We start from the raw sequence: 465,723 nt of genomic DNA on the forward strand, positions 1-465,723 counted from the left end.
TGCATGGAAGCACGCTAGATAAAGGCCATGAGGACTTAGAGGAGACATCCTCATGCCTACGGCCACACTGCCCTGAATATGCCCGATCTCGTCTGATCTCGGAAGCCAACCAGGGTTGGGCCTGGTTAGTACTTGGATGGGTGACCACCTGGGAATACCAGGTGCCGTAGGCATTTTTTTTTTCCCTCCCTCAAGTCGACCTTCTACCTTTTCTTCTCCTTTCTTCTCCTGACTGCACCGCAACTATGCTTACGCTTATTGTCCTAACTTTCTTCACCGCCCGCAAGGGGTGCATGCATGGAAGCACGCTAGATAAAGGCCATGAGGACTTAGAGGAGACATTCTCATGCCTACGGCCACACTGCCCTGAATATGCCCGATCTCGTCAGATCTCGGAAGCCAACCAGGGTTGGGCCTGGTTAGTACTTGGATGGGTGACCACCTGGGAATACCAGGTGCCGTAGGCATTTTTTTTTTCCCTCCCTCAAGTCGACCTTCTACCTTTTCTTCTCCTTTCTTCTCCTGACTGCACCGCAACTATGCTTACGCTTATTGTCCTAACTTTCTTCACCGCCCGCAAGGGGTGCATGCATGGAAGCACGCTAGATAAAGGCCATGAGGACTTAGAGGAGACATTCTCATGCCTACGGCCACACTGCCCTGAATATGCCCGATCTCGTCTGATCTCGGAAGCCAACCAGGGTTGGGCCTGGTTAGTACTTGGATGGGTGACCACCTGGGAATACCAGGTGCCGTAGGCATTTTTTTTTCCCTCCCTCAAGTCGACCTTCTACCTTTTCTTCTCCTTTCTTCTCCTGACTGCACCGCAACTATGCTTACTCTTATTGTCCTAACTTTCTTCACCGCCCGCAAGGGGTGCATGCATGGAAGCACGCTAGATAAAGGCCATGAGGACTTAGAGGAGACATCCTCATGCCTACGGCCACACTGCCCTGAATATGCCCGATCTCGTCTGATCTCGGAAGCCAACCAGGGTTGGGCCTGGTTAGTACTTGGATGGGTGACCACCTGGGAATACCAGGTGCCGTAGGCATTTTTTTTTTCCCTCCCTCAAGTCGACCTTCTACCTTTTCTTCTCCTTTCTTCTCCTGACTGCACCGCAACTATGCTTACTCTTATTGTCCTAACTTTCTTCACCGCCCGCAAGGGGTGCATGCATGGAAGCACGCTAGATAAAGGCCATGAGGACTTAGAGGAGACATTCTCATGCCTACGGCCACACTGCCCTGAATATGCCCGATCTCGTCTGATCTCGGAAGCCAACCAGGGTTGGGCCTGGTTAGTACTTGGATGGGTGACCACCTGGGAATACCAGGTGCCGTAGGCATTTTTTTTTTCCCTCCCTCAAGTCGACCTTCTACCTTTTCTTCTCCTTTCTTCTCCTGACTGCACCGCAACTATGCTTACTCTTATTGTCCTAACTTTCTTCACCGCCCGCAAGGGGTGCATGCATGGAAGCACGCTAGATAAAGGCCATGAGGACTTAGAGGAGACATCCTCATGCCTACGGCCACACTGCCCTGAATATGCCCGATCTCGTCTGATCTCGGAAGCCAACCAGGGTTGGGCCTGGTTAGTACTTGGATGGGTGACCACCTGGGAATACCAGGTGCCGTAGGCATTTTTTTTTTCCCTCCCTCAAGTCGACCTTCTACCTTTTCTTCTCCTTTCTTCTCCTGACTGCACCGCAACTATGCTTACGCTTATTGTCCTAACTTTCTTCACCGCCCGCAAGGGGTGCATGCATGGAAGCACGCTAGATAAAGGCCATGAGGACTTAGAGGAGACATCCTCATGCCTACGGCCACACTGCCCTGAATATGCCCGATCTCGTCTGATCTCGGAAGCCAACCAGGGTTGGGCCCTGGTTAGTACTTGGATGGGTGACCACCTGGGAATACCAGGTGCCGTAGGCATTTTTTTTTTCCCTCCCTCAAGTCGACCTTCTACCTTTTCTTCTCCTTTCTTCTCCTGACTGCACCGCAACTATGCTTACTCTTATTGTCCTAACTTTCTTCACCGCCCGCAAGGGGTGCATGCATGGAAGCACGCTAGATAAAGGCCATGAGGACTTAGAGGAGACATCCTCATGCCTACGGCCACACTGCCCTGAATATGCCCGATCTCGTCTGATCTCGGAAGCCAACCAGGGTTGGGCCTGGTTAGTACTTGGATGGGTGACCACCTGGGAATACCAGGTGCCGTAGGCATTTTTTTTTTCCCTCCCTCAAGTCGACCTTCTACCTTTTCTTCTCCCTTTCTTCTCCTGACTGCACCGCAACTATGCTTACGCTTATTGTCCTAACTTTCTTCACCGCCCGCAAGGGGTGCATGCATGGAAGCACGCTAGATAAAGGCCATGAGGACTTAGAGGAGACATTCTCATGCCTACGGCCACACTGCCCTGAATATGCCCGATCTCGTCTGATCTCGGAAGCCAACCAGGGTTGGGCCTGGTTAGTACTTGGATGGGTGACCACCTGGGAATACCAGGTGCCGTAGGCATTTTTTTTTTCCCTCCCTCAAGTCGACCTTCTACCTTTTCTTCTCCTTTCTTCTCCTGACTGCACCGCAACTATGCTTACTCTTATTGTCCTAACTTTCTTCACCGCCCGCAAGGGGTGCATGCATGGAAGCACGCTAGATAAAGGCCATGAGGACTTAGAGGAGACATCCTCATGCCTACGGCCACACTGCCCTGAATATGCCCGATCTCGTCTGATCTCGGAAGCCAACCAGGGTTGGGCCTGGTTAGTACTTGGATGGGTGACCACCTGGGAATACCAGGTGCCGTAGGCATTTTTTTTTCCCTCCCTCAAGTCGACCTTCTACCTTTTCTTCTCCTTTCTTCTCCTGACTGCACCGCAACTATGCTTACGCTTATTGTCCTAACTTTCTTCACCGCCCGCAAGGGGTGCATGCATGGAAGCACGCTAGATAAAGGCCATGAGGACTTAGAGGAGACATTCTCATGCCTACGGCCACACTGCCCTGAATATGCCCGATCTCGTCTCATCTCGGAAGCCAACCAGGGTTGGGCCTGGTTAGTACTTGGATGGGTGACCACCTGGAATACCAGGTGCCGTAGGCATTTTTTTTTCCCTCCCTCAAGTCGACCTTCTACCTTTTCTTCTCCTTTCTTCTCCTGACTGCACCGCAACTATGCTTACGCTTATTGTCCTAACTTTCTTCACCGCCCGCAAGGGGTGCATGCATGGAAGCACGCTAGATAAAGGCCATGAGGACTTAGAGGAGACATTCTCATGCCTACGGCCACACTGCCCTGAATATGCCCGATCTCGTCAGATCTCGGAAACCAACCAGGGTTGGGCCTGGTTAGTACTTGGATGGGTGACCACCTGGGAATACCAGGTGCCGTAGGCATTTTTTTTTCCCTCCCTCAAGTCGACCTTCTACCTTTTCTTCTCCTTTCTTCTCCTGACTGCACCGCAACTATGCTTACGCTTATTGTCCTAACTTTCTTCACCGCCCGCAAGGGATGCATGCATGGAAGCACGCTAGATAAAGGCCATGAGGACTTAGAGGAGACATCATCATGCCTACGGCCACACTGCCCTGAATATGCCCGATCTCGTCTGATCTCGGAAGCCAACCAGGGTTGGGCCTGGTTAGTACTTGGATGGGTGACCACCTGGGAATACCATGTGCCGTAGGCATTTTTTTTTTCCCTCCCTCAAGTCGACCTTCTACCTTTTCTTCTCCTTTCTTCTCCTGACTGCACCGCAACTATGCTTACTCTTATTGTCCTAACTTTCTTCACCGCCCGCAAGGGGTGCATGCATGGAAGCACGCTAGATAAAGGCCATGAGGACTTAGAGGAGACATCCTCATGCCTACGGCCACACTGTCCTGAATATGCCCGATCTCGTCTGATCTCGGAAGCCAACCAGGGTTGGGCCTGGTTAGTACTTGGATGGGTGACCACCTGGGAATACCAGGTGCCGTAGGCATTTTTTTTTTTCCCTCCCTCAAGTCGACCTTCTACCTTTTCTTCTCCTTTCTTCTCCTGACTGCACCGCAACTATGCTTACTCTTATTGTCCTAACTTTCTTCACCGCCCGCAAGGGGTGCATGCATGGAAGCACGCTAGATAAAGGCCATGAGGACTTAGAGGAGACATCCTCATGCCTACGGCCACACTGCCCTGAATATGCCCGATTTCATCTGATCTCGGAAGCCAACCAGGGTTGGGCCTGGTTAGTACTTGGATGGGTGACCACCTGGGAATACCAGGTGCCGTAGGCATTTTTTTTTTCCCTCCCTCAAGTCGACCTTCTACCTTTTCTTCTCCTTTCTTCTCCTGACTGCACCGCAACTATGCTTACTCTTATTGTCCTAACTTTCTTCACCGCCCGCAAGGGGTGCATGCATGGAAGCACGCTAGATAAAGGCCATGAGGACTTAGAGGACTTAGCAAATATCCTTAAGAAGATAAAACCGTCCTCTCACCCCTTAGACCATATACCATCAAACCTGCTGAGTTCAATCCAGGACACCATTGCCAAGCCAGTGGCTGATATCATTAACTGCTCCCTCGCCCAAGGCCAAGTTCCTAAACAACTCAAGTTAGCGCTTCTCAAACCTCTACTCAAAAAACCCAACCTTCCCACTACAGATCTGGCTAACTACAGACCTATAGCGAACCTCCCTATGCTAGCTAAAATTATGGAGAAAATCGTCAACAGACAACTTTCTGAATTCCTTGAAGACAACAACATCCTCACTAACAACCAATATGGATTCCGAAAGAAAAAGAGCACCGAATCCTTATTAGCCACACTAACAGACAACATTATCTTCAATCTCGAAAAAGGCCAACCTTGTCTTCTCGTGCTTCTGGATCTTTCCTCAGCTTTCGACACCGTGAACCACCCTAGCCTACTACAACAACTATCAGTCATCGGCATCACTGGAACAGCTCTCAACTGGTTTAAGTCCTTCCTAGAGAACAGAACATACAAAGTGAAGATAAACAACAAGGAATCTCACCCCATCCAAGTCAAGATGGGGGTACCACAAGATCATCACTCTCACCCACCCTTTTCAACATTTACCTGCTCCCTCTCTGTCATCTACTTACTAACCTCAAGCTCACCCATTTCTTATACGCAGATGACATTCAAATTCTCATCCCTATCACGGAGACCATACACAAAACCATATCCTATTGGAAAAAATGCCTCTCATCCATCAACGATCTACTAACCAGCCTCAACCTGGTGCTAAACACCAAAAAAACGGAAATTCTCATTATAGCACCAGATCAATCTACCCCGCCAACATCCATCAACTCTCCAGACACCTCAGGATATTCCACCGCACCTCAAGTCAGAGATCTGGGTGTACTACTTGACGACAAACTCAGCCTCAATAAATTCATAAATAACACCACAAAAGAATGCTTCTTTAAACTACAAGTGCTAAAGAAACTAAAGCCCCTTTTACTCTATAGGGATTTCCGCACAGTACTCCAAGCCATCATTCTAACTAAATTAGACTACTGTAATTCACTCCTGCAGGGCCTTCCAGCATACACTACCAAGCCACTCCAGATGGTTCTGAATGCCACTGCAAGGATCCTTACCAATGCCAAAAAAAGGGACCATATCACCCCAATCCTACAGCACCTCCACTGGCTCCCCATCAAATATAGGATCCAGTTCAAGACCTGCATGATGGTTCACAAGGCACTACATAACATCTCCCCCCTCAACCTAACTTTCCAGCTTCAACTACACTCTTCTAACAAACCAACCAGAAGGGCATACCAGAACAGAATGATCACCCAACCTGCAAAATCTACCCTGAGGAAACGCGCTCTATCCACAGCGGGCCCGTCACTCTGGAACTCACTACCACCGGACCTACGCCTAGAACCGTGCCATACAACGTTCAAGGTGAAACTCAAGACTTGGCTCTTCCTTCAAGCTTTCCCAGAGAGCTAAAGCAGGAAGAACAAACATCCAGCCTTGTCTTACCACAATAATGTAACGCTCACATTGAGTCAGTTTTTTGTTCCAAGTTGTTACCTAAGTTGATCTTAGTTGTTTCTTAATATAATATATTACACTGTATTATAGTTCTTCTGTTCTTTATATTATATTTGATATGTTCCATGTAAACCGCCTACCCGGCGATAGCTATATCTGTTAAATGTGAACCGGAGTGATATGTATTGTATACAGGAACTTCCGGTATATAAAAACCAATAAATAAATAAATAAATCCTCATGCCTACGGCCACACTGCCCTGAATATGCCCGATCTCGTCTGATCTTGGAAGCCAACCAGGGTTGGGCCTGGTTAGTACTTGGATGGGTGACCACCTGGGAATACCAGGTGCCGTAGGCATTTTTTTTTTCCCTCCCTCAAGTCGACCTTCTACCTTTTCTTCTCCTTTCTTCTCCTGACTGCACCGCAACTATGCTTACTCTTATTGTCCTAACTTTCTTCACCGCCCGCAAGGGGTGCATGCATGGAAGCACGCTAGATAAAGGCCATGAGGACTTAGAGGAGACATCCTCATGCCTACGGCCACACTGCCCTGAATATGCCCGATCTCGTCTGATCTCGGAAGCCAACCAGGGTTGGGCCTGGTTAGTACTTGGATGGGTGACCACCTGGGAATACCAGGTGCCGTAGGCATTTTTTTTTTCCCTCCCTCAAGTCGACCTTCTACCTTTTCTTCTCCTTTCTTCTCCTGACTGCACCGCAACTATGCTTACTCTTATTGTCCTAACTTTCTTCACCGCCCGCAAGGGGTGCATGCATGGAAGCACGCTAGATAAAGGCCATGAGGACTTAGAGGAGACATCCTCATGCCTACGGCCACACTGCCCTGAATATGCCCGATCTCGTCTGATCTCAGAAGCCAACCAAGGTTGGGCCTGGTTAGTACTTGGATGGGTGACCACCTGGGAATACCAGGTGCCATAGGCATTTTTTTTTTCCCTCCCTCAAGTCGACCTTCTACCTTTTCTTCTCCTTTCTTCTCCTGACTGCACCGCAACTATGCTTACGCTTATTGTCCTAACTTTCTTCACCGCCCGCAAGGGGTGCATGCATGGAAGCACGCTAGATAAAGGCCATGAGGACTTAGAGGAGACATCCTCATGCCTACGGCCACACTGCCCTGAATATGCCCGATCTCGTCTGATCTCGGAAGCCAACCAGGGTTGGGCCTGGTTAGTACTTGGATGGGTGACCACCTGGGAATACCAGGTGCCGTAGGCATTTTTTTTTTCCCTCCCTCAAGTCGACCTTCTACCTTTTCTTCTCCTTTCTTCTCCTGACTGCACCGCAACTATGCTTACTCTTATTGTCCTAACTTTCTTCACCGCCCGCAAGGGGTGCATGCATGGAAGCACGCTAGATAAAGGCCATGAGGAGAGAGGATGTGACGTCATCCCAGCAGATGGCGGACTAAATCTGAGTCTCTCCCTCGACATCAGCCAAAGCCACTGACATCGGGCGTTCTGACCGGCGATTTATTGCCCAACCACTCCTAATAACATCGGGCTTGCCGGCAGATGTCTCACCGGCGAAAAACGGTGGATTTAAAAAAATACTCGTACAGCAAATTGCCGCAAGAAGGTGAGGCCCCAGGCGAAATCATGGCGGGGGCGGGGAATGAGGCGGCGGATATCGGAGCGATGGCCACGGGCGACCCTAACGACGAAAACGTGATCCCCACGAAATCGGAGATGAAGGGTTGGGTCGAAGAAATAAAATCTGAAATCGCGGCGAAAACCGCGGCCATCATGTCCTCCATAGAGGAGCTCAAGGAGGATATTGCTGAAAATGGCCGCCGGATATTTGAGGTTGAAACCAGAGCAGAAGCAAATAGTGCGGACCTCAAGGAGCAGCAAGATAAAATTCATAATATACAGGACGAAATGGAACGCCTGCAAGACAAGATGGAAGACTTAGAAAATAGGTCCAGGCGGCAGAATCTCCGCTTCAGAGGCGTCCCGGAGGGCCCGGAATATGCAGACTGCATAACCACAGTGGCACAGATCAGCGCCATGCTTTTGGCCTCAGGCGCGGGAACCACTTCTTCAGAGCCAGAGGAGGTAAAAATAGCAAGAGCCCACAGGGTTTTTGGCCCCCGGGTTAATAATTTGCCTAAAGACATTATAGCGTGCTACCATGAATATGCTGTCAAGGACAGAATTGCTAACATAGCGCGGCAGCAAACCAGCTGGAAGTGGCAGGGACATGAGGTCATGATATTTATGGACCTCTCACCCATAACAATAAAAAAACGGAGGGATTTTAAACCGGTCACTGACCTCCTCAGAAAAGAAAATATTCGATACCGATGGCTATTTCCATTTGGGCTTAATTTTACCTTGAAGGGCGTAGCACATCGGGCGAAAACGCCGGCAGAGGCCTCCACCTTTCTGCGGGATGCAGGTTACCCAGAGATTTCGGGTTTACCTGTCCCCCCAAAACCACCAGTTCGGCAGGAGGGGCCACCGAGATGGCAACGGGTGACCAGAGGCGATAGAAGGCTGCGGCGCCACCCTGATTCGATTACACAGCGCTGAGCTTCGGATTGATGAGCGAGATGGAGTCACTACGGGGGATTCTTGCCATCTCAGGACTCACATGCGTTGAAATGTCCAGGCTGGGTCATCGCTCGTGGGTCTGAGGCCTGGGATCCTGTTTGTGAGGCTTATCTCACAGATATCTATTAAGCTTGTTTAACTACGGTTTAATTAGGGTTTCTGCTTGTTCTAAAGTTGTGGCACAAGGGTTTGTGATAGACAGCTAATATGTTAGAGATGTCCTGTTGTCAAATATTGTTCTCTTAAGCATATCTGATGGTATTGAGGGAGGACTACTGCTGGGATGATCGACTCCTCCCTTAACCAGACAGCGTGGCCCTGGGACAGGGAACAAGCTGTGGGGGAGGTGGGAGAGCGGGGGGGGGGGGGGAGGAAGCTAGAGGATGGCAGCTATTACCGAGTTTATCATATAATGGACTCATGGAACACAGGGGAGCGCAGACAAGCCAGATTAATACAGTGGCTGGGACCGCGGGGGCGGCCCATTGGGAAATTAGCTTTTTATGAATCATTCACATGACAACTTTTAACATTATGTCCCTCAATGTAAAGGGACTGAATTCACCCTTAAAGCGGCAATCCCTCTTTGATGACTTGAACTTCCATCATACCATGATAGCCTTCGTGCAAGAAACTCACTTAAAGAGAAGATACGAGTACTTACTTAAACACCCAAGCTTCCCTAGACAATATTGGGCTGCAAGGCCGTTGGCTCATAAATATCTAGGAGTGGGAATACTTATGCACAAGGATCTGATATATGAAGAATTGTTATGCCGGTCAGACCCGGAGGGCAGGTACTTATTACTGGTTATCACTGTGGGAGGGGAGAAGTTCACCCTGATTAGTTCATATGCACCCAATGCGGGGCAGAGCGCCTATATGGATGGTCTGTCTCAGATTATAGATCTGTGGGGCGAAGGTCATATAATCCTAGGAGGGGATTTTAATCTGACGATGGACCCTCGCTTAGATAATTCCCACACTACCTTTTCCACTAGAAGAACGGACCGACAGGCATTTCGGCGATTTTTACGACACCACGGTCTCGTGGATGTCTGGCGGGTTTGGCACCCCAAATCCAGGAATTATACCTTTTTTTCTAGGGTGCATAAATCCTACTCTCGTATTGACTACTTACTGGTAGATAAGGGCTGCTGTAATCAGGTTCTAGCTCCGTCCCTGGGCCCCATCACGTGGTCTGATCATGGACCCGTGTTTGTGGATTTCCACTTCTCTGGGTATGATAAGGGACGCAAATTTTGGAGACTCAATGATAGTCTACTTGAAGATGAGGAATTTTGTACTCGGTTGTACGGGGACATTCAGGAGTATTTACAGTTAAATGACATCCCGGATACGTCTCCCACTACCCTGTGGGATTGTCTGAAGGCGGTGGTGAGAGGGAAACTTATTGCCAGGGGCGCCTATGTAAAGAGATGCAAACAGCAAGATAAGCTTGATACTTTAATGCGATTGCAGCAGCTGGGGCAGGTGCACTCCGCTACAGGAGAGGCCGATATATTAATACAAATAGACACGTTACGCAAGCATTTGGCGGATCTGGAAGCGGCCCAAATCGCACACAAGTTAATTTATAGTCAGCAGCAATATTATGAAGGAGGCAACAAGGCGGGCAGACAGTTGGCCCGAAAATTAAAGATCCGTCAGGCCCAGAATAACATTGTTAAATTAAAGGCCGACAGTGGAATGATATTAACCTCCAATACTGATATTCGGCAGCGCTTTCTCCGTTATTATACGGAACTCTATGCTCCCCAGACCAGCATAAACCAAGCTGAGCTGGAAGCCTACTTTCAAAATTCTACTTTACAGCAGGTCACCCCTGAGGCTCAAATATTTCTAACTAGGGATATCACTGCTGCAGAAGTGACTTGGGCCATTAACTCCATGAAAATAGGCAAATCCCCAGGGCTCGATGGATATACCGCCTCTTTTTATAAGAAATTTATGGGGTTACTGGTGCCTCCGCTGGTTTCATTATATAATTCTCTGCAGGGGACGGCTTCGATCTCCCCGGACGATAATATGGCAGGGGTGACACTGCTGGCGAAACCTGGCAGGGATCCTACGGTATGTGGCTCTTATCGCCCCATATCTTTAATTAACTTAGACATGAAAATTCTAGCCAAAATTTTAGCCCACAGGCTTAATGTTTCCTTGCCCGGATTGATTCACCCCGATCAATCAGGCTTTATCCCGGGCCGCATGGCGTCGGATAACGTCCGCAAAACAGTTGATATCATGGGATGGGCCCGCTCGCAACACATTCCACTGCTTTTGTTAGCCATAGATGCCGAAAAGGCTTTCGACTATGTGCATTGGCCCTTTTTGTTCCATACCTTGCGCTTATTTAATCTGGGAGACAAGTTTCTTACATGGATTCAAAAATTATATGAAGCACCCTCCGCTTGTCTAAAAATTAATGGGGGGTATTCCTCTTCGTTTGCAGTTGGGAGGGGTACCAGGCAGGGGTGTCCATTATCCCCACTGCTGTTTGCACTCTTCCTGGAACCCTTCACTCATCGCATTCGGAACAATCCCTTGATTTCTGGAGTGAGCGTTGGAGATTTTTCCTCTAAAATGTCTCTTTTCGCAGATGACATTCTGTTTACTATTACTGACCCCCTTACATCATTGCGGGCACTTTCTGGAGAATTAGCAACCTTTAGTAGTGTATCGGGGTTTTCGATCAACTGGGAAAAGTCGGAATTGTTAAATGTCAATGTCTCCCCAGATTTGCTTGGCCAAATTGCAAGGGAGTTTCCCTTCAAGTGGGCTAATCGCAAGTTAAAATACTTGGGGGTCTATCTGGGCACAGAGAATGATCTCTTTCAATTAAATTATACACCGCTTATGGGGAAAATATATAAAGACCTAGAAGAGTGGGATAGATATCACATTTCCTGGCTGGGGAGATTAGCAGTACTAAAGATGAACATCATGCCCCGGATTCTGTATTTACTGCAGACATTACCCATTGTTATCCCTGTAAAGTTATTGGATAAATGGCAAAAGAGACTAAACAAATATTTATGGACAGGGAAAAGACCCAGGATTGCTCTGAAGACGTTGTTCTTGCCTGGATATAGAGGAGGGGTGGGGGTGCCCAGTCTGGCCCGTTACCATGGGGCGGCCCATTTGAAAGCGGCCATAGAGTGGCATGACATCAAACAGAGCAAACCCTGGGTGCGCATGGAGCAGGCCATGATGGGTACTTTTCCTATCACAGCATTGTTATGGCAGACCAAGGTTTCCAGGTGCCTTAGATCGCCCCTACCCGAGACTGTACAAACTACCCTAACAGTATGGGACCGGTGGAAGAAAACCCTAGTGGGCTCCCAAAGTTTCTTCCACAGCACACACTTATTTTATCACAGGGAGTTTCGACCTGCTGGCAATCCGACAGCGTTCAAGCCCTGGCTCGATAAGGGTATTTCACAATGGTCCCATATTTGGTCCCCTGGGGGTCTGCTAACATTCCATACCCTTTGCCGCCAATTCCAGTTGGGGCCTGCAGATCTCTTTCGCTATCTCCAAGTTAGACACTTTTTCCTTAGAAAGCGGATTGAAGCTGACCTTGTAAAGGGTATTTCATCTTTTGAGAGTATGTGTCGACATGCACATAGGGTTAACAAACATATTTCTAATATATATGGCTTATTAAGCGATGACTTTGATATGTCTGCGTCACATATACAAGCGTGGCAATCAGATTTACAATGTGATTGGATGAAGGAGGACTGGTTGCGGATTTTTCAACGATTAAGGAAGGGACTTATATCCACCCAGGACATTGAAAATGGGTACAAATTATACTACAGATGGTATATCACACCAAGTCTTATTCAACATTATGCGCCAAACACACAGGGGCTATGCTGGAAACTTTGCCAGGACAGAGGTACTTTTTTCCATCTTTGGTGGCAATGCCCCAAATTACAACAGCTTTGGAAATTGATATCGGCGTGGATATCTACGATTTTGAAGGGCAGCATACAACTTACACCAGCACAAGCGCTACTGAATGATGAACTCCAAGACAGATCAAAATTTCATAACTATTTTATTAAATATGTGGTCACCGCGACCAGATGTGCTATAGCGCGGTGTTGGAAGGATTCCAGCGTGCCCACGTTAACTACGGTTCAAGCATTGGTCCTTCACACGCACACTCTGGGGAAGGTTACAGCATTTCGCAATAAATCGACTCAGAACTTTCATAAGATCTGGGGCCGATATGAACACTGGCTCCGAATGTCTACTGCTCAGTAGTGAACTATAATGGACGTTTACAAGACCGGTGCGGCCTAGTGATTCTGTTACCGCCCCGGGAGGGCGGAATCCAATGGGACTTCCTATCACTGCAGGGCTATTGTTCTGCCACAGAGTTTTTCATTTATCAAGCTTATGTGTTCTTTGATGTCTGATAGCAGGTGTATTGCTTACCATATATTCATGTGGTCTATGCTAGCTAACTCTAGGGGTGGGGGGATATCAAGGGGATGGGTTCGCGTAAAATGGCTCTCAGCTATACAGCACAATAGCATTGACTGTTCAATTCTGGTTGTATTGCATTTAGTATATGGTGCACAGTTGTTTTATTTCATGCCAATAAAAGCTATAAATCAAAAAAAAAAGATAAAGGCCATGAGGACTTAGAGGAGACATCCTCATGCCTACGGCCACACTGCCTTGAATATGCCCGATCTCGTCTGATCTCGGAAGCCAACCAGGGTTGGGCCTGTTTAGTACTTGGATGGGTGACCACCTGGGAATACCAGGTGCCGTAGGCATTTTTTTTTTCCCTCCCTCAAGTCGACCTTCTACCTTTTCTTCTCCTTTCTTCTCCTGACTGCACCGCAACTATGCTTACTCTTATTGTCCTAACTTTCTTCACCAGCCGCAAGGGGTGCATGCATGGAAGCACGCTAGATAAAGGCCATGAGGACTTAGAGGAGACATCCTCATGCCTACGGCCACACTGCCCTGAATATGCCTGATCTCGTCTGATCTCGGAAGCCAACCAGGGTTGGGCCTGGTTAGTACTTGGATGGGTGACCACCTGGGAATACCAGGTGCCGTAGGCATTTTTTTTTTCCCTCCCTCAAGTCGACCTTCTACCTTTTCTTCTCCTTTCTTCTCCTGACTGCACCGCAACTATGCTTACTCTTATTGTCCTAACTTTCTTCACCGCCCGCAAGTGGTGCATGCATGGAAGCACGCTAGATAAAGGCCATGAGGACTTAGAGGAGACATCCTCATGCCTACGGCCACACTGCCCTGAATATGCCCGATCTCGTCTGATCTCGGAAGCCAACCAGGGTTGGGCCTGGTTAGTACTTGGATGGGTGACCACCTGGGAATACCAGGTGCCGTAGGCATTTTTTTTTTCCCTCCCTCAAGTCGACCTTCTACCTTTTCTTCTCCTTTCTTCTCCTGACTGCACCGCAACTATGCTTACTCTTATTGTCCTAACTTTCTTCACCGCCCGCAAGGGGTGCATGCATGGAAGCACGCTAGATAAAGGCCATGAGGACTTAGAGGAGACATCCTCACTGCCTACGGCCACACTGCCCTGAATATGCCCGATCTCGTCTGATCTCGGAAGCCAACCAGGGTTGGACCTGGTTAGTACTTGGATGGGTGACCACCTGGGAATACCAGGTGCCGTAGGCATTTTTTTTTTCCCTCCCTCAAGTCGACCTTCTACCTTTTCTTCTCCTTTCTTCTCCTGACTGCACCGCAACTATGCTTACTCTTATTGTCCTAACTTTCTTCACCGCCCGCAAGGGGTGCATGCATGGAAGCACGCTAGATAAAGGCCATGAGGACTTAGAGGAGACATCCTCATGCCTACGGCCACACTGCCCTGAATATGCCCGATCTCGTCTGATCTCGGAAGCCAACCAGGGTTGGGCCTGGTTAGTACTTGGATGGGTGACCACCTGGGAATACCAGATGCCGTAGGCATTTTTTTTTTCCCTCCCTCAAGTCGACCTTCTACCTTTTCTTCTCCTTTCTTCTCCTGACTGCACCGCAACTATGCTTACTCTTATTGTCCTAACTTTCTTCACCGCCCGCAAGGGGTGCATGCATGGAAGCACGCTAGATAAAGGCCATGAGGACTTAGAGGAGACATCCTCATGCCTACGGCCACACTGCCCTGCATATGCCTGATCTCGTCTGATCTCGGAAGCCAACCAGGGTTGGGCCTGGTTAGTACTTGGATGGGTGACCACCTGGGAATACCAGGTGCCGTAGGCATTTTTTTTTTCCCTCCCTCAAGTCGACCTTCTACCTTTTCTTCTCCTTTCTTCTCCTGACTGCACCGCAACTATGCTTACTCTTATTGTCCTAACTTTCTTCACCAGCCCGCAAGGGGTGCATGCATGGAAGCACGCTAGATAAAGGCCATGAGGACTTAGAGGAGACATCCTCACGCCTATGGCCACACTGCCCTGAATATGCCCAATCTCGTCTGATCTCGGAAGCCAACCAGGGTTGGGCCTGGTTAGTACTTGGATGGGTGACCTCCTGGGAATACCATGTGCTGTAGGCATTTTTTTTTTCGCTCCCTCAAGTCGACCTTCTAGTTTTTCTTCTCCTGACTGCACCGCAACTATGCTTACTCTTATTGTCCTAAGTTTCTTCGCCGCCCGCAAGGGGTGCCTACATGGAAGCACGCTAGATAAAGGCCATGAGGACGTAGAGGAGACATCTTCATGCCTACGGCCACACTGCCCTGAATATGCCCGATCTCGGAAGCCAACCAGGGTTGGGCCTGGTTAGTACTTGGATGGGTGACCTCCTGGGAATACCATGTGCTGTAGGCATTTTTTTTTTCGCTCCCTCAAGTCGACCTTCTACTTTTTCTTCTCCTGACTCCACCGCGGCTATGCTTACTCTTATTCTCCTAACTTTCTTCACCGCCTTCAAGGGGTGCCTGCATGGAAGCACGCTAGATAAAGGCCATGAGGACTAGCAGGAGAGACCCTCTTTCCTATGGCTACACTGCCCTGATTCTGCTCTGAGGACAGCTGTGTGGTGAGGTGTGTCTCTAGGCGGCAGATTGGAGAGATTTTTTACAGGAGACGCTGTCTGTGTGTCTCTGTGCTTATTTTTCTCTTATTTACTATCGAAGGAGAAAAAAACTTTTAAGGATTTTTTATTCCTCATTCACTTCTGGCTTCTGGTGCATTGTGACTGAGCAGAAATCCAAGGAGTTACTGTGGAGTCCAAAAGGAGAAACCCTGCTGTTTCATTGAAAATACAAGATAAACCTCACTTACAGGTCAATCCAGTAACGAGCGGTAGGAAGAGCTGCGTTAGTGCCTGGCGCACCCGCAGTTGCCACACGCACAGTGCAGCTCACCTACCGCTCGATCCTGTATGTGAATAGCTTGCAAATGCAAGCTGCGTCTAAGAAGCATCCGTGAAGCGTTAGGCCGCGCAACCCATTTTACTGTATAGAGCGCCTATACAGTAACCTGGGTGCGCGGGTCTAACGCTTCCCGGCCATATTGGTACCTGTCATTTCAAATGTCATTTGAAATGACAGGTACCAGGAAGTGGCCAGTTCTCCGACGCTCAGGATTGTCAGCCCTCTCTCCTCTCCTCCCGAAGCAGGGCACGAAAAGCAGCCTTGCTCCGGGAGGAGGGGAGGGGGGACTGGCAGTGTAAAGCGACTAAGAGACTTACTTTTTGCAGCCCCCCTCCGGACATCGGCGAGGACGACCGCGGCTCCCCTCTCCTGCCTCCAGCTGCTCGCGATGATGGACGCCTGCACGGGCGAAAGTGGCCCCTGTTCGTGCAATTGGGCCGCTCAAGGCGTGACGTCATGACGTTTGGCATCACGGCATGTGACGTCACGCCTTGAGCGGCCCAATTGCACGAACAGGGGCCGCTTTCGCCCGTGCAGGCGTCCATCATCGCAAGCAGCTGGAGGCAGGAGAAGGGAGCCGCGGTCGTCCTCGCCGATGTCCGGAGGGGGGCTGCAAAAAGTAAGTCGCTTCGTCGCTTTACACTGCCAGTCCCCCCTCCCCTCCTCCCGGAGCAAGGCTGCTTTTCGCGCCCTGCTTCGGGAGGAGGGGAGGGGGGACTGGCAATGCTGAGCGTAGGATTTCCCGTCCTCTCTCCCCTCTCTCTCTTGCAACTTTTTTTTTCGCTATTTTTTTTTGCTTCGGGAGGAGAGGAGAGGACTGGGGCTGCCCCGGAGACCAGCATCCATGGACGCGGCCAGGGCAGGTGAGCAGGGGCTGGGGGAAAGCTTGCCACCTACCCTTACCCCTGCCTCTAACGCAGGGGTAAGGGTAGGCGGTAAGTTAGCAGGTTAAACGCGCGGCAAAACAGCAGGGAAAGATAGCGATAGTCGGGGCGCGGGTTACTGGATGCTAGGGAATAGCTAATTCAATCATTTGCATGCAATATACATGCCGCGGGCGGAAGGGGTTGCCCGGGGATTTTAGGACGCGGTAGGAGTAGGTTAAAGGCGATAACGTATCGCGGGTTGGACTAACACGGCCGAAAAGTGAGTAGAAAGCGGGTTAGGAGCAGGGTAACCGCGGCCGCACTTTACTGTATTGAGCTGTTAGCAGGGTCTGAGCACTTGTCTCAGGTTCCTCATGGAGAAACCCTTCCCTGTATTCAGCAGGGGAAGGCGGCAGCTATGAGAGCGGATAACCCTGAAGTTGAGACAACCGGCATTAGTCACCTTGGCAGTACTCTGGAGCAGCCAACTGTGATGGGGCAGGATAATTGCAATGAGGAAAGCAAAACTGAGACAGAGAAGCCCAAAGCTGCTGCCGTAAATGAACAAACATCTGGAAAAAGATCTTCCAGGCAGCTTGAATAGTGAAAGTTAAAACGGGTTCAATCAGGGTCTGCAACTCGGCAGTGGAAAGGGGTGGAAAATCAGCCGCCTGCACGGAAGACATTCAGGAAGGACCGCACTGTGGTCACTGATCTTGGTGGCAAGAATAAAGTGACAGCAAGGGAAATCATCGATGCAGTGGCTGCTGAGATAGGAGAAGGGAAGCTTCTGGCTTGTGTGCCCAGAGAAAATAAGTTTGAATTGACTCTGGTGGACAGGGAGGCCGCAGAAGGGCTGATGATCGGCATTGACATACAGGGAACAGCTTTATGACGTTGACGTCTTGTACTCCCCTAGGACTGTGGGGTCTTTTATGCACCTCCCAGCGTATCTGCCAGATGAGGTCCTGGAGGAGAAGCTGTGCAAATGGGGAGTTACACAGATGTCTGACATTCGGCGAAGGGTTTACCCTGGCACAAACATCGCCGATGGCACCCGCTGTGTCCCTATAGTTTTTCCACCTGGGATCCCCTCCTTACCTTATTCTGTAAAGTTACCTACGGTGGAAGGGGAGAAATACTTTCGGATCATACACACCAACCAGTCCAAAGTTTGTCAAAAGTGCTTATCAGAGGAGCACCTCTTCAAAGACTGCCCCAGGATAAAGTGTTTCCGCTGTGGCGCTGTCGGACATAACAGGAGGGCTTGTGCCTTCAGAGAAAGCAGGGAATAACTACCTTCCAGGAGCCCTGCAGGAACTCTGCCCCCGCAGGGTGGGGATGACAGAGCCCGGCCGAATTCCCCGCAGCTGTAGAAGGACATGGAGGACATGGAAGAGGAGGTACAGGAGGAGGAGAGGTCCCTACCACAAGAGGCATGTTAACAGAATCATAGAAATGACGGCAGAAGAAGGCCAAACGGCCCCGCCAGTCTGCCCAGCAAGCTTTCACACTTATTTTTTCATACTTACATATCTGTTACTCTTGTCCCTTTTAAGTAACTTTTTGGTTCTATTTCCCTTCCACCTCCACCATCATAAATAGCAGTGCTGGAGCTGCATCTAAGTGAAGTATCTAGCTAGTTGGTTTGGGGTTGTAACTGCTGCAATACGCAAGCTATTCCCACGCTTGTTTACCCTGCCTGTGCAATTCAATCCTTGTTGGTTGTTTGAATATAAATCCTCTTTTCTTCGTTCCCCCCTGCCGTTGAAGCAGTGGGCTGTGCTGGATATGTATTCTAAGTGAAGTATCAGGCTTGATTGGGGGTAGTAACTGCCGTAACAAGTAAGCTACACCCATGATTTTTTGTTTTACCCAGTCTATGTAATTCAGTCCTTGTTGGTAGTTGTCTGAAGATAAATCATCTTTTCTTCATTCCACCTGCCGTTGAAGCAGAGAGCTATGCTGGATATGCATTGAAAGTGAAGTATCAGGCTTGTTTTGTTTGGGTAATAACCACCATAACAAGCAAGCTGCTCCCCTGGCTCCCCTGCTTTTTTGTGGATGCAAACCTGTAAACCACTCCAGTATAAATGGATGCCCTATCATCTTTTTTTTAGGTCGGCCCATATTGCTTCTTCTTTGTCCCATCTTCCTTGCAGCTCAGATGCTTGGATATTGTTTCTGCCATAAAGAGCCACTCCTCCCCCTTTCCTGTCCTCTCTGTCCTTCCTTAACAAGTTCTAGCCTGGTATTGCCATATCCCAGTCATGAGATTCCCTGAACCAGGTCTCCGTAACAGCAACAACATCCGAGTCCGCCTCCACCATTAGGGCTTGTAGGTTTGGGATTTATTGCCCAAACAACGAGCATTTGTGCTCATAGCTTTCCAACGTTTCTCGTTCAGGTTACTGCTGTTCCTGGACTCCTTTTGTGACTTATTTAGTTGAGTTTTGTTATCCACTTCACCCATTCCCTTTGCATTTGTGCAAAGGAAAAGATTAACGCCTCTGATGACAGAGTCATCCAGCACAATGAGCTTTTTCCTTTGGTTACTGATCTGGAATTTCTGTATGCATTGGGTTTCTTCTATCTTTTCAGATATCACTTCAATCTTTTTCTCAAGAGCTTCTTCAGTATTTAATACAGAGAAGGCATTTTGTACTTGTGTCACTTGATACAGTGTGTGTCTCTGCATCACAGGTCTAATTCTACCAGAGCCCACTGTAATCCTGTTCTTTTTTGGGTTCTTTAATGCCTTGTGTGAGTGTGTGGGGGGGGGGGGGGGTAGACTTGTGAGCTGCACAGCTGTCAAGAACGGGTGCCTATGGGTCACGGGTCTTATCCTACCTGAGCTCACTGTAAATCTCTTTATCCTTGACTTTTGGTTTTTCTGTGGTAATGGGGAATTAATTCCTGAATAATGTAAAGTAGGTGAGCCTTTCTTCATTGAAGCTAATTCAGCTTTAACTTCATCCAGCTCCTTTTTCAAGGAAGAGAGATCTGAACAAATGGGGCAATATGACCATGAGTATACTGTAGTGTTCATCATCACCCACTCAGGATGCGCACAAAAGGTACACCTGCTAATGTTTGTCAGAAGAGACCTTGCCAGTCTTTCAGTTCCCCTTTCTTCCTTTTTTTTTCTCCTTTTAGGTTTTTTAATTTCAGTAAAAGGAGTTCTTTATTTTGGGCATAAGTTCCATTTTGATCCCACCATTCACCATAAAAAGAATGATCACAAAATATAGCATTAGTGACATTCTGAGCCCAGACAGGAATTTGAAATTCTCCTGATCTATAGATACTATTTTGATTTAAGAAATTAGGAGAACCATATCTATAGTCCTGACTAGGAAGCCATTGGTAGCATAATGAATTATTTTCTCCTAAATAAGGAAATGAAATAGGACAATAATCTGTTGTTATTGAGCCATCTGGCCATTTTCAGGCTTGTTCAAATGCCATAACGTAACAACATGCAAACTCTTCATAACATGCCAATTCACAATTTGTCTCTTGATTATAAAAAGAGTCTAAGGGTATATCAAATTATACGGATTGCTGTAAATCCCTTAACTCTTCATTCACAACTTTCTGGAGTTTAAAACCACTTCAGGTCCGCATCAGTAAAGTGTGGCTTCAGCATCTACTAGGATTATTTTTTAAATTGCCAGAACACTTTCTTTAACCACTACAAAGTATGGATAAGGTTGAAAGATCAGACCTTATGATATAAGTGAGATCTTAATATTTACAGGGACCTGTTTCATATGTAATTCCCTCTTTTTTGTCTATGTGTAGGTGTTAATATTTTGAACTGTTTATATGGCCAATCAATTAACTGTCCCGGTTGTTAAATCACAGCTCTCCACTGTATATTGGTGCATGGTGTCCCCGAGGACATGGCAATAGCTGTTGTTGAGAAGGCTCTAGATGAACTCCAGGTGTTGGGGTAAGTAATGGTTAGGGCAGTGATGGCTAACCTGTGACACGCTGAGACATTTTTGCTGACACGCGCAGCGTTTGTGGACTATCGGGAAATTATTATTTATTTATTTTTATCAGTTGTGCCGAACCTTTTTTTTTTTTTTTTTTTAATTGGCTGCGCTGACCCTTTAAAATTAGTTTTTTAGTATTCCCCCACCCTCCGGACTCCTCCACCCCCCCCCCCCCAATGCCCCCGGGCGCAGGGAGGCTCATGCGGCGCTGCGACAGGCAGATAGGCAGGGCCGTGGTGAGGCTCACGTCACCACGGCCTGAAGAAAAAGATCACATTTAAACACGCTGATGCGCCTCCTCCTTCCTGCCTGTGCGGCCCTGGAAGTAAATGTTGCCGGAGCCGCCTGGGCAAGAAGGAGGAGAAGCATCAGTGCATGCAGAAGAGAAGCAGAGCTTGCGCTTACAGGCCGCCGCAAATCCCAAGTTGCAGCGGCCCAAGAAGAGGAAGAGGCCCTGTAGCAGGGCCGCCGTGGCCCGAGAAGATTAGGGCCGCTGCAGAGCCCATCCTACGGCGACCCGTGAAAAGGAGGCCCAGAGGTGAGAGAGAGGTTGAGGGTCTGTAGAGGGTGTGTGTGTGGTGTATGAGATGAGTTGAGAGATTGTGTGTGAGAGTGAGGACCTGAATGTTTGCAGAGACAGCATGTGCTTGAGCAAGACAGCATGTGGGAGTGAGAGAGAGCCTGTGTGTGTGTGAGAGTCAGATAGCATATGCCAGTGAGAGACTGTGTGTATGAATGGTTGTATGAGAGAGCACATGTGACGGTGAGAGCCTGTGTGTGTGAGAGAGAGAAATGCATGTGAGAATGAGAACCTGTGTGTTTGAGGGAAGAAGACGGAGAGAAAAGAAACAGAAAAAAAGACAAAATAAAAGGAATTGGCAAAAAAAATAAGAAAGGGAAAGTGGAAAAAAAAAAAGCCTGTGACCAATCAATTAGAAAACTAAGATCAGACAGCAAAGGTAAAAAAAATAAATAAATTTCTTTTTAGTGATTGGCACATGTAATCTTTGGGAATGTGCAAGAATAGCAATTTCTCTATGCGTATCTCGCAATGTATGAGATCAGCACGGAGAAAGTGGAAGCCCATGGGGCCTGCACAGAGGAGGCAGCAGAATGGGCTTCAGTGTCAGTAGCAGCAATCGGCACCTCCTCAATAGCCATGTGGCAGCAGTGACATGAGAGAGGTTCCGAGGTTGTTGAGAGGGGGGTCTGCCTTTAGTGTGTGCATGCATGGGACTCTGCCTGGGGGTGTGTGTGTGTGAATGCATGGGACTCTGCCTGGGGGGGTGTGTATGTGAATGCATGGGAGCCTGCCTGGGGGGGTGTGTGTGTGAATGCATGGGAGCCTGCCTGGGGGGGTGTGTGAATGCATGGGCGCCTGCCTGAGTGTGTGAGTGTGAATGAGAGAGAGAGAGACTGGGAGCCTGTCTGGGTGTGTGTGTTTGTGTGTATGTGAGGGAGCCAGTGAGTGTGAGAGCATGAGTGTGAATGAGAAAATCCAGGAAAGTAAGAGTTTGTGTGTGTGTAGGGGGGGGAGGGGGAGAGAGTGTTTTAATTGAAGATTTAGCCAATGAAATTCAGCAACAAAAAAGTCACTAAGCAGGTAAGGTAAAGAATTATTGGTTTTTGCTTTATTAATAAATACAGTACATATATTAAAATTATAACTTATTAATTAGAGCTACAAATATCACAAAATTATGGATTTTTCTAGAAGTGACACACCACCAGAGTTATGCTCGATTTTTTGGGGGTTTTTTTTAAATGAATTTTGACACACTGAGCTCAAAAGGAGGGCCATCACTGGGTTAGGAGGAGCTTTTATGATAATGCAGAGGGAAATGTGAAAGTTTTCTGTACTTGCTGTAGGGATTTAGATCCTAACAAAGTACCCCTTACAGTTTTTCTGGGAGAAGAGCTGTCTGCCCCTTAGTCATTATAGGAGTAAGTTGTTTGCTCCCCTTAACCCCAGAACCCTATGTCATATAAGTGTAACACATCATTGTTCTTAAGAGATAATATATTAGTGAGAGCAATAATTATTTATAAAGATAGAACAACTCAGTAATCAAAGAGAATATTCAGTTATGAATATGCTTATTTATTATATATGAGTAAATATTCATATATTCTTATGAGTTAAATTGACCAAGTCTAATATAAGAAGGACACAGAAGAAAAATATGGTTATTTTACTCATAGGTTAAATGCTGTGGCCCCAGACTACCATCTGCTGATGCAGGCTAGATGAGCAGTGCCAACCTGACAATTGACAATCTTTTTATTTACAACTGATATACCTTTTTTTTTTTTTTTTTTTTTACAAATAAGTAATTATAAAACAAATTCAGGTATTTTTAAAACAGTAGCACATAATGTTTAAGAAAAAAAACAGATACACAGATAAAGAGCACATAATGTCTACCTCTGAGGAACTTACAAACAAAGCAGAGATAAGGACACAAAGTCTACCTGTTATAAATCATTAAACAAAAATAAATAACATCTGTCTACCTGCTTAGCTATATTGCCATTAAATGAGCTATATTTATTTCACCTAGCACTAAGGATTGGCCTTCAGTCTATTGCAGAAGAAACTATTGTTTATATTTAAAAAAAACAAAAGGAGATGATAATTCCCTTGTACAGGTCCTTAGTAAGGCCTCACCTTGAGTACTGTGTTCATTTCTGGAGCCCTTATCTCAAAAAAGATAAAGAAGGATGGAGGCAGTCCAGAGAAAGGCCACCAAAATGGTGAGGTTAAAAGATCTGAATATGTATACCCTGGAAGAGAGGAGATTTGATACAGACTTTCAGATAAATGAAAGGTTTTAATGATGCACAAATGTCAGACCTTTTCCATTGTAAAGAAATCAGTAGAACTAGGGGGGCACAAATTGAAACTAAAGGGAGGACAACTCAGAACCAATGTCAGGAAATATTTCTTCACAGAGAGGGTGGTAGATACCTGGAATACCCCTTCCAGAGGAGATGGTGAAGACAAAAACAGTGAAAGAATTCAAAGGGGCATGGGATAAACACTGAGAGGCAGATTTTATAAATCTGCGCACACGCGTACTTTTGTTCTCGCACCAGGCGCGAACAAGAGTACGCGGGATTTCAATAGATACGCGCATAGCTGCGCGTATCCATTAAAATCCGGGGTCGGCGCGCGCAAGGCTGCCCAAAATCGGCAGCCTGCGCACGCTGAGCCGCGCAGCCTGCCTCCGTTTACTCCGAGGCTGCTCGAAATTGGAGCGGCCTTGGAGGGAACTTTCCTTCCACCCCCCTGCACTTTCCCTTCCCTTACCTAACCCACCTCCCAGGCCCTATCTAAACCCCCCCTACCTTTGTCGGCAAAGTTACGCCTGCTGGAAGCAGGCGTAACTTTGCACGTGCCGGGCCGGCTGCCGCGCTGCATGTTCCGGTCTGGGGGCTGGTCCGGAGGCCACAGCCATGCCCCCGGAATGCCCCCGGGCCGAAAGCACGCCCGCGGCACCGCCCCCGAAATGCTGCGTCACTCACGACACGCCCCCGACACGCCCCTCCATGCAAGCCCCGAGACTTATGCGCGCCGCCGAGCCTATGCAAAATAGGCTCGGCGCACGCAGGGCGGGGTTGGGGTAGGTTTTCGGGGGGTACACGCGTACCCCTTTGAAAATCTACCCCTGAATGTGCAGTAAATGTTTAAATAATTGTATTTGTATTGGTGTAAAGCAAGTTTTAACATTTACACATTTTATGTGAAGGATGACTGAAGAATGAGTGTGATATTTGCATGGTATGAGTGGAATTATTCAGGGGTAAAGCATGATTGGGTGATTTTAGCAATTGGATATAATGAATATAGGAAATCTAGGGTAGGGTCCCTGTATGCAGTAAAATATTTGTAAAAAATTAGAGGCAACACACTTTTGAAAATAAAAGATAATGTGGCATGGATAATTGCCTAAGAACCTCTGATTTTAGGTATAGTGTTCACTGAGCTTTCAGAGGGCATGCGGTTGTATGTTTACCATATAAGGGTCCCACATTTCTGCAGCATTTGCCCCCTGGAGAAGTGGAAAATGGGTGAATAGTGTGTGTGTGTGGGGGGGGGGCGGTCGGTGTATGGCACACACTTTCCAGGTGGATGCAAGGATATCAGGCGCACTAGGCAAACTTTACACACTAACCCTCACTACACACACAATTAAAAACTGCATTTACAACAACAGATTATATGTGAAAAAAGATATGCATAGTCTTGCAAGGTAAAAATATCACAGCAGGGGAGTGCAGCTGAGAGAAAGCCTCGCCTGTGAGGAACTCAGCCAGAGGGACTGCTGGAGCTTTGCAACATCTCGTCCAAGGAGCATCAGACACCCCCTCCTGTGAGGTCATCTAGCTGGGACGTCCTCCCAGCATAAAACCAGGGGCTTGTGGTGAAAAGTCCGGGAGTGCAGCTGAGAGAACGCCTCGCCTGTGAGGAACTCGGACCAGAGGGACTGCTGGAGCTTTGCAACATCTGCCCACAACTGGTTCAAGTCCTTCCTCAGCAATAGGACTTTCAAAGTCAAAATCAACAATAAAGAGTCACCCATAACTAAATCAACTCTTGGCGTACCTCAGGGTTCCTCCCTATCTCCTACCCTCTTTAATATTTACCTCCTCCCCCTCTGCCAACTGTTAACAGACCTCAACCTAATTCATTATCTGTACGCAGACGACGTACAGATTCTAATCCCAATAACAGAATCAATCTCAAAAGCGCTCACCCATTGGAACAACTGCCTTCTATCCATCACTAACCTTATAACCTTATGGATTATAATCCATGTTTCTGTATTATTAATTTATTGTTTTATGTTCATTTATAGTTTGTAATTTTGTTAACTTATTGTTCAATTACTTAATTCTGTCCTATCTTCCGACATCCATGTTTTTACTCTCCCTGTTTTAATGTAACTTCTCTTTTCCACTTTACGTTAATTGGTTTTCCCCTTGTTCTAATGTAAACCGGTACGATAAGACCTGGTCTTGAGTGTCGGTATAGTAAAAGAAGTTAAATAAATAAATAAATAAATAACCTACTTAACAGCTTAAACCTGGTTCTCAACGCCTCTAAGACAGAGCTGCTCCACATCTCCTCAAACGAAATCAATATCTCCCCACCATCACCACACAGCCCTCACATTACCTGCAAGCAGGTTAGAGACCTTGGGGTAATACTAGACAATCGACTAAACCTTAAGAAAATGGTCAACACAACATCCAAAGACTGTTTCTTCAGATTACAGATTCTGAAATGTCTTAAACCACTCTTATTCTTCCACGACTTCAGGACAGTCCTCCAAGCGCTACTGTTCGCCAAAATAGACTACTGCAGTGCCCTTTTCCTAGGCCTCCCCAAATCCACTACCAAACCACTGCAGATCTTACAAAATGCGGCTGCGAGATTGCTGACCAGTACCAGCCGCAGCGAACACATCTCTCCCATCCTCAGGAACCTACACTGGTTACCAGTTAATTTCAGAATTCTATACAAATCAATCACAGTAATTCATAAAGCTATCCATCATCATCTCCAACTCGACCTGGAAATTCCATTCAAACTCTACTCCTCTAACAGACCAACCAGAGATACTCTCAAAGGCACTCTGAAATTCCCTCCTACTAAAGCCTCACGCCTCTCGATGACGAAGGACAGATCTTTTTCAATAGCTGGCCCATCTATTTGGAATAGCATCCCATCAAGCCTCAGAGTAGAGCCTTGCCTGTTAACTTTTAGAAAACGACTTAAAACCTGGCTCTTTCACCAAGCCTTCGCCGACCCACCAGACAATCACTAGTTGTCCTTCACACTTACCCGTCACGGTGTTTATTCTCACGAATGGACTCTGACTCTTCCAGATTAAAGCACCATTAAGCTTTAACCCGTACGCACTATGGTATCACTTTGTATTTATTTATTTCCTGCCTCATCTTCCTTCCAGCTTCTTGCAAGCTTCCAAGTTCTCTTACCCTGTTGATTGTAACTTTGACTCATTCCTACCTATTGTTTACCTTTCGTTTACTTGAATTGCTACCCCAGTTATATTCTTGTTTATTGTAAACCGATCCGATATGGTTATTTACTATGAAGGTCGGTATATAAAACTGTTAAATAAATAAATAAAATCTTGTCCAAGGAGCATCAGACACGCCCCCATGAGGTCATCTAGCTGGGACATCCTCCCAGCATAAAACCAGAGGCTTGTGGTGCGCAGCCGCCGGCGTGCTGCCAAAGGAGTGCACCCCTTGTCGAGTCCTGCACTCTTTTGCCAAGAAATCTACATTGTCAATATACATGAGAAGGAAAATAAAAAAGATATTTCCATCAGTGCCATCTACTCCAACAGTAAGGGGTCCTATGGACATTCATATTACTCATACAGTAAATGTTGATTCTTTAAACCCCAATTCCTTCTCATCTGGTCAGCATTCATCACCACAGAACTTAGAACTTGGGACAAATGTTGAAATAGAGAATCCAAATGTATCGTCGGTTATAGAAACTCCTACAGATAGATTTGTTGATTTAGAAGGTGTAGCTGTACGTGGAAGGGTGGAAAACCTGACACAAACAACTACTGAAGAGATAGTAATAGTATGGAAATACCTGATTTGAGAAATTTAACTTTAACTGATGTATGGAGATCTGTAACAAATATGGAGAAACTTTTGGCCCAGGCAATGGCTCAATTTACCTCATCTAATATTGAGATAAAGAAAAATTTGTATTGTTTCATGCCTGGACTGCTGGGCACAATTTATTTAAAAACTTTTCTATACCGTCGCCAAGTTACATACCATCGCAACGGTTTACAAATAGGCACCATAGACTAAGGTAAGTAAATGTAGGATATCGTACATTCTAACAGGTGCCAATAAGGTTCGGTTACAATTTCATAAATAAAATCATTATTTGAGTAATGTTGGTCAAGTCCAGGTATATTATTGAGTTACTATCTCTTTGAGATATTACTTCTTAAATGTAGGATTGAGTAAATTCATTCTCATCTGCATTACCCTGTATTTTCTTTCTCTACCCTCCAGATTCTTTAGTGAAGGCTTTTTTACAGAGCCATGTTTTTAAATTTTTCTTAAAAGTTTTGAGATTACTCTGTAATGTGAGTTCAGGGGGCATCGTGTTCCATAGTATGGGCCCAGCCAATGATAAAGCCCTTTCTCTCACTTGGGTTAGTTTTGCTGACTTTACTGAAGGGATTGTTAGTAGTGCTTTGTTTGCTGAGCGGAGGTTTCTTTGTGGAACGTGTACTCGTAAGGCTGTGTTTAGCCAGTCTGCTTCTTTATCATATATTAGTTTGTGTATGATGCATAAGGCCTTGTATTTTATCCTGTATTCGATGGGTAACCAATGTAAGTCTGCTAGAGTTTCGGTTATATGGTCCCTCATCTTTTTTCCCGTCAGTATTCTGGCTGCAGTATTTTGAAGTATCTGGAGTGGTCTTATCGATGTGCTTGGGAGTCCTAGTAAGAGTGCATTGCAGTAGTCAGTGCTGGAACTGGAGGCGAACCGGGCTAGTCCCGGGGGCGCCGAAGATAACGCGGGGTCGAGCAGGAGGAAAGGCGGCAGAAGGGAGGAGGGAAAGGGGGAGGGGGCAGGAGGTAGAGCGGACCAATGGCAGCGCAGCCATTCGAATTGCTGCGCTGCTATTGGTCAATGGGGAAAGAAGAGAGTAGGGCTAGCAGGGATCGGGCAGTTGGGAATCCAGCGGCGAAGCGAGCGGCTGAGTTTTGCTTGCTGGCTGGCGGCCGAATCCCCAACTGCAGACTTTCGCTTTTCGGAGGCAGTAGGCACGGACTAGAGTCGGAAGATGCGGCGCCTCAAGGCTAAGGCAGAGGGCAGGTCCTCGGCGGGGGCCCAGACGCGTCCTCTTGCGCGGTCTCGGGTGGGCAGAGCTTCGACTGTGAGAGGGGAAGCGGGCGTTATGGCCGTAAGTACTCGGGAGCGAGGGCTGCGGCCTACCCCCACCCCGGTCCCGACCCCCCCCCCCCCCCCCCATTGCCTCCCTGCTTCCTTACTTCTCGGACTCCGGGGAGAGTGGGCCCGAGGCGGACATGGAGCCTCCTGCGGCTCCTCCCCCCCCGGTGCTTTCGCCTGTGCGCATTACCCCTTCCCCTTCCAGAGGCGGGTCAGTTGCTACCTTCACCTTTATAGGCCGGCCGTTGCGGGAGGACCCCGAGCCATCGGCGTTGTCACGCGGATCTGCGGCTCCGGAGGCCTTTCGGCCCGCACAGGCCTCGGTGACTGCCCCCCCACACACACACACACACACACACACAAGCTTTCCTCAGCTCCAGCGAGCTCCTATGGTTGAAGGCAGGGGTGTTCGCCGCCCTGGTGCCCCCCATGCGGGTCGGGGCAGGCGACGCGTTTCCAGCCCCTCCGTCCCCCCGCCGAGGCGCTGAGCGGCTGGCCCCCTGGCCTGCAGTGCAGGGCGCAAGGGCAGGACCACGGCCTCTGTTCCTGTTAGGGGAGCACGGCTGCGCGGCGATCCACAGCGGACCCCGATCGATGGCAGAGATGTGCGTAGGCCTCGGTCACCCCCCCCCCCCCCCCTCCACTGGATCGCCACCAGCGGCAGCTCTCGTGTCTGATCTGCTGGGGCAAATGGCCTGCGCTGGGTATGGGTTCTTCCGGTGGGTACGGAAGGCCAGGGCTTGGATGCCCAGGGCTTCGGGGGATGGCAGGCCAGCAGGGGCCCCCCCCCCCCCAGGTGGCCAATATTTTCCGCAGGGCACAGCTGCATACAGGGATATGGAGCCCGGCTGGCGGCAGAGTGGGGGCATGGCTGGCGTCGCCGCACGTGGGAGGGTGGCAGCTAGGCAGGGCATACATCAGCGGGCGGAGGCAGCTGGGGTGGGTAGTTCTCTCCCAGCGCCAGCGGAGGAGGATCTCCCAGGCCCGTCCCACAGGGAGGCGTGGAGGGCCCATGCGACGGGCGGATGCGGAGCGTCGGAAGCGAGTGGCTGGCAGGAGAGCGGAAGCGGCCCAGCAGCGGATGCGAGCCTGGCGGCTTCAGGAATGCAAGCAGGGCTGTTCGTCGGGGACGAGCCTGTGGCAGGTAAGACATTTCTCTTTAACATGGGTTCTACGGGAAAGGTTCGGGGTAAGAGGACTCGGTCGGAATCCAGTTCGGTTTCTTCGTCCTTGTCCCATAGCTCCAGCGAGGGCGCGGTGCGTACTAGGGTGGCGTTAGCCGAGGGCCCGAAATATGATGTGGGACAGCCAGCGTTGGCATCCCTGACCGAATTGTGGGAAGAAGTGCCCCGGCGCCTAGTTAAACGAATTAGGAAACGAAAATTTGTGGATATATTTAAATTATTAGAGGGCAGGAGGGGCGGGAAGAGGTCGTCTAAGAAAGCTAAGAAGTGTAGCAAGCAGCGCGGTTCAGGGCCTCAGATAGCTAAGAACATTGTGAACTGGGTACGGGGGTTTTTAAGGTTGGCCAGCGTGGTTAGCCATTTCGACCATTCTCAGTATGGAGCCTTACTATCCTATGCGGACAGCATACTGGGTGCTTTTCGGGACTACGAAGGTTGGGCATGGCTCAACCACGATGAGAAGTTCCGAGACAAGATGGCGGGAAATAAGTTCATGTCGTGGGGGTCACAGGACATTCACCTGTGGCTCACGCAGATGACTAATAAGGGCGCGGCGGCGAACAAAGTGGGAGCGCGGGGAACCGGAGCCGGGGTTCCAGCAGCGACTGAGTCCACGCGGGGTGTCGCGGGTCATTCCTTTCGGGTTGGAGGGGGGCGTCAAGGCGAGTCGGGTAGTAAAAGTGCGGGGGTTGGAAGGGACATTTGCTGGCGGTTCAACAAGCTTACCTGCTTTTTCCCCAAATGCAAATTCAAGCATGCTTGCGCCACCTGCGGGGGGTCCCATTCAGCCCTTAGATGCCCACAGGGACAGAGTGCTGGGACCGGCGCGGGAGCCAAATGATCGGTCCGTCCGTTGTAAAGCCGCCTCTCCCATCGTGCTTGGTGCGTTAGCGGAAAGCTTACGGCATTATCCGGACCGGCACACGGCTCGTCTGTTATACACTGGGTTTCGTTACGGGTTTCGCATTCCTTACGAGGGCCCGGGGTTGGGGGGGGAGGGCTAGGAATTCTAGGTCGGCATCTAGGTTAGCGCCCGTGGCCAGAGCCAAGCTGGCTGAGGAGCTCGACTTAGGGAGGATTGCTGGCCCCTTTCCGCAGCCGCCATTCGAGGCGATGCATTTGTCCCCGCTGGCGGTGATACCCAAGAAAGTCCCAGGTAAATTCAGACTGATTCTTAATCTGTCCTATCCGGAAGGTACGTCCGTGAATGATTTCATCCCCAAGGACGCATGCGTCGTTAAGTATGCATCCTTCGATGATGCGGTCGCTCTGGTACGTGCGGCGGGTCCCGGGGCCTTGATGGCCAAAGCGGACATCGAATCCGCGTTTCGCCTATTACCAATTCACCCAAGCAGTTTCCCGCTTTTGGGCTTTTATTTTGAAGGTAGCTATTTCTTTGATCGATGTCTGCCCATTGGTTGTGCGGTTTCGTGCGCTTTTTTCGAGGCATTTAGCACCTTTGTGCATTGGGCTGCGAAGGTTCATACTGGCTGCGAAAATTCCGTACATTATTTAGATGATTTTTTGTTTGTGGGGCCTAAGGATGATGACACCTGTCAAAGTCAGCTAGACGGTTTCCTTCGGACGAGCGAGCGTTTGGGTGTTCCCATTGCCCACGACATGACGGAAGGTCCCTCGACTACATTGACCTTCCTCGGCATCGAGTTGGACTCTGTGGCTATGGCTTGTAGGTTACCCGAGGGGAAGTTGGCGCAGCTGCGGGATTTAATTGCTGTCGTTAAAGGATCGGTTAAGGTCACCTTGCGGCAGCTCCAAGCGTTAATCGGGTCCCTTACGTTCGCGTGCAGGGTAATACTGATGGGCAGGGCTTTTATCCGGCGTTTGTCCTCAAGGACGGCAGGGGTCCGGGCGGGGCATCACTTTATTCGGATTACGAAAGCGGTGCGGGAGGAATTAGCGATCTGGGATGAGTTTTTGGAATCGTTCAACGGTGTTTGCATTATCCACGCTGCCGAAGTGTCTAACCTGGACCTGGAATTGTATTCGGATGCGGCGGGGGCATCGGGACTAGGGCTTTATTTTCGGGGCAAGTGGTGTGCCGAGCGTTGGCCGGCGCGCTGGGTGGAGTACGGGATAGTCCGCAATATTACCTTTTTAGAGCTCTTTCCCATCATTGTAGTGTTGACCCTGTGGGGTGAGGAGTTGGCGAATCAGCGCGTCGTGTGGTAGTGCGATAACTTGGGAGTCGTACAGGTGGTCAATAGACAGGCTGCCAAATGCTTGCAAGTGTCGAGGTTATTGCGAGAAATGGTGCTGCTGTGCCTCAAATGGAATGTTTCGCTTCGGGCAAGACACGTGCCGGGGACGTTGAACGTCATTGCTGACGCCCTTTCTCGTTTTAAGTGGGACGTCTTCCGTACGGAGGCTCCGCAAGCGAAGCGGCATGAAGAGCGGGTGCCAGTCTGCCTGTGGAACCTGGGCGCGATGAAGAGTGGGAGCTGATCCGGCGGTCCTTGGCTCCGGCTACCTGGAAAGCTTATCTCTCCGGCAGAGGATACGTGGATCGTTTTCTGGTTTCCTTGGGTTGGCATGGAGGGGAAGTTAGCGAGCGGACAGTCGTTCGGTTCGTTTTGTGGGCTCGACGGGCTGGTTACTCCTTGGCTTCGGTCAGGCGTCAGTTGGCCGGCTTCGCTTTCTTTCAGAAGCTAGAGGGTTATAGTAACCCGGCGGGTAGTTTTTTGGTGCGGAAGCTTTTGGAGGGTTGGGGCCGGGGGGAGGGCAAGCGACAAGATACGCGGTGGCCTGTCCGTTTTGTGGAGTTGATCCGTCTCGCTGAACGGTTAGCGGGGACGTGTAGTTCCGCTTTCGAGTTAGCGTTGTTTCGGGTGGCCTTCGCATGGGCGTTTTTTGGGGCGTTTCGCATAGGCGAACTAGTGGCCAGGTCAACGGCGGACGAGGGTAGGGAGGGGCTGCTGGTGGGGGACGTATGTGTCTACGAACATCGCGTGACGCTTCGGATTAAAAAATCCAAAACGGACCAACGGGGTAAAGGGGAGTGGATTTCGTTATGCAGAGCGTCTGTCGACATTGCATGTCCGGTGCGGACGACGTTACATTATGTGGCCCTGCGGCCCCACGCCGGCCAGCATTTCTTAGTGCATGAGGACAGGAATCCTTTAACGAGGTTTCAATTTGCAGCGGTCCTGCGGCGGGTGGTGGCTTCGTTGGGGTGGGACGTCGGGCGTTATACTCCGCATTCGTTCCGGATCGGCGCCACAACCACGGCAGCTGACCTGGGGTGGCCGGCTGATCGAATTAGAGCGTTGGGTAGGTGGAAATCGGAGGTTTTTCGGGGATATGTGAGGAAGTAGCGGCTGGGGGCGTCAGTGGATGGGGGTCACCCTACCAACAAAAAAAAAACAAAAAAACCACTTCATTAACAGCAACGGTAGGGACCCTTTGGTATGCCAGGAGTGGAGGGTAACTGTTGTTTTTGTCTTGCAGATTTGGTCGGGGTGATGTCACGAAGAAACTGTGCTTGGATTGTGGGCCACTCTTTCGTTCATCGGGCTCAACGCCGGGCCAGGAAGCGACCATATGGGGAAAATCTGAACATGGATCCCACGGAGGGCATTGTGCGCTGGCTGGGCAAGGGGGGAATGCGCTGGGGTGATTTACGTAACTTCTTACAAGGCAAGGTCGGGGAATTCGGTCCTCCAAAATTGCTGGTCATTCACCTGGGAGGTAACGACATCGGTAAGCTCTCGTGTCGGGAGCTGATTACAATCATACGTAAGGATTTGGCTTTCCTGATGAATTGCTTGCCAGACACAAAATTGGGGTGGTCAGATATTATAATTCGGCTAAGGCACCAGCAGGAGCCCATGTGGCGTCACGGGGTTAAAAAACTCAACCGCCAAATTGGTAAATGGGTAGTGCGGGAAGGCGGTTTCTGGATACGACATCAATGGTCGTGGGAAGTATTGGGGGGCTACTTCTTAGGTGACGGGGTGCACCTGTCCGAGATAGGCATGGACTTGTTCAACAATGCCTTGGAAGAAGGTATTACGCAGCAGTTCTAGGTTGGCCGCAGTGGGGGAACAAGGGCATTTAATTTGCCTTGTTTGGTGGCGGAAACCCGAGCCATATTTGGTTTGTATTATTTGGAATTGTGAAGGACACGATGGGGGGAGGGGGGTAATGCTCGTGTAGTTTGGGGCTGCTGCACGAGAAGGCCTAAAGAGCAAGGGGGGGGCCAATGCTCAGGCCGCAAGCTTACCCTCGCTGCCGACGTGGCGGGGTAGGTGAGGGGGGGGGGAGCTCCAAGCTGCTTACCATTGGGCCGCAGTGGTAAGTGAAGAATGGCGTGCGGCGGAGGAGGTGGAGGTGGGGGAGTTGTTTTGGAATTATGTTAACTTAAGGCTCGGGTTAGCTTCAATAAACTGCGGCCTTATTTGTTATCCCATACTGTTGTATTGTGTATTTTGTATAAAGGGGGGGGAGTGAAGTTCGAGTGCTTGCCTGGACGACTGGTCTCGAGTACCTGTGTTAAAGATAAGTGTTTGTAATGCTGTTCTGAAGTGGGCAGGTGTGAGTAATGGTTTCAATCTTCTGAGGACCATAAGTTTTGCGTAGCCTTCCCTTACTTTTATAGATATGTGTTGCTTCAGGTTGATTTCTGGGTCCATTATTACTCCCAGATTCCTTACTTTTTCGGCTAGCTCAATTTTTTGGTTATTTCTTAGGGTTATCCGTGTTTGAATGATTTCAGTATGTTTTCTCTCAAGGTGAAGGAATTCAGTTTTGTCAGTGTTGATAACCAGTTCCATTTGGTTTAGTAGCTGTTTAATTATGTCTAGGTACATGTTAGCTAGACTTAATGTTTTCTCAATTGTGTCGTCTATTGGTAGAATTAATTGAATGTCGTCTGCGTAAATGTAATGTGCCCGGGACACTGTGCACCATTATTGTGACTTGGCTGCAGGCTTCTTTTTGTTGTTTCTTTGCTTCAGAGCTGAGCTGAGGCTGGACTGCTGTGCTGGACATTACAGAAGAGCTGGACTTGATGTGTGGACATACCCAGAGGCCACTCCAGAACCAAGAACCTCATCGTGGTGCAGGGAATCCTGCAGTGTGGAACTATCCAGGGAAGCTCAACCTGCAAACAGAGGGAACTGGGGATCCTCTCCGGCCAGCACCTCGGGACAATACTCTGTTAAGGGGTGGGGTGGGGGGGGGGGGCGGGTAAGAGGTTTGGATCCTGAATAATCAGATTCTGGAGAAAGTCACATATTGTGAGGGCATTGAAAATGCCAAAAGGTGTCCTTTGTATGATACAGAAACGGATATATGGAGGGACAATCTTAAATATACCGTCAAATGCTTTAGTATCTACTCTTTGGAAAGGAGGTCTTAAAGTAAGTTTCAGCATGAACAGCAAGTTAGGAGTGAGTTGCACCTATTATTTCCACAGGCTGCAATGTCTCGGGAAGCAAACTTAAATGAAATCTTCCAGCTTAAGGAGCAACTAGAGAAGATGGATAAGAAGAAGGCAGCATAAACAAAGTTAAGAGACAAAGCAAGGACACTGCAGTAGGAGGGGGGCAACTTTAAGGCTCTGGAGAGCTATAGACAAATTGCCAAACAGATAAAATGATTTTCCGACCAGATAAGACATGTACAAGCAATGAAGTGGAAATTCAATCTATCATTACGGAGTACTACAAAAATGATTTCATCACGAGCAAGTCAAAAGTAGTGCGATGCGAGGCATCATGACAACAACGATACCGAATAAAACTGACTAAACACAAAAAACATGGTCTCCATAAAAGAAATCAAGAATGCAATCTGCAAGCTGAGAGTTGGGAAAAGCCTTGGTTCAGATGGTATTACGGCAAAATTTTAACAGCGATTCCGGGATCAGCTGGCACCTATTTTCTTCAAAGTATTTAGTTACACCTACAACAATGCAAGTCTGACACCCTCAAGGAAACGTGGCATTATCTCCCTCAGCTACATGAAAAGTTGGAATAAAACAGAAATAAGTAATTGGAGACCTATTACCCTTTTAAATGTAGACTACAATATGTTGGCAAAGCTACTGGCAAATTGACTCAGTTTCAACCACTCAGTTTTATGCCAAACCAAGGCACAATATAGCCAATTGTGGTCTGGCCATACTCAGCACTATAGACTACATAAAGAAAGATATGTTCTAAAGGTCGATCAGAAAAAAGCTTTCGACCAGGTATTACATCAATACATATTTGAAACTTTAAAGAAGTTTAATTTTGGTGCAACATTCTTGAAATGGATTAAAAAATATATATGTACAGACCATTGGGCTCTTAGACCCACCCACCCCCCAACAGATGCTATCATTTTGAATAACGTTAGAAGAAAACTAACTCAGCCAATGATTAATTGTGGAAATCCACTTGGGGCGAATACTTCAAAAAGGTTGCATTAGCCAAAAAGAATTTCTATTCGAAAATCATTATTGAAGCTTACCATGATCCCAAAATTATTTTTAAATTAGTTAACTCACTGTTAGGAGATGACAAACTTCAGAAGCTGATTTACGATGACTTACCTAACTCTAATTCTTTTCTTACTTTCTATGAAGAAAAGATCTCCAATTTAAGGAACTCTTTTACACAATCTTACATATGTTAAAAAGAACTGTGCGGCTAGACTTTTGACAGAAACTAGAAGATCTGAGCATATCCCCCAATATTGAAGGAACTTCACTGGTTGACGATTAAATACAGAGCTCAGCATAAAATCCTGTCCCTTATTCATAAAACGCTCTACAATGAAAAAATTGAATTGTTAACTTCATCACTTCATTTCCCATATCCCTACAAGAATTACTAGATCAACCGGAACAGGGATGTTGCCAATTCCTTCCCCTAAAATTGCACATCTAAATAATGTAAGAGAAAGAACTCTCTCTATTGCTGGACCCCAACGATGGAACTCTATACCATAAGAATTATGATTGGAAGCAGACATTAAAATATTTAAAAAGGGCATTAAAATGTGGCTATTCAAACAAGCCTTCCAAGAGCTGTTAACATAATGATTTCAAACTACTGATTTTATACCAAGGTAATGTATATTATTTTTTATTTTATTATCTCTAATTGTTTAAATTTTATGATTATTTAGCTTACTATTTTAAGTTTACTATTTTAGTTATTTACATTATGAAACTATGTATCTACTTCCTTTCTTCTTTTGGAAATGCAAATATTATTAAATGAATATTTAGCTACTGTAAACAGATTTGATATGCTCACATGAAAAATCGGTATATAAAAATTATTAAATAAATAAATAAAATATAGGGAAAAATAACCCTTGCTGTAGTAACACGATGTTAGGTTCCATATTAGGAGCTACCACCCAAGAAAGATCTAGGCGTCATAGTGGATAATACTTTGAAATAGTCTGTTCAGTGTGCTGCGGCAGTCAAAAAAGCAAACAGAATGTTGGGAATTATTAGAAAGGGAATGGTGAATAAAACAGAAAATGTCATAATGCCTCTATATCGCTCCATGGTGAGACCGCACCTTGAATACTGTGTACAGTTCTGGTCGCCGCATCTCAAAAAAGATATAATTGCGATGGAGAAGGTACAGAGAAGGGCAACCAAAATGATAAAGGGAATGGAACAGCTCCCCTATGAGGAAAGGCAGAAGAGGTTAGGACTGTTCAGCTTGGAGAAGAGACAGCTGAGGGGGATATGATAGAGGTGTTTAAAATCATGAGAGGTCTAGAATGGGTAGATATGAATTGGTTATTTACTCTTTCGGATAATAGAAGGACTAGGGGGCACTCCATGAAGTTAGCATGTGGCACATTTAAAACTAATCGGAGAAAGTTCTTTTTCACTTAATGCACAATAAAGCTCTGGAATTTGTTGCCAGAGGATGTGATTAGTGCAGTTAGTGTAGCTGTGTTTAAAAAAGGATTGGATAAGTTCTTGAAGGAGAAGTCCATTACCTGCTATTAATTAAGTTGACTTAGAAAACAGCCACTGCTATTACTAGCAACAGTAGCGTGGAATAGACTTAGTTTTTGGGTACTTGCCAGGTTCTTATGGCCTGGATTGGCCACTGTTGGAAACAGAATGCTGGGCTTGATGGACCCTTGGTCTGACCCAGAATGGCATGTTCTTATATAGAGATGATGTGGCTCAGAACTGCAGTTTTCGTAAATATGACGCATCACGCAAAGTGCTGCTGGACTTGATGTGGAAGCAGTTTACATGATATATGGTGAGAACAAAATCCAGGTCAGTTAACTTATTCCAGGAAGCAAATCATCCAGGCCAATTTAAAGCAGACAAGGATTGATTATTGTCTTGTGAGCTGGAACTTGAAGTCAGCTATCTGCCAGCCACATTATAGAGACTGCAGCTTCACCAACCATTGTATTTTTCGTATGACTTACACCAATTATACTCCGGTAAGGGGTACAGAGTGTTGGATTCTGAATAATCAGATTCTGGAGGATGCTGCGCATTGTGAGGGCATTGAAAATGTGGTTGAAAATGCCCAAAGTGCTCTTTTTATGATACTGAACCAGATATATGGTGAGACAATCTTAAATATGCCAAGCTCTTTAATATCTACTATTTGAAGAGGAAAGCTTGGAATAAAATTCGGCATGAAGAGCAAGTTATAAGATATTTCCACCTATTGAATACACAGGCTATGTTGTCTAGGGAAGTAAGGTTCAGCTCAAGGATCAGCTAGAGAAGCTGGAGAATAAGAAGAGGCAGCTGGAGCAATGTTAAGAGCAAAAGCAAGGCCCACTGCAGTCAGAGAGGGAGACTTTAAGCACGTAAAGGCTCTGGAGATTTATAGAAAAGTGCCAAAGAGATAAAAATGATTCGTGGACGCGATAAGACATGTAGAAGCAATGAGGTGGAAATGAAATCTATCATTAGAGTTCTACAAAAAAAGATTTGAAAATGACTAAGTCAAAAGTACTGCGCTGCATGGCATCTTGAGAATAAAACTGGTGAAACACAAAAGTGTGATATGACACCAAAATCTCCTTAAAGGAAATCAAGAAAACAGTCTACAATCTGAACGTTGGAAAAAGTTCTGCTTTAGATGGATTCCAGGATTAGCTGGCACCTATTTTGTTCTAAGTATTTAGTTACACCTACAATAATGCAAGTCTGACGCTTTCAAGGAAACATGGAAATTATCTCCATCAGCTACAAGAAAAGTGGGGATAAAACTGACATAGGTAATTGGAGACCTATTACCCTTTTAAATGTGGACTATAAAGTATTAGCAATCGTCTTAAAGGATTAGCCAATCGTCTTAAAGGAGTAATCTCAGAGATTGTTACGTCCACTCAGTTTTATGTCATCCCTGGGCGAGATATAGCAGACTGTGTGCTGTCCGTTCTTCATACTATAGACTATATGAGGAATACGTTCTAAAAATTGATAAGAACATAAGAACATAAGAAAATGCCATACTGGGTCAGGCCAAGGGTCCATCAAGCCCAGCATCCTGTTTCCAACAGTGGCCAATCCAGGCCATAAGAACCTGGCAAGTACCCAAAAACTAAGTCTATTCCATGTAACCATTGCTAATGGCAGTGGCTATTCTCTAAGTGAACTTAATAGCAGGTAATGGACTTCTCCTCCAAGAACTTATCCAATCCTTTTTTAAACACAGCTATACTAACTGCACGAACCACATTCTCTGGCAACAAATTCCAGAGTTTAATTGTGCGTTGAGTAAAAAAGAACTTTCTCCGATTAGTTTTAAATGTGCCCCATGCTAACTTCATGGAGTGTCCCCTAGTCTTTCTACTATCCGAAAGAGTAAATAACCGATTCACATCTACCCGTTCTAGACCTCTCATGATTTTAAACACCTCTATCATATCCCCCCTCAGTCGTCTCTTCTCCAAGCTGAAAAGTCCTAACCTCTTTAGTCTTTCCTCATAGGGGAGTTGTTCCATTCCCCTTATCATTTTGGTAGCCCTTCTCTGTACCTTCTCCATCGCAATTATATCTTTTTTGAGATGCGGCGACCAGAATTGTACACAGTATTCAAGGTGCGGTCTCACCATGGAGCGATACGGAGGCATTATGACATTTTCCGTTTTATTCATCATTCCTTTTCTTATAATTCCCAACATTGTTTGCTTTTTTGACTGCCGCAGCACACTGAACCGACGATTTCAATGTGTTATCCACTATGACACCTAGATCTCTTTCTTGGGTTGTAGCACCTAATATGGAACCCAACATCGTGTAATTATAGCATGGGTGATCAAGAAAAAGCTTTCGATCGGGTTCCGCACCAGTACATAATTTAAATTCTGAAAAAGTTTAATTTTGGCACAACATTGTTAAAGTGGATTCAAATCATATATAAAGCCATCTGTGGCACACTGAAGATTAATGGCCAGTTAGCTCAGTAAGACAAGGATGCCCTCTTTCTACCATGATCTACGCATTAATACTAAAACGCCTGGCTATTTTGATAAGTTCCTTGACAAATGTGAGATGGGTGCCTATTCCCAATGAAGATTGAGAAAGCACTATATACTAGAATGCTGAAGATACATTACTGCTTAAAGACGCACCATCAGTATTCAATGCATTGAAGATATTCCACCAATATTGTGAGGCAGAGACCAAGAATATTATTGCAAAATCAGAATTGATGCTCATTAATGTTATCACTGCAAATCGGGCTTACCCTGCAAAACACCGGAGCAGCATGAAGCAGCAGCGACGTCACGGTCGCTTGACACTGGCTGACCCGCGCGGCACCTTGGTTCTGCCCCCCTCAGCATGTCGGCACGCCTCCCGACAGTCCCCGTGCTAGCGCGGGAAACGGGCTATTTAAACCCAGCCTCCAGACACAAACTTTGCCTCGGCTACAGGCTCGCTTGTCCTGGTGCTCTCTGCTGGATTTGCCTTTGCCTACGACCCAGATTGCATTGGATTCTTCTTGCTTGCTGCTTGCCTTTGAACTGCACTGGACTTTGGACTTCTCTTGCTTGCTGCCTATGACCCGGATTGCCTTGGACTCCTCTTGCCTGCTGCCTAACTTTGACCCGGACTGGACTTTGGATTTACATTGCTTGTTGCCTACCTGTGACTTGGGCTGGATTGGCATCCTTACCCTCCTCGCCGGCATCCGAACTTGGCTTGGGCTTATCAGATAAGGCTGTCTTTCTATCATTGGGTTCACATAAACATAACAGATAGCCGATGCCTTGGTCCCAGTAGATTTGATAGCCTTGCAGGCCATTCCAGGACTAACTTCATGGGTTCAACAGCAACAGTGAGTGCTGAATTAAGTAACTGGAGTCTTAGAAAGGTTAGCTGCTTGGATGGATGCATTGGTGATAGCTGCCTCTCCGGAACCACCCACTCCCGCACCACCTAGTTCTGTGCTGCGGTTTCCTCCTCCTCCCCACTTCAATGGAGATCCAAAGCTCTGCCGTGGGTTCATAAATCAATGCAAAATGCACTTCTCATTACAAGCCCCTCTATTTCCCTCTGATAAAACCAAAGTTACCTTCATCCTCTCTCTCTTAGAAGGGCCAGCATTGGAATAGGCTTCCTCGATATGGTAGCGAGATGACTCACTACTGAATAATTTGGACCACTTCCTCAAGGATTTTCGTTTGGTGTTCGATGAACCAGGATGGTTGGCCCCTGCGGCCTCTGACTTGCTCCAAATCCGCCAGGGACCCCACTCCATAGGCGAATATGCGGTTCAGTTCCGCACCCTGGCTGCTGAACTACGTTGGGCAGAGGAGAGCCTTATTGCCATTTTTCATCAAGGACTTTCAGACCCCATAAAGGATTAATTGGCTACTAGAGATCCACCGGACTCCTTTGAGGATCTTATCCACCTAGCCATTCTCCTAGAACTTCAATTTCAGGAATATTCATGAGAAAGGATAGCTGCTAACCATCCGTTCCGATTGGCAACATCATTTCAGTGTCCCTTCATTCCTTCCAGAACACAAGAAGTATCTACCTCCGTAGAAGAACCCATGCAGATCAACCAATTCAGGATCTCTCCAGAGGAACGAAAAAGACGACGACAGCACAAATTTATGCCTCTACTGGGCAGGCACCAGTCATTATGTTAAGTACTGTCCTCAAAAGCCAGGAAGCTCTCGGACCTAGGATTGGTGGGAGAGGCCTCCCTAGGTCACGCGATTTCCTCTCCGCAGATACTGGTTCCCATGACTGTCTCCACCTGCAAAGGCCCCATTCACCTGCAGGCCTTTTTGGATACTGGGGCAACCGGGAATTTCATCGAGGAACGATTAATCCATTACTACCAGTGTTACGCCTGTCGATCGCAGACAGCTGCGACCATTAATGCTCACCTCTTTCTTTGCTGCATTATCATCCTTTGGACAATTGGCGACCTCCGCCAACCAGCCTGGCATTCCCGGGATGGCGTGGGCACTGCCGACTGCTATCTTGCTCCAGGAATCACTTAGGCATGCGCACATGGGCCACTCTTGTACACATCATGGCGGGAACCTCGGGGGCGTCTCCTCTGGATGACATCACCCACCTCCGGTACTTAAACTAGCTGACCCTACACTTCTACGAGTTAGCAAGGAGTTCCCTCCTGCTGAATTCTACTCCTTGGACTTCCGGTTCCAGTTTCTATGCTGGCGTGAGACACTCTGGGTACCCGCTCCTCGGGGGCTCTATCTTGTCTCTGGTTATCCGCTCCTTGGAGGACCTTCTGCCTTGGACTGCTATCAATCCCACTCCCCGGGACTTCTCCTGGAACTACCTCCTAGGAGTACCTAATTCTACGGACTTCTACTGTCTAGCCTCATTGTGGGATTCTCTGCGGCATACCCCATGCCTCGGGCCACTACCACTTCTTCCCTGAAGGAACCACTCCGGTATACCCTGCCTACAAGAACCTCGTCAGGGTTCCTGCACCTCGGACAGCCTTCTCATCTCCGGCATACCCCACTCCATGGGCCACTACCGGATCGTCACATCTAAATAAGTAAATAAATCTAGATAAATAAGTTATCTGTATAACCTGCCATAACTGTTGTAATTAAGCTTCCATATTTATCCTCTATATAATCTATATATCCTCATTAACTACTGTAATTAATCGACTATGTTTAACCCCGTTAATCTACCTCATGTAAACTCTGCTACGTTCCTCTACCTTCTCAGCTGCTGGCTTTCCTCCTTTCACCTCCTCCATCTCCATCCCCCACTCCCTGTTTTTTGTAATTTCCTCCTTTCTCAAGTTTATTGTGAACCGGCGTGATGTGCTTGCACGAACACCGGTATATTAAAAGCTGTTAAATAAATAAATAAATAAATCTAAGGCATCATCTTTGGGGTATATCCCTCTGCTCTGAACTTTACTTTCTGCACCTCCCGCTCCATGGGTTATGCCTTTCTCTGCTATCAATAAAGACTCTATTCTACAGCTGTGTCTGATATTGCTGAGACTGCGCCTACCAGTGGTGAGGCTCACAGGACTCCTCCATGTGGGCAGAGACACCTCTCACCTCGGCCCAGGGGTTCACACTAGTACCAAATGTAACAACAAGATTCCTGCGGAGCCACTCAAAACGTCCCTTACCATTTCCTCAGTCTCCGGGCAACTTCTACTGGACAGAATCTCGCATATAACTGGACCGGTCACCATGACCACGGGAATCCTGCATCAAGATGCTATCTGCTTTTTTTTTTTTTTTTAATGTAAATTTTTTTATTGACCACACACTCAAAACGTAACAGTACTATTTAGGCCAATACAGTTATCACATAAGAAGCCCCTGTAATCGGCAGACACTGAGGACCTGGGGAACCTGAGAAAAGGAGAGAAGGGCACCCAGAGAACCCAAATCACCTGGTAGGACTGTTTTCATCTCTATACCACCTCTTTGAAAGCAGATGAAAGCCCCGCGTGAGGGGCGGGACCTGGGTGACGTCATCGGCGAGCGCCTGCCGCATAAAATCGAGGGGCAAGCAGCACATTGCCGCCACCAGCACGTGCCTAAGCCGCGCGTCCGAAGGGCGTGCGTCTTTGTCTGGCTTAGTCCGGAGAAGACCAGAGGACCGGTGGAAAGTTGATCTGGGAATTGGATAGTTGGTGAACTTTTTCTTTTTTTTTAATCTTCCCCAAGTTCATGGGGAGAAAGAGAAAGATTAAAAGGATCCGTGTTGGGACCGGTCCTGTTCAATATCTTTGTGAGCGATATTATGGACGGGATAGAAGGTAAGGTTTGTCTTTTTGCGGATGACACTAAGATCTGCAACAGAGTGGACACCCCGGAAGGAGTGGAGAGAATGAGACGGGATTTAAGGAAACTGGAAGAGTGGTCGAAGATATGGCAGCTGAGATTCAATGCCAAGAAGTGCAGAGTCATGCATATGGGGAGTGGAAATCCGAATGAACTGTATTCGATGGGGGTGAAGTGCTGATGTGCACGAAGCAGGAGAAAGACCTAGGGGTGATAGTGTCTAATTTATTTATTTATTTATTTAACAGCTTTTAATATACCGGTGTTCGTGGGGTACATCACGCCGGTTCACAATAAACTTGCGAAAGGAGGAAATTACAAAAAACAGGGAGCGGGGGAGGGAGCAGGCAAGAGAGGGAGCGGGGGGATAGTGGGATAGACAGAGAGAAGAAGAGGAGAGAGCAGCAAAGAAGGTAGAAAGGAGAAACCATAACTGATTAGAAGAACTTCTTTACAGCAGATTATTGGATACAACAACATTCTTTTTGATAGCATGCTAACATAAAATTACATCCAGGGGAGAGTTCAGATTATTTCAGGGGAGGAGGAGACGCTGGGGGGGGCAGGTGTCTAAGGGGGATTGGTCTCAGGGTAGGCCTGCCTGAATAGCCAGGTCTTGATGCCTTTTTTGAAGGCGGGCAGGGAGGGTTCGAGACGGAGGTGTGTGGGAAGGGAGTTCCAGAGGGCAGGGCCTGCTATGGTGAATGCTCTTTCTCTGGTGGAGGAGAGGTGCGCGATTTTTAGAGGGAGGGTGTGTAGTGTGCCTGCAAGGGTGGATCTTGCGGGGCGGTAGGAAGAGTGGAAGTGAGGCATTTCCTTGAGCCAGGTGGAGTTGATTTTGTAGAGAATGTTGTGAAGTATGGTCAGGGTTTTATATTGAATGCGGAAAGGGATGGGCAGCCAATGTAGATCGATAAGAATGGGTGTGATATGTTCTCTCTTATGGGTGTTAGTTAGGATTCTCACCATGGCGTTTTGTAGTGTTTGCAAGGGTTTGATGGTAGAGTATGGGAGGCCTAACAGGAGGGCGTTGCAGTAGTCTAATTTGGAGAAAATGGTTGCCTGCAAGACTAAACGGAAATCCTGTGTGTGGAGTAGTGGCTTGAGGTTTTTAAGGATCTGGAGCTTGTAAAAGCCCGCCTTCAGCAACGACTTAATGTGAGGTTTGAAGTTGAGGTGTTGGTCTAGCGTGACTCCCAGGTCTCTTACGGATCAGGGTAGGGGGTGGGTGAGGGTGGAGAGGGGGGAGGTGGAGGGTGATGTGTGTTCATGTTTAGATATGATGAGTATTTCGGTTTTGGCTGCATTTAGTGCAAGGTGGATGTTGGATAAAAGAGAGTTGATGGCGACTAGGCAGGATTCCCAGAAAAGAAGGGATTCATTGAGCGTTTTTTGGATGGGGATGAGAATTTGCACATCGTCTGCATATATGAAGAAGTTCAGGCCTAGGTCTGAGAGTAGGTGGCAGGAGGTAGATGTTAAAGAGGGTGGAGGAAAGGGAAGAGCCTTGGGGGACACCTTGCATGAGGGGGTACGGGAGCAGATTCAAAGTTGTCGATTTTTATTATGCATTCTGTATTTGTGAGGTAGGAGGCGAACCAGGCTAGCGCAGTGTCGGCAATACCTATCTCTGCCAGGCATGAGAGAAGGATTTGATCACGGAAAGGGTGGTGGATGCCTGGAATGCCCTTCCGGAGGAAGTGGTGAAGTCTAAAACTGTGAAGGACTTCAAAGGGGCGTGGGATAAACACTGTGGATCCATCAAGTCTAGTGGGCATAAATAGAGAGGAGGCAGCAAACACTGCACGGAGCGGCAGTAGCCACTGAGGCATTCACGGAGCGGGATGCCAGTGGCCAGTGATTGGTGTTCCACCTTCACGGAGCGGAAGGATGGAGGGCTGCCATCTAAAAAAAACAAAAAAAACCCAAACAAGCAAACAAAACAGGGGTGGGTAAGGGGCAGGGGTGTGGCCTGCTGGTTGCGGCGGTAGCTACCCCTGATTGAGCTGGATGTTCACTAGGACGGCGCTGCTCTCTGCATTGGTGGAGGGGTGGAAGGGAATTGGGGCCGGAGGGTGCTGGAAGCCAATAGAGACCGGTGGGGGGGGGGGGGGGGGGGGGGAAAGGGGGAGAAAAAAAATGGATAAACTGCATAGCTTGCTGGGCAGACTGGATGGGCCGTTGATCTTCTTCTGCCGTCACTTCTATGTTTCTATGTTGATTGACAGTGTCAAAGGCCGCCGAGATATCCAGGATGGCAAGCAGGAACGATTTTCCTTGGTCCATGCCAATGAGTATGGTGTCTGTGATCGCTAACAGGAGGTTCTCGGTGTTTCAATCTTTGCGGAATCCAAATTGTGAAGGGTGCAGGATGTTGTGGTCCTCGAGGAAGTCAGTGAGCTGCGTATTAACTACTTTCTCAAGGGTTTTTGAAAGGAAAGGAAGGTTGGAGATGGGCCGGTAGTTTGCTGGGTCAGATGGGTTAAGGGTGGGTTTTTTGAGGAGGGGCTTCACAACGGCAAGCTTGAGGGGATCAGGGACTTTACCAAAAGTGAGAGAGCAATTAATTATATCAGCTAAGGGTTTAGCGATGGTAGTGGGAATGGAGAGGAGGTTTTGGAGGGGATTGCATCTGCAAAATGGGTGGCCGGTTCCATCTTTTTTAAGATGGTTTCTATCACACGGGAGGATGTGAGGTCAAGGGATCTAAGGCTAGTGCTATTATGGTTTGGGAGGGGGGGACGTGGTGGTGGGGTTGGTGGGGAAGCGCAAAACAATGTGACAAGGCGATAGCTAAAGCCAGAAGAATGTTAGTGCAGGAACTACAGCTCCCAACAGCTTTGGGTCCACTGAGGATAGAACGCGCCCATCATCTGGGTCCCCGGCGGGAAGACAACAGTAGGCCACATGTGGTCATCGCAAAGATTCTGAATTTCTCCCATAAAAGTGAGATACTGCGTGTTCTACGTTCAGGCAAGTCTCTCTCACATGATAATAACAAAATGTTGGTATTTCAAGACTTCTCTTCTGATCTCTCAGCAAAACGTAAGACTTTTGCTCCCATATGTTCTAAATTATACTCCCTGGGCCTAAAACCCGCATTGTTGTACCCTGCCTGTTTGCAGGTAACTACCGATCGGGGCACACAGTGGCTGGACATGGTGGAAGCTGCACAACAATTTTTGAAGCAGCAGGAAGCTCAGCGTTTAAGCAAACCATAGTGGTAATGCTGTTCCATGCCACACCAACCAGAGACAGTGACTTGACATCAGTCAATTTCATCGGTAGTCCATAGGTAACTACTCAGCTAGGACTAAAAGGGGTGGTTCCCTATTCCCTATACCCTGGCTCTCTAGGGAATTCGCCCCCATCTTGCACTTCGGATGTTTTCCATGGTGGACTTTTTTTGTACTATTTTGCTTATGGGGAATACTGGGACTTATTCCTCAAACCTATCACTTTCCACACATGGTCCTGCAACGACTATATATAATGGATTCCTGTGCGGGAGATGATTTCACACCATGTGTTGCTAATGAATATTGTGGCACTTCTCTGACTGATCATAGTTGCTGGTGGTTGCTCATTGACCATGCCCATGATCCCATTGTTGGGAGTGGAGGTACAGTTTACATCCTTGATCGGTGCGAGACCCTTGAACTGAGGAAACCTTTTTTTTATTGGATACATGCCACATATATGGACCTGTAGAACTGTAACCCTGACGAGGGGACTTTGGTTGGTGTGCTAAGAGGCAACCTACTCTACATGACTCCTGGTTTAGTATCTTGGTTGATTTACGAAGCACACCCCAGTTGTCACTATTTACAGTGACCACAATTGTTTGGAGAGGAAGATGGAGGGAGAGGGGTGGGGGAGGAGGAACGGTTGGCATACGTGTTCTCCATTATTGTTATTGTTGAGTTTTTTTGAGGTGGAGGGAGTGGGAGGGAGGGAGGGGTGGGTAATGTTCTCTGAGATGTATTCCAAAATCCACATGTTATCTTGGAATGTTTGAATTTGCTGTTTTGCTCATATCTCCTATTCTTCCGAGAGGGTGGACACTTTTGGCAGTTGGGTGCCCTAGCTGGGGGGGGGGGCTCTCATCAGGGATACGAGGGGAAATCTTTTCATTTTCTTTCTACATAGATCAGTAATCGAGTAAATGACTAATGTTGGGATGAAACTATATTATTCCTGGAACGTGTGTGGTATAAATTCCCCCATCAAACGATCTAAAATATTGTCTACATTGCAGAGGACATCTGTGCATGTTGCATTTCTACAGGAAATACATTTAACTGATAGTGAGCACGCAAAATTATGTACAAGTTGGGTGGGAGAGGTTCATTGTGCCTCTGCAACCACTAAATCTGCGGGAGTGGCCATACTTATTGGAAAGCATGCACCTATCACGGTTAAGCAAACAATTAGGGATCCAGAGGGGAGATACCTCATTCTCTTCACAGATATTTATCAACAGCCATACATCCTTTGCAATATACATGCCCCCAATAACCCTGGATTGAAATTCTTTCGTGGAGTATACCGCCTACTAGCCTCTTATACAGATCAGGTCATCATTATCGGTGATGACTTTAATACGATCCGCGATACCCATCTAGATAGAAACCAACCCCTGGGGGGCAGCAACCGTCCAACAATGGAATTTTGTTCTTGGAGCGATCGCTACAAATAGTGGATGCGTGGGGAACTCTCCATCCTATGGAAAGAGAATATACTCATATCTCACAGGCCCACGAGACTCAGACGCGGTTAGATTATTTCTTAGTTAGTAGTCATCATTTCTCAGCCATACGAGACGCACACATAGCTGACCGTATTATTTCAGATCATGTTGCGATCCCTCCTGTAGCTGCGCCACAGGAGGCATCTTGCCTTCTCCTCCGGAGGCCGCTCCGAAGCCAGGGCCTCGCCTGCGTACTATCCAGGATTTGCTCCAGGGCCTGGGAGGCCTAGCTGTTCTTGAGGCCTGCCTGTGGCTTGCTTGTATTTGCTTGGACTTCCTGGTTCCGGCCGCGCCCTTCTCCCTAGGGGCCGGCCCGCAGCACTCCACCTCGGTTATAGGGCCAGCGAGGGGTGGTCCAGGTGAACTCCTCCCAGGGAGTCGCCTGCATGCAGCAGTATAAAAGGACTTTCACTTCAGTTCCTGTTTGCCTTTGGATTGGGTTCCACAGTTGCCTGTGTCTTCAGACCAATCCAGGTCCTCCGTGGTTTCGCTTGTCTTAACTGCTCCCTGTCCTGTCTCTGCCTGTTGCCTTGATGTTTGTTCCGGATGTTCCTGATCCAGTTCCTGATCCAGTTCCTGCTTTAGACTGCCAGGAGTGCAGCAACCTGTCTTAGGCTGCCAGGAGTGCAGTAACCCACCGCTTCCTCTTCCCTGTGCTCGTCCCACTCCTGCGACTCTAGGACAGGGTGGTCCGTGACCAGTCCAGCCGTGCTGGCTGTGTAGGGCGCCCTGAGGGACAGTGCCAATGTCTTCCTTCCTAGCCCTCGACTATGATGTCTCTGCACCAGCCCTCGTCTTTGATGTCTTCTGTGTACTAAGGACTCTGTCTGCCCTCGTCCTCTGTCCGGCCTGCTGCCCAATGCCGTTACCCAGTGGCAGATCCGAAAGGGCTTGGAACAGTCGGAGGACCGTTCATCAATCAACATTGCGTTGTTGGTTGCCATGGGCGTGCAGGTCCGGCTGAGGGTCAGACTCTGTTCCTTATTCCTGCTTCAGTACCTGCCTGGCTCTCCATGCTTGTATTGGCTCACCTCCCACGGTGTGGCTTGGGGCTCCTCCCTGAGTCTTGCCATGGCCCAAGGGCTCACTCTACCTGCTCTAGAGGCGACCGCGCTCCTTGCGCTCGTAACAGATCATGTGCCTGTGGGGATCACTTTATCAGGCATTCATACCCGCACCAGTGGGGTTACTTGGCGGTTCCCGCATTATATGTCCAAAGATAGTCAGTTCACAGATTATCTGCGAGATCGTTGGGCGGACTTTGCTAGCTTTAACAAAGAACATGTAGAAGATCCAGAATTGTTCTGGTACACAGCCAAGGCAGTACTCAGGGGGGATGTTATTTCTTACATGGCCAGACGGCGAAAAATGAGACACAAACAAATTTTAACATTGAGTTCTCAGCTTCGACAGGCGAGAGCTACATTGTCGAGTAGTAATTCCAAAGTTAACAGGGATAATTTTCGGTGCTCTTAATACTCTGCTCCATCAGTGGGCTGCCATTAGCAATGGTTACATGGAATAGACTTAGTTTTTGGGTACTTGCCAGGTTCTTATGGCCTGGATTGGCCACTGTTGGAAACAGGATGCTGGGCTTGATGGACCCTTGGTCTGACCCAGTATGGCATTTTCTTATGTTCTTAAGTTCTTATTATCAATACAAGTTGTTCCAATACGGCAATAAGCCTGGTAAACTTATGGCTAATCTAATTAAGTCTCATCGAGGCTCAAAGTTCATTCCGGCCGTGAGGAGACGAATGGGCCAAGTCATCTCGGACACAGCTGACATTTTGAAAACTTTTCAAAGTTTTTATACTGACCTCTACACGGCCGGGCAATGGAATTTGGAATATTGTACAAAATTCCTATCTAACCTTAATTTGCCCCGGTTGCAAGGGACCAGGTCTTGGGGCTCAACAGGCCCATTACCGAAGATGAGATGCAGCACACCATATGACTGGCCAAATCTTATAAAGACCCAGGCCCAGACAGGTACCTGGCCAAATTTTACCAAGCCCTTCTGGACTATGTTACCCCCTCACTGACTAAGACCTTTAACACTCTTGTTCTGAAAGGCTCTTACCCACCACATACCAACCTAGCGCACATTACTCTTATCCCTAAACCACAGAAAGATCCTCTGGAGGCCTCGTCCTACAGACCTATCTCTCTTCTAAATCAGGACCAAAAGATATTAGCTAAAATACTGGCAGATCATCTGGCCCCCCTACTTCCCACTTTGATACAACCCGGACAGGTGGGATTCGTCCGCTGCAGATATGCTCTCACTAGCATCCGGAAAATATTGGTGGCGATGACTCTGTGTCAACAGATGGATACGCCCTATCTGGCCATCAGCTTTGATGCAGAAAAAGCATTTGATAGGGTGGCTTGGGCGTATCTGTCTAGTATACTTGACTATATGGGATTTGAGGGTTATTTTCATGATGCCATTAAATTATTTTACACATATCCCGTAGCTAAGATAGTGGCCAATGGGATGACTTCGGAAGAATTTAAGGTGGGGAGAGGAACTAGACAGGGCTGTCTCCTTTCCCCTTTATTGTTTCTGTTACAATTGGAAAGACTAGGGGGCACTCCATGAAGTTAGCATGGGGCACATTTAAAACTAATCAGAGAAAGTTCTTTTTTACTCAACGCACAATTAAGCTCTGGAATTTGTTGCCAGAGGATGTGGTTAGTGCAGTTAGTATAGCTGTGTTTAAAAAAGGATTGGATAAGTTCTTGGAGGAGAAGTCCATTACCTGCTATTAAGTTCACTTAGAGAATAGCCACTGCCATTAGCAATGGTAACATGGAATAGACTTAGTTTTTGGGTACTTGCCAGGTTCTTATGGCCTGGATTGGCCACTGTTGGAAACAGGATGCTGGGCTTGATGGACCCTTGGTCTGACCCAGTATGGCATTTTCTTATGTTCTTATGTTCTTCTGCGAGCCATTCAAAGTCACCGGGCTGTGAAGGGAGTGAGGTTTTAAACCAAAACTTTCGAATATGCCGCATTCGCGGATAACATTTTGGTATTCCTCACAGACCCTGTCGCATCTCTACCCCTGCTCCTTAAGCTTTTTGAGGATTTTGGCATCTTTTCAGGGCTTAGGTCAGAAGCTTTGGCATTCCCTACCACGCTTCGGGAGAAATGGGGAGGACCATTCCCTCTCCTATGGGCTGTTGATAGTATCAAATATTTGGGTGTCATTCTCCCGGCTCATATTTCCCAGTTATATCAATTAATGTTCAAGGTCTTCTCTCACATACGCAAGAAAAATTGAAGCTCTGGATGCCATTGCCCTTTTCACTGAGTGGGAGGATTAATTTGTTTAAAATGACTATTCTACCAAAGTGGCTTTATCTTTTCCAAAACATACCCATCGTTCTGAAGCGTAAAGATCTTTCTCTCTTGGGAAGATCCATGAGACTGTTCTTGTGGAGAGGGAAAAGGGCATGCATTCCACTTCATTATCTCAAATCTGCCTGGGGAAAGGGGGGCTTGGTGGTTCCTGATCTTGGGGTATATAACGTGGCCAGTAATCTCCGCATAGTGCGCGACTGGGTTCTAGGGAGCTCTTCCTGGGTAAATTTGGAGGCGGAGCAGACTCTTGTAGCCCCGTTTGACCTACATTTCATATTGCAGGAAGTCCTCGGAGGCTACCGATATCTGAGGTCATTGGTGGCTCCCATAAGACAAGCCTGGCTATTCTTTACTCGATATCTAGATATTCCATGGCATTGTGCATACTTGCTCCCCATCAAGGGGAATCTGGAGTTCTCACCTGGCTCCAGTCGATAGGGTTTAAACAATGGGCTTCGAAGGGGGGTGACACAATCGGGTCATGTATTGGACACCCAGGGCAATTTACTACCTTGGCCGGAACTGCAAGATATTTACGGTTTATCCCCAGGTCAAATATTCTCCTATTTACAACTGCAACATTATGTTAACTCCTTGCCGGCTGAGAGTGCAGGCTGCGATTTTTCATAAGTTGGAAAAGTTCTTGTCTTTGGGTCAAAATCAACTCCCCTCTCTCTCTCCAGTCACTATAAACACCTGAGTGTGAATAGTGGACAAGATTTGTGGATGTTATTACAAGATCGCTGGGAGAAAGATCGCCCCTTCCAATTGACTGGTAGTATAATTAAAGCAGGATTTCACTCCATCACGGCTGTGACTTCCAATCAATATTACCGAGAAATGCAATTTAAATTCCTATGGAGAGCTTATGTCTCCACCCTGACAGCCTGCCGCTCTCAGCTAACACTTTTGTAACTATGTGGGAAGTGTAATCTTCAAGTGGGATCGTTGATACACTTGTTTTGGGACTGTAAATGCATTAGGAAATTTTGGATACAGGTGTTACAGTATTTAAATGGTTTGTTGGATATCTCTGTTCCACTCTCCCCACGTGCTCTGTTATTTGATTATCTCCCTTTAACGACAATACGGACTGTTTCCACACGCCTACTTTTTCAAAAGGCGCGCTATGTGGGAAAGAAACAGATCTTACTGCAATGGAAAGAGTCGACTCCTCCATCCTTCTGGCAATGGTGAAACCAGTTTCATCATTTGATGCACATGGAATCTCTCTCTTTATGATTCTCCCCAACAAACAAGTGGAAATTTCTAAAGATTTGGGAGCCTTATTTGCAATCCCTGCCACACATAGCCCGCAGTTTAGTTCTCAACAATGTTTGACCTAGTCCACAATCTTCATGTCCGGTTAGATGAGCTAACTGCCCTGCAGATTTCGGATCCTTGAACTTTGTTTTTGTAATACTTGTAGTCTCGGAAGAGTTACCCCGGGGGGAGGGAGTGGATAAGAGGGAATAACATTAGATTATACTCTGTTAGTTTTCTTGGTGAGGATTGCAGAGTCCCCTTCCTCACTATGGAGGTTGTATTTGTTTATTTGAAACCAATAAAATGATTTTACACAAAAAGCCCAAATGGGACTTAATCAAATATTGAGAATTCAGGATAAGGGAGTTCTAGTCTCTGATAATGATACAATTAGGGATCGATTCACCCAGTTTTATTGACGGACGGATAGCACTTATCAGAGGTTAGAGAAAGGGCTATCTCCTTTGCAGGCCCAAACTATGGAACTTAGATTACAAAAGGACTTGAAACTCTTTAAAAAAAAAAAAAAGCTGAAAACTTTATTTATTTATTTATTATTTTAAAATGCCTAGGAATTAGTTGCAGAGTAATAATCAATACGTTTGTGCGATCCTTCACTAGCTATTTCTTGGCTTTACCTGATTTTGTTTTTTTACTTTACTTTGTTTTATTTTATTTATTTTTAATAGCAATGTTGTTTTAAGCTTTGTACTTTATTTATTTTATTATGTTGCAAATAACCCATTTTATTATTTTATATAATTTACTGTTTATATTTTGATTAATTTCAATTTTGTTTTAAAATGTATTGTTATGTATTTTTCTTCTATATGAATAAGTGTACACCATCTAGATTGTCCACAGATTGACGGTATATAAAACAAAAATAAATATCACTGCTGATAATATTGAAGAGTATCTGACAGAGGTTAAGCTCTCGCGGCTAAAGGCTCAGCAGCAGGATTTTATTAACCGGAAAATCTCTGAATTGGAGGTATCCTGAGCTATCTAGGGTATGAAATTGGGCAAATCCCCAGGGGTAGATGGGTTCTCCACCGGGTTCTACAAATTAAACTCTGATTACTCGGCCTCTTACAGCGGCCTTTAATAACCTCTTGGGGGAGGTGCGGATTGCTGATGATGCCAACAAAGCAGGCATCACGATCTTAGCAAAGTCGGGTAGGGATCATACATTATGTGGGTCTTACCGGCCCATATCCCTCATAAATTTAGACCTGAAAATTTTAGCTAAGGTCCTGGCTAATAGACTGAGTGGAGTAGCTACACATTTGATTCACCCTGACCAGACTGGTTTTGCACCTGGTAGGCTTGCTGCTGACAACGTGAGGCGAGTGGTAGACCTGATCTGGTGGGGGCGGGAAACCCTCATTCCTTTGGTACTTCTTACTGTCAATGCTGAATAGGCCTTCAACATGGTCCACTGGCACTTTTTACTAACAGTGCTAAATAAGATGGGATCGGGTGGTAATTTCTCCACATGGATTAAACAGCTATATCGTAACCCAAATGCATGCATCAAAGTAAATGGGGGATATTCTAAAACGTTTCAGCTAGAACGTGGTACCAGGCAGGGATGCCCTTTGTCTCCACTTCTTTTTGCCATTTATCTGGAACCATTGGCGATATCTATCCAGGAATCTCAGTCCATTAAGGGGGTAAGTGTGGGCGACCAGGATTACAAGCTTTCAATGTTCGCAGATGACATCCTGTTTACTATAACACATCCTGACACTTCTCTCTCACCGCTGGTTGCAGAGCTGGCTAAATTCAGTGAGGTCTCTGGGTGTCAATTAAATGCAGATAAGTCGGAGATTGTAAATATTACAGTCCCTAAAAATCAATTCAGAACATTGAAGGAGAAATTTCCCTTCAAAGTGGTTCAGAAACATCTGAAATATTTAGGGGTAAAAATAGGTCCCAGTTTAGATAATCTATTCCAGCTAAGTTATGAGGGAGTGGGGGTGAATATTTTGAAAGACTTACAGGTAGAACAGAAGGGACTGTCATGGCTGGGTAGAATCTCTACTGTCAAGATGAACATTCTATCTAGAATTAACTATTTCAAACTTTACCGATAGATACCCTCTGATTACTTCACACAATGGCAGAGGAAGCTGTTTCGCTTTATACTGTGAACCGAGGTGATGTTTTTCGCTTTATATTATGAACCGAGGTGATGTTTTTCAAACGTGCCTCGGTATATAAGAAACCTTAAATAAATAAATAAATAAAATCTGGAGGCATAGACCGCCTAGAGTCGGCGACAGAGTGCTTTATCTTCCTAAGATAAGAGGTGGTCTTGGAGTCCCATGCCTCTTGTGGTACTATGTGGCAGCCCAGCTGCAAGCAGTTGTGTCCTTTTTATATGTTTTTATTTGTTTGAAATAGCCCCTGAAGCAGCTTGTATAGCGAAACTCGGCCAGAGTCGGGCAAGAGATAATAAAGTCCATTTACCGATTCCACCCTCTTGTATGTTTGCTGTCAGCCATCTTGGATCGGTTACCGGTTTGTTTTCTTGGACCATCCCTTTTACCGGAAATGTCCTTCTCGCCCTGGAAGGACATACTTAGCTACGATGACGGTACTCTTAATGAGATGCTTCCTCCCGAACCCTACTTCAAAGACAATGAGGTTTTTGATGATTTCCTACAAAGGTGGGAGGAGGCTATCAACCTCAATAAAGGTGTGGTAAGGAGTGGATTACATGCCTCCACCTTGCTGGATTATTGTAGATACAAGAAGATTCCTAGAGGCTTAAGAATCAACAAGCCTCCGAGCATGTATCAGGAGGATTCCATCTTTATGAATAGCTGGGAGGCTATTTTAAACAAGTGCTCCCTTGATCTTATGATCCTCATCATTAAAACAGCCAAGAAGAGAGAGGACAAGCTTCAAGCTGAATTGGACAAACAACTTCAATATCTTAAAGAAAAGGACTTGTGCTTTGACGTAATTTATCAAGATTATAAAACAAATTTAGAGAAATTAATTAAAGAATGATAAATATGAAAAATTTAAGAGGGATGAGTATGATTATAGGAATAACAGTGTCTACTCTTGGCAAAGACAACACAAAAATTACAAATATAATTACAGATCTAAAAATGATGTCCCATTGCAAGATTACAATAAGAATAGAGATAGACAACAAGAAGCTGATGTACCGATCTGTGTGAGCCCCAATGTAGACAGGGGATCCAAACGTATATGTAGTGACAATGGAGAATATGTGGATCCATCAGCATCACTTTTTAGTACAGCACAAGATCCAGTACCACCAAAACCAGTCTACCAGGTTTTTCAGCTTGGAAAATTCTGGAAAAAAGACATAACCAAAACCAATTTACCAGACAAGAAATGGGAGACACCACCAGAAAGAGGGAGGGGCAGGGGCAGAATGTTTTACAATCAGAACCAAAAATCTCAATATTAAAAGGAAATAACTCTGTAATCAATATCTCCAAAAGAACACTCAATTCAGAAGAAATTGCAGTTTTGAACAAAGGTTTGTCCTTCGTCCCTACGGGGTATTATAATGCTTTCAGAACTAGAATTGTCCTGTTTAAATTCACAAGGAAATTAAAAATTATAGAGATGTTTTCTACAAAACCAACTATGTCCGATAACTCCATAGTGAGACCCAATAGCAAATGGATGCCTAGCGGACCTGTTAATCCAATTATACACACATTTGAAACTTTGGTTTCTTAAAGAGATTTCAGAAAAAGAAAAGAATTTTAGGTACAAACACAACATTACTGAGAGTGAGAGGCAGGCTTTAGCATCTCTAGGCCAAGACACTACTATTGTTATCAAGCCCGCCGACAAAGGCGGAGCTGTGTTGTCATGGACAGGGAGAAATATGTATCTGAAATAGATAAACAACTTTCTGATACAAACTTTTATAAAAGACTGTCCGCTGATCCTACAAGCACTATTAAAAAAGATTTAGAAAATATTCTATCTATAGCTGAAAAGTCCAATTATCTAACAAAAAAAGAAGTTTCTTTTCTTAGAGTCACACACCCAATTACACCGGTCATATATACCCTACCAAAGATTCACAAATCTATTTCAGACCCACCTGGCAGACCGATTATCTCCGCTAATGGCTCACTATTGGAACCCATTTCAATTTTTGTAGACAAATTTTTGCGCCCAAATATACCAAAAATACAGTCATACGTGAGGGACTCTACCCACATGATTAATGTTCTTATGGACTTATCTGTAGATTGTACAAATATCATTATGGCAACATTAGATGTAGATTCACTCTACACAAATATACCTCAAGACAGGGCCATAGACATAATTGAAGAGACTGTCTTTGGTAGAGAGACATACACTAGGATACCAACTCAATTGATACTTGAATTGGCTACTATGGCTCTGACAAAAAATTACTTCACATTTGACCAACAATTCTACGTACAAATCAAGGGAGTCCATTATTTTTTCCAAAGTAGACTACTGTAATGCCCTCCTTCTTGGCCTCCCTGCTACCCATTCCAAACCTTTACAACTCCTGCAGAATGCTGCAGCACGCATCCTTACAAACTCCAAAACAAGAGACCACATTACCCCAATGCTCATGGAGCTACATTGGCTACCGATACAATCGCGAATCCTATACAAAACCCTATCCCTCATTCATAAAAGCATCATTAATGATTCCTCACACTGGATCAGCCCTCCACTCCTTCTGCGCACCTCCACCAGACCAACTCGCTCCGCCCTTCAAGGAACACTCTGTACTCCCTCAATCAAATCCACCAAACTTATCTCCACAATGAACCCAGCTTTCTCCTTGGCTGGCCCTTCCCTTTGGAACTCCATGCCCCCAGACTTAAGCACTGAAACATCTACTCATACATTCAAATAAAAATTGAAAACCTGGCTCTTCCTAAAAGCCTATCCTTCAGACTCTAATCCACTTCCTCGTGACTAATCTCATAGAATTGTGTAATATTATCTCTGAATAACTAAACAATATTTTGTTGTTCCCTTACACTGTTTTATTCCCCCTACTTTGTGGATAACTTTGAAAAACATACAGAAACCTCTCTCAATTGACATGAAACTGTTTAATCTTTATATTTCTCCATGCCTCCTACTTCGTCTGTAAATATCTCCCCTATTGCTTAGTATTTAATCAGTGTGTTAACCTATATGCTTTAAACTTATATGTAATTTCCTCCTGTATTATTCAACATCAGCACCTCCCTCAATCTTTTATATTCCAATGCCCCTTCCTCTTCCCTCCTTATCCTCCCTTCTCTCCTTCCCCTAAACTCTAACAATTTAAACCTTTGTACTGTTCATACATTGTTAAAACCTTGTACCTAGTTAATCTGTACATATTTTACCTAATTCATATAGTTTCCTTTCCTATTTATCATAAAGTTTTTTTGTTCTATGTAAAGGCTCACACCTAAATAGTTTCAAGTTATTTGTAAACCGATACAATGTGGAAACAGCTGTCGGTATATAAAAAAAAAATTCTAAATAAATAAATAAATAAATAAAGTTGTGATGGAGAAGGTACAGAGAAGGGCGACCAAAAAGATAAAGGGGATAGAACAGCTCCCCTATGAGGAAAGGCTAAAGAGGTTAGGGTTGTTCAGCTTGGAGAAAAGACGGCTGAGGAGGGATATGATGGAGGTCTACAAAATCATGAAAGGACTAGAATGGGTAAATGTGAATCAGTTGTTTACTCTTTCAGATAGTAGGACTAGGGGGAATTCCATGAAATTAACAAGTAGCACATTTAAAACAAATTAAGATAATTCATTTTCACTCAATGCATAATTAGGCTGAGGAATTCATTGCCAGAGGATGTGGTAAAAGCAGTTAATGTAGTTGGGTTTAAAAAAGGTTTGTACAAGTTCTTGGAGAAGTCCATAAACCTCTATTAGTCAAGACTTAGGGAATAGCCATTGCTTATCACCAGCATTAGTAGCATGGAATCTGCTTAATGTTTGGGGATTTGCCAGGTACTTGTATCCTGGATTAGCCACTGTTGGAAACAGGATGCTGAGATTGATGGACCCTTGGTCTGCCCCAGTCTTGCAACTTCTTATCGGGCCGATGCAGTAAAGTATGCTCAGGCTGAGCGCACTGGTAGCCCACATTTGGCTGTACGTTTTCGACACGCTATTTTTACTCCTTATACAGTAAGGTGTAATAGAATGTGGAAAACGCGCGGCCAACCCCCCCCCCCTCCCGAAACTAATAGAACCCGCAACATGCAAATGCATGTTGATGGCTCTATTAGTCATTCCCGTGCGATACAGAAATAAAATGTGCAGTGAAGCTGCACATTTTACTTTCAGAAATTAACGTCTGCCAAAGGCAGGCATTAATTTCAGCCAGCACCAGGAAAGTGTACAGAAAAGCAGAAAAAAACCCTGCTTTTCTGTGCACCCTCCGACTTAATATCATAGCAATATTAAGTCGGAGGCCCAAAAAAAAAAATAAATAAAAATCTGCCCGCGGGTTGGAAGATGGACGCTCAATTTTGCCAGCGTCAGTTTTCCGAACCCGTGGCTGTCAGCAGGTTTGAGAGCAGACGCCGGTAAAATTGAGCGTCTGCTGACAGCCACTTCTGTCAAAAAGGAGGTGCTAGGGACGCGCTCGTGTCCCTAGCACCTCCTTTTACCACGGGCCCTAATTTGCATACGGGCCGATACTGAATCACGTGCCCAGGACGCTGGCCTGTGCGCGCGTCGGGAGAGCAGGTGCTTGCTGGCTCTCCCGCGACTTTTACGGTATCGGCCCGATAGAAAACAAATTGAAAAAGAGAAAAAAATAAATACTCTCTCAGAGTAAGGGATAAAGACCCTCAATCTTTATCACACAGAGCAGGTAGTTTGATTCTAAACGATTTGCCCAGTACATGATCATAAGTATAGATGCGCTTTATTACTAGGCGAGGTCTGCCGTTCTGCTGTTTAACGGGTATCTTATGGTGGTTGTTTGAATTTAGTAAGTGCAAACAAAAATGTACTTTCTCCTGCTTGCTTGGAGCTAGTGGTGGACAGGAGCCATCCGCCATCAAGATATATGTGTAATTTTACCTTTAATAAAAAGATTTTAAACATAATGAACTTTACTGCCTCCCTGTTGCTCTCCAAGAACAGAGGGAAAATGTGCTGTCAGTATCTCCTGCTTCGGGAACCACTAAGGACCACCCAGTGCTTGACCTATCAATGCGGGAAGTCAGACCCCCAACCGAAAGGGAAATTCGGTCCCACCAGGCCTAACACCCAGCCTATGCTGCAGTGGGAACCTGGGCCTAAAGCCTTCCCTACCAGGAGCGACAGCACCAGTCCACATGTCTGCACCATCTGCTGAACGCAGCACCACACCCCTATAGGGGGAGTGAAGTCAGATTTCAGCTTTTTTTAACTCTGTCTCCTCCTGCTGGGCAGGGGGACATAACCCACCTGTCTGGCATGGTCGATAAGGAGGTGACTTTGTGAAATGCTTGTATTCAGAGAAAGCAAGGCGGTCAATGAAAGGAGGAAGCCCAGAGTTGGACATGTAGGAATGCCAAGGTGGCAGGACTCGCGTGTAGCACTGCCAGCAACTCTACAGTAAAAGCAGAGAGCATGCAGGTCTGTGACAGCAGGCTGAAAAAGCATCGTAGAATCGGTGGCATTTCTTTTATTTTTGCGTGCAGCAAATATTTTTTTAACCAGATGAACATAGCTAAAACTATTGCTGTTCTTTAAATAGAATAAATAGGTCTCATGTGAACAAGTTCTGATGCTGTTTAATTTCCTCTGCCCAAACTGAACATGCGTATGGCGGTTGAGATTATTTTTGGAAATCTGGGTAGTTTTAGCACGTGTGCTGGTGTTCCTGTGACCCTGACGCTGCGCCACTCGGGTGGCAGGGGTAGGAAGGGTTAGAGGTGATGGGCCGGTGGAGACAGGTGCTGGTACTGCTGCAGCTCGTGGTGATGAAGTTCATGGAGGGCTCTCCTGTCCACACTTGTGGCTGGATCAGTTGTAGCCGAGATCTTGCGACTTCTGGTGTCCCTGTGCAGTAGGCAAGGTTAGCAGGCTGGTGCTGGTTCTCCGGCATCCCAGAATGCTCCGGTCTGGCGGGTGGAGGGATTAAGTTGGCTGATGGCAGCTTGCTTTCTGGTGGTGCTGCTGCTGCTGCAGCCCGAGTCCAAATGAGAGCGCTAGCAGCAGTGTTCCTCTGTGAGGGTGGCTAGTGGGCCGGTGCTGATGCTGGTCCAGGTAGGAGAGGGATTGGCAAAGGTGGTCTTGTCTAAAGGTGGATGGCAGCAGATTTGTGTTAGGTACCAGCTGGCAAATTGTTCAGGGCAGTGGCAATCAAGCAGCCCCTATCTGTATAATATGTAAATTCCTAATTATACTAACCTGCTACCATTATCCTGATGTGCACTCGCATGTAAATGTGGGCAAGAGACCGTTGGAACGCAAACAGGTATTGCTATGGTTTAAGTAGGGTTTCTCCTAACAGACTATGAAGCCACCAAAACACTAAACCAGCTCCGAAAAATGTGTTTATGGCAGCAAATATTCTCCGACTTTTCTGCATAGTTTTAGAGGGATATCAGCGCCCCCCTCTTCTCGCAAACCATCTCAGGCAGTGTCGAAGAAAGCCATCAGCGAATTCTGGTCATAACTGTCCAAAATCTCCAGCAGGATGGGAACCCGGGTTTTCACATTGGTGCCTTTGAACTTAAATTTGTCTATGAAAAGATCTGTAATCATCCCTGAAAAAAAGAAAAAAAAAAAAAAAGAGAACAAGGAAATTAAATGACGTTTTGATCATAAGATTTTTTTTTTTTTGAAATTTAAGGTTTATTAGAGAAAGATAATACCGACAATACAAAACCATACAGCATCTGTGAAGCATGTACAATAACAAAATTGACAGTAGAATAGATGCAATAAAGACTTACAACAGATTCTCTGCTTTTCTCAGTTATTGTGTAAACATATCCCCCCCCTTCTGTTCCCCTCACCCCCCACCCTTCTCCCCTACCATCCCTGGGAGCTCCTGCAAAGGTAGTATGAACAAATAGCATAAGAGAAAATCAGACATAAAAGGAAATCATATCTTCTTCTGTTGTTGTTGCCATGTTAGGTATAAAGACCAGGTACGCTGAAAGGCCCCTATTTGTTTCCGACGGTGCGCCGTAATCTTACTAAGGGTACAAACCTTTGCCACCCGTGACTGAACCTGCAATAATGTAGGTACACCCTGAGACTTCCAGTGTAAAGCTATCTCACATCGAGCAGAGGTGACCACCAATCTAACAAAACGCTGTAAGGCCGTGTCGAGCTGTGGATAGTCTGAGTTAAGCAGGGCAACTATGGGGGTTAGAGTAATAGAAACATGCAATATGTCTGAAAGCCACACAGCCAGTCCCTGCCAAAACTGGGAAACAGCAGCACACTCCCACCACATATGATAAAAGGAACCTCGCTCCCCACAACCCCTCCAGCACCGATCCGAGGCCGTGGAATAAATTTTATGGAGTTTAGCGGGGGTATAATGCCACCGATAAAGGAGTTTGAAACTATTTTCCAAGTAGGAGGCTGAGATAAGACCCTTACACCCCACTGTAAAGATAGTGTCCCAAAAGTCGTCACCCTGCGGGGACCCCAGATCAGCCTCCCAGGCGGACAGGTATGTTGGGCGCGTTCCCATACCCTGAAGGAGCAGCTTATAAATTTTGGACATTAAGTGCTGTACTTTGTCAGCCGCTCGGCAGAAATTCTCAAAGAGACCAATTGGCTGGAGTAAATCCCGGGAAATATGGGTCGCTCTTGCGTAACTCATTAGTTGGAGGTAGCGATAGAAATCCCCCTGAGGTAAGTCATGCCGGGCCTGGAGAGTGGAGAACGTCACCCACGAGGAGTGCTCCCAGAAGTGACTATAATTATAAAGACCCTTAGCCAACCAATCTGCAAAGACCTGCGGAGCTGAACCCCCCAAGAATGACCCAGAGTGAAAGGGGGAAAAAAGGACCGACCCCACCTTGGACCCCACCACCTGAGGCTTCCATTTATACCAAAGGTGTAAGGTACACTGAATCGTGTCCGGTAGGCCTTCCAATTTGGGCCCAGAGCTAGGAGGTTGCCAGAGGATATTAGTCAGCAGGTGTGGCCCGATAAGTTCCTGCTCCAGAATCGCCCAAGGTTTGCGGGCGGTGGTTCTGTGCCAATCAACAACAGCTCGTAATTGAGCCGCAACATAATACCGTAATAAGTTAGGCACTGCAAGGCCCCCCCGCACCCGAGGTTGAAACAATACTTTCTGGGCCACCCTGGGGTGCTTCCCCTGCCACAGGAATTTCATAATCCTGCGTTGCCACTTGAGAAGCAGTGCAGTTGGTATGACGCAAGGAATGGTCTGGAAAAGGTATCCAATCCGGGGCAGGATGTTCATTTTAAAAGTAGCAATTCGTCCCAGCCACGAAATGTGGTATCGATTCCACTCCTCCATTTCCCTGTACAATTTAGCGAGAAGAGGTGGATAGTTAAGCCTAAAAACATCAGAATGAGCCCCTATAAATATACCTAGGTATTTAATTTTCTCCTTTGCCCATTTAAAAGCAAAACGGGCTTTCAGATCCCGTGCCTGGTCCTCCGGTAACGTAATATTAAGGATTTCAGTTTTGTCCCAATTAATGGAGTAGCCAGACACTTGACTGAAGGTTTTAATAATCTCTACCACGGCTGGCAACGATTGCTGAGGGTCCGCAAGGGTCAGAATGACATCATCAGCAAACATCGCCAACTTGGAGGAATATGACCCCACACTAATGCCCATCACATCCCTCGACAACCGGATCCGTTGGGCCAAAGGTTCTATAAATAGGGCAAATAGTAATGGAGAGAGCGGGCAACCTTGGCGGGTGCCCCGCTCAACAATAAAGAACGGGGAATAGCCCCCATTTACCTTAATGCAGGCCCTCGGTTTATCATATAATTTCTGAATCCAGGTAATGAAAAAAGGCCCAAAACCCATGGTATGCAAGACTTGAAATAAAAAAGGCCAGTGAACCAAATCAAAGGCCTTTTCCGCATCCATAGCCATAAAAAGAAAGGGGATATGATGGCGCTTAACCCACCAGAGGGAATCCAACAACTTCCGCACATTATCGGACGCCATGCGACCAGGGATAAAACCGGCCTGATCCGGGTGAATGAGTTGTGCTACATAACCGTTAAGCCTGTTAGCCAGAATTTTAGCCAGAAGCTTGAGGTCTATGTTCAGCAATGAGATGGGCCTATAAGAGCCACACTTGGTAGGGTCCCGTCCCGGCTTTGCAATGATCGTTATACCCGCCACATTAGAATTAGGATTCAAAACCCCCTCGTGTCGCAAGGCATTAAACATGGCCGTAAGTGGGTTAAGTAAATCACCGGCAAAGCATTGATAAAACCGGGCAGTAAACCCATCCAGCCCCGGGGACTTGCCAGCCTTAAGTTGCTTAATGGCAAATAACACCTCAGATTCTGAGATATCCTTGTCTAGCGTATCCCTGGCGGACTCTGATAACTGGGATAAGGGAGTGTCCTGTAAAAAGGATTGTATGTCCCTGAACTCTATAGAGTGGTTATGGGAATACAGTGCAGAATAAAATTGTAAAAAGCAGTCACGGATCGCATCATTGGAGGTAAGTGGTGCACCATGAGCACCTACAATTTTAGTAATAGTGTTTTGTAAGCGTTTGGCTCTCAACTTATGCGCAAGCAACTTTCCCGCTTTATTGCCCCCTTCAAAGTATACTTGTTCCGTTTGCTCCAGCTCATGCGCAATTTTGGCCGCATCTAGCGCCCCAAGTTGCGATCGGTAGTCAGCTAAGGCCAAACGGAGCACTTCAGTGGGGGTTTGCTTGTGGTGCTGTTCTAAGTCCAATAATTTGGCAGTCAGGAGCGAACGTTCCCGCTGGGTCTCCTTTTTAACCCAAGAGGCCCGAGCTATAAAAGTCCCCCTAAGCACTGCCTTTAAACAGTCCCAGTAAGTGATGGGCGAGATGTCAGGGTGAAGGTTATGAGAACTGTAATCTGTAAGTACCCGCCGACATTGATCCACAAAGGAGTCACTGTCAAGTAAGCTATCGTTTAGGCGCCAAAAGCGTTGGCCTTTGTCATAATTAGGGAAAGTCAGCTCAGCCCACACCGGAGCATGATCGGACCACGTGATCGACTCTATAACCCCTTTGCGCACATTTTGGATCACTCCCCTATCCACAAAAACATAGTCTATCCTAGTGTATAGGTTATGGGGGTTCGAGAAAAAAGTATAATCCCTCTGGGTGGAATGCAAAAAGCGCCACACATCTACCAGCTGAAAGTGGTCCAAAAAAGCAAGGAGGCTATTGCGGTCTCTTTTCAAAGTAGAACATCGCCCCCCCGAGGAATCAAGACCAGGGTCTAAGGGCAGATTGCAATCTCCCATCACCATCAAGTGACCCACTTTTTTCAAGAGGACCAGCTTCACCAGCGCATCATAAAATTTGGCTTGGTGAACATTGGGGGCATATACGTTAAGCAATGTATACGAGACCCCAGCAATATTAAGGACCAGCAATAAATATCTACCCAAAGGGTCAGCAACACTGTCAAGCAATTCAAAAGCAAAGTCCTTGTGAAATAGAATCCCCACACCTGCATATTTAGCAGCTTTAGAGCTAGCCGCCCAATACTGATGCGGGTAAAGGGCAGAGCTCATTAAATGCTCATAGCGCCGCTTTAAATGTGTCTCCTGGAGACAAGCAATCGCAATATCAGCACGCTGCAGATCTTTATATAGTAATTTACGCTTACGGTGCGTATTCAGTCCCTTAACATTAAAGGACTGTACCTTAAAGGTAGCCATCCGGACAAGTGATGGTGCATTTCAAGTGCCCCAGCGTATATAGAGCAGACAGAGATAAGAGCAGGAGAGGTCCCCCCATGAAACAAGAGACAACTAAACATAGTACCAAGCAGCACGCAGCCCTCAGTGAGCCGGGCAGTAAACAACAAGGCAATGCACTCCCAGAGAGGAGATCCCCACTATTCCCCATTCCCCCCCCTCCCCCCCTCCCAAAGGAACCACAATCATCTCTTGGGTCCCCCATCATCTAGGGGTGAGTGAAGACAGCGTCCCAGGTGCCGTCCCACCCGGCAGCATCAGCATATTATCAAACATATAACCAGTAACCAAACCCTCCACGTCCGGTGCGGCTTAACAAGAAACAGTGTCAAAGCCTTCAGAGCCAAAGCAGCCAGATCATGTAGGGGCTCTGTTCGCGATATCTGGATCCGGGGTGCGTCGCAGTCTCTTTCCCCCCTTTCCCATCCGCTGCCAGCGAGGTTCCTCCCTGCGGTCGGCACGTGGCGAGGAAGATGGCGGCAAATCCGTCACAGTATAGCCAAGGTCCTTCAAGATGCCCGCCGCTTCATGCACGGATTGTGCCTTGTGCGTTGTACCTTGCACAGTAAAGCTGAGGCCAAAGGGGAAGAGCCAGCGGTACCGGATGTTTTCTTTAATCAAAACAGCAGTAATAGGTTTCATAGCCTGGCGTTTCTTCATAGTAGTCGGGGAAACATCAGCATAGACTTGCACATCATGTCCCTGCAGCTGCACCTTCCCCCTCTGGCGCGCCAGGGCCAGGATCTTCTCTTTCACAGGGAAATCATGGAAGCAAGCGATCACATCCTTGGGTTGATTAGGAGCTCTCTGACCCTGGACCCTGTGAGCCCGTTCCAGCTTGACCACTAGAGACCCTCCAGAGCCTGCAGCATTTTGGTTTGCATCTTGCTGTAATAAATCAGTGCAAAGCTCTGTAATAACTTGCACACAGTTAGCAAAGTCAGAGGTCTCAGGAATGCCCCGAAAGCGCAGATTAGCCCTCCTATTCCTGTTTTCTAAATCTTCCAGTTTGGAGGAGAGTTGCTGAATTTCACTAGCCATTTCCTTATGGCTATTCTGCAGCGAGCTCATTTTATCTGCCTGAGATTCAGTGAGGGTTTCATACTCAAAAAGCCTCCTCCCCATTTCACACAGTTCCTCCTTCATTTCACCCACCGTTTCACGGATCTCAGATTTAAAAGAATTGAGATCGTGGCTGAGCTCCCCAAACCAAGCCTTAAACTCACCCCGAGTAGGGATTTCCGAATCGGGGAGTGCCGGTGCTGCAGCTGAGGCCTCAGAGATCGCTTCTCCCGTCACGGCGGCCATTTTGTTTTTTTCAGGAGAATTTTCCCGGGCCGATTTCTGGTAGGAAAACTTGCAAAAGTCGGGTTTGGGGGCCCGATTCGCCATCAGCAGCCTTCGGGGGTGAGCTTGGTGTTGGAGCCGCGTCAAAAGGTGGAGGGATGGCTACGATATTATCTGGATGCTATCCGGCATAGCCAGGAGCTCCAGGCTAGGCTGCCACTCGAGCCGCTGACGTCATCAGCCCCCCTTGATCATAAGATTTTATGCTTTCTTGTCCCCTGGTGCTCAGTTAAAGCGACTCACAAATATAAATGCTGACTGCTTCAGGTGTCTGCTATTAAATATAGCAAACATACGTTAGGGGTACGTTCTGACTCTATGGGTAGGTAAGCAGTGGAATGCATTGCCTAAGCTGGAGGTGGGATCTTCATCACTGGAGATTTGTACAAGGTGGCTAGGCAAACATCCTCCCATCACTGTAACCTAGCAAACGATAGCAGAACTAAGAACATAAGAAATTGCCATGCGGGTCAGACCAAGGGTCCATCAAGCCCAGCATCCTGTTTCCAACAGTGGCCAATCCAGGCCATAAGAACCTGGCAAGTACCCAAAAACTAAGAAGATCCCATGCTACTGATGCAATTAATAGCAGTGGCTATTCTCTAAGTAAAATTGATTAATAGCCGTTAATGGACTTCTCCTCCAAGAACTTATCCAAACCTTTTTTAAACACAGCTACACCAACTGCCTTAACCACATCCCCCGGCAATGAATTCCAGAGCTTCATTGTGCATTGAGTGAAAAAGAATACCAACTGACCAATCAAGGCTTCCTAAGTTATTGCTGTAAAGAGGGAACAAGACAGTATGGTGGGGTGTGACTGGGAGAGCATGCAGGTCTGGTAGAAGCACAAGGAGGACTAGGCAGCTGCTTAGGGGGGGGTCACAGTTTTGTGGATGCGGCTTAGCAGTGCAGGACTGTGAGGATTGCTCCTCCTCGTTTTTCCTGCTTGCATGGACCCAGAAGAGGGTCCATGCAAGCAGGATCCTGGGCCTGCGTGGATCAAAAGGCAGCAGTAGAATTGCTGCAGCTAGAAGCAGCAGGAGCAGTAGTGTCGGCGCTGCAGGAGAGAGGAGATGTTCCATCAGCCGTGGAGGCAGCTGCCCCTTGTGCATTCCAGGGGAGAAGAAGAGCAAGTGCACGAGCGTATATCCCGGGGCATACGTCCGAGTGCGTGCGTGTCTGAACGAATAAGTACGAGTGAGAGCGTGTGTGTGAGAGAGAGAGAGAGAACATAGGAGTGTTTGGAGAGCGTGACAGTGTTTGCACAAGAGGAGGAGGAGAAAGTTTGTGTAGCTACCCCTGCCTGCAATAATCCATGACAATCTCAGGGTGACTGGAAATGAAAACTTCCCAGCTATGGAGTGGGAAATTTTTTTTTTATTCTTCTTAGCTCTAATTATTGGGTGTTATTTGATGTGTGCTGTTTTGAAATTTATTTTGGTTTTTGGGAAATTTTTTAAGGTTTTTATATGAGTTTAATTATAAGATGCTATTCTATTTATCAGCTGCTTCTGAAATATTACTTTTATTAGTATGGTTTGCTATTATAATTGATATTCTATATTTCTATTTATATACCGACATTCATCTCAAGTGAAATAGATTTGCATACAACTGAGGCAGTATGTATGCAGGTCTCTCTCATGCATATTCATTAAGGATATCCTGAAAACCCGACTGGTTTGCAGCCCTCGAGGACCGGAATTGCCCACCCCTGCTCTAGATGCTGTTTCAAATGAGTCATAAGCAGCTCTGACTTCGTGCTTGCCTGCTTCTAGTCCTTTCTGTAGGATGGAAGTTAGGGACTCTTGTTGTTGCTGTGGTAAAATTTTGGCAATTTCTTGCACCTTTTTCCACAGATTTCGGTTGTATTGGGTCATATACAGTTGATATGCCGCTATTCGTGCTCTCAACATTGACCCCTGAAAGACTCTATTTGTGCTCTCAACATTGACCCCTGAAAGACTCTGCGTCCCAATGCATCCAATGCTTTCTGGTCCTTACCAGGGGGAGCAAAGGAATGTGGACGCAACAGTTTAGCTTTTTTCTGGGCCGACTCTACCACTACAGAGTGGTGGGGCAGTTGACTTTTCTGAAAGCCTGGGGCTTGTTGCACCAGGTACGTCGCATCAGTCTTCCTGTTGACTGGTGGTATAGTACCTGGGTAGTCCCAAAGTCGGTGCAGAAGATCAAGAAGTACTTCATGTACTGGTATCGCCATTATTTCCTTTGGAGGATCCACAAATTGCAGAACCTCTAACACTTGGGGGCGAGCGTCTGCTTCCGTAACTAATGGAAAAGAAATAGTTTCAGACATCTCCTTGACAAAACTGGAAAAAGAGGTCTTCTGGAGGAGAACGTTGCCTCTCTTCCGGGGGTGAGGGCTCTGAAAGCAATTCCTCTGAAGTATGTGAAGAGTCATCGGAGAATTCATCTTCCCAAGGATTATAGGGGGTTTCTCCCTCTCCTTGTGGACCTCCTGAGAGAGGAAGCACGTCAAAATCAAGAGGTCGGGAAGGCCTTGATGGATGGCGGAATGGCTTAGATGGAAGCTGTACCGGCATAGATGGAATCAGTGATGGCATCAATGGTGCCTCACTGGAACCATCAGGGATATCGAGGCCTTAAGTGTACCTCATTCGAAGCGAATGAGGTACACTTAAGGCCTCGATATCCCTGATGGTTCCAGTGTAGGTTCCAGCATTGGTGGCTCCCATGGAGGGATCTGGACGGGAACCGCCTTATCTTTCTCCGAGGTACCAGGTATGGGGATTGGGACCTGTGGAGGCCTCGATGCCGGCATGTCAGTTGGCATAGGATGAGTCATCGAGGGAGCTAATTCAGGTGTCGGTATGGGGCCAGCACCGGTGGCGAATGGATGCCCCGAATGGCTTTTAGCACTGCCTCTTGGACTATTACGTCCAATTCCCCCTTAGAGACTGGCATAGGTGGCACTGTGCCTGGGGTAGGAGGAAGGCTAGGTGTTACTGACTCCTCCACAGGGATTTGTGGAGGGTCAGTACCCTGCACAGATATCAGTGGGGAAAGCCTCAGGGACCCGGGTCCAGAGGAGGATGGGGCTCCTCTCCTCAGGTCTTCTTCGCAGGTGGCTTGATAGCTGATGCCGCTGTGGGGTCAGTGCTGGCACTGGATGGAAACTCATGTTGGTGCCAGTGTTTCCCTCTATGCTCGGCCCGGTCTTTTCCTGGTGCCGATGATGGCGCCGATGTCCTTGAGGGGGATCTGTGATGGACGGTCACCTGCTCCGCGATACTGCTAGCTAGGCGACCCCGAGGTCTATGGACCCTTTTTGGTCTGCAGCACCCAAGTTGGAGACCATGGAGCAGTGCGCTTTGAACCAAAGAGCTGCTCCATTTTCTCCAATCGAGCATGACGTCCCTTAGGGGTCATCTGCGCGCAACTCAGGCACCGATGAATGTCGTGCGAGGGTCCTAAACACGAAATGCTAATTTTGTGCGGGTCCGTTATGGACATGATCCTTGGACATTCGGGGCATTTTCTAAATCCAGTCGCCATTACAAAAATTGGCGAGCGTGCGATTGATGACCATTGGGCACCGAAAGAATGCCACTGGGAATCGACCGCAAAACACGGGGAATACACTTATCGAGTGCCGGAGGGAACGGATGTTGATGGGGGGACCCCGGTGAGGATAATTTTATGAAGATATACTTCGAAAGTTCCGTGAGGAAAAGCTGTGAGAGTTTCTCACAGAGCTCCTAACTGCAAGGCAACTTGCTGCACGGAAAACAAGAGACTGAAGGAGTACCCCTGGTGGCTATAGTGTTAGTGCCATGCTGGGCATGCTCAGTGTGCCAGTCAAAGTTCTAGAAACTTTGACAAAAGTGTCCCGTGACAGGGCTCCATCTGCTGATGTCACCCATCTGTGAGGACTACCAACCTGCTTGTCCTGGGAGAATAAATCTACTCAGCCAGGATTTTGAAGTTTGGAATTTTGTTTATTGAGCGTTTAAGGATTGAACAGACTCCACCTTAATTCCCACATTCCTATTTACATTTCTCTGTTTTGTGTGTGAAGCCTTTACTCCACCAATGCATATAATGTACATGTTGATGTGATTTTTTTATAATCTCATAAGATTGTACATTGAATATCCTTTTTCAAGTAAAATCTCCCTTTTTCAGGCTGGGGACGTGGTTAATAAGAAATTAAAAAATAAATACCTGATTTTAATTGTGTGTGGGGAGGGCTGGCACAAGGCTGTAACGTTTGCCTAGGGCGGCTAGTACCCGTGCTCTGGCCCTGCCACACCCAGGCTCCCACCAATCACCATTTTCCACATCCCCAGGGGGCAGATGCTGGGCAAGCATGGGAGACTGCCAGCTCCCTAGAAATATTCTCTCCATCTACCATCCTCTGGGATCCCTGACCTCGGCATCCCTACCGAAAGGGCCAGACCACTCCTCTGGACCCCTCAGTGACTTGTCCTTTGCCGTGCCTCTGAAGGGGCACTACCTCAGCCCTCGCCTTAGGTGGCAGCCACCCCGTACCCGCCTTTCTGAATACGGGATTTACTCAAAGTGGGCTACGACTCGGCCAGCCAGGTGGCACTGCCAGGAGGAGGGGCCTGGATTCGATCCCTGGCTCAGACTTTCCTTTCCATGGGTCTGGGGATGCTGCAGGAAGGGATTTCAGTCACCGTGGTGTATTTGCTAATTTTGATAGTGACCCACCTGGGGCTTCCTGTTTGTAGGAACAGAATATCAAGAAGAAATAAATAATGCGATGGCAAGACCTTGCAGCTGGATTTAGAGCCACGATTCCAGAAGAAGCCCCCAGGAAAGGAGAGTCGCGGTACTGACTGACGTAAGAACGTTGAAGAGAATATAAAACAGGAGGGGAAGTTGCCAGCGAGGGCTCACCCTGCCAGATCCCAGCCTTGGTTCAGATTCAGATGGAAACACAAAGCAGCAGGACAGAACTGTGGGGTCAAACCCCGCCCCCACCACGTTTCGAACATGTGACACCGCGGGAGGCTGTACGTGAACCTGAGAACTAGATGCTGAGCAGAAAGCAAACCCAGACTCAGCAATGCGGAAGGCACTAAAGCAATGTTTGTGTGGAGCATGAGAAAAGGGCGAGTGATTTGCCCTCACTCCAAATAGCACCAAACCATGTAACCTCCTTGCAGATTTCTTTTCAGAAGTCAAAAGGAGCCAGGACGTCCTCGGACAATCCAGGCTCACATTTAACACCCATCTTTAAAACCAAACAAATAGCAGCTCAGATTACTCTAGTGAGAATGCTTGCAAAAGGAAGAAGTGCGTCAATAGTGTTACATTAGTGATAAACTACAAGATGCTGTCACATATAGGGAAAAATAACCCTTGCTGTAGTTACACGATGTTAGGATCCATATTAGGAGCTACCACCCAGGAAAGAGATCTAGGCATCATAGTGGATAACACATTGAAATCGTCGGCTCAGTGTGCTGCAGCAGTCAAAAAAGCAAACAGAATGTTAGGAATTATTAGAAAGGGAATGGTGAATAAAACGGAAAATGTCATAATGCCTCTGTATCGCTCCATGGTGAGACCGCACCTTGAATACTGTGTACAATTCTGGTCGCCGCATCTCAAAAAAGAGATAATTGCGATGGAGAAGGTACAGAGAAGGGCTACCAAAATGATAAGGGGAATGGAACAGCTCCCCTATGAGGAAAGACTAAAGAGGTTAGGGCTGTTCAAGCTTGGAGAAGAGATGGCTGAGGGGGGATATGATAGAGGTCTTTAAGATCATGAGAGGTCTTGAACGAGTAGATGTGAATCGGTTATTTACACTTTCGAATAATAGAAGGACTAGGGGGCATTCCATGAAGTTAGCAAGTAGCACATTTAAGACTAAACGGAGAAAATTCTTTTTCACTCAACGCACAATAAAGCTCTGGAATTTGTTATCAGAGGATGTGGTTAGTGCAGTTAGTGTAGCAAGTTCTTGAAGGAGAAGTCCATTAATGGCTATTAATCAAGTTTACTTAGGGAATAGCCACTGCTATTAATTGCATCAGTGGCATGGGATCTTCTTAGTGTTTGGGTACTTGCCAGGTTCTTGTGGCCTGGTTTGGCCTCTGTTGGAAACAAGAAGCTGGGCATGATGGACCCTTGGTCTGACCCAGCATGGCAAGTTCTTATGCTTTATATTATAGTGCTGACAATCTCTTCTTGATAGTCCTGCTCCAACTTATAAGACCAACACACCACTGCTGACACACTTCTTCACACTACAGTTGCCTGGGCTGCTATTTCTTTTGGTTTTATAGATGGATGAAAACAAAATGATTATGCAGTGAGCTCACCAGGCACCTTATCCTCCACTACTGTAGGATTTCTATAGTACAGATGGTTTGCAGTCTGCCAGCTATTCCTAGCACAAAGGACAACAATAAAGCAACAGTATACACAAGTATGAAAAGTTCAGAAGAGGCCTGACCGTAAAGTCTCTCCAGGTGCGCTGGTTGCTTCTTGTACTCTTCCAGTAGCTGGTCAGCCTCTTCTAATATAGAGCGATATTCTGGGATCAAGAAGTCCATATTCCCTTCATGGACCTGGAGCTCCTTGCAAGGGATAAAGCAATATCAGGCATAACCTGCTAATCCCAGGGTCAAACAGGATTATTATGAAATGCCATGATCCCTCCCCAAAGCTTTATTTATAATGAGAAACCCATAGCAGATATATCATCGGTAGCCAATCTGTGTAGGATGCAGACAGCCAGCCACAACTTTCCTGAGCTGCCGAAGTCATATTACAGAAACAAAATAACTAAAAAAAAAAAAAAAAGACTCCAGGATAAACTCTTATCTCAGTCTGCACTCCTGGGGACCAACCATTAGAAGTTCAGGATGAATCTGACAATTCTTAATGGCATTTACCACAATTTACCTTGTACCTAAAAAATGTGGCAGAAGAATAGATATAACCTGCATGAACCCTTTTCAGAATGGACAAACTGACGTCCCTCGTTGATGGAGAGTAAGCCCTTCACTCTGCATGGTGTCAGAAGACCCCCTCAATGCCTTTACCAGCCTCACAATGTCTATTTGGCTGTGCTTATCACCATCTGGACTTCCTGTACTCAAACTGTTCTTAAGAACAATCCATAGAGAGAGTTCAGACGCAGTAATTTTGGTTAGATTTAGTGCCTGATTCACTAAGGATTTTCTTCCATTCTGTCTCTATGGGGAAAAAAACACTAATGACTCAGGTTCTTAAGGTAATAAAACTAAATGATTTAGAATGGCATTTACAAGCTCTCCCTTCAGAACCATGCTCAGGATGGTGAACGTTTGGTTCCAGACGGCAGAGGAGAGCAGCACAATTTCTTGTGGAAAGCGCTATTTATCTGGGGACAGGGGCTTTTGCAAAACTGCCTGCCCTTTATGCACTTTAGGCCACATTGAGTAGAGATGGAATTAGGGTGGGGAATGCAACTACATGCCAAGTTTTGCATTTTCAAAAGCATGCATTTCGTTTCTTGGGGAAAAAGTATAGGAAAATCAGTTCTTACCTGCTAATTTTCATTCCTGTAGTACCAGGGATCAGTCCAGACTCCTAGATTTTACATCCCTGCCAGCAGATGGAGACAGAGAAATTTTACTGGCACTGCTACCTAATCACTTGTGCCACCTGCAGTTCCTCAGTATTGATCTGTACCCAAGCACAAAAACCATTAAAAAAAACCCACCATCAAATTCAACAAATGTACAAAAATTTTCAACAGGTCTGTATTCCATACCATGAACCTCTGTATACCCCAACAATAAATCTCAGCTTAGCGGATGACTCTCCACCTCCACAGATCAGGCGGGTTCTGGACTGATCCGTGGTAGTACAGGAATGAAAATTAGCAGGTAAGAACCAATTTTCCTTTCCTTGTACATACCCAGATCACTCCAGACTCCTAGGATGTACCAAAGCTCCCTAATTAGGGTGGGTCCTGGAGAGTCCCGCTCACAGAACACTTTTACCAAAAGATGGGGAACCTGTACCTCCGACATCCGGACGATAGTGTCTTGCAAAAGTACGCAGCGATTTCCAAGTCGCTGCTCTGCAAATTTCCTGAGGTGAAACCAACTGAGTTTCTGCCCACGAGGCCGCCTGAGATGACGTAGAATGAGCTCTCAAACCCTCAGGAACTGGACGTTCCTTCGTTATGTATGTGGATCCAATGGCCTCCTTGAGCCACTGCGCAATAGTAGCCTTGGAAGTCTAAAAACCTTTCTTGGAACCTCTCCACAAAACAAGGAGATGATCCGACCTCCTGAATTCATTCTTATCTTGAGTTACCTCAGAGTTCTGCGTATGTCCAACAGCTTAAGCTCCCTCACATGAGGAGCGGAAGAGTCCATCTCCGGAAAAGCTGGAAGTTCCACCAACTGAAACACAGAGATGCCACCTTTGGTAAAAAAGAGGGCACTGTCCACAAGGACATCCATGTCTGAAATATGCAGAAATGGATCACATCAAGACAAAGCCTACAACTCAGATTCTCCTAGGTGGCCACCAGAAAAATGACCTTAAGAGTCAAATCTTTAAATGTCACTCTCCAAAGAGGTTCAGAAGGTGCCTCACACAAACCTTTGAGAATGAGATTAAGATTCCAAGATGGACAAACTCTCCAAACCAGCGGGTGCAAATTCTTAGCCCCCCACAAAGAAACCAAACATCAGGATGAGAGGACAGACAGCAACCGTATACTTTACCTCTTAGGCAAGCTAGAACAGCTACCTGGACCCTAAGAGAGTTGAAGCTAAACCCTTAACCAAACCCTCCTGAAGAAAAGTCAAGATCTGAGAAACTGAAGATCATAATGCTCGCATGCCACTCGTGATGCACCAGGATTCAAAAACCTTCCAGACCCTTAAAGAGGATAGAGAAGTAGACATCCATCTGGCCTGAAGGAGCACAGCAATAACCACTTCTGGGTACCCCTTGTGCCTCAATAGCTGCCTCTCAAAAGTCAAAGTTGCTAGACAAAATTGAGCAGCCTGGTCTGAAAATATTGGCCCCTGCCGAAGAAGACCCAGCAGATGGGTGAGGCGTAACGAACTGTCCACAGCTATGTTGATCAGATCCGCAAACCACAGATGACATGGTCACTCTGGAGCTACCAACACCACGTCACCTGGATGTCTCTCTATCCAACGCAACACCTTGCCCACTAGAGGTCAACATGTAAAGCAGAACTTCCCAAGGCCAAAGGCAGCATCAGAGCGTAGACTCTCTCGGCCCTGTGATCTCTTCTCGACTGAAAAAAACGAGTTGCCTTTGCATTGAGACAAGTCGCCAGCAGATCCACATGGGAGCAGCTCCACCTTTCATGGATGAGCTGTATCGCTGTCTCTGAGAGTTCCCACTCTCCCAGATCTAATAACCTAAGACTTATAAAATCCGCTTGGACATTTTCTTGTGACACGCCACTATCCGTTCTAGATGACACTCTGCCCAGAGAATCAATTCTTGAGCCTCCTGAGCCACTGCCTGACTCTTGGTTCCTCCTGCCGATTGATGTAGGATACCATCATCACATTGTCCGATAGAACCCTCACCGACCAACCTTTGATTAATGGCAGAATGGACAGTAACACTAAATGCACCTCCCTGGTCTCTAACTGATTGATAGACCAGGAAGCCTTCAGTGGACTGTTGCTGACATACTGCACCCCATCCAGACATACCAGCATCAGTAGTTTATGGTTTATTTGTTTTTCTATACTGTCGTATCAGTGGGAACCTTCACAATATTTTACAATCATTTAACAAGGAAAGTACAGTAATGAAATAGTAAAAGGATATCATCAGTTATCATATATAGCGAAGAAAGACAATAGTAATGGCAGTTAGAGTATTCTAATGTTAAAGACTAGAATATAAATATCACAGGACGATTAACAAATCTTGGGAGCGCAGCTAAATAGCATAATAAAGTAAGAATCACCTAATCCGGTACCTCCATCTCCACACCCCAAGTGAGATCAGAACTCAGAAGCCACCACGACAGACTGTCCTTGCCAACACCCTCAAGAGGCAAACGAAAGTGAAACTCCTCAGAAAGCAGGTTCCAATGAGACAAAAGAGCTCTCTGCAAAGGCCTCATATGAGCGAATGCCCATGGCATCAATTCCAGGGTCGAAGCCATTGAACCCAGAACCTGCAAATAATCCCAGACTTTGGGCATAGACAACCCCAGCAACCGACGAACTTGGCCATACAGCTTCAGAACCTGCTCCTCCATGAGAAACACCTTGTCCCTGAGAGTGTCGAACCGGGCTCCCAGATACCCCAGGCGTGCGAGGGAACCAAGTGACTCTTTGCCAAGTTTACTACCCAGCTGAGCAACTCAAGAGTGTGGATCACTTTCTGAACTGACATTAAAGGTCCTCCGACTTTGCCCTGATAAGCCAGTAGTCTACATAGGGGTGCACCAGAACCAGTTCCCGGTGCAATGCCGCTGCTACCATCACCATCACCTTGGTGAAAGTGCATGGTGCTGTGGCTAACCCAAAGAGAAGAGCCTGAAACTGAAAATGCTGTCCCAGAAACACGAATTGCAGAAACCTCTGATGATCTGGGCGAATGGATATGTGAAGATATGCCTCCATCAAATGCAAAGAAGCCAGGAAATCGCCCTTGCTGACTGCTGCTATCACCAACCTCAGGGTTTCCATCTGGAAATGCGGCACCTTGAGTGCCGCATTTACCCTTTTTAAATCTAGGATTGGACAAAAAGCCCCCTTCCTTCTTTGGAATGACAAAGTAAATGGAATACCTTCCTAAGCCTTGTTCTTCCTGCGGAATCAAAATTACTGCTCCTAGCTTCTCCTGAACCACCAGTTGCTTGTCTATGGGACTGCAAGGGGAAACCAGAAACAAATCCTGGACAGGCCGAGCAAATTCCAATCTCTTACTACACTGAGGACCCACTGATCCTTGGTAATTTTGGTCTACTTCCCGTAAAATCACACCAAGTGACCTCTATGACGATGGAGTGGACCAGCCTCGCCTCACTACGAAGACTTAGTCCTGGATGCACTACCACTTGCGGTGTCCCGGAAGGGTCTCTGGCCTCCCTGAAAGGACTGACCCCAAGACTGGCCACGGAATGAAAATTGCCTCTGCGGACCTGTCACTCCTTTTGCCGGGCGAGACCTAGTATCCTGAAAACGGGAACAAGTCTGAAAAATCACTTGCCCTTAGGTTTATCCTCAGGCAACTTGTGAACCTTATTTTCGCTCAAATTCTAAATCAATTCCTCCAGGTCCTCTCCAAACAAGTGTTGATCTCTGAAAAGCAGAGACCCCAGCTAAGACTTAGATGACATAGCTGCTTATCAACCACAATAACCTCCTGGTCGACAAAGCTGACACCATAACCCTAGAGAGGAGGTCCTCACCAGGTCATACAGAACAGCCACATAAGCCACAGCCACCTCTAAATTCTCAGTCGTAAATGCTTCCTCTCCAGGCTTTGCCTTCGCATCCTCAAGATGCTGCACCCAATGCAGACATGCTCTCTGCATAAAACTGGAACAAATGGCCGCACGTAAACTCAAAGCCGACATCTCAAAACTTCTCTTGAGCTGCACCTCCAGCTTCCGGTCCTGAACATCCTTCAATGCTGCGAACCCTGCAACTGGAATGATTGTTTTCTTGGTAACGGCCGAAACCGCCACATCAACCTTAGGGAGGAAAAGCAGGTCCAATTCTGCTCTGGCAAAGGGTAAAGCGTCACCATAGCCCTCCGTACCCATAAACCGGCTTCAGGAGACTTCCACTCCCAATCCACCAACTTCTTCACAGATCTATGTTAAGGAAAGGTCTTCGCCGGGCCCCGCAGCCCATGCAGAACTGGATCAACTCCTTCCAGATCAGAGTCTTCCTGCAGGACCTTGACCTCGAACTCCTCTAAAACTTGAACCAACGGCCCAAGCTCCTTCTTACAAAACAGCCAAACCATCCTCCTCCAGACCGTCCCTCGGATCTGCACCAACCGCATCCAGATCCATTGACAGGTCGTGCATTAGGGGCACCTCCGGAGTGTCCTCGGAGTCATCCGAACTATCAGCCGGGACCCTCTGAGACAGAAACGGACCCAACAAGCGCTGGAACACTGCAGGTTGCTTCCTTTGGGACAGCCCAAGTTTGGGACCCAAATCCTTGGAAGGCCAGGTCCGGGTCCCAGACTGGAAGCCGCCACCTTCTGCTGAGCCAAATAGACTTCATGCAGAAGCAACACAAAATCCGAAAAAAAAAAAGGTCTTGAGGTGCCAGCCATGGGCCGAGAAGGACCAGGAACAGAAAAGAGGATTACTATCTTCCTCTGCCCATTCCTGCTCCTTCCTGGAACCAAAACAATCCAGGAAAAGCCTTGGAGGGAAATCCCCTTCCCCCTCTGATGGCACGGCCCAAGCCACATGAGCCCTTAAAATGGTCACCATTCCCACGCCGAGGGGAAACAGGTCCTCCAGCCGGTGCAAAGTCTTCTGCACTGGAGGACCAGAAACGGGCGACAGCCTCCTTCTTTTTGTGGCACCTGGAGAATCCAACGGCGGAACAAGCAGTGGACAACCCAATGCAGTTAAGTCTCGATCGTGCCGAGCTGCACGTGTGGCAAACTGAGCCCTGCACCGTCTCTGACCGATGGCGGGAAGCTTACCTCAGCCCCGAAGAAGTTCGGGATGCTGAGAACCACAGCCGCCCAAAGCAGAGGCAGAAAGTTGGCAGAAGACCAGAGTGCAGGCTCCTACCTGTCTCTAATTCTTTTTTAAACTTTTATTCACTGGACGGAACACAGAACTGTCAAAACCCCCCCAAAAAACAGCCCAAAAACCAAACCAGCTATGCTGATCCTGCAGCCGCCTCATGAAGGGGAGGGATCTGGACCACCAGATTTACACCCCATGGAAGCAAGGATCACAGACCCCCAGCTCGTCCACCTCAACCAACAGGGATGGTTCCTCCAGGACCCACCACCCTTTGGGAGTAAGGCTCGTAATCGTTAAACAAAAAAGTTCAGTCTCCTGACTGCAGAACTGCAGGTTTTGCACCATCTACCATCTGCTGGAGACAGAGAGATACTGAGGGACTGCAGGTGGCACACGTGATTATGCAGCAGTGCCAGTAAAACTTTCTCTGTCTCCATCTGCTGCCAGCGAGGCAAACCCCAGGAGTCTGGACTGATCTGGGTATGTAAAGGGAACCCCGGACTTTGCAGCTGCCCGATATTTAGTGTGGCTGCACTAATGAATATACCTCCAAAGTTAGCCAGGTAAGTTTATACTTCTAACTTTGCTATCCAGACAGTGACGGAATATGGACCTCTATAGGTAGACAGGTCATACTTAACTATAGGCATTTAAAGAAATGTTTATTCTGGCACACACTAGGCAGAGCAATGCCTTGCCCAATAGCAGAGCACTTAACTCTGGTGGAATTTCTCCAGTGCCGACATCTTCCTCATTAAATGTTTATAAAATAAGTTGACATTTGCATGCAGTGTTTTTTTCACCTGATTTTGTTTTAGGCCACATTTTGGGGAAATGAAGAGGCATTAACGATATGCTCGACATATGATTAGGGACTTTCAGAAGGAAGATTACAGCATTTCCAAAAGAAAGTGTCCTCACCTTTAAAGCATCAATCAGCTGAACCTTCTTAGCCAACAGCAGCTGGTGCTCCAGTTTGGGGTGGATCATCTTTAATGTGTGGTTGACAGAGTGTTCATTTATATCTAGGGAGCAAAGCCAAATGAGCAAGAGACACATTTAGAAGGGCAGGAAAAAGGCCCAGAGCACACGTCTAAAGATATACACGCGGCTCTTACCATATGAGATGTTGAGGTTAATCTTCTTTTTCGTGGCTTCTTTAGAGAGTACATCTTTCAGAATGGATATGGTGGAAATGTTGTCAGATTTGAAAACTCCTTCACCCTTTCTAAAATGTTTACAGAAAAAAAAAAAGGAAGAAATATAAACAGACCCAAATTAGAACAAAAAAAAATAATTTCTAGCTATATTCAATTCCCATATATTTCTTGGAATGAGAGGGGAAGCAGACCTGTAAACTCTGCTCTGATCTAGCAATCCATCCTCAGAGAGAGCTCACTTTCTGGCACATTGAAAGGATGGCTTTCACTACTATGTCCTTTAGGAGGTTCTCGTTAACTAAGCCAAGTCAGAGAAAAGGCTCAGGATGCCTCAATTCTGCACATTATCGATCATGATCAATCTAAGCATGGGGCCTTCCGAAAAAAAACAGGCTACAGCCCCACTGCCGGTACAATGAGAGCGTTCTTTTATCACCCATAAAACTGACTCATGGTTAAAGCCATGAACACTCTTCTCGGGGAATAGAATGGAAAAGGTCTTGTGCTTGAACAGACTTTTGTTAGATGTACTGGTTGGGAGTTTTACCCGGAAAAGCTGGGATGAATCTGAACCTTTGCATACGAAGTCCAAAACCTGTAAATATCTGAGTGATAGAACATTACATTCATGCCTTGCAGAAAGCAAAGAAACAGCCAGCCAGAAGTATCTACACATCTGTCTGTGAAAGAGGTCCTGCTTTCAAGCTACCCAAATATTCTTCCTTGCTGTGTCCTCGGTCTCTGAAACAGCCCACGACACATGCAGCGAGCATTTAATGGTGTGATAACGCCAGAAGGTAGGCTGACATTTTCAAAGGATTTGCTGAAAATATTTACTGAGTACACCTGACATTTTAAAACATTTGGCTAAAAGGCATGCCACCACTCGTGATTCTAGGAAAATTGCTTCCAGATCAGTCCAGACGCCTGGGGTTATGCCTCCCTTCCAGCAGAAGGAGACAGAGAAAGTTTCACTGGCCCTGGCATATAACCCAGAGTGCCACCTGCAGTCGCTCAGTATTTCTCTGTCTCCAGCAGATGGTAGAGGTGCAATCCCTGCAGTCTAGAAAAAAAAAAGGAGGGAGGAAGAGAGAATGAGGATATTTGTTGGTGTCCCTACGGGGAGGTTGTTCGGCCCTGGTGGGGCTATACTTCCTGGTGTTGATTGCAACAAGCCGGGGGGGGGGGGGGGGGGGGGTCGGGGGACCCTTGTCTGTCTTGGCTTTTCGCCACCCGGAGGGGGGGGGGGGAATAGCTGGGGGGGCCACTTCCCCAGCCCAGGAGAACAGGTGGAATCCGGCAGCTCTTCGGTTAGGGAAGTACCCTTTGCTTTCCTTCTTCTTTTCTCTGCTTCATTAAAGTTTTAAAAAAAGAAGCTTAATTGAAATGAGGGGAAGAGGTTTCAGAGTGGCAAGGGTGCTAGCAGCTGGGAAGGCTGCGTTTGGGCTTGTATGGCTGCTAGGTGAGTTCTCGGGCGGCGGACGGTGCTGCAGTTCACCGTGTGGCCCGGCAGGACTGCTTCTGTCATGCGCCCAGGCCTGGTGGCAGGTGGCGCGGCGTTCCTTTCTGTGATGGCATGCGGCGATGCTCGCACATGGTTGTCCTGCACCAAACTATGTTCCCGCTGCCTCTCTGGCGCAGGAAAGGCAGTCATGATGTTGGGTGCTGATGGCTTGCCTGGGCTATTTCGGGAGGTGGGGGGTGACTACCTTCCCCCTCCATTGTCTCTGTGGAGCAGGACTCTCTTCCCCGGAGAGAAGCCAATTCTGACAGCGAGAGGGGCTTTTTCGGTCAGGGATTGGAGGCTCCTGCTCCATTTTCATCAGACTTCATTCTGCTTATGCACGAGGCATATTTGGCACGCCAGGCGGCTGGCAGGTTCTTGGAGAAGCCTGGTGGCCCGCGACCAGCAAAAGAGCTGGGGAGTCCATTGGTCCAGTGCTGCGAAAGGTGCCCAGGGTCCTCGGGATGAGGATACCTCCAGGCGATCCAGATGCTGACTCTGACAATTCACAACTCCGCAGGGGCCTGCTTTTCCAGACCCAGCTGTGCCTGACAAGGATCCGGCGGTACCTGATAACAGTCCGGATGGTCAGGATCCTGATGGAAGTTTGGACCAGGTGCCATGGCAGAAGGGGCAACCCAAAGGTGGTGTGTCTTTTCTGGAAGGAAGAGTTGTGGCCATTGATCCCTCATGTTCTTGAGGAACTGGGGGATTAAGGTTCCTCAGGAGGAGTCTGATCAAGAGGGAGTGGATCCAGTCCTGGATGGCCTGAAGGCCTTCTTTTTTCACAAGTCTGTTAAAAAGCTCGTGATCAGAGAGTGGGACACTCCGGAGATGGGCCTAAAAGGTAGGCCAGGCAATGACTAAGTTGTATCCATTGCCTGAGGACACACTTCAGTTGTTGGCACTTCCTAAGGTGGACACATCGATGTCTGCGGCCACTAAGATGACCACCATTCCGATGGCCAGTTCAGAGGTGCTGAAAGATATGCAGGACAGGAAGTTGGAGATTCATCTCAAGAAGATATTTGAGTTGTCTGCCCTTGGCATTCGTGCTGCGGGGTGCAGTACTTTCATTCAGCGGGTCAGTTTACATTGGGTGTAGCAGTTACAGGCTACTAGGACGCTCTCTCTGTCCGAGGTAAAGCAGGCGAACTGCCTGGAGGTAGCAGCGGCCTGTGTTGTGGACCCCTTATATGACCTTATCAGAACTACTTCCAGGATTATGATGTCTGCAGAGTTGGCCAGAAGGCTCCTCTTGTTGAGGAACTGGTCGGCGGATGTTTGGTCTAAGTCTCGGTTGGGAGCTTTTCCGTTCAAGGGAAAGTTTCTGTTTTGAGAAAATTTAGAAGAGCTTGTGAAGCAGCTTGGAAAGTCCAAGGGGCATAGGCTGCCAGAAGTCATAAGGGAATAGGGGTTCCATCCTGCTTGTCCTGGGAGAAAATCCACTTGTACATTGTCCAGTCCTGCAATATGAGATGCCGCAATCCCACGTGGGTACTGCTCCACCCAGACAAATAATTCCAGGGCCACTCCTCGACTCTTCATCCCGCCCTGTCAATTGAAATACGCCACCATTGTCGCATTTTCTGAAAAACATTTTCATCATTCAATCCTCAACCTGTGGAAGAAAGATCTTCAGCGCCTCGTGAACTGCTTTTGTTTCCAGACGGTTGATAGACCAGGACATCTCTACTGGCGACTACCACCCATGGGCCATCCGACCTTGAGAGACCACCCACCCCCCTCCCCCCCCAAATCTCTGAGGCTGGCATCCATGGACACCACTAGCCAGTCCGTGACCTCCAGATCCACTCCTTTCTCTAAACTGAGTTGCGACAGCCACCACAAGAGACTAGATCTGGAGACCCCTTGTAGCGGCAAGGGCTGATGAAATGCATCGACTCTCCCAACTGCTTCATTAATTGCTCCAGATCGTCTCCAAGTATGTTTCCCTTTAAAGGGGAGATTACAGAGCTGCAACTTAGACCACATATCTGCTGACCAATTGCATAACCACAAAAGGCGATGAGCAGACACTGCAAATACCATGCTCCCGGCCGAGGTCCGTATCAAATCATATAAAGCATCGGCCACATTCACAATCCCAGCTTCTAAATGGGCTGCCCTCCGAGTATCGTCATCAGAGTTCCCCGTCTTCTCCTGCGTTTTCTGAACCCATCACAAATAAGCCCTTTGCATCAGGCTACCACAGATGACTGCTCGAAGGCTTAAGGCTAAGATCCCAAACATCCTTTTCAACTGGATTTCCTGTTTCCAATCCCAAACATCCTTACGCGCAGTCAATCCCGTAACCAGGATGGCGGTCTTCTTGGTGACTACTGACACCGAAGCATCAACCTTGTGCAACATCAAGAGTTGCAAAATATCCTCAATTAAAGGACTGTGTCGTGTTCAGAGTTCATAGAAAAACATATATACTGCAAAGGGTTAAATTGTTTGACACAGGAAGCTCCAGGATAAGTATACAAAATTGGCAAAACATGAGGGATCTTCGAACCCATGCACACAACAAGGATATAACTTTGCCACTGCCCTTGCCATCTATAGCCCAGCTTTTGGAGCATTCCATTCCCAGGCCACTCGTTTCTTAAACTTCTTAGGTAACGGGCCTACCTTAGTGGGACCCCAAAGATCGTCCAGCAAGGGATCTACTCCTTCATTATCCGACTCCTCCTGCAGTACCTTCACCACCAGCTCCTTCAGTCATGGGGAATAATCAGCTTCAACTCCTCCCTGCGAAACAGATGGACCACTCGAGGGTCGTCCCCCTCCGCAACAGGGATCTCCTCGGGCTCTGAAAAATCTCCAGCTTCGTCTCAGTTCTTCCTCGGCCCATGGCTGGCTGGAATCATCCCCCTGATTGGTAACAGGATCCATGTCTGCCAGATCCTCATCTGAATCATCCAGCCGGTCCACAAAATCATTGGATTCCAGATCCCCGTCAGGATGATTAAGACTGAACCGGCGGAGAAGGTCCCCCGAACCCCTGGCTGGGGACCTTTTTGCTTTCTTTGGATTCGGCTGCACTTTTTGACTCAGGGACCTCTCCTTGCTAAATAAACTTTGTGCATGAGTAAAATAAATTATGTGGAGAACACTTCTCTTGCCCTTCCCAACATCAGGAATTTGCAGACTTTCCTCCCTCTGATCTTCGGCCTCAGCCTGCATCGCTGGAAACAAAAGAGGGAGGGGAATCTCGAGGCTTGTTTTCTGCCCTGTGCAGCCCCCTCCTGATTTTCACAGCAAAATCTCTCCTGGCGACCTCCCTGACAGGGCCCTAGGATTGGGTAGCCCTCCTGTTGGCATCAGCCCCGATGGGAGTCCCTCCCCCTCCCCACCGCGGCACAATCAGCACTACACGTGGCCGAATAAAGCTGCGAAGGGGTGCCGCCTCAGGCCCTGCACGTTTTTGCACGCTCCAAAGTCAGTGCCATTCTGGGGGGGGACACGTGGCACAGTTTGCCCTCCTGCCATGCCAAAGCTCCAAATGGCTGCAGCGCGAATTTCCTCAAACTCCCGAAAATAGTCAGTCCCGCACACAATTTCTTCTTTTCCCAGAACAGCGGCCTGCGACTCTAACGACTGGCTGCAAGCTCTGTTAAAGACCCCCCTTTTTTTTTTTTTTAATTAAAGACACAGTCCGCCCAGCAACCAAAGAAAGGAAAATGAAATACTTCCCTGCTACAGGCTGCTGACTGAATCCTCGGGGAAGAAGAGCTCAGAGAAAGGAGGAAACCAGAACCCCTGGCTTTCCTAACCCTGGATGTTGCAGACCAAAGCAGAACAAGGATTACCAACCCTCGCTTGCCCGGCTCGACGGCCCATGAAGGAAACTAGCACCTCAGGGAGCTCTTCTATTCTTCTTTACTGAAGATAACGCTATTCTTCCTTTTTTTTAAACTAGACTTGCAGGGTTGAACCTCTACCATCTGCTGGAGACAGAGAAATACTGAGGGACTGCAGCTGGCGCTCTCGGTTATCTGGCAGCGCCTCAAAGCTTTCAGTTCTCTGCCTCCATCCGCTGGTAGGGATGCAAAACCCACTCGTCTGGACTGATCTGGGGTACAAACAGGAAATGCTAGTATCGTTCAATGCTCTCTCTTCAGTGCGTAACTAGGACTCAGCTTCACACTGTGACCCTCGGTATTACCTGTATGTGCATTCCAGCTGCGTGTCCAGGAAGGTGTTCTGAAAGTAGAAGGTGACGCTCTCCCCCACCGGAGTCTTCTCTGGAACTTCAGGCATGCAGAAGACAACCCAGGAGTGAACTTCACCAAAGCTGAACTGTCCTGTGAGAGTCAGTGTGTTCATCGGCCTAACAAAGAAGCAGAAGATCTGTCAGATAATCTGTATAAGGTGGTCGATGAAAAATATTAGTACGTCATGTTAATTTATGACACCACTGAACTGCAAGCAATAATGTGAAGAAGATGGAAGTCCGATACAGATTTTAGATTGCATAGATGAATTTTATCTGCTCATATTGTGACGGTGGTCTCGCCAAGGACTGAAATGTTGACCACTAATAAAATTCAGCTGTACATAAAGCCTTACCACAGTTACTGGCTAAGCTTCACATATTTGCAGCAGGAGGTACAAAAGGTACAAAAAGGTAAATATATGTATTTTTAGTGGTAGCAGCTGATTGGGGATGAAAGGAGGAGTTTGGATTGGGGGCAGAGCCCACACCGAAACAGTTAACAGGGAGAGGGCACCCTGGCAGAGAACAGCTCCTTGGTGGGAGAGAAGGAGATGCCAGCAGAGGTGGAGAAATGTAGTCTTACTTGTTAATTTCCTTTCCTTGAATCCTGCAAGACCAGTCCAGACATGTGGATTTATGCTATCCTAAACAAATGGAGACCGAGAACTACAACTCTTATGTGATATCATCATTGGTGCAGACAAGGCACTTGCCGATATCCTTATATCAAAACAGAATAGAGCAAAACAACCCTTACGAAAACGAACTGAACTCAAACATCTCAACAGGCTAGAACCCCCTCAGCCTCATTCTCCTGCTCAAAACTCCATCTTGAACGAGAAGGGAAGAAACAGAGAAAGTACCCACAACAGGTGGTTCCCTCCACAGAGGGTGAAATCTCAGAGACTCCCATCTAAGACAGACAAAAAGCAGCTGCTGACTTCCAGGGAAAGTCCTGAACTGATCTAGCAAGAGTCAAGGAAGGAAATTAACAGGTATGACTACATTTCTCCTTCCTTATCATCCTGTTAGATCAGTCCAAATGCATGGGACATACTCAAGCCCATGCTGCATGAGTGGGAAGAAGACAGGGCTACCCTAAGAACACCTGCCCCAATAGCTGCACATCCAAACTGTAATATTAAATAAATGGCTATCTAGAGCAAATGCAGAAAGTACACCAAAACAAGCCAGGGCCCTCAAAGAACGAACTCAAGAGGCTCCAAAACCTTCAGGCCTTCCAGAGAACTGGCCAATTAGATTGCCTCTTCAATCCAACTGGCCAAAGATGAATTTGAAGCCATCTCTCCCTGCGAGGTCCGCTGATCAAATCAAAACAACCTATCTACCTTCCAGACAAGCTTAATTATCTTTAGATATCTAAGGAGGATACGACGAACAAAGAGAAGAGCGAGTCCTACCTCTTCCGTGATATTCCACGTTAGGGAATGCCTGTAACCCTGAAATACTTCTGTAAAGGAAATGAGCTGCATCTGTGTGGGGAACCACGCCCTGAATCTGACCCTTGTAACAGGAAAAAGCCGCCACCCAGACGCTTGAGGAATAAGGGGCTAATCTGTCTTGATAATTCTGCAGGAAAGCGAGAACAGTCAGACTACCCACTTGTGAGGGTGAAACTGAGATTTTTGCAACAATCCTCAGAAAGACACCAGACCCAAACATAAGCCAACAAATGAGAAATTACTACTTACCTGGTAATTTCCTTTTCCTTAGACCAGAGAGATGAATTCAGGACCAGTGGGTTATGCACCTCTAACAGCAGATGGAGACGGAGCAAAGCTGACATCACAGTATATATATACCCCCTGCAGTGACATCCGCCTGCCAGTATTCTCTGCAAAAGCCAACCGTGGACAGACGGTAGCAAAAACGTGATTAATAACAGATAACCATTACAGTACTCAGCCAACAGGAAACACTCTAGGGACTGAACTAACCCTTACCAGTAACCCCCGAAACACGTAGCCATGCAGGAGGACCATAGCCCAATCATTCAGCCTGGAAGGGTGGGAAGCTGGATTCATCTGTCTTGTCTAAAGAAAAGGAAATTATCAGCTAAGAGGTAATTTCTCATTTCCTAGCGCTCAGACAGATGAATTCAGAACCAGTGAGATGTACCAAGCTCCCCTACACTGCACGGGAACCCGAAAGACCCACTCTCAGAACACTCACCAAAGCTCGCTTCCTCCGGCGCTCGCACATCTTCCCGAATAGGGTGGGAAGCTGCCCGTGATCCTTTCAAAACCGCACGTGTAAAGGCTGCGTCCTCCCTGGCCTGCATGTACAGACGATAATACCTGGAAAAGTTGTGTAAGGAGGACCACCTCGCAGTTCAGCAAACGTCAACGGGAGATAGCAATCTAACTTCCACCCAGGACACTGCCTGAGCCCTGATGGAATGAGCCCTAAACTGACTAGGTAATGACTTTTCAGTATCCACACATGCGGCCATGTCTACCTCCTTAATCCAGTGAGCTATTGTAGCCAGAGAAGCCAACTTGCCCTGTTTACCTCTACCTCTAGTGATCCATCTTCCAGAAAGATTTAGCAACCTCCAGATTCCTCACAATATGTCTCTTGACATCCAAGGCTTGCAACAAGTGATATTCCTATGCATCTCTTTCCCTATTCAGAGATGGCATGGAAATGGACTGATTCAAGTGAAAATCTGGGCCCACTTTTGGCAAAAAGGAAGGAACAGTACGCAGCTGTATTGCCCCAGGAGTCACTCAAAGGAATGGCTCCCGGCAAGAAGGCCTGCAGCTTGGATATTTGACATGCAGAACAAATTTCCACAAGAAACACCAATTTCAAGTCAATAACCGCAAGAAAAGGCTACATAATCGGTCGAAACTTAAGGCCCACCAAGAAATCCAAATCCAGATTAAGACTCCACAAGGATACCGGTCACTGCAAGGGAGGATGAAGATGTTTCACTCCTTTCAAGAAATGGGCCACAGCTGGATGAGCCAATAAGGATTCACCATTCAACTGACCCCTGAAGCAGGCAAGAGCCGTTACTTGTACCTTTAAGGAATTAAGGGCCAACCCTTTATTCAATCCATCCTGCAAAAATTCCAAAATAAGCAGGATCTTAACCGAACGGAGAACACCTTGATCTTCACACCATTTGCTGTGAAAGGAATGTGCCCAAGTCTGGGACCTCGACGACTGACGAGGAGGAAAGGAATGGGCATCCAAACTTCATCGTCTAAGTTTGGATGCCCCATAGAGCAGGTCTAAACTTAGCCGGGTAGACTTATTCAGCTAAGTGCACACATATAGATGTCTATTCAGTGGCCTCACCGTGCTGCTGAATAATACATCAGAACTTAGCCGGATTAGTCATATCCAACAAACAGGCCGATACAGTAAGGAGCGGTAGGAAGAGGTGCGATACCGCCGGGCGCACCCGCGTTTGCTGCACGCACAGTTCGGATCACTTACCGCTTGATACTGTATTTAAATAGCTTGCAAATGCAAGCTGCGTCCAAGAAGGATACTGTATAGAGCGCTATACAGCGCCTATACAGTATCCTGGGTGCGTTGGTACCTGTCATTTCAAATGACGTTTGAAATGACAGGTACCAGGGGGGATTGAGAGTCCTCTCCCCCCCCCCGAAGCAAGGCAGCGCGAAAATTAAAACAAAAGTGAATAAAGTGTAATAAGAGTAATAAAAGTAAACTTACTGCATGTGAATTTTCTTTGAACAGTCCTCTCTCTCTCTCCTCCTCCCGGGCGGGCGAAAGCGTATGAATGCACGCCCGTACGCGGCGGGAGCCGGCGGGCGTGCATTCATTCACTCACCTTCGCTGGCGGGCATGCATTCATCCAGCGGAGGGAGCCGGCGGCGAAAGCGGCTTCCAGCAGCCCCCACCGGCGGTGAATGAATGCGCGCCTGTGCGTGCAATTTGGGAGCTCAAGGCGTGACGTCTCGACGTTTGACGTCACGGCATGTGATGTCGGCGTTCACTAATGCACTGCCTTGAGCGCCCAAATTGCACACACAGGCGTGCATTCATTCACCCTCGCCGGCAAGGGAGCCAAAGCGGCTTCCAGCAGCCCCCGCCGGCGAAGGTGAATGAAAGCAATTTGGGCGCTCAAGGCAGTGCATTAGCGAATGCAGACGTCACGCCTTCAGCGACCAAATTGCACGCACAGGCGCGCATTCATTCACCTTCGCCGGCGGGGGCTGCTGGAAGCCGCTTTTGCCGCCGGCTCCCTCCGCTGGATGGATGCATGCACGCCGGCGAAGGTGACTGAATGAATGCACTCCCGCCGCATACGGGCGTGCATTCATTCACTTTCGCCCGTACGCCTGCACGCTTTCGCCCACCACTTTCGCCCGCCGGCTGCCCCCGGGAGGCAGGGGAGCTGCAGTACGCGCCTCGGGAGGAGGAGGAGAGAGAGAGAGAGAGGACTGTTCAAAGAAAATTCACATGCAGTAATGTAGAGATTACTTACCTGATAATCTCGTTTTCCTTAGTGTATGCAGATGGACTCATAACAAGTGGGTATAGTGTGCTCGTGCTAGCAGTTGGAGACGGATCTGACGTCAGCACGGGTACATATACCCCTGCAGGAAGTGCAGGCGCTCAGTAATCTTCCTTGCAAAAGCTGTTATGGATATATGTGTGACTGACCGATCGATTAAATGAACAGGATTACCCTGACCAATTGATGGTAGCTGGAGACCGCCAGTGTTCTCAACCGGAAGGCGTCAACACCCGGCAGGGTGGATGCCCTATGTAAGGAAACATGGCTTACCTCGAAACGGTGAATCCCCATATATATCGGCAGCCGGGCGGGATGCTGAGTCCATCTGCATACACTAAGGAAAACGAGATTATCAGGTAAGTAATCTCTCCATTTCCCAGCGTGTAGCAGATGGACTCATAACAAATGGGATGTACAAAAGCTACTCCCGGACTGGGCGGGAGGCTGCCTGAGGACCATGTAGGACCGCCCTTGCAAATGCTGTGTCCTCCCTGGCCTGGACGTCCAGACGGTAGAATCTGGAGAAGGTATGGATGGAGGACCACGTCGCCGCTTTACATATCTCTGCAGGCGACAGCATCCTAAGTTTCTGCCCAGGCCGCTTGTGCTCTGGTAGAGTGAGCCTTGACCTGTAGAGGTGGTGGTTTTCCCGCTTCTACGTAGGCCGCCTTGATAACTTCTTTGATCCAGCAAGCAATAGTCACCCGTGAGGCCACTTCTCCTTGCCTCTTCCCACTATGAAGGACGAACAGGTGGTCCGTCTTTCATACTGTTTCCGACATTTCCAGGTATCTGGACAGCAGCCTGCCGATGTCGAGATGACGCAATATTCAATCTGCTTCCGATTTCTTCAACCCTTCCATGGTTGGCAAGGATATGGTTTGGTTGAGGTGGAAGTGTGAGACAGGTAAGAAGGAAGGAACCGTGCGAAGATGGATAGCCCCTGGGGTGATCCTGAGAAACGGATTGCGGAAGGACAGCGCTTGTAGCTCTGAGATGCAGCGTGCTGAGCATACAGCCAGGAAGAACACCATCTTCAAGGTTAATAAACGGAGGGACAGGCCTCAGAGGGGTCTGAAGGTGGGTCCCGCTAGGAAGTCCAAAACTAGGTTGAGGTTCCACAGGGGCACTGGCCATTTCAGTGGCGGGCGAATGTGTTTGACTCCTTTCAGGAAACGTGAAACGTCTGGGTGTGTGGCAATGCTGTTACCGTCATACCTGGGGCCGTAGCAGGATAGCGCTGCCACCTGAACCTTGATTGAATTGAGGGACAGACCCTTCTGAAGCCCATCTTGCAGGAAATCCAAAATGATGGGGATTTTAGCGGCATGTGGATTGGTGCTGCGAGTTTCGCACCAGGCTTCAAATACTCTCCAGATCCTTATATAAAAGTTAGTGATGTGGAGAACTTGCGTGCTCGGAGGAGTGTATCTATTACCGCCCCCGAGTATCCCCTTTTCCTCAGTCGAGCCCTCTCAATGGCCAGACCGTAAGAGAGAATTGAGCTGGATCCTCATGGAGGATGGGACCTTGCCGCAGCAGGTCCCTGTGTGGAGGCAGGGGTAGAGGATCCCCTGCCAGTAGTCTTCTCATGTCTGCGAACCAGGATCTTCTTGGCCAGTCCGGGGCCACCAGAAGAACTAGGCCTCTGTGCCGCTGAATCTTGTGTATAATGGCACCCAGCAGGGGCCATGGGGGAAAGGCATATAGCAGGATCCCCTGAGGCCATGGCTGCACCAGGGCGTCGATCCCGTGGGATAGAGGATCTCGCCTGCGACTGAAGTATCTGGGTACTTGAGCGTTGGACCTGTCCGCTAGTAGGTCCATGCCCGGAGTCCCCCACTGATCCACAATCATCTGGAAGGCCGTGGATGACAGCTGCCATTTCCCCGGGTTTAGGCTTTCTCTGCTAAGGAAGTCTGCCGTGGTGTTGTCCTTCCCAGCGATGTGGACGGCGGAGATGTCCTGGAGATTTGCTTCCTCCCAAGCCATCAGGGGGGCTATTTCTAAGGATACCTGTAGGCTTCTGGTTCCGCCCTGTCGGTTGATGTATGCCACCGTGGTGGCATTGTCCGACATCACTCTGACTGCTCTGTTTCGAAGTCTGTGAGCCAATCGCAGGCAGGCTAACCTGACTGCCCGTGCCTCTAGTTGGTTGATGTTCCACCCCGACTCTTCTCTGTTCCACCTCCCTTGGGCGGTGAGTTCTTCGCAGTGCGCTCCCCAGCCGCTCAGGCTGGCATCTGTAGTGAGTAGGGTCCAGGTTGGGGAGGACATTCTTGACCCCCGGCTCACGTGGCCGGGCTGCAACCACCACCGTAGCTGATTCCGCACTCTGGCTGGTAGAGGTAGATGTACGGTGTAGTTCTGTGATCGTGGGCTCCACCGAGATAGGAGGGCGCGTTGTAATGGTCTCATATGAGCCCGTGCCCATGGAACCACTTCCAGAATGGAGGCCATTAGGCCGAGGACCTGTAGGTAATCCCAAGCTGTGGGCCGGGTGGTGCTAAGCAGATTCTGCAAACGATTCCGGAGTTTTGATTTCCTCTTGGAGGTCAGGCTGACTTTGTCCTCCCGGGTGTCGAATCGGACTCCTATGTATTCCAGCGACTGCGAAGGCTGTAGGGAACTCTTGTTTGTGTTGACTACCCATCCTAGGCTTTCCAGAAGAGCTATAACTCTGTTGGTTGCCCGGTGGCTCTCCTCTGGTGACTTTGCCCAGATCAGCCAATCATCTAGGTAGGGATGGAAGAGAATTCCTTCCTTCCTGAGTGACGCCGCCACCACTACTATTACCTTTGTAAAGGTCCGCAGTGCGGTGGCTAACCCGAAGGGTAAAGCCCGGAACTGAAAGTGCTGTTTCAGGACTTTGAAGCGTAAGCAGTGCTGGTGATCCCGATGGATTGGGATATGCAAGTAAGCCTCTGACAGATCCAGGGATGTGAGATACTCCCCTGGCTGTATTGCACTTTGGACTGACCGCAGAGTTTCCATGCGAAATCCTGGGACCCTTAAGTGCCGGTTGACTGACTTGAGGTCCAGGATGAAATAAATGGAGTAATGCCCAGAATTTATCTCCCATGTAGGCACTGGGATTATGGCTTTTAGGGACAGGAGCCTCCACAAGGTAGCTTCCAGTGCCGCCCTCTTGAGGGGTGGACAAGGAGATTCCACAAACTTGTCTGGAGGGAGACGAAGAAAGTCCAGGTAATACCCTTCTCGGATGATGGCGAGGACCCACTGGTCCGAAGTAATCTCGACCCATCTGCGGTAGAAAAGGGTTAGCCTGCTCCCTATGGCTTCTTCCCCCAGATGGGTCGGCTGATACTCATTGTGGGGTGCGGCCGGGACCCGAACCCGAGCTGGTTCCCCTCTTGTTGTGCCTGGTCCGAAAGGATTGGTTCCTGGTCTGAGAACGAGGTGCTTGGTAGCTAGTCCTGTAAGGGTTGAAGCATTGAGAGCTTCTACCTCTGGATGGCCTAGGAAAAGGGCGCTGGCTCCTCCTTGACTTGTCTTCCAGTAGACGGGGTAATGGAGAGGCGCCCCATTTGTTGGCCAGTTTCTCGAGATCGCTGCCGAACAGGAGGGATCCCTTAAAGGGCATTCTTGTAAGGCGCGTCTTGGAGGAGGAGTCGGCCGACCAATTTCGTAGCCAGAGCTGTCTCCTGGCTGCCACTGAGGATAACAGTCCCTTGGCTGCCGTACGGACTAGGTCGGAGGCAGCGTCAGTGAGGAACGAGAGAGCTGATTCCATTTCTTCTCCCGGGGTGTTGTTCCTGGCTTGTGATAAACAGGAACGCGTCACCATGGTGCAGCAGGTCGCGATTCGTAGGGACATGGCTGCCACCTCAAAGGCTTGTTTCAGAATGGCGTCCAGGCGCCGGTCATGTGCATCCTTGAGGGCCGCTCCCCCCCTCCACCGGAATGGTGGTGCGCTTCACAATTGCGCAGACTATGGCGTCTAGCTTGGGGCACGCCAGCAGCTCCTTGGTTGCCGGGTCCAGGGGGTACATGCTAGACAAGGCCCGACCCCCTTTGAATGAGGCCTCCGGCGCATTCCACTCCAGCTCGATTAGCTGCTGTGCTGCTTGTAGGAGGGGAAAATGGTGAGCCGTTTGACGAAGGCCCTCTAGCAGGGGGTTCATTCCAGGTTCCCCTGGGGTGCCTTGGCCCGGGATAGCCAGCTCAGACAGGCATTGAGAAACCAGGTCTGGGAGATCATCCTGAAGAAAGAAGCGTCTCATAGTTCGATACGGCTCTATCCCCGAGGGATGTTCTCCCTCCTCGGGGAGCTCACCTTCTTCCTCAGAGCAATCTGAATCCCCATAAGTGGGGCTTCCGGGTGGCGGGTGGCCGTGCCTAGGTCTTGAGGGTCCAGGGGCAGGGCCATCCGGTACATATGGGTCCGTTCGGGGATCAGACTGCATCTTGACAAAGGCGTGAATCCCCTTGAATAATTCCACCCAGGAGAGCGAAGCAGGTTCTAGCCTTAAGGGCATCAGAAGGTGAGCTCCCCGAGGAGGGAGAACCAATGTCTATTAAGGAATATCGTATTCATATAAAATTTCAATTAATATGTTAAATAAGGTTCTACGTTTAGAATGTTAAATAAGGCTCTAAGTTAACTGTATGTATTATGTTGTTATCATGTAAACCGGAGTGAAGGCAGAATGCTATACTTCGGTATATAAAAAAATCCATATAAATAAAATAAATAAAAATAAATGTCAGGAAGTATTTCTTCACAGAGAGGGTGGTGGATGCCTGGAACGCCCTTCTGGAGGAAATGGTGAAGACCAGAATTGTGAAGGACTTCAAAGGGGCGTGGGATAAACACTGTGGATCCATAAAGGCTAGAGGATGGGAATGAAGAGAAGAGGCTCGTGGGTGGCTTGCGGGAATGACGGCTACTACCTGGAGATTAATATCCTTATTCAATAAACATACTCACTGTTAATGCGACTCCAACATTGCTCTATGCTTCAATGGCAAGAGGAAATGTGGAAAAAAGGATTTGCATCCTCAAAAAAGCAGGGGAGTAGCTTGCTTGTTATGGTGGTTACTACCCCAAACCAAATAAGCCTGATACTTCACTTTCAATGAATATCCAGCACAGCTCTCTGCTTCAACGGCAGGGAGAATGGAGAATGAAGAAAAGACAATTTATATTCACACAACAAACATGGAATGAATTACATAGTCTGGGTAAACAAATAAGCATGGGTGAAGCTTGCTTATTACAGCAGTTACTACCCTGAATCAGTTAAGCCTGATACTTCACTTGGAATACATATCCAGTGCAGCTCACTGCTTCAATGGCAGGGGGAATGAAGAAAAGTGGATTTATATTCAAACAACCAACAAGGACTGAATTGCACAGGTAGGGTAAACAAGCGTGGGAGTAGCATGCTTATTACGGCGGTTACTACCCCAAACCAATTAGCTAGATACTTCACTTAGATGCAGCTCCAGCACTGCTGTCTGCATCGATGGTGGGGGTGGAAGGGAATTGGAACCAAAAAGTTACCAATAAGGGCCCTGACTTCAGCAGTCAGAGTAACAGATAAGTATGAAAACAAATAGGTGTGAAAGCTTGCTGGGCAGACTGGATGGGCCGTTTGGTCTTCTTCTGCCGTCACTTCTATGTTTCTATGGTGTCAATTATGAGTTCTCCGCATGGGGCTTGCATGCTCACAGGTCATTGTCCCCGCAGGCCTGCAAGCACAATCTCAAAGTGAAAACTCCCACTGGGTTTCCCTTTAAAAATATAGGAACTGTTTGCGCCGCAGGTGTATTAGTGCCCATGGCCTACGCTTCTGCTTTGCAGCAGGGACAAAATTCGGCAGCTTAAAGTACAGGTGAGGATTTCAAAATGAAATCCCTGTACATTGTTGGCTGGCTCTGCCCTCCCCCTTCCCCCCCGTTCTGTTATGCTTCTTGTTCCCTCTATTAATTTTTTAATGTTTGTTTTGTGTTTTATTTTTAATTGCTATCATGTGGGTTATTTGTGATTCACCCCTGTGAGTATATGCGGTATATAAGAATCTTTTAAATAAATAAATAAGCCCACAGAGTGGAAGAGGGAAATGTTCATACACACACACACACACACACACCCATTTTACCTGGCTAACTGTTTAGTTCCTCAGGTAAAATCATTTGAAAGTGCTCCTGCCTGTTACTGTGTATTTGACAGAGTTAATTACTGGGAGCTAAATGCTCCATTTCCTCCTCAGACCCACCTGCCATGATCAATAGCGTGCGTCCTTTGATGAAGCGACAGTGGCTTAATCTGATACTGCCGAACCTGACAGGTTTTGGGTTGAATCCTTGGAGTGATGTAAGCCTGGAGGGTCCCATACTGGCCTTCAATTGATCGAATCTACATCAGAGAGGAAGAGACAGGAGCCCAGAATGGAGCAATTAAAGAGCCCTCTGCTGTAAAACCAGGACTGCCTGTGTAATCTCCCTACAGCACCCTGAGCCCCTGGGGGGCTGGGTCCCAGCTTTTATTTCATCACTCTTCCCCCTCTGTGGCGCCAACATTCGTGGACCCTTAGGCTGAGGAGGGATTGGCACAGCCTATGGGGAGGAGCCCTGCAGGTTCCCACAGTCAGCAGGCGGCCCCGGACACGGCAGAGACCCAGTGGGAACTTCGCCTATACCAGCCCTCTTTCCTTTTGGGTGCCGGGGTCGGCAGATCTTAGGTGTGGTCTCTGCAATCAGCAGGAAAGGAGGTCTTTGGATAGGAGGGTCTCAGGTGGGTGGTGATCAGGCGTGTCGAGAGGCAGGCAGAGGTCAATCCATGTATCCATGCGAAGGGATATGTAGGAAGATCAGGCGAGGAGAAGCACAGAACGCAAGGAACACTGTGGACAATGAGGGGCTGGAGGAGCTGAGGCATGTCGCAGCTGGGAAGCTGCCTTTCTATAGGGCAGCGCTTATGATGTCATCTCCTGGGGCCGCAGGGGATCTCCTGCCGTGGTACCTTTAAATGTCTCAGTGCGATGCGCGTGTAAACCTTAGAAGAGGCACGGCACGCTGAAGCCAGCGGCATGGCACACTGGAGGACAGCAGAGCTGGCCCAGGCCTGAAGGTGAGGGTGGAGGCTAGTGGGAGTAGCCCGCAGACCGCCAAACGTAACACTCTCTCTCTTCCTTGCTATCTTTTGAATGCCTTCATTCAGATCTCGGTCCAGTTCTTCTGCCTGATTTGGAGGCCTGAAGATCACATCAGTGAAATGGAAGTGCCATCATCTTTTTTTTTTTAAGACTGCCCACAGTGCTTCTTCCTCTCCCCGCAAGGGGTCTTCAAGGACTGATTAGAAGAGGTTTTCCCAGTACAAAAAGTAGCAATAACTCACAGGCTCCAAAGTAACACATCCTGAAGCCATTAGAGAGGAGAAACTGCACCCAGGAGGCTGTTACGCGCGCCGGCTGCGGCAGACCCGCGACTCGGCCCCTTCACCTCTTTCAAAGTGATCCAGCACCTGGTCCCTCGTCTCTGGCGGCTGTGGGCCACCGACTCCGTCCTCGGGTCGCCCCTGCTGCAGTTCCTGTTCCGCGGAGAGACGCCGTCCCGACCCGCTGATCCTTTCATAGGGCCCGCGGCGGGAACCTGGCCGCAGCCCCGGATGATGACGTCGGCAGAGCTCCGGTATATAAGCCCGGGCTCCGCTCTCTCAAATCGCCTTTGCAACAGATCCCCTCGCTAGTCGAGTGCTCGTTGCTTCTACTCTTCCTGGTTCCTGATCGCCTTCTTTCCTGTTTCCTTGTTCCTGAGTTCCTGCTCCTTCGTCTCTCCTTCGGATTGCTAACCTGGTTTGACCTCTGCATCGCCTGATTACTCCGTTGCCTCTCTCCAGCCCTGGACTTCTGCTTCGTCTGACCATCCTTTGACTCTCTCCTCGTCCAGACCTCAGCCTTGCTTGCCACTGCTTCCAGCCTGCCGCCAGTCCTGATCCCAGCTTGCTTAAAGATGCCTCTTCAGTCTTTGTCCTGGACGTGGTTCATTCAGGCTTCGGCCTGCTCTTGCTCAGGCGCTCTCTGTCAGACTGTGTTCCTATTAGCACCCGGATCTCCGCCTCGTCCAGTACAGACTGTTACCTATGCTAGTTGCTGCCTCTGGGCTGACCTCTATCCACCCATCGACGATCACTGACTGAGACCACCTAAGTCCAGCCGGCCCCGGCACCCAAAGGCTCAACCCGTGGGGAACGAGGGCCGATATTGTTGAAGCGCCAGCTGGGCTCCGTCCGTCAGCCCTCTCTGCCTGCTGACAGTGGGGACCCGTAGGATCCCTCCCTATGGGTAGTGTCAACCCCACCTCGGCCCAAGGGTCCATCTCAGGCACAACAGAGGCCAAGGAACCACCAAAAAAGAGATGATCCAACCACTTGCAGTCTAGTGGAAACAGAATAAGCTCAGAGCTCAGACCCGCAAAGAAGCAGTGAATTTGCCTCAGCAGCAAACAGCTGAAGACTGGAAACGAATGATGACCCATTCTCTTGATTCCCCGTGCCAGCCCTGCTCTCCCCAGTACCCAGGTCACGGGCGCTCCCTACCTTCAGCTCCAGTCTGGTAGTATTTGCCTGACAGCGATAAGTGGCCAGGAGGAAGTTGCCATTCGGCTGTGAAGAAATAAAAAAACATCAAAACAACATTAAGCTTTGAAGGAAAAAGTGGACATCAAAATTATACAAAGGGCTTTCAAATCATTTATTTAAAAGATTTTGCATTCTGCTTATGTTAGTGATCCCATTCTAAGCAGATAAATCAAACATGGGCTGAAAACGCTGACAGAGACCAGACCTGCTAATAGATGGGGCAGGGATACTGTCGACTAGTCACTGTCAGCCCTCAGGGATCGGCTTTGACGTTCCTTAACCTTTCTTTTCTCTCTCCTTCCCGCAGCCCATGCACCTGTTATAAAACTTCCCACTCAATATGTGGGTAATCGTCATCGATCTACGAACGTCTGAGCGGTGGAGGTTCCTGGGGGCGGAGTTTAATCATTTGTAGAATGATTACAAAAAATGCTGAGTAGTAAGGTAAAATAAAAAATGGAGAAAGAGGTAAATGGTAAATTTATAGAGCAACGGTAACCTGAAAGGTGCCACAGTGGGTCAGACCAATGGACCATCAAGCCCAGCATCTTGTCTCTTAACAGTGGCCCGTATTAGGGAGATCCATGCCCTAGTAAACCCCAGTTCTACCTGGCATGTAACTGGTACTGGTCCTGTTTTTCTGGTACTTGTCTAGCAGAGTAAAGCTATTCCACACTGCTACACATCATCATTGCCACCGATATCCCTCAGCTCACCTCAGTGTCACAGCTGCTGAAGCTCACAACTGCTGAATTTTTATCCACATCCAGAAGGTCAACGGGAACGTCACTCTGTCAGGAAGACAAGAATGTAAACCAATCCATTGCTCGATCCTGCTGAGATGTATTCCAGCACTCCTCTTTCTGAAACATTCACCCAAACACAGCAAAGACCAGGGTGCATCAACCTTTCCAGCAGGTGGCGACTGAACACATTCCAGTGCCAGCTCAAAGATCCCAAGCTGATTTCCACTACTTCTGGAGAGGACTGCCCTTTGAGGCGTTTGTGACTCCCATTTGGGGTCCCGAGCCACAGTTTGGGAAGCTCTGGTTTAGAGGAAGATATCTTCACAAGATACTAGTAATATAAGTAAGTTAGAATGTCCCAATAGAGAAATGGTTGTAAAAGCTGAGATCATCCAGATGTATTTAAATACAGAGTATGCAGATAAGAATATGATCACTTTGGTTGGGAGAAAGGCTATCACCTGAGCCACCAAGATCTCAGGACCTCCCTTATCCCCAATCTTTCCTCTTCTCCACTCATCACCAATCTGCCCTCATTCTCCTGTGTTCCTTTCCAGAGTTCTCCCTCTCTTTCCTCCTCATTCCCAATATACCCTTTCTTCCCGCCTCACTATCCCCAATCCTCACTCCTCTTCTCCATTCCCGATCCTTCTTCCTCCCCTCATCCTCCCTGAATACTCCATCTTCTCCTTAATGCCTAATCCCACCACCCCTACTGCCTGAGATCATTTCTTCATTTCCCTCCTCTGACATCTCTTCTCCCTGTGTAGTGCACAGAGCTCATACAGAAACAGATATAGTGCCTAAAGGGTTAAATTGCTTGACACAGGGAAGGGGCTGTGTTTAAAAAATGAATGATCACAAACAGAGGAACAAAAGGATTAATGCAAAGGCTGGAAAAAGTGCAAGATCTTCCTGCTTGTTTCTTTCTTGCTCTGAGAGGCTCTGTGACCACATGGCTATGTAAACAAATACCAGTGCTGCCTTTAAAATGCTGCGAACTTTTCTTGGTTTACAGTAATTAGAACTGATTTCCGGCTGCTTAGCTCTCTATTCTATTCTGCTATTTCCATTTGTATTTTATATTATGTTCTACTGTAATCTATTTTATTATTGCTAGAAGAAATATATTATCTTATTAAAGCTAAGAGATAATATAACCATTTTTTTTTTACCTATAATTACCCTCTCCGAGTATTATTGCTATTTATATAGGAACATAACAGACAGGAAACGGGGGGAGGGTAGATGAATGCCTGATCATTTCTTATAAAAGTTGCTCATTATGGGTTGCAAGGGCATACACAGGAACCCACAGCATAGGTACACAGGACTGGGAAAAACCTGAGGGATTTTCAAACCCATGTACAACACACTCCCCCATTCCCAAATCCTCCTCCTTCCCCAGCCCAATAACCAAGATCTCTTTCACGCCAATAAAGAAGCAAATAAATGAACTGAATACAGAAATGTCAGAAAAGGACCATTTTTATAACGAAAAACATTACATTTTTAATATTCAAATATATGTAACATTATGCAAATTTGCCATATAACTGCACAGAATCTTGAAAAATCTGCCACAGAATTTGATAACTTTCTGCATAATCTTGAAAAGTCTGTTCCGGAAACGGAGTTCTGGTCACACTAACATAATCCATATATAGGCAGTTACAGAACCATGTAACTGCCTATATAAAGGAAAATTATGTTCTTACCTGATAATTTTCGTTCCTGTAGTACCAAGGATCAGTCCAGACTGCTGGGTTATGCCTCCCGTCCAGCAGATGGAGTCAGAGAGAAACTGAAAAGGCACCACTCATATACCCTGGTGCGCCCCCTGCGATCCTTCAGTATAATCCATAACAAAGCAGTATGAATTTAGGAACAATGGCAAACTCTGTGACTAGATCAAGATAAATATGAACCTGTGGAAAACGAGGAAACCAGGCAAAAGCCATGAAACATAACCATATGAAAAATAGAACAAGTGCTCGGAAAAAACAATGGAATCTGAAAACGAAACACGACAGATGCGGGACTCTGCACTGACATGGGCGGGCGTCTGGACTGATCCTTGGTACTACAGGAACGAAAATTATCAGGTAAGAACATAATTTTCCTTTCCCTGTACGTACCAGGATCAGTCCAGACTGCTGGGAAGTACCCAAGCTGCCCTAAACGGGGTGGGATCCTGACAGTCCCGCACGAAGCACACCACTGCCAAACGAGTCTACCGGCGGAGCGCGGACGTCCAATCGGTAATGTCTAGCAAAAGTGTGCAACGACTTCCAAGTAGCCGCCCGGCAAATTTCCTGAGAGGAAATAAAACCACTCTCAGCCCAAGACGCCGCTTGGGAACGCAGAGAATGAGCCTTAAGACCGTCCGGAACGGCGCGACCTTGAGAAATGTAAGTAGAAACAATCGCCTCCTTCAACCAGCGGGCTATAGTAGCCTTGGAAGCTTTATTGCCTTTCTTTGGACCATTCCACAAGACAAAAAGATGATCAGACAACCGAAAAGGGTTGGTAATGTCCAGGTACCGTAAGAGTGTCCTCCGAACATCCAACCTGCGAAGCTCCGGGTGCCGAGACATCTCAGCACCGTCCACCGCAAAGGCCGGTAGGTCCACAGTCTGGTTGACGTGAAAGGCGGAAACTACCTTAGGCAAAAAGGAAGGAACGGTACGCAGAGAAACCCCCGAATCAGAAATACGGAGAAAAGGTTCTCTACAGGATAACGCCTGAAGTTCAGAGATTCTGCGAGCAGAACAAATAGCGACGAGAAAAACTGTTTTGAGAGTGAGATCTTTGAGAGTAGCCCTTCGTAGCGGTTCAAACGGAGAAGTACATAGACCCCGGAGAACCAAATTTAAACTCCAAGAAGGACAGATAGGGCGTACCGGAGGTCGCAAATGTTTAACTCCTTTTAAAAATCGTGCAACGTCCGGGTGCATGGCAATGGAAAGTCCGTCAAGTTTACCGCGGTAACAGCCTAAGGCTGCCACCTGCACACGAAGAGAATTATAGGACAAACCTTTCTTTAGACCTTCTTGCAAAAAAGCCAGAATATGAGAGACCGTAGCCTGCCGCAACGACACTTTCAAACCCTGGCACCAAGAGTCAAAAACTTTCCATACCCTGACATAAGCAACCGAGGTAGAGGGCTTCCGAGCCTGTAGAAGAGTAGTAATGACCGACTCAGAATATCCCCTCTTTCTCAATTGCCGCCTCTCATAAGCCAAGCCGCTAGACAAAAGCGATCGGCCTGGTCGAAAAATACTGGACCCTGCCGTAGGAGACGAGGCAGATGACCGAGACGCAAGGGGCCGTCCACCGCTAGGTTGATGAGGTCGGCGAACCATGGCCTCCTTGGCCACTCCGGAGCTACCAGAACGACGGGTCCTGCGTGGGATTCGATCCGACGCAATATTTTTCCCACCAATGGCCACGGTGGAAACACGTACAGAAGAACTTGCGCGGGCCAGGGAAGAACTAGCGCGTCCACGCCTTCCGACCCGTGTTCCCTTCTGCGACTGAAGAAGCGAGCTGCCTTGGCATTCGAACGAGTTGCCATGAGGTCCAACCGGGGGGTCCCCCACCGGTGACAGATGAGTCTGAGTGCCTCGGGAGATAGTTCCCACTCTCCCGGATCTAATCGCTGCCGGCTGAGATAGTCTGCTTGAATGTTGTCGACTCCGGCGATGTGTGACGCAGCAATCCGAGACAGGTGCTCCTCTGCCCAATCCATCAGTTGGCTGGCTTCGGTTGCTACCGGAAGACTCCTTGTACCGCCTTGCCGATTTATATACACCACCGTGGTTGCATTGTCGGACAAAACCCGAACCGCTCTGTTCCGAATCAAAGGCAGGAAGTGCTGTAACGCTAGGCGAACCGCCCTGGTTTCCAAACGATTGATAGACCACTTGGCCTGAGAAAGCGTCCAACGTCCCTGAGCGGACTGAGACTGACAGACTGCTCCCCACCCCGTCAGACTGGCATCGGTCGTGACAATGATCCATTGGGGTGGTTCCAAATCGATGCCTTGGAGCAAGTGGACCGGATCCAACCACCATTGCAGACTGGTCCTTGCTGGGTGTAGGAGTGGCAAAGGTATCTGAAACTCCTCTGATTTGGGATCCCAACGCGACAGAAGCACCCTCTGTAGCGGCCGCATATGCGCAAAAGACCACGGAACCAAATCCAGGGTGGACGCCATATAACCAAGAACCTGTAAATAATCCCATACCACTGGCAAGGGAAGGGCTAGGAGACGACGAACGTGCGCCATCAGACGCTTCATCCTTGCCTGCGGCAGGAAAACTTTTCCCACTCTTGTATCGAACGAGGCGCCCAGAAATTCCAAATTCTGGGAGGGAATCAGTTGGCTCTTGGGATAATTGACTACCCAACCCAAGGAGTGTAGTCAGTGGAGTACTGTCTGAATTGCGGCCTCGCAGAGACAACGCGATTTTGCCCGAATGAGCCAATCGTCCAAATACGGGTGGGACCAATACTCCGTCCCTCCGGAGGCTCGCTGCCACCACCACCATTACCTTGGTGAATACTCTCGGAGCGGTCGCCAGCCCGAACGGAAGGGCACAGAACTGGAAATGAGATCCCAGGACCATAAAGCGGAGAAATCGTTGATGGAACTCTTGTATTCCTATGTGCAAGTAAGCCTCTGTGAGATCTAAGGAAGCCAAATACTCTCCTTTGTGGACCGCAGCGATGACTGAACGCAGGGTTCCCATCCGAAACCGCGGAATGCGCAATGCCTTGTTGACCCGCTTGAGATCCAGAATAGGGCGGAATGTGCCTTCCTTTTTTGGAACGATGAAATAGATGGAATAATGGCCTGTGCGTTGTTCGGCGGGCGGTACTGGCACTATGGCTCCCAGCGCCTGCAACCGCTGCAGGGTTTGAGCAATCCGCTGTTGTTTTACTAGAGAACCGCTGGGAGAGATAAGGAACAAATCGCGCAGGGGCCGTGCAAAATCTAAGGCGTATCCGTGAGTTATAATGTCGAGGACCCATTGGTCGGTGGTAATTGCGGCCCATTCCTCCCGAAAGTAAGAGAGTCGTCCTCCGACCTCCGGGACGGAGGAATGGACCTGCGTCCCTTCATTGAGCCGCCTTAGAGGTGGCGAAGGAATGAGACGCCCCTGCGCGGGCTGGCCTTCTACCACGAAAGGAAGGAGTCCATGCTTGGGAACGCGTAGACGGCTGTCTTGAAGCGTAAGAGGAACCCCTCCCCGATCGAAAACGGCGCTGCCCGCGAAATCGCCCGCGAAAGGTACCCGAAGTACGAAAAAATCTCGGCTTGTCCTCTGGCAACTTGAACACCTTATTCTCCCCCAAAGATCGAATAAGGTCTTCTAACTCTGTGCCAAATAAAAGTTTGCCCCGAAAAGGAAAGGAACCGAGTTGGGCCTTGGAGGAAGAGTCTGCTGCCCAGTGACGCAGCCAGAGTAACCGCCGTGCCGACACTGCTGAAGACATAGACCGTGCCGAAGTGCGGAGGAGATCATAGAAGGCATCTGCGGTGTAGGCCACCGCGGATTCTATGCGGTTTGCTTGCTCAGCTTCCCCCGGAGGCAGATCCTGAGATGTCAACATCTGTTGTACCCAGCGAAGGGTAGCCCTTTGTACCATACAACTGCAAACGGCCGCCCGTACTCCCAATGCTGAAACCTCAAAGATTCGCTTAAGCAACATCTCCAACTTCCGATCTTGAAGATCCTTAAGGGCCGTACCCCCAGTTACGGGGATGGTGGTATGTTTTGCCATGGCAGTGACCGCCGAATCCACCTTTGGCACCCTAAGGAGCTCCAAAGAATCAGCAGGGAGTGGGTAAAGCTTATCCATAGCGCGGCTGACTCTCAGAGTAGCCTCCGGATTATCCCATTCCTTGGATACAAGCTGAAACAGTTTATTGTGAAAAGGAAAAGCATGTGAGGGTGTGCGAAGCCCGTCTAACTCAAAATCCCCTGTCTGGGAATTCGTTTCAACCTGGGGTACCGGAATTCTTAGTTCTTGAAGAACATGAATGATCAAGGGATCTAATTCTTCTTTATGAAATAACCGAAGAATGAGAGGATCGTCCCCTTCAACTGGGTCCGCTGGGTCTGTACCCCCCACCTCCGTACCAGAATCCGGAACGGGTGGGTCCGGTGAAATAGGGTCCGGAGCTATATGCCGTAAAGGTTTAGGAGGAGGAGGAGGGTCTGGATTTGGATCCCCTCCCAAGTTAGTAGAAATTTTGCCACGTTTATCTGGGGCAGGAGCACCCTGCTCCCATTCAGCTTCGGCCTCCATATAGGCCTTATGGAGCAAAAGAACAAATTGTGAGGTAAATGGATGAGGTCTTTTTAAAGAACCTCCCTTGGCTCCCATAGGTGGCAAATCCAGAAGCCCCGATAAACCGCGGGGTCTGTGGGGGCTAAGGTCCGGTGGGGACAGCGGTGGGAGGTCCTCTCCCTCCTCAGACGAAACGGCATCGCAATCAGGCCCTTCTAAAATGGCCGCCGCCCCTGGTACCGGCAGCGAGGACTGCCGCGTTTTGCCCGACGCTGCCCGAGCCCCAAGACGCGGTGAGGGAGAGCTCCCGGCCACGGCTGGCCCCCGCGAGGAGCCCTCACCCCCGGGAAGGCACCGGGAGCAAAGGCCCTCGCGGGAGAGCCGGCGGCCCGGCTCCCCACATGCAGCACAAACTGACCCTCTGGGCATTTTTTTTTTTTTTTTAAGAAGAAAAAACGGCGCGAAAACGGCGTGAAAAGGGGCCGGGTGACAAGCCACCCCTTCCAGAGACCACAGTGAGTAAGGCAGGCAGAGTAAAAATAAATTAAAAAATTACCTCGGTTTTTTTTTGTTTTTTTTTTAACGTGTATAGCGCTGCTACCGGCAGCTATGAAAAAACCTCACAATTCAATTATACAATGGAGCCTGCAGAGGGTGTAGCATACCCATCTGACTAACTTCTCAGAGGAATTAAACTTCTCAGGAGGCGGAGAGGGAGAGTGACCGGCCCACCGATTAATTCTCCCCTCCTCTCACTGGGCAGGGCAGAGAGAAACTCCGGGAAAAGGCTGTAGGGCAGTGCCCTGCCTTGCCTGCTACTGCTCCTATTAACAGTGTTAAACTAGGTCTGTAATTAAATTGATCCAGTCACAGGATTCCTCAGAAAATCTTAAGTCAAACCTGATAGGGAAAACCCCCTCCCAATTTACAGGAGATCAGGACCGCAGGTTATGCTCTCTCATCTGCTGGAGTCAGAGATATACTGAAGGATCGCAGGGGGCGCACCAGGGTATATGAGTGGTGCCTTTTCAGTTTCTCTCTGACTCCATCTGCTGGACGGGAGGCATAACCCAGCAGTCTGGACTGATCCTGGTACGTACAGGGAAAGGGAAATTGGTTCCTACCTGTTAACTTTTGTCCTGAGAGATGGCCCCCCGAAGGATCCTAAAACCTCAGGGAGCACCAGTCTTCACTAACTGCTCACTCTTAAAATCCTTTTTCTTTCAATAATCTCCAGACTACAGGTTTGCACCTCTGCCATCTGCTGGAGACAGAGAAATACTGAGGGACTGCAGGTGGCGCTCTCCAATATGTAGCAGTGCCTCAAAGTTTTTGTTCTCTGCCTCCATCTGCTGGTAGGGATGCATAAACCCACTTGTCTGGACTGATCTAGAGTATGAACAAGAAGGAGAAATGTAGTCTTCCCTGATAATTTCCCTTCCTTGAATCCTGTGTTTTCGCCCCTACTAGCAGATGGAGACAGAGGAAACATCTTTATCTGTGACATCATCACTGGTAATTACCACAGTGCATCTCCATCTTATGTTGAAGCAATGAAAAAAAAAACTAACAACTGATTCAAACTCTTAAATGACACGCACATAATTTGAAACACAAAGGATCCTCCAAAGAAATGATCCTTTTAAACCTTTCTTGAATTAATGAAGAGGAAGAAAAAGGAAATGAGGAAGTGAAGAGTAAGCCTACAGTTACTTTTTAAACTCTAAAGTGAGAGACACTGATTCAAAGACTGAACAGGCCCAACTTCCTGGGAGGGTTCTGAACTGATATAGCAGGATTCAAGGAAAGGAAGTTATCAGGGAAGACTAAATTTCTCCTTCCTTATCATTCTGCTACGCCAGTCCAAACTTGTGGGACATACCCAAGCTCAATTAATCTGGGAAGGAGGAAGTTAGGGCTGCCCTGAGAACACCAGCTTCAAAGGCTGGATCTTCTTTTGCATGAACATCCAGACAACGTTTTAGTGAAAAAATGTAAGGAAGACCAAGTGAACGCTTTACAAATATACTTCCAGGGCAAGAGCAGAAGATCCACCCAAGAAGAAATATGAGTTTTCACTGAATGTGTCCGAAGAACCTTCAGAGGCTGCTGACCTATCAATAAATAAACTGAATCAATTGCTTTTTCTTTAAACCATCTAGCCAAAGAGGCTTTAGAAGCTGTATTGCCCTTATGAAGCCCTACAAATTAGAGACTGCTAAATACCTAAGAAGAATCCAATGATCATCCAATAATCAGCATGAACTCTCGTGAAAACCAGTAGAGGTACTGTCTGATTTAAGTGGAACCCATAAATCAGTTTAGGAAAAAAAGGACTGGTCTATGAGAAACTGAAACGATGAGAAGATCAAAAATGGATTTTTGCAAGACAAGGCTTGTAATTAAAAAATACCTCTAGCTAAATAAATGGCCACCAGAAAAATCATCTTTAGTGATAAATCCTACAGAGAAACAATGTAAAGAGGCTCATACAGTGAGCCCATTAAAGCTCTGTGAACAAAATTATGGTCCCACTGAGTAACCAAGGACATAAAAAGAAGTTGAAGACGTGACACACCTCAGAGAAAAATGAGAAAAATCTGGGTGAAAAATGAAGAAGCACCCTGAACTGTAGCTGTATAAGAGAAAATAGCAGTCACTTGAAACGTCAGCGAAATTTGGGATCAAATCTGAATGTCCTTTCTGAAAAAAAAAAACCCCTAAAATTTTGGAAATATTTGATCACCACAGCGATACCCACCCTGGATAAGATGCAGAATGGATAAGAAGCTAGACTCAAACATAAGCAAGAAAAATGGCATTCTTAAGGGCCTTCAACAGTGTAAATGTTACCAAAAGGAAATATTCCCTACTATGCAACCGTGATCTTTGAAGAACCACACTGTAAGATAAATGGAGATGGACCCTCCATGAGAATCGAACCTTGATTTAGGAAATCTTGTTCCATTAGGAATTGTTTCAGAGAATGAACCTGTAATCTCACAAGATCTGCATGTCAAGGATCATTTGGCCAATCTGGAGCCACTGGAATGACCTGCAAAAATTATTTTACTATCTTTCTTAAAGTCCTCCCCTTCTCAGAATCCAGGGATGAAACACACAACAGTTCTCCCTCTGACCACAGCTGGACTAGAATATCTATCCCTTTGGAGCCATATTTCCAGTGACAACTGAAGAACCAGAGGTCCCTGGCATTTTTATGAATTGATGTTAGGACCATGTGTGGAGGTTTCCATCCGTCCAGTATCTTCTAAAAGGTCTCCCAGCTAAGCTTCCACTCTCTGGGAACCAAAATATCTCTGAAAAGACAGCAGGTGTTTCCCTATCCCACTATATGAATTGTGGAAGTTGCAGAAGATTCTGCTCTGCTCATTGAAAAATAGAGGGCTCATTTCCTTGGAGACCCCTCAACTTCAGGTACCTCCTTGTCCTCATAAGCCATTGCTGTGGTATTGTCAGCAAGAACCAGGATTGTCATTTTTTTCACCAAGGGCAAGAGATGCAGAGGAGGAAGTGCAGCAAAACGAGTCTGAAGGCCCCAGCTTCTAGCTTGTTGATGGACCATGAGCCCTCCGAGCAACCTGGTCCTGGTAGTGGGCTCCTCACTAAAACTATCTTGCCTCTGTTTTGAGAAGCACCCACTGAGGAGGTTCTAGACTCATTCTCCTCAGAAAGTTTAGTGGTGTCAACCCTTAAGAGAGGATTGGCCTTCCCAACCCTGGAAGACAAAGGCAAACTGTATAGTTCTGAGATTGAAGGGACCAGCAAGACAGATGGAAAAACTGCAGAAAGCCCATATGGACCCCTTGACCACTGAATCAAAACTAAGGAGGCTGCCATGAAGCTCAGGAGCTGTAGATAATCCTAAAATCTGGGAGCCTTAAGAGCAAGAACGTTTTCTACCTGACTCAACTGTGACCATCCTTTCCTGAATCAGATAGTTTTGGCATTAAAGAGACTGAGAAGAAACAGCTTGGCAAAGTTGATTATCCAGCACAGGTTCTCTAAACTTTAGATTAGGCTCTTACTGCCACCTCACATGCAGCGACTGAAATGACCCTGGCAGAGCCACCCATGACAGCTAAAGAGCCTCCCTCTTCACCAGACCTCTGTAAACTGCTTGTGAAGTTGGGGCTACTCTTGCAGGATGAGACCTCCTGACATCTCAAAAACGTGACCGCCTGCCCTTCGGCTTGTCCTCTGGCAACTTATGCACCTTATTCTCTCCCAGATCTTTCATCAATTGCTCCAGGTCCTCGCCAAAAAAAAAGACATTCCTTAAAGGGCAGAGAACCCAACTGGCACTTAGACGACACATCCGCTGCCATAACAAGCACCTGGCTGACACCACAGACCCCATAATGCGAGACGAAGTCCTCACCAAGTCAAACTAGGTATCCACAATGTAGGCCACTGTTGTTTCTAAGCGGTCAGCTTTATCTGCCTTGACCCCCGACTTCGCCCGCCCATCCTGCAGTTGCGGCACAGCACCCAGTGCAGACAACTGTGGCACAGCACCCAGTGCATGAAACTGTAGCAGATGGCCACCCATAAGCTCAAGGCCGACACTTCAAAAATCCTCTTGAGATGAACCTCCAACTTCCAATACTGCATATCCTTCAAAGCCACGGAACCCATGATGCGGATGTTGTCTTTTTTTGTGACCACAGACACAGCAGTATCCACATTTGGAAAGAAAAACAGCTCCAATGTCTGCTCAGGCAAAGGACAAAGCTTCGCCATTGCCCTCCCCACTCTTAAGCCGGCATTGGGAGCTGCCCATTCCCGATCCACCAGTTTCTTCACTGACTTATGATAGGGGAAGGCTCTAGTGGGACCCCCAAGCCCATCCAGGACCAGGCTCACCCCTTCCATGTCCAAGTCCTGCTGGGGAACCTTTGGCCCGAGCTCCTCTAGGACCTGTGGAATCAAAGGTCCTAATTCCTCCCTATGGAACAATCGGACCACCTTGGGGTCATCCCCCTCAGAACTTCCACCAGATTGTCCCCGGAGCCATGCCGGCCGTGTCCAGATCCCTTTGGTCCTGCAACATTCAAAGCATCCGGATCTCCGGCAGCTCCACCCACTGGGACACCCGGAGCAGGACCCAGGAACCGCTGAACCATGAAAGGCTTCTGTGACCAGGCCTACCCTGGTCTAGAATCCAAGTCCAGACTCACAGGAGGAAAAGGCTGAGCCCCCAGCCTTGCCTGCTGAGTTAAATACGCTTCATGAAGGAGCAAAATAAAATCAGCTGGAAAAGCTCTGGGAGCAGCAGGAACCTGATGGGAATCAGCTATAGAGGGTCCAGACATCGGTAGCACGGAGGCAAAATCCTCAACTACTCTTCCCTGGAGTTTGCACAGACAGAAGAAAGCCTTGCGGGAAAATCCACCCTCCTCCGTCGGCATGGTCAGCACCACACGGGAATCCAAAATGGCCATCGTTCTTGCGCCGCTGGAGAAGGCGGCCCCTGACTCACTCCCAACCCCAGCACACAGGAAGAGCCGCTATGGGAGAGCCAATATGCCACCAATGTTTAGCCTCACCCAGTCCCTCCGACGGCCCTTCTCCCCCAGAAACACATGCGGCACAGAGTCCCAAGCAGCTGAGGCGTGCCGGTGCCATGCTGTGCACCATAACACCATGGCGGGAAAACTCCCCACGCAGACTCTGTAAATAAAACTTGGAACAGGAAAAATAAATCCTTCTTTCTTTTTCCACCGCCTCCACAGAGAAAAAAGCCGTCCCTTACCTTCATTCCTCTGGTTCCTGTTTTTTTTTATTTAACTTTAATAAAACTTAACAAAATTCCCTTATCATGGAAGAGAGAGCTGTCCAGCACTACAGGAGGGTCAGCCTGAATGAAAAAGAAGAGGTACGCTGATAAAACCCAGCTGCCCTGAGCGTAGAGCCACCTGAGCAGACTCATGAAGGGGAGGGATCTAGACCACCAGATTTACACCCCACGGATCAACGGAGCGAGCGTACATAAGTCACCAACACCCAGCTCGCCCTCCTCAACCAGACAGGGAAGGACCCACCAGGACCCAAAAACCCCCAGGAGTAAGACTCACAAAACTAAAATATTCTCCAGATTGTGGAACCGCAGGTTTTGCACCATCCACCATCTGCTGGAGGCAGAGAAATACTGAGGAACTGCAGGTGGCACCAGGGATTATGAAGCAGTGTCAGTAAAACTCTGTCTCCATCTGCTGGCCAGGATGACGTACTGATCCAGGTACGTACAGGGAAAAAAGCTTCATTATTTTTCTATTTCAGGTTCCCAAGTAAAGTCCTTGCCTGCTGCCAGAGTCACCCAAGGTGATGTACAATAAAATGAATCAAAAATAAAATGCAATTTAAAAAAAAAAAAAAAAGCACCACAGATAAAACAGACACTAACAAAATTAGCAGCAGAAAATGACGGTAACGGCACCTGAAAATAAACAAGTTTTACCCACTGTCAAAATGAGAAAGAATTCATTTCTGATTTAATATCCAGAGGGAATGTGTTCCAAAGTGAAGAACAGCCACCAAAATCATTCCTGCTTGAAAGTTTGATTTTTTTGGCCCACAAAACCTACGGGTGGGAACAAAGCTGCAGACAGGAGTACATGAGAATGCAACCCACGCTTACTAGCTGACCTCTTGCAGAATTTGCAATATTTGGTGCTCCTTTAACTGAGCATGCTCCAGGGTTAGCTGAACCACTCCTCGGCGAGCACAGCCACAAACAACATCTCCAGCAGGCAGCCCTAGAGGAGCCAGATCCCTGTCGAGCCCTTGTAAACTGCAGGGAGGAAATGCCACCGTTTCACTGGGATGAGGCAAACATCCTGACGTGAGCACCAGGACGTTACGCCAGCTCCACTAACAGCAAAGCCTCGGAGGGATGAGGAGCATTGCCTGATGCTGGATTATTAAACTGCAGCAGACAGTCCTAACATCTACTGCTGTGCTGGAACTCTGCCGATTGCAGTATACCACCGCGTACCTGGAACCTGTGCTTTCCCGTGGTTTTATTTACCACCGCGTACCTGGAACCTGTGCTTTCCCGTGGTTTTATTTACCACCGCGTACCTGGAGCCTGTGCTTTCCCGTGGTTTTATTTACCACCGCGTACCTGGAGCCTGTGCTTTCCCGTGGTTTTATTTACCACCGCGTACCTGGAGCCTGTGCTTTCCCGTGGTTTTATTTACCACCGCGTACCTGGAGCCTGTGCTTTCCCGTGGTTTTATTTACCACCGCCTACCTGGAACCTGTGCTTTCCCGTGGTTTTATTTACCACGGCGTACCTGGAACCTGTGCTTTCCCGTGGTTTTATTTACCACCGCCTACCTGGAACCTGTGCTTTCCCGTGGTTTTATTTACCACCGCCTACCTGGAACCTCTGCTTTCCCGTGGTTTTATTTACCACCGCCTACCTGGAACCTGTGCTTTCCCGTGGTTTTATTTACCACGGCGTACCTGGAACCTGTGCTTTCCCGTGGTTTTATTTACCACGGCGTACCTGGAACCTGTGCTTTCCCGTGGTTTTATTTACCACGGCGTACCTGGAGCCTGTGCTTTCCCGTGGTTTTATTTACCACGGCGTACCTGGAGCCTGTGCTTTCCCGTGGTTTTATTTACCACCGCGTACCTGGAGCCTGTGCTTTCCCGTGGTTTTATTTACCACCGCGTACCTGGAGCCTGTGCTTTCCCGTGGTTTTATTTACCACCGCGTACCTGGAGCCTGTGCTTTCCCGTGGTTTTATTTACCACCGCGTACCTGGAGCCTGTGCTTTCCCGTGGTTTTATTTACCACCGCGTACCTGGAGCCTGTGCTTTCCCGTGGTTTTATTTACCACCGCCTACCTGGAACCTGTGCTTTCCCGTGGTTTTATTTACCACCGCCTACCTGGAACCTGTGCTTTCCCGTGGTTTTATTTACCACCGCCTACCTGGAACCTGTGCTTTCCCGTGGTTTTATTTACCACGGCGTACCTGGAGCCTGTGCTTTCCCGTGGTTTTATTTACCACGGCGTACCTGGAGCCTGTGCTTTCCCGTGGTTTTATTTACCACGGCGTACCTGGAGCCTGTGCTTTCCCGTGGTTTTATTTACCACCGCGTACCTGGAGCCTGTGCTTTCCCGTGGTTTAATTTACCACGGCGTACCTGGAACCTGTGCTTTCCCGTGGTTTTATTTACCACGGCGTACCTGGAACCTGTGCTTTCCCGTGGTTTTATTTACCACGGCGTACCTGGAACCTGTGCTTTCCCGTGGTTTTATTTACCACGGCGTACCTGGAACCTGTGCTTTCCCGTGGTTTTATTTACCACGGCGTACCTGGAACCTGTGCTTTCCCGTGGTTTTATTTACCACGGCGTACCTGGAACCTGTGCTTTCCCGTGGTTTTATTTACCACCGCCTACCTGGAACCTGTGCTTTCCCGTGGTTTTATTTACCACGGCGTACCTGGAACCTGTGCTTTCCCTTTGTTTTATTTACCACGGCGTACCTGGAACCTGTGCTTTCCCGTGGTTTTATTTACCACCGCGTACCTGGAACCTGTGCTTTCCCGTGGTTTTATTTACCACCGCGTACCTGGAACCTGTGCTTTCCCGTGGTTTTATTTACCACGGCGTACCTGGAACCTGTGCTTTCCCGTGGTTTTATTTACCACGGCGTACCTGGAACCTGTGCTTTCCCTTTGTTTTATTTACCACGGCGTACCTGGAACCTGTGCTTTCCCGTGGTTTTATTTACCACCGCGTACCTGGAACCTGTGCTTTCCCGTGGTTTTATTTACCACGGCGTACCTGGAACCTGTGCTTTCCCGTGGTTTTATTTACCACCGCGTACCTGGAGCCTGTGCTTTCCCGTGGTTTTATTTACCACCGCGTACCTGGAACCTGTGCTTTCCCTTGGTTTGATTTGGAGTCACATGGGAGCAGGGAGGGACCTGGAAGGAACGTCCACCTAAAGCCTACCCCCCCCCCCCCTTGGAGAAATCCTGCTGGTTACAAGAAGGGGTGCACCACTGCAGTTTCTCTTTCAAACACTGGGGCCAAGGTCAGAGCATTAAACTGAGCTGTCTGCTTGAGCAGAGCCTCCTGCATTTCCAATAACCTGCAAGCTACACGTTTCTAAGGCTGCCAGGCATGTGCTGCTGTACCGAAACACAGGCTGGAGTCAGAAATGGAGCCTGTGACACGCACCTGAACCAGGACGTTATCTATGGCCGTCTGCACCTCCAGGGTAAGGCTGTAGCTGGCATCATCTCGATTCAGGGTAAACTTGTCATTCACGCTGAAGACAGGAACTGCTGAGATAGCGGTGCTGGACTGAGCAGACTGCTGGTACTTCTCCCGCTCCTGAAGCACCTTAAACTGCAGCTGTTCCAGTTCGCCCCTGCGGAAAGAAGCAAGCCTTTAATCCGGCTCCTAGGACTAGGGCTGAGCCTCCGAAACAGAATGCAGCACAGGCTTTTAAAACCACAATTTATCACATTTTCTGTTTAACAAAAATGACAGGAGGCGTTGCGTGCCACCTTCCAGACTATCCAATTTGTTAAAGCAGGAGCTTTCGAGGACAGCGTGCACTCCATCATCTGACAAAGTGGACCCTGACGTCAAAAGCTCAGGCTTCAATAAATTGGTTAATCTTTAAGGTGCCGCCTGACTCCTGTCACTTTTGCCACAGCAGACTCACACGGCTGTCCCTTTCTTTAACAAGGCCTCCTTTCTGCTGCTCTAATTTCCAGGTATTTACTGAGTGGAGGTTGTGAGTGTTTACCACATAACAAAAATCTCTCTTCTCAACTATAATGTTGACCAGGCAAGCAAAACTGGTGAAAGCCCCTGAGGACGTGTGCACAGGTCATGCACTTTTGGTGACCGCCCTGGCGGGAACAACAGGCAGGCCAGAGCCCACAGAAGAGGCTGAACGCGCCCGCTCCCTCGCTGAAAAGAAACGACTCAGGGCCCCTTGCAGTTCCCCAGGTATTTAGCAGGCCCTCAGACGCAGATTAAGTACCTGAGAGGAGTAACCCAGTACACCCGCCAGGCGCAGGGCACATGGACACTTTCAATGCTCGCACGCTGCACTTCCTACTTTTCATAAAGCAGCAACACAGCTAGTTTCTCTTTGAAACTTTTCCTGACGTACATGCGTTGAAAGCATCTGTGCAGTTTGCAGCAACGCAGGGCATAACCCAAGTCATGATTTGCGAGGTGGGCAAGTGGTGTGGGTCTACCTGGCTTCTCTAATGCTACAACTGCGGCCTCAGAAAAGCTACCCACAGCTCTACTCTGGGAAATAAAAAGTTGTTACTGAAGCCTATGCATTAAGGTTTAGTGGGCACAAAAGCTAAGAGGCTTTGCAGAAAGGCCCCAGCGTGCATGTTAAATGGGTCCCATGGGAAATTAGCAGGCAGGCAAGACAAAGCCAAATGTGCAGAATTCCTGGGGGATGCTCTCTTCTGGCCAGGTCTCTGTAATTAAAGGCCTCCATCTTCAGCCGCTGTGCGCCCCTGAATGTACCCGACTAACTTTAGGGCAGCCCCACGGCCCGACCAGTTAGGTTAGTTGGCTAACTCGGCTCCTCCTCAGAACACACGCTGGAGAAGGGCTAAATGTAGCTGAATAAGCCATTTCCACGGATAACTATTATGTTATCCATCTAAATGGCTTCTGAATATGGACCTCAGAGTCCAATTTACTTTTTCCTCCAGATTTAACTAAGACCAAATAAATGTTTTAAGAATTGTATTAATATCCTTGATATTACATATGGTTTCTGATCATACTTCATAAGAACATGCCAAAGTAAGGGTCCATCAAGCCCAGCATCCTGTTTCCAACAGAGGCCAAACCAGGCCACAAGAACACGGCCGGGTCCTCAACCAGGAGGAGATGGTCCCCTCAGGACCTTCCCAACCCCCCTGGGAGGCTCCACCGACGGGAGACTTCCTTTTCTTTTACTTTTTTTTTTTTTAAATAGAAAGATTAAAGCTTAACCTCTAATTGGTTATTAAATTTTTTTTTTTTTTTTTTTAACTATCCCTGACTAACTACCAAAAAACCCCAGGGATCCCAGAGACTGTGGGTGGACCTGCCCCATCTGCTGGAGACAGAGAAAGACTGAGGGGCTGTGGGTGGCACCTTACTATATGTAGGGAGCCCGTCGAGTTTTGCTCTGTCTCCATCTGCTGGTGCGGAGTCACAACCCAGGTGTCTGGACTGATCCGGGTACGTACAGGGAATAGTGGTTGAAACCTGAGATGAATCATCTAAGTGATGCACATGGGGCAAAATCATCCCAGCCACAGGTATACGATGATGGATTCACCACCCAGGGAAAGGATCTTGAAGGCCTTGTGGAAAATATATTGAAATCCTGTGCTCAGTGTGCAGTGACAGTCAGAAAAGGAAACAGAATACTAGGAATGATGCGAAAAGGAACGGAGAACAAAATGGAAACTAATCACAGTGCCACCGCATCTGGAGAACTCTGTGCAGCTCTCGTCCACATCTCAAGAGAGAGAGAGAGTGGAACTAGAAAAGGTGCAGAGGAGGGCAACAACAATGATGAAGGGAGTGGAACATCTCTCCTGTGATGAGAGGCTTCGCAGACCAGGGCTCGTTTATAAAATCATGACAAATCAAGGACAATATAATACTAAAACAAGGGTCAGTGCATGAAACTCACAACCAGCAGATTTAAAGCCATCGGAGAAAGTACTTTTTCCCCTCAGCGCACCGTCAAGCTGTGGGATGTGTTGCCAGAGGACGTGATCCAGGCGACGAGCACAGCTTGGTTTACAAGAGGCCTGGACAAGTTCCTCCGGAACACATTATTAGCTCCGGCTATCCCTAGGAGTCAGTACTAGGAATTAGATCTTCTGTTTGCCAAGAATTTGTGACCTGGCCTGAGCAGTGTTGGAGACATGATGCTGGGCTCAATGGACCTTGGCCTGACCTGGCTTGGCATTTTTTATGTTCTAAATGAGAAATATTTCACAATTGCCTTGTTAGCCTGGAAGGCAGTTTTCAAAGGCGTTTCCGTGCTTTACTCAGGGACGCAGGCTCTTTGAGACTTGTTCACTATCTGTGGGCAGTGCTGGTACGCGCTTTCAGTGCAGAGGAGGCTGAGCGAGGTTAGCACCTGTGTGCCCGCGTGAATGCTTTTCTAATTTTGCTGGAAGAAGGTCCTGAACAAATAGCAGGTGCAGGTCCACGCGTGTACTTCTTACAAGTCCATGGGTAAAAAGTAGCCACCGACTTTACAGGTCAGCACACAGTTTGAAAGCTATCCCCGCCCCCCCCAATCTATCAAACCTGAGCCCTCCAGAAAGCGCCAATGAAACCAGGAAGACGTCAAGCCTCCCACGATCAGATCTTGTAATTCTTGAAATGCAGTTTGGCCATCAGAAAGCGTCTCTTCTGGTGTATGTGGGATGAGAAAAGAGGAAAAGTGCATCATCTTTACCTGTACGAGCTAAGATTCTCCTCCCCCTCTCCCTCCTCAGTGCTTTAATCACTGGATAATTAGGGGCTGGACCCACAAAGGGTAGTGCACTACCCCCTTTTCTCCAGAACCAACGCAGCTACAAACAAACTGGAAATGGAAGTGAAGAAAAAAGAATCAGTAATTCAGATGCAGGGCAGAGGTGGGAAAACAAATCCCAGATCACTCTGAAAACATTCCCATTTCTAAAGGAGTTTCCTTCAAAACCCAGAAGGATCCATCTGAAGAACATAGGAAAAAGCAGAAGCATTGTCAAGCTAAGTGTAAAACAGTGATAAGGCAGGCGAAGAGAGGATTTGAAATGAAGTTGGCTGTAGAGGCAAAAACTCATAATATAAAAAATATATCCGAAGCAAGAAACCTGTGAGGGAGTCTGGGGGACCATTGGATGACAGAGGGGTTAAAGGGGCTCTTAGGGAAGATAAGGCCATTGCAGAAAGATATGAGGCCCAATTTATAAGACCTGGCATGCATGAAAACTGGGAGATATGCGGGTGGCCAGGCCCCGCGCGCGCCGCAGGGATTTTCGAACGCTCACAGCCACACGTGTATCTCCTGGTATGCGCCGAAGAACAGCGTAAGGAGAAAGGGGAGGAGCGGGGAAGGGTCTGGGCGGGCCAGGACACTGTCATTGGGCACCGTCTCGCTGAAGCGCGCGCTGGCATCGGAACAGCCCGCACAACCTGCTGCTGCACGGGAGCGCGGGCAAGTTAGGAAACAAAAAAAATAGTGTAGTCAGCGGGGTATTCGAGTTTGAGGCAGATAGGGGAAAAGGGAGGCAGGTTAGCTAGGGGGTTTAGGATGTACGAAGCGGACTGGGAGGGACCTGGGGAAAAGATCTAGTCTGTCACCATGTACGTGATGTAAAATTGCCCCCTCCTTTACGCCTGCGAGTCAGCACGCACACGCACATGCCTGCGCCGATTTAAAATTGAGCGCACATGTACCAGCAGGTAGCGGATTTTATAACATGCACACGTCAGCGCATGCATGTTATAAAATCTGCGCATCCGTGAGCGCGTGCCTGGAACCATGCAACATGGACGCCCACACAAATGTTTTAAAATTTCCCTTTAAATGAATTCTTTGCTTCCGTGTTTGCTAATGAGGATGTTGGGGAGATACCAGTTCCGGAGACGGTCTTCAGGGTGAGAAGTCAGATGAACTGAACCAAATCACTATGAACCTAGAAGATGTAGTAGGCCAGATTGACAAACTAAAGAGTAGCAAATCACCTGGACCGGATGGTATGCATCCTAGGGTTCTGAAGGAACTCAAAAATGAAATTTCAGACCTATTAGTTAAAATTTGTAACCTATCATTAAAATCATCCATTGTACCTGAAGACTGGAGGGTGGCCAATGTAACCCCAATATTTAAAAAAGGCTCCAGGGGCGATCCAGGTAACTATAGACCAGTGAGCCTGACTTCAGTGCTGGGAAAAATAGTGGAAATTATTCTCAAGATCAAAATCGTAGAGCATATAGAAAGACATGATTTAATGGGACACAGTCAACATGGATTTACCCAAGGGAAGTCTTGCCTAACAAACCTGCTTCATTTTTTGAAGGGGTTAATAAACATGTGGATAAAGGTGAACCGGTAGATGTAGTGTATTTGGATTTTCAGAAGGCATTTGACAAAGTCCCTCATGAGTCTAAAAAATCTAAAAAGTCATGGAATAGGAGGTGATGTCCTTTCGTAGATTTCAAACTGGTTAAAAGACAGGAAGCAGAGAGTAGGATTAAATGGTCAATTTTCTCAGTGGAAAGGGTAAACAGTGCAGTGCCTCAGTACTTGGACCGGTGCTTTTCAATATATATATAAATGATCTGGAAAGGAATACGATGAGTGAGGTTATCAAATTTGCAGATGATACAAAATTGTTCAGAGTAGTTAAATCACAAGCAGACTGATTCATTACAGGAGGACCTTGCAAGACTGGAAGATTGGGCATCCAAATGGCAGATGAAATTTAATATGGACAAGTGCAAGGTGTTGCATATAGGGAAAAATAACTCTTGCTGTAGTTACACGATGTTAGGTTCCATATTAGGTGCTACAACCCAAGAAAAAGATCTAGGTGTCATAGTGGATAACACATTGAAATAGTCAGCTCAGTGTGCTGCGGCAGTCAAAAAAGCAAACAGAATGTTAGGAATTATTAGGAAGGGAATGGTGAATAAAACGGAAAATGTCATAATGCCTCTGTATCGCTCCATGGTGAGACCGCACCTTGAATACTGTGTACAATTCTGGTCGCCACATCTCAAAAAAGATATAGTTGTGATGGAGAAGGTGCAGAGAAGGGCAACCAAAATGATAAAGGGGATGGAACAGCTCCCCTATGAGGAAAGACTAAAGAGGTTAGGGCTGTTCAGCTTGGAGAAGAGACGGCTGATAGAGGTGTTTAAAATCATGAGAGATCTAGAACGGGTAGATGTGAATCAGTTATTTACACTTTTGGATAATAGAACAACTAGGAGGCACGCCATGCTGCTAGTAAGTAGTATATTTAAAAGAAAAAAAAGAAAATTAAGCTCTGGAATTCATTGCCGAAGGATGTGGTTAGGGCGGAGGGTTTAGAAAAGGTTTGGATAAGCTTCTGGAAGAGAAGCTCATAAACTACTATTAATCAAGTTGACTTAGCAAATAACCATTGCTGTTACCAGCATTAGTAGCATGGGATCTATTTAATGTTTGGTAATTGCCAGGTTCTTGTGGCCTGGATTGGCCTCTGTTGGAAACAGGATGCTGGGCTTGATGGACCCTTGGTCTGACCCAGTATGGAAAAAGAAAATTATTACTTACCTGCTAATTTTCGTTCCTGTAGTACCATGGATCAGTCCAGACAGTGGGTTATGTCCCCAATCCAGCAGATGGAGTCAGTCAAGGCTTCGAGGGGGCGTCACCATGAGTACTACTACCCCCTCTGCAGGAGTTCAGTATCGAGTATATCAAAGCCCGAGTAAACAAAGAACCCCCAATTTGGATCAAGTTTAAAGTAACGGCAACAAAGCCGCAGAACATAAACAACAAAACCTGTGCCCGTCCCACCAACGGGTGGGAGGTCGGGAGGTCAGCGTGCCAACCCCAAACGTAACGGTGACAAACAGGGAAAACTGAGGAATCGCGAGAGACAGAAAGCACCATCGTCCCATAGAGGAAAACAGTCGAGCAGGAATTAGAACCCAAATGCGGTGGGCGTCTGGACTGATCCATGGTACTACAGGAACGAAAATTAGCAGGTAAGTAATAATTTTCTTTTCCCTGTACGTACCTGGATCAGTCCAGACAGTGGGATGTACCCAAGCTTCCCTAAACCGGGTGGGGTCCTGCGAGACCCGCTCGTAGCACCTGCTCCCCAAAGTGTCCGAAGACCGAAGAAGCGAGGTGTAGACGATAGTGTCTCGAGAACGTGTGTAACGATTTCCAGGTGGCCGCTCTACAAATTTCTTGAGAGGAGACCGAGCGAGTCTCCGCCCAAGAGGCCGCCTGAGCTCGTGTAGAATGCGCCACAATACCGGGTGGGGGAGTCCGCCCCACCCCAATGTAGGAAGCGGCAATGCCAGCCTTCAACCATCTGGCAATGGTCATCTTGGAGGCCTGAGATCCCTTCCGAGGACCGGACCAGAGGACGAAGAGATGGTCAGAAGTCCGGAAATCATTCGTAGCCTCCAGATAGAGGCGCAGGGTGCGCTTGACGTCCAGTAGTCGGAGAGACCTCGGCTCCGAAGGGGAGAAGGAAGGAAGTTCCACCGTCTGATTCACATGGAACGCGGACACCACCTTCGGAAGAAAGGAGGGAACAGTGCGAATCGAAACCCCGGAGTCTGAGAAACGGAGATACGGCTCTCTGCACGACAGGGCCTGCAGCTCCGAGATGCGCCGAGCAGAGCAGATAGCCACCAGAAACACCGTCTTAAGCGTGAGATCCTTAAGCGTCGCATTCCGCAGTGGTTCAAACGGAGGTCCCGACATGGCCCGTAGCACAAGGTTGAGACTCCAGGAGGGACAAGGATTTCGCAACGGCGGTCGCAAGTGCTTGACACCCTTGAGAAAACGAAGAATGTCCGGGTGTTGCATCAGAGAACCCCCGTCCCGCAGGAGCGAACCAAGGGTGGCCACCTGGACCCGGAGTGAGTTGTAGGCAAGCCCTTTGTCCACCCCCACTTGCAGAAACTGAAGAATCTGGGGAACCGAAGCCTCCGTGGGACACGTGTTCAATCCGGCACACCACAGCTCGAACACCTTCCAGACTCGCACGTAGGCCACCGACGTCGAAGCCTTTCGAGAACGCAGCAGCGTTGACACTACCGCCTCCTGGTAGCCCCGACGCCGAAGGCGGTGCCTCTCAAAAGCCAGGCCGCAAGACAGAAGAGTTCTGCCTGGTCGAAAAATACCGGGCCTTGGTGAAGGAGGCGGGGGAGATGTCCCAGACGGATGGGTCCGTCGATCACCAGTTGGAGCAGGTCTGCAAACCAAGGTCGTCTTGGCCACTCCGGAGCGACGAAGATCACAGGTCCCTGGTGGGCCTCCACGCGGCGGAGTAGTCTTCCGACCAGTGGCCACGGCGGGAACGCGTATAGCAGCAGGTTGGTCGGCCACGGGAGCACGAGAGCGTCTACGCCCTCCGCCCCTCGCTCTCTCCGGCGGCTGAAGAACCGGGGCGCCTTGGTGTTCCGTGCGGACGCCATGAGATCCAGGTGGGGGGATCCCCACCGCCGGACGAGCAGCTGCATTGCCTCGTCGGAGAGGGACCATTCCCCGGGATCCAGAAGTTGACGGCTGAGGAAATCCGCCTGTACGTTGTCCACTCCCGCGATGTGCGAGGCCGCCAGGCGGTCCAGATGCTGCTCCGCCCACTGCATCAGCATCTCTGCCTCGAGCGCGACCTGCGGACTGCGGGTGCCGCCCTGTCGGTTGATATAGGCCACCGTCGTCGCGTTGTCCGATAAGATCCTGACCTCCCGGTTCCGAAGGAGCGGCAGGAAGTGCTGGAGCGCTAGTCTGACCGCTCTGGTCTCCAGGCGATTGATGGACCACTTTGATTCCTCCGCGGACCACGTCCCCTGCGTGGCGCTGTGGTCGCAGACCGCTCCCCAGCCTACTAGACTGGCGTCGGTGGTTACCACGACCCAATTTGGCAGATCGAGAGACATGCCGCGGGCCAAGTTCTCCGGAACCATCCACCAGGTTAGACTGTTCCTGGCAAACTGCGGCAGGGGGAGGAGCACCTGATAGTCCTGCGAAAGCGGTTTCCACCGGGATAGAAGCGATCTCTGTAGAGGCCTGAGGTGCGCAAATGCCCAAGGGACCATGTCGATAGTGGAACCCATCACCCCCAGGAGCTGCAGATAGTCCCAGGAGGTAGGGACCGATAACGCAGAGAACCGTTGTATGTGTTCCCGCAGGGCCTGCGCCTTGTCCTGACGCAGGAAAACCGCGCCGAGACGGGTGTCGAAGGTCGCCCCCAGGAAATCCAAGCGCTGTGAGGGTACCAGGGAGCTCTTGGAGAAGTTCACCACCCATCCCAGGGACTGCAGAAACTCTATGACCCTGGCCACAGCCTCCTGTCCATGGCGAAAAGACTTCGCTCGGATGAGCCAATCGTCCAGATAAGGATGAACTAGTATCCCCTCCTTCCGCAAGGCAGCCGCTACCACCACCATGATTTTGGTGAAAGTGCGCGGCGCCGTCGCCAGCCCGAACGGGAGAGCCACAAACTGAAAATGTTGATCCAGGATCTTGAACCGTAGAAGACAATGATGCTCCCGGCGAATGGGGATGTGAAGGTAGGCCTCCGTCAGGTCCAAGGAGGCCAAGAATTCCCCCCGATGCACCGCCGCGATCACTGACCGCAGCGTTTCCATGCGGAACTGAACTACCCTGAGTGATTTGTTGACTTCCTTCAAGTCCAGGATGGGGCGGTAGGAGCCGTCCTTCTTTGGCACCACGAAGTAGATGGAATAATGGCCCGAGCCCACCTCTCCGCAGGGCACGGGCGCAATGGCGCCTATCTCCCAAAGCCTGTCCAGGGTCAACTGCACCGCCCTTCGCTTGTCGTCCGAGCCGCAAGGGGAGAATACGAACCGTCCCTTTGGAGCACGGACAAACTCCAACGCGTAACCTTGTCCGATGGTATCCAAGACCCACTGGTCTGAGGTGATCCGCGCCCACTCCTGGTAGAAGAACGCCAGCCGCCCCCCGATCCTGGGAACGGCGGAGTGGGCGAGCCGAACATCATTGCGAGGACTTGGGAGAGGGCTGTCCACCTGAGGTGGCGGGACACGCGGGGCGGCGCCCGCGAAAGGAGCGAGACCAGGGTTGAGACCTGGGGGCCGAGGACCTGGCCGCCGCCGGTCTGTAGTTCCGGTAGCGCCGTTGCGCCCTGGCTCTGGTCCGAGAGGACGAAAACGCCCTGGTGGAGCGATATCTGTCTTCCGGCAGGCGATGAACCGCGTTTTCCCCCAGCGACTTGATGATTTGATCCAGATCCTCCCCGAACAGAAACTTGCCCCTGAAAGGCAGGGAGCCCAGACTCGACTTGGAGGACGTGTCCGCCGCCCAGTTGCGGAGCCATAGGAGACGGCGTGCCGCTACCACGGAGGCCATGGTGCGGGCGAGGATCCGAAACAGGTCATAGGAAGCGTCGGCTCCATACGCCACCGCAGCTTCCAGCCTATCCGCCTGGTCGGCCTCCCCGGCCGGTAGGACCTGGGAGGTGAGCAGCTGTTGCACCCAGAGGAGGCTGGTCCGCTGTGCCAGCGAACTACACATCACCGCCCGCAACCCTACCGCGGAGACCTCGAAGACCCGCTTGAGGAAGACTTCCAACTTGCGATCTTGGGTGTCCCTTAAGGCCGCTCCCCCCGTCACAGGGATGGTCGTCCTCTTCGTGACCGCTGTCACCGCGGAGTCCACTTTAGGTACCTTGATGAGATCTAGAAAATCTTCCGGCAGCGGATACAGTTTCTCCATGGCCCGGCTGCCCTTAAGAGCAGCTTCCGGGGCATCCCATTCCCTGGTGAGGAGCTGAATAAAAGACTCATGAATGGGAAAAGCCCGAGCTCTCGGCCTCAGGGCTGCCAGGACCGGATCCCCCTTCTTTGAGGAAGTGACCACAGCGGGCGCTACGGGAGCGGGCGGCTCCGGCGGTGGATCGAGGTCCAACTCCTTGATAATTTGTGGGAGCAGGTCATCCAGCTCTTCCCGCTGGAACAGACGCAGCGTGCGCGGATCATCCCCCTCGGAAGTGGAGTCCCCTTGACCCGGGTCCGCCGGGTCCGATCCAGGGGAAGCTGGCCCTGTGCCCGCTGTCCCCGAGCCCACCGGGAGCCGGGCGCGGGCGGGGGGTCCCCACACCCGCCGGAGCAGGGGGGGCCGGGGGAGGTAGCGAGGGCCGCGGTATCTTGCTTGGAGGAGGTCCCGTGGGAGCATCAAGTCCCTGCAGATATGCAGTGTGCATCAAAAGGATGAATTCCGGGGAAAACCCCGGTCTACCCGACGGGGTCTCCGAGGGGGGGGCCCCCGGGGACCCCTGCCCCTGCGGGCCTGTCTCCGAGTCCGATTCAGCAAGCAAGAGTGGAGGAGGGTCCTCAGCATCCCCGGCCCCCAGCGCTGCCTGCTCCCCTTCAGCACGCATAGTATGTAAAATGGCCGCCGTTCCCGCCAGGAATGGGGGAGGGGCCGGCCCACGCCGCCCGGGCAAGCCTGCCAGCCGAGGGAAATCAGTAAGAGGCCACGAGGTGCCTTCCCCCCCGGGGAGGCACCTCGCACAGATGCCCTCCCTCGAAATCCGTGAGCCGGGCTCGCCGCAGGCCGAGCAGCGCGCTGGCCGCGGCATCGGAGCCGTCTGGAAGAAGAGAGCCGGCAGGCAAACAGAAAACCACCGGGCACAGCCTCGGGGGGGGGGCCGCGGGAGGGCCCGGACGGCCTGCACAACCCGCCAAAACCAAAGCGGCACCGCGGGGGGGCCTTCCTGGCTGCGCGACCCGCCGGCGACGATCTCCCTGCCTGCCTCCGCAGCCCACGAGGAGCCGCGAAAATGGCCGCGGGCGAGGGAGGGAGCGCGGAGAGGCCGGTCCTGCTGGCCTCCGCGAGCCCAGACGAAGAAAAGCTGCAAGGAAAAAGCACAAAACCAAAAACGCTGCACTTACCCTGCTCGCAAGGAGAGAAGATGGAGAGAGCAAACAAACACAGAGGGAAGCCACGCCTCCCAATTAGAACCCTCTACCTTTTTTTTTTTTTTTTTTTTAAACAAACTTGATCCAAAAAGCAGTCAGAGAGAAAAAAAGATTCAGATAAGCCATACAAAAGAATACAAGAAGCACAAGAAATGCCTAAGGTAATCGGGAGCAACCCGGAGTTACTACTCGCATCTGCTGGAGTCAGAAGATACTGGACTCCTGCAGAGGGGGTAGTAGTACTCATGGTGACGCCCCCTCGAAGCCTTGACTGACTCCATCTGCTGGATTGGGGACATAACCCACTGTCTGGACTGATCCAGGTACGTACAGGGAATTTATGTTCTTATGATAGACACATGCGTGCTTTACCAAACAAATGGAAGAGAGTTTAGAAAGCAGTTCATCAATTACTGCATCATTGTGCCCGTCAGATACAATCACTGAGACGTCACCTTAAAGATGTGATCTTATTCTGCATCTCTTGGCTGATCTTGAGCTCCTCACCAGGCCCAGCTTCCTTGTGAGTGGGCTCTGTGCTCAGCCCCGTCACCCAACCTGAAAGATAAGGTATATATTTATCACTAAAATCCCTCTCTCCAATGCAGCATTCATTTACAAAGTAGCCAACACCTGCTTGCCCGTCTGTCTGTCTGTCTGTGACCTTGTTTTAGCAGACCAGAGCCATCCTTGGGGTTAGGGGGGATGATGGAGGGAACAAGAATGACTGCCCACTGCCATGATAACCCCATCCCCAGCTGCGGCTGATTTGTCCTGGGCTCCACGCCCTCCAGAGGTCAGCGAAGGGACTGAGGTGACCCTCCAGACTGAACACCGGGGGAGTCGGTACAATCAAATCTCATCATGTCAAACTTTGGGGGGAGTGGAAGTGTCCTTTGCTTGCCTTGGCTTCCATTTCTGACATTCTGGTCAACATTTGCGCGCGCGCTACCTCTCTCCACTATGCATTCAAGAGGTTTTATTCACACTGAACTGTGTGGGAAATTGAAATAAATGCCACCCCCCACAAAGGCGTAGATGTAGTGAAGTCTTCACTTGTTTGTCAAGAGTGATTGGGGAGAAACTCAAGTTTTCATTCAGTAATTTAATCCAGGGGCTCCCCCTTCAGCACATCACACGGAATCTCTCATACATTGCACGGATCCGACCCTCGGAACAACTCTCTCCCAGTTTGTGACAAGGGCCAAATGGCTTTTAAAACAAGCCCCTCTGTTATATAGCTCGAGAGAGAGGAGGAGTGGAAAGTGCAGTAACACTTGAGGTATCCAAGATCTAAGCCCCAGCTCTCCCATAACGTCCATGGCTGGCTCCCAATCACTTCCATAGAGGGCACTGGCCAGTCTCAGCTGACTGAGCAGAGATCGCCCCACCAGAAGTCTGATCAGGGCAAAAACCAACATCTGGCCACCCCCATCTCTCTGAAGAAACCAAGGTCCAGAGTCATCGAGGGAGTGGCAGCGGATCTTTAGGATTCATTCCCATCTCTCTGCAAGGTGGACTACAGACTGACACGGGCTGATAACGCAGGTTGCTGGCCAGCAAGGTCTCTTAATCACAGACCGAAAAGATGCAGTCCTAGCACCAAACCCTGGGTTACCCCACTGTCACTCTACCTTCACCCAAGTGCAGTCCCATCGGCCATCACGTGATATTCTCCCTCCACCAGTTCACAACTTTCCATCCCACTTCCACATCATCCAGCTTGCTTGCCAGCCTCATGTGCAACGGTGTCAAAGCCTCACTGAAATCCAGATAAGCAACTTCCTCAGCCCCCTGCAATCCACTACTTTGTCACCTTATTAAAGGCCTCTCCAAGAAGATCCTCCCTTCATGACGACAGGCTGCCTGGTGCCCGGCACGTGTTTCAAGGAGCTGCACTCGCTATCTTTAGTACTCCTTCCACAGTTTTGTCCACTGCTGAAGTTAAACTAATGGGTCTGGAGTTGCCAGGCTCCTCCTCGTTCACACGTTTGTACTGTGGAACTACATCTGCTCTCAAACACGGTTATCGTTACTAATTCAGTGGTGCAGGCTGAGATCCGGGAACAAGGTCATAGAGAGGGCAATTTTACAAAGCCATTCACGGGAAGAAATGGCTCTTGACCCAGGTAAAGGGCTACCCCGCACGTGGGTAGAAGTACCCTGTAGTGCCACATTGCGCATACTTTTACCTGTAAGATAGTGGAGGTGTTACCAGGACAGAGTTAGGTTGGGGAGAAAATGCACAGGATTTTATTTGGAAACTAAATCCACAGAAAAAAAAAAAAGCAGCTGCAGACTTTTTTGTTGGGCAATTTTCAAAGGAAAATAGGAAAATTGGTTTTTACCTGCTAATTTTCATTCCTGTAATACTACAGATCAGTCCAGATCAGTGGGTTTATGCATCCCTACCAGGAGGTGGAGTCAGAGGACAAAACTTTGAGGCGCTGCTGCATAACCGAGAGTGCACTCTGCAGTCCCCTCAGTATTGACCTGTCCCCAAGCCAAGATGTCTACCTTAAACCCCAATAAACCTTGCACCCCTGGAACTAGGCCCCTCTAACTTAACACAAAGCTCATACCAAGCTATGTGCACTTCTCATTAATCTGAATATATCACATATCAGCTCAGCAACATCCAGAAGCCAGGAAGTCTTTCAAGAGATGAGGATGGGTCTCTGGACTGATCCGTGGTACTTCAGGAACCAAACTTAGCAGGTAAGAACCAATTTTCCTTTCCTGTTCGTACCCCAGATCAGTCCAGACAAGTGGGATGGACCCAAGCCCCTCTATTCTGGGTGGGAACTCGAAAGACCTGCGCACCATACATGTTCCCCAAATGTTTGGTAAAAGTGTGAAGAAAAGATCACTTCACCGCTGACAAATATCCTGTGGAGAAAGCAATTGACACACTGCCCATGAGGTTGCCTGCGCCCTAGTGGAATGCGCTCTCAAGCCCTCTTGCACTGACCGGCCCTTACAGATGTAAGTCGAAGCTATCGTCTCCTTCGACCATCGAGCAATAGTGCCTCTGGAAGCCTTATTTTCATGATTTGCTCCTCTGAACAGGACAAACAGATGATCCAATTTCCGAAAGACATTTGTCACCTTAAGATATCGAAAAAGAATTTGTCGCACATCCAAAAAGTGAAGCTCCCTTGCCATCGGAGCATCAACTGCCAAATTCGGAAAGGCAGGTAACTCGACAACCTGGTTAAGGTGAAAAGAGGACACCGCCTTTGGCAAAAAGGAAGAACAGAACCATACGCAAAGAAACCCCATCCTCTGAAAGACACAGGAAAGGTCCCTACAGGACAACGCTTGCAGCTCAGATATTTGTCTAGCCGAACAAATAGCCACCAGGAAAACCGCTTTAAGGGTCAAATCTTTTAACAAAGCCCTCCTCATTGGTTCAAAGGGAGGACCACATAGCACCCGAAGAACCAAATTCAGATTCCATGCTGGACAGATCTTCCGAACCGGAGGCCGCAAATGTTTTGCCTCCTTTAGGAACCGAACCACATCCAGATGAGACGCCAGTGGTCTTCCCTGAACCCAAGGCTGCTACCTGAAGCCCTGGAAGGGAATTATAGGCCAAATCCTTAGCCAAACCACTCTGCAAAAAGGCCGGGATCTGCGGAACATCCACCTGCAAAGGTTGCACCCTGTTCTGAAAACACCAAGATTCGAACACCCTCCATACTCAGATATAGGCCATTGATGTGGAAGGTCTCCTTGCCTAAAGCAAAGTCGCAATCACAGGCTCCGAATAACCCTTCAGATGGAGTCATCGCCTCTCAAAACCCAAGCTGCTAGACAGAAGCATAAGAACATAGGAAATTGCCATGCTGGGTCAGACCAAGGGTCCATCAAGCCCAGCATCCTGTTTCCAACAGTGGCCAAACCAGGCCACAAGAACCTGGCAATTACCCAAACACTAAGAAGATCCCATGCTACTGATGCAATTAATAGCAGTGGCTATTCCCTAAGTAAACTTGATTAATAGCAGTTTTATTTATTTATTTTATTTAAATACTTTTAATATACCGACGTTCAGGACAAAAGTCTTATCACGCCAGTTTACATTAAACTTAACCTAGGAAAGTTACAATTAACAAGACAAGTAATCAAGAGCATCAATATAAGTTACAAATAACTGGAGGAATAATCAAAAATAACTTCAGTAATCTAGAATGAAGGTAATTAGAACTTGGCTCTGAACTTAGCTTAGTTTTTTCAGGAAGGACCAGGGCTGTCAGGATAGGAGCTATGAGTGGAAGGGGGGGGGGGGGGAATGCCTGGGGGGTAGTGGAGGTGCTTGTAGTCTGATTACAGCAAAGATTAATGGACTTAATGGACGCAGTTAATGGACTTCTCCTCCATGAACTTATCCAATCCTTTTTTAAACACAGCTTTACTAACTGCACTAACCACATCCTCTGGCAACAAATTCCAGAGTTTAATTGTGCGTTGAGTAAAAAAGAACTTTCTCCGATTAGTTTTAAATGTGCCCCATGCTAACTTCATGGAGTGCCCCCTAGTCTTTCTACTATCCGAAAGAGTAAATAACCGATTCACATCTACCCGTTCTAGACCTCTCATGATTTTAAACATCTCTATCATATCCCCCCTCAGCCGTCTCTTCTCCAAGCTGAAAAGTCCTAACCTCTTTAGTCTTTCCTCATAGGGGAGCTGTTCCATCCCCTTTATCATTTTGGTAGCCCTTCTCTGTACCTTCTCCATTGCAATTATATCTTTTTTGAGATGCGGCGACCAGAATTGTACACAGTATTCAAGGTGTGGTCTCACCATGGAGTGATACAGAGGCATTATGACATTTTCCGTTTTATTAACCATTCCCTTCCTAATAATTCCTAACATTCTGTTTGCTTTTTTGACTGCTGCAGCACACTGAGCTGACGATTTTAAAGTATTATCCACTGTAATGCCTAGATCTTTTTCCTGGGTGGTAGCTCCTAATATGGAACCTAACATCGTGTAACTACAGCATGAGTTATTTTTCCCTATATGCAACACCTTGCACTTGTCCACATTAAATTTCATCTTCCATTTGGATGCCCAATCTTCCAGTCTTGCAAGGTCTTCCGGTACTGATCACAATCCCTTTGTGATTTAACTACTCTGAATAATTTGTATCATCCGCAAATTTGATAACCTCACTCATTGTATTCCTTTCCAGATCATTTATATATATATTGAAAAGCACAGATCCCTGAGGCACTCCACTGTTTGCCCTTTTCCACTGAGAAAATTGACCATGTAATCCTACTCTCTGTTTCCTGTCTTTTAACCAGTTTGTAATCCACGAAAGGACATCACCTCCTATCCCATGACTTTTTAGTTTTCGTAGAAGCCTCTCATGAGGGACTTTGTCAAACACCGAAAATCCATATACAGTACATCTACCGGTTCCCCTTTATCCACATGCTTATTAACCCCTTCAAAAAAATGAAGCAGATTGGTTAGGCAAGACTTCCCTTGGGTAAATCCATGTTGACTGTGTTCCATTAAACCATGTCTTTCTATATGCTTTACAATTTTGTTCTTGAGAATAGTTTCCACTATTTTTCCCAGCACTGAAGTCAGGCTCACTGGTCTCTAATTTCCCAAATCACCCCTGGATCCTTTTTTAAATATTGGGTTTACAGTGGCCATTCTCCCGGTCTGAAAATATGGGCCCCTGTCACAGCAACCCCGATAGATGGGTCAAGCAAATGGGACCATCCACCACCAGACGCAGAAGGTCCGCAAACCGCGGCCATTCGGGGCTACCAGAATCACCCTGCCTGAATGAAGCTTGATGCGCCACAGCACTCGACCTAAGAGAGACCATGGTGGAAACAGATACAGCAACCGATGTGTTGGCCATGGCTGAACTAGAGTGTAGATGCCCTCCGATCCGATCTTTCTTCTGTGATTAAAAAATGGATCCGTTTTTTTCAATTTCCTGGAGTCACCATGAGGTCCATCGCTGGTCTGTCTCACCTTGCTTGCAGCAAAATGAAGGCCTCCACCAACAACTCCCACTCTCTCGGACCCAGATGCTATCTGCTGAGGAAGTCCACCTGCACGCTGTCCACTCCGGCCACATGGGAAGCAGCTATTCTTACCAGATGTTTCTCTGCCCAAACAAACAGATCTTGCACCTCCAGCACTACTAGACAACTTTTCATTCCACCCTGATGACTTGAGGTATGCCACTGTCGTCACATTGTCTGAGAACACTCGTACTGACTCGACTTGAATGAGCGGGAGAAACGTCAATAATGGTTCGTGCATTGCCCTGGTTTCCAGCCAATTGATGGACCAGATTGCCTCCTCTGATGACCACTGACCCTGGGCCAATTTCCCTTGACAGGCTGGCATCTGTGATTACCAGCACCCAGTCAGGCACTTCCAAATCCATCCCTTTCTCCAGATTGTGCTGAGACAGCCACCACAGGAGACTGGACCTGGTCTCCTCCGGCAACTTCAAAGGAAGCTGAAATTCCTCTGAAAGCAGATCCCAATGGGATAATAGAGCCCTCTGCAGAGGACACATGTGAGCAAAAGCCCATGGAACCAATTTCAGCGTTGAAGCCACAGAACCTAGGACCTGCAAATAATCCCAGTACCTGGGAACTGACAGATGCAGCAGCCAAAGGACCTGACTCTGCAACTTGACTACTCTCTCCATCGTCAGAAACACCTTCCCTATCCGGGTACCGAAGCGTACCCCCAGATATTCTGACTCAGCCAATTTCAAAGGACTCTTTGCCAGATTCATCACCCAGCCCAATGAGTCCAGAAGGTGCAGGACCTGCTGAATTGAGCAACAATGCTCCACTTCCAACTTCGCCCGTACTAGCCAATTGTCCAGGTTCGGGTGCACCAGGATACCTTCTTTCCTGACTGCCGCCGCCACTATCACCATCACCTTTGAGAACGTGCGTGGTGCTATCGCCAACCAAAAGGGAAGGGCCGAAATTAGAAATGCTCCTCCAGGACCATGAACCTCAGGAAGGGAACTCCCCTTTACACACTGTCGCTATCACAGTGCTTAAGGTCTTCACCCAGAGGGTAGCACTGACCTTCTGCAGATTGAGAATGGGCCGAAAGGTCCCCTCCTTTTTGGGCACCACAAAGTACACAAGAGTACTCACCTTGCCCCCTCTCCTGAGAGGGCACTGGAACAATGGCGTGCAGGAGCTGCAGCCATTGCAAAGTATCCCACACCGCCTCTTGTTTGTATCAGGAGATGTAGCGGGATATTACAAAGGCAACCCTGAGCTGACGAGAACATTCTAAGGCATAGACACCACTTCCAGGATCCACTCATCTGAGGTGATCCTGGTCCACTCCTCGTAAAAGAGGGACAGCCTCCCTTCGATAGCCGTCAGAGAGGAGCGGACCAACCCACCTTCATCTTACTTCTGCTTCCCTCCAGAGGGCCACCATCCTTCAGAGTTCTGCGCTGGGCTCGAAGGGACTGCTGTCTGCCCAAATTATATTTTTGTGCCACCAGCCCAGGGCTCCTGCCAGCGCGAAATCTCCTCTCCTCTCGAAATCAAGCTCGTGGAGGGAAAGGCTTCTTGGGGGTTTTCTTGTCCGCCGGCAACTTATTACCCTTCAATTCCCTCAACTGCTTCATGAGCTGCTCCAGATCCTCCCCAGAGAGCAGCTTGCACTGGAAGGGGCAGTTAGACAGCTGGGCTTTAGACCACACATCCGCCGAACAATTTCGCAGCCATAGGAGTCTCTGCGCTGGAACCGCAGAGACCATACTCCTAGCAGAAGTCCGGATCATGTCATAAAGGGCATCCGCCACATAGGCCACTCCCACTACCAAGCGGGCAGCCTGAGCCACCTCAGCAGTCGTTCCCGAACGCTTATCGTGCGCCTTCTGCACCCAGCACAAGCAGGCTCTCTCCATCAAGCTTCTGCACATTGCCACACGAAGACTCAAAGCTGACATCTCAAACAGCCTCTTGAGTAGAATTTCCAGTTTTCAATCCTGGATATCCTTCAGAGTGGCCAAACCTACCATCAGGATTGTCGTCTTCTTGGTAACTGTGGAAACTGCCACATCCACCTTGGGAATCTTCCATGACTGCAAGGTCTGTTCCGGCAAGGGATAAAACTTAGCCATAGCCCTGGCTACCATCAAGCCCACGTCAGGAGATTCCCACTCCCGATTCACCAACTCCTTCACCATCTTAGGTAATAGAAAGGCCTTAGGGGGCCCTCGTAATCCCTCCAGGACCGGGTTTACCCCCCTCATTATCCAAATCTTCCTGAGAGACCTTAATCCCTAGCTCCTTAAGCACCTGGAGAATAAGCGGGCCCAGCTCATCCCTACGGAACAGGCGGACTACCCAAGGATCGTTACCTTCCGCGATCGGAACCTTGTCTGGATCCCCCAACGCAACAGAATCCTGGTCTGGATCCTGCATCGGATCCACCAAAATGTCAGCAGGGTTCTTGTCCGGATCCACTGAATCTCCCTGCATCTGATCCGGATCATCTGTCTCCGCTGACTGTCTTCTTCCACCGTGGACTGCTTGAGACCCAAGGCCCAAAGGATCCCTCCGGACTCTGCATGGCTCCAATCCCGGGACTTCCTGGGTAAAGGCCTCGTGGTCCAAACAGGTCTTATGGAGCAGAAGGACAAAATCAGTTGGAAAAGCTTCTGGATCTGCGTCCCCCAGCACCTTTTCTCTTCCCTTGCCACCAGCAGGTCTTGCTCTGTAGTAAACAGCGTGGGAGTGGAGTGCCAAAGCTCTGAAACAGCAGCCTGACTCCAAGCATATGTAGACAAAATGGCTGCCGGCTCCTCTCTCACCATCCTCCCCCAGGGCTTCCAGAACCAGCCCAGCCGACCTCATGCTCCTCAGTCCCCCCCCCCCCCCCCCGCCCCCCCGGGGATCCTGTGGAGGTCCCAGCCCCTTCAGAGATGCAAAACCCATTTATCTGGACTTATCTGGGGTACGAACAGGAACTCTGCGCATACTTTCTCTTTAAAACCATCCATGAACTTTTCACCTGTCCACATAGTTTTGAAAGTTTGCCCCACAGTAAATAAGTGGCAGGGTCATCCCAAGTGTTCCCCTGATTAGTGCAATAAGCACTAAACTACACCTGCTCCCTGAGCAGTATGGAATGTAGAGCACCTGCCGTGCGATCCGAGTCCCTATGAGGTGACGCAGCGCTGAGGCACGCAGGGGGGCGGACGTCGCTCCTATCTCAGGACAGTGAGCCGAGGACGAGCTTCACTATCCCGGAGTCTGCCGTGCGATCCGAGTCCCTATGAGGTGATGCAGCGCTGAGGCACGCAGGGGGGCGGACTTCGCTCCTATCTCAGGACAGTGAGCAGAGGACGAGCTTCACTATCCCGGAGTGCCAGGGAGGACTATGACAAAGGGCAGCACTGAATTTATGGATTGCAGAGGCAGTGAAAGCTGAAACATTATTCTACAGATTTGGAACTTTACACACTATTGATAAGTGTCATTTAATGTAAACATCAAATAAAGAAATCTTTCTGAAATTTAATACGAACTTGCATAACAATTGTGTAAATGGCATTGGAATCAGGGTGTGAATGATATTCCTTGAAAAAGCAGCTGGAATAGAACAGCACAATCAGATTCCTACTTCAATTACTTTCTTTTCCTGTTGCTCCTTACCTGAGTATGTGGCTGTCAGAAGTTCATCAAAGCCATCCTTTCCAACACAGCCGCCTTGGATAGACATGATGCTCTCCGACAAGGCCTACGAACAACAGAGACCCAGTAATAGAGTAGATGATGGCAGATAAGTGGCCGAAACAACCACAATAACAGAGGAACTAATGTTTCAAAAAACACCCTCTTAATAACTTTGGGAAACTGTATCAGAACAAATAATGTGCTCTTACAGTCGTCTGGCTCTTGCCCACACAGGGCTGCAACCAGTTTCGTGCATGTAGCACACACAGTCACCTCATTTACTCTTTCCCATCAATTGCAACTTTTCATTTTTGTAAAACCCCACTCACGTGACCCATATTCTAAAACCAATTTTAAAGTACTTATCTAGAATATGGGTCACGTGAGTGGGGTTTTACAAAAATGAAAAGTTTCAATTGATGGGAAAGAGTAAATGAGGTGACTGTGTGTGCCAGAGCACCACAGCAACTCTCCCTTCTCACGGGCTCGGATTTAGGCCGGCGAGTCACCTCCGCTGCCAAGCGTTCGTCCAGGTCTGCTGCAGTGGTGCTGCTCCTCCTCTTCCCCAGCGGCGCAGACTCCAGGAAGCAGCAGCAACGTCTCCAAACAGAAAAGTTAAGTGTGGGAGCCATCTGCAGCACGGGCATCCTGTTGCGATGCACAGTGGGGCCTGTCTGTGTGCAAGGATTGCAGGAAGCCCTGTGCTGAATTTTTTTTCATCTGCAGCTGCTGCTTGGAGCCCGTGACTTGAAGATGAGAGAATAGGAGAAGGGGGAACACCCTGGGACAGGTGGATCTGGGCAGAGACCACAGGAGGAAATCACTGCACACCCCTGCAATCCAGCCCTGCCTTCCACAAAGAGCTTACCTGCTGAAATCGAAGAACAGGATCGTTGGCACTGTCAAAGCTGTAGATCTCCACCATGCCATCATCTCGACCCACGAGGAGCTCTTTCACACCATCGCCCAAGATATCAAAGCTCTCAACACATAAAATGCCTGCAAGCAAAGACACCAAACATTCAGCCAGCAGACAGCAAGGCTCGCAACGGCAGTAAAAGGTACGGCAAAAGTGCAATACTAAGAGAGGTCTCTGCATGGCTCCTCCTCTTTAACATATTATTACCTGAAATTACTTTTCCAATTTCCAACACGGCATGATAATTCTTTCAGTTCCAATCAAAACGATGTCCATAAATCTCCCTCCATACATAACCTGAACCATCCATAGCATCATCTCACGTTATACCCTACTCTTGGATACATTTAACACAGAAGCATAGAGTATTATAATATCTAAGGCCCATCCAGTCAGTCCAATTTCATTCCTGATGCCAAAAACAGCACTCCCACAGCTAAGGATCCTCTGTGCTTATCCCAGGCTTTACCTCTCACTCCCTCCCACAGCTAAGGATCCTCTGTGCTTATCCCAGGCTTTACCCCTCACTCCCCCACAGCTAAGGATCCTCTGTGCTTATCCCAGGCTTTACCCCTCACTCCCCCACAGCTAAGGATCCTCTGTGCTTATCCCAGGCTTTACCCCTCACAGCTAAGGATCCTCTGTGCTTATCCCAGGCTTTACCCCTCACTCCCTCACAGCTAAGGATCCTCTGTGCTTATCCCAGGCTTTACCCCTCACTCCCTCACAGCTAAGGATCCTCTGTGCTTATCCCAGGCTTTACCTCTCACTCCCCCACAGCTAAGGATCCTCTGTGCTTATCCCAGGCTTTACCTCTCACTCCCTCACAGCTAAGGATCCTCTGTGCTTATCCCAGGCTTTACCTCTCACTCCCTCACAGCTAAGGATCCTCTGTGCTTATCCCAGGCTTTACCCCTCACTCCCTCACAGCTAAGGATCCTCTGTGCTTATCCCAGGCTTTACCTCTCACTCCCCCACAGCTAAGGATCCTCTGTGCTTATCCCAGGCTTTACCTCTCACTCCCTCACAGCTAAGGATCCTCTGTGCTTATCCCAGGCTTTACCTCTCACTCCCTCACAGCTAAGGATCCTCTGTGCTTATCCCAGGCTTTACCCCTCACTCCCCCACAGCTAAGGATCCTCTGTGCTTATCCCAGGCTTTACCCCTCACTCCCCCCACAGCTAAGGATCCTCTGTGCTTATCCCAGGCTTTACCTCTCACTCCCTCACAGCTAAGGATCCTCTGTGCTTATCCCAGGCTTTACCCCTCACTCCCCCACAGCTAAGGATCCTCTGTGCTTATCCCAGGCTTTACCTCTCACTCCCCCACAGCTAAGGATCCTCTGTGCTTATCCCAGGCTTTACCTCTCACTCCCCCACAGCTAAGGATCCTCTGTGCTTATCCCAGGCTTTACCCCTCACTCCCCCCACAGCTAAGGATCCTCTGTGCTTATCCCAGGCTTTACCTCTCACTCTCCCACAGGTAAGGATCCTCTGTGCTTATCCCAGGCTTTACCCCCCACTCCCCCCACAGCTAAGGATCCTCTGTGCTTATCCCAGGCTTTACCCCTCACTCCCTCACAGCTAAGGATCCTCTGTGCTTATCCCAGGCTTTACTCCTCACTCCCCCCACAGCTAAGGATCCTCTGTGCTTATCCCAGGCTTTACCCCTCACTCCCCCCACAGCTAAGGATCCTCTGTGCTTATCCCAGGCTTTACCCCTCACAGCTAAGGATCCTCTGTGCTTATCCCAGGCTTTACCTCTCACTCCCCCACAGCTAAGGATCCTCTGTGCTTATCCCAGGCTTTACCCCTCACTCCCCCACAGCTAAGGATCCTCTGTGCTTATCCCAGGCTTTACCTCTCACTCCCCCACAGCTAAGGATCCTCTGTGCTTATCCCAGGCTTTACCCCTCACTCCCCCCACAGCTAAGGATCCTCTGTGCTTATCCCAGGCTTTACCCCTCACTCCCCCACAGCTAAGGATCCTCTGTGCTTATCCCAAGCTTTACCCCTCACTCCCTCACAGCTAAGGATCCTCTGTGCTTATCCCAGGCTTTACCCCCCACTCCCCCACAGCTAAGGATCCTCTGTGCTTATCCCAGGCTTTACCCCTCACTCCCTCACAGCTAAGGATCCTCTGTGCTTATCCCAGGCTTTACCCCTCACTCCCTCACAGCTAAGGATCCTCTGTGCTTATCCCAGGCTTTACCCCTCACTCCCCCACAGCTAAGGATCCTCTGTGCTTATCCCAGGCTTTACCCCTCACTCCCCCACAGTTATGGATCCTCTGTGCTTATCCCAGGCTTTACCCCTCACAGCTAAGGATCCTCTGTGCTTATCCCAGGCTTTACCCCTCACTCCCCCACAGCTAAGGATCCTCTGTGCTTATCCCAGGCTTTACCCCTCACTCCCCCACAGTTATGGATCCTCTGTGCTTATCCCAGGCTTTACCCCTCACTCCCCCACAGCTAAGGATCCTCTGTGCTTATCCCAGGCTTTACCCCTCACTCCCCCACAGCTAAGGATCCTCTGTGCTTATCCCAGGCTTTACCCCTCACTCCCTCACAGCTAAGGATCCTCTGTGCTTATCCCAGGCTTTACCCCTCACTCCCTCACAGCTAAGGATCCTCTGTGCTTATCCCAGGCTTTACCCCTCACTCCCCCACAGCTAAGGATCCTCTGTGCTTATCCCAGGCTTTACCCCTCACAGCTAAGGATCATCTGTGCTTATCCCAGGCTTTACCTCTCACAGCTAAGGATCCTCTGTGCTTATCCCAGGCTTTACCCCTCACTACCTCACAGCTAAGGATCCTCTGTGCTTATCCCAGGCTTTACCCCTCACTCCCCCACAGTTATGGATCCTCTGTGCTTATCCCAGGCTTTACCCCTCACTCCCCCACAGCTAAGGATGCTCTGTGCTTATCCCAGGCTTTAACTCTCACTCCCCCACAGCTAAGGATCCTCTGTGCTTATCCCAGGCTTTACCTCTCACTCCCCCACAGTTATGGATCCTCTGTGCTTATCCCAGGCTTTACCTCTCACTCCCTCACAGCTAAGGATCCTCTGTGCTTATCCCAGGCTTTACCTCTCACTCCCCCACAGCTAAGGATCCTCTGTGCTTATCCCAGGCTTTACCCCTCACAGCTAAGGATCCTCTGTGCTTATCCCAGGCTTTACCTCTCACTCCCCCACAGCTAAGGATCCTCTGTGCTTATCCCAGGCTTTACCTCTCACTCCCCCACAGTTAAGGATCCTCTGTGCTTATCCCAGGCTTTACCCCTCACTCCCCCACAGCTAAGGATCCTCTGTGCTTATCCCAGGCTTTACCCCTCACAGCTAAGGATCCTCTGTGCTTATCCCAGGCTTTACCCCTCACTCCCCCACAGCTAAGGATCCTCTGTGCTTATCCCAGGCTTTACCCCTCACTCCCCTCACAGCTAAGGATCCTCTGTGCTTATCCCAGGCTTTATCCCTCACTCCCTCACAGCTAAGGATCCTCTGTGCTTATCCCAGGCTTTACCCCTCACTCCCCCACAGCTAAGGATCCTCTGTGCTTATCCCAGGCTTTACCTCTCACTCCCCCACAGCTAAGGATCCTCTGTGCTTATCCCAGGCTTTACCCCTCACTCCCCCACAGCTAAGGATCCTCTGTGCTTATCCTAGGCTTTACCCCTCACTCCCCCACAGTTAAGGATCCTCTGTGCTTATCCCAGGCTTTACCTCTCACTCCCTCACAGCTAAGGATCCTCTGTGCTTATCCCAGGCTTTACCCCTCACTCCCTCACAGCTAAGGATCCTCTGTGCTTATCCCAGGCTTTACCCCTCACTCCCCCACAGCTAAGGATCCTCTGTGCTTATCCCAGGCTTTACCCCTCACTCCCTCACAGCTAAGGATCCTCTGTGCTTATCCCAGGCTTTACCCCTCACTCCCCCACAGCTAAGGATCCTCTGTGCTTATCCCAGGCTTTACCCCTCACAGCTAAGGATCATCTGTGCTTATCCCAGGCTTTACCTCTCACTCCCTCACAGCTAAGGATCCTCTGTGCTTATCCCAGGCTTTACCCCTCACTACCTCACAGCTAAGGATCCTCTGTGCTTATCCCAGGCTTTACCCCTCACTCCCCCACAGTTATGGATCCTCTGTGCTTATCCCAGGCTTTACCCCTCACTCCCCCACAGCTAAGGATCCTCTGTGCTTATCCCAGGCTTTACCTCTCACTCCCCCACAGCTAAGGATCCTCTGTGCTTATCCCAGGCTTTACCCCTCACTCCCTCACAGCTAAGGATCCTCTGTGCTTATCCCAGGCTTTACCTCTCACTCCCCCACAGCTAAGGATCCTCTGTGCTTATCCCAGGCTTTACCCCTCACTCCCCCACAGCTAAGGATCCTCTGTGCTTATCCCAGGCTTTACCCCTCACAGCTAAGGATCCTTTGTGCTTATCCCAGGCTTTACCCCTCACTCCCCCACAGCTAAGGATCCTCTGTGCTTATCCCAGGCTTTACCCCTCACTCCCCTCACAGCTAAGGATCCTCTGTGCTTATCCCAGGCTTTATCCCTCACTCCCTCACAGCTAAGGATCCTCTGTGCTTATCCCAGGCTTTACCCCTCACTCCCTCACAGCTAAGGATCCTCTGTGCTTATCCCAGGCTTTACCTCTCACTCCCCCACAGCTAAGGATCCTCTGTGCTTATCCCAGGCTTTACCCCTCACTCCCCCACAGCTAAGGATCCTCTGTGCTTATCCCAGGCTTTACCCCTCACTCCCCCACAGCTAAGGATCCTCTGTGCTTATCCCAGGCTTTACCTCTCACTCCCTCACAGCTAAGGATCCTCTGTGCTTATCCCAGGCTTTACCCCTCACTCCCCCACAGCTAAGGATCCTCTGTGCTTATCCCAGGCTTTACCTCTCACTCCCTCACAGCTAAGGATCCTCTGTGCTTATCCCAGGCTTTACCCCTCACTACCTCACAGCTAAGGATCCTCTGTGCTTATCCCAGGCTTTACCCCTCACTACCCCACAGCTAAGGATCCTCTGTGCTTATCCCAGGCTTTATCCCTCACAGCTAAGGATCCTCTGTGCTTATCCCAGGCTTTACCCCTCACTCCCCCACAGCTAAGGATCCTCTGTGCTTATCCCAGGCTTTACCCCTCACTACCTCACAGCTAAGGATCCTCTGTGCTTATCCCAGGCTTTACCCCTCACTACCCCACAGCTAAGGATCCTCTGTGCTTATCCCAGGCTTTATCCCTCACTCCCTCACAGCTAAGGATCCTCTGTGCTTATCTCAGGCTTTACCTCTCACTCTCCTCTGTGCTCCTAACTTTCTTCTCCTGCCTGTGACAAACTCCCCTTTTTAATCTGGGTCACTCAGCTGTACCTGACAGCCCCCCCTCTTCCCTCTAGATAGTGCTGGTCTGGTTTCTGAATCTCACTCTTGCTCTTTGTCGTGGTTTTGTAAACAGAAATGAGGAAGTGCTGAGAGTAATAATGCCGAGATGCGCACCTCCTCTTTTCTTCTCATTTGAGATTTCCCACTTCTGCACTGGGCACTCGGACGTGATCTGAATCAGGCCAAGCTTGCCGTCCGACGTTCCATACAGAAGGTCTTCTCCAGAGTCACCTGAGCACAAACATTCGTATCAGGGCTAGAAGACAGTATTCTATGTAACAAGCTAAGATAAACATTTTTACTACACTAAACGTTCCCTTATCCACCAAGCACAACCAGTGGGGCTTCCACGGGAACAGAAAACAAACAAGAAACGGAATGGACACGAACTTTATCAAGGAATACAGGTTATTACCTTAACAAAACGCGCGTCCAACCCCCCCGAACCTAAAAGAGCCCGCAACATGCAAATGCATGTTTATGGCCCTATTAGGTATTCCCAAGCGATTCAGAAAGGAAAATGTGCAGCCAAGCCACACATTTTGCTTTCAGAAATTAGCGCCTACCCAAAGGTAGGCGCTAATTCTCCGGACACCGGGAAAATGCACAGAAAAGGTCCCGAAAGTTTAAAAAAGTAAAAAATTAAAAAAAAAAAAAATGTTAAATGGGCCCGCGGCTGTCAGGTTGAAAACCGGACGCTCAATTTCCATCATGAGAGGTCTAGAACGGGTAGATGTGAATCGGTTATTTACTCTTTCGGATAGTAGAAAGACTAGGGGGCACTCCATGAAGTTAGCATGGGGCACATTTAAAACTAATCGGAGAAAGTTCTTTTTTACTCAACGCACAATTAAACTCTGGAATTTGTTGCCAGAGGATGTGGTTAGTGCAGTTAGTATAGCTGTGTTTAAAAAAGGATTGGATAAGTTCTTGGAGGAGAAGTCCATTACCTGCTATTAAGTTCACTTAGAGAATAGCCACTGCCATTAGCAATGGTTACATGGAATAGACTTAGTTTTTGGGTACTTGCCAGGTTCTTGTGACCTGGATTGGCCACTGTTGGAAACAGGATGCTGGGCTTGATGGACCCTTGGTCTGACCCAGTATGGCATGTTCTTATGTTCTTAACTAAAAGGCGTGCCTTTCAGATCACACTGGTTTCCCTCCCTACTTGGCTTCTTCCACATTCCAAGTGCTGTGAGCCACTGTACAGTAAGCGCCCCAAACAGAAGATTCAAGATTCACTCCTACTGTCAGTTTCTTATGTACTAGCTACCACAGCAAAACTCTCTCTGGCTTACATCAGAGGAAATCTCATAAAATAAACCTGAGATTGAGGATAGCATTTTGAAAGAAAGTCTCTCTGCAAGCGTTTCATGTGTTTCCTTGACCAAGACAGTACTCCAAGACAGCTGACATGGAACCCTATACCTAAAAATAAATCCACACCGTGGAGCTGTGAATCCTCAATAAACCATGCACTTAGTTCTGCAACTTCCAGATCTTCATGTCTGTCAACCAGACCTGGCTTTCCCTGTGTTGAACCAACTCCCAGATACTCCAGGGATCAAGATGCTCTTGTCAAAATTGGAAACCCAGCTCAGATACTGCAATAATTGCAACACTCTGCTGCTGATTCACTTTTGTAGGCCAGCTTCGGTCAGAACCACCAATCATCCAGACACAGATGCACCAAAATACCGCCACCACAACCATCACCTTCAAAAAAGATCTTGGAGCTATGGCCAACCCAAAAGGGAGAGGCTGACACTGTTGATGCCCCTTGCCCCACCACAAGACAAAGATATTTCTGATGTTCTTATTTTATTGGGATATTCAGATCCAACGAAATTAAGAATTCTCCTTGTCGCACTGCTACTGTAACCAACTTCAGAGTCTCCATCTTGAAGTGGAGCACCTTCAGAGCCTGGTTGAGCTGCTTCAGATCCAGAATAGAGCAAAATATACTCCTCTTCTTTGGTACTACAAAGTAAATTGAGTAGTGACCTTGCTTCTATTGAGATTACAGGACTGAAATCACCATCACAAAAACCAGCAGCCACAAAATATTGTCCATATGGTTTCCCCTTATGAATAGATCAACAAGAGGAAAACATCAGAAAAAAAAAGGGATGGGAAAACTTTAGCTCTGACTATTCCTAAGACCCAATGGTCCAAAATAATGTGGACCCACTTCCAGGAAAAGGTTGTCAACAACCCGCCTAGCCTTTATACCGGAGAATGGCCACCCACACCTGCATTTGAGGTCCAAAACCTTCCAGACTGCCCTGAGACTCCATCCTTACCTTCCTTATGGAACCGGAATCTACTAAAAAGGGTCTAGACCACTCGCCACTTGCTGACCTTCCCAATTTCGCACGGTTGGAATCCCTAAAGCAACTTCAAGCCAGAGCTACTCACAACATCCCCTTAGGCTTGTCTTCAGGCTACCTGGGGACTTGTACTTCTCCCATGCTTTCACCATTTTTTCTAGATCTTCTCTAAAAATATTTCTCTGGAAGAAACCTTGCCTTGGAAATTGAAACTGCTGACCAGTTATGTAGCCACAGCAAACAGGCAGTTACAATGGAAGCCAAACTGCTAGCCGAAGCCCAGGCCAATTCATATGAGGCGTCCGTCAAAAAGGTGGTCCCTGGTGCCATCTGAGCTGCTTTAGAACATTCTTATGTGCGATGAGACAAACACAATCCTGCCCTAGCAACAATACCATCGAATACCATCAGGTTATTGCGGCGGTTACTACCCCTAATTAAGCTGGATATTCACTTGGATGCAGTTCCAGCAGTGCTCTCTGCATTGGTGGTGGGGTGGAGGGGAAATGGAACTAAAGGGTACTAAAAGCCAAAAGTAACAAGTATGTGAAAAAAAAAAAAAGTACATAACTTGCTGGGCAGACTGAATGGGCCGTTTGGTCTTCTTCTGCCGTCATTTCTATGTTTCTATGAATACAGCAGCCTACAGCACCAACCCAAGAGTCTCAAAAACCAGCTGAAGTACAGCCTGTATCTTCCTAACCTGAGCAACTCTGCAGGCAGAGCCCCCTTCCACAGGCATGGTGGTCCCTCCTAGTGACAGCACAAATCAATGCATCTACTTGAGGAAATCTCAGCTTTTCCCTTTCCAGAGCGGGAGGAGATTCAGCCTCGCCATAGTCTTATCCCCTTCACACAGAGATCAAATCCTTATCTATGCCATGGAAATGCTTTGAACAGTTTTCTTGAACTTCACATCATAGGGTCGTTTTCCGAGTTAATAGACTCCTATCCTCTTTTTTTTTCTCTATGTCCTAACTTTCTTAGAGACAATGAAACTATGGGAAAAAGTTCAAACCATAGCTGAATTATCCTCTTTCCCCAAGGGAGCATTTCTCCTCCTCAGACATCCCTCAGTGCTCCTTCCCCTTAAAATCTCAAGGTCCACAAGGAACGGATCTGAAAGTGCAGGATTTTCTTCCCTCCCATTCCTCTTCACATTTTTCTTGCTCTGGATCCCACAGGAGAGAAACCCAGATCTGCTCTCTGGACTGATGCAAACACTTCCCAAGCTGCATGGAAAGAGAAAGGAATGAGAGAGATGGGAGGCGCTCCTCTTGGAATGCTGGGGACCAGGAAGCTGCAGCTCCTCCTCTGAGCTATCGCTCCTGGCCAATGGCAGCAGGCCCACCGGTGGGATCCGCCTCTCTGTCCTACAATCCAGGACCAGGAAGTTGCAGCTCCTCCTCTGAGCTATCAATCCTGGCCAATGGCAGCAGGCCCACCGGCGGGATCTGCCTCTCTGTCCCACAATCCAGGACCAGGAAGCTGCAGCTCCTCCTCTGAGCTATCGCTCCTGGCCAATGGCAGCAGGCCCACCGGCGGGATCCGCCTCTCTGTCCCACAATCCAGGACCAGGAAGCTGCAGCTCCTCCTCTGAGCTATCGCTCTTGGCCAATGGCAGCAGGCCCACCGGCAGGATCTGCCTCTCTGTCCCACAATCCAGGACCAGGAAGCTGCAGCTCCTCCTCTGAGCTATCGATCCTGGCCAATGGAGGCAGGCCCACTGGTGGGATCCGCCTCTCTGTCCCACAATCCACAGGCACCACTTCCCAGGCTCTCTCGCTCACCTCTGCTGCTTCAGCCTGCCGTGCCCTCAGGTGGCCATTGTTCTCCTGACTTCCTTTTAATTTATTGTTTACAGCCTTAGCAAGCAGAAACCATAAGAACATGCCATACTGGGTCAGACCAAGGGTCCATCAAGCCCAGCATCCTGTTTCCAACAGTGGCCAATCCAGGCAACAAGAACCTGGCAAGTACCCAAACACTAAGAAGATCCCATGCTACTGATGCAATTAATAGCAGTGGCTATTCCCTAAGTAAACTTGATTAATAGCCGTTAATGGACTTCTCCTCCAAGAACTTATCCAAACCTTTTTTGAACCCAGCTACACTAACCGCACTAACCACATCCTCTGGCAATGAATTCCAGAGTTTAAATGTGCGTTGAGTGGAAAAGTAGGGTCTTTGCTTCCACCATCATCTCACCTAAGAAGCTCTTCCACATATCCACCATCCTCTCTCTCTCTGAAGAAATGCTTCCTTACATTATTCTCAAAGCTACCCTCCTCCATCTTCCCTCCATGACCCCTTGTTCTGTGGACCACTTCTCTACCAAAGCAACACAGAACCAGCATAACCTTTCCCCACAGTTCAGCACAGTTCACTAGTCTTCTGATGGTTCAAATGGTTTCACATTTCATGTTCACTTACCGCCATCTCCGTTGTGTAACGCTAAGACAGTGGGAGGACCAGGGACTTCCACTGCATACATCAAATCAGATCCCTGTATGGAGAATGAAAAAGGAAAAAAATAATGCACTGGTAATACAGGCTAAGTGAGTATAGTCTTGCCTCTGTACTTCTGTGTGCAGAGTCCTTTTTGCATATTACCCCCAAGTACTAAAGGAGAAGTTACTACTTACCTGATAATTTCCTTTCCTCTAAGGCAGGGGTGGGCAATTCCAGTCCTCGAGGGCCACAAACCTGTCGAGGTTTTAGGATATCCTAATGAATATGCATGACAGATTTGCATACAACTGAGGCAGAGTGCATGCAAATCTTTCTCATGCATATTCATTAGGGATATCCTGAAAACCAGACTGGTTTGTGGCCCTCGAGGACTGGAACTGCCCACCCCTGCTCTAAGGAATGCAGGCCAATCCACACATGTGGGTTATGCACTCCTACCAGCAGATGGAGACAGAGTAAAGCTGAGTCATCAGTCATCCAGTATTCTCTAGAAAAGCCAAAACTGTGTACAAAGTGATTATATTTGGACATGGCTATTATCAGTCAACCACTCATGCTTCCAACCCATTGGGAATACTGAGCTCATCCAAAAGAATGCAATAATCCCAGGAGCTGATTATGTTACAAGTTCTTCAATGAATGAACAGAAATAACACTCTTGTCCGCATATAAGAGACAAAGTTCCTCATGAGAGGCTTCTAGGAAAAGTAAAAAGTCATGGGATAGGTGGCGATGTCCTTTCGTGGATTGCAAACTGGCTAAAAGACAGGAAAGAGTAGGATTAAATGGACAATTTTCTCAGTGGAAGGGAGTGGGCAGTGGAGTGCCTCAGGGATCTGTATTGGGACCCTTACTTTTCAATATATTTATAAATGATCTGGAAAGAAATACGACGAGTGAGATAATCAAATTTGCAGATGACACAAACGTGTTCAGAGTAGTTAAATCACAAGCAGATTGTGATAAATTGCAGGAAGACCTTGTGAGACTGGAAAATTGGGCATCCAAATGGCAGATGAAATTTAATGTGGATAAGTGCAAGGTGATGCATATAGGGAAAAATAACCCATGCTATAAATACACAATGTTGGGTTCCATATTAGGTGCTACAACCTAAGAAAGGGATCTAGGTGTCATAGTGGATAACACATTGAAATCGTCGGTTCAGTGTGCTGCGGCAGTCAAAAAATGGTGAATAAAACGGAAAATGTCATAATGCCTCTGTATCGCTCCATGGCGAGACCGCACCTTGAATACTGTGTACAATTCTGGTCGCTGCATCTCAAAAAAGATATAATTGCGATGGAGAAGGTACAGAGAAGGGCGACCAAAATGATGAGGGGAATGGAACAGCTCCCCTATGAGGAAAGACTAAAGAGGTTAGGACTTTTCAGCTTGGAGAAGAGACGACTGAGGGGGGATATGATAGAGGTATTTAAAATCATGAGAGGTCTAGAACGGGTAGATGTGAATCGGTTATTTACTCTTTCGGATAGTAGAAAGACTAGGGGGCAATCCATGAAGTTAGCATGGGGCACATTTAAAACTAATCGGAGAAAGTTCTTTTTTATTCAACGCACAATTAAACTCTGGAATTTGTTGCCAGAGGATGTGGCTAGTGCAGTTAGTATAGCTGGGTTTAACAAAGGATTGGATAAGTTCTTGGAGGAGAAGTCCATTACCTGCTATTAATTAAGTTGACTTAGAGAATAGCCACTGCCATTAGCAGTGGTTACATGAAATAGACTTAGTGTTTGGGTAATTGCCAGGTTCTTATGGCCTGGATTGGCCACTGTTGGAAACAGGATGCTGGGCTTGATGGACCCTTGGTCTGACCCAGTATGGCATTTTCTTATGTTCTTATGCTGAACCTGGGAAAATGATGTGTCAAAAGTCTAGGCACTGAACTTTTAAAATGGAGGTGCCTAGGTATGTGGAAAATGGGGAGCTTGGTAAACTGGGCCCTAAATATACTGAACACTGATGTAGGGGGTCATTTCCAAACTGTGCAGATTGCTACAAAGCCCAGGGTGCTTTTCCCCAGCAACTCTGCACCACGGAGAGGGTGGTGGAGGCTGGAAAGCCCTTCTGGAGGGAGGTGGTGAGGATAAAACCAGACACAGAATTCAAACACCGCAGATCCCTACAGGCCACAGAATGGAAGTGAAGGAAAGCGTGCATGGGGGTAACTTCCGGGAGTGGCAGTTACTGCCCTTAACCAACATGTCTTTTAGTTTGGATGCAACTCCACCATTACTCCCTGCTTCAACGGCAAGATACCTCTTACTCAGACAGCAACCAAAGGCCCTGACATTTACTGTCTGTGAAACTGATAAGTAAGGGGGAGACCTGTACGGCGCGGCAGATACTGCCATAAGCTTGCTGGGCAGACTGGATGGACCGTTTCTATGTTTCTGTATTACCGTATTTTTTGCTCCATAAGACGCACTTTTTTCCCCCCAAAAGTGGGGGGAAAATGTATGTGCGTCTTATGGAGCGAATATAAAAAAAAAATTAAAAATCTAACAAACCCCCCCCACCCTCCTGACTCCCCCCCCAAGACCTGCCAAACGTCCCTGGTGGTCCAGCGGTGGTCTAGGAGCGGTCCGGGAGCGATCTCCTGGGCTTGGGCCGTCGGCTGACTGTAATCAAAATGGCACCGACGGTCCTTTGCCCTCACTATGTCACTGGGACCGACCAATGGCAACGGTAGTCCCTGTGACATAGTAAGGGCAAAGGGCCGTCGGCTGCCAGTAATCAAAATGGCGCCGACGGCCCTTTGCCCTCACTATGTCACTGGGACCGACCGCTGCTATTGGTCGGTCTCAGTGACATGGGGAGGGCAAAGGGCCGTCGGCGCCATTTTGTTTACTGGCAGCCGACGGCCGAAGCCCAGGAGATCGTTCCCGGACCTCCGCTGGACCTCCGCTGGACCACCAGGGACGTTTGGCAGGTCTTGGGGGGGGTCAGGAGGGTGGGGGTTGTTAATTTAAAGGGTTGGGATGGGGTTTTTTTTTGGGGGGGGAGGGGTTCCCAGAGAAAGAAAAGTTTTCTGATCTGGGGAGTGGACCGAAATGGCCCTCCCCAGACCCGAAAACAAAATGGGGAGAAAAAAAAAAAAAAAGCTATGCACTCCCCTAATTTGCTCCATAAGACGCCCAGACGCAGAGCCGGTTTAGCACAAATTTTTTTTTTTTTTAATTTTCCCCCTCTGAATCCTTGGTGCGTCTTATGGAGCAAAAAATACGGTAAGTCCCTGAAAGAAAGGTTTGTGCGTATTTTCCCTTAGAAAATTTAGTAGGGAGAAAGTCCCTGCAGAGATTTGCACCTGGTATTGTTTCCCTGAAACACAATGCGTATGGTTGTGAGATGACAAAACTTCATGCGCTGTTGCCTGATCTTGCCTGCCTTTCCCAGGGGTTGCTTCCTCTGCATACAGGGTCTCTTTACCCAGGGTAAATGGCTTTTCCTGTTCGAGCCCCAGATCAGTCCAGACCCGTGGGTTTTGCATCTCTACCAGCAGAGGGAGACAGAGAACTGAAAGCTTTTGAGTCGCTGCCAGATAACAGAGAGCGCCCCCTGCAGTCCCCTCCACAGTTCTCTGTCTCCAGCGATGGTAGAGATTCAGACCTGCAGAGGAAGAGAAGTTAGAAGACGCTCCCTGAGCTGTTAGGGTCCTTCGTGGGCCATCCCTCAGGCTGAGCCGGGCGAGCGGGGGGTTGTAATCCCAGATCAGTTTTAGCCCGCAGCAGATCCAGGGGTCTGGTACCCTCTTATCCCCTGAAGGCTCCTTCCCAGACGTGTTGCCAACAGCAGGGAAGTATTCCTTTTTTTTTTTGGCTTGAATTTCTGCCGTTGCTGTGGCTGCTGTTTCTTTAAAAAAAAAAAAAAGTGTAACATTTTTCTTTTAGCAGCAACCGCTCCTGCTGTTTCTGGTTTGATCGTCGGGGAAGGCCCGGGCTGGGGGAAGAGAGCAGTGTAGCTCCTCTGTTTGTGGCTGTGGGCTGCTCAGGGAGCGGGAGACTGCGTTGGGCCGCGTTCCCCTCTTCTCCTGCACATGGAGACAAGATGGCGCTGACAGCGGTTTCCCTTGTCAGGCCGGCAGCCTGACTCGGGGACAGATAAATGCAGCGGCGCTATGCCGCGATTCGTTTCTGGAGGGGAGGAACGAGGCTGGTAGGAGAGCCGCAGGGTTCCCAAGGTCCTGTCAAGATCAATACTGGGAGCCTAAACAGCCTGTCACTCAGGAGAAGGGCTAAAGCTCGGAAGGCTAGAAGACAGCATGTGATGGTGAATGGAAATTACTCTGAAGAGAGAGTGGTAAGTGGAGTGCCACAGGGATGAGTGTTGGGACCGGTCCTGTTTTATTCACCATTCCCTTCCTAATAATTCCTAACATTGTTTGCTTTTTTGACTGCCGCAGCACTCTGAGCCGACGATTTCAATGTGTTATCCACTATGACACCTAGATCTCTTTCTTGGGTTGTAGCACCTAATATGGAACCCAACATTGTGTAATTATAGCATGGGTTATTTTTCCCTATATGCATCACCTTGCACTTGTCCACATTAAATTTCATCTGCCATTTGGATGCCCAATTTTCCAGTCTCACAAGGTCTTCCTGCAATTTATCACAATCTGCTTGTGATTTAACTACTCTGAACAATTTTGTGTCATCTGCACTTAAACCACAAGAGGCCTAGATGTAGGAGCAGGGCCAGCTCGGGAGAACAAGCTTAGGGTCTCAGCATTCATTCCAGGGCTGAGTACTTAAAGTTTACGTTAGGAACCCACATTCAAAAAATGTTTTGCTGGCCCATATTTACCGAGGATAAACACCAAACTTATGCACCTAAATGTGAGCACTCTGTGCTCTTTGATTATTGGGGGGGGGGGCTAACTTTTTGTTACCCATAGACACGACGTGGGAGAAAAGCTTGGTAACCTTCCTGTTTTAGATGCCCCTTGTGGCGTGGGTTGGGGGGAGGGGCAGAGGGCAGGATTACGCTGGACGGACAGTATTAAGATGTCTTTCTCCCAGGAGTAAAAAGCAAAGGAAAAGGTGTGTTGTGGAGATTAAAGGGTCTGCAGATATAAAGTAGGAGGAAAAAAAAATGCAGAAATCCAGATGGACCTTGGCGGGAACAGTATATCGTCATTAAAAGAGCGCGGGGTCGGTGCCCGAAGGCGCCTCCGGTACAAGGACCTGCTGGTGCTGCTTTAAGAAATTCATCCAAGATTCCCCTCTCCACCTTCACTGGCGCTTCCACCACAAGCTCTCTGTTAAACTGGACCTTCGTTGCCATCACGCTCCTCTTCCTCCTGAACTAGACGTGCTTTTGACTATCCGCCCTGGCTCTTGTGCAGATAGCTCCCTTTTTTCCTCCCGAGGCAGCGATTGTGTCGGAGAGGAGGAGCAGAGCTGTACTTTAACTTTCGGTAGTGTTACGCTTTCGCTTTACCTGGATGTCTGCAGTTTTTCCTTCAATAAAAATGTGGACACTTCCTATTTTATATCGTCTGCAGAGCCTTTAAGCTCCGCGGCACACCTTTTCCTTCCGTTCTGACCGAGTTGTGTGTTTTGCGCTTCGTTCCACGTATTTCTGTGGTGTTTCTCCCAGGAGTTTCACAGCGCTACAGGGCAGACTGTCTCCTTGCACGGACAAGATAAATCAAACTGGATGTAAGGGACACAGCCGAGATCTAAAAAAAATGTAAACCAGATCATCTCACTTGTAAGCCCTTCCTAGGGGTGCCTCCCAGCCACAAGCAAAGTCAATAAATGCAGAGGCATGGATATTTGTCTACAAATGAAGGCATGCAAAGGGCGAACCTGCAAGACTCTCAGCACTCTGTCCTGGCAGCCCAGCACCGGGGTGGCACGGGAGAGTCTCTCCACGGGAAGGCAGACGACGTCATTGATTCGGTCCCCAGAGAGATAGTAGTGCTGGTCTCTGCAGTCACAGTAATGGTTGTAGATGTAACTGGCACACAGGAAGAGATCCGCACCCGACACGTGCCTGCGGGGAAAAAGGAAAAGCACAACCGCTCATCGAGGTTCCTACTCCGCACGTCAAGTTTTCAGTGGCAGCCACCGAGTTATTCTCCAACACAGACGTTTCCCCCCCCTGCCACCAAAGCAACTTGTGTTGGTAACTAGTACAACATAACTAGTCTGCGCTTGCAATCTTCTCTCTGGCCAGCAGTACTTGGCCGTCAGCCCAGCCTCCAGGGCCAGAGATCCTCAAACTCCTGTCTCTTGTGCCACACTGCAGTGCATACTCCATTCAATCCTGACCTGCGTTCCAGAGCATCGGCGCTTGAAAGCTACTCAAGAAATGCTCAATAAAACAGAATCACCCTATATAAATATATGTGTGCTTTGTTTTTATTTGCTAACCTCTCTTTCTGAGAATTCTAACGGGGTAATACTCAGCCACTGGCTGGCTTGCAAAGTTTGCCAAATACATTTATCCAGCGGTATAGCCTCACCACTGAATACACCTATCTTAAAAGGAGCTGGATAGATTTATCCGGCTAACTTTACGGCATGACCAAAGTTAGCTGGATAACTTCACTCTGGAAAACATCACCAGCTAAATTATGCCTGGGGATTGAGTTAGCCTGCTAAACTTTAGCCAGGTAAGTGACAGAAATATTCAAAAGTCAGCATTTAATGGTTATCTGGCTAAATGCCACCAAACATGGGGAGTCCAAGGTGGGGGATATGGTAGAAAGGTGAAATTTAAACTTGCTTGGTAATCTCCTCCAATCCAGACAAGTGGATTATGTCCTCCCTGCCAGCAGATGGAGACAGAATAAAAGCTCAAAGCTGACTTCACTCACTTACAGGGGTCAAGTGCTGCCTTCAGCTCTTTAGTACCCTATATCACAGCAAAGACAACCGAAGGGAATTGTTTTAGTTTACTAATCACCATCACCACCAAAACCTGATTCAACCAAGAAACTTCACTCAATGGTCATTAACCCAGGAATTAGCAATCCTTACCCTATGGTCATGATGAGGCCAACTACCTTCAGAGTGGACAACATAGTCATTGCTAGTTTTATGACAATGTCATAAGAACATAAGAAAATGCCATACTGGGTCAGACCAAGGGTCCATCAAGCCCAGCATCCTGTTTCCAACTGTGGCCAGTCCAGGCCATAAGAACCTGGCAGGTACCCAAAAACTAAGTCTATTCCATGTAACCATTGCTAATGGCAGTGGCTATTCTCTAAGTGAACTTAATAGCAGGTAATGGACTTCTCCTCCAAGAACTTATCCAATCCTTTTTTAAACACAGCTATACTAACTGCACTAACCACATCCTCTGGCAACAAATTCCAGAGTTTAATTGTGCGTTGAGTAAAAAAGAACTTTCTCCGATTAGTTTTAAATGTGCTACTTGTTAACTTCATGGAGTGCCCCCTAGTCCTTCTATTATCCGAAAGAGTAAATAACTGATTCACACCTACCCATTCTTGACAAATAAGTTTGCTTACCGTAAACGTTGTTTCCGTAGATAGCAGGATGAATTAGCCATGCTGTCCTGGGATCTGTCAATCAGGTCCGGGAGGCGGAGCTCGATAAGCAGAGGTTAGTTTTTTGTTCCCTCTGCGGCTGCGCGTGTGTTCCCGTGCAGGAAGTAACAGATTCTCCTCAGTCTGTGATTAAGCAGTAGATGGTAGGAGTGTAAGATTGTGATTGCCAGGGAGGAGGGTGGGTCAGCATGGCTAATTCATCCTGCTATCTACGGAAACAATGTTTACGGTAAGCAAACTTGTTTTTTCCCGTCAATAGCAGGGCCGAATTAGCTATGCTGTCCTGGGAGTCGCAAGCTCCCGATCACGTTTGGATCTATTCTGTTAATGAACGTGATATAAAGGATTGTGGCAATCACTTGGAATGAGATGGTACAGATTGTAGGATTGCTTGTCCTATCTTTGTATCCGTAGTTGCTTGCTGGTGAAGGCAGTAATGTGACGTGAAGGTATGGAGAGATGTCCATGTAGCTGCCTTACAGATGTCTATTGGTTGTATATTCCAAAGGTGTGCCCACGAAGTCGTTAGGGCATGAACCTGATGGGCTTTGGGTTTTTGCGAAAGTAGTAAGTTTTGTTTCTCGTAGCAGAATTGGATGCATTGGACTATCCAGCTCGATATGGTATGTTTCGTTACCGGTAGACCCGGTGCCTTAGGGTCAAATGAAACAAATAGTTGAGACGGACGTGATGGAGAGTTCATTCTATTTCTGTAGTATGCTAACGCCCTTTTACAGTCGAGGGTGTGAAGTAGTCTTTCACGCTCATTGCCATGTGGTTTTGGAAAAAAATATCGGTAATTCAATATTTTGGTTAAGATGGAAGTGAGAGATTACCTTTGGTAAGAAAGATGGATGCATCCTAAGCACTACCTTTTGATGAAAAAACTGTAAGTATGGTTCATAGTGTACCAGTGCTTGTAACTCACTGACTCGTCTTGCCGAGGTGACTGCTACTAGAAATACCACTTTCCATGTCAGATATTTTATGTGTGCTGACTCCATTGGTTCAAAGGGGGGAAGCATCAGTTGTTCCAAGACTGAGTTGATATTCCAAGGAACTGCCCGTTTTGTGACGGGAGGTCTAAGGTGCAACAGTCCTTTGATGAAACGAGAGAGGATTGGATGAGCAGATATTGCAACATCATTGTACAGTCTATGGTAGGCTGCAATGGCACTGAGGTGAACACGAATGGAAGACGTGGCTAATCCCTGTTCATATAGTGTATGTAAATAATCTATTAATTGTTCATGTGGACAATCCAGTGGTGATATGTGATTGAATGTGCACCAAGTAGAATAACATTGCCACTTGTAACTGTAATTCTTCCTAGTGGAGGGTTTCCTAGACTCCAATAGTATGAGTTGTGCGTGCTGAGATATGTTTTGTTCCGTTAATAACAGCCGGTCAACCTCCATGCTGTCAAGTGGAGGGATGAGTGCAACGGGTGTAGAAAAGTTCCGTGGTCCTGTAGTAGAAGATCTGGTCGATTCGGAAGACGGATTGGTGTGTCGCTGGATAAGTGAAGAAGGTAACTGTACCATGGTTGACGAGGCCAGGCCGGGGCGATAAGAATCATTTGAGCTCTGTCCGTTATGCACTTCTGAATTGTCCTGGTGATCAAGGGTATGGGAGGAAAGGCATATAGAAGACCTGTCGACCACGGAATTAGGAACGCGTCCTGTGCCAGTCGGATCTTGCTGGGTCTTATGGAACAGGAACTTGGAACTTGTTTGTTGAGTTCCGTTGCAAATAGATCGATTGATGGCGTCCCCCATCTGTTGAAGACACTGAGTGCTACTTGTGGATTGAGGGACCATTCGTGGGGATGGAAGATGCGACTTATCTTGTCCGCTCTTGTATTTGCGATGCCCGGTAGGTAAGTGGCTTGTAGGTGTATGCAATGCTAGTGTGCATGTTGGAAGATGATTAACGTTTCCTTGCAAAGGGGCCAAGAACCCGATCCCCCTTGTTTGTTGTTGTAGAACATCGCTACTTGATTGTCTGTGTATACCATGACTCTGCGGCCCTGCAGAAACTTCTGAAAGGCCTGTAGCGCGTTGCGAATTGCTTGGAGTTCTAGCAAGTTGATTTGTAGATTCTGTTCCTCCAAGGTCCAGAGACCTTATGTCTCGTAAACCTCTAGATGTGCTCCCCAACCCTTCCGTGATGCTTCGGTAGTTAGGACTGAATTGTGGATGGGCGGACGGAACAATGCTCCTTTTGTTAGTGTGGACTGATGGAGCCACCAAGAGATGTCCTTTTTCATTTCTGTTGTAAGAACGATTGGTTGTGTGAGTGGTTGTATGTGCTGCTTCCACTGTCGCTTCAGTACCCACTGCAGGCGTCTCATGTGTAACTTGGTATTTGGGACCAGGAAATTGGCCGCTGCCATATGACCCAAAATTACTAGCAATTGTCGTGCGGAGGTTGTCTGTTTTGCCTGCAAGCTCTGTAGGAGTTGTTTCAATTGTATCTGTCTGTCCACTGGGAGATAGGCGCCTATGAATTGTAGTTGTTGCGTTGGTTGTAGGTGAGATTTTTGGAAATTGACTACTAACCCCAACTGCTGTAGACATTGAAGGATCTGGTGGAGCCGATGCAGTAGTAGCTCCCGAGTCGGGGCTACTATTAGCCAATCGTCTAGATAAGGAAAGATTGTCATCCCCTGTTGTCTGAGATGAGGCACCACCACTACCATGCACTTAGTGAATACTCTGGGTGCAGCTGATAATCCAAAGGAGAGTACCCTGTATTGGTAATGTTGGTGCTTGTAGTGAAAGCATAGGTACCGCCAAGAGGAGGGGTGGATTGGAATGTGAGTATACGCATCCTTCAGGTCGATTGAACACATCCAGTCGTTGGGTTGCAGTAATGGCAGAATCGATTTCAAGGATACCATCTTGAATATTTCCTTGATCAGGCATTTGTTGAGTTCCCGAAGATCTAGAATGGGTCGTAGGCCCCCCGACTTTTTGGGAATCAGGAAATAAGGGGAGTAAAAACCCTTGTTTCGACGATTCTGGGATAGGAGCGCGATGGCCTTCTCCTTGCATAAGTTAGAGATCTCGTGTTCGAGTTGTGGTTGATTCCTCGCACATCGTGTGGTGGGCAAATGGGGTAATTTTGGTTTTGTCCGAAATTGAAGACGGTACCCTTGACTCACAATATCCAATACCCACTGGTCGGATGTTATTTGTTCCCAAACCTGAAGGCACGATTGAATTCTCCCCGGCGGCGGTAAGGGGTGTGATGGTGGCTTTAATTTCAAAAAGACTGTTTCGCCTTAGGCGCAGAAGTTTGCTGTTGACCTTGCTGACCAGTGTACGCGGTTTCCCTCTACGAGGTACATGTGATTGTTGTTGGTGAGTTTGTGGTCTCTGATATATAGGATATGATTGAGGGCCGTACCCTTGATACGACCTATAAGGTCTGCGTCCATACGATGATTTACGAGTATGTGGGTAGAATCGCTTGGAGGACTGATAAGTCGGTTGTGACTGCAAGGACTGCACAGCTATCGTCTCATCCTTTAGTTTACCCACAGTTTCCTGTAGCTGTGTGCCAAAAAGGTTTTCCCCCGTGCATGGAAGATTGGCCAGTTTGTCGTGGACGTCTTCCCTTATGGAACTAGAGCGGAGCCACGCTGTCCTACGTGCCGCTATGGCTGTTGCCGATGCCCTGGAAGAGGTCTCCATGCCCTCATATACAGATCGGAGGAGATGTCTGGTGCATTTCTCCATGTCATGTAGGGTTTGAGGTGGTTGATCTCCTGTTGTTGAGAGCAATCCTTTTGTTGCCTGGATGCACTCGTACATGTATTGCATGTACAGTAGTACACACCTGAAACTATAATCTCATAATTTCCTGGGGTACGCAGATGAATATACAGAGGCTGATTTTCAAAGGGGTTAGGCTCTGAACTTGGCCCTTTTTGAAATGTATTGGGGTGAGTATGTCAAGCAGACTCCTAGTTTTGATAGCAGATGGAGACAGAGAAACTTTTACTGACACTGCTGCATAATCACGTGTGCCACCTGCAGTCCCTCAGTATTGACCTGTACCCCAAGCTTAAAAACAGTAAAAACCTTTTTTTTTTTTTTTCAAACAAATTTGTATTCCATACCAAGAAAATAGAATGAGCGGACGACTCTCCACCTCCACAGATCGGATGGGTTGTGGACTGATCTGTGGTACTACAGGAACAAAAATTAGCAGGTAAGAACCAATTTTCCTTTCCCTCTACGTACCCAGATCAGTCCAGACTCCTAGGATGTACCAAAGCTCCCTAATCAGGGTGGGACCTGGAAGAGTCCTGCTCGTAAAACACTCTCGCCAAAAGATAGGGACTCTGGATCCCCCACATCCAGGCGACAGTGCCTTAAGAAAGTATGCAACTTCCAAGTCACCACCCTGCAAATTTCCTGTGGTGAAACCAGCTGAGCCTCAGCCCACAAGGCATTTGCGCAGAATTCCCCCCTGAGGAAACCCCGGCATGCTGCGGGATGCTCTCTGTTCGCGGCAAAGATGAAGACCTGGCGTGCCGTTCGCAGTGAAAAGGTAAGGCCCCCGTGTGCCGTGAACGGACTGTGCTCTGCTCAAGGCAAAAATGGAAAGCCCCTATGTGCTCGAACGGCGCACCGGGCCTTCATCTTCACTGCGAACAGAGAGCATCCCGCGGCATGCCGGTGAGAGAGAATGTGTGTTAGAGAGGGGAAGGTGAGAGAGAGAGAGCATGGGGGGCAGGGGGAATGCCAGTGAGCGAGAATGCGTGTGTGAGAGAGGGGAGGGTGACAGAGAGCATGGGGAGGTAAGGGAGGGATGCTTGAGTGTGGGTTTCAGAGAGAGGGAACTTATATGAGGAGAATGTGAAGGAGTGTGTATGTGTGTGAGAGATTGGGAGCTCGTGTGTAGGAAAAAGGGATCGTGTGTATGTGAGGGTGCTAGCCTGTGTGAAGGGATTGTGGATGTGTGAGAGAGAGCCTGTGTGAAGGGCTGCGTGAGAGAGAGACATAGGTAGCCTGTGTGAGGATGTATGTGTGAGAGAAAGGGATCTTGTGTGGTTGTGTATGCAAGAGAGAGGGCCCTGTATGAGGTGATGTGTGTGAGAGAGAGAGTGAGGGAGCCTGTAAGAGGGTGTGTGTATGTGGAAGGAACACTCTGCAACTTTAAGTAATAACTTTTTTTCTGTAATAATTTAAAATGTAATTAAAGACTGTCATGTAAATTGTGTTATTTTGACCAATATAAAGTTTGCAGAATTTTCAGGAGTACTCTTTTCGAACCGCTCCACAAAACAAAGAGGTGATCCAACCTCCTAAAGTCATTCGTTACCTTGAGATATCTCAACAACGCTCTCCACACATCCAAAAGCTTAAGCTCCCTCGCATGAGGTGCGGAGGAGTCCATCACAGGAAAAACTGGAAGCTCCACAGTCTGATTCACATGAAACGCTGATACCACTTTAGGTAAAAAAGAAAGTACCGTCCATAATGACACCCCTGAGTCCGAAATCTGAAGGAATGGATCAAGGCAAGACAAAGCCTGCAACTCAGAAATTCTCCTAGCTGAACATATGGCCACCAAGACAATGACTTTAAGGGTCAAATCCTTAGGAGTTGCTCTCCTGAGTTATTCAAAAGGAGCCTCACACAAACCCCTGAGGATGAGATTAAGATTCTAGAATGGACAAACTTTCCTTACCGGCGAATGCAAATTCTTTGCCCCCTGGAGAAACCGAACCACATCCAGATAAGAAGACAGAGAGGAACGATTCACACACCTTTTTCGTTACGCGATGTTTTGTATATTTCAATTGATTTTAATCGTTTGATTACCATTTCTTTTGGATTACTGTTTTATTATGATTTTTTATAATTTAAAGTCATTGTGATGTATTTCACATTTACATGCTTTTATATGTTGTAAATATGATTTACTGTTTTAGTAGCCCCTCAGGCAGCTCTATGTACAAAGCGAAACTCAGCCGGAGTCGGGCCTGTGTACTGAGATAAATAAAGAATCTCTTTCACTCTTTGCCTTGGAGACAAGCAAGAGCAGCTACCTGGACCCTAAGAGAGTTCAAAACCAAACTCTTGCCTAAACCCTCTTGAAGAAGAGACAAGATATGAAACACCACAGATTTTAGAGATTGCACTCCGTTGGCGATATACTAGGATGCAAACATTTTCCAGACACTCACATATGAAAGAGAAGTAGACTTTCCCCTAGCCTGTAAGAGAGTAGCAATAACCGCTTTGGGGTACCCCTAAGTCTCAATTGTTGCCTCTCAAAAACCATGCCGCTAGACAAACGTGAGATACCAAACAACGATGCACTGTCTATACTCTATAGAGGGATATAAATACTTAATCTCAATAAGATATCACCTCCTATATTGATTTTCAAATCTTAATTTAACGATCTAGATCAACTTGTACACATATATCAAATCCTTAATTTGTCTATATTTGTACAGATTAAAATGAAAAACGCCGAACCTTTCTCCAAAAATGCCGACAATATCTTCAGATATCAACCAAAGACTGGTAACACTAAACCAACTCCCGAACTTATCTTATTATATGTCCCAACAAGGCCTTGTTTTGGATCCAAGGATCCTTCATCAGGGGTAATCCAATGTTTCCAGGTCGTCAAAGTTATCCAGCGTTTCAAAGTTTCAATGCCATCTTAATGGTCGCCATTTTACCTCAATTGCCCTGGTTGCTGACTGCTTATGTCTATTCGCTCTTCCTCAAATTGTAACCAATCCCAATATACATCAGTATGACGTCATCACATCCAAGCTGTCAAATTACTTAATTGAATAAACTGAGAACAGCGGGAATCACTCATTCCTTCAAAGTACAGTATTCCGTTCAAGCTCCGCATTTAGTCCCTGTGGTGATTGTGTGTGTAATGTAAAAATCCAATAGGCTTCCCTCAAATTCAGCAAATGTGTGTGATTACCACCGCGTGCTGATGCTCTCACATGATCAATGATCGTCCATTTTATCTGAGAAAATGAATGTTGATATTGCACAGTGTGTGACTATGGGTGCTGTCAGTGTATGCAGACGAGATTTATGTTAATTTAATCTCATCCTCATATTCCGGTAGTCCTCCCAATATAAACCTTGGGTCAATCACAAATTAAGGCGTATAAAACATGATCTGAATTACACGTGGTGCATGATTTACGTATCACCTTACATTTGGATGCCGGATCTGTCAAAGGTACTGAAAGGGTATAAAATGCTCTTCCTGCTGGGTTTTTTTTTTTTAAAACAGCTTAAAGGGGCAGAGGAATGTACATCTCTGAACCCAGGAGACCCAAGGGGGGAGGGACTGGACCACTAGTATCACCCCAGCCAGGCAAGCGGTCACCGGGAAAATGGGTCCTAGGCTGAATCAATCAACCAATCCAGAGCTAGAAGCAGAACAAACTGCTTCAGAATGTGTCTTTCCCTTTTTTTTTTTTTTTTTTTTTAAATATTGAGAATTAAACTAGTACTTGCTTGATCCTAAAGCAGAGAAGGGAGAAAGAAAAAGAAAAACTTCCACAAACCAAAACTGCTACAAGAGAGGGAACCACAGGTTCTGCTATCTGCATCTGCTGGAGACAGAGAAAATACTGAAGGGACACAGGGGGAGCACTGTCCTGATATAGGATACCCTTTGAGTTTTTCTCTGTCTCCATCTGCTGATCAGGAGGCTCAACCCACTGTCTGGACTGATCCACGTACGTACAGGTAAACAACTGATTAACGTTACTTGTTCCACTCCACTTGTTATTTTATAGACTTCTATCATATCTCCCCTCAGCCGTCTCTTCTCCATGCTGAAGAGTCCTAACCTCTTTAGCCTTTCCTCATAGGAGAATCGTTCCATCCCCTTTATCATCTTGATCGCCTTTTCTAATTCTGCTCTATCTTTCTTGAGATGTGGTGACCAGAACTGCACACAGTACTCAAAATGAGGTCACACCATGGAGCGATACAGAGGCATTATGATATTCTCTGTTTTATGCCTGCGATCCTAACAACTTCCGCCCTATTTTCAACCTCCCATTTATAGCTAAAGTTATGGAAAGATTGGTGAACACACAACTATCCAACTACTTGGAGGACCACAGTATTCTGTCTCCAAACCAATATGGTTTTCACAAAGCCGCAAGCACAGAAACGCTACTCCTCTCACTCACGGACTTCCTCCTCTCTGGAATCGATAAAGGCCAAGCATTTTTATTAATCCTCCTCGGCGGCCTTTGATACAGTCAACCACTACCTCCTTCTAAAACAGCTGGCAAACATACGAGTGACAGGTGCTACACTAACTTGGTTTAAAACCTTCCTGGAGAACAGAGGATATAGGGTCAAAATTCATAATACAGAATCCCAATATCACCCTTCCACCCAAGGGGTACCGCAAGGTTCATCACTTTCACCCACGCTTTTTAATGTCTACCTGCTCCCACTCTGTCAACTGCTCACAAAACTAAGCCTGAAACACTTCCTCTTCGCAGACGACGTTCAGATTGTGATCCCTATAAAAGAATCCATCACGAAAACTATGGAATATTGGGATAGTTGCCTATTAGAAATCAAACACCTCCTTACCAGCCTAAACCTTGTCCTCAATGCTTCGAAAACGGAATACCTGCTTATATCACCAGAAAACAACAACACACACTCAAAGCCACCAGCCCTCCTTCAAACCACTCACCGTCTAAACCTCAAACCATTCATTAACCAAACCACCAAAGATTGCTTCCACAAATTACATATTCTGAAAAGAATAAAGCCGCTTTTCCACACTCAGGACTTTAGAACAATCTTGCAAGCAATAATCTTCTCCAAACTAGATTATTGCAACTCACTACTACTAGGCCTCCCAGCTTCATATACCAAGCCCCTACAAATGGTGCAGAACACAGCAGCCAGAATCCTTACAAACTCCAGGAAAATCGACATATCTCCCCAATCCTCAAAGACCTTCATTGGTTACCGATTCACTACAGAATCATGTATAAATCCATCACTACCATCTACAAGGCCATCCACCAACACACTCAGCTCGACCTACAAATCCCCCTTTAAAAAACACACATCCACCAGACCCATCAGGGAATCCTACAAAGAATCACTTCAGGTACCACATGCCAAAATTTACCAACATAAATCTCTCAGTCTCAGAGCTTTCTCCTCAGCAGGTCCACCTCTATGGAACTCTATCCCACCTGAATTGAGACAAGAACCATGCACTCTAACATTTAGGAAAAGACTGAAAACTTGGCTTTTTAAAAAAGCATTCCCAGGCCTTGATTAAAACCTCCACCCAACAGCACAAACTCTTATTCAAAAATTGGATTGAAATAAGAAACCACCAACTTCCCACTCATACCCAGCACCACATTATCATGCCACACAACTGTATCACATAGATTCATTTTTGCTATACAGCTATATTATTTGATGCAATTGGCTGCACTGTAAAGATTCTACTGTTCAGTTATCTCCCCCTTTCCAGATCCAAGTTAATTCTCCTTGTTTTATTGTAACTCTCACATCCATACTATTGTTTACTGTGTTTGAATTTTGAATATTGTTTACTGTGTTACTCTCTGCCTTATTCACATTGTTAATTGTAAACCGGGTTGATCTGATTCTAGTCATGAAAGTCGGTATAACAAAATAATTAATAAATAAAATAAATAAAATTCTCCATTTCTTTCCTAATAATCCCTAGCATTTGATTTGCTTTCTTCGTTGCTGCTGCACACTGAGCAGAAGATTTCAATGTATTAACGATGACTCCTAGATCCTTTTCCTGAGTGGTGACTCCTAATGTGGATCCTTGCATTGTGCAGCTATAATTTGGGTTCCTCTTTCCGAATTGCATCACTTTGCACTTGTCCACATTAAATTTCTTTTGCCATTTGCATGCCCAGTCCTCCAGTTTTGCAAGGTCCTCTTACGATGAGCCAGACATGGCTCTGGTTGTGGAGGTTAGGAATTTAGGTGTCAATTTTCAAAAGGGTTTAAGTGCTAAACTTTGGGAGTTGGGCTCCTAAATTGCCCTTTTGAAAATATACAAGGACTGAGGTCATAAACTTAGGGCTATACCTTCACTAGGGCTCTTAAAATTAGGATCCTCAAAAGTGGGCATCAATGGGACAGTGTTAGGGCAGGCAAACAAAGGCAGGTGAATAAACTGGGAGCCTAAATTTAGATGGATTTTCAAGCCAAAACTTAGGCTCTCAAGTTCAGCTGAAAATGTGTCTAAATGTAGTTTAGGAGTCTAAGAGAAGTGCCGAGACCCCTCTACGCTTTGCCTGTTGTGTGGTCTTAGGAAGCAGACAAATCTTTACCTCCGGTGTGCCCTGAGCAAGGCAGAGCATTTCAACCTTCAAATCATAGCATCTCAAAGTATTTTCACGGAGATAAGCGACCACCACAAAAGGCAACTTTTACAGACACGAATTTAAAGACACTTGAAACCCAAAGTGCTGCGTACATGGCCTTGATGCTTTCGGTGAGGTTCGTCTCGAAGGAGAGGAACTGCTTCCCTCGTTTTGTGAAACCTCGAACCTCGGAGCCCGTGGCCACAAAGATTTTCTCCTGCGGCGTGTGAAGAGCTCCCCCAAGGTCCAGCCTCGAGATCTTCTGCCCTGGCAGCGTTTTAAAGACCGACTGCAAAAACAGAGAGGCAAGGGTTCAGTAAGTGCAAAAGCCAGGAAGGTAACATTCTGATTTTAACCAATTTATCTTCCAGCGATCTGAAAAGCTCCCCTTTATAACAGCAGTCAGAGAAGCTCCCTGCACGCCTTCTTGGGAAAGCTTTTCTCGTGTGCCACCGAGCTCTGTTCATGGCCAACTCAATGGCACTGCCATTACAGCAAGCACAAGATTCCCAACGTTTGTACTGCTGGCGCTTACTCACATCCTCGGAGAAGGAGGAGAAAGGTTCTTCATTGGGCAATTTCATTTCTCATACTCCCACGGCCCGGACCATGGAGACAGAGGAGCCACCCTCTGGGTCATTGCAATCAGTTACTTTTTCTCACGACAGAAATAACCCAAATACTGTACAGCAAGCAAGACCTTATAAATGGTAACACCAGACCGGGGCGCTCGGACATTAATATAAATACTGTCACTGCTTCCGGGGGTTCTCTGCTCCAATAATCTGGAATCCCCTACACCTCGAGCCATGTCAGCTCACTTCGGTCACACCTTCCCTTCGATTCCAGGCAATCTTTCTGCTGCAACCATCAGTAAGGACTATAAATTATACACCCCCAGGCTCTCGCTGCTATCCACTGGAAAGCTGGGTCATGACCTCTGACCAATGCACTGTAACTGAGTTAAAACTTGTTTTGTAATCCGCTTTCGGGCCACTCATAGAATATCAACTAGCTATACAAAAAATAAATAAATCAGAGACCTGCAGCCTCTGCACCCGAGTTTAGAATGGTGCTTGCTGTGTTAATCCACTTGGAAATGTGGAATTAAGGGTCAGCAAACAAGTTGTAGGTGGTCTAAACAAGATTCTGCCCAAATTCTAAAGCATGTTGGAGCCCTCAGGTGGTCAGGCTTTCAGGATGCGCACAGAGTAGAGGTAGTGTATGCACATAACATTGGGAATATCCTGAAAATTGGACTGGCTGGGAGTGTCCCGGGAGCTGGGTGGAGAGAGTCGCTGTTCCAGCTGTCTACATTCGGGCTTCTTTTAGGCCAGATAAACCTGGAACTGCCTGCTCTATTGAATATTGCCCCTATTATATTATGCCTTTAATATATTCTAGAATCCATTCTACACAACAAAGAATAAATACACAGGAAAATTGGTTCTTACCTGCTAATTTTTGTTCCTGAAGTACCATGGATCAGTCCAGACGAGTGGGTTTATGCATTCCTACCAGCAGATGGAGGCAGAGAACAAAACGTTCAGGCACTGCTACATAACTGAAAATACCACCTGCAGTCCCTCAGTCTTGACCTGTGCCCAAGCCAAGATGTCTATGTGAACAAACCCCAACTAAAGGATAGGGCAAACAGAGAATCAAAGTTGTACCCCTGGAACTAGGCCCCCTTGACTTAATACAAAACACATACCAAGCTATGTACACTTCTCATTAATCTGAGTACATCACATACCAGAAGCCAGGAAGTCTTTCGAGAGATGAGGATGGGTCTCTGGACTGATCCGTGGTACTTCAGGAACCAAAATTAGCAGGTAAGAACCAATTTTCCTTTCCTGTTCGTACCCCAGATCAGTCCAGACAAGTGGAATGGACCCAAGCCCCTCTATTCTGGGTGGAAACTCGAAAGAGCTGCGCACCATACACTTTCCACAAAAGTCGCCTCTTCGGTGCCCGCACATCCAAGCGGTAATGTCTGGTAAAAGTGTGAAAAGAAGACCACGTTGCCGCTCAACAAATCTGTGGAGAAAACAGCTGACAATCCACCCAAGAGGTTGTCTGCGCTCTCAAGCCCTCTTGCACTGACCGGCCCTTACAGATGTAAGTCGAAGCTATCGTCTCCTTCGACCATCGAGCAATAGTGCCTCTGGAAGCCTTATTTCCCTGCTTCGCTCCTCTGAACAAATAGATGATTCAATTTCTGAAAGGCATTTGTCACCTTAAGATATCGAAAAAGAATTTGTCGCACATCCAATAAGTGAAGCTCCCTTGTCATCGGAGCATCAACTGCCAAATTCGGAAAGGCAGGTAACTCGACAACCTGGTTAAGGTGAAAAGGGGACACCACCTTCGGCAAAAAGGAAGGAACCATACGCAAAGAAACCCCATCCTCCGAAAGACTCAGGAAAGGTCCCTACAGGACAACGCTTGCAGCTCAGATATTTGTCTAGCCGAACAAATAGCCACCAGGAAAACAGCCTTTAGGGTTAAATATTTTAACAATGCCCTCCACATTGGTTCAAAGGGAGGACCACATAGCCCCCGAAGAACCAAATTCAGATTCCATGCTGGACAGATCTTCAGAACCGGAGGCCGCATATGTTTTGCCTCCTTTAGGAAATGAACCACATCTGGATGAGATGCCACTGGTGTTCCCTGAATCCTACCTTGAAGGGAACCCAAGGCTGCTACGTGAACCCCTGGAAGGGAATTATAGGCCAAATCCTTAGCCAAACCACTCTGCAAAAAAGGCCAGGATCTGCGGAACGTCCACCTTCAAAGGTTGCACCCTGTTTTGAAAACACCATGATTCGAACACCCTCCACACTCAGACATAGGCCATTGATGTGGAAGGTCTCCTTGCCTAAAGCAAAATCGCAATCACAGGCTCTGAATAACCCTTCAGACGGAGTCATTGCCTCTCAAAAGCCAAGTCACTAGACAGAAGCGATCCTCCCGGTCTGAATATATGGGCCCCTGCCACAGCAATCCTGAGAGATGGGCCAACCGAATGTGATTGGACACTGCTGGTCGCAGAAGGTACTCCAAACCGGTGCAGCCACTCAGGTGCCACCAGAATCACCCTTCCCGGATAAAGTTCAATGTGCTGCAGCACTCGATCTACGAGAGGCCACGGTGGGAACACGTGTCAGCCACGGTTGAACTAGAGCATCGATGCCAGACCTCTCTTCCACGACTGAAAAACCAATCCATTTTTTAATTTGCCGGATTCACCATGAGGTCCACTGCTGGTCTGCCCCACCTTGCCTGCAGCAAGGCGAAGGTTTCGCCAACAACTCCCACGCCCCCGGGTCCAGAAGCTGTCTACTGAGGAAGTTCGCTTACACATAGTCCACCCTGGCGACATGAGAAGCAGCTATTATCAGATGTTTCTCTGCCTACACGAACAGGTTTTGTACCTCCAGAGCCACTAGACTTCGTACAGTCCTGGCGATTGATGTACGCCACTGTCATCACATTGGGGCCGATGCAATATTATTCGCGGAAAGCAGGTGCTGACTTTTCAGCACCTGCTTTCTTAACGCACGCATGGCGCCTACAAGGGCGATGCCATGCAATATGCAAATTAGGGGGGGTCACACTAGCAAGGAGGCGCTAGGGTCGCTATCGCGACCTTAGCACCTCCTTCTCTTCTCCAAGCTGCCGGCAGAGATTTTTTTCTTTTTTTTTACCTTTTTAAAAAGTACAGAAAAGCAGTTTCTCTTTAGTTCTTTTCAGTGCACTCAGCTATTAACGCCTGACACACATTTATTTTTTTGCATTGGAGTGAATGAGTAATAGCTTCGCTCAGATGCATTTGCTTGTGATGAGCGCTAACTCATTCACTCCGCGGACGCGCGTTAAATAGGCGCTAATCCCCCTATTGCATTAGGGGGTGGATTAGCGCCTATTTAACCCGCGTCAGACAGCTCGGCTGAGCACCCTGTATTGCATCGGTCCCATTGTCCAAGAACACTCGCACCGACTTGTCCCGAGGAGCAGAAGAAATGCCAGTAAGGCTTTGCGCACTGCCCTGGTTTCCAGCCGATTGATAGACCAGGTCGCCTCCTACATCGACCATGGATCCTGGGCTGATTTCCCTTGCCAAATCGCCCCCCAGCCAGAGAGGCTGGCATCTGAGGTCACCAGCACCCAGTCGAGCACTTCCAGATCCAGCTCTTTCTCCAGATTTTGCCAAGACAGCCAGCACAAGAGACTGGAACCTGCATCCTCTGGCAACGTAAAGGAAGCTGAAATTCTTCCAACAGTGGATTCTAATGGAATAACAGAGCCCCCTGCAGAGGACGCATGTGAGCAAAGTTCATGGAACTAAATCCAGCATAGACGCCATGGAACCCAGAATCTGCAACTAATCCCAGACTCTGGGCAACGACTCTGACCCTGACTCTCTCCAAAGTCAGCAACACCTTCCCTAACCGGGTATCGAAGCGAGGCCCCAGATACTCCAATGACTGGGCCGGCTTCAAATCACTCTCTGCTCGGTTCATCACCCAGCCCAGCAACTCCAGAACCCACTGGACTGAGTGATGACACTCCACCTCCGACTTAGCCTGTAATCAACCAATCGTCCAGGTATGAGTGCACCAGGATACCTTCCTTCCTAAGTGCTGCCGCCACTACCATAATCACCTTTGTGAATGTGCGTGGCCTATCGCCAACCCAAAGGGTATAGCTCAAAATTGGAAATGTTCTCCCAGAACCATGAACCTTCAGTGTTCGGCCAGAATGGGCAATGAAGATAGGCTTCCATCAAGTCCAACGATGCTAGAAGGGGGTTTGCACACCATCGCTATCACCATGTGCAACGTCTCCATCCAAAACCATGGCACCTGCATTGATCTTCTGCAGATTGAGAATGGTCGAAAAGGTCCCATCCTTTTTGGGCACCACGAAGTATGCAGAACCCTCTTGAGAGGGCACCAGTACAATGTCATACAAGAGATATAACGATGTAGTGTATCCCGCACCACCTTTCGCTTGCCCTGGGAGATGCAGCAGGAGACCACAAAGGGCTGCTGTCTGCCAGAACTCTGCTTCTGCGATCAACTGATATCTAAAGTCCAGGATTTGCTATTAAGTTTCCAATTTGTTCCTTCCTGGTACTCTAATTCTTCTGATCTTGCTACAGAATTATGGTCTGAATTCGATCCCACTACAGCTTTTGAGGTTGCTCAGATGATCTCTAAGTTAAACCCTTCCTTCTGTCCTTTAAATACGTGCAGCGTGCCTACCTTGAAGATCGCTAGAGATCTTATTGCCCCTGCACTCTGTACACTTACTAATCTTTCCTTATCAGAGGCATTATTCCAGCTAGGCTAAAGCAATAGGTTATTAGGCCATTGTTATAGAAATCAGGAGTGATTGGACTCTTTTGATTTTGTCTTTCATGTCTAAATTGTTAGTAGTTCTAGTATTCAGGCAACTATCTAAATTTGTTGAAGAACATCAGATTCTCGCTCCCTTTCAGTTTGGCTTTAGAAAGTCACTTAATACAGAGATATTTCTTGTTTCTTTGCTTGATAGCATCAGATGGGGTCTCAACAGCGGTCATAATTATGTTTTGGTTATGCTGGATATTTCATCTGCTTCTGACACTCTTGACCATGATATTTTGTTATATCATTTGAAAGAATGTGGGATTTCTGGACAGATTTTGCTCTGGTTTACATCATACCTTTCTGATCGGCGATCTCAGGTCATAATGGAGGGGTCCAGGTTCTCCTTGGTTTATAAATACTCCACTTTTCAACATTTACTTAGCTCCAATCTGTAAGATTCTAATGACTTTTTGTGATGGCTATTGAATACATGCTGATGATATCCGGTTTTCCATCAAAACTTGCTCTACATGGGCTGAAACCGTGAGTAGTATAGGAATTTGTCTGATAACCATAAAACAGTGGCTCCAACATAGCAAACTGTCTCTAAATGTTGTAAAAACAGAATTTTTGGTTGTTCAGCGCTCTGGTTGCCTTGATGTCCCTATCAATAGAGCCTTGAACAACACTGATTTCAACTTATGTAAGAAGTCTGGGTGTATTGATTGACTCTAAACTATCTTTTCATCACCATATTAAGGGTGTAATTTGAAATGGCTTTTTCAGACTTAGAGTCCTACATGGCCTCGAGACTCTGCTTGAACCGTACAACTTTAAATTGGTTGTTCAAGTCTCTGTGCTGCCTACTATGAATTATTGCAACGCTATATACCTTAGGCTTCCAGATGTAGTGAGACACTCAGACCATATTTCTCCTATGCTACATCATCTTCAATGGTTGCCTATTCGATCTAGGATTCAAGCTTAAGATTCTGTTCTTGACGCACAAACATCTTAGCACTTCTTCCTTTACGTGGATTAATTTTCTTCTTCGTATTTACCAACCAACTAGGAATCTCAGATCAGAGGAGAGGGGACTCCTTGAGATGCCAACTGTGAGGACAGCGAGATTGTCAACTACAAGAGAATGTGCCTTTTCTGTAGCAGCACCTGTAATGTGGAATTCTGTTCCTGCACCTTTGAGACTTATGGGGTGCAAAAGAAAATTAGGTCTTACCTCTTAATTTTCGTTCCTGTAGTACCAAGGATCAGTCCAGACTCCTGGGTTATGCCCTGGTATATATAGTGGAGCCTGACAAGTTTTGCTCTGTTTCCACCTGCTGGTGTGGGGGCATAACCCAGGAGTCTGGACTGATCCGGTACGTACAGGGAAAACAACTTTTAAAGCTGCACCAAAAACTTTTCTGGTTAAGCTAGCTTTTGCACAAAAGCGATTAAGAAATTTTAATAAATTAAACTAACTAAACTAAAGGCATCCTTGAGCAAGAGAGAAAATTCTAAGGTGTAGCCATTTCTGATCACCTCCAGGACCCACCAGTCTGACATGATTCTGGGTCCACTCCTCGAAAAAAAAGGGACAGCCTCCCTCCGATAGCCTCCAGAAAGGAGTGGACAACACGCCTTCATTGCTCAGTCTTGTTTTCACCGCCCCCTTGAGATCCAAGGTCCCTCGGGGATCTGCGGCGACTCCGAAAGGGCTGCTGTCTGCCAGAACTCTGCTTCTGCGATGCCAGACCAGGGCTCCTGCCCGCACGAAACCTCCAAAAACGAGCTTGTGGAAGAAAGGGCTTCTTAGGGGCCTTTCTATCCGCAAGTAACTTATTACCCTTTGACTCTTCCAACTGCTGCATGAGCTGCTCCAGGTCCTCCACAAAGAGCAGCTTCCCCTTGCAGGGGAGATTCGACAGCTGGGCTTTAGACCACATGTCCATTGACCAATTTTGCAGCCGAAGGAGCCTCCACACCACCACTGCAGACAGCACACTCTTGGCAGAAATCCGGACCAAGTCATACAGAGCATCGGCCACATAGGCCACGCCCACTTCCAAGTGGGCCGCGTGTGCTGACTCAGCCGCCATCCCTGACCGCTTGTCATGTGCCTGCTGCACCCAGCACAAAGAGGCTCTCTGCATCAAACTTCCGCACACTGCCGCATGAAGACTCAAAGCTGAAACCTCAAACAGCCTCCTTCAGCAGAATCTCCAGCTTCCAATCCTGGATATTGTTTAGAGCCAGAATCCCCGTTACCGGGATGGTCATCTTTTTAGTAACAGCTGACCCGGCTGCATCCACCTTGGGAATTCTCCACGACTCCAAGGTCTGCTCCGACAAGGGATATAACTTCACCATAGTCCTTGCTACCTTCAGGCCTGCCTCTGACCCCCCTGGGATTTCCAGAGTCAGCCCAGTTGCCATCGTGCTTTTGGGGCCCCTCCCAGGCGTATTCTCGGCAAAACAAGGCCAAATTGCGTCGAGCCTGCTTTAAACCACAGCCCTGCCGACACAAGCTCTCCCTGACGCTGTCCGGTGCTGAACTATCAAACTCCCGGCCCCAACCAACAGCAGCTCCCTGCCTGCCGTCCGACAGGAAAACAGAGACTCACCCGCTGCCTCAGCCGCTACTGCTGTGCTTCTTTTTTTTTTTACCCAGCCAGAAAGGAATAGAAATACTTCCCTGCTTCTGCAGGCCGAGCACCGAGGGTGCCAGGGACCCAGAGGGAGTGAGGGAACCAGGACCCCTGGCTATCAAATCCCCTTGATGAGAAAGGCTGAGTCAGGACAGGGGTCATCAACCCCCCGCTCGCCCTGCTCCACCCGAGGGATGGCCCAAGGAAGCTAACACCTCGGGGAGCTGAATCTCCTTACTCTTCTTGTTTTTGTCTTAACTCCTCTACCAGAAGGTGGCGCTCTCGGTTATGTAGCAGTGCTTCAAGGCTTTGTTCTCCGCCTCCATCTGCTGGTAGGGATGCACTTGTCCGGACTGATCCGGGGTATGAACAGGAAATTAACAAGTAACACAAAATCATTTTCCAGCCTAGGTTTTCCAAGGGAATGTCATCCTTTCCTTGTGAAAAATCGTAAATTTTAAAATATGAGTGGAAAATAAGCCCAATTATGATGCCATGCTTCCCTAAATATATATTCCTTTCTCAGTCCTCATACGGCCATAAACTAATGTCGTGTGCTGCAAATTATTAGGTTCTGAGAGACAAACGGCACATGTTCACAAGGAGGAGTGTGAATAAGTCGGTTCCCTGCTCTCATAATGTGCAATATATCAAGGAGAAGGAAGTGGAGGCAGACACGGACACATTCACATTTCTGCACCACCTAATCTCTATGACAGAGGCAGCTCTCTTTCCTCATACGGCCAAGAAAGAGAATTAGGAGTCACACTCCAAGTGCTGATTATCTACGGACTGGTAGAAAAGCCCATCAAAAATGATAAAAACTGCAGCTCCCTTGAACCCCCGTGTCCACGCCGTACATGCACTAATTCCATTGTCAATTATTAGCATGGGCTGTTTGAAATCAGCGCGCAGGCAGAACAGATGCCAGGACATCTGGGATTACCACAGCAAAGGACATGAGTGGGCAATATCTAACACTTAACACTTCCACTGGGGGTGGAAACACAACTGAGCTCCGCGTGATTTTCCTGGTAATGTCTGACGGCTAATTGCTTGTAAAGGAAAATTAGTTTCTTACCTGATAATTTTCGTTCCTGTAGTACCAAGGATCAGTCCAGGACACCTGGGTTGTGACTCCGCACCAGTAGATGGAGACAGACTAAAACTTGTGGGCGGAGCATATATGCCCCTGTGCCAGTCACAGCCCCTCAGTCATACGTAATGTCAAAGTAGACAAAAGCCAAAAAGCAACCATCGCTAACCATACAACTTGGTAGGGAAAAGAAAACCAACACCCCTACAGGAACCAGACTCCCCAACCGGGAGAGCGAATGGATCAGCGTACTGAAAAACACAATAATGAGCGGACTCTCCGTTACTATAACGCAACACTGCGGGCGGGATCCTGGACTGATCCTTGGTACTACAGGAACGAAAATTATCAGGTAAGAAACTAATTTTCCTTTCCCTGTACGTACCAGGATCAGTCCAGGACACCTGGGATGTACCAGAGCTAACTTACCGAGGGTGGGAAGCAGAGAGTCCCGCTCGGAGTACCCTCTCTCCAAAACCCCCAGCTTCAGTAGCCTGAACATCCAACCGGCAATGTTTAATGAAGGTATGCAACGACTTCCAGGTATCCGCCCTGCAAAGCGTGTCGAATGAGCCCGAAGACCCACCGGCGGCGATTTTCCGCGCAGAATGTACGCAGAACCAATGGCTTCCTTGAGCCAATGGGCAATTGTCGTGCGGGACGCCGCAGCACCTTTCTTTGGACCCGAAGTTAACACAAACAGATGATCCGTCACCCGAAACGGATTAGTAACCTCCAGATAGCGAAGCCGGGACCTCCGCACCTCTAGTTTTCTCAAGTCTTTTGTTTTCGGGTCCGAAGACTCCGCAACCGAGAAAGCGGGAAGTTCAATTGACTGATTCAAATCGAACGACGACACGACCTTAGGAAGGAAGGAGGTAACCGTCCGCAAGGAGACCACCGAATCGGAGATGCGCAAGAAGGTCTCCCTACAGGACAACGCCTGTAATTCTGAAAACACGATGGGCCGATGCAATCGCCACTAGGAATACGGTCTTCAAGGTGAAATCCTTGAGCGTAGAACGTTTCAGGGGCTCAAAACGGCACTGAGCATAAGGCTGAGAGTACCCAGTTGAGGTTCCAAGACGGGCAAGGGGGCCGCAACGGAGGACGGAGGTGCTTAGCCCCCCTAAGAAAACGGGAGATATCCGGGTGGAGAGCCAGAGAGATCCCCCGGCCCTTACCACGCAAACAGCCAAGCGCCGCCACTTGAACCCGAAGGGAATTACACGCTAAACCTTCGGCGAGCCCCGCCTGGAAAAAAAGCCAGAATATCGGGAATAGAAGCGGAAGTGGGGTCTAGGCCCCACTCCATGCACCATTCCTCAAAAACTACCCAGACCCGAACATAAGCTAGGGACGTAGACTGTTTTCTGGATCTCAGCAACGTAGCAACGACCGCATCCGAATAGCCTTTTCTCTTCAACCGATACCTCTCAAAAACCATGCTGCGAGACAAAAGTGAGCCACATCCTCCAAACAGACGGGGCCCTGACGAAGGAACCCCGGGAATCCCTGTAGACGAAGGGGTGCGGCCACTGACAGCTGGACCAGGTCCGCAAACCACGGACGGCGTGGCCACTCCGGCGCCACCATGATCACATTGGATGGATGCAATTCTATGCGCCGTAGGATCTTTCCGATCATGGGCCACGGTGGGAACACATAGAGAAGCACATCCACCGGCCAGGGAAGCACCAACGCGTCGACTCCTTCTGCTCCCCTTTCGCGACGTCGACTGTAAAATCGCGGAGCCTTCGCGTCGTGCCAGGTGGCCATCAGATCCATGTGGGGCATTCCCCAAGTCCGGCGAATGAAGAGAAACGCCTCGTCCGCCAACTCCCACTCTCCGGGATCCAAGCGGTGACGACTGAGAAAATCCGCCTGGACGTTGTCGATTCCCACTATGTGAGAAGCCACGAGATGGCTGAGATGCCGTTCTGCCCAGAGCATCAAGAGCCGCGCCTCCTCCGCCACTAGAGGACTTCTTGTCCCTCCCTGGCGATTGATGTAAGCCACGGTGGTAGCGTTGTCCGACCATACCCGGACCGCCTGTCCGCGCACGAGGGGTAGAAAAGCTTGCAGCGCCAGACGGACCGCTCTGGTCTCCAGCCGGTTGATAGACCACCGGGTCTGCGACTCTGACCACAGACCCTGAACCGACTTCCAGCTCAGGCTGGATCACGCCTGCCCCTCGAGAGGTAGAGGTAGATAGAAATCCTCGGAAACCGGTTTCCAGCGGGAAAGCAATGAGGACTGCAGCGGCCATAGATGAGCGAATGCCCAAGGGACCAACGCCAGCTTGGATGCCATAGACCCCAGAACCGTCAGGTAATCGCAGACTCGTGGCCGGTGTAGCGACAAAAAACGTAGCACCTGAGACTGCAGTTTGCATATCCGGTCCTGCGAGAGAATCACACTGCCTCGCTACGTGTCGAACAGGGCTCCAAGATATTCCAAGGACTGAGAGGGTTCGAGATAACTCTTGTTGAAGTTGACCACCCAGCCCAGGGACTGCAAGAGCTGTAACACCCTGGCCACCGCCTGCCGACACAGACTCTGAGACTTCGCCCGGCTCAGCCAATCGTCGAGGTAAGGGTGAACCAGCAGGCCTTCCCGCCGCAACTGCGCCGCCACGACCACCATCACTTTCGTGAATGTCCGAGGCGCTGTCGCCAGGCCGAACGGAAGCGCCCGGAACTGGAAGTGCCTGCCCAGAATGCCAAACTTCAGAAACCGCTGAAACGCTGGTTGAATTTCCACATGAAGGTATGCTTCTGTGAGATCTAGGGACGCCAGGAATTCGCCGGGACGCACTGACGCGATCACTGACCGAATGGTCTCCATTTTGAAGTGAGGGACTCGAAGGCATCTGTTGACTCCTTTCAGATCCAGAATTGGGCGGAAAGTGCCGTCTCTCTTGGGGACTAAGAAGTAAATGGAGTACCGGCCCTTGCCGTACTGAGCGGCTGGAACCGGCGAGATGGCTCCCAGTCTTTCTAGTCTTTGGATGGTATCTAGCACCGCCGCCTTCTTCTTGGGATCCTTGCAGGGTGAGACCAGGAATTTGTCCGTTGGGATGCGAGCCAAATCTAACTCGTAGCCATGTTTTATCACGTCGAGGACCCATTGATCCGATGTCACGCTGGCCCATTCCTCGAGGAATAAGGATAGACGCGTCCCCACGTTTGGAACAGCGTGCCGAGGACGCGACGAGGGATGGGCCGGCCGAACTTCATTGCGAAGGCTTGGACCCCGCACCCGACGGGGCCCCTCCTTGCCGGCCAAAACGTTTGCCCCGAAAGGACTGCTGCCACTGGGTGTACCGAGAGGAAGACGGCCTAGGGTCCAGAGGATCTTTGTGGCCTAGACTTCCTGGGCCCCCTGAACCGGGCTCTGCCTGAAAAGGAAAATCTCGACCGGGTCCTATCCTCCAGCAGCTTAAACGCTCGGTTCTCCCCCAGGTAAACCATCAAATCGTCCAACTCCTTGCCGAACAGCAATGTCCCCTTAAAAGGCAAAGCCCCGAGGTGAGCCTTGGAAGAGCCATCCGCTGCCCAATTGCGCAGCCAAAGGAGACGACGTGCCGACACCGCTGCCACCATGGACCTAGCTGAGGTGCGCAAAAGATCATGGAATGCATCCGCGCCATAGGCAATGGCCGCCTCCAATCTGTCAGCTTGGGAAGCCTCCTCTGAAGAGAGACCCGCATTCGCCTGCAGGACTTGAGTCCAGCGCAGACTAGCACGCATAGCAAAATTTGTGCAACTGGCGGCACGCACCCCTAGGGCAGAAACCTCAAAAATATTTTGAGTTGAACCTCCAACGTACGGTCTTGAATATCCCGGAGGGCTGTCGCTCCCGTGACCGGGATGGTAGACCTCTTCGTGACAGCTGACACTGCCGAATCCACCTTTGGGAGTCGGAGGAGCTCTAGCGCGTCCTCCGGCAAAGGGTAAAGTTTGTCCATGGCCTTGCTGACCTTCAGACCTAACTCCGGAGTATCCCATTCCTGGAAGAGGATATCCGTGGACGAAAAAATGAAAAACGACCGCCGGCCCTGTGAACCCAATCAGAACAGGATCCATATTTGCCTCCTGGCGGACCACCACCGGAGGAGCCTCAATCCCCAGCTCCTGGAGGATGGCCGGAATGAGTGGCGACAGTTCCTCTCTGCGGAACAGACGCACCACCTTGGGGTCATCCCCGTCGACGGCCTGCGCTCCTTTACCTGTACTGGGCTGCGCCGAGCCATCTGCTGCTGCCGTCCCGGCCCCAGGCAGGGGCTCCTCGGAGGCCTCTGTGTCCGCCCCGGAGGTATCTTCGGAATCAGAGTTCTGCGGCACCCCTCGGGGAAGCCGTTTGCCCCAGGCCGCTCTCTGGGTGGTCTTCGCCACCCTCCTTGCCATCTTCTTCTGCGGCGGGGACCGGTGGACCCTTGAACGCGAGGCGTCCCCCCGTCTGCGCTTGCTGCGCTTATAACGGCGCAGCAAAGGCGCCAAATCTTCAGAAAACTTGCCCGAATCCGTTGCGTCGCTTTCCGAATGCCCCCGGGACTGGGGCCCCTCTGAAGGGACCTCCACCGCTGCACCCCGCTGCGGGGAAAGCGTAGGAGGTAAAACCGAGGCCCCCACCGTTTCCCGCGAAGCTACCCGGCCGGTAGACAAAATGGCCGCCATTCCCGCGCTGACCAGGAACGGGTCAGGAGGCCTATCAGGGGAACCCCCCCCTTGCGACGGCGATCGCGCGACCCGGGAACGGGCCCCCCGAGGAGCCGCCGACGATCCCTCGTCTCCCGGGACGCAGGCCGAGCAAAGCCCGTCCCGGGAGAGACGCGCGCGCGCCGAGTCGCAGGCCCTGCACTGCGAGCCGCGCGGCCCTGCAAAAAACCGCGGGAAACCAAAGACGCGCCGAAAAGCACTGAGGGACGCCGAATAAACACAAAAATTCAACGAGGCGAAAATCGGCGACCTCCCCCCTGCCGAAGACGCCCCCCCTCGAGCGGAACGGAGCGCAACGCCAGGGAACGGAGAGCCGACTGAAAACAAAAGTAAAACACTTTTTTTTTTTTTTTTTTTAAATAAGAAAAAAAAAACGCTGTCCCAGGTGCTGAAAAGCCCTATGTCCTGCAGGGGTGAGTGAACCGGGCTCCCCGGTGTCACCCCTGACGCTGCTACTAGTCCAGCCGGGTCCTCAACCCTAGCAGCGGCCTCAACCTGGGGAGGGTAATCCCCTCAGGACCTCTCAACTCCCCAGGGAGGCAGGGCAACTGGGACTAGAATTAAACAAGATTAAATAAAACCCAATTTGAAGAAAAAAACCAAGTTAGGCCTAATAAAATCAACCACAAAAGCGAACCTGACTAACCACACAGAATCAGGCCCGACAGGGCTGTGACCAGACCTGCACCACCTACTGGAGACAGAGTAAGACTGAGGGGCTGTGACTGGCACAGGGTCATATATGCTCCGCCCACAAGTTTTAGTCTGTCTCCATCTACTGGTGCGGAGTCACAACCCAGGTGTCCTGGACTGATCCTGGTACGTACAGGGAACTGTGGCTTTGTGAAGGACTTTGTGGACAACAGGCCCAGGCTCTGGATTTACAGCCTCAGTATGGAGCACAGACAACCGACTGTCCCTGGAAATTTACAGCTAAACGTTGAGGGCCTCGCTCCAGTAAAGAGGAACGTACTTCTGTACATTGTCAAGGCCGGCAACGCAGGAGTGAAGCAGCAGCCTAGTGAGAATCAGGGAAGCCAGGGTTCAAATCCCACCGCAGCTATTTGCAACCTCAGCCATGTCATTTCCCTCTCCACTGCCTACGCTACAAACTTAGGGTCTCATTTACTAAGGCTTTTCTCCCTTTCTGAGTCTATGGGAAAAATGTTTAGGAAATCAGGGCCTTAGATTGAAAGCCCTCTGGGGACAAGGAAATACCCACCATACCTTAAATGTAACTCATCTTGAGCTACCAATGAAAAGGCGCGAGTGAAATAAAAAAAAATAAAATATACTCATCTTCTTGTTGCAGAAGAGAGTAAAGCCGGCAACCCAGGCTTTACACTTCCTGCCTTTACAGGAAGTCTCCAGCATGGTATTGCCACCTGACTTACAGGGATCTGCACGCTGGTAATGTGCTCACATCTTCATCCGTACATCGGCAGCCCAGAGACCTTCCTCCAGTGCTGCTCCCCCATGGTCTACACGAGAGATACAATGACCGGGACTACAACCAGGCTACACGATCCGCCGGTGGGGGGGCCTCAGGATTAGATCCGATCCTTCTGCATGACGACAGCCAGCCGTCCACTTTTCACTCAAACAGCCGGAGCCGACAATGCAAGAAGAAACGCTCCGGTGTCCGCTCTGCAAGCGAGAAAGCTCAGAGTTCCCAGCTGAGGTTCCCTCTGTGCCCTGCAGAATCTGATTCTGAGGGAAAGATGAGAAAGCCACTGTCCAGGGCTGCTGCTTCCATTATACAAATGAGTGCCAAGATTTGGGGGGCTGGCAGAATCCTGCCAGCGTGAGGTACAGAGGGGCGAGTCCCAGACACAATACCAGCAAAGAAGGACGCTCTGTGCTGGAGCCACTGCCGCCAGTAGTTAAGGGGAAGCAGGGTAAATGCCTGAAGGTTTGCTAGGGCACCAAATATGCTTGCACCTGCCCTGCCAGCATCTCCAGTCACCTGTGCCTCCATTTTATTCCACACAGAGTAAAACAGACATGAAAACAGTAAACTTACCACAGCTTCTCCTTTCTTGATGCCAAAGCAGGTAACAACACCATCATGATCTCCGATAACCACCTTAAACAGATTTATTATTTTCAAAAGTTAATGCATGAAATGAAACTGCTTCCAAATACTTTTTTTTACCAGCAAGTGCTCTAAATGTTGTGGATCAGGGCCTTGCAGTCAGTGCTAGATTTCAGTTTTTTCCTCCTGTTGGTGACCTGCCACCCCCAGACCTCCAATCCCTTTCCTCTCCCGTCCCTCAATGTATTGCCAGTCCAATCACCCCAGTTCCGATCTCTGAAGGAGGAGTGGCCCAGAGAACCAGGTACAAATCTCGCCTCCCCCAGTGACAATCCTTGTGACTTTGGGCAAGTCACTTTATTGCCTCGGGTACCCAATTACAGGCCGATGCAATAAAATGCACCCAGCTCAAGGTGAAGGTTTACTCGCAGTTGGATGCACGTTTTGGAAGTGTTAGACTAGCTCCAATGCAATAAGGGGATTAGTGCATCCATAACACGAGTACCAAATAGCGCCTACCGCATTTAAACTCCACGTAGTTGAGGCTATTAGCTATTACCGCCCAATGCAGGGAAGCACGCCAATGCACACTTTTTACACTGGGAATTAACTCCAGCCCTGGAGGCGGAGTAAAGTTAACTCGCAGTTAAGGGCTCACGAGAAACATTTACAAACATGGTCCTCTGTGTTGCAATAAGTGTCCTCCTTACTATTGTTCTGGCTCTTGAATTTACTGCTTGCGGTGGAGAAAAATAAATGTATATTGACTTGATCCACATTCAGATGCTCATATAATACACCAGCAACCTCAGCAAAATAAATAAAAAAGAAGCTGGATCAAAACGTATGCTCGTACTGAGCGTCCGATGCAAGTCTGGGTGGGCACCCAATGCAATAAACTACTTTTGAGCGCTACAGACGCACAATTCTCCCTTAGCACTGTAGGGAGATATCCCATGTTTTACCACTGAAAGCACCAGATATGATTCATAATAGCTAAGAAGTATGAGAACTGTAAACCAGCACTGAAGGATACTTATCAAGATCTGCCTGCCTGTAAGCTCCTGTGTAAATAAAACCAAGGCAGAGGGACAATGCAGCAACTTAAGCTCATAACCTAGAAGTCATGGAGCAGCCAAGGAAGTCCAGAGGTCCGAAGGACCCCCACCCTTGGAAGAAAGGGGGGGGGCAGTCTGAGATGGAGAAAACACACACTCTGGCATACATGGCAGGACCCCCCCTGAAGAAAAGGTGAGGGGGAAAGACCTGCAATGTGGCAAAGACCCTCCACCCACCACGTGATTATGCATGAGCTTATGCAAATTTATCAGCTGGCATGTATAAGATGGGGGATAAATAAAGAGAAAGGGGTGAACCGAAAAAGCGGACCCGAAGCAGCCCAGCAGCCCCTGCTATTGAAGAGGAAAACTAAGTATGGCCAGGAGATGCCCTGGAGTCAGGCGGACGCACAGTCTAAGGGGGTGAGGAGCGGAGAGCAGCCCGGTAACTCTGCCAGTACTGGACCTGGAAGCCAGCCTTCTCCCCTGCCCACATTCTCCAGACCCCCAGCCAGCGGCTGCTTCAGAGGTGAACAGAGGGAGATCACCTGAAGTTGGGACCAGGGGGTAAGTACGTTAGCCATAGGTATTAATATATTAAGCAGGCTAAGGTTTATGGCATGTTTATTACCATCCATGGTATAGAACTTTCTTTTGAGAAAACTGGTGCTTATTGGCCAGGATGTTAGAGACAGGAAGTGTTATCTTCCAAATGCTAAATCCTGCCATATCTGATAAATAAAAAAGTCTATTTCTGAGGAGAACATGTCTTTTTCCTGAACTTAGGATCATGAAGTGGGAGGGGAACTGGAAGTGTCCTGTAGCGTGGCCCCACTTTCATATGGGATACTCCCCCCTCCCAGGGGCATCCAGACTTACAAGCGACACCCTTAGCACGTGGAGCCTGGAAAAGTAACTTTTCCCAAGGCTTGGGGGTCCCTGCCCCAAAGACTACAAATACGTTCATGGCCCTGCCCGTGCAGGACAGGCAGACCTGCATGGGGTGGGGTTACATTCACTGCCTTCTGCTGAGATCCGGGGGTGGGGGCAGCCAGGAACCTTGTCACCCTAGTGGCAGGCCTAGTTGGCCTGAGCTTAAATCCACAGCAGCCTACAAGTGGGTCCCAGAAGCTCTGCGGGCAATGAGAGAAGCAGTTACCCAAGTTAAACTGCTCACATAGCAAACACTGGGCAATACGGGTCCAACGTGCCCTAACATTTTCTCGAATTTCATCTATAGCAATCCTGCGTCAGCATTTAGAGCAATCTTAGGGTCTGGCTCACTCTGTGTAGCATTTCACATTTCCTAAAGGTTACTGAGCTGGTTCAAACATATAAAAACCACAAAGAAGGTGTGTAACTGGTCTTCTGATTCTTTGCAGAACTCAAACCTTGATTTCTACACTCTCTGCATGGGAGAGACTTTTCCTCACGTTCTCTCTGGTGACGGGCTACGGGAAGCTGTACCTTCTGTGTGGCTCTCCGCCCCGACGTGGGGAGCAGTCTCATGGTCTTCTGAGAGGTCACGCCCACCTGAAAAAGGAAAGAAGGCCGTCATCCAGACCCCACTATGCGCCACAGCAGCATCACTTGCAAACTCTTCTTACATAATTAATTCACTTTTTCCAATCTGAAATTTCTGGCGCTCCCGAGATGGAAAGTTTCTCCCCTGCATTGTCTTGCCTGCTTTTCGGTAATTTTCACAGTACTCGCATGAGACGGTGCCCAAACGGCAGGCGGGCATCTGAGCTCACAGACCAGACCCTAGTGCAAGCCCCGTTCCAGCATCCACTCACCTGGTCTGAGCTGGAACTCGACCCGTGTGAAACAGAAAATAAAGGACATCAGACCTGCTTTCATCTCCTGCTTCACCCTCACTCCCCACCACTAAGCCCCCTCTGTGCTTGTCCCAGGCGTTTTGTCTGCACCACACTGGGAGACTTTCACACATCTACCCACGTTATGCTGAATCTACTTTACGAGTCTCGTATTATGATCTTCCTCTTATTTCACTACCCCTCTGGAAGTTTCTTTCATGCATACTTAGGCCCTTCAGTCGCCAGTCACAAGGCTTAGGGTGCACAGTCAGCAGATCTCCTCCGGCTCTTCTCTGCTGTCGCCCAGAACTGGACCCGATACTTCAGATCTTGCCAATAGTATGTAGAAAGGCTGATCTCTGGCATTTCACTGGCTCACCCTTCAGCAGACAGGATCACCCATAGATCCCCCTTGTAACTCGGCTCTTTTACCCATAGAGATTCTGTGGCTCAAATACACGACTGCACTTTTCTGCCTAACATCTGGAAGCACTAGTGACTTCACAGGGTGTCAGCGGAGCTTCCTGACCTCACCGCCTTCTCCATTCACACGCTCCCTTCCAGTTATTTGCAGTGCCTCACCATCCTTGTCTTCTGAGAGTACTGCACAATCACTGCCCCCTCTCCTCCCTATATGGCGCTCTTTCCCAAATATCTTCTTGCTACCTTCTGGATAGGAGGAGGGAAGGTTTGGAAAAGTCCCACGAGTTTATTTAGATGGATCTGCTAAGTGAACGTGCATGCGTCAGATGATACCAATGATCATCTAATTGCTAGTCAGTATTAGACCAATGCAGCGAAGCTACAGGAAATGGGCGGAGCTAATCTGCTAGCTTGTTATCATGCATGAAAAATTAGAATAATAAGATAAAATGTATATAATATGGCATGCAAAGGAAAACTGGTTCTTACTTGTTAATTTTCATTCCTGACGTACCACGGATCAGTCCAGATCAGTGGGTTTTGCCTCCCTGCCAGCAGATGGAGACAGAGAACAAAACTTTGAGGCACTGCTACATAACCGAGAGCGCCACCTGCAGTCCTTCAGTACTGGCCTGTAACCAAGCCAGATATTATTCCCTCAAAACCTTTTCCAGGGGCGAACAGGCAACCTGAACTGGAGCCCCCTATACTTCCAGAAATTCAAAACAGTCTGATAACCGCTGAACTGAACCTATGTACAATCTATAAAGGTCTCTTTGAAAAACGGGTCCCTCAAATAATAGGAAATTTAGTCTTTCGGGAGCAAAAGGGTGGACTTCTGGACTGATCTGTGCTATTACAGGAACAAAAATTAGCAGGAAAGAACCAATTTTCCTTTCCTTTCCTGTTCATACCCAGATCAGTCCAGACAAGTGGGATGTACCCAAGCTCCCCTAAACTGGACAGGAACTCGAAAGACCCGCACGAAGAACGCTCTCACCAAAGGACGAATCCTCCTGCACGCTCATGTCCAAACGTTAGTGCCTGGTGAAAGTATGAAGAGAGGAGCACACCACAGCCCTGCAAATCTCCTGGGGAGATAGCAACTGACCCTCTGCACTCCTGTAGGATGCACTTTCAGCCCCACTGCAACCTTGCGACCTTTACAGATATAAGCCGAGGAGATGGCTTCCTTCAGCCAAGGAGAAATCGAGGCCTTATCTTCGCGCAACTAAACAGCACAAAAGATGATCTGAGCGCCGAAAACTATTGGTGACTTCCAGATACCATAACAAAGTCTGTTGCACATCTAAAAGGTGCAGCTCCCTATCCTGAGGGGAATCCCTCCACCACTCTGGGAAGGCCAGGAGATCCACCATTTTCTTTCTAATTTCTGTGGAAATGCTTCACAAAAGAAAAGGAAGGGTAAGGGTGTTCCCATCTGAACCCACCCTGCCTACGGACCAAAGATTGATTTGGGAATATGCAATTTCTATAGTTGAACTGAGGGCGTTACCTCCCGTTGGCGGAGCAGATACAGGAGTTCTACTTTCGCCGGGAGAAATATCTTTAAGCCTTCCAAACCCGCGGCAACTGTTACCAACTTCCCCCTCAGGAGACACAGAGGCTACTGGAAGATCCGGAGGTAATCCTACCAGTGTACTCCAGTCGGATGGAGCTGGAGGAGCCATTCCTGAGCTTGTGAGGACATCGACCCTGAATCGGCTGCGTGAAGTCTCTGGAGGGAGTGTGGAGGAAGGCGGAGACGCTCTGCTGGAGGCGGCAGAGGGGACCGATTCCACAGCTGGAGCTAGCGGGGTCAGTCAAGCCACCTTTGGGATTAAAAAACCTCCAGTTGTTACGCTAGATTCCCTATGGGTTCTTATGGCAGGACTGGCTATCAATCTTCAGGAGCAATCACAAAAATTGCATGGGGTTTCCTCTAAGCCCATGACCACCAACAAATATTACAAGATCAAGGGACGGTTCTCCAAAGATTAGAAGAGGAGGTTAAGAGTTTAAAATTTATTTCTGCAGTATTCTCTTGAGAAAGGCTGGCAACAGTGAGGAAGATGGAGCTTCTGGAAAACTCGATCAGACATTTAAATCTCCGAATTTTAAATTTCCCCAAAATAAAAGATGAGCCGAGCCTGGTAACTCTTAAAAAACTTTGAAAATCTCCCATGAAAAGATTCCTGTGATAAAGAAGATAATATATCTCTCTCAAAGGCAAAACCCATCTTGATTCAATTTAATGGAGAATGTTGCAAATTTGACTCGATACCTGGAGGAATCTGGAATGGAGGTCAGAAGCAGAGAGGCACTACTCGTGACTCTCTATTCAGAGGAAGATGTGAATATAATTATGCATTCCTACTATAAGAATTTAACACCACCGTTTATTGGTGAACTGGTAAGAATATATCCTGACCTTGCCAAGTCCACCCAACGTCGACGGAAGCCCAATGTAATCTCTTTGGGAGCAAGTTTCCTTGTTAAATACCCCTGTAAATGAATGGTGGGATTACATGGGAATACTTATATTTTCTTCGATATACCGCAATTGAGGGATTTCCCGAATGCTATACGGCCAACTCCGGTCATTAATTTAAGCGGTAGTGGGTTAAGTTAAAATATGAATGTAGTAACCTTCGGTTAGTCATTTATTCTGTTATGTAATTACTATATAGATTTGCTCCTCAATATTTCTGTTTGCCCCCCCAGCAATTTTCCTCTATGATGCTGAGAAGTGCTAAATAATTTAGTTTTATTTCATTTCCTGATGAAGCATATTCAATATGATTAATGTTGATTAAATTCTTTATATAATGTTGGGATTACTACCTGATAATCCCCTTTTCCTTAGTGTAGACAGATGGACTCAGTACAAATGGGATAGTATCCGCGTGCTAGCAGTTGGAGACGGATCTGACGTCAGCACGGGGGCATATATATCCCCACAGGAAGCGTAGCTATTCAGTAATCTTCCTTGCAAAAGCTGTTATAGTGTACTGACGCACAGTTAAAAAGTGAAACAGGATTCCCCTGACCGATTGATAGTAGCTGGAGACCGCCAGCATTCCCAACCGAAAGGCGTGGACACCTGGTAGAGTGTACGCTCTCATGGAAACAGATGACATGGCTTACCTGGAATCGGTGATACCCATGTACGCAGGCAGCTGGGTGGGATGCTGAGTCCATCTGTCTACACTAAGGAAAAGGGGATTATCAGGTAGTAATCCCAACATTTCCTGGCGTGTAGCCAGATGGACTCAGTACAAATGGGATGTACCAAAGCTTTACTCCCCACCTGGGTGGGAGGCTGCCTGAGGCCCATGTAACACCGCCCTGGCAAATGCTGAGTCCTCCCTGGCCTGGACATCCAGGCGGTAGAATCTGGAGAAGGTATGGAGGGAGGACCATGTCGCCGCTTTACAGATTTCCTCAGGCGATAGCATCCTGGATTCCGCCCAGGATGCCGCTTGAGCTCGGGTAGAATGAGCCTTGACATGTAGAGGCGGGGTTTTTCCAGCCTCTACGTAAGCTGCCCGGATAACTTCCTTGATCCAGCGGGCGATGGTGGGCCGAGAGGCCGCTTCACCATGTTTCTTCCCGCTGTGCAGGACGAACAGATGGTCCGTCTTTCGTAGGTCTTGTGTAAGTTCCAAATATCTGGGCAGCAGTCTGCCAATGTCGAGATGGCGCAATAAACGCCCTTCTTCAGATTTCCTCAGCCCCGCCGTGGTAGGCAAGGTTATGGTCTGATTAAGAGGAAACCGTGAAACCACCTTAGGTAGAAAGGAGGGAACCGTACGAAGATGGATAGCCTCTGGAGTGATCCTGAGAAATGGATCCCGGCAGGACAATGCTTGTAGCTCTGAGATGCGGCGGGCTGAACATACAGCCAGCAAGAATACCATCTTCAAAGTGAGGGAACGAAGAGACAGGCCCCGAAGGGGTCGAAAGGTGGATCCCGCAAGGAAATCCAAAACAAGGTTGAGGTTCCACAAAGGCACAGGCCACTTCAGTGGCGGACGAATATGCTTGACCCCCTGCAGGAAGCGAGAAACATCCTGGTGCTTAGCGATGGTCTTGCCAGCCCTCCTGGGACCATAACAAGACAGCGCAGCCACCTGACCTTTGATGGAGCTGAGGGAGAGACCCTTCTGAAGGCCATCCTGCAGGAAATCCAACACAATAGAGATCGTGGTTGCATGTGGATTGGTGCCATGCGAGTCGCACCAGGCTTCAAATACTCTCCAGATCCTGATGTATGTGAGGGATGTGGAAAACTTGCGAGCACGGAGGAGGGTATCAATCACGGGCTCCGAGTAACCCCTCTTCTTCAATCTAGCCCTCTCAAGGGCCATACCGTAAGAGAGAATTGAGCCGGATCCTCGTGAAGAATGGGACCTTGATGTAGAAGGTCCCGAAGAGGAGGCAGGGGAAGAGGCTCCCCTGCCAGTAGTCTTCTCATGTCTGCATACCAGGGTCGTCTTGGCCAGTCTGGCGCCACTAGAAGGACTAGGCCCTGGTGCCTCCGAATCTTGCGGATGACAGCGCCTATCAGAGGCCACGGAGGAAAGGCGTACAGTAGAGTCCCTGGAGGCCACGGCTGAACCAGGGCATCGATTCCGTTTGAGCACGGGTCGCGCTTGCGGCTGAAGAATCTGGGTACTTGAGCATTGGACCCGTCTGCCAGGAGATCCATGGCCGGAAACCCCCAATGATCCACAATCATCTGGAAGGCCGTGGGTGAGAGCTGCCACTCTCCCGGGTGTAGGCGTTCCCTGCTGAGGAAGTCTGCTGTGGTATTGTCCTTCCCGGCGATGTGGACGGCGGAGATGTCCTGAAGATTCACCTCCGCCCAAGTCATCAGAGGGGCGATCTCCAGAGACACCTGTCGGCTTCTGGTTCCGCCCTGACGATTGAGGTATGCCACCGTGGTGGCGTTGTCGGACATCACTCTGACCGCCCTGTTCCGCAGTCTGTGGGCAAATTGAAGGCAGGCCAATCGGACAGCCCGGGCCTCTAGACGGTGGATGTTCCATGCCGCCTCTTCCCTGTTCCACCACCCTTGTGCGGTGAGTTCTTTGCAGTGTGCGCCCCAGCCGCTTAGGCTGGCATCCGTGGTGAGCACAATCCACGTGGGTGAGGACATCTTCGATCCCCTGCTCATGTGGTTGGACTGCTTCGGCAGGACCGAGGACTTTCCCACCGGGGGAGCACGTTAATCACCCCGGGAGCTCGCTGGGGGAGGAACCCGTGGGTATCTACCGCAGGAGCGCGGGGCTCTAAGTCGAAGAGACAGGAAAAACGAATCTAGAATGAGAAAAAAAGAGAAAAATTAAAGTAGTCTTGGAAAGCACGCTCAACTAGCGTGCAGGCACTCCAAACTGCTTTGGAGACGGAAATTACTGAATAGCTACGCTTCCTGTGGGGATATATACGCCCCCGTGCTGACGTCAGATCCGTCTCCAACTGCTAGCACGCGGATACTATCCCATTTGTACTGAGTCCATCTGGCTACACGCCAGGAAAACACATATTTCCTATAACAAAGTGGAAAGATTTTGTTGTAAATGTTAAAATGAAATGAAGAGAAAATTAAAAAAAAAATAAAAACTATGGGACCCTGTCGAAGCAACTCTGGAAGGTGGGCTAACCTGAGGGGTCCTTTTACCGTAAGATGAACTAGATCCACGAACCACGGACACCAAGGCCACTCCAGCGCAATAAGCACCACCGACCCAGGATACGCCTCTATGCATCGCAGAACTCGACCTATGAGTGGCCAAGGAGGGAACGCATAAAACAGGATCTCCATCGGCCAAGGACACACCAGAGCATCCAGCCCCACTGCGCAGACTTCTCTCCTGCGACTGAAAAACCTTGTCGTTTGAGTTGACCCACGTTGCCATGAGATCCAATTAGGGAACTCCCCATCTGGCACAGATGCGATCCCAGGCCTCCAGGGACAACTCTCATTCCCCCGGATTCAGCATGCTGAGGAAATCTTCTTGCACGTTGTCTACTCTGGCGACGTGAGAAGTCGCTATTCCCTTAATGTGGAGTTCCGCCCAAGCAAACAATTGATGAGCTTCCAGAGCCATTGCGTGACTCTTCGTCCCTCCTTGACGATTGATGTATGTCACAGTCATCACATTGTCTGAGAACTCATGAACCATCCAGCCTTTGACCAGGGCAAGAAGGCTTCCAGAGCTCGACAAACCACTCTTGTCTCCAGCCGATTGATAGACCAAGACTTCTCTACTGCTGACCAAAGACCTTGGGCTGATCATCCTTAGCACACCGCCCCTCCAACCCTTGAGACTGGCATCCATGGTCACCACCACCCAGTCTGGGGCCTCCAGATCCATTCCCTTTTCCAGGTTGTGACGTGACAGCCACCACGAAAGACTGGATCTGGATTCTTCTGGAAGAGGCAAAGGCAGATGATACTCCTCCAACACCGGATTCTACCTGGACAAAAATGCCCTCTGTAACGGTCACATGTGAGCAAAGGCCCACAGAACTAAATCCAAAGTGGAGGCACAGATCCTAGGACCTGCAAATAATCCCAGATGTTGGCACTGCCAGACGTATCAGGCGCGACTACGCCTACAACTTTGACAACCTGTCTGAGGCCAGAAACTCCAAGGACTGAGTCAAAACCAGGTGACTTCGCCACACTGATGACCCAACCCAGCAACCTCAAAGTGTCTATCACTTTGCGGAAGGGACAGAACGCACTCCGCCTTTGTCTTCGCCCGAATAAGCCAATCATCCAGATCGGATAAACCAAAATTCCTTCTCGCTGTAAAGCTGCCGCCACCATTAGCATCACCTTCGTGAAGGTGCTTACTGCCACTATCACACTGCGCAACGTTTCCTTCTGAAAGTGCAGCACCCATAAGGCCCTGTTCATCATTTGCAAGTCTAGAATGGCCAAAACGTACTCTCCTTTTTGGGAACCACAAAGTAAATGGAGTACCTTCCTTGCCCCTGCTCTTCCAGTGGGACTGGAATTATCGCGTTTAGATCTAGCAACCTCTGAAGAGTTCCCCTCACTTGGTTGGGGACATAATGCGGGACTCTAAAAAGGCCTCTCTTACAGGACGCAAAAATTCTAAAGCGTAGCCGACTCTCACGACTTTTAAGACCCAATGGAACGAGGTAATCCTGACCAATCCTCGTAAAAGCTGGACAATCTGCCCCCTACCGCTTCTATGGAGGAACGGGTGACACTGGCTTCATTGCACTGACTTTCTACCGCCGGCTCCCTGACCAGGGAACCACAAAAGGACTGCTGTCTGCCCAAAGACTGCTTTGTCCCCAGCACAGAGGAAACCTTGCCTGAACAAAACCTCTGCGAGTTCCGAAAATGAGACCGGAGAGGAAAAATCTTCTTATTGCTCTTCTTATCCTAGGCAACCTATTTCCTTTGGAGTCGGCCAAAGACTTCATGAACTGATCCAAATTATCCCCAAACAGAAGCTTCCCTTTAAAGGGAAAATTACATAGCTGAAACTTGGACCACGTGTCCACCAACCAAATTGCTCAACCACAAAAGTCTGTGCATTACCATCGTCAAGACCATGCTTCTAGTGGACGTACACACCAAATCATACAGCACATCTGCTACATAAGCCACACCGGCCTCCAACTGCGCCAACTGCGACTGAGCACTCCAGTGGCAGCCTACTTTTATGCCTTCCGAACCCAGCACAAGCAGGCACACTGCATCATTCTGCCGCACGCCGCGGCCCAAAGGCTCAGGGCTGACACCTCAAACATGCGCTTTAAATGAATCTGCAACTTTCAGCCCTGCACATCCAAAAGAGCAGCTGAACCCGCAACTGGAATTGTGGTTTTCTTGGTCACTGTGGACACAGCTGCATCCACCTTAGGCTCTCCCAAACACTTCAGGGTCTCCTCCATCAAAGGATAAAGCTTTGCCATTGCCCTCCTGACTTTCAAACCCGCACCTGGAAAGTCCCACTCCCAGCTAACGAGCTTCTGAATCTTCTTAGGCAACGGGAAGGCACTAGGAGGACCTCGCAGCCCATCCAGGACTGGATTCACCCCTTCATTATCCGAGTCCTCCTGAGTCATCTTTACTCCTAGCTCCTCTAACACCTGAGGAATATGAAGCCAACTCCTTTTTAAACAGGCGTACAACCTGAGGATCATCCCCCTCTGCCCCTGGAACCTCATCCAAACCAGGGTCATTCTGCCTTGGATCAGGATGGGAGACGCAGGATCCTCCTGCACATCATCCAAAACCTCCAAATCCCTGGGGTCGCCCTCAGCTCTCACGCGAGACAACCCCACGTGTCTCAGAAGATCCCCAGAACCTCCCGACAAAACCTTTCTAGGTCTCTTGAGGGGGGACACTGGACTCTCTCACTCTGGGTCTTTCCCCCCCCCCCCCCTCCTCCCTTCCTTGCCAGGAAGGCTCTGTGCAAAAGGAGAACAAATTCCAGGGGAAACCCCTCTGGATCCTCAGCCCCCTGAGGGAGAAATTCTTCATCAGAGTCCCCTCTCCCATCCTGGTCCTCCTCAGCACCCTGCCCCGCAGCTGCAGCCTCCAAAGACACGGAGACCCTCTTACCCAACGCTGCTCCCGCGGAGGTCCCCTCATCCCCTGATGCGCAGCCGGCACAGAGGGAACGAGAATTCAGCCCGCAGGCCCTGCACGCCGCCCTGCGCATTTTTAGGCTCCAACCCTGACGCAGCAGCAAAAAACGCAGGCCGAGCGTGCCCAAAACAGCAACAGGCTGCACACATGGCAGAGACCCTAAGCTGCGCGGTCGCGTCACCCGAGCAGCGCACTGTAGGGTCTGCCACACAAAGGAAGTTTCCCCGACAGGGAAAAAAAAAAAAAAAAAAAAAATCAGCGAGCTCCTCCCCTTCTACCTCCTGCTGCCAAAACACCCCGGTCGCTGAGCTGCCGAAGAAACCGAATCTCACAGTCTACTTCTAACTTGTTTTTAAAAAAAAAAAAAAAAAAAAAAGGATTACTTCCTTGATCAGCAGCCGCTGAAGGCAGCGAGGGAGCCAGTCCCCTGGCTATCAGAGCCTCCGGAAGCAGTGGGTAATCACAGTCAGAGGTTTCCAACCCCCGGACGCCCGGCCCAACCCGAGGGATGCTCCACAAAGGTTACCCAGCATCTCGGGGAGCCCAATCTCAACTTCTCTAAATCTCCTTTAAACGTTTGTTTTTTTTTTGTCAGCCTGCAGGTTTGCACCTCTACCATCTGCTGGAGACAGAGAAATACTGAGGGACTGCAGGTGACGCTCTCCGATATGTAGCAGTGCCTCAAAGTTTTTGTTCTCTGCCTCCATCTGCTGGTGGGGATGCATAAACCCACTGGTCTGTGGGATGAACAGGAAGGGGCAGTTTTTGCCTGCTTTTCTCTCTGCTTTTTGCTATCTTGCCTTTCCTTCAGTAAATGTGCAAGCGTGACACTATTATACCAAAATCATAATAAAAAACCAAATTATACCAAAATCATAATAAAAAGCAAGAATGCCCAATACATTTTAAGGGTTACATAAACGGCATTACTGGGGTTCAAGCAGCACGATCTGAATAGCTTCTACAACAGAGAGAAATGAAGAGCGCTTTGCACGTTTTTTGATCAAGGTACAAACTAAGTTCTGCCAGATCCCTCTTACAACATTCGCTCAGCAGCACGCCTCTCCTTAGTACTCCCAGACCCACGGAAACAAAGGCTCCTGGACTGTGTAACTCACCTGTACATAATCCACACGGTTCAAGTTCACTTCCATAGCTGCGGGCGGGTGGGAGGCAGGAAGAGAGCAGGGAGAATCAGCCTGGAGTTGAGATTCAGATGGCGATGCAGCGCCGTCTACGGTCTGCCCGACTCAGTGATGCACCGAGCGATTCACAGGCCCAGAGGAAATCCCATCACCAGGTCCACCTGCTGAGAAACCTGCAGAGAGAAGAAGGGAGTCACTGGCTACAACTCAGCCCCAGCCCCACTGCACGAGCGGCCCCAGTGAGGCCGTCGTCAGGATCCCCGATCCCAAACCAGAGAGACAGGGCCCTCACGGCCCACAGAAGACACCAGCTTTCACCCCCAACCTGTGACAGGCATAACAGCAACCCCTATTGCTTCCCACCAAAGAGCACACAAAGGATAATCTCAACAACTCTGCTCCGCAACCTGCACAAAGGGTAAGGGCCCCAGCCTCCCTGTGCCACAGGCTAATCTCAGTAACCCTGGCCCCATGCAGGAGTTAATGGCAACGCTCCACCAGCATCGGGTACACAAGGCCCTCGCACCCCTCAGGAGAGATCAGCAGCACGGCCTCCAGTCTGTACAGAGGATAATAAAACTTCCTGCCCTGTGACAGGGGCAGAACTACCTCCCCCCAGCCTCCACAAGGGATAAAGAGCCTCAGCCTTCCTGTGCAACTCTCCACAAGGCCCTCGCACCCCTCAGGAGAGGTCAGCACGGCCTGCAGTCTGTACACAGGATAATAAAACTTCCTGCCCTGTGACAGGGGCAGAACTACCTCCCCCCAGCCTCCACAAGGGATAAAGAGCCTCAGCCTTCCTGTGCATCGCTCCACAAGGCCCTCGCACCCCTCAGGAGAGGTCAGCACGGCCTGCAGTCTGTACACAGGATAATAAAACTTCCCGCCCCCGTAACAAGGGCAGAACTACCTCCCCCCAGCCTCCACAAGGGATAACGGCCTCAGCCTTCCTGTGCATCGCTCCACAAGGCCCTCACACCCCTCAGGAGAGGTCAGCACGGCCTGCAGTCTGTACACAGGATAATAAAACTTCCTGCCCTGTGACAGGGGCAGAACTACCTCCCCCCAGCCTCCACAAGGGATAACGGCCTCAGCCTTCCTGTGCATCGCTCCACAAGGCCCTCGCACCCCTCAGGAGAGGTCAGCACGGCCTCCAGTCTGTACACAGGATAATAAAACTTCCTGCCCTGTGACAGGGGCAGAACTACCTCCCCCCAGCCTCCACAAGGGATAACGGCCTCAGCCTTCCTGTGCATCGCTCCACAAGGCCCTCACACCCCTCAGGAGAGGTCAGCACGGCCTCCAGTCTGTACACAGGATAATAAAACTTCCTGCCCTGTGACAGGGGCAGAACTACCTCCCCCCAGCCTCCACAAGGGATAAAGAGCCTCAGCACAGGGGAGGACAGCTGAAGTCTCCCTCTATCAAGGCCTACGCCAAGGATTCTCTCTCCAAACCTAATCCCAAATCCCCCAAGGATAAGCTCTCCAGTGCCAGTCCTGCAGTATCACAGTGCACACCAAGAACCACCCGCGTAATCCAGTCCCGAAACCCCACAGAATTCAACAGCCCCAGGGCCCTCCTCCCACCAAGGACTCTCTCATGCAGCCCTCTCCCCACCCTCCAGTCTCCCCAACATCACTGCTTACACAAGGATCTGCCCTGAAACCCCAAAGGGGATAACAGCCCCAGTGCCCTCCTCCCACCAAGGACTCTCATGCAGCCCTCTCCCCATCCTCCAGTCTCCCCACCATCACTGCTTACACAAGGATCTGCCCTGAAAGCCCAAAGGGGATAACAGTCCCAGTGCCCTCCTCCCACCAAGGACTCTCTCATGCAGCCCTCTCCCCACCCTCCAGTCTCCCCACCATCACTGCTTACACAAGGACCTGCCCTGAAACCCCACAGAATTCAACAGCCCCAGTGCCCTCCTCCCACCAAGGACTCTCTCATGCAGCCCTCTCCCCACCCTCCAGTCTCCCCAACATCACTGCTTACACAAGGATCTGCCCTGAAACCCCAGAGCGGACAACAGCCCCAGTGCCCTCCTCCCACCAAGGACTCTCTCATGCAGCCCTCTCCCCACCCTCCAGTCTCCCCAACATCACTGCTTACACAAGGATCTGCCCTGAAAGCCCAAAGGGGACAACAGCTCCAGTGCCCTCCTCCCACCAAGGACTCTCTCATGCAGCCCTCTCCCCACCCTCCAGTCTCCCCACCATCACTGCTTACACAAGGATCTGCCCTGAAAGCCCAAAGGGGATAACAGTCCCAGTGCCCTCCTCCCACCAAGGACTCTCTCATGCAGCCCTCTCCCCACCCTCCTGTCTCCCCACCATCACTGCTTACACAAGGATCTGCCCTGAAACCCCAGAGCGGACAACAGCCCCAGTGCCCTCCTCCCACCAAGGACTCTCTCATGCGGCCCTCTCCCCACCCTCCAGTCTCCCCACCATCACTGCTTACACAAGGATCTGCCCTGAAAGCCCAAAGGGGATAACAGCCCCAGTGCCCTCCTCCCACCAAGGACTCTCTCATGCAGTCCTCTCCCCACCCTCCAGTCTCCCCAACATCACTGCTTACACAAGGATCTGCCCTGAAACCCCAGAGCTGACAACAGCCCCAGTGCCCTCCTCCCACCAAGGACTCTCTCATGCGGCCCTCTCCCCACCCTCCAGTCTCCCCACCATCACTGCTTACACAAGGATCTGCCCTGAAAGCCCAAAGGGGATAACAGCCCCAGTGCCCTCCTCCCACCAAGGACTCTCTCATGCGGCCCTCTCCCCACCCTCCAGTCTCCCCACCATCACTGCTTACACAAGGATCTGCCCTGAAAGCCCAAAGGGGATAACAGCCCCAGTGCCCTCCTCCCACCAAGGACTCTCTCATGCAGTCCTCTCCCCACCCTCCAGTCTCCCCAACATCACTGCTTACACAAGGATCTGCCCTGAAACCCCAGAGCTGACAACAGCCCCAGTGCCCTCCTCCCACCAAGGACTCTCTCATGCGGCCCTCTCCCCACCCTCCAGTCTCCCACCATCACTGCTTACACAAGGATCTGCCCTGAAAGCCCAAAGGGGATAACAGCCCCAGTGCCCTCCTCCCACCAAGGACTCTCTCATGCGGCCCTCTCCCCACCCTCCAGTCTCCCCACCATCACTGCTTACACAAGGATCTGCCCTGAAAGCCCAAAGGGGATAACAGCCCCAGTGCCCTCCTCCCACCAAGGACTCTCTCATGCAGCCCTCTCCCCTCCCCCCCACAGAGAATAACCGTTGCCATGGAGAAGCCGGGTCACAGCAGCCACCAATAAGAGGCTCAGGGATTGTAGGAGGCCCCGCTGAGCCTCCTATTCATGCAGCGCTGTGATTGGAGCAGGCTGGAGCTGTCAGCAGGGGGCGCTGCTAGATATATATATAATATAGTATATAATTACCATATTTACACAGTAATCAGAGTCCTCATATGTTGTACGATTAACAAACCCACTGCGTACAACCCAGTCAGCCTAGCAGCCCTGGTACCGCGGCACAGCAGCGAGGCCGTGCTCTTCCCCCACCTGTCCCCTCTGAGGCCTGGCCTCCCCTCCCCCCTCTCCATGCACACTTCAGAGGGAGGGAGAGGTGCCAGAGGCAGAAAGAGTGGGGAGAGGACAGAGAGAGGCCCTGGGAGGCAGGAACATGTTTCTCGCTGGGGGGAAGAGGGGAGTGGGAACTCTGGAAATGCTGGGTGAGGGAAGAGAGTGGGGATTCAGGAAAGCAGGGACTCGGGGCCTGGGTGGGAGCTCTGGGATTGGGAGGACAGCAGGGATTCAGACACTGAGCGGAGATTTGGGGAGGCAGCAGGGACTCTGTGGTTGGGTGGATTTACTCTTATTCAGGAGACACCACATTTTTGAAGATTTCTTTAGAGCAGTGGTTCTCAACCTTTTTTTGGCCGGGACAGATCTGACAGATGGTTCTCACATGCGTGACGCGCTGAACATGTGACCGTCAGGGGGCTAAAGGTAAACATGCACTCTGCATCCACAGGAACCCCCTCGACCCCCAGCAATGAGTGCAGAGCAGATCTAGGGCATTACCCTGTACAACTCGCCATACAAAAAGGATATTCTGGTTCTGATGATATCTCAGTAACAGCAAAACAAACTCCCTTTACTCCTTATGAAAAGACAGTAATTTACCACTAATGCAATATCCTATTGAGAAAACACAACAAATAAGATTGATACAAATGCCTACATGCTAGTAAAATACCTCACCTCGGTCACACACCCAGAACTGACCTTCACCAAGTACAGAAAAAAACACAAATTATAAATATGGAGACAGAAACTGGAATGGAAACCCAAAAAAAGCCGCTCTGCATGCAGAGCAAACCTGGAGAAATGGAAAGAGAAATATAGCACCTAACACAGTCCCAGGATTTGCAATAATGCACAGAAACTATCCTGCACACAGTTACACCTGTATTATGGCACACACTCAACAGTAACAACCCTGTCTAGCAGGCCGATACAGTAAAGCGCGGCCGCGGTTACCCTGCTTCTAACCTGCTTTGGACGCACAATTTGCATGCGTAAGGCGAACCCGCGATTCAGTATCTGGTTTTACGCGTCCTTACCGCTTGCCGAAATGGACGCGTATCCGTCTCCGCCCGCGGCATGTATATGACATGTTAATAATCAATTTAGCTATTCCCTCCCATACAGTAACCTGCGCCCAGATTATCGCCTTTTTAACCAGCTTATTTACCGCCTACCCTGACCCTGACGTTAAGTGTGGTAATTGCTGTTTATGTTCCCCATTCGGCAGCAGAGGCCGCCGGGCCATGCTCCATTTTTGTTGTTATTTAGGGCTTCAGATCCTGGACTGCTCGGCGGGGAGGGGGTAACAGGCAAGGAGCGAGGGACGGATCGCATTCCCTCCCCCAGTCGGAACCGGACTTCAGGAACCTGGAACTGCCAGCGCGCCGCCTGCAGCAGCTGCTTGGCTCGATCCACCGCCAGCACGAACCGGCTGATCATGACTTGGGTGCCGCGGCGCCTCCATATTCACCGACGTGGCGAAGGAAAAGCGGAGGAGGGGGGCGGGAAGAACAGAGCAGGAAGGCAGCAAACGATAAACGAGCAGAGGCCAACGGCGGCCGCCAGCACCGGAGACAGAGAGGGAGAAGGGAAGAGGGGGTGCGGGGGGGTTGAGCACCCGGCTGGATGTCCAATCCGTGACCTCGGACGTCCGAGGTCGTGGCGTCTGTTCATGGACCTTCCCGCCGCTGTGAGCGCCCGGCTGGACATCCAAAGCTGCAACTTCGGATATCTGGCTTGGACGTCCAGCGGGGTCTGTGGGAAAGAAGCATCCACTTACCTGGTGGAATGACAGGTACCAGCGCACCCTGGATACTGTACAGGCGCCGTATACCGCTCTATACAGTAAGACGGATTGCGCACGCCTACCGCTTCATTGACGCGCTTTGGACGCCACTTGGATTTGTGTCTAATTTGAATACTGAATCGAGCGGCATGTGAACCAAAATATGCGCGCGGCAAACGAGGGTGCGCCCGGCACTGCCGCACTCTTTCTTACGCGTCCTTACTGTATCGGCCCGTTAGAAATACAACTATGAAACCAGGCCCTAAACACTAATACATTTCCTATTGGGAAAACAGAATAAGCCAAGCTGCTATAGAGCCCCACACAGAAATAAATGTTACAAAACAGAATATCCAACAATTAAAAACTCATAAAAAGTATTAAAACATGTCCAAATATCAATAAATATTTCAAAACAGCAGACAACACATAATACCCAATAACAAATCAATCAAGAAAAATAAACTTAAATAGCCACTTTTATTTACCCTCTCCAGCAACTCTCCTACTCCTTTCTCTTCCAGGCCAATAGCACTCACCAGAAGCAGCAAGGGCTGCTGAAGCTCTGTCCTCACAGTCCTCTTCCTTAGCACCCACAACCAGTCACAACCAGTCTCTGTCTCACACAGACCAGTAATCTCCCTAACCACTCTCTTCCTCACACACACACCAGTCACCTCCCTGACCAGTCTCTCTCTCAGTCACACTCATAGTCTCTTATATATAAACTCTCAATCACAGACAAATGCTCTTGCACCTATTCTACCACACACACACACACACACACAAAGCTGCCACTCACGCACCCATTCTACCACAATCTACAAAGCTGCTACTCACGCACCCAGGCATCCATTCTACCACACACACACACAAAGCTGCCACTCACTCTCCCAGGCATCCATTCTACCACACACACACACACACACACTCACACACCCATTCTACCACACACACACACAAAGCTGCCACTCACTCTCCCAGGCATCCATTCTACCACACACACACACAAAGCTGCCACTCACTCTCCCAGGCATCCATTCTACCACACACACACACAAAGCTGCCACTCACTCTCCCAGGCATCCATTCTACCACACACACACCCATTCTACCACATACACACACAAAGCTGCCACTCACGCACCCAGGCACCCATTCTACCACACACACACACACACTCACACACCCATTCTACCACATACACACACAAAGCTGCCACTCACGCACCCAGGCACCCATTCTAACACACACACACACACACACAAAGCTGCCAGTCCTACACACACAAGCTCACATGGAGCCTCTTCTCGTTTGGCCCGATAAGCCTGGCCTCTGGCGGCGCGCAGGGTTTCACCACTCTTCTGCCCCGCCCCTGGGGAGAAGGGAAGCACAAGTGGGGCAGTGGGACACCGGTTGAGAACCGCTGCTTTAGACCGTGCGCTGTAAGGGGAAACTGCCTAGGTCTGCTCCACCCCATGGCTGGGGAGATCTCCGTGGATGCAGAGGTTGAGGGGAAGGGCTCAGTCTTACTCTCCCTGCACCTCAGACATCAATCCTTCCAGGAAAACTGGTTGAATGCTGCGCTGGAATAAGTTTCATAGCAGATTTCCTGGCCAAGGGCTTCTTTATTGCACAGCAGACCCGTGGGACTTTTTTTTTTTTTATAGGTAATTTACAGCTGCCAAACGCACTTACTGTCAAGCCAAGGTATGCACGGAGGAATATTATTCTTCTTGGTTATTTAGGCACAATCTGAATCTGTACTGAAGATTTGGGGGCTTTTCCAGCTCACTCGTAGGGCCCACGTTTTGCAGCAGACCTTCTGGGGTGATTAGGGAATAAAATGATGATCACCTGCACAGAAGGGGCATTTGATCTCCCAGCATCGTTTCCGTACTAGAGCTGAAGATGTGTCTCATAGTATGGGGCGATCACCAAGGCAGATGTTAAAGAGGGAAGGACTGCAGCCTCAGGCTGCACCTTACCGTTTACAAGGGATTATCAAACTGACAGCTTGTCTTCTCTTCCAAAATGCACAAGTATGGCAGAGAAAGCTGCACGGAGGGAGGGCGCGGGTGGGAAGCGTGGCAATGTTGCTTTGGCTTGCCACCTGTTCCTATGCCCTCCCAGAAGACAGGAACCGAAAACCGCATGCCCTTGCTGGGCAGACTTTTCATCCCCATGCACTCCCGGCACCTAAAGATAATCTGGTGAAAGGTTTACAGTGGCATCTCCTACTTTACAGAGGGGGGATTCTGTCCCTGCAAGGAGTAAGAGGCACCCATGGCATCCCTGCCAGGACGGCGATAACTGAGTGCTTTTACCCTCACAGTCTGCGCTGGATGGCTCCCTGATGAACATTATAACATCATGATCTCCAATTATGGGTTTTGAAAGGATCGTGATTAATTATCTAAATTTCAGGGAGAATCCCTGATCTTCCAAGTATCTTAGCAAAGCCTCTGTGCATAGTTTAATCTGTGCTAAGCTATCTGTAACCATTTGCCTTTGCAATCATAAACAAGTCCTCACAATAATTATTTCATAAACCTACACCAAATGCAAACTCACCCGCACTCCACATGGCAGGGCTGCATCCTCTGTACCCAGAGCTCTCAACACAACAGGGGCAAGCAGCAAAATCCACATGCAGGCGGCTCAGGCCGCTCCTGCCCCGCTCCGCATCCTCTTGCAACAGGCACCGATGCACCTTTCCCCCATCACCAGACAACACAGCCCCTCCCAGCAACAACAGCAGCGCTCCTCCCCCTCCCCAGCTGCCGGCCGACCTTCATCGCTGGCAGGGAAGAGAGACCCACCGGGCTCTCCCCGCCCCGCCAGCTCCCCCAGTTTAACAGAGAAAGCGTAATTGTCAGTGGCAGAACTTGGGATTCGTGCATTTGCACGCTTGAAAAGTCCCCTAGATTTAAGCCTGCGGTTCTTTTTCTCACATTCAGAAGCCCGAGATAACCGCAGGGCTCGCTCAGAAAGGTTTCTATGAGGACAGGATCCCAAGGGGGCAAGCAAACACCTTTCCCTCCAAGCAAAGCGGTCCCTCCGCTCCTTGCAGTATTAGAAGCCCTCACCCTGCGGGGGCTTTGAGCACCACTCACGTCTGCAAGCTCCACTCATTCTCTTCCCCTCCCCCCAATGTTTATAATCCTAGGAAGGAGCGAGTTTGGCCCCTCTCCCTCACCCTGCGGGGGGGATTTTTTGAGTGCCACTCACGTGGGGTCTGGCCCCACCTCCCCCAGGACTCCGCCCCCTCACCCTGCTGGGGCTTTGAGTTCCACTCCTCTGCAAGCTCCCTGCCCCTCTCCCCTCCCTTCCTGTTTACACTCCTAGGAAGGGGCGGGTCTGGCCCCCCCCCCCCCCCCAGGACTCCGCCCCCTCACCCTGCTGGGGCTTTGAGTTCCACTCCTCTGCAAGCTCCCTGCCCCTCTCCCCTCCCTTCCTGTTTACACTCCTAGGAAGGGGCGGGTCTGGCCCCCACCCTCCCCCCAGGACTCCGCCCCCTCACCCTGCTGGGGCTTTGAGTTCCACTCCTCTGCAAGCTCCCTGCCCCTCTCCCCTCCCTTCCTGTTTACACTCCTAGGAAGGGGCGGGTCTGGCCCCACCCTCCCCCCAGGACTCCGCCCCTCCCCCTGCTGGGGCTATGGCTCCATTCATAGCTGCAAGCTCCCTCCCAGAGGTTTACAGTCCTAGGAAGGGGCGGGTCTGGCCCCCACCCTCCCACGTTCTGGCACGCGGGAGCGAGTTCCTCCTCCCTTACCGCAGATTGAAGAGCAGCTGCTTCCTCCCCCAGGACCCTGCCGGGAAGAGGCGGCGCCTGCATGCGCTGCGGGCCAACCTTCGCCTGCCGCAGGGAAAGCCAGCTTAGCTGTGCTGCAAAGGCATGAAAAAGCCCTCCCCGTGCTACACATTACACCCAGCTCTCTGCCTTTGAAGTGGTAATAACCGCCGCCCAGCCTTCATACCTTCTCCTTGACCTCCCTTTTACCATCCCAGTACCCCCCCCTGCTCCCTCCCCCACACCTTTCCCCTGCGCCCCGCAGCCTCCCTTCCACCCCGCCCTTCACCCCTTAGCAAACTTTCCTTGAAAGTACCTTGCCATAATGTTTCCTTGTTCCCTCCACCCCCTCCTCCTTTCCCCTCCCTCTTCCCCCTGCATATAATTGTATATAAGTGCACATGCCTCCTTTATACTGTAAATAAGTTCATATACTAAGTTTATAAGTGCACACACACGCCTCCCTAACATTGCTTATGCATACTTAATCTTAACATGGATAAGCAAATTCCATGTAGTTCAACAAAGTTGTATCCCTGCTCCTTGACTTTCTATCCTGTACTTTCATATGTTATCCAGCTTCGTATATTATCCAACTATTTCCCAGTTAGCCCTCCATCCTCGTTCATTGTAATTTCCTTTCTCAGTTACTTGTGAACCGACATGATGTGTCCTACAAATGCCGGTATATAAAAAGTGTTAAATAAAATAAATAAAAAGACACTACAAGCAAAAGTCCTAAAGGTCTTCTGTGTAATAAATAAAGCACCAGCCAGTTTCATCCACTACTCCTACTTATTTCTATAGCACCTCAGGACATAGGCAGTGCTGTACAGACACACACGAGACAGTCCCTGCTCGATAGAGCTTAAAATCTAATAAGATTGAGGTGCTTCGTAAAGCAGGCCAATGGTAGACAAGAAAAGAAAGTGGTTAACAAGACTAAAAGCAGACAATCAGGCCTAAGATTTAAAAGCAGCTTGATAGGAATGACTTGTCTGATGAGCAGAGTGCAGGAGGAGGGGGTGTAGAGAGTTGGGGGTGTAGAGAGTTAAGAGAGGAGAGATAGTGAGGAGCTGCAGAGTGAAGGCACTCATAGGTGAGCAAGAGGAACTTGGAACTGAAGGAGGGAACAGATAGGGAGCCAATGCAGTGACTTCAGAAGAGGGGCTATGTGAGTGTAGTGACTTTGGTGAAAGATAAGTCGTGCAGCTGAATTTAGGACAGATTGCAGGGAGAGAGATGGATCACTGGGAGACCTGTGAGGAGCAGGGTGTAATAGTGTAAGAGGAGGAGATGAGAGAGAGGAAAGGGTTCTGGTATGGGTGTAGTGACTTTGGTGAAAGATAAGTCATGCAGCTGAATTTAGGACAGATTGCAGGAGAGAGATGGATCACTGGGAGACCTGTGAGGAGCAGGATGTAATAGTGTAAGAGGGAGGAGATGAGAGAGAGGAAAGGGTTCTGGTATGGGTGCAGTGACTTTGGTGAGAGAGATGGATCACTGGGAGACCTGTGAGGAGCAGGATGTAATAGTGTAAGAGGAGGAGATGAGAGAGTGGAAAGGGTTCTGGTATGGGTGTAGTGACTTTGGTGAGAGAGATGGATCACTGGGAGACCTGTGAGGAGCAGGATATAATAGTGTAAGAGGAGGAGATGAGAGAGTGGAAAGGGTTCTGGTATGGGTGCAGTGACTTTGGTGAAAGATAAGTCATGCAGCTGAATTTAGGACAGATTGCAGGGAGAGAGATGGATCACTGGGAGACCTGTGAGGAGCAGGATGTAATAGTGTAAGCAGGAGGAGACGAGAGAGAGGAAAGGGTTCTGGTATGGGTGTAGTGACTTTGGTGAGAGAGATGGATCACTGGGAGACCTGTGAGGAGCAGGATGTAATAGTGTAAGAGGAGGAGATGAGAGAGTGGAAAGGGTTCTGGTATGGGTGCAGTGACTTTGGTGAAAGATAAGTCGTGCAACTGAATTTAGGACAGATTGCAGGGAGAGAGATGGATCACTGGGAGACCTGTGAGGAGCAGGATGTAATAGTGTAAGCAGGAGGAGATGAGAGAGAGGAAAGGGTTCTGGTATGGGTGCAGTGACTTTGGTGAAAGATAAGTCATGCAGCTGAATTTAGGACAGATTGCAGGGAGAGAGATGGATCACTGGGAGACCTGGGAGGAGCAGGATGTAATACTGTAAGCAGGGGGAGATGAGAGAGAGGAAAGGGTTCTGGTATGGGTGTAGTGACTTTGGTGATAGATAAGTCGTGCAGCTGAATTTAGGACAGATTGCAGGGAGAGAGATGGATCACTGGGAGAACTGTGAGGAGCAGAATGTAATAGTGTAAGAGGAGATGAGAGAGAGGAAAGGGTTCTGGTATGGGTGCAGTGACTTTGGTGAAAGATAAGTCGTGCAACTGAATTTAGGACAGATTGCAGGGAGAGAGATGGATCACTGGGAGACCTGTGAGGAGCAGGATGTAATAGTGTAAGCAGGAGGAGATGAGAGAGAGGAAAGGGTTCTGGTATGGGTGCAGTGACTTTGGTGAAAGATAAGTCATGCAGCTGAATTTAGGACAGATTGCAGGGAGAGAGATGGATCACTGGGAGACCTGTGAGGAGCAGGATGTAATAGTGTAAGCAGGAGGAGATGAGAGAGAGGAAAGGGTTCTGGTATGGGTGTAGTGACTTTGGTGAAAGATAAGTCGTGCAGCTGAATTTAGGACAGATTGTAGGGAGAGAGATGGATCACTGGGAGACCTGTGAGGAGCAGGGTGTAATAGTGTAAGAGGAGGAGATGAGAGTGGAAAGGGTTCTGGTATGGGTGCAGTGACTTTGGTGAAAGATAAGTCGTGCAGCTGAATTTAGGACAGATTGCAGGGAGAGAGATGGATCACTGGGAGACCTGTGAGGAGCAGGATGTAATAGTGTACGAGGAGGAGATGAGAGAGTGGAAAAGGTTCTGGTATGGGTGCAGTGACTTTGGTGAAAGATAAGTCGTGCAGCTGAATTTAGGACAGATTGCAGGGAGAGAGATGGATCACTGGGAGACCTGTGAGGAGCAGGATGTAATAGTGTAAGAGGAGGAGATGAGAGAGAGGAAAGGGTTCTGGTATGGGTGCAGTGACTTTGGTGAAAGATAAGTCGTGCAGCTGAATTTAGGACAGATTGCAGGGAGAGAGATGGATCACTGGGAGACCTGTGAGGAGCAGGATGTAATAGTGTAAGCAGGAGGAGATGAGAGAGAGGAAAGGGTTCTGGTATGGGTGCAGTGACTTTGGTGAAAGATAAGTCGTGCAGCTGAATTTAGGACAGATTGCAGGGAGAGAGATGGATCACTGGGAGACCTGTGAGGAGCAGGATGTAATAGTGTAAGAGGAGGAGATGAGAGAGAGGAAAGGGTTCTGGTATGGGTGTAGTGACTTTGGTGAAAGATAAGTCATGCAGCTGAATTTAGGACAGATTGCAGGGAGAGAGATGGATCACTGGGAGACCTGTGAGGAGCAGGATGTAATAGTGTAAGCAGGAGGAGATGAGAGAGAGGAAAGGGTTCTGGTATGGGTGCAGTGACTTTGGTGAAAGATAAGTCATGCAGCTGAATTTAGGACAGATTGCAGGGAGAGAGATGGATCACTGGGAGACCTGTGAGGAGCAGGGTGTAATAGTGTAAGCAGGAGGAGATGAGAGAGAGGAAAGGGTTCTGGTATGGGTGCAGTGACTTTGGTGAAAGATAAGCCATGCAGCTGAATTTAGGACAGATTGCAGGGAGAGAGATGGATCACTGGGAGACCTGTGAGGAGCAGGATGTAATAGTGTAAGCAGGAGGAGATGAGAGAGAGGAAAGGGTTCTGGTATGGGTGCAGTGACTTTGGTGAAAGATAAGTCGTGCAGCTGAATTTAGGACAGATTGTAGGGAGAGAGATGGATCACTGGGAGACCTGTGAGGAGCAGGGTGTAATAGTGTAAGAGGAGGAGATGAGAGAGAGGAAAGGGTTCTGGTATGGGTGCAGTGACTTTGGTGAAAGATAAGTCGTGCAGCTGAATTTAGGACAGATTGCAGGGAGAGAGATGGATCACTGGGAGACCTGTGAGGAGCAGAATGTAATAGTGTAAGAGGGAGGAGATGAGAGAGTGGAAAGGGTCCTGGTATGGGTGTAGTGACTTTGGTGAAAGATAAGTCGTGCAGCTGAATTTAGGACAGATTGCAGGGAGAGAGATGGATCACTGGGAGACCTGTGAGGATCAGGATGTAATAGTGTAAGAGGAGGAGATGAGAGAGTGGAAAGGGTTCTGGTATGGGTGCAGTGACTTTGGTGAAAGATAAGTCGTGCAACTGAATTTAGGACAGATTGCAGGGAGAGAGATGGATCACTGGGAGACCTGTGAGGAGCAGGATGTAATAGTGTAAGAGGAGGAGATGAGAGAGTGGAAAGGGTTCTGGTATGGGGTGCAGTGACTTTGGTGAAAGATAAGTCGTGCAGCTGAATTTAGGACAGATTGTAGGGAGAGAGATGGATCACTGGGAGACCTGTGAGGAGCAGGGTGTAATAGTGTAAGCAGGAGGAGATGAGAGAGTGGAAAGGGTTCTGGTATGGGTGCAGTGACTTTGGTGAAAGATAAGTCGTGCAGCTGAATTTAGGACAGATTGCAGGGAGAGAGATGGATCACTGGGAGACCTGTGAGGAGCAGGATGTAATAGTGTAAGAGGAGGAGATGAGAGAGAGGAAAGGGTTCTGGTATGGGTGCAGTGACTTTGGTGAAAGATAAGTCATGCAGCTGAATTTAGGACAGATTGCAGGGAGAGAGATGGATCACTGGGAGACCTGTGAGGAGCAGGGTGTAATAGTGTAAGAGGAGGAGATGAGAGAGAGGAAAGGGTTCTGGTATGGGTGTAGTGACTTTGGTGAAAGATAAGTCGTGCAGCTGAATTTAGGACAGATTGCAGGGAGAGAGATGGATCACTGGGAGACCTGTGAGGAGCAGGATGTAATAGTGTAAGCAGGAGGAGATGAGAGAGAGGAAAGGGTTCTGGTATGGGTGTAGTGACTTTGGTGAAAGATAAGTCGTGCAGCTGAATTTAGGACAGATTGTAGGGAGAGAGATGGATCACTGGGAGACCTGTGAGGAGCAGGGTGTAATAGTGTAAGCAGGAGGAGATGAGAGAGAGGAAAGGGTTCTGGTGTGGGTGCAGTGACTTTGGTGAAAGATAAGTCATGCAGCTGAATTTAGGACAGATTGCAGGGAGAGAGATGGATCACTGGGAGACCTGTGAGGAGCAGGATGTAATAGTGTAAGCAGGAGGAGATGAGAGAGAGGAAAGGGTTCTGGTATGGGTGTAGTGACTTTGGTGATAGATAAGTCGTGCAGCTGAATTTAGGACAGATTGCAGGGAGAGAGATGGATCACTGGGAGACCTGTGAGGAGCAGGATGTAATAGTGTAAGCAGGAGGAGATGAGAGAGTGGAAAGGGTTCTGGTATAGGTGTAGTGACTTTGGTGAAAGATAAGTCATGTAGCTGAATTTAGGACAGATTGCAGGGAGAGAGATGGATCACTGGGAGACCTGTGAGGATCAGGGTGTAATAGTGTAAGAGGGAGGAGATGAGAGAGTGGAAAGGGTCCTGGTATGGGTGCAATGACTTTGGTGAAAGATAAGTCGTGCAGCTGAATTTAGGACAGATTGCAGGGAGAGAGATTGATCACTGGGAGAGATGAGGGGAGCAGGATGTAAGAGGGAGGAGAAGAGTGGTGTTGCGACCGTCGCTGCTCAACATCCTCACTCCGCCCTCTTTACCTCTGTGGCGACTCCCTCTGGGTCTGATGGACGACTGGCTGCCGCGGCGTCCCCAGACCGGCTCGACGTTGCAGATCCGCATGTTGCCTGAAGACCTAGGGCACGCGCGCGCTCTGATTGAAGTACCAGCAAGAGCGCAAACCTCAGAGGCTTTGATAGTGGTACAAGAGTCATTGAAAGTATCCAGGTTCCGAATAAAATATTATTGAAATTATGCCTCACACTAAGAGAAAGGAAAAATTGAAGCCTATCCCTAATATTGCTAACGTGGACCCTGGACAGCGATCTGTCTCAGATTGGTTGGAATCCCCTTTAATAGCCCCCAAAGTACAGACCACTGTGGAGGAGGATTTAGAGCACAATCCCCTACACTTGGTCACTGAAATATCTTTAAGTCCATGGACACCGGATACACCATCTCCACCTGGCGATAAAGGGATTGTCCCTTCAGGAGAGCCAGGATTAACCCAAGAGGTTGTTGAAGGACAAGGAAGAAAGCAGGAAGAAGAATTGAAGGGGACAATGCAAATAGAGGTAGATCCTCAAGTATCTACAGAATTTGAATCTAGTACGGAAGGAAGATTCCAAATTGATTCCAGAGAAACAAGCACACCCAGTTAGAATTGTTGCTCTTAAACCTGGATATATAACTCTGGAAACAATATGGAACTATATGGTAAAGCTAGATGCCTTAATTGTAAATCTAACTGATGAAGTAAGGCAAATAAATACTTCTTTAAAGGAGAATGTGGGTAAGATTGAAGACCAGCAGAAAAAGATTAGCAACATAAATGATCGAGTTAAGGGTATAGAAAAAATTCAAGAACATCAGATAAAAAAATGAAACGATACTTCAAAGAAAGGTAGAAAGTTTGGAGAATACAGTTAGAGAATTAAACTTAAGGATAACTAACTTTCCTATATCTAGTTATATGGGTCCAAATGAATTATTTAAATCCTATGTCACAAAAATTCATAATATACCTGAACAAGGATATCCAGTGATTGTTAGAGCCTTTTATCTTGGATTAAAGAAAAAAGGATAGAAGAAGTAATACCCTTAGATAGAGAAAAGGTAGGGTCTGAGAAGGAACAATCTGTAGAAACCTCAATTAATATATCAGATTTCTTACAGAAATCTCAAGAAGAAATGGAGATCAAAAATAGAGGTACTCTTCTAATTCAATTGGCTTTCATAATTGATAAAGATAACATCATGAAATAGAACTGAAACATTTTATGGACAGAAAGTCTGGATCTTCCCCGATCTAGAAAAAAATACTCAGATAAGTAGAAAAAGATTCCTAGCCTTAAAAAAGGAAGTAACAGATAAGGGGGCTTTTTTCCTTTTAAAGTACCCCTGTAGATGTGTAATCAAATATGGGGGAAAAGATTACTCCTTTTTGGATCCAGAACAGTTGAAAAATCTTCTTGGGAATTTAGATCTGGTTAAATAGTATAGTTGGGGATTTCTTTGTAGTTAATTACTTATTAGATAGTTTGCTCATATTTCAGCTAGGAAAAGATTCTCTTAAATTTTCCTGTTGTTAGTAGAACATTTGTATAAATGTAATTTTCCTCTTATTTTTTATAAATTTAAATATATGTTACATATGTTCTTTAATTTCAACAAGAGATTCTTGTATTGTATTGTGAAAATTCATAAATAAAAAAATAGTAAAAAAAACCCAAAAAACTTTCAGGTATCTGAAGGTCTGTATCATATCACCCCTGCTCCTCCTCTCCTCCAGGGTATTCATATTCAGGTTCTTCAATCTCTCCTCATAAGTCATTCGATGGAGTCCACCCACCATTTTGGTCGCCCTTCTCTGGACCTCCTCCATCCTGTCTCTGTCTTCTTTGACAGTACTCCAGGTGAGGCCTTACCAAGGCCCTGTACAAAGGCATCACCACCTCCTTTTTCTCACTGGTTATTCCTCTCTCTATGCAGCCCAGCATTCTTCTGGCTTTAGCTATTGCCTTGTCACATTGCTTCACCACCTTCAGATTGGCAGACCTAATATCACCCCAAGGTCCCTCTCTTGCTCCGTGCACAACAGCCCTTCACCCCCCCATCACATTCAGCTCTTTAGAATTACCACATCCCAGATGAATGACTCTGCACTTCTTGGCATTGAATCCCAGCTGCCATATCCTTGACCATCGTTCAAGCTTCCTTTAATCACGTCTCATTCTCTCTACTCCTTCCGGCGTGTCCACTCTGTTGGTGATCTTAGTATCATCTGCAAATAGACAAATTTTACTTTCTATCCCTTCTGCAATGTCGCTCACAAAGATATTGAACAGAACCAGCCCCAACACCAATCCTTGTGGCTCTCTACTTAACACCATTCTCTCTTCAGAGTAGGTTCCATTTATCATCACACGTTGCAATCCACTGCAACACCTTGGCGCTCACTCCCAAGCTTCTCATTTTATTCAAAAGCCTCTTGTGTGGGACCGTATCAAAAGCTTTGGACTTAAGACTTAAGAACATGCCATACTGGGTCAGACCAAGGGTTCATCAAGCCCAGCATCCTGTTTCCAACAGTGGCCAATCCAGGCCATAAGAACCTGGCAAGTACCCAAAAACTAAGTCTATTCCATGTTACCTTGTTACTCTGCTGAAATCCAAGATCACATTGAGCACTCCTCCTTGATCCAATTGTTTAGTCACCCAATCAAAAAAAAAAATCAATCAGATTTATCTGACAGGACCTTCCTCTAGTGAATCCATGCTACCTCAGGTTGAGCAACCCATTGGATTGTAGATAATTCACTATCCTTTCCTTCAGCAGAGTCTCCATTACTTTTCCCACCACCGAGGTGAGGCTAACCGGCTTGTAGTTTCCAGCCTCCTCTCTGCTCCCGCTCTTGTGAGGCAGGACCACCACCGCTCTTCTCCAGTCACTCGGCACCACTCCCGTTTCTAGGGATCTATTGAACAGGTCACACAGTGGACCCGCCAGCACATCTCTGAGCTCCCTCAGTATCCTGGGATGAACCTCATCAGGCCCCATGGCTTTGTCCACTTTCAGGTTCCCCAGCTCTTCCCATACATTCTCTTCTGTAAATGGAGTTTTGTCTATTCCTCCCCAAACCAGTCTTGTCAACAAGCAACGATCCTTCTCCAGGGTTCTTTTTAGTGAACACCAAACTGAAGTATTTGTTTAATATTTCCGCCATTTCTTCGTCTCCCTCCACCCACTGATCCTTGTCCCCTTTCAGTCTCACTATACCACTTCAGACCTTTCTCCTTTCTCTGATGTATCTGAAAAATGTTTTGTCACCTCACTTTACCTCTTTGGCAATCCTTTCTTTTGCCAACCTTTTCCTTTCTTGATTTCTTTCTTCCTCTCCCTCAGTTTCACCAGATATTCTTCCCCGTGTTCCTCTTTTTGGGATTCTTTGTTTTTTGAACGCTGTTCTTTTTGCTTTAATTTTTTCAGCCACCTCCTTTAAGAACCAGATCAGTTTTTTATTTCTCTTATTTTTGTTTACTTTTCTCACATATAGATTTGTTGCCTTTCTAATTTCTTCTTTTAGTTTGGCCCACTGTTGTTCCATTTCTCCCATTTTCTCCCAGTCTTCTGGTTCTTCCTCCAGAAACATCCCTATTTCGACAAAGTCCGTATTTTTTAAATTCAAAACTCAGGTCTTCGTGTGACTTCTCTGTATCCTATTTGTAATGTCAAACCTTACCGTTTGATGATCACTGGTGCTGAGGTGGGCACCCACCCGCACATTAGAGACATTGTCCCCGATAGTGAGCAGTAGGTCGAGTATAGCTCCCTCCCTCGTGGGTTCCGATACCATTTGTTTGAACAGAGCCCCTTGCAGGGCATCCACTATCTCTCTACTTCTGGTAAATTCTGCAGAAGGGATTCTCCAGTCTACATCTGGCAGGTTAAAATATCCAACAAACAATACTTCTCCCTTCTTTCCCACTTTTTGGATGTCTTCGACCAGATCCCTGTCTAGTTCTTCTGTTTGAGAAGGAAGCCCGTAAACCACGCCAGTAAAAATGGATGCACCATCCTCTATTTTTAGTACGACCCATAATGCTTCTTTTTACCCCACCTTCGTTACAGATCAGCTGCTTGGATATTGTTTTTGATATAAAGAGCTACTCCTCCCCCTGTTGTGTCCTCTCTGTTCTTCCTTAAGTTATAGCCGGGGATGGTCGCATCCCAATCGTGAGACTCTGTGAACCAGGCCTCTCTAACAGCAACAATATCCAAGTCTGCCTCCATCATTAGGGCCTGCAGGTCTGGGATATTAATGACCAAACTATGGGCATTTGCAGTCACAGCTTTCCACTTACTTCCCCTTGATTTGTTTTGCTTCTTCGACACTGGCTCTGCTTTGAGCTGATTTTGTTCTTTTCTCCTCCCTCATCTTTTATAGCTTTTGAGTGTCCTTAGCCCCCTGTATTTCTGACAAACGTCTCCCTCCCCTCCCCCATGGCAGCTTTAGCCCCACATGATCTCCAGCACCCTCCCTCACAATCTCTGATGCTCAGAATGTGTGGTCCCATTACCCCAGCTTTACCCCCTCATCTTTTACGCTCCCGCCCGGACTCCAGCTTTACGCCCTCAGTATAAGCAACCCGTGCCCCAGTACATGTGACCCCCCCGTCCAGTCTTAGCTCTTCAGTCTGACCCCCCCCCTTTAGCTCCCCGTATCTGTTACCCTCACCCATGCTCCCCCTTTAGCTCCCCGTATATGTTACCCTCACCCCTGCTCCCCCCTTTAGCTCCCCGTATCTGTTACCCTCACCCATGCTCCCCCTTTACCTCCCCGTATCTGTTACCCTAACCCCCGCTCTCCCTTTAGCTCCCCGTATCTGTTACCCTCACCCCTACTCCCCCTTTAGCTCCCCGTATCTGTTACCCTCACCCCCGCTCCCCCTTTAGCCCCCAGTTAATGTTCCCCTCACCCCTGCTCCCCCTTTAGCCCCCGGTATCTGTTCCCCTCACCCCCGCTCCCCCTTTACCTCCCCGTATCTGTTACCCTCACCCCCGCTCTCCCTTTAGCTCCCCGTATCTGTTACCCTCACCCCCGCTCCCCCTTTACCTCCCCGTATCTGTTACCCTCACCCATGCTCCCCCTTTAGCTCCCCGTATCTGTTACCCTCACCCCTGCTCCCCCTTTAGCTCCCCGTATCTGTTACCCTCACCCCCGCTCTCCCTTTAGCTCCCCGTATCTGTTACCCTCACCCATGCTCCCCCTTTAGCTCCCCGTATCTGTTACCCTCACCCATGCTCCCCCTTTAGCTCCCCGTATCTGTTACCCTCACCCCCGCTCCCCCTTTAGCCCCCAGTTAATGTTCCCCTCACCCCTGCTCCCCCTTTAGCCCCCGGTATCTGTTCCCCTCACCCCCGCTCCCCTTTACCTCCCCGTATCTGTTACCCTCACCCATGCTCCCCCTTTAGCTCCCCGTATCTGTTACCCTCACCCCCGCTCCCCCTTTAGCTCCCCGTATCTGTTACCCTCACCCCCGCTCCCCCTTTAGCCCCCAGTTAATGTTCCCCTCACCCCTGCTCCCCCTTTAGCCCCCGGTATCTGTTCCCCTCACCCCCGCTCCCCTTTACCTCCCCGTATCTGTTACCCTCACCCCCGCTCTCCCTTTAGCTCCCCGTATCTGTTACCCTCACCCATGCTCCCCCTTTAGCTCCCCGTATCTGTTACCCTCACCCCTACTCCCCCTTTAGCCCCCAGTAGCTGTTACCCTCACCCCCGCTCCCCCTTTAGCCCCCAGTTAATGTTCCCCTCACCCCTGCTCCCCCTTTAGCCCCCGGTATCTGTTCCCCTCACCCCCGCTCCCCCCTTTAGCCCCCGGTATCTGTTACCCTCACCCCCGCTCCCCCTTTAGCCCCCAGTTAATGTTCCCTCACCCCTGCTCCCCCTTTAGCCCCCGGTATCTGTTCCCCTCACCCCCGCTCCCCCTTTAGCCCCCAGTATCTGTTACCCTCACCCCCGCTCCCCCCTTTAGCCCCCAGTTAATGTTCCCCTCACCCCCGCTCCCCCTTTAGCCCCCGGTATCTGTACTTTCCCAGCTTTGGCCACCCCCGCCCCCACATCTGCGGCCCACGGCGCGCGTCCGCGACCGCCTCCTGCCTGAGACCCCGCCTCTAGCTCAGACGCGGACGCATCGAGTGACGTCACGCCTCGCCCGCCGCCGCCGCCACTTGTCCTCTGCGGGCCGCCGTAGGAGCGCGTGACGCTGGCGGCCGCCGCGCCCTGATTGGTGCATTTCAATAGTCGCGGGCTACTTGAATTGAGAAGCGAGCGCTGCGCAAGGAGCGGGAGAGGAAGAAGCGGAGCCCAGGGGACGGGCGATTCCCGGCAGCGCGCGCTCTCTCCATCGCCGTGCGTGCGGGCCCAGGCTCCGCTTGCCCTCCGACTGCAACCGCTCCGGGACGCGCTCTCTCCCCCCTCCCGCCGCCGCTGTTCGGGGAGCATCGTCCCCAGCCACCATCTGCGCCCTCCGAGGATGTTCCAGGCGCAGCCCTTGGAGGAGCTACTGGTAGCGGCCGCAGCCTGCGTGGAGGACCAGGAGAACGTGCCCCCGGGGAAGCCGCAGCCCGGGAGCCGCCTCCCCGTCGGCAGGACCGCGCTCGGCCTCATCCAGGGCAACCAGAGGGGCCGCGTCCAGCCGCAGAGGAGCTCCCGTTCGCAGGTGAGGCCGCACCCCCTCCTTTCCTGCCTTCTGGCTGTTCCCCCCCCCCCCCCCCCCCCCCTCCTCTCCTCTCCCTTCGGGAGCTATGGGTTTCTTCCCCGCCCGTTTGCTATCTCTTCGAGGCCTTCTCTAGGTCTTTGTCCACGTGAAGTCGACCCTAGCCTCTCTTCGCACGAAACGATAAGTGCTTTGGGTCAGACCAATGGCCTAGCAAGCCTAATGTCCTCTCTCAGAAACTGCCCAGTCCTGGTCACTTGGAAGTACCCAGCGGTTCCAGTGTGAGGGCTCTTGCATTACGCTTTCATCAAGAACTGTCTCCTTGTTCCCCTTATCTAAAGCTTTGAATCTATTCTCTAGAAATTAGAATCTATCTCCCTTTTTGTCGGTTATGCATTTATCATTGCCTGAAGACTAGAGGGTGGCCAGTATACCAGTTTCTGGAAGGCTCTGGGGTGGTCTGGGAAACCATTAAGATTCTAGTGAGCTGGGCAAAATATTAGAAGTTATCTTTCAAAGCACAATCACTAGTTGCATAGATAATAGCTTAAGTGAGTCAACTTGGGTTTTGCAAAGGAAAGTCTCTTGCCTTGCTAACGTTTTAGACTGTGCTTTAAGGTGTAAACATGTAGATAAAGGTGAGCCAGTTCATATGGTGTATCTGGATTTTTAGAAGGCAATTAAAGTTCCATGTGATTGCTTAGGAAACTGGGAGGTCGTGGGATCTGCTTGATAACTAGATAAGGCAAATTCAATAAGTGTGGTAGAATGGGTGCTCTGTATTAACCACCTGCTCTCCTAACACAAGCCCAGCCACCTCTCCTGAGTGTGTGATCCTGTATTTAAATGAGGGGTTGTGCTAAAAAGGAGGTGCAAGGGATGATGGTGCATCCTTAGCACTGCCTTAATAGTGTCAACCCAGGAGAGGTGGCTATCAGCAGGTTCAGGAAATGGATGCTCAGTTTTGAACATTAGTTTATTTTATTTAAAAACTTTTCTATACTGTTTAGTGGTATACCATCACAATGGTTTACAGATAGGCACATAAGTCTGGTTAGGATTATAAATTAGCTAGTAAGTGCCAATAAACTTTCGGTTACATGATTCAAATAATATATGCTATCTGGATCGTGGATTGGAAATTCCATTTATGACTAATAGAATATCCATATATGAGAGAGACTGTACTCATATTAATCTTTAGGTATGAGAAAAAATAAACCGGATAGCCATGGGTTAGGAAAAACAGTTGGTGGTAAAATTGAGCATCTTCTAACCTGTCTGACCAGTACCTTTTTTACATTTTCGGTTCCTCCTTGGGCAGGTGTTAGTGTAAAACGTTCAGATTGGCTGCACATTTTACTTTCAGTATCCCGGGTGAATAATAACCTTATCAACATGCATTTGCTTATGATGACTGCTGTTAGTTTCTGTGGGGAGTTGGCCATGTGTTTTTCAGGCTCTAAACTCTTTATAGTATAAGGGGTAGTGGACACGCGTCCAAATGTTAAACAATGCTCTTAGCCAAGCACACCTTACAGTATCGACCTGATAAGAAGGTAAGACTAAATGGTTTGTCTTCCAAATAGAGGGGTCATTAATGGGAGTATACTGAAGAGCTTTACTGAGACCTGTACGCGTGATCATGTTCATAAATGATCTGGGAAAGGAGTGAGTGACCAAATTTGCAGATAACATCTCAAAACAGATTTTGTGTTAAAACAGCAGTGGAGGATCTGCAGAAAAACCTTGTGAGACTAGAAGGCTAAGCATCTAAATGGCAGATGCAATTTAATGTGGTAAAGTGTAGAGCAATGCACACAAGGGAAAAGAATCCCAACTGCAGGTACACCTGCTGGGGTCCATGATGGAGTCCCCACCCAGGAAAAGTACCCTCTGTCTATTGCACCTGGAGTAATGAGCAGTTCCGGTCGTCCCATCTCAAAGAATAGAAAAGGCACAGGGTGACAAAAATGAGGATGGAGAAACCAAGCAGATTAGGGCTCTTTACAATGGAGCAGATGCCTGAGATTTCTAAAATCCTGCGTGAGATGGAACAGGTAAATAGAGGGTGGTTATTCACCCTTTCAAGCACTAGGATATTCATGACAACTAGCAACTACCAGATTTTCCCCAAATCATAGAACTGATCTTCTACGTGCCATGCACAATCAAGCTATGGAATCTGTTGCCAGAGGTCACGGTCAAGGCATCTAAAATAGTGAGGTTGGACAAGTTCCTGAAGGAAAAGCCCAGTTACTAGCCAGGGGGTCTGTATTCAAAGCCCAGGTGGTTAGCTATGTTAGCCAGACAAATTTATCCAGCTAAGTTAAGTCAGTTGTGAACATTTGTGAACATTTTGTACTGTGCACTAATCTGTATATAGTTATTGTTATAGTTCAATCCCATAGCATCTAATCATTGATGTGTGTTTTATGTAAGGGCTCCTCCCAAAAATTATTTATATGTTGCCTAGTTCACTATGTTATCTGTTATATGTAAGGGCTCTGCCCAATGGTTTTTTGTTCACTGTAAACCGATGCGATGTGCGAACGGTCATCGGTATAAAAGAAACGTTAAATAAATTTTGGTTAATGCATCATGTATTGTCCTTAAAATTTGAGGAAAACAGAAGTTATGGACTACAGAGGGCAAACAAGCTGATGTACCTGCGTCCTTTGCATTAGAGGCTATAGAGATCCCTGTTGCAGCACATGCAAAGGTTAAGAGCATGCTAGATAAGAATTTGTAGATAACTGACCAAATCAAGGCCATGGTGAAGTCAGGTTACTATAAGTTACAATTGTTGAGGCATTTAGACGTTGCTTAATAACTATAACTCTAGCTCTGTGGTGCAAGCACTTTGCCTACTCTAGGTTACTGTAATTCCCTTTATTGGGTTGCCAAAGTTTTTTTTTTTGTGTGCTTTTTAAGTTCTGCAGAACTCAGCCAATCCACTGATACAGGGGCTGAATAAAAGCCCAAGCTGCCCTTCTGATAAAGGAATTACGTTAGTAACTTGTTGAAGCAAGAACTCAGTTCAAGATTGCTTTACTTATTCATAATGCTAAATGTGAATTCCTTGCCCTGGATGAACTCCATGCATATTTATAATGCATTAAAATCATTGTATGAGGATACTTGGAAACTCCTCAGTTGGCATGGGCTATCGGGCAGGCTCATGAGAGTAAGTGGTCCTGCTTTATGCAACTCCTTACTGGAGGCCTTGCATCTTACAAAAACCTTTAGTGTTTAATTGAGCTTATACAGCTGAAATATTTTCAAATGGAAGAGTAATTTGCTATGTTTGGTTTTTGATTCATTTTCTTTGTTTTTTGTCTTAGTTCATGAGTGTTAATTTTATAAGTTGCCTAGAGTTGTTCAGGCAGTCTATAATTCCTGGAAATGTTAGCTGGATAAGTAGGTCCTGCTAACCACTCACATGGATAAATACTTAGCCAGTAAGTAGCAACCGAATATTTAACTGCTGCCACTTCACTGGCTAAGTGACACTGAATATTAGCCCTCAGACTTGGGGGAAAGCCATCACTTATCCCTGGGAGTGAAATAGATTTGGGATCATGGATTACAAACTGGTTAAAAGACAGGAAATGGAGAGTAGGATTAAATGGTCAATTTTTTTCAGTGGAAAACCAGGGCCTGCCGACCTCCTAGAAGGCATCGCAAACTCTTCATTTTAATTTAGTTATTTTTAAGCTAAGTCCAGACTGCAGGTTTACACATCTATCTGCTAGAGACAGAGAAATACTGAGGGACTGCAGGTGGCACGCTCGGTTACATGCCAGTGTCAGTAAAACTGTCTTCATTTGGTGGAAGGGAGGCAAAACACAGGCATTTGGGACTAATCTGGGAACAGCCTTATGGTTTAAGTCTTTCTGACTTTTTTTAATGTAAGCATTTCCATTGAAGTTAAACTGTGCAGTAACATAGAAATGATGGCAGAAGTTGACCAAACGGCCCATCCAGTCTGCCCAGCAAGCTTTCACACTTATTTTTTTCTCATACTTATCTGTTACTCTTGGCCCTTAGTAACCTTTTGGTACTATTTACCTTCCACCCCTGCCATTGATGTAGAGAGCAGTGCTGGAGCTGCATCTAAGTCAAGTATCTAGCTTAATTAGTTAGGGGTAGTAACAGCCGTAACAAGCAAGCTACACCCATGCTTATGTTTACTCAGCCTGTGCAATTCAGTCCTTTTTGGTGGTTGTCTGAATAACAGTAATAGTTCTTTTGACCTATTCTGGTCTGAATATACAAACATATTTTGTTTTGAAAGGTTGGTTCCTTGAAGAATGAACTTAGCTTCTAAGAGTCTGCCCCTAAAAGCGTTTGTTACTCTGAAATGTAGAAACTGTAGTCTAGCCTAATCTAATCAATCTGCCTTCACCCTCTTTCATATTACCAAGTGTTATCTGCTTGTCCCATGTCTTCTTGGTTTTTGTCTCACCCTCTTACCCCATAAATCAGTTGAGAGGCAGCTCCAGGGTCCTTTCTGGAACAGAGAACTGAAGTTGGAGGAGGGAGTTTTTGGGATCTATGCTCCCTTCATTGGAGCTGTGCAGAGGGATTAAACTCAAAGCTACAGAATCTCTTCTAATGGGAGAAGAAACCGGTGTTCCCTTTCTCTTCCCTAATTCCACTGCCTTGTGTGTTTGGGTGATTTAGTAGTTGCCATTTACTTGTCCTCATCTGATTACTAGCACAGTGGTGTGGCCTGGAAAAATGCACAACTTTCTCATTCCTTTCAGGTTCTTCCTGTGCAAGGGCCCTTGAGTAACAATGATGAGAATTATGGAAAGATCCCAGCTGGGAAAGCAGCCAGCAAACAGCCTGCCTTCTCCATCCATGTGGACGAGCCTGATGGGGCAAGTCGCAAGAGGCCGGCAGCCCCCCCAAAAATGGTCTCCAATGAGAACTTCCTGGACTTAAATGCAGCGGTGACCTCACTGGGAGGCAGGAAGCCCTTGGCACCTCTTGAGTGTACAATGGATCTTAGCTTCGGTATGTCATCTTCAGGGGTGAACGATCGCGCTCTGAGGCTTAGGGGATACTGGGGAAAAGTGACAGCCCTAAACTTGTTAAACCTGGTATCTTTAAGTCAAACAAAATGGTTAATGCATTACAGTTAACTTGTGTATTTCTATAGCCATGGGAGGACCAGGGCTGGCTGGAGACAGCATGTATAGGGGGGTCCGAGTCTTGGGGGCTGGCTGGAGCCGGCATGTATAGGGGGATCCGTGTCATGGGGGCTGGCTGGAGCCAAGGAATCTGAATGTCTAATCTAGTGACTTAAGGATAACATTTGATGCTGTGACAGCTAGGTTTCGGCAGAGCTCATTGGTATTGCTGTCTTATAGGGAGGGGGCACTCACTACCTGAACGATGCTCTGTGGCACGTTGACCTTGCTTTTTATCAACTTGGCTGTAAGCAGGTCCTGGTTGGGGCTCCAAGTTGCAGAGCCTGTTTTGGGGGGAAGTGGGAAATTGAAGCTTTCTTGACTATTGAATCTTCTTACCGAGTCTTGATTCTCAGCTGTGATAAATCTCCTTATGTTTTTAGGCTCCCCCATGGTTTTGGATACTTCAATAGCTACGGACGTGAGGGAGAAAGCAGTTAGTGCTAATGAGGTGCCAGATTATGCAGAGGACATTCATACGTATCTCAGGGAAATGGAGGTAAGATTCTTTCCGTTCTAGCTGAATATAGAAGCCATGTCCTGGGGCTTTGACACCAGGAACGTTTTCGTTTAACTGCGATGGCTTTCTAACATCTGTCTAGCCATTGTTTGACCAGAAGGCTACAGATCAGGCCTGGCTTATAAACACGACTGGTACTTGCCCCTCAAAGCAAGAAGTGGGAGTAGGGATTTAGTCTCCATGTGGTATTCATTGAGAACTTATAATTGTGGTTACTCACGCCCAGAAACAAAATATATATTTCACAGGACACCATAGGGCTCCCCTCCTGAAGATGCAAGCTTTCGGACACCTATGACGATGCTTAGAGCCAGTTTCTTGCCAGGGGGCTCTGGCCCCAAATATTTTTACTTCCCGCTCCTGCGTGCACACCAGTGACATTGGAGGAAGCTGAAGGATGTCAAAACCAACGGGCAGACTCACTTTCTAACAATCTGTACAGGGGCTGAGCAACCCTAATTCTTGCCCCGTCACAGCATCTGCTGCTGAGGTTATGTCCTGTGGGAGTGTGAGCCAAGCCAGCTCTGTCCAGGCTTTGGGGGGACAAACTTCTCAACCCAAGTTCATCTCTTCCCCCCCCCCCCCCCCCCCTTTCTCTTCAACATTGGCTGCATCTCCTCAACCCATGCCAGAGCCCAGACCTGGCTGCAGGTACCAGTGGTAGGTGATGGTGGAGGGGGCAGTTTCCTGCAGTGCCCCCCCTCTGAGGATGTCTGTGGTTCAGCCCAGACCTGGCTGCAGGTACCAGTGGTAGGTGATGGTGGAAGGGGCAGTTTCCTGCAGTGCCCCCCCTCTGAGGATGTCTGTGGTTCAGCCCAGACCTGGCTGCAGGTACCAGTGGTAGGTGATGGTGGAGGGGGCAGTTTCCTGCAGCAGCCCCCCCTCTGAGGATGTCTGTGGTTCAGCCCAGACCTGGCTGCAGGTACCAGTGGTAGGTGATGGTGGAGGGGGCAGTTTCCTGCAGCAGCCCCCCCTCTGAGGATGTCTGTGGTTCAGCCCAGACCTGGCTGCAGGTACCAGTGGTAGGTGATGGTGGAAGGGGCAGTTTCCGGCAGCAGAGCCCCCCTCTGAGGATGTCTGTGATGGTTCAGCCCAGACCTGGCTGCAGGTACCAGTGGTAGGTGATGGTGGAGGGGGCAGTTTCCTGCAGCAGCCCCCCCTCTGAGGATGTCTGTGGTTCAGCCCAGACCTGGCTGCAGGTACCAGTGGTAGGTGATGGTGGAAGGGGCAGTTTCCGGCAGCAGCGCCCCCCCTCTGAGGATGTCTGTGGTTCAGCCCAGACCTGGCTGCAGGTACCAGTGGTAGGTGATGGTGGAAGGGGCAGTTTCCGGCAGCAGTGCCCCCCCTCTGAGGATGTCTGTGATGGTTCAGCCCAGACCTGGCTGCAGGTACCAGTGGTAGGTGATGGTGGAAGGGGCAGTTTCCGGCAGCAGAGCCCCCCTCTGAGGATGTCTGTGATGGTTCAGCCCAGACCTGGCTGCAGGTACCAGTGGTAGGTGATGGTGGAAGGGGCAGTTTCCGGCAGCAGAGCCCCCCTCTGAGGATGTCTGTGATGGTTCAGCCCAGACCTGGCTGCAGGTACCAGTGGTAGGTGATGGTGGAAGGGGCAGTTTCCTGCAGCAGCGCCCCCCCTCTGAGGATGTCTGTGATGGTTCAGCCCAGACCTGGCTGCAGGTACCAGTGGTAGGTGATGGTGGAGGGGGCAGTTTCCTGCAGCAGAGCCCCCCTCTGAGGATGTCTGTGATGGTTCAGCCCAGACCTGGCTGCAGGTACCAGTGGTAGGTGATGGTGGAAGGGGCAGTTTCCGGCAGCAGTGCCCCCCCTCTGAGGATGTCTGTGATGGTTCAGCCCAGACCTGGCTGCAGGTACCAGTGGTAGGTGATGGTGGAAGGGGCAGTTTCCTGCAGCAGAGCCCCCCTCTGAGGATGTCTGTGGTTCAGCCCAGACCTGGCTGCAGGTACCAGTGGTAGGTGATGGTGGAGGGAGCAGTTTCCGGCAGCAGAGCCCCCCCTCTGAGGATGTCTGTGGTTCAGCCCAGACCTGGCTGCAGGTACCAGTGGTAGGTGATGGTGGAGGGGGCAGTTTCCTGCAGCGCCCCCCCTCTGAGGATGTCTGTGATGGTTCAGCCCAGACCTGGCTGCAGGTACCAGTGGTAGGTGATGGTGGAAGGGGCAGTTTCCGGCAGCAGAGCCCCCCCTCTGAGGATGTCTGTGATGGTTCAGCCCAGACCTGGCTGCAGGTACCAGTGGTAGGTGATGGTGGAAGGGGCAGTTTCCGGCAGCAGAGCCCCCCCTCTGAGGATGTCTGTGATGGTTCAGCCCAGACCTGGCTGCAGGTACCAGTGGTAGGTGATGGTGGAAGGGGCAGTTTCCGGCAGCAGCGCCCCCCCTCTGAGGATGTCTGTGATGGTTCAGCCCAGACCTGGCTGCAGGTACCAGTGGTAGGTGATGGTGGAGGGGGCAGTTTCCGGCAGCAGAGCCCCCCCTCTGAGGATGTCTGTGGTTCAGCCCAGACCTGGCTGCAGGTACCAGTGGTAGGTGATGGTGGAGGGGGCAGTTTCCTGCAGCGCCCCCCCTCTGAGGATGTCTGTGGTTCAGCCCAGACCTGGCTGCAGGTACCAGTGGTAGGTGATGGTGGAAGGGGCAGTTTCCGGCAGCAGCGCCCCCCCTCTGAGGATGTCTGTGATGGTTCAGCCCAGACCTGGCTGCAGGTACCAGTGGTAGGTGATGGTGGAGGGAGCAGTTTCCTGCAGTGCCCCCCCTCTGAGGATGTCTGTGGTTCAGCCCAGACCTGGCTGCAGGTACCAGTGGTAGGTGATGGTGGAGGGAGCAGTTTCCTGCAGTGCCCCCCCTCTGAGGATGTCTGTGATGGTTCAGCCCAGACCTGGCTGCAGGTACCAGTGGTAGGTGATGGTGGAAGGGGCAGTTTCCGGCAGCAGTGCCCCCCCTCTGAGGATGTCTGTGATGGTTCAGCCCAGACCTGGCTGCAGGTACCAGTGGTAGGTGATGGTGGAAGGGGCAGTTTCCGGCAGCAGCGCCCCCCCCTCTGAGGATGTTTGTGATGGTTCAGCCCAGACCTGGCTGCAGGTACCAGTGGTAGGTGATGGTGGAAGGGGCAGTTTCCGGCAGCAGAGCCCCCCTCTGAGGATGTCTGTGGTTCAGCCCAGACCTGGCTGCAGGTACCAGTGGTAGGTGATGGTGGAGGGAGCAGTTTCCGGCAGCAGAGCCCCCCCTCTGAGGATGTCTGTGGTTCAGCCCAGACCTGGCTGCAGGTACCAGTGGTAGGTGATGGTGGAAGGGGCAGTTTCCGGCAGCAGAGCCCCCCCTCTGAGGATGTCTGTGATGGTTCAGCCCAGACCTGGCTGCAGGTACCAGTGGTAGGTGATGGTGGAAGGGGCAGTTTCCGGCAGCAGTGCCCCCCCTCTGAGGATGTCTGTGATGGTTCAGCCCAGACCTGGCTGCAGGTACCAGTGGTAGGTGATGGTGGAGGGAGCAGTTTCCGGCAGCAGAGCCCCCCCTCTGAGGATGTCTGTGGTTCAGCCCAGACCTGGCTGCAGGTACCAGTGGTAGGTGATGGTGGAGGGGGCAGTTTCCTGCAGTGCCCCCCCTCTGAGGATGTCTGTGGTTCAGCCCAGACCTGGCTGCAGGTACCAGTGGTAGGTGATGGTGGAAGGGGCAGTTTCCGGCAGCAGCGCCCCCCCTCTGAGGATGTCTGTGATGGTTCAGCCCAGACCTGGCTGCAGGTACCAGTGGTAGGTGATGGTGGAGGGGGCAGTTTCCTGCAGCAGCCCCCCCTCTGAGGATGTCTGTGGTTCAGCCCAGACCTGGCTGCAGGTACCAGTGGTAGGTGATGGTGGAAGGGGCAGTTTCCGGCAGCAGAGCCCCCCCTCTGAGGATGTCTGTGGTTCAGCCCAGACCTGGCTGCAGGTACCAGTGGTAGGTGATGGTGGAAGGGGCAGTTTCCGGCAGCAGAGCCCCCCCTCTGAGGATGTCTGTGGTTCAGCCCAGACCTGGCTGCAGGTACCAGTGGTAGGTGATGGTGGAAGGGGCAGTTTCCTGCAGTGCCCCCCCTCTGAGGATGTCTGTGGTTCAGCCCAGACCTGGCTGCAGGTACCAGTGGTAGGTGATGGTGGAAGGGGCAGTTTCCTGCAGTGCCCCCCCTCTGAGGATGTCTGTGGTTCAGCCCAGACCTGGCTGCAGGTACCAGTGGTAGGTGATGGTGGAGGGAGCAGTTTCCTGCAGTGCCCCCCCTCTGAGGATGTCTGTGATGGTTCAGCCCAGACCTGGCTGCAGGTACCAGTGGTAGGTGATGGTGGAGGGGGCAGTTTCCTGCAGTGCCCCCCCTCTGAGGATGTCTGTGATGGTTCAGCCCAGACCTGGCTGCAGGTACCAGTGGTAGGTGATGGTGGAAGGGGCAGTTTCCGGCAGCAGAGCCCCCCTCTGAGGATGTCTGTGGTTCAGCCCAGACCTGGCTGCAGGTACCAGTGGTAGGTGATGGTGGAGGGAGCAGTTTCCTGCAGCAGCGCCCCCCCTCTGAGGATGTCTGTGGTTCAGCCCAGACCTGGCTGCAGGTACCAGTGGTAGGTGATGGTGGAAGGGGCAGTTTCCTGCAGTGCCCCCCCTCTGAGGATGTCTGTGGTTCAGCCCAGACCTGGCTGCAGGTACCAGTGGTAGGTGATGGTGGAAGGGGCAGTTTCCGGCAGCAGAGCCCCCCTCTGAGGATGTCTGTGATGGTTCAGCCCAGACCTGGCTGCAGGTACCAGTGGTAGGTGATGGTGGAAGGGGCAGTTTCCGGCAGCAGCGCCCCCCCTCTGAGGATGTCTGTGATGGTTCAGCCCAGACCTGGCTGCAGGTACCAGTGGTAGGTGATGGTGGAGGGGGCAGTTTCCTGCAGTGCCCCCCCTCTGAGGATGTCTGTGGTTCAGCCCAGACCTGGCTGCAGGTACCAGTGGTAGGTGATGGTGGAGGGAGCAGTTTCCGGCAGCAGAGCCCCCCTCTGAGGATGTCTGTGATGGTTCAGCCCAGACCTGGCTGCAGGTACCAGTGGTAGGTGATGGTGGAGGGGGCAGTTTCCTGCAGTGCCCCCCCTCTGAGGATGTCTGTGGTTCAGCCCAGACCTGGCTGCAGGTACCAGTGGTAGGTGATGGTGGAGGGGGCAGTTTCCTGCAGCAGCCCCCCCTCTGAGGATGTCTGTGGTTCAGCCCAGACCTGGCTGCAGGTACCAGTGGTAGGTGATGGTGGAAGGGGCAGTTTCCGGCAGCAGAGCCCCCCCTCTGAGGATGTCTGTGATGGTTCAGCCCAGACCTGGCTGCAGGTACCAGTGGTAGGTGATGGTGGAAGGGGCAGTTTCCGGCAGCAGAGCCCCCCCTCTGAGGATGTCTGTGATGGTTCAGCCCAGACCTGGCTGCAGGTACCAGTGGTAGGTGATGGTGGAAGGGGCAGTTTCCGGCAGCAGAGCCCCCCCTCTGAGGATGTCTGTGATGGTTCAGCCCAGACCTGGCTGCAGGTACCAGTGGTAGGTGATGGTGGAAGGGGCAGTTTCCGGCAGCAGCGCCCCCCCTCTGAGGATGTCTGTGATGGTTCAGCCCAGACCTGGCTGCAGGTACCAGTGGTAGGTGATGGTGGAAGGGGCAGTTTCCTGCAGCAGAGCCCCCCCTCTGAGGATGTCTGTGATGGTTCAGCCCAGACCTGGCTGCAGGTACCAGTGGTAGGTGATGGTGGAAGGGGCAGTTTCCGGCAGCAGTGCCCCCCCTCTGAGGATGTCTGTGGTTCAGCCCAGACCTGGCTGCAGGTACCAGTGGTAGGTGATGGTGGAGGGAGCAGTTTCCGGCAGCAGAGCCCCCCCTCTGAGGATGTCTGTGATGGTTCAGCCCAGACCTGGCTGCAGGTACCAGTGGTAGGTGATGGTGGAGGGGGCAGTTTCCTGCAGTGCCCCCCCTCTGAGGATGTCTGTGGTTCAGCCCAGACCTGGCTGCAGGTACCAGTGGTAGGTGATGGTGGAGGGAGCAGTTTCCTGCAGCAGAGCCCCCCCTCTGAGGATGTCTGTGGTTCAGCCCAGACCTGGCTGCAGGTACCAGTGGTAGGTGATGGTGGAGGGAGCAGTTTCCGGCAGCAGAGCCCCCCCTCTGAGGATGTCTGTGATGGTTCAGCCCAGACCTGGCTGCAGGTACCAGTGGTAGGTGATGGTGGAAGGGGCAGTTTCCGGCAGCAGAGCCCCCCCTCTGAGGATGTCTGTGATGGTTCAGCCCAGACCTGGCTGCAGGTACCAGTGGTAGGTGATGGTGGAAGGGGCAGTTTCCGGCAGCAGCGCCCCCCCTCTGAGGATGTCTGTGATGGTTCAGCCCAGACCTGGCTGCAGGTACCAGTGGTAGGTGATGGTGGAAGGGGCAGTTTCCGGCAGCAGAGCCCCCCCTCTGAGGATGTCTGTGATGGTTCAGCCCAGACCTGGCTGCAGGTACCAGTGGTAGGTGATGGTGGAAGGGGCAGTTTCCGGCAGCAGAGCCCCCCCTCTGAGGATGTCTGTGATGGTTCAGCCCAGACCTGGCTGCAGGTACCAGTGGTAGGTGATGGTGGAGGGGGCAGTTTCCGGCAGCAGAGCCCCCCCTCTGAGGATGTCTGTGGTTCAGCCCAGACCTGGCTGCAGGTACCAGTGGTAGGTGATGGTGGAAGGGGCAGTTTCCTGCAGCAGCCCCCCCTCTGAGGATGTCTGTGGTTCAGCCCAGACCTGGCTGCAGGTACCAGTGGTAGGTGATGGTGGAAGGGGCAGTTTCCTGCAGCAGTGCCCCCCCTCTGAGGATGTCTGTGGTTCAGCCCAGACCTGGCTGCAGGTACCAGTGGTAGGTGATGGTGGAGGGGGCAGTTTCCTGCAGCAGCCCCCCCTCTGAGGATGTCTGTGACCCTCCAAAAGAGGGGGTTTTGTTGCGAGGAGCTGTTTGCCCAGTTCCAGGGCGCCTCTTGCCTGGTAGGGGCTTGCTCTTCCCGAGAGTAAAAAGGACTCTAACAACTTTCCCAAATTTGGTTGTGGCCAAGTGAAATCCTGTGCCTGCTGGTGAGGCAACCCCATAAGGGCTGTCTTCCTGAACATACCCAGAGCAGGCCTGACTTCTGCTCCCCCAGGTGCCAGGTTCCTGTGCAGGGCCAGCCCTCTGAGGTTGGATACCCCTGCCAGGCTTTAGCCCAAGACCCTGGCACCACTGACCGCCAGGGGACTGGTTCCCTCGGTGGGGCCTGAAGCCGCCGCCTCCACCTGCCGGTTGGGATTCAGGGAAGTATCCTTGCTGTGACTGAGCTGCCTGTCAGGCGGCCTGCTCACAGGGATCGTTGAGGGCTGTGCTGGGAGGGGAGAAGGGAGCCCCTGGCCGGGGGAAGTGCATCCTCGTTTTGTGTGCCGGGGCGGTTGCGCATGCGTCTGTCCTGCGGGGGCAGCACTTTTGCGCCAGCGGGATTTTTCCATGGCAGTGCACCCTCTTGCTTCTGAGTTGGTTGCGGCCGTGTAGTGCACCCCCCTGTGATTTTTGGCCGGCCTTCCTGTCTCCTTAGGCCCAATGACGGACAGGCTGCCTCCCTTAATTCCCTTTTCCTCTGCATGGTTTGTGCAGCTGGGGGGGGGGGGGAGCTTCTTCCAAGCTCTGTAAATCTGAGAGCCTCGTGGTCCACAGCAGCATCGGGGGGGGGGGGGGCGGCTGCCGCAGGGTCGTGGTTCTTCCCCCCCCCCCCCCCATGGAAGGGGATCTAGATAAAGGGGCTCTTCCTCAGGTGGAGGGCCCAGCAGGTTTGGACCCCAGCAAGTCCGGGAGGGCTTTCGCCGAAGTTTGCCCTCTTGCTTCACGAGGCCTTCTTAGCTCAGGAGGCAGGAAAGCGGCGCTTTAAGGATAGCAGACACCACTAAGAGGGCAAGGGGGCTCTCGGGGCCAGTCTCGGGGGACCCTTCTGGTATGACTGGACTCGGAGGATTCGGGTGACCCTCAGGGTGAAGGGGTTTATCTCCAGCGGGAGATCTCGATGCGCCCCCGGAGGAACCTAAGGAAGATCAGGGATGGCGATGACCTGTGGGTGATCCACCTGTTCAAGAGGGAGGAGCTGCACCCACTTATCCCCCAGGTGTTGGAAGAATTGGGGGTTAAGCTCTCCCTGGAGGATTCAGATAATGAAGGGGTTAATCTGGTGTTGAATGGACTACGGAGACCCCCCTGCCGCTTTCCCCATTCCTAAGAAGATCCAGAAGCTGATCAGCCATGAGTTGGGAGTTCTCAGACTCTGGCTTGAAAATGGGAAGAGCGATTGAGGCTTTATCCCTTGTTGCATGAACATTTGGATTCCCTCAAGGTCCCGAAGGATGCCATAGTGTCGGCGATCACCAAGGAGACCACAATTCCGGTTGCTAGTGCCGCTGCTCTGAAGGGCATTCAGGATCAGAAATTGGAGGTGCAGCTCAAGCGGGCCTTTCAGGAGTCTGCCCTGGGGCTTCGCGTGGCAGTCTGTGCCAGCCTAATGCAGTGAGCCTGTATGTGCTTGTTCCTGTGGCCTCTGGATCCATCTGCCGCCGGGACTCTGTGCCAGCCTAATGCAGTGAGCCTGTATGTGCTTGTTCCTGTGGCCTCTGGATCCATCTGCCGCCGGGACTCTGTGCCAGCCTAATGCAGTGAGCCTGTATGTGCTTGTTCCTGTGGCCTCTGGATCCATCTGCCGCCGGGACTCTGTGCCAGCCTAATGCAGTGAGCCTGTCTGTGTTTGTTCCTGCGGCCTCTGGATCCATCTGCCACCGGGACTGTGCCAGCCTAATGCAGTGAACCTGTATGTGTTTGTTCCTGCGGCCTCTGGATCCATCTGCCACCGGGACTGTGCCAGCCTAATGCAGTGAACCTGTATGTGTTTGTTCCTGCGGCCTCTGGATCCATCTGCCACCGGGACTGTGCCAGCCTAATGCAGTGAGCCTGTATGTGCTTGTTCCTGTGGCCTCTGGATCCATCTGCCGCCGGGACTCTGTGCCAGCCTAATGCAGTGAGCCTGTCTGTGTTTGTTCCTGCGGCCTCTGGATCCATCTGCCACCGGGACTGTGCCAGCCTAATGCAGTGAGCCTGTCTGTGTTTGTTCCTGCGGCCTCTGGATCCATCTGCCACCGGGACTGTGCCAGCCTAATGCAGTGAGCCTGTATGTCTGCCCCCAGGACACTGTCCCCAGTCCAGGCAGCCTGTCTTGAAGCAGGGTTCGCTTATGTGACCAATGCCACAAGCTGCCTCAAGCTTCCGTGAGCTTGTGGCAGCGAGACTGCTGTTGTGGCTGTGCAACTGGTCAGTGGACCTTTCCTCTAAGTCGCAGTTGTGTAACTTTTCCCTTTAAGGTTAAACTGTTCAGTGAGGACCTCAACCAGCTCATGAAATCCTTTGTGAAAGGCAACAGGCTGCCGGAGGATAGGAAGTAGACACCAGTCTTTCTCCTCTCGACCCTGTCTCTGTGAGTTGTGGCGATTCCTTCCTGGCAGATCGGCTGGATCTTCAGCAACGAGGCGGTCATCGAGTAGACTACAATCCTTTCAGGGCTCCAGAAGATCTGTGAGGGACAAGCCCAGTCAGGGAACGGGCAGAGTTAAATCCTCCCAATGGAGTCAGGCAGGTCCACTCCTTATTGCTGGCAATCGGGGGCAGGCTGACCCGTTTTTGAGTGGACCAAGATAATCTTAGCCCAGTTGCAAGTCGTTAGGGAAGGTTATACCTTTAGTTTTCTCTTCCTCTCCGGTCAGTTTTTCTGGAGTCTTTCCCAAAGCAGGCGGCATTACAGAGACCCTTCAAAGGTTAAGCCTAGAGGCAGTAGTGCCGGTTTCCATAGCTGTTCAAGTCCTGCTACGAGAAGTTCCTTTTTCTGCCTAAAAGCTATTATAACTAAAATATCCCAAAAAAGTGTTTTCAAATATTATCGGAGGGGGAAACAATAACATCTGTGAATTAGTCTCAACTATGCTAGTAACTGTAAAAATTGCACAATCTTTGGGCTTCCACATAAAGCCTGCCATTTTTGAGGTTCCCCTCTCCATTTAATATAGACTACACGGTTGTAGCTATCTGTAGATTTGTAAATATGATGTAATTTTGAGTATCTGTTTCCGAACGGGGCAAGGAAGGTACTCCATTTATTTCATGGTCCCCAAGAAAGAGGGCACCTCTTGTCCCATCTTGGATCTCCAAAAAGTCAACCGGAGTTTGAAAGTACCACGATTCCGGATGGAGATGCTACTTACTGTGATTGTGGTGGTCAGAAAAGGAACATTTTTGGCATCCCTGGATCTCACGAGGCCTATCTGCACATCCCCATTCGACAGGACCAACCAGTTTCTAAGGTTTGAAGTGCTGGACCAGCATTTTCAGTTTTGGGCCCTTCCTTTCAGCCTTGCCACGGCTCCTTGGATCTTCAGAGGTGGTGGTGGTGGCAGCCCTGAGACAGGGGTGCACCAAGACCCCTTCCTATATGGACGACTGGCTGATCAGAGCAAAGTCACAGGAGTGTGCGTGGTCATACTCCAGGTGAGATCTCTCCTGGAATCATTGGGCTGGATCATCAATCTACCAGAGTCCCCTTGTGCCTTCCCAGTCCCTGGAATACTAGGGTGCCCGATTCGACACGCAGCAGGGCAGAGTGTTTCTCACTTCAGACAGGGTAGTCAAGATTCAAGCTCAGTTCGCTTGCTTTGACTGCTGGTCCCCAAAGTCTGGGACTATTTACAGGTCCTGGGATCGATGGTGTCAACTTTAGAGCTGGTACCTTGGGCATTTGCTCATGCATCCCCTACAGAGAGCATTGTTGTCCTGCTGGAGCCCCCAATCAGAGCAGTATTTTCTAACTCTGCCCCTCCCTTCCAGTGGAGGCCAGATCCAATCTGGCCTGGTGGATAACAAGTAGCAATCTGGAGAAGGGTATACCCCTCAAAGTCCCGGATTGGGTGGAGATCCCAGTCTTTGGGGCTGGGATACAGTGTGCCTGGGCAAGTCAGCACAGGGTCTCTGGTCTGTGTCGAACAGTCGTGGTCCATCAATCAGTTGGAGACCAGGGCAGTATGCATGGCCCTTCCGGTGTTTCTCCCCTTAGTCCACAACTACATAGTGCGAGTGTTCTCAGACAACGGTGGCCTACATCAACCACCAGGGAGGAACAGTCCAGCCATGGCTCGGGAGGCTCAGATATTGTTTGTGTGGGCAGAGCTCCATCTCCAGGGGATCACTGCTTCATGTTGCAGGAGTAGACAACATCCAAGTGGACTATCTCAGCTGTCAGCAGTTGGATCCAGGGGAATGGGAATGGTCCATGGAAGCATGGGCTCTCCTCTGTGCCCATTGGGGGACTCCTCAGCTGGACCTCATGGCGACAAGTCTCAACACAAAGATGGAGAGGTTCTTCAGCCGCTGGAGGGAGTCGGGGGGGGGGGGGGGGGGGGGGTCCTCGATGTGCTCGTGTGGCCGTCCGGAACCCTTCTGTAGGTCTTCCCTTCATGGCCCCTCATACCACAGGGACTCAGGAGAATAGAGGCTCCTCCGGTTTCTGTAGTGCTAATTGTGCTGGAGTGGCAAGATGCCTATGGTTCGCAGATCTGGTTCATCTGGCAGTGGATGGGCCCCTACGTCTAACCCGCTTGCAGGGACTGCTACGTCGAGGTCCCATATCTTCAGATCAGGTGGCTCGCTTCTATCTCTCGGCCTGGCTTTTGAGAGGTGGCGATTGCGTTTTTGAAGGGGTATTCAGAACAGTGATTGCTACCCTTCAGGCTAGGCATCCGGCTACCTCCCTGGCCTATTCCAGAGTATGGAAAGTTTTTTTTTTTTTTTTTTTGTTTTTTTTTTTTTTTTTTTTTTTTTTTTTTGAGACCTGGTGTGGACAACAGGGGTTGGATCCTCTGGTTTTTGTGCCACACATTTTTGTCCTTTTTGCAGCAGGGCTTGTCTAAAGGATTGGCTCATAGTTCGCTTAGTGTCCAGGTTTCGGCCTTAGGTTGTCTCGGGCAGAAGGTACAGGGCAAGGCTTTGGCTTCTCATTTGGATGTGGTGCATTTTCTGAGGGGAGTTAAGCATCTCCGTCCACCTCTTTGCAACGTGTCTGGAATGGAGTCTCAATTTGGTGTTGCAGGTCCTCTGCAAGGATCCTTTTGAACTGCTGGGTCAAGCATCTTTAAAAGTAATTACCCTGAAGACTGTCTCTTTGGTAGCCCTTTGTTCAGCTTTTCTTGCCACGATCCATTCCTCCAGATCTCACCAGACTGGGTTTGGGATCCTTCTCTGGGCAGGGATCTCCATCTTTGGGATGTGTTTTGTGTTTGAAAGTCACCAGCTCCTTCCGTCGCTCTGATCATTTATTCGTGCTCTTCGGGGGGGGGGGGGGGGGGGGGACGGGAGAGAAGGTGTTTCAGGCCTCCTTCTCTTACTGGTTGAAAGACTATTTCCACTGCTTATGTTTCCAAGAGCCTTGTTGTCACGTTCTACTCGTGCTCAGGCGGCATCGTTGGCAGTGTCTCCTCAGGAGATACGTAGGGCCGCGGTTTGGTCATTACTTCACACTTTCACTAAGCAGCATCATTTGGATGTGCGTGCCCCAGAGGCCACTCCTTTTGAGTTTTCTGAGCGGGTTTTTTGGGTTCCTGCCCAGTATGGGGGGGGGGGGGGGGGCTCTGGTACATCCCACTTGTCTGGCCTGATCTGGGTATGTTCAGGAAAGGAAAATGGATGCCTATTAGGGGTGATGTCAACAAACTTGATTTGTCTGTATTTGCTGTTCAGTGAGCATAGTGCCCTTGTCTGGACTGGACTCAAAGGAAATTAAAGAGAGAACAAACTTCTCCTGGCCTGAGCCCTTAAAGCTGCTATGACCAGGGTTGCTCACTGCCTACACAGAGGCTGGAGGGGAGAGACCAAGTTTTTATAAAACCTAACAATATGGACAAAAGCGGAAAAGATTACGAGAAACTCTACCGAATTCCTGGGCTCAGTTAATATTAGCACTTACCACTAGTTTGGATGTAAGACAGGTTTAAATTGAGCCTCTTCTCAGAACTGTTAGAATCCTACAGGATTCTTGAATAAAGCAATGTAGCTTCTGTGTTCTTGGATACATAGAACAAAAGCCAACAAATAAGATTATAGGTGAGGCTTGACCTATGTTTTCATGTCTGGGCCTCTTGGGAATAATGTCCTAGTAAAAAAGCAAGCTTGTTTTTATAAAACTAAGTTTCTCAACCAGTGTCTTTGTACCAGGTTTCCTGCAAGCCCAAAATGGGCTACATGAAGAAGCAACCCGATATAACCAACAGCATGAGGGCCATCCTTGTTGACTGGCTGGTGGAGGTTGCCGAGGAATATCAGCTGCAGAGCGAGACGCTGTACCTGGCCGTGAACTACATCGACCGCTTTCTCTCTTCTATGTCCGTGCTGAGGGGGAAGCTTCAGCTCGTGGGCACGGCTGCCATGCTGCTAGCCTCGTAAGTAGACGCGTCTGGGGATGAGTACATGAAGTGCTCTTGTCTTGTCGCTTCTGACTGTGATTGCTACAATTTTGCTATAGGATTTCAACTAGCAGAGGAGCACTCTCTTCCTCCCTCTGAAGCATCTTGCTTTTTTTTTTCTTTAGGAAGTTTGAGGAAATCTATCCTCCTGAAGTTGCAGAGTTTGTGTATATCACAGACGACACGTACACAAAGAAGCAGGTGCTGAAGATGGAGCATCTAATCCTGAAGGTCTTGTCCTTTGACTTGGCTGCTCCCACAGTCCAGCAGTTCCTCACCCAGTACTTCCTGCGGCAACCACTCAGCCCCAAAATCCAGAGTTTGTGCATGGTAAGCAGCAGCATCTTAACTGTGTTTCTCTCTAGCAGGGGTGTGCTGGCATAGTAACAATGGCAGAAGAAGACCAAATGGCCCAGCGAGTCTCTTATGGTAGTAACTGCCACCCCAAGCCTTTTATGTTTTAAGGGTAGCAATAGTTACAATCCAAACAGTAAATGTCAAACCCATGACAATGCAACATTTTTACAGGGTGAGCAGCCTTCATGATTCAGACAGTGCTGCTTGAGCATGCTTTGCTTTTGGACTCTGCTATAGAAGCAGTCATGTGCTCTGTCCCTGAGGTCTGTATATCAGGGCCCAGCATTGGCTATCATCTCAATCAAATTCCCCCCCCCCCCCCCCCCCCCCCAAGTCATCAAAGCAGACAGCGATGTTGCAGTTGAGTCAAAAGCCCACACCCTAACTGGTTAAGGGTAGTGGGTGCCACGCTGTGCGGACTACTCCCATGCACCCTATTCATCTCGCCCTCTAACCTTTAGGGATCCAATGCCCTTTTGAATTGGTTTTTTGTTTTCGTCCTTGCTGTCTCTTTTTGAAGAGCATTCAGGCATCCACCACTCTCTGAAACTTATTTCCTGATGCTGGTTCTGAGTCATCCCCCCATAGTTTTATTTCATGACCCCTAGTTCTACAGTTTCCTTTCCAACAGAAAAGGTTTAAGGAACATGCCTCACTAAAACTCTTCAGGTTTCCTGTTCCTACCAAGACTAGGCCAGACTTCTGGGTTTTGCCTCCCTGCCAGTAGATGGAGACAGTTTCACTGACAGTGTGCTGCCTGCAATCTCTAATTCCCTGTACGTACCAGGATCAGTCCAGACGGTGGGTTATGTCCCCCTTCCAGCACATGGAGTCGGACAAGAACTTCGAGGGAGGTGCCACATAAGCCTGCATCCCCGCTATCCCTCTTCAGTATCTTTCTGACTCCAGCAGATAGGAGCAGGGAAACATCAGTTCCCCAGTACATTGGCTTAGTGTATTAATTTTTTCTCAGTTTTGCCTTTGTTCACTTCAGTTTGTGAGGGATCAAGTTTCTCACAGCTGTGGATGACCCTTTATTGGCAGCCCAGATGGAACCCATTTTCCAAACGGACAAACTGGAAGACCTGATCCATCATATCCTGCAGGAGCTGGACATTGATGCCCCACCAGGGCCAGAACCCACAGCGAAGAAGGGGGATCCCTGTGCTGGCGGGGCCGTCTGCCCGCAAGGGCATTTCCTACCCATCCTACATTCCTTCAGTTGGTTTCTAGGGAAGAGGACTTGCCGAAAGCTACCCTCAAGGTTAGTAGGGCCATGGAGAAGTTATATCCTCTCCCTGAGGATTTTCTTGATCTGCTCAAGGTCCCGACAGTCAATTCTGCAGTTTTGGCAGTCACTAAACGCACCACCATCCCAGTCACAGCGCTGAGGGACCTCCAGGATAGGAAGCTAGAGGTGTGTACCTCAAGAGTGTTTAAAGTGTTGGCGCTGGGAGTGCAGGCGGCCATCTGCAGCTCGCTGGCACAAAGAGCAGGTCTTCGCTGGGTGCAACAACTTCTCACTTCTCAGGAACTGCCTACAGAGGAGACATGCCAGGCAGACAGGTTGGAGGCCATGATTGCCTACGGGGCAGACACCTTGTATGATCTTCTCTGGGTCCTCACCAGGTTGATGGTGGCAGCGGTCTCAGCTCAACACCTACTTTGGCTCGAACTGGTCAGCAGATTCCTCCTCAGACTTGTCTGGGATCGCTTCCTTTTAAGGGCAAGTTCCTTTTCGGAGAAGATCTGGATCAGATCATAAAGTCCCTTGGAGAAAATGTGGTGCACAGACTTCTGGAAGATCGGCCACGAGATCTTTCAGTTTCTCCAGAAATCGTTTCCGCACTTCAACGCAGTTTTCGTACCACGAGACAAGACTCCCCAGACTTCCTCCTCCCCGCTCGCATTCTTGGAACGTCCCTTTCAAGGGTGCAAACCCGGCAAGGAAGGACTGTCCCATGACACATATCCTCCAAGCCCCCTCAATGATGCCAGGCTGACCCACGCAGCGATCCCCAGGATAGGGGGCCGGATTTCTCTTCTATGAGGAGTGGGTCCGGATCACGTCAGATCAGTGGGTCCTAGATATTCTAAAGCATGGCTACACATTGGATTTTGTACAGCCCCCAAGAGACAGGTTTCTCTCCTGCTTTTGAAGTGACCTGCAGGGAGAGATCATAGTTCGGCAGACATTGGACCGGCTCCTAGTGCTGGGGGGCAATCGTCTCAGTGCCTCCCCCAGAAGTGGGCCGGGGCCACTATTCCATCTACTTCGTGGTGCCCAACAAGGAGGGCACTTTCCACCCAATACTGGATCTCAAGTTGGTAAACAAATCCCTCAAGGTACCGCATTTCAGGATGGAGACCCTACGCTCGGTAATAGCGGCAGTGCACCATGGGGAGTTTCTGGCCTACCTGGACCTCCGGAGGCATACCTCCATATTCCAATCCTCAAGATGCATAAACGACTTCTCCTGTTAAAGATATTAGGACAGCATTTTCAATTCCAGGCTCTCCTTTTTGGTCTGGCGACAGCCCCACAAATTTTTACCAAAGTCATGGTGGTGGTAGCAGCTGCCCTATATCAGGAGGGTATCTTAGTTCACCCCTACCTGGACGACTGGCTCATCCAAGTGAAATCCTTGAGCCAGGGTTATCGGGCGGTCAACAGTGGTGCAACTCCTGCAATCGCTCGGCTGGATCATCAACTTCGCCAAGAGCAGTCTCACCCCATCTCAGTCGTTGGGCTTTCCTGGGCATGAGGCTCGACACAGCGGAGGGCAAGGTTTTCCTAAGGCTGGTACGGGCCCAGGCGTTGCAGGATCAAATACAGCGTTTCTCTGGTCTCTCTTGGCCCACAGCTTGGGATTATCTACAGGTCCTGGCATCCATGGCATCCACTATCTATCTGGTACCCTGGGCCTTTGTGCATCTGCTACAGAGGGCCTTGCTTTACCGCTGGAAGCCGGTGTCACGAGATTTTCAGGCAATCCTCCCAATCCCGCAGACAGCCGGGGACAGCTTCCTCTGGTGCCTGGACCCCCTCCATTTGGCTCAGGGGGTATCCTTGGAGACTCCAGACTGGATAGTAATCACTACAGACACCAGTCTTTCAGGTTGGGGAGCAGTCTGTCTCTGCAGGGACAGTGGACGAAAGCCCAAGCATGGTGGCCAATCAACTGCTTGGAAACCAGAGCAGTCCATTTAGCGCTGAAGGAGTTCCTTCCCCTTGTTTGCCATCGGGTGGTCAGGATACTCTAGGACAACGCGACCACGGTGGTGGTGTACATAAATCGTCGGAGGCACAAGAAGCCGTCGCGTCTCGCAGGAAATGGACAAGCTCATGACATGGGCAGAACTGCATCTGGCCCAATTGGCGGCCTCGCACATTGCAGGGGTGGACAACATCCAGGTGGATTTCCTAAGCCAACATCTCTATCCTGGAGAGTGGGAGCTCTCGTCGGAGGCAATGCACCTGATTGTCCATCGTTGGGGGATTCTTCACATGGACCTCATGGTGACAGCCCGCATCGCGAAGGCTCCTTGCTTCTTCAGCCGCAGAAGAGAATGTGGCGCAGAGGGTGTCGATGCACTGATGCTGCTATGGCCCAGTCATCTCCTGTGTGTCCCCGTCCGTCCCCCCCTGGCCTCTAGTGGGCAAGATACTACACAGGATCGAGGACCACAAAGGCACTAATTCTGGTGGCTCTGGAGTGGCCTTGCTGGCCATGGTTCACAAATCTACTCAACCTGGTGGAGGACAGGCCCTTATGTCTCTGTCATCTTCCACACCTCCAAGGTCCAGTATTTTTCGACAAGGCAGCTTGCTTCTGTCTTGCGGCTTGGCTTTTGAGAGGTGCAAACTGAGACTACGTGGTTATCCAGAAGCTGTGATCTTGACCCTCATTTGAGCATGAAAGAAGTCCACCTCCTTCACCTATGTCTGGGTGTGGAAGGTCTTCAAATCATGGTGCACAGCCCACACTACACAACCGAGGCACACTTCCGTGACCCGGATTCTCTCGTTCCTACAGGCAGGCTTGGAAAAGGGTCTAGTTCACAACTCGGAGTCCAGGTTGCTGCTTTGGGAGCCTTGCTTCGCCGAGGGGCGGAAATTCCGCTCTCTTCTCATGCAGATGTCGTCATCCTATTCCTTAAGGGAGTAAAGCATCTGAAGCCACCACTCCAAGCTACCTGCCTTTCTTGGAGCCTCAACCTGGTACTACGGATCCTCAGTGGAGCTCTTTTCGAGCCTCTACAGGCCACTACTCTCAAGGACCTCACACTCAAGACTGTCTTCTGGTAGTCATTTGTACAGCCCGCCAGGTCTCCGAACTACAGGCGTTATCCTGCAGAGAACCGTATCTATGATTCACAGACTCGGGGGTTACTTTGCACACGGTACCTCGTTCCTACCCAAGGTGCTTTCTACCTTCCACCTTAATCAGATGGTGGAGCTGCCTTCCTTCTCATCGGTTGACTCTCGAGACCTCCGCAAGCTTGATAAGTGCTGCCTAAGTTACCTGGAGGTCACCAATGAGTTCAGTCTTTTGGATCACCTGGTCATCCTTTGGTCAGGACCTAAGAAGGAGCATCTGGCCTCTAAAACTAAGATCGCTCACTGGCTGAAGGAGGCTATTGCGGCAGCGTATATTGGCACGGGAAAGAAACCACCAGCAGGGGTCAGGGTTCACTCTCTTCGCTCCCAAGCGGCACCCTGGGCGGAGAGTCATTTGGTCTCGTCACAGGAGATCTGCAGAGTGGCCACCTGGAAGTTGCTGCACACTTTTGCTCGACACTATCGTCTGGATGTCCAGTCATCTACCTTTGGTTCTTTTGGCGACAGGGTCATTCGAGCAGGGCTATCTAGGGCCCACCCTCAGTAGGGAAGCTTTGGTACATCCCACTGTCTGGACTGATCCTGGTACGAACAGGGAAAAGAATTATTCCTTACCTGCTAATTTTCATTCCTGTAGTACCATGGATCAGTCCAGACACCCTCCCTCAGATTGGGCTTTATCAGGGGATCTACTGCTAGACTTCCTTATGTCTTGACGTTCTAGGGCTCTTCTGTTTCTCTGTGGAGCTGTTTCTCACAGTTCTGTTTGCAAGTTTGCCGTTCAGTTTTACAGTTTAGTGTTTAGCGTTAAGATGGTTTACTTGATCCCTCAGTCTCTCTTTCTATGGCTTTGATAGCCTTACTTACTGAAGAGGGATAGCAGGGATGCGGGCTTATGTGGCATCTCCCTCAGAAGTTCTTGTCTGAGTCCCATCTGCTGGACGGGGGACATAACCCACCGTCTGGACTGATCCATGGTACTACAGGAACAAAACTTAGCAGGTAAGGAATAATTTTCTTTTTTCTGTCTCCAGCAGATGGTAGATGTAACTCCTGTAATATATAAATAACAGAGGAAAATAGTCTTCAGGGAGTGGTGGGGGCCATCCTGCCTGGTTGGGATTGGTGACTTTTTTTTTCGTTGGCTCACTCTGCACTTTTGTGGGGCTGATAAATGGACCACTGACTTCCTCTTCTCTCCCCTAGGAGGACCTACTGAGAGAAGCACTTGCATTTTCTCTTCTCTGCTTGTGGCCATTAAAGTTTTAAAAGGGGAAGAAAAAAAACCCAGTACCATCAATTCCTGAGCAGGAAGCCGGGTCTCCTGTGTGGGCAGTCTTTGGTGCTGATCTGGTCTCCCGGCTAACATGTGGCAAGTGCACTGCACAGCTAGCTTCTGTATGCAGGTCTTGGCCTGTCAGGCCTAGGTATGCCTCCTGACTTGAGGGGTCAAGTGCTGCAAATGTGGAGAGTCACATCCGCATGTCTCCGGAGCTGGTTTCTGTTCGTGATGCATCTCTGGAGGGGAGGGTGGTTCAGGGCTTAGGCACTGTGGTGGCTGCATACAAGAGAGCTCCAAGGGCATTGGGGCCTGCATTGGATGCTTTTCCTATTCATGTGGAACAGTGGCATTTTGGGGAAGTAGAGAAGCAGGACCTCCCTACCTCCTTTATCACCAGCTGTGCTGGTCTCTGGGGAGAGGCAGGGAGTCTCTGAGGATTCTGATGATTACTCTACCTTTTTTTTCTTCAGATTTCATCTTGCATTTGGCCAGGAAAGCAGGTGATAAGGTCTTGTTCTCAACATTGCTCTAAGGATAATTCTCATCTGATTAAAAAGACCTAAAGTCCCTGGAAAGAGAAGGTTGGCTAGTGTCTAGAGGATTCTAGGAATATCAACGTGCCAAATTCCAGGGAGGATTCTGGCTCAAGTTTCAGAGGCTTCACCAGATGATGCTGCTAGGGCAGAGTCTGCTCTGGATTTGTCCGGCCAGATGCTGGTCCACAGGAGGTGCCAGTGGCCCAAGGGGATGACCTGAAGGTCCTTCTCTCCTGTAAGGAAGAACTGTGGCCTTTGCTTCTTAAGAACATGCAGAATCAGAGTGTCAAGATTCCACAGGAAGAGTCTCTAACCAGGAAGGAGTGGACCTCATTTTGGCCAATTTTGAGGCTTTTCCTTTCACAAGTCTGAGGAAATTGGGATACTGCTGAGACCAGTCTGAAGGTTGGTAGAGCTATCGCTAAACTTTCTGTGTCCTGAAGAGAACATTCAAGCTTTTGACACTTCCAAAGGTGGATGCTTCAGTGTCATCAGTGACCAAGAAGACCACCATTCCAGTAGCTGGCTCAGCCACACTGAAAGATGTCGGGACCAGAAACTGGAAGTTCATCTCAAAAGAATCTTTGAGGATTTTGGCTTTAGGCATTCGTGCTGCGGTTTGCAGTAGCCTTGTCCAGAGAACTTATTTATGTTGGGTCCAACACTTGCAGGCCAAGGAGCCTACTACCACTGCTTCTGCAAAGAAGCAGGCAGAGCGATTTGGAGGCAGCAGATGGCTTGTATGACTCAGTCAGAGCGTCTTCAGCATTGACGGCAGTGTCGGCCAGGCAACTGGTTAGCTGATGTATGGTCCAAGTTGCAGTTGGGGGCTCTCCTGTTAAAGGGCAAATTCCAAGTCCTTTCCAAACAGGAGCAATTGCTAAAAGCATCTCTGGAGTCCAAAGGGCATAAGCTGTCGCCAAAATAAGGCCCCTCGGGGTCCTCAAAAGAGGGGATTCGGGCAGAATGCAGTCTTGGGGGACAGGACAACCTTGGTCAGGGAACTAAAGAAGCCAAGCCACTCCACTTTTCCATTCCAGTTGTCAGTCATTTTTTGTAAGGAGTGGACCAAAATTACAATGGAGCATTGGGTCCTAAGTGTGATAAGAGACTACATCATGTTAGAACTTGCTGGACTGCTTGGAGAAACCTTATATTGAAGGAAAGGTGCAGGGGTAGATTTGTCTGCACATCCAGATGTCACGTGTTCTTCAGGGGGCTAAATTTGGCAAAGCTTCTGCACCAGAGGCTGCAATCTTAGTCTGAATTTGATCCTTAAGGGTTTGTGAGGCCCCATTTGAACCTCTTAAGGAGGGCAACATTCAAGGATTTGTTGGTTAAAGTGGCTTTTCTGGTGGTTATTTGTTCAGCCAGGAGAATCCCAAGAGCTTCAGGCCACCTCATGTTGAGATTCCTTTTCTACAGATTTCAGATTCGGGGATTTGTTTTACCAAAGGTGGAGCTTTCAGCTTTTCCAGGTTAAATCTCTCACCTCATGCAAGAGCTTAAGCGATTTGGATGTAAGGTGAGCTGCTTTGCAGTATCTAAAGGTTACTGACTTCTGTAGATCGGATCACCTTTTTGTATTAATTTATTAATCGCTTAACACAATAGGCCTAAGTGATTACAGTAAAACTAGCATAAAACTAAAATTAACAAAACATAAACAAAAAACAAAGGATTAACCATAGGCCTGGAACATAGGTTCTTCAAATGGAGTCTGTATATCTCTTTAGCATTGTCATGAAGACAGAAATCACCTGATCAGACCACTGTCAGCACAGACTGGCCATTGGCTTGCTGCACCAGGAAGTTCCAGTGGAGTCTGGATTTTTTTTACATTGTCTTGAAGACTCGGATCATATGGCAATGAGTTCCATAAAATAGGGGCTGCTACCGGAAAATGAGGTTTCTCTGGTTGTAGTCAGAACCCTCACAGGTCAGGCTAGGCTGGCAAAAGTACAGGAGTTACAGCAGTTTATTCATTGGGAGAATGTCCGTTCCCACAGGGGAGGGAAGGTAAGGCTTTGGAGTGGTTCCTATTTCTAACTTGAAGCTTATTACTTTACTGTTCTGATCAGTTGCTTAACTTTGATAAAGGTAAGTTGACGAGGCTGCTGCTGAACAAGCTCGTGTACAGAGTAATGTGGAAAATGTGTAGCTCTGTCTCCACTTGCTGGCAGGGAGGCATAAGTCACGTGTCTGGACTGGTGTGTTGGGATTGGATAAAACATATATAATTTTGATAAGTTCATGCCATGAGTCTTGTGCCACCTTGAAGCTAGGGAGGAGGGTGAGGCAAGAGGTGGGAATGCAGCTGGGTATCAGTTTGTACATTCAGGTAGACAGGGAGGTGACAGACAAAGCAGCATCTCAGAAGAGGTAGCAGTTAGTACGGAGGACAGAATGGGTTGTCTGTAATCTCCCTTCTACAGCTGGCAGCATGGTGAAGGGCAATGGACGTGACCAGGGCCAGGAGCAAGAGCCTGGGCGCCCAAGTGGTTAATGGTACCCATGATCATAGTTCCCTCTAAGCTGAGTGCATACATCTTGGAGTGCTCACTGGCTTTACATGTTACATACAGAAATGCAATGCTAATACTGCTGCACACTTCCGGGTCCCTCTTTGGAGAGAGCATTGCCCATAATGGACCCTGCGTTAGATGGAGGTCTTGTGCGACAGGTCCAAACGTTTATACTGTAAACTTACCGCACTTCGATGACGTTCTTGAGTGTTGAAGAAATACGTTAACTTGTGCCAAACCTGTAAAATGTCTCTTCTTTCACAGTACCTGGGAGAGCTGAGTCTGATTGACGCTGACCCTTTCCTGAAATACTTGCCATCCATCATTGCTGCCGCTGCGTTTGTTGTGGCCAACTACACAGTCGCTGGCTCGTCCTGGGTAGGTATTAGCTGGGGCCGGGGGAAGGAAATTTAGGGCAGTGTTCAACAAGGTGTTAGGTACTAACGTTGCTACAAATTAAGATGCACCTCTCAATGTGCAGGTTAGAAGCAATTATGCATGGAAAGTGCCCAGGCGGGGATTACGTTTCATTTGCTGCTTCTGTGTAAACTTAGCCTTTTTTTTTTTTGCTTGTCGGTGGGGATGGTGTGATGGTCACCCTCAACAGAAGAGATGCTATGTTGGGTCAGGCTAAGGGGCCATCAAGCCCAGCTTCCTTTCCAGTGGAAAAGGTTTGGGGTTTTTGTGCCTAAATGTCTTTCCTCCAGGGTAGACATATTTGGATGTCTTCTGGTGCAGACCCACACCATTTTGGTTGCCTTTTTCTGAGCACTTCCATCCTGGCGCTATCCTTTGAGATGCATCTCTAGAACGGCACACAGGATGCCAGGTGAGGCTTCCCCTGTGACCTGTCCCTTTTCCCTGCTGGTTAGGCAGCTCAGCATCCCTCCAACCTTAGCTGCCACCTTCAGATTCACTATCACTCTAGGGTGTCTCTCTGTCCATGCTTGTCAGTTTCTTGCCCCATCACATATGCTCCTCTGGATTTCTGCACCTGAGATGCATGCCTCTACACTTGACATTTAATCCCAGCTTAAGAATGTAAAAACATGCCATACTGGGTCAGACCCAAGGGTCCATCAAGCCCATCATCCTGTTTCCAACAGTGGCCAATCCAGGCCATAAGAACCTGGCAAGTACCCAAAAACTAAGCCTATTCCATGCTACTGTTGCCAGCAATAGCAGCAGCCACTCTCCAATTCAACTTAACCAACAGCGGGCAATGGACCTCTCCTCCCAGAAACCCAGGCACGCCAACCATGCCCCTGGCAACAAATTCTTGGAGCTCGTCAACCTCCAACCACTTAAGCTTTTGCATCTTTTTCTACTCTTTCAAGCTTGTCCACATCTTAGCGTCATCTACAGAGACACTTTTCACCTTCTAAACCCTCAGCAATATCACGCGCAAAGATAGTGACCAGCACCAATCCTCAAAACTTCACTCTCTCCTCCTCCTTCAGAGTAAGTGACATGCCAGCAAGCAGCTTTAATGGAAGACAGCCAGTTTGTAATCCATTCCCTGTATGTACCCAGACGAGTCTGGACTCCTGGGTTTTGCCTCCCTTCCAGTAGATGGAGACAGTTTTACCAGCACCGCCTCTTAACCCGGTGCCACCTGCAGCTCCTCAGTATGTCTCCGGCAGATGGAGGAGCAAAACCTGCAGTTCTGTACCTAAGGGGGAAAAAAAATTAGAGGATTAGATGGAATTCCCTCCCGGGAGGTTGGCAAGTCCCAGTAGGACCATCCTTCCTGGTTTTAGAGGACGGGCAGGGGTTGGGGACCCTTGAGTACTTGATTTGTGCTAATCCATGCCAGGGGTGAAAGCTGGTGGTCCAGTTCCCCTACCCTCAGTCTTGGAAGAAGCCTCTCCAGCCCTTCAGATAAGCTATTTGTTTCACAAAATATAGGGGGGGGGGGGAAGGCTGGGAGAGCTTTTCTTTTTGTGTTCCCTATTGGTGGCAGGACGACTCCAGTCGAGCAGCCATCACTCATTGCAGCTCCCGGCGTGTGCTTCTCCTAACTCTCATGCATGTTCACTGTGTGGGTATCCTGAAAACCCGACAGGCTGGGGGGGGCCACAGGACAGGGTTGGGAACCACTGATGTAGCCACACAGCTTTGTCCACTTTCTGTTTTTCCTTCTGTAAACCGGAACGTATCTACCCCCCTCCTCCTCTACTCTTGCCAGTCAGCAATGGTTTTCCTCCAAGGTCGTCTTTAGTGAATACTTTGCTCCTTTGTATGCTTTCAGCCTTACAATGCTCATCTCTGATCTTCCTCCTCTTTTCTGATTATATCTGAGACCTGCTTAGTCACCCAGCTGTACCTGTGTCAATCCTTTCTTCTACTTGAGCTTTTGCTATTCTGACTCTTCCTTGTGTTCAGCTTCACCAGGTATTCTTCCTTTGTACTCTAGTACTGATCTGGCTGCCACTTCCTAGAGAACCATATTAGTTTGCTTTTTTTTTTTTATATAAAGGCTTGCCTTTGGCCCTCTGTTCCACTTCACCCCTCACCTCCCTGCCTGCCACTCTTCCTTGAGGTAAAGCTGCAGTCCTACCTCTGATGCCCATGCACTGCCTGCACCCACACACGCTTTTACCCTGCCATCTGGGCAAGCTTAGCCCCTGGTGGTTTCTAGAAACACGGGTCACACCTTTTCTGGAAATATACCCACAGTCCAAGACAGGCACAGCTAACAAACTAATACGTTTATTAAGAAAGCTAGAGCAGTGAGTGGATGCGATTTAAATTGCACAGGTAACACAAGGCTTAAACCATCGTGAAAAATGTTGAGCCGGTTTCTATCTTACTAGAGCCTGGGGAGCTCAGGAAAAGGCTGTGCACGGGGTCTCAGGGCAGAGATCTCCTCCCTCTGCACTCCCAGGGGGGAGACTGGAGAGCTGGGTTGCCAGGTCTTCATGAAAGATCAAGCTCTATTTTCCAAAAAAACCAGCCCAAAACGCATGAGATTAAAACTACTTTCATTAGAAGGTATTTATACCCAGAAAACACTTAAAATACTTCTGTGAGTGTAATGGAGGAAATACAGTGGCTTGCAATGGTATTTAACCCCCTGAAACGTCCATCAGATTGTGTGGAGTACACGACATTAGTGTGCGCTAAAAGTGAATTTTCAGACTCACAATTCATTCTTCAGCAATGGCTTCTATCCAGTTGTAGGGCTGACGGGCGCCCACTGCTCCAGTCTCGGCCACTGAACGCTGCAGCTCCTTCAAAGGGAAAAATAAAGAGAAGGACCCCAAGCACATGTCTGTCCCCCCAATTACACACATTCTCCCCCTCCAGGTACCTCCTCTTTTTGATTGTTGCCAGTTAAGTGCTTCATTCCCCTCATTCAAGCCTGCTGTGCTGCATAAAATCTTCCTCTGTCACCAGACGTCAGTGCCCATCTGTGGGTGGGGCAGTGCCAGTGATATTTACAGATAGGTGATCACCTAACAACATTTTACTGAAAATGGGTTCAAATAGCCCTGGACTGCAGCTCCTCCAAGTCATGAGAGAGTCTGTCCTATCTCAGATGCCTTTCTATGGCCTCCCCTACACCACAAAAGAAGGTGGCGCTGCATTTAACAGACTTTCTGTCTGCACATAGAAGCAGCGAGGTCAGGGAAGGTCTTTGCTTTATTTTAGAAGGGGATGGCCAAGCTTTGGCAGAGACAGAAGCTGAGATTCCCTGGTTTGTGGAGCTGCTATTCCGATGGAGGCAGGTTTGGCTGAGGATGGGAAGATGGGAGGTGCTTAAGGAGACCGTTGCTGCTTCTAGTATGGCTGCTCGGGTGGCAGCCTGTCATTTGTATTGTGGCAAGAGCAGGGTTGTGTTCAGTGCTTTGGAAGGCAGTAATTCCTTGCTCGACAAGGCAGGTGGATATTAAAAAAAAAAAGGCCATTTTCTTGGGGTGTTTAGAGATGGATGTTCTTGTGAGTTTTCCTAGCCTATTTTATACACTTAGCGGTAGATTTTCAAAACAGCACGAGCGTGTCCACGTGCACAGTACCTGGGGCACACATGGACACGCAATTTTATAACATGCGCACGCAAGGGGGGTGCACAATTATGCAGCATGGTAATCACATCCTCCAGATAAGCCCTTATTTCTTAATTGCTGCTAGACAAAAGCGATCTGCCTGGTCGAAAAATATAGGGTCTTGTCTAAGTAGACTGGGAAGATGGTCCAACCATAGGGGGCCATCCACCACAAGATTCACGAGGTCCATGAACCAGGGCTACCAGGATGAACTTCTATTCTGAAGAGAATCTTTCCTATCAGAGGCCACGGAGGGAATGCATAAAGGAGCACATCAGTCTGCCAGTTCATCAATCCCTTCCTCTCCGTAATCACTTCTGCAACTGAAGCGTGGCGCCTTGGCATTCTCAGGAGTCTCCAAGTCCAGATGGGGGAGAACCCCCCACCTGCAAGAGACCATGGTCATCTCTTCGTCTGAGCTCCCACTCTCCGGTGTCCAGACATTGGCATCTCGGGAAATTCGCTTGCATGTTGTCCTTTCCTGCAATGTGCGATGCTGCTCCGCTTCTGCTGCTACCGAATGACTCTTGATACCCCCATGACGGTTGATGTAAGCTACTGTTGTCTGACAAGACTCACTGCTCTGTTGCGTAGTATGGGCAGGAAGTTCTGCAGCGCTAGACGGGACTGCCCTTGTTTTCAGGCGATTGATGGACCAAGTTGCCGCCTCTGGCCCTGAATTGCTTGAGACTGACACACTGCTCCCCATCCAGAGAGGCTGGCGTCTGTGGTCACAACTATCCATTGCAGCACCTCCTAGGTCATTCCATAATTCAGGTGATCCGGGATAAGCCACCACCCAAGACTGGACCTGGCGGACCCTGTGGGTGGTAAGGGAATCTGAAATTTTTCCCACATCAGACCCCAGCAGGAAAGTAACGCTCTCTGCAATGACATCTATATGAGCAAAGGCCCATGGGATGAACTCCAGGATGGATGCCATGAGTCAGAGGACCTACAAGTAGTCCCAGACCTTTGGGAGAGGAGTCAATAGGTGACACTTGATGCATTAACTTGCTCCTCTGTTCCCCCTGAAGGAACACTTTGCCCACTCGTGTCGAACCTGGCCCCCTAAAGTCCAGATCTTGAGATGGCAGAAGGTGACTTTTAGCCCGATTGACAACCCGATGGATTCCATAAGGTGCACGACCCTGGCAATTGAGGCTTCGCAGAGGACTCTTGACTCCACCTGGATGAACCAGTCGTCCAGATATGGATGGCACCTCCCTTCTAAGAGCTACCACCATTTCCTTGGTGAATGTGCGAGGGGCTGTGGTGAGACCAAACCGGAGGGCACAGAACTGGAAGTGAGCCCTGAGGATCATGAAGTGCAGAAAACGCTGATGCTCCTTGCGGATAGGGATATGGAGGTATGCTTCCATGAGATCCAGGGAAGCTAAGATCTCCCTACTGCGTCCTGCTGCGATGACCGAGCGTAGAGTCTCTCATCTGGAAATGTGGCACTTTGAAGACCTTGTTCACCTTTTTCAAGTCCAAGATCGGCCAATAGGAGCCTTCCTCCTTTGGGACCACATGTCTTTCTATATGCTCTACAATTTTTGATCTTGAGAATAGTTTCCACTATTTTTCCCAAAACTGAAGTCAGGCTCACTGGTCTATAGTTACCCGGATCACCCCTGGAGCCCTTTTTAAATATTGGGGTTACATTGGCCACCCTCCAGTCTTCAGGTCTGAGTACTTGGGTAAATATATTTGTTTTAAATTTGCACAAATTTCTACAAACCTGATTTTGCTTTGTCATTAATGGGGTATTGTGTGTAGATTAAGGAGGGGAAAAATACATATTCATTTAAGAATAAGGCAGTAACAATGTGGGAAAAGTGAAGGTCTGAATACTTCAGGATGCTGTATAGATGCTCTGGTTTGGGACTGACTGATTCAGGGGCTTGTGTGTTTTCTTCTTCCCCTGTGCTGTTTGGGTCGAGTGTTGCAGAGCATAGCCAGGCATCAGGAGCTGGTGATCTGATAGCTCCTGACTGGCCAACGTGGCCTTGGGACACAGAGCTGAGACTTCTGAATAGGGTTCAGGGTCCAGTAACTGGCAAGAACCTGTCTCTTTTGTCTTAAGACATGACTCTTGAGAGGGCTTGTTTGACTAAGAAGGGGCTAGTCCAAAAAAGGTCTTGGCATCTCTGGTGTAGGAGTCTAAAGGATTTTTGAGGCATGGTGTGATGTCAAAGTTCAATTGTGGCCTCTTAAAATTCAGGGAAGGGCTTTGCCCTGAATTTCCTGAAGGTGCTGGTAATGGCTATCACCTGCTTATAGGGTCCACTTCATGGATAGGCTGTTGGTGACCCCAATTTTTGAAGGGAATTGAGCGTACTCAGCTGCTCAGTGGGGGAGGTGGTTCCTTGGTTTTAAGATCCCTGGATGGTGCTGCACTGAACAGCTTAAGCTTACATCCCTGCACTGTGCTCCCGCTCGCACATTCAGGCTCTAGACCTCAGCCTGCTTCCGGGGCTCGGCACATGGAAGAGGGAGCAGTTGAGTGCTACTCTGGAAGTCCTTGATCTTTAGTTTACTACCTAGCAGCCTAAACTTAGCTTCTAGCATCTTCCTAGCTCAGTGGTACTCACATGGACCAGCTCTCTAAAATCCTGTCTAGGTAGTGCTTGAGGTCTACCTTTGCACCAGGCAAGCAAGTCACCAAGCAATCCTCATGGCCACCAGCCCCCCCAGCTGTTTAAAAATAAAACAGGAGAGTGCAGCAGGAAAGTGGACCTTCAGGTTTTAGCAGTAGCATTGGCTGGATTCAGACCCCATCCATTTCCCTGTTGATCTTTAGATGTTTAATTCTGATATAAATTCTTTTGGCATTCAGGCAGATCTGGGAATAAACAGTCTATTGCTGTAATGTAAAAGTAATCTGCCTGGACTCCAGTTCATGCCATAATGGATGCATCTTGTTCGTGCTGACATTCAAACAGTAAAATGATCAGAGATACAGAGCAAGGGAGGCACTTTCAAGCTAAAAATGTTCTACTTCTTGTTAAACCTCTATCTTTCCTCTTATTCTACTCCCAGTTAGATTCATCCCTGTTTATTGTAACTTATTTTTCTATGCACTTGTGTTAAATTGTAAAGTATACTCTCTTGTTATAGTTATGTACGTTATAATGTATTGCTCACCCCTTGTTTTATGTAAACCGGCATGATACGAACTTCCGTGAATGCCGGTATAGAAAAACACAAATAAAATGCTTTCCTTAGGAATAAAACAACCCAGAAAGCAGAGGGGGTCTTTCAGCTTGAAAGCTTGTGACCCTTAGTCCATACGGCACTGCTGAGTGAATTTTGTGTCTCTAGCTCCTTTCCAGTTCTGCCTAGGAATGTTTAAGTTATTTTCTTTCCCCCTTAGCCGGAGTCCCTGGTCCAGATGACAGGATATACCCATCAAAACCTCAAGCCTTGTGTCTTAGACCTGCATCAGACCTACCTCTCTGCGGCATCCCACACACAACAGGCTGTCCGGGAAAAGTACAAAACCACGAAGTAAGCAGGTCTCTGCTGCTGTGCTTTGCTGGCTGCCGTTGATCTGGTCCATGTGGCATGCAGGGCAGCACTAAAGCCTTTTTTTTTTTTTTGGTGGGACTTAAGACCATTCAGGGAGTTAAAGGGGAAAGTAGTGCTTAGAACAAGTCAGGATGGAGGTGGCAATAGGCCAAGAGATCATGATCAGCTTGAATTGCTCCAGGGTAGCTCTTTCTTGCAGAGACTAATTCATTGTCTTGTGTTTTTTGTTTTTTTTTCTTAGGTACCATGGCGTATCCCTCATTGATCCTCCACAGATACTAAACTTATTCTAACCATTGGAGAATGGGACTTTTAAGATGTATATTCCATTGCAAGCACACGTTGTACAGAATTTTTATTTTTTTAATTTTGAGTTTTTCATTGGTTTTCTACTGCAATCAGGCCTGATGAGACTGCCAGCCTTACTGTGGATAGACCAATTATGAGCAGTTATATTTACCTTTTCATGTATTTTTTAAGGAGTTTTTTGTACATGCAATCTTGTTCTAGATATTTAGCCCAGCTAAGCTCTTTTTATACAGCTTTGTTGCCATGCAAAATTAAGTCCAGTTATCAAATTGTTCATCCGACACTATCCATCAAGGTTTAATATTTTCAAAATAAATGTTGACTACAGGAACACTGCATTTAATTCTTCTGATATTTCTCAACTGGCCTGAGGACTTTTTTTAAATCCATACAAGCATTCTTATTAAATGTGTTGCTGTTTTTGAGAGAATGGAACACCTACATCATGAAGACAAAACCTTTTTGACAGACTTCCAGAGAGCGAGGGATGGTACCTCTGGTTGTTATAACCATTCCTACCCATTCACTAAAGTGGTTACTTCCAGTTTCTGTCCTGATATACCCCTGTGTAGTACAAAAGCAAAAACTACTCTACAAGGAATCCAGAAACTGGTATGAAGGCTATGGTGGGCTTGCTAATTCATCTGGGTAGTGTTTATGCTGGTCCCTGGTGGAGATGCCCCTGGGGTTGTGGTGTAGTTGGTGTCCACCTGCCATCCATGCCAGTCACCATAGTTTGATATTGCACATACCTATTCTTGCCATCATAGCTGCCTCTAGGTTTAAGGAATGTCCTCTGTGCCAAAGGCCCATGTCCATCATGGACATGGTTCCTCTGCCTGGGAGCATCACATGCTGTCCACGGTTGCCAGAAATGTGCCCAGATGACCCTGAAAGGATGTAGTCAGACTCAATAAGATGGAGCACTTCAAGACTGACCAAGCCATCAGCATTGATGGATGATGGAGCTGCACTGATGGACACCAAGCTGTGGACATTGGCAGGACCATCAGTTCTGTCTGTCTCATTGGCTGCTAGGGGTGACAGAAGACCATCCTCCAGCTCTTCTAAGCTGAGGATGTCAGGCTAGCCATCTGCCTAGGCCTCAGCACTGGGGAAGGACTGAGTCTAGCATTGAGAAGCCAAAGAAGCATCAGCATCTGTCCCCATCAATGCACAAGGCCAGGCATGGGGATGTACCAGCTCATGCTGTAATGCTCCTGAAAATGACCACATGGTGAGGAGAGCCAGTCCTCATTTGGTGCATGACTGTCTTCCCCAGTCCTGATGCCAGCCACCCACCCATCCTCTTCTCTGCTCTGAAAAGGATCTGGTTATGCTTCCTCCCTCCCATCTGTTTTGGCATGGGTAGTGTTTGAGGAGGAGCTTAAGAGGCACATGCAGCTGGCTGAGCAGATGTGGCAACATCTGCCTTGGAGATGCTGCTGCAATCTGCACCTGTTTATCAGCTTGTTACTGACCCAGCTGGCATTTGTTGGTGTCTGTGCCCACTGGGGTACAGCATACCCCCCCCCCCCCCCTGCTGCTCATCTGGTGATCGTGGGAAGTTCCCCCCTGCAGGTTGGCTAAGGCTTGCAGCCCCCTATCAAGTACTGTCAGTGCCAACACCACTGGGCCAAGGCAGAGCACACAGGACCCCATCCCCCAGTCAATGACAGTGGGGATAAGGAGGCATTTTGTCTGTTTGGCTGAAGCCATCCCTTTTCAGTTACTGAGGAGATACAGGCACAAAATGCTTGAGATTATTCAGTTCCTGGAGTCTCCTAAGAAAGTCATAGCAGTCCTGGTGCATGCTATCCTTCAGGAGGTGCTGTTGAGGATCTGGGAACACCCCCTTAGTGCCTCTCATAAAGGCAGACACTATATCTTGTCCAGAAGGCTCCTGGATTTAAGATTTGATAAGCACCAGCTGCTCTCGAGAGCCAAGCATCCCCGATCCATTCCTCAGTGCCCTCAGGGAAGGATTACAGAGTGGTGGATGCTTTTGGAAGGATGATTTTTCAAGAGCTATGCTAATTATCTACACAGCTTCTTAGGTGCTCTACATGAGCCACTACTTTGTGGGACACTTGGAAGCAGGTGCAGGAGGTGGCTGAGCAGTTGCCTCAGCAGCAGGAGGCCACTCATGTTGCTGGTGCAAAAGGGTTTGGAGTATGGAAAAGTCCTTGTGACCTGATGTGTTTGAAAACAGCATTGAGGGTCTATGCAGTGCGAATCTGTACCTGCTGCATGCAATAGCTGTAGGCTTTGGATTTCAGACCATAGGTGCAGGAAAGACTTGCTGATGGGCTGAAGAGAATCTCTTTGGAGATAAGGTGAAGGATGCCATGGCCCAGCTTCTGAACCATCATATGAGACCCTTCAAATCTCCAGCAGCACTCCAGACCCATCCTCATTAAGGAGGTCTTTTGCCAGAGGCAGTATTATCCTCCACCTCTTGTGGCTGTCCCAGGCAGCAGAAAGCTCCTAAGGCCCAGCCAGTGCCTCAGTCACATCCAGGGATTGGGTCAAGGAGAGCACAGCCCAGCCCACCCATACCTGGGACAATGGATTTACCAGTCAGTGGAAGGTTTGGTTCTTCATGAAACCAGTAGCCTAGTGTAATTTCAGGTCAGTGCGTTCTTTCAATCATTGGTCAAGAGTACCAATTAGATCTTTTGGAGGCCTTGCCAAATTACCCCCACCCCTGAGTCAGTTTTGGGGACTGGCAGCACATCAGGAGGTACTGGTCAGAGCTGCTCTCTTTTGATGGCCAGTACAGTCAAGCCTGTTCCACCAGGGCACAGAAGGCAGGGATTTTACTCCAGATATTCCTGATTTTCAAGCCCAGGAAGACTCTGTCCCATCCTAGACCTAAGGCCCTTGAATAGATTTCTCAAAGGAAATGTTCAAGATGGTTCCCTTGGGCACCTTGATCCCTTTCTGCAAAAAGGGGTCTGGTGGTGCTCAGTTAATCTGAAGGATGTGAACACCCACATCAATCTTCCCAAGTCACCAGAAGTATCTCAGATTTGTGGTGGGTGAAAACAGCACTTCCAGTATCACATTTTGTCATTCAGGCTTGTATGTCAGCCCCATGTGCCTTTACAAAATGCCTGGCCATGGTGGTGGTGCACTTCTATAGGATGGAAGTACATGTCTTCCCTTATGTAGACAATTGGCTGGTCAAGAGCACTTCTCATGGGGCAGCAGTTAAGTCCATGCGCTCAACTATCTGGCTGTTGGAGTCACTAGGTTCATCAACGACCAAGTCCCAGTCAACCTTTCACCTCATGTGAACTTCATACAAGCCCTGCTGGACACAGCTCAGGCCAAGGCCTTTGTGCCTCAACAAAAGGCCATCACACCCAAGATTCAACTGCCAGTAGCTATCAGCTTGGCACATGTGGGAATGGTGGGCGACATGGCTGTGACAATTCACATCACTTCCTTGGCATGTTCATTCATGTGGAAGGCCCATGGATCTTCAGCTCATAGTGGTGTTGGCCCATCTGGATCATCTCACCCCTCCAGGATTCCTTGAACTGCAGATGGGTACTTTCAAATCTGGAATGGGGTAGCTCTCTATGCAAGGTCCTCATCCCCAAACTGTCCTAACCAGAGTTGCATCTACTGTGGCCTGTGGAGCTCATGTAAATGGGCTTAGCACTCTGGGCTGCCCAGGAATGTTGTTACTAAATTTCCTGGAACTCCATGTACTTTGGTATGTGCTATGGCCTTTCAGAGATTGGCTGTACTTTATTTATTTAGCATTTTTATATACTGATATTCATGTAAGAGATTACATATCACTTTGGTTTACATTAATGTGAACAGGCATGTAAGAATGCATTACATCACAACAAGGGGTACATTAACTGGGATAAACCAGGTGACTAAATAATGGGCTCTTCCCGAGAGCCGGAGGAGAAAGAGATGAACAACTTGTCTTGAACCTAGGGTACCTAAACTTTAGTGTTGTCCTGATTCAGACAATGCAGTAGTGATGTGCTTTTAAGTACGGGTGTATAGTTTCCTATTCCAGGGATGGGGGGTTTGCACCTACTATTGTACCTCACCAGCATAGAGAATGCTAGTAGACAGTCATGCCTTCAAAACATCACAAATGTCTGGACAAAAGGGGTCATGGATTGGATCATCTGCCTCTGGGGAAGCCCAGATGTGGATCTCTTTTTCTGTTCCCTGTACAGGCCAGGTGCCAACCCAATCTCTGATGCCCTTGCCTGACACTGGGGCAAGGGTCTTCTGTACATGTAGCCTGACTCTGCTGCTGGTGTGAAGATTCTTGAAGCTCTGTGAAAACAAAGGGACTATAATTCTCCATAGCACCTTTTTTGGCTAACCCAGGTCTGGTTTTCTGAGGGTATTAACCAATCAGTGTGGGGCCTTCCCTAGATCCCATCACTCCAATCTCTAAGTTGAGACATCCCAACATCCAGGCCCTTTGCTCACAGTATGGATGTTAAGAGGTTGAAGATCCTATAACCACTTGGTCTTTCAGAGGATGTCTCTTAGTTCCTAGTGGCTTCTAGAAAGTCCTAAGGCCTGAAGTGGACAAAGCTTTCTGTCTGGTTTGAGCAAAAGGCCCTAGTTCTTTTCTCCTGCTTGATTAACTTCTATACCTATTGGAAGCTGACTTAGCCAACAAAACCCATATTCTTCTCATTGGTAGCTGTTTTGGGGTATAGAGAAATTAGTATCCTTAGCTGATAATTTTTGTTCCTGTAGTACCATGGATCAGTCCAGACTCCTGGGTTTGGGCCCCCCCCTAGCAGATAGAGACAGAAGTTTAACAACAAACTCCACCCTATCTGGGCTGGTGCCACCTACAGTCTGGCAGTATTACTTAATGTCAAAGCAGAATGGATTATAAACAACCCCCAAACTTAACTTTCCCATTAACCGAACTGGAAAAAATTGGCTCACGGAACCACCAGATGGGGTCAGCACCCATGGGCTGCAGAGTAATGCAATCTGTCTGCAAAAAACTAGATGGGAAAACAACATGGACTCTCCAATCTGATAAGACCCTAAATAGGGCGGGACTCTGGCCTGATTCGTAGTACTACAGGAAAGAAAACTATGAGGTAAGGATACTAACTTTCCTTTCCCTGTACGTACTCGGATCAGTCCAGACTCCTGGGATGTACCACTGCTTCACCTACTTGGGTTGGGATCCGGAGAGGCCCGCACGCAGTACCCCTGCTGTGAAGGACCCTGTCCCTAACGCCTGGACATCCAAATGGTAATGTCTAGCAAAGGTGTGGAGCACTTCTACGTAGCCGCTCTACATATTTCCTCAGGTGAGACCTGATGACTTTCCACCCAGGAGGCAGCTTGCGATCGAGTAGAGTGAGCCCGAAGGCCCACTGGCAAAGGCTGCCCACCTAACAAATAAGCAGAATTTATGGACTCTTTTAACCAACAAGCTATCGTGGTCTTAGAAGCCGTATTACCCCGACCGTTAGATGATCAAGGAGCTAAAGGGGCACTTAGAGAAGAAAAGGCCATCGCAGAAAGATTAAATGATTTCTTTGCTTCGGTGTTTACTGAAGAGGATTTTGGGGAGGTACCTGTACTGGAGAAGGTTTCCATGGGTAATGATTCAGATGGCCTGAACCAAATCACAGGGAGCCTAGAAGATGTGGTAGAGCTGATTGACAAACTGAAGAGTAGTAAATCACCTGGACCGGATGGTATACACCCCAGAGCTCTGAAGGAACTAAAAAATGAAATTTCAGACCTATTAGTAAAAATTTGTAACCTATCATTTAAAATCATCCATTGTACCTGAAGACTGGAGGATAGCAAATATAACCCCAATATTTAAAAAGGGCTCCAGGGGCGATCCGGGAAACTACAGACCGGTTAGCCTGACTTCAGTGCCAGGAAAAATAGTGGAAAGTGTTCTAAACATCAAAATCACAGAACATATAGAAAGACATGGTTAATGGAACAAAGTCAGCATGGCTTTACCCAGGGCAAGTCTTGCCTCACAGATCTGCTTCACTTTTTTGAAGAAGTTAATAAACATGAGGATAAAGGTGAACCGGTAGATGTAGTGTACTGGGATTTTCAGAAGGCGTTTGACAAAGTTCCTCATGAGAGGCTTCTAGGAAAAGTAAAAAGTCATGGGATAAGTGTGATGTCCTTTCTTGGATTGCAAACTGGCTAAAAGACAGGAAACAGTAGGATTGAATGGACAATTTTCTCAGTGGAAGGGAGTGGACAGTGGAGTGCCTCAGGGATCTGTATTGTGACCCTTACTTTAATATATTTATAAATGATCTGGAAAGAAATATGTCATCCCTACTTCAGCCAGTGTGCAGCAAAGAAATTGCAGAAGGAATCATCCTTGCCCTATGCACCTTTACCACTGAGCCCTCCAGGGAGCTCCCAGCTGATCTTTATACCAAAGCAACCACAACTCACCCAAAGGCCATCCTGTAAGGGGAAGGGACTCTTTATACAGCGGTAAGTTTATTTAGGGCATGTTTCTGGTACTAAAGTAGACTGGACAAGCTTTTAGAAGAAACCTTTAATGGGCACACAGATGTTACTCGCTCTGTCAGGCACTGCTCCCAGTAACACAGATGTTACTCGCTCTGTCAGGCACTGCTCCCAGTAACACAGATGTTACTCGCTCTGTCAGGCACTGCTCCCACTTTGCTTATTTTTTTGGTGAGGTGGGGGAAGACGTGCATCAGGAAGGAATTCTTTCACTCGTGCAGCATTAGCTCCATCTCCTTCTCCCACAAGAGAATTATTAGACACTGAAATGATTTTTAATTGGATTTAATATGCTGCTGCCTGTGGCTGGCTCATCACTTCAAGATGGATCATATTTCTAGATGGTCAGGTTGCTCGCTGTGCACATCTGGTTTTCTTTCAACCCAGTGATGTAAAGAGCAGATGCAGACAAACTACGCATGTCTATCTTATTTATTAGAGTGCTTTTGTTATTTTAAAAAAACTTCTTGACATGGCAAATGTAGAAAAACAACATGTCAAATATACTTTTAGCACATAATACCGAAGGAACCTTTGCCAGCTTGGTTACGTACAAGCAGCTGGTCTCTTTAAACAGAGACCACTGTGTGACCACACAGAGAGACAGAAGTGTTTTCTGTACAGCAGAACCTGAAACCTTTACCATTATGCAGAGCGCAAAGCCATGGAAATGCACCCATCCGCTACTTTCCACTGCAATAATAAATAAATTACTCAATTCCACCAGGATATGCACGTCAGCGTGAGGGCAGTTTGAAAGAAGGAACAGAAACCCAGGCTTTGGAGAGGAGGAGGCACGAGTCTCGCTTACACAGGGTGCTGCGTCTGCTCCAGGCGTGGGCACGAGGTGGCTTTAATACGCAGATTTCTTCTTCTTCTTCTTCGCAGCTGATGCCTTTTTAGCGGAAGAGGCTGGAGGAGGTTTGGACTGGGGCTGCTTCCTATAAATAAGTACAATTTAAAAGCAGGTTTCGTGAGCTGTGATGCGGCCTGGTACCAGTGAGGATGTGCAATGAGCCCGCCCGTGGTGCTTTAACTGCAACCCATTCACCTTTTCCTCATCATGTCTGATGTACCAATGAGGTTTTTTTCATTTTGCACTGACAGGACAAAAATATTTTGTATATGGATTGCATTGTGAGGGATTCCCTTCCCCAGCTATCATTCTCTGCCCCGTGGACCCCCTCTCAAAGATCAGCAAGGTAGAGAAGTCTGTGAAGTGGTACTGAGGGTTAAAGAGCGGCCGCTGAGGAGTAAACACTACTGGAAAGTGTGAAAGCGGGGTTTAGTTATCTGTGCAGGAGAAAGGATGAGCTAATCCTGTTCTTGCAATGCCTGGAGGGAGCGGGGCCTGGAGGGAGCGGGGCCTGTGCACCACATAAATGGGAAAACCCATTGGTATGTATAGCGCACATGTCAGAAAGTGGAGGGGAAAACACAATAGGTCATATCAAATGACTGTGAGAAGACCTGGATATAAAACAATAAGGATACAATCCCATCTCCCAGCCCTCTCCCTGCTCCCCCCCCCCCCTTCCTTCCTTCTCCAGGCCACAGCCCCCCTTATCCCCACTCTCTTTTCCTGCTCTGGGCCACGGCCTTCCCTCTATACAATGCCAGGCCGCAGAGCCCCCCCCCCCCCCCCCCCCCACACACACACACACAGACCCCATTATACTACCGCTTGTCCATATTCTAAGCTGTACACCCTGGCTCATTGCCCCCACCCCCTGTTATAAGCCTAGCATGTAGCCAGATGGACTCAGGACCAGTGGGTTATGTGCTCCTCTGCTAACAGATGGGAGAAGGAGTCAGGTTTCAAAGCTGACATCACCCTAGATACACCCCTGCAGTGACCTCATCTCTTCAGTATCTCTCAGTCTCCTAGCAGATGCGGACACTATCCCACACACTAGAATAGTGTTAAGAATTACAGCAAAGAAGAAAGAAAAATTTTACCTTAAGATCGGGCCCCACTCTCCTGCGGTGAAACCTAAGGGTCCCTCCCCCAGTTGAGAATTCCTGAGGTGATTTCCGATATCCCTCAGAGGTGAGCCTTGGTCCCGGCGTGGACTTAGCCCCCAGAGTGGTTGAAAGGCAGTGGGTGCACAACCGAGCACGGCGGTGAAGATAAATCCCTCTCCCCCCTGCAGCTATTTATTTATTTAAAAGTATTTATATACCGCGCCAAGGGGTAGTGGTCTATCCGTCTAGGCCGTGCACATAATAAAACAATCACAGGAAAGAAGAAAACTTTAAATTCAGGTCTCCAGTCTCCGAGGCTCGGATTGCCATACCAATTCTATTTGTTCTTCCGGTGAGGTAAAAAGGGAGCACCGATTGGGTTGAGCAGCCTTGGTTGGGCTGGGCCCCGATCCGGTACAGGGGTCCACGTGGAGAGCCTCGGGGTGCCATCTTCCCTTCTCGACTGGTGGCACGTGCGGGGCAGGCCGGACGGCCGATGCGCCCAACTCGTGCGCGCGCAACCGAGCGCACAACTACACACGCACATTGAAGCATATTATCTGTGCGCCTACACAGAGAGGCAATGGCACCGGCATCCAAGAAGCCCAGAAGGCACTCTCTTTCCACAGCCTGAACTGGAGTCCTGCCTGTGTCAGCATTGCGAAGAAGCCCAGGGGGGACCAAAGCCTGGTCCCTCACTGTCAGAGGATTGGTCCGGAGCTACTACATACGCTAGCACCCCAGACCTATGCAACTCCGAAATGGCCTCTCCACAAGAGGGCACCTCAGGGGCCCCTACTCAGACTCCCCCTGGGATTAACACGGACCCAGGGACCTTCTCCTGGTTAGAATTTTTCCAAGGGCTGCAAGCCTTTGTTCAGGCGCAATCAGCCCCGGCGGCGTCCCGGGCTCAACCCCTGCCAGAAGCACAAGATCCTCCCGGCCCTACTCAGATGCCTTGAGACCTGCCTTGCCTAACCAAGAATTTCCCTGACAGGGACGCGGACACCTCAGATGATGATGGCAGCTCCCTGGAAGAAGGAGAAATCCCTCCAGGCCTGGAACCATACCGAACCATGCTTCGCTTCTTCCACAGGGATGAATTACCAGCCCTTGTGTCCCAGACTCTGAAGACTTAGGGTATTCCAGGCACAGACCCTATGGTGGAACCAAAGAAGAACCCCATCAAGTAATGTCGAACAACACTACAACAGTTGCCTACATCAACCGCCAGGGAGGAACCAGGAGCCAGCAGGTGGCTCTGGAGATAGACCCTCTCATGGCATGGGCAGAGATAAACCTACAAAGGATCTCGGCCTCTCACATCGCAGGAAAAAACAACGTCTCAGCAGACTTTCTCAGCAGAGAGAGCCTGGATCCGGGGGAATGGAAGCTGTTGACCACAGCCTTCCAACTGATAGTAAATCTTTGGGGCCTCCCAGCCATGGATCTACTGGCCACCTCCCTCAGTGCTCAAGTCCCCAGGTTCTTCAGCCGTAGACGAGATCCAAACTCCCAAGGGATCAACACTCTTGTCCAGACCTGGCCAGAGGAGGACTTACTGTACGCCTTCCCCCCATGGCCACTACTGGGCAAGGTCATCCACAAGATAGAACACCACAGGGGACTAGTTCTTCTAGTGGCCCCGGATTGGCCAAGACTCCCATGGTACACAGACATGCAAAGACTCGTTGCGGGGAGCCCTCTGTGCCTACCTCCACACAGGGACCTTCTCCATCAGGAACTGATTCTTCACGAAGGTCCATTTTGATTCTCTCTTACGGTCTGGCCCTTGAGAGGACTCGTTTGAAGAAGCGTGTTACTCAAAGGCTGTGATTGATACCCTGCTCCGAGCGCACAAGTTCTCAACATCTCTGGCTTACATACGGATCTGGAGAATATTCGAAGCCTGGTGCAAGGACCACGGGTTACTCTCGCGGAAGGCCAAGATCCCCCATGATTCTGGAGTTCCTACAGGACGGTATGAAGAAGGAGTTGTCACTCAACTCCCTCAAGGTCCAAGTAGCAGATCTCCTGCTTCAGAGCCGAAGTGAATGGAATCAGTCTATCAGCTCGTCTGAATTTGTCCTGTTTCCTAAAAGGGGTGAAGCAACTTCGGCCACCCCTAAAGTGGCCAGGGCCCCTATGAAACCTCAATCTAGTATTAAGACTTCCTAGCGAGGACTTCCTTCAGACCAACATGCGGTCTGTCACTACGCCTCTTAACAGTGGAGATGGTATTCTTGATGGCAATATGTTCAGCTTGTCGCATCTCCGAACTACAGGCACTATCCTATCAGGAAACATTCCTTAGGTTCACTCCTGGATCCATACAACTGCGCACAGTCCCCTCTTTCCTACCAAAAGTGGTTTCCGAGTTTCATTTGAACTAAGCCATCTCCCTACCATCTCTGGATGAACATAAGGACTCGGAAGACTCATGCCTTTCTTCGCCATTTAAATATCAGCAGACTACTGGTGCAATACCTGGAAAGATCAGAACCGGTGCGCAAAACGGATCACTTGTTCGTTCTCCACAGCGGGAAGAATCAAGGAGAAGTGGGCGACCATATCTCACTGCATCAAGGAAGTAATCAAGGCAGCCTACATAGAGGCAGGAAAGCCCTTACCACTGCAGGTTAAGGCTCATTCTACTAGGGCCCAGGCAGTATCTTGGGCAGAAACCAAGCTGCTGTCGCCCGCCGAGATCTGTCGAGCGGCGACTTGGTCCTTCTTACACACTTTCTCCAGGTTCTACTGCTTGGATGTGCAGGCCCAAGAAGATGCAGCCTTCACAAGGGCAGTACTAAGTAAACCACGGGCAGCCTCCTACCCTGTCCGCGAGTAGCTTTTGTACATCCCACTGGTCCTGAGTCCATCTGGCTACACGCTAGGAAATGGAGAAATTACTTACCTGATAATTTCATTTTCCTTAGTGTAGACAGATGGACTCAGCATCCCGCTCACGGCTGCCTCAGAGAAGGAGGTCCTCGGAAAGCGAACCTCGAGACTAAGCAAATATGGGTAAGCCGTTGCCTACGCCTACTTCAAGACACCCACAGTTTGTCCGGTGTCGGCATTAACTGGTTGAGTGCACTGGCGGTCTCCAGTTTTTTAAATCAGTTGAATCAGTTCAATCAAGTTTAATCAGTTTTAATCACGTCATTTAAGCAAATGTATATCCACAATGGCTTTTCGAATAGAAGACTGAAGAGCTGAGCTCACCGCAGGGGTATATCTAGGGTGACGACAGCTTTGAAATCTGACTCTGTCTCCCATCTGCTAGCAGAGGAGCACATAACCCACTGGTCCTGAGTCCATCAGTCTACACCAAGGAAAACGAAATTATCAGGCAAGTAATTTCTCCATTGCTTTTGATAAACAGCACCCTTCTCAGGCTGCAAAGGAAAAAGTACTCTGCTATCTCTGAAGGAGCAGTGAGAAGGCAGCAAGGTGAAAGCAGAGTTGCTTACCTGTGACAGGTATTCTCACAGGGCAGCAGGATGTTAGTCCTCACATGTGGGTGACATCATCTGATGGAGCCAATCACGGAATACTTTTATCAAAGTTTCTAGAACTTTGACTGGCACCTACTGGGCATGCCCAGCATGGCACTAATCCTGCATCCAGCAGGGGTCTCCCTTCAGTCTTGTGTATAGCAAAAAAGAGCGTGCGAAAAATAACATAATAAATCGCAAGCGTACCCAACTCCGCAGGATGTGATGGAGAAGTGGCATAGGTGGCTGCCCACAGGTAGATTGGGTAACGGAGGATGGTCTTCGCTCTGAAGTCAAAATCCCGCTGTAGGAGCAGGTTGGGAAGGAGCGTGAGCTTTCTGAGCTCGAGGCTGGTGTGGTGTAGACTTCTGGAAGGGCCGGGACGGGCGAACCCGAGACGCAGGTGGATAATATTTACGGGTCCTGTAAGCCGTTCGTTTAGTGTCACGTCGGAATTGGCGTTTAGATGGAGTGGAAAGATCCGCCTGGGCCGCCGAAAGTTGCCAAAGCGTTTCACTATGGTCCTTCAGCTGGGTCACCATCTCTTGGATTTTCAGCTGGGTCACCATCTCTTGCATTTTCATAACTCATTTATCCTCTCATAGATCACCATGGAAGAATTCCTCCCCTTGACACTTTCACAACTTCCTTTCAACACTAATCTCCCATGCGCACTTTCTTCTCCGAACGAATGCCATGACAGTGGCTCTAGGTCTCTCCAAGACAGCTCCAGTGACTTCACATTCTGTTCCACTAAGCTATTTGTATATAAATTGTATTCTCCCTGTTCATTGCAAGTTATTATCCAAGTTTCACTCTCCCTGTTCTATGTAAGATATTATAAATTATTCTTTATATTGTCATTGTAATTGTTGAAATGTGAACCGAAGTGATTAGTAACATTGTTACCTGAACTGCGGTATATAAAACAGTTAAATAACTAAATAACTAACTAACTAACTATCTATCTATCTCCAAACAGGTTATCCTCTGTGCATGGGAGGTCAGCCAAACGGTCCTGCACTTCAGGATGGAAATCAGAGGACTTCAGCCAAGCCCAACAGCGGGCGCTGATGTCAGCCGCAGATAAACAGGATGCTGTGTCAAAGACATCGTATGCTGAGCGGACCTCATGTTTTCCTGTGTCGAATCCCTTCTTTAGTATGGAATTCAGCTGGTCTTGAAGCTGTTCTGGAAGGGACTGCCCAAAATCCTGTAGCTGTTTAAACAGGTTACGGTTGTACTGTGTCATATATATAATTGATATGACGCAATAAGCGAGGTAAGCATGGCCCCATGAAAAATCATGCGGCCTAAAGCGTCGAGGAATTTCTGCTCCTTCCCAGGTGGCACTGAGGAATGGGGTTTTGGACGCATGGCCTTCTTTTGGGCGGACTCCACCACCACCGACTAATGAGCTAACTGCGTCTTCTGAAACCCCCGGGGAAGGCTGGACCAGGTAAATAGCGTCCATCTTACGGTTCACTGGAGGAACTGACCCAGGATGCTCCCAGTTGCGTTGCATCAAATTCTGCAGTACCTCATGAACCTGGTCGGACATGATTCCCTTTGGGGGATACAGGAATTGCAGGACATCTAGCATTTTATGCCTGGAATCCTCTTCCGTCTGTAGTTGGAAAGGGATAGTCTCCGCCATCTCCTTTATAAAACTAATAAAGGAGAGATCTTACGGCGGAGACTTGCGCCTTTCGTCTGGAGGAGACAGTTCTGACGGAACTTCTGTTGAATCCTGGGAATCTGTCTAATCATCCGTCCAGGGATCATAGGATTGATCTCCTGCATCCCTCGGCGGTCCAAGTGGATGTTCTTCTGCCCGAGGGTGAGGTCTGAGTGAAATCGGTGCTGGCATCGATGGACCTGGTCTCAGCATCGAAAAATCGAGATCTGGAACTGGATGCACGGGCACCGATGGCATCGGGGACTTAACCGGCGGCCTCGATGGTGGAAGACTCGATGGTCCCGGAACAGGCTCCATCATCGACATGTCGTCTTCTCCCGATGAAAGCGGGATGGGTGTCGATAGAATCATCGGTAACGGTGATTTTCTTGGTGCCCTGATGAGCAGATCCAGTTTGTCCAGGAGAGGCAGCAGCACCGGAGGCATCAATGTTGGTTCAAGCGCTGGCATCGGTGGTCGCGGGAGGCCTTGGATTGCCTGGACCACAACCTCTTGCACCATCCGGTGCAATTCCTCTCGGAGCGCTGGGGTGGTGAGCCCCAGGTCCGGAGTGAGAGGCATCACGGGCAGTACCGGAGGGTCCACCGGTCCCGGTGGAGTCTTGGTAGCCCCTTCTACCGAAGGCATGGAACGCCTCGGTGCATCTGGCTTCGAGGGCACAGGACGCTCCTCAGCCCAGGTCTTCTTCATCGGTGGTTCAGACGATGGCTCCACCGACGTAGTGGAAGCGGAAGGCACCAGTCTTCGATGTTTGTGTCTGTGCTTCTCTCTCCTGACTCCGGCATCTGATGTAGACACCGAGGACTGGGACAGCGATCAGGAGTCTTCGGCCTTGGATCGAAGTCTATGCCTTTGGAGACGGTCAATGGGATAATAATGCCATCTTTTCTAACCGTGCCTTACGGCCCTTCGGGGTCATTTGGGCACAATCGGTACAAAACTCCACATCGTGCGACAGTCCGAGACATAAAACACAGTCCAGATGAGGGTCCGTGATTGACATAGTTCTCGGACAGTCAGGGCATCGACGAAAACCCGCCGCCATCGTGGCAGTCGAAAAATTTTAGGCCGGTCGTGGTCAGCGCCGACAAGGCTTATAGAGGTCCCCGCCGGGAACTGACCAAAAAACGATGGTAAACTTACCGGACGACTCGGTATTCAACGGTGAAGAAGGGAGACCCCTAGGGGGTATAAACCTTTGCAAGTTTTGAAAATAGTTTCCTGAGGAAAAATTTCCAGTCAGGAATTGTGAAGAGCTCCAAAAATCCGCGTGGCTATAGCTGCGCAGAAAAAAGGAGACTGAAGGGAGACCCCTGCTGTATGCAGGGTTAATGCCATGCTGGGCATGCCCAGTAGGTGCCAGTCAAAGTTCTAGAAACTTTGATAAAAGTGTTCCGTGATTGGCTCCATCACATGATGTCACCCACATGTGAGAACTACCATCCTGCTTGTCCTATGAGAATGTAAATATGCTGATCCTGAGTCTTGAAAAGCACATCTGAAAAAGCTGCCTGCTAGGAAAAGATCCTGCCATCTGCAAGTTCTACTAAGATAAGGAACACTGCATGTGAAATCTGCAGACAGTGCTTCCCTTTCAAAGAATATTTTAAATCACAGAAATGTTTTGAAAATTTACATGCCCATCTAAATTTTGGGAGCTAAGGAAAAATAAATTGTCACTTTTTTTTTTCTTTTCCTATCCATTTTTTAGGTATTCTTGTTTGCTTTGACTGTTGTTGCTCTTCTCTGCCCCGCTCACGTTTCTTCCTACTTCTGTTTCTCCTGTCTCTCTTCTAATGTCATCCCATAGCACAGCTCCTGCCACAGCAGCACCTCTGGCTCAGAGGGCCAAATTTTGGTGCTTGGAATTTTTCCAGTCCTGGTTCACTTTCTCATTACCTGATTTCCTCAGTTTCTAAAATGATGACCTCTTCCTCTTCACTCTCAGACAGGATGACTACATCATCTACATGAGACACCAAAAGCAGAGCAGAGCACTCATTATAAATCTTCTGGGAGAGGGATCCTCTCTGCATCCAGCTTTCCAATATCAACAACAAATTGAAATCATAAGACAAATCCCAAACTCAACGAGCAAGCTGCTGTCTACCATGGCTGTGTCACACTTCATGGGCCATGTATCATTCATGTTCACACCAAACGCCAGTGCACAGGTGATAGAGTAGGGGCAAGAAGAAATGATGTCCCATAATGGAACAGGTGTGGGCATGTGAAGGACAGCTGTGCTGAGCTGTCCCATGACGGAGCAGAGGTGGGCGTGGGAGGGACAGCGGTGCCAGGCTGATCCATGATGGAACAGAGGTGGGCGTGGGAGGGACAGAGGTGCTGGGCTGTCCCACGACGGAGCAGAGGTGGGCGTGGGAGGGACAGCGATGTTGCATTGTCCCAGGATGAATAAGACAATGCTTCTTTGGTAGCAGAAGTATAAGAACGATACAGACTGATACTTGCCAGAGTTTCTGCCTCCATTCCCCGGTACATCTTCCATCTCTATATTCTGGCTCACTGCAAGGGCAGCAACATCAATGCCACCTTCCTCATCTTCCTCTTCCTCCTCCTCTTCCTCCTCCATGTCTCTCCAGGAGCTTTCCAGTCCCTCCCCAATTTGTGCAGTCCCTGGAGCCCACAAGACTGGTTTAGAAACCCTGGTCTGGTTAAGAAAAATCCAAGGTGGGCACACACTGCTGTATGTAAATAGCTATAGTTTTCCTTTACACGTGTCCATCATTTCCACTTCCCTTCTGGAAGCTTTCCTGACATGGAGTCCAAGAGGACCACGGAAGCGGTCAGGAGAGAAGGACCTCTTAGCCCACACAGTCTGCCCACTTGCCTCGCCTGCGTTATCTCAGTCCTTACATCTCCAGTCATCTCCCTCCCTCACCCTTTCCACCCTCCTCTCTAGCAGTGCTTTCCAACCTTTCCATGTCACCCCACACCCAGCACCCCACCACCTTCCCTCTCCCCCATCTCCACTAACCTTTTTTTTTTTTTGTTAATTTATATTCTGCTTTTCAGCACTTCAAAGGGGATTACATTCAAGTACTGTAGGTACCTTCCCTTCCCTCTCTCTTCTCCACTCCCTGGCATATTCAATTTCCCTTCCGTTCCACCTCCTGGCATCACCACCTCGAGATCACCTCCTGCTGGTCAAGAGGAATCGGGAAAGCAGTGCGTCTTACCCTCTGAAGTCAGGTTTGTTTCATGAGACAGTTCCAGTTTGAGGTACCATGTGCTGCTCACTGACTCCTCCTGCTAATGGGAAGGTAAAGCACAGGGACGGAAGAAAGAGAGAGATTCAGGCTGCTGCCGCCACTGATGGGAGCAGTCTCAAGCTCAACTGGTTGATGGACAGACGACAGTGACTAGTGGTAACAGAATCTACTCTGAAGGGAGAGCAATATCTTTGTGCAAAGAAAAGGTGCAGACACCTGAAGGAGAAGAGAGAATGAGAAGAGATCTAAGAAAGCTTGAGGAGAGGTTGAAGGTTTGGCAGCTTGGGATTCATCACACAGAACAGGATAAAAATTCAACATTTTATAGCGCTTAATGCTTTGAGGATAAACACATTTGACTTAGACTTGAAAGCACAAATGGAGGAGTTTTCTAATGAACTACATATGTTTAAACATTACAAATTTGTTAAGAGATGGAAATCATCATAAACGGGGTAACATATCAAATGCTGGGTGCACAGGGTTCACGGATGTGACAGAAAAGGGTGACTTTTCAGGGTTCCTCGGAGACGAGAGACAAATGTCTTCAAATAGATGGAGCACAATCTTTTTTTTTTTTTTATAGGTACCAATGTCACGGCCACAACGGTGAGACAGGATACCACAGGGCAATCCGGGAGGTACCCGCGAATCACAGAGATTGCGCCGGGAATTTTCAGGAAAGTTACAGACCGAGGACCAAGGCTTAATTCACAGGTATCCAGCAGTTATACATTTATCATCTAAATGCTTAACCCTTGACCAGTTATCTGTACATAACCAGATCAGTCCAGGCTCCTGGGGTTTTGCCTCCCTGCCAGCAGATGGAGACAGAGAGTCTCACTGACACTGTAAATAGCCGAGAGTGCCACATGCAATCCCTTAGTATTGACCTGTATTTCTCTGTGTTCAGCAGATAGTAGATGGTGCAGCTCTGCAGTCAGGAGACTGTTCTGAATTTATGAGCCTTCCTCCCAGGGGGTTTTGGGTCCTAGTGGGTCCTTCCCTGTCTGGTTGAGGTGGACGAGCTGGGGATTCGTGACCCTTTTGTACGCTCGCTTCCTTTCTTCCGTGGGGTGTAAATCTGGAGGTCCAGATCATCCCCTTCACGAGGCCCCTGAGGCAGCTACAGGCTCAGGGCGGCTGTTTTTCTTTTAGTCTGTCCCTTTTTTAAATTTGGCTGATTTCCTTTTTTTCTGCTGGCAGCTCTGTGTTCCATTCTAGGGAGTAGGTATTGTAAGTTTGATAAAGTTTTGAAGAAAAAAAGGTCTGGCTTTTTTTCTGATCAGCAATGCAGCGGGCACTCCTGGAACCTGATCCTCTGCACCAAAGAAAAATATTGGTTTCTATGTATCTTTATTTGTTAGCAAGACAGTAAAAAAAAAGAAAAAAAAAAGAGAACAAGATAGAGGAATTTGTGAGCTACCTCAGCAGCTTGGCGATGGGGTTTTTCAGCAGTTTCTCGGCCTGCAGAGGAGACCGGGTGTTGGCTCTGTGGCGATGAGAGACTATTCCCCTGCTTGCCACTGAGATGCTGGTAGTGCCGCAGGTGCGGGGAGGAACAGCGTATCCATGGCGGCACCGGTAGAACAAGCCTCACGGATAACGGCATCTAGCACTGAGGCTTTCCCCCATCAGCGCGGAAACGGCGGCCATTTTCAATTCCCTAGCAACTTCGGGGGGAGAGGCAGGGGAATCCCCTCCTCAGCTATCACCGGCAGTTCCCTGTCCCGCAGAGTTGCAGAGAGGCACTTGGACTGAGGAGTAGAGGTCTTCTGTCGGTTTCAATTTGCTTATGCTCAAAGCATATTTAGTGAGATGCTGGCTCTTGGCCCCAGTTTCCATGGATTCTCGGTCAGTCAAGAGGCTTGAGCTGTTGAGAAGCTCTTCAGGCGGTGTCGGATGTTGAGAAGCTCTTCAGGCGGTGTCGGATGTTAAACAGATCCAGGCCTAAACACGCTGAAGGTGCAGGCTGGCTTTATTTGTCCATGGGGTAGGCCACTGCAGCGGTTCTTTTCTCACGTGCATAGCCATGTGCACGCATTCTCACCATATGGCAGTTGCATGTGCTGGGACCTGTGCGTGTAAGGCCACGGCCTAGACTTGAGTGCATAGTTGTGCAGGTACTTGTGTGCCTAGTCTGGAGCGTGTATTTGCGCAGTTACTTGTGCGCATACTACCATGGCCTATATGAGCATGTATTTGCACATATACTTGTGCGCATATTTGCATGCGTCCTGGAGGGGCGTGCATGTACGCCCAGGTGGCATTGGTGTGCGCACAGGAGGCCGCTTAGATCTGAAGTTCAGGAGAGCTAGGTGCCAGGGACGAAACAGGTCCAAGCACCTTGCTATCTGTGAGGCTTGCGGTCTGATACCAATTCAGTCCTCAGTCTCTCTCCGTCTGTGTCAGCGCTGTATAGATGCTCAAAGCGATTTGACTACTACAGCTTTTGCCCATGTCGGGACATTCCCTCGGCCTATGGTGTCTCTGGAGGGGGAGTGGAGTGATTGGAGAGGTAATGGTCAGTTCTCTCTTGTTCCCGAGGGCAGAAGCCTCCCCAAGAGAAGTTGGAGAGAGCAAATTTGGGCCTATGGACTCTGGTATAGATCCATCCTTCTCCTCTTGGATGAAATGTTTCCAGGACCTGCAAACCTTCCTGCAGGGGTGCCCAACGAAGGCAAAGCAACCTACTATGTGGGGATCACATGCTGAAGCCTCCCATTTGTCAGTCACAGCGGGCAAATGCCACAGGGAGGCTGTCCCTGGTAATGTTCAAGGGGGTGTGGATCACGAGACATCAGAGGATTCTGATGGGGAATTGGATTTCTCACTTCTAGAAGAGGGAGAAATTGCACATGATTGAGCCACTTTGGACTCTGCTCAGATTTGTTGTTTTTTTTTCACAGAGCTAATCTTGCTGAGTTTGTTGGCTCAGACCCTGAACACGCTAAGTGTGGCCAGAGGTCAATTTTAAGTTAAGCATCCTGTTTCTTTTCCCCCCTACATCCAATTTAAGAGATGCTGGATTTAAAGAACGTAAATACAGCTCTCAAGGTTCCCCGTTTCACATGGAAACTCTGAGGTCCAACTCTGAGATCCGTCATAGCGGCAGTACATAAGGGAGAGTTCTTGGCATCTCGTGCCTTGATAGAGGCCTATCTGCACATAGCCATCAGGCCGGAGCACAAGAGATTCCTGAGGTTCATGATCCTAAGGGAAAATGTTCGGTTCAAACCCTTCCCTTTGGCTGGCGACAGCTCCACCTACCTTCATTAAGGTGGTGCTGGTGGGGACAGCCACACTGCAAAAGGAGGGTGAGTTGGTGAATCTGTATCTGGATGACTGGCTTATTCATGTGAAATCAAATGACCTCTGACAATCAGTACAAAAGGTACCAATGTACTTGAAGTTTCAAGCCATTTAGTCCTCTTACAAACTCTGGAGTATCTGGGAGCTCAGTTCAACACACTAGCGGAGGGAGTATTTCTCACGGAGAGAGACTGCAGAGTCAGATTAGGCTTCTGCTAGTCTAGGACTACTTATAGGTCTGGGTTCTATGGCATCAACATTGCAATTAATGCATTGGGCATTCGCACAAATGTGGCCTCTGCAGGGCACTCCTCTCCCACTGGAATCCGTTATTGGAAGAGTTTCATCTTCCTCGTTCATTAGAGGGGGAAGCCAGGATGCTTACTCGCACCAATCTCGAGTGTGGTGTGGAATTGGAGATTCTGAATTGGATAATAATCACCACCGATGCAAGCCTCTCTGGATGGAGGATGGTGTGGCAAGATCAGTCGGTGCAGGGCCAGTGGTCGAAACAGGAGGCCTCTTAGCCTATCGATTGGTTAGAGATGAGAGCAGTGCATTTTGTGTTGCTTGTCTGTACCAAGCCTACTCATCCTTCCAGTATGGATCCTATCAGACAATGCGACAACGGTGGACTACATCAATCATCAACGTGGAACCAAGGATCAGGCAGCAGCTTGATAGGCCCGGGAGTTGATTCTCTGGGCAGAACAGCACTTGGAGCGGCTGGCAGTGTCTCACATCACCGGAGTAAACTATGTTAGGATGAATTTTATCAGTTGGAGGAAGTTAGACCTCAGGGAATGGGTCCTGTCAGAGGCAGTGATGTGTCTCATTTACAGAAGATGGGGATATTCCGACCAAAGAGACCACCAAGGCATCGAGATTTTACAGCCACTGAACAGAACAAGGTACAAAGGAATCGGAGCTCTGGTGCTGCCGTGGACTCAAGAGATTCTTCTTTGTCCTCCCTCCTGTGGCCTCTGGTGGACAAGGGACAAGGGATTATGGTGGATAGAGAAGCATCTAGGCAACATGATCTTGATAGCTCCAAAGTAGCCACTTTGACCATGCTTCCCATATTTGATCAACATGGCCATAGATGGGCCCCTGAGGTTCGGTCATCTGTCGACTATTATATCTCCTCTCAGCCATCTCTTCTCCAAGCTGAAGAACCCTAACCTCTTTAGCCTTTCCTCATAGGGAAATTGATCCACCCTTTTTATCATTTTCATCGCCCTTCTCTGTACCTTCTCCAGTGCAACTATATCTTTTTTGAGATGCGGTGACCATAATACTCAAAGTGTAGTCTCACCACGGAGTGACACAGAGGCATTATGACACTGTTTTATTCTCCATTCCTTTCCTTATGATTTCTAACTTTTTATTTGCTTTCTTGGCTGCCACCACACACTAAGCAGAGGATTTCAACATATTTTCCGAGGTCAAGGAATATGGTAATCCTCACACATGGGTGACATCATCAGATCGAGCCCTGATGCAGAAAACTTATGTCAAAGTTTCTAGAATTTTGACTAGGCACTCTGAGCATGCCCTACACCACACATCCATGCAGGATCCCTCTCCAGTCTCTTTTTTAGTGGAGCTGTAAGCATCACGGTGCAAATGATCTCACCTTGGCTGTTTTTGGCCTTGTGGAAAACTTCGTTTTTTGGGAGGTTTTTCTCGTCCCAATGATGAGTCCCTCTCAGTGCCCTTCCCATAGTGTCTCCTAGTCAGGGTTTTCGGCAATTTGGGTAAGTTTCCTTTCACGGTCAATTCCCCGCCTTGCCAGCGGTGCATCAGTGCCCACTGGCCATCAACACCTCACAGCAGTCCGTCTTGGCCACATCCGGTTTTCAGTGATGTCACCAGTGCCCCAAGACCATGTTCTTTAGAAATCTGCATGAGACGGGCATCGTATGACATCTGGATTTGCCGTTTATGAGCACAGATGACTCAGAAGGGACTTCAACTTGACAAGATGGAACCACTCTTTGGGTCGAAGAAGTCCAAGGCATCGACATCGGCATCAGAGAACCAGGGAGCTGCATCAGTGGACACCGAGCCATCAAAATGGCTCGGTGGCGGGACTGTCGGTTCCATCGATGTCGCCGGCAGACAGGGGCACCAGAGACCAACCATTGTCGATCTCCTCCAGGCTTAGGATATTGGGTTCCTCATCACTGACCTCAGCACCGGGGAAGGACTGGGCCGAGCATCAAGGGAAGGCGAAGAACCACCGGCATCCGATCCCCGTCTATGCACGATGCCAGGCATGGGGACGCACCGGTTTTGCCATGATGCAACCCTGCAGCGAGGAGTGGCAAGCCAGGTTCCAAATGAAATGTTTCCTGCAAAAACTATGTAACCACCATCCAGCGCACTCTCCTGATTATGCTGTAACATAAGCAGGCCTAGCCATCACAGTGCTACAAGCTGTCACATACTAGACACCTTAAAGGCTTCCTTCAACACTGATTCAATCTTTTTGTCTTGCATATCCATAACTGCCACACTCCCTTCCATGGGAATCATAGTGCACTACGTAACAAACCAAATTAACACATCCACCTTAGGAAAATGAAGTCTCTCTTCCTCAGAAGCCAGCAAAGGGTACAATTTCTCCAAGGAACTTCCCCCTTTAAAATTAGCCTTTGAAGAAACCCATTCTAGATTAATTAGTTCCTGAACTGCCCTATGAAGCAGAAAGGATTTGATCGTTGTGAGGGAGTCTACAGGAAACTCTCTCAGACCACTTTAAGGACCGGCCTCAAGTCTGGCTATCTGGTCCAGTTCTCAAGTCCCAACCCAGTAAGGGATTCTGGGCCCAGGGAGGATTCCTTCAGCTTAGCATAAAAAGGCAGGGCTCAGAAGGGGTACAGGTGCCCCGAGGAGCAGGCAAGAAGCCACTGTATGAGAAAACCACTATGTCTGAGGATTGTGTGTTATCTGAGGTTAAGGTAAGCTGCTTCATTTGTTTGGTTTGCTTTGCATGTCATTTTTCACTGTATATAACCTGCACAAAAGGGAAACAGCCAGAGTCTGCCTCCAAGCTTCTACTGCCTAATTACCACAATGATTTCTAGAAAGAAAAAAAAAAAAGACTAGGAAAGGAAGAAAAAAAAAAAACTAGGAAAGGAAGAAAAAAAAAAGACTAGGAAAGGAAGAAAGAAAAAAAAAAAAGACTAGGAAAGGAAGACTAGGAAAGATATACGTACCGCGGTATATAAGAATCTATAAATAAATAAATAACTAAATAAATAAAATCATTTCTATTAGTTTGTGTGTGTGCCTGAGATTAACGAAAAGGATAGGAAAGGCAGGTAATTTCTTTTAATGTCTCTCTCTTAGTGTCACCCATCCACCCACCCCTAAGATCAGTCTTTGATTTATTAACTCTTATCCCATATAAGAGGACAAGAGACATTTTCACATCAAAATTCAATCAGGAATTTATCTAAAACAAGGGAGTGACCTAGCCCTTATCAATTAGATTATCTCTTTGCAGGTGATTGCCAAATTAACATTAAATATATCACATATATTTAAAGGACTCAGAGTTGCTCCCATAGCAACCTAAATTAACTAGGAAATCAACAACATTAAGATGCAGACAGCAGTCCAGCAGCGAGATGGAGGCCTTTTGCTCCCAGGGCCGAGCTGGTTGAGAAGTTGTAAGTATGCGCCCAGTGTAAAAGAACTCCTGATTCTCAGAGAACGAGTCCGATCTCTGGAGGCTAGAGTGGCAGACCTGGAGGAGCTGAGGCAGACAGAGAGGTATATAGATGAGACCTTCAGGGACATAATAGCCAGGTCCCAACTCCAGTCTGGCAGCCCCTATGATACTTTGGAGGATCAAGATCACTGGTCAGGGAGCATCACCCTAGTGTAGCAGGAAGAAATCATGTAGCAAGATGATGCATTCTCTCTCCTACCAAGGATGAGTCTCCAAGGGCTACTGCCCAGGTGGGAAGGGTTATATTGGCCATCATAGTTGGTGATTCGATTATTAGGAATGTAGATAATGGAATGGCTGGTAGATATGAGGATCACTTGTTAACTTGCCTGCCTGGTTTGAAGGTGGCAGCCCTCCCTTTACACCTAAATAGGATTTTAGACAGTGCTGGGGAGGAGCCGGCTGTCTTAGTACATGTGGGCACCAACAACCTAGGAAGGTTTAGAAGGGAGGTTCTAGAAGTCAAATTTACGTAAAAAGTTGAAATCCAGAAACTCCAGGGGTAGCATTCTGTGAAATGCTCCCTGTTCCACGCGTAGGATCCCAGAGATAGACAGAGCTCCGGAGTCTCAATGCATGGATGAGATGATGGTGCACAGAAGAGGGATTTAGTTCTGTTAGGAAGTGGGCAGCATTTTGGGGAAGGGGGAACCTATTTCAAAACGATGGGCTCCACCTAAACCAGGATGGAACTAGACTGCTGTCACTAATCTTTAAAAGGAAGACAGAGCACTTTTTAAACTAGAACAAAGGGGAAAGCTGACAGCCGCTGAGCAGTGCATGGTTCAAAGAAGGTATCTTCAAAGAATATTAAAATAACCGAGAAGTTAGAGCATCCCAATAGAGAGATTCCAATAAAAGCAAAGGAAGCCCATGTGACTATAAGTAAAGAACCACCTACCGTATTTTTCGCTCCATAAGACGCACTTTTTTTCCCCAAAAGTGGGGGGAAAATGTCTGCGTCTTATGGAGCGAATATTAAAAAAAACAAAAAAACCTAACTACAACCAATGTTTTTTTTGTCCCCATTCCCCATCCCAACCCTTTAAATTTAATTAACTACATCCCCCACCCTCCTGACCTCCCCAAGACTTGCCAAAAGTCCCTGGTGGTCCAGCGGGGGTCTGGAGCGATCTCCTGCACTCGGGCCGTCGGCTGCCAGTATTCAAAATGGCACCGATAGCCTTTGCCCTTACTACGCTTATGGTATCACTGGTTTATCTCCGGCCTTACCTTCCTTCCAGCTTGCTTGCAAGCTTCCAAGTTCTCTCTCCCTGTTGATTGTAACTTTGACTTATTCCTACCTATTGTTTATCTTTCGCTCATTTGAATTTGTTACTCCTTTTATACCCTTGTTAAATGTAAACCGATCCGATATGGTTATTCACTATGAAGGTCGGTATATAAAAACTGTTAAATAAATAAATAAATAAATACTATGTCACAGGGGCTACTGGTGCCATTGGTCAGCCCCTGTCACATGGTAGGAGCAATGGACGGCCAGCGCCATCTTGTACTCCTACCATGTGACAGCTACAAAGGTTAAGAGTTTACAACAGGTGTGGTCATTGTTTAAAAATACTATCTTGGAAGCCCAGCCCAGGTGGAAAAAAGGCCAAACTGTCAGCATGGTTAAAAAGTGAGGGGAAAGAGGCTATATTAGCTAAAAGGAGAAGTGAATAAACTGTTATTAACCAAGTAGACTTGAGGAATAGTCACTATTTATCAATGCATGATAGCAGCATGCAATCTAGTTGCCAGGTAATTGTGATCTGGATTGGCCACTTTTGGAAACAGGATACTGGGCTTGATGGACACTTAGTCCGACCCAGTATGGCAATTCTTATATTCTCATAATATGAAGTTGGAAGGCAGGAGGTTCACAGTAAATGTGCCAAAATACTTCTTTCCTGAAAGTATGGATATCTGGAACAACCCACAGGCAGAAGTGCAAGCAATCAGAATAGTGCAAGAATCTAGTGCATGCTTGGGAGCCGATATAGAGAGCAGTGGTAAAGGAGAGGGAGGGAGCAAGGTCTGCAGAAGTGGCAGCAGAACCGAACAGGGCAAGAGCAGGCGCGGGCAACAATCCGCTCAGGTTTTCAAGATCTCCAATGAATATGCAGGAGACATATTTGCAAGCACAATTCTTCAATTGTATACAAATCTAAATCACACATAGTCAGAGATCCTGGAAACTTGAGCTGACTGAGGCCCGTGAGGACTGGAGCTTGCCTACCTCTGGCCGAGCTCCTTAATTGCTGATAACTACTATGCTTATTTATTTCAAACATTTACATCTCACCAGTCCAAAAGGCCTGCTCCTGGTGGGTTCCAATAACATTAATTAAAATAACATCAGTATCACTATAAATAAATATTGTGTTCTGCTGTGAAAAAGCAGAGTTTTCACATTCTGATGTGTATATAGTGTACTAACAGCCCAGTAAAGGTTTCATATTGCCCTTAAATTAGGGAGGGAAATGGAGATCTGAGGAGAAGGTAGAGGCTGCCTTTTAACACTCTAATAAAGGATTTTTGAAGGCTGTGATACCCCTAAGGAATAGACTTACAGGATCATGTAAGCTCTTGTACATCATAAGAACATAAGAAATTGCCATGCTGGGTCAGACCAAGGGTCCATCAAGCCCAGCATCCTGTTTCCAACACAGGCCAAAACCAGGCCACAAGAACCTAGCAAGTACCCAAAAACTAAGTCTATTTCATGTTACCGTTGCTAGTAATAGCAGTGGCTATTTTCTAAGTCAATTTGATTAATAGCAGGTAATGGACTTCTCCTCCAAGAACTTATCCAATCCTTTTTTAAACACAGCTATACTAACTGCACTAACCACATCCTCTGGCAACAAATTCCAGAGCTTTATTGTGCTACTTGCTAACTTCATGGAGTGCCCCCTAGTCCTTCTATTATTCGAAAGGGTAAATAACCGATTCACATCTACCCATTCTAGACCTCTCATGATTTTAAACACCTCTGTCATATCCCCCCTCAGTCGTCTCTTCTCCAAGCTGAACAGCCCTAACCTCTTCAGCCTTTCCTCATAGGGAAGCTGTTCCATCCCCTTTATCATTTTGGTTGCCCTTCTCTGTACCTTCTCCATCGCAACTATATCTTTTTTGAGATGCAGCGACCAGAATTGTACACAGTGGTCTCACCATGGAGCGATACATAATAATTCCCAACATTCTGTTTGCTTTTTTGACTGCTGCAGCACACTGAGCCGACGATTTCAATGTGTTATCCACTATGATGCCTAGATCTTTTTCCTGGGTGGTAGCTCCTAATATGGAACCCAACATCATGTAACTACAGCAAGGGTTATTTTTCCCTATATGCATCACCTTGCACGTGTCCATCTGCCATTTGGATGCCCAATCTTCCAGTCTTGCAAGGTCCTCCTGTAATGTATCACAGTCCGCTTGTGATTTAAGTACTCTGAATAATTTTGTATCATCTGCAAATTTGATTACCTCACTCGTCGTATTCCTTTCCAGATCATTTATATATATATTGAAAAGCACTGGTCCAAGTACAGATCCCTGAGGAACTCCACTGTTTACCCTTTTCCACTGAGAAAATTAACCATTTAATCCTACTCTCTGTTTCCTGTCTTTTAACCAGCTTGTAATCCACGAAAAGACATCGCCTCCTATCCCATGACTTTTTAGTTCCCTGTACGTACCTGGATCAGTCCAGACAGTGGGTTATGTCCCCAATCCAGCAGATGGAGTCAGCACAAGCTTTGAGGGGGCGTATCCATATATACTACTACCCCCTCTGCAGGAGTTCAGTATCTTCTGACTCCAGCAGATGCGAGTAGGGGAATCAGGCTTCCCCTCCTTTTCCTTTTTCTTCACTTTCTAGCTTGATTATGGCTTGTTGTTGTCTTTTTCTGTGGATCAAGTTTGTATCAAGTTTGTATTAAGTTTAAAAAAAAAAAAAAAAAAAAAGGCAGAGTTCTTTCAACTTCTGGGGAGTGGCTTATCTTCCTTGTCTCTTCTCTGCGGCCTTGCTGTTTATTTCTCGTTGCAGCCAGGGGTAAGTTTGTTTTTTTTCCTTTGTAGTTTTTTTCCTTCACAGCTCAGCCCCCGGTGCCCGCGAAAGCCGGTGGAGCCGGCCTCTTCGCTCTTTACTCCCTCACCCGCGGCCATTTTACAGCTCCTCATGGGCTGCTGAGCCATTTAGGGAAAGATGTCTGGGGCGGGTCGTGTGGCCGGGAAGGCCCCCCCGCGGCACCCTCCTCTATTTTCGGACAGCGGGCAGTGCGGGCCGACCAGGCCCCCCCGCAGCGGCGCTTTTGTGCGCGTGGCCCCCCCCGTGGCTTTTTCTTTTCTCCTACAGCGATCCCGATGCCGCGGCCGTCCCGCTGTGCGGCCTGCGGAGACCCGGGGTCCCGGATTTCCCGGGAGGGCATCTGTGCACGATGCCTCCCCGGGGGGGAAGGTACCTCACAGTCCCTGACTGATTTCTCTTTTTTGCCCGGGCGGCGCGGGCCGGCCACTCCGCCATTTTTGGCGGGAACGGCGGCCATTTTACATTCTGAGCGCCCTGAGGCGCAGGCCACGAGGGGGAACGGATCCCTGGAGGCCACGAGGGAGAACGGATCCCTGGAGGACTCTACCAGCGGGGGTGTTCCCCCGATTTTGGTGCAGGAACCAAGCACCCAGAGCCAGGGAGCAGGAACCACGCCGCCCCCGAAGCGCACCCGAGCAGGCCGGGGTTCTCTCCGGAGTTTATCCTGCTCATGCATACCGCTTATCTGCAGGGGCTGGAAGCACCTGTGGGACCCCTCCCTCCTAAGATCCCTCGGATGTCGCCCTCGACGCCGGCCCCCCCCGACCCTCCGGGAGTGGGGGCCTCCCGCCTTCCTACCCGGGTCCGATCCACGCCCGCGGCAGTGGGGGCGGTGCCAGACCCAGCGGGACATGGACTTGACCTCTCGGACGGGGGACAAGGGGACGGCACGCAGGAGGGGGATGATCCGCGTACCCTACGCCTCTTCCAGAGGGAAGAGCTGGACGACCTCATCCCGCAGATCATCCAAGAATTAGATTTGGACCCGCCACCAGACCCGCCTGCCCCAGTAGCTCCCGCTGTCGTCACTTCTTCAAGGAAGGGAGATCCTGTCCTGGCGGCACTCCGGCCTAGGGCTCGGGCTTTTCCCATTCATGACTCGTTTTTACAACTTCTCACCAGGGAATGGGACACCCCGGAGGCCTCCCTGAAGAACAGCCGGGCTATGGAAAAGCCGTACCCGCTCCCCGAAGATTTTCTGGACCTCATCAAGGTCCCAAAGGTGGACTCCGCAGTGTCGGCGGTCACGAAGAGGACGACTATCCCAGTGACGGGAGGTGCGGCGTTGCGGACACACAGGATCGTAAGTTGGAAGTTTTCCTTAAGCGGGTTTTTCGAGGTCTCCGCTCTGGGTATGCGGGCGGTGATGTGCAGTTCGCTTGCCCAGCGGGCTAGTCTCCTTTGGGTGCAACAACTCCTCACGTCTCAGAACCTGCCGTCCGATGAGGCTGCCCAGGCAGATCGGCTAGAAGCCGCAGTGACGTATGGGGCGGACGCCTCGTACGACCTTTTTCGGGTCCTCGCAAGATCCATGGTTTCGGTAGTGGCAGCACGACGACTACTGTGGCTACGCAATTCGGCGGCTGATACGTCCTCTAAGTCGAGTCTGGGCTCTCTTCCCTTCAGGGGCAAGTTCCTCTTCGGGGAGGATTTGGACCAGATCATCAAGTCCCTGGGGGAGAACGCTGTTCATCGGCTGCCGGAGGATAGGTTTCGACCATCCAGAGCATTTTCTTCTTCTCAGACCAGAGCCAGAGCGCAACGGCGCTACAGGGGATACAGACAGGCGGGCTCCCGGTCATCCGCCCCCAGGTCTCAGCCCTGGTCGCGCTCCTTTCGCGGGCGTCTGCCCGCACGCACTACTCCCGGAACCGGGAACCCCTATACCAAGTCTTCACAATGATGCCAGTCTCGCCCACTCCCCTGTCCCCAAGATTGGGGACCGACTAACGTATTTCTACGCGGAGTGGGCACGGATCACCTCGGACCAGTGGGTCCTGGATACCATAAAACACGGCTACGCATTGGAATTTGTCCGCCCCCCGCAGGGAAGGTTCATCTTTTCCCCCTGTGGCTTGGACCTCAAGAGAGGAGCAGTGCAGCTGACTCTGGACAGACTCCGGGAGATAGGCGCTATTGCGCTCGTGCCCTTCGGAGAGGTGGGCTCGGGCCACTATTCCATCTATTTCGTCGTACCAAAGAAGGACGGTTCCTTCCGGCCTATCCTAGACCTCAAGGAAGTCAACAAATCCCTTCGAGTCGTTCGGTTCCGCATGGAAACGCTCCGGTCAGTGATTGCGGTGGTGCATCGGGGGGAGTTCCTCGCCTCCCTGGACTTAACAGAGGCCTACCTGCACATTCCCATCCGCCCGGACCACCACCGTTTCCTTCGTTTCAAAATTCTGGACCAGCATTTTCAGTTCACGGCTCTCCCGTTCGGATTGGTGACGGCGCCGCGCACCTTCACCAAGATCATGGTAGTCGTGGCGGCAGCTCTCCGGAAGGAGGGCATCCTGGTTCATCCTTATCTGGACGATTGGCTCCTCCGGGCGAAGTCATTCGATCATGGACGCTCAGCGGTGACTCGAGTAGTACGGTTTCTACATTCCTTGGGATGGGTAGTGAACTTCTCCAAGAGCTCCCTCATGCCCTCGCAACGCTTGGGTTTTTTTGGGGGGCGACCTTCGACACCCTACTGGGCAAAGTTTTTCTGCGCCAGAACAAAGCTCAATCCTTGCGGGATCACACACGACGGTTCTCTGCGTTACCAGAGCCCACCTCCTGGGACTACCTGCAACTCCTGGGAGTGATGGGGTCCACCATCGACCTTGTACCTTGGGCTTTCGCGCACCTCAGGACCTTACAGTGGGCGCTCCTCTCCCGTTGGAAACCAGTATCGCAGGACTACCAGATGATTCTCCCACTCCCGCAGAATGCCAGGGACAGTTTGGGCTGGTGGTTGGATCCGCCGAACCTGGCCCATGGCGTGTCCCTCGATCTGCCAAATTGGGTGGTGGTGACCACCGATGCCAGTCTAGCAGGCTGGGGTGCAGTCTGCGATCGAAGCGCCACGCAGGGGACGTGGTCCACGGTGGAGGCGAAGTGGTCAATCAACCGTCTGGAAACCAGAGCGGTCCGGCTAGCTCTGCGACATTTCCTCCCGCTTCTTCGGAACCGGGAAGTCAGAATCCTATCGGACAACGCTACCACCGTGGCCTACATCAACAGACAAGGAGGCACGCGCAGCCCGCGCTCGAGGCGGCGCTGCTGATGCAATGGGCGGAGCGTCATCTCGTCTGGCTAGCGGCCTCGCACATCGCCGGTGTGGACAACGTCCAGGCGGACTTCCTCAGTTGTCAACTGCTGGACCCCGGAGAGTGGTCTCTCTCCGACAAAGCGATGCAACTTCTCGTCCATCGGTGGGGGGCCCCCCACTTGGATCTGATGGCGTCCGCTCTCAACGCCAAGGCTCCACGCTTCTTCAGTCGCCGGAGAGAGCGCAGCGCGGAGGGAGTGGATGCCCTGGTCCTCCCGTGACCGCCACATCTTCTGCTCTACGCTTTTCCACCATGGCCCCTGGTGGGCAGGATGCTCTGCAGAATAGAAAGCCATCAGGGGACCGTGGTTTTCATCGCCCCAGAATGGCCCAGGCGACCCAGGTTTGCGGACCTGCTACAGCTGGTGATCGACGGGCCAATCAAGCTGGGGCACCTCCCCCAGCTCCTACATCAGGGCCCGGTATTTTTCGAGCAGGCAGAACTCTTCTGTCTTGCGGCCTGGCTTTTGAGAGGCGCCGCCTCCGGCGTCAGGGCTACCCGGAGGCAGTAGTATCCACGCTATTGCGGGCACGAAAGACATCGACATCGGCGGCCTATGTTCGAGTCTGGAAGGTGTTCGAGCTGTGGTGTACCAGCCAGGCCACGAGACCCGCTAAGGCTTCTGTACCTCAGATCCTTCAGTTTCTACAGGCGGGGGTGGAAAAAGGGCTCGCCTATACTTCACTATGGGTTCAGGTGGCCGCCCTTGGCTCGCTGTTGAGCGATGGGGGCTCTCTTCTACAGTATCCTGACATTGCTCGTTTTCTCAAGGGTGGCAAGCATATGCGTCCTCCGTTACGGAACCCTTGTCCCTCCTGGAGTCTTAACCTTGTGCTTCGCTCCCTGTCGGGACCACCGTTTGAGCCGCTGCGCAGCGCAACGATAAAGGATCTCACTCTCAAGACTGTATTTCTTGTGGCCATCTGTTCCGCTCGACGCATCTCGGAGCTGCAGGCTCTGTCGTATAGAGAGCCCTATCTCCGTTTCTCCGACTCTGGAGTTTCGCTTCGCACCGTTCCCTCCTTCCTTCCGAAGGTGGTTTCTGCATTCCATGTGAACCAGACGGTGGAGTTGCTGTCCTTCTCTTCCTCAGAGCCGAAGTCTCTCCGTCTCTTGAATGTCAAGCGCACTCTGCGCCTCTATCTGGAGGCTACAAATGAGTTCCGGACCTCTGACCATCTCTTCGTACTCTGGGCCGGTCCTAAGAAGGGGTCTCAGGCCTCGAAGACTACCATTGCCAGATGGCTGAAGGCTGGCATTGCTGCTTCCTACATTGGGGCGGGTCGGACTCCCCCACCCGGAATCGTAGCGCTTTCTACACGTTCTCAGGCGGCACCTCGCCTCTTCAGTCTCTGGACACTTTGGCGAGCAGGTTCTCCGAGCAGGCCTCGCAGGACCCCACCCGATTTAGGGAAGCTTGGGTACATCCCACTGTCTGGACTGATCCAGGTACGTACAGGGAAAAGAAAATTATTACTTACCTGCTAATTTTCGTTCCTGTAGTACCATGGATCAGTCCAGACGCCCACCGCGTTTGGGTTCTTGATCCTGCTCAGCTCTGCGCTACTTCTTGCTTGCAGTGTTCTGTGTCTTCACAGTCGTTTCTTTTCGCTGTTTTTTTTTCCAGCTCCCTACAAGTTGGTAGGATGTTTGCAGTTACTTGTTGCGGTTACAATTGTTTTCATTATCTGTTTCCACAAACTTGATCCTTCGGGGGTTTCTACTCTGGCTTTGATATACTCTATACTGAACTCCTGCAGAGGGGGTAGTAGTATATATGGATACGCCCCCTCAAAGCTTGTGCTGACTCCATCTGCTGGATTGGGGACATAACCCACTGTCTGGACTGATCCATGGTACTACAGGAACGAAAATTAGCAGGTAAGTAATAATTTTCTTTTTTCTTAGAAGCCTCTCATGAGAGACTTTGTCAAACACCTTCTGAAAATCCAAATACACTACATCTACCGGTTCACCTTTATCCACATGTTTATTAACCCCTTCAAAAAAATGAAGCAGATTTGTTAGGCAAAACTTCCCTTGGGTAAATCCATGTTGACTGTGTCCCATTAGATTTTTAGAATAGTTTCCACTATTTTTCCTGGCACTGAAGTCAGGCTCACTAGTCTATAGTTTTCTGGATTGCCCCTGGAGCCCTTTTTAAATATTGGGGTTACATTAGCAACTCTCCAGTCTTCAGGTACAATGGATGATTTTAATGATAGGTTATAAACTTTAACTAATAGATCAGAAATTTCATTTTTTAGTTCCTTCAGTACCCTAGGATGCATACCATCCGGTCCAGGTGATTTGCTACTCTTTAGTTTGTCAATCTGGCCTACTACATCTTCCCGGTTCACAGTGATTTCGTTCAGTTCGTCTGACTCATCACCCCTGAAAACCATCTCTGGAACTGCTATCTCCCCAACATCCTCATTAGTAAACATGGAAGCAAAGAATTCATTTAGTCTTTCTGCAATGGCCTTATCTTCCCTAAGAGCCCCTTTAACCCCTTGGTCATCTAATGGTCCAACCGACTCCCTCACAGCTTTCTTACTTCGTATATATTTTAAAAAGTTTTTATTATGAGTTTTTGCCTCTATGGCCAACTTCAATTCAAATTCTCTCTTCGCCTGTCTTATCAATGTTTTACACTTAACTTGACAATGCTTATGTTTTATCCTATTTTCTTCAGATGGAGCCTTCTTCCAATTTTTGAAGGATGTTTTTTTGGCTAAAATAGCCTCTTTCACCTCACCTTTTAATCATGACGGTAATCATTTTGCCTTCTTTCCACCTTTCTTAATGTGTGGAATACATATGGACTGCGCCTCTAGGATTGTATTTTTAAACAATGTCCAAGCCTGTTGAACACTTTTAACCTCTGCAGCTGCACCTTTCAGTTTTTTTCTATTTTCCTCATTTCTAATTTAAGTCTAATAAAAGATACTGGGGTCTGATTATAATCCTCTTTTCTCCAGAACTGATCTGGCTACTGGAAACCTGCACCTGAATGAAAGACACCCCTAGATGTTAATGCCTGCAGCAGAAAGCTTAAAGGATACACTTCTGGAGGTGCTTCAGCCTCGTAGAGGACTTCTTCAGCTTTCTCCTCCACATCGGACATGTCCACTGGAGCCTTCTCCATCTTGAAAGCTGTGATCCACTGCTTGGGCATGGATTCCACAAAGCCAAACTTCCCGCCTTCTTTCCTGTTGGCAGCAAGAGTTATTCCTCTCCCTGTGCACCCCACCATCACCCCCAGGTCTCCTCCCTGTGCAGTGCACATCACTATCTCACCTCCCCCCTGTTAGGGATGACAGTACATGTATATATAGGTGGGAGGGATTTTGAGCCAAATGTTCTTTCTCAGGGTTTTCCCTCTGTCCCTCCACGGTCCTCTGAGAGGCACAGAACTGCCTGCAGACTGTGGTACACGTACATCCTCGATATGGCCTAGAGGCAGAGCCATCCTTGGATGGTGGGGAAGCAACTGGCCTCAGACCCCCATACTCTGTCGGGCTCCATGCGGCCACAAGAGCTCCACCCATTATATTACTTCATCTTCTGGAGCACCGGCGGCCTCAGAGGCACTGGCAGGGACCTGGGGAAACCCCTCCCCTCCTCCAAATATTCTATCTTGGGTGGGGTCCTGCTCCAGCAGATTCATCCTGGGCCCCACACTCCCCCTAGGGTCAGCCTGCCTTTGGGTGTTACTTTTCAGCAACAGCTGGACTTCCATCTCATGGGCTGTAAATGCTACATCCTGTGCATCTCTAGTTCCTGCTGGCCTACAGATGAGAAGCCAGGTCTGGGAACTGAACTCGGGTCTTGTGCATGGCAGGGCTATGGATGGGGCTGCCAACTGGCTCCAGATTTTCATGACAGGTTGATCCGGTCCTGGTTTTACTCCCCTGCCTGCAGGTACTTATTAGTCTTGCTTTTCTCAGGGAATGCGACAGGGAAATCAGAATAAATCCCAGCTTGCAAAACCAGAACTGGATCAATCTGTCCTGAAAATCAGGAGCCAGTTGGCAACCCTAGCTATGGAGCCATCAGAACGGCCCCCAGTCATTTTCAACAAGAGCTGACCTGACTTTCTTGTCATTCTCCAGGGCCTTCTGGATGAGCTCTGTGATTTCGGTCACTTTCACGCCAGCTATCTTGCTGCACCGCAGGACCTGGGTGTAAAGCGATAAAGATCCCCGCTCAGCACAGAAACTCACTGTGCTATGTCTGGATCCAAACAAAGATCACCAATGTCCCCCAGACATTCCAAGAATTTCACAGTTCGGATGCCTTGAAAAATGTCCAGGTATTAAACTCATGCAAATTATTACAACATGAGAACAGACGGATTTGTTGTCAAATCTGTTTGGAGCTGGATTGTACTGCAGTTTTGGTTTTTTTGGGGGTTTTTTACATTGTTTGGCAGTGCCATGAGCCTTCATTCACAGCTAACTGGGGATGTTTTGGCTCCTGTTTTATTTCCCCCCCAGCTCGCTCAGTCCAGCCATTGCAGTTAGCGGGGGTGGGCCTTCGGGAGTCCTGGCCATTAGGTGAGCGACAGCCAAGATTCTCTGCCCCCCAGGGGCTTTGAACGCTGTCTCCACAGCATTCCTAGCCTCAGCCGGCCACGCAAACGGAAGACCTGGCACCAGGGCCGGGAACCGAGCCCCTGCACAACACTACCTCAGGCCGGCCTACAGCTCCGTTTTTAATTTGCCATAAGCTGAGTGGTGGAAATACGATCATATATAAATTAAACATATGGGTACTATTCTTTCATGAATAAATATACAATATATACCTGTGTCTATTGTCATCAAAATTTATTTACTTTAATTACAAACTCATAATAGCATTAAAAATTGTATAACATTATCCACACATACCAAATTCATCCACATAACATAACATAATATTGTCTATTGCACATATCCCTATTACATTAAAATACATACATTTTCCATCATTATGACATACATATGGCTAATTCCCTTATCCAACAATTATACAATTCCCAACTACTTCCCTACCATTTACACCTCCCACATATTACTGGATTATATCTTCATATTTCTTCACACAGTTCCCACAAAATTTATTCTCATAATAATTTTTACTCAAAAGCACCCAAAATTTTCTCTTGATATTTCCTCACAAAACTCCCGACGAGAGACTCTCATTTCACCCGATGGTTTCCTCAGGGGATCACTACTAAGCTATTATTTCTTCATTACCATTTCAGGGAACATCCACTCAATCGTTAACCTTATTGTTCTTGTTGTACATTTATTTATTTATTTATTTAATTTATTTTACTATACCGATGCTCAAGACTAGGTCTTATCGTACCAGTTTACAATGTAACTGAGGGGAAACCAATTAACATCAAGGTAGAAAGTAAAGTTACATTAAACAGGGAGCGTAAAACCTGGGCAATGGAAGACAGTACAGAATTTAAACTAAGAAACAATTAGAGAGAGATAAATATATCTCTCTAATTCCAACAATTCCTCCACAATATCTCCACAATTCCAACAATTTGAACTCAGAAATCACACCACCAAAATGCCGCAGCATTTTGGTAATATAAGATAGTCGAGTCGGCTTGGAAATTTGTCTTACAATGAATACAGGTTTGGTGTGATTTCTGAGCTCAAATTGCTGGAATTGTGGAGAACGTTAGGTGAGGTGCGGAGTGGTCAAACAAAAGTAGTATTGGCGTGGAACCCCATGTAGACGCTATAAGGATGGTGACGCATTATTGAAGTTGATGAAATTATATTTGTGGAGAAGTATAGAGAATGTGTATTGGTTGAGAACCGCGTCGGCCAACAGCTCGAACGGTGACAATAGGAGGTATTCAAAAGGGAAAGAGACAGTAGACTAAGGAAAAGTTCCGTATGTACAACAAGAACAATAAGGTTAACGATTGAGTGGATATTCCCTGAAATGGTAATGAAGAAATAATAGCTTAGTAGTGATCCCCTGAGGAAACCATCGGGTGAAACGAGAGTCTCTCGTCGGGAGTTTTGGGAGGAAATATCAAGAGTAAATTTTGGGTGCTTCTGAGTAATAAATATTATGAGAATAAATTTTGTGGGAACTGTGTGAAGAAATATGAAGATATAATCCAGTAATATTTGGGAGGTGTAAATGGTAGGGAATTAGTTGGGAATTGTTGGATAATTGTTGGATAAGGGAATTAGCCATATGTATGTCATAATGATGGAAAATGTATGTATTTTAATGTAATAGGGATATGTGCAATAGACAATATTGTGTTATGTTATGTGGATGAATGTGGTATGTGTGGATAATGTTATGTGTGGATAATGTTATACAATTTTTAACGGTATTATGAGTTTGTAATTAAAGTAAATAAATTTTGATGACAATAGACACAGAAAATACGATCATGCAATACCAATGTTATATCCCTCATCACGTCCAAGCCTGGATTTTCTGTGTGATACAGAAAACTGCAAAAGCACCAGTACATAATCATAGGTAGTAAATATTTACCAGAATTATCACTCACTGCCTGGTTTAAAAAATACAATTTTCTATGTGGTGCAGGCCCTCATGTTTGGTCCTTTGCCACTACAAATGTGCCTTTATATTATTTCAGATTGTGATCACTTAACCTCTACTCTTAGGTTCATGGCGATTTGCACAGTGTAGAGAGGACGAGGTCTGGGGTTTGCCTGTCTCTTTAAGGAAGCGTTTAGAAGTGGACACTAGGGGTATGCGCCCTGGTTCAATATAAGCTGGTGTTCATGGATTTTTGGGGGGGTCTGAGTCTGAGCTGAGAGAGAGTCTGGGGCTGGGGATCTCTCTCCTCCTCTGCAGATGAATTTAAGAGAGTACCTTTGGTGGGACTGCTGGGTTATCGAATTCCAGAAAGGCTGCTTTTTCTAAGCCGCTTGGCCACCCAGAGGGGCTCATGGGAAACAGCTACTGCTTTGAGCACCCTGGGACCCTGTCCAGAGCCCTGTCTGAGAAGAGTCTAGAGAGGGGACGTGAGCACCGAAGAGTGACTAATCTACCCGGGACGTGTAAGAACCAGATTGAGATCAGTTTGAAGCCAATACAGAGGAAGAGATGCAAAAGTGAAATTGGGGGGGGGTTTTTCCCCCCTCTGCTTCTGATGTGTTTTATCTTTGCTGGTGATTTTTATTATCATTCTTCCATTAACTGCTGGTAACCTCAGAAAGAAAATAAAAGTGTCTATGGTATTTTGACACCTTAATAAATTCCAGGGCCTGTGTCTGTAAATGTGAGTGCGCCAAGGGAAGAGGAGACTGACGGACTTGTGGCTCCTAGGGTGCGGTCAGATAATTCACAGAATGGAAAGGGGCATCTGATATTGCTTCCTTTCTCCTGCAAGAGACTACGCAACCCTTGCTTCTGTGCCAGGCCCACCACACCCTCTGTTTTAATTCATGTTTCTCTTATTTTACACGCCCCACCATGGATTTAGCCACCAAAGAAAGCATTTAGGAGATATAAAAATAAATAAATACATAAATATCATCTAACAAATATTCAGCAATGTACAGCACAAAGCATTATCTATCTATAATAAGAATCTGGCTTTACAGACTTCCTTTCATCCAAAATAGGGCTTCAACGTGCTTTGCTCTGCACGCAGCCAGTCCTGGTCACGCAGTCAGCTTGTGGACACTGCACATCAGCCCTAGCGTAACTCGCTGCATCCGCGAGCTTCACCCCAAGCCTAGTGCTGTAGAAAGATGGAAGGGAGCCCAGGGTTACCTGTTCCTTCAGCAGCATGATGCCACCACTGGACTGCACGGTGCAAATCTCACGGTGCTTGTTCATGGCGATCACCAGCAGCCCGTCCAGCACGCGCTCCTCCCTCTCACTAGGGATCCACCAGCAGGTACGTCCTACAAGCAGCAGGTTTCCAAGGCAAGTTACACCCAAGGTTTCTGGCCCACCTTGCACCTAAAGCAACACTCGGCTTTCCCTGAACAATGCTTTCAGGATAACAAAGCAATTCAATGAAGAAAGCTGGAAACATGTACCTTCTGCTTTAACTCTTTACAATTAATTGTGCTCTCTCTCTCATCTGAACAATGCCATAAGAAAAGTACCACCACCTTGCTGGGTCAGACCAAGGGGACATTTTTCTTACCTGTTAATTTCCATTCCATCAGTCCTGCTACACAAGTCCAGGCCTCAACAAGTGGGTTGCTTCCCTCTGCCAGCAGATGGAGACAGACTATACTGTTTTCTTACTGACATCCCAGCCACTACTTAGGAGTGATCTAAGCAGAAGGGATCCAGCATCTTTCTGGCAAACTTCAGATCAGAGCCCCCTCCATTACTAATACAAGAAGAAGCTTCTCTGAAACCTAAATAGAGAACAGAAAGAACCAACCATAAGACAAAACAAAGTAACAATCAAAGCAACGGGCAGTAAGCACGGTACCAGTGTGAGGAGACAGTCTTGCTTCCCCCGTGGGTCCTGGACTGGTGTAGCAAAGGCTAATGGAAAGGAAACCAGCAGGTAAGAAAAATGTCCCCTTCCATTTCGTCCAGCTACACCAGTCCAGGCCTTAAGTGAGAAGTAGCAAAGCTCTGCCTCCGTGGGCAGGTGGGAGCGAGAGCAGCATGGACAACCCCGGCTCCCTCTACGTGCCAAAACATTCAGCATAGGGGAGTCGGGATGACCGTCAGGGAGAGTGAAAAATTAAATTTAAGATTATATCTTTCTATGCTATAGAAAGATATAATCACATAGTGGTTATTACGTATATAGCTACCCCACATCACTACACATCGAAGAGTTCCCCAGGAGTGGTTGGTGGCTGATAATATTATAGGACAGGGAAATCGAGGTTTGGTTCTTTGTAGTTGAGACCATGCTCCTGGCAGAAATCTGGACCATGTCATACAGAGCATCGGCCACATAGGCTCTCCCCACCTCTAAACGGGCCGCCCGTGCTGCTTCAGACACCGTTCCTGAATGCTTGTCATGTGCCTCTCTGCATCAGACATCCGTACACAGCTGCCTGAAGGCTCAAAGCTGAGACTTCAAAGAGCCGCTTGAGTAGGATCCCAGCTTCCTATCCTGGACATCCTTGAGAGCCGCCGCTCTCGTTACCGGGATGGTCATCTTTTTAGTAACAGCTGACCTGGCTGCATCCACCTTGGGAATTCTCCACAATTCCAAAGTCTGTTCCGGCAAGGGATATAACTTCACCATAGCCCTAGCAACCTTCAGGCCCGCTCAGGAGATTCCCATTCTCGATCTACCAACTTCTTCACCTGCTTTCGCAATAGGAAGTGGTAGAAGGGACGTGCAACCCCTCCAGGAGCAGGATCACCCCTTCCTTGTCCGAGTTTTCCTAGGCAGCTTTGATCCCGAGCTCCTCCAGAACCTGGGGAATCAATGGACCCAATTCCTCCCTCCTGAACAGCCAAACCATTCACGGATCATCTCCTTCCGCAATCGGAACAGCATCCGGGTCCTGAGCGTCCAAATCCTGCATGGGGTCTCTCAAAGCATCCAATGGATTCTGGTCCGGGTCCTGCCCTGGATCTCCCAGGGTACCAACAGGGTCCTTGTCCGGTCCCACCAGACCCCCTTGAAGCTGTTCAGGATCATTCAGGCTATGCAACGAATTTGTCCTCCTCCGGGCATGCCCGAGTCCCAGCATACACAGGATCCCTCCTGACTCCACGGGCCCTCTAGCCTTTTTGGCCATCCGGGACTTCCTACGCAAGGGTCTCTTTGCCCCTAACTCCTTCTTCACTAAATAAGCCTTATGAAAGAGAAGCACAAACCCTGTGGAAAAAGCTTCCGGGTCCGAGAAGGAAGATTCCTGATCAGCTTCTTCACGAGCCCCTCCACGTCCCCTGCCACCAGCAGATTCCTTTCCCACAAGCAAGAGTGTGGGGGGAGAATCCTGGGGCTCAGAAATAGCAAGCTGCACGTCAGCATGTGGTGCCAAAATGGCCGCTGGCTCCTCTGATCCTCCCAGGAGCCTCCAAAGCCATCCCAGCTGCCTGCACCTTTCTGCCATTCCCCGGGGATCCTGCCACCCCCACCCCCCTCCTCACGAGGCACATTTGCAGCAAAACGAGGCTGCATCGAGGTGAGCTTGTCTCAAACCGCAGCCACGGCAAAGTCTGTCGTGCTGAGTGGGAGCCGGCAAGTCGGGGCGGTTGGGCCTGTACACGCGGTCAGGCCTAAAAATAAACAGAGCCTCTGCTATCGCACTCGCCGCTGTCCAGGCGCTGAAATTCAGCACTCAGCCGACCCTGAGAAGGCAGGCAATTTGGCCCGCTCACTCTGGCCTGCCTCTTGGCAGGAAAACAAATACTTACTCGCTCCTCAGCCCTGCAGAGCACCTCCGCTGCTGCCAATTTCTCTGCTTCATGTCTATCCCTTCTTTTTTTTTAAACTAAATTACAGAGACAGGCTACAACTAAAAAGGGGAGAGAACTACGCCCCTGCTTCTGGAGAAGGAAGCTGAGGAGACAGGCCCACCGAGAGAGAGAGGGCCCAAAGGGGGAGAGGGAACCAGGACCTCTGGCTATCTACCCCCCCGCCCCGGTCAAGAAGGGCCAAGTCCGGACAGGGATTACCAACCTCCCCACTCGCTCTGCTCCACCCCAAGGGATGGACTACAAAGGAATCTAACACTTAGGGGAGCCAAATCCTCTTATCTTATGTTTTCTTCAAACAACTCTGGACTGCAGGTTTGCACCTCTACCATCTGCTGGAGACACTGATGGACTGCAGGTGGCACTCTCGGTTATGTAGCAGTGCCTCAAAGTTTTGTTCTCTGCCTCCATCTGCATAAACCCACTCATCTGGACTGATCTGGGGTAGAAACAGGAATTATTTTGTCATTTTGTGATTATGTAAAGGAAAATTAGGTTCTTACCTTTGCTAATTTTCATTCCAGTAGTACCATGGATCAGTCCAGACAGCTGGGTTATGCCTCCCCTCCAGCAGATGGAGTCAGAGAGAAAACTGAAAGCACCCCCTAGATATACTGGTGTGCCTCCTGCGGTCCTTCAGTATATGTGATATCAAAGCAGAAGCACTACACACAAAGTCCTTCCACAAAAATTTTTTTTTTTTTTTTTTTTTTTTTTTTAAAACAGTGACCAGATCAAGTAGCCACGTCCTTGAAACAGGTAAAAAAACCAGAAACAACAAACAGGACACCACAAGTGTACAACAAGAACGCTATAAAATAGCAACCGGCCCCATGACACTGAGGCGACCGACACAAGACAGAAAACTGCAATGAAAACGACAGACTACGAGCGGACTCCCAGAAGCACCAAGGGCGGGCGTCTGGACTGATCCATGGTACTACTGGAATGAAAATTAGCAAAGGTAAGAACCTAATTTTCCTTTCCCAGTACGTACCAGGATCAGTCCAGACAGCTGGGATGTACCCGAGCCGCCTTAACTGGGGTGGGACCCTGAGAGTCCCGCTCGAATCACACTGCTCCCAAAGGACTCTGCAGGAGGTCCCCGGACATCCAGGCGATAATGCCTGGAAAAAGTATGCCAGGATTTCCATGTGGCCGCCCTGCATATCTCTTGGCACGAAACCAAGTGATTCTCTGCCCATGAAGTCGCTTGAGAACGCAGAGAATGAGCCTTAAGTCCAGCGGGAACAGGCTTACCACAGCCAACATACGTGGACGCAATAGCACTTTTCAACCAGCGTGCAATCGTAGCTTTGGACGCTTGAAGACCCTTCCTGGGTCCACTCCACAACACGAAAAGGTGATCTGACTTTCTAAAGTCATTCGTAACCTCCAAATAGCGTAAGAGAATCCGACGGACATCCAAACGCCTCAAGTCCCGACCCTGAGCAGACTGTAGGTCCTCGTCCGAAAAGGAAGGTAATTCCACCGTTTGGTTGACATGAAACGTGGAAACCACCTTAGGTAGGAAGGAAGGAACAGTTCGTAGGGAAACCCCGGACGCCGAAATGCGCAAAAACGGTTCCCTGCAAGAGAGAGCCTGAAGCTCCGACACCCGACGAGCCGAGGAAATGGCGACAAGGAAAACAGTCTTAAGGGTGAGATCCTTCAAAGAAGCCGCCTTAAGAGGTTCAAACGGAGCCACACACAAACCGCGGAGTACCAAGTTCAAGTTCCAAGACGGACAGGGAAGCCTGACGGGAGGACGCAAGTTTCTAACCCCTCGCAAAAAACGAGCCACATCTGGATGACTCGCAAGGGAAGAACCTTCGACCTTGCCCCTCAAGCAGCCCAAAGCCGCCACCTGAACTCGAAGCGAATTATACGCCAACCCCTTCTTCAATCCATCCTGTAAGAACATAAGGATATCCGCCACTGACGAACGTCTGGCCGACGTACCTGCCGTGTCACACCAATCATGGAAAACCTTCCAAACCCTCGCGTAGGCGAGAGTAGTGGAAGATCGACGCGCCCGAAGGAGAGTAGACACCACCGCGTCCGAATAACCTCTCTTCTTCAACCGCTTCCTCTCAAAAGCCAAGCCGCCAGACAAAAACGATCCGCCAGATCGAAAAATACTGGACCCTGCCGAAGGAGATTGGGAAGATGACCGAGACGCAGTGGGCCGTCGACTGCCAAGTTGACCAGATCCGCGAACCACGGGCGCCGCGGCCATTCCGGAGCCACGAGAATCACCGGACCGTGATGGGACTCTATGCGCCTTAGCACTTTCCCCACCAGCGGCCACGGAGGGAACACATAAAGAAGAATGTGACGAGGCCACGGAAGGGCTAGCGCGTCCACCCCTTCTGACGCGTGCTCCCTTCTCCGACTGAAGAAGCGTGCCGCCTTTGCATTTTGACGAGTCGCCATGAGGTCCAAGCGCGGAGTCCCCCAACGCCGCGCGATGAGAGCCATCGCTTCCAACGAGATCTCCCATTCTCCTGGATCTAGGTGCTGCCGGCTGAGGTAATCCGCCTGAACGTTGTCCACGCCGGCGATGTGGGTGGCCGCGAGACGCTCTATGTGCCTTTCCGCCCAGGACATCAACAGCGCCGCCTCGGACGCTACTGCTTGGCTTTTCGTGCCTCCTTGTCGATTTATGTACGCCACTGTGGTCGCATTGTCCGACAGAACTCTTACTGCTCGTCCGCGTACCAGCGGAAGGAGACAACGCAAGGCCAGGCGGACCGCTCTGGTCTCCAAGCGGTTTATGGACCAAGTCGCCTGGAGTGCTGACCAGGTGCCCTGGACTGCACGGGACTGGCAGACCGCACCCCAGCCCGACAGGCTGGCATCCGTCGTCACCACCAACCAAGACGGGGGTTCGAGGTCCACCCCCTGTAGGAGATTGGCCGGAATCAACCACCAAGAGAGACTGGAGCGAGCCGGCTCCAGAAAAGGCAATTCCATCCCGTACTCCTCCGAGCGGGGATCCCAGCGAGATAGAAGCGCTCTTTGTAACGGACGCATATGCGCAAAAGCCCATTGTACCATTTCCATAGTAGACACCATATGACCAATGACTTGTAAATAATCCCAGACCGTGGGAATCTCGAGCTCTAACAGACGTCGTACCTGAGTCATGAGATTGAGCATGCGTTGCTGCGGAAGAAAAACCTTGCCCATCAAGGTGTCGAACCGAGCTCCCAGGAACTCCAGCTGTTGGGTTGGTTCGAGTCTGCTCTTCGCAAAGTTGACTACCCAACCCAACCTCTGCAGCTGGCGCACCACTAAGGAGACCGCCCGGGTGCATGCCTCGTGCGACTTCGCTCGAATGAGCCAATCGTCGAGATAGGGATGTACCAGGACGCCTTGCCGGCGGAGGGAAGCCGCTACCACCACGAGAACTTTGGTGAACACCCTCGGCGCGGTGGCCAACCCGAAGGGGAGGGCGCAAAACTGGTAGTGGTCCCCCATTACCATGAACCTCAAGTACCTTTGATGCCGTTCTCTTATTCCGATGTGCAGATAGGCCTCTGTCAGATCCAAAGAAGCCAAGAATTCTCCCTTGTGGACGGCCGCAATAACAGACCGGAGGGTCTCCATCCGGAAGCGGGGCACACGCAACGCCTTGTTTACTCCCTTGAGATCCAGAATGGGTCGGAAGGTGCCCTCCTTCTTGGGCACCAGGAAGTATATGGAATACCGACCCGTCCTGAGCTGGTCCCAGGGAACCGGAACCACCGCCCCCAGAGCCTGTAGATGGGCGACCGTTTGGGCTATAGCTACCTGTTTTTCTACGGGCCCGCACGGCGATACCAGGAAGAGATCCCGGAGGGGACGTACAAAATCCAACTCGTAGCCGTACCGAACCACGTCGAGGACCCATTGATCCGAAGTAATTGCGGCCCACTCCTCCCAGAACCGGGACAACCGACCTCCGATAACGGGCACGGAGGAGTGGGCCCGCGCACCTTCATTGTGCGGGCTTGATGGCAGGAAAGCCTTGGGAAGAGCCTCCACGTAGAGGCCTCCTGCCACGAAAGGAAGAAGAAGACCAGGCCTGGGATCTCGTCGTCTGCTGCCGCTGGGAGAAGGAACCTCCTCTTCCCCCACGGAAACGCCTTTGTCCACGAAAGCGAGCCCTGGCGTTACCAAACGACCGAGGTTGCCGAGGCTTATCCTCCGGCAGCTTGTAAACCTTGTTGTCACCCAGATCCTTAATGAGCTGGTCCAGCTCGTCGCCGAACAGCAACTTGCCCTTAAAGGGAAAGGAACCTAACCTCGCCTTGGAGGTGGCATCCGCCGACCAACGACGGAGCCACAGCAACCTCCTGGCTGAGACCGCCGAGGACATAATACGAGCCGATGTGCGCAACAAGTCATACAAGGCATCCGCTGTATAAGCGACCGCCGCTTCAACACAATTCGCCTGCTCAGCCTCACCCGGAGGTAGCTCCTGCATGGTCAGCAGCTGTTGAACCCAGCGGAGGTTGGCCCTCTGTACAAGGCTGCTGCAAGCCGCTGCTCGGACCCCCAGTGCCGCCACATCAAAAATACGCTTTAATAAGACCTCAAGCTTGCGGTCTTGGAGGTCCTTCAGCGCTATACCCCCCGTCACGGGGATAGTCGTATGCTTGACCACAGCCGTGACAGCCGAATCTACCGCGGGTGTCTTCAACAGTTCCAAAGAATCCTTAGGTAAGGGATATAACTTTTCCATGGCTCGATTCACGCGCAGGGAAGCCTCTGGCAGTTCCCATTCCTTCGAGACAATCTGCAGCACCTTGTGATGGAAAGGAAAAGTCTGAGGAGGGGCCCGAAGCCCTGCCATCGCGATATCCCCCGTGGACGAGTCCGCCTCTTGAGGCGGCGTCGTTAACTCTAGCTCCTGCAGCACGTGGAGAATAAGGGCACTTAACTCCTCCTTAGCAAATAGACGGAGCACCTGAGGGTCATCCCCCTCTACGGACCCCTGCTCGTCCGTCGTTAGCAAATCCGGAGCCCCCGGGGACTCTGGAGCGGCCCCTGTATCGCTCAGGTCCTCAGCTCCCCCCCCCCGCGGGCGGGGAGCCGTAGCCCCGGCAGACCCCACCCCCGGAGGACTCCCCTGGGGTAGGGGAGACTTTTTGGGCACCTTCGGGGGAGGGGGCACCTCCAGCTCCCAGCCGGACTCTGCCTGTAAAAACGCCTTGTGCATTAAAAGCACAAACTCCGACGAAAAAGGCACTGACCTTTTAAAACCTTTCTTCGGGGCATCCGCTGAGGGGGGGCCTCGAGGCGACCCCACATCGGGCTGAGAGCGCGGGCTGCGTGCGTCCGGCGAGGGGGGAGGGGAGTTCTCCTCCTCCGAAGCTGAAAAATCCTCCTGCCGCGTGGCCAAGATGGCCGCCGCACTCCTCCCCGAGGGAGGAGGGGCCGAAGACCGGCTGCCTGAGGCGCTGCTTTGCCGCGACGCAGAGGGGCGAGGAGAGCGGCTGCGGGCAGCGCTCGGCCCCCCCGAGGGTCCCTCGCCCCCGGGAAGACATCGGGGGCAGAGACCCTCGCGGGAGAGTCGCGCCCCCGCCTCCCCACATGTCTGGCAAGCCGAGGATCGCGGCATCCTAGGAGTGAGCCCTGAAGCCCTGAAGTGACGGCGAAAATGGCGCCAAAAAAAAAAAAAAAACAAACTCTGGTGAGCAGAAATTCGGAAGCTAACGCGCGCCGGGTGGACTAGCCACCCCCTCCGGGGTCCGAAAGGGCACGGGCAGGCTTTTTGTTCGGGGTTAAGCAGGGGAGCTCACTGCCTGTCCCCAACAGGTCTTAAATGACTCTTCAGATTGACTTTTTTTTTTTTTTTTTTTTAACCCCCTTCAGGGCCAAATCCCTGGTATGGGGGGGGAGGGTGACCGGCCCACCGGTAAACTCTCCCCCAGCCCCACGGACACTCTATCCCGGGAAGAAGAGGAGGGTATGACCCTCCGAGCCTGCCCCACACTTAACCACTAAACTCGCAGCGCAAGACAATTAACAAAGACAAACAGGCAGACAGAGGACAGAAAAGACGAACCAATTGATCTAGTCCCTTGTCTCCCCCTTTTCTTTTTTTTTTTTTTTTTTTTTTTCCAGTACCAAGAAACTGACCAGACCAGAACCGCAGGTTATGCCTCTCAATCTGCTGGAGTCAGAGAATATACTGAAGGACCGCAGGAGGCACACCAGTATATCTAGGGGGTGCTTTCAGTTTTCTCTCTGACTCCATCTGCTGGAGGGGAGGCATAACCCAGCTGTCTGGACTGATCCTGGTACGTACTGGGAATATTGATTATCTATTGTAAATCACCCCTGGATTTATAGGAAATGGATGTGATTCATAAATACAATTATTATTATTATTATTAGTAGTAGTACTATTATTATTATTCATACATAGAATAGGGTGTCTTCGTTTTAGGATCGGCTGGGTTCTTCCAAGTGACCTGGACTGGCCACTATCAGAGAGGGGATTCTGGGCTGGATGGATCTTTGGTCTGACCCAGCCTGGCATTTCTTATGTTCTTACGATTGCTTAAAAGTTAAACAGGCCGATGCAATTTTGGTGCGGGGAGAACGGGCGCCAATCGACCTCTCCGGGGCATCCGATTCAATATTTAAATCACCCTTCATGGGAAAAAGAGGAGGAGCTAGGGGAAATTGTGCAGGCCTAGCACCTCCTCGGCAGCGGGTGCCCAGGAGACGTCGGCTATCAGCCGGTTAGGAAAACAGACGCTCGTTAATTCAGCGTCCCTTTTCCTAACCTGACCACTGGCACTTTTTTTTTTTTTAAATGTTGTCCTCCTTTTTGTTCCTCTGACTTAATATCGCCATGATATTAACTTGAAGGAAGTACAGAAAAGCAGTATTTTCTGCTTTTCTGTACAGCGTTTGAGCTGCGTCGGGTGCACATTTTTTTTTTTTTTAAATTAATCGGGGGGAGAATAGCTAATAGACTCATCAACATGCATCTGCCTGTGATGAGCGCTATTAGCTTTGCAGGGAATCGGACTCGCATTTTGGACGTCCTAATCCTCTTACAGCATAAGGGGTTGTGGATGGACATCCAAAACCCGCACCCAACCACAGGTTAAACAATGTGCTCGGCTGAGCGCACTGTATATTGCATCAGCCTGAAAGATATAACAAAACACTATATCCTAATCGCACGTACATGCCCTCCGAGCCGGGTGGTACTCACAGAAACAGAAATTAGGAAGCCCATCTAGTCACTGCCCAATTTATTTCCCGCTGCAGTGCTATAGCTTGATCACTTCTTTGCAGGTAAGGATTCTGTGGCCTACTCACCCCTGCTGAAAGAAGGCGAAGCTCACACAGATGGGCATGTGATGGATACTCAGCGGCACTGGGTCCCGCTCTTCTGGGGTGTACTACAGAGAAGAGAAGAGAGGAGGAGGAGGAGATACACACAATAAAGCACAGGGAAGGACACTGAAGGGACAGGAAGGAAACCTGTCAGCAGTCTCGGGAGAGAAGAAGCAGGACGGGAATTCTCACTGTCTATTTAGTACAAGATCAGAGGCCCTGCCGCCACAGATGGAGGATCACATACCCATATACAGCCACATACACTGGTTATGATGGTCACTGAATGCTGGCAGCTGGTTTACACTCCTGGCCCATACACGCTACACTTTCTCTTTTTAATAATACTTTAAGGGGCTGGCAAAGTGTCAGCACCACTGCACTATGAGTACCAGTGGCCTGGGGCAGGGTGGGGAAGGAAAGGAAAGGCAGCATAAATAGATTTGCTTCAGTCATGAGCCACTCGGCCACTTATTCTCCTCTCGCAACATGACCTGGAGACAGGGAGGTAAGTTAGGTTACCTGACCAGTTACAAAAATCAAGTGACCAGGACGTGACATAGCAGAGTCCCACCCTCAACCCAAAATGCAGCAAGAGACACAGGGCCAGACTGAAAAAAAGGGAACCCGGAGTGGAGTCTGGCACTGAGGCTGCCTCTAGGTCAGGGGCAAGCTGAGGGTGCAGGACCTGACCACCTAGAGACAACCCACCTGCAGCAGCAGCAGGAGGCAGGGAATTAGGACCCATGCAACCCTGGGATAAGCCCTAACCTGAAACCGAGGCTTGGTTTCAGGTTAGGGCAGGTCGAGCTCTCTACAGAGGAGACCGACACCATCGCAGACCTACTCACAGGAAAACTGAGAGATGGACACTGACTAAGGTCAGTCTTTGACGAACCTGGCTATCTGCTACTTTTACAAGAGACTTCACAATGTAATGTAAATAATTCATCCTAAATGCTCAGTTATCTTACTTTAATTCTCTCCCCAGTTATATGATCCTTGTTGTAATGTAACTTTTGATCTCTTTGCACTTGTTTATGTTCCATCTTTGTTCACACCCCCTTGTTATATGTAAACCGGCATGATGTGGTTTCTAATCACAAATGCCGGTATAGAAAAACTCTAAATAAATAAATCTGGGAATTAGAGAAATTCCAAGGCAACCCCAGGCATAAGAATGCACACATTTTGTGTTTGAATTTGTTTTCTTTTTTCTTTCCTGATACGCTGGGGTGGGGAAGAGTTGTTCTGGGCACCTTCTTAGTAAGAGTGGCTGGCAGTTCACAAGGTGGCCCTGGATTCGGTCCTTTTGCCCCTGTACTGTGTTTTGTTGGTGTGTGATGTAAACAGGACAAATTCTCCTGTGGAAGAGAGAGGGGAACTAAACTATCCCTCCTTATACATGGAGGTGACTACATGGGTTTTTCCCCTTTCCTTGTTCTTCCTGGTTTGTTTGTTTTTTCTCTCTTTTTGGGAGTGGGGCTAGAGCTGCCTTGCTTTACAGAAGCGACTGCTGTGCTCCCAAACCAGGACATTGGGTGAAGACGAACCAAGATGCTACTGGTCCCCCGACATCTATCTGCCGACAGACACCGCTGCTCCCCAGAGACCCTTCTGACAGACCGCCCCGCATGCTAACCAGATTGCTGCTGCTTTATTGTGAGACATTATCTGAAACTTCCTCTTGTGCCCCGTGTTTACACAGCACGGGCATCTGCACCTAAAGGAGAGAGATGACAGCTAGGGCAAGAGCTTCATGGAAGCAGCAGATCTCATCACGCAAGTCTCCTTCTTACCACGGTGACCTCATCTCCTTGGATGGACACATCATGTCTCCGGAAATGGGAAAGAGCAACTATCGCTGCTATACTTGCTGCATCAATAATGTTTCCTTCGTGGTTCAATAAGTGAAGATCCACACGGACTTGCCACACCTGAAGCACAAAAAGAGATGAGCCTTAAGTTTTGTTTTGTTTAAATAATGTAAGTTTTATTGTGTTATGTGCAGAAAAGAAAATTGGTTCTTACCTGTTAATTTTCGTTCCTGTAGCACCACGGATCAGTCCAGACTCCTGGGTTTAGTCATCCCTGCCAGCAGGTGGAGACAGAGAAAGTTTCACCGACACTGCTTCATTTAAAGGAATATTTGTGTCTGGTTGATGGTTTCCTAGCTGCTATGATAATTCTCTGGATATCTGCTGAAAATGTTAAGGTTTGTAAAGCCTCGTGTTCAACATCCAGGCCGTCAGGTGAAGGGAGGAGTGAAGAAGGTGCAGAAGAGATCGAGTAAGAAAAGGGAAGTGATTATCCCCTTGTACAGGTCCTTGGTGAGACCTCACCTGGAGTATTGTGTTCAGTTCTGGAGACCGTATCTCCGAAGAGACAGAGACAAGATGGAGGCGGTCCAGAGAAGGGTGACCAAAAAGGTGGAAGGTCTTCATCAAATGACTTATGAGGAGAGATTGAAGAATCTAAACATGTACACCCTGGAGGAAAGGAGGAGCAGAGGTGATATGATACAGACTTTCAGATACTTGAAAGGTTTTAATGATCCAATGACAACGACAAACCTTTTCCATAGGAAAAAAATCAGCAGAACCAGGGGTCACGATTTGAAGCTCCAGGGAGGAAGATTCAGAACCAATGTCAGGAAGTATTTCTTCACGGAGAGGGTGGTGGATGCCTGGAATGCCCTTCCGAAGGAAGTGGTGAAGACCAGAACTGTGAAGGACTTCAAAGGGGCGTGGGATAAACACTGTGGATCCATAAAATCAAGAGGCCGTCAATAAAGAGTGGGTGGCTCGCCAGAATGACGGCTACTGCCTGGAGATAATACCCTTATTCAATAAACATACACATGGTTACTGTGACTCCAACATCACTCTAAGCTACAACAGCAAGAGGAAATGTGGAATAAAGGATTCGCACTCACAAAGTGGGGAGTAGCTGGCTTGTTACGGCGGTTACTACCCCAAACCAAATAAGCCTGATACTTCACTTTCAATGCATATCCAGCATAGCTCTCTGCTTCAACGACAGGGGAGAAGAAAAACTGATACTTCACGCATATCCAGCATAGCTCTCTGCTTCAACGGCAGGGGAGAAGAAAAACTGATACTTCACGCATATCCAGCATAGCTCCCTGCTTCAACAGCAGGGGAGAAGAAAAACTGATACTTCACGCATAGCTCTCTGCTTCAACGGCAGGGGAGAAGAAAAACTGATACTTCACGCATATCCAGCATAGCTCTCTGCTTCAACAGCAGGGGAGAAGAAAAAAGGATTCGCACTCACAAAGCGGGGAGTAGCTGGCTTGTTACGGCGGTTACTACCCCAAACCAAATAAGCCTGATACTTCACTTTCAATGCATATCCTGCTTCAACCGCAGGGGAGAAGAAAAACTGATACTTCACGCATATCCAGTATAGCTCTCTGCTTCAACGGCAGGGGAGAAGAAAAACTGATACTACACGCATATCCAGCATAGCTCCCTGCTTCAACGGCAGGGGAGAAGAAAAACAACCAATAAGGGCTGAATAACACAGTCTGGGTAAAACAAATAAGCATGGGTGTAGCTTGCTTATTGCGGCGGTTACTTCCCCTACTTCCCCTACTACCCATAACTAATCAAGCTTGATATTTCACTTGGTTGCAGCTCCATCACTGCTCTCTACATTAATGGTGGGGGTGGAAGGGAAATAGAACCAAAGAGCTAAGAGAAACAGATAAGTATGAGAAAAAAATGTGAAGCTTGCTGGGCAGACTGGATGGGCCGTTTGGTCTTCTTCTGCCGTCATTTCTATGTTTCTATGTTTCCCTCCTGAGTCAGGAGATCTGGGTTTTGACCGAGATCTAAGGGATCGGTCTCGGAGTACTGCACCAGATAAGCAAACCAGGGTTGTCTCAGCCACGCGAGTGCTATGAGTATCATACAAGCTTTGTCCGTATCATTTTTTGAACTAATCTTTAATGAGAGGAAGCGGAGGAAACACAAAGGAGACCTGTTGACCACGACATTACGAAGGCATCTTGTGTTATCTGAGACGGCATGGGTAAACAGAACAAAACTGAGGAACCTTCCGATTTCGTTCTGTGGCAAATAGATCTATCCAAGGCCGACCCCAATATAGAGAGATTTCATCTGCTACTCATGGATTGAGAGACCATATGTGGGGATGAAACTGTCTGCTGAGTCGGTCGGCTAAGGTGTTCGCTTTTCCCGGTAAGTATGTGGCTCTCAAGGTTATTGATTTGTTGAGGGCCCATTCCCAGATCCATACTGTCTCTCTGCAGAGAACCCAGGAACCTGACCCTCCCTGCTTGTTTACATAAAACATGGTAACTTGATTGTCTGTGTGAATCATGACAGTATGACCTCATAGGAGACATGTAAAGGTCATTAAGGCATATCTCATGGTCCTGAGTTCCAAAAGATTTATTTGGTAAGCAAGTTCATCTTTCAACCATTGACCCTGTGTCTTGTAATGGAGTAGATGCGCTCCCCAACCCTGAGTGGAAGCGTTTGTGGTTAATGAGCGTGTGGTTAGATCTCGAAGAGGTGATCACATGGTTCCAGTTTTAACCACCAATGAATGTCCTTCTTCATGAAATTGGATATGGTTATCTGAGTGGACATTGGTTGAAGATATTGGGTCCATTGTGCTTTTAGTCCCCACTATAGACTGTGCATGTGAAGATGAGTGTGAGATTCTACATGGATAGCTGCTGCCATGTGACCTGGCAATACTAGTACTTGACAGGCCATGATCCTTGAATTGAGGAGCAAGTCCATGCAGAACTGATGAAGATGATCGATCCATTCTTGGGGAAGGAAGGCTCGAGATTGCATAGAGTCTATTCTGGCTCCTACAAATTGCAAAATCTGAGTCGGTTTGAGTACCAATTTCTTGTAGTTGATGAGGAATCCCAAGGACTCCAGGCAGCAGATTGTAGATTCTAGATGGTGACACAGAGACGTTTGGTCAGGGGAAACTATCAACCAATCGTCCCGATAAGGAAATAGGCAGATCCCCTGACATCTTAGGTGAGCCACAGTCACAGCCAGACACTTGGTAAAGACTCTAGGAGCCGAGGTTAGACCAATTGGTAGTGTCTGGAATTCAATTGGAAGCACAGGAATCGCCAAAAGAGAGGTGTAGTGGAATGTGGGTGTAAGCATCCTTGAGGTCTAGCGAGCACATCCAATCGTTCTCCTGAATGAAAGAGAGTATTAGTTTGAGGGAAGTCATCTTGAATTTCTCTTTCTGAAGATATTTGTTTAAGGAACGTAGATCCAAAACTGGGTGGAGACCCCTTTAGTGTTTGGGAATAAGAAAGTATTGGGAGTAGTAACCCATATCTATCTGGTGCTTGGGCACCACTTGAATGGTCTTTTGATGTAAAAGGGCATGTATCTCCAGTTCCAGAAGAGGTGACAGAAGAATCCTTGAACCGGGTTATAAGTCGTGGAAGAGGAAGATGGGATAGGAAATTCAGGCGATAACCCATGTAGATAATCTGAAGGACCCATTGGTCCAAGGTGATATGACTCCATTGCGTGGCAAAGGATGATATCCTGCCCCCCACTGGAAGATGAGGTTGTTGCTCGGCGCTCTTTAAAAACATAGAAACATAGAAACATAGAAATGACGGCAGAAGAAGACCGAATGGCCCATCCAGTCTGCCCAGCAAGCTTCACACATTTTTTCTCTCATACTTATCTGTTTCTCTTAGCTTTTTGTTCTATTCCCCTTCCACCCCCACCATTAATGTAGAGAGCAGTGATGGAGCTGCATCCAAGTGAAATATCTAGCTTGATTAGTTAGGGGTAGTAGGAGTAGTAACCGCCATGATAAGCAAGCTACACCCATGCTTATTTGTTTTACCTAGACTATGTTGTACAGCCCTTGTTGGTTGTTTTTTCTTCTCCCCTGCCGTTGAAGCAGGGAGCTATGCTGGATATGCGTGAAGTATCAGTTTTTTTCTCCCCTGCTGTTGAAGCAGAGAGCCATGCTGGATATGCATTGAAAGTGAAGTATCAGGCACATTTGGTTTGGGGTAGTAACCGCCGTAACAAGCCAGCTACTCCCCGCTTTGTGAGTGCGAACCCTTTTTCTTCTCCCTTGCCGTTGAAGCAGAGAGCTCTGCTGGATGTGTGAAGTATCAGTTATTCTTCTCCCCTGTCATTGAAGCAGAGAGCTATGCTGTATATGCATTGAAAGTGAAGTATCAGGCATATTTGGTTTGGGGTAGTAACCGCCGTAACAAGCCAGCTACTCCCCTCTTTGTGAGTGCAAATCCTTTTTTCCATTTCCTCTTGCTGTTGAAGCTTAGAGCGATGTTGGAGTCACAGTAAGCATGTGTATGTTTATTGAATAAAAAGACGATGGTTTATTGAATAAAAAGACGATGGAGTTTTTTGAAGTGAGGGATGGGATGGCTTATTGAATAAAAAGACGATGGAGTTTTTTGAAGTGAGGGATGGGATGGCTTTTGTTGTTTTCTATCCCTTGGATGGTTTCTAGATGGAGCTGGTTGAGTCTGGGTAAATGGCTGCTGGAATGGTTGAAACTGCTGTGGTCTGTAAGCTGGAAAATATTTGTATAGTTTCTGCTGGTTACAGTATGGTTTCCTGTACTGATGATAGTAGTGTCTTGAAGAGTGAGAGTCGGAAACTGTTGAAAGAGACTGAACAGCTACATTCTATTCTTTTAATTGGACCACCGTATCCTTAAGCTTCTCACCGAACAAGTTGTCTGGAAAGCATGGAAGATTGGCTAGCTTCTTGTGTACATCTTCTCTGATCAAGCTAGAGCGGAGCCAGGTCGTTCAACTGGCCGCTGTAGCATTAGCTGATGTTCGGGAGGAAGTTTCAAAGGATTCATATACTGCCCTGAGGAGGTGGCGAACACCTTCCTGCAGGTCATAGAATGGCTGAGGTGTAACCAGCTGGCCTGATTCAGAGTGTAAAAATTGCTTCAGCAGTTGTAAGGTCTCAGAGGTACTGCACCATATAAAATTGGTGCTGTTGAATTCTTGATGTTAATATAGCACTCTGAAAAATGTTCTTGGCATAATCGTCTAGGATTTTGTGCTCTTGTTGAGCGGGCAGAGGTCTAAGATTGGGTGAAGATGCCCTGTTCATTTCGGGATGAGGAAGTATTGGGAATAGAATCCCTTGCAAGCTAGCATTGATGGAATTCTTCATATGGTATTTTGCGCTAATAGCTTCCTTGCTTCCTGATGGAGCTGCGAGAAGCAAGAGGTCTCTCGCAGAGGTGGAGCTAGATGAGGGAGTACTGGGATAGATGCAAAGTTTAGATGGTAGCCGAATCAGATGATGTTTAGGACCCAGTGATCCGATGTTATTTTGGACTATGCTGTTTGGTGTAAAGAGACCCTGCCCCCAGCTGTCATTTGTGGCTGGGGCTTGGCTGGTTCTAAAAACCTCGCTGTTTTTTTGGTGTCAGTTGCTTTCTGAATCTGAGGCCTTCTTTTGCGCTGGCATCCTCTTTGTTGAGGTTGTTGGTTCGCGCTTTGACAGTATTGGCTGTATTGTTTGCGTGGCCGCTTATGGAAATACTGCTTTTAGCATTGTGAACACCACCTCCTATTAGATGACTGTTGGTCTGTAGGCAAAGTCTGAGATTGTACGACCACATTTTACTCTTATCTGAGCTAACGTTTCCTTTAACTTGTCACCAAACAAGTTAAATTCAATACAGGGGAGGGTCAACAAGCTTTTCGTGAATGTCCTCCCTGATTGCACTTGCTCTCAGCCATGCCATACGTCAAGCTGCTATGGAGGTTACAGATGTTTAGATGTCATCTCAAACACCTTGTAAACTGCTCTTAAGAGGTATCTTATGCTTTCTTTAAATCCTGAAGTGGCTGTGGTATTATTTGCTCTCCAGATTCAGAGCATAAAGGTTTTAGCTGTTGGACGCATTCATACATATATTCTACTATGTAAAACTGATGTTGCTTGATTTATAATGTTATGGAAAGTCTTTCGGTCGAATTCATTTAAAATTTTGTTATCTTTTCCTGGTGGTGTACTAGCATGAAGTTTTATCTTCTTTGCCTTTTCGTTGCCAACTCTACCATGACTGATGTATAGATAACTGTACTAGGCCATAAAACTGCAAATTTTTCAGGCGAAAACTGAGGTCAAGTTTCCTGGCCACTGCAAAATTGGACTGTGGGGACTCACATGATTTCTGTAGCACCCCATCCAGAACAGCGTGGGAAGGCAACACCAAAGACTCAGTTGGAAAATCCAAGATCTTAAGGATGCCAAAGACCTCTTTCCATGGGTCCAGCAATTTCCTTACTTTAATATTTGAAACAGTTCCCATCTTTTCCATGATCTTTGAATAGGATATTTATTTTATTTATTTATTTAAATTCTTTTAATATACCGGTGCTCAAGAACAAGTCTTATCGTACCGGTTTAAATCAAACCAGGGTAAAACCATAAATAATAGAAGTGAAAGTTACAATAAACGGGGAGAGGATAGGTCCTCTGGTGGAGATGAGGACTGCAGTGGCTCTTGTGGTTCATCTGAAGGTAGCCCTGTAGAAGAGGATGGTGATAATGCTGGGGAGTGACCCTCTCCCAAGGAGGGTGGAGGGTCCGGCTCCTCAATTCTAACAGGCAAGTTGTCGTCCGAGGCCGTGCATTTTGGACTGTGTTCCGATGGAGGTGATTTCGGTCATGGGCGTGTCAAGGTGTGCTTCAAAGGTCAGAGAGGGCACCAGAAGATGCAGGGCTGAGGACAGACCCTTTATTATTATGGTAATCTGATTCATAGCCTGTTTTGATTTTGCATGTAGAGACAATGGTGGAGCTGTTGGTAGGGGAACCCTGCACTTCACTGGGGAAACACTTGGCTCATGGGTGGATTCTTGGAGATGGAATTGTCGCTTTAAGAATGTTACCCAGAGGTGAATGGAACAGCCTAAGCTGTAACGGCTCTACAACTCCTCCTGCAAATATGGCTGTCTGTGTTTTCTGGCTGACAGTTCAGACAAGCCGGAACAGATTTCGAGATCGCTTTGAGAAGACCCCATGGAGATTGTGGATCGGGGTCTAGTAGGAGATGATAATGGGTCATGGGAGAAAGTCTGTAGAATCTGTTCTATATCTCCCATGTGTTCTCAGTGCGCACTTTTGGTGGAATGTATTGAGGGTGTCAATTCGCCATTTGGTGACTGTCATTTGTGAGAGGACCACTCATTTTGGTGAAGGCTTGTGGACAATGCTTCGTGTGTTGACTCCCTTGGGCCGATGCTACTTTTGTATACGAAGTGCATCAGTTGGCCGCCTGCTCTCTGATGCAGTGAGCTGCGATGCACTGTGTCTTGACTTGCTATCTCTTGGTGCGTTGTCCTTTGAACAGCCACATCAGGGAACGTCTCCTTTTGATGTGTTATGTCATACCGCGTCAGTCTTCGACGCGTCGCATCGTGGTGTATTTCCGCTTGACGCGTTGCATTGTGGAATGCCAGAGTTCGGTGCTTCGAGTCATGCCACTTCACCCTTCAATGCATTGCGATGCATCTGTTTTTGAGGAGTCACTCCATGGGACATTGTCTCTCAATGCGTCGCGTCATGGTGTGCCTTGTGTTGACGCATTGAGTCACAAATATCGCCCAACGATAGTGCATGTGTAGGTTTAGTATGCTTTCGTGTTTGTTCTGAAACATTAATATGTGGTTTTTGGGCGTACTGATCCATGGGTTTTGCCGTTTTGATTGAGGCTGTACCCGGGTATTCCAACGATGTCCTTATCGTTTTCTCTGCATGATGCATCTCCGGTCCCAGTGAAGAGTGCACTGAGTGGCACGATGATGGCGCATAACTGTGGGACACCGATCTTACCCCCGTCTCCCGGAGCTTGATTATTTTCGCTGCTCTATGGCATTGGGCTCTTGGCAACATTCTACCACAGTGGGAGCAGGTTGCCTGATTGTTCTCCAGGCCTAGGCAGATGTAACAATAGTTGCGTTGTCAGCTGCAGACATTGTGTGTCTGTACTGACAGTATTTGAATTCTGGTGCCTTCTTCGACATCATTGTAGGTTCGCTTTTGCGAGAAAAGTTGAAGAAAAAACAGAGACTGAGGAGAGGAGAAGATCCTTATCTGCACTGTGACACAGATGAAAAAAAAGACTGAGGTGTCCTGAGCGGGACAATCATGCGAGAAAAGCCGCACATAAGCAGAGCGACAGCTCTGTTACTAGGAGAAGATTCCAACCTGCACCATCAGGATGATGTCACCCAAGAAAGTATGGCTAATGCAGCCTACTTATCAATGGAAAAAAGCTGTTAGCTTGTTACAGGAAACACTGGCAGGCCGATGTCAGCTTAGGACTCTATATAAGATGACCTCAGCAAACCAGTCATTCACAGCCTCCATCTGCTGGTAGGGGAGCATAACCTATTTGACTGGACTGGTCTGGCAGGGCAAAAAGAAAATAAAAATTTGAAACAGCATAGATATGGAAAAAACACACACTAGCTGAAAATGAAATTTGCTTCCCCAGCATACAACGTATAAGCAAGATAGAGGTAAACAAATAATCAATTTGATTAATCCTTAAAACATGACTAAAATACAATTTATTCCTAATAATGCATACACAAAAGTTAAATACAAGCTGACAATGTATATACATTATTGTGAATAAACCGTATTTTAAAGTCAAGTGTTAAGGATTATTAAAATTGATTATATGCTTACCTCTATCTTGTTTATACGAACAGCATAGATACACCAAAAGGGGTAAATAATATGAAAGAGGAATTTAAAAAACTTGGGAAAATGGTCAAAAATTCCAAAAATGCAAAAATCATGCATGTATGATGTAGAAATTTAATGGAGAAATTACTTACCTGATAATTTCGCTTTCCTTAGTGTAGACAGATGGACTCAGGACCAATGGGTATAGTGTACTCCTGATAACAGTTAGAGACAGATCAGATTTCAATCTGATGTCAGCCCTAGTACATATACCCCTGCAGGAAGTACAGCTCTTCAGTATTCTCCTCGAAAAGCATAGTGGATATATGTATGACTGAATAATTTGAATAACTTGATTAACTTTATAACTTGGTTAACTTGATTAATTTGAACTGGTTGAATTGGCTATAGCTGAAGACCGTCAGTGCCCTCAACCGAGAAACGACGACACTCGGTAGGGTGGGTGTCCTAAATGAATGCAAGCATGGCTTACCCGTGAATCACTCATTCCTGGGGATGTCCCCCGAGAATTCCATGAGTAACGGCAACCGTGGTTGGGATGCTGAGTCCATCTGTCTACATTAAGGAAAACGAAATTATCAGGTAAGTAATTTCTCCATTTCCTAGCGTGTAGCAGATGACTCAGGACCAATGGGATGTATAAAAGCTACTCTCGAACCGGGTGGGAGGCTGCCCGTGACCCACTTAGTACTGCCCTTGCAAATGATGTGTCCTCCCGAACCTGAACATCCAGGCGGTAAAACCTGGAGAAGGTGTGGATGGAGGACCATGTCGCCGCCCTGCAGATTTCGGCGGGTGACAGCATCTTGGTTTCCGCCCAGGACACTGCCTGAGCTCTAGTAGAATGGGCCTTGACCTGAGAGGCGGTGGTTTGCCTACTTCTACGTAGGCTGCCTTGATGACTTCTTTGATCCAGCAGGCTATGGTTGCTCGCGAGGCCACTTCCCCCTTGTTTCTTCCCACTGAGAAGGACGAATAAATGGTCTGTCTTTTGTACGGATTCTGACCTTTCCAGGTATCGGACTAGGAGCCTGCCGACGTTGAGATGGCGTAGACTTCAAGCCTCTTCCGAATTCTTATGCTCATCTGGCGATGGTAGTGAGATGGTTTGGTTGATATGGAAGTGAAACACCACTTTGGGGAGGAACGACGGAACTGTGCGTAACTGGATGGTTCCTGGGGTGAGTCTGAGGAACGGCTCCCGGCAGGACAGTGCTTATAGCTCGGATATACGACAAGCTGAACAGACTGCCAGCAGGAAGGCTGTCTTCGTTAATAGTCGGAGAGACAGGCTGCGGAGAGGTCTGAAGGAGGTTCCTGCTAGGAAATCTAGGACCAGGTTGAGGTTCCAAAGAGGCACCGGCCACTTTAGGGGTGATCGGATGTGCTTGACTCCTTTCAGGAAGCGGGAGACATCCGGGTGAGAGGCTATGCTGCCGCTCTCGCTCTTGATTCCTTAGCATGACAATGCGACCACCTATACCTTGATGGAGTTGAGGGTCAATCCCTTCTGTAGGCCGTTCTGTAGGAATTCCAAAATCACAGGAATTTTGACTGAGCGTGGTATGATGTCATGGTCCTCGCACCAGGCTTCGAATACTCTCCAAATCCTTATGTATGTTAGGGATGTGGAGAACTTGCGTGCTCAGAGTAGGGTGTCAATTACTGCCCCCAAGTATCCTCTCCTCCTTAGGCGAGTCCTCTCAATGGCCAGACCGTAAGAGAGAATTGAGCTGGATGCTCGTGGAGGATCGGGCCCTGTTGGAGCACGTCTCTGTGTGGAGGTAGCAGCAGGGGGTTCCCTGCCAGCAGACTTCGCATGTCTGCATACCACGGTCTTCTTGGCCAGTCTGGGGCCACTAGAAGGACTGGTCCCCTGTGGTGTTCTATCTTGTGGATGATCGCCCCCAATAGGGGCCACGGTGGGAAGGCATATAACAGAGTCTCCTGTGGCCAGGTCTGTACCAGGGCATCGATTCCCTGGGACTGGGGTTCCCGCTTGCAGCTGAAGAAACTGGGTACGTGGGCGTTGGACCCGTTTGCCAGGAGGTACATGGTTGGTGTTCCCCAACGGTTCACTATCAATTGGAATGCTGCGCTTGACAGTTTCCATTCTCCTGAATCTAAACTTTCTCTGCTGAGGCAGTCCGCCGCGACATTGTCTTTCCCGGCAATGTGGACGGCCGAGATCTCTTGACGATTCACTTCCGCCCATGACATTAGGAGGTCTATATCCAGAGACACCCGTTGGCTTCCGGTTCCTCCCTGACGATTGATATAGGACACTGTTGTGGTGTTGTCCGACATTATTCTGACCGCTTTTCCTCGGAGTCTGTGACCAAACCTTAGGCAGGCTAGTCTGACTGCCCGGGCTTCTAGGCAATTGATGTTCCATCCCGACTCTTCTTCGTTCCATTGCCCTTGGGCGGTTAGCTCCTGGCAGTGTGCTCCCCATCCTCGTAGGCTGGCATCCGTGGTGAGTAGGATCCAGGTTGGAGAGGATAGTCTCGTTCCCTGGCTCAGATGGGCTTCTTGTAGCCACCATTGTAGTTGGGCCCGAACTCTGTCCAGGAGCTGAAGCCGTACGGTGTAGTTCTGGGACAGTGGATTCCATCGTGATAGTAGTGAGCGTTGTAGGGGTCTCATGTGAGCTCGTGCCCATGGGACTACTTCCAGTGTGGATGCCATGAGGCCAAGAACTTGTAGGTAATCCCATGCTGTGAGGCGGAGTTCGCTCAACAGGGTTCGTAACTGGGTCATCAGTTTTGATCTCCTTGTCGGTGTCAGGATGAGCTTGTCTTGTTTGGTGTCGAACCGGACTCTCAAGTATTCTAGAGATTGGGAAGGCTGCAGGCAGCTCTTGTTTGTGTTGACCACCCACCAGAGGCTCTCCAGTAGAGTTTTGACTCTGTTGGTTGCCTGGTGGCTTTCTTCTGGGGATTTCGCTCTGATCAGCCAATTGTCTAGATAAGGGTGCACTTGGATTCCTTCCTTCCTCAGTGTTGCTGCAACCACCACTATGATCTTGGTGAACGTCTGGGGTGCGGTAGCTAACCCGAACGGTAGTGCCCGGAACTGGTTGTGACTGTCGAGGATCAAAAAGCGTAGGAAACGCTGATGCTCTTGATGGATCGGATTGTGTAGATAGGCTTCCGACAGATCCTAGGAGGTAAGAAACTCTCCCGGTTGTATCGCCCTTATTACAAAGCGTAGGGTTTCCATGCGGAAGTGAAGAATCTTCAGGTGACGGTTGACCGCCTTGAGGTCCAGGATAGGTCTGAATGTTCCTTCCTTCTTGGGAACGATAAAATAGATGGAATAATAGCCAGTATTTATTTGTTGTGGAGGCACCGGTATTATAGCCTCTACGGCTAGTAATCTGGTCAGTGTAGCTTCCACTGCCATTCTCTTGGAAGGGTCATGACAGGGAGATTCCATAAACTTGTCCGGAGGGAGGTGGTGGAAATCCAGATAATATCCCTCTCGAATAATGGATAGGACCCACTTGTCCAAAGTTATCTCGACCCTTCTTTGGTAGAATAGGGCAAGTCTGCCCCCTATGGCTTCTTCCTTTGGATGGGTTGGCTGATTTTCATTGTGGGGTGCGGCTGGGGCCTGGGCCCGAGCTGGCTCCCCTTTTATTGTGCTTGTTCCAAAAGGACTGGCTCCAGCCTGCAGGGCGGGCTGCTTGACATGAGCTTCTATATGGGTTGAAGCGCTGTGATCCTCTGCCCCTGGTGTCCGGGGGAAGGATCGCTGGCTTCTCTTATTCCTGTCTTCTGGTAGCCGCGGAAGTGGGGACTCACCCCACTTTTTGGCTAGTTTCTCTAGTTCGCTTCCGAACAAAAGTGTTACCTTGAAAGGCATCCTTGTGAGTCTCGTTTTGGAGGATGCGTCGGCTGACCAATTTCGGAGCCAGATTTGTCTCCTGGCTGCCACGGTGGATGAGACTCCTCTAGCTGCTGTGCGTACCAGATCCAAAGCGGCATCCGCGAGGAATGATACAGCTGGTTCCAGGGCTCCCCCTGAGTGTTGTTTCTGGTCTGTGCTAAGCAGGCACGTGTCACCATGGCACAGCAAGCCGTGATCTGTAAAGACATAGCGGAGATGTCAAAGGACTGTTTGAGGATAGATTCCAGACATCTGTCTTGAGCATCCTTGAGTGCCGCTCCTCCCTTCACTGGGATAGTAGTGCGCTTCGAGACCGAGCAGACCATGGCATCCACTTTCGGACATGCCAGGAGATCTTTGGCGGCTGGGTCCAGAGGGAACATGGTTGCCAGAGCCCGGCCCCCTTTGAACGTGGTTTCTGGGGCATCCCATTCCAGGTCAATTAGTTGCTGGACAGCTTTTAATAGTGGGAAATGGCGGGTGGTCTGACGAAGTCCCTCCAAACGTGGGATCGTCTTAGGTTCCCCCGAGGCACTTGTGCCCGGGATGGCAAGCTCTTTTAAGCTGTGTGAGACTAGGTCTGGAAGCTCGTCCTTAGTGAAGAAGCGCCTCATGGTTCGGTGAGGTTCTGTCCCCGGAGGGAGTTCCCCTTCCTCCAGGGCTTCTGACTCTTCATCTGAGAAGTCTGTGTTCCCGAAGGTGGGGCTTCTGGGCGGTGGGATCACTTCACTGGGCATAGAGGGTCCCGGCATGTTGAGGTCCTCTGGTGGAGCCTGAGGCCGCATTATAGGAGGCCCCGGTTGCATGTGGACGAAGGTATGCAGACCTTTGAAGAATTCCACCCAGGAGATAGAAGCTGGGTCTAGACTGGGGGCGCCATGTCCCTGAGGAGTCCCATTTGAGGGGGGGTCCTGCTGTGTGATGCTAGGTCCGGCGTACCGCTCGAGAGGCTGGGGTCCGGTACCAGCTGGGGAGGGCCATGAGTTGGGTCCCCTAGGACCTCTTCGCACTGTATACACAGGGCCGTGGCCTCCTCATGCTGTGCAGCTCTAATGTGGCATGCTGGGCAAAGGCCCTGAGCTTTGAGTTTATTTTCAGGTGGTGCCATGTGCGCGTACAATACAGTTATGCACTCCGGTGTGCGTCGAAGTTGCGAGCGTAGGTTTGGTGCGTGCGTGCAGAGAGATGTTGTGTGCACAGGTCGAAATTATGCACCCGGCACAATGAGCGCGTGGCTATGCGCTTCGCTTGTGCGCACAAGGTATTTGTGCACACGGCTCGCCTCTGTGCACACGGATCAAGATGGCGGACAGGGCCAAAATGGTGACAGCGACCACGTGGACAATATGGCGACCACCTTGGAGGGTCTCCATGTGGGAGGACCCTCGGATCTGACCGGGGTCTAGCCTTGCTGGGACCGATCAACCCGGTGGCACTGGTCCCAGCCGGCGACCTTTGCGTCTCCTCGAGCTTCGGAGACCGGAGACTTTAAAATAGATTTCTACCTTACCTTGTCTCGGCGCTTACCGGTTTCGTTCCGGGCGGTCTCCGGCTGCGGGGGGGAAAGGGAAAATACCTTTACCGCCGCGCTCAAGGTTGCACCCTCTGCCTCTCATGCTCACCCGATGTCGGGGGCTGGGTCCCCGCCGAGGGTCGGCCGCCGGACCAATGCTTACCTCCGAGGGATCGTGGAAATCACCTTGGGAATCTCAACTGGGGGAAGGACCCAACGGGTGTCACCGCAGGAGAGCGGGGCTCGTCTGTAGAGGTAAGATTTCTTCTTAATTTGGATTTCTTTGGTAAAATTTACTCTAACGCTGTGCTAGCATGCATAGAGTCCCTAACTCCTATGGGGACGAAAAATACTGGAGAGCTGCACTTCCTGCAGGGGTATATGTACTAGGGCTGACGTCAGATTGAAATCTGATCCATCTCCATCTGCTATCAGGAGTACACTATACCCATTGGTTCTGAGTTCATCTGCTACACGCTAGGAAATGGCAAAATCCTTTTACAGAGGTAAAGAACTAGCAGTCACTAAACAGAAATATGAATTGCTGAAGGAAACTCTCTTTGTTACAATGCAAGAATTACAGTTAGTGTGGTTCTGCCAGGATCATATACCACATGTGATACAGGTTACAAGGGATCAGATATTTCTATAGGCAGAAAAGAAACTACTCATGGTAACTTCTGTGATAACTCATACTACCCATGATGGAATACTATAAAATGCTGATGCTAGTGATAGAAACCATGATCAACATAGCTCCTGTTTTTCCAAAACTACAGGAGACAAACCTCCTTACAAGGCTAAATACACATCCCGAGTGGAAAGTTACAGTGACTCTATCCAGAGTGCGTGCAATGTGACCAATGACTGAAAGGAATGGCATCAGCTGTGACAGATGCCAAAAACATAAGAGAAATAAAACAAGACAGAGAAACTATGGAGAATCCAGCACCATCATCATCATGAAGCACGCATGGGCGCAGACTGATCATCTGACTTCCCTGCCCATCTGATCTACAAGAAGCAGTTTGGCCAACTGCTAGTAAGCCCTAATATATTGCTTCAACATAAGAACATAAGAAATTGCCATGCTGGGTCAGACCAAGGGTCCATCAAGCCCAGCATCCTGTTTCCAACAGAGGCCAAACCAGGCCACAAGAACCTGGCAATTACCCAAACACTAAGAAGATCCCATGCTACTGATGCAATTAATAGCAGTGGCTATTCCCTAAGTAAACTTGATTAATAGCAGTTAATGGACTTCTCCTCCAAGAACTTATCCAAACCTTTTTTGAACCCAGCTACACTAACCACATCCTCTGGCAACAAATTCCAGAGCTTTATTGTGCGTTGAGTGAAAAAGAATTTTCTCCGATTAGTCTTGCAAAAATAATAAGTAGCAACGTCTTGTTTTATGTTTACATATCCTAGCTCTAGCGAGTGCCAAAAATCTAAATTTCAGTATAATCATGTGCAAGAATCTGATTAGTGTTATAATTTGTAGTGCTTAAAATATTAGCCTCTTTGGGCAAAACTTTGGTTTCTAAGATGTATTAGGGGGTGGGCTGTCGGCATGCTGCTGAGAGCTTGCTTAAAAGGTGGAGGGAAGGGTCACCAGTGCCTCACAACGATGCGTTAAGGGCCTGTTTACTAAGATTTCCCCACCCCATCAGATATAAAATGGGAAAACCGCCTTAGCAAATCAAGTCCTAAGGAGTTGCGGAAGATCTTGGAGGGCAACTCTTCCCCAACTCTTCAACTTCGGTGGAGACCATAGAGGTTTGGGGTCAGGGAGAGGGCAGTCGAGAGAGCTCTCAGCCACTGGCTTATAAGATTTTGGGCTGGCTCCTAGATCCTGTGCTAAAAAGAAAGACGAGAAAGTGGAGATATGATACAAACATTCATATTCATAATACTAACATACTTTTTCTGACACTTTCCTCACCTTTTCACCAGCAACAACACAGAGAGATTCTGTATCAATGCACTTGGAGTTTCTAAGGCATCTCTCCAGTAGACGATTCAGCTTTACCAAGAGCTCAGACTGCCTGCAGATATCAAAGCAGCACGGGTTACATACACACACATTTACCAAAAGTAATACGGTAATTCAGGTCATGAAGCAAAAAAAGATCAAGCAGCCCATCCAGTCTACCCAATTGCTCCTATCCATACCGTTAAAGACACATTCCGGCTGTCGGCAACACAGCATAGCCTCTTACAGGATATAGGAAAATTAGTTTCTTACCTGATAATTTTCATTCCTGTAGTACCACGGAGCAGTCCAGACTCCTGGGTTTTGCATCCCTGCCAGCAGATGGAGACAGAGAAAGTTTTACTGGCACTGCTACCTAATCACTTGTGCCACCTGCAGTTCCTCAGTATTGATCTGTACCCAAGCTTAAAAACAGCAAACAATAAACAAATTTTAAAAACCTTTTTTTTTTTTTTTAAAGCAGGTTTGTATTCCATACCCAGAAACTAGAATAAGCGGATGCCTCTCCACCACAACAGATCGGGCGGGTTCTGGACTGATCTGTGGTACTACGAGAACGAAAATTAGCAAGTAAAAACCAATTTTCCTTTCCCTGTATGTACCCAGATCAGACCAGACTCCTGGGATGTACTAAAGCTCTCTAGTTAAGACCTAGAGAGTACTGCGTGCAAAACACTCTCGTCAAAAGACTGGGACTCCAGTTACCCCACATCCAGACGATAGTGTCTTGCGAAATTATGCAGCGATTTCCAAGTCGCCAGTCTGAAAATTTCCTGCGGTGAAGCCCGCTGAGCCTCCACCCACAAGGCCGCCTGAGAGCGCGTAGAATGGGCCACAGACCAATTACGCAACCATAACAACCTCCTGGCTGATACTACCGAAACCATAATCCAAGATGAGGTCCTTACTAGGTCATATGAAGAATACAATCCGTAAGCCACTGCCGCCTCTAAACGCTCAGCTTTAATTGCCTCCTCGCCAGATTTTGACTGGGCCTCCAACTTACGATCCTGAACATCCTTCAATGCAGCAGACCCTGCAACCGGAATAGTCGCAGCCGATACCGCCGCATCAACCTTAGGAAGAGAAAGGTCCAACGTCTACTCAGGCAAAGGATAATGCTTCACCATAGCCTCCCTACCCTCAAGCCGGCGATGGGAATATCCCATTCCCGGTCCACCAGCTTTTTCACCGACATATGATAAGGGAAGGCTTTAGCTGGATCCTGCAGCCCATCCAGGACCGGATCTGCCCCTTTCAGATCAGAATCCTCCTGCAAAACCTTGACCCCGAAACTCCTCCAGAACCTGAGGAATCAACGGCCCTAGCTCATCCTTGAGAAAAAACTGGACCACCTTAGGGTCATCACCCTCGGAAACCGAAACCTCCACAGGATCATCCCCTGGAGTCGTACCAACCGCATCCGCATCAACTGCCAGGTCGTGCGACGGAGGCACCTCCGGAGCCTCAGAAGCCTTGTTGAAGTCAACTGAATCATCAACCATGACTCCAAAACTGAACTGGTCTGGAACCCACATCCAGACACTCAGAAGGTCGGGCTCGGGCCCACAGACCAGATGCAGCTGCCTCCTGCTGAGTCAAATGGGCCTCATGCAACTGCAACTCAAAATATGGGAGCGACAGCCAAAGGCTGAGAAGAACCAGCACTAGGCAGAATGGGAGTACTTCCCCCATCTGACCCCCACCGCTCCTCCCTGAAGTCCAAGCAAGCTAGGGAAAGCCTCATAGGAAAATACCCCTCCCCCTTTGTTGGTGCAGCACAGGCCGCATGAGCTTTCAAAATGGCTGCTGTTTCCGCGGCGATGGGAAGAGGGTACTCAACCCAGCACGAACCTGGCCATGCAGGAGAAACAGGGGCAGGCGACAGCCTCCTCTTTTTTGCAGCTACTGGACCATCGAACGGCCCCTCACCTCTGGAAGAACACCCGGAACACAGGCTGACACAGTTAAGGCGCAACCATGCACCATCACGCCAAAGGCAGGAAGCTTACCTCGGTAACGAACAAGCCAACCAATGCTGCAAACCGCAATTCTAAACTCCCCAGCCACCAAAACAGCAAAAGCAGGAAGCAGACCATGCTAACCTCCTCAGGTTTCCTACTTTTTTTTTTTTTTTTTTTTTTAACAGCACTTTATCAACACTTCCTAGGCTGGAACACAGAGCTACCAAAAATAAAAAAGGGACAGCCAGAAAAAACAGCTATCCTGAGCCTGCAGCCACCTCATGAAGGGGAGGGATCTGGACAACCAGATCTACACCCCAAGGACACAAGAAGCGAGTATACAAAAGGGTCACCAAACCCCAGCTCGTCCACCTCAACCAAAAGGATGGACCCCAAGCACCCAAAAACCCCTTGGGATGAAGGCTTATAACCCCAATTTAGACTCCTGATTGCAGAACATAAGAACATGCCTATACTGGGTCAGACCAAGGGTCCATCAAGCCCAGCATCCTGTTTCCAACAGAGGCCAAACCAGGCCACAAGAACCTGGCAATTACCCAAAAACTAAGTCTATTCCATGTTACCATTGTTAGTAATAGCGGTGGCTATTTTCTAAGTCAACTTAATAGCAGGTAATGGACTTCTCCTCCTGCTGGAGACAAGGAAATACTGAGGAACTGAAGGTGGCACACGTGGTTATGTAGCAGTGTCTGTTAAACCTTTCTCTGTCTCCATCTGCTAGCAGGTATGCAAAAGCCAGGAGTCTGTACTGATCAGGGTACATACACGGAACAGGCCCTATCCAGGACAGGTTTGGTCATCTTCCTCCCTACTATTCCAACATCTTGAATAGATAAGCCTATAAGATTCCCTATTTAGTTGACAGCCAGCACCCCACCCTTCCCACGACAGCTCTGTGGTTTGACAAGCTCAGATGAAAAAGTTAGAAATGTAAGCACAGCAGCAGTTAAATGGCTCATTTTTTCCATGGTCTGGTTCTTGAGAGGTTGAACTGGCTGTGGCCTGTGTATCTGCATTCCTTTTGATGCTGCTGTACACACACAGAAAGCTCAAAGTTGGAGGGGCTTTCCCCAGTGCCAGCCTGGTTACTCACTGAGAAAATGCTGTCACGCTCAGACTCTCACAGAAAGAGCACATACCTGCCAGGTTCGAAGGCTGGTGAAGCCATCGGGGAAAGCTCCAGGTTGAAGAATATGATGCCCTCTGTTGGACGATTTATCTTTGGGGGAACAAGTTCACATGAAACCTGGCCAAGGACTCTGCAGAAAATTCAGAAGCATAATCACCTTTTTTTTTTGTATCTCATACATCTAAGCATGCTTTGTAGACAAAGATTCCCTGCAGACTGCAATAACCTTTTATTGAACCAACATAAGAATAAGTCCAGAAATGTTGTGAAAGTGTCTGAGAGCACATAAGCCCCTCTCCTCAGATGCTCAGATTTAGAAAACGGTGTTACTTAAGTATATAGTACAGCAATAACTCAAAGCGGCCCCTTATTTGCCCAAGCCCCAAAGCCATCTCCCCCTTCTTCACCCTCTTTACAGACTGTCCTGCAATGAATCAAGATGGCCTCTACCTAAACAGGCGCTCCCTTTCTCCCCATTTTATATCACCCCTTCAATATACCTAGTCTAGTTACTGCAGCAAAAGTGCTTGTCCAGAGGCCTGCACCACGTTTCCTTCTGAATCCAGCCACTAGGTGTCCCCCTTCAGCCACCATCCCAACTCCAAGTTGATTTCCCTCTCACTTCTTCACCAGTAGTGATCCTCTGGCTTTATCCAAAGCTTTCTTGAATATCATCACTGTTTTTACCTCCACTACCTCCCCTGGAAGGCCAATCCATGCATCCACTATCCTTTCTCCTCTCAGTGCTCCCACAAACTAGTGGGAGCACTGAGAGGAGAGGATCACCTTGCTGGTGGCTGTTAAGTACTGCTTAGGGGAATTTTTAAAACTTAAAAGTACTGGGGAGAAGTAAAACAATTGAGGTATATTATTTGTGTGTTTGTATTTCCCAACCCTCCCACCAATCTCTCACCCACCCCTATTTCATCCCTTAATTTATGGGCAGGCGATACTTTCACACTAAAAAAAAATAATAAAATAAAATCAGCCTTTTAACTTAAAATCAGAAATTCCCCACACCTTATCCAGAGTTTGATCATTCTCTTGTAGGTACTACCAGACACATAGTGAATTCACTAACACATTTAAAGGACATTAATTAGACACATTCCTACTCCCAAAGCAACCTAAAACTTAACTAGGAACTGAACAAATCTGAGATGAATGCAGCAGTCCAGCAGCAAGAGGGGGGCTTCCCAGTCTTTCATTTATTTATTTATTTATTTATATATTTATTTTTGGTTTTTTATATACCGATCTTCTTGCATTGGATGCAAATCAAACCGGTTTACAGTGAAACAATTCAACTTGCCTAAGAGCATTACATGGAACAAAGAACATGGAATAAAATAAGAGTGCTTGTGAACATTACATAAAAAAGCAAGGAACAATTAAACATTTAAACATTTAGACGCCTTTGGTAACAATTCTTATACAGAGTGTGAGTAAATGTGCCATTAATGTTAAAACGAAATCAGGTGAATGATTGACTGGAATTGAGAAGGAATACTGGGACAGTAGAAAGAGGGCAGAATGGGAAAAGGGTGAAAGGGTGGAGGGGCGAATAGAAAAGAAGGTGTAAGATGGGGGAGGATTTAAGGGTGAATTAATAACAAATAAAACCAAACAAAGTTGTGGTGGGTAGTACATCGTGGTCCTTCAAGGAAATGCAAGACTGAATAGCCATGTTTTCAGTTTTTTCTTGAATGAAATCTGGCAGGAGTCTTGTCTGAGTTCTGGTGGGAGGGTATTCCAATGGGTAGGACCTGCAGTGGATAGTGCCCTATTACTTAGCGAGGTTTTGGCTCGAGGGACGAAAAGGGTGCCTTGGTATGCTTTTCTGATCGGTCTCTTGGATTTGTTGGTGCGTAGCTGAAATGTGAGATCCATTGGGGCTGAGTTGTATAAGGATTTATGCATGATGGTCAGAATTTTGTATAGAATTCTGTATTTAATCGGTAGCCAATGGAGGTTGTAAAGGATAGGTGTGATGTGGTCTCTCTTATTAGAGTTGGTCAAGATCCTGGCCGCAGAGTTCTGTAGCATCTGTAGAGGCTTAATGGTGGTAGCTGGTAGACCGAGTAGCAGAGAGTTACAGTAATCAATTTTGGTAAGGATGATAGATTGTAGGACCAAGCGGAAATCTTGAAAATGCAGGAGCGGTTTTAGCTTTTTCAGAACTTGTAATTTAAAAAAGCATTCTTTTGTCGTGTTGTTAACAAATTTTTTCAGGTTGAGTTAATTGTCGAGGAGTACTCCTAGGTCTCTTACGAAGGCTGAGTTTTTGAGGTTGTTCAGGATTGTTCTTTTGCATCGAGTGTCACATGTATGATTTTTTACCCGCCGGTGAGAGATTGTACATGTGCATGCGATGCAAAGAGCTCCTGTCTCTCAGAGAACGAGTCCGATCTCTGGAGACTAGAGTGGCAGACCCGGAGGAGCTGAGGCAGACAGAGAGGTACATTGATGAGACCTTCAGGAACATCGTAGCAAAGTCTCAACTCCAGTCTGGCAGCCCTGGTGCTGCCATGGAGGAGGAAGTTCTAATGATCGGAGAGCATCAACCGGGTGCACCAGGAAAGGATCCTGTAGCAAGGACCTACTCTCCAGGCAGTGCATTGTCCTCTTGCACCAAGGATGTGTCTCCAAGGCCTTCTGCCCAGGAGGGAAGGGTTAGGTTGGCAGTCATAGTTGGTGATTCGATTATTAGGAATGTAGACAGCCGGGTGGCTGATGGGTGTGACTTTATGTCCGGGATGGCATAGAGTCCAACAGGATAAAGATCATCCCTGGATCCCTTTTTAAATATTGGGGTTACATTGGCCATCTTCCAATCTTCAGCTACAATGGAGTTTACTACTCTTCAGTTTGTCAATCTGGCCTACCACATCTTCCAGGTTCACAGTGATTTCGTTCAGTTCGTCTGAAACATCACCCTTGAAAACCTTCTCTGGAATGGATATATATCTATCTCCCCAACATCTTCTTCAGTAAATACTGAAGCTAAAGAAATCATTTAATATTTCTGTGATGGCCTTATCTTCCCTATGTATCCCTTTAACCCCTCGATCATCCAGTGGTCCAACTGACTCCCTTGCAGGCTTTCTGCTTCAGATATATTTAAAAAAAGTTTTTATTGTGAGTTTTTGCCTCTGTAGCCAATTTCTTTTCAAATTCTCTCTTAGCCTGTCTTATTAATGTCTTACATTTAATGTGCCGATGTTTATGCTTAATCCTGTTTTCTTCTGATGGATCCTCCTCCTAATTTTTGAATGAAGATCTTTTGGCTAAAATAGCCTCTTTCACCTCACTTTTTAGCCATGCTAGCTGACTTTCCCTCCACCTTTCTTAATGCAAGGAATCCATATGGACTGTGCTTCCCTTGCGCATCGGGGAAGAGTATAGTGATAGGAGTATACTACCGTCCACCTGGCCAAGATGGTGAGACGGACAGTGAAATGCTAAGAGAAATTGGGGAAGCTAACCAAATTGGTAGTGCGGTAATAATGGGAGATTTCAATTATCCCAATATTGACTGGGTAAATGTATCATCGGGACATGCTAGAGAGATAAAGTTCCTGGATGGAATAAATGACAATTTTATGGAGCAATTGGTTCAAGAACAGATGAGAGAGGGAGCAATTTTAGATCTAATTCTCAGTGGAGCACAGGATTTGGTGAGAGAGGTAACGGTGGTAGGGGCCGCCTGGCAATAGTGATCATAATATGATCAAATATGAATTAATGACTGGAAGGGGGACAGTAAGTAAATCCATGGCTATAGACTAAACTTTCAAAAGGGAAGCACAATCCATATGGATTCCTTACATTAAGAAAAGTGGAAGGAAAGTCAAACTATGTGACACAGGGGGAGCATGAAGGGCAGTCCCTTGAGCCTATAAGGCACCTAGGAAGACTCAAGTTAGATTGAGGGGCATTCAAGCTCTTCCAATAGAGAGAAAGTGGAGGGGGGAGGGAGCTTCTCTTAAAGGCAAAGGCTCACAGACTTTTATCATGGGTTACAAAAAGTGTTTCAGTATCAAGAATCCTCAGAAGGTAAGACTGCACTAAACACAGTTAAACTACAGTATATACAGATACAAACATGTACCCACTGCTGGGGACAGAACAATTTCTATGTTTCTATAGCCCTCAACTTGAGGAGCCTTATTAAGGTAGATTCCACTGCCAGCTTCTTGTGTTGGGAGTGGCACGGAGACATCATGAATATGTCTCGAGGAGTGCTGCGAAACTCCAGCATGTATCCTTCTCGTATGATATCCAGTACCCATTTTTCCCCAACATGATCTCGACCCACTGCTGGTAAAAGAAGGATAGTTGACCCCCTATCTCCTTGTCTCGAGGAAGGGTCAGCAAAACTTCAATGGTAAGTTTGGGCCGAACATGAAGCCGAACCAGCCCCTCTCTTTGGTTGTCGGCTCCGAAAGGACTGAGACCTTCCTGAGGACCTCTGAAACGTCGAGTTCCTTTAGGGCCAAAAGCGCTGGGAGCCCCTGGTTCAACCCCTCATAGGCGAGGGGCACTGCGACTTCTTTCTCTTATCTTCTGGAAGCCGAGGCACTAAAGATCCAGCTCACTTACTGGCCAGCATTTCCAATTCGCTTCTGAATAGGAAGGATCCCTTAAAGGGCATCTTTGTGAGGTTTGCCTTAGAGGTCGCGTCCGCTGACCAATTTCGTAGCCATAGCTGTCTTCTGGCCGCCACCACTAAGGCCACTCCTCTGGCCGAGGTACGGACTAGTTCAGAGCCTGCATTCACTAAAAAGGCAGCGGCAGCTCCATAGCCTCTCTGGAATGTGCCCCTGAGTTATCTGCCTCTCTTGAGAGAAGCAGGCATGAGAGAGCCACCGGGGCACAACAGGAAGCATTCTGAATGTCATTGTTGTCGTGTCAAAGGCTTGTTTAAGGATGGACTCTAACCGCCTATGATGGGCATCCTTTAAGGCCACTCCTCCCTCCACTGGGATAGTTGTTTGCTTCAAAATAGCGCAGACCAGGGCAACCACTTTGGGGAAACGCAGGCTTTCTCCGGCCGTCGGGTCAAGGGTATAGGGCCTCCCAATGCCCGACCTCCTTTAAAGCTGGCTTCCGGGGCATCCCATTCCAGGTCAATCAACTCCTGGATTGCCTCCAGCATCAGGAAATAGCAAGAGGCTTTCCGTAGAGACACCAGGATGGGATTCTTCTTTGGTTCAGACATAGGGTCCGTGCCAGGAAGTCCCAGAGCATGGTCTGACATGGCTCCAAGCCTGGAGGGATTTCCCTATCCTCCAATGAATCTGTATTCCCTTCGTCATCCGTGGTGTCTGGGCCCTTGTCAGGGATACCCTTGGTGAGACTAGGCATGTCTCAAGGCCTTCTGATAGGGCTGGGAGAGCAAGGCCTTCCCGACTGGGGTTCATTCCGGCCAGGGGCAGGAGAGACAGACTGCGCCTGTACGAAGGCTTGAAGCCCTTGAAAAAACTTCCACCCAGGAAACGGCTGCTGGGTCCATTCCTAGCCCAGGAGGAACTGGGGTAAGTGCAGCTGAATTTCCCTCTCCCGAGGTAGACCCAACCCCAGGATTACTCATATCCGGGATGCTACCGGATAAGATCATGGCTGCTCCATCTTCTGAATGGGAGGAGCCGGGCTTGGAAATGTTCTGGAAGTCCAACCCTCCCTCAGCCACCTCACAGTGCTGACATAGATAAGATTCCAGATCAGACTGTGTAGCCCTAATATGGTAGGCAGCACAAAGAGTGTCACTTAAGCTTCTTTGCTGCCGGAGCTACAATAAACGGTAACTGTGCGTTCAGCCGGCTGGCCTGAAGTTGAGTGAGCACAGATCCTGTGCCAATGCACGTTAAGTAGAAGCGCACATATGCACAAATGTATGTGTGACATTAGGCGCACAGTATGTGCACAGAGCCGGCACACACCACGCGTACCGACAGTCTATGGAGGGCAATGGAGACGCACAAAACCATGTGCAAGATGGTGCAGCTGTGGCTACAACGTGGCATGCTCACCGAGCCTGAAGTGGGGCCTAGCCCATCGGGCACCGCTCGGAAGCCCCCTTCCCTTACCCCAATGGGATCGGAAACGTCATCGGTATGGCGCACCAAGCAAAGAGACCAGAGGAAGGACTTACCGAAGCCCTTCCGCGTCTCTGAATCAGAAAGAATCCCCTTCTTTCTTTACTTACCTGGGCTCAGCGCTTACCGGCTGAGTACAGAGACAGTCTCTGGCTGCAGGGGAAAAGGGCTTTGGCCGTCACCACCGCGCTCAGCTTCCTGCACCCGCTGCCTTTCAGCTGCTTCAGCAGCAAAGTCCACGCCAGGAACCGGCTACCGGACCAAGGCACCCTCTGAGGGATCTTGGAAATCACCTCAGGAATTCTCAACTGGGGGAGGGACCATTAGGTTTCACCGCAGGAGAGCAGGGCTCAATCTTTCTCCAATTTAAAGGTAAATTATCCTCTTCTCACGAGCACTGCTATCCCAATAGGGAAAGCACGTCCACATCTGCTAGGCGATAGATACTGAAGGGCTGAGGTCACTGCAGGGGTGTATCTAAGGTGACATCAGCTTTGAAACCCAACCGTCTCCATCTGCTAGCAGGGGACCATATAAACATTGGTCCTAAGTCCATCTGGCTACACGCTAGGAAAACCTTGTTAAAGCGACGGGTCTCCTCCATGGAATTCCTTAAAATGGGAGGAGAGGGGATAACTACCACCTATTCCAGTTTGCGGACCCTGTGGTCCCAAAACCTCTCTGACGAATCCCCAAGTCTAACCCACATAAAGGCTACCTCAGGGACAGGCAAGGACATTTATAAGACATGCTGCTCTACAATGAAGAATATTGTATTAAAAACTATTAAGAAGTGTGTTTTCTTTGCAAGCTGGGATATCTTTATGGGGCCTACAGAAGTACATTGGTCCAATAACAGGTATCACAGCAGCTAAGAGAATAATGCACCTTTGGTCATGGTCGGTTTCTAAGAGGTAAACTGGCTTATGTTAATCATACCAGAACTACTATAGCACAGCTGAGTCTATATTTCAGGAACCTAGCATGAACGATTCACAAAGCAGCATGCATATAGTAACATATAACAACAGAAAAAGACCCAGCAAGCTGTATTTATTTATTCTTTCAATTTACTAATTTTTATTCTGTAAAGCATAAGACTAAAGAATAATTTATGTTTTAAGGGTAAAGGACTGTGCCATTTGACAGTGACTCAGAATGACAAACGGAGTTCGGTGTTGGGGTGCAAGTTGAGCAATGCACGGGCTCCCTCTGGAAGCTATTAAGTGAAATTGCTCAGCTCCTTCCTGCTGCAGGGACCCCTGCGCTGCCTCTCACAGCATCACCACACACAATGCAGCGTTTTAAGATAAAATCAGACTCCGAACCACAGTACCTTGTCTTGCCAAGCTCCACAATACAGCAGCCATAGTCCGTTCCAAAGGAGATTTTGATATTTCTATAGTCGTAGGTTTCTCGTCCATCCAGACGCTGCAAGAGCAAGAAAACCAAAGGTTACATTTCTTCTATAGATAGTCTAAACAGTCAGGAGAAAACGTGTGGGCCCTCAAGCACTTGACAGTGCAAATACTACAAGTCTCTACTATGGGAATAAGATCACATGTGCACGTGGGAACCTAATTATATACTATTACACATGCCTATATATATATATGGGATATTATTCAATCAGGACTGTTTCCCATTCTGAGTCTATGCAACCCTCGAAAATTTGAAGAGAAACCCGATTCGTACTTTCCATGTCTCTACCCAATCCAAACTGCTGCTTCCATTCCTCCTTCTTTTCTCCCCCCCCCCCCCAACCTGACTGGCACTGCCACTGCTCTCGATTAAGGCCCATTACCTGCAAGTGTGAGGATATAGGTATGGGAACACACGTGAGTGTCTGTGGGAGGATATGTGTGTGTGTCTGTGTGAGGGTGTGTGTGTGTGTGTGTGTGTGTGTGAGGATGTATGTATGGGAACACACGGGAGTGTCTGTGGGAGGATGTGTGTGTGTGTGTGAGGATGTAGGTATGGGATCATACGCGAGTGTCTGTGGGAGGATGTGTGTGTGAGTGAGGATGTAGGTACAGGAACACACGTGTCTGTGGGAGGACATGTGTGTGTGTGTGTGTGAGGATGTAGGTATGGGAACACACGTGAGTGTCTGTGGGAGGATATGTGTGTGTGTCTGTGGGAGGATGTAGGTATGGGAGCACACATGAGTGTCTGTGGGAGGATGTGTGTGGGTGTGGGAGGATGTGTGTGAGGAGGTAGGTATGGGAGGATGTGTGTGTCTGTGTGAGGATGTAGGTATGGGAGCACACATGAGTGTCTGTGGGAGGATGTGTGTGAGTGTGGGAGGAGGTAGGTGTGGGAGGATGTGTGTGAGGAGGTAGGTATGGGAGGATGTGTGTGTCTGTGTGAGGATGTAGGTATGGGAGCACACATGAGTGTCTGTGGGAGGATGTGTGTGAGTGTGGGAGGAGGTAGGTGTGGGAGGATGTGTGTGAGGAGGTAGGTATGGGAGGATGTGTGTGTGGGAGGATGTAGGTATGGGAGCACACATGAGTGTCTGTGGGAGGATGTGTGTGAGTGTGGGAGGAGGTAGGTGTGGGAGGATGTGTGTGAGGAGGTAGGTGTGGGAGGATGTAGGTATGGGAACACACGGGAGTGTCTGTGGGAGGATGTGTGTGTGTGTGTGAGGATGTAGGTATGGGATCATACGCGAGTGTCTGTGGGAGGATGTGTGTGTGAGTGAGGATGTAGGTACAGGAACACACGTGTCTGTGGGAGGACGTGTGTGTGTGTGTGTGAGGATGTAGGTATGGGAACACACGTGAGTGTCTGTGTGAGGATATGTGTGTGTGTGTGTGAGGATGTAGGTATGGGAACACACGTGAGTGTGTGTGTGTGTGAGGATGTAGGTATGGGAACATTCGTGAATGTCTGTGGGAGGATATGTGTGTGTGTCTGTGGGAGGATATGTGTATGTGTCTGTGTCTGTGGGTGGATATGTGTGTGTGTGTGTGTGTGGGAGGCTATAGGTATGGGAACACACGTGAGTGTCTGTGGGAGGATATGTGTGTGTGTCTGTGGGAGGATGTAGGTGTGGGAACACACGTGTCTATGGGAGGATGTGTGTGTGAGGATGTAGGTGTGGGAACACACGTGAGTGTCTGTGGGAGGATGTGTGTGTGTGTCTGTGGGAGGATGTAGGTGTGGGAACACACGTGTCTATGGGAGGATGTGTGTGTGAGGATGTAGGTGTGGGAACACACGTGAGTGTCTGTGGGAGGATGTGTGTGTGTGTGAGGATGTAGGTGTGGGAACACACGTGTCTGTGGGAGGATGTAGGTATGGGAGCACACGTGAGTGTCTGTGGGAGGATGTGTGTGAGGAGGTAGGTGTGGGAGGATGTGTGTGTGGGAGTATGTAGGTACAGGAACACACGTGTGTGTCTGTGGGAGGATATGTGTGTTTGTCTGTGGGAGAATGTAGGTATGGGAGCACACACGAGTGTCTGTGGGAGGATGTGTGTGAGTGTGTGAGGAGGTAGGTGTGGGAGGATGTGTGTGAGGAGGTAGGTGTGGGAGGAGGTGTTTGTGGGAGGAGGTGTATGAGTGTGGGAGGAGATGTGTGTGAGGAAGTAGGTGTGGGAGGATGTGTGTGTGTGTGGGAGGATGTAGGTGTGGGAACACATGTGAGTGTCTGTGGGAGGATATGTGTGTGTGTGTCTGTGGGAGGATGTAGGTATGGGAGCACACATGAGTGTCTGTGGGAGGATGTGTGTGAGTGTGGGAGGAGGTAGGTGTGGGAGGATGTGTGTGAGGAGGTAGGTATGGGAGGATATGTGTGTGTGTCTGTGGGAGGATGTAGGTATGGGAGCACACACGAGTGTCTGTGGGAGGATGTGTGTGAGGAGGTAGGTGTGGGAGGATGTGTGTGAGTGTGTGAGGAGGTAGGTGTGGGAGGATGTGTGTGAGGAGGTAGGTGTGGGAGGAGGTGTATGAGTGTGGGAGGAGATGTGTGTGAGGAAGTAGGTGTGGGAGGATGTGTGTGTGTGTGAGGATGTAGGTCTGGGAACACACGTGAGTGTCTGTGGGAGGATATGTGTATGTGTCTGTGGGTGGATATGTGTGTGTGTGTGGGAGGCTATAGGTATGGGAACACACGTGAGTGTCTGTGGGAGGATATGTGTGTGTGTCTGTGGGAGGATGTAGGTATGGGAGCACACATGAGTGTCTGTGGGAGGATGTGTGTGGGTGTGGGAGGATGTGTGTGAGGAGGTAGGTATGGGAGGATGTGTGTGTCTGTGTGAGGATGTAGGTATGGGAGCACACATGAGTGTCTGTGGGAGGATGTGTGTGAGTGTGGGAGGAGGTAGGTGTGGGAGGATGTGTGTGAGGAGGTAGGTATGGGAGGATGTGTGTGTCTGTGTGAGGATGTAGGTATGGGAGCACACATGAGTGTCTGTGGGAGGATGTGTGTGAGTGTGGGAGGAGGTAGGTGTGGGAGGATGTGTGTGAGGAGGTAGGTATGGGAGGATGTGTGTGTAGGAGGATGTAGGTATGGGAGCACACATGAGTGTCTGTGGGAGGATGTGTGTGAGTGTGGGAGGAGGTAGGTGTGGGAGGATGTGTGTGAGGAGGTAGGTATGGGAGGATGTGTGTGTCTGTGTGAGGATGTAGGTATGGGAGCACACATGAGTGTCTGTGGGAGGATGTGTGTGTGTGTGGGAGGAGGTAGGTGTGGGAGGATGTGTGTGAGGAGGTAGGTATGGGAGGATGTGTGTGTGGGAGGATGTAGGTATGGGAGCACACATGAGTGTCTGTGGGAGGATGTGTGTGAGTGTGGGAGGATGTGTGTGAGGAGGTAGGTATGGGACGATGTGTGTGTGGGAGGATGTAGGTATGGGAGCACACATGAGTGTCTGTGGGAGGATATGTGTGTGTGTCTGTGGGAGGATGTAGGTATGGGAGCACACATGAGTGTCTGTGGGAGGATGTGTGTGGGTGTGGGAGGATGTGTGTGAGGAGGTAGGTATGGGAGGATGTGTGTGTCTGTGTGAGGATGTAGGTATGGGAGCACACATGAGTGTCTGTGGGAGGATGTGTGTGAGTGTGGGAGGAGGTAGGTGTGGGAGGATGTGTGTGAGGAGGTAGGTATGGGAGGATGTGTGTGTGGGAGGATGTAGGTATGGGAGCACACATGAGTGTCTGTGGGAGGATATGTGTGAGTGTGTGAGGAGGTAGGTATGGGACGATGTGTCTGTGGGAGGATGTAGGTATGGGAGCACACATGAGTGTCTGTGGGAGGATGTGTGTGAGTGTGGGAGGAGGTAGGTGTGGGAGGATGTGTGTGAGGAGGTAGGTATGGGACGATGTGTGTGTGGGAGGATGTAGGTATGGGAGCACACGTGTGTGTGTGTGAGGAGGTAAGTGTGGGAAGATGTGTGTGTGTGAGGATGTTGGTGCAGGATCACACGAGCGTGTCTGCGCGGTAGGAAGCGCGCCCTCACCTTGCCCTCGCCGATGGCTTTCAGCAGGAAGCTCCTCTCGCAGTTGGACAGCAGCGACTCCCTCATGGCGGCCTCGGCCTCGGCCTCGCCTGGCGCTTACCGTTTCGGCATTAGCGAGCGCCCCGCGCCGCTCTGACGTCATCAGGCGGCGCGAGCTCGCGAGGGGAGGGCGCTTGTAAAAGAAGCGGGAGGCCGTTTCGCGCTCATTTCTGCGAGCGGGCGGGGAGGCGGCGGCGGCGCTGTGCAGTGGGGGGGGGGGGACGCTCGTGGTCGCCGCGCACCTCGGAAATACGCCTGGTGGAGAGGGGAGGGAGAGTCCCGGGTGCTCCGCTCACCCGCTCTGATCCTGCGGCACGGAGGGTGAGTTTCGAAAGGGAAAGAGGGGGTGAGCCTGCTGAGAGAGAGCGCATGGGGCAGGGAAGAGAGAGTAGAGGGGGTGACCCAGGAAAGAGGTGAGCCGAAATGGGAGGGCGGGGAAGGAGAGGGAGGGAGAAAGGATAAGCCGGGATGGAGGGGTAGAGAAAGATGATGGGGATTAGCTGGGAGAGAGAGAGGAGATGAGCCGGATTTGAGGGATAGGGCGAGAAAAAGGACGTGGGAGGGGAAAGAGAGGATGAGCCGCTTGGGGGTGACAGAAGATGGGTAGGGAGGAAGGGGGTCAGAAGATGGAGGAAGGGGGTGTGTGTGGGAAGAGGGGGTGAGCTGAAATGGGAGAAGGAGGGTGTGAGGAGTTGAGCTGGGGAGGAGGACATGAGCCAGGTTTGGGGGACATAGTGGGGATGAGCTAGAATGGGGGAAGAGAGAGGGTAAAGGATGGACTGGTGGAGGGCGTGAGAGAGGGGACTAGTGGATTAGAGAGAATGGGGGGGAATAGAGAGGATGAGCCCAAATGGGGGGGGGGGGGGGGGGGAATAGAGAGAGGATGAGCCCAAATGGGGGGGGAATAGAGAGAGGATGAGCCGAAACAGGGATTGAGAGAGCCAGGCGATGAGCCATGATGGAGGGAGGGGGGATGAGCTGGGGTTGGGGGGGACGAGAGACAGAGTTTTTACATTGCACCCCTCCCTGACATTCCTTAAGACCTTGGGGAAGTCACTGTATCTTCTGTTGCTTTAGATTGTAAACTGTTTGTGGCAGGGACTTATACTTGAATTACTAATAATGTTAAAAGCTTTACTTGGAAAGGTAGGATAAAAATCCAGATTAAATACATGTTAATAGAAAGGGGATTAGGGTGGGCTGAGAGAAAGAAACTGGGGGATGTAAGAGGGGAATGGGTGAAAAGGGGATGAGAGAGCATGGACTTAGAGAGTGGGGCTATTGGAGGGGTGACACAGGACAAGATATGGGGGATGTAAAAGAAGTTTTGGGGTGATGAGAGGGAATCCATGCACAAGTGACGTGTGTGAGGGGCAGAAGGAGAAGCTGGCAGGCTGGAAAGGAGAGTGAAGAGGGGCAAGGAAGAGAAAACATAAAAAGTTCCATGCTGGGTCAGATCAAAGGTCCATCAAGCCCAGCATCTTGTCTCTGACTGTAACCGGTCCAAATCATTACACAGCAAACCAGAGTAGATCATTCTTTGTGGTTCACTCCCAAGGATGAACAGTGTTTCCCAAATCTGTCTGGCTAATAATTGTTTGTGGTCTTTTCATCCAAGAACTTGTCTAAACTTCTGTTCCTAAACGTACCCTGATCAGCCCAGACAAGTGGGTTTTGCCTCCCTACCAGCAGATGGAGTCAGCGAAACAACTTTGAGGCACTGCTACATAACAGACAGGCGGATACAGTACAGTTAACCCGCGATTGGACGCGTGTTTTCAAAGCACTAGCGTTACCCCTTGTTCAGTAAGGGGTCGAAAAACGCGTGTCCACACACACGCACACCCCCCCCCCCGAACCTAATAGCGTCCACAACATGCAAATGCATGTTGATGGCCCTATTAGGTATTCCCGCGCGATTCAGAAAGGAAAATGTGCAGCCAAGCCGCACATTTTACTTTCAGAAATTAGCGCCTACCCAAAGGTAGGCGCTAATTTCTCCGGGCACCTGGAAAGTGCACAGAAAAGCAGTAAAAACTGCTTTTCTGTGCACCCTCCGACTTAATTTCATGGCGATATTAAGTCTGAGGTTCTGAAAGTTACAAAAAGTTAAAAAAAAAAAAAATTGAAGTCGGCCGGCGGCTAGCGGGTTGAAAACCAGACACTCAATTTTGCCAGTGTCCGGTTTCTGAACCCGTGGCAGTCAGTGGGCTCGAGAACCGACGCCGGCAAAATTGAGCTTCGGCTGTCAAACCCGCTGACAGCTGCTGCTCCTGTCCAAAAAGAGGCTCTAGGGACGCGCTAGTGTCCCTAGCGCCTCTTTTTACCTATTTTTGCCGCCGACCCTAATTTGAATACTGAATCGCGCACACAGGAGAGTGGCCTGTGCGCATGTTGGGAGAGCGCTCTCCCGCGGACTTTACTGTATCGGCCCGAGAGAGTGCCACCTGCAGTCCCCTCTGTATTTCTCAGACTCCAGCAGATGGTAGAGGTGTAACCCTGCAGTCTGAGATAAAGAAAGAGAAATTGAAGTAGGAGAATTTCAGAGGAAGCTCCCTGAGGTGTTAGGCTCCTTGGTGGACCATCCCTCAGGTTGAGCCGGATGTCCCAGGAGGGTTGGGAACCCCTTCCTTGTGCTTGCCTTCATCATGCCAGGGCCTCCGAGGCCTCTGTCTTCAAGGCTCTGGAATCAGGGAAGTACCCCTGTGTGTGTGTTTTGCCTTTGTATCTGTGATTTTAAAGTTAAAAAAAAAGAAAGAAAGCAGAAAGGTAATCAGCTGGTTCCTGGAGGGCATAAAGTACGGCCATGAGGCAGCGAGGTCTGCAGGCCTCAGCAGGCAGAAGGTAACTATTGCGCTGGTCCTGTAGGGAGCAGCATTAGCGGCCAGGCCTGTAGCACAGAGACGCAGTAGCAGTTGGTGCAGCCGTGCTTGTTTTCCTGCACGTCTCTGGGGGCCGTGCTGAGGCCGGAGAGCAGCGGTCTTTTCCGTGATGGTGCCTGGCTGATTTTTCCTTGCCGCTGGAAATGGCGAAGCATGGTTAAGAAAAAAAGGTGCACGCCAGAACTACAATTGGAGCTGGCAGTGTTTGCAGTCCGCGGGGTGGCCATCAGTGCAGAGCATGTGGTCTGCCGCCTGAACCACGCAGAGAAATGTGCTGTGCATGTGGGCTGGAGTCTACACGTTTGAATTCTTGCTCCCTCTGTCCTGGTTGCGCTTCAGGAGAGGGAGGGTTCCTCAGAAGGGGCGCACCAGGGGAAGAGTATTTCCCACCCTTCAGGGGGGACGTCTATGTCTGTGGCAGCTGGGTCCGTGGAGGGCCGCAGGCAGGAGTCCTTTTTAACTAGGGACCCCAGAGATTCTCCTCCCGCTTTTTCTGCTGTGGTTCGGGAGGACTCCGATGACACCCTGGAGCAGGGGACGGATGGCCCTGAGGGATTTTTGCCAGCATTCATCCTCTTGATGCATAAAGCCTTTCTGGCAAGGAAGGCTTTATGCGCCCATGGAGAAGCATCATAAGCGTGTTTGGCGCATAACAGTTTGAGGGCGCGTTATATGTGTTCTCAGGCAGCCTCGTGAGCAGAGGCTCAGTTGGTTTCACCGCAGGAAATTTGTAGAGTGGCGACTTGGAAGTTGCTGCGTACCTTTGCAAGGCACTACTGTCAGGATGTGGGGGATCCAGAGTCTCTGTCTTTTGGCGAGAGTGTTTTACGAGCAGGACTCACCCTAATTAGGGAGCTTTGCTACATCCTAGGAGTCTGGACTGATCTGGGTACGTAGAGGGAAAGGACAATTGGTTCTTACCTGCTAATTTTCGTTCTTGTAGTACCATGGATCAGTCCAGAACCCGCCCGATATGTTGCGATGGATAGTCATCTGCCCAGCTGTGTGGTTTTTGGTTTTCTTTTTTTGATACAGATGCATCTTTTTTTTTTTTCCTGTTATGGAACACAGACTTGTTGGGATAAGGTTTTCTAAATTTAAGTTGTTTGATGTTTTTACATGGTTTTTTTTGTGCTTGGGTACAGGTCAATACTGAGGAACTGCAGGTGGCACCAGGGATTATGTAGCAGTGTCAGGAAAACTTTCTCTGTCACCACTTGCTGGCAGGGATGCATAAACCTAGGAGTCTGGACTGATCCGTGGTACTGTAGGAACGAAAATTAGCAGGTTAAAACCTATTTTCCTTTGCTTATTTACCTGTGTCACCTACAAAACAAAAGGAAAAATGTAAAAACCTAAAAAAAGGCAAATCAAAGCAAAACATCCCAGAACAAGTATAGACATGCATAGCATGTTTTGCCTTCATGACTTGCATGTGTGTGTTCCTTCAGGTGTGTCTGCTTGTTTTGCAGGTGCTTAGAGTTGGGGGGGGGGGGGTGGTGAGATAGCTTTACTCCTGAAGTGGCTCTCCATGTGCTGCTGTACTCAAGCTGTGGAGCACAGAAACGTTTGGGTGGCTTACAAACAGCAGAGGGATCAGGACAGGGTGGATGGTGGGAGGTCTGTTACTCCTGCTCCTCTTAAGTGCTTGGTTTCTGCTGATAGCTCCTCCTTACCGTCAGCTAGTGGGACCTGTGGACCTGCTAGCATGCGTAGTTTAATTTCAGTATGGTCACTATAGCAACCAGGGGACGCAGCAGTGAGCTCTGCCTGCTAGACTCCTGTGACATGAATGCCAAACGCATAAAACATGCTAATAAGGATGGAGAGAGCTGCAACATAGCTAGGCTGTTTACAGTGGGCTATGTATCTCCTTACACCTGACCTCCCTTCCCCTGGCTTAAGCCCGATTTCCTATGACACTTGTTACTATTATGCCTTGTTACCCACTTTTAACTTAACCACTACAACACAATCACTGTAAAATTTTCCCTGCCATCTATTCCAAGTATTCATGCTTACATTGAATTAACCTTCTCTTTATAACCAGTTCGCTATATAGCATGTTGTGTTACTTGTTCAAGCTTATCACGGTTTACATTATTATTTATTTAATTTTTGTTTTTTTATACCGATCTTCCTACATTAGATGCAAATCAAACCGGTTTACAAAGAACAATAACTTGCCTGACGGCATTACATGGAACAATGAACATTTAAGCAACTTTAAGTAACATTAACGTTCACTTTGTAATTTGTTCTCTAAAGCCTGTTGCAATTTTAGTTATCTGTGAACCGAGATGATGTTCCCAACGTATCCCAGTATATAAAAACACTTAAATAAATAAATAAATGTAGGACAGAAGGAGTCTACTAATTCTGTTGAGTAGTTTGCTGTGGGCTTAATAGCTGAACAATTATATCAGTGTGCTTCTGGGACTTTATTCTGAGTTCTGATACTCCCTGGGAGGGGGACAGGTGGAAGTCTGCTAGGAGGGGTGACGTGACAAACATGCCTAACACTGACACATTAACTCTGTTTACCAACAGATCTCCCATCAATCATACACCTGTGTTGTGTAGCCAATTACCAAGTGAGAAGTTACTTTCATTAGAAGACCATATGACCACGCAACATGTGAAAACAAGTGATTTACTAAGTGATTCCATAAGTTATACCATGGAGAACTGTTTATACAGATCATGCTCCTCAGACAGCGAGTCTACTACTACTGCTTCAGTTATGAATGAGAAACAAAGTAAGAAACGTGTTCGCAGATACGCTGATGCTTTCTTGGAGTATGGGTTCACCAGTGTTTTCCACAAGAATGAAGAAAAGCCAAAATGCCTCATCTGTCTCAAAGTGCTGTCCAGCAAAAGCATGAAGCCAGATAAACTTAAACAACACTTGGAAACTGTTCACAAGGAATACTCTGGGAAACAAAGGTCATTTTTCCAGTGCAGAAAACGGCAGCTCTCCCGTCAGCACGTGCAGTGTAAGAGGCCCTTGTCCTCTGAACAGGCTGAAAGAGCGTCTTTTGAGGTAAGCTATCGGATTGCACGGGCCAGGAAGCCTCCCTCGATTGCAGAAACTTTGATTTTTCCTGCTGCACTCAATATGGTTAAAATAATGTGTGGCGAAACAGAGGCAAATAAACTTAAAGCTGTACTCCTCTCAGAGAATACAGTGAAATTGAGGATTGAGGCGATAGCAGTTCATCAGGAAGCCATGCTGGTGGAGCGGCTGAAATGTACTCTGGCTTATGCCCTTCAAATTGCTGTGAGCACAGAAGGGCAGGATACATATGTGTTGGCTTTTGTACGCTACATTTGGGAGGATGCTATCCTAGAAGACATTCTATATTGTCTCCCACTTCCTGAACGTGAAACGGCAGAGGGAATATTCAATGTGCTACAAAGCTACCTAGTGGATAAAAACATTCCCTGGGATCGCTTGGTTGGGTTTTGTACAGATCGTGCTTCGCCTGTGGCAGGCCTGCGCACCCTGGTGAAGAGAGTTGTGCCGTCTGCTGTTTGGAGTCACAGCATGATTCATTGGGAACAACTGGCAGCTAAACTGAGTATGGAACTGGGTGAAGTATTGCAGCAAGTCACATCAATTGTAACCTACATCAAGCCTTACCCACTATTTGCAAAATTGTGCGATGCCATGGGGCCTGACTATGACAGACTGCTGTGTCACACTGAGGTTCATTGGATGTTAAGAGGAAAGATACTGGAAAGATTTTTTGAATTGAGGGATCAGCTGCTCGCATTTGCAGTGGACTTCGCAAAAACAGAATTCATTGATTTTATGTGTGATGACCAAAAGATGTGTCATCTTGCCTACATCGCAGACATATTGGGGAAACTGCGTGAACTGAATGCAAGTGTGCAAGGAAAGAACACCAGCATCATTCAACTAAGTAATCGAATCACAGCATTCATGGAAAAAATTGCTTTCTGGAAGAAGAATATGTTAAACTTGAACTATAGTTCCTTTCCTCAACTCTCAAAGTTTCTGTCCGATAATGAAATTGACAAGTGTTCCACTCGGGTAATGATTGAGCATCTCTGTTGCCTGCAGAAGCACTTCACATCCTTTTTCCCTGATTTAGATGTGACCCAGTTAATTTGGGTTCAAAACCCCTTTCTTTGCCAGCCTGAAGACCTGGATTTGCCGGTAGCTGAAATTGAACAGCTTATTGATATTTCATGTGATTATCTTTTGCAGGGAAGACATTCCCAAGTTTCTCTCTCAGAATTCTGGTTCAGTGTAAGGAATGAATACCCCGAAATTTCAATGCATGCCTTGAAATTATTAGTGCCATTCGCAAGCACTTACTTGTGCGACAAGGGACTTAGCGCACTTGTCTACCTAAAGTCTCTGAATCGGTCCACCCTAGAAGTCACATCCGAGATCAGATGTGCAATATCAACCACACCACCAGATTTTGAGAAATTGTGTTGTAACTTGCAAACCCATGTGTCTTAAGTATGCCTGGTGAGAATATCAGATGATTACTTTAAAAAGCATAAGAGAGGTGTGTGTGTGTGTGTGTGTGTGGATCCATTACTGAAACTTTAAGAAACACAGAGAATGTGCTGCTTACTAGAGATGTGAATCGGAACTGAAATCCGACCCGATTCTGGTTCCGATTCACATCTCTACTGCTTACTATGTTTGCATTAGTAATAATCTGGTATCATGTGGTAGAAGAGTCTGGGAAGCTATAGGAACAATGCACTAGGAACCAGGAGAACTAGAGCCCAAATTCCACTTGGCAAACCACACCATCCCCATTCTCCCAGGCACCGGTCCAAATTTCACACACTTGTACAACATCGCATACAAGATTATTGCTCAATGAGCAAATCAGTTGAATGGTTTGCTCCTCCATGAGCATTACGCTTGGCTGGAAAAAGATTACTGCAAGTGCCTGGCGCGAGGGATTATAAATTGACAATCATTTAAGAGCCTTTTCAGACACTGCCCCGCTCTTGTGGAATTCCCTCCCAAAAGCTCTAAGGGAAGAAAGATTTGAAGGTCTTTAGGACGCAGCATAAAGTGTTATAAAATTAAATAAATACAGCTAGAAACTATAAAAATAAGTATTATTACTCTGCATATCTTTTGCACACTTACAAGAACACTCTGTCTCCCCTGCAGAGTCAGCTTTAGGGGCCGATGCAATATGGTGCGCTGAGCCGAGCGCACTCTTAACGTGCAGTCGGACGCGGGTAGAATAGGTGCTAATCAATCCCCTAATGCAATAAGGGGATCAGCACCTATTCAACGCGCGTCTAATGCAGAGTGAATGTAACAGCGCTCTTCACATGCAAATGCATGTGAATGAGGCTATTAGGCGTTCGCTCCCGATGCAAAAATGTCTGACGCACATTTAACTGTCACCTATTAATGCCTGCCAGGAGCAGGCGTTAATAGATGTGCGCATCGAAAACAGAAGAAAAATAAAAAGGAAAAACAAATTGACTATCGGGCCCATCACAAAAACCGACGTAGAGTTTAACGGCCTCTCTTTTCATTACCAGCGGACAGCCACGAAAACAGAGGCCGATAAACCCGGCGTTGTCAGCGCCAAGCCATGAAATACATGATTTTATCTTTTCACTGGGGGAAACACGGCATCACAAATTTTCTGCGACCTGAGAGAAACATACAGGTGGCAGAGGAAATCATCCACCAGTAAGGCGGCTCTCTGCCCTCATCTGTTAACATGCGAAACACGACAAAAGGCCCTGGAATAAGCACCTGCTTTCGCCCTGCTAAGCTGTGCTTACCTTACAGGGAGACAGTCGGTCTGATTGCTGAAAAAAAGCAGGGTCTTCGCGGCTGCCGTAAGTGGAAAAAGGTTCGGCGCCGGATTTATCGGCGTCTGTTTTCGTGGCCGGCATACGGCAGTCACGAAAACCGTCTGGGTTCTGTTAGCAAGGATGCGCTAGGGTTGCAAGCGACCCTAGCACATCCTTGCTAACGCAAGCTCCTAATTTAAATATTGCATAGCGCCCCCCTTTGGGGCGCCATGTGCACATTAAGAAAGCGGGCGCTGACTGTTCAGTGCCCACTTTCTACGCGCCTTTATTGCATTGGCCCCTCAGTGCTTCCACCCTCTACTGATAACATCACTGGCTATGGGCAAGCTTTTAACTATCTGGAATCCATCTGGGTTGGCACTGGCAGGTTGATTATGGCTGCTTCTGTCCAAGGCCATACATTGTCAGATCTGTAGCTGATTAGGTTATTACAGAACATGGTGGGAAGAAATAGGCGGTGTGGAAGTATGGGGACTTGTATGCTCTTCTACCCAGGATAGAAGAAGAGAAAATGACTTGGAGGGGGAGGAGCAATTTTTAATGGGGAGATTTTCAGCACCCTCCTCCCCCACTCGCCACCCATCTCGCCCTTTTAGAAAGATATCAAAGTAACAACAGGGATGAGTGAGGTCAAGGTATGGCCATTTCTCCTGGGAGCCCTGTGCTTTAGACTAACTACTAAGATGGAAAAAAGGCAGGAAACCTTTGCTGAAATAAAATGAACAATTTTCCAATCTGGGTGGCTGTAGGTTGATTTGTCTTCTTATTTCTGCTTGCTTTCAATCTTAGTTTTCTCTCTGCCACTTCATTCTTTCGGGTGCACAGCTAGAGGCAAGAAGCCACCATTGAAAAGAATGGCTGCGGATATTTGCTACCCTCAGCAGCCAGGCAGGATCAGTAAATGCGTGTTTTGGGCGGGAAACTAGGTTTGGAAGAGAAACATTTAATATATTTTCACTCTAGCATCTGAGGTGCCTCTATACTGCTTCTGTGCATGGAAACTCCAGAGATTCATACACATCTATGATGTGCAACTCAACCTGGAGGAGGACCAGCCAGGCCCAAATGGGCTGCAACATCCACCAGATCTGTGACTTTTCATCTGAGAAGGAGATGGCTCCAGATGCCACTATGGGGGAAAATATGGAGGAGCCACATGAAGCGCTGGAGGAGGAGGCAGAACAGCACGGGGAAATGGAAGCCACAACAGAGAAGGGAGGTGGAGGTCCTGCCAGCCAAGCGCCTTCTCATCTCCCTGAATGCTTGTCTTGTGGAGGAGATACGAGTCTGCTGTGTGCCCTGATGCACAACTTCCAAGTGGTAATGCAGGAGGAAACAGAAGGGCTCTGCCATGAATTATGTGGCATCCAACAGGAGCTGCATGAGATGACGGCTTTCTGGAGGAGGGAGGTCCTGCCAAAACTGGACTCCTGCTAGCCACAGCCACCAGCAGATGTACCATCCAGACCCTCCAGCAGCCAATTTCTTCAGGAGTCTGGTCCAGCGCCCTCTGAGGGATCTTTACTGAGAAAGGAGGGTGTCCTGACGCGGCCCAGCCCCTAGCCCCTGCCAAGCCACCAATTAGCAAAGGAGGTTGAAAGAGGCATTACATGTATTTGTTTAGGCACAAAAGATAAAGCACTATATAATCGCAGTTCCTTCTGACTGAGCTGTTACTCCTCTTTATCTGTATTCGGGCTGTCCCTTTAAAAGAGGCATGCGTTTGGTTTTGGCCAAGTTATGTAGCATACAGAAGGCTAGTAAGATCTGACAGACTGGTGGTGGGTTGTAGAGGAGGCATCCCCCAGATCTGTCCATATAACGGAAGCTTGTTTTGAGTAGGCCAATGATTCTCTCGATGACTGCTCTGGTCATCCGTTGGGCCTTGTAGCGCACCTCCTCTGCACTCCGTGGGATGGGCACAGGGATCATGAGCTAGGTTTTGATGAGAGCCTCTGTCACATGCAAGGGAGAAACCATAGCAGAACAGTTATATAGACTTTGAGTTTGGACTGGACATTATGGAATTAAGCTGGGTTGGAGGTCAGCTCTGGGCCAAGCTGGCCACAAAGAAATGTGGGACACCCCCTGGTGAGGCTGGTTGCAATATGGTGTTATCAATAGATTGTTTCCTACCTAGTAGCCAGCCCCCCATGTTGTGTCCTTTCTGGAAGCGGTCATGAATCCCTATCTGTAAGAGGTTGTAGGCATCATGACTGGATCCAGAAAACTTGGGAACAACATCCAGGATGAGGTCCTTGGCATTGCAGACCACCTGCATATTGAGGGAGTGGAAGCCCTTGCAGTTGTGGTAGATGGCCTCATCTCCCCCTGGTGCCCTTATAGGGATGTGTGTGCAATCGATCACCCCAGGACAGGTGGTTGACTGGCTTATGCCATCCATGACCCCCGAGGAGTTTGGAAGGTGCTGGTAGCAAAAAAGGCTAGGGCAGTGATAATCTTTAGATGTGCTGGCAAGGCATGGCCCCTCTGGGTGGGTTCTGGGTCTTCAGTACCTACTGGCATAGGTACTATATAGTTTCTTATTAAACCTGAACCTAAGAACATAAGAAAATGCCATACTGGGTCAGACCAAGGGTCCATCAAGCCCAGCATCCTGTTTCCAACAGTGGCCAATCCAGGCCATAAGAACCTGGCAAGTACCCAAAAACTAAGTCTATTCCATGTAACCATTGCTAATGGCAGTGGCTATTCTCTAAGTGAACTTAATAGCAGGTAATGGACTTCTCCTCCAAGAACCTACGCATGACTTCCTCCTCTGACAGATCTAAAAACGTCCATGTCCTGTAAACTCTGGTTGTGGGATACCTTCTCCCCTTCTCTCTCGCTCTCTCCTGCACCTTAAAGTCATGAGTACCCATACAGTGATGATAGTCATTTGGCTAGGAAAGTCTATCTTCCTATCTCAAATCCCTCAAAAGAGGTGACTGCTGCTCCACCTCTAATCTGCCCCAATGGGTCACAGTCGACACTGGAAGTCCAACACCCCCTCCCCACTGCCAGTTCCTGTTTCCACTTGACGAGAGAAGGTGGTCTGACCAACGACAAGAGGTTAATAAAAAGTCTTTTGGGCGTCGTGCACATAAACCCTCATTAGCAAGTTCACATGCGTAAATGCACGCATAAGAACATAACACAAGAATTGCCATACTGGGTCAGACCAAGGGTTCATCAACCCAGTATCCTGTTTCCGATAGTGACCAATCCAAGTGACAAGTACCCAAACACTAAATAAATCTCAAAGTACTATTGTTTATTAATTAATAGCAGTTTATGGATTTTTCCTCTAGGAACTTAACCTTTTTTTAAACCCAGTTACATTAACTACTGTAACCACATCCTCTGGCAATGAATACCAGTGCTTAACTATGCATTGAATGAAAAGGAATTTTCTTCGATTTGTTTAAAATGAGCTACTTCCTAACTTCATGGAGTGAGAGAGTAAATAAGTGCTTTACATTTTCAAGACCTCTCATGATTTTGTAGACCTCTATCATATCCCCCCTCAGTCGTCTCTTCTCCAGACTGAACAGCCCTACTTTCTTTAGCCTTTCCTCATAGGGCAGCCGTTCCATGCCCCTTATCATTTTCGTTGCCCTTCTCTGCACTTTCTCCAGTGCAGAGAAGGTCGGCGACCAGAATTGCACATAGTATTCAAGATGCGGTTTCACCAAGGAACGATACAGAGGCATTATGACATCCATTGTTGTATTTGCCATTCCCTTCATAATTCCTAAAATTCTGTTTGCTTTTTTGACTGCCACAGCACACTGAACCGATGATTTCAATGTATGATCCACTGCGATGCCTAGATCTCTTTCCTGGGTGGTAACTCTTAAGATGGAACCTAACATTGTCTAATTACAGCAAGGGTTATTTTTCCCGATATGCATCACTTTGCTCTTGTCCATTTTAAATTTAATTTTCCATTTGCATGTCAGCTCGTATGTCTGATTTAAAATGTCATTACGTGCATACGTACTGTCATGCCCAGACCATGCCCCTTTTATGCCCCCTTTGTACACATGTTATGTTACGTGAGTACGTGCATATACTTGTGTACTTTGCTCTTTTTAAAATATGCGCGCCTCACATTTATTTATTTATTTTTATTTAAAGTTTTTCTATACCGGCATTCGTGATACAATCACATCATGCCAGTTTACAGGTAACAAGGGGGTGTAAAACAGAACATTGAACAAGTGCATAGAACCGTAAAGTTACATTAAACAAGGTTTTTTCTAACTGGGGGAGGAAAGAGAGTTAGATGAACAGAGCAGATTTAAGATTAATTATTTACATTATGTTGTAGTGTCTCATTGAATTGTTGCTATAATTTAGTTAGGATCTGGGAAGGCTTGTTTAAACAGCCAAGTCTTAAGCCTTTTTCTGAAAGTTAGTAGGCAAGGTTCTTGTCTCAGATCCGAGGGAATAGAATTCCATATCGAGGGACCGGCTGTGGAGAAAGCCCGGTCTCTAAAAGTTAGATGGTGTGTCGATTTGGTTTGGGGAACGATTAATGATCCTCTGTAAGCTTCCCTGATAGGTCTGGTGGAGGTATGTCGTCTGAGAGGGATTTGTAGATCGAGTGGAGCCTGGTGATGGATTGCTTTATAGATGATGGTGATGGACTTATGAATGACTCTAAAGTGAATTGGCAGCCAGTGTAAGTTTTTGAGAATGGGGGAGATGTGATCTCTTCTCCTGGTGTTTGTCAAAATTCTTGCGGCCGAGTTTTGGAGCATCTGAAGAGGTTTAATAGAAGCTGAAGGAAGACCAAGTAATATAGAATTACAGTAGTCTATCTTGGAGAAGAGTACTGCTTGAAGGACCGTTCTGAAGTCTCGCATATGAAGGAGAGGTTTGATTCTTTTCAGGACCTGAAGTTTATAAAAGCCGTCTTTTGTTGTTTGTTTGTTTGAAGGATTTTAAGTTGAGATGGTTGTCTATTGTTACTCCTAAGTCCCTTGTTTGAGTAGTGGGTAGGTTGGTTGGTGGACATAATGTGAAGTTACTATTTTCTGGGGAGATGAGAAGGAGTTCCGTTTTAGCTGTATTTAGTATCAGATTTAAACTGGCGAGAAGGAGGTTGATCTCTCGGAGGCAATCTTCCCAAAATTCCAGAGTTTTTATAATGGATTCTTTGATGGGTATCAGGACATATACACATATGTGGCTGTTTTTTGCACGCGTAATCCTTTTAAAATTGACCTGTGAGGGCACTGGCAGATAGATGGAACTGCAGTAATCAAGAAGAGGTAGAATTAAGACCTGGACCGCTGATCAAAAATCTGAGAAACGCAGTAGGGCTTAAGGTCATGGAGTAACCGTAACTTGAAGCCAGTTCTAACCACTCCCTTAATTTTCTGACAAAATGTCAGATTTGCATCAGGTAGGATGCCCAAACGTTTTACATGTGGTTGAACTGGTAACTCAGTGTTCTTCGCAGAAAAAATAAGATGGTACTACATCCATATTGCATTGCTACAAAACAACTATCTCAGTTGTAGATAGATTTAGTGAGAGCTTATTATGGAAAAACCATTGCTTAACAGCAGCTAAACAAATAGACATCATACTGGATGTTTGAGCCCAGGAAAAGTGCAGCAGTTTATAGAACTCTGTCATCAGCATACAGGGCCGGATTTTAAAAGGCACGCCTTTTTTTGCACAGACCGGCGCTCCTATTTTGCATAGACCGCTGGTGCGTGCACAGTCCCGGGACGCGCGTAAGTCCCGGGGCTTCGTAAAAGGGGCGGGGAGGGGGGCGCGTCCAGGGGTGGGGCGGAACCGGGGGCATGGTGCCGGCCTGGGGGCGTGGTCGAGGCCTCCGGACCAGTCCCCAGGGCGGGTGATGGCGCACCAGCAGCCCGCTGGCACGTGCAGATTTACGCCTGCTGAAAGCAGGCGTAAATCTGCCAACAAAGGTAGGGGGGGTTAGGTAAGAGAGGGGAAAGTGCAGGGGGGTAGAAAGAAAGTTCCCTCTGAGGCCGCTCCGATTTCGGAGCGGCCTCAGAGGGAACATGCAGCGTGAGCCGCGCTCGGCGCGCGCAAGTCACACAAATGTGCACCCCCTTGCGTACTTTTGTTCGCGCGCGCGGAAATTTATAAAATCTACCCCACAGTCTATATGCAGCACAAAGCCCAGCTAGCAGTATACAAATTAAATAGCAGAACTGATGAGGCTGAGCCCCGTGGAGCTCCGGTGCATATGGGATGCCAAGCAGAGCTATTGCTGCCAATCCTTACTCAAATTTAAGAACATAAGAAATTGCCATGCTGGGTCAGACCAAGGGTCCATCAAGCCCAGCATCCTGTTTCCAACAGAGGCCAAAACCAGGCCACAAGAACCTGGCAAGTATCCAAACACCAAGAAGATCCCATGCTACTGATGCAATTAATAGCAGTGGCTATTCCCTAAGTATAATTGATTGATAGCCATTAATGGACTTCTCCTCCAAGAATTTATCCAAACCTTTTTTGAACCCAGCTACACTAACTGCTCTAACCACATCCTCTGGCAACAAATTCCAGAGATTTATTGTGCGTTGAGTGAAAAAGAATTTTCTCCGATTAGTCTTAAATGTGCTACTTGCTAACTTCATGGAATGCCCCCTAGTCCTTCTATTATTCAAAAGTGTAAATAACCGAGTCACATCTACTCATTCAAGACTTCTCATGATCTTAAAGACCTCTATCATATCCCCCCTCAGCCGTCTCTTCTCCAAGCTGAACAGCCCTAACCTCTTCAGCCTTTCCTCATAGGGGAGCTGTTCCATCCCCTTTATCATTTTGGTTGCCCTTCTCTGTACCTTCTCCATCGTAACTATATCTTTTTTGAGATGGGGCGACCAGAATTGTACACAGTATTCAAGGTGCGGTCTCACCATGGAGCGATACAGAGGCATTATGACATTTTCCGTTCTATTAACCATTCTCTTCCTAATAATTCCTAACATTCTGTTTGCTTTTTTGACTGCTGCAGCACACTGAGCCGACAATTTTAAAGTATTATCCACTATGATGCCTTGATCTTTTTCCTGGGTGGTAGCTCCTAATATGGAACCTAACATCGTGTAACTACAGCAACGGTTATTTTTCCTATATGCAACACCTTGCATATAGGGAAACCATAAGAATGCTACTCAACCCTTAAAAATGTTGCTAGCAGTAATTTTGTTGAACGAGTAGATGTGACTCTGTTATTTACACTTTCGAATAATAGAAGGACTAGGGGGCATTTCATGAAGTTAGCAAGTAGCACATTTAAGATTTATCGGAGAAAATTCTTTTTCTCTCAACACACAATAAAGCTCTGGAATTTGTTGCCAGAGGATGTGGTTAGTGCAGTTAGTGTAGCTGGGTTTCAAAAAAGGTTTGGATAAGTTCTTGGAGGAGAAGTCCATTAACTGCTATTAATCAATTTTACTTAGGGAATAGCCACTGCTATTAATTGCATCAGTAGCATGGGATCTTCTTAGTGTTTGGGTACTTGCCAGGTTCTTATGGCCTGGATTGGCCACTGTTGGAAACAGGATGCAGGGCTTGATGGACCCTTGGTCTGACCCAGCATGGCAATTTCTTATGTTCTTATCAATCCACAAGTTTTCTTCCCATAAATGGGTTTTTCCATAGACAGCAGGATGACGTAGCCATGCTTAATAACTGCCTGCCTCCCTGGAGAGCTGACTAGCTCAAGCTAAGCTCTACAGTTGACTGAAGGGCTCACAAGGCAGTGTGCATGGGAACTCCCACGCATGCCGAGTGGGTAAAACGTTGCCGTCAGATGATATCACACACGTCACAGTTCATTCATCCTGCTGTCTATGGAGAGCCCTGTTTATGGTAAGTAAATGTGTTTTTTGTGTTTCATTTCTCTTCCACACACACCCCAACCCCCGAGTGGAAAATGTAGTACTCTCGTTTCTCCCTCCCTTTCCTCATTTCTGCTCTCCTTTCTCATATATACACATTCCTCCATTCCTTAGCCCCCTTCATCAGTTCATTTCTCTAATCCAGGGTCTTTTCTTTTTCTTGCCTACATCCACAGAACTCTCTGCCATCACCCCTCTCCCCTCACCTAAAATCTGATTCACTGTCCTCCTACTTCCAGCCTCCCTCAGTCCCCAGATCTCTCTTCTGTCTTCAGCTCCTATCCTGCATCCTAACTCCCCTTTCCCTCTCCATCATCTTCCATCCTGCCCCCCCCCCCCCCCCACCACCACCACTCCCAGTCTTGTATATTCTCTGCCTCTCATGCCAGGTTTGGTCTCTCCTCATCTGCCCCCTCTAGCTCCCTTATCCCTTTATGGTTTGTTTTGCCCACCCAATCTTCCTTCGTTAGGTGGCAGCAGAAGTGGCACTTAATATATTAACATAGATGATGAAGGAAGAAGACGAACGTGCCCAGTTATTCTGTCCGCACTGATAAGGATAGATCCCAGCTGGCAGCCATGGCGTGTGACATCCTTACCCTGGCCACCCATTATTTGGCTTTTTTTACTTTCTCGTTGGTATTCCACCATCTTGGATAGATGATTATAAATCATCCTCTCTCAACAGGTAGCATGGTAGTTGCTCAAATATCTGCCTCTTAAGGTCGCCTGCACAGCTCGCCAGAGTGTCTTCTAGTAATTAACATAAAATACTTATAGCCTGCCGATAGTTTGATTCTTTCATTGCAACCTGATTTAAATAGATAACATTACTAGGGAGCCCACCAGAACCCCTGCATAGCCTGCGCTCACTGAGCACCTCTAATTCTGGTAGCACTTCTGGGTATTACACATGGCCAGACAAACTGATCATTCATATTACCTGCTTTGCTTCATTCTGGCCACCCCAACACAACGTGCTGCATCAGTCAAGGACAGTGCTATAAAAATAGAGAAGGTGATTTTCAAAGCTATTTTCCATAGGTAAAACATTTTAGCCACAGAAATACTGCCTACCCTCAATGTGAGTAAAATTGCCCACCTACAGTGTGAGAACTTTTGCTGCATTGATTTGAGATGGAGGGAGCGTGGGAGATGCAACTCCAATGGAAATATTACCTGGAGTAAAAGCAGGTGCAAATATCTAGGGGTAACTTTGTAGCTTTGCTTTGCTTATTTAACCCTTGAGGGTAAAACATAACTGCTTGGCTTGCCCCAACGTGGGCAGTTTGATAACTGCCCTCTTAAACATGCTACTTGGTCACCGTTATTCCTAGGGCTTCGCTATTAGCAACCACTTATCATCTGACCTTCTCCCATGACCTCTTACATTCCATTGCTGTTTTAGCCTCAATCTCAGGAGAGCCTGTGATACTGCCACCAATCTTTCTGTGAAGGATATTTCCTGATCTTCAACTACTTTGCTGTTTTTCGAGGTTTGTTTGTTTTTTTTAAGAGATCCTTACAGGCCCATAGCTAGAAAGGAAGCAGCCTCTGAAGCCAAACCCTCCGGGGTTATTCTGAAACCAGATGGAACAATACACTCACCCCACGCTCCTCTCTGGAGTACGAATGCATCATCTGTGTTACCAGGAATTGGGTGTTGCGCTGGAGGTGGACCCTTGGCCTGCTGCAGGATTGGTACGGCCCTCCGGTCAGACCCAGATAACGCCTGCCACCAGGAGGCGGAGCGCAGGAGGAGACAGAGGCAGCTGGAGCTTCGCTAATAGCAACCTGGGGTTTCTGCAGGTTGAGGCCTTGGGTACCCGGGCTGCCTGGTCTTAGGTGGGCCTCGCAGGGTCTCCTAGAGAGGAAGCACAGGGGTGTGCCCACCACGAACAAGGGTGCGCGGTCCATGTTCAAACAAGAGAGTCCAGAGGTCACAGGAGGCCAGAACAGAGTGTCCGAGTGGATAGCGAGAATCAAGGCCAGAGTAACAGTCCAGAATGGTCAGCCGAAGCAAGGGTCAGTACCTGTAGTCAGTCTGGGTGAAGTCAGGTCAGGCAAAGGTCAAGTTCCAGGCAGCGATCAGGTGTGGTCAGTGGACAGGCAGAGGTCAGTTCCAGGCAGCGGTCAGACATGGTCAGTGGACAGGCAGAAGTCTGTTCCAGGCAGCGGTCAAACGTGGTCAAGAGCAAGCAGAAGGTCAGTACTGTGAGATCAGTCTGAAGGGTACTACCAGGAGAGACGCTGGAACAGGAGACACTAAATCAGGCAAACTTACTACACCGGAGTGTTGAGCAGATTGCCAAGGTGAGGAGCAGGGACTCACCTTATATATCCAGCTTAGGTGACGTCATCGGGAGGCGCCCCCGTGGGTTTTCCCGCCGTTGGCCCTTTAAAGGGCTGTAGGTTGGCCGCGCACGCGCCTAGGGGCAGGGCCGAGGACGCGGAGCCCCGACGGGAGCTCGGCTGAGAGGCCTGCACTTGAGACTGCGAGCGGGGGAGCCGGGGATGCTGCAAACTGGCTGCGGCAGCGGAGGAAGCGTGCCCGGAGCTGGTGGAAGGAACAGCGAGGTGAGCAGGCCCGGCCATGGAACGGACGCGGCCGGGGCATGCAACATTGGGTATCCTGTGACGTATTGATGTTAACATGTCATAGCCTGGCTTTGTTCTACCGTTGCTAAACTGAAACATCCACCAGAAAGAATCCCTTTCGTTCCTGCAGATCCTGTTGGAACTCCAGCAATAATTGAAATTTAGGCATGGGTACGGTTGTGTAGGTGTGGTGGTGATAGAACTCATAATGCTACTAGGAAAGAAATTCACTTGGTGAAAACCTGAAGTGATAGCTGTGGAGATGCAGAGCTAAGAGGAGCACGGCATGCTTTCTACTGAGATTTGTGCCCTGGAAGTTGCTTGGGATGAGAATGCCTGTTCCTTGCAGTGCATGAGTTCATGAAGTAATTATTAATACCTTCTAAATTGAAAAACACAAGGCACTTAAGTTTGTATTTCCCAAACTCCATTTATTTAATCAATAATGCACATAATCCCCTCTTGCTCTCAGTGATTATGAGGTTGGTTTAGATTGGAATCTCAGTAAAAGCTCAATGCTGTAATGCTCTCTGGTAAACACGGTGCCGCTGCTGCTAATTCACTGCCGGCATGATCTCAGAGCACTCGGCCTCCCAGATGTTACCATTAGCATCTTTTTTCTTGGCTTAATCATTGTATATGTTTTTTAGTAAATGTAGTCATAAGAATATAAGACTTACCATACTGGGTCAGACCAAAGGTCCATAAAGCCCAGTATCCTGTTTCCAACAGTGGCCAATCCAAGTCACAAGTACTTGGCAAGTACTCAGTCATTAAATAGATTTCATGCTAGTAATGCCGACAACAAACAATGGCTATTCCCTATTGATTAATAGCAGTTTATGGACTTCTCCTCCAGGAACTTATCCAATCCTTTCTTGAACCCAGCTACACTAACTGCACTAACCACATCCTCTGGCAACAAATTCCAGAGCTTTATTGTGCGTTGAGTGAAAAAGAATTCTCTCCGATTTGTTTTAAATGTGCTACTTGCTAACTTCATGGCATGCCCTCTAGTCCTTGTATAAATGTAAAACTGTTTATAAGATGTGAATTGTAGACAGCAGCTCTTCAGCACATCTGTTTTTCATTCCATAAGCATATGTGAAGTAGTAAGCTAATCTGCATGGAGCAGAAGTTACAACCATGAACAGAAAGCGAGGGGGTAACTGGCATGGAATAGCAGTTATAACCCTAACACCTTGCCGGGCAGCTTGGCTGGGCCACTTTCGTCTTTATCTAGTGTCATTTTCCATTTTACGTTGTCTACACGGAAAATGCTTCTGGTTTGTAAATGAAGGGCACAAAAATAAGGAGTATACCTCAACCAACCTTATAAAATGATTTTTTTCAAAAATACTATATAAAACTTGTCTTTAACAAAAAATGTATATTTACCCCTATATATATATATATAAGGTCATAAATAAAAATGGCAAGAAAGATGCATTCACACAAACTAATAATTATGCATCCTGCACACAGCATGTATGGTTATGGTTTAGTTGTAATGTGTCATGTGTAATGTGCCTCTTTTATATGAGGGAACTCTGAAACCTATTTGAAAATGTGACTCATATAAGGTGAAAGTCCCACCAGTACTGACTAAATGCATGATTCCTTGTTGTGGAACAGTCCTGAAGTATCTTCAAATTGTAAAATATTAGAAAGCTTTTATGATCCAATTGAGCTCAAACGAGTTTCACAAAAAAGTTTCCACAATACCCCCACAGCGTCCTCAACAAAGAGACTTTGTTTCGCCCATAACGGGCGAAGATCTTCAGGGGGAAGATTTTATAAGACGTGGGTGCTTAGCTAAAAGCAAGCACATGGACATTCCTTGGAGCAGGGATTTGCTCAAAAGTGGATTTAATCAGCGCCAAATAACTCAATGGACCGCTCAAACAGTACGTTTATCAAAGCTCCAATGTCCTCAGTAATTAAAAATTCTAGAAAAAATATAAAAACATATGGATATCCAGCATTAAATAAAAGGTGTACATGTTAATTAAATTCTGTCAAAATACAGTACCTTAAGGAATGTAGATCTTCAAACCACGTTTTTGAAACCGTTTTAAATACCATATAAACTGCTAATATCTGATTTCACTAAGGCTGCATATTAAAGAAATTGAGTTTATATATCACATGCGCACATATCACCATGTTATATTTAGATGAGAATTGAGTGTACCTTCATACGATGCAAACGACTGAGTTCTGCTATCGTGTCTATGAGCCTTGTACTGGCTTCTAAATCATTAGGTACCTCAATATTGATGTTGGATTATGTTAATGTCCACAGGTTTGCATACTCTTCAAACCTTATAACTTTAAATGCTATGCCAATACCGCTGGCCTTAGCCGCCACTTATCTCATGCTTGCTCAGGTAGTCAGTCTTGTGTACAGAGAAGGGCAACCAAAATGATAAAGGGGATGGAACAGCTTCCCTATGAGGAAAGGCTGAAGAGGTTAGGGCTGTTCAGCTTGGAGAAGAGACGGCTGAGGGGGGATATGATAGAGGTCTTTAAGATCATGAGAGGGCTTGAACGAGTAGATGTGACTTGGTTATTTTCACTTTCGAATAATAGAAGGACTAGGGGGCATTCCATGAAGTTAGCAAGTAGCACATTTAAAACTAATCGGAGAAAATTCTTTTTCACTCAACGCACAATAAAGCTCTGGAATTTGTTGCCAGAGGATGTGGTTAGTGCAGTTAGTGTAGCTGGGTTCAAAAAAGGTTTGGATAAGTTCTTGGAGGAGAAGTCCATTAATGGCTATTAATCAATTTTACTTAGGGAATAGCCACTGCTATTAATTGCATCAGTAGCATGGGATCTTCTTAGTGTTTGGGTAATTGCCAGGTTCTTGTGGCCTGGTTTTGGCCTCTGTTGGAAACAGGATGCTGGGCTTGATGGACCCTTGGTCTGACCCAGCATGGCAATTTCTTATGTTCTTATCTACTCTTGGCCCTTAGTAACCTTTTGGTTCTGTTTCTCTCCCCCCCTCCAGTAAATCCTTTTCTATGTGGTGGCTGGAGCCCTCTTCTGGTTGGATTTGTCTTTGAGTACTGCCCAGATCCCTCCTTCGTCCTGAGTCTCAGTCCTGTGCATTTTTCTGCTCGCCGCGTGGTCCACGACCAGCCTCTTCAGGTTGTGTAGGGCACGCCATGGGACAGGGTGGTCTGTGACCAGCCCACGCTGGCTGTGTATGGCACCCTGAGGGGCAGCGCCTGTCTAAGTCTCCGAGTATCCTGAGTCCTTATCCTCGCCTGAGTCTTCCCAAGTCCTCATCGGAGTATCCGGAAGCCTCGCCTGACTCTCTAGAATCTACCTCTGATCTTCACCTACGTCTCAGCATCTCATCTGAGTTCCAAGTTTCCTCATGTCCTCGTCTAGCCCGTGCTCCAAGTTACCTCTTGTCCTCGTCTCGTCTGAGCTTCCAAGTACCAAGTGTCCTCCTCTCGTCTGAATCTCCAAGTGTCCTCGTCTTGTCTGAGTCCCAAGCTCCACATGTCTTTGACTCATCTGAGCCTCCAAGTACCAAGTGTCCTCCTCTCGTCTGAATCTCCAAGTGTCCTCATCTTGTCTGAGTCCCAAGCTCCACATGTCTTCGACTCATCTGAGCCTCCAAGCTTCCTCGTCTTGTTCAAGAGTTCAGCCTAGTCCAAGGCCGAGGTCCCGTTCCAAGCTCCAGTACCATCGACTGTCCTCGACCTCTGTCCATCCTGCCGCATCTGCCGCTACCCAGTGGCAGGTTCGAAAGGGCTGTCGAGTGGCCAGAGGGCTACCCCAGAGACTAGCATTGCATTGCTAGGTCTCTACCGGTGCCTGCAGGTTCAGCAGAAGTTAGGGCAGTGGTCAGCCTGCTCCTCCCATGCTGGGACACATCTTGCCTGCCGCTGCGCTTCCACGGAGCTTCTCTCTGCAGTCGCAACGTGGTCCAAGGGCACACATCTCCCCGGAATTGGGACCACTCCCTAGCTCTCCCTCCTACAGATTCCAACGCATAAGAAACTGAGATACAACAAAGGGGGACTTTAGTTATTTCCTTTGCATTTGAACACGATCGGAATCTTGTTTTTAGATATTTCTTTAGGAATAGGGAACCCTTATTCCCCAGGCAGAAAGTGTGGATATGAGGAAGTGACGTCACTCTCCATGCACGGAGCTTAACTTGCGAGCTCCGTCCCCACCAGCTCTAAAACGCTTCGCTAAAGCACGCTACAACCTGAGCAGGCACACCAAACGACCTCGGAAGCAGCCGGGAGTCCAGAGCTAATGTCGGCGAAAAGAAAAATCGCAGACTTAAAGAAGTATTCCTACCAAAAGGGAGGCAAAGGCACGGAGGACACGCGATCTAAAATGGCGGCGGTGCCTGACATTGTAGAAGCGGACGAAAACATGCTGGAACCGAGTGAGAGTGATAGCGAATGCCCTACCCGGGCTGAGATGCGACAATGGTTCTGTGAATTGCAGCAGGACCTAAAGAATTATAAAACGGAAATCGCATCCATTATGTCGGATTTTAAGGAGGAACTTGCAGAAAACACACGGAGGATTGATGAGGCGGAAGTGAGGCTGGACGCGCAGGGGGAAAGCTGGCATGGCCTGAGGCGGGACCACGAGGCCCTGCAAGAGTATACCCGGACCCTATCTGATAAAATGGAGGACCTGGAAAACCGTAGCAGGCGTGCTAACCTCCGAATTCGAGGAGTGCCTGAGACTGATGAATATACTGACTGCCACAACACGGTAGAGCGCATTGCCTGCTTCTTTTTGGACATGGGAGACGCTCCGGAGGGAGGTACTCGGCCTGTGGTCAGGCTGGATAGAGCTCACAGGACCCTGGGGCCTAAGGTGGTGAATAGAAATCGTGACATCGTGGTATGTTTCCATTCATATGCTCAAAAGGAGCAGATTTTCAATATTGCCCGGAAACAGCGGGTATGGACCTGGGAGTGACACGAAATTGGAATATATGCTGATCTGGCTGCAGCTACATTAAAAAGGAGACAAGCTTTTCGCTGTGTCACATCAAAATTGATTGCAGCCAATGTACGTTATCGGTGGCTATACCCTGGCGGATTATCTTTTCAAATGCAGGGGGTGACCCATCGGGTTAACTCGGTCACAGAAGCGGCTGCAGCTTTGAAGGAGCATAATATCATCATTGAAATCCCGCCTGAGGACCCACAGCAGAGCAAGGTGACCACAGCAGTCCCGGTTTTACTGCCCCGGTGGCAAAGGGCGAAGAAGACTACAGCAGAATTCAGCACAAGCGGATCTGATTGAGGACCCAGCGTGAAGAGAGGCACAAGGGACTGTATGATGGCAGACACAGGGAGGCTCATATGGTGGTATCATGGACTTGATCAAATACGAGCCTCTCGCAGATGGCTGATATACAAAGGTGTACTAAGTTCCAGGTTTATAGTTTTCAAGTTTTGTGTTTTTGGCGTTTATTGTTCATAACATGAGCAGGGTTGGATGGGTGAGTCTTGGAGTGAGACTATACTTTCTTCTCCTTTCTTTTCTGGGATAGGGGAGTGTTATCCCAGGATATGGTATTACATGAGGGAGGGGGAGGGGGGGGAATGGATTTCCTACTCTAACAGACTTTACAAGTCATTCCAGAGCTCGATGTCTTTTGTGGTATCTGATGATAGTCATGTCTCTCTTTTATGCGAGTGGGGTTGTCACTTCTGGTATGCTTCAATCACTTGGTGGTTGTAAGGAGTGTTGTTAGAGCTGAAGCAAGAGCCGGTACAATCCATAGATAATGGCGCCCTTGAAGTTTGTTTCCTTGAACGTCAAGGGTCTTAATACCCCTCGTAAACGAAGCTTACTATTTAAAGAAATTGGGCGAATGCGGGCGGATGTGGTTTACCTACAGGAGACCCATCTACGCAGTAAATACCAGGGACTGATGACCTCAGCTAAGTATCCACACCAATTCTGGGCGGCAGCCGTGCCTTCTAATAAGTATGCAGGTGTGGGAATTATGTTGCATAGGGATCTTCAATTTGAATTACGAGGGTCTCTGATGGACCCCGAGGGCAGATATGTCCTGGTGAAAATTGCCATTGGGCAGGAAGTGTTTTCCCTCATATCTCTATATGGCCCGCAAGTGCAGAAAGACCTTTTTTATAGGTCCTTACATGCTTTTTTAGAGACTCATTTGGAGGGTCAGGTAGTGATAGGAGGGGATTTTAACTTAACCTTCAATCCGAGAGTTGATACTTCCACAAATCGAACTACTGATCCCAAGTCTGCTTGAACGGCTCTGAAATCTTTGATTGCCGCGCAAGACTTGGTGGATGTATGGTGGGTTCGATGTCCGACAGCGCGCAATTATACATTTTACTCAAAACCACATGACTGTTATTCTAGACTAGATATGTTTTTTTGTAATAAGGGGTTGCTGTCTAGGGTGGTGGCAGTGGACATCGAACCTATCCTCTGGTCAGATCATGCACCTATTTGGATAGCCATAAAGTTACTTGGGGATGATAATGGGCGCAAATATTGGAGGCTGAATGATTCTGTATTAAAGGATGATCATTTTGTCGCCCAGATTCAGGAGGCTATAAGGGATTACTTGGATACAAATGATACGGGAGACGTAAGGGACACGACCGTGTGGGAATGCTTAAAAGTAGTTCTAAGGGGCAAATTCATCTCCAGGGCGGCGTTTTTAAAACGGCAGAGGGAGCACACTAGAATTCAATTACTTACACAGCTTAAAGACATGGAAAAGGTTCATAAGACCCTGGGCTCCTCTAGGATCCCATATGCTAGGATTACAGCTATAAAAAGACAAATAGAATCTTTGGATATGGATTCCATAGCTTATCTTGAATTAATGCTACAGAGATATTTTGAAGGGGGCAATAAAGCGGGGAAGCTGCTAGCCCATGCGTTAAAGAAACGTCAAGCGCAATCTATAATCCTGAAGGTGAAACACCCGGTTGGGGCGATGGTGATGGATAATGTTTCCATTAGACACTGTTTTCAACAATTTTATGCTGCTCTTTATTCCCCAGATGCAACCATTGATGAAGACATGATTATAGACTATTTGGATTCATTGCCCATACCAGAACTTACGACTGCTCAACAATTTATTCTGGATAAGGACATCTCTGAGTTGGAAATTTTAGCCACAATAAAGGCCCTGAAACCCGGTAAATCACCGGGGTTAGATGGGTACACAAGCAGATTTTATCAGGTATTCGCCCCTGTTTTAGCGCCCGTGCTGGCCCGCTATTATAAAGCTTTGAGGGAGGAGGTACCTTTGTCTTCCATGGCTAATATGGCGGGAATTACGGTCATTGTTAAGCCGGGTCGCGATCCTACGCTGTGTGGCTCGTACAGGCCAATCTCTTTGATCAATATTGATCTTAATATATTGGCAAAAATCTTAGCTACCAGATTGAGTGGCTTTATTGCCTCTCTGATACATGTGGACCAAGCGGGCTTTATTCCAGGGAGACAGGCAAGTGATAATATTCAAAAAGTTTTAGATATAATGTGGTGGGTTAAAAAGCAGGCCATACCAACATTGGCGCTTTCGGTAGACACCGAGAAGGCGTTCGATTTGGTGCACTGGCTGTATCTTTTTGCCCTGCTCAGGAAAATGAAGTTTGGGACACAGTTTATGCTTTGGTTGCAGCAACTGTATAGCAACCCATGTGCCTGTGTCAAAGTTAATGGGGGGTATTCGGAAGTTTTTCAGGTGTCACGGGGTACCCGACAGGGATGCCCTCTATCCCCCCTATTATTTGCTCTCTTTCTCGAGCCTTTAGCTATTCATATTAGGCAGAATTTGAATATATAGGGGGTGACGGTGGGCCGTTTCCCCTCGAAATTATCCTTATTCGCGGACGATATCATGTTGACGTTAACGGAGCCCTTGGTTTCTCTCCCTAACCTTATCGCTGAGATGGATCGTTTCAGTAAGGTATCAGGATTTCGTATAAATCTTGAGAAATCTGAGATCCTTGATATTAACCTAACACCTATAATGGCTGTCCAATTGCGCACTCGATTTAAGTTTAAATGGGCCCGTAGGCACCTTAAATATTTAGGCATATATCTTAGTGCAGACGACAACTTGTTTAGTCTTAATTATGATGCTTTGTGGTCTAAAATATTAATTGAATTGGAGGAGTGGAATCGTTACCGGATTTCTTGGATGGGCAGGATTGCTGCAATAAAAATGATGGTTCTGCCCAAATTACTATACTTGTTTCAATCACTACCGATCGCTATATCGAAGGTAGTGTTGGCCAGATGGCAAAAGCAGCTTATGAAATATATTTGGGGAAGGGGAAGGCCGAGGGTGGCACGAACCACCCTCTATCAGTTTCGGAGACAAGGCGGGTTGGGGGTGCCCAACCTAGATCGATACTATATGGCGGCAAAGTTCAAAATGCTGGTGGAGTGGCATAGGGAACGTGACATTAAACCTTGGGTGATCTTTAGCCAGCAACTGGTGGGGTCGGTTCCCCTTGTCAGTTACATATGGCAGCCTAAACACACGTGGTGTAATACATTGGGGGACATCTTGCCGCCTTCTATGCTCCACACTCTGAACCTCTGGCATATTAAGCGGCACTTGTTGGTAGGGCCATATGAGTACCACTGGAGCACTTACCTGTATGCGAATAATAAATTTCCCGCTGGGTATACTAATCCAGCGTTCCAACGGTGGAAAAGACAGGGTATAGGCCGGTGGGGTACCCTGTGGAAAGACACGACTATAATTCCTTTCCCAGAGCTACAAGTGCAATTTCAACTATCCGGTGTGGATACGCTCGCATATATGCAATTGAGACATTTTGCACATACATACTCAATTGGAAACTCACTTAGGCATGGTAAATCTGCTTTTGAGGAGTTGTGTCTGAAAGCTGACCAGGGTATCAAATTGCTCTCCCAAATATATTCACTGTTGGGTTCTCCGCATTTCAGTCGGACCAAACATGATAGCCTGGGAAAATGATCTTCAATGTTCTTTTACTCAAAAGGACTGGGAAATGATTTTTAGCCAATTGGGAAGGGGGTTAATTGCAGTGTCTATGATTGAAAATGCTTATAAACTGCTATACCGATGGCATTACAGTCCAGTTCACTTACATATGGTTAAAGCGACAATACCTGATATGTGTTGGAGGGGCTGTGCACAAAGGGGGGACTTTTCATATGTGGTGGGGTTGTGTGTTGATTCGGGATTTCTGGAGGGCAGTAGAGGATTGGCTCAGCCTCCTTTTCAAGAGGATGATTGAACTCTCTCCTAGCCAGGCGTTACTGGGTCAATCCTTACCACAATTAGAGATTCACGACAATAGGCTGGCTTCTTTCATCCTTACGGCAGCTTGCCTTCAAATAGCGCAGAAATGGAAGGACAGTCAACCCCCTACTATGGGTGGGGTGTACTCTAAGATGCAAAAAATCTATATGTTGGCAGACCTTACGGCACGACTTCATAAAACTTATGGAAAGTTTGTGAGGACTTGGTGGCCTTACCGAGCATGGCAGGAGAGCATTTAGAACATACTTGGACTCGAGCTTTATGGGATATTATGTTGGGATAGACGTACTTTCATATCATACATTGGGTATACTTTGGTTGAGGTAGGAAACAGGGATGGGGAATATAAATATAATACTAAATATACGCTAACAAATGGATCTTAGAGATTTCTAGGTTCATGCCAGTGGTCCTCAACTTCGTCCATACTTATCCTCCAGACCCATCAGAAGCGCCTACAAAGGCACCTTAGTCGCAGCTCCAGCTAAATCAACACTAAGAAAAAGAGCACTCTCAACTGCGGGACCACACCAATGGAATGCTCTCCCACCAGACCTACGCCTCGAACCCAGTCTACCAGAGTTAAAAAAAAAAGTTAAAAACCTGGCTCTTCAGGCAAGCTTTCCAATTCCCAGAATGTAACTAGGCACCTCCTCTGACTTCTTCTCAGATCCATTCATTGCATCGTGTTACTAACACCATAGATACTTAATTTATATACTTTCTTACTCGCAATTTTATTTAACAGCCATTAATCATATACTATATAACTGTATTCTTATTTATTATTACTCCTTTGTATCCCTTAGAATAAATGTTCCTAGTTTGTTCCCATCTCACTGCAACTATTATGCACATGGTCTTAACCCAGTCAATCCACATAACATGGATCATCTTCATCCAACTGTTAATTTGCAATGTTTAATCCGCTAACTATCTTGGTGGCTCGGTATCGCTATTCAAAGTTCCTTGTAAAAAGTTGAACACACGTATTGTTTCAAAATACGAATAATGTTAAATGTTACATGGTTTATTGTTACTTTTCAATGTTCCTTGTAATAAGCCCAGGTCGGACCGCTCCAACCAGGGTAACTTATTGTTTATTGTAAACCGGATTGATTTGTATTGTATACAGGAATTCCGGTATATAAAAATTAAAAATAAATCAGTGAACATGAGTAATAACTGGTTATGTTAGCATAGATATGCCTTGGTTTTGTGTATCATCAGTATGGTGCACCTCCACTGAATGTTGACGTGGAGATATTATGATGTTTGTTCTTCTGTTGATTTTTATCATGCTCATGAGAAGTATTTAATGTTCTGCTGATTTACTGCTTATGTATGCGATATCATATTTGTATCGTTTTGTACCTCATTTTCCTATGGATCTAATAAAGCTTGTAATAACAAAAAAAAAAAAAGAAAGTGTGGATATATCCTGATGTGACTAAGTTTCTCTCCATGAGATCAGAAGTATTGTCATGTGGAATTCAATTCACTTTACTCTATCCGTGCAAATGTATTGTGAAATTTCAAAATGCAAACTGTATTTTTTGAGCTGCTGCAGTTAAAATCTTGTATAAATGCACACACCTAAAAGCACTCAATATGAGGGACATTTAAATTATGGCTTGGAGTACTCCTGCTATTTCGTTTTTGTTTGCATATATAGAGAATCGATCTAATTACCTTCCAGGGATCCCCCCCCCCCTTTATTACTTATTATATGGGAGGAATATATTTCCTTATGTTTTCTTTGTAATGTTTAATGTTATTCTGATGTAATAACCCCTCTTACTGGTACAAAGTTGTTTGTGTTATAATATCGAAATAAATAACATATTCAAAATGTAATTAAAGGTGGAAAAAAGACTTAAGTGCCATCATATGGATACACACAGAGCACTGCTCACATTTAACAGGCCAACAGCATCTGATTTTCCAACAGGAGATGGTAAAAAAGAAGAGATGAGCTGATCTAGCAAATTCTTGTCTCTTCTTTAAAGGCAAACACCAGAGGATCTGTAAAGATGTTATAAATAGTAAATATATTCTAGTAGCAAGGAATAATGCTTCTAATTAATTGAGATCTTGGTGAGAAGGGAATAGTACACACCACCTGTGATAATGAGCTTTTCTTTGTACCAATATGATTGTTTCTGTTGGAATATAAGGCTCTTTTAAAAGTATAGCATATACAACTTTTCAAATAAACCCTGAAAGGCAAATCTGTATCCTTATATTGGGTTATTTCAACATTTATGTGGACGACCCTAACTCATCATATACTGGAGTCTTTCTATCTTTGGAAGCTCTAGTCCTTACTCAGCTAATCAAGGAACCTACACATGAAGTGGGCCACACCGTTGATCTAGGCCTAGTCCCACCAACTCTTATACAAGAGTTCTCAATCAAAATCATCCAAACCACCTCTCTTGTGGTCGGAAATCAAGGCATTCCCAACCATCTCGTCCACAAAGGAAGCTTTTTCAAAACTGGTTAGACCTACCTCCCACCTAAACCCGGAGAGCCTCTTAGAATCTATCAGAAAGTTGTCTGGCTGGAGGTGGAAGAAGGAGGGACTGTTGGTTACTGCCTGCAGCGGATGCTATTCCGGGGGTGAGGAGGGTTTTCCCGGCCCCAACAGGGCTGCAGCTGCTGCTCACTGTGCCTGACATCAGCGGGGAGGGACTGATAAGAGGAGCTTAAAACCAGCCCTCCCACGGCGCCTTTCCTGAGGTGGGACCGTTGGTTACTGCCTGCAGCGGATGCTATTCCAGGGGTGAGGAGGGCTTTCCCGGTCCCTAAAGGGCTGCAACTGCTGCTCACTGTGCCTGACATCATCCGGGAGGGACCAGTAAGAGGTCCTTAAAACCGGCCTTCCCACAGCACTAAGCTGCCACCGGCGCATCACCAAAGCCGCCCACAGCTTTGTCCAACTTTTTTCCAGTCTGAAATTTGGCTAAAGGCTTCCATATTCCTGGTATGTGTTAAGTTTATTTGCTTATCCTCTCTTCTTCGAAGCCTCCATTTTTCTGGGAGAAGCAAAACGGTTTCTCACTGAATGCCATGCTCCTACTCGTCTCTGGCTCGTTAAGCTGTACTTTCTTGATATTTTTTATTTGACGACAATTATGCCACACACTAAGAGGAAGGCTAAGTTAAAGCCAGCCTCTGCTACTATAGCCTCAGAGCCGTTGCAGAGGAGTATATTGGAGTGGCTTGGCGCCCCTCTAGAAACTCCCATAGAGGGGACCGCTGGAAGAGTTGACCCAGAGCAGGGTCATGCTTCCCAGGTCAAAGAAATATCATTGAGTCCGGGAGCACCGGAAACTTCATCTCCTCCCTGCAGTGCCGGGGTTGGACCGGCGGGAATGCAGGGAGATATGAAAGAAGTTGTAATGAATCCAGAAATTCTGAGAGGCGTGCAGAGGGGAGAGTAAAGAACAATTTAAAAACTTGCTTGATTTTCAGGCAATTCCTGAGATGCCAGTGATAGAGGCTATTGAATCTCTTCCCTCGGCACCATTGGAGGTGAGTACGCCAAAATCAGAAGGAGCTGGCCAGAACAACAAGTCTGACTTCGGGACAAATCCCAGAGCTCAGGTCAGTAAAAATGTGATTTTAAAACCGACAACTATTACCCTTGAAACAATATGGAACCTCATAGTAAGATTAGAAACCTCAATATCGTCATTGACTGAGGCAGTAGTAGAAACTAATAATTCATTAAAGAAGAACTCTGACCTGTTAAGATCTCATGAAGAGAAAATTCTAAATATGGATAGACGTATCATGCAAGTGGAAAAAATTCAACAACATCAGATAGAAACTGAAGGGAACCTCTCTAAGAAAATAGAAAATATGGAAAATAATAAGGGTAATAAACTTTCCTATAATTAAACAATTGAGTCCCGTGGAACTTTTCAAAAGTTATATAACCCAGGTGTTGAAAATTCCAATGGAATGTATGCCAGTAATTGTTAAAGCGTTTTATACTGAGCAAAAGAAAGATAATATACAAATTCAAACACAGCGGGGAGAAAATGAGGAAGAAGGATCACCAGTGGTGGAAACGTCCATCAATATCTCGGATTTACTCCAAAACTCTCAACTCCTAGTAGTTAAACATAGAGACTCTACTGGTTAATTTCACTTTTGCTACTGACAGAAAATGTTTTAAGAACATTCTTTTGTTCACGATTGCTTATGTTCTATGGGCAGAGAGTTTGGGTATACCCAGACTTAGCCTGGAATACTCAACTAAGATGGAAAACATTTCTTAACCTTAGACAAATGGTATTAGATAAGGGAGGGCATTTTTTGTTAAAATACCCATGTAGATGTACAGTTAAATATAATGATCAAAATTATCTTTTTACTGACCTGGAACAACTTAAGGGTCTTTTGGGGATTGTATCATGGATATCCAGTTATTGAATGTAAACTGCTCACCCTGCTACACCCCAGAACTAAGGAAACTAAAACAAACTGATAGAAGACTTGAACGCCACTGGTGAAAAGTTAAATCCCAAGAGGATAGAGATAACTACAGAAGACACCAGACATACTGCTGCAAAGCAATCTGACAGACTCAAAGACTGTCTGAAAGCTAAAAACTCACCTAGAGAACTCTTCTGAATCATCTCCAAGCTTATAGGAGCTGCTGCATCTCTATTTCCATCTTGCGACACTGCCACCCACTGCAATAAGCTTGCTGAATTCTTTACCAATACTGTGGGAAATATGCGCTTGCCAGCAAGCCATTTCATCAGGGTTAAACACTAACTTCCCTTCTCCCTGACCTTTGCCTGAATAAAAGCATCACTTGTGCTTAAGTCTCTGCCTGGGAAAGGATACCTGTTGGCCCTGAATTCCTGGGGGAGGGGCTGGGTGTTCTCTAGTCAGAGGCAGGACAAAGTCAGGAGGTATAGATTTCAGCAGCCAATGAAATGATCCGTGCACACCCCCTGAGCCAAAGCCAATAGTGTAATGACTCTTCTGTTGCTATGGGAAAGTAGCCAATCATGTAATGACACATCATCTGCCTTTGTATGAATGTACAATAAAAGGAAGAGGCTCGTGAGGGCAAAGTCTCTTTGCCTTCTCTCTTCCTGCCTGCGATGAAAGCTGTCTGATGCCTATTCATTACTCCTATATCTGGTGACCCTTGCGACGTGATGATAAACTCCATGCTTATTTCGGCTGGTCATAGCTTAAAGGTACGTACCGTTCAACAGATCTGCTAATCGTAAGTATATTAAAGTACTTTTTAGTATATTTAAGTATTTTTTAGCAAGTTTGTTCCCCACACTCGTAAGCATGGGCAATGATTTATCTATGCAGCAGAGGCTACATGCCAAGGAGCTGCAGAAAATCATCAATAATCATTATTTCATCACCAGAAGAAAAATAGCGCAAGTCAGCCTGGGGGACTTAGAAAAATTAATAAGTGAAATAGCTTGCCGTTGCCCTTGGTATTCTATGGAGTCTGGAACTCTAAATACCCAGAATTGGATTTCAATCGGCAATTATCTTCATACAGCTCCCAGAGCTCCCATAAAGCTAAGATTAATCTGGCAAAAATGTACAGAAGCCATCGAACGCATAGAAAAAAAAGGTTTAAAAACAGCAGTTTCAAACCATGTGCTTTTAGAAGCAGGCAGACATACCCTTCCCCCATCTTCTCAGTCTTCCTCAGAGACAGCAAATTCTTTGTATCAGCTCTCAATACCCACACTCAAGCCCATTCACACCTTCCCCATTTCTTTAGAAAACCAACCCTTGAGAACAATAGAGCCACTACCTGGCCTGGGTGGGGTGATTAGCATTGAATTTCAGCAGAAACTGCAAAAAGAAAACCTTACAGAAACAGAATTATTAGAAGGACTTCAAGCCTTCCCCATCCCAGAAAAGAACCATGAACAAAGGGGGACAGAAAATGAAATAGAACATCTGGGGACACACACTCACATGGCTCCTGAGGCTTCCTCTGCATCCACCTCAGAGAAAAGGCCCCAGGAACCTGAAAACACAGAGGTCAGAAAAACTAGCCTTCCTCCATCTTGCCTGCAACCCCCTTCCCCCACTAACCACTCCCTGAACCTTCATTTGCCATTGCCTGAGACAGTCATTAATTCTGCATCATCAATTTGTGCAGGTAAATTACTATCTCAAACCACTGCTCCCGGTAACAATTTATGTGCAGCGGTCAGCATGGGATTTCATCTAGAACATGGAAATCTCACAAGAGAGGAATTATTGAAAGGGATTCAAGCCTTTCCCATTACAGAAAGAAACAAAGAACTAGGTGTGGCAGCAATAGAGTTGAGTGCAGCCCGGAATGCCATGAGCAGTGGCTATGCCCACAGGTCTTCAAAGAAATCAGCGTGTAAGACCTTGGGCCAGGCAGCTGCACTCCTGTGTTACAAGCAAAGAAAATATCAATATGAAAAAAAGGATTTAATTAGACTCCTGCGTTACAAGCAAAGAAAATATCACTATGAAAAAAAAAATGGTTTCTCTTTACAAACAGTACTGATTTGAAAAAAAATGGTTTCTATTAGTATTTGAATTCAGTTACAAAACATCTGCATACTTTGAGAGTATTTTCCCCCACAAAGTGTGTGCACAGCCTTATGTTGGAACTGTGCTGGGATTTGAACAATTACTGTGTAAATTACATGTGAAAGTTTCCCTTTTGCAAAGTTTATTTGGCTCACATTTAAAATGACTCCATTTCTCTGAGATTTAAGTTTATAGTTTGAATTGCCAGCACACAGAACTTATATTTTTACTGTGATTCTCCCTTTCAGGACAAAAGTGGATTGGAATGGTGTCTGTCTGCAGGGAATCAGTCCTTGCCAAGCCATTGTCTCTGGTTGATTTGTTAAACAATGCTATCTTTAAGTTCCTATTGACTGAAGGATTAATTCCTTGGGTGCAGTTCTTTTCTTTTGAGAAACACTGCTCCTCCCCCCCCTTTTCTGTAACTCTTGCTTGCCACTCATGGGGGAGGGAGGGAGAACTTTTGAAAAGAAAAAAAACTGGACTTAGTACTGCAGTTTCTCTCTCTACTTTCTATATGTCTTTAATCTTTTAATACTTTCAAACTTTAGCATGCAGCAGACAGAGCTGAGCAAACAGCGTGTTTAATTTCCTATTCTAATAATTATAAGAAGAAATTCTATTCTGATACTCCACATTGAATTAAGCTCAGAGTATTATTGATTGCAACCTGGAACAATAGTTGCAATCTATAAAGTAATGATGGTGTCTCCACTAGGAGGCGCTATGCTATTCTACAAGTTATATTATATTATTGTTTTAATAATTCTGTTGTATAATAGTTTTTATTTTTCAGATCTGCGGTCCTCATGTCTTAAGGAAACTTCAGTTTTATTTTCTTTTTCACAAATTTTTACAGAATTCTGAATCTTATAATTTTTACTGACAGAGGTTGCTACATCTAAAGCAATCCCTCCCAAACCTTTTCTTGCAAATCCAAATTGATTTTATTAAATTGAATGATAGAATTGATTCTCCAAGGTTAAAAAAGTAAGAATTTCACTTTAATCCTTACCTTAGTAATTTTTTGCTGTATGCCAGTTTTTAATATTTTCCAGATTTACAGCCTTCCTGCCATGAGGAGATGTGAAGATGACACTTTGCAGTTTATTTTAACATTTTTCTAACACCTTTTCACTTTTGACTTTTGATCCTTGATCTAATTTTGTTTTTGATAACTTTTTGGTAAGATTTTTAGCTCATATTATGTGTTATCTGTTGTCTGTCTTGATGCAAGAAATATTTGCAGGATGGATGAATGTGTCAGTTTTGTGTAAATTTATATTTGCAAGATGAATGAATATATGTCAGTCTTGTGTAACATATGTTTAATGTGATGTCTAATATACTTGTCATTTGATTCTGCTTACTGCAAATGACTTTTCCTTTAAATGATTAATTTACATTTATTGCTATTTTCCTGAATGAAAATTGATCACTGCATAAAAACTTTCTTGATAATGGGGCTACCCTCTGTTCTGAAAACTAATAATGGCTCTGCTTACTGCAGCCATTCCTTTGCATGAATTTTGTCAATAATTGAACATTAAATACTTATTTGGTATCCCCTACAACACCACAGAGCAAGCCATAGTGGAGAGAGCCAATCATACCCTTAAGAGCTCTTGAAAACAAAAACAAAAAGGGGGGATTGCCCCTGGATTTTCCCCCTGAACAAAGTATTGTTTACTTTAAATCATCTAAACATATCAGGTTCACATAAGAACACAGCCATGAGTAATCATTATGGGACTAGGGTTAGTCACCCACAGCCATCAGTTTTGTATAGAATATTTAATGTCTGGTACGGTCCCGTTCCCTTAAAATGGGGAAAGAGGATATGTTTCTCTGCTTGCTTCCACAGATATCAAGCCATGGAAAGGTGTCCAGGTCTACAGGACCCGATCCCCAACTTCTCCCTGAGCCTCCACAGCCCTCAGAAGGACAGAGACCGGACTCCTCGCAAAAAGCAGCACCACATGACCTGGGGACAGATCAAGGCCCTATCCAACCAATCTGCACAACTCTTAGAACAGCAAGGCCTTGAGAAAACTCCAGAGAACTATTAGCCGCTTTTTCTTGCCTGAATGCCAACTCATTAACAATTGTGTTCTGCATCCTCCTCCTTTGCCTTATTTCTCCAGCTATGGCGATTTCAGAACAAGGACTCTGACAGGACAACATGTACATCCTCTGCACAGAACTTTTCACACCTGCTGAATCGAACAGACTGTTAGATCTGCACACACATGCCAACCCAAGTCTGCGGAGAACTACTGATGCATGCTGTACCATTTAACCTTACAGTATGGACTAATTATCCTTTACAGAGAGGTGTTTTCATTAACTCTCCAGTTAATAATACCATACTACACATTGGTAGCTGTATTCAAGAGACTGCCGCTCTTTGTTGGGACTATGATACAGGGGATGGGAAAGGGAATTCAGGTGGGAAATATCCATATTGTAACTGAACTTTTGTATTAATCACTGAACACTTGCATAATTATACCACAGATATGTATGCAATTGGCAGATTTCAGGATGTGCAGTGGGAGACCCAAGCAGGTACAGAAAGTATAGAGGGGATGAAGGATTTACCTTTTGTAGTTATATAGCCCAAATGATAACCAATGACATGTCCACTAATCTGTTAGGAAACATATGGATGTTATGTGGGCGTAGAGCATATATGTACATTTCCCCAAGATGGAGAGACAGATGCACTTTAGGCTACATCCTCCCCTCATACTATGCAGTCAAAAATTTACCTAAAGCAAGGCTCCGTAACAAAAGGGAGGCGATAAATAATCCCATAGAAAAGTTTACAGAAACTCAGATAGCTAGAAGCCTGTTTCCCCCAATGGGAACAGCTATGAATTACAGAGACTTACACATCCTAGCTAACTGGACGACTGCCATATTTAATCAGACAGTCCATGCATTAAAACTACTCACAACAGAAGTTTCTCAGATTAGAGAAGTAGCATTACAGAACAGCTATACCTTAGAAACCATTTTAGCCTTAAAGGGTGGTGTTTGTGCATTAATTGGATCTCATTGCTGTGTGTACATATCAGTTTATAAAGCAAACCTCACACATACCATAGAGCAGATAGAAACCATGGTTGCTGATGCACCATTTTTCAGACAGAATACCAACTTCTCCATGGGACTGGCTATGGTCCTGGCTCCCTGATATTTCTGGTCTCAAAGGGGTGATTTCTATTATAATTACTGTAATTATCTTAACTATCTGCCTGTGATGCTGTATTCAGTGCATACCCAACCCTCATATCCATATTGAAACCTTGCTCTCAGCCCGGATACAAAGATGTCTTGTAAGATGCCTAATAGGGAATCCGGAGCCCTGCAGAGTTGGCACACCACCTGCACCAGCTCTGGGTGATATGGAGATTCAGAGGCTCATCGGCAGCTGGCACACCACGTCGAATTAGCTCTCTTCTCTCCATAATCCCTCTTCCCCTATTTCCAGCCCATACCAAGACATAACAGATTTCAGTAAGGGTCTAAAGCTTTACTGAGCTGCCCTAAACAAAAAGGGTGAGATGTGGGAAATATGCGCTTGCCAGCAAGCCATTTCATCAGGGTTAAACACTAACTTCCCTTCTCCCTGACCTTTGCCTGAATAAAAGCATCACTTGTGCTTAAGTCTCTGCCTGGGAAAGGATACCTGTTGGCCCTGAATTCCTGGGGGAGGGGCTGGGTGTTCTCTAGTCAGAGGCAGGACAAAGTCAGGAGGTATAGATTTCAGCAGCCAATGAAATGATCCGTGCACACCCCCTGAGCCAAAGCCAATAGTGTAATGACTCTTCTGTTGCTATGGGAAAGTAGCCAATCATGTAATGACACATCATCTGCCTTTGTATGAATGTACAATAAAAGGAAGAGGCTCGTGAGGGCAAAGTCTCTTTGCCTTCTCTCTTCCTGCCTACGATGAAAGCTGTCTGATGCCTATTCATTACTCCTATAAATACGATCACCACCCTTAGGTCAGAATTTAATCTCATCATCACAGGCCTCATACTGGAGATGGAACTCGCCACTCCCACACATTCCCTGCCACCTTCTGCTCCCTTTCTCTGGAAGAAGAAGATAACCTCCTTTCTGACATCAAGTCCTTAACTTGTCCAGTTGACCCATGTCCAACGTGACTCATCAAGCAGGCCAAATCTGGCCTCCTCACTCGCCTTCAGGACATCATAAATTCCTCTCTCTCGTAGGTCCACCTTCCTCACTGCTTTAAAGAAGCAATGCTAAAATGCACACTGAAGAAAACCGACCTAGACCCCAATAATCATATTAATGAGAGGCCAGTCTCAAACAATCCATTCCTTAGTAAAATCATTGAAAAAGCAGTTCTGAATCAACTCATCGAGCTCCTACAAACCACTAACTTTCTGGACCCCTTCCAGTCCAGCTTCATACCATCCCCCTGTACTGAAACGGCTCTAATATGGCTGGTGGAAGACCTACATCTGTACTTGGATCAGGGGCAACAGGCTCTTCTAGTGCGCCTGGATCTGTCGGCAAGTTTTGACACAGCAATGAAATGCTTATCTCCCAGGTAGTGATTCTAGGTCTTTCAGGAACTAAGCTAAATTAGTTTAAAATCCTTCCTCCAGGACTGTACCCAAACCATTTCCATGGACAGACCAGCATACCACAAGGCTCCATTTTATCCCCTGCTCCCTTGCCGCATACCACAAGGCTCCATTTTATCTCCACTCCCTTGCCTCATACCACAAGGCTCCATTTTATCCCCTGCTCCCTTGCCTCATACCACAAGGCTCCATTTTATCCCCTGCTCCCTTGCCTCATACCACAAGGCTCCATTTTATCCCTTACTCCCTTGCCTCATACCACAAGGCTCCATTTTATCCCCTACTCCCTTGCCGCATACCACAAGGCTCCATTTTATCCCCTGCTCCCTTGCCTCATACCACAAGGCTCCATTTTATCCCCTACTCCCTTGCCGCATACCACAAGGCTCCATTTTATCCCCTGCTCCCTTGCCTCATACCACAAGGCTCCATTTTATCCCCTGCTCCCTTGCCGCATACCACAAGGCTCCATTTTATCCCCTGCTCCCTTGCCTCATACCACAAGGCTCCATTTTATCCCCTGCTCCCTTGCCGCATACCACAAGGCTCCATTTTATCCCCTGCTCCCTTGCCTCATACCACAAGGCTCCATTTTATCCCCTGCTCCCTTGCCTCATACCACAAGGCTCCATTTTATCCCCTGCTCCCTTGCCTCATACCACAAGGCTCCATTTTATCCCCTGCTCCCTTGCCGCATACCACAAGGCTCCATTTTATCCCCTGCCAAACCTAAACCTCTGCCTCAAAAAAGATATTGCAAGTTGACCTCCGTGCAATAAACTAAAACAACCCCAAAAAACCAGAAGTGTTGTGGATTGGGAAATCTGAGCATTTTCACCTTCACTCCACAGTCCTACTAGAAGGATTCGCTCTGCCCCTCAGACATGACGTCAGGAGTCTTGCTGTCAGTCTGAACTCTATTCTCACCTTTCAGCTCCAAATTCAATCTGTCACAAAATCAGCCTTTTCCCATTTATGACATCTTTGGCACTTTTGCCCCTTCTTGGTTGATCGTTCAGGCCTTTCTTATCTCGAATCCGGGCTGCTGTAATTCCCTTTACACGGGCTTACCAAAATAACTAATGTGTCCGCCGCAACTTATACAAAGCGCTGCAGCGGGATTCCTGTTCAACGCTAGCAAATTTAGTCAGATCACCCATCTCTTAAAATCCCTTCGCTGGCTCCCCATCGCCGCTCGCACCTATTTCAGACTTCTGCTCCTGACCTGTAAGGCACTCGAGGCCTGGCTTCCTCCTACCTATGCAGCTGACTTTGCACACTCTCTAATGCCCACCTTGCAGTATCTGCCTCCAAGGATAGGCGGCTTCCGGAATGGGGGTGATATGGAGGAGAGTATCCAGCTAAGTGCCAGCGGCGGACTCTACCTTTTTTTTTTTTTTTTTGTCTTTTTTAAACTTTTGGGGGGTTTGAAGTGCCAGGGCACTAGTGCTGAAAACTTAACTCCCATCTCTGACCTGGAGTTGAGTTTCCAGCACTAAAAATATCCAGGCTGGACCAGTGCACCTCTCTGCATGGGGAAGTACTATCTGCTGCCCTCATCTGCATGTGATTTCTATGTGTGGGCGTTAAGCATTACTCCCGTTTTGAAAGGCACAATTTATGCAGCAAAGCTTGCACTGGCAGTAAATCTTGAGCCAGAAAATGTGTATCGAAGTGCAGGCTGAATGCATCCGCCTGCCAGTGACTAATCGTTACTATGCAAACAAACGGAAAAGTCAGAAACCCTCAAGCCATTAATGGGCCTCTGACCCATCTTGGAATCCTGGATTTTCACGTGAAGCCTCAGGTCCTGTGGGCGATTGCTGGAGAGACAGACAGGAGTTGCTCAGTGCTGCAGCCACCCCAGGATATGTTTTTCCTTCCAGTGAAACACTCCCGCTGTAGAAAAAGGGAGACAGGAGAAAGGGTTACTGTTGATGGAGCCAAACCACAGCCGTTTCCTTCCTGGAGAAGGGAGTGTTGGCAGCTCTGCTGGTGACTCATCTCAGCACACAAATGGGGCCACATTGCCTGCTTCAGGTTCTTATTTCTTTACTCTGCATACATGACTCTGAAATAGATGAATGGGAGCTGCATGAGGTTGCTAGAGATGGCTGAGTGCCCTGGACTATGCTATTATTGCAGTCTGTCTCTCGCTTGTGCACTGGAGACTGTTGGGAGGGGATCTCCGTGGGGTTTACCTTCTATTTATATCTACCTACAAGACAGCCCCACAAACAGAGTCTGACTCTGTTATCTCTGTCCTTCCTGTGAGATATCCCTTATGGGCCTGACTTCTGCGAGATACTGTATACCCTGCAGACCTGACCAGCCTGCAGGACACTCCTGAAGGTCTGACTCTCCTCTGAGATATCCCCACTGGCTTGATATTCCTGTGGGATATCCCCAGCGGGCCTGACTTTCTTGCAAGATATTACCTGCAGTCCTGATGCTCCTGCAAGATAGCTGACAGGAAAGTCAGGGCCACAGGGGATATCTCCAGCGGGCCTGCCCTTCTTGTGTGATATCTTCAGGGAATCTGACTCTCCATGGCTACCTTCACCCCCATCCCTTTGTTGTCCTGCTGCTAATCCAGGGCCCTGTGAAGGTTTCTGTAGTCAGCAGATATCCTATCTCAGATGAGAGCTTTGGTGCTAATGTATAGAGAGAGAGGAAGGAAGGAACAATAACAACAAGAATTAAATAGCTTATTACTCAGAGTCTATTTGCATACCAGGTGCATGGGCATCACACATTCGCACAGCTGCTTATAGGGCACAGAGGAGGCTGTACTGGTAAGAAAGCTGAGGTCTGTGTACTGGGCAAGCTATAATTCTCTCACCCCAGAGCTCCTTCTACCTAACGTTACTCATAGCACTGCTGTAATCACCCCTGCTCCCAGGGATGAAAGGGAAATGGGCGAGAGCGTCTAATCACACTTAATGACTGAGCAGAGGAGGCTGCAGATGGTACAGAAGGGATGTTCCCACCTGCTGTGTGCCCTCTCAGGGCTGAGACTCAGACATCCCTCTCTGGCCTTGAACAGCCAGGAGACTCATCTGCCCAGGAGGTGAGGGAGAAGCTGGGGTGAAAAAAGTTACCGGGGCCTTCAGCAGAGGGAGTCCTAGTTTTGGGTGCTTTTAGTATTTGGCACTCTAGGCATGTGCCTTTGTTGCTTATTCCTAAATCTGACCCTGGACGTCACTCTGATATCCCACCCTCTTACTGGCTCTCTTCCTTTGGGGGTTACTCTAGGAAAGCTGTCACACCCTCTTCAGTTCTTTGTGGAGAGAAATTCCTACCTCCGGGGAGAACTCCCAGTTCCACATGGATAGAGGTCCCTGTCCTCCAGGGCAGGGGTGGGCAAACTTTTTTTTTTTTTTTTGTAATTTAAGTTTTTATTGAATTTGTTCAAGTGAACATAGCAACAAGATGTAGTACAGTACCACAAGCACAAAATAGCATCAGTAAATACAAAAGCAAGGGCACACGTTTTTATGCTGGGGCCTCATTACAGCGAGGGGCAAGGGGGGTCGCCCCCTTGGAGCATCAACAACCAAACCCCCAGTACTTGCAGGCATTTCAGTATCCAGCAGGCTTAAACACTATGGGCCATATTTTCGGGGGGGGGGGGTACCCCCCCCCCCCCCCGAAAATATGGCCCACGCACCCCCTGCGCGCGCTGAGCCTATGTTACATAGGCTTCCGGCGCGTGCAAAGCCCCAGGACGTGCGTAAGTCCTGGGGCTTTCCGGGGGGGGGGCGTGTCGCGATCTGCGCGTCATCAGGGGCGTGTCGAGAGGGCGTGATGCGTTCAGCGCGTCATCCAGGGGTGGCACCATGGGCGTGGTTTCGGCCTGGGGGCGTTCCGGGGGCATGGGCGCGGCCTCCGGACCAGCGCCCGGACTGGACCATGGAGCGCGGCAGCTGGCCCAGCGCGCGCAAAGTTACACCTGCTTCAAGCAGGTGTAACTTTCGTGATAGAGATAGGGAGGGTTTAGATAGGGCCGGGCGGAGGGAACAGAAACAGGCTGCGCGGCTCGGCGCACAGGCTGCCGATTTTGGGCAGCCTTGCGCGCACCGACCCTGGATTTTAATGGATACATGCGGCTACGCACGTATCTATTGAAATCCCGCGTACTCTTGTTCACGCCTGGTGCGCGAACAAAAGTGCGCGTGTGCACAGATTTATAAAATCTGCCCCTATCTTAGCATTTGGACAGCTTAATCCACATCATTGTGTTATGCACCTCTAACAGCAGGTAAAGAAGGAGCAAAGCTGATGAACCATGTCTAATTCGTCATGGTTCGGGGGGCACCTCATAATCTATTCCTTCCTCATAATCTGGATCCTCCCCTGAAGTTTCGATTCTATTAAAATCATCAGTGAAAGAATAAAAACATTACATTAACTGCAAATGTTCTGCTAGGCCCACACTGATACAAGTAAGCAATGCAAATCTCTAGTTACATGGAGGATTATCATCAGGTTTTACTATTTTCAGGACAAGCCAATTCAGTCCAGGTTCTGGATCTCATTAATAGCAAATGAAAGACCCTCTATTATCAGGCACATTGTAATACACTACAAAACCCTGCTAAACACAGTCAGGACCTTTGTAGCAAACCTGCCATACCATAATAGCACTAGCACCATGACACACAGCAACCAGAGGGTGCAAATTCTTAACCCCCCGAAGAAATCAAACCACATCGGGATGAGAGGACAACGTGTAACCCTCAACTCTACCACGTAGTACAAGCCAGAGCCGCTACCTGTACTCTGAGGTATTTTTATCTTTCCTCCAAGAAGGTTTCAACCTGAGACACCGAAGACTAAGGCCTATACCCCGTTATATGCCTCACAACTGCAGGTTTATGCCCCAGCCACCATCTTCCGGAGACAGAGAAATTCTGAGGAACTGCAGGTGGCACCAGGGATTATGAAGCAGTGTCAGTAGAACTTTCTCTGTCTCCATCTGCTGGCCAGGATGACTAAAGCCAGGAGTCTGGACTGATCCGTGGTACTACAGGAACGAAAATTAGCAGGTAAGTACCTGGGTACTTGCCAGGTTCTTATGGCCTGGATTGGCCACTGTTGGAAACAGGATGCTGGGCTTGATGGACCCTTGGTCTGACCCAGTATGGCATGTTCTTATGTTCTTACATATACCCCTGCACTGATATCAGCCCGCCAGTATTCTCAGTCTCCAGCAGATGATGGACGTGCACCTCCTTACTGGGGATTGCTTAAAAAAATATAATAATATATAGAAAATGAAGGAGAAAAGAAGATGGAAATTGATTCACCCCGCTCTCCTGTGGCGATACCTTATGTTGCCTCCCTCAGCGAATTTTCCTGAGGTGATATCTGTGGCTCCCTCCCTCAGATGAGTGCCTCAGTCCGGTAGCTCGTTTTCTGGCGTGGACTTGGCTATAAAAAAAAAAAAGTGCTGAGAGGCTATTGGGTGCAGGAAGCCAAGCGCGTTGGTGAAGGCCATTGCCCTTTCCCCCCGCAGCTGGAGACCAACTCTATACCCGGCCGTGTCGGACTGAGTTCAGGTAAGGGAAAAAAAAAGGAGTGAGGGTTTCCATCCCCTTCTAGTCTCAGAGCTTCGGTGTGCCAATACGATGTCCATTCCCGCCTCCAAGGGAACTGGGGGAGTGGTGGCAGATTGAGCAGCCTTTTTGCCTAGGCCCCTCTCTCAGGCTTTGCTTAGGCGCTGCATGGTAGGCCGCAGCGATGTCCGCGCACTTTTCTGCCACGAAACACTGTCCGACATCGGCTCGTGCTCGCACCCTGGTGTGCGCCTAGGTGTGAACGCATAGGGGGGCACCCGGGAGTTGCCTGTGCTTACGGTTATTTGCTGCTTATTGGACAGGCCTGGTTTTTGGCCGCCTTGTCCACACTCGCTTGGGCGGGCGCACGGCTGGGTGCACGGTAGTCAGATGCTTTGCGCTTGCTGCTAGCAGGCGTTTGCTTTTGTGCTGTTTGCCATCTCAGTTTGGCGTTTTCTCCTCCCCCCCATTAAAATTGTATCGGCGCTACTTGGAAGCTCAGGGAGAGTTTTCTTCGTCTGTTTTTGCTGAGACCGCCCTTCCCAGCATGATGCGGGAATGGGTCCGGAGAGGGACCTGTTAGAGGTTTTGGGGCTCCCCTAACTGGAATGTCAGCAGTGACCGCAGGATCAGCGTCCCCTGGTTTTGTTATGGGCCGCAGCAGCATTCGCCCGCTTTTCTAGGCGCAGGTCTGCCATGCAACAGCTTGGTGGGTTCAGCAGCCATTTGGCTAGGCCCCTCTTGCAGATTTATGCTCAGTCACCAACATGGTAGGCCTAAGAGTTCAGGATCGCAATCTGCGAATCCCCGCAAACCTGGTGTCTACTATTGTGGGTCATACTGATAGGGGCCCTGGTGGCACAGATGGTGAAAGTGGCCCTTATTCCCTGGAGGATGGGAAATCCCTCCGGGGTTGGAACTGTATAGAGAGAGGTTGCCGGCTCGGATCACCCAGGCACTGAAGATGCTGGGGATGGCAGGTGCCGAAGCCAAACAAGCATTATGGATGATATTCAAGAACTGATTGATCTTGACTGGGGCGCTTCCAGTGGTGTGAAGATCCCTGTGGTCTCCTGTTCAGTGCCGCCTCCTGGCTTCGACATCCACTGTGGGCCTTCCCACAGTGAGTCTTCATCTGTCCCTGCCAGCTCAAGGGTCCACGAATCCAACAGTTGCGTCCGTCGGTCTCAGACGGCTTCGAACTCTGTGCCTCACCTTTCTTCCTTCTCTCTCCTCAAGCCTTGGGAAGATGGCTGCTGCCACGTCTTCATGCCGCGCTCTCCGGCGTCCCCGGAACAGCGACGGTGTTCACCATGATTTCCTGAGGGCCTCCTAGGGTGCGTGCGCACACGCCACCCACGTCTATATCCACGTCATGGCGGGAACTTCGGGGGCGTCCCCCTCGAGTGACGTCATCACATCCTGGTATTTAGCCTGCCCTTCGTTTGCTAACAAACTGAGCAAGGATTGGATTCACCTCTGGTCTAAGCTGCTCTGCCGCTTCCTTGCTGCCGCAGGAAGCTCTCTCTGCCCTTCGGGGTAATTCTTCTCTAACCTGGGTACCCGCTCCTCGGGGGCCCTTCTGCTTTCTTTCAGGTGCCTATCTGGGATACCGGGTACTCGCTCCTCGAGAGCCTGCTCTCCCTACCTTGGGGCCTATAATTCAACTACTTCTGCCTGCCAGGATCTCCATCAATACAGCTGTCTACGTCAGTGAGTAATCTAACCTTGTCAGTCTGTCTCACCTACAGCTCAGCACTGGGAGTCTGCATCCGGGACTTCCTCTACTACCCCGCGCTGCCTACCATCTACTCAAGTGTGGGTCTGGTCTCCTCTGCCGAGGACCCCTGGACTGCTTCTGCTGGGTTACCTCATTGCTGTCCGCTCCCTGGACAGTACCACCAAGCTGCATAATAAATGCAAATTCTCTGTGTTTGAGTGTCTCGAGTCTAGCCTAGCACTGCGGCTCCTCCCGGGGCTCCTCCCTGCGGGAGTGCCCATCACGCAGTGCCCAAGCATCCACTCCTACACCTCAAAACCATAACACCCTACATGCCTGCTGCACACTTCTCCCTTGAAAGTCTGCGGCTTCCTATCCCTTATCTGCTTCTTGCCTCGTAGCACTTTATCTGTTCTTGTGTTCATTTGCAGCTCATCTTCCAAATTAAACACTGAGGCTTCCTCCGGGATGTTTATTTTGATACTTTCTGAGTACAATAGAAGACGGGGAGCTCTTGCCCTGCAGAGAAGCGAGTGACCCTGCAGCACACTCTTTCCTGAGGAGGTCAGCTCTTCCCCAGGCCAGCCCAGGACCTGCCGCCTCCTTTACATCTTCCTGGGGAGGGAGGATCTTCGTGTGCCCTTTCTGGCATGTACCTGTCTCCTTAAGATCTCTGTGGGCTGCTTCCTCCCGATCTCTGCGCACTGACCATGTGCTCCCGCTCTGCCGTGCCCCCTCCCCCTGAAAACACGTTCCTGGGAGGGGGGGGGGAGTGCAGGGCGAGTAAGTCCTGGAGGCATTTCAGATCCCTGCGAATTGTGACAACTGTCAGGGCCCTTCTGCATGCACCGGGGAACCCTCATACCCACCGTGTCCCCCTTCAAGGTGGGGGGAGAGAGGGAGCCCGGGTCAAGAGAGGAGGCGAGTTCCCGGGACACAGAAATGGACCGTGCCCCTACGACTGCTCTCTCTCCCAGCCTCCCAGTGCAGAAACCCGGATCTCCACGCACAGTGAATGAGATTCAGTCTTACTGGGATGAGGAGAAGGACTCTGCAGGGCCATGTCCCTGCCGTCCCAGGAAGAGCCGTAGCCAGGCAAGGTGCGCTCTCACCCTCACGCGACACGTGACATCACAGCAATGCCCACGGCCAGTGCAAGGGGTATTAGGCGCCCTAGGAGAGACCTTACAGCCTTGCACACCCCCACCCCCCGCCCCATCACACACAATTAAAAATTATAGCCTGAATTTTAAATCGCTGGCTCGCACAACATCCAGGGGTTACGAGCGTGGCTGGGCCCTGCGCGCGCTGAGTGCATTTTAGAAAGGGCCCAGGCACGCGCATGACTCCCGATACGCGCAGAAGTGCAGGGCCTAAAGGGAGGGGCGGGGGGGGGGGCAGGCTGGGACAGCACCCGGGGAAGCTCCCTCCAGCAGCTGGAGGAGCAGGAAGTACAAAAACAAAAAAATTGGGGATAGCTAGGATAGGTTTAGGGGTCGGGGAGGAGAGGGGAAGAGGGAGGAAGGATCTCTCCCCGTCCACTTCTTTATTGGCGCGGGCTGGGAGGGAACTGGGCAACGGCCTGATCCCGTCACCGCGTGATTCTTTTAAAATCCAACCCCCCCCTCTGCGCGCGGAGGAGGCCACCCAGCTGCACGTGTGTGCGCAGACATTAAAATCTGGCACGCGTGTGCACACGGGAATCGCATGTTATAACGTGTGTGCGCCAACACGCGCATGTTTATAAAATAGCCCTGTCCATGTGCGCGCGCTGGGAACCGCGCGCACATGGACGCGTGTGCGGGCCTTTCAAAATCTACCCCTATGTGTTTATAATAGATTTTACATGAAAAAGGACATTCAAAGCACAGTCTTTCAGGTAAAAATATCACATATAAAATATATATTCTATTTACATGCACTGCTGTGGTGCCAACCAGAAAATCCTGCAAAAAAACAAGAGACACATGGAATCCTTATGGTATTAGGCCTCCTGTAATGCGTCTTGGGCACAGATATAACCCTCAGAAAGTCATGAGAAAACAGAATTACAATGTAATAAACTTTCTATATCAAAACAGCACTAATTGCCAGCACTCAAACAGCAATAACCCTACCTCCGAAAAGATAACACTGCAAATATTACACCAGTCCTAAAACAGCAATGCAGGCACTATTGGGAAAACAGAACATGCAAAGCTGCAGTGGATCCCTACATAGAAACTCACACACTATTGAATACCTCTCACCAGTCACACCTGCAAAACACAAGTAGACCCTCCAATACAGAATAAAGTATAAATAGAAATGTACAGACAAAACTGTGCTGGAAACCATAACAAGCTGTTATGGTTATTGATGTTTGGGGTGGATCCTTGGACACTGTGGCAGCTGACCACGCCCACGGGGGGCAGTCCCGTGAGGGACCACGGTGTCAGGCTCGGCTCCGGACACACAACCACAGATTTGAATCTGTATTTAGACAGTTTTGAAAACCACCAGAGGTGGCAGTAGTGAGTAGTAGCTGTTGAGCCCGGCTGGGCAGGTCTCCCACAGGACTCTGGGACAGCGAATCCTCTGCTAGGCTGTGCTGCAGTGGAAAGAGACTGAGAGTTATGAGTACACGATAAGAAGCATTCAGATTCCCAGGTAGAATTAGGAGAAGCTCCGAGACAGGGAGAGCAGGCCCTCGAGGAGCGAGTACCTGATCCCTTAGAGCAGAGAGACTCAGTGGTATTGTACTAACACAGGGGCAGATTTTCAAAGCGGTACGCACGTAAGATACGCACGTACCCCCCGAAAACCTGCCCCAAGTTCCCCCTGCGCGCACCGAGCCTATGTTGAATAAGCTCGGCAGCACGCGCAAGCCCCGGGGCTTTCCTGGGGGGGCGTGTCAGAGGAGTGTCGGGGGCATGTCGTGGCGGTGCATCATTCGGGGGTGGGGCTGCGGGCGTGGTTCCGGCCCGGGGGCATGGTCGAGGCCTATGAATCTGCTCCCGGGCCGGGGAATCACGCGGCCGGCGCGCGCGAGTTACGCCTGCCTCGGGCAGGCGTAACTTGTTAAACAAAGGTAGGGGGGGTTTAGATAGGGCTGGGGTGGTGGGTTAGGTAGGGGAAGGTGCGGGGGGGGGGGGGGGGGGGGGGGGAAGGAAAGTTCCCTCTGAGGCCGCTCTGATTTCGGAGCGGCCTCGGAGGAAACGGAGGCAGGCTGCTGATTTTGCACAGCCTTCCCGCGCCGACCCCGGATTTTAAAAGTCACGTAAACAACATCAATCTTAATTATACCTGAAACATGAGTGAAGGATGAATAAAAGACCTATGTATATTAAAAAATAAATAACCCTAAAAAACGTAAAAATGTGATCAACCTGGGAATTATCATAATTTCAACGAATCTTGATTGTTCTTTGTGCTTAAAGTTGTACCTTAAAGGATTTCTCAGGTTGAAAAACAATTTGAGGCTTTTCACAATTGAAGAATGCATTTAATAGCCGTCCACAGTGCAGGCATATCTGTAAAAATAATGCAAATGAATAAGAAAAATGTGATGGTTTTGTTGTCAAGATTTATTCGTCAAAAAATTGTTTTAATATATAAAGAGAAAATGACACACCTTAGTTTAAAATGAATGATCTTATATCTTCGGGGGCTCCATACACTCAATTCATCTTTCACTCATGTTTCAGGTATAATTAAGATTGATGTTGTTTACGTGACTTTTAATTTGTATGTTTTTATGTTATCTCTTCTGGTTCTTGTCATTATTTGTTACTATTTTTTATGTGAAGAAATGTGAACGTTTTCAAGTCAGTTTCAATTGTTATTATTTTATATATTTATGTATGATTTTTGTACATGTTTTTATGTTCCGTATTTATTGTTGTTTTAATTATTTGCTACTAACTTTGAATATGTGTATGTTTATTCATAGCCCCCGAGGCAGCCACTGATTAGTGGCTGAGTCGGCCTGAGTCGGGCGATTATTTTGAGCAATTGATTTTATACATCTCCACCCAATAAAAGTTTTGGAAAAGACTTTTGGGCATCTACATTTTCATTTTTCCTCACGGCTTTTCTAGATTGCCTACCTTGTTCTTTATTGGGAGATGAGTGAACGTGCCCTGTTTTGTTTTAATTATTGGAGTTTGATACAGAGACAGGCTGGAACGTATTATTACATTTCAGATGGAAACTGTGTGTTTTCTACAAGTGGATGGATTTTTCCAGAGCCTCACAGTATAAATCCCTGGCTGGGCTCCAAGGTAAAGTTCCTCAGGGCGTTCCCAGCTCACTCTGAAGTATTCTGTGGCTTTTCTGATGTGGAAGTATCCGAGCAGAAGTGCAGAGAGAAGCCTCCGTTTCTCTGAGGGTGAGGGAGCCATTCACTCCATCCTCCGACCCTTCTGCCCTCGCCCTGCTTCCTGCCAACTAAGAGAGAATCATTCACAAGCCCCCCGCCCCCTGCCAGCCCCCACCGGCCGACGGATGCTACCAGCCCACTCTCCTGCATGGGGAAGCAGAGTCACCCGGGTCCTATTCCCCTGCTCCACAGAATTCCTGCCTACATTTCAGCTGCCCAAACGAGTGTCAACGAATTAATCTAAGACAAAGTGGAATGGCCGATAAATGCGACCGTTATTAGATCCCTTATTAAAAGTGGATTTTTCAAACTTCGTCTTATTGCAGGGTTGAGGCAATTGCTATTTGATCGAGATTTTCTGATTGTAACTCGTGCGATCATTTTTCCTCACTTAGAGTATCGCAACAGTTTGTTTATCGGTCTTCCTAAAACGACATTACATTCTTTACAATTACTGCTTAATTCGGCTGCGCGTCTAGTATCCCATTCGAAGCGTTGTGAGCATATTTCTCCAGTCCTATATAATCTGAATTGGTTACCAATAACTGAACGCATTACTTACAAAAATAGCTATGATTGTTTTTAAGTTGTTAACTTCAGATTCCTCTTACTGGCTAAATGCTCTTCTACGCATTTATAAACCATTAAGATGTTTACGTTCTTCTCAATTGAATCTGCTACAAGTTCCTTCTGTTCAACAAGCACATTTATATAGTACTCGTGAGACCTCTTTTTCCATTGCTGCGCCAGCACAATGAAATCTCATTCCATTCGAGCTCAGGTCTTTGGATGATGCAAAGAAGTTCAGACAGTTATTGAAAGAGCACCTTCTCCATCGTGCATACAACATATTCTGGAGTGCTGCCAGCAGAATAAATACCTTTACAGATGTGAGGATTTTGTTACATATTTTGGGTGATTGACTATTTATTTTGTTTATATGAGATTGGTTATTTTTGTTTCTGTGAAATACATGTAATGTGTGTGGTATTGTATTTATTATTTTTATGTTTTCATTATGTATGTTAATGTTGTAAATCGCCTAGGCCTCTCTGTGGTAGGCGATCAATAAATTTTATGAAATCCAAGACGTGCAGAGAAACGTGGCTAGATCAGTGGCAGGTTCTCCCACCGATGTTCCTTGTGACCTTGAGCAAGTCACATGGGGCCCACATCCGGCGACTCTGCGGCTTGGCAAGCTAAGCGGACAAAAACGTATCTATCTCTCTTGGGGGGCGGGGGGGTCATTCATCAGATTGTGATGTGGCCTTATCGCGTGCCATAACCACCGCATCGCGGCAGTAAGATTTACATTAGGGAAAGGGCAGTAAGATTTACATTAGGGAAAGAAACCTTTTTCTTCGTAAGCGCTGCAGGAGATAAATGTTTTACACGGGCAGCGCTGGAAATAACACCGCCTTTCTCAGTGACGCTATTTTATTTATTTATTTTGAATTCTTATATACCGACATTCCTGTAGAGTGTACAGATCATACCGGTTTACAGTACAACAAATAACCCTCGCATGGGAGCGAATACAATGAACATTTGTGAATTTGAAACTTATAGACAACACGCGGGCCACGGGCAGATTTTTTTTTTTTTTTTTTTAAGAAGTTTTTTTATTTTTTAATGTTTGGGCCCTCGCCATGATATTAAGTCGGAGGATGTACAGAAAAGCGGTTTTTTCTGCTTTTCTTTACACTTACCCAGTGCCATCATTTCTGAAAGTAAAATGTGCGGCTTGGCCACACATTTTACTTTCTGTATTTTGGGTGACTAACTAGGGAGGGGAAGGTGCGGGGGGGGGGGGGGGTGGTGGAAGGAATTTGCATGTGATGAGCGCTATTAGTTTCAGGAGGTTTGGCCACGCATTTTCCATGCGCTAGAGCGTCAAAAACACGCGGCCAAACGGGGGCTAACAGTGCGCTCAGCCTGAGCGCACCGTTCTGTATCGGCCTGAATCTAAGTAACCGGCTGAGGAAGCAGAGGGGGGTGGGGAGTAACTTGCCCAAGTCAGAAGAAGCAGCAGTGGGATCTGAATGCTGGCCTCCGTGATTCATAGGCCCCTTCCCTGGTGAAGAGTAACAGATTCCCCGTGCTCTTTATGGGATGCAGGGCAGAGAGTCCCTGCGCCTCGATGCTAGCTGGGCCCAGCAAAGAGCGGCTGCAGCTCGTGCATAGGAGCAGAGAATCCCCGCGCCTCGATGCTAGCTGGGCCCAGCAGAGAGCGGCTGCAGCTCGTGCATAGGAGCAGAGAATCCCCGCGCCTCGATGCTAGCTGGGCCCAGCAGAGAGCGGCTGCAGCTCGTGCATAGGAGCAGAGAATCCCCGCGCCTCGATGCTAGCTGGGCCCAGCAGAGAGCGGCTGCAGCTCGTGCATAGGAGCAGAGAATCCCCGCGCCTCGATGCTAGCTGGGCCCAGCAGAGAGCGGCTGCAGCTCGTGATTAGGAGCAGAGAATCCCTGCACCTCGATGCTAGCTGGGCCCAGCAGAGAGCGGCTGCAGCTCGTGATTAGGAGCAGAGAATCCCTGCGCCTCGATGCTAGCTGGGCCCAGCAGAGAGCAGCTGCAGCTTGTGCATAGGAGCAGAGAATCCCTGCGCCTCGATGCTAGCTGAGCCCAGCAGAGAGCAGCTGCAGCTCTTGATTAGGAACAGAGAATCCCTGCGCCTCGATGCTAGCTGGGCCCAGCAGAGAGCAGCTGCAGCTTGTGCATAGGAGCAGAGAATCCCTGCGCCTCGATGCTTGCTGGGCCCAGCAGAGAGCGGCTGCAGCTCGTGCATAGGAGCAGAGAATCCCTGCGCCTCGATGCTAGCTGGGCCCAGCAGAGAGCAGCTGCAGCTCGTGATTAGGAGCAGAGAATCCCTGCGCCTCGATGCTAGCTGGGCCCAGCAGAGAGCGGCTGCAGCTCATGCATAGGAGCAGAGAATCCCTGCGCCTCGATGCTAGCTGGGCCCAGCAGAGAGCAGCTGCAGCTTGTGCATAGGAGCAGAGAATCCCTGCGCCTCGATGCTTGCTGGGCCCAGCAGAGAGCAGCTGCAGCTCGTGCATAGGAGCAGAGAATCCCTGCGCTTCGATGCTTGCTGGGCCCAGCAGAGAGCAGCTGCTGCAGCTCGTGCATAGGAGCAGAGGGGCACCAGCGCGTCCCCCATAGCAGAAAACATTTTCTCTTCTAACCTGCTCTGATTTACACAAGTAAAGCGGTGCATTAAATCAGTGCATGAACGTGAAGAGACTGCAGGCCATGCTTGCTGTGCTTTAACTCAGATCAAAATGCCTTTCCCACCATTAGGTCAGACTCCTGGCTCACGGACTGAGGGCTTGGCCAGCAGTGACTCACACTAGCAAGATCCTGACTCAACAGTGTGTGTCAGAGGGGGAAATCCCGGCTAACACAGGACTCCCGTTGGCACCTCTGCTCCTAATACAATGGCTGAACCTGGAATTGCACACAAAGGGCAGGAGGGTGACCCTTGTGGCAAGGTCAGTACCGGGATCAGAGACCAGTGCTGCCGGACCGGGAGGCTAAAATAAGGAAATTATTCGGAGGGAAGGTTGGGCTGACTGGGAGACAGTGCCCAGATCACAGGGAGCAGCTGAAAATATGTATCTACACAACCACCTGAAGGAGCAGCGCTGGCCAAAACCTCATTTCAGATCAGTTTTGCTGAGACGACTGCTTGATTATTCAGTTTGATAAATCGCCATTGTAGAGCGTGGCCTCTGCCCTGAAGATGTCTGTGCCAAAATAACTGAAGGCTTAAGAAAACTGTCATGGAGGGCCTGACAGTCGAATTGACTGGCAGGCCAAGGTAATGCGGGCCCAGGCATGCTCGGGAAGGGGCAGGTCCCTAGGGGTAGGGTGCCACAGGACGAGGAAGGGCCCAGGAAGGCAGGGGTCACCGGAGGGACAGGCAGCGGAGGGGGGGGGGGTCGGGGTCAGGAGAAGGTGAGGCTGTTATCAGTGAGGTAAGGCTAGGGGCAGAAGGAGGAGTTGAGGTGATGCTGGCCAATCCTGATTGGCCAGCAAGCCGTGTTTGAATTTAGGGTAGGGGCTGCCTCGGAGCAACGCGGCACAGTCCTTCTCTGCGGCGTGGCTGCTCCAAGAGGCAGAGGCCGTTTTTTCCACGAGTAGTCTTCCTTAGGAATACTAGGCGTGCAAAAAGGGCTCGGCAGCGGCGAGGTACCTGCGGTGAGGGGCGAGGAGCAGAGGCGGGCGGTCGCTGATTGCGGCGCGAGGCAGCTGCTGCACGTCCGGAGATGGCCTCGGAAGAGGCGGCTTGCGTCCCCGGAGATTCGGAGGAGGGCGGCGTTTCGCCCGGCCGGGAGCCCGTTCGGTCGGCGGAGGAGCGGGTGAGCGGGGATGCATGGGGTGGTGCAGATGACGATGGGCGGGCTACGGCGAGCGAGGGAGGCGTGGCTGGTGAGGAGGACGGAGGCCGTGGAGGGCCAGAGGGGCTTCGGCTGATCGAGGTGGAGGCGGGGCCGGGTAGGAGGAGAGCCGGGCGAGCGTCCCGCTCGCGTTCGCGCTCCCAGGGGGGCGGCAGAGGCAGGGGGGTTGGTAGGCTGGGCGCGCCTTCGGGGGCCGGCGGCGAATCAGGGCCGTGCGGCCTGATGGGGGCAGGGTCGGCCGGCTGGGGCGCCGGCGCGGGTGTTGTGCGCGCCGGGATTGGCGCAGCCAGGTCGGGGATGGGGGTAGGGTCTGGCCCTGCGGAGTTGGAAGGATGGGATAGGGCCTGCGGGGGGGTTCCTTTAGACGGATCGGGCGGTACAGGGCTGCTGCCGGGATGGTCCGGGGTGGATCTGGTGCGGCGGGCAGGAGACTTGCAAGAGGCAAGTGACGGGGAGCCATGGTGGGAGTGGTCGGGGGAGTCACGACGTTCTCCTACGGGGTGGCGACACAAGCGGCGTGCTGTGGCTTGCGGGCTCCTGCAGTCAGGCCGCCGGTTACTGTCTGCCAGGGGGGCCGAGGAGATCTCGGGGGAGGGGCAAGTTGCGCCGTGGCTGGCAGACGCTGAGCGGGTGGCTTCTAGGCCGCTATGTGAAGCTGGGGGGGACACAGCAGGGAGTCTCTCTAGGGGGACCCCGGGGCGGGTGAGGGCCGGACGCGGGGCGCGTGGTCTGAACAGGGGGTCGAGTGTGGCAAGGGGTCCTCGCGAGGGAGGGGGGGAGACGGTCCGTCGGTTTGCAGGTGGGTCCTCCTCCTGTGCCTGCTGTTGGTTCTTCACAGATGGGTTCGGCTGAGGACGGCGGGGACGGGCCCGGTCCGTCGCGGCATGAGGCCTGGAGGAATGAGGCTGCAGTTGCTGAGCGGCGGGCGATGGCGGAGGGGTCAGCGGTGCTTGGAGTGGCGGCAGTCAGTGATTTCCCTCAAGGTGAGTTCCTTCTTTTCCCTGGGGACGGGGTTAGGGAGGTGGCGGCGGATTCTGGGGTGCTGCCTGGAAGGTCGCGGGGGGACTCGGACAAAGGGATTAGGAGCAGGACGGAAGATAGAGGGGGCGCGGGTTTGGCAGCAGGTAAGGCCCGCGGGGCAGCTCGCAAAAAATCCAGGTCCAAGCGGCGGAGGGAGCGGGACAGTTCCTCGGAGTCGACTTCTTCCTGTTCGTCCTCTTCCTCGTCCACCTCTTCTGATTCGGCGGCTGGGGTGTTGCCTGGTGCCAAACCCGGGGAGGCTTCTTGTGGTACTCCAGCGCTTGTTACTTTTTCGGAGCTATGGGAAGAGGTTCCTAGAGCGCTCCGGCGGAAGATTAGGCGCCGCAAATTTATTGATATTTTTCAATTGTTGGAGGGGCGTCGCGGGAAGCGAAAGCATAAGAAGAAGCGTGGGAAGAGCGATCGTTTTCCAGGAGTTCAAGTGAAGGTGGCGCGGAATAGTCATAATTGGACTCGGTCTTTTTTGCGTCTGGCCAGTGTGATTGGGCATCGTGACCCGTCACAGTATGGTCCGATGTTGTCCTATGCTGACGCGATATTGGCTGCGAGCAAGACCTATGATGGGTGGTCGTGGCTTAATTATGACGAGCGTTTTAGGGATCGCATGGAAGAAAATCGGTTTATGACCTGGGGCACGCAAGACGTGAGTTTGTGGTTGACTCAAATGGCCTCTAAGGCGGTCGGGGGCAGTTCGGGAGCTGGAGTGTCTGCGGGTGCGGGCTTCACACGGCCCTTTCGCCAAGGGTTTCCCGCTCTTGGGGCGGGCAAGGCGGGGGCAGGGGGCTCTGATGTCTGCTGGCGGTTTAACCGCTCCGCGTGCTCCTTTACAGACTGCAAGTTCCGACATGCGTGTGCCTCTTGTGGAGCCGCCCATCCCGCATCGCGGTGTGTCAAGCGGCCAGGCGATGGATCCGCCGGCACTTCCGGCGCCAAAAGTGGGGGGAAGTGAGGTTTGGGGCATGGCAGCCTCTCCAGTCCTGCTTGGTCCCATGCGTCAGTGGTTGCAGGCTTACCCTATGCGGGACGGAGCTGATTTGTTGGAGAGGGGTTTTTCGGAGGGTTTTCGGATTCCGTGCGGGGAGCGGATACCTGGGGGGGGGTGGGGAGAATTGTCCGTCGATCAACCGGTTAGTAGCGATAGTGGACGAAAAGCTGCGCGGGGAAATAGTCTTGGGGCGGATTGCGGGTCCATTCCCGGAGCCGCCGTTCCGAGGGTTGGTGTTGTCCCCGCTGGCGGTCATCCCAAAAAGGGAGCCTGTAAAGTATCGCTTAATTCACAATCTGTCTTTCCCGGCGGGAGACTCCGTGAATGACTGTATCCCTAAGGCACTTTGCGCGGTACGGTACGCTTCCTTCGATTCGGCAGTGAGGGTGATCATGCGTTGTGGTCCGGGTGCATTGTTGGCAAAAACCGATATCGAATCGGCTTTCCGGCTGTTGCCGGTTCACCCGCTGGATTTTCACCTGTTGGGATTTCGTTTTCGGAATTCTTTCTATTTTGACAAATGTATGCCCATGGGATGTTCGATCGCATGTGCTTACTTCGAGGCGTTTAGTACCTTCTTGCATTGGGTGGTGGTCAGTCGGGCGGGGTCAGGGAATGTGGTTCATTACCTGGATGACTTCCTGTTTGTGGGAGTCGCAGGGTCGGCGGATTGTTTGTCTTTGTTGAGCTGCTTTCAGGGGGTGGCTAGCGAGTTTGGCATTCCGTTGGCTGCCGGTAAGACGGAGGGTCCGTGTACTAGGCTGGTGTTTTTGGGGATCGAGGTGGATTCGATAGCGATGGTCTCGCGTTTACCCTGCGAGAAGGTGGTTCGGCTGCGGGAGTTGGTCAGCCGGGCGTTGGAGCGGCCTAAGCTCACGCTCTTCGAGTTGCAGTCACTGGTGGGAAGTTTGAATTTCACATGCCGCGTAATTCCTATGGCTAGGGCTTTTCTGCGGCGCTTGACCAGGGCAATGGTGGGGGTGGCAAGGCACCATCATCGGGTCCGGGTTACTGCCTTGATGAGGGAGGATTTGAAGATATGGGATCGGTTCTTGGTTGACTTTAATGGGACAATGCTTTGGCAGGATAACCCGCTTTCCAATCATGACCTCGATTTGTTTACAGACGCGGCGGGAGCTTTCGGCTTTGGGGCTTACTTTCAAGGTTCGTGGTGTGCGGCGGAGTGGCCGGTGGGGTGGATAACCGCGGGGATTACGAAGAATATCACCTTCCTGGAGCTGTTTCCGATCGTGGTAGCCCTGCATATTTGGGGCCCGCGGCTTCAGGGCAGACGGGTCGTCTTCTGGTGCGACAACATGGGTGTGGTTGAAGTCATTAATAAGAGGGCTGCCAAGTGTGCTAGGGTGTCAGAGTTGTTGCGGGAATTGATCTTGTGCTGCATGACTTTAAACGTGACTATTTGGGCTCGTCATGTACCAGGGGTTGCTAACGGTGTGGCTGATTCTCTTTCTCGTTTCAAGTGGGAGTTGTTTCGAGTATTGGCCCCCGAGGCGGATCCCTGCGGAGTTGCAGTGCCATCTTCCCTCTGGAGGTTCGGTTTCCCCAGGCCTGGAACCTGCTGCGGGCTTCACTAGCCCCGTCCACATGGTCAAGTTACGTGGCGGGTGCCCGGAAAGTGGTGGCATTTCTGTCTGCGGCGGGGTGGCGTGGAGGTCCCGTGTCTGATATGTTGTTGCTTCGTTTCCTCGAGCTTAGTAGAGCGGCCGGTTATACGAAAGCGGCTGTGGGCAAGCAATTAGCGGGGTTCTCCTTTTTTATGAGGGCCCATGGATGGGGGTTCCCAGCGGGCAGATTTATTGTGCGTCGTGTCTTGGTGGGATGGGCTAGAGAGGTGGGGCGTCGTGAGGACAGGCGCTTACCGATCACTCATGATATTTTGCTGAGGTTGTGGGAGGCTTTGGCGGGCATATGTTTCTCGTCGTATGAGACGTTGTTATTTAGGTTGGCCTTCGTGTTTGCCTTTTTTGGGGCCTTTCGAATTAGCGAATTGGTGGCGCGGTCGGCGGCCAGCCCGGACAGTCTGGGTTTATTGGCGCGACATGTGCGGGTCACTACACGGTCAGTGAGGATCTTCATCCCTAGATCCAAAACCGATCAGGCTGGCAAGGGGATGTTGGTGGAGCTGCGGGCAGTGCCTGGTTTGTGTACGTGCCCAGTGTTCAACGCAGCGCAGTATTGTCGGGTGCGGCCCCCAGGGTGGGGTACGTTTTTGATTCATGCGGATCTTCGCCCGCTGACGCGGTTTCAATTCGAAAGGGTTCTTCGTGAGGCATTGTCGTCCGTGGGTTTGGTAGTCGGCCGTTTCGGGACTCATTCCTTCCGGATCGGCGCAGCAACCGCGGCGGCGCAGGCAGGTTTACCCGGAGCAGTGATTCAGCGAATTGGGCGGTGGCGATCTAATGCTTTTCAGGGGTATGTTCGCCCCGGTTCGGGGTGGTAGGGAACCGTATTAACTCTTGTTTCTTTCCAGGTGCAGACACAACGGGGAAGGCAGCGTGGATTGTGGGACATTCTTATACCCACTGGGCCCACAGACATGTTTGCGGCCGCCCTTACGGGCCGCACTTGGACTTACACAAGAGGGGGGGCTCGGGTACATTGGCTGGGTCGGCGGGGCATGGTTTGGGATGAGCTTATCCCGTGCGTGCGGGAGGCGCGCGAGCGGCTGGGACTGCCGCGGGCGGTGGTAGTTCATCTGGGGGGCAATGATTGGGGTAAGCTGCCCGCCAAGCAGTTCATCGGTATGGTCCGAAAGGATCTCATGATGATTTCTATGATGTTACCATCTGTTGTAGTGTGTTGGTCGGATATTTTGATAAGGCCTTCTGAATCGGACAAGGTGATTTGGCGTCGTAGTAGATCCAAAGCCAACCAACAGATTGGGGCCTGGTTGGTGCGGTTGGGGGGCAGGCACATTCGTTATGAATGGTCCTGGGGGTCGGTAGCTGGGTTGTTTGGAAAGGACGGTGTACACCTTTCGTTTCTCGGGATGGACTTATTCCTTAATTCGATTCAGGAGGCCTTAGAGGAGTTCTTCCCTTTGTAGTTTTGGCCGCATCTTTGGGGGTCACAGACATCTCATGTCTGTGTCTATGGCGGATGGCCCGAGCCAATGCTGGCGGTACACTGTTTATATATTGATGAGATGTTGGATTCAGGGGACGATTTCAATGTGATGTACTACTGAGGAACGCTTGGGCGGCGGACTCCTTGCTAGAAGGCGGCGGGAGTCATTCGGCAGGCCTGGCTACTTGCTAGAAGGCGGCGGTGGCACACTGGGTTGGCTCCTTGCTGGAAGGTGGTTGGAGTCTGAATCTGGTGAGGAAGCCAAAAGGCAAGCTGAGTGGCTGGTGGAGAGTCGTCTTGCTAGAGGAGTGGCGGACGGCTGGAAGATTGTTACTGTTGATTTTGTAATGTTATTGGGGCTCGGGCCTCCAGGTTATTATTAAAGCTGCGGCCTTGTTAAACCCAAACCCCCATTGTCTGTGATTATTGAGGAATGTAAAGGGTGGATGTGAGAGAGTGATGTCCTGGATGCCCGTATTATCAATGGGACTTTCATACCCTGGTTTACTAAAGATTTAGCTTAAGCGAAGAGGGAAATGCGGAAACTCTGAGCGTAGATGTTTTAAAAAATCTCTAGTGGAGGACAGAAACGAATGTTGTCAGGCCCGTGCTAAATACGGGGCTTTATTCAATGAAACCCAGAGGAAATCCTCTTCAGCCAAGCTACGACAATCATTAAATCCTCCTTTGCAATTATTTCATTTGGTCCGTTCTTTAACAGAGCAATAAAAGAAATGTTGTTGCGTCTTGCGCCATTGCCTGCCAGGAATTTGCAGAGGATTGTACAGGCCAGGCTGATGCAGAGAATACACAGTGGAACACTTTTCCCCATATTACTTCTAAAGAGCTTGAAAGCATCTAAGAGTTTCTTAAATCCCTGCCCTGCAGAGATCTTCAGAATTGCTAAAAATAGTTTTGCTGCCTATTTTGGTAGTCGCACTCACTAAGGGAGTGAGCTTACTCTGTCACTAACTGAGTCACCAGCTGAGTCACTAACCGAGGGAGCTTACTCGGTCACTAAGTCACTAACTGAGGGAGCTTACCCAAACAAATTAAAGAAGGCCTAATAACGGTAGCATACCAGGAGATTTATGAGGCAGTTACAGGCCGACATCGAGTTTATCTGTTTCGAGATAACTGGCTGAATTTTTAGATGACCAAGGGATGCTTAGTCCTCAGCAAAGTGGCTTTCGTTGCCATCCTGGTACTGAGACCGTTCTAGCTGCTGTATCTAACGCTTTACTGCACAAACTGGATCAAGGCCACATTATAATTACAGTCTTTGTAGATCTGTCCTTGGCGTTTGATGTTTGTTGGTCATGCTGTTTTACTTGCCCGACTTCGCCCCGTTAGGGACTGGAGGTGCTGTCTATAATTGGTTTCCACAATTATACAATGTAAACCGGTGCACCTCAAGGTTCGGCCCTGACTGCTACTCTCTTCTCTCCGGTGTATGTGCATCAATTGGATGCTTTCTTATAACTTATATGTTGCTGGCATATAATTTGAAAGGGTCTCTTGCTCTTCTACAATTCAGATATGACTCTGGGAGAATCAATTAATTTTGAACTTAAAAAAGACCGAATGGTTGTGGTTGTCTCCTAAGACTATTGCAGAAGTTCCTGCTGGTTTAGCAATCAAGGGCAGAACTGTTCCATTTACTGATGTAGTAAGAGGCCTTGGTTTTCTGTAAGATTCAGCATTATATTTAAAGGCACACATTAAACCTGTCTTGTGATCAGGCTATTATAAACTGAGGTTATTACGCCATTTAAGAGATGACTTTAGAACCCTAATACAACCATTTGTTTTGACAAAAATCGATTATGGTAATGGACTGTTAATTGGACGACCACACTGCTGAATTCCTGCCCTGCAAGGCTGGTGAGGGCTGGGAGACTGCAGGATCAGGCAACTGCACTGGCTGCCTAGCATGCAGCACATCAAACATTACCTATGCTTGCACATCAAATATTACCCATGCTTTTGGAAACTTTGAATAAGTCTGCACTTTGTTATTTTATGATGCTTATTAACGTTTTATGTTCCCACCCGCTGTTTTTGGCTGTTCCTTCACTGAAAGATGCTCATTTAAAAGAGACTCGTGAATGAGCCTTCTCCACTTTTGGTCCAGAGATGGGGAATAAGCTGCCTAGTGAATTGCAAAATATGGCAGATGATAAACTCTTTCGTAGGCAGTTGAAAACCTGTTTGTTCTGTGAAGCCTTTGGCTGCCTATATGTGAGAGAAGCAGCTTCAAGCTATTCTTACTGTACTTTACTGATATTTCTGTTTTATTGATTTTAGTTGTTCACCAATGTGAATTTTCATGTGAGTAATCTGTTCTATTGATTTTCAAGTTGTATTGTAATCCGCCTACAACAGGTTTGGTTTAGGTGGAATATAAATTAAATAAGCCTTGTCAGAGCCCTATGCTGGTGTCACACTGACACTCGTTAAGCATGAATACAGCACAGACAGCTGAAGAGCAGATCTTCATCAGAGCCCCATGCAGGTGTCACACTGATACACATAAAGCATGAATACAGCACAGACAGCTGAAGAGGAGCTCTTCATCAAAGCCCCATGCAGGTGTCACACTGATACACATAAAGCATGAATACAGCACAGACAGCTGAAGAGCAGATCTTCATCAGAGCCCCATGCAGGCATCACACTGATACACATAAAGCATGAATACAGCACAGACAGCTGAAGAGCACATCTTCATCAAAGCCCCATGCAGGTGTCACACTGATACACGTAAAGCATGAATACAGCACAGACAGCTGAAGAGCAGATCCTCATCAGATCCCTATGCAGGACTCACACTGATACACGTAAAGCATGAATACAGCACAGACAGCTGAAGAGCAGATCCTCATCAGAGCCCCATGCAGGCGTCAGACTGATACACGTAAAGCATGAATACAGCACAGACAGCTGAAGAGCAGATCCTCATCAGATCCCTATGCAGGACTCACACTGATACACATAAAGCATGAATACAGCACAGACAGCTGAAGAGCAGATCTTCATCAGAGCCCCATGCAGGTGTCACACTGATACACATAAAGCATGAATGCAGCACAGACAGCTGAAGAGCAGATCCTCATCAGAGCCCCATGCAGGACTCACACTGATACACATAAAGCATGAATACAGCACAGACAGCTGAAGAGCAGATCTTCATCAGAGCCCCATGCAGGCATCACGCTGATACACGTAAAGCTTGAATACAGCACAGACAGCTGAAGAGGAGCTTTTCAACAGAGCCCCATGCAGGCATCACACTGATACACACAAAGCATGAATACAGCACAGAGAGTTGCAGAGCAGATCTTCATCAGAGCCCCATGCAGGCATCACACTGATACACGTAAAGCATGAATACAGCACAGACAGCTGAAGAACAGATCTTCATCAGAGCTCCATGCAGGCGACACGCTGATACATGTAAAGCTTGTATACAGCACAGACAGCTGAAGAGCAGATCTTCATCAGAGCCCCATGCAGGCGTCACACTGATACACGTAAAGCATGAATACAGCACAGACAGCTGAAGAGCAAATCGTCATCATAGCTCCATGCAGAAATCACACTGATACTCGCAAAGCATGAATACAGCACTGAGAGCTGCAGAACAGATCTTCATCATAATTCCCTGCAGGAATCACACTGATACACATAAAGATACATAAAGCATGAATACAGAATGGATAACTGAAGAGTGCATCTTCCTCAGCATCATGCAGGCATCACACTGACAGATGTAAAGCATGAATACAGCACAAACAGCTGAAGAGTGGATCTTCCTCAGAGCCCCAGGCAGGTCTAACACTGATAAATGTAATACATGTATACAGCACGGAGCGCTGAGAGCGGAACTTCCTGAAAGCAGCGTCTCTCCCATCCCATTTTTCATTTCCCTCCCGCTGACACGTTTCCCTTCCGCCCGTCCGCAGGCGCCGCCAGCACTGAACTCTGGGACAGGGGAAGGTGAACGCCCGGGAAGGGCGGGGTCAGAAAGGGGCGGAGTCTGTCAGGCCGGTTGGGAGTAGCCGGGGGCGGAGTCAGATGTCATGGTTGCGGGCGGGGCGGGGTCAGAAAGGGGCGGAGTCTGTCGGGCCGGTTGGGCGTAACCGGGGGCGGAGTCAAGCAGGGGCGGAGCCTGTCGGGCCGGTTGGGAGTAGCCGGGGGCGGAGTCAGGCAGGGGCGGTGGCTCTTTTCCTCTTTCTTCGACTCTCGGAGAGTTTGCTGCCTTCGCATCCCTCGCTCTAACGCTGCTGCTGTCCCAGGTGAGCGCTGTGAGGGGGCCGGGGCCGGGGCCGGAGGGGGGACCCGGATCTCTCTCCCAGTCCGAGTCCCGGGGGCGAGTCGGGTGCCTGAAACTCACTGCCTTCTCCTCCTCTCTCCTTTCCGCAGCTCTGCAGGCGCCCTCCTTCCTTCCTTCCTCCTCCCGCTCGCTCCGCACAAGCCATGGCCAGTAAGGTGAGTGCCGGGCTGGCTCCGTCCAGCGCTCCTTGCCCTGCTCTGGGAGCGCCCCCTAGGGGAGCAGGCGGGTGTCCTCGGTCTGCATCCGGTGGGTGGGTGACTGTGGCTCCCCTCCTGTGCAGCTCTCGGGCCCTCTCCTTGCTCGTTGGGTGCCCCTTTGGGCTCGGCCGATCTCTGTACCCAGGGGGCCTCCTGGCACTACCCCAGAGCGCTCCCCTTCTGAGAGGGGCTCTGGAGGCAGTCGCCCCTGCCCTGCCAAGAACAGACCCAAGGGGGGGTGCATTGGCTCCCGGCTGGAACTTGGGAGCAGCAGCACCAATCGCCAAGACTTCAACTCTGGCTACTGTGGGCTGGCGCCTCCTCCAGCAGGCAGAACCCTCCTGGCTCTCTCCCCGGCGCCTCCTGCTTGCCCAGCGCTTAGGCTGCCTTCTCAGCAGCCTTGGGACAGGTGAGAGCGGTGCCTGGGGGGGGATGGGAGGCTTGGGACAGGTGAGAGCGGTGCCTGGGGGGGGATGGGAGGCTTGGGACAGGTGAGAGCGGTGCCTGGGGGGGGATGGGAGGCTTGGGAAAGGTGAGCGATGCCTGGGGGGGGATGGGAGGCTTGGGAAAGGTGAGCGATGCCTGGGGGGGATGGGAGGCTTGGGAAAGGTGAGCGATGCCTGGGGGGGGATGGGAGGCTTGGGAAAGGTGAGCGGTGCCTGGGGGGGGATGGGAGGCTTGGGAAAGGTGAGCGATGCCTGGGGGGGGATGGGAGGCTTGGGAAAGGTGAGCGATGCCTGGGGGGGGATGGGAGGCTTGGGAAAGGTGAGCGGTACCTGGGGGGATGGGAGGCTTGGGAAAGGTGAGCGATACCTGGGGGGGATGGGAGGCTTGGGAAAGGTGAGCGATACCTGGGGGGATGGGAGGCTTGGGAAAGGTGAGCGATACCTGGGGGGATGGGAGGCTTGGGAAAGGTGAGCGATACCTGGGGGGGATGGGAGGCTTGGGAAAGGTGAGCGATACCTGGGGGGGGATGGGAGGCTTGGGAAAGGTGAGCGATACCTGGGGGGATGGGAGGCTTGGGAAAGGTGAGCGATACCTGGGGGGATGGGAGGCTGGCAGCTTGGCCATGGATGAATCGCTTGGCATTGGCTTTCATTCAGGCCGATACAGTAAGAAAAGTGGGAGCGCCCACTGTCCCCACACGCGCGCCGGGCACCTCTCCTGGGCACGCGATTCTTTATTTAAATGAGGGGTCGCGCTAATAAGGAGGAGCTAGGGACTCCTGTCGGCAGGTCCCGACAACCGGTGCTCTGTTTTACTGGACCTGCTGACAGCCACGGGTTGGGAAAACAGATGCCGATAAAACTGAGCGTCAGCTTTTCTAACCGCTGACCGGCAAGCAAACTTTTTTTTTTGTCCCCAAATTCTTGGTTCTTCCGACTTCATATCGCTAGGCTATGAAGTCGGAAGGTGTTCAGAAAAGCAGCATCTTCAGCTTTTCTGTACGCGTTTCCCGGTTACTCACAATTTAGGCAGGCGTTAATTTGCGTGTGATGAGCGCTACTAGTTTTTGGGGGGATGGCAGTTTGTTTTCCATGCACTGTTTCCCCTTATAGTATAAGAGATGTGTGGCCAATTTCATGGGAAACAGCGCACTCTTTACCATGAAACTGCTTTACCGTGCTTCCATAATAAGTGATTTGACTTTCCAAATGGCCGTTCTGACTGTGCAGCTTCCTTGGGGCAGCCGTCCAGCCTGCTCACCACACAGTAGTCCTACGATGCATGCTCGGTTGCCTTTAAGCCTGGTACAGGTGCCTGTGTGGCTGCTCCGACTGTGTTGTGGCTCAGGACCCGTGTTCTTGTTGATATTGGGCTGGGATCATGCTGTCTTCATAGAATAACACGCTTAAGAGAAGGATATCTACAGGGTGGAGCTATCAGCTTTCAATCTCCTGGCACATAAGGGGGAGACCAGGGGACTAACTTCATCGCTGATGGGTGCTCTGCAGGCAGGACAGGGGCACTGTTCTGTCTGAGGGGGCAGCATTCGTGGTTCAGACACCTCCTCACCTGCCCTCCTCACTGGCTTCCAGAGAGGAGAGGTACCGGGGGGAGGGCGAGGCTGGGAAGGGGTGAGGTGGCTTGTAGGCAGCAAGGGAAGATTGAGGCAGAGAAGGTTACCCCAGGATGAAAGAGAGAAAAAACAGGGTGAGCTGAGAATAGTACAAGGAGCAAAAAGAATACAGAAAGGCAACGATTTATTTTCAGTGTAGATGGTGGCTCTGCAGAGAGAGCTGACGTGGCTGTGCTCTGCACTAGCGAGGGGGTCACATGCCTCCGTCCCATGCCCTCTCTTCCTCCCTCATGCCTGGGGCGTCTGCCTGCCCCTTCCCGGATCTGCCACTTCCACTCCTGAGAGCAGAGCCAGCTTTTGTGTGCAAGAGGAGCAGAACCTTGCAGAACTAGTCCCCGATCACGCCCTGCAGAGCTTTTTTTTAAAGAAACCACCTTCCGCCGTCTTATTCTCTCGCTTTCAGCCCAGACGTGGGCCTTGTGCTTACGACATCAGGATAATGAGGAATTCCAGACTGGAAAGGGTGCGACCGCCCGCCCTATCCGCCAGGAAAAGAAAACAAAACTAATGGGCGAGCGATGATCCCTTTGTGAGGCCCCTGAACTTTTAAAAGTTGCAAGCTGTCGGAGAAGAGGGAGCTGGGAGGATTTTCAGCTCTGTTCATGCCTCATGTAGTCTCTCTGTTCTGGGGGGGGGCTCAGCAGGTCGGGTTTTTGGGACCTCCCCGATGAATATGCATCGGCTTGGCATTGGGAGCTCGCTCGCTGGCTGTGAATATTCTGCAGACCTGGCTGGGGGTCCCCCAGGCTGGGCTTGGGGAATGCTGATCTCAGTTGCCAGGAGGCAGGAGTTTAACAGCTGCGGGCAGCATTCGAGCCAGGAAAGAGGGGGCCTTGGGGCCTGGGTTCTTTGGGAAGCTGATTCGGGAGTTGAGGGTCTGGATGTGAAACCCCATTACCCCCCTGGGGACCCCCACCCTTCCTGGGATGTGCATGAGAAAGTGTGCTCTGGCCTGCGCTGCACGCTGATCGTCCCTCGGCCTCCCCTGAGTCCGGTTTAAACTCCCGAGCAGCGAGCTCGTGGCGGTGCCGATCCGGTTTGCAGGCTTCTTTGCTTGGCTGGAAGCGCCTCTGGCTTCTCCCCAGCAGTGAGGGAGTCTGAAGAACGCCTGCAGCGTATTTAATTACAAACCCTGAATTCTTAACTCCATTCACTCATTTCTTAGGTGGAGGTGGTTACCGCCGAAACCGAAGCTGGTTTAATTATTTACAGTTTGGCTATAGTTGTGTTGTCAGCTCCTCTGTAGCAGGGTTAGTGAGTGCCTCCTCTGCAGCAGCCCCAGCTTCCGGTTTTATGCCTGTATTTATGTTGAGAACATGTAGCCCTACTTGACTAATATGGTCCGATTCCAGACCTGTGCAGCATTGTTTGTTTTGTTTTTTAGGGGATAATTTCTAGGGCTTCCTGCTGTGCTTGTTTGTACCCTCTGGTTCCCCTCCTGGTTGGAGGGGGAGGGTGTGGTACTGGGGAGTCAGCAGTAGGCAGGTAGGGGCCGTGCATGCCCCTGGTGAGCGGTGCTGCCTCCGCACTGTCGCCTTTGTTACCTGTTTCCAGGGAAGGCTTGGTGTGCGCCGCTGCTCTGTGCCAGCGTGCCTGCCTCTTACCAGGAACTTAAGCCCACCTGGGCCTGGTGCCAGGTGTGCCTGGCTCAGCATCTCCCAGGGTATGGAAAGCAAGTGCTAGCAGGCTAAATGCAAAACTGGAAATCTGTAGCAGCGCCTTCCCTCTAAAAGGGTCACAGGTTAGATCCTGCTCTGAATCTGATGCCGCGGAGGAGGGAGATGACCCATAGTCCGTTCAGAAGCAGTGCCCTGCCCTTTTAAATTTGTCAGCCTGCAGAAGAGCTCAAGGCAGCATCCAGTGATAAAATGTGACCCATGATAAATCCACCAGCACACAAACATCAAATAGAACAAAGGGTCAGAGCCAATGGAAAATAAAATCAACAGAATGAAGAGGAATAAATCTACAGTAGTGAATACATGGAGATATGATCTGGATTTTGACTCTTACTAAAAGCCGGAATGGCTCAAGTACTGTGGTGCAGGATCCTGGAGAGAACCAGCTTACACTCACACACAGTGAACAGCACAGTAAGTCCCTGCTGGACTACCTGCTTGAGAAACTACAGCGAATCACATTCCCCACACAACTTTTTATCTAACTTTCCAGGTTTTCAACACCACTGAATAGGATAAAAGGGGAATGATAGGTAAAAGAAATGAGTGAGCAGGTGGTCAGAGACAGGGCTGGACTAGCCTGGGATAAGCACAGAGGATCCTTAGCTGTGGGGGAGTGAGGGGTAAAGCCTGGGATAAGCACAGAGGATCCTTAGCTGTGGGGGAGTGAGGGGTAAAGCCTGGGATAAGCACAGAGGATCCTTAGCTGTGGGGGAGTGAGGGGTAAAGCCTGGGATAAGCACAGAGGATCCTTAGCTGTGAGGGAGTGAGGGGTAAAGCCTGGGATAAGCACAGAGGATCCTTAGCTGTGGGGGAGTGAGGGGGAAAGCCTGGGATAAGCACAGAGGATCCTTAGCTGTGAGGGAGTGAGAGGTAAAGCCTGGGATAAGCACAGAGGATCCTTAGCTGTGGGGGAGTGAGAGGTAAAGCCTGGGATAAGCACAGAGGATCCTTAGCTGTGGGGGAGGGAGGGTAAAGCCTGGGATAAGCACAGAGGATCCTTAGCTGTGGGGAGTGAGGGGTAAAGCCTGGGATAAGCACAGAGGATCCTTAGCTGTGAGGAGTGAGGGGTAAAGCCTGGGATAAAGCACAGAGGATCCTGAGCTGTGAGGGGAGTGAGGGGTAAAGCCTGGGATAAGCACAGAGGATCCTTAGCTGTGAGGGAGTGAGGGGTAAAGCCTGGGATAAGCACAGAGGATCCTTAGCTGTGGGGGAGTGAGGGGTAAAGCCTGGGATAAGCACAGAGGATCCTTAGCTGTGAGGGAGTGAGGGGTAAAGCCTGGGATAAGCACAGAGGATCCTTAGCTGTGGGGGAGTGAGGAGGTAAAGCCTGGGATAAGCACAGAGGATCCTTAGCTGTGGGGGAGTGAGGGGTAAAGCCTGGGATAAGCACAGAGGATCCTTAGCTGTGAGGGGAGTTAGGGGTAAAGCCTGGGATAAGCACAGAGGATCCTTAGCTGTGGGGGAGTAAGGGGTGAGGATCCTTAGCTGTGAGGGGTAAAGCCTGGGTTAAGCACAGAGGATCCTTAGCTGTGAGGGGTAAAGCCTGGGATAAGCACAGAGGATCCTTAGCTGTGAGGGGTAAAGCCTGGATAAGCACAGAGGATCCTTAGCTGTGAGGGGTAAAGCCTGGGATAAGCACAGAGGATCCTTAGCTGTGGGGGAGTGAGAGGTAAAGCCTGGGATAAGCACAGAGGATCCTTAGCTGTGAGGGAGTGAGGGGTAAGCCTGGGATACACAGAGGATCCTTAGCTGTGGGGAGTGAGGGGTAAAGCCTGGGATAAGCACAGAGGATCCTTAGCTGTGAGGGGTAAAGCCTGGGATAAGCACAGAGGATCCTTAGCTGTGGGGAGTGAGGGATAAAGCCTGGGATAAGCACAGAGGATCCTTAGCTGTGGGGGAGTGAGGGGTAAAGCCTGGGATAAGCACAGAGGATCCTTAGCTGTGAGGGAGTGAGAGGTAAAGCCTGGATAAGCACAGAGGATCCTTAGCTGTGGGAGAGTGAGAGGTAAGCACAGAGGATCCTTAGCTGTGAGGGAGTGAGAGGTAAAGCCTGGGATAAGCACAGAGGATCTTAGCTGTGGGGGAGTGAGGGGTAAAGCCTGGGATAAGCACAGAGGATCCTTAGCTGTGAGGGAGTGAGGGGTAAAGCCTGGGATAAGCACAGAGGATCCTTAGCTGTGAGGGAGTGAGGGGTAAAGCCTGGGATAAGCACAGAGGATCCTTAGCTGTGAGGGAGTGAGGGGTAAAGCCTGGGATAAGCACAGAGGATCCTTAGCTGTGAGGGAGTGAGGGGTAAAGCCTGGGATAAGCACAGAGGATCCTTAGCTGTGAGGGAGTGAGGGGTAAAGCCTGGGATAAGCACAGAGGATCCTTAGCTGTGAGGGAGTGAGAGGGAAAGCCTGGGATAAGCACAGAGGATCCTTAGCTGTGAGGGTGTGAGGGGTAAAGCCTGGGATAAGCACAGAGGATCCTTAGCTGTGAGGGAGTGAGAGTAAAGCCTGGGATAAGCACAGAGGAGCCTTAGCTGTGGGGGAGTGAGGGGTAAAGCCTGGGATAAGCACAGAGGATCCTTAGCTGTGAGGGGAGTGAGAGGGTAAAGCCTGGGATAAGCACAGAGGATCCTTAGCTGTGAGGGGAGTGAGGGGTAAAGCCTGGGATAAGCACAGAGGATCCTTAGCTGTGGGGGAGTGAGGGGTAAAGCCTGGGATAAGCACAGAGGATCCTTAGCTGTGGGGGAGTGAGGGTAAAGCCTGGGATAAGCACAGAGGATCCTTAGCTGTGGGGGAGTGAGAGGTAAAGCCTGGGATAAGCACAGAGGATCCTTAGCTGTGAGGGGAGTGAGGGGAAAAGCCTGGGATAAGCACAGAGGATCCTTAGCTGTGAGGGAGTGAGGGGTAAAGCCTGGGATAAGCACAGAGGATCCTTAGCTGTGAGGGGAGTGAGGGGTAAAGCCTGGGATAAGCACAGAGGATCCTTAGCTGTGGGGGAGTGAGAGGGTAAAGCCTGGGATAAGCACAGAGGATCCTTAGCTGTGGAGGGAGTGAGGGGTAAAGCCTGGGATAAGCACAGAGGATCCTTAGCTGTGAGGGAGTGAGGGGTAAAGCCTGGGATAAGCACAGAGGATCCTTAGCTGTGGGGGGAGTGAGGGGTAAAGCCTGGGATAAGCACAGAGGATCCTTAGCTGTGGGGGGAGTGAGGGGTAAAGCCTGGGATAAGCACAGAGGATCCTTAGCTGTGGGGGAGTGAGGGGTAAAGCCTGGGATAAGCACAGAGGATCCTTAGCTGTGAGGGAGTGAGGGGTAAAGCCTGGGATAAGCACAGAGGATCCTTAGCTGTGGGAGAGTGAGGGTAAAGCCTGGGATAAGCACAGAGGATCCTTAGCTGTGAGGGAGTGAGGGGTAAAGCCTGGGATAAGCACAGAGGATCCTTAGCTGTGAGGGGAGTGAGGGGTAAAGCCTGGATAAGCACAGAGGATCCTTAGCTGTGAGGGAGTGAGGGGTAAAGCCTGGGATAAGCACAGAGGATCCTTAGCTGTGGGGGAGTGAGGGGTAAAGCCTGGGATAAGCACAGAGGGTCCTTAGCTGTGGGGGAGTGAGGGGTAAAGCCTGGGATAAGCACAGAGGATCCTTAGCTGTGGGGGAGTGAGGGGGAAAGCCTGGGATAAGCACAGAGGATCCTTAGCTGTGAGGGAGTTAGGGGTAAAGCCTGGGATAAGCACAGAGGATCCTTAGCTGTGAGGGAGTTAGGGGTAAAGCCTGGGATAAGCACAGAGGATCCTTAGCTGTGGGGGAGTGAGGGGTAAAGCCTGGGATAAGCACAGAGGATCCTCCTTAGCTGTGGGGGACTGAGGGGTAAAGCCTGGGATAAGCACAGAGGATCCTTAGCTGTGAGGGAGTTAGGAGTAAAGCCTGGGATAAGCACAGAGGATCCTTAGCTGTGGGGGAGTGAGGGGTAAAGCCTGGGATAAGCACAGAGGATCCTCAGCTGTGGGGGAGTGAGGGGTAAAGCCTGGGATAAGCACAGAGGATCCTCCTTAACTGTGGGGGACTGAGGGGTAAAGCCTGGAATAAGCACAGAGGATCCTTAGCTGTGAGGGAGTGAGAGGTAAAGCCTGGGATAAGCACAGAGGATCCTTAGCTGTGAGGGAGTTAGGGGTAAAGCCTGGGATAAGCACAGAGGATCCTTAGCTGTGGGGGAGTGAGGGGTAAAGCTTGGGATAAGCACAGAGGATCCTTAGCTGTGAGGGAGTGAGAGGTAAAGCCTGGGATAAGCACAGAGGATCCTTAGCTGTGAGGGAGTGAGGAGGTAAAGCCTGGGATAAGCACAGAGGATCCTTAGCTGTGAGGGGTAAAGCCTGGGATAAGCACAGAGGATCCTTAGCTGTGAGGGGAGTGAGGGGTAAAGCCTGGGATAAGCACAGAGGATCCTTAGCTGTGGGGGAGTGAGAGGTAAAGCCTGGGATAAGCACAGAGGATCCTTAGCTGTGAGGGAGTGAGAGGTAAAGCCTGGGATAAGCACAGAGGATCCTTAGCTGTGAGGGAGTGAGGGGTAAAGCCTGGGATAAGCACAGAGGATCCTTAGCTGTGAGAGGTAAAGCCTGGGATAAGCACAGAGGATCCTTAGCTGTGAGGGAGTGAGGGGTAAAGCTGGGATAAGCACAGAGGATCCTTAGCTGTGAGGGAGTGAGGGGTAAAGCCTGGGATAAGCACAGAGGATCCTTAGCTGTGAGGGAGTGGAGGGGTAAAAGCCTGGGATAAGCACAGAGGATCCTTAGCTGTGAGGGAGTGAGGGGTAAAGCCTGGGATAAGCACAGAGGATCCTTAGCTGTGGGGAGTGAGAGGTAAAGCCTGGGATAAGCACAGAGGATCCTTAGCTGTGAGGGGTAAAGCCTGGGATAAGCACAGATGATCCTTAGCTGTGGGGGAGTGAGAGGTAAAGCCTGGGATAAGCACAGAGGATCCTTAGCTGTGGGGGAGTGAGAGGTAAAGCCTGGGATAAGCACAGAGGATCCTTAGCTGTGAGGGAGTGAGAGGTAAAGCCTGGGTTAAGCACAGAGGATCCTTAGCTGTGAGGGGTAAAGCCTGGGATAAGCACAGAGGATCCTTAGCTGTGAGGGGTAAAGCCTGGGATAAGCACAGAGGATCCTTAGCTGTGAGTGGTAAAGCCTGGGATAAGCACAGAGGATCCTTAGCTGTGAGGGGTAAAGCCTGGGATAGCACAGAGGATCCTTAGCTGTGAGGGGTAAAGCCTGGGATAAGCACAAGGATCCTTAGCTGTGGGGGATGAGGGGTAAGCTGGGATAAGCACAGAGGATCCTTAGCTGTGAGGGAGTGAGGGGTAAAGCCTGGATAAGCACAGAGGATCCTTAGCTGTGAGGGAGTGAGGGGTAAAGCCTGGGATAAGCACAGAGGATCCTTAGCTGTGAGGGTAAAGCCTGGGATAAGCACAGAGTCCTTAGCTGTGGGGGAGTGAGAGGTAAGCCTGGGATAAGCACAGAGGATCCTTAGCTGTGGGGAGTGAGGGTAAACCTGGGATAAGCACAGAGATCCTTAGCTGTGAGGGAGTGAGAGGTAAAGCCTGGGATAAGCACAGAGGATCCTTAGCTGTGGGGGAGTGAGAGGTAAAGCCTGGGATAAGCACAGAGGATCCTTAGCTGTGAGGGAGTGAGGGGTAAAGCCTGGGATAAGCACAGAGGATCCTTAGCTGTGGGGGGAGTGAGGGGTAAAGCCTGGGATAAGCACAGAGGATCCTTAGCTGTGAGGGAGTGAGGGGTAAAGCCTGGGATAAGCACAGAGGATCCTTAGCTGTGGGGGAGTGAGGGGTAAAGCCTGGGATAAGCACAGAGGATCCTTAGCTGTGGGGGAGTGAGGGGTAAAGCCTGGGATAAGCACAGAGGATCCTTAGCTGTGGGGGGAGTGAGGGGTAAAGCCTGGGATAAGCACAGAGGATCCTTAGCTGTGGGGGGAGTGAGAGGTAAAGCCTGGGATAAGCACAGAGGATCCTTAGCTGTGGGGGAGTGAGAGGTAAAGCCTGGGATAAGCACAGAGGATCCTTAGCTGTGGGGGGAGTGAGAGGTAAAGCCTGGGATAAGCACAGAGGATCCTTAGCTGTGGGGGGAGTGAGGGGTAAAGCCTGGGATAAGCACAGAGGATCCTTAGCTGTGAGGGGAGTGAGGGGTAAAGCCTGGGATAAGCACAGAGGATCCTTAGCTGTGGGGGGAGTGAGGGGTAAAGCCTGGGATAAGCACAGAGGATCCTTAGCTGTGGGGGGAGTGAGAGGTAAAGCCTGGGATAAGCACAGAGGATCCTTAGCTGTGGGGGGAGTGAGGGGTAAAGCCTGGGATAAGCACAGAGGATCCTTAGCTGTGAGGGGAGTGAGGGGTAAAGCCTGGGATAAGCACACAGGATCCTTAGCTGTGGGGGGAGTGAGGAGTAAAGCCTGGGATAAGCACAGAGGATCCTTAGCTGTGGGGGGAGTGAGGGGTAAAGCCTGGGATAAGCACAGAGGATCCTTAGCTGTGGGGGGAGTGAGGGGTAAAGCCTGGGATAAGCACAGAGGATCCTTAGCTGTGAGGGGAGTGAGGGGTAAAGCCTGGGATAAGCACAGAGGATCCTTAGCTGTGGGGGGAGTGGGGGGTAAAGCCTGGGATAAGCACAGAGGATCCTTAGCTGTGAGGGAGTGAGGGGTAAAGCCTGGGATAAGCACAGAGGATCCTTAGCTGTGGGGGAGTGAGGAGGTAAAGCCTGGGATAAGCACAGAGGATCCTTAGCTGTGAGGGAGTGAGGGGTAAAGCCTGGGATAAGCACAGAGGATCCTTAGCTGTGGGGGAGTGAGGGGTAAAGCCTGGGATAAGCACAGAGGATCCTTAGCTGTGAGGGAGTGAGGGGTAAAGCCTGGGATAAGCACAGAGGATCCTTAGCTGTGGGGAGTGAGGGGTAAAGCCTGGGATAAGCACAGAGGATCCTTAGCTGTGAGGGAGTGAGGAGGTAAAGCCTGGGATAAGCACAGAGGATCCTTAGCTGTGAGGGAGTGAGGGGTAAAGCCTGGGATAAGCACAGAGGATCCTTAGCTGTGGGGGAGTGAGGGGTAAAGCCTGGGATAAGCACAGAGGATCCTTAGCTGTGAGGGAGTGAGGGGTAAAGCCTGGGATAAGCACAGAGGATCCTTAGCTGTGAGGGAGTGAGGGGTAAAGCCTGGGATAAGCACAGAGGATCCTTAGCTGTGAGGGAGTGAGGGGTAAAGCCTGGGATAAGCACAGAGGATCCTTAGCTGTGAGGGAGTGAGGGGTAAAGCCTGGGATAAGCACAGAGGATCCTTAGCTGTGAGGGAGTGAGAGGTAAAGCCTGGGATAAGCACAGAGGATCCTTAGCTGTGAGGGAGTGAGAGGTAAAGCCTGGGATAAGCACAGAGGATCCATAGCTGTGAGGGGTAAAGCCTGGGATAAGCACAGAGGATCCTTAGCTGTGAGGGAGTGAGAGGTAAAGCCTGGGATAAGCACAGAGGATTCTTAGCTGTGGGGGAGTGAGAGGTAAAGCCTGGGATAAGCACAGAGGATCCTTAGCTGTGGGGGAGTGAGAGTGATCTTGCAAGTCTGTGGAAGCACCGAGGAGTCTATTTGTTATTGTGAATTGAAGGTAGAGTTGTTGGTTCTTTGCTTTTTATAGAGGGGGGGGGGGGGGGGGGGACCGATGAGATGGGCCTGGAGGTCTTTATCTGGCTTTCTGTCCTATGATGTTGGTTTTTTCTCAGTCCTTATACTCTGTTTAGGGGAGGGACATACCAGAATGACCCCCATGGGGGAGGACAGTGCTTGCTCCTGTCGGTCTCCTCCTCCTGCTTTGTGTCCGGGGAGCTCTGAACAGGTGGGAGCGTGTTGGCTTCCTCGAATCGCTAGACGTTCAGTCCCGTGAGTTGTGAAGGGGAGCCCGCTTTGTCCGTCGAGGGCCCCAGCCTGTGATGTCCTCAGGCCTGGTAATCCTCCCAGTGCCTGCCCGGCGCTCACATTAGAGGCACTCGGGGCCCTCCAGGGACGGCCAGGGTAGGAGATTCCTGGAAGAAGCTTTCAGCATGGACGCGTCTGGCAGCTTCTGATGACCTTCCAGCTCGGGCTTTGGTGAACGTTTCCAAGCCCCTGCTCTTTGTTCTTCCTGCGGTCGATCATCGCTGACTCTGAAGATGAGAGCGGAGGTCCCTGGTGGGGGTGAGGGCCCTTACTTTGCCTGGAGCCACGCTCGTGGTCTGTAACTTCAGGAGCTGCTTCCCGGGGCCTTTTAAAAGCTTTAGTGAAGTTCAGATGAAAATGCTTCCCCTCTCCACCTGTTTCCCTGACAGAGTCTGCGCTGGATGTCGGGGACCGCGCGACTCTCTGCCTCCTGCTGGAATGGACTCTCCGGCTTTTTCCTGCCCTGTCTGAGGCTGTGAGATGAAGTGGGAGAACGGTCCAGGTCGTGCTTTTATAACTGGATTTGGTGACACGAGTGGCCTTGAAATTGTTGGGATTTTCACTCTTCTGGAGGTGTAACCCTTGTGGAGGGAGTGACCTCTCTCTTATATTAGTATCTCGGGGTTTTATGGCTGGAGGCCGGCCGTTTGGTCAGCGCCCGCGTTAGGATTTCTGGTTTATTGTTAGGTGATTGCAGATCTTTGTGGTTGGGGCCCGGGAAAGGTGGGCGCTGGTGGATGCGGGCGGGATCTCGTGTGCCCTTCTGCCCAGGATGGGGACGTAGACAGACTCCCGGATAAAGGTGGTCAAGCGCCGGGCCATGTAGACAGAATAGCGCAGCGGAGCAGACGAATCGGTTTCTCTTCCTGGAGGGCTGCCTGTTTACTGCAGGCAGCCCTCCCATTGCTCTTTTAATATATAGAGACCGATGCAGGGAGCCAGGGTAGGAGGGGGAGCCCATAGAAGGGGCTAAGGGAAGTCTGGATGTAGCCCGGTCACTACTGGGTTCTTTGTCCGTCATATTGTTCTGAATAGGGTGGAAGAATATTTAGGAAAGCTAAGCACCTTGGGGGGGGGGGGGGGAAAGGAAAAAAGTCTCTGTTTTAACAAATTATACAGTGGCCGATCGTGATAGCCGGGAAGAACCTGAACTTCCCATACAACCAGGAGCCGCAGAAATGAGCACAATAGCAGCACTTTTGAGAGTATAGAACAACAGTCATTCAATTAGCAGTAGATATTTATTTATTTAAAAATGTTTCTATACCGCTCTTCCAAACAAGGTTTCGTCAAAATGGTGTACAAAAGATACAAATCCATAAAAATAACATAATTAAAAATTACACTGGCCAGGCATATCTTCCCTGCCACGCAGCTGGGAGCCCAAATCTTAGGAAAGGCGGATTGCCTACTCCTCTTCGTTATTGTCCATGTTTGATGGTCTAAATGCAAAAGATCTAACATTTCCGCAAACCAGACGTCTGAGCATCATTCTGAATCCGTTTCTATAAGATACATTTCCGAGCAATGCACACCCCCTTGAGCAAGCTGGGATACTGCGACTTACGTTGTCTGCAGTAACTCCCAAATCTCCTAATAGAGGCCCGCGCAGGGACCGGGCACCTCAACACTGGGGACAGATACTTCAGTACAGATTCCCCAAAGACAATCCAATAGCTCATGACTTAGAGGCATGGGCTTCAGGACATTTAGGATACTGTGGGGAAGGAATAAGTTTAATTTGGTAGGCCTTTTAGGTGGAATAATTATCTAGTGCAGTACTCGTAAATACTGCTCACGCAACCCAATTGAAGGAATGGCTTTATATAAGATGGCTTTCCTGGTTTTTTTAAGAGCCTCACCATCAAATTCTTGCCCCAAATCCCGATTCCACAATTCAGCCAACACCCCAAGCCCCCTTGAGAGGCGAGAGAGTGCAAAAATGTATACAGGCTAGCCAGTGACTGCTTCCATTCTCTAAATAAAGACAGAAGCCTTTGAAAAGGACCCAGTGCATAAGGGGCTTGACAAGGGCCCAAGTTTTTGGAGATAAAAGCAATTTGGAAATAAATTTTGACCCCAGTCAAGACTTAATAGCTCTTGACATTTTATGAATGGATACACTTGTTGACTTTTATTCAGAAAATCATAGAATGTAGGATGACCTGCACGAGCCAGTCATGTAAAACCATTTACTATCTTGTCCGGGCAAAAACCAACCAAGGAGAGATCTTCCATCTTATGGCTGTCCAGCCAAACTGCATGTATTTCACCAAAATATTCTCAGACAAATGAGCCGGAAGAACTATAGAACATGCATGGAGCAGAAACCATAAATCATAAGAAGAAGCCATCCGTTGTTCCATCTGCACATCAGCAAAACAATGGCTACCTGATCTCTATCAGGCAAGTCTTCCACCTCTGCCATATATAATTGGTGATACTAAGATTGAAAATTAGCAGCAATACACTCAGTAGAGAACAAATCCGGGCCCCGGGGTAGCACATAATACCTGAATAGCCTGAAAAAAAAGAAACCGGAAAACCATCAAGCCTAGCATCCTGTTTCCAACAGAGGCCAAAACAGGCCACAAGAGAGTAAATAACCGATTCACATCTACTCGTTCAAGACCTCTCGTGATCTTAAACACCTCTATCATATCCCCCCTCAGCCGTCTCTTCTCCAAGCTGAACAGCCCTAATCTCTTAAACCTTTCCTCATAGGGGAGATGTTCCATCCCCTTTATCATTTTGGTTGCCCTTCTCTGTACCTTCTCCATCACATCTTTATCTTTTTTGAGATGCGGCGACCAGAATTGTACACAGTATTCAAGGTGCGGTCTCACCATGGAGCGATACAGAGGCATTATTCCGTTTTATTCACCATTCCCTTTCTAATAATTCCCAACATTCTGTTTGCTTTTTTGACTGCCGCAGCACACTGAGCCGACGATTTCAATGTGTTATCCACTATGACACCTAGATCTCTTTCTTGGGTTGTAGCACCTAATATGGAACCCAACATCGTGTAATTATAGCATGGGTTATTTTTCCCTATATGCATCACCTTGCATTTGTCCACATTAAATTTCATCTGCCATTTGGATGCCCAATCTTCCAGTCTTGCAAGGTCCTCCTGTAATTTCCCATTACTCCCCCTGAGATTAGAAACAAATGTAGGTTTCCATTCACCCTTCATTAAATGAGTTAGTAGGATACCAGGTTTATTACTATGAAGAAAAAGTTTGTTTCAACGAAAACAAAGATGTCACTCTCTTATGCAAGATCTCATTCAAAGATTTCCGTAATAAAAGAAACTGGCGTTGGAGTTCAGGGGACGGATTCAAATTGAGATCCCTTTTATGCCTAATAGAGCACCCAATGAGGTCCCCTCGAAGCACTACTTTGGCCGTTTCCCAAAAAAGAATGGGATCTGAATGATGTTCATTATTGGATTCCTATTCTTGCCATTTAGGCAGCAAAAATAAAATCCATAAAAGCTTTATCCTGCATCAACCACATCTGCATTTTCCAGTTAGAAAGATCCCGGTCAGAGCCCGGTTTCTGTAAAACACAAGTCACCGGACAATGATCGGATACCACCACAGGTTCAATAGCTGAGCTCTGGACTTTTGAGTCCCTTCTTTTTCAGCTTAAGATGGACTTTAGCAGTCAAATGCGTCTCTTGCAAAAAAAACCCAAACCCATCCTTTGAGCCGGTTTACACTAGAAAGTACTTTTCCCCTTTTTCCAGGGGTGCCCGGTCCTGCTACATTCCACGTAAGAAACTTGAGTTGACTTCCCATCATTCAGGAAACCATAAGGAACCCCCAGTCTCGGAGGATCTCCAAAGGTTAATAACTCGTACTGCGTTTCAAGGGGGCGCAGTTGTAGTGGAAACATAAGAGAGATATATCTGTGACTCATAACTATCTCCCTCTGCCCGAATAGCAGTGACTCCTGGAACCCCCAATCACCACCCGACTCCCCAATCACCCCCCAACTCTTTCTAAGCTCCCATCAGTGTGAGAGAGCATCTTCTCTACCCTCAGAGAGCTGAAGCCCCCATTGATGCGCACAGGTGCCCTCCCCCTGTCCCATCTCCACCCCCCCTCACAGAACCAAGAACTGGTAAACGAGGAGGACCATAGGGAGCCCCTCCTGAACCGCACCCTTACAGCCAGTAAGAGGAGCACCTCCGAGGGTCTGTTTAACGAGCAGGGGCTAAAACGCAACGCAAGTCCCACTGGTGTGAACACAGATGCAAATGAGTAAGGACCACAGAGGCGTTGGGAATTTCATTTAAGAAAGTGGTTGAAACCAAGGAGGGAGAATGGGGGATTCAGGTTAAGGGACCTCAAAGAGGGTGGGCTTTTTTTTTAAGCAGCCTGCGAGAGATGGGAAGAAAGCTGCAGCTGCTCTTGCTACCTTGAGGCGTTACCTGGCTTAATCCCCGTGTCGCTGCTGTGGGCTCTTTACGCCAAGATTGAAAGGCTCCACAGACGATGGGCGAGGGCCCAGTGCAGCCCTCGGGGGCCCCCGGCAGTGGCTGAAGGAGAATGCGTTCTGCTCGCGCGCCTGATGTGGGGAGTGGGGGCGCGTCGGCGGCGCGGGCCTCGCCAGTGCAAGGCCGCCACGGATTGGCTGTGCTCTGCGTTGCTGGCGTGGGTGGAGCCACTTGACCCCGGGGGATTGGCTGCTCTGGGTGGTGATGGGGGAGGAAGGTGCCGGTGGCACTGAGCTTCGGGTTCTGCGGGGGCGGATCCTGCGGCGGCCATTGGTGCGGGGGAGGGGAAGGAGCATCGTCCCCTGGGGATGCAGAGATCCTCGTGACTCGGATACCCCAAGATCGCGTGTTCTCCCTGCTCGTATCACCAGTCTGCCACCTTGCAAGACAGGAGGAGCTGCTAATGGTAATTATTTTGATTAATCGCTTCAAAACGGTGTACAAGAAAACTTAAACAGTGAAATATTTATATCTAACTGTAATAAAAGGAAGGGACGAGAGAGGGAGAGGAAGCGAGAGTGCACATGGGGGGGTGTGTGAGAGAGCCTGCAGCCGGGTACCAGGGGAGACCTGGGGATGTGGCGGGATTACCAGCCATGGAGAAATCCTAGACATGAACGCTGCTCCTCCTATCCGCCCTGCCCCCATCCCCAACATTTCAAATCACTGAAAAGGCCAGAAACGGTCCTCAGCAATCAGGCCTGCCCTCCCAGTGCCTTCGACTGTCCGGTGCTGCCCTTCTCTTGGTCCATAGCTTTATATGTCCTGCTCTGCAGCAGGGCACCCCTCCACCCCCTGCTCATGGACGTTTGAGCGGTTACCACCCCAAGAACAGGCGGGGCAGCTGCCAGGAGTCCAGTCATACCCCCCCCCCCCTGCTGAGGCTCATTCTCTATTGGCCTCGTCCCAAAAAAAGCCTGAGAGCAGAGCCATGCAGTCGCCTGGGAGAGAGTCCCGGGGGGGGGGGGGGGGGCAGCTGCTCCCGCCAGGGCCCGTCCACGGGCGCGTGACATCTTTTGTTGCTGGCGTGATTAAGGGTCATCGGGTTAGATGAACGTGGGGAAGGCCTGTTCTGTGCGCCGTTCTCTTCCTGACACGGTTATCGCTCAGCCGATGTCATTGAAGTTTGTTTTCTTTGAGCGAGCGTTCCCTAATATGAGGTGCTGAGATGTTTTGGGGCTTTTTTTTTTAGATTTTATCTATTGATTTAGAAAAGATCCGGGATGATGATGACTTGTTTAATGTCTGAAAATTAACGAGGGGTCTGTGATTGCGAGTGGACGCGGTTGGTCTTAAACGATCTGTAAAGACACGGGGGACTGCATTAATATGGCACAGATGATAGGCATGGGGAAGAGAAACGATGAGTGCCCTGGTTTGGTTTGTTTTTTTTTGTGTAGATCTTGTATTTGACGATAAAAGGGCCGATGCGATACATCAGCGCGGGAAACAGGGCTGCGCACGGCTCCTGGGCCCAGGACTGAATACTTAAATGAGGGGTCGCAGTGCCGAGGAGGCGCTAGGGACAGACGGGCGCCCAGGAGAGAGAGAGTGGCTGTCAGCGGGTTAGGAACAGGGGCGCCGGTTAGTTGTGTCCCTTCTCCTAACCTGACCCCCAGCTCTCTTTCTCTCTCTCTCTCACTTCATCTCGCCACGGTGTTAAGTTGGAGGGAGTACGGAAGAGCAGTGAATTCTGCTACTCTGTTCACTCTTTTGGGCTGCTCAGAAATGGATGCCTGTGCGGGTCAGGTGCACTCTGTTTTTTGGATCTGAGAATAGCTGATAGCCTCGTCGACATGCATTGGTGTTATGGACGTGCATCCAGAGTGGGCTCGGCTGAATGCACTGTTTTGCTTCGGCCCCTAGGAATATTAAATTGTAATTGGCGTCTAGATCTTAGTTAAATGAGGAGGCTGCTTTGTGCGGACTGCCCCAGTCTTCCTGGAAGCCCGACGTGGTTGTATCCACCTCAGTGCAGAATTCGGCAGGTCCCGGCAGGCCGTGAGCGGATTGGTCTCCTCCCGCAGCCTGCGCCAGCGAAAACTGTCCCACTCATGTCAAAGATGCAGCAGGCCCCGGTGAGAGTGAGTGTGTGTGTGTGTGTGTGTGAATGCATGCAAGACTGCGAACCCGGGGGGTGAGAGCATGTGGGAGGCTGCTTGTTTGTGAGAGAGGGAGCCTCTGTGAATGGTGTGTGTATATGTAAGAGAGAGAGCCTGAGTGAAAGGATGCGTGTGTGTGTGTGAGAGAAAGAGAGAGCCTATATGTTGGGGGAGGGGGAGCGAGAAAGGGAACCATTGTGCAGGTGTGTGTGTGAGAGAGACAGGCAGCCTGTGTGAGAGAAAGGGAACCCGCGTGGGGCTGTGTGTGTAAGAGAGATTGGGAGCCTGTATGAGGGGGGGGATGTGTGTAAGAGAGACTGGGAGCCTGTGTGAGGGGCAGCACTGAGAATGGGGTCAAACTCTGGGACTGGCGATAGAGTGGAAGGGGTTGAGCCTAGAGGTGGAGGGGAGAGATACTGCAGGTGGAGGAGTTGGAGCCTGAGAGGGCAAAGTGGCCAGGGGAGTAGGGAGAGTGAGTGGAAGGGACAGTCTTACAGTGAACTTCTAGAGAAATTCTGTTCAAAATATTTAAAACTCTGCATCTTTAATTTTTTTCTGTAATACATTTTAAATTAATTACTTAGACTGTCATGTATAATATATTATTCTGACCAATATAAAGTGTGCAGACTTTTGCAGAATTTTAGGTTTTTGTGCGCAGATTTCCCCAGACGTAGCTGGTTCATGACGGAAGGCGGTGGGTATCCAGAGTGTGTGTGAAAGTTACAATTTAGGATATCTCTGCCTATGCTGGCGGCCAGTCTGGGCATCCGTCTCCTGGTCAGGAAGGACATTTCTGAGGTCCCTGCTGAGTGGCAACCGATGGCATCACGGGCTGTCTTGCCTTTGTAATCCTTCTGTATGTGAGCTTGTCATGCCATCTGTCCAGGCTCTGACACTGGAGCTCCTGCACTGAGGCTGTGGCCGCGTGTTTTGCTAAATCTTTTTTTTTTAATTATAAAGAGAAATGGGACTTTGCAGGAGGGCCGGCTCCGTGCTGCCAGAGGTTCCCATTTCCCCAGCAGAGAGGGGTCTCATCCTGTCCCGTGACACGTTAATCCCTACAAAACGTTTCCCTTTCACAAGGTAACCACAAGTGGTGGGGGCCTGAGGTCCTCTCCGAGACGAGCAAATCCTTCTGCTGGTCTGCAGCGTCAGAAGGGAAGGGATCCTGCACAGTAAGACCCTCCTCTGCTTTCCTCGCTGCCTTCATGGGAACCTTTTTAGGTTGGAGACGGTGCTCAGTAAAGGATTGCGCTCCAGACTAGCCGGGGGTGTAACTTGTCTCTAGCTGTCCTGGAAATTGGGGAGAGGGGCTGCCTCCTCCTCCAGGTACAGCGAGGGCTGGAGTTCCCGCGGGGGCTGGACTGGGCCATCCATTTGTCATAACCCGCCTTTTCTTCTCCTGCGGATTTGTGTTGCAGCGGCCCTTCCTTCTCCATGTCCTGGAACTGAACAGGGTACTGCAGGTGGTGTCTCGCTGGAGGATTATGCAGCCTGTATTTATTTAAACGTCCTGGTGCAGCTGTGACTTCCAGCGAGCGGCATCGATCTCTCGCTTTTTGGGGTATAGGTTCTCCCCGGCAGTAAGCCGATGCAGTAAAGTCGGTTCAACTGAACGCACGCTTTGTGCAGGTAAAGAGTACTCCTGGTGCAGGAAGGAGTTTTACCTGCACAAAATGTCTGCTCGGCTCCGCACCTTCCCATGCAAATTCCATGCAAGCGAGAGCCTTAAGCATCCCCCCCCTAAAGCTGGCCGAGCTCACCCTTTCTTCATGCTAGAAACCTTGCCCTTGGACAGAGGTGGAGTACAGTTTCTTACTGCTGGATCTGCCGCCGGGACGCCTCTGCTTCCCAGGAAGAGAAGTGGCAGCGGCTGAATGAATGGTGCGCCTTTTTTTGTTAAGCCTAACCCTTGCCCGATAGCCGGGCAGGAGCACAAGAAGAGATGGGCTCCTGTACGTGTTCAACCCCTCCTGAATTGAAAGGTGCGTTCGGCCTGTGCTGGCTGCGCATGGGAGTTAAATTTATTTTTAACCTGTGCCGACACAGGGCCTTATTGCATTGGCTGTCGGTGAGTGAGAACGTGAGCAGCTGTTTGTGCTGTGGCAGGGCCGGGCTCCCTCCATCACTGTCCAGGCCGTGCATCTTGTATCAGAGGCTAAGGCAGAGCACTTGAGAACGGGAAGTTTAATCATTTACCTCCCCGGGACTCCGAAACAGGACCTTAAAAGAGGAAGTGGTGACATTAATCAAACACGCATGACTAAGTAGCACATTACATGCGGTGCCATAGTAAATGTTGGAAGATCCCGAGCGGCTGAGCAGCCAGCGTTCCCGCTTGTCCCTGTTCTTATCCCTGGAGAGGGCGTCTCTCGGCTCTCAGCTATACAAGATTGAGTGCCTGCCTGCAGGACATCGCTGCTTCTCCCTAGCTGCGGCCATGCTGGCGGTCTCTTCTCTCCTTTTTCCGCTCTCTGCTGTTCTGGGTTCATGAGCGGAGGTTTCCATACCTAACCCCACAGCCAGGCCGACCTCTTACCTTACTGCTGCTGCTGCCGCCTTCTGAATCTGTTCCAAATCTGCTTAAGTCCTGTCTGGTTTTGGTGTCCACCACCTCTGCGGTTGGGCCGTTTCCAACCATCCACTTCCTGCCGCGCTGTATTCTCTGAGCCTCCTGGCTTCATGTCCTCACGCAGACGTGAGTCGTTCTATGCAACCTGCTGCTTTCTGTCTTAGAGAGACCTGCTGTCCTCTCCCTCTCTCCTCCAGTGAGTGCATTTTCAGGGTCTTTGGACCCTCAGCGTAGGAGTTGGTTTGCAGGCCTTGCAGCTCTTTTCCGAACTCTGTTCATCCTGGGTCTGGGTCTGAATAATCAAGCGGTCATTGAGCAGCGCCAGTCCAGAGCAGTGGCCGTTCACCCCGGGGTAGCTCCTGGACCCCCATGTCTCATACTGAGGTGCAGGGGATGTGTGCATGTGGTGTGGTAGCACTGAATGGGAGCCTGCCTGCAGACAGGAGCATTCGTCAGTGTGCGCATACAGCCGAAACGAACGACGCGACAAATGCACATCCCTACCAAACAGAGCCTGCATCCCATGGCGACTTCTGACCGAACTGACCAGTGAAATAACTGTCTTTCTGCCATCCTGCCCCTCACTAAGCCCGAGCACTGAAATTCAGTGCCCTGGTCTAACCCACCTGCTATAAAGAAATTAGCTTAGCGCAGCAGGTGTTCAATGGTACCTTAATGCATCTCATTAGTATCATTACTATCTCACCTCCCCACACACACACACAGGTGGGGGATGGAGCAGGTATCCTAGGCTTTACCTCTGTGGCCACGCCCAGCAGGTGAGGCTTGCAGTTTAAAGCCAGCATGTGATTAGAGAAGTAATTAATACCCAGAGAGCTGGGAATTGTCTTGGTCTTTACCTACTAAATAAACATACAGAAGCTCTTTATTACACACCGAGGCTGTGGCTGCTAATTTCAACATATCCATGGTCTACCAATGGTTTGCAAGCCGGAGCTTAGTTAAGTTCATGAATTAGTTTAATTGCCGTTCTACATATAAATCAAAGCTTCCAAACACAACCTGCATCGTTCTGTGGTCATTCAAACCGGTGACCGTAAGTAGAGGGACGTCTTCTCACCCCTCCCTCTGCTGAGCTGGGAGGGCAGTCTGAGATCAGCGACACCAGGGCAAATCCTAGCATGCAGGGAGCAGGCTCACCTGGTGCCTTCTGCTTTTATCTCCCCAGGAGAAGCCGTGCATGGCCTCTGCAGAATTTAAGGCGCACACAGTTCCTCCCTCATCAGGGAGCATGGGGGTAGGTGGCAGCCCCGCGGCTGAGGACGGACCGCAGGGAGTATGGGTAGGGATGCCCTCTCGCCCCCGGCCTGCCGCGCAGGCTGATCCGTTCCTGCTTTCGCCGCAGCTGGAAACCAAACTTTCCGTTTGATTCCCTAAGAGATTCAGAACTGTGCGGGCTGCATGGCAGAGCTGCCCTCTGCAAGCCATGGGACGCAGGAGGGTGGCGGCCTGTGACGCGATACCAGACTGGAAAAGGTTCTGCCCCAGGTCAGCTGTACAGTGGGGATGGATGGAAAACGAAGCAGCCCTCTGCTGCGAGTGGGGGGTCCTGGATCACGATCGCAGGAGCGCAGCCCTGCAGAACGGAGGTAAATGACGGCAGAGAAGCTGATGTGCACTGGTTTGCTGCCATTCCTATGTGTGTGTGTTTTTTCGTTTTCTTTAAACGAAAGAAAATCAGTTTGTTTGTGTTTCACTGAGGGGTTCCACCTCCTGTAGAATAGTAAGTGATTGCAGAAAAAGAGCAGAAAGCCCATCCAAAGAGCAGGCAAGAGCTATCCCCAGCCCTAGCAATGTGCAGACGTCCCGGAGCTCTGACTCCACGAGAGAGGGTGGCAGGTCTGGCTCTCTGCCCTGGAAAAGGGAGGAGTAAGTCACTAGAACTATAGACGGGTGGTGGCATGTTCAGAATAAGGAACGCTTCTGATTAGAGTTAATGCCCCCGGGCAAGCCTGAGAGGAGAGGTGTCCCTGGCTTGTAAGGGACCGTCAGCGGGACACCTCTGGCTTGCTGGACCCTCTGACTCAGCATTTAAGCCTGCGCTCCTGACCCTGACTCCTGGCTGTGTCCTCCCTCGCTCCTCGTGCTTGCATCTGTATATTGACCCAAGCTTGTGGCCTTCTGCTATTCCAGGTTTCTCCTTTATTTGCATTTTGTTTGCTTGGGTTGTTTGTCCTGTGTTTGCTCCTGTCTGTGTTTGCTGTGCTTTCTTTCTTGTCCCTGTCCTGTCTTTCTGTTCTGTTTTGTTGTGGGCCCCCTTCTGCTCCCTGTATTCTGCCCTCCTGAATTTGTTGGGGGGGGGGGGGGGGGGGGTTGTGTGTGGGGTTTTTTCAGCGCACCTTTAGTTTAAGTCCTGCCAGGCACCAGAACCTGAGAACTCAACCAGAGCGGGAAGTGGCTGGACCAGGCAGACAACCCTGATGCCTGACCAGCCCTGTTCTACCCTGGGGGTTACCCCTAACTGACCGTACTGCCCTGATGCTATTTCATCCCTTTTTTTTGCTTTGCATTTTGAAACTAAGAACATAGCATAAGAGATGCAATACTGGGTCAGACCGAGGGTCCAGCAAGCCCAGCATCCTGTTTCCAACAGAGGCCAATCCAAGTCACAGGTACCTGGCAAGTACCCAAATATTGTGTCCCTGCAGGCTGCCTCTTCCCTGATTTCCTGCCTGCTCTCTCCGGGACTCTGCAATCTAATTGTGTTGACAGCGCAGACAGCCTGGAGCCAGGAGAAACCCTACAACGCAGAAATTGCAGTGGTTACTGAGAGGTTTCTTGTAGGCTCTGTTTGATGTGTAAGCGATGCCTTTCAGACGCTGTTGGGGGGGGGGGGGGGGGGGGGGGGGGGGCTCCTAGACCCTGTTTGGGATTTGGTGAGGGAAGGGACTCGCTCGGCGTTTCCTGCTACACTCGCGAGCCTAGAATAACCACGCAGGCCCAAATGGATCGGTGCCTTCGAGGTTGTACTGCCTCTGGCCTTCTCCTCCATCCTCAGTGCCAGGATGCTGCCTCTTCCTTCTGTCGCTTCTCCCCAGGGGCGTTGCTAGGCGCTTTAAAAGATGCGGCGTACCGGTTAATGGGTCCCCAAGCACGATCCTGCAAACACATTAGATGTCATCCTGTAAGCTGTGCGACCAAAATAAATAAATGAATAAACACAGAGAGGGCTTCAGGCCTTGATAAGGAGGGAGAGGGGGCTGCAGCCTCGGTCCTGTTTTAACATCGCCATCCACGATCTCCCCAAATCATCGGCGAGATCCCCAGTCCCAGGACTGAAAGTAATTCAGAGATCAAATGCCCGCCGTACGTGGATACGGTCAATCTGTTCCCTACCCTGCAAGAGACCCTAAACCTGCTGGAGATGATCTTCTGCAGACCGTGGGCCCTACAGGAGAATCTGGAAAAGTCACCCATTCTGGCTAAGCAGAAAAAATCTCCCGCTGCAAAACGTTTTCTAAAGACCTGAGAGAGCCATGCACGTGACTGCAGTCCTCGGCCCAACACTCAGGAAGAGACTGCGAGCGCCTGTGCTATGAAGGACCCTCTTAGCAGTCACTAAGTCTGGCAGCTGTGCAGGCATGGGGCTGGGGGCTGGAGTAAGTAAGTGACCGACTGATGGCCGAAGGGCAACGGTGGGGAATGCTTGCTTTTCAGAGAGGGTGTGGGATAAACAGAGGACGGAAACAAAGCACTGGGGGGTAACATACAGTAACTCCCTTTTTTTTTCGTAAGGGGCTAGCCCTCGCGGAGCGGCGGGTTCAGCGCCGGCCAGACTGGATGGACCCCTTGGCCTCATAAGGTTCATACTAAGGTAGTACAGAGCAATCAGTCTAGGATGGTAGAGAACCGGTGAGGAAGACCAAACGCTGCCTAGGATCAGGAGCAATATCCTGCAGGGGGTCAGGCTCCTGCAGCTGGGATGAGGACGGCTCTCTTACTGCTGTCACCTGCTGTGCTGGCCGCCCCTGCACGCTCAGCTTTCTCAGCTCCTTTCTGCATTAACCGTGTCCCATGTGAAGACATTCGTATATTTGTACATGCGCTAGGAGGCTCGTACCCTGTGCATGCCTGTGGCACACGGAGGAATTGCAGGCAGGGTGAGGATTGTGGCTTGGCCCTCTGTTCTGTGCCAGTCTAGAACTATATATATATATATTTTTAATTGCAGAGCGATGGCTGCCTGCCTGCTGCTGCCGCTGTTACTGCCGGCGTCTGTACTTTTGAAAGGGAAAGTCTCTCTCATTTTGTACTCGTTCGTTCCATCCAGACCACGGCAGAGTCTGCCTCACTCTCCTAAGCGTATGACGCAGGAACTGCACAGCCGTGACGCCCATCCACTATCTCCCAGTCTCTTCGAGGCTCGGATTAAGACCCTCTCTTCGGCTGTCCGTGCTGTCTTCACGCGTTATGTGCACCAGTGTGACCCCTGTATGGGGATGGGAAGAAGATCTGCTCTTTCTTACTGTGAGAGGAGCTTTCAAAGACCAACACATTCCTAGGACTGAATTATAATATCGGAACGAGGCAGGGAGCTTCAGTGGCTTTTTGTGTTTTAACTGATTTAGATAAATGACCCCACTGATGATCCTGGTAGCACTGCATTAGGGTTTTTGGGGAGCCAGGCTGCCACTGTGCTGTTTATCAGCAGGCTGAGCATGCGTCACACTCGTATATGGAAAATACAACTGCTGTGTGAGGTGAACAGCCCGATTGGGGAGCTAGGAGTAAGATCAGCATAGTCTGTTATGTGAGAGGTGTGGTGGAGGCAGGGCTGTACTGAGTAGGAACGTGTAGAGAGCCCAGAGAGACGGAGTCACTGTGACCCTTCGCCATTCCCTCCCCTGCACACATTGTGAGGAGGGTATAATAGAGCTGTCGGGGTGGGGGATGGAGGACTGACACCACTGCATTGGTTTACTGGTGTCTCTGGATGACAGAGGAGGGCACTGAACGGCTTTTCCTCGCCTACCAAGAAAGAAGCGGTGGCCGGCGTGGAGGTACTCGGTGGCCGATGCAGTGAAACGGGTGCTCGTATCGAGTGCCCAGGTCCTAGCAGACGCGTGACCATTTCTTGTGCCCCATGCTATACTATGAGCTGACGCACCAGGGAGAGAGCATCGGGCAGCCAGGAGCGCTTGATACGAGCGTCCGTTTTCTCGCCCCGCAGTCGACTTGCACGCACCGTAGCATCGCCCTGGAGCATCTGTATCGTGCACCCAGAAACCCATATTTATTGTGGTCCTCAGCCCTCTACGTTTTCCTCTAACTTTCATTGCCAGAAGCAGCAGATCTTAGAATCGTAACGATACCAAGCAGGAGCAACCAAGGAGAGCAGTAGTTTTTTTTGGTTTTATTCATGTGCCCTTGGCTCGCGGGATGACTTAATGCCAGCGACGGGGCTGGTGTTTAAAAAGGGTGTGTGGGGTGACCGGCGTCTTTCTGCGTCGGGGGTGGGCATAGCTAATAGCCTCTTCTGCATGGAATTCACACGTATGTGATGAGTGCTGTTAGCTACGCGTCTCGTTTGGCCCTGCTAATCCCCTTTTTGCATCGGGTGCTAGTCCGGCGCATCCGAGACGCAGGTCTGACCGTGCGTACACCTGGGCGCGCTTTATTGCCTCGGCCCCGCGCTGGTTTTACTCCGAGCCGGCTCCTGGTTTCCCGCGCGCCGGTGCCAGAATGAATAGCCAGGAAGCCGCATGCCCTGGGCTCTCTCGGAAGGTGGCCCTGCTTGCCTTCCTGTTTTGATTTTCCCGTTTAAGTTCTCTCCTCTTCTGAGCCGATCCCCCCCTGTCGTTGTCCCGAGCCTGGGCAAGCAGTGGTGGGGCAGGGGATTTAACCATCTTGCGAGAGCCACAGGTTACGTCAGACCGCGTGGATTTAATTGGCCCACGCTGACCGACGTGAAAACGCGACATCACACGGTGCGCCGGCCGACTCCGCCCATTCCTTGCCAGGTGATTTGTGCTGAGCTCTGGCTTGGAGTAATATTTATTACCTGAGGGGTGGAGCTGCGTCTGCAGCCGGGTGGTTTTTTTTTTTATGGACAGGGTACAGCCAGAGCACAAGGACACACATTTTTGTGACCCTGGGTCTGGAAGGAGAGCAAAGGTCGATCATCCCAGTGCACCATGGGACTTGTATTCCTGCTGTTTCTGGCTGCACATTGCACTACAGGCCCCACGTTGACGCCTTTCCGGTTCTTGCTGTATGGGAGGGCAGGCTGGAGGGGGCTGACGGAGATGTTTGTAGCCCTGCAAGCAGGAAGAAAATAACGCGCTGCACGTGGGGAGTCTCAGGAGCCTGTGATGCGTGCGCCGCCGCGTCCCGTGCTCCGCTTCCTCCCAACTCTCGCTTCACGGGGGCGCCCTTCTCCTGTGGGGGTCTCGGGGTGCTGCCGTCCAATCCCCTCAGGCTTTCATCCCTCCTGAGCTTTGTGGCATTTGTTTAAAATCTCTGGGGGGGGGTGGCAGCAGAACGAGTGGCGAGTTCCTCCCTCTGTCGTTTACTAAGCTTTGCCGGTGCCTTCTCGTTTCTCCCAGGGCACGAGAGGTACAGTGAGAGACCACCCCGGCTTCAATGCCAACGAAGACGCGGAGGCGCTGCGCAAGGCCATGAAGGGCCTGGGTAAGTGCAGACTGACTCCCCGAGACTGAAGGACCCAAATATCTCTACGTGAGGGAGGGGGATACCTCTAAGGTGTAAATGGAGACATTTTAACATAGGCCAGGAGGCTCCAGGGGGCTGACTCGGGAGTAACAGAAAATATTTTTCTGGGGAGGAGGTGGGAGCTGTGCGGAGACCACAATCCAGGAGAAGCCTGCAATAAACTCGGGGACCAGTAGGGGGTGCATCAGGAAGGAGGCTGACGGGATAGTATGGGCCTTGGGGGGGTCCCCATGTCCCGCCATATTCTCCGTTTCTGGTGGGGGGTAGAGAGCGCGTCTGAAGGGGGTGACAGGAGCGAGAGGGAGCCTCCTGCCGGTGACGAGACGGTGGCGCCGGGCACCTCCAGGCTGCTGGCACGCCTGACGCCGGGGTCGGGGGTCTACCAGGCCAGATCCCGGAGCCCTGCAGGGTGTGAGCGTTTCATTTATCCCCCGTTTGCCTTGGCAGGTACTGATGAGGGCAGCATCACGAAGCTCCTCACTGCCCGCAGCAACTCTGAGCGGCTGAAGATCGCGGCGGCTTTTAAGAATCTCTTTGGCAGGGTGAGATCAGCGCACGATCGCTCGTATCGTATCTGGGGTTAGCATGACGAGTGGGTGGCCTGGTGCCCTCCTCGTTCCCTTCCCTTGCCCATTTCAGTTTTTCTCTCTGACTTACTCCCTTTATTCATGCGGCTTTCATCAGGGGCTCATCCGTGCATGCTGTCTCTGACCGCTTGGTGCCAGCAGGCCAGGGCACGCGTGTGGCCCTCGATTTGGATGTTACTGCAATAGCCTGAGACACAAGAGCCCGGCCCTGGCGGCACGGGCACAGATCAGTAACCCCTATGCACCCCTAGCTGAGGCTGCTGGGCTGATACAGTGTTGTACAGCTCCCCCCTCCACCATGGCAAGGGGTTAGCCCTGTGTCGGGGGCAATTAAAATGTTATCCCGTGGGCTTGCTGAAAGCTCCTTTCCCTCTCTGTGCAGCTGTCGGGCATGCAGAGGGCCCTGAGGCTGCAGAGCTGTCATTCTGCAAACGCCCTTCCCGGGTGGCTGAGGGGGTCTCGTTCAGCCACGTTACCGCGAGATGCTCTTGTCCCGGGGCAGGGTGAGCTCCCAGGTGACGTGTTTGGGTGTCTTGGCAGTAGAGGGGAGTTTGCAAGCCATAGGCAGGAGCTTCAGTACACAAACTGTGTGCTGGAGGCTGGCATGGGGGAGATCCTCAGGGCAGTTCCCAGCCCCTGGGGGAGGGCAGTGCCATGCAGCAGGGGTGGGTGTGGGGAAGAGAGGGAAGGCTAACCTAAGGAGCAGCCCCCTAAATACCCAGATAAAATGGCTTTGCACCTGCGCATTGCCTTCTGTGCAAAGTGAATACCAGGGCACTAGTCAAGCCCCAGAAGGGAAGGCAAACTCTAGAGCTCTTAAGCTAAGGAAAAGCAAGTCTGCAGAGGAGCTCTAATCCCAGCTCTGTCACAGACGTTCCCTGTGAGTACTGGCCAGGTCACTTCCCCTGGGCCTCAGGCTGTGCGGCTGCTCCTCCGCCCAAAAGGGGTGACTCAAGCAAGCAAAAGATTTGACTTGAATGGAAGAGCTTTAGCCAGGTCTGGTCTGGAGTAATCCCCAGGCTCCGCCCCACCATGCCTGGGTACAGGAGTCTGATACCCCCCCCCATCTGGAGTAATCCCCAGGCTCCACCCCACCATGCCTGGGTACAGGAGATTGATACCCCCCCCCTCATCTGGAGTAATCCCCAGGCTCCACCCCACCATGCCTGGGTACAGGAGATTGATACCCCCCCCCCCTCATCTGGAGTAATCCCCAGGCTCCACCCCACCATGCCTGGGTACAGGACATTGATACCTCCCCCCCCCCCCCATCTGGAGTAATCCCCAGGCTCCGCCCCACCATGCCTGGGTACAGGAGAGTGATACCTCCCCCCCCCATCTGGAGTAATCCCCAGGCTCCACCCCACCATGCCTGGGTACAGGAGATTGATACCTCCCCCCCCCCCATCTGGAGTAATCCCCAGGCTCCACCCCACCATGCCTGGGTACAGGAGATTGATACCTCCCCCCCCATCTGGAGTAATCCCCAGGCTCCACCCCACCATGCATGGGTACAGGAGATTGATCCCCCCCCCCATCTGGAGTAATCCCCAGGCTCCACCCCACCATGCCTGGGTACAGGAGATTGATACCTCCCCCCCCCATCTGGAGTAATCCCCAGGCTCCACCCCACCATGCATGGGTACAGGAGATTGATCCCCCCCCCCAAATCTGGAGTAATCCCCAGGCTCCACCCCACCATGCCTGGGTACAGGAGATTGATACCTCCCCCCCCCCCATCTGGAGTAATCCCCAGGCTCCGCCCCACCATGCCTGGGTGCAGGAGATTGATCCCCCCCCCCCAATCTGGAGTAATCCCCAGGCTCCGCCCCACCATGCCTGGGTACAGGAGATTGATCCCCCCCCCATCTGGAGTAATCCCCAGGCTCCGCCCCACCATGCCTGGGTACAGGAGATTGATCCCCCCCCCCCATCTGGAGTAATCCCCAGGCTCTGCCCCACCATGCCTGGGTACAGGAGATTGATCCCCCCCCCCATCTGGAGTAATCCCCAGGCTCTGCCCCACCATGCCTGGGTACAGGAGATTGATCCCCCCCCACCATCTGGAGTAATCCCCAGGCTCCGCCCCACCATGCCTGGGTACAGGAGTCTGATTCCCCCCCCCCCCCCCATCTGGAGTAATCCCCAGGCTCCACCCCACCATGCCTGGGTACAGGAGTCTGATTCCCCCCCCCCCCCCATCTGGAGTAATCCCCAGGCTCCACCCCACCATGCCTGGGTACAGGAGATTGATCCCCCCCCCCATCTGGAGTAATCCCCAGGCTCCACCCCACCATGCCTGGGTACAGGAGATTGATACCTCCCCCATCTGGAGTAATCCCAGGCTCCGCCCCACCATGCCTGGGTACAGGAGATTGATCCCCCCCCCCATCTGGAGTAATCCCCAGGCTCCACCCCACCATGCCTGGGTACAGGAGATTGATATCTCCCCCCCATCTGGAGTAATCCCCAGGCTCCACCCCACCATGCCTGGGTACAGGAGATTGATATCTCCCCCCCATCTGGAGTAATCCCAGGCTCCGCCCCACCATGCCTGGGTACAGGAGACTGATACCCCCCTCCCCCCATCTGGAGTAATCCCCAGGCTCCGCCCCACCATGCCTGGGTACAGGAGATTGATCCCCCCCCATCTGGAGTAATCCCCAGGCTCCGCCCCACCATGCCTGGGTACAGGAGATTGATCCCCCCCCCCCATCTGGAGTAATCCCCAGGCTCCGCCCCACCATGCCTGGGTACAGGAGACTGATCCCCCCCCCATCTGGAGTAATCCCCAGGCCCCACCCCACCATGCCTGGGTACAGGAGATTGATACCCCCCCCCCCCATCTGGAGTAATCCCCAGGCCCCACCCCACCATGCCTGGGTACAGGAGACTGATACCCCCCCCCCATCTGGAGTAATCCCCAGGCCCCACCCCACCATGCCTGGGTACAGGACACTGATACCCCCCCCCCCCATCTGGAGTAATCCCCAGGCCCCGCCCCACCATGCCTGGGTACAGGAGTCTGATCCCCCCCCCCCCATCTGGAGTAATCCCCAGGCTCCGCCCCACCATGCCTGGGTACAGGAGACTGATACCCCCCCCCCCCCATCTGGAGTAATCCCCAGGCTCCGCCCCACCATGCCTGGGTACAGGAGTCTGATCCCCCCCCCCCCCATCTGGAGTAATCCCCAGGCTCCACCCCACCATGCCTGGGTACAGGAGATTGATACCCCCCCCCCAATCTGGAGTAATCCCCAGGCTCCGCCCCACCATGCCTGGGTACAGGAGATTGATACCCCCCCCCCCCCCCCATCTGGAGTAATCCCCAGGCTCCACCCCACCATGCCTGGGTACAGGAGATTGATACCCCCCCCCCCATCTGGAGTAATCCCCAGGCTCCGCCCCACCATGCCTGGGTACAGGAGTCTGATCCCCCCCCCCCCATCTGGAGTAATCCCCAGGCTCCCCCCCACCATGCCTGGGTACAGGAGATTGATACCCCCCCCCCCCAATCTGGAGTAATCCCCAGGCTCCACCCCACCATGCCTGGGTACAGGAGACTGATACCCCCCCCCATCTGGAGTAATCCCCAGGCTCCACCCCACCATGCCTGGGTACAGGAGATTGATACCCCCCCCCCCCCCAATCTGGAGTAATCCCCAGGCTCCACCCCACCATGCCTGGGTACAGGAGACTGATACCCCCCCCCATCTGGAGTAATCCCCAGGCTCCACCCCACCATGCATGGGTACAGGAGATTGATACCCCCCCCCCTCATCTGGAGTAATCCCCAGGCTCCACCCCACCATGCATGGGTACAGGAGATTGATACCCCCCCCCCCTCATCTGGAGTAATCCCCAGGCTCCACCCCACCATGCCTGGGTACAGGAGACTGATACCCCCCCCCCCCCCAATCTGGAGTAATCCCCAGGCTCCACCCCACCATGCCTGGGTACAGGAGTCTGATCCCCCCCCCCCCCATCTGGAGTAATCCCCAGGCTCCACCCCCCCATGCCTGGGTACAGGAGATTGATACCCCCCCCCCCCAATCTGGAGTAATCCCCAGGCTCCACCCCACCATGCCTGGGTGCAGGAGATTGATCCCCCCCCCCCATCTGGAGTAATCCCCAGGCTCCACCCCACCATGCCTGGGTACAGGAGATTGATACCCCCCCCCCCCCCATCTGGAGTAATCCCCAGGCTCCACCCCACCATGCCTGGGTGCAGGAGATTGATCCCCCCCCCCCCATCTGGAGTAATCCCCAGGCTCCACCCCACCATGCCTGGGTACAGGAGATTGATACCCCCCCCCCATCTGGAGTAATCCCCAGGCTCCACCCCACCATGCCTGGGTGCAGGAGATTGATCCCCCCCCCCATCTGGAGTAATCCCCAGGCTCCACCCCACCATGCCTGGGTACAGGAGATTGATACCCCCCCCCCCATCTGGAGTAATCCCCAGGCTCCACCCCACCATGCCTGGGTACAGGAGTCTGATACCCCCCCCCCCATCTGGAGTAATCCCCAGGCTCCACCCCACCATGCCTGGGTACAGGAGATTGATACCCCCCCCCCATCTGGAGTAATCCCCAGGCTCCACCCCACCATGCCTGGGTACAGGAGTCTGATACCCCCCCCCCATCTGGAGTAATCCCCAGGCTCCACCCCACCATGCCTGGGTACAGGAGATTGATACCCCCCCCAGGTATCGCACAGGTTCTGCAGATGGTGGCTTGGTAATTAGTGTGTTTGCATAAGAAAAGGTAATTTAAATTAGTACCTGCTACAGGGGAATGATAGGGACCACATTTAGAGCAGAGCAGTGCATGACCTGGGATGCTGAGCCCAGGCACAGGGGCTCTGGGATATAGGAAACCTGGTAATGTTAAATCTGAATGCATCGGGACATTTTCTTACCTGTGACACACGTGCACCAGTTCTCTGACCACAGAGAGGTTCTGGGGGGGAGGGGAGGCTCGCGGCCCGGTTCTCTGACCACAGAGTGGTTCTGGGGGGGAGGGGAGGCTCGTGGCCCGGTTCTAGGATCACAGAATGGTTCTGGGGGGGAGGGGGAAGCTCGTGGCCCGGTTCTGTGATCACAGAGTGGTTCTGGGGGGAGGGGGAGGCTAGCGGCCCGGTTCTCTGACCACAGAGTGGTGCTGGGGGAGAGGGGAGGCTCGCGGCCCAGTTCTTTGACCACAGAGTGGTGCTGGGGGGGAGGGGAGGCTCGCGGCCCAGTTCTCTGACCACAGAGTGGTGCTGGGGGGGAGGGGAGGCTCGCGGCCCGGTTCTCTGACCACAGAGTGGTGCTGGGGGAGAGGGGAGACTCGCGGCCCAGTTCTTTGACCACAGAGTTGTGCTGGGGGGGAGGGGAGGCTCGCGGCCCAGTTCTTTGACCACAGAGTGGTGCTGGGGGGGGGGAGGGGGAGGGGGAGGCTCGCGGCCCGGTTCTCTGACCTCAGCGTGGTTCTGGGGGGAGAGGGAGGCTCGCGGCCCGGTTCTGTGATCAGAGTGGTTCTGGGGGGGAGGGGAGGCTCTGGGCCCGGTTCTCTGACCATAGTCTGTTCTTGGAGGCAGGATCTGGTGGATGATCTGAAGTCTGAGCTGACGGGGAAGTTTGAGAAGCTGATCCTGGCTCTGATGATGCCCTGCCTGCTCTACGACGTGCATGAGCTGAGGCATGCCCTGAAGGTGAGGCTGGCACGCGCTGCAGCACAGGAGCAGGGGAAGGGGGGTGTGCTACGCATCGAGTACTCTCCTCCCCCCTCCCCCCCCCCCCCCCCCGTCCCATTCTCTGGTGATGTCCGCTCTCCCTCTCCTGGCGATGGAGCCTGTGCAGCGGGAACGGCTTTCCTGGTCCGTCCGGGAGGCGGCAGGACCTGAGAAATCCCCGTGGGCACAGGGTGGGGGGAGGTCTCTCTCTGTCTGTCTGTCTGTCTGTCTGTGTCTCTCTCTCTCTCTCTCTCTCCCCCTCTCCCCCTCTCCATCTCCATCTCCATCTCTTCCAGAGTCCGGCAAACCTCGCAGCCCGGTCCTGCCAGGGAGGCCCAGACCCTGAAGCCTGCCTGGAGAGCCGCTGCATCGCGCCGGTGCTGGATGCCTTCATCACTTTCTTTCTTCAGTCCTGCCAGTTCCTCCCCCCTCCTGCACTCGCTGCTGAATGAGGGCAGTGCGGACTCCTTCCCCCTGCCCACTCCTGAATCGGATGGGTTTGTAGCGGGCGGGTGGCAGGTGTAATGGGTTACGCCGCTCCTGCTTCCCCCAGGGCAGTGAAGAAACAGTGTTCAGTGGCCATGGCTAATCCTCCCTCCTGCTGGGCTTCAGGGTTAGGGCTGGGGGGGGGGGATTTGACGTGCTGGTTTTTTTTTCCAGGTAGGGGATGGGGGCACTGCTGGCCCCTCCAGTCCTTCCTAGAGCCACAGGCCCTCCAGTCCTTTGCATGTGCCCTGCTCAGATCACTGGGACAGTTTTTAGCAGGGTTCACCTCTTACTCCGAGGAAGCTCTCCAGGATGCTGCTGCCCAAGTCTGCTTAACGGGCTGCGGATGTTTGAGCACCGGGATTCACTTAGCCAGTGAGGAAGGGGAACATTTAGACACTGGGGGAGCTCTCTGGCTACCTCCAGCCTCTTCTTCACTGCTTTTCAATCCCTGAGGGGAAGACGAGCTGTAAGAGGATGCAGGAACTGGGCCGCGCGGTGCTGTGCAGCGCAATCGGCTTCTGCTGCCCGGGCTGGCGGGGGAGTGGGTCTGGGTCTAACCTTGGCTCCAGTCTTAAAAAGACAAGCAACTTTAACTCCAGAGTCCGTGCTGACTCCCAGGGGTTAAAGCTAGGGAGGGGACGCGCACACTGGTTCTGGAGGGCCCAGCCGAGCACCACTGCCACATTGGCTATAGCCCTGCATGAAGGCTCGTGGTGCCTCAGCTCGGCAGAGGACGCTTCCCATTCAGCTCGAAACACAAAGCATCCGCAGCAAACTGTTGAACAGAAGGAAGGAACTGAAGGTCCCTGCAGGCAGTAAGGGAGTACGGGTATGGAGTCGGCTATTTGAGTTGCTGTTGGCTGATCCTGCAGGCCCGTCGCTGTTTGCATGCTAAATGTCGGTGCTGGTTGTCGTTGGTAGGGAGCAGGGACCTGCGAGACGGTGCTGATCGAGATCTTGGCCTCCAGGACCTGTGCAGAGCTACAGAGAATCAAGCAGGCATATAAGGAAGGTAAGGCCCGGCACAGGCGTGTGCTCCTGCAGTGGCACACGCGTGTCGCGCCCCGGTGAGACTGCGGTGGAAAGTGATGTACTGCCTCCTGAGCTGGGCATCCTGCGTGCACCTGGGTGACTTGGTCTGCTGCTTGCAATGTTTTAATACCCTTTTTACCCCTGCAGTTTATATTTGCCTCTGCTGTGACCAGCACTAGCTTTGTTGCCCCCTGGTCCCTTGGCCCAGGCCTAACCACCGCCCAGCTCGTTCCCAGCTGGATGAAACCCGCCCCACCGCTCTGCGCGGTGCCCAGCAGGATCCCCCACAGAAGGACGTATGCAGCCAGCTCTGGGGGGCCCGGAGTTGCAGCACTCCTGCTGTTGGGACTCATGAAGGCCTTGAGGAGAACAAGGAGCAGCGTGAGGTTGATGGGATTGGAGCAGGCAGAGGGCTTTGTGTGCTTGGGGAGCTTCAGCAATAATCCCCAAAGCAGCAGCAGCGCTTAGCCTGATCCTGGAGGGAACCCCCTGGCGCGTTAGATTTTTTTCAGTATTCGCAGTTCAGTTCAGAGAAGAAGCCACCAAAATGTCCAGCAGAGACGGAAGGGAGTAAAGAGGAGCTGCCCAGAAGTCAGGGGGGAGAGGATGCAGCCAGAATAGAATAAAAAGCCGCAGGGAGGGAGGCTGAGGACGAATGTGAGAATATCAGGGAGAGGGTGCTGGGCACTGGGAATGCAGTCCGGTGGAGGTCGTAGTGACAGACGTGCGGGGAGGGAGAGTACAGTGCACTAGGCAGGTACAGACGTGCGGGGAGGGAGAGTACAGTGCACTAGGCAGGTACAGACGTGCGGGGAGGGAGAGTACAGTGCACTGGGCAGGTACAGACGTGCGGGGAGGGAGAGTAGAGTGCACTGGGCAGGTACAGACGTGCGGGGAGGGAGAGTACAGTGCACTAGGCAGGTACAGACGTGCGGGGAGGGAGAGTAGAGTGCACTAGGCAGGTACAGACGTGCGGGGAGGGAGAGTAGAGTGCACTAGGCAGGTACAGACGTGCGGGGAGGGAGAGTAGAGTGCACTAGGCAGGTACAGACGTCCGGGGAGGGAGAGTACAGTGCACTGGGCAGGTACAGACGTGGGGACTGAGTGGTCCTTTCTCTGCTGCCGTGCCCCGCCTGACCCTGTAAGTTACCACCTCCATGCACTTTTTTTCATTGTGGATGTCCTGAAACCCGACTGGGCGATGGATCCCCCCCCCGGGGACTCTGGGGGAGGAGACCCCGCAGATCCGAAGGAGCTTCTGCTTAGCAGATGCTAAACCCGTTCTGGAAAGCGAAGGTGAAACTCAGCAGGGCGGGTCTTGTTGGCTGACGGCTGTTCCTTCTCTGTCCCGTTACAGAACATGGCACGGAGCTGGAAGACTGCATCACCAGCGACACCTCCGGCTTCTTCCAGAGGATGCTCGTGGTCTTGGTCCAGGTAACCCCAGCGCTCCTTCTCCTCCTAGGGCGGGGATTTGGGCAGGGCAGCGTCTCTTGCACAGCTCTCCAGAAGGCTCTGCTTTCCGTGTGGGCACAGGAGGGGCCCTTTGCCTGGCACCTGTTAGACTCGTATATGATTTGGGGACCCCCCTGCCTTGTGACTCTGTTGTGTCTGCCGTCCCGTGGAGCTGCTGTGGGCTCTGGGGAAGGGGAAGGTTAAGCTCCTGTTGGGTAATGAAGGGGTCAGGCTCAGGGGATTTGTCCTCATTCCCTCAGCTACCAAGGGAACCCGTGGGGTAACGAGGTGGGTGACATTTAGGAATTAAGTAGGTTTGTTCTTTTATTTCCAATTTAGAAACCTTTATTACAGATTCTTGCAGAGAGGTTTACCCTGCTTTTGAAAGCTGAAACGCCTCGTAGAGTAGCACCTCCTGCGTTGCGGGCCGCGGAGGGGTCTGCGCCTCTGAACGGGCTCCGAGGGTGGTGGGCACCGGAGCGGAGGGAGCCCTGGGGATTCTCATCTTCCTGCGTTTCTCTTCCAGGCTAAGAGGGACCCCGACGGCAGGGTTGATGAGGGTCGTGTGGAACAAGATGCTCAGGTGGGTGAGATGTTTTGGGTTGTTTTGTTTTTTTTACCCCTTCGTTCCCCAGCCCTGAGGCTCCCCTGCTGGCTTAGGGAGGAGTGGAAGGTGCCCTCCAGGGCTGAACCCTTCCCTTTATTCAGTCAGCGTGTGGGTGTCCTCCCTCCCCACGTGGCTTTAAGGGACTGGGCACGAGCCTGACCTTAGCTCTAGAAACCGTGACCTGCAGAGTAATCCTCGGAGGGAGGGAGGGGGGGTCTTGTCTTGGCTGGGTCTGTAATGTGGGGCTGGGTCTCGGTGCAGAGGTCTGGCCGGCTCCCGGCCTGGTGGCTGATTTTTGGGGATTGGATATGCAGAATGCATGTGATGGGCTGCAGCGGCCGCAGGCCAGGCAGAGCAGCTGGGGCTCAGAGAGCTGGTGTGATTCAGCCGGGAGCTGCGCCAGAGCCACTCGGCCAGCAGATGTGCTCCTGCTGTTTGGTGAGGGAGACTTTCCAGGGCTGGGCCTCCTGTGTAAGCAGACCCGGCTGGGGTAGAAGCATCTCTTCCCAGTCTGTAAGAGTGTGCGCTGCTGGCAGTCTGTGGTTACGGCAGGCGTGGACTCTCCCGTGGTCGGATCGCGTCGGCAGAACGCCGCCACGGTGCGCGAGTGTAGGAGGGGGAGCACGGCGGCCCACGCTGCAGTTTGTTTTGGCCGTGCGCCCCCCTGAAATGCCCTTATTAGAGATCTGAGTAGGTGGGAGGCAGAGCCACCGCTGGTGTGAGAGCTTCACTGGGACTCCAGGCCTCGCTCGCTTAACACGGCAGGAAAGTGCCAAATGGTCCATCCAGCCTGCCCAGCAAGTGCTGCACCGGGCACTCATCCCCATGCCATGGGAAAACCCATTAAAAGTGCTATTTTTACTGCTCGAAAGTTCAGGCAGTGCTGCTTGACGGCCGTAGAAGCAGTCCTGGGCCTCTTCCCTGTCGTCTGCCTGTGCGTCGGGGCTGCCGTCTGGATCCAGTTTATTCCCCCTCCCCACCGCGGGGCCTTCATCTGACGCGTCCGTCCCCCGGCCGTGGGTGCCTTGTGCTGCTCTGTAGCACGGCAGGAGCTTTAAAAGTGAGAGGCAGTGCGGGGTGAGGTTTAAACCTGATCTGCGTGGAGATCCAAAATGAGATTGCGCTGCCGAGCGGCTCTGTCTGTGCGAGTGCTGGAGGTTGTCTGAGCAGCTCCTTGGCCTAACCTTACATCTGCCCGGGAGGGGGTTTCTCCCCTTATCTTAGCTTATTATTATGACTTCCTGCTTTTTCATTTCTGCCTGTTAAGTGGGCTGAACTTGGTTTTTGCTTTGAGATGTGCAGCCCCAGAACTTAAAACGCAGGTCGGGGTGGATGCGGGGGCGCTGCAGCTCCCTCCTGGAGGTTGTTGGGCTCCAGGCGACCGAGACGCCGGGGCGCCGTGTGTCGGCATCGCGCGCGCAGCTCCGTGTCATACCGCGGTCTGGTGAAACGGCAGAACGCCAGACTGACCGGTTCCCGGTAGCGAGGCGACGCTCCCGCTGAGCTGACGCGCTGGCAAAGCAGCAGGAGATGGGCTTGTGGTGAGAGACACCGGGCGGGCGGGGAGGGCAAGCCGCGTGCTGGAAGCGAATGTTAGGGCTGTGCCTGGGCCTTGGCTGTCAGCGTCCGGGCTGCCGGGTCCTGCTGTCTCTCTTACGGTGTCTGGCCCTGGCTGTAGGAAACATTTATGGTCTGTGTGCTCTGTGAATTCTGGCAGGATTTATATAAAGCCGGTGAGGACAAATGGGGCACGGACGAGGAGAAGTTTATCACCATCCTGGGGACTCGGAGCAGAACCCATCTGAGGAAAGGTGAGAGCAGCCGGCACCACACAGTCCGGGATGCTGTGCGCGCTTTGCCGGGAAATCTCTCCATGGAGGTCGTTGGTGCCTCAGGCTGGAGATAGGAGGGTGGGGTGTGGTGTTAACCCAGCGCTGAGCGACCTGGGGAGCGGGAATGAGCCTGAAGGGGAGGGGGCCGGTGGCTGCTTAATCTGGGAAGGAAAACGAGGCCTCTGCTCTTTGAGTTTCAGTGCCAGGAGGCAGCGACGTGAGCGGGCCAGGGCTGAGCCCTGAGTCGCAGAGGCCGTCCTGGGCTGAGGGGGCCACTTCCTCATGGGAGGAGGCACTCAGCCCGGGAGCAGTTCCTGCCGCCACCAGGTCCCTTCCCTGTGCCCCCCCAGGGAGGAAATGGTGAGGTAGGGATTAGGCAGAGAGAGAGAGAGAGAGAGAGAGAGAGAGGAGGTGGGGAAAAGCAAATCAAGACAAAGAGCATTTACAAAAGCAAAACCTCTTCAATAAAAAGAAATCAAGGCCTGGGAGAATAAGAGATGCAGGAATGTGTAAAGCACTTGGGATCGTTCTGTGCTATCCCTGCCTGTAAGAGTCCGGCCTCTCGTTCCAGGGGGTGAAATACCGCAATGCAGAGGAAAGATGATCTCCTGCCCAACCCTTTAGTTAGAGAAGTTAAAACTCTCTAGTTAGGGTTAGGGCGGGAGTTTACTCTCTTTAAGAATCCATCACAAGATTACTTGGCACACATTAAGGCCTGTGCTTGATGCCATTATCACCTCTAAGGCAATTCTTCATGCATTTTAATGACTTCAGTAGGAAAAATGAGTGAAAATAGTAGTAGAAAGAAAAGTTTGGGCAGGGTAAGAGAGCTTACCAGCCCTGTGGGGGGTGGGGTCTGTCCCCCCTGTCTGTCAGTTTGGGGATGGGGTAACTCTCACCTTTTGGGTGCCCTCAGCCCTCTGCTAGGAGTTTGAGGAGCTCCTGATGGACAGCATTTCTGCCACTGCTGACCACTTCTCTAGTGCTGCTCTATGTACGCAGCACTACACAGCAGCACACGGGTCAGTTCCTGCTCAGTAGAGCTTACAGTCGAATCCAGGCAAACGTACAGGGCAAGAGAGACTTGGGGAGATTTCATTCCTGAAGACCATGGCTAAAAATGGAGGCTGTGACCAGGATAATTGGGGGCTAAGATTTAGGCTGGATTTACATTAAGGCGAGAGAGGGAGCGCTGCATAGCAACTCATTGCAGACATAAGATGCAGCCGGGTGGACAGCAGGGAGGGAGAGGAGAGGTGGTGAGGAGCAGAGGGAAGGCTCTTCTAGGTGAGTAAGAGGAGCCTAGTGGCCTAACCAGGTTACCGGTTTTCACCAGTAAGTAGCCTTGTGGCCACTGAGCCTGGGAGCTACCATAAGCCCTAACTCGGTTGCTAGTTTTCACTGGTAGGTGGCCCTGGAAGGCTTTCAGCTGACCTCCAGGTAGCACATAGTCCGGTCATAAAGGGAGAGAGATGTGCTGCTGTGTGGCCGCCCAGTCCAGTCTGGGAGTAACTGGGGAGGGGGTTTCAGGATCTCAGTGGAGCCTGAGTGAGCGCAGTGCGGGTAGCCCATGCCACTTGTCTGAGCTCAGACAGGGACTGGGGGAGGACAGGGTGGTCAAGGAGAAAAGGGAGAAAGTTGTACAAGGTTTTCTCTTTCGATAACTGCAGCGTTTCTTCTCGCTTTTCAGTGTTTGATCAGTACATGACCATTTCTGGCTTCCAGATTGAAGAGAGCATTGACCGTGAGACCTCGGGCCACCTGGAGAAGCTACTTTTGGCGATTGGTAATGTGGGGGTTTTGCTTTTAGTGGCAAGCAAAGCTGGCACTCTGTGAGCAGGTTTCGGGCTCAAGCCGTTCCATGGCCCTGGCAGAGCAGAGAAGCCACGGCTGGTCTAAAGCCATTTCAGTACCGACAGTGCCGCTGCTGTGCAGGAAGCATCCGACAGGGCACACAAGTTCAGCCACTCTTAAAGTGCATCCATTTTAGCACTGTAGTCCGAATTAGGGAAGACTTAATGCTAAGGGTTCATTAACGGCATCGTAAGCTGCTGGTGGGACAGAGACCTAGCTGAAATGTCAGACTCATTTGAAGCTATCTTGCCAGATTTTCATTGATTTCGGAGCCAGTTGTAACTTAATCCAGAGTTTCAGGAGTTTGGCTGCCTCACCAGGAAAGTTCTCAGTCTGTTGTTCTTATGGTCACCGCAGTGCCCTCCCCGTGCCACAAGCATCTGGGGTTAGACTGTGTCAGCGGGCATGCCAGTTCTGAGCTGATCACCGGATTTGGGGTTGGAAAGAATTATTCCCGCTTGCCGTGTTCCCTGCATTGACCTCAGCCTGATCGCCTCTGTGCCCTGCGGAAGCTGAGCCTGGCACATGGCTGAGCAGAGTCCCTGCCTGCTTAGATCTGGTTTAGACTCATTTGTGCAGAGGGAACCGCAGCTTGGGGGTGAAATTCCACGTAATGGGGTCTAATTACTTGGAAGAGTCTCTGCTTTGCCCTTATAAAATTGTTTCTCTATGCACTGCCATCGTGCCAGGCACTGCTGCTGGCTCAGTCCATGCTGGGGGTGGGAGGGTGCAGGCTGGGGAAATGCAGGTGACGAGTACAGCAGATTTAACTGGTCAGGAATTCTCTCTCTTTGGAAGGCAGAGTAGAAGTTGCCTCTGGTAGTGTCACTGTTGAACTAGAAGCGCGTGCATTTTAGGGATGTGCATCGGTTTTTTGACTTAATAAAATATCGTACGGTATTTCTTAATTTATTTAGTAGCACAACCGATAAACGATCACATTTTCCACGTTTTTTCGGAAAACTTTTTTGGTTTAGTGCGCACTAACAGGAGTTAGCGTGCACTTAGTGCGCGCAAAACCGAAAATGATTTGATTCGAAAAAAAAAAATGCCGATCCGCGGGAATACAACTTTTCCCGCAGCTACACAAAAACGAAAGTGGAAACAATCGGGCGTCCGATGCGCATCTCTAGTGCATTTAGTTCCTGCTGGGTGGAAGTGGATTCCTTTTTGAGCCGACATCCTAATGTCTGCGGCCTGTTCCCGACTCGTTGTACAGCTGCACTCGGCCGGGGGCCACCTTGGACATGGAATATCGTTTCCTGCCGCTCCTAATGATTGCAGCCCCCAAATGTCTGATGTTCCCTTCTCAGGATCTTCCGGTCCTGGCGCCCAGCACATTCCCATGGGCACGGTTTAATCTGGATCTTTTTTTCAGTGACTCTTGGTGATTGACCCTGCTTTGAATTGTGACTCTTTTTTTTCCCCCCCCCCCTCCCTCTCTTTCAGTGAAGTGTGTCCGATCCGTTCCTGCCTACTTTGCAGACTCGCTGTATCGCGCCATGAAGGTAGGGCTCCTGTGGAGGAGGGGCGGGAGGGGGCGCAGGGAAAACCTGTTGGGTGCTGGCTCAGCTTCCCTTCCAGCGGGAGGATTCAGGCCCTGGTGGTGGTGCTGCTGGTGGTGCTTTGTGCTGAGACGAGAATGTAATCCCACCCCCGTCCCCATGGCCTGAAGTGTGCGACTTGGTCTCTAAACCCAAACGAGTCACCATTTCGTACACCTTTCCTCCACTTCTCTCCGTGCCTGAAACGGATGGGACTTGGGGCAGTATCCATCAACGTTTTTGTGCCACGGGGAATGGGAGGGAGGTCCCCCTCGCTGTTCCAAATCTTCTCCCTCCCCTTCCCAAATGCCAAGTTGCCGATTTTTCCACAGTCTGCTCCAATCTTATGGGTTTAGGCCAACAGGACCCCTAATTCTGTGCAGGTGTGAGGGGAAGGGTTATACAAAACTATGTATTTATTGCACATTACATTCAGGTACTGTGTGGGTATTGCCCTATCCCCAAATGGCTTGCATTTTACCCATAGGTACAAAATAAGAGAGACTTGAACAGGTTAATGTAAATCGGTTATTTACTCTCTCAGATAATAGAAGGACCAGGGGGCACTCCATGAAGTTAGCATGCAGCACATTTAAAACAAATCGAAGAAAATTCTTTTTCACAGCGCATAGTTAAGCTCTGGAATTCATTGCCAGAGGATGTGGTTACAGCAGTTAGTGTAACTGGATTTAAAAAAGGTTTGGATAAGTTCCTAGAGGTTAAATCCATAAACTGCTATCACAGTAATAAATCACAAACTACCACTGCTTATTAATCTAATGTTTGGGTCCTTGCCAGGTACTTGTGACCTTGATTGGTTGTTGGAAACAGGATGCTGGGCTTGATGGACCCTTGGTCTGACCCAGTATGGCAGTTCTTGTAGAGAGAACCTTTAGTAAATCAGGCCCTAAGTTTGTATCCTAGGCAATGGTGAAGTGACTTGTGCACATCGGATGGATGTGAATCCTGTCTTCCCTGGCTCTTGGCTCTAGTCTGCTCCTCCTCCTCCTCCATGCATGCATCAGTGAACTGTGCCCAAGACGAATTTTACCTGCAATGTTTCAGCCTTTCTGGTAGACTTACGTCCCGTCACCTTCTTTAGGGAGCCGGCACCTGCGACGACACCCTGATCAGGATTGTAGTTTCCAGGAGTGAAATTGACTTGGCGGACATCAAACAAGAGTATCGGAAGAATTTTGGGAAATCCCTGTATGATGCAATAAAGGTAGGGCTGCTTTGAAGGAGAGAACTCTCTGTAGTGGAGCGGCTCCGTCAGAACCCAGATGAAGAGGAGACAGTAAGGCTGGGGACGCTTTTGATGGTGCTCCATGATTAGATGGTAGATTGGGAAAGTCAGCTTGCATCCCACGCACAGGCTGCATCCTCTGGTAAGGGAGCAAGAAAGCAGAAACGCATAATACAATGGCAGATAAGGCCCATAAAGCCGCATCCAATGTCTGTGCACTTTTATTCCTGCTGCAATATCAGACCCATATTAGTTCTGGCTTTACCCCTCACTCCCCCCACAGCTAAGGGTCCTCTGCTTATCCCAGGCTTTACCCCTCACTCCCCCCACAGATAAGGATCCTCTGTGCTTATCCCAGGCTTTACCTCTCACTCCCTCACAGCTAAGGATCCTCTGTGCTTATCCCAGGCTTTACCCCTCACTCCCTCTCAGCTAAGGATCTTCTGTGCTTATCCCAGGCTTTACCCCTCACTCCCCCACAGCTAAGGATCCTCTGTGCTTATCCCAGGCTTTACCTCTCACTCCCTCACACCTAAGGATCCTCTGTGCTTATCCCAGGCTTTACCCCTCACTCCCTCTCAGCTAAGGATCTTCTGTGCTTATCCCAGGCTTTACCTCTCACTCCCTCACAGCTAAGGATCCTCTGTGCTTATCCCAGACTTTACCTCTCACTCCCTCACAGCTAAGGATCCTCTGTGCTTATCCCAGGCTTTACCCCTCACTCCCCCACAGCTAAGGATCCTCTGTGCTTATCCCAGGCTTTACCTCTCACCCCCTCACAGCTAAGGATCCTCTGTGCTTATTCCAGGCTTTACCTCTCACTCCCCCCACAGCTAAGGATGATCCTCTGTGCTTATCCCAGGCTTTACCTCTCACTCCCCCCACAGCTAAGGATGATCCTCTGTGCTTATCCCAGGCTTTACCTCTCACTCCCCCCACAGCTAAGGATGATCCTCTGTGTTTATCCCAGGCTTTACCTCTCACTCCCCCCACAGCTAAGGATGATCCTCTGTGCTTATCCCAGGCTTTACCTCTCACTCCCCCCACAGCTAAGGATGATCCTCTGTGTTTATCCCAGGCTTTACCTCTCACTCCCCCCACAGCTAAGGATGATCCTCTGTGTTTATCCCAGGCTTTACCTCTCACTCCCCCCACAGCTAAGGATGATCCTCTGTGTTTATCCCAGGCTTTACCTCTCACTCCCCCACAGCTAAGGATCCTCTGTGCTTATCCCAGGCTTTACCTCTCACTCCCTCACAGCTAAGGATGATCCTCTGTGCTTATCCCAGGCTTTACCTCTCACTCCCCCCACAGCTAAGGATGATCTTCTGTGTTTATCCCAGGCTTTACCTCTCACTCCCCCCACAGCTAAGGATGATCCTCTGTGTTTATCCCAGGCTTTACCTCTCACTCCCCCACAGCTAAGGATCCTCTGTGCTTATCCCAGGCTTTACCTCTCACTCCCCCACAGCTAAGGATCCTCTGTGCTTATCCCAGGCTTTACCTCTCACTTCCTCACAGCTAAGGATGATCCTCTGTGCTTATCCCAGGCTTTACCTCTCACTCCCCCCACAGCTAAGGATGATCCTCTGTGTTTATCCCAGGCTTTACCTCTCACTCCCTCACAGCTATGGATCCTCTGTGCTTATCCCAGGCTTTACCCCTCACTCCCTCACAGCTAAGGATCCTCTGTGCTTATCCCAGGCTTTACCCCTCACTCCCCCCACAGCTAAGGAGCCTCTGTGCTTATCCCTTCTCTTTCCTGAAGCCCAGCAGACTAGCTATGTCCTGCGGACTGGGTTGAGAACCATTGCTGTAGAGGATGATTCTCTACCCAGTCCTTGTGACACACCCAGCTAGTTAAATTTTCAGGATATCCCCAATGAATATATATATAAGAGATTTGCATACAATGGAGGCAGTGCATGCACAACTATCTCATTCATATTCATTGTGGATATCCTGAAAATCTGGCTAGCTAGGCTTCCCAAAGGCTCTGGCTAGGAACACCTTTTTAAGTCCTTAAGTCTCATCTCCTGGGGCAGTGTTTGTAGAAACGCACCTATCTAGTCACTTTTTCAGGATTGCCACATGCATGGAGATCCAGTATATGCAAGTTTCACATGCGTATTTATTACAGATATCCTGAAAACCCGACTGGTTAGATGTGCTTCCAGAAGAGGGTTGGGAAACACTGATGTAGGGCCTTTTAGTGCAGAGCCTTCACCATTTTTCTTGCTCATCTCTAGACCAGTTGGCAATTCCAGTCCTCCAGGGCTGCAAACCAGCTGGATTTTCCAGATATCCCTATTGAATATGCCTATGAGAGAGTTCCATGCATGTTGTATGCAGATCTGTTTCATGCATATTGAGGAGGGATATCCTGAAAAGCAGATTTGTCTGCAACCCTGCTCTTGACCACCTCAGTCTGTCAATTAAGAATCTAGTTAAAAGGAAATTATTCTCTCATAATCCACTCCCCCCTTCCCCCTTAATGCTGCTTGATTTTCCTTCAAATTGCTGCAATTGTCCCGAACTTTACTCCAGTATCTGCATCAAATTTGATCATGTAGTCCCAGTTGCCCAGTGGTTCCACCGGCGTTAGGACCTGCACAAGATCCTGCGTTATTACACGGAGGGACCAGGTTTAGGGTACCTCCTTGCCTCATGGGTGCTCAGACCAACTCCTCCAGGAAGGAGTCATTTTATAGTATCTAGAAATCCCACCTCCTTTGATTGATGTAGGGAGACATTTGGTTGGGAAACTTAAAATCCTCCCATTATTACCGGGCTCCCCACATTGCTGGCCTGCTTGATTTCAGCACGCATTTCCGCCTCCTATTTTCACCATCTGGTTTGGAGGACGTTACTATGACCCCCATTACCAAATGTTTTCCGATCCTCCTGAGATTGAAGACTTATCGTTTTCAAGATTTAACCTTGACTGTATGCCACTCCTCTTACGTAGATGGCTGCCCTGCCCACAGGTGAGGTGTAGCCATCTATCAGTACAGCCTGTTGGGGCCCACTCAAACTTTCTATCACGAGGGAAGCTTGGAGTTACTGTAAACCATGAGGACTGTGTATTTGGTTTTAGTATAGCAGCCAAAAAAGCCAACAGTTTGTTTGGGGTACGAAGTTCTGGTCCCCCTGTCTCAACAGATGTGGCAGAGCTCACAAAGATACCAGAAAGGGCAGCAGGAATGCGGAGGACTGGGGGTTCTTTCCTACAAAGAAGCTGAAAAAGCTAAGGCTTTTTAGCTTGGGAAAGAGAAGACTTGAGGGAAGGGGGATATGGACAGGAGTGGAAAAGAAAATAAAGCAGCGCACCCTGTCCAAAAATACTAAGAGGGGCAACCAATGAAATTGAATGTTGGTGGTTGCACGTTGAAAACAAGGAAATATATTTTCACTCCGTGGCTAGTTAAATTGCGGAATTTTCTGCTGTAAAAAGGTCCCAGCAAGCACCAGAGCGGTGCTCAAGAAGGGTCTGGATATGTTCCAGAAGATATTAGACTGGATGGAGACTGGAAAAAAATATATTTGTAAGGGAGGAATATAACATTTTTAAATATTCTATGGGAAACACTTAAATGAATTCTGGTTTGGCTGGGGGGTCACTATCTGAGGCTCGATACTGGGCTAGATGGACAACTGGTCTCCATTCTCTTGGAGACGTGGCCTTCAGAACTGGATATCAATTGTATGCAAATGACTTACTATAGCCAAATAACTCTTTATGTATGTAATCAGTAGGTTAAACCTGACTTGTACAAAGGTTTAGGCGCTTGTGGTCAAACTGCAAGTTTTGATGAATTTCTAACTGAACAGAAGCTGACTTCTTCATGGTACAAAGTTTGTTTGCTTTTTTTTTTTTTTTTTTAAACATTTTTCTGCAATTTTTAATGCAAAATTACTGTTATTATTTTTCACTCTGTTAAAATCAGGAAAGTGAATGTCATGTGCAAACGTTTGGGCACCCTTCTGGTTTATTCATTACTCCCCCTCCTCCCTCCAAAGTTAAGTCCTCAAAATTTGATTTGTTAAGCCTTCAGTTAATCAGGTGAAGATAATTCCACAGCTGGGGATATATACTCTGACTCTTCTAACCTATCAAGTTGTGATTGTTCTGTTTTTCACCAATCATAGGAGACTTAAAGTAGCTGTCTGAGCATTTGAAAATGAAGATAATTCACTCTTACAAAGCAGGGGGAAAACCATAAAAACTCCAAATGCTTCCAGTTAGCAAGTTCATCTGTCAGAAACATTAAGAAATGAGTTACATGGACCAACTGAAGTAGAAGCAAGAGCTGGAGGACCAAGAAAATCTGATAGAACTGCCCGAAAACTGGTCAGATTTGCTGTACAGTTTAACGGACCGATTTCAGTCAATATTTGAGACCTGGTGCGAGGAACGCAGGGTGACCCCTCTGACGACCATGATTCCCATGATTCTGGAATTCTTACAGGACAGCCTGAACAGAGGACTGTCCCTCAACTCCTTGAAGGTCCAGGTGGCAGCTCTCCTGTTTCAAAGGAGAGGTGAATGGAACCCGCCTGTCGACACATCTGGACTTGGCCCATTTTCTAAAAAGAGTTAAACACCTCCGACCACCCTTAAAGTGGCCAGTCCTCCTATGGAACCTCAATCTAGTACTGGACTTCTTAGCAGGGCCTTCCTTTAGGCCGCTGCACATTCTCTCTGTCAATGCTGAAGACTGTATTCTTGGTGGTGATATGCTTGGCTCGTCACATATCTGAGCTACAGGCGCTGTCATGTCGGAAGCCGTTCCTTCGGTTGACTCCAGGAACTTTGCAGCTTCGCACTGTCCCTTCCTTCTTACCAAAGGTAGTCTAGGAGTTTCACCTGAACCAGTCCATATCCTTACCGTCCCTAGATAGACGCAAGGACACAGAAGACTATTGTCTCCTGTGCTACTTTAAACGTCAGGCAGTTAGTATGGTATCTAGAATGTACAGAACCGGTGCGCAAGATGGACCACTTGTTTGTTCTTAACAATGGAAGGAAACAATGCGAAACAGCTTTGCGAGCTACCATAGCTCTCTGGATTAAGGAAGTCATCACAGGAGCTTATGTAGAGGCAGGGAAGCCTTTACCCCTTCAGGTTAAAGCTCATTCTACTAGGGCCCAGGCAGTATCCTGGGTGGAAGCTAAGCTACTGTCTCCTGTCGACATCATCTGCCGAGCGGTGACGTGGTCTTCCTTGCACACCTTCTCCAGATTCTATCACCTGGATGTCCAAACCCGAGAAGACAGCCTTTGAGGGCAATGCTAACCAGACCACGGGCAGCCTCCTGCCCTGTTCGGGAGTAGCTTTTGTACATCCCGATGGTCCCGAGTCCATCTAGCTAGATGTTTTCCTTAATGTAGATGGACTTTGCATCCTGCCCATGGCTGCCCATGAACAATGCCAAGGAATCACATATGAATCTTGATCCCAGAGGTTTCTGGTAAGCCATCACTCAATCCTGAGATCTGGGCATGTGTATTATTGCTGGGATTCATGCATATGTTTGGTTGAGTACAGTTACGGTCACCAGTTTTAGTCAAGTTATTAAATTGTATTCAAGTTTTTCAATAGTATGTCCACAATGGAGTTTGAAGATAATACTGAATGGCTGAGGTCACTGCAGGGGTGTATCTAAGGTGATGTCAGCTTTAAAACCTTACTCGGTCTCCATCTGTTAGCAGGGGAGCACATAACCCATTGGTCCTGAGACCATCTGTCTACACTAAGGAAAATGAAATTATCAGGTAAGTAATTTTTCCAATGGCTTCCAAACATTTCCTGTAGTCAGCTACTTCTGGCAAAGGAGGTGTTTGTAACATGTCAAAATGTTTGCACACCCTTTCTCAATACTTCACTTTTTATTTTCAATCTGTTAAAATCAGCAGACAGTAACTTTGTATTAAAACTTGCAGAAACGTGTAACTTGCATCAGCTTCTGTTCACTTAGAGGTACATTGGAACACACATGTTGAGCAGGGTACCTAAACTTATTTGTACATAACTGTAGGCTTTTGGTTCAGATTTTATTCTTTTCCATATGTCTGACTCTGCTCTGAGAGGTTTGTTTGTTTTTTCTCCTTTTTGCAGAATGATACATCTGGAGACTATCGGGAGACCCTGCTGCTCCTTTGTGGAGGCGATGAATATGTGTGACTTGTATGTGAAGGATAGCTAAGATACACTGCCCTGCTCGTCAGCTGGTCCAGCTGTTTCAACACTTTAGTGCTCTCTAGCTGCTTTCTCTTATCTGCTAGCATGCTGTCCCTTTAAACGCCTCCATTGCAGAAGCAAAACCAAGCTCTCCGGCTGTTCACAGAGCTGTCGGTTCATCGTATCCCCTGGAATCATGAAGGGACTCTTGGTGGGTGGTAAGGCACCAAACCAAGAACTCAATATGGATGATCTGAAGAAGTTTACAAAAGCACTAACCAAGAGTCATAAAATAAAAAAAAGAAAAAGGCTTATTAGCATGCCTTGACCTGCTTTATTTTTATTTCTGATGTTTCCAATAGAAGAACCTAAGTATAACATGATGTAATTTTGGAGTGCCTATTGTTAGTCTCTGTAAAATGCTGATTTATACACTGTTGTGTGGTAATTGTGTCCCTGATGTAGGAGTGGAGAGGACATGGCTGTGCCTAAACAGGGATTTCCATGTTACTGATTGATCAGGTGCTATATCAAATTAAATAAATAAATCCATGTTGGAAGTGATGCTTGCCTAGTTCTCTCATTTCTGGGCTCGACCCGGTTATGTGCTGCTCTGAGAGTTGTACTACAGGTGGGGCTCTTGGAATCTCCCCATAAGGCTGTGACCAAGGCTACAAGATTCTTGCAATGCCACAGGGATTATATGAAGGCAGGTGGGTGGGCAGCAGAATGGAACAGGGTAAACATCCCCACTGGTGGTAAGAAGAAGAACCACAGTACCTTGGGGCATGTCCTCCTTTGTTGCCCAGAGGCTGAGTTGATTTGAACCACTGTCTCAGGCAGCAGAGGAGCAGAAGATGGCCTGAGTTGCTGCCACTCTCCTGAGGCACAGGGTGGAGGATCAGAGGAGATGGAAAGGAGTCAGGATACAGGCGCAATGGGGCAGCTGAAGGATGACCAGACAGACACGATGCCTTAGAGGGAGGAAGGGGTTGAGAGAGGGGTCCTGTCGGGATAAGGCAGCCACGCTAAAAGGAGTGTGCGACTGATCCAAACCTTGCAGGCCTGAGCAACACAAGACTGAAGTCGAACCATGTAGTAGCCTCTGCAGTTTTAATGCCTGAAAGAACTGTAACAAACAGAATAGTAGAAAAATACCATATGGCCCATCTAGTCTGCCCATCCTACTAGTTTATGTAGCCCTTACAATTGCCATCACGCACCCAATGATCTCCTATTTATCCCATGCTTTCTTGAATTCAGATACTGGGGGGGTTTTTTTGTCTCCACCACCTCCCACTGGGAGGCTGTTTCATGCATCCAGTACCCTCTCTGTAAAGAAATATTTCCTAAGATAACTCCAGAGTCTGTCCCCTTTCACTCACATCCCTTGTCCTAGAGCCTCCTGTCCACGGAAAGAAGCTAGAATCCTGAGCATGGAAAGCTTTGAGATATTAAATGTCTCTATCATATTCTAAAGCATATGATCTAAAGATGAAGACCACTGACCATTTTAGTAGCCTCCCCCTGGACTGACTCCATCCTGTTTATATCCTTTTGAAGGTGCGGTCTCCAGAATTGTACTCTGTATCCCACGTGAGGTCTCATTTGCTGACCATTCCTCTCCCTATGCAGCCAAGCATCACTTTTGCCTGACTTCTAATATTTGTGTTCCTTTTATGTGGTCCTGCTCCAGGCACTTGCACAGGGAACACCATCAAATATTTGTTAAGCAATTTTGCTTTTTCCTTATCAGCTCCTACATTTTCCTAGCATGTAGCCAGATGGACTCAATGGATTATATACTCCCCTGCTAGCAGATGGAGAGTCAGGTTTCAAAGCTGACATCACCTTAGATGCACCACTGCAGTGACCTCAGCCATTCAGTATCTCTCCGTCTCCTAGCGGATGTGGACGTGCTTTCCCTATGAAGATCGCTGTATCCTTTAGAAGAAGAAATTCTACTTTTAATTTGGAGAAAGATTGAGCCCCGCTCTCCTGCGGCGATACCTGAAGGTCCCTCCCCCAGTTGAGAATTCCTGAGGTGATTTTCTGAGATCCCACAGCGATGTACCTTGGTCCGGTAGCTGCTTCCTGTGGTGGACTTTGCTGCTGAAGCAGCTGAAAGGCAGCAGAGCTGAGCACAGTAGTGACGGACAGAGCTCTCCCCCTGCAGCCGGAGACCGTCTCTGTATTCAGCCAGTAAGCACTGAGCCCAGGTAAGTTGTTTTTTGTTTTTTTTAAAGAGGATTACTTCTGATTTGGAGATGGGAGGGGTTTTGGTAAGACTTCCTCCAGTTTCCTTGCTCGGTGTGCCATATTGTCATTCCTGATCCCGTTGGAGTAAGGGGAAGTGGTAGGCCGCAGCAGTGCCATCTTGCATTTTTGTGCACCTTCTATTGCCTTCCATAGAGCGTCGTTACTCATGGTGCATGCCAGCTCTGCGCATGCACTGTGTGCGTAACGTTGCGCACCTATGTGCGAGCATCCTAAGTGCAGAATTGAGGTAAAGTCAAGAGCATGGGCTGTGTGCGCACCACGCCGTGGCCCGCATAGGCACCCAAAACCTGTGCGCACAAAATTTTAAGTGCAGGCCGGTTGAACATGCTGTTACCATCACTCTGTGGGTGTACCGGTGGCCTATTGGCTCCGGCAGCAAAGAAACATAAGTGCCATTCTCTCTGTGCTGCCTGTCATATTAGGGCTGCACAGTCTGACATTGATTCTTACTTATGTCAGCACTGAGAGGAGGCCAAGGGAGAGTTGGCCTTCCCAGACTTTTACTAAGCCCGGATCCTCCCATTCTGAGGATGGGTCAGCCATAACTTTAACCAGAAGTGCCCTGGATCTGAGTAATCCCGGGGCTGGGTCTTCCATATGAGAGGGAAATCCAGCAGCGCCTACCCCAGTACCTCCTGGGCTAGGCATGGATGCTGCAGCCTTCTCTTGGGTGGGATTTTTTCATGGTCTTCAAGCCTCTACACAGGTGCATTCTGCTTCATTTGCCCCTGGTGGAACCCCAACCGGTAGGGCCTCCCTCTCCCAGCCCTGTCGGCAGGCCTTGAGACATGCCTCGTTGCACCAGGGGTATCCCTGCAGGGACTCAGACAGCATGGATGAAGAAGGGGATCCAGATTCCTTTTGAGGATGGGGAAATCCCACCAGGTTTGGAGCCATATCTGACCATGTTACATTTCTTCCATAGAAATGAATTGCTGGCCCTGGTTTCCCAGACCCGGAAGACACTGAGTTCCTGGGGTGAACTCTAATGGAACCAAAGAAGAATCCCATTCAGGTGTCTCTACGAAAAGCCTCTTGCTATTTTATGGTGCTAGAAGCTATCCAGGAGTTAATTGACCTGGAATGTGACGCCTCTGAAGCAAATTTTAAAGGTGGTCTAGCATTAGAAGCTCTATACCCACTGGATCTGGCAGCGAGAGAACGCCTATGTTTCCCTAAAGTGGATGTGCTGGTCTGTGCTCTTTTGAAGTGAACAGCTATCCCAGTAGAGGGAGGAGTGGCCTTAAAGGATGCACATGATAGGCGGATGGAGTCCATCCTTGAGCAAGCCTTTGATGCAACAGCAATGACTTTAGACTGCTTCCTGTTGTGCCCTGGTGGCACGCTTGTGCCTACTCTCTCTAGAGCAGTGGATGACTTGGGGGTATTCCAGAGAAGCTATGGAGCCTGCCGCTGCCCTTTTAGCTGACATGGGCTCTGACCTAGTCTGTATCTCTGCCAGAGGAGTGGTCTCAGTGATAATGGCCAGAAGACAGCTATAGATGTGAAACTGGTCAGCAGATGTGACCTCTAAGGCAGACCTCCCAAAGATGCCCTTTAAAGGATCACTCCTCTTTGGAAGAGAATTAGAAAAGCTGGCCAGAGGATGTGGTTAGTGTAGCTGGGTTTAAAAAAGGTTTGGATAAGTTCTTGGAGAAGTCCATTAACTACTATTAATCAAGTTGACTTAGCAAATGGTCTCTGCTGTTACTGGCATCAGTAGCATGGGATCTTCTTAGTGTTTGGGTACTTGCCAGGTTCTTGTGGCCTGGTTTGACTCTGTTGGAAACAGATACTGGACCCTTGGTCTGACCCAGCAAGGCAATGTCTTATGTTCTTATGGGATGAATCTCCAGTGCCCCGCCTACTGGAAGATAAGAGAAAGCAGTTACAGCACCCCTCACCTATGAGGGGTTGATCCAGGGGCTCCCAATGCTTTCGTCCCTCAAACTCAACTTTTCAGAGGTCTCGATCCTCGGGGAGGTGACAGCCCAAGAGAGGGGCAGGTTCGGGTTCAGCCCAAACTCCCCAATGAGGTTTTGCCGACCTATCCACGGAACAAGGAGATAGAGGGTCAACTATCCCACTTCTACCAGCGGTGGGTTGAGATCATGTCAGACAAATGGGTACTGGATGTCATATGAGAAGGATACACATGAGTTTTGCAACATTCCTTGGGATATGCTCATGATGTCTCCTTGCCACTCCCAGCAGAAGAGATTGGCAGTGGAGTCAACTTTGGCAAGGCTCCTGAATTTGAGGGCCATAATTTATAGTACCTGCGCCCCAGGAAAATATGGGGTGTTATTCCATCTATTTTCATGGTACCCAAGAAGGAGGGTTAGTTTCACCCCATCCTGGACCTCAGAGTGTCAGATACCTACGGATAATTTCCGCATGGAAACTCTGCGCTCTGACAATAGCCGTACAACTGTGAGAGTTCTTAACCTCCCTGGACCTTTCCGAGGCCTACCTTCATATTCCAATCCGGCAAGAACATCTCGAGTTCCCTAAGCTTTGTGGTACTGAGTCATTATCCATTCTGGGCACTACCCTTCGGCCTGGCCACCGACCCCATAATATTTTCCAAGATTATGGTGGTCGAAGTGGTGGCTCTGAGGAAAGAGGGAATCCTAGTGCACCCGTACTTGGACGACTGGTTGATCCAGGCAAAGTCATTGGAAGAGAGTCTCTGGGTGACCAGCAGGCTGACATCCCTGCTTCAGAAGCTTGGTTTGGTCATAAACATGGACAACAGCAATCTCAAGCCCTCCCAATTCTTAGAATATCTTCGACACCAAGTAGGGCAAGGTCTTCTTCCTGCCCTCATGGATAAGGAAGCTGATATCCCAATTGCGTCATTGACTAACATGATATGCCCCAAGATGTGGAGCTATCTTCAGGTCCTCTTTTGATGGTGTTAAACAGAGGACCTGAATATACAACCACTTCAACATTTCCTGCTGTCACATTGGAACCCGCTGTCTCAAGACTATTCGATTCACCTCCACCTACCAATCGAAGTATATTCTCTGCTCCAGTGGTGGCTACAGGAAGCTCACCTGGGCAAGAGTGTAAGCCTGTCCCCGCCGAAATGGCTGGCCCTCATGACAGACGCGAGCCTCTGGGATTGGGGAGTTCACTGTCAGTTTCTGACAGTCCAGGGACATTGGACCAATGAAGAGATGCTCTGGAACTCTGAAGTCAGACTGGCGTGTCTACAGTTCAGCCAAATACTCCAGTGTCAGGCAGTCCACGTAAAGTCAGACAACTCAACAACGGTAGCCTACATCAACTGCCAGGGCTGAAACAAGAGCTAGCAAGTGTCACTGGAGATAGATCTCCTTATGGAATGGACCGAATTACATCTACAGATGATCTCGGCCTCCCACATCGCAGAAAAAGACAATGTCAGAGCAGACTTTTTAAGCAGGGAGAGTCTGCATCCAGGAGAATAGGTGATGTTGGCCAAAGCCTTTCAGCTGGTGATTGCTGGGGCCTCCCGTCAATCGACCTGCTGGCCGCATCTCACAAGGTGAAGATGCTCCGATTTTTTTTTTTTTTTTTTCTCCAGTCACCAGAAGAGATTATGGATCGAAGCCCTAGTTCAGACCTGGCCAGAAGAGCAATTACTATAAGCCTTCCCTTTGTGGCCCCTGCTGGGCAAGGTCATTCCAGGATCGAGCACCACAGGGGATTAGTCCTACTAGTAGCCCCAGATTAGCCCAGGCGTCCATGGTATGCAGACATGTGGAGACAACCCCCCCCCCCCCCCCCCCAAGTACCTCCCGCCACACAGGGCCCTGCTCCAGCAAGGTCCAGTCCTTCAAGAGGATTCTGCCTTATGGTCTGGCCCTTGAAAAGGCTCACCTGATGAAACGTGGATATTTGGCGGCAGTAATTACCACCTTGCTCTGTGCACAGAACTTCTCTATGTTCTTAGCTTATTGCAGGACTGGAGAATATTTGAGGCCTGGTGCGTGGAACGTGGTATTGCCCATTTGGTTCTGGAGTTTTTACAGAATGGCTTTAATAAAGCCATTAATAAAGGGTTGGCCCTTAACTCCTTGAAGGTCAAGATAGCGGCTCTCTCCTTTTTCAGGGGGGAGGTAAACAGAACCCGCTTGTTGGCGTATTCAGACATGACCCATTTTCTGAAAGGGGTAAAACACCTCTATGGTGGCCAGTTCCCTTGTGGAATCTTAATCTAGTTTGGAAGTTTTTGGCAGGGCCCTCCTTTTGACCACTGCAGTCTTTCCTTGTGCTTATTAACCCTGAAAACTGTGTTCCTGGTGGCAATATCCTTGGCTCATCACATCACTGAACTACAGGCATTATCATGAAAACAGACTCCGTTCGATACGCTCCGGAACGATTGCGTATCGAACGGAGTCTGTTTTCATTTTTACTTTTACTTCTACTTTTTGATTGGGTGATTTCTTGTTGCACACGTCATCTGTTCAGAACTTGATGGAGATTGGTCGCACAGCTAGCCTGGCAGGCAGTTTAAATTGACGCTTCCGTTAGCCTACAGCGTCGTCAGCCTTGGCCAGAGTCGCAAGACCTATGCTACGAACCTAGCAGGCAATGGCTCAACACTGACCGACGAGACATCGTAAGAGGATTAACTCCCTGATGAAAGGTCCCAGCATGGACCTGAAACGTGGCTACGTCGGTGACCCGCCAAACCATCAGATAAGTCGGGGTGTTGTATGAGCTTATTTTTATTTTTTTAATTATATCTTTATTGTGATTTTCACATATTTTAGTAAGACAAAACTTACAACGGAAAAGAGATACAGCCATTTGTAATTATATACATTTACATGTACAACAATCACTATCATGGCTTAATCTTAATATAAGAAATTGAGGAGATAAATTCTAGGAGTAATTTATATAGGTATTTCAAATATCTAACAATAATCAGCTGATTTCTATAGAGACTGTTATCTATTTTCTAGATCCCTCTTACAGAAATCACCCTAGCATTAACAAATGACTTGAGTTGCTCTGGATATAAGAATACAAAACATTCCTCTTTTCGCTTCACTACGCATTTGCTAGGATATCTTAATACAAAAGAAAAGCCTAAACTCTTAACCTGTGCTCTTAAGATCAAAAATTCCCTTCTCCGTTGCTGCGTTGAACGCGCAAGGTCCGGGTAAATTCTCACCCCTGCTCCATAAAATGGAGCAGCGATGTTTTTGAAGAAATTTTTCATAACAATACCCATGTCACGTACATTTGAAAAGGTAACAAGAAGAGTTGCTCTATCACATAATTCCATTGAGGAATCCTCCAGATATCCAGTTAAATTTTCCATAATCTCAGCCTGATTTTGAGTTTGAATATTAATTTTTTGTGGGGTTTTTAAGAAATAGTGTTTTATGACACAAGGTAATCCTTGTTCATTAAACTTTAAATTTTCAAGGAAATATTTTTTTAAAGTCATGTCAATTGTTTGACCCACTACTCTTGGGAAATTAATAAATCTAAGGTTGAGATGTTTGGAATAATTTTCCAGGTACTCAATTCTCCGTGAAGCAATTGTAACATCTTTAACTAACTTTAATTGAATGCTGGAATTGTTTTCAATAGCAGCTTCAATTTTATTTAATCTAGAATCATTTTTTTCAGTTTTTTCTTCTATTGCTACCATTTTATTATCCAAGTTATCAACATTTGCATTCGTCTCAAATAGAGCTTTACTCAAGCCCGCTACTAAGTCCCATAATGAGTCCAGAGTTACATTCGCTGGCTTAATTGGTGTTACATACTGGGTAATTTTACCCGTTTTTCCTGCCAGCTTTTCTCCCATCGTCACCAGCTTCCCCTTACTTCCTCCTGTCCCCTGATCAGGGGTCGATGATAACATACCCGCTGTGGGGGCAACAGCTGCTACTCCTCCCACAGCGCCTTCAGGAGATTCTGGTAAGCTGGGAAACTCACTCCCGTGCTCCACTCCAACCATTGTACCTAAAGCCCCTTCGGCTCTCTGGTCAATGGTTAACGCGGGGGAGTCAATGGGGGACACCATTATTGGGCGTCGAGGATCTGGAGGAGACAGAGTCACATCCCCAGACGGTGACAAAGCTCCCACCTCTACCACTGTAGCGGGGCTAGTCTCCTCAGTTGCAGTCTCGAAAGCAGGAGCATTGTGAATATGTGGAGTGATTTTTTCACTATTTTTGAAATATAAAATGTTTTAGAGCAATACGATACAAAATTATCTAAAAAATTTAAAAAAAAAGGTTTTCGATTGTAGCACTGTTTGCACATGAACTGTACACATTGGTCGGAGGAGGGATGTTTATGATTACAATTGATATTCATATTACCCCTGGTGGGGATTTATGATCATGCATATGAAACGTTCCTCTCCTTCCATAAAAATTTTTTCTTGCTAACAGTTCAAAATTTTTTCACTCTTTTTATGAGGATTTAGGAGTTCTAATATAAATAGTTATAATCACTATGAGGGATTCGTTTTGAGGTTTCAAATTAGCATTATAAGGATCCTTCTCAAACATTTTTGGTGCTTTTTGATAATTCGTTAGCAGTGAATGATGACATAGACTTTAATTGGCATCTCAGAGACATGGTGGAAGGAGGATAAACAATGGGACAGTGCTATAACCGGGGTACAAATTATATCGCAATGACAGAGGAGCATCTGGGAGGCGGTGTGGCGCTTTATGTCCGGGATGGCATAGAGTCTAACAGGATAAACATCCTGCATGAGAATAAATGCACAATAGGATTTCAACCCATAAAGATTCTGTGTTGGAGGAGTATAGCTGATCACAATATGAAGCTATTTCCACACCAGATACCATTATCTTCATCCAGTTGCCGCTGCCTGCTTTTCTGCCCGGCCTGACTCCTAGGAGCTGGAGGAGTAGCAATGACTGTGTGGCAGGAGAGCTGCGAACCTCATTTCCTATGGCACTTGTGTTCCTTCCCAAGGAGCTGGCTGAGTTCTCGTGGTTGAAGCAGAAGCTGGGGGCAGCATGACGGCTGGGTGTCTCATTGCCTATAACAATCATACCCCTTCCCAAAAAGCTGGGGGTGTGGTGGCTGTTGGTGTTTGTATCACAGCCCACGACCTCATTCTCCATGCTGGGAGGAGTAGTTGGCTGTAGGTGGGGAATGGCAAAATGTGCAGGTGCTTTATTCCTTTATGCTCACTGCAGCTCTTCCTTTCACAAAGAGTGGCAGTGGCAACAGGGAAATAGTGATCGTTCCCCAAGCTCTGCACCGTTGCCACACTAGAGTGCCTGTAGCTACATTTTACCATCCTGGAGGGAATCTTTGGTTTCCCTCGCTGAAAGGAGTGTATCATCTACTGTAACTGGGGAGGTTCATTGCAGAAACTAGAAGAGCTGTTTGTGATTTACTCCCCCATGTGGGAGTGGAAGATGGTGTGAACTAGCTGTTTATCTTCCCCAGGCACCATCATCAGTCTTCGGGGATTTTTAGTTCAGCTTCTGTTTAAGCAGGTTGTAGATTTGAGTTAGCAGTTCAAGAGGACAGGAGCCCTTTCTGCAATGGCCTTATCTTCCCTAAGAGCCCCTTTAACTCCTCGTCACCTAACGGTCCAAACCGACTCCCTCACAGGTTTCTTGCTTTGGATATATTTTTCATATTATGAGTTTTTGCCTCTACAGCCAACTTCATTTCAAATTCTCTCTTCGCCTGTCTTAATCAATGTTTTACACTTACCTTGCCAATGCTTATGTTTTATCCTATTTTCTTCAGATGGATCCTTCTTCCAATTTTTGAAGGATGTTTTTTGGCTAAAATAGCCTCTTTCACCTCACCTTTTAACCATGGCGGTAATCGTTTACCTTCCTTCCACCTTTCTTAATGTGTGGAATACATATGGACTGCGCCTCTAGGATTGTATTTTTAAACAATGTCCAAGCCTGTTGAACACTTTTAACCTTTGCAGCTGCACCTGTTTTTTTTCTATTTTTCTCATTTTATCAAAGTTTCCCTTTTGAAAGTTTAGTGTTAGAGCTGCAGATTTACTTATTAACCCCTTCCAGTTATTAGTTTAAATTTGATCATGTTATGATCACTGTTGCCAAGTGGCCCCACTACCGTTACCCCTCTCTCACCAAATCCTGCATTCCACTAAGAATTAAATCTAAAATAGCTCCCTCTCTTGTTGGTTCCTGAATCAATTGCTCCATGAAGCAATCATTTATTACATCCAGGAACTTTATGTCTCTAGCAAGTCCTGATGTTACATTTACCCAGTCAATATTGGGGTAATTTAAATCTCCCATTATTACTGCACTACCAAATTGGTTTGCTTCCCTGATTTCTCTTAGCATTTCATCATCTGTCTGACCATTTTGTCCAGGTGGACGGTAGTATACTCCTATCACTATACTCTTACCCAACACACATGGGATTTCTACCCATATAGATTCTACTGAGCCTTTACTCTCTTGTATGATCTTTATCCCGTTGGACTCTTAACCATCCTGGACATAAAGTGCCACACCCCCCACAAGTTGATCCTCCCTATCATTGTGATATAATTTGTACCCTGATTATAGCACTGTCCCATTAGTTATCCTCCTTCACATTTCATCTACTGTAATGGTGGGCTACTGCAGCTTCCGTTGAAGAATGTTATCAAAGCCACCCTGTGCTTACTGAGAAACTCTGATTTTTAATTACTGCCACTTTGAAAAAAACATCTCTTCCATTTTATTTTTAACATAGCGTTGAGGCAATAGCAGCTTGCCTTTTACTGTTCTTGCAAGGACAGAGGTGCAGCTCTTGTGATGGAGCTGTGTTCTGTAGGCACATCACCTACTTGTTCCACCTGTTGCAGTAATAGTGGAAGCCATTACTAGCAATGTAACGGCTTCAGCGATGAGCCAGAAAACTAGACAAGTGAGCCTGATGTTGGTGTTGGGTAAAATTGTAGCAGCTATTCAAAAAAAAACAAAAAACCATTGGACATTAGAGAGCCAGGGTTTTAAGGGGGAAGATCCAATATGCTTTTAGCAAAGGGAAGTCTTGCCTTACAACTCTAATAGAATTGTGTGACGAGGTTAATAAACATGTGGATAATGGTGAGCTGTATAGTGTATTTGGATTATTAGGTGTTTAAAATCAGCCCTCATGAGGCTACAGGAAATTAAAAAGTCATGGGATAAAAGGCAGTCTCCATTTGTGGTCTTCTTAAAAAACAGTTGGACCAAATAATCAGTGAATAGTGAAGTATCAAGCGATTGCTATTGGGACAGTAAACATTCATAAATGAACTTGAAAAAGAAGGAAGTGAGGTGATCAAATTTACAAATGACAGGTATTCAAAGTAGTCAAAACATGAGTGGATGGTGAGGAACTGCAGGAGGACCTTGGGGGACCTGGCTTATAAAATATGCCATGAAACTTACTGTGGACAAATGCAAAGTGGTGTAGTTTATAATCCTATGCTCTATATTAGGAGTCACTACCCAGAAAAAAGACCTCTGAGTCCTTGTGAATAATACATTGAAAACCTCAACTTAGTATGCAAAGGTTGTCATAAAAACAAACAGAATAGAGAGAAGGAAGTAATGTCATCAGGATTGATGGCTGCCTTGATTGCAGTGCTCCTCTCTCCACCTAGCGAAGTCCCCTAAAATCGGGGCCACCTGATCAGCAATTTGACAAGGCCACTGGAATTATCACGATATCTATCAAAAAGAAATCTGTGGACTTTTGCTAATTCTCCTATTCAAAATTAGATGACTGTGCTGGAGCTGGGAGCCGAACCGGTAGCCTTAGATATGGAAACAGGCTCTGATGGCCCAGCACCTACTTCACTGAAGGAGATACCTTCCCATGCAGCATTTAGGGAATGGCTTTGTGGCTTGAGAAAAAACATGAAGGATTATATATTAAAAAAAAAAGAGTTAATAGGGCTAATGAGATTAGGAGGTCAGGTGGAAGAAACAGATAATCGGGTAGGCTAGCAGGCAGAGTCAAACGCACAGTATTGGCCACGGAGAATATTTCACTGAAAGAGAAGCTGGGAGAGCTGGAGATCCGGGCCAGAGGCAGTGATACAGCACAATCAACAACTCCAAGAATACGGAAGATCTCAAGGAATTGTAAATCGAGCTGGATCGAGCGCAGGGGGCTTTGTTAGAAGTGGTTCTGCACCTTCTTAGAAAATTATATAGTGAACACAAAGAGTTGGTGAAACAATTTCTGTTCTTTATTTTACGAACTTGCACGTACGGGTGTCATAAGCAGGCACGCCCACAAAGCAACAATCTTTGAATTTTTCATTTATTGGACTCTTATCACTTATGACCATCATTACTATGTAATCCAATTCTTATATACCTTGATTTCTATGTAATTTAAATTGTACATTTAGTTTTTCTTCTCTTTGACTATTACTTAAAGTTGCTTAAATGTTTATATGTTTATTGTTCCATGTAAGGCCGGTATGGCAAGTTTTTGTTCTTTGTAAACCGGTTTGATTTGCATCTAATGTAGGAAGATCGGTATAAAAAAACAAAAAATAAATAAATAAAGCAAAAACAACTTACTATTGTACATTCGCTTATCCTTTTACTCCTCCCCATCTCAGGAGGCTCAGCCTATCCAATGCTTTCATTTCAGCGTTACCTCTTTTTCAGGCATTTTCTCATGCATCTCAAACTTTCCATTTTCCTTATTTTTGCTTGACCAACGTATTCTAATGCCAGGTTTCAACTTTATTTATTTATTTATTTATTTATTTATGGTTTTTATATACCGGAGCTCCTGTATACAATACATATCGCTCCGGTTCACAGAGAACAGTAATAATTACTGCCGGGTGGCAGTTTACATGGAACAGTTTACAAGGAACAGTTTACGAGGAACAGTTAACATGGCCATTTGCATGGAACAAATCAGAATACTCAATCTAAGTAATAAGAAGACAGAAACTAATTAGTCTCAACTTTAAACATATAAATAGGGCAATTTATAATCTTGGATAAGTACATTAGAACCAAAGGGCAGGGGTTGTTATATCTTCTAGTTCTTAGCTCTCTGGGAATGCTTGCAGGAAGAGCCAAGTCTTTAGTTTCGCCTTAAAAGTAGTGTGGCACGGCTCAAGGCGGAGGTCTGGTGGTAGGGAATTCCAGAGGGACGGGCCCGCAGTTGATAGAGCGCGTTTCTTAGGGAGGATTTTGCGGGCTGGGTAATCATTCTATTTTGATATGCTCTTCTAGTCGGCTTATCTGAAGTATGTAGTTGCAGTTTGAAGGTTAAGTTGAGTGGGGATAAGCTGTGAAGTGCCTTATGCATCATCATGCTGCTTTTGAACTGTATCCTGTATTTAATGTATTTAATGTATTTAATAATAGGTTAACTTTCAAAGTTAACCTATTATTGTTTCTGTGTCTTTTTCATATCTGCCTACATGGCTATTTTTTCTTGTCGCTATGAGAAAGTCTTATTTCTCTGGTTAGTTTAGTTCGGATATGAGAATCTCTTTGTAAAAAATCCCTTACAAGGAGGAATGTGGGCAGGGATTCATCCTTCCACATCCCTTTCCTCCTTTGTAACTATCTGTGCCTGTCTTATCACAAAGTATTCTGCTGGGCAGGTTGTGTTTCTCAGCGGGAAGGGGGGCGGGTTAGGCTTTAGCAACTGGGCCTGCTCCAGCTAGACATTTCTAAACATCTCTAATATAATAAAGGAATATAATTCTACCTCTATATTGTATTTACCATCTGTAACAGCAACACTAGTGAGCCCCAGCTCACAGCCTTGGGTCAGAAACAGAACCACAGGCCAGGGGGACACAAGCGCCTGTTTGCACCATTTTTTCAATTAAAGAACTGGGTGTTAGGAGCAAGAAAGCCCCCTCTCTCCGGGAAACAGCGATCTGTGTGC

General features: G+C 49.2%; 5 protein-coding genes, 23 non-coding genes and 4 pseudogenes across 32 annotated transcripts; 30 read left to right on the forward strand and 2 right to left on the reverse strand.

Moving 5' to 3' along the window:
- The first annotated feature begins 54 nt into the window (after positions 1–54).
- On the forward strand, positions 55–173 carry LOC115082842. The gene has a single exon (XR_003854325.1). It is a non-coding gene; the product is annotated as a 5S ribosomal RNA (ribosomal RNA).
- A 175-nt stretch (positions 174–348) lies between these two features.
- LOC115082841 lies at positions 349–467 on the forward strand. The gene has a single exon (XR_003854324.1). It is a non-coding gene; the product is annotated as a 5S ribosomal RNA (ribosomal RNA).
- A 175-nt stretch (positions 468–642) lies between these two features.
- LOC115082734 lies at positions 643–761 on the forward strand. The gene has a single exon (XR_003854239.1). It is a non-coding gene; the product is annotated as a 5S ribosomal RNA (ribosomal RNA).
- A 174-nt stretch (positions 762–935) lies between these two features.
- LOC115082746 lies at positions 936–1,054 on the forward strand. Its single transcript, XR_003854248.1, has one exon. It is a non-coding gene; the product is annotated as a 5S ribosomal RNA (ribosomal RNA).
- A 175-nt stretch (positions 1,055–1,229) lies between these two features.
- LOC115082757 lies at positions 1,230–1,348 on the forward strand. Its single transcript, XR_003854252.1, has one exon. It is a non-coding gene; the product is annotated as a 5S ribosomal RNA (ribosomal RNA).
- Positions 1,349–1,523: 175 nt separating this feature from the next.
- Positions 1,524–1,642, forward strand: LOC115082768. The gene has a single exon (XR_003854262.1). It is a non-coding gene; the product is annotated as a 5S ribosomal RNA (ribosomal RNA).
- A 175-nt stretch (positions 1,643–1,817) lies between these two features.
- On the forward strand, positions 1,818–1,937 carry LOC115082833. Its single transcript, XR_003854322.1, has one exon. It is a non-coding gene; the product is annotated as a 5S ribosomal RNA (ribosomal RNA).
- Positions 1,938–2,112: 175 nt separating this feature from the next.
- On the forward strand, positions 2,113–2,231 carry LOC115082780. The gene has a single exon (XR_003854270.1). It is a non-coding gene; the product is annotated as a 5S ribosomal RNA (ribosomal RNA).
- Positions 2,232–2,407: 176 nt separating this feature from the next.
- On the forward strand, positions 2,408–2,526 carry LOC115082791. Its single transcript, XR_003854280.1, has one exon. It is a non-coding gene; the product is annotated as a 5S ribosomal RNA (ribosomal RNA).
- A 175-nt stretch (positions 2,527–2,701) lies between these two features.
- Positions 2,702–2,820, forward strand: LOC115082802. Its single transcript, XR_003854291.1, has one exon. It is a non-coding gene; the product is annotated as a 5S ribosomal RNA (ribosomal RNA).
- A 174-nt stretch (positions 2,821–2,994) lies between these two features.
- LOC115082837 lies at positions 2,995–3,112 on the forward strand (annotated as a pseudogene).
- A 174-nt stretch (positions 3,113–3,286) lies between these two features.
- On the forward strand, positions 3,287–3,405 carry LOC115082834. Its single transcript, XR_003854323.1, has one exon. It is a non-coding gene; the product is annotated as a 5S ribosomal RNA (ribosomal RNA).
- A 174-nt stretch (positions 3,406–3,579) lies between these two features.
- Positions 3,580–3,698, forward strand: LOC115082831. The gene has a single exon (XR_003854320.1). It is a non-coding gene; the product is annotated as a 5S ribosomal RNA (ribosomal RNA).
- A 175-nt stretch (positions 3,699–3,873) lies between these two features.
- LOC115082825 lies at positions 3,874–3,992 on the forward strand. The gene has a single exon (XR_003854314.1). It is a non-coding gene; the product is annotated as a 5S ribosomal RNA (ribosomal RNA).
- Positions 3,993–4,168: 176 nt separating this feature from the next.
- LOC115082824 lies at positions 4,169–4,287 on the forward strand. The gene has a single exon (XR_003854313.1). It is a non-coding gene; the product is annotated as a 5S ribosomal RNA (ribosomal RNA).
- Positions 4,288–6,274: 1,987 nt separating this feature from the next.
- LOC115082828 lies at positions 6,275–6,393 on the forward strand. The gene has a single exon (XR_003854317.1). It is a non-coding gene; the product is annotated as a 5S ribosomal RNA (ribosomal RNA).
- A 175-nt stretch (positions 6,394–6,568) lies between these two features.
- On the forward strand, positions 6,569–6,687 carry LOC115082813. Its single transcript, XR_003854302.1, has one exon. It is a non-coding gene; the product is annotated as a 5S ribosomal RNA (ribosomal RNA).
- Positions 6,688–6,862: 175 nt separating this feature from the next.
- Positions 6,863–6,981, forward strand: LOC115082835 (annotated as a pseudogene).
- A 175-nt stretch (positions 6,982–7,156) lies between these two features.
- Positions 7,157–7,275, forward strand: LOC115082821. Its single transcript, XR_003854310.1, has one exon. It is a non-coding gene; the product is annotated as a 5S ribosomal RNA (ribosomal RNA).
- Positions 7,276–13,310: 6,035 nt separating this feature from the next.
- Positions 13,311–13,429, forward strand: LOC115082830. Its single transcript, XR_003854319.1, has one exon. It is a non-coding gene; the product is annotated as a 5S ribosomal RNA (ribosomal RNA).
- Positions 13,430–13,604: 175 nt separating this feature from the next.
- Positions 13,605–13,723, forward strand: LOC115082827. Its single transcript, XR_003854316.1, has one exon. It is a non-coding gene; the product is annotated as a 5S ribosomal RNA (ribosomal RNA).
- A 175-nt stretch (positions 13,724–13,898) lies between these two features.
- Positions 13,899–14,017, forward strand: LOC115082822. Its single transcript, XR_003854311.1, has one exon. It is a non-coding gene; the product is annotated as a 5S ribosomal RNA (ribosomal RNA).
- A 176-nt stretch (positions 14,018–14,193) lies between these two features.
- Positions 14,194–14,312, forward strand: LOC115082826. The gene has a single exon (XR_003854315.1). It is a non-coding gene; the product is annotated as a 5S ribosomal RNA (ribosomal RNA).
- A 175-nt stretch (positions 14,313–14,487) lies between these two features.
- Positions 14,488–14,606, forward strand: LOC115082832. The gene has a single exon (XR_003854321.1). It is a non-coding gene; the product is annotated as a 5S ribosomal RNA (ribosomal RNA).
- Positions 14,607–14,781: 175 nt separating this feature from the next.
- On the forward strand, positions 14,782–14,900 carry LOC115082829. The gene has a single exon (XR_003854318.1). It is a non-coding gene; the product is annotated as a 5S ribosomal RNA (ribosomal RNA).
- Positions 14,901–15,076: 176 nt separating this feature from the next.
- LOC115082836 lies at positions 15,077–15,195 on the forward strand (annotated as a pseudogene).
- Positions 15,196–15,360: 165 nt separating this feature from the next.
- On the forward strand, positions 15,361–15,469 carry LOC115082839 (annotated as a pseudogene).
- A 45,890-nt stretch (positions 15,470–61,359) lies between these two features.
- On the reverse strand, positions 61,360–215,603 carry BBS7 (Bardet-Biedl syndrome 7). 5 transcript variants are annotated; one of them, XM_029587908.1, is made up of 20 exons: positions 215,489–215,603; positions 196,185–196,384; positions 185,653–185,718; positions 183,116–183,178; positions 167,381–167,556; positions 155,154–155,340; positions 149,281–149,353; positions 144,629–144,745; positions 139,071–139,201; positions 138,182–138,266; positions 128,951–129,053; positions 117,000–117,192; positions 101,447–101,521; positions 100,689–100,754; positions 98,368–98,507; positions 87,556–87,720; positions 81,836–81,945; positions 81,639–81,742; positions 74,445–74,568; positions 61,360–62,462 (listed from the first exon to the last, which is right to left on the reverse strand). In XM_029587908.1, the coding sequence occupies exons 2-20, from the start codon at positions 196,218–196,220 to the stop codon at positions 62,329–62,331; spliced, it is 2,148 nt and encodes a 715-aa protein (XP_029443768.1). In that variant the 5' UTR covers positions 196,221–196,384; positions 215,489–215,603; the 3' UTR covers positions 61,360–62,328. The 5 variants fall into 5 exon arrangements, with proteins under 5 accessions (XP_029443768.1, XP_029444631.1, XP_029443050.1 ...); XM_029588771.1 differs by lacking the exon at positions 215,489–215,603 and adding an exon at positions 213,264–213,397; XM_029587190.1 differs by lacking the exon at positions 215,489–215,603 and adding an exon at positions 204,673–204,768.
- A 1,850-nt stretch (positions 215,604–217,453) lies between these two features.
- CCNA2 (cyclin A2) lies at positions 217,454–254,392 on the forward strand. Its single transcript, XM_029590896.1, has 8 exons — positions 217,454–217,846; positions 222,613–222,865; positions 223,425–223,540; positions 236,793–237,016; positions 237,166–237,370; positions 246,347–246,460; positions 253,511–253,644; positions 253,907–254,392. The coding sequence occupies exons 1-8, from the start codon at positions 217,661–217,663 to the stop codon at positions 253,956–253,958; spliced, it is 1,284 nt and encodes a 427-aa protein (XP_029446756.1). The 5' UTR covers positions 217,454–217,660; the 3' UTR covers positions 253,959–254,392.
- A 6,530-nt stretch (positions 254,393–260,922) lies between these two features.
- EXOSC9 (exosome component 9) lies at positions 260,923–336,150 on the reverse strand. The gene is given in 13 exon segments (XM_029592958.1): positions 260,923–261,446; positions 269,566–269,632; positions 270,139–270,332; positions 288,429–288,575; positions 289,456–289,544; positions 293,146–293,259; positions 293,261–293,279; positions 303,112–303,194; positions 304,929–305,066; positions 321,248–321,350; positions 324,423–324,542; positions 331,847–331,941; positions 335,975–336,150. Coding segments are annotated over 13 exon segments (1,323 nt in total). The 5' UTR covers positions 336,041–336,150; the 3' UTR covers positions 260,923–261,358.
- Positions 336,151–336,199: 49 nt separating this feature from the next.
- Positions 336,200–347,296, forward strand: LOC115085559 (zinc finger BED domain-containing protein 5-like). Its single transcript, XM_029592137.1, has 2 exons — positions 336,200–336,334; positions 341,446–347,296. Exon 2 carries the CDS (start codon positions 341,519–341,521, stop codon positions 343,388–343,390), a length of 1,872 nt encoding a protein of 623 aa, XP_029447997.1. The 5' UTR covers positions 336,200–336,334; positions 341,446–341,518; the 3' UTR covers positions 343,391–347,296.
- Positions 347,297–401,063: 53,767 nt separating this feature from the next.
- On the forward strand, positions 401,064–452,100 carry ANXA5 (annexin A5). Its single transcript, XM_029594219.1, has 13 exons — positions 401,064–401,177; positions 401,305–401,370; positions 428,867–428,951; positions 429,441–429,535; positions 435,161–435,274; positions 436,706–436,796; positions 438,174–438,253; positions 438,798–438,854; positions 440,596–440,689; positions 442,401–442,496; positions 444,014–444,072; positions 445,211–445,333; positions 451,474–452,100. The coding sequence occupies exons 2-13, from the start codon at positions 401,359–401,361 to the stop codon at positions 451,537–451,539; spliced, it is 972 nt and encodes a 323-aa protein (XP_029450079.1). The 5' UTR covers positions 401,064–401,177; positions 401,305–401,358; the 3' UTR covers positions 451,540–452,100.
- Positions 452,101–465,723: the final 13,623 nt, after the last annotated feature.

This window comes from Rhinatrema bivittatum, chromosome 1 (assembly GCF_901001135.1).
Source record: "Rhinatrema bivittatum chromosome 1, aRhiBiv1.1, whole genome shotgun sequence".
Taxonomy (NCBI): Eukaryota; Metazoa; Chordata; class Amphibia; order Gymnophiona; family Rhinatrematidae; genus Rhinatrema; species Rhinatrema bivittatum.

Coding starts and splice junctions, on each gene's coding strand:
- CCNA2 (XM_029590896.1), top strand. CDS start 217,661: ATGTTCCAGGCGCAGCCCTTGGAGGAGCTACTGGTAGCGGCCGCAGCC. Junction 223,541..236,792: donor CGTATCTCAGGGAAATGGAG/GTAAGATTCTTT, acceptor TCTTTGTACCAG/GTTTCCTGCAAGCCCAAAAT. Junction 237,017..237,165: donor GCTGCCATGCTGCTAGCCTC/GTAAGTAGACGC, acceptor TTTTTTCTTTAG/GAAGTTTGAGGAAATCTATC.
- ANXA5 (XM_029594219.1), top strand. Junction 440,690..442,400: donor CAGAACCCATCTGAGGAAAG/GTGAGAGCAGCC, acceptor CTCGCTTTTCAG/TGTTTGATCAGTACATGACC. Junction 445,334..451,473: donor CCCTGTATGATGCAATAAAG/GTAGGGCTGCTT, acceptor TCCTTTTTGCAG/AATGATACATCTGGAGACTA.
- LOC115085559 (XM_029592137.1), top strand. CDS start 341,519: ATGACCACGCAACATGTGAAAACAAGTGATTTACTAAGTGATTCCATA.
- BBS7 (XM_029587908.1), bottom strand. CDS start 196,220: ATGGAAGTGAACTTGAACCGTGTGGATTATGTACAG. Junction 185,719..196,184: donor ACCGTGTGGATTATGTACAG/GTGAGTTACACA, acceptor TTCCTTTTTCAG/GTGGGCGTGACCTCTCAGAA. Junction 117,193..128,950: donor AATAAGATCACATCTTTAAG/GTGACGTCTCAG, acceptor TTCTTTCCGCAG/GGGCGAACTGGAACAGCTGC.